Consider the following 576,716-nt stretch of genomic DNA (forward strand, 5'->3'; position numbering starts at 1 on the left):
GATTAGTTTAGGATATTTGATGGGAATGGACGACTTGGACTGAACGGTCTGTTTCCGTGCTGTACATCTCTATGACTTGCTGGCTGCATAACTCAGAAGCAAGAGAATCGAACTGTCTGGGGTCATCCACCATCAGATCTCACAGTCAAATAATCCCAGGATCAAGAGGTCATGACTATCAGGAATAGTTGCACAGGCTGGAGCCTTTCCAGGTAGAAAAGAGAAGACTGAGGGAGTCAATTGATCAAAGTCGTGACAATTTGAGTTCGATCAGGTAAATAGTAGTGAAGTTTTTCACCGAGAGTGTTGTGTCCAGTTTCCAGGTCACCACCCTTCGGGAAGGATGTGAGGATCGTTGAGTAGATACAGAGGACATTTGCCGGAGAAGTTCCAGGGATGAGGTGTTTTAGTTACAAGGTTACATTGGAGATGCTGAGGTTACTCTCCCAGCAGCAAAGAGGATTTACCTCGGAGTCAACCTATAGGGTAGCATATGATTTCCTGCTGCTTTCTCAGCCAACCAGAAAGTCAACTTGGCAACCAATCAGCACCATTTAGTCCTGCAGTATAAATTGTTGTGATTGTTTGAAATTTGGTGTTCTTGTGTTTTGTCCTGATGAAAAGCTTTGCCTGTCTTTGTCTGTCTCTCTCCTTTCAACAATATTCAAATTCTGCATTGTCCAGCGTGAAGAGAAGGGTTGTTAAAAGCTCGGGTTTTCCCTGTACCTGTGGTATGTGTGTGTATCAGATTCACAGACAAAGTACTGGGGCTGCAAGGTTTAAATGATCCGAACAATTTGTATAAACCTGGCTTTATTCCCCTGAGCTTCAGGAGCTTGAGGGTGTGGTCTGACTGAAAATATTAAAGGGATTTGATCGGGGAGATGGGGGAAAATCTGCTTGTGCTGAGCAGGGGAAGACAAACAAGGCAACACCAGTTTAAGTTCAAGCCAGTTCATTCAGAGTGAAACCAGGAAGCACTTTTTCACTCTAAAGGATACTGGAAATCTGGAACACTCATCCCAAAATACCTAGGCAGGAGTTTTCAATTGGACTGCGGTTGACAGATTTTTGTCAATAATGGTGTCGCAGGATATGGGGCAAAGAAGGGTGCATGGAGCTGAGGTACAGCATTGTCATGATCTAATTGAGCTGGAGAGCAGGTCTAAGGGGCTGAATGGCCTACACCTGCTTCTAGTTTCATTGTGACCATTCAGCCCTTCCAGCCTGCTCCACCATTCAATATGATCATAGCTGCTCCTTTACCTCAATGTAATATTCCTGCTTCTTCCCCATATTCCTTGATGCTTTTGAAACCTTGATATGTATTTGTTTCTTGTTTGAATATATTCAATGACTTGGCCTCCACAGCCCTCCATGTTAGAGAATTTCATAGGCACACTGCCTGTTGAATCAGAAATCTTTCCTCATAGAGTCATAGAGATGTGCAGCATGGAAACAGACCCTTCGGTTCAACCCATCCATGCCGACCAGATATCCCAAACCAATCTAGTCCCACCTGCCAGCACCCAGCCCATATCCCTCCAAACCCTTCCTATTCATATACCCATCCAAATGCCTCTTAAATGTTGCAATTTTATCAGCCTCCACCACTTCCTCTGGCAGCTCATTCTATACACGTACCACCCTCTGCGTGAAAAGTTGCCCCATAGGTCTCTTTTGCATCTTTCCCCTCTCGCCCTAAACCTATGCCCTCTAGTTCTAGACTCCCTAACCCCAGGAAAAAGACTTTGTCTATTTACCCTATCCATGCCCCTCATGACTTTGTAAACCTCTATAAGGTCACCCCATAACCTCCAACGCTCCAGGGGAAACAGCCTCTGTTCAGCCTCTCCCTGTAGCTCAAATCCTCCAACCCTGGCAACGTCCTTGTAAATCTTTTCTGAACCCTTTCAAGTTTCACAACCACTTTCCGATATCTCAGTGCAAAATATGCACCTCCTCAACCAGAGAAAACATTCTCCCAGCATCCCACCTGCCCAGTCTTGTTAGAATCTCATGTTCCAGTCAGACCCCCTCTTTCATCCTTCTGTAGTGATTACAGACCCAGTCGAACTAATCTATCCTCATTACAACACTCTTGCCATGCCTGGCATCAGCCTAGTGAACCTTTCGTAAGTGGACAGACCAAAACCACACACAGTACTCCAGGCATGATCCCACCAAGGGCCTGTGTAACTGCAGGAAGACATCCTTACTTCTGAACTCAAACCATCTTGCAACGAAAACCATATGACATTTGCCTTTCGAATTGCTGCATCTATTCTCATTGATTGGTGCACAAGGACACTTTTGGACATCCATGCTTCCCAATCCATCACTATTTAAATAATACCCTTTCTTTCTCTTTTGGACACTGAAGTGTGCAACATTACATTTCACCACGTTGTACTGCATCTGTTTGTCCATTCACTCAACTTTTCCAAATCTCCTTGAAGCCTCCTTGCATACTCCTCACAACTCCCGCCCAGTGTTTGGTTTCGTCATCAGGTCATTAATATACAGTATATTGTGAATAGCTGGGGTCCAAGCACTGAGCCCTACAGTACCCCACCAGTCACTGCTTGCTCCTAATCCCACAGAAAATGTCACTGCTCTGGACGTGGGAACAGCTTCACTTCACCATAAGCAGGTGACTTGCAGCAAGTTTCCATTGTGGATTGGTGTGGGCGGACGGGATCCCCTTTGCTTCCTCTGACAAAGTGAACGTGCAGCTGGAAAGACAGGAATTGCTGGTGACAAATTTCTTTGATACTGTTGGTTGAATTAACTTTTTTGGCAAAGTGGGAACTGACAAAGCAATTTTATCCAAAAAACTTTAAACAGGTTTTGACATGAAGATCAGTCTTGTCATATTCTGAAATCTCTTTCATTTTGAATCTGCCTTGACTTGGTTCTGTATCTTTCTTTCCCATCTGGAGTTGTATGTCTGATGTGATCAATGTCCTCTCACTATAGCCTTCAGTAAACTCTAACAAAAACAGGACCTGAGTCAGGCAAGGGGTTGCTGTGTGGTGTTAGACGCTGGGAGCTGTACATAGTGATCTTGGACTCTCATGTACACGGGTGTTGCACATTCCCATTCACCATCCGCCATCTTCAATAGTCTCTCCCTCCATCACCAACGCTCTGTAGCAGTTGTCTGCCCCCTCTACAAGATACACTGCAGCAACTCTCCGAGTTTCCTTCAAAGGGACCATCCAAACCCTCAGTCACTGCCATCCAAAAGGACAAGAGCAGCAGATCCATGGGAATACATCACCTGCACGTTCCCCTCCAAGCCACTCACCGTCCTGACTTGGAAATATATCAGTGTTCCTTCAGTGTCGCTAGGTCAAAATCCTGGAAGTCCCTCCTTAATAACATTGTGGATGTACCAATTAGACACCAGGCGTTCAAGAAGCCAGCTCACCTACGGTGGCACAGTGGTTAGCACTGCTGCCTCACAGCACCAGAGACCCGGGTTCAATTCCCGCCTCAGGCGACTGACTGTGTGGAGTTTGCACGTTCTCCCCGTGTCTGCATGGGTTTTCTCCGGGTGCTCCGGTTTCCTCCCACATTCCAAAGATGTGCGGGTCAGGTGAATTGGCCATGCTAAATTGCCCGTAGTGTTAGGTAGGGGGTAAATGTAGGGGTATGGGTGGGTTACGCTTCGGCGGGTCGGTGTGGACTTGTTGGGCCGAAGGGCCTGTTTCCACGCTGTAAGTAATCTAATCTTCTCAAGGACAATTAGAGATGCACAATAAATGCTGGACTTCCCACATCCTACGTATGAATAGGAAAGGTACACTCACGATCTGATCAGGTACAAATTAGAGTTGTAAAATTCCTACTTGTTGCGCTATCTTTTAGATATAAGGTTATTCTGAGGGTTAAAGATCCTCTGGCAATGTTTGGAGAAGAACTGAGAGTTCCTACTATGTCTCTGGCTAATACACATTCCTAAATTGACATAACCAGCAACACTCCTCCCACACACACATTGACTGTTTATTGTTCACATGGTCACTTAGGTGCGCTGTCTGTGAATCAATTGTTGAGACATGTTGTGTAACCCAGTCATAGATTCAGAGTTTTTAACAGCTTGGAAAGAGGTCCTTCAGGTGATAGCAGGAGTCGTCCAGAGAGAGAAATTGAGTAATGGGATATTTGGAGAAGGAGACCAAGTAATGAAGACCTTGGGAATACTGTACATCAATCAGAGTGACATATCTATAGTGAAGCTGTAAGGGGATATTTCGCTCACCTGGAAAACCTCTCACAGAATAATGAAACAATTAATGATTTCATCCCCAAGGTTCCACCTTGATGTGAAGAGATTGTTCGGAACCTCCCTTCAACCTCACTCAGAATACTGTGCAAAATCCCAGTCTCCATTTTATATGAAGGTATTGGGGAAGGAGAATAATGCAATCGCAAGAATAAGACCAGAGCTGTGAGGTTAGAACTTTCTGAAAGGATTGAACAGGCTGGAGGGGGGTGGAATTGGACACGTTTATGGTGGCAGCTGCCATTACAAATGGCGACTTTCGCATTTTAAAAGTGGAAAAGATTGGCAGAGTGTACAGACAGAAGCTACTCCTTAGTGATGTGTTGGCATTGCACATGGTGAGATCTTCCCTGCTGGCTTCAAAGTTACTATTACAACTCTTTCTGCTTGGCTCTGTGTCTCATTTCTTCAGCTTTTCCTGTTAACTCCTCTCTCCCTTCCCTTTCAGGTGGGAGATGTGGTGGGTGGGGGTCATGGGGAAGCAATGGCCCTACATGTCCTATCCCCTCATCTTCATCAAATCCTCATTTTTTCCCTTGAACATCATCCTACAATCTCCCCTTCTAACCATTTTCCCTCCAGATCACGATCACGAGTACCTCTTTACTTTTGATTTATTTTGATACTTTCATGGGCTCTAGTGTTTATTGCCCATCACAAATTACCCTTGAACTGAATGGTTTGCTCAGGCTATATCAAAGGGCAGTTAAAAATCAACCGCACTGTTTTGGGACTGAAGCTAGGTCAGGTAAGAATGGCAGATTTCAGTCCCTAAAAAGATATTAGTGAATCAGAGTTTAGAACAATTGATGATAAGATCCCAATCTTTTACTGAGACTAGTTTCCAATTCTAGATTTACTCATTTAACTTCTCGTCTGTGGGCTTTGCCTCCACAGGGTATCCAGATGTGCTACAATAATGTTTACATTAGGTCCTGTAACATAAGATCTAAACGTGGTAATATGGTGTTGAAAGATTCAACAGACGTTTGCTATAGCTCTTGATGTGTATAAATACTACATTCACAGATACTGTGGTATCTGAGCTAATATGAACACAGGAACAGGAGTAGGCCATTCAGCCTGCTGAGGCTGCTCTCCCATGCAGTGAAATCATGGCTGATCTGTGGACTCACTTCATAAACCTCTGGCCTGTATCCTTGTAGTGATCGCAACTAGATGGATCTCAGTGACTACAAGATCCTTGATTGGGGTTGTGAACTTGGGCCAGTCAGGGAGTCCTGGCTGACAGACATGAACAGGAGATTTTCACTGTGTCTCACACCTGCACACACAAAAAAAGAAAAAAATATATAAACAGGAGATTCAGAGCCTCCTGACTTCAGGGACTGACTCTGAGCTAACTGGCCACAGTGTACAGCGCACCTGTAAATGAAGGCTGACTTAGTGACTGGATACTGGATACATTTGCTTAACAAATATTTATCTCTCTTAGATTTAAAATTAACAACTGACCTGGAGATTTCCATTTGTGTGTAGAAGCTATTTGGTTACACACAGCAGCATACTTCCATTAGCTTTTCACTGCTTCATCTGGCCCCAGCTATAATGCAGCCTAAAACCTTTATGCCCTCACATCACATGCTCTGGTGCAGTGATGATATCCTGAGCATGTCCCTTAAAGGTTTGGAGAATAGTAGCTGTGAAACATAATGCCACATTGAGATTTGAACCCGTATCCTCCAAAGAATTAGTGTGGCCGACTGGGTCAGTGATATTGTCATCAAAACAGCATCTTCCCGTTTGATCAAAACATAACTCTTTTAAGCTGATCCTTCCCTTTCTCTGTTATCTTTCTGGATATCCTTCACCTTCCTCTTTCTTACCGGCTGTTCTGTTGACTTATGTTTCAAAATAAAATCAAAAGGAGGAGATTAATTATGCGCCAATCTTTCTCTTGATTTACTCAATTCCTTGTGTATCCCTCTCACACTCTCTCTCTCTCTGACTCAAGGGAATTAGAGATATATAATCTATGCTCTAACAAGAAAAGGGCTCTTTATAACTGTCAGTGTAAGCCCAGGTGAGGTAATTAGCTGACTTCCATTGCTTTGTAATGTTTTCGGGTAATGTTTTCGATATGTAAATACACGCTCGGATCATCTCTCCAATCACACTCTCTAGTTGCTGTCTCTTTGAAACATAATAAAGTGTCACTCATCCGCTATAATCTCTTTTATCTCTCCCTCACAGGCGCATATTTACATTTTAAGAATATAAATTCAAATGAGCCTCAGTCCTGCTCCACCATTAGAATCCCTACAGTGTGGAAGCAGGCCATTCGGCTCAAGTCCACACTGACCCTATGAAGACCATCCCACCCAGACCCAGACCCCTTCCCAATCCCTGCATTTCCCGTGACCTATCCACCTACCCTGCACATCTTTGGACTGGGGGAGGGAACTGGAGCACCTGGAGGAAACCCATGCAGACATGGGGAGAACATGCAAACTCAACACAGACAGTCGCCCAAGGGTGGAATTGAACCTGGGTTCCTGGCACAGTGAGGCAGCAGTGCTAACCACTGAGCATTCAATAAGACCATGGCTGACCTCATTACTCCACATTTCTACTCACTCCCAATAACCTTCCACCCGCTTGCATACCAAGAATCTTATTCCCTCTGCCTTAAGAATAATACAGACTCTGCTTCCACTGCCTTATGATGAAGAGAGTTCCAAGGATTCACACTCTTCTGAGAGAAAAGCTTTCTCCTTTTTTGTTATGGACTAGGCCAGGCCACTCAAAACATTCTAAAGCAGGCAGCCCAGACCATAACTCTGCAATTTGTTTTGGTAAGTGTACAGTGAAAACTACCTGGAGTAAGTTAGCTAGGTTGACTACTAGATTTTTAAACAGACAAAAATTTATTCACAAAATTACACAATGAAACACAAAGAACAGAATAAAGAGCTCCTACAGACTTCAGTCTATCTTAACTAGATTCTAAAGAAATTGAAGGTTTGGTTACGAAATAGAAAGAAGTACATGTAAGGTATAGACAGGATAGATCAAGTGAATCCTTAGAAGAGTATAAAGGAAGTAGGAGTGTACTTAAGAGGGAAATCAGGAGGGCCAAAAGGGGATATGAGATAGCTTTGGCAAATAGAATTAAGGAGAATCCAAAGGGTTTTTACAAATACATTCAGGACAAAAGGGTAACTAGGAAGAGAATAGGGTCTCTCAAAGATAGCAAGGCTGCCTTTGTGTGGAGCCACAGAAAATGGGGGAGATACTAAACAAGTATTTTGCATCAGGATTTACTGTGGAAAAGGATCTGGAAAGTATAGAATGTAGGAAAATAGATGGTGACACCTTGCAAAATGTCCATATTACAGAGAAGCAAGTGCTGGATGTCTTGAAACGCATAAAAGTAGATAAATCCCCAGGACCTGATCAGGTGTACCCTAGAACTCTGTGGGAAGCTAGGGAAGTGATTCCTGGGCCTCTTGCTGAGATATTTGTATCATCGATAGTCACAGGTGAGGTGCCAGAAGACTTGAGGTTGGCAAACGTGGTGCCACTGTTTAAGAAAGGCAGTAAGGACAAGCCAGGGAACTATAGACCAGTGACCTTGACCTCAGTGGTGGGCAAGTTGTTGGAGGGAATCCTGAGGGACAGGATGTACATATATTTGGAAAGACAAGGACTGATTCAGGATAGTTAACATGGCTTTGTGCATGGGAAATCACGTCTCACAAACTTGATTGAGTTTTGTGAAGAAGTAACAAAGAGGGCAGAGCGGTAGATGTGATCGATATGGATTTCAGTAAGGCTTTCGACTACATTCCCTGACAAGGAGACAAGGAGACTGGTTAGCAAGGTTAGATTCCACAGAATACAGGGAGAACCAGTCATTTTGATACAGAACTGGCTTAAAGGTAGAAAACAGAGGGTGGTGGTGGAAGATTGTTTTTCAGACTGGAGGCCTGTGACCAGTGGAGTGCCACAAGGATCAGTGCTGGGTGCTCTATTTTTTGTCATTTACATAAATGATTTGGATGCAAGCATAAGAGGTACAGTTAGTAAGTTTGCAGATGACACCAAAATTGGAGGTGTAGTGGACAGCGAAGAGGGTTACCTCAGATTACAACAGGATCTGGACCAGATGGGCCAATGGGCTGAGAAGTGACAGATGGAGTTTAATTCAGATAAATGCGAGGTGCTGCATTTTGGGAAAGCAAATCTTAGCAGGACCTATACATTTAATGGTGAGGTCTGAGGGAGTGTTGCTGAACAAAGAGACCTTGGAGTTCAGGTTCTTAGCTACTTGAGAGTGGAGTCACAGGTAGATAGGATAGTGAAGGCAGCGTTCGGTATGCTTTCTTTTATTGGTCAGAGTATTGAGTACAGGAGTTGGGAGGTCATGGTGCGGCTGTATAGGGCATTGGTTAGGCCACTAGTCTCCTTCCTATCAGAAAGATATTGTGAAACTTGTAAGTGTTCAGAAAAGATTTACAAGGATGGTGCCAGGGTTGGAGGATTTGAGCTACAGGGAGAGGCTGAACAGGCTGGGGCTGTTTTCCCTGGAGCATCGGAGGCTGAGGGGTGACCTTATAGAGGTTTACAAAATTATGAAGAGCATGGATAGGATAAATAGACAAAGTCTTTTCCCTGGGGTGGGGGAGTCCAGAACTAAAGGGCATAGGTCTCGGGTGAGAGGGGAAAGATATAAAAGAGACCTCAGGGGCATTTATTTCACACAGAGGGTGGTACGTGTATGGAATGAGCTGCCAGAGGAAGTGGTTGAGGCTGGTACAATTGCAACATTTAAGAGGCATTTGGATGGGTACATGATTAAGAAGGGTTTGGAGGGATATGGGCTGGGTGCTGGCAGGTGGGACTAGATTGAGTTGGGATATCTGGTCAGCATGGACAGGTTGGACGAAGGGTCTGTTTCCATGCTATGCATCTCTATGACTCTATGACTTAGGTATGTTGTTACAAATATACACAACAGTCCCAATAAACTCCTTTTAAAACCCAGTATAAATGGAACACATGTTTATAGGTTGAAGTTGTAGGGCAGAAAGAGAGAGAGAGAGAGTTTTAACACAGCTCCCTGTTGAACTCCTCACCAGTTCAGGAATGAACTAAACTGCTCAGCTAGAGAGCTGACCACTCCCCTTTCATTATACAGGTCACTTCTAAAACATGATCACTTTGGCCTGAAGTCTCATCTGTTTACATATGAACAAAAGGCCTCTCAAAGTCCTTTTCATCTTTGTATAAAACCAGACTGATCAGAGCCCGGCCCGGTTTATTGTCCGTCTGAAAGAAATCAAGGACAGAGTCTCCTTGAGCCAAGGAACAGCTTTTAGAAACAAAAAGGGACCAGCTTTGTGGTCTCTAAGAAAAAAGAACTATCAATACCAAAAGATGGCTTCATTTCTAACTCTTCCAAAACCCAGTTAGTAATCTAAACTCATGTACTCATGTACACTATACTAACCATATAGATGTAAACATGCACAACCACATGCAAATTCAGGCCGCCGTACACCCACCACCGAACACCTCTGTATCTCACTCGAGTCTCGATAACACATCGGCAGTCATATTCCCGCGACCTGCCACATGCACAATTGTCAAATTGAATGGCTGCAATAACAAGCTCCATCTCAACACTCTGGCATTATTGTCCTTAAAGTTTTCCACAGATGTCAATGGGTTATGATCAGCGTACATGATTGTCTCAGATGCATTGCTGGTAATATAAACACTGAAATGTTGTAATGCCAACACCAAGTTTAAAGTCTCATTCTCCACCGTTGAATATTTCTATTGATGAGCGTTTAACTTCCTGGAAATATACCCAATGGGTCTTTCTAACCCCTCGTAATCCTCCTGCAGGAGCACCGCACCAACACCCAAATCACTGGCGTCGGTAGCCACTTTGAAGGGCTTTGTGTAATCCGGTGTGGCTAATACTAGGGCAATGGTTAACACCGTTTTTAGGCTTCAAATGCCTTTTGACAGTCTGCTGTCCACTGGAACATCTTGCTTTTTTTAACAATGCGGTGAGTGGAGCAGCCACACTGCTAAGGTTCAACGCAAACTTTTGGTAAAATCCATCCAATCCCAGGAACTGTAGTACTGCTTCTTCCATCAAGGGTGAGGGAAATTCCCCAATTACTTTCGTTTTCACATCCCGTGGGGCTATTTGCCCATGTCCAGTAACATGACCCAGGAAGGTGACTTGGGATTTGGCAAATTCACGTTTAGCTCGGTTTACTACCAAGCCTGCCTTCCGAAGTCAATCGAACAAGTCCGATAAATGCTGTAAATGTTCCTTCCATGAGTTACTAAAAATCACCAGGTCATCAATATACACCGCACTGTTGGGTAATCAAGCAATGGCCTTATGAGTCAGCCTCTGAAATGTGGCTGAAGCATTTTTCATACCAATTGGCATGAATTTGAACTGATATAGACCATTTGGTGTTGTGAAAGCTGAAATTGCCTTTGCTGTCTCTAACAGAGGTACTTGCCAGGAGCCTCTGCCAAGTCTAACTTAGAAATGTAAATCACTTGTCCCACTTTTTCGATACAGTCCTCCAACCATGGAATTGGATATGCATCAGTCTTTGTAACGGCATTGACTTTGCGATAGCCCACACATAACCATTGGGTACTATCTAGCTTTGGCACCATGACTATGCGTGAGCTCCAGTCACTGTAACTCACTCTGATTATGTCATCTTGGAGTATGTGCTCTATCTCCATCTGAACCTGTGCCAACTTCAGAGGGTTATGCCTAAAGGATGTTGCTTAATCAGAACAGCGTCTCCTATCTCTACAACATGCACAATTAAGTTAGTACTTCCCAGTTTATTTCTGCATGTCTCCCTATGTGATAGTAATAAAGCTTTCAGGTCATTTTAATTTTCTTGTGGAAGGTAACTCAATAATTTATCCCAGTCTTTGACAACTTCATTATTGTCCAATTTGATTTGAGGAACATCCCATTCTGAACATGGTTCTTCCTTCTGTGCTGTAATCATTAACACCTTCCCCTCTTGCTTTCCTTCCCTTTTGAACATATTCACATGACACACTGTGAGATTCATAGACAATAGGTGCAGGAGTAGGCCATTCTGCCCTTCGAGCCTGCACCACCATTCAATATGATCATGGCTGATCATTCATTTTTTCTTGTCTGGAGTCCTTATGAAGTAGTTCACCTCACTCAACTCCTTCTCAATTTGATATGGTCCACTAAACCTTGCTTTTAAAGACTCACCTGTTACTGGAAGTAACACCAATAACCTTATCCCCAATTGCAAATTTGTAATTTCTTATCCACTTCTTGTTCCATTGTACGCTGAGATACTTTTAAATACTGTCTCGCCAACTCTCCAGCTCTAATTAATCGTTCTCTAAAATTTGACACATACTCCAAATGGGCAATCTCTGAATTCTGACTTATTAATTTCTCCTTAATCCATTTTAATGGTCCTCTTACTTCATGCCCAAAAATTAATGCACATGGATTGCATTCGGTTGATTCATTCAGTGCATTTCTTATCGCAACAAGTACAAACGGAACTCCCTTATCCCAATCATCTGGATAATCCTGACCATAAGCCCTCAACATGGTCTTTTGTGATTGATGTCATCTCTCTAGCACTCCCTGCATTTCTGGATGGTACGAGTAGATTTGAATTGCTTTATTCCCAAGTTATCCATAACCTCCTTGAATAGTTTGGATGTGAAGTTTGTTCCTTGATCTCTGTTGGTAGTCCGTATCTAGTTAAAAAAAATTCTTCTACAGTCCTTTCAGCTGTGATGTTGTGTAAGGGGATGGACTCTGGAAATCTAGTGGACACATCCATTATTGTTAATAAATACTTATTCACACTTTTTGTTTGAGGTAGGGGACCTACGCAACCAATCAAGACTCTTGTGAAAGGATACTCAAATGTTGAAATAAGTATTCAAGGTGCAGGTTTTATTACTGCCTGTGGTTTTCCAATTAACTGACATGTATGACACATCTGGCAAAATTCAACTACATCTTTGTGTAGTCCAGACCAATAAAAATGTCATAGTATTTTAGCCTGTGTTTTTCTCATCCCTAAATGACCTCCAAGTGGTAGCTCAAGCGTCAGCAGCAGCACCTCCTTTCTATACCCTACTGGCAAGACAATTTGATGAATCGCTGCCCACTTCTCATCTGCTTGAATGTGTGATGGTCTCCATTTCCTCATTAAGACATCATTTGTTAAGTAGCAACACACAGGAATGCAATCACTTTCCTTCTCTGTAAATGCCTTTTGATATAACTGTTTTAACTCCTCATCTTTCTGCTGTAATTCAATAAGCATAGCAGAGCTCAACAGATGTTTATCTATTTGTTCCTTTTCTTTTCTACTTATCTGTTCGAAGAAAGCTTCTGATAGAGCTCTGTCAGCTTCCTTATCTGTGCCTTTTGACCCCTCCTGCCTCAGCTTGTGCCTCTGCGATCACACAATCAGAGAAGGTTCCTGGATAACCATTCTCCAAGTCTTCAGTTTCCTGCATTTCCACTGGCTTTTCAACAAGAATAGGCAGCACACCTACCGGTGAATCAGTGATATCATTTGCAAGGACAAATTATATTCCTGGAGCTTGTCCAGTACTTCTATCACAAATTCTCCACTCTTCTCTGGACTCTCTAGCCTCACTTTATATAATTGAGCACTTTTAGTTTCACCATGAATTCCTGTTACAAGTACCTTTTCTGGCAATAGTCCCTCAGGAGCACATATCTCCTCATCCTTCAGCATCACAGACTGAGAGGATCCGGTGTCCCTTAATATTGTAACCTCTTTACCTGCTACTCCTGGCCTATGTGAATAACCTTTACCTTTGCATGTATGTTTTTTTAAGCAGATCTGGCACTTCCTCCTTAACCAACCTCTGATCATCTTGTACACTCTGAGGCAGTTGTCTAACTTTCCTTATGCTTTTGTTACTAGTCCAACCAAACTTTCAGCCTTGTCTGGTTTTCCTACATCTGGCTTTCTCCTAGCCCACCAACACTCTGATATCTTGCGGCCAACTTTATTACAATGAAAACACCGGAACTTTTTAACTTCTTTGTCCCCCTCAAGGGTTTCTTTTTTAACCCTGTGGTAAATTATCCTTATGGGCTTCATTGAGATCTACCTTTCTCTTTCCACATGAGGATTTCTCTTTGCCCGAGTTTCTAACCCTCATGGACTGAAATTGATTCTGAAGCCAAAACCCTGTTTAATGGACCAGCTCATCATCATGAGTCACTTCAGCTGCCAACCTTGCCATTTTAACCCTCTGCTCTTCCACAGAAGTTTGCACTGCTTCCTCACTAAGGTTACTTCAGTCTTTATCTCCAGCCTTTTAAGCTGACTTTCCTTTTTAAGTGTCCTCTTTTTGAAGTTCAAAAGCTCTCTCTTTTTCTCTCTATTCTGCTGCACTCTCTTTTTTTTCCCCTCATCTGCTTTTAATCGTACCTCAAACTGTTTCATTTCTGCTGCCCTTTCCTTATCTCTTGCCTCTAACTCAAGCTGCTTCATTTGTAATTGAATTCTTGCCATCTCTATAGATTCTGATGGTTTCTCCAGCAAGTTTAGATGTTGAGCTACTGCTGTAATTATCTCTCCTTTCCTCACAGAAGCAGGCAGCTCCAATCCCAGCTTTTCTGCTGTTCCTGCAGCTTGGCATCATTCACTTTTTGCAAAACTTCCAAAGTCCCCGCATCCACTTTCAGAAAACTGCTGGCAACTGAAAGAGCCATTCCTATCCCATGCTTCGTCAACCCAACCAAGCCAACACTCGAAATAAAGACACTGGCACCTACTACTCGCTGCTTAAAATCCCACAATCTGTTATGGACTAGGCCAGACTACTCAAAACATTCTTAAGCAGGCAGCCAGACCATAACTTTGCAATTTTTGATTCAGTAAGTGGACAATGAATATTACCTGGAGTAAGTTACCTTGGCTGACTACTAGATTTTAAAACAGATAAAGATTTATTCACAAAATTACACAATGGAACACAGACAACAGAATAAAGAATCCATCCAGCACTCACCCTATCCAGCTGGACTTAATTATGCTGTTCCGAGTATACACAGCAGTCCCAATAAGTAAACCCCCTTTAAAACCCAGTATAAATGGAACACATGCTTACAGGTTGAAGTTGAAGGCAGAAAGAGAGAGAGAGAGAACTTCCACACAAATCCCTATTGAACTCCTCACCAGCTCAGGACTGAACTAAACTGCTCAGCTAGAGAGCTGACCACTCCCCTTTCATTATACAGGTCACTTCTAAAACATGACCACTTTGGCCTGAAGTCTGATCTGTTTACATATGAACAAAAGGCCTCTCAAAGTCCATTTCATCTCTGTACCAAACTAGACTGATCAGAGGCCGGCCCGGTTTATTACCCCTCTGAAGAAAATCAAGGACAGAGTCTCCTTGAGCTAAGGAACAGCTTTTAGAAACAAAAAGGGACTCGCTTTGTGACATCATAGAACAGAGAACATAGAGCATAGAAAAATACAGTGCAGTACAGGCCCTTTGGCCCTCAATGTTGCGCCGATCCAAGCCCACCTAACCTACACTATCCCACTATCCTCCATATGCCTATCCAATGCCCGTTTAAATGCCCATAAAGTGGGAGAGTCCACCACTGCTACTGGCAGGGCATTCCATTAACTCACGACTCGCTGAGTAAAGAATCTACCCCTAACATCTGTCCTATACCTACCACCCCTTAATTTAAAGCTATGCCCCCTCGTTATAGCTGACTCCATACGTGGAAAAAGGTTCTCATGGTCAACCCGGCCTATAGTTACTAGGGTTATCCCTACTCCCCTTCTTGAACAAGGGAACCACATTTGCTATCCTCCAGTCTTCTGGCACTATTCCTGTAGACAACGAGGACATAAAAATCAAGGCCAATGGCTCTGCAATCTCCTCCCTTGCTTCCCAGAGAATCCTAGGATAAATGCCATCAGGCCCAGGGGAGTTATCTATTTCCACCCTTTCCAGAGTACAGAATTATCTCTGTACTCAATGTCCTCCATCCTCAAGCATTGCCCCCCTTTTAGATTCTCACACCAGAGGAAACATCCCTTCCACATGCCCCTTGTCAAGACACCCTCAGGGTCTTATCTGCTTCAATAAAGTTATCTCTTAATGTTCTAAACTCCAGCAGACCCAAGGCCAGCCTGGTCAAAAACAGAGATTGCTAGAAAAGCTCAGCAGGTCAGGGAGCACTATGGAGAAAAATCAGAGTTAACGTTTCAGGTCAAGTGACCCTTCCTCAGAACTCTCGACCTGAAATGTTAACTCTGACTTCTCTCCACAGATGCTGCCAGACCTGCTGAGCTTTTCCAGCAACTTATGTTTTCTAGCTTTTGGAGTTCATTTGGTTTTATGCAGTCCAGTCCACCTTTCCTGTCAGCCAACCCCTCCCCCATTGCAGGTACACCTATAAACATAGCAATGTAAGCACACACACACACACACGTGCATGTTGATGTATAAACATACATTGAGATACGTGAAAGCACAGAAACACGCCATTCAACCCATCAAGTCTCTGATAGGGTGATGTTCCACATGGACCTCCTATTCCTTCTTAACCAATCAGAATACCCGTCCATGAAGGACTGGGGAGTCCCCCAGACTCAGATTCATTTTTTGACTCATAGAATCTCTACAGTGTGGAAGCAGGCCATTCAGCCCATCAAGTCCACACCAACCCTCTGAAGTGCAGCTCACCCAGACCCACCCCTCCCCTCTTCCTGCATTTCCCACGGATAACCACCTAGCCCGCACATCCCTGATCACCATAGGCAATTTAGCATGGTCAATCCAACTAACCTGCACATCTTTAAACAGTGGGAGGAAACTGGAGCACTCAGAGGAAACCCATGCAGACACGGGGAGAACGTGCAAACTCCACATAGACAGTCACCCAAGACTGGAATTGAACCCAGGTCCATGGCGCTGTGTGGCACCAGTGCTAACCATTAGCCACCATGCCAGCACTTACATCCCAGAGTTCTAAAGGAAATGTGAGAACCTTGCTGATGGCCCTATTGCTGGTTTTCCAAAATTCCCTTGCTTCAGGAATCATTCCTTTGATTTAGTTTATTTTAATTTAATCATGGAATGTGGGCGTCGCTGACTGGATCAGCATTTATTGCCTGTCCCTAGTTGCCCCTTCAGAAGGTGGGGGTGAGCTGCCTTCTTGAACCGTTGCAGTCCATGTGCTGTAGGTAAACCGAGAGTGCCTTAGGGAGGGACTTACCGGGTTGTGACCCAGCAACATTGAAGGAACAGCGATATATTTCCAAGTCAAGAAAAATTACAAATTTAATTTAATTGAGAAAATGTGTTTCACTCTATTCTTGAAGAAACATAAACAGGGAAAGCATAAGGCACCTCGAAGCAGGTGTAATGCAATTTCATTTTCTCTCAGCTCTAGTCTCTTCCATTGGATACTTCTACATAAAGAGATGCGTCCTATCATGGTCCTCACTATATTTTGACTCTGACAGGAAGGATTCTCTGGTAATCAAACCCCACTTTTCCATCAATCAACCGTTCGCATAATTACTAATTCAATCGCCCAAATGGCCAATTGTTTCTCTTTTGTATAACCATGGAGATTAAATGAGACTTTCACCAGACTTGTTTGATGAACTCAAAATAACCATGTATTATAATGTAAATCTTATTCTTAAAACAAATGTAAAACATTCGTTCGCGTCTAATCTAAAATCCAGAATGTAAACTATATCCCTTTAATGTAAAACACGGAAACACTCACTATATCCAAAAAGACAACAATCTCTGCAGAGATAACTTTTTTAAAAAAAGGGCGAAGGGTAAAAAATAACCTATGAACCAAGAATCCAAAAACAAAGCATAGAATGGTGATGATTTCTCATGATCCGTTAGATTTCCTGTTGACAAAGTTGAAATGCTGACATCCATTCGACTGATGAAGAGTCTTCCAAACAAGGCTTTGGTATGGAGGCAAACAAAGCTGATGCCAAAAGTGGCTGGAGTTCAGCTTTACCAGGAGCCAGAAATATTGATATTTGGAAATTTTATCAGATTCTCTGGAACTAAGAGGTTATTCCCCATCTGACTACTTAGATCTATGGAACAGAAAACTGTTTAGAAAGAACTGCCCGGAAATCATTAGCATAGATGCACCCATAGTCTTCAGAACCAGGTTTTCCAGTGATGAAGGACCATAAAACCCATTTCGAATCTCCTTAAAAATTTTATCCAGAATCATTTGACCTTTCTGCAAATGGCAGGTAGTTTAGAGCCCACAGTAAACTGTTGACCTCAACCCTTGACCAAACCCGGTTTAACAGCAAACGTGTAAAAAATGAGGTCTGCAGATGCTGGAGATCACAGCTGCAAATGTGTTGCTGGTCAAAGCACAGCAGGTTAGGCAGCATCTCAGGAATAGAGAAGCAAACGTGTCCAAGCAATTCAATATTCAATAATTCAGCTTTCCACACCGTCCTCAAATATGCATTGCAACCCTAATTTGCATTTGATCCACTAACATCTATTTTCACAAAGTTAATATCCATTTAATTGCCCTTCCCTAGTCACCTGACCAAATCTGAGATGCTTGGGTAGGATTTCCTGTGTCAGGGACTTCCATAGAAACCGTCTGCTCCCTGCCTGTCTGGAATAAGCAATGTTAAAATATAAAGTGCAACAATAAAGAGCAACTGAAAGACCGGAGTAATCGTATCCCTCCTTCAAATATCCAGGGATTACTCATAAAATATATTTCCACTTAACACTGTTTCTCTTGATGATCAATAATCTCAAGCAGTCTCAAGTATTCCCAGAGAGCTGCTTTTCCTGTAGTTATAAAGTAGCATAAATATCCCTGCGAATACAGCCTATTATAGCACCACATCAACCTCAAACCATTTCCAAATGTATAAAATTCTGCACACAGTTCTTATAATGCAGTGGTAGTGTCTTTGTCTCTAAACCAGGAGGTCTACATACAAGTCTTACCTGCATCAGAGTCCGTCACGGTGTCTCTGAATAGGCTGTTTTAAATTATTGCTCTGCTATAGGAAGGGTTTTTAAAATATTTATTCACACGATGGGGATGTAGCATTTGTTGCCCATCCCTAGTTGCCCAGAGGGCAGTTCAGTCAGCTTTGGGTCTGGAGTCACATATAGGCCAGACCAGGTAAGGATGGCAGTTTCCTTCTCTAAAAAAAATTAGTGTTTTTCTGACAATCGCCAATGGATTCATAATCATCATTAGACTCTTAATTCCATATATTTATTGAATTCAACAAATCTGCTGAATGACTGAATGTGTTGTGGTGGAATTCAGACTTGGGTCTCCACGATTTTTCCTGGGTCTCTGGATTAACAGTCCAGCGATAATACCACTAGGCCATCATCTCCCATATTTATTATTAAATTGGAAAGGGCTCAGAAAAGGTTTACCAGGATGTTGCCAGGAATGGAGAGTTTGATTTATAGGGCGAGGCTCGATAGGCTGGGGCTTTTTTCACTGAAGTGTAGGAGGTTGAGGGGTGACCTTACAGAGGTTTATAAAATCTTGAGGGACATGGATAAGGCAAATAGCAAGGCTCTTTTCCATAGGGCGGGAGATTTCAAACCTATGGGGCATATTCTTAAGATGACAGTAGAGAGTTTTAATAAGGACATGAGGGGCAACATTTGTATTCAGAGACACCGTGACGGACTCTGGTGCAGGTGCGACTAGTACATAGGCCTCCATGTTTAGATACAAAGACACTACCACTGCATTACAAGAACTGTGTGCAAAATTTTATACGTTTGGAAATGGTTTGAGTTTGATGTGGTGCTAAGATAGGCTGTTTCGTGTATGAAATGAACCTCCAGAGGAAGTGATGGACGTGGGCGTAGTTGCAACCTTTAAAAGACATTTGAATAAGTACATGAGGAGGAAAGGTTTGGAGGGATATGCAGACAAATGAGACTGGTTTGGTTTGGCGACATGGTTGGCATGGACCAGTTGGACCGAAGGGTCTGTGTTTCTGTGCTGTATGACTCTGTGACTCTGTTCACAGGGAGGAGGAGGATGTGTGGGTTTGACATAAAGGGGCTCCCATTCAATATGGCGGTGAAGAGGATATTTTCTCTCAGTGTGCATGGGTTTTCGGAACTCTCCTCCCCAGAGGGTGGCAGAGGCAGGGTTGTTGAATATTTGTACGTCCCACAGTTTGATGAGTTACATGATGGGCTTTGTCAGCAATCTGGGAAGCAGACCCCAGGCCCAGTTATCCACCCGACAGACTGGAAGTTGAAATAGGAAACAAGAAGGCCAGCCAGAGGGATAATGACTATTCCGATCAGATCTTTGCTCATTGCATAATCACACAAACACATGAACAGGCCTGAGCTCGTCACTTTCAGGCCCTGTCTACTTCTTCCAGGTCTACCCCTGGAAGATTAAGATAGTCAATTATGTTAACTGCTGGGAAAGTCAGCTGTTCCATGTGTTACTGTGTAATAGTGACACAAGTGCTGTTTGCTACCAGTAGAGCATCGATGTTAAGCCAAAAAGATGCACTGCCTATTACGTATATGAGTAATGTGGTATATGAATTTCAGTGCTAGTGTGATGCCAGGTATAGATTGTGTTTCCCCATGATGGTATCAAACAGAATATTCCTTTGGCTCTTCACAACAGGCCAAGGTATTGACTGCACCAAACAGGCCATGCTTGCAAACGTCTAAACACAGTGTCCAATGTTAGATGTGACTGCAGTTGGAAAACAATTGTTAAATAATCCTGATTGTGCAAAGAATTGCCCTGATATCCAATTACAGATCGTGTCAGATTGGTGCTCTGTGTTGTGTGTACTGCAAATGAAATACATTAATACAGAAGGCCCTGTTCTTTAAAGACAGAAGGACTGTGCACACACGTTGTGCTTTTTAGAGTCAACACCAACAGATGGTAGCCACTTGTTGGTTCATTTTGCTGGGTTGCAGCTGTCGTGTGTGGGAGTGCATGGCAGACGTGGTGAGCATATCTGTAGCAAGGACTGCAGGCTCGAAGATTGACTGCTCAGAGTCGATGAGCTGTGGACTCTGAGACAGATCAGGGAGGAGTAGGGTAACTGGACACAGTATTAAACCCTGTAGATTAGTTACATCAAACTTGCTCCATGGTCAGGGGCAGGAAGTCATAGGAATATAATTGTGGTTGTTGGAGGTCACTCATCTCAGCTCCAGGACATCTCTGCAGTAGTTGCTCAGGGTAGTGTCCTAGACCCCAACCATCTTCAAATGCTTCATCAATGACCTTCCTTCCATCATAAAGTCAGAAGTGGAGATGTTCACCGATGATTGCACAATGTTCAGCATCATTTACCACTCTTCAAACACTGAAGCAGTCTGTGCTCAAATGAATCAAGATCTAGACAATATGCAGGCTTGGGCTGATTAGTGACAAGTAACGTTCATGCCACACAAACGTCAGGCAATGACTATCTTCAGCACTAGACAATCTCACCATTTCCCTTTTCAAACTCACAGCCTCTACCATCCAGAAGGACAAGAACAGCAGGTGCATGGGAACCCCACCCCCTACAAAGTCCCCTACAAGCCACTCCCCATCCTGACATGGAAATATATCACCATTCCTTCACTGATCACTGGGTCAAAATCTTAGAATTTCCTTTCTGGTGGCATTGTGGGTCTACCTGCAGTGGTTCATGAAGGCAGCTCACCACCACCTTCTCAAGGGGCAATTATGGATGGGCAGTAAATGCTGGCCCAGTCAGCGATACCCATGTCTCAAGAGTGAATGAAAAGAAGGGCCCAATGAGCTGAGTAGTCAATACAGAAACTCATGGAGAGATTTGACAGAGCTGATCAAAATTACAAAGGCGGTTTTGCCAGATAAACAGGAAGGATGCAGATTGATGGGCATTAGCAGGCCAAAGGGAAGGTGAGCAGAATGTTTTTTTAATTTGTTCATAGGATGAGGGCATCCCTAATTGCCCTGAGGGTAGATGAGATTCAGCCACAATGCTGTGGGTCTGGAGTCACATGTAGGCCCAAGCAGGTATGGATGACAGTTTCCTTCCCGATAGAATATTAATGAGGATGGATTTTGAATGACAATCATCATTGGATTCGTGGATATCAGCAGCCTTCAGATTTGCATTCAATTCAAATTCCATCACCTACTATATTCGGATTCAAACCCAGAACATTACCTGGTCTCTGGATTAATTGAATTGAATTTATTGTCACGTGTACCGAGGCACAGTGAAAAGCTTTGTCTTGCAGCAATACAGGCAGATCACAGAGTTAAGTAAATAATAGGTAAACAGCGGCAAAAACAAAAACACAGGTACAGGCGGATGTTAGGAGTTTGTGAGTCCATTCAATATTCTAACAACAGTAGGGTAGAAACTGTTACGAAACCGGCTGGTGCATGTGTTCAGGCTTCTGTACCTTCTTCCCGATGGTAGAGGTTGTAGAAAAACATTACCAGGGTGGGATGGATTGTTGAGAATGCTGGTGGCCTTTCCTTGACAGCGGGCCTGGTAGATGGATACTATAGATGGGAGGTTGGCCTTTGTATTTTTTCAGGCCGAGTTCACCACTCCCTGTAACCGTCTCCAATTTTGAATGGTACAGTTACCGTACCAGGTAGTGATCCAGACCAGTGATGATTCCACTAGGCCATTGCCTCCCTCAATGCCATCACGACAGAAATTATTTGATGATTGTCACATTGCTGTTTGGGTGAACTTGCTGTATGTAAATTAGCTGCTGTATTCTCTACATTACAAAGGTAGTGATAAAGTGATTTGGAATGACCTGTGGCCAAGGTGGGCGCTACGCAAATGCAAGTCATTTTTGTGGATTCTGAAGAGTAACTGAGCTTTCAGATTGCCTGTTCCCTTAATACCTAAAGACTTTCAAAATCCAGAGTTGACACAAATTCAAATTGCAGAGGTATGGAGATAAGTGCTTGGATTTAAATGTTGCATATTTATGAACGCAAGGTGAAATGTTTATGGCTCGATAAGGAAGGATTTGCTGAATCAAACCTGAATTTCAGAAGAGGCATGAGGGATTTTATTTTTTCAAAAGGGAGTTTGTTGAAGCTGTTGAAATTACATTTCTCAGAGTCTGCCCTTTTCCATGGAGTGGGGGTGATACCACAGAGACTACAGAGGATAGAAGACTGTGCAATTCTGAAATCGATCCATTAACTGAGCTGTTTTCCTCCTGGAGTTTTCCCACATCCAGCATTGAAGGAGTACCAAGTGATTCATTTAACTGAATTTGAATTTAATCATCGTTGAACATGGGTGTTGCTGGCTAGACCAGCTTTTTTTACACATCCTAATTGCTCTTGAGACGGTGTTAGTGGGCTGTCTTCATCAAACACTGCACATTGCTGTACTTAAACAATGGCATGCAGGTATTCTGCACTGAGGGTACGCTGAGGTAGCCCAGCAATGTAAACCATCTGCAGACAGCAAGAATCCCCGTCTTCACTCACTACATGTGGCTCTTAGAAATTCTCTCCAGGTTGAACCTTATATCCATGGAGTGATGCCCCTCACTTTTTGCAAAGGCTATGTTGATGGCCAATACCAGCGTTAGATGGTGCAAGTATGGAAGGAGAGAGGGTCCAACGTGATTGGAAGCCACACCTGAAATTCAACTCAAGCAGGAGAGAGGTACCCAGACTGCAAAAATGTTTAACCTGAAATATTAAAATAGTTGCAAGATCTGGGAGAAACGCAGCAACAATCCTAATCATTCGTGGACGATTGCTGTCAAATAGCTGTTGAACCCAAGGGTCTGTTTCCGTGCTATACATCTCTCTGACTCTACATTGGAATTGTAACTGGATCTCACCAGAAAGAAGCTAACCATGGTTTTTGGTGAGTTTCAGGGAATGTTTATCTCCACAAGGCCTGTTCAGTTTTTTCACTCTGTTTCCCAAACTCACCTCATTCCCTATGCACCCGTGGCAGCTTGGTCATCGTATTCTCCCACTCGTCTCAAGCGACATTCCCAACACTGCCAGGAAATCCCGGGATCCCTGGCAATGGCACCACCTTTGAATTCCCCTTGTACACCCGGTCAAGCAGGTTGGATGCAGAGTTGCCCTTCACCATGTGCATATCGGGACAGAAACCACAAACCAACGCATCTCAGGGCACAGAAATGGCACAGCTGGCACCTCTTTGCACATACAAATATACAGTTTTACAACAGTCGCTGTTTAGATTAGATTAGATTAGACTTACAGTGTGGAAACAGGCCCTTCGGCCCAACAAGTCCACACCGACCGGCCGAAGCACAACCCACCCATACCCCTACATTTACCCCTTACCTAACACTACAGGAAATTTAGCATGGCCAATTCACCTGACCCGCACATCTTTGGACTGTGGGAGGAAACTGGGGCACCCGAAGGAAACCCACGCAGACACGGGGAGAATGTGCAAACTCCACACAGTCAGTCGCCTGAGTCGGGAATTGAACCCAGGTCTCAGGCGCTGTGAGACAGCAGTGCTAACCACTGTGCCACCATGCCGCCCATGTGTGCCACCGTGCCGCCCATAACCATACAGTGTACCTGTCCTGTTATGGACCAGACCAAACCCCCTCCAAATATATTAAAGGTAGCCTAGACTCAAACTATTTTTTTATTTTGTTGCATTCCAGATGCCATCCAACTGGTCGAACTACTTGATGTAAAGCAATTCACAATTTATTCATAGTTAGAACATAACAAAAGAAAAATTTAAAGAATTGGCTTAGTGGGAAGGCACTCAAATGCATAACAAGATAATGGACTCAGTAACTATTACTATTTAATTGTTCCAATATAGTAACATCTCATAAACACACTCTTGTCAAAGGCAAATTCAGAAAACAGATTGTTCATATGTAACTCCATAAATGACCCCAGCTTTTGCTGTAACCGAGGGAGAGAAAAATATAACTTCCACCTCCTGGAGACTCCAGCAGCAACTGCTACTGGAAAATTAAAAAAAACTAAAAATCCTAGTTCTGTGGGAGCTTGCCCCCACCCATTCAGGCTGCTTCTATTGTTCCAACTTTAAAATAAATCCCAAGGCCTCACAAGCTGTTTACTTTATTGGTTTTCCAAATTGACAGCTGGGCACCTGTGTCTTAAAACCTCTCTTTTAAAAAAATCCTATTAAAGAAATTGTATCATCACATGACTTAGCCTCATCCCAACTTACATCCCTCTGTAAGTCAGTGCCACTCTTTCCTCGTCGCCCTGTGCAAGCCAGCATTTTAGCACTGCTCAATGTGGAACTATCCCAGACAGGAAAGCCTTCAAATCAGTCACTTTTATTCAACGGCAGCAAAAGCAAAACCAAAAACACAAACAGGGGCTGAATTAGCCTTTGGGAAGAGGCAGGGACTGCGTGTCGTTTGAGCAGCAAGGAATTTACAATCAATGAATGATCACTGCACTGAGCACTCACCCACCGGATATTTGACACAGTGACCTTATGAATATAGGACCAGTTAGGTCGCAATGAGACAGTGCAGAATCGAATGAGCACTGAGACCTTTCTCCTCCCCACCCCACATCATGCAAAAAAGACATTGCAATAACAGCTTGTTGATCAATACCAAACAATTCAAGATGAGAAGGAATCATTGTGTACCCCTGTGCAGCCTATGAGATCATCTGCCTCATAGTCCATGACACAGCGTTAGATTGCTTGTGACCATCATTGCATGAATTTCATAAGATGAACTGCCTTTGGATATAGCCCAGAGAAGGTTCGCCCATGTGATCCCAGGTTTAAACGGACTATCTTATTAGTAGCAGGTTGAGCAGGTTCAGCTTGTACTCATTGGAGTATAGAAAAATAAGAGATGATATTCGTGAAAAATACAAGCTCAGTAGGAGATTTGACGGGATAGATGCAGAAAGTTTGTTTCTCCATGTTGGAAAATCTAGGACCAGAGGACATCATCTCAGACTAAGGAGCTGCACATTTAAGACAGAGAAAAGGAGGAATATTTGCTTGTAGAGGGTGGTGAATCTATGGAATTCTTTATCACAGAGAGTCATTGAGGCTGGGTCATTCAGTATAGTCAAGGCTGAGATTTTTAATTAATAAACAACTATAGGTATATGGAAAAAAGGCAGGAAATAAGAGTTGAGGATTATTAGATCAGCCATGATCTCATTGAATAGTGGAACAGACTTGATGGATTGAATGGTCTATATCTTGTGGTCCCATGTTCAATGATATGATTACAGATAAAGTGCCTAATTAATGCAATTGCCCTTTGAAGGGTCCATTCACACAAGAGAAGCACAATTTCTACAACAGGAAAAAGGGCCCTTTCATTGCTGCTCCAGAGATGATTTTTATTCACAACATTAACAGTGATACTCCTTCCACTGCCAGAGCTGGTGAGGTTCTCCAATGTTCTCTGTGCCTGTCAGAAACTTCCATCATCCGCAGTCAGTGGCATTTAATTGAGTCTCGGATTTAATCTCCCATCTGAGAAATGGTACTTGCGACGTACTCAGTGCAGTGTGCCCTCAGCACAGCGTATCCTTGGTGCAGCATACCCTCAGTGCAGCATACCCTTGGTGCAGCATACCATCAGTACATTGTACACCCAATGCAGCATCCCCCCAGTGCAGTGTACCCAAAGTCCAGCGTACACTTGGTGCAGCATACTCTCAGTGTGGCGTACCGTCAGTGCAGTGTACCCTCAGTGTAGAGTACCCTTGGTGCAGCATACTCTCAGTGTGGCGTACCGTCAGTGCAGTGTACCCTCAGTACAGCATACTCTCAGTGAAGGGTACCCTCAGTGCAGTGTACCCTCAGTGTAGCGTACCCTTGGTGCAGCATACTCTCAGTGTGGCGTACCGTCAGTGCAGTGTACCCTCAGTACAGCATACTCTCAGTGCAGCGTACCCTCAGTGCAGTGGATCTTTGGTGCAGCATACCCTCAGTGCAGTGTACCCTCAGTGCAGCGTACACTTGGTGCAGCGTACCCTCAGTGCTGTGTACCCTCAGTGCAGCGTGCTTTTAGTGCAGTGTACCCTCAGTGCCGCGTACACTCAGTGCAGCATACCCTCAGTGTGGCATACCGTCAGTGCAGTGTACCCTCAGTACAGCAAACCCTCAGTGCAGCGTACTCTCAGTGCAGCGTACCCTCTGTGCAGTGGATCTTTGGTGCAGCATACCCTCATTGCAGTGTGCCCTCAGTGCAGTGTACCCTCAGTGCAGCGTACTCTCAGTGCAGCGTACTCTCAGTGCAGCGTACCCTCAGTGCAGCGTACTCTCAGTGCAGCGTACTCTCAGTGCAGCTTACTCTCAGTACAGCGTACTCTCAGTGCAGCGTACCCTCAGTGCAGCATAACCTCAGTGCTGTGTACCCTCAGTGCAGCGTACCCTCAGTGCAGCGTGCTCTCAGTGCAGCGTATCTTCAGTGCAGTGTGCCCTCAGTGCAGTGTACCCTAAGTGCAGTGTACCATTGGTGCAGCATACTCTCAGTGAAGCATACCCTCAGTCCAGCGTACCCACAGTGCAGTGTACCCTCTGTGCAGCATGCCCTCGGTGCACCGTACCACAGTGCAATGTACCCTCAGTGCAGTGTGCCCTCAGTGCAGTGTCCCCACAGTGCAGCGTACACTCAGTGCAGTGTACCCTCAGTGCAGCGTACTCTCTGTGCAATGTGCCCTCAATGCAGTGTACTCTCAGTGCAGCGTACCCTCAGTGCGGCATAACCTCAGTGCTGTGTCCCCTCAGTGCAGCGTACACTCAGTGCAGTGTACCCTCAGAGCAGCTTACCCTCTGTGCAGTGTACCCTTGGTACAGCACACTCTCAGTGCAGCATACCCTCTGTACAGTGTGCCCTCACTGCAGTGTGCCCTCACTGCAGTGTACCCTCAGTGCAGCATAACCTCAGTGCCGCGTACACTCAGTGCAGTGTACCCTCCGAGCAGTGTACCCTCTGTGCAGTGTGCCTTCAGTGCAACGTGCCCTCACTGCAGCATTATCTCAGTGCAGCATTATCTCAGCGCAGCGTACCCTCAGGGCAGCGTACCCCCAGTGCAGGTTACCCCCAGTGCAGGTTACCCTCAGTGCAGAGTACCCTCAGTGCAGTGTACCCTCAATGCAGTGCACCCTCAGTGCAGCGTACCCTCAGGGCAGCGTACCCCCAGTGCAGGTTACCCCCAGTGCAGGTTACCCTCAGTGCAGAGTACCCTCAGTGCAGTGTACCCTCAATGCAGTGCACCCTCAGTGCAGCGTACCCTCAGGGCAGCGTACCCCCAGTGCAGGTTACCCCCAGTGCAGGTTACCCTCAGTGCAGAGTACCCTCAGTGCAGTGTACCCTCAATGCAGTGCACCCTCAGTGCAGCGTACCCTCAGGGCAGCGTACCCCCAGTGCAGGTTACCCCCAGAGCAGGTTACCCTCAGTGCAGAGTACCCTCAGCGCAGCGTACCCCCAGTGCAGGTTACCCTCAGTGCAGTGTACCCTCAGTGCAGCGTACCCTCAGTGCCGCATACCCTCAGCGCAGCGTACCCTCAGGGCTGTGGTGCTCTCAGCGCAGTGTATCTTCAATAAAGCATACCCTCCCTCTTTTAGTGTCAGGAGCTAACTGTGGGACTTGAATTTATCAGGATTTCAGGATGAAGAGTGCTACCAACAGAGGCATGGCCATAGACACCAGTTGAATGAGTATTCCTGCAGAAAGTTCAGGAGAGTTTGTAAATTGACAATATCATTATTATTTACAGATTACTGTCACGTGGTTTAATTTACAGACTGCACGTTGAAATAAGGAGCTAATTAATTATTTACCAACTGGATTGGGAGCTTTTATCAAACATTTAGAAACTGGATTGGATGAATTCATTAAATCTTCAGTGAACAGGTTTTAAGAATCCATTCATCTTTTCAAGAGCAGGCTGGGAAATTTCATTAATCATTTCGTGATTGCATTTGGAAAATATATTAATTATTCAGAGGCCAGATTGGTTGACTCCATTAATTATTCACTGCCTGGATTGGGAGAATTCATCAATTATTTACTAACTGGATTGGGAGAACACATTAAGTGTTCTAGAGGTTGGATTGAAAGATTTCACTCACCTTTAAGAGGGGATGTGGGAGAACTTGGGGCAAAATGGTGGCTCAATGGTTAGCACTGCTGCCTCACAGCGCCAGGGACCCAGGTGTGATTCCAGCCTCAGGCAACTGTCTGTGTGGAGTTTGCATGTTCTCCCCGTGTCTGCGTGGGTTTCCTCCGGGTGCTCCGGTTTCCTCCCACACTCCAAAGATGTGCAGGTCAGGTGGACTGGCCACGCTACACTACCCATAATGTTAGGTGCATTAGTCAGGGGTAAATGGGTCTGGGTGGGTTACTCTTTGGAGGGTCAGTGCGGACTTGTTGGGCTGAAGGGCCAGTTTCCACACTGTAGGGAATCCAATCTAATTTGTGCAATCATGAGGTCAAGATCTTGTGGAGGGGGTAGGCGTTTCATCAGCTGGTGGGAGAGCTGGATTGGGAATCTTAAAGCAAGGCACCCTGACACCAATGGGGACATTGTGTCATTGGATTGTAATCCAGAGGCCAGGCTCTGAAGTACAGGTTCAAATTCTGGTGAAAGTTCAATTGGTAAATCTGGGTGACTAGTGGTCTTTTTATTTTTGTGTTTTTTAAAAGATTTGGATTTTTGAACTTTATTAAATCCAGGGATTTTCAAGGATGACTGCATGCTTTGGAAGTGAACAATTTGATACACATTGTGAACTCTGTGTATCTGTGCAGACAAACTGGAGCTGATTGTTTCCAGGTGAAGCTGATTGGTTTGTCGACTATGGACCAAATACCAATGACAATGATGCTCTGCTTGACAACAGCAAGATGATTGGTTGTTAGGGAGCTGAACAGCTTGGAGTGTCAGTGAGACAGAGAGAAGCTAGTTCAGCTCAGGAAAGAAACCAGCAGGTCTGCAGCAGCCAGAACTTCTCTCTCAGTTCTCTGCAGTAAGCCACTTTAAATCAGAGGAGCACCAATTTATCTTTCCTTCAGCAGTTAGTGCAAACTGTGACCTTGAATTGGAAAAGTTATCGATCCTTCATAAGTGAACCAGCCACCCTGTGCCTCTTGCAAACCAGTGGATCCAGAATAAGATATGGACAAGGAGAAATCTTTGGATCAGCAAGATCCGATGCCAAAAGTTTTGTTCTGTCCATGTTTTATTTTAGAGTATGTGTGTGTGTGTGTGTGTGTGTGTGTGTGTGTGTCTGACTACTCAGACCCCTTGGCATCATGGTAGCCCACAAATCCACCAACACACTAAAACAGCAGCTAATGAACTTGAAAGACCCTATACAAACAACAAGCAAAACTAATGTCATTTACAAAATACTGTGCGAGAACTGTAACAAACACTACATTGGACAAACAGGCAGAAAACTAGTCACCAGGATTCATGAACATCAACTCGCCACAAAACAACATGACCCACTCTCACTAGTATCCTTACATACAGATGAGGTAGGACACCACTTCGACTGGGACAACACATCCATCCTAGGACAAGCCAAACAAAGACATGTACAAGAATTCCTAGAAGCATGGCATTCCAACTGGAACTCTATTAACAAACACATTGAGTTAGACCCCATCTACTACCCTCTGAGAAAAGGAAAGGAAGTGACTTCACCACAGGAAATAACATCACCATAGAAGATGACATCACCAACCCAAAGAAGCCCAAACATATAAATAGAAGCAGAAATTTTCAACATTGCTTCGCCTGAGGCCCACTGAAGATGTTACCTAGTAGGGTAACGAAACGTCTGGAAATGAACCTTGTAGCTCAGCAAGGAAACCTACATCCAAAACCTCAACCTGAGCTACAAATCTTCTCAAAACTTGCTATTGCTCATAGTGTTCAGGAATGTGTAGGTTAAGTGCATTTGACAGGGGAAATGTAGAGCAATACAATAGAGGAGTGGGTCTGGGTGGGTTTCTCTTCAGAGGATCAGTGTGGACTTGTGGGTGAAATGGCCTGTTTCCACAATGTATGATGATCCGCTCAGCCAAGTTCCCTCACGATCTTGTATGTTTCAATTAAGTCATCTCTGACTCTTCTAAGCTCGAAAGGATACAGGACTGTTCTATCTAACCAACCTACTCTCAGGCAACCTGCTGCTCCAACAGGTTAACCAGTTGTGAAGGCCAAAAGGTGATAGGCCCACCCACTGCTGGGTTAATCTCACCGACAAAGGATTGGGGCCCCTAAACCCTTAACTGGCCACTTAGCGACTTCAGTTAGTGGTCAAACACAGGCTTCCAGGCAGAACATAACGCCTGAGGCAAAAATATACAGGGACTTGGGAAAAATCTAACTAAGTGACCTTTCCTCCAGATCCCTTTGGGAACACAAGATTCTGTCCAAACTGACTGAATTCAGTTCATTCATTAATTAATTTCAAGTCAGATTGGAATAATTCATTAATCATTCACTAATTCGAAAGAGAATTCATTAATCATTAAGGATTGGACTAGGAGGATTCATTAATAATTTATTGATATTATTGGGAGAATTACTTAATCGATTACTAACTGAAATTAACAAATTCATAAATAAATAACTGAATAGATTGAGAGATTTAATTAACTATTTACGGATTGCATTGATGAAATTGATTGATTATTCATTAAATGAGGGAATTCTTTAATTTCATAATCAGTTTGGGAGATTTCAGTAAACATTCAAGGATGGACATAGGAATTCATTTAGCATTGACAAATTGGAAGAATTCATTAATCGTTCAGGGATTGGATCGCAGAAATTATTTTACTGTTTACTGATTTTGTTTTGGGAGAGCTCATTAATCATTCACATATTGAATTGGGATTACAATTGAAAACGTGAATGATCAATGAATTCCTGCAATTTAATCTGTGAAGAACTAATGACTTCTCCCAATCTAATCAATAAATCATTCAAGAATTTCCCAATCCAGTCCACTTTTTTTTGCAGGGAATTCATTCATTATTTATTAATTAAATTGGGAGATTTATTTAACCGTTTAGTGATTGTCTTGAGAGAATTCTTGAATCATTTTGTGATTGGATTGGGAGAATTCATTAATCACTTCCAGATTGGATCGGGAAAATTTATAAATCACCTTGGGGCCAAATTTGTAGCATGCATTAATCACTTAGAGCCAATGTTGAGAGAACACATTAATTCTGAGACTGAAGTGTGAAAATGTGTTAATTAGTTGGATTATTTATTTTAAAATATTTAAGTTAGATAGAGATAGTTTTTGTTACATCAAACACAATTCATTAACTTTTTATGTTTACATCAATACATTGAAACAATCATTGTAAGTTAATAAGACCATAAGACATAGGAGTGGAATTAAGGCCATTCGACCCATCGAATCCACTCCGCCATTCAATCATGGCTGATGGGCATTTCAACTCCACTTACCCGCATTCTCCCTGTAGCCCTTAATTCCTCGAGACAACAAGAATAGATCAATCTTTGCCATGAAGACATTTAGCGTCCCGGCCTCCACTGCACTCTGCGGCAATAAATTCCATAGGCCCACCACTCTCTGGCTGAAGAAGTGTCTCCGCATTTCTGTTCTGAATTGACCCCCTCTAATTCTAAGGCTGTGTCCACGGGTCCTAGTCTCCTCACCTAACGGAAACAATTTCTTTGTGTCCACCTTTTCCAAGCCATGTATTACCTTGTACATCTCTATTAAGTCTCCCCTTAATCTTCTAAACTCCAATGAATACAATCCCAGGATCCCCAGCCATTCCTCATATGTTAGACCAACCATTCCAGGGATCATCCATGTGAATCTCCGCTGGACACGTTCCAGAGCCATTCTGTCCTTCCTGAGGTGTGGGGACCAAAACTGGACACAGTTCTCCAAATGGGGCCTAACCAGAGCTTTATAAAGTCTCAGTAGCACTACGGTGCTTTTATATTCCAACCCTCTTGAGATAAGTGACAACATTGCATTCGCTTTCTTAATCACGGACTCAACCTGCATGTTTACCTTTAGAGAATCCTTGACTAGCACTCCCAGATCCCTTTGTACTTTGGCTTTACGAATTTTCTCACCGTTTAGAAAGTAGTCTATGCTTTTATTCTTTTTGCCAAAGTGCAAGACCTCGCATTTGCTCACGTTGAATTCCATCAGTCATTTCCTGGGCCACTCTCCCAAACTGTCTAGATCCTTCTGTAGCCTCCCCACTTCCTCAGTACTACCTGCCTGTCCACCTAACTTCGTATCATTGGCAAACTTCGCTAGAATGCCCCCAGTCCCTTCATCCAGATCATTAATATATAATGTGAACAGCTGTAGCCCCAACACTGAACCCTGCGGGACACCGCTCGTCACCGGCTACCATTCCGAAAAAGAACCTTTTATCCCAACTCTCTGCCTTCTGTCAGACAGCCAATCCTCAATCCATCCTAGTAGTTCACCTCGAACACCATGGGCCCTCACCTTGCTCAGCAGCCTCCCGTGTGGCACCTTATCAAAGGCCTTTTGGAAGTCTAGATAGACCACATCCACTGGGTTTCCCTGGTCTAACCTACTTGTCACCTCTTCAAAGAATTCCAACAGGTTTGACCTCCCCTTACTAAATCCATGTTGACCTGTTCTAATCAGACTCTGCTCTTCTAAGAATTTAGAAATCTCATCCTTAATGATGGATTCTAGAATTTTACCAACAACCGAGGTTAGACTAATTGGCCTATAATTTTCCATCTTTTGTCTTGATCCTTTCTTGAACAAGGGAGTTACAACAGCGATCTTCCAATCATCCGGGACTTTCCCTGACTCCAGTGATTCTTGAAAGATCTCACCCAATGACTCCGCTATTTCCTCAGCCACCTCTCTCAGAAATCTAGGATGTATCCCATCGGGACCAGGAGATTTATCAATTTTAAGACTTTTTAGCTTTTCTAGCATTATCTCTTTTGTAATGGCAACCATACTCAACTCAGCCCCCTGACTCCCTTTAATTGTTGGGATATTACTCATGTCTTCCACTGTGAAGACTGACGCAAAGTACTTGTTAAGTTCTCCTGCTATTTCCTTATCTCCCATCACTAGGCTTCCTGCATCAGTTTGAAGTGGCCCAATGTCTACTTTTGCCTGTCGTTTGTTTCTTATGTATTATGTAAACATATATCACAGTTGATACTGTGTCTGCAGTACGTGAAAGAAATTGCATTTACATAGCACCTTTGATATTGTCCCAAAACACTTTACAGACAATGAAGAACTTAACTGCAGTCACTATTGCAATGTAGGAATTAATGTAGAATGAATCTATGAGTTACTTCTTACCCAGTTCCTCCAGTTGTGCCCCATTCCTTATCTATTTATGTACACATTGAAATGGGCACTGGGAATGGGCTCTTGAAATATATTTGCAAAGTCACAAAAAACAGAAATTGCTGAGGAGACTCAGCAGATCTAGCAACATCTATTGAAAGAAAAACAGAGTAATTGTTTCGAATCCAGTGACCCTTCTTCAGAGCTGTTCTGAAGATTTGGATGAGAATGAAGGAGGCATGGGGAGGAATTTTGCAGATTAAACTAAACTTGATGTGAAATATGTTATCTATAATTACAAAGGGACCTTGATCAATTGGGCCAATTGGCTGAGGAGTGGCAGATGGAATCTAGTTTGGATAAGTGCAAGGCATTACATTTTTGTAAAACAAACTAGGACAAGACTTAAACAGTTAAAGGTAGTGCCCTGGATAGTGTTGTTGAACAGAGAGACTGAGAGGTTCAGGTACATAGTTCTTTCAAAGTTGTGTCACGGGTAGGCAGGATGGTTAAGAAGGTGTTTAGTGCTCTTGGATTCTGGATTAGTGGTGTTGGAAAAGCACAGCAGTTCAGGCAGCATCCAAGGCGCAGTCCTTCATCAGGAATATCTGATGTTGCCTGAACTGCTGTGCTTTTCCAGCACCACTAATCCAGAATCTGGTTTCAGCATCTGCAGTTATTGTTTTTACTTAGTTTAGTGCTCTTGTCTTCATTGCTCAGACCATTGAGTATAGGAGTTGGGCAGTCATGTTGAGGGTGGACAGGCTGCTGGTGAGGTCACTTTTGGAGTACTGTGTACAGTTCTGATTGCCCTGTTATAGGAAGGATATTATTAAACTGGAGAGGGCTCAGAAAAGATTGATCAGGATGTTGCCAGGAATGGAGGGTTTGAGTTATAATGAGAGGCTGGATAGACTGGAACTTTTTTCACTGGTGTAGAGGAGGTTGAAAGGTGACCTTGTAAAATTATGAGGGACATAGATAAGGTGAATAGCAAAGGCCTTTTCCCCAGGGTAGGGGAGTGCAAAACTAAGGAATATATTTTTAAGGTGAGAGGAAAAGAATTTAAAAGGGACCTAAGGGGAAACTTTTTCACATAGAGGATAGTTCATACAACATTGAAAAGACATTTGATCGGTACATGAATAGGAAATGTTTGGAAGGATATGGTCAAACGCAGGCAAGTGAGACTAGATTAGATTAGTTACAGTGTGGAAACAGGTCCTTCAGCCCAACAAGTCCACACCGACCCGCCGAAGCGCAACCCACCCATTCCCCTACATTTACCCCTTTATCTAACACTACGGGCAATTTAGCATGGCCAATTCACCTGACCTGCACATCTTTGGACTGTGGGAGGAAACCGGAGCACCCAGAGGAAACCCACGCAGACACGGGGAGACTGTGCAAACTCCACACAGTCAGTCGCCTGAGTCGGGAATTGAACCCGGGTCTAGTTTAATTTGGGGAACTTGGTCAGCATAGACCAGTTGGACCGAAGGGTCTGGTTCCATGCTGTATGACTCTACGACTCTCCAATAATTTCAGTTTTGGTTTCAGACTTCCAACATCCACAGTTCTTTTGTTTTATATTTACACAGTGGTGTGTGCAATATATTTAAAATGTTTCATTAGCACGTGAATCCCTTGGAACTTATTCATTATTTAATAGCTGCCTTCTGATATCACGGTTCTGTCTATATTTATTTATATATTGAACCGGTCATTGGAAGGAGGAGTGCTCAAAGGAAATATTTCATGCATTGCTGTCACATTTCATTTCCTATTGCTCCGGCAGCACAAAAATCTAATAAAGTGTATTCAATTATTTAATGCTTGAGTTCGGGGTATTGTGCTCGCTTTTTTAGTACTGCCTTGAATTGGCAACAGCAGCGCCAATTAGTTTAGAAATAAAGAGGGAATATGCTGGAGGAGCTCAATCAAGTTTACATCTCTATCTCTCCTTTATCACTATCAGCACACCTTTTGTCTTCTGCTCTGAGCTCCCTTGCCATCTGTTCCACCTGCCCCATCAACAGCAGTTAAAAAAACCCACCAATTCCAAAGAAGTGACATCTCAGACTTGAAATGGTAATGCTGCTGTTCCTTTCTGCAGAGATGCTGTCAGACCTGCTGAGTTTAAGAAGTTTAAAGGAATTTATAGTATCTACGGAGATGGTGGTGATGCAGTTGGCAGTAATCTTCCAAGTGTCCTCAGATTCTGGATAACTGCCAGCCGATTGGAAAACTGTCAAAGTTATACCTTTATTTAAAATGGGAAGAGACAGAATAAAAAAGGATAACTGTACATTAGTTCGCTAAATAGGTGTCATCTTGAAAACCTTACAGTCTATTAGAAAGCATGGCAGGAAACAGTGGGTTTAGAGTGGATTTGAAGAATTTTTCTTTCACCCGGGGGTGGTGGAAGTCTGGAGTGTACTGGCTAGGAGTGTAATTGAGGTAGCAAGTGTCACAGCCTTTAAAAAGTCCTTGGATGAGCACTTGAAATGTTATAACATTCAAGGGTACAGGACTCGTGTTGGAAAGTGTTGATTTAGTGTAGGTTTTTATTGGTACACACTAGAAGGGTGGAAGGGCCTCTTCTGCACTTTGTGATTCTATGATTCTTGATTTAATAGCAAAGTAATTAGAAATATATCATATGGTCAGAGTCAACACTGGGGACATCATGACAAATTTAGAACATAGAACATAAAACATAGAACATAGAACAATACAGCACAGAACAGGCCCTTGATGTTGCGCCAACCTGTGAACTATTCTAAGCTCATCCACCTACACTATCCCAACATCATCCATGTGCTTATCCAAAGATTGTGTAAATCTCCCTAATGTGGCTGAGTTAACTACATTGGCAGGCAGGGCATTCCAGGCCCTTACCACTCTCTGTGTAAAGAACCTGCCTCTGATATCTGTCTTAAATCTATCACCCCTCAATTTTGGCCCCTCGTACAAGCTGATATCATCATCCTAGGAAAAAGACTATCCTCTGACCATCTTGTATGTCTCTATCAAATCTCCTATCAGCCTTCTTCTTTCCAATGAGAACAGACCCAAGTCTCTCAGCCTTTCCTCATAAGACCTTCCCTCCAGACCAGGCAGCATCCTGGTAAATCTCCTCTGCTTCTTTTCCAATGCTTCCACATCCTTCCTGTAATGGGGCGACCAGAACCGCACACAATATTCCAAATGTGGCCACACCAGCGTTTTGTATAATTGCAGCATGATATTGCGGTTCCAGAACTCAATCCCTCTACGAATGAAACCTAACACACCGTATGCCTTCTTAATAGCACTATCCACCTGGGTGGCAACTTTCAGGGATCTATGTACATGGACTCCAAGATCCCTCTCCACATCCACACTACCAAGAATCTTTCCATCCACCCAGTACTCTACCTTCCTGTTATTCTTCCCAATGTGCATCAGCTACCTTCCCCCCAACCCCACCCCTCTTCCATTTATCTCTCAGCCCCCGACCCACCAGCCTCATTCCGGATGAAAGGCTTATGCCTAAAACATCGATTCTCCTGCTCCTCGGATGCTGCCTGACCTGCTGTGCTTTTCCAGCGCCACTCTCTTGACTCTGATCTCCAGCATCTGCAGTCCTCACTTGCTCCTGCTGATAGAAGTTGCTGCCCGTTTCTTCTGGTGGCACATTGTGAACTGGGACCATTCACAAAGAGCCCTACCCCATATCCCAGAAGATTGCCATATCATTCCAGATGGATTTGCCAATGGCTGGGCTGCTGGGTATATCCAAGAAAGAAATTAATACATTTTTAAATATCAAGACATCAAGGAATATAGAGAAAGAAAGAAAGAAAGAATATGGTATTCATGTTGAGGATCAGCCATGAACATATTGAATATTGGAGCAGGGTCAAAGAGCCAAATGGCTTACTCTTGCTCCTGGTTTCTATGGACGGACAAAGAAATACGTCAGACCAATAGAGAAAGGCAGCACTATCATAGCAAGAGTTTTGGATAGACTGTGGTATTGTGAGATGAGGCTCTGGTCTCTTTCGGACAAATGCAGACACCGAGGATGCTGGAGATCTGAAAGAAAAACAAAACAGAGTGCCGGGAGAACCAGAAGGCATAGTATTAGAAGTAGGCCATTCAGCCCATCAAATCTGCTTCGCCATTCAATGAGTTCACAGCTGGTCTGATAATCCTCACCTCCACTTTTCTGCCTTTTCCCCATAACTTTTGATTATCCTTACTGATTAAAAATCTATTTCAGTGTTGAATTTACCTAATGATCCAACATCAACAACCCTCTACCATAATGAATTCCAGATTCACAATCCTCTGAAAGAAGGGAAATCTCTTCATCCCCCAGTTTAAATGTGCGACCTCTTATTCTGAGATGATGCTTCTGATCCTAGACTCTCTCACAAGGGGAATCAACCTTTCTGCATCTTGTCTGTCAACTCCCTGAAGAAACTGATATGTTTCAATAAGGTCACCTCTCATTCTTCTAAACTCCAATGAATGCAGGCTCAATCCCACTTCTCCTCTTAAGTAAATCCCTCTACATTCAATATCGGCCTTGTGAACTTTCTCTGGATTGCCTCCAACACCCCTATATCTTCCCTTAAATAAGGGGACCAAAACTGTTCACATAATTCCAGCTGTGGTCTGACTTGTACTTTGTAGGAGGTCTTCCTTATTTTTCTATAATAGTGTTTTATATATTGAAATAATTGTGGCCTCTGTATTGATCCCTTGGCACACCTCTAGCTACAGGTTACCATTCTGAAAATGTCCCCCACCTTTGTCTTCTCTTTGTTAGCCAACCCTCTATCCATGATCAGACCCTATGTTCAATACCATTGGCTCTTATTAAGTAACTGTATGTGCAGTCGATTATCAAATGCCTTTGGAATTCCAAATATATTGCATCTTCTTGTTCCCCTTTATCCACTACAATTATTTACAGTGTATATTAATGACATGGGTGAGGTAAGTGAGTGTGCTGTTTCCAAGTTTGCAGATGACACGAAAATAGATGAAAGTCAAGTGGTGAAGGTGATGCAAAGAGTCAGCACAGGGATACAGGCAGTTGTAGCAATTGGACACAAACAGGAAGAATAGAAGAGGTGGATATTATTGAAATGGAGAAAGACTGCAGAAAGCTAGAGAGCAGAAGGATTTGGGAATCCTTGTCCATGAATACAAAATGCTAGCATCTGAGTTCAGCAGGTTCAGCAGGTTAAAGGAAAAGCAAATGAAACAAATGAATGGTAGGTCTAACATATGAGGAAGGGCTGAGGATCCTGGGATTGTATTCATTGGAGTTTAGAAGATTAAGGGGAGATTTAATAGAAACTTACAAGGTAATACATGGCTTGGAAAGGGTGGACGCTAGGAAATTGCTTCCATTAGGCGAGGAGACTAGGACCCATGGACACAGCCTTAGAATTAGAGGGGGTAAATTCAGAACAGAAATGCGGAGACATTTCTTCAGCCAGAGAGTGGTGGGCCTGTGGAATTCATTGCCACAGAGTGCAGTGGAGGCCGGGACGCTAAATGTCTTCAAGGCAGAGATTGATAAATTCTTGATGTCACAAGGAATTAAGGGCTACAGGGAGAATGCGGGTAAGTGGAGTTGAAATGCCCATCAGCCATGATTGAATGGCGGAGTGGACTCGATGGGCCCAATGGCCTTACTTCCACTCCTATGTCTTATGGTCTTATGGTCTTAAGTGTTGGCTTCTATTTCAATGGGAACGCAATACAAACATAGGAAACTAGTGAAAACACAGCCGGAATACTGTGACCTGTTTTAGGCCTCTTACCTAAAGAAAGATGTACTGACATTGTAGTAATCCAGTGAAGGTTCACTAGACTGATACCAGGTATGGAGAGATTGTCTTATGAGGAGAGGTTAAGTCAGTTGGGCATGTGTAGTTGTTGGAATATCAAAGGAATTATTGAAATTTACAAGATTCTAAGGGGATTTGAGTGGGAAGGTTGTTTCCTCTTGTGGGGGAGTCTAGGAACAGAGAACAAAATCTCAGAATAAGAATTGTACATTTAAGACAGAGTGAGGAGGAATTTATCCTCTCAAAGGTTAGGAAATCTGTAGAATTCTTTAGCACAGAGGGCTAGCAAGGGTGAGTCATTAATGTTTGTTCGAGGCTGAAATAGACAGATTTTTAATCAGGAAGGGGTATCATGGGTTAAGGGGAAAAGGCAAGAAAGTGGAGCTGAGCATTATCAGTTCAGCCGAGATCTCATTAATGGCAAATAGACTCATTGGGCTGAATGGTCTAACTCTGCTCCTGTGTCTTGTGATGGCTGTAACCTGCTTGTTAACTGCTCAGAATACTGTAGCAAACAGATACTGCGTGTCCTTGATAGGTGTGTGCCCTGTCAGGCAGGGAGGAAGTTGTAAGGTAAGGGAACTGTGGTTTACTACAGAAATTGTATCTCTTGTTAAATGTAAAAAGAAGGTTTATGTGTTGATGAGACAAGATGGTTCAGATGAGGCGATGGAAAGATGCAGATTAGCTAAGAAGATTTAAAACGAGTTTTAAATTTAAAACGGATTTAAAATTTGTCTTGTGAGCAATACAGGCAGATCACAGAGTTAAGTAGCATAGATAAGTAAATAATATGTAAACAGCGGCAAAAACAAAAACATAGGTACAGGCGAATGTTAAGAGTTTGTGAGACCCTTCAGTATTCTAACAACAGGAGGGTAGAAACTGTTACGAAACCGGCTGGTGGGTGTGTTCAGGCTTCTGTACCTTCTCCCCGATGGTAGAGGTTGTAGAAAAACATTGCCAGGGTGGGATGGATCTTTGAGAATGCTGGTGGTCTTTCCTTGATAACGGGCCTGGTATATGGATTCTGTAGATGGGAGGTTGGCCTTTGTGATTGTCCGGGCCGGGTTCACCACTCTCTGTAACCATCTCCGATCTTGAATGGTACAGTTGCCATACCAGGTAGTGATACATCCAGACAGAATGCTCCTGATGATGCACCTATAAAAGTTGGCATGGGTATTTGTCGTCATGCCAAATTTTCTCAGCTGCCTGAGGCAGAGGAGATGTTGTTGGGGCTTTTTAACCAGTGCATCCACATGAAGAGTACAAGAAAACTTGTTGTTGATGACCACTCCCAGGAGCTTGACACCCTCCACTCATTCCACCTCTGTGCTGTTAATGTGTGTGTGTGTGTGGGGGGGGGGGCATGAGTAACATAGAACATTACAGCGCAGTACGGGTCCTTCGGCCCTCGATGTTGCGCCGACCAGTCATGCCAATCTGAAGCCCATCTAACCTACACTATTCCATGTACGTCCATATGTTTGTCCAATGACGACTTAAATGCACTTAAAGTTGGTGAATCTACGACTGTTGCCAGCAAAGCATTCCATACCCTGACTACTCTCTGAGTAAAGAAACTACCTCTGACATCTGTCCTATATCTATCACCCCTCAATTTAAAGCTATGCCCCCTCATGCTCACCGTCCCCATACTTGGAAAAAGGCTCTCCCTGTCCACCCTATCTAACCCTCTGATTACCTTATGTCTCTCTATTAAGTCACCTCTCAACCTTCTTCTCTTTAACGAAAACAGTCTCAAGTCCCTCAGCCTTTCCTTATTAGACCTTCCCTCCATACCAGGCAACACACTAGTAAATCTCCTCTGCACCCTTTCCAAAGCTTCCACATCCTTCTTATAATGTGGTGACCAGAATTGTACACAATACTCCAAGTGCGGCTGCACCAGAGTTTTGTACAGCTGTAGCATAACCTCATAGTTCTGGAAATCGATCCCTTATTAATAAAAGCTAAAACATTGTATGCCTTCTTAACAACCCTGTCAACCTGGGTGGCAACTTTCAAGGATCTGGGTACCTGGATATCTAGATCTCTCTGCTCATCTACACTACCAAGAATCTTACCATTAGCCCAGTACTTTGCATTCCGGTTACTCCGACCAAAGTGAATCACCTCACATTTGTCTGCATTAAACTCCATTTACCACCTCTCATCCCAGCTCTGTAGCCTATCTATGTCTTTCTGTAATCGACAACATCCTTCCTCACTACCCACAACTCCACCGACCTTAGTGTCATCTGCAAATTTACTAACCCACCCTTCTACGCCCTCATCCAGGTCGTTTATAAAAATGAGGAACAGCAGTGGACCCAACACCGACTCTTGCGGTACATCAGTAGCAACTGGACTCCAGGATGAACATTTCCCATCAACCACCACCCTCTGTCTTCTTTCAGCTAGCCCATTACTGATCTAAACAGCTTTATCTCCCACAATCCATTCCTGCCCATTTTGTACAATAGCCTACTGTGAGGAACCTTATTGAACGCTTTGCTGAAATCCATATACACCACATCAACCGGTTTACTCTCATCTACCTGTTTGGTCACCTTCTCAAAGAACTCAATAAGGTTTGTGAGGCATGACCTACCCTTCACAAAACCATGCTGACTATCCCTAATCAAATTATTCTTTTTTCTAGATGATATAAATCCTATCTCTTATAACCTTTTCCAACACTTTACCAACAACTGAAGTAAGGCTCACTGGTCTATAATTACCAGGGTTGTCTCTACTCCCCTTCTTGAACAGGGGAACCATATTTGCTATCCTTCAGTCTTCTGGCACTATTCCTGTAGACAATGACGATTTAAAGATCAATGTCAAAGGCTCAGCAATCTCCTCCTTGGCTTCCCAGAGGATCCTAGGATAAACCTCCTCCGGACCAGGGGACAATTCTATTTTCACAGTCTGCAGGATTTCTAATACTTCTTCCATGTGAACGTCAATCCCAACTAATCTTGTAGCCTGTATCTCAGTATTCTCCTCAACAACATTGTCGTTTTCTAGAGTGAATACTGTTGAAAAATATTCATTTAGCACTTCCCCTGTCTCCTCTGACCCCACACACAACTTCCCACTACTATCCTTGGTTGGCCCTAATCTTACTCTCGTCATTCTTTTATTCCTTAAATACCTATAGAAAGCCTTAGGGTTTACCCTGATCCTATCCGCCAACAACTTTTCATGTCTCCTCCTGGTTCTTCTGAGCTCTCTCTTTAGGTCTTTCCTGGCTACCTTGTAACCCTCAAGCACCCTAACTGAGCCTTCACATCTCATCCTAACATAAGCCTTCTTCTTCCTCTTGACCAGAGATTCCACTTCCTCGGTAAACCACAGCTCCTGCACTCTACAGCTTCCTCTCTGCTTGACAGATACATACTTACTTAGGACACACAGGAGCTTTTCCTTGAATAAGCTCCACATTTCTAATGTGCCCATCCCCAGCAGTTTCCTTCCCCATCCAATGCTTCCTAAATCTTGCCTAATCGCATTGTAATTGCCTTTCTGTAACTCTTCCCCAGTGGTATACACCTATCCCTTTCTATCATTAAAGAAAACATAACAGAATTGTGATCGCTATCACCAAAGTGCTCACCTACTTCCAAGTCTAACACCTGGCTGGGCTCATTACCCAGTACCAAATCCAATGTGGCTTCGCCCCTTGTTGGCCTGTCTGCATACTGTGTCAGGAAGCCCTCCGGCACACACTGGACAAAAACTGACCCACCTATAGTACTCATACTATAGTGTTCCCAGTCAATATTTGGAAAGTTGAAGACCCCCATGACAACTACCCTGTTTCTCTCACTCATATCAAGAATCATCTTTGCTATCCTTTCCTCTACATCTCTGGAACTATTCGGAGGCCTTTAGCAAACTCCCGACAGGGTGACCTCTCCTTTCCTGAGTCTAACTTGAGCCCATACTACCTCAGTTGACGAGTCCCCAAACATCCTTTCTGCAACTGTAATACTGTCCTTGACCAACAATGCCACACCTCCCCCTCTTTTACCACCTTCTCTGTTCTTACTGAAACATCTAAATCCTGGAACCTGCAACAACCAATCCTGTCCCTGCTCTATCCATGTCTCCGAAATGGCCACAACATCAAAGTCCCAGGTACCAACCTATGCTGCAGGTTCACCCACCTTATTCTGGATGCTCCTGGCGTTGAAGTAGACTTCAAACCAACTTCTTGCTTGCCGGTGCCATCTTGCGTCCCTGAAACTTGATTTCGGACCTCCCTACCCTCAACCTTTTTTATACTCAAACTACAGATTTGTTACCCATCCCCCTGCTGGATTAGTTTAAACCCACCCCAATAGCCTTAGCGAATTTCCCCCCCCCACCTACCACAGAAAGAGCCCCAATTATCCAAGAATCCAAAACCCTCCCTCCTGCACCATCCCTGTAGCCACGTGTTCAACTCCTCTCTCTCCCTATTCCTCATCTCACTAGCACGTGGCACGGGCAACAAACCAGAGACAACAACTCTGTTCGTCCTAGCTCTAAGCTTCCATCCTAGCTCCCTGAATTTCTGCCTTAAATCCACATCTCTCTTCCTACCTATGTCATTGGTGCCTATGTGGACCCCTCCCCCTTAAGGATCCCAAAACCACGATCAAAGATATCACGAACCCTGGCACCTGGGAGGCAACACACCAACCGTGAGTCTCTCTTGTCCCCACAGAACCTCCTATATGTCCCCCTAACTATGGAGTCCCCAATGACTATTGCTCTGCTCCTCTTCCCCCTTCCCTTCTGAGCAGCAGGGACAGGCTCTGTGCCAGAGCCCTGTGCCCCACTGCTTTCCCCTGGTAAGTCCCCCCTCCCAACAGTATCCAAAAAGGTATATTATTGTTGAGGGGAATGGCCACAGGGGATCCCTGCACTGCCTGCCGGTTCCCTTTCTGTCCCCTGACTGTAACATATCTGACGTTTTCCTGTACCTGAGGAGTGACTACCTCCCTGTAACTCCTCTCAATAACCCCTCTGCCACCTGAATGATCCGAAATTGATCCAGCTCTAACTCCAGTTCCCTAATGCGGTTTTCGAGGAGTTGGAGTTGGGTGCACTTCCCGCAGTTACCTCCCACATTCTGCAGGAGGAACATTCAACTGCCCTAACCTCCACTCCCACTATTCTAAATTCCCAAAGAGACTGTTGAAAAACTAAGGAATAAAAAATAAACTCGTTACCTTACCAATATGGTGCACAGAACATTTTTTTTGGTTACAGGAGGAGGATGGGTGGGAGACACTACCCGAGTAGTGTTTCAGGTAATGCAACTACACAAATATATGAACTCCCAGAAGTCCTTCGCCCCTCCCTCGCACCTCTCAGCAAATGGAGGCCCGACCCGTGAGGTAAGTTACTTTTAATGCGGGAAATCTCACCCTCTCCGACAGACCTTGCTTCACCATTCCTTCTCTCCTTGCTGCTCTGGCAAAAGTCAATAATGAATTCCATGGTTTTGCCAGCATTGAGAGCTGGGTTGTTCTCAATGCACCGTTTTTCCAGGACTTACACCTCCCATCTGTAATCTGTTTCGTCACCATCTGAGATTCAACTGACTATGGTGGTGTCATCAACGAACTTGCAAATGGCATTAGTCTGGTATTTGGTGACGCCGTCATGGGTATACAGTGAGTACAGTAGGGGGCTGAGTACACACCCCTGGGGGGCTCCAGTGATGAGTGTTAGTGACAATGAAAGATTGTCCCCAATCTTCACTGATTGTGGCCTGTGGGTCAGGAAACTGAGGATCCAGTTGTAGAGAGTGGGGCTTAGTCCGAGATCACAAAGTTTAGTAATCAGTTCTGGTTATAGGAAGGATATTACTAAACTGGAGAGGGTTCAGAAGAGATTTATCAGGAGGTTGCCGGGTATGGGATGTTTATAAAGAAAGGCTGGATAGGATGGAACTTCTTCACTGGAGCATAGGAGATTGAGAGGTGACCTTATAGCGGTTTACAAAATCATGACAGGTATAGATAGGGTTAATGGTAGGTTGGTTTTATCCTGAATGGGGGAGTTTCAAGACTAGGAGACAGATGTTTAAAGTGAGAGGAGATAGAGATTTAAAAAAGACATGGAGGCTTTTTTTTAGAAAATGATGATTCGTATGTGGAATGAACTTCCTGAGGAAGTGATGGATGAAGGTACAGTTACAACGTTTAAAAGACATTTGGATAAATACATGAATAGGAAAGGTTTGGAGAGATATGGGCCAAAAGCAGGAACATGGGACTAGTTAATTTTGGGATTATGGTCAGCATGGATTGGTTGGACCGAAGGGTCTGTTTCCGTGCTGTATGACCCTCTGATTCTATGTCTGTACAACTAAGAGAGCATGACTTCAGAGAGAGACCCAAGCTGAGTGTGTGGGAGAAACTGTGGCAGATACAGTTCAATGTGAGAGCGAATCCATTTTGGATCTGCAAAGAACAAATTGGGGCATTTTCCTCACCATGGGAGATTGCCACCTGTGGAGGATGAAGAGGGTTTAAGGCTCACAACCTTAGGAAAACAACCGGTAATAGTGACAGTCAGCCCTTAAGTGGCTTTTAACAGGCCCAAGGTAGAAATGCCAGAGAAGGCAAATTGGCATGGTGACCCCTTGCCATCCAATCTTATGTATGTACCTTACCCTCTACCTGCCAGGCCACATCCAGGGTGGGGGTGCAGTGTGGGTTGAGGAACGACCATGAAATATAGGAGCAGAATTAGGCCATTTGGTCCATCGAATCTCCACCATTCGATCATGGCTGATATGTTTCTCAGTCCCACTCTCCTGCCTTCTTTCCATAACCCTTGGCTCCCTTACTAATCAAGAAACTTTCGATCTCCGCCCTCAACACACTCAATGCCTTGGCCCCACAGCCCAATGCGGCAATGAGTTCCATAGATTCCCCACCCTCTGGCTGAAGAAATTCCCCCTCATCTCAGTTTGAAAGGTCTGCCCCTTCACTCTGAGGCTGTGCCCTGAATCCTAGACCCTCCTACTAGCGGAAACATCTCCTTGTCCACTCTATCCAGGGCTCTCAGTACTGTGTACATTTCAATCTGTGAGTTTCAAAGGAGTCGCCTAATTTGGGAGCTAAGAGGACTAAAAGACTTGATAGAGTGGATACAAAGGAATATTTCCACTACTGGAGTAATCTGGAACACTATAATGAGAGCTAGGCCACTTAGGATTAAAAGTAGAAAAACTATTTTTGCAGAAGGTGGTTGAAGTTTGGAAACACATCACATAAAAGACTGGGGATTCTGGGATTCAATTGACAGTTTCAAATTTGAGATCCATAGATTATTACACTCAAATAAAGGCAAAGTACAGCTGATGCTGGAAATAAAAACATTAGAATTACGAGCAGGAGAATTCAGCGCCTCCAGCCTGCCACACTATTCAATGGCTGATCACACTTCAGCCTCAACTCCACTTTCCTACCTGCCCTTCAGAATCTTTCAGCAGTTTACTAATTGATCATCTCTCCACATCCTCCTCAAATCGACTCAGTGTCCCAGCATCCCCTGCACTCTGGGGTAGGGAGTTCCACAGAGCCTTTGACAGAAGTTGTTTCTCCTCACTTCTACCACCCCTTCATCTATAACGATGACCTCTCGTTCCAGATTCTCCAACAGAGGAGTTCTCAATATTGAATTCATTCACTTCAGAAACTGCATTATGTCTGCATTGCATTTTTGTTAATTCCCCACTCTCCAACACCCACCCACACCAGACCCTGCAATAATCTTGTTACCTTTCTGTCTTGTTTCCTTACTCTTAGTAAAGAGGACTCAACCTCCCCTTTTCACAGCTTAATTCTCGCCCAGTTTACCTCTCTTTTTCTCTTTCTCCACCACTGACAACTCTTTCATCATTGGCACTGGGCCTCTGCCTCTGTCAAGAGTATATTTTAAAAAAACATTTTCCAATCCCTTTCAGTTCTTAAAAGGAGCCATACCAGGCTCAAAACATTACCTCTGTTTCCAGTTCCACGGATGCTGCCAGACCTTCTGAGTTTCTCCAGCATTCTCCATGAGAGTTTGAGCTACAGGGAAAGGCTAAATAGACTGGGAACCTTTTCCCTGGAGCGTCAGAGGCTGAGGGTTAACCTGATAGAGGTTCATAAAATCATGAGGGGCATGGATAGGGTGAATAGCCAAAGTCTTTCTCCCCAGGTGAGGAAGTCCAAAACTTGAGGGCAGAGGGGTAAGGTGAGAGGGGAAAGATTTAAAAGTGACCTAAGGAGCAACTTTTTCATGCAGTGAGTGGTGAATGTATGGAATGATGATATGGTGTAGGCTGGTACAGTTACAACATTTAAAAGGCATCTGGGTGGATATAGGAATAGAAAGGATTTAGAGGGATATGAGCTAAATGCTGGCAAATAGGACTAGATTAATGTAGGATATCTGATCAGCACAGACGAGTTGGACCAAAGGGCCTGTTTCCGTGCTGTACATCTCTATGACTCTGACTCTAAAAGGATTTTGTTGGGTTAAGGGCTGTAAAGCAAAGGCAGGCAAGTGGAATTGAGATCTATCTTGGCCATGATCCAGCTAAAGGGCTGAATAGTCTCCTATGGTCCTAAGTGCTAAAAATACATGTCATCCTCAAAACTTGAGATAAAATAAGTACTGGCTTTTCAGCTGATGACTAAACAAGTTGTATGAACCTATTACAACACAGATACAGACAGATGAGTTAAACAGTTTCAAGGAAATTAAATCTCAATGAGAGCCATTATCATTAAAATCGCTGCCTGCAATCCTTACGATAGACAATTTAATCCACTACCCACCTTAATTGTCCCTGCAAGCTACTGATGTCAGATACTTACTCAAAATAAAGTGCTACAGATCTTTACTGCACTGAATTTATCAAAGAAAGGCAGGGTTAAATGGAGATTACAGAGCTGCTAAATCCCATTATGACGTCTTCTGCTTAAAATCAATTTCACTCAAATCTTGTCCCGTAAAGGAGAAGCGGGAAGCCAGAGATGGTGTGTACTCGATGCAGAGTTCTTGTTTATATTAGAACTCAGGCTATACTCAAAGTCGATCTGATCTTTTCACATCAGGTAGAGGCACATTTAATACTTCTCTCAAACAGGTGGCCAGTGACCAAATTTCAGGAAAATAATCCTAGAATCCCTATAGAGTGGAAACAGGCCGTTTGGCCCAACACGTCCACATTGACTCTCCGAAGTGTATCCCACCCAGACCTATTCCCCTCCCCTATTACTCTATATTTCTCATGACTAATGCATCTAACCTGCATCCAAACAATGTACGTATTAGGTGAATTGGCTATGCTAAATTGCCCATAGGTTAGGTGCATTAGCTGAGAGTGTGTTGCTGGAAAAGCACAGCAGGTCAGGCAGCAGCCAAAAAGCAGGAGCGTTCCTGATGAAAGACTCTGGCCCGAAACATCAATTTTCCTGCTCCTTGGATGTTGCCTGACCTGCTGTGCTTTTCCAGCAATGCACTCTCAACTCTGATCTCCAGCATCTGCAGACCTCACTGTCTCCAGGTTAGGTGCATTAATCAGGGGAATGTAGAGTAATAGGGTAGAGCAATGGGTCTGGCTGGGGTACTCTTCAGAGAGTCAGTGTGGATTGGTTGGGCCAAATGGCCTACTTCCACACTGTAAGAATTCTAATTCTAATTCAAATCCCTGAATACTATGGACAATTCACCTAACATGCACATCCTTTGGATTGTGGGAGTAAACTGGAGCACACCCACGCAGACACTGGGAGAATGCGCAAACTCCACACAGTCACCTGAGGCAGGAATTGAACCCGGATCCCTGGCCCTGTGAAGCATCAGTGCTAACCACTGAGCCACCATGCCACCCATAACATATAGAACATAGAACATTACAGCGCAGTACAGGTCCTTCAGCCCTCGATGTGGCACCGACCTGTCATACCATAAGGCACAACAGTAAACATTAAAATTACTTTTAAAAATTTCTGAAGCAATACATTGATCTTTAAAATAAATGGGTAGTTAATTAAAAAAACACCATTAAGTAGCACCAAGCAACAGAATCAATCAATAAAATCTTGATTTGCTGTTTTGGTTGAGAAGCTGAGATAGCAAAAGAGACAGATAGATCAGGCACCCAAGACCTAATGAGGTAAGGAGGGTACTGTGTCTAATTCAGGCGGAGCGCAAAGCCAGTTGGGAAGGTAAGTGATTTGCTATAAAAAGAACCCCAGGTCCTACAAAGTAGGGCCTCCCTCCCTCCCTCCTCCTCTAACCTAAATTAAGAGTCCACAGACTTGCTACAAAAGGAGGGTCTAAGGAAGTTTTTAATCGAAGAGTGAGGCTTCAGCTCAGGAGTTTTTGAAAAGGAGGTTGAGTGAAGTGATTACGTCACAGTTGAAGAGGGTGAAGACATGACTGCCCCGCTGGTTCAGTGCGCTACGTGCTTGATGTGGGAGGTCAACGACTCTGGTGTGTCTGGCTCGTATAAGTGTGGAAAGTGTGTGCACGTTCAGCTACCGACAGAGCATATTGCAGCACTGATGAAAGAACTCGAGGACCTTAGGCTCATCCGAGAGAACGAGATCTTTCTGGACAAGACCTTCAGTGAGGTTATTACACCGACCATACCAGAAGAGAGCAGACAATGAAGAAGGCAGAGAGGAGACAGGTGCAAGAGACCCCGGGGGAAATACCTGTCAGGAACAGGTTGAAGCTTTTGGAAACAGTAGAGACAGATGACACTGCCAGTCCGCGAGGCGACCAGGTCTGTCAATCAAAAGTTGGTGTGGAGACAGAGCGGAAGAATCGGACATCGCACAGAGCCGTGGGAATAGGGGACTCCATCGTGAGAGGAACTGACCGGGGTTTTTGTGGCAGCAGACGGGATTTAAGGATAGTGTGTTGCCTCCCTGATGCCAGGGTTAAAGGCATCACAGACAGAGTGCAGGAAATCCTCAAGGACGAGGGTGAAGAGCCAGAGGTGGTTGTACATGTCCGCAGAAATGATGTCGGGAAGAAAAGGAGGAACATACTACAGCGGGACTTCGGAGAACTAGGAAGAAGGCTGAAAAGCAGGACGTCCAAGGTGGTTATCTCCGGTTTGCTTCCAGTTCCTCGGGCTGGTGAGGCCAGGAACAGGGAGATAATGGACTTGAACGTGTGGCTGGGGAACTAGTGCAGGAAGCAAGGATTTAAATTCTTGGATCACTGGGGTACATTTTGTGGTAAACATAAATTCTACAAGAGAGACGGTTTGCACCTTAATAGGTTAGGGACCAGCATTTTGGCAGGCAGGTTTGTTCCTGCAACACAGCTGCATTTAAACTAAGTGGGGGGGGGAGAATGGATGTTTAAGAAGGAAATTGAAGGGAAAGTTAGAACGAGAGAAGTCAAGAAACGCAACCGTATCAATGAGGCAGAAAATTTGGAAAGGGATCATGCCATAAGGTTGAGTGAAATACGGGTTAAAAATACTATACATGAATGCACGAAGCATTAGAAATAAGATGGATGAGCTTGAGACTCTTTTGGAAATTGGCAGCTACGATATTGTGGGGATAACTGAGACGTGGCTTCAAGTGGACAGGGCCTGGGAAATCAATATTCAAGGCTACACGTGCTATCGTAAGGACAGACTGACGGGCAGAGGGGGTGAAGTGGCCTTATTGGTAAGGAAGGATATTCAGTCCCTTGAACGGGGGGACATAGAGTCAGGGGATGTAGAGTCAGTGTGGATAGAGCTGCGAAATACTAAGGATAAAAAGACCCTCTTGGGAATCATCTACAGGCCCCCAAACAGTAGTCTGGATGTCGGATGTAAGTTGAATCAGGAGCTGAAATTGGCCTGTGGTAAAGATGTTACTACAGTTGTTATGGGGGATTTTAACATGCAGGTAGACTGGGAGAATCAGGATGGTATTGGACCTCAAGAAAGAGACTTTGTGGAGTGCTTCAGAGATGGATTCTTAGAGCAGCTGGTGCTGGAGCTGACCAGGGAGAAGGCAATTCTGGATCCAGTATTGTGTAATGAACCAGAATTGGTCAGAGTTCACCTCGAAGTGAAGGAGCCATTGGGAAGTAGTGACCATAATACATTAAGTTTGAATCTGCAAATTGGGAGGGAGAGTGTACAGTCGGAAGTGACAGTCCTTCTGTTGAATAAAGGGAACTATGGAGCTATGAGGGAGGAGCTGGCCAAAGTTCAATGGTGCAATACCTTAGCAGGGATGACAGTGGAGGAACACTGGCGGATATTTCTGTGTATAATGCAGAAGTTGCAGGATCAGTTCATTCCTAAAAGGAAGAAAGATCCCAGGAGGAGGCATGGGTGGCCGTGGCTGACGAGGGAAGTTAAGAAACATATAAAGTTAAAAAGAGAAAAAGTATAACATAGCAAAGATAATTGGGAAAACAGAGGACTGGGAAGCTTTTAAAGTACAACAGAGGATTACTAAGAATACGCAGAGGAAAAATGAGGTACGAAGGTAAACTGGCCAATAATATAAAGGAGGATAGTAAAAGCTTTTTCAAGTATGTGCAAGGCAAAAAAATGGTTAGGACTAAAATTGGGTCCTTGAAGACAGAAACAGGGGAATATATTACAGGGAACAAAGAAATGGCAGAAGAATTGAATTGGTACTTCAGATCTGTGTTCACTGGGGAAGACATAAGCAATCTCCTTGAGGTAACAGTGACTGAAGGACCTGAACTTAAGGGAATCTGTATTTGCCAGGATTTGGTGTTGAAGAGACTGTTAGGTCTGAAGGTTGATAAGTCCCCGGGGCCTGATGGTCTACATTCCAGGGTACTGAAGGAGGTGGTTCGGGAAATCGTGGATGCGTTGGTGATTATTTTCCAGAATTCGATAGATTCGGGATCGGTACCTGAGGGTTGGAGAGTGGCTAATGTTATACCACTTTTTAAGAAAGGTGGGAGAGAGAAAGCAGGAAATTATAGACCAGTTAGTCTGACCTCAGTGGTGGGAAAGATGCTGGAGTCTATTATAAAGGATGAGATTACGGCACATCTGGATAGTAGTAACAGGATAGGATAGAGTCAGCATGGATTTATGAAAGGGAAATCATGCTTGACTAATCTTCGGGAATTTTTTGAGGATGTAACTCTGAAGATGGATGAGGGAGATCCAGTAGATGTAGTGTACCTGGACTTTCAGAAAGCTTTTGATAAAGTTCCACATAGGAGGTTAGTGAGTAAACTTAGGGCGCATGGTATTGGGGGCAAAGTACTTGATTGGATTGAAAATTGGTTGGCTGATAGGAAACAAAGGGTAGTGATAAACGGCTCAATTTCAGAATGGCAGGCAGTGACCAGTGGGGTACCGCAGGGATCCGTGCTGGGACCGCAGCTTTTTACAATATATGTTAATGATATAGAAGATAGTATCAGCAATAACATTACCAAATTTGCTGATGATACAAATCTGGGTGGCAGGGTGAAATGTGATGAGGATGTTAGGAGATTACAGGGTGACCTGGACAAGTTAGGTGAGTGGGCAGGTGCATGGCAAATGCAGTTTAATGTGGATAAATGTATGGTTATCCACTTTGGTGGCAAGAACAGGAAGGCAGATTACTACCTCAATGGAATTAATTTAGGTAAAGGGGCAGTACAGAGAGATCTGGGTGTTCTTGTACACCAGTCAATGAAGGTAAGCATGCAGGTACAGCAGGTAGTGAAGAAGGCTAATAGCATGCTGGCTTTCATTACAAGAGGGATTGAGTATAGATGCAAAGAGGTGCTTCTGCAGCTATACAGGGCCCTGGTGAGAACACACCTGGAGTACTGTGTGCAGTTCTGGTCTCCAAATTTGAGGAAAGACATTCTGGCTATTGAGGGAGTGCAGTGTAGGTTCACGAGGTCAGTTCCTGGAATGGAGGGATTACCTTACACTGAAAGACTGAAGTGACTGAGCTTGTATACCCTTGGGTTGAGAAGACTGAGAGGGGATCTGATTGAGATGTATAAGATTATGAAAGGATTGGACACTCTGGCAGCAGGAAACATGTTTCCGCTGATGGGTGAGTGCCAAACCAGAGGACGCAGCTTAAAAATACGGGGTAGACCATTTAGGACAGAGATGAGGAGAAACTTCTTCACCCAGAGAGTGGTGGCTGTGTGGAATGGTCTGCCCCAGAGGGCAGTGGAGGCCCAGTCTCTGGATTCATTTAAGAAAGAGTTGGATAGAGCTCTCAAGGATAGTGGAATCAAGGGTTATGGAGATAAGGCAGGAAGCGGATACTGATTAGGAATGATCAGCGATGATCATATTGAATGGCAGTGCAGGCTTGAAGGGCTGAATGGCCTACTCCTCCACCTATTGTCTATTGTCTAATTGAAAAACTGGGGTTATCTAAATAAAAACTGAAAAAAAAACTGCAGATGTTGGAAACCAGAAACAAAAACAGAAGTTGCTGGAAAAGCTCAGTAGCTCTGGCAGAATTAGTGAAGAGAAATCAGAGTTAACATTTCAGGCCCAGTGACCCTTCCTCAGAACTGACGGCAGCTAGGAAAATAAAAACCTAAAGAGCTGCGGACACTATAAATCAGAAAAAAGCACATAAATTGCTGGAAAAGCTCAGCAGGTCTGGCAGCATCTGTGAAGAGAAATCTGTCACTGGATCTAAAATATTAATTCCAATTTTTCTTCACAGATGTTGCCAGGCCAGCTGAGCTTTTCCAGCAATTTCTTTGTTTGTAGTTGGGAATTTGGTGTTTTTATGGGGAAGATAGGGTGAGGGAGGGATAAAGAGTAAACTATAGGTGCGGATATAGCCCAAAGAGAGAGAGGAACAGTTGGACAGACAAAGGAGTGAATAACGGTCTGGCTAGGAGGGTGAATAGCTGTTAATGGGAACTGTTAGTCACTAACAATGGGGTATGTGTAATAGCAGACTACATGATAACAAGGCCTGGTGAGTGGGAGTCAGTGTAAGGGCATGAGAGAACTCAAGTCTTAAAAGTTGTCAAACTCAACATTAAGTCCAGAACACAGTAGGATTGGATTCTGCAATGTCAGCAATGCTATAACACCTACCCTCCTAGCCTTGCATATTCCCAAAGTACTTTTGCTATTTTTCTGAGTTTTCAGCTCCATATAAAAATATCATAGTTACAAATCACACAACACCAGGTTATTATCCAACAGGTTTATTTGCAAGTACAAACTTTCAAAACCCTGCTCCTTTGTCAGGTTTCGGGCTCCAAACATTTTTAACTTTGTCCATCCCAGTTCAACACCGGCACCTCCAAATCAGGAAAATATCTTGACTGAAATCTAGTATGAGCTCAAATTCATTTTGAAATGATACAGTCAAATGAGCTCTCCTTTCCCAGTGTCCCAGTTGAAAAAATGGCCGGGGGTCCTCTACTGATGCCTATCACAAGCGTATCTGCACAGGTCATTACCATCACTGGATCTTCTAAAATCAACATCATGGGCGTTATCATTGATTAGAGACTGAACTGGACTGGATATAAAACTCCTGTGGCTACAAGAGCAGATCAGAGGTTAGAAATATACCCTCTGACTCCTCAAAGCCTGTCCACCATCCACAAGTCATAGGTCAGGAGTGTGATGGAATACTCCCCACTCGCCTGGATGGATGTGGCTCCATTAACACTCAAGAAGCTTGACACCATCCACGACAACACACTCTTCTTGGGGGTTGACACCACATCCATAAGCATCCACTCCCTCCACCACTGACACTCAGTAGGAGCAGTGTGTACTATCTACAAGGTGAACTGCAACGCTCAGCAAGGCTTCTTAGACAGCACCTTCTAACATAGAGGGACAAGGACAGCAGATACATGGGGACAGCACTCCCTGCAAATTCCCCTCCAAGCCACTCACCATCCTGACTTGGAAAAATATCACCATTTCTTCAGTGTCACTGGGTCAGAATCCTCCTTAGTCATCCACCTATAAAAATGATTGCTGCAGTTCACAAAGGCAGCACCTCACCACCTTCTCAGCGGTAGTGTCCAAACCTCCAGACTAGAAGGACACGATTCAAGTCCTACCTGCCCTGGAGATGTATTATAACATATTTGAGTAGGGAACATGGAGAGGAATTTCACAGATTCTAACTTCCCCCACTGCCCTCTTTCTCACAGACCCTGGATGTTTGACTGTTCTGGTGAGAAGGTTACATTGCAGCACCAGTGGTTTAGGTCTTATCGAGTCAGCGGGCTGCAACCACTGTGGGATGTGGTCCCTTTCATAATTGGTGAGGCCAGCATTTGTTGCCCGTCCCTAATTGCCCTGGAGAAACTGGTGCTGACCTATCTTCTAGAATCACAACAGTCCATGTGGTCCAGAAACGCTCAGAGTGGTATTACAGGGCATTCAGACCCAGGAACAGTGAAAAGCCATTGTTGTTCCAAAACTGTACCTCCAGCAGGGGGAAAGCAACAAACAATAAGCAGCAATACTTGGAAACAAATCTGCTGGCCCACCATTTTGAAGTATACAATTCAGACCAGCATGTCCCGTTCACCAGTTTTATTGGTTTCTCCTTCTGGGAAAGTAAAGACATATCTGGCTGCTGTCTTGGTAGAATGCAGCTGCAAAAAAGCAGGCTGCCCATTTAATGGTGGGGATTGCTGTGAAATTGTGCTCATTTCATTTGAAATATGATACGGAGGTGAGTAACTTCTTCCCATCGTCACCAACACTCAAAGGACAAGGCTTGTGTTGCTAGTTGCACGCACACAGATGAATATTGAGAAACAAGTATTTTTGCTCACAAGCTGGGCAAAGAGGGAGGAGGAATTATGAAAAGCAGTGATCAATAGTGCTTTTTGTCTCCCATGGTGATGTGGGTGTCTGACACGCACAGCACATACAAGGGAGGCTAAGTAATGGATGAGCTAATGAAAGAAACTACAATCTGTTACAGAAGTTAATTCCAGGTCACTAACTGCTATGTATGTTGCTTAAATTATTCAATTTAATGCATTATTCAATTTCTACATCCATGCTTTCATTGCAACCAGGAATCCTCTTGAAATGTCCTGTGTTCCTCCTTCCTACGAGGAAAGGCTGAGGGACTTGAGGCTGTTTTCATTAGAGAGAAGAAGGTTGAGAGGTGACTTAATAGAGAGACATAAGGTAATCAGCAGGGTTAGATAGATGGACAGTGAGAGCCTTTTTCCAAGTATGGGGACGGCGAGCACGATGGGGCATAGCTTTAAATTGAGAGGTGATAGATATAGGACAGATGTCAGAGGGAGTTTCTTTACTCAGAGAGTAGTAAGGGTATGGAATGCTTTGCCTGCAACGGTAGTAGATTCGCCAACTTTAAGTACATTTAAGTCATCATTGGACAAGCATATGGACGTACATGGAATAGTGTAGGTTAGGTGGGTTTCAGATTGGTATGACTGGTCGGTGCAACATCGAGGGCTGAATGGCCTGTACTGTGCTGTAATGTTCTATGTTCTATGTTTCTTTGCCACTGAGTTTTTGTACAGCTCTGCTGTGAGTATCAATTTGTCCCATTGACCCAGCAACTCCATGCTTGGAACCTATAATAGCTACTGGTCCACCAACACCACAAAGTTTAAAATTCCCACCCGGTGTTCAAATCCATTCAGGCACTCATCCCTTCTTAGCGATCAATCTTTCACAGTACTACAGCCTTCCTGAAATTCTGTACTCCACCAATTCTTCTTCCCTTTTCCACATCCTCCACTTCCCTTTGCTCTTTTTTTATTGATACATGGGATGTGGCTGTTGCTGACTAGACCAGCATTTATTGTCCAGCGTTAATACACCTCGATGAACTAGGTGGCTATTCACAGAACACTTAGGTTCTGCCCACAAAAGAGAGCCTGAGCTTCCAACTGCCTGCCACTTTAACACCCCACCCTGTTCCCTGGCCAACATCTCTGTCTCAGGCATTACTGCAGTGCTCCAGTGAAGCTCAGCACAAGTTGGAAGAACAGCACCTCATTTTCCCCTTGGGAACTGTACAACCTTCTGGACTCAATATTGAGTCCAACAATTTTATGACTTGAGGCACCTCCACATGTGCTTACCTCAACCCTTACACACCAGGCCTTGTTATCACATGGTCTGCTATTCTTTTAAAATCTTTTCTTTAAAGGAAACACCTGAGTGGCCAGTGACAAGCAGTGCCTTTCACATCAAAGGGCAATGTTGTGTGATCAAACAGTGAAGGGGAGGGCAGGGATCAAATCAAAATAGAGTGGAGGGGGAAATAATGCACTCCACTCCCTGCGGTGCCCACCTCTCCGTGAACAACTCCAGGGTGTTGGTGGACACCACGTGCTCCTTCTCCAGAGACACCTGGGCTCTAACTAACCGCGAAAGAAGGGCAGGCAGTCGGCCCTAACGACCCCCTCCAGGACCTGTTTATGGCCAGTTTGGCCAGGCCCAGGAGCAGACCCATGAGGAGGTCTTCAGACCTGCCCTCCCTCCTTTGTACCGGGTGCCCGAAGATCAGGAGCGTGAGACTGAAGTGCAACCAAAAGCAGAGAAAGAGGCTTTTGAGAAAATTAAAAAAGGAGTGCAAACGCCCACACCCAATATACACATGGTCCACGGACTCCACAGCACCACAGAACAAGCAGTTGGGCTGGGAGTCCGTGAACCACCGCAATCTGCGGTTGCAGGGGACCGCTGCGTGCAACACCCTCCACCCCAGATCCCTGAGAGAAAGGGGGAGGACTCCCGGGTAGAGAGCCCTCCACTGGGGATCCCCACTGCCCGGTGGCAAATGGGCAATATGGTTTGCTATTACACACCACCTATCATTCGCCACCAATTGATCACTAATAGCTATTTATCCTCCCAGGTCAATTGCTATCCACTCCTTTATCTGTCCTACTGTTCTTCTCTCCCTTTGGGCTCTATCCCCACCTATTGTTTACTACTTACCCCCTCCCCCACCCTATCTTCTGTATAAAAACCAACCTTTTCCGAGCTACTAAAAGTGTTGAGGCAGGGTTTTTGTACCTGAAACAGTAACTTTGATTTCTCTCCGCAGATGCTACCCCAGACCTGCTGAGTTTTTCCAGCCATTTCTGTTTTTGTTTGTGAGACTCCTTCAGAACTCAATAAATCCAAGCTGGTTTCAGGTAAGATGATACCTCATACAAGAAAGAATCCAACTAGCATTACCATCGCTGAGTACCCACTATTAGCAGATTGGAGGTTACCATTGACCAGAAGCTCGACCATACAGCACGGTGGCTCAGTGGTTAGCACTGCTGCCTCACAGTGCCAGGGACCCAGGTTCAATTCCTGCCTCAGGTAATTGCCAGTGTGGAGTTTGCACATTCTCTCCGTGTCTGCGTGGGTTTCCTCCGGGTGCTCTGGTTTCGTCCCACAGTCCAAAGATGTGTAGGTCAGGTGAATTGGTCATGCTAAATTGCCCATAGTGTTAGGTGCATTAGTCAGGGTTAAATACAGGGTAGGGGAATGGATCTGGGTGGGTTACTTTTCAGAGGGTCGATGTGGACTTGTTGGGCCGAAGTGTCTGTTTCCACACTGTAGGGAATCTAATCATATAAATACCATGTCTACAACAGCTGATCAGAGGCTAAGAATTCTAAAATGAGTAACTCACCTCCTGTTCCCTCAAACCTGTCTATTATCTACAAGGCACAAGTTAGAAGTGTGATAGAATATTCCCCACTTGCCTGGAGGGGTGCAGCTCCAACAGCACCACCCAGGACAAAGCAGTCTACTTGATGGCACCATGTACATAAACATCCACTCCCTCCAACACCCAAGCACATTAGCAGCAGTGTGTACTATCTACAAGATACCCTGGGGCCACTCACCAAGGCTAATTGGGCAGTGCCTTCCAGGCGCACTCATTTTGAAGGACAAATGCAGCAGATACATGGAAACACCACCACCAGCAAATTCCCCTCCAAACCACTCACCATCCTGACTTGAAAATACATCACCATTCCTTCAGCCTTGCTGGGTCAAAACACTGGAATACCTGCCCCCAAGGGCACTGCAGGTCTACCTACAGCACATGGACTGCAGCAATTCAAGAAGGCAGCTCACCACCACCTTCTCAAGGGATGGGCAATAAATTCGAGCCTCATCCATATCACATGAAGAGGTTTACAGTTCAGTACAGCATCTGAACATCTTGCGGACCATGCTCCAGCTGGTTGTGTGAGCCTCCTGTCTTCACCAGGTCAAAACCAGAATGACTGCCACAGCTAGTCCTGCCACAATGCACAACCTCTTTAAGACCTGCAGCCTGGTAGCTGTGGTACTAACCTCTGATGGTTTTGTACCTCCTGCTCAGCCATGCAGCCACTTAATGCTGGCAACAATTTTTTATATCAATACACAGCATGAAGTCTGCTTTAGAGTGGTGTGGAAAAGCACAGCAGGTCAGGCAGCATCCAAGGAGCAGGAAAATCGGCGTTTCATAAAAAAGCCCTTCATCAGGATGAAGGACCTTTGCCCGAAATGTCAATTTCCTTGCTCCTCGGATGCTGCCTGATCTGCTGTGCTTTTCCAGCACCATTCTAATCTTGACTCTCATCTCCAGCATCTACAGTACCCACTTCTGCCTAGCATGAAGTCTGCTGACTGCCAGCATTGCAATCCTCGATCTGGAATTTGGGCACTGTCCAATTTCATGGACCATGGACTTTCGATGGTTTGTGGTAACCCAAACAGAACAGACTGACTTCAGGAGGATTCACTTAACTGAGGTTTAACAAGGCCACACAGCTGATTACCTGCCTGGCCAGGCTAGGGAATGACTTTATTCCTTCTTCTCCTGGGAAAAGATGACAGGAGATGACATCCATTGACACCATGATATGACTGAGGTGGGGGCAAGGTGTGGAATGTGGAAGTGATGTACTCACAATCTACCAGTATCATGCTGTTATTTTAATGTTAGCTTCTGTAACATAAAAATGATAAACAGAAAGGGTCATGTAACACTGCCAAATACAGCACCTGGTCTCCACACGGATACATTACAATTTCAGGGATGCAATAGCCTCGTGGTATTATCAGGAGAATCAACGTTTTGGGCATAAGCCCTTCTTAAGGAATGAAGAAGGGCTTATGCCTGAAACGTTGATTCTCCTGCTCCTTGGATGCTGCCTGACCTGCTGCGTTTTTCCAGCAACACATTTTTAAGCTCTGATCTCCAGCATCTGCAGTCCTCACTTTCTCCTGGTGGTATTATCACTAGATTATTAATTCAGAGCCACAGCAGATGGTGGAATTTAAATTCAATTAGAGAAAAATCTGAAACTAAGAAGCTACTGATGACCATGAAACCCACTGCTGACTGTTGGGAAAGCCCATCCGGTTCACTAATGTCCCTCAGGGAAGGAAATCTGCCATCCTCATCTGGTCAGGCCGACATGTGACCCAAACCCATAGCGATGTGGTTGACTCACAAATGCCCTCGGAGATGGCACAGCAAACCACCCAGTTCAAGGACAAGCAGGGGCAGGCAATCAATGCTGCCTCAGCCAGAGATAGCCACTTCCAATGAATGATTGAAATAAATGCAACATGGAAATGCAATCCAGAAAATATCGTTCTAAGAATGCTAAGATGACTCAACCCAACTTTTCAGGTTTTCTCTAAATTGGAAATCAACAGCTCTCATTTACAACATCTGATGAAGGACTAGATTTGGTTTCTTAACTGAACATAGGATAGCCAGCTGGGTATGGACTTTTATTTGTAGATTCCCCACAGTGGAAACAGGTCCTTCGGCCCAACAAGTCCATACCAACCCGCCGAACAGAAACGCAACCAGACCCATCTTCCGCTGAATAATACACCTAACACTATGGGCAACTCACCTGCCCTGCACATCTTTGGACTGTGGGAGGAAACTGGAGCACCAGAGGAGACCCACACAGACACAGGGAGAATGTGCAAATTCCACACAGACAAGTCACCCAAGGCTGGAATCGAAAGGGCTCCCTTGTGCTGTAAGGCAGCAGTGTTAAAAGTGAGTACTGCAGATGCTGGAAACTAGAGTCTAGATTACGGTGGTGCTGGAAAAGCACAGCACGTTAGGCAGCATCCGAGGAGCAGGAAAATCGACGCTTCGGGCCTCCATTCCTGATGAAGGGCTTTAGCCCGAAACATTGATTTTCCTGCTCCTCAGATGCTGTCTGACCTGCTGTGCTTTTCCAACACCATTCTAATCTAGAGCAGTATTAACCACTGAGCCACCGTGCTGTCCCTCGGGGAAAGAAAAGGTTATGTAGCTCTTTGAGCCTGTTCTTCCTATTGCTTTGGTCACGACTGACCTGGATCTTAACTCCATTTACTCATTTTCATTTTATATCCCACCATCGCTCAACCAAATAAAAATCTACAAATCCTCAATTCTTATATTTGAAATTGACACTCAGCCTTGACAACTTTCCAGAGAAGAGAGCTTCAGATTCCCACGCAGTACCTTTGCCCCTGGTGGTCACACATTGAGCTAATCGTTGTCCATCCTTGCCCAGTTGTCATGTCACTGAAGCCTTTCAGAAAACCTATTCTCTGTTTGTCTAACCCAGACAGTACCTCAGCAAGTGAGTCATCAGCACTATCTCAGCACCACGCTCACCAACTAGTCACCCTGCACGCCCTCCCATTAGCTTCAGTTTCTGACTGAAGAGCTCTATCCCAACACAGAGTTACATTGTATTTACAACACAAAACCAGACCATTCAGCCCATCTGATCCCTGTCAGAGTTTATAAGCCAGATGAGCCTCCTCCCTTACTACGTTACGAATTAACAACACAGCTGGCTCAGTAATGTCCTTTTTTGCAGGAGCAGTGACAGTGAAGACCAGGGGGCTGCTGGGAAGGTAAATTAATCCTGAAATAGCTTACCACATGAATAGGCAGAGCGTCCTCTGAGCAGGAGTGGACACGGGAATGCTGAGTAAATGAGGTAATATATTTGGGCGGTTGCATTACCCTAAACACTACCTAGGCAGTGTCTCCCACCCTTCCTCCTCCTTTAACCAAAGAACGATTCTGTGCGCCGATTTGATAAGGTTACTAGTTTTTTCAATAGTCCCTTTGGGGATTCAGAACAGTGGGAATGGATGTTTGGAGAGTTGCATGCTGCTCCTGTAGGATGTAGGTCACCACTAGTGTCCCCACTGACTTTATCTGTGGAAGTGCACCCAACTCCAGCCCCTCAGAAATGTGTTAGGGAACTGGAGCAGGAGCTGAATGAACTTCAGATCATTTGGGAGATGGAGGGGGTAATAGAGTTACAGGGAGGTAGTCTCACCTCAGATACAGAAGAAAGGTGGATGTGTTGTCAGGGAATGGAAAGGGACAGCGCAGGGATCCCCTATGGTCATTCCCCTCAATATTAAGTACACCGTTTTAGATAGTGTTGGAGGGGATGACCTACCAGAGGACAGCCATAGTGGCCAGATCTCCAGCACAGAGCTTGGTTCTGTGGCTCAGAAGGGAAGGGGGAGGTAGAATAGAGGAGCGCTATTGGTAGGAGACTCAATAATTAGAGGTACAGACAGGAGATTCTGTGGTCGTAAACAGGACTCCCAGAAAGTATGTTGCCTCCCAGGTGCCAGGGTCCAGGATGTCTCTGACCAAGTCAACAAGATTCTGAAGGGGGAGAGTGAGCAGGCAGAAGTCGTGGTGCACATTGGCACCAATGATGTAGATAGGAAAAGGGTGACGATCTAAAAGGTGATTTCAGGGAGTTAGTTTGCAAGCTAAAAAGGAGGGCGAGCAGAGTAGTATTCTCAGGATTACTACCGGTACAATGTGCTAGTGAGGCGAGGAACAGGGAGCGAGTGGAACTCAACACGTGGCTACAGGTCTGGTGCAGGAGGGAGGGCTTCAGATATGTAGATCATTGGGGTACCTTCTGGGGAAGGTGGGACTTGTACATGAAGGTCGGATTGCACTTAAACTGGAGGGGCACCAATGGCCTGGGCTGGAGATTTGCTAGAGCACTTTGGGCGGGTTTAAACTATTATGGCAGGGGGATGGGAACCAAAGCTATAGATCAGAGGAGAGGGGAGTTGTTGAACAACAGAAATAGAATGCAGAGTGTCTGTCAGGAAGGATACACAGTTGAAAGGGCAAAGGAGTGGGCTAAAGTGTGTCTGTTTCAATGCAAGGTGTGTCAGGAATAAGAGTGATGAACTCAGGGCATCGATCCGTACTTGGAACTAGGATGTTGTGGCCATAACGGAGACATGGATTTCACAGGAGCAGGAATGGTTGTGGGATGTTCCAGGGTTTAGATCTTTTGAAAAGAACAGGGGGGGGGGGGGGGGAAGTTAAAGGTGAAAAGGGAATAGCAGCAGGTCAGGCAGCATCCAAGGAGCAGGAGAATTGACGTTTCAGGCATGAGCCCTTCTTCAGGAATGAGGAAAGTGTGCCAAGCAGGCTAAGATAAAAGGTAGGGAGGAGGGACTTGGGGGAGAGGCGTTGGAAATGCGATAGGTGGAAGGAGGTTAAGGTGAGGGTGTTAAGGTGAGGGTGATAGGCCGGAGTGGGAGTGGGGGCGGAGAGGTCAGGAAGAAGATTGCAGGTTAGGAAGATGGTGCTAAGTTCGAGGGTTGGGACTGAGACAAGGTGGGGAGAGGGGAAAAGAGGAAACTGGAGAAATCTGAGTTCATCCCTTGTGGTTGGAGGGTTCCTAGGCAGAAGATGAGGCGCTCTTCCTCCAGCCGTCGTGTTGCTATGGTCTGGCGATGGAGGAGTCCAAGGACCTGCATGTCCTTGGTGGAGTGGGAGGGGGAGTTGAAGTGTTGAGCCACGGGGTGGTTGGGTTGGTTGGTCCGGGTATCCCAGAGGTGTTCTCTGAAACGTTCCGCAAGTAGGCGGCCTGTCTCCCCAATATACAGGAGGCCACATCAGGTGCAGCGGATGTAGTAAATGATGTGTGTGGATGTGCAGGTGAATTTGTCGCGGATATGGAAGGATCCCTTTGGGCCTTGGAGGGAAGTAAGGGGGGAATTGTGGGCGCAAGTTTTGCATTTCTTGCGGTTGCAGGGGAAGGTGCCGAGAGTGGAGGTTGGGTTGGTGGGGGGTGTGGACCTGATGAGGGAGTCACGGAGGGAGTGGTCTTTTTGGAATGCTGATAAGGGAGGGGAGGGAAATATATCCCTGGTGGTGGGGTCCGTTTGGAGGTGACGGAAATGAGGAACGTGTTGCTATGGTCTGGCGATGGAGGAGTCAAGGACCTGTGAAAAATCACTCAGATTTCTCCAGTTTCCTCATTTCCCCCCTCCCCACCTTGTCTCAGTCCCAACCCTTGAACTCAGCACCAACTTCCTAACCTGCAATCTTCTTCCTGACCTCTCTGACCCCCACTCCCACTCCGACCTATCACCCTCACCTTAACCTCCTTCCACCTATCGCATTTTCAACACCCCTCCCCCAAGTCCCTCCTCCCTACCTTTTATCTTAGCCTGCTTGGCACACTTGTCTCATTCCTGAAGAAGGGCTCATGCCCGAAATGTCGATTCTCCTGCTCCTTGGATGCTGCCTGACCTGCTGCGCTTTTCCAGCAACACATTTTCAGCTCTGATCTCCAGCATTTGCAGTCCTCACTTTCTCCTAGATGCTTCCTATAGAGCCCTCAATAGCAGCAGAGAAGAGTGTATTGACAGCTTATCTTGGAAAGGTGCCGATGGAACAATTGTTGTTATGGGTGACTTCAACTTCCCCAATATTGATTAGAACCTCCTTAATGCAGATGGTCTGGATGGAGCTGATTTTGTCTGGTGTGTCCAGGAAGGATTCCTCATTCAATATGTTGATAGGCTGACTGGGGGGAGGCCATAGTGGATTTGGTGCTAGGCAATGAGCCAGGCCAAGTGTCAGATCTCTTGGTGCGAGAACATTTTGGTGACAGTGACCACGACTGCCTCACCTTTACCATAGCCATGAAGAAGGACAGGAACAGAGAGTATGGGAAGGTATTTAATTGGGGGAGGGGAAATTATACTGCTCTTAGACAGGAGCTGTGGAGTATAAATTGGGAACAACTTTCTACAGGAAATGCACAACAGAAATGTGGAAGCTGTTTAAGGAGCACTTGTTGCGAGTGTTGGACAACATTGTCCCACTGCGACAGGCGAGGAATGGTAAGGTGAAGGAGCCTTGGATGACGAGCTGCTCATCAGGAGGAAAAAGGAAGCTTACTTAAGGTTGGGGAAGCAAGGGTCTGGCACAGTTTTAGAGGATTATAGGGTAGCTAGAAAAGAACTCACAAATGGACTGAGGACAGCTAAGAGGGGGCATGAAAAAGCCTTGGCAGGAAGGATTAGGGAAAACACAAAAGCATTCTACACACATGTGAGGAATAAGAGAATGATCAGAGAGAGGGTAGGGTCGATCAGGGATAGTGGAGGGAACTTGTACCTGGAGTCTGAGGAGGTAGGGGAGGCCCTAAATGGGATTTTTGCCTCAGTACTCACTACAGATCAGGACCTTGTTGGGAGTGAGAACACCATTGACCAGGCTTGAACAGAATGATATTAAGAAAGTGGATGTGCTAGAAATTCTGGGAAGCATCAAGATAGATAAGTGCCCAGGACCAGACCAGATATATCCAAGGTTAGTACAGGAAGCACAGAATGAGATTGCTGTGCCTCTGGCGATGATCGTTGGATCCTCTCCATGGGAGTAGTACTGGAGAATTGGAGGGAGGCGAATGTTGTTCCTCATTAGGGAATAGGGAAATCCATGGGAATTACAGACCAGTCAGTCTTACGGCTGTGATAAGCAAGATAAAGGAAAAGGTTCTGAGAGATAGGATTTATGACTATTTGGAAAAAGCATAGTTTGATTATAGATTTTATGAGGTCATGCCTCACAAGCCTTATTGAATTTTTTGAGGATGTGACGAGACAAGTTGAAGAAGTTCAAGCAGTGGATGTGGTGTTTATGGATTTCAGTAAGGCATTTGATAAGGTTCCCCATGATAGGCTCATTCAGAAAGTTAGGAGGTATGGGATACAGGGAAATTTGGCTGTCGGGATACAGAATTGGTTAGCCGAAAGAAGATAGTAGTGGTGGATGGAAAGTATTCCTGGAGATCAGTGACTAGTGGTGTCCTCCAGGGATCTGTTCTTGGGCCTCTGATCTTTGTAGTGTTTCTAAATGACTTGGATGAAGAAGTGGAAGGATGGGTTAGTAAGTTTGCCGATGACACAAAGGTCGGTGGTGTTGTAGAGAGTGTAGAGGGCTGTTGGAGACTGCAGCAAGATACTGACAGGATGCAGAGCTGGGCTGAGAAGTGGCAGATGGAGTTCAACCTGGAAAAATGCAAAGTGATGCATTTTGGAAGGTCAAATCCAAATGCTGAATTAAAGACAGGATTCTTGGCAGTGTGGAGGAACAGCAGGATTTTGGGGTCCACATACATAGATCCCTCAAACTTGCCACCCAAATTGATAGGCATATGGTGTTTTGGTTTTCATTAACAGGGGTATTGAGTTTAAGAGCCGCAAGGTTTAGCTCCATTTCTATAAAATCCTGGTTAGAGCACACTTGGAATATTGTGTCCAGTTCCAGTTGCCTCATTAGTAGAAGGATGTAGATGCTTTAGAGATGTTACGAAGGAGATTTGCCAAGACGCTACCTGCATTGGAGGGCTTGTCTTATGAAGAGAGGTTGAGTGAGTTAGGGCTTTTCACACTGGAGACAAGGAATAGAGATGACTTGATAGAGGTACACAAGGTAATGAGAGGCATTGATAGAGTAGATAGCCAGAGACTTTTCCCCAGGGCTTAAGTGGCTGTCACTAGGGGTCATAATTTTAAGGTAATTAGAGGAAGGTCTCAGGGAGATGTCTAAGGTAGATTCTTTACACTGAGAGTGCTGGGTGCGTGGAATGCACTCCCGGCAGTGATAGTAGAGTCAGAGACATTAGGGACATTAAGCGACTGCTGGACAAGCACATGGACGGTAGTAAATTAAAGGGTGTGTAGGTTAGGTTGACCTTAAACTAAGATAAATGCTTGGCACAACATCGTGGGCTGAAGGGCCTGTACTGTGCTGTATGCTCTATGAAACTGCCATTCTTATCTGGACTGGTCTATGTGAGACTCCCCACCCACAGCAACGGGGTTGACTTAACTGCCCCTGTTGACAATTAAATGTTGGCCCAAACAGTGACATCCATATCCCGTGAATGAAAGAAAATATGACACCCTACCCCGTCATGGACTGATCTATTTTCCTCTCAAGGGCAATAAAAAATGAGAACACAAAAAAATTAACAATAGTTGAACCAAACTAAAAGGAACTGAGAAAATGTAAGTTTGAAATCACAAAACTATTCCAATGCGGAAGAGGACCATCTTGCCTGCACCGTTTTATCATCTAGTGTCAACCTCCCGCCTTTTTCCACCTATTCCCACCCACCTTTTCTATCTGAATAACCATCCAATGTCCCTCTTGAAGGCCTCAGTTGAACCTGCCTCCACCATATTTCCTGGCAGTGTATTCCAGACTCTTAACTACTCGCTGAGGGAAGAAGTTATTTTTCACATCACATTTGCTTTATTATCACATCACTTTAAACCTATGCTCTCTCATTCTTGTTCCTTTTGCGAGCGGGAACAGCTTGTTCAGATCTACTCTGTCCAGCTCCACTCGTGATTTTGAAAACCTCTATCAGATCTCCCCTTAGCTTTCTTCTCCCTAAGGAGCACAGTCTCAACTTCTTCAATCTATCTGCATCACTGAAGTTATAAAATGTCCACCCATCTATTTTGACACACACTGATGGATTTCATGTGCATTTTCAGAGTTTTATGCTGTAAGGAAGTGTTTCTGTTTATTAATTTATAACTTATTAAAGTGAGTAAGTGAGAGTTGATGTTCCTACTCTGCCATCTTTCAGTTCTGAGTGAAAGCCAGAGATAATAGGCAGAAGCATTAAATATTTAACATCGTTTCAACACCAGGTTTTGTAAATGTTGCATACTTAATATAACGTCCTATAATTTTCCATCAAAATAAAGATGAGGCTAACAGAGCTCACTGTTATTTATATGCAGTTTACGTCTCCTCCACTCCAATCTAAATGCCATGTTACATGATAATTGTTAATTACGGCTAATCAACCTCTACAGAATAAAAATTAAAATATTAAAGAGTGGAGAGTTTAAAAGTGAGAAATTAAAAATCCATAAACTTTTTAAAATCCTTTGGGTTGAATCTTATAGAGGCGTGAACATCCAATGTGGGCCAAATCACAGACATTGGGTGAGGCCTATCTACAGAAATATAAAAACAGAAAATAGGAGCTGAAGTAGGCTTATATATGATCAGGGCTAATCTTCCAACTCTGTCCTAAGTACCCTCTTTTTCCCCAAACTCTTTGATCTCTTTAGCCCCAAGAGCTATATCTAACTCCTACTTGAAGACATTTAGTGTTCTGGCCTCAAATACTTTCTGTGGTAGTAAATTCCACAGGCTCACCACTCTTTAGGTGAAGAAATTTCTCCTCATCTCAGTCCTAAATGGGGTGCCCTGTATCCTTAAGATTGTGACCCCGAGCTCGGGCTCCACAGTCTTCAGGAACATCCTTCACTGTCAAGTCCTGTTAACACTTTATGGTTTCTATGAGATTCCACCTCATTCTTTTAAACTCCAGCGAATACATTAGGTGAATGACAATGTCTTTTCCCTTCGATTGGAGAGTTCAAAGCCGGGGGCATATTTTTAAGGTGACAAGAGAAAGATTTAAAAAGGACATGAGGGGTAATCTTTTTAAACCAGAGAGTGGTTCAGAGATAGTGGTCGTTGTAGGTACAGTCACGACATTTGAAAGACATTTGGTTAAGTTCATGAATAGGAAGGGTTTGGAAAGATATGGGCAAAGCGCAGGCAGGTGGGACTAGTTTGGAAAGATAGTTGGCATGGACTAATTGGATAAAGGGATCTGTTTCTATGTTGTGTACCTGAGAATTGGTTCTCAGGTAACTGAACAGCTTGGGACTGGGAACAAGGTGTGGAGAGACGTGATCAGATCTCCAAAAGCTCAGGAATTGTCTCCGTTCTCTATCATCAAAACCCAATTTAAACCTGAAGAAAACCAATTGCTCTTTTCTTCAGCAGCTACTGTGACTTTTAGTTGATAGGTCAGAGACCTTTTCTAAGTGAACCACCCACCCTGTGCCTTTAGCAAATCAGGGAACATTCATAAAAAGCCAAGAACAAAAATCTTCTGATCAGCAAGAATCAATTCAGTAGATCTTGTGAAAAGAAACTATAGAATGTTTTCTCCAGTTTTTCCTCTACCAATTTCTTTCCCTATCCATATCTGTGTACATGCAAGGGAAAGTCGATAAGGGGTTTGGAGTTTTAACTGGTGGAGTTGTACACTAATGGTTTATTACTGTTTACCTGTAGAGAGAGACAAATTACTAGGGATAGTGAATCCTGTTAAGGCAAGAAACCTTGCCTGTGTGTTCTATCAACATTAGGGAAATTAAGGCGTCTTTAATATAATTATTTTAAAATATTTAGTTTTTAGATTGCTCTACAAATTCTGGCTTCATTTCCAATGTGCTGCCCCATTTGACTCATGACACCACTCTGTGTCCCCCACTTTACAGGCTCCCACCCACCTCCTCCTTCCTTGTCATTGTTCTCATTCAGAAATTCATAGCAGCTTTCAAGGTTCAAAATGGAAAAAGGTTTGGGAACCACTGGGCAACGACTTCAGCTCGACTGCTTCTGTATTGAAACATTATTGAGGGAAGATTACGTCTAAATTATCTTCATGAAATATTGTGGTATATCAAATAGAGTCGATGAGTCTAGTACTGTTGATAGAGTTGACTTGACGTAAAGCTTTTGATAAGGTTCCAATACAGAAGAGGTCAGAAAAGTAACAACCCATGGGATCCAAAAGGCAATTTGCATCCAAAGATTGCTTCAGCAGCAGAAAGGAAAAGATAATGGTCGACAAATATTTTTGTAACTGAGGAACTCCATGCAGCTCAGTGCTGGATCCTATGGCTGGATTCTGTGGGTGATCCTGGAGAATTACAAATATTATAGCCTTGATCCAGAAAAGGTTGTTAAAGTAGGCCAGTAATTACAGACCAGTCCCTTAAATTCATTAATGGAGAACGTTTGAAAAACAATCAGTTGGGATATCGTTGATAGCTGCACAGTAAAATGTTGGTTGTTTCAGATATGATGTGGAAAAGCACAGCCAGTCAGGCAGCATCCAAGCAGCAGGAGAGTCAACGTTTCGTAAATAAGCCCTTCATCAGGAATGAGGGGGTGGCCCAAGGGGGCTGAGAGATAAACTGGAGAGAGTGAGGCTAGGGGGAAAGTAGCTGGGAATGCGATCAGTAGATGAAGGTGGGGGTGATGATGATAGGTCGGAGAGGAGGGTGGAGCAGAAAGGAGTGAAGGAAGATGGACAGGTAGGACAGTTCAAAGAGGGTAGTACTGAGTTGGAAGGTTGGATCTGAGATAAGGGGGAGGGGAAACTGGTGTAATTCACGTTGATCTTGTGTAGTTGGAGGGTCCCAAGGCAGAGAGCTCGAAACATCTACTCTCTTGCTCCTTGGATGCTGCCTGACCTGCTGTGCTTTTCCAGCACCATGCTTTTCAACTCTGATCTCCAGCATCTGCAGTCCTCACTTTCTCCCAGTTTCAGATGTGGCAGCATGGACTCGATCAGGTACACCCACTAACTAATGTGGAGGTTTTTGTTTTGCACAGGCAGACGTGCAAAACAGGAACAGGAATGGGAGAGGTCACACTGCTGGGAGTTTTTTTTATAGGCCTCCGCAGAGTTCCTGGGATGTGGAGGAGAGGATCGGCAAAGCAATTCTGGGTAGGAGTGAAAGGAACAGGGTACACTCTATGTATCTTAAGTCTTCCCCTCAGAGAGTGGTAAGGGCGTGGAATGCCCTACCTGCCAACATAGTTAACTCAGCCACATTAGGGATATTTAAACAATCCTTGGATAAGCACATGGATGGTGATGGGATAGTGTAGGGGGATGGGCTTAAATTAGTTCACAGGTCGGCACATCAATTAGGGCCGAAGGGCCTGTTCTGTGCTGTATTGTTCTATGTGACAATAATATGACTTTAAGAGGAATATTTTGTCCTGGCGTTTTTTTTCCCTGAGGAGAGGTTTTAAGAAAGAGGCAACAAGCTGTGCATTTGAATCCAAAAAACATCTTGTGATGCCTTGGGTTTTATTTTTAAAAGTTGGAACAATAGAAGCAGCCTGAACGGGTGGGCTCAAGCTCCCCAGGAACCAGGATTTATAGCTTTAGTTTCTTATTAGTAGTTGCTGGGGTTTTGAAGCTGGAATTACATGCTGCAGTATGTCTCTTCCTACTACTCCCTCTCTGATGTTTTCCTCCTGGACTGGACAACTGTCCGTGAGACAATCTATTTCACTAAATTTGCCTTTGCCAAGGATGTGTTTATGGGATATTATTATATTGGAACAGTTGGCCAGGGGCTGCTCACACATAAAAACAGCAAGCTTGTTAACTGAAGTTACCTGAACCCCAGCGAGTAGCTTGGGCAGGCTTGAACCAGATCAGTTCTGAGGATGCCATAGGTGCAAGACCTTATTTGGAGGAAGAATAATGAGGTAATCCTAAAAGATGTCATTGGAGTGAGCCTACAGTGGAAAGACACTGCTCTCGGATGAGCTGAGGAACAGACAAGCACAAGACACTACCGTTCAGAAAGATAAGAAAAAGGATAAAAATGAAGGATTTCAGTGCACCATCAGTTAAACATTCCGCAGAACAATGTTTGCAAAGTGCAATCCATACTTGGGTGTGGAGGAGACCTGAAAGAGACTCCCAGGCCAGCTTAAAGTTCAATTACCTTGGAGTGCAGGTATATAGCTCCTTGAAAATGGAGTCACAGGTAGGTAGGATAATGAAAAAGGCATTTGGTATGCTTTCCTTTATTGGTCAGAGTATTGAGTACAGGAGTTGCAAGGCCGTGATGCAGCTGTACGGGACATTGGTAAGGCCACTGTTGGAATATTGCATGCAACTCTGGCCTCCTTCCTATTGGAAAGATGTTGTGAAACTTGAAAGGATTCAGAAAAGATTTACAAGGATGTTGCCAGGGTTGGAGGATTTAAGATATAGGGAGAGGCTGAACAGGGTGGTGCTGTTTCCTCTGGAGCATGGGAGGCTGAGGAGTGACTCAGAGGTTTTTAAAATCTTGAGGGGCATAGATAGGATAAATAGACAAGGTATTTTCCCTGGGGTGGAAGAGTCCAGAACTAGAGGGCATGGCTTGGGCCAAGAGGGGAAAGATATGAGACCTAAGGGGCATTTATTTCACACAGAGGGTGGTACGTGTATGGAATGAGCTGCCAAAGGAAGCAGTGGAGGCTAGTACAATTATAACATTTAAAAGGCATCTGGATGGGTATATGAATGGGAAGGGTTTGGAGGGATATGGGCCGGGTGCTGGCAGGTGGAACTAGAATGAGTTGGGATATCTGGTCGGCATGGACAAGTTGGATCGAAGGGTATCAGTGCTGTACACCTCTATGACTCATTTAGCTTTTGTTTTGCTGACTGTTCTGGGAACATCAAGCTTAGTGATAAATTGCATGCTTGTTCTTAAACCTTTTCTAAACAAATTGATTGGACATTGGTGAGCCCACTATTGGAACACTGTGTGCAATTCTGGTCTCCCTGATGTGAGAAGGATGTTGCAAAACTTGAAAGGGCTCAGAAAAGATCGACAAGAATGTTGCCAGGTTAGAAGGTTCGAGCTATAGGGAGAGGCATTTGGATGGGTATATGAACGGGAAGGGTTTGAGAGAGATTTGGGCCAAATGCTGACAAATTGGACTCGATTAATTTAGGATATATGATCAGCATGGATGAGTTGGACTGAGGGATGTATTTTCATGCTGTACACCTCTATGACTCTAAATGGTGTGAATTGTAAGTCTGCTTTAATCAAAGTAATAAAGGTAGTGGTTAGTTGTTATAGACTTGACTCTTGTCCTCTTTGTGCCCAGTCAATAACTACTGTCAAGGGAAGCAAATGGGCAACAGAACAGTTACTGTTTAGAAGCTAGATAACCAACTATTCTCTTAAGGTTTCCAAAAAAAGTTGTTATTCCAATTTCTTCTTTCTCTTATTGTATATTAACTACAGCATATTTTGCTTCAAATCTGGTAGTTTGACCAATTAAATTGCATCACCTGGTATTTGCCTTTAAAATATGAAAAGATTAGGGACAAGATTATCTTCTTAATATATTTTGAGGGTTTGTTTATAATTCATAATACAATAGTGAGAGCTGATGAGGGCAAGGCTGTTGATGTGATACACATGAACTTCCAAATTACCTCAAAGCACCACAAAGCAGACATGTAAGGAAAGTGATAGGCTAAGGATTATGCTGACAGAGTGCAAACTACATGAAGCAATGAATGCACATGAGCAGAAACTCAGTTTTGCAGCACAATGTTTCCTAGTTAATTGTATACAGTTTTGTTTAAACTAAAAACTTCTTGCAGCATAGTGCACAGGAACACAAGCCCTATATATTACGCGCAGGGAATGTGTAGAGGAAAATCACAAGACCAAGTTATCAAAATCTGCTCACATTCATCAAAAGTGGTTACTAGGCAAAACATTGCTTCTTGCAATGCTATGCTCTTGCTTTCTAGCCTACCTACAGTGCATGGACTGCAGCAGTTCAAGAAGGCAGCTCATTGTCACCTTCTCAAGGGCAACTAGGGATGAAAATATACAGTAAATCCAAATATCTCACATCTACCACTCCCCTTTTTTACTGCTCCTCGGATGCTGCCTGAACTGCTGTGCTTTTCTAGCACCACTAATCCAGAATCTGGTTTCCAGCATCTGCAGTCATTGGTTTTTACCTATCCTGTTTGTTACCTCTTCAAAAATGGAATAAATGTGCCAGACATAGAACATAGAAAAATACAGCGCAGTACAGGCCCTTCGGCCCTCGATGTTGCGCCGACCAAATCCTACCTAACCTACACTAGCCCAATAACTTCCATATGCCTATCCAATGCCTGCTTAAATGACCATAAAGAGGGAGAGTTCACCACTGCTACTGGCAGGGCATTCCATGAACTCACAACCCGCTGAGTAAAGAATCTACCCCTAACATCTGTCCTATACCTACCACCTCTTAATTTAAAGCTGTGTCCCCTAGTAACAGCTGACTCCATTAGCGGTAAAAGGTTCTCAGTGTCTACCCTATCTAAACCCCTAATCATCTTATACACCTCTATCAAATCTCCCCTAAACCTTATTTTCTCCAATGAGAACAGGCCCAAGTGCCTCAGCCTTTCCTCATACGATCTTCCTACCATGCCAGCCAACATCCTGGTAAACCTCCTCTGTACTCGTTCCAATGCCTCCACATCCTTCCTATAGTATGGCGACCAAAACTGCACACAATACTCCAGATGAGGCCGCACCAGAGTCTTATACAACTGCAACATGACCTCAGGACTCCGGAACTCAATTCCTCTACCAATAAAGCCCAGTACACCATATGCCTTCCTCACAGCACTATTTACCTGGGTGGCAACTCTCAGAGATCTGTGTACATGGACACCAAGATCCCTCTGCTCATCCACACTACCAAGTAGCCTACTATTAGCCCAGTAATCCATCTTCTTGTTACTCCTACCAAAGTGAATGACTTCACACTTAGCTACATTGAATTCCATCTGCCACCTTTCTGCCCAGATCTGCAACCTGTCTATATCCCGCTGTAACCTGCCACATCCTTCTTCACTGTCCACAACTCCACTGACCTTTGTGTCATCCGCAAACTTGCTCACCCAGCTTTCAAGCCCCTCCTCTAGATCATTTATAAAGATGACAAACAGCAACGGTCCCAAAACAGATCCCTGTGGTACACCGCTAGTAACTGCACTCCAAGATGAACCTAGTCCATCAACTACTACCCTCTGTCTCCTTCCAGCCAGCCAATTCCTAATCCAAACCTCTAATGCACCCTCAATGCCATACCTCCGTAGTTTTTGCATTAGCCTACCATGGGGTACCTTATCGAACGCCTTGCTAAAATCCATATACACCACATCTACTGCTTTACCCTCATCCACCTCCTTAGTCACCTTCTCAAAGAACTCAATAAGGTTTGAGGCATGACCTGCCCTTCACAAAACCATGCTGACTATCCTTGATCACATTATTCCTATCCAGATGTTCATAAATCTTATCCCTTACAATTCTCTCTAAGACTTTGCCCACAACAGAAGTGAGACTCACTGGCCTATAGTTACTCGGGCTGTCCCTACTCCCCTTCTTGAACAAGGGGACCACATTCGCTATCCTCCAGTCTTCTGGTACTATTCCCGTTGACAATGACGACATAAAAATCAAGGCCAATGGCTCTGCTATCTCCTCCCTAGCTTCCCAGAGGATCCTAGGGTAAATGCCATCAGGCCCAGGAGACTTATCTATTTTCATCCTTTCCAGTATTCCCAAAACCTCCTCCCTACATACTTCAAGGCCATCCATTCTAATCGCTTGTGACTCAATATTCACACCAGCAACAGAGTCCCATTCCTGAGTGAATACTGACGAAAAGTATTGATTTAGTGTCTCACCAATCTCCTCCGCCTCCACGCACAACTTCCCACTACTATCCTTGACTGGACCGATACCTACCCTAGTCATCCTTTTATTCCTGACATACCTATAGAAAGCCTTTGGGTTTTCCCTAATCCTACCAGCTAAGGACTTTTCATGTCCCCTTCTCGCTGCTCTTAGCTCTCTCTTCAGATCCATCCTGGCTACCTTATAACTCTCAATCGCCCCAACTGAACCTTCACGCCTCATCCTTACATAGGCCGCCCTCTTCCCTTTCACAAGGGATTCCAATTCCCTATTAAACCACGGCTCCCTCACAAGACCCTTTACTCCCTGCCTGACTGGTACATACTTTTCAAGGACACTCAATAGGTGTTCCTTGAACAATCTCCACATATCACTAGTGTTCTTCTCCTGAAGCCTGTTTTTCCAATCCACGCATCCTAAGTCATGCCTCACCGCATCATAATTTCCCTGTCCCCAGCTATAGCTCTTGCCCTGCAGTGCACACTTATCCCTCTCCATCACTAAAGTAAAAGTCACCGAGTTGTGGTCACTGCCCCCGAAGTGCTCACCTACCTCCAAGTCTAACACCTGGCCTGGTTCATTACCTAGAACCAAATCCAGTATAGCCTCACCTCTTGTTGGCCTGTCTACATATTGTGTCAGGAAACCCTCCTGCACACATTGGACAAACACCAACCCATCTAACGAACTCGAGCTATAGATTTCCCAGTCAATATCTGAGAAGTTAAAGTCCCCCATAACAACCACCCTGCTACTTTCACTCTTCTCCTGAATCATCCTCGCAATACTATCCTCTACTTCTCTCGGACTATTGGGAGGCCTGTAGAAAACACCTAACAGGGTGACCTCACCTTTCCTATTTCTAACCTCAGCCCAAACTACCTCATATGGCAAGTCTTCCTCCATCGTCCTTTCCACCGCTGTAATGCTATCCTTGACAAGCAATGCCACACCTCCCCCTCTTTTACCCCCATGTCTGACCCTACTAAAACATTTAAACCCTGGAGCCTGCAACAGCCATTCCTGCCCCTGTTCTACCCACGTCTCTGTAATGGCCACAACATCGAAGTCCCAGGTACAAACCCACGCTGCAAGTTCACCTACCTTATTTCTTACATTCTGGCATTGAAGTATACACACTTCAAGCCACCTTTCTGTTTACAGGCACCCTCCTTCGAAATCGATGCCTTGTTCCTAACCTCCCTACACTCAAGGTCCTGTACCCTGAAGCTACAGTCCAGGTTCCCATGCCCCTGCAGAGTTAGTTTAAACCCTCCCAAAGAGCACTAGCAAACCTCCCCCCAAGGATACTGGTGCCCCTCAGGTTCAGGTGTAGACCATCCTGTTTATAGAGGTCCCACCTTCCCCAGAAAGAACCCCAGTTGTCCAGAAACCGGAATCCCTCCCTCCTGCACCATGCCTGTAGCCACGCATTTACTGCTCTGTCTCCCTATTCCTCGACTCTCTATCATGTGGCACGGGTAACAAACCAGAGACAACAACTGTTTGTTCTAGCTCTGAGCTTCCAACCTAGCTCCCTGAAAGCCTGCTGGACATCCTCATCCCTCTTCCTACCTATGTCGTTGGTGCCAACGTGGACCACGATCTGGGGCTGCTTCCCCTCCCCCTTAAGGACCCGGAAAACACGATCAGAGACATCACGTACCCTTGCACCTGGGAGGCAACATACCAATCATGAGTCTCTGTCGCCCCCACAAAAACGCCTATCTGTACCCCTCACTATTGAGTCCCCAAGAACTATCGCTCTAACTTTCTCCACCCTTCCCTTCTGAGCAACGGGGCCAGGCTCCGTGCCAGAGGCCTGAACCCCGTTGCTTACCCCTGATAAGCCATCCCCCCCACAAGTATCCAAAACGGTATACTTGTTCTTGAGGGGAATGACCGCAGGGGGTCCCTGCACTGGCTGGTTCCTCCCACACCCCCTCACTGTCACCCATCTGTCTATAACTTTCGGTGTAACTACTTCCCTAAAGCTCTGATCTATGACCACCTCTGCCTCCCGAATGATCCGCAGTTCATCCAACTCCAGCTCCGGTTCCCTAACATGGTCTTGGAGGAGCTGGAGATGGATGCACTTCTTGCAAGTGTAATCAGCAGGGATGCTAATGGCTTCCCTCACCTCATACATGCTGCAAGAGGAACATTGCACTGCCTGCACTGCCATCCCTCTAAAAAGTAAGCTTTAAAACTAAATCTAAAGAAGCAAACAAGCAAAATGCAGCACTTACCTGCTTGCCACAACGGGTCTTATTATTAGGTTAGAGGAGGAGGGTGGGTGGGAGGCTCTACCCCTGTAGTGCCTCGGGTTCCTCGCCTGCGCGCTTATATAAGAAAAAAACCCTACCCAGGTAACCTAGCGCGGCACCAGCTTCCGGGTCCGCTAGGCGCTTAAAAAAAACTTTAAAACTTTTAGCTGTTTGAAAAAAAACACGAACTGGACTTACCCCGCGACTTCAAAAACACCACCAGACAGCCGTTACTTGGTCCGCCGAGAGAGTAAGTTGGCCTTCATGAAGCCACACAGGTTCTGGTTGCTTATATCATGCATTTCTAAATGGTCTGCTATTACATTCTTCAGAATAAACTCTAACATTTTCCCAATGATAGATGTTAAGCCTATAGCTACCTTGTTGTGGTTCTGCTCGCCGAGCTGGAAGTTTTTGCTGCAAACGTTTCGTTCCCTGGCTAGGGAACATCATCAGTGCTGTTGGAGCCTCCTGTGAAGCGCTGCTTTGATGTTTCTTCCAGTATTTATATTGGTTTGTTCTTGCCGCTTCCGGGTGTCAGTTTCAGCTGCAGTGATTTGTATGTGGGGTCCAGGTCGATGTGTCTGTTGATGGATGTTCTTGCCGTTTCCGGGTGTCAGTTTCAGCTGTAGTGGTTTGTATATGGTGTCCAGGTCAATGTGTCTGTTGATGGAGTTTGGGGATGAATGCCATGCTTCTAGGAATTCTCTGGCTGTTCTCTGTCTGGCTTGTCCTATGATAGTGGTGTTTTCCCAGTCAAATTCATGTTGCTGGTTGTCTGAGTGTATGGCTACTAGAGATAGCTGGTCGTGTCGTTTTGTGGCTAGCTGATGTTCATGGATGCGGATTGTTAGCTGTCTTCCTGTTTGTCCTATATAGTGTTTTGTGCAGTCCTTGCATGGTATTTTGTAAACTACGTTAGTTTGGCTCATGCTGGATATTGGGTCCTTTGTTCTAGTGAGTTGTTGTCTGAGCGTGGATGTTGGCTTGTGTGCTGTTATGAGTCCTAAGGGTCGCAGTAGTCTGGCTGTCAGTTCTGAGACGTTCCTGACGTATGGTAGAGTGGCTAGTCCTTTTGGTTGTGGCATGTCCTCGTTCCTCGGTCTATCTCTTAGGCATCTGGTGATAAAGTTGCGTGGGTATCCGTTTTTGGCGAATACCTTGTATAGATGTTCCTCTTCCTCTTTTCGCAGTTCTGGTGTACTGCAGTGTGTTGTGGCCCTTTTGAATAGTGTCCTGATGCAGCTTCGTTTGTGTGTGTTGGGGTGGTTACTTTCATAGTTTAAGACTTGGTCTGTGTGTGTTGGTTTCCTGTGTACCCTTGTGGTGAATTCTCCGTTGGGTGTTCTCTCTACTAACACGTCTAGGAATGGGAGTTGGCTATCCTTTTCCTCTTCTCGTGTGAATCGGATTCCTGTGAGTGTGGCGTTGATGATTCGGTGTGTTTATAGAAAAAACACACCGAATCATCAACGCCACACTCACAGGAATCCGATTCACACGAGAAGAGGAAAAGGATAGCCAACTCCCATTCCTAGACGTGTTAGTAGAGAGAACACCCAACGGAGAATTCACCACAAGGGTACACAGGAAACCAACACACACAGACCAAGTCTTAAACTATGAAAGTAACCACCCCAACACACACAAACGAAGCTGCATCAGGACACTATTCAAAAGGGCCACAACACACTGCAGTACACCAGAACTGCGAAAAGAGGAAGAGGAACATCTATACAAGGTATTCGCCAAAAACGGATACCCACGCAACTTTATCACCAGATGCCTAAGAGATAGACCGAGGAACGAGGACATGCCACAACCAAAAGGACTAGCCACTCTACCATACGTCAGGAACGTCTCAGAACTGACAGCCAGACTACTGCGACCCTTAGGACTCATAACAGCACACAAGCCAACATCCACGCTCAGACAACAACTCACTAGAACAAAGGACCCAATATCCAGCATGAGCCAAACTAACGTAGTTTACAAAATACCATGCAAGGACTGCACAAAACACTATATAGGACAAACAGGAAGACAGCTAACAATCCGCATCCATGAACATCAGCTAGCCACAAAACGACACGACCAGCTATCTCTAGTAGCCATACACTCAGACAACCAGCAACATGAATTTGACTGGGAAAACACCACTATCATAGGACAAGCCAGACAGAGAACAGCCAGAGAATTCCTAGAAGCATGGCATTCATCCCCAAACTCCATCAACAGACACATTGACCTGGACACCATATACAAACCACTACAGCTGAAACTGACACCCGGAAACGGCAAGAACATCCATCAACAGACACATCGACCTGGACCCCACATACAAATCACTGCAGCTGAAACTGACACCCGGAAGCGGCAAGAACAAACCAATATAAATACCGGAAGAAACATCAAAGCAGCGCTTCACAGGAGGCTCCAACAGCACTGATGATGTTCCCTAGCCAGGGAACGAAACGTTTGCAGCAAAAACTTCCAGCTCGGCGAGCAGAACCACAACAACGGATACCCGAGCTACAAATCTTCAATCAGATTCTATAGCTACCTTGCTTGTATCTCCCTCTTTGGACAAGGTGATAAATTGGCTGTTTTCAAATCTTGCAGGTTTTCAAACCTTTCAAATCTGGACTTTTCCAGAATCTAAAGGCTTGCAGAAGATTACTACCAATGCATTCATTATGTTCTACGATTGTAAGGATTATTTTTAGAAGGTAAGAGGGAGGCAAGAGAAGACACTGCACTGCTGAAAATGGGCTGGAGAAGCAGTAACGGGGAACAATGAAATGGCAGAGGAACCGAAAAGGCATTTCGCATCAGTTTTCACACTACCAACATACCAGAACTTCAAGAGAGTCAAGGGGGCAGAGGAGAGTGCTGTGGCCATGATTAAGGAGAAGGTGCTGGGGAAGCTAAAACGTCTGTAGGTGGATAGATCAACCTAGACTAGATGGACTACACCCCAGAGTTCTGAAAGAGAATGTACAGGCATTGGTGGTGATTTTTTCAGGAATCACTAAAGTCAGGGAGGATCCCAGATGTCTAGCAATGGCTAATGGAATATCCCAATTTAAGAAAGGAGGGAGGCAGAAGATAGAAAACTAAATGTTAGTTAGCCTGACCTCGGTCATTGGTAAGATTTTAGAGTTCATTATTAAGGATAAGATTACAGTATATTTGGAAGTACATTGTAAAACAGGACAGAGTCAGCATGACTTCAAGGAGACATCATGTCTGACAAATAGGTTGGAATTCTTTGAGGAGATAATGAGCAAGTTAGACAATGGAGAGCCAGTGGACATGATCGAATTGGGTTTCTCGAAGGCCTTTGACAAGGTACTACGCAGAGGTTGTTAAGTAAGGGCCAATGATATTAGGGGCAAGGTACTGGCATGGAGAGAGGATTGACTGACTGGCAGAAGGCAGAGAGTTGGGATAAAGGGGTCTTTTTCAGGATGACAGCTGGCAATTAGTGGAGTTCCACAGGGGTCCCTATTGGGACAACTACTCATGCTAAACATTAACAGTCTGGATGAAGGAACAAAGGGAATTGTTACTAATTTTCCAGATAATAAAAAAGGTAGTGTTGAGGGAGAGGGGTGGTTGCAGAGGGTCGAGGACAGGCAAGGAGGAGAGTAGGCAAAAACATTGCCGATGGAATACAGGGAAAGTGTGAGGTTATGCACTTTGGTAGGAAGAACAGGGGCATAGACTATTTTCTAAATGGGTAAAGGCTTCTAAAATCAGCAGCACAAAGAGACTTGGGAGGCCTAATTCAGGATTCTCCTACAGTTAATAATCAGGTTCATTTGGCAGAAAGGCAAATGCAATGTTAGCATTCATTTTAAGAGGGCTAGAATACAAGAGCAGAGATGCACTGCTGAGGCTGTACAAGGCTCTAGTCAGACTGCATTTGGAATATTGAGAGTAGTTTTGGGCCCTGTATCTAAGGAAGGATGTCTAGTGTGTTGGAGGGATCCACAGGAGATTTATAAGAATGATTCCAGGGATGGAGGGCTTGTCATATGAGGAGTGGATCTCGTCAAAACTTACAGAATACTGAGAGGCCTGGATACAGCGGATATGGAGATGATGTTTTCAGTATTAGAAGGGCACAGCCTCAAAATGAAGGGTCGAATCTAGACCTGAGGCGATGAGGAATTTCTTCAGATGAGGGTGACAAATCTGTGGAGGCCAAATCACTGAATGCATTTGTAACAGAGATGGATAGGTTCTTGATGAGTGAGGGGATCAAGGGTTACAGAGAAAGAATGCAGGAAAATGGGATTGAGAAAAATCTTCATGATTGAATGGAGGAGGCTACTCAATTGGCAGAATGGTCAAATTCTGCTCCTGTATCCTTTTTTAAAAAAATCACTGCAGCTGTCTCCATTAATATCCCCAGATACATCCTATCAGATCCAGGGGACATATTGACCTTTCATCCCATTAGTTTCCCTCGCACTTTTTCTTGAGTGATAGTTACTTTATTTATTTCCTCCACACTACTGCCCCTTGATTATTTAGTGCCTTCTACCATGAAGGTGGATGCATGGTATTTTTTCGATTCCTCTGCCATCAATAATGCCTTGAATGAAAAAGCTAGCTACCATTCCAGGGAGACAACACACATCAGCCTGCGAAGTGCAATCTTTTTAAAATTTAAAACTGAACTGTGGTTATAACTAGTCTGACAAAGAGCTTTGACAGCTCGCTGAGGTGATTAATCTTGGACATTATATGCCATCAACAGTCAATGGCATTATCTGGGTCCTGGGAAAAGTGACTACCTGCACTCCTGTTCAATAAAGGTGCAATGTGCACAATGCAAATCAATTGCATTCTGAACCTTCACATTTAAAACAAAATTTTATATAAAAGAAACATTAATGCAATGCCAAAGAGCTTGTAGAAAAAAAAGCTTCGACTGAGCTGTCTCCATTCACACTTTAATGCAATCCCCTTTATGCAATCTGCCAAAGGGGGTGGGATTTGAAAGCAGTCACGATCAATGCAGTTCAATCCCTGTTCATATCCTCGAGGGAAAATCCAATAAGGACGCATTTACTAGCCCTGCTGGGCCCCAGTGCAATCTGATCTTCCAGGCGAGGCAGAACAAGACTTGATGGATATATCATCGAAAGGCGCGACTCCTAGCTTAATGCAGTGCAATCAAATCTCTTCAACCCACCACCAGGGAAATACATGAAATACTGAGAGATGAGAGGTCAGTAATCATCATAAAGAGGAAGAGGCACGTTACTGTTTAAGCTGGATACCCTCAGTCAGAATGGGTGATGGTCCTGCAGTGTCAGGTCGTGGCATTCCCTGTTGTTATTTCAGCACTTATACGTTTCGTTTTATTAAAATAATTAAAATAATACATATTTAATTAATGTGGGATTGTTGCATGCAATTCTGCTAACATGGGATTAGCAACTGGTATTATGTAAGAAATTATCTTCAAAATGAATGATCCATAAATTAAAAGACAGATTTACATTTCTGTAGCACCTGGACCTAGCCTCTCAGTGCTTTACAACTAATGCAGTGCTGCTGATGCAAAGTCTCCGTTGAAATGTAGGAATTGCAGCACAGCAAGCTCCCACAGAGATCAATGAGTTAAGGGAGAAATAATCTGTGGTCAGTATTGATTAAGGAATAAATACTGGCCAGACACAGGGGACAACTCCCGTGCAGTGCATCAAAAAGTGCTCTGATGCTTTTAAATCTACCTGAGAGAGCAGACAGGTCTTGGCCTAATGTCTAAATCAAAAGAAAGGATGTCTGACAAATACGAGACGTGCCCCTCAATACTGGAGGGGAGAGCACTAATGAGGAGCCACAGGGTGACCATACAATTCAATGACGAGAGGAGGTAGCAATCAAGGAATGGCTGGTACCCCAGGAATGGATTTAAGGTGGAACGGGGGAAACTTAAAAACTCCAAAAATCATTTAGGAGAAGCCAGCTGGAGGGGATGGGGAAGGAGACGTTATCTATTCATTCTGAACAGAACAGGAATACCATGGTGTTAATAACCATCAGCATATAGGTGTGCTTGCGGTTGTCCAAATGCACTGATGTGGCCTAGGTGGATTCCCACCATTGCGACAGTCACACCTGCTGCAGTTTCATTGACCAGTTCCAGCTCGGGCTCCTCCCGCAACAAAAGGGTATAGATTTCAGAATCTCTCCGTAGTCCGGACACCAGCTTGCGCAAGGTTCCTCCCTCTCCGACATTCAGGTAAAAGTGGGGGCCAGAGACGGCTTCCTTGGTCGACCTCTCAAAGTAAACTTTGTTCAGCACCATCTGAGCGATGGCAAACGGGACAGAGGATCCTCCTGTACTCACCATGGCCACGAGATCATCCCCGTCCCCAGTGGTCAGCACTGCCGGACAGGCCCAAAGATGGATTTCAGAGTCCATTCTCCTGGTGAAATCACTGAGGAAAATGCCTGTGGAAGGAGACAGGAACCCCGCCCCGAAGGCACTATTCAGGGAGCCCACCATCGCCAACAAGTTACCAGAGTGATCAATAACCACAACCTGACTGCCGGCCGGAGATGTCTTGTTGGAGGGTTTGTCCTCTCTCTGTTTCTGGCGGCTCCAGGGAGCGGATGACGGGAAGCTGGATTGGCTCCGGTAAACCCGGCGGGCTGCATCCAGAATATCCCGGTAAGCGGCGGACGCGTTTTCAGAGCCGGAAAGGCTCGAGAGCGAGAGGTTGAGTCGCCCAGCCTGCTTCACGATCCGTGCCAAGATACCCCCCGAGGCAGGAGGGGGGGCTGCGTAGAGTGAGAAACGATCAAGCCCGCTCACCAGGGGGTTGACCAGGGCAGCCTGCTGCCCCACGGCAGCCCGCACAAATTCCTGCCGACCCTTCCTCGGTAAGTCTCGGGCCAGCCGCCGAGCGAGGGACTCTGGGAAGTTGGCCTCTCCCATGTCTGTGCTGACCCTCTCAAGGACATCAGCCAGCTTCCCGTTGGTGGTGTTGACCCCCGCTCCTTTCAGCTGCTGTCCCCCGTCACAGAGGATGGGGCACAGGTCAATCCCCCGTATCGCCGCCTCTTTTGCAGCTCCCGCCAGGACGCGATCGACAGGGAAGCCCTTCCTCGCCAGCTCCACCGGCCGCTGGAACAGCTCGGCCCAGGCCAGGCTGCCGTACTCTCGGTGCAACAGTCGGAGACCCTGGAGGGTTGATGGGATACCGAAGCTCAGGTTCAAGGAGTCCACGGGATAAGCGTTGAGAACCTTCGTCACCCCCAACATTTTGCTGTGGAATATTGCAGAGACAGCACCACCTGCAGCAAAAAACATAACAAGTCATGAAACTGGACACGTGACCAAGTCACCCACACTGCAGACGGCAAAACTCCTGCCTCAGAGTCAGAGAGGAAGATAGATTCATGCTCCATTTCACCAACTTGAGTGTGAAAGCTTACTGCCCTCCTGGAAATGTTATCTTGCAAGTGAAAACCGAGGCACAGTCTGTCTTCTCACTTGGACTGAAAGATTCCAAAAATTTTATTTTGTATGATAGCAGGAGAATTATCCTCAACTGGAACAGAGAAAACAGCAGGAGGAGGCCATTTGGCCCTTCGAGCCTGTTCAACCATTTAAGATGAGTGTGGCAGATCATTCAATTCAGTCCCCTGTTCCCACTTTCTCCCCACACCCTTGGATCCCTTTGGAATCGTAATACATCGAATCCCTAAAGTGTGAAAAGAGACTATTTGGTACATCAAGTCTGCATTGACACTTCAAAGGTAAGAGTGTGGTGCTGGGAAAGCATAACAGGTCAGGCAGCATCCGAGGAGCAGGAAAATCGCATTTCAGGCATAAGCCCTTCATCAGGAATGAGGTTAGCGAGTCGGGACCGACAGATAAATGGGAAAGGTTGGTGTTTGGGGAAAGCTAGCTGAGAAAGTGATAGGTGGATGAAGGTGAGGGAGAAGGTGATAGGTCGGGTGGGGGGAGGTGTGGGGGGGGTGATAGACAGATCAGGAGAGCGGTGCCGTGTTGGAGGGTTGGGACTGGGATAATGTAAGGGGAGGGGAAATGAGGAAGCTGTTGAAATCCAGATTTATCACATGTGGTTGCAGGATCCCAAGGTGGAATATAAGGCGTTCCTCCTCCAGGTGTCGGGTGGTAACGGTTTGGCAGTGGAGGAGGTCCAGGACCTGCATGTCTTTGACAGAGTGGGATGGGGTGTTGAAGTGTTTAGCCTCAGGGCGGTGAGGTTGGTGGGTGCAGGTGTCCCAGAGATGTTCTCTGAAATGATCCGAAAGAAGGCATCCTCACTTCTAAGACCACTCTTTTCCTGTAACCCTGCATTTTTACCATGGTTAATCCTAACGTGCACATCTTTGAACTGTGGGAGGAAACCAGAGCACCCGAAGGAAAGCCATGCATACATGCATGGGGGAATGCACAATACAGACAGTCACCCAAGGGTGGAATCAAATCAAAGTTTCTGGCACTGTTTAACCCTAATAACTACATCTAATCCCTGAAAACATTTAATGATTTGGCCTCAACTGCTTTCTATGCCAGAGAATTCCACAGGCTCACCGCTCTCTTGGTGAAGACATTTCTCCTCATGCAACCCCAGGCTCTGATCTCCCCAGTCATCAGGAACATCTATCTGGTCGAGCCCTGCTGGGATATTTATGGATATCTATGAGATCCCTCTCATTCTTCTGGATACTGTCTTAACCGATCCAGTTCCTCTGCGTATGTCAGTGCTGCCACCCCAGGAATCCATCTGGAGACCTTTGTTGCACTCCCTCCCTGGCCAGAACATCCTCTTTCAGATACGGAGACCAAAACTGCACACCAGACTGCAGGCGTGGTCTCATCCACGCCCTGTATGGTTAGAGCAAGACATCCCTGCTTCTGTACCTGAATCCTTACACTATGAAGGCCAGCATACCCCCAGTTGTCTCCTGCACCACGTCCCTTATTCCTCAATTAGGAATATGATCTGGGCATTTATCTCACTCTTCATGGGATCTTGCTGTGTACAAATTGGCTGCCAACTTTCCTGGCAACGCAACAGTGGCTGCACATCAATAAGTATTTCAAAGGACACTGGAAGTTGTGAAAGGTACTATCTAAACAAAAGTTCCTTCCCTTTAAACCATGTTAGTCAAGGCACTGAATAATGAGTATCTTGAACAGATAAAAGGATAAGATCTCAGAGACCCTCAGTGGAAACACGGAAACAAGAAGAGAACACTTAGCCCCTCAAGCTTCTTCTACAATTTGTTTGAAACTTTGCTGACCTGTCCCGATTTTCATTGTCTCGTTATACATTCATTGTTAACATGAGAAATATTTGTTGTGCACAGCCTCGAAAATAAGGAGGGTGCAAGTTCCAGATTTCTACAATCATCTGTGTGAAACAGTGCCCATTCACACATGGAGTTAAATTGAAAAACATATTCTTGGCTCTTTTTTAAATTCATGGGACATGGCAAAACTGATGTTTAATGCCCATCCCTGAGTTTCCCTTGATTTGTGGGGTTTGCTTGGCTTCAGTGCTTTGTTGAGACTTTGTCGCGATTCATACGACTGAGTGGGAGGGCAGGTTTCAGTTGGCAGCTGAGAGTCAACCAAATTGCAGTGGGTCTGGAATTGTACATGGGCCAGACCAGGTAAGGATGGCAGATTTCCTTCCCTTAAGGTTACTAGTACAACATAGAACATGACAGCACAGGCCCTTTGGCCCTCAATGGTTTCACAGGGCATACAACAACCTGAAGCCCATTAAACTTACACACTTCCACTCTCTTCCATATGCCTTTCCAATGACCATTTAAATGCCCGTGAAGTTGGCGAGTCTACAACTGTTGCAGGCAGTTTGTTCTATGCCCCTACTACTCTCTGAGTAAAGAAACTACCTCTGACATCTGTCCTATATCTATCACTCCTCAATTTAAAGCTATGCCCCTTTGTGTTGGCCATCACCATCTGAGGAAAAAGGATCTCACTGTCCACCCAACCTACCCCTCTGATTACCTTATATGTCTCAATTAAGTCATCTCTCAAAATCTTCTTCTCTCTAATGAAAACAGCCTCAAGTCCCTCAACCATTCCTTGTAAGGCCTTGTCTCTATACCAGGCAACATCCTAGTAAATCTCTTCTGAACCCTTTCCAAAGCTTCCACATCCTTCTTATAATGCTGTGACCAGAACTGTATGCAATACTCCAAATGTGGCCACAAGTGAACCAGATCGGTTTTCATAGCAATCAGTGAACATTTAATGGTCATTATTATTGAGGTTGGCTTTCAATTTTAGGATTATTAATCTAATTCCATGAGTTGTCATAGTGGGATTTGAACACATGACCCCCCAAGGCCTCTGGACTCCTGTTCTCCTCTTTGAATACTTATAAAAGAAGGCCCAAGATTTGAACAGAGTCTGGTTATAACTAAGAAATTTCCCATCTTCTCAGTCCTAAAAGGATAAGGGGGTATACCTTCTAGGATTGAGATGAGTAATTTCTTCCCCAAGAGAATGGTGAACCTGTTCATCCTGAATTGATGGTACAAAGATGAAGGAATACAGATTTAATGTTGTGGCAAAAGATGCTGGGCAAATGGGAGGAAGTTTGCTTCTTCTGCAGGCAGTGTTAACAAACAAGGTCTTGCAGGTGGTCGAAGTCAGAATAATCACAGGGAACTGAATGGACACTTAAAACTTAAAGGGCTCGCGGTGAGAGAATGGGATTCTATTGTTAATCAGGGAGCCAGCATTGACTTGATGGGCCAAACGGTTTCCTGCTGTGTTGCGAATGACTTTCCGACTCTTACAGGTCATCCCTCAGTCATCCCTTTTCGAAGTTAAAAGGTGGATTTATAGTGTTTCATACAGTGACTGTGAAAGTCATCGCTTCACAATTGCTACGACATCAATAAATACTCAATTGCTGGAAGTGTGTGTCTTCCAGTTTCTGAGTGAGAGATTTAATATTGACATTAACGGAGCTCCAATGAAGCTGAACGGTCAAATTCCACAGCTGATTATTAACCATCTTTCTCTCTTCAGCCTTTGCTCACTGATTCTCTCCCTCCCCCAGCTTCCTCCCTGAAGTAGACTATTCGTGCATCACCTGCAAACATCTAGGAATCTCCACTCTCCCTACATTTAATCATTGATCTATTCTATTAGCAGTGAGGGACCCAATACTGAACCCTGAAGAATTCTGCTAGAAACAATTACAAAAATATCCAATGACTTTTGCTTCCTGCCACATTGCCTCAGAGGTTCTAAGCAAATAATCTTGGGGCTGTGGGTGGGCTATTTAACCTTGCAGTCGAGAGTGTAGTGCTAGAAAAGCACAGCAGGTCAGGCAACATCTGAGGAGCAGGAGAATCAACGTTTCGGGCGTAAGCCCTTCACCAGGAGTCTTATGCCTGAAACGTCGATTATCCTGCTCCTTGGATGTTGCCTGACCTGCTATGCTTTTCCAGTAATACACTCTGGACTCTGAGCGAGGTAACAACAATGACTGCAGATGCTGGAAACCAGATTCTGGATCAGTGGTGCTGGAAGAGCACAGCAGTTCAGGCAGCATCCAAGGAGCAGCGAAATTGCTGTTTCGGACAAAAGCCCTTCATCAGGAATAAAGGCAGAGAGCCTGAAGCGTGGAGAGATAAGTTAGAGGAGGGTGGGAGTGGGGAGAAAGTTACATAGTACAATAGGTGAGTGGGGGAGGGGATGAAGGTGATAGGTCAGGGAGGAAAGGGTGGAGTGGATAGGTGGAAAAGGAGATAGGCAGGTAGGACAAGTCTAGACAAGTCATGGGGACAGCTCAGCACTGTATTAAGCCCAAGTGTACACATACGCTCTCAGGCTCTACATACTAATTGAGGCATGACCTGTTAGCCTTCCATCAGTTGCAGGAAAACTATAATACAAATCTATAATAGAAAGATCTGTAATAAATAGAGACCTGGTTGACAGTGATTAGATTTGTGTTTGCGGAATGTGACAATGCTGTGGCTTTAAGAGGTGTGTTTTGTGTCCTGGTTTCATTTAGAGAGAAATTGGGGAACAGGTGCTGAGCAGTCTATGAGTAATGATAAACAACTTGTGAAACATTGGGTTTTCTCCTTTGAAAGTTGGAACAATAGAAGCAGCCTGAATGGGTGTGATCGAGCTCTCACGGAACCAGGGACTTTAGGTTTAGTTTTCAGCAGTAGCTGTTGGGGTCTTGATGAAGTAGAAGCTATTTCTCTCTCTCTCGATCACAGCCAAAAGCTGCAAGATCTCTTCCTGGGCTGTTGGATTGCATGAGAGACAAAATCATTTTTTCTGAATTTACCTTTTGCCAAGGATGTGTTTATGAGATGTTACGATACTGGAACAAGGTTAAAAAATCACGCAATGCCAGGTTATAGTCCAACAGGTTAATTTAGAAGTACTAGCTTTCAGAATGCTGCTCCTTCATCAGGTAACTAGTTGAGTAGGATCATATTAGAACAGTTATTTAGTTAGTTAGTAAGTTTCCCAATAGAGTTAAGTTAATCCAAGTTCTTCTTTCTTTTGTTGTATTGTTACTACAGTGTTTGAATAAATTGTGTTTTGCTTAACATTGAATAGTTTGAGCAATTGAATTTCACCTGGAACACAGCACTTCCCTCTTTAATATAAGAAGTCTGGGCTTTCTTCTCAATATATTTTGAGGGGGTCTGGTCTGGCCCATAACAGGAAATTGAACTTTTTTGAAGATGTTACTAATGAAACTGATTAAGGAATGGCAACTAACTAGCCTCATGCACAGAAGGCTAGTTAGAAAGATTACAGCACACTGGATAGGAGGTAAAGTACTGGCATGGAAAAATGATTGACTAACATAGAAAATGGAGTGTAAGAATAAATGGCTATGATTAGTGGGATACCCCAAGGATCAGTACTTGGCTTCTAACTGTTCACTGTACATTTAACATATTTATATATATATATAAATGATTTAAAGTTGGGGATGTAATATTTCCAAAATTGCAGATGATACGAAGTGACATGGGAATGTGTGTTATATCAAGATATAAAGCAGCTTCAGGAGGACTTGAATAGGTTTAATGAATGGACAAGAACATGGTAGATGAAACATAATGTGGAAATATGTCAAGTTATTCACTTCAGTAGGAGAAACAGATGTGCACCGTATTTCTTAAACTGTAAGAGGTTAGAATGTGTAGACCTAGGTGTCCTTGTCAATAAGTCACTGAAGGCTAACATGCAGATTCAGGAAGCTGTTAGCAAGGCGAATGGAATGCTAGATTTTAGCGCAAAAGGAATTGAATACAGCAGGAGTGTGGTGTTGCTTCATAGAAGCAGAGAAGACAGGAGTAAGAGTAGACCATTCAACCCTTCAAGGTTGCTCCACCATTCATAAGACCATGGCTGATCATCCACAATACTCTAATTCCACCCTCTCCCCATATTCTTGATCTCTTTAGCCACAAGAGTTATATCTACCTCCTTCTTGAAAACACGCAATGGTTTTGACTCAATCACTTTCTGTGGCAGTGAATTCCACACGCTCACCACCCTCTGGAGGGAATAAAGTTCTCATCTCAGCCCTAAAATGTTTACACCTTATTTTTAAACGATGGCGCCTGGTTCTGGACTCCCCCATCATTGAGAACATCCTTTCTGCATTTATCTGGTCTTGTCCCATTAGAACTTTATAGGTTTCTATGAGATCACCCTCGTCCTTCTAAACTTCAGTGAACACAATACTAACCAACTGAATTGCTCCTCATACAACAGCCCTGGAATCAGTCTGGTAACCCTTTGCCGCACCCCCTCTGAAGCAAGAACATTCTTCCTCAGATAAAGAGACCAAAACTGGACATTATATATTCCAAGTGTGGCTTGTTCCAAGGCCCTGTACAAGTGCTGCAAGACATCCTTGTTCCTGTACTCGAATCCTCTTGCCAAGAAAGCCAGCATACAGTTTGTCTTCTTTACCATCTGCTGCCCCTCCATACTAACTTTCAGTGACTGGTGTACAAGGTCACCTAGGATTTACTGACCAGTCCTACTCTCAATTTACAGCCATTCAAATAATAACCTGCATTCTTATTTTTGCAACCAACACACCCTCTGCCTATAGGAGCTTAAATAAACGGCACCTACAGTACAGTGTGTAGTTTGGTCTCTTTATCTCAGGAAGGACATTATTTCCAGAGAGGGAGCAGAGTGAACGTTCACCAGACTTGTTCCTGGGGTGGGGGATTGTCCTATGGAGAGCGATTGGGCAAGCTGGGCAAGTATTCTCAGAAGTTGTGAAGAATGAGAGATGATCTCATCAAAACTTACAAAATACTTAAAGGGATTGACAGGGTAGATGCAGGTTAGATATTTCCCCTGACTGGGAATCTAAAGCCAGGGACCACAATTGAAAAAATAAGGAGGATGCCATTTAGATTCAAGATGAGGAGAAAATAGGCCATTCTGCCTGTGGAGAATTCAAATGTGAATTTACTCAGTAGGTTGTGAATCTTTGAGATTTGCTACCACACACTGCTATGAAAGCTGAGTCTTTGAGACTTTTAAGGTAAAGATGATAGATTTCTGATTATTGATGGTGTACAGGATTACAGGGATGAGGGTGGGGAAAATATATCAAGCAACCATGATCCACACTGAATGGCAGGTCAGGCTCCACAGGCAGAATGGTCTATGCTTTCCAATGGCTAAACCTACGTTATTCATTCAGAAGTTAACTTAAATAATCTTCACTGTCACCCTGGATAGAATCAACTAGCGGCTCCAACCATGCCTATTTCTGGTCAGGCTTGGATGTGACCATAGGAGGCATAGTTAGTAAGTTTCCAGATGACACCAAAATTGGAGAGTGTAGTGGACAGTGAAGAACTGAAAATGTGTTGCTGGAAAAGCGCAGCAGGTCAGGCAGCATCCAAGGAACAGGAGAATCGACGTTTCGGGCATAAGTCCTTCTTCAGGAAGGGCTTATGCCCAAAATGTCGATTCTCCTGTTCCTTGGATGCTGCCTGACCTGCTGCGCTTTTCCAGCAACACATTTTCAGCTCTGATCTCCAGCATCTGCAGTCCTCACTTTCTCCTGGACAGTGAAGAAGGCTACCTCAGATTACAATAGGATCTTGATCAGATGGGCCAATGGGTAGAGGGGAGTCTAATTTAGATAAATGTGAAGTGCTGCATTTTGGAAAGACAAATCAGAGCAGGACTTATACACTTAATGGTAAGTTCCTAGGGAGTATTGCTGAACAAAGAGACCTTAGAGTGCAGGTTCATAGTTCCTTGAAAGTGGATTCACACTAGATAGGATAGTGAAGAAGGCATTTGGTATGCTTTCCTTTATTGGTCAGAGTATTGATTACAGGAGTTGGGAGGTCATGTTGCAGCTGTACAGGACATTGGTAAGGCCATTTTTGGAATGTTGTGTGCAGTTCTGGTCTCCCTCCTATAGGAAAGATGTTGTGAAACTTGAAAGGGTTCAGAAAGGTTTTACAAGGATGTTGCCATGGTCAGAGGGTTTGAGCTATAGGGAGAGGTTGGATAGGCTAGGGCTGTTTTCCCTGGAGCTTCAGAGGCTGAGAGGCGACCTTATAAATTCATGAGGGGCATGGTTAGGGTAACTAGATAAATCTAGATGAAGTCGAAGAGTTCAGAACCAGAAGGCATGGGTTTAGGGTGAGAGGGAAACGATTTAAAAGGGACTTAAGGGGCAACACTTGGTGCAGAGGGTGGGGTGTGTGTGTGTGTGTGTGTGTGTGTGTATATAAGAGAGTGAGAGAGAATGAACTGCCAGAGGAAGTGGAGGAGGCTGATACAATTACATTTAAAAGGCATCTCAATGGGTAGATGAAGAGAAATAGTTTTGAGGGAAATGGGCCAAATGCTGGCAAATGGAACTACATTAGTGGGCGGCACGGTGGCAACAGTGGTTAGCACTGCTGCCTCACAGCGCTAGAGACCTGGGTTCAATTCCCGCCTCAGGCGACTGACTGTGTGGAGTTTGCACGTTCTCCCCGTGTCGGCATGGGTTTCCTCCGGGTGCTCCGGTTTCCTCCCACAATCCAAAGATGTGCGGGGCAGGTAAATTGGCCATGCTAAATTGCCCGTAGTGTCAGTTGAAGGGGTAAATGTAGGGGAATGGGTTTGGGTGGGTTGCGCTTCGGTGGGTCTGTGTGGACTTGTTGGACCGAAGGGCCTGTTTCCACATTGTAAGTAATCTAATCTAATTAATTTAGGATATGTGGTCGGCATGGGCCTGTTTCCATGCTGTATATCTCTACAACTCTTAAGGGATAGATATATTGAGGTTTAATATCAGAGAAGCATCAAGGAATTCACTGGCTCAGACGGTAAGCATCTCTCAATCCACGCACCGACAGGACACCCACCACACCCTCCCTGAAACAGAAACTCCACATTGCCTATTATCAGTTCCCTCGAGCTTCACGGACCTATTCCGGTACTGTGTGGATGCACCACTCCCAAACACAGCATTGCCACAACTCCAGCATCGACTGCATTCCCACCTTCCATCAGGATCTCCTTCGCAAAGCTGGAGCAGATTTCTTCATGGTGTAGGAAAGAAACAGATGGCATTCAATTAGTACAGTGCTCACCACTGAGCATTCCAGAAATAACCATTATTGCAAGTTAGAATTTATGACCTGAAGGAGACAGTAAACAGAAGAGGTTGGCAGGGAGTGATTGCAATAATAACTATACACCTACAAGCTAATCAATAGATCACATTATTGGAATCTCCGGCAATGAAAGATGTTTAATCTCCAGCTCACTGCCACAGAACAGCACAGCATGAGAAATGGTCTATTTTTCATTTCCATTATATATAATATTGTTCAAGAAGGACTGAAAGATGCTACTTAACTGGGTTGAACAGTTGGAGGATGTTATGTGATGAACCTTCAGCAATACATCCAGGTTTGGGAGCTCCCTGGGTGGTATTATCACTAGGTAATCAATCCAGATTTGTTCTGAGGACCCAGGTTCGAGTGCTGTCTTGGCAGATGGCGGATTGGGAGGTGGATAAAAATCTGGAACTAAAAGTCAATTGTCAGAAAAACCTATTTGGTTCACTAATGAGATTTAGAGAAGGAAATTTGCTGTTGTTCTCTGGTCTGTCTCACACGCAAGTCCAGACCCACGGCAATATGCTGCCCTCTGGGCAATAAATGCTGATCAAGCCAGTGAATGAATGAATAAAATTTGGCTGATGAGTTTGAGGGACTGGGATCTGGAAAGGCTCACAGAGTTGCATAAAGTCATTGTAGTCTTTTTGAGTCCAGGTTTCGGTCAGATGCACTGTGTGGGTCTGTTAACCTATAGACCTGAGGAGGCGACTTGAGATGATTTTGTGGGATCATGTCACTAACTGCAAACACCTCTTTTGCTTCACAAGACATCAAGAGGTGGGGTAGTACAAAAAAAATGCTTTTGTATTTCCCATACTGGATTGTTCACTGCACAACATTTAACACACGTCCTAATGGACAGCCGTGTGACATTAGTAATAATCAAGAATGCTGGTGGACCTTACGCAGACTGGCAGACACATTCCAACTCATTAGCTACCTGGTGATTCATTTGTCATCATTTCAGGAAATTTTCACAGTTCAGCCTTCACTGATGAGTAACAGGCATATTGAAAAGCCAAGCTTCACAGCACAGAATTGCTGCTTCTTGTCTTATTTATTATCTTCTCACAATTATCTTTTCTCCAGCCTGTTTTATTGGCTTTGACCCTGGCTTCACTAAAGCACAATCTCTTAAAATGCTCCTTGATAAGCTTACTCCTGAAGAGCTGCACTAATATTTTTTAGGACATTCTTCTGAGAACTTTCCATAGAAATCAGACCTGATACTTTTGTTCACTTCATCTGTAACCCTCACCCATTTTCAGCTGACACTACCAATGCAGCACTGAGAGAACTTGCGAGATTACTTGGCCAGCTGCCTGCTCCCTCAGTCAGACCGCAGAGATCCCAGGGTGCTATTCCATGGCAGCATTGGAGTTGGTGTGCAGAGATATGGAGAAGAGGCAGGACATTGGCATTAGGTAACACAACTGGCGCAAGCATGATAGGCCAAATGGCCTCTTACTTCTCTGTAACAATTGTGGCTCTATTTCAAAGGCAAGTAGTCAGTATGGGGTGCTGGACAAGATTTATCCTTTAACCAGGAACACTGAAGGCAGATTATCTGCTCATTACCTCACTGCTATTTATGGGAACTTGCTGTGCATAGTTAGCCTACCATATGTTTAATACTGCAATAGTGGCTACACTTCACTGGGATTTTATGGGGTAGAAAATGCTTTAGGACTTCCTGGGAATGCAAAAGGTGCTATATCAATTCAAGGATTCTCTACTGGGCTTCACTGTCCTCCCCAAGCAGATGTTTTTTCTAAGTTAATTCATGGGATGTGGGCATTGCTGTCTCAGCCAACATCTATTGCCCATCCTTAATTTCTCCAAAGGGAAGTTAAAAATCAGCCACACTACTGTGGGTGTAGGGTCACATAGAGACCAGACAAAGGTAAGGTTGGCAGATTCCCTTCCCTTCCCCATGAGTGAACTAGATTTCATTTTGATAATCGACAGTGATTATGTAGTCGCCACTGGCCTAACATTTTAATTAAGTACTTCTACTGAATTTATCACTTAATTCCAATTAAGTAAGTAATGCCAATTCCAAAAAATATATGACAAATGAGATCACCAAGACTTGCCTGACTGATTGCTACTCAGGACAAAATCATCGTGTTTCATCAATAACAGAAAATAACTATTTATTGTAACAGTTAACTGTAACATAAGAAAAAGAAAGGATTTCTAATCTATTTCTGTGAATTTATCACTAAACCCCTTCAAATGTATTAACGTATATATTAATGTAAACAAAGTTTGAAATATCACATGTCCAGACAACAAATAAAAAGTTGGTTTTCCACAGTCTTTTTGGTTTGAGCAATGATAATACACTATTGTCTGTGTTTGATAGACTTTCATTGATTTCATACTTGATCAGTTTGACTTAGGTTTTTTCTTTTGTTTTGAATTCTCTCTCTAAAGCTTCCTTGGTTTTTATGCTGTTTTCCCAGATAGCGTCCAAGAGGGAGGGAGGGATGTTTTCTATTTGTAGGCTCTGAAGGTTTGTTTAGTGATATTGTCCAACGCCCATTTCAGTTTGTAGTCCCCACAATAAAATATATTGTCTCTTATAAATTCAGATTTCACCATATGCCACAGTGGGACCCATGCCCCTGCTTCCAGAACATTAGTCTGGGGTCTGGACGATGAGACCAGTGACATTAACACTACATCACTGCTGCCCACTGCAAAATGGAATCTTCAGCACTACCGCTCAAATTTAAGTCCTGATAGACCTCACTGTCATTTCAGTCTTGCAAGGTGGGAAGCATGGTGGCTCAGCAGTTAGCACTGCTGTCACACAGTGCCAGAGACCCTGGTTCGACTCCTGCCTCAGGCAACTGTCTGTGTGGAGTTTGCACATTCTCCCCATGTCTGCGTGGGTTTCCTTTGGGTGCTCCAGTTTCCTCCCACAGTCCAAAGATGTGCAGGTCAGGTGAATTGGCCATGGTAAATTGCCCGTAGTGTTAGGTGCATTAGTTAGGGGAATGGGTCTGGGTGGGTTGCTCTTTGGCGGGTCGGTGTGGACGTTTTGGGCCGAAGGGCCTGTTTCCACACTGTAGGGAATCTAATCTAATCTAAAACCTCTCTGGCCATAAGAAATAGGAGCAGGAGTAGGCCAATCAGCCCATCAAGCCTGCTTTAACATTCAATAAAATCATGATTGATCTCACTACAGCCTTAACTCTTCTTTCCTGTTCCCTATAACCCTGCGCTCTTTTTTGATAAAATATACAGATTGTTTTTGGCATTCAGTTAAAGCCCTGCCACTTATTTGCTAGTTCCACGCATCCTATTCTTCAAACGATCGTGATATATGAAGCCCAGTCTTAACAAAGACCCTGCCTGCTCAGTATTTTCAAAACTGGAAACAGAAGACTTGGGGGCAGAAAAGTGGGATCAAGGTTCAATCGTTTAGACAGACACAAGTCTCTGAAAGCCTCTTCCCCAGAGGGCAGTGAAGACAGTGAATATTTTTTTTAAGGCAGAGATAGATTGACTCCTTTGTCAATTAAGAATCTAAGGGGAAAAATAAGAGTAGGAAAGGGAATTAAAGGCGACAGTCAGATCAGATTTACGAGGGGCAATGACCTAGTGGTATTATTGCCAAACTATTAACCCAGAAAATCAGCTGATGTTCTGAGAAACTGGGCTTGAACCCAAACACAGCAGGTGGTAGAATTTAAATTAAATTATAAATATCTGGAATAAATCATGTATATATTGATGATCATGAAACTACTATTAATCGTCAGAAAAACTGGCTCAGTAATGTTCTTCAGGGAAGGAAATCTACCTTCCTCACCTGGTCTGGCCTACATGTGACTCCAGATGCTCAGCAATATAGCTGACCCTCAATTGCCCCCTGAAATCTGAAAAAAACCCTCTCATTCAGTTGTATCAATTGCTACGATGTCTCAACAAAGTGGTAAGAAAAGACAGACCACCTGGCATCAACCGAGGCATCAGAAAAGACAATGGTGGGAACAGCCATATCAGCCTGCAAAATCCTCTTCACTAACATTGGAACAGCTGTTTCAGAGTGGTCAAGGAACAGCTTGACCAAGTCATGTCTCACAGAATCATTACAGACAATGTCCCAGACACCACCATTCCTGGATATGCCCTGTCAGGTCAGACTCAGCAGAAGTGGTGGCACAGTGGTGTACAGTCAGGAGAGAGTGGCCCTGGGAGTCCTCAACATGACGTCTCATGGCTTCAGGTTAAACATGGGCAAGGAACCCTCCTGCTGATTAACATATACCATCCTCCCTTGGCTGATGAGTCCGTAATCCTCCATTTTGAACAACAGTTGGAGGAAGCACTGAGTTTGGCAAGGGCACAACGTGTACTCTGGGTGGGGGATTTCAATGTGCACCACCAGGAGTAGCTTGGCAGCAGTACTGCTGATTGAGCTGGTTGGGTCCTAAAAGAGGTGGCAAGGGAACCAACAAGAGGAAAGAACATGTTGACCTCACTCTTACCAATCTGCCAGCTGCAGAAGCATCTGTCTGTGACAGTATCGGTAAGAATGACCACCACATAGTCTTTGTGGAGACAAGTCCCACCTTCGCATTGAGAATGACCACAACCAAACTGATCAGATCTAAGCTCTGCCACATCCAGTTATGAATGGCAGTGAACAATTGAACAACTCAGTGGAAGAAGAGGTTCCATAAATATCCCCATCCTCAGTAACGGAAGAATCTAACACAAGTGCAAAATGTAGGCTGAAGCTTTCACAGCAATCTTCAGCCAGAAGTGCCAAGTGGATGATCAATCTTGGCCTCCTCCCAGCCTTCAGCTAATTTGATTCATTCCACGTGATATCAAGTGTGGCCAGACAGGCTGCTCAAAATGAAGGACTTATGAAAAAAAATGAACAATAAATGAGACATGCTGTGAAATTGAGGCAAGCCTTGGCCATAAGTGACAGTGCTCAAAGACGCTACAATAAACAAGCTGCAGAATCCAGACAGGCTGCAGCTACAGACAGACAGTACATAATGGACTCAGCAGCTGCAGACAATACAATTTACACTAGAATTTGAATTGAATAGAAATCACCTGAATGCCATCCCCAGGACAATCGGAAACATTGAGTTGTTTACCAGACGAAGAGACACCTCACATCCTTACATGGAAAGGGCTACCTGACCTACTGGCCCCAACACGTCCAGAAATGGATACCATCGACATATCAATGCCTGGTTGAGTCCAATCGATCAGTGTGATCGATCTATTGATGGACATCAAAGACCCTCCCAAAACAGCACAAAGACTTCCAGGTATAAGAATCACCACTATACCACCTTCGGGGGAGGGGGATGGTGGTGGTGGTGGTGGTAATGCAAGACCAACCACCAAGAACAGAAGATACTCTTGGGACCACCAGGAGAAGACGACCAGATGATCATTGCCTAGATGGATCAAGGCCTAGATTTAGTGTGGTGGGATATGATCATCCAGAGTTACATTAGAATACAAGATAGAGCATTAGATTTATCGTGTAAATTGTTAGCTTATAAAGTATTTTGTTTTTATAATATTAGCTGTGTTAAATGAATAAATACTATTGTTTATTACTATTACAGGTTGACTTGCTGTTTGTTTGCTAAATATAGAATTAAAACACCCCATGTGGGAGGTGCAACACAGGAAACTGTTAAGGCACTGATCATGCAAAGGTTAATGGGCCTGACAACATTCCAGGAACAGTACTGAGGGCTTGTGCTCCAGAACCTGCCACTCTCCTAGACAAGCTGTGCCAGTATAATTACAACACTGACATCTACCTGACAATTTGGAAAACTGTGTATAGATGTAACCTATACTCAAAAAACAGGACAAATCCAACCCAGCTAATTACTGCCCCATTCGTCTACTCTTGATCATCAGCGAAGTGATGGAATATGTATCAACAGTGCTATCAAGCAGCACCTGCTCAGCGATGCCCAGTTTGGGTTCTGCCAGGGTCACTCAGCTCCTGGCCTCTTTACAGCCTTGGTTCAAACATGGACACAAAGAGCTGGATTCCAGAAGTGAGGTAAGAGTGACAGCCCCTGACTTCAAAGACGCATTCAACCAAGTGTGGCATCAAGGAGCCCGAGCAAAATTGGAATCGATGGGTATGGGGGGGGATGTCAAATTACCCCCTGGCTGGAGTCATACCTGGCACATAGGAAGATGGTCATGGTTGGTGGATGACATTGTGTCAGCTCCAGAACCCCTGTGCAGGAGTTCTTCAGGATTGTGTCCTCGGCCCAACCATCTTCAGTCACCTCATTAAAGGCCTTCCATCCATCGTAAGGTCAGATTGGTGAAATTCGCTAATGATTGCACAATATTTAGCACCATCCATGGCTCCTCAGGTACTGAAGCAGTCCATGTTCAAATGTGACAAGAGCTGGACAATATCCAAGCATGGGCTAACAAGTGGCAAGTAACATTCAGGCCACACAAATGTCAGGCAATGATAATCTCCAATAAGAGACAATCTCACCACAACTTCTTTACACTTAATGGTGTAATCATCACTGAATCCTCCACTTTCTTTGGGTTAACATTTACGAAAACTCAACTAGTCAAAGGCTAGAAATAATGCAGCAATTCTAAACCCATTTTCCATGACTTGACAACACATATGTTATGGTGTTTCAAGTGCTCATCTAAGTATTTCTTCAATATCTTCATTGAATGCCTGGATTGTTCATGAACGTATGATGATGAGAAAGACCTTCTGAGTCACATACTTGTAGAACTAGAGAACAGGTGTAGTCCAGAGTCTCCATTATTTATTGGCTGTCCAAACCATCTCCCCTCCCCCTACCACTGCTCCATATTGGCAATTGGCCTTCAGCCAACTATCTAGTCTTGAAAGCTCTAAGTGACCATGACGATCCAAAGTCTTTTCACAAACACTGTTTCAGATAGTCATTACCTTTTGTGTGAAAAAGTGCACGCTGGCATTACACTGAATGGTCAAACCCCAATTTTAGGATTATGTTGCCTGACTCATGATTCTAATAGCAGAAAAAATGGTTTATCTTTATTTACCTTTCCAATTCCCTTCATCCTTTTAAATAGCTCAATTAGAGCTTCCATTAATCTCCTATTTTCAGGAGAAATACAACTATGTCTACACGACTGGTGCTTAGAGTTAAACCCTTTTTACCTTCTTCATATAATGTACATTATGTAACAGAAGATGGTGTTTTATAGATATATAGATTATAGATCTATATATTAAATATTGGCAGAGTGCAAAAAATGTGTGTGTACATCCTGTCACGCTTTAGAGTTGAGGTGTCATAATAATGTGCTCATTCAGCAAAACTAAAACTGAAACAAACACACTTAAGTGAACCAACTGTCAGGGTGCTCAAAACTGTAAGTAATTCAATTTCATGGTTCTGCAGATTAATTACTCGAGGTTTTGCTGGCTTAATGGCTTTAATCAAGGACTTTTGACAGAGTTACAGACTTTGCAACTCCTCACCAGTGACCTATTAACCCAGAGATGATCTGTATGGGGAAGATGTGGACGATGACAGCAGGAACACATCAAGAACTTTTTTTTAAAAATGCCTCAAAGCAAACTCACTCATTTACTAATTTCAGCCAGCAGAACTATATAAACATACAAAGGTAGGAGCAGGGCTAAGCTAGTTTACCCCTTGTTTTTAAATAAAATAATGACTTATTGTTTTTTGACAAGATTTGTAGCTCAGGTTGATGGTAGTATGTCAGTTAGCTCACTGAGCTGGATGGTTTGTTTTCAGATGTTTTGTCACCATGACTCATTATTGAGAGACTCTGGTGAAGCCCTGGTGGTATGTCCTGCCTCTCTATTTACAGATCTTGCTTTCTTAAGGTGGGTGATGCCATTTCCAGTTTTTTTTCAAGGGAAGGTATCTGGGACCTAAATCAATGTGTTTATTGTTGGAGTTCTGGTTAGAATGCCATGCCTATAAGAATTCTCATGCGTGTGTCCTTGTTTCGCCTGCCCTAGGATGTGTGCGTTGTCCTAGTCAAAGTGGTGTCTTTCTTTGCCTGTATGTACAGAAACTAGTGATAGTGGGTTGTGTCTTTTGGTGGTTAGTTGTTCATGCATCCTGGTGGCAAGTTTCCTGCTTGTTTATCCAATGTAGTGTTTTTGTTTTTACAGTTCTCATGTGGTATCTTGTAAAAGACATTAATTTGCTGGTAGTAGCTAATGGATCCTTTAGGTTGTTGTGGTTCTGTTCGCCGAGCTGGGAATTTGTGTTGCAGACGTTTCGTCCCCTGTCTAGGTGACATCCTCAGTATTTGGGAGCCTCCTGTGAAGCGCTTCTGTGATCTTTTCTCCGGCATTTATAGTGGTTTGAACAGCCAGGGAATTCCTAGAGGCATGACACTCACCCACCGATTCAATCAACAAGCACATCGACCTGGACCCAATATACCGGCCACTGCAACGGACAGCTGGAACGGACAACCAGAAGCGACAGATTCAAACCACTGTAAATTCCGGAGGAAAGATCACAGAAGCGCTTCACAAGAGGCTCCCAAGCACTGAGGATGTCACCTAGACAGGGACGAAACGTCTGCAACACAAATTCCCAGCTCGGCAAACAGAACCACAACAACGAGCACCCGAGCTACAAATCTTCGCACAAACTTTGGATCCTTTAAGTTCATTAGTCATTGTTTATGTGTGTTGGTAGGATTGTGGGCTGATGCCAAGGGGTCTGAGTAGTCTGATATGTCTTCAATGTAAGTTAATGTGGTTATGTTTTTGGTTGCATGTGTCTGCTGGTTTGGGTTTGTTTCTGAGGAATCGGCTGATTGCGTTTATTGGGTACACGTTTTTCTTGACCGTGTCTTCGATTCCACATTCTCACCTACCCTGATCATGTTCGACTTCCTTGTTAGGTCAAGAATCTACCTACCTCTGCCTTAAAACGACAATGATGCCATCTCCACCACTCTCTGGGCAAGTGACTTCCAAAGACCCAGAACCCGTTAGAAAAAAAACTTCTCCCCTCAATCTTAAATTGGAGACCCTTTATTTTCAAACTGTATCCCTGAAATCTAGTCTCTCCCACAAGGGGAGACACCCTTTCTGCACTTATTCTGTCAATTTTGCTCAGGGTCTTACGTGCTTCAACCTCATCCTTCTAAAATCCAATGGACAAGGTAAGCCTACATCCAATCTTTCCTCATAAGTAACCGTCACCCCCTGCAAAGCCAGAGCCTTTTTTGTCCATTGACCTTCACTGTGGGATCATAGCCTGAGAGATGCTCAGGTCACGGGAGCCAGTGTGAACGAGAAAGAAGTGAGCAGGATCGGTTTGAAATTGAAGGGTGTGGAAACTCTCCACTGACCTGAATCAGAAATCACAGCGACATGGTGATAAACCCCATGTTCATGGTGGTGATCAGGAGCTACTTTGTTGCCTTGGTGATGATGAGCCTTTGCATCATTGGCACAGCTGCCTTTCCCGGGAGACTCCAGGCTGCCGTAGCTTAAAACGTGGAATCCAAAATAAAAGCCAATGCCGAGCAACACCAACGACACACTGATACGGACGCAAGACTCCCGCCTCTGACGAGAAATTAAGGAGCGTGCTGATGCCCTAAAAATAGAGAAAACCGTTGTTGCATTCTAGCCCATATTTATTTGGGATAGGGGAGGGAAGTGTAGGTAAGGGCAAATAGATTCAGATAGCACAGAAGACGACCATTCAGCCCATCATTCCACTTTCTGGAAGTGGAGACTCACTGTCTTCGTCCACATTCTTTTCCCATGACCTAGCAAATATTCCCCTTCTGAATCACACAGGGAATTGAAATTACTTTGGAATTATTGAATGTGCTTCCATCACCTTTTCAGGCAACGTACTTGAGGTCACAACAACTCGCTGTATGTGAGATTTTTTTCGTTCTTAAATAAAGAAAATATGTGGAGTGAGATAGAGCTTTGAAGTGATCATACTTTGTTCCTTGCTTCCAGCTCCAGGCAGCTATTTGCACCATGAAAGCCTTATCTTTGCTGTTGGGATTCAGGCCAGTTTCAGTACTCAAACATCCTGGCAACACTGTGCTCTTTATTTATTCCATTCAGGCTCAGCCTTATAGGTTCCTGACATCAAGAATAGGCAAGATACTATTATCTAATCCTTTTCACCATTTATATAAAGATGTCAATGTAGGAAATGACAGATTACACTAAAACAGGCGGTGTAGTGGACAGCGAAGATGACAATGGGGCTTTGATCAAATGGGGCAACAGTCTGAGGAGTGGCAGATGGAGTTTAATTTGGATAAATGTGAGGTGTTGCATGTTGGTAAGGTAAATCAGGGCAGGACTGATACACTTAATGGTCAAGCCCTGGACAGTGTGGCCGAACAAAGAGATCGAGAGGTGCAGGTGCGTAGTTCATTGAAAGTAGAGTTGCAAGTAGATAGATTGGTGAAGGAGGCATTTGGCAGGCTAGTGAGTATAGGAATTGGGACCATCATATTGTGGCTGTACAGGACATTGGTGAGGCCATTTTTAGAATACTGCGTACAATTGTGGTCACCTTTCTATGGGAAGAAAGTTGTTAAACTTGAGAGAGTGCAGAAAAGATTTTTCCAGGACTGCAGAGTTTGAGCGATAAGGGGAGGCTGAATAGATCTTATCTGTGGAGCATCGGAGGCTTAGGGGATGATGTTATAGAGGTTTATAATATCATGAGGGGCGTGGATAAGGTGATTATCCAAGATCTTTTTCCTGGGTTAGGAGTACAAAACTAGAGGGAAAAGGTGTAAGGTTGGAGGGGAAAGATTGAAAAAGGACCTAAACAATAACTGGAATAAAGAATCCAATAATGACCTTGAATCCATTGCTGATTGTTAGAAAACCCACTTAGCTCACTAATATCCTCTTGGGAGGGAAGCCTGGTCTGGCTTACATGTGAGTCCAGACCCACAGCAATGTAGTTGACTCTTAACTGCCCAATGGGGAATCAGGGATGGGCAATAAATGTTGGCCTGGCCAGCAACACCCTTATCCTATGAATGAATTTTTAAAAAGGTCCAAAAGGGGAAAATGGAGTTTAATTTGGGAAAAATGCAAGATGCTATATTTTGGTAAAGTGAACCAGGGCAGGACTTGCACAGTTTGTGGTAGGTCCCTGGGGAGCATTGTCAAACAGAGATCTATGGGTTCAGGTACATATGCATCACAGTAGACAGGGTGGTAATGAAAGTGTTAGGCATGCTTGCCTTCGTTACTCATGGCTTTGAGATTAGGAGTTGCGACATCATGTTACTGTTGTTCAAGATGTTTGGTGAGGCCATTTTTGGAGTACTGTGTACAGTTCTGGTTGCCCTACCATAGGAAGAAAATTATTAAATTGGAAACGGTGCAGAAAAGATTTACAAGGATCTTACTGGGACTGGAAGGCTTGAGTTATAAGAAGAGACTGAATAGCCTGGAACTTTCTTCCCTGGAGTGTAAGAGACTCAGGAGTGACCTTACAGAGGTTTATAAAATCATCAGGGGCTTGAATAAGGAGAATAGCAAAGGTCTTTTCCCTAGGGTAGGCGAGTTCAAAACTAGAGGGCATAATTTTAAGGTGACAGGAGAAAGACTTAAAAGAAACTTGAGGGGCAACTTTTATCACATAGATGGTGGTTCGTATGTGGAATGAACTGCCAAAGAAAGTGGTAGAGGCAGGTACAGTTACAACATTTAAAAGACATTTGGCAGGTACATGAATAGGAAAAGTTTAGATGGATATGGGCCAAGCACAGACAAATGGGACGAGTTTAGTTTGGCAAACCTGGATGGCATGGATGAGTTGGACCAAAGGATCTGTTTCTGTGCTGTATGACTTTATAAACGTTGAGAATAAACTTGCAAGCAATATCAAGACAGACAGCAAGAGCTTCTTTGAATATATAAAAAGGAAGTGAGGGGTCAAAGGAAACATAGACCCTTTACAGAATGAGACTTGAAAAATAATAAGGGAGAAATTAGGAAATAACAGGGGTGTTGAATAAATACTTTGCATCAGGCTTCACAGTAGAATAATACTGGTAGCATTTCAAAAATACTAAATAAAGTGGAGAGGAAATACATACAATAACTACCATGGGAGAAAAAATGCTCAAGAAACTAATGGAGACTAAAGATCGACAAATCCCCTGGACCTCATGGAATACAAGCTAGGATGTGAAAAAAAAATAACTACAGAGATAGCAGTAGTAACCTTCCAAGAATCATTAGATTCTAAGGATTGTCAGATCAACCCCATAATCTCATTGACTGACAGAGCAGATGTGATGGGCTGAATGGCCCACTTCTGCTCTTATATTTTACAGTCTAATTGTTAATGTAGAGAAGGTCATCATTTAGCCCGTCATATCGGCACCATTTCTCCAAAGGACCAATTCACTCTGTGCCATTCTCCTACTTTCTCCCTGTATTCCGGCACATTCTTCATTTCAGCTAACAGTCTAATTCCCTTTTGGATGCTTCCTGTTCTAAACAGTCCTATCGTCTACAATCTCTCTTCACAATTGAAGATTTCTATCCCTTAAAACATCTGCTTGATTTTTTTCGCTTTCTATGCAAAGTGTTCACATCCTTCTGCAACTGTGGAGCCCAGAACAGGACACAGTACTCCAGCTAAGTGGCATTATCTTGGCTGAGTTCCCCACAATCAAATATTCATCAGAAACTGACCTGGACCTGTCATACAATTACTTTGGCTCAAGAACAGGTCAGAACCTAGGAATTCTATGGCAAGTAGATCAGATTCCCCACTATCTACAAGGCACAAGTCAGGAGTGTGATGGAATACTCCCCACTTGCCTGAACAAATGCAGCTCCAACCACACTCAAGAAGCTTGACAGCATCCAGAATACTTGACTGGAAACATATCCACAAACAGCACACACTGCTGGAAGGAGGAGTGAATATTTACAAGGAACACTGCAGAAATTCACCAAGGCTCCTTGGACAGCACCTTCCAAACCCACAACCTCGACTAATTGGAAGTTCAAGGACAGCAGATACAAAGGAAACCACCAAATGCAAGATCCATCCAGCTCACTCACTATTTGCCATTACTATAGTGTCGCTGGATCAATATCCTGGAATTCCTTTCCTAAATGCACTGAGGGTGTAACTACATCAACTACAACGTAGCAGTTTCTGAAAGCAACTCATCACTAGCTTCTTAAGGACAATTACAGATGGGAAAAAAATGTTGGACCAGTCAGTGACGATCTGTGGGGGGAGAAAAGTACATTTTTTAAAAAGGACATCTGATGGCAATCATTCCTTAGGTCCTTCACTGGAACCACTTTTGTATGCGAGGTGTCTACATTACGTACAATATCCCATCAAACTGAGTCCTGGGTAACAATCCCTCTTGTTATTTTCTCTGCTTCACAGACCTCAGGAGGCAGTGACTTCCAAAACCAAAAGTCAATACTTGGAATGGTTTTGGCACACCAATGAGTGTATGCCGAACCTCTGAATGGCTGCCAAGCAGTTCAGAGGCAATGTCATACCGGCGACCAAGGGAAACAATCCCAAAGCAAGAAAGAGCTTGAGAGGGGAGGAAAGAAAAATCAAACTTTTTCTTAAATTGATTTACAGGATGCAGCGCCGCTGCCCAGACCAGTATTTGTTCGTCATCCCCAAATGCCAATCACATTGCTGTAGGTCTAGAGTCACATGTAGGCCGAATCAGGTAGGGACAGCAGATTTCCTTCCCAAAAGGGCATTAGTGAACCAGATGAGTTTTCACAACAATTGACTGTGTTTATGTGGGCTGGCTTTTTATTACAGATTTTGTTCCTATCAAATTCAAATTTCACAATCTGCCATGGTGGGATTCAAATCCACGCCCACAGAACATGAACGTAGGATTCTGCACTGTTAGTTCAGTGACACTTCGACTATGCTCCCACCTCTTTTTAATTGATATTGCGTCTCTCCGATCACTCCCTGGCCAATGAAATAAGTTTGAAATGTAATCTCTTTTGCAAATCTGTGCCACGAACAAAAATGAGATCCAGTAGCATATATTGAGAAAGAAGGCACACTTAGCGATCTTTGGGTGAAGGATACGTCAGATCATAAATTTAACTGAGAAACACCGTGGTTTTCATGGAGTCAATACCACAGGATCTTTTACATCCACTCAAAGGGAGCAGAAGGTAACTCAGTTTAATACATTAACTGGAAGACAGCACCTCTGACATTGCAGTGCTCTCCCAGCACTGGCCTGTGAAAAGCAGCTGAGATTGAGACCTTGAGTCTATGTATCTAGTGCTGGAAGGTGGGACTAATGTAGATTTAGTATAGCTTTGGTGGTGCTGACTTGATGGGCTGAAGGGCCTCTTCTGCATTGTGTGATTATATCATTCCAGGGTTCTTAAACAGGGAGTGAACTCATGGAGTTTCTAACTCAGGGGCAAATGATCAAATAAAGGCTGCGAACTCAGTTCTTAGAGGCTGAAACCTAAGTGAATAATTTATGCAGTTTATACATATAGTCAATATGCAGAAGCACGTATGTGCTAAAATCTAATAAAGGTGTATAAAGTGAAGAAGCATTCAGAACATGGCAGAAATCTAATCAAAATAGTGCCATAAATCTGGAGAGCTAGGTTTGAATTGCTTATGGCCATTATGAAAACTAAATCTTAATTGAAGCTTTGAAATCATTCCGCTGCATTGGACCTCAATAGGTGCATTGTTTGACCTGGGGTCTCATAGCTAGCATATACATTTCCCTGAGCTCAGCAAGAACACTCACAAGGAACTTTGCTGTCGGTGCAAATCAAGTCTCGAGTAATCAGATGGTGTCAGGGAACCCAGATTATCAACTGAAATGTAACGACTACATATTTGTCAAAGGAACATCTGCCACCAATTTCTTCAAAATACTTGCACCGATGACAAAAATATTGGTGAACTGCAAGACTATAGTCCTCTTGAAATATATCTGATGAGGCAATTAAATAACAGTAGAGGCCAAGCCATTTATATAAATTAATGTGCACCCACAGCATGTTCACTGACAGTTTGACGATCTGTCACAGATAATAAATTTTTGATATATCATGGGCTGTCATTTATTCCTCTCGATTGTGAATTAGGTGGAAGGTCAGGCTCCATCATACATTTTGCACCAAGTTTGAACAGTATTAATCAGAAGACTAAGCAAATTCAGAGCTTTGAGCAAAAGATCCAGACTTACAGTTCCAACGCAGTACTGAAGGAATCCTCATTTATTAATGAGGAAGCCCTAGTGCAATACTGAGGAAATCATGTAGACAATAAACAATAGACAATAGGTGCAGGAGTAGGCCATTCAGCCCTTCGAGCCTGCACCGCCATTCAATGTGACAATGGCTGATCATTCCTAATCAGTATCCTGTTCCTGCCTTATCTCCATAACCCTTGATTCCACAATCTTTGATGGCTCTATCCAACTCTTTCTTAAATGAATCCAGAGACTGGGCCTCCTCTGCCCTCTGGGGCAGAGCATTCCATACAGCCACCACTCTCTGGGTGAAGAAGTTTCTCCTCATCTCTGTCCTAAATGGTCTACCCCGTATTTTTAAGCTGTGTCCTCTGGTTTGGGACTCACCCATCAGCGGAAATATGTTTCCTGCCTCCAGAGTGTCCAATCCTTTCATAATCTTATATGTCTCAATCAGATCCCCTCTCAGTCTTCTAAACTCAAGGGTATACAAGCCCAGTCGCTTCAGTCTTTCAGTGTAAGGTAATCCCTCCACTGTACTGTTGGGGGTGACATTACTTCAAGTTTCTAACCTGTCTCTTGGGTGGCCGGGAATGATCCCATGACACTATTTCAAAGAGGAGCAATGGAGATCTTCCTCGGCTTAGTATCAATATTTGTCCTTCAAAAATCAGCAACATTAATACACGAATCAAAAGCAAAATAACTTTTGTTTCAAAAAATATGACGACAGTATCACTGACAAGGTCAGCGTTTATGGCCCATCCCTAACTGCACTTCAGGAGGTGCATTCAATGACAACAGAGTGCCTTGCTAGGAAAGTTCAAAAGATGGTTGCGATTAAGAAAACTAGAAAGAGTGAATTAAGCGGGATGCTTCGTCCTGGATAGTTCCAGTGTTGTTAGAGCTATACCTCTCCAGGCAAGCGAGTAATATACCATCATACTCCTGACTTATACCTTTTGGATGAAAGACAGACTGTGCAGAGTCAGGAGGTGCTGCAGGAATCTAGCCTCTGACCTCTTTGAAGAGAGTGGAAGAACAGAAAGGCCTGGGATTGGAGATTCACAAACCTTTGATGGGCAGGAGGGCAAGATGTGAATACAAATTCTGATCGCAAAAGCTTTTTTCTCGGTATGTGAAGAGGGATCAATTAGTGAAGACAAATATAGGTCCTTTACAATCAGAAACAGGGGTAGGTATAATGGGGAACAAAGAGATGTCAGAACAATTAAATACACACTTTGGTTTTGTCTGCACAAAGAAGGACATGAATATAGTCCCAAAAATGTTGGGGAACACAGTCTAGTGAGAGAGAGGAACTGCTCGAAAACATTATTAGTAGGGAAATGGCATTGGGGAAATTGATGGGATTAAAAGCTGATAAATTCCCAGGCCGTAATAATCTACATCCCAGAGTACTTAAGAAAGTGGCTCTAGAAATAGTGGATGCACTGGTGATCATTCTTCAATATTCCATTGACCCTGGAACAGTTCATATGGGTTGGAGGGTAGCTAATGTGACCCCCCTATTTAAAAATTGAAGGTACAGAGAAAACAGAAAATTACAGCCTGCCATCAGTAAGAGGGAAAATGCTGCAGTCCATTATAAAAACAGAGCACTTGGAAAACAGTGACAGAGACAGCATGGATTTATGAAAGATAAATCATGCTTGATGCATCTACTGGAGTTTTGAGAGTTTGCAGAGTTTTTGAGAGTTGATAAAGGGAAGCCAGCAGATTTTCAGAAGGCTGCAATAAGTCCTACATAAGAGATGAACATGTAAAATTAAATTTTATGGGATTTGGGATAGTGTACTGACTGGATAGACATTGGTAGTCAGGAAACAAAGACCAGCAGTAAATAGGCCTTTTTCCCAAAGTGGCAGCCTGTGACTGGTGGGGTACCACAGGGATCAGTGCTTGGCCTCCCACTATTTGCAGTAGACATTAATGATTTAGATGAGAAGCTAAATGCAATGTCTCCAAGTTTGGAGACAGTACAAATTTGGGTGGGATGGTGAACTATGAGCAGGATACAGATTCTTCAGTGTGATATGGACAAGTTGAATGAGTGGGCAAATCTATGGCAGATGCAGTGTAATAGAACATAGAACATAGAAAAATACAGCGCAGTACAGGCCCTTCGGCCCTCGATGTTGCGCCGATCCAAGCCCACCTAACCTACACTAGCCCACTTTCTTCCATATGCCTATCCAATGCCCGTTTAAATGCCCATAAAGAGAAAGAGTCCACCACTGTTACTGGCAGGGCATGCCATGAACTCACGACTCGCTGAGTAAAGAATCTACCCCTAACATCAGTCTTATACCTACCACCCCTTAATTTAAAGCTATGCCCCCTCGTAATATCTGACTCCATACGTGGAAATGTGAGGATAAATGTGAGGTTATCCACCTTGGTATCAAAGAAGGCAGATTAGTCGCTGAATGAGGATAGATTGGGAAAGAGGGAGGTGTAACAAGACTTGGGAGTCCTTGCAAACCAAACGCTGAAAGTAGGTAAGTAGATCAACAGACAGTGAAGAAGGCAAATGACACGTTGGCCTTCACAGTGAGAAGATTTTGGTGAGTCCACACCTGGAGTATTCTGTGCAGTGTTGGTCTCCTTATCTGAGGATAGATGTTCTGGTGAAGGAGGGAGTGTAACAAAGGTGCCAAGACTGATGTATAAAGAGAGACTAGATTGGTGAGGATGATATTCATTGAATTTTAGAAGAATGATTGGAAATCTTGTTGCAAGCTGTAAAATTCTAACAGGACTACAATAGTTCCTAAATGTAGGATGTTCCAATACAAGGGAGTTCAGAACCAGAGGTAACAGGCTAAGGGTATGGGGTAGGCCTTTTAGATCTGAGATGAAGAGAGTGATGAGCCTGTGTAATTCTCTGCCACAGAAAGCAGTTGAGGCCAAAACATTGAAGGTTTTCAAGGAGCAGATAGATATAGTTCTGAGGCCTAAAGGGATCAAATGGTAAGGGGAGAAAGTGGGAAAAGGGTACTGAGTTGGATGATCAGATATGATCATATTGAATGGGGGAGCAGGTTCAAAAGGGCCAAATGTCCTACTCCAAATACTAGTTTGTATGTTGCTATGTTTGTTTCTGACGGTTCAAAGAATCAGTACAAGCGCCATGTTTGAGCGTATTAAAAGCAAAATCTAGGTAAACTAGGCAGCATCAAGCTTGAGATTTAAAAAGCTACAGATACATAGCAAGAGAGGTAAGGATTAGCAGAGTTCTGAAAAGGCGTTCCAAGTAGGAGACAGTAGGATTAAACTGTGTGTTGACAAAACTGTGCTTTCAGAACACGTACGTGGGTACAAGGAAATAAGGTGCAGCTTGAACGAAAGTGAAATTCAAACTCGAGAGAGAGTCCATGTCAGAGTTCCTTCTTATTATCTGGTGGCTAGACATGAAAGTGTGGCCAGCAGGACATCAAACAGAATTCAAAGACTAACCATATTAATTTCCTCCTTCCCTTAAAGGCTGTTGTGATGAGTAGCCTAGCCTGTGTTACATTCAGTGCCATGTGGAGGCTGCTTGTTCAATGATATATTCATCTACAGACCCACACCTATTATTTACCAATGAATTTAACTTATCCTTCCACGTCATATGAGTCAACAGTGAAAATACAAACATTTAATTGAACAAACCATATTCATCGCACATTGAAAATTTTAGCCTTCACCAAATAAATCCTAATCAATTTAATCTGTGCTAATGAGGTTTTAATAGCAGCTGGTTCAATTGGTGTTTAACTTTGACTGCCTTATCTAAATCACCTTCAATCTTGGAAATACAATCACTCAAGTCAAGCTTGGTCATAACAGCCAAATTCATTTCCCACTGGCAAAGTTTGTAAACGCTATAAACAACACAAGAAGGAAATCTGGATAAGCACTTAAAATGCCAGGCTGCAGTAGGATACGGACTAAGTGCACGTAAATGGGATGAGTACAGTAGGTGTTTGTTAGTCAGCACAGACATGATGAGCCGAAGGGCCTCTTGCTGTGCTGTATGACAATGAACTCAATGAAGAAATGCTAGACATTAACAGATGACAAGGAGAAAGGAAGACCTATATTTATAAAGCCAATGAAGTAATTAATAGTCACTTAAAATTGTAGGAATGTAGGAAACGCAGCCACTTTGAACACAGAAAGCTCCCACAACCACCAACAACATAATAACAACCAGTATCTGCTTTTGTGGTGAAGATTGAGACATAAACATTGACCAAACACATCACTCCCTTGATGGTCTGAAATAGTGCGATTTTACATTTGCAAGGGTTGGTAGCTGGAGCTCAGTTCAACAGGTCACCTTAAAGTTAGGGGAAAGTGAGGACTGCAGACGCTGGAGATCAGAGTCAAAAAGTGTGGTGCTGGAAAAGCACAGCAAGTCACGCAGCATACAAGGTGCAGGAGAATCGACATTTCGGCCAAAAACCTGATGAAGAGCTTATGCCTGAAACGTCAATTCTCCTGCTCCTCAGATGCTGCCTGACCTGCTGTGCTTTTCCAACACCACACACTCAACATCTTAAAGATAGCCCTGACAGGACAGTGTTCATTCAATACTGCACTGCACTGTTAGTCTTGACTTTTCTGCTGAAGTCCTAGAGGCAGAGCTTGTGACTTAGAGGCAAGAGTGCTACCTACCAAGCCACAGCAGACACAAGCAAATGCGAATGGCTAAGGCAGGTTCACATTCTGGATGGAAGCAGTTCTTCATACTGGAATTCACTGTTGACATTGTTCTCTTCACAGATGCTGTGTTTTCTGCCTTTATCTATCGCTATGGACACCAGTTGGTCCCACAGGTGTCACTCTGCAGTCAACAGACCGATTGCAGTGCTCCTGGGGAGCACTCTCAGAGTTACAAAAGGGGTTAACACAACTGTTCCTGTATACCATGCAGAAACCAGAGACACAAAGTCAAGAGTCAATCATTTTCGGTTTGAAAAGGAAAGGAAATCTGGTAGAAATCACTTCACTGTCTCCTACGCTAACTAAAGGACTGATAGGAACAGATGTAGGTATTTTTAAATCACAATCTGTTCAGTAATGTTATTCCACACCCCCGGAGCAAGCGGGACCTGAACCCAGGCCTCCTAGCTCATGGATTGAGACACTACCACTGTGCTACAAGAGGCCTAAGGAACAGGAGGTGGTCATTCCATCCTGGGTTGAAACTCCACTGCTCCCTACCTCACGGCATTGTGGGTATTCCTGCACCTCACCAGCACCTGCTCCTGGACATTTACAAAATCAACTTTATTGAATATGAAATATACAAAATTCTTAGGGACTTGACAGGATAGACATGGAATGGTGCTCTCTCCTTTTGAGAGAGTCTAGAGCCAGAGGGTAGACTCACAGAATAAGGGGTCGCACAGTTAAGGCAGAGATGAGGAGGAATTTCTTCTCTGAGAGGATGGTCAATCTATGGGCTTCTTTACTGCAGAGGGCTGTTGAGGCTGGGTCATTAAGTAAATGTAAATTCAAGTCTGGGATCGACAGGTTTTTAATCAGAAAGGGAATCATAGATTATAGGGAAAGGCAGGAACTGAGGATTATTAGATCCAGCATGATCTCATTGAATGATGTGATGGGCTGAATGGCCTACTTACTCTCCTACAGATGCATCAGACCATAAAATGTAACATGTCCAGCTCTGACCAAGTGTGATTGAACTGAAACATTAAACAGGTTTCTCAGTCCAGCATCTTCTGTTTCTGACTCAGATTTCTAGTAGATTTTAGGGACTGAATGGCTCCCAATTCTCACGCTCACATTTCCATATCTCCTCAATCTGCAATTATTCCAAATTGTCATATACCCTAGTTCACTGTGACACTTGAGAATGGCACCCAAGCACATATTAACCAATCTGCCTGGAATCACACACATCCTGCCCCATCACATCACAAGGGAATGTTCAGGGGTATTTGTAATTTCCTCTCTCCTGAGCTTTAACCAATCACTAGAGCAGAGTGATAGCACCACGATGCAGGTAATGTCTACTGCAAACTCTCAGCTTCCAGCAGTTGCTGAAGGTAATGCTGGGACAGTAGATGCTGTGATAGATTGAGGAATACGTTACATGTGGGAATCTCCACGTTAACACTCTCTCAAGCCTGCTTTTGTTTTGTAACACAAGCACCTCCCATACGCTCCTACAAGTTGACAAATGCCCATTTTCCTTCAGCTGCCACTAAAATACGCACAATTATTGAAGCACAAGTGATACTCATCAACAACAACCTGCATTTCTATAGCACCTGTAATGAGCAAAACAACCCAGATCATTTACAATAATAAACTATCATTGTTGTATGGTGATGCTATCACAGTTGGAAAAACAGCCCCACTCTCCGTGCTTGTGGAGCCCAGTATGTGGGTACAAATGTCAAAGACCTCTCTAAATAGTCCCAGATCTCACTTCCAATCTTTTATTCCTTTTCAAATGTTACAACTGGATCTACTTTCATCCTTTCTGACAGTACATCCTAGATCATAACAACTCCCAGCGTCAATTGATTCTAACCTCTCCTCTATGTTTTTGTCATCGGCCTTAAATATGCATTGTTAATTCTTTTATCATAAACAAGTAGTTATCCCCTCTGTTTCCCCCAAAGCCTTTCAGGGTCTTGAATATCTCCATCCAATCACTCCTTTACCTTCACTGATCCAAGAAGAACAGCCTCAACTTCCAGTCACAGAATCATGGAGGTCGACAGCATAGGAAAAGGCCCTTCAGCCCATCAAGTCCAAGCAGGTCAAAGCAACCACCTAACTATTCTGATCCCATTTTCCAACACGGCCCATAGTCTTGTATGTGTAGTGCTGGAAAAGCACAGCAGGTCCGAAAGCATCTGAGGACCAGGACAGTCAACAATTCAGGCAAAAGCTTTTGCCCCATAACGTCGATTCTCCTGCTCCTTGGATGCTGCATGACCTGCTGTGCTTTTCCAGCACCACACTCTTGACTCTAATCTGCAGTCCATTGTCTTGTATGCCTTGGCATCTAAGTGGCAAATGTGTTGCTGGTCAAAGCACAGCAGGTTAGGCAGCATCTCAGGAATAGAGAATTCGACGTTTCGAGCATAAGCCCTTCATCAGGAATAAGAGAGAGAGCCAAGCAGGCTAAAATAAAAGGTAGGGAGGAGGGACTAGGGGGAGGGGCGATGGAGGTGGGATAGGTGGAAGGAGGTCAAGGTGAGGGTGATAGGCCGGAGTGGGGTGGGGGCGGAGAGGTTAGGAAGAGGATTGCAGGTTAGGAGGGCGGTGCTGAGTTGAGGGAACCGACTGAGACAAGGTGGGGGGAGGGGAAATGAGGAAACTGGAGAAATCTGAGTTCATCCCTTGTGGTTGGAGGGTTCCCAGGTGGAAGATGAGGCGCTCCTCCTCCAGCCGTCGTGTTGTTGTGTTCTGCCGGTGGAGGAGTCCAAGGACCTGCATGTCCTCGGTGGAGTGGGAGGGAGAGTTAAAGTGTTGAGCCACGGGGTGATTGGGTTGGTTGGTTCGGGCGGCCCGGAGGTGTTCTCTGAAGCGTTCCGCAAGTAAGCGGCCTGTCTCACCAATATAGAGGAGGCCACATCGGGTGCAGCGGATGCAATAGATGATGTGTGTGGAGGTACAGGTGAACTTGTGGCGGATATGGAAGGATCCCTTGGGGCCTTGGAGGGAAGTGAGTGTGGAGGTGTGGGTGCAAGTTTTACATTTCCTGCGGTTGCAGGGGAAGGTGCCGGGGGTGGAGGTTGGGTTGGTGGGGGGTGTGGATCTGACGAGGGAGTCACGAAGGGAGTGGTCCTTGCGGAACGCTGATAGGGGAGGGGAGGGAAATATATCCTTGGTGGTGGGGTCCGTTTGGAGGTGGCGGAAATGGCGGCGGATGATACGTTGTATGCGGAGGTTGGTGGGGTGGTAGGTGAGAACCAGTGGGGTTCTGTCTTGGTGGCGGTTGGAGGAGCGGGGCTCAAGGGCAGAGGAGCGGGAAGTGGAGGAGATGCGGTGGAGGGCATCGTCGATCACGTCTGGGGGGAATCTGCGGTCCTTGAAGAAGGAGGCCATCTGGGCTGTGCGGTGTTGGAATTGGTCCTCCTGGGAGCAGATGCGGCGGAGACGAAGGAATTGGGAATATGGGATGGCGTTTTTACAGGGGGCAGGGTGGGAGGAGGTGTAGTCCAGGTAGCTGTGGGAGTCAGTCGGTTTATAATAGATGTCTGTGTTGAGTCGGTCGCCCGAGATAGAAATGGAAAGGTCTAGGAAGGGGAGGGAGGAGTCTGAGACAGTCCAGGTGAATTTCAGGTCGGGATGGAAGGTGTTAGTAAAGTTGATGAACTGTTCAACCTCCTCGTGGGAGCACGAGGCAGCGCCGATACAGTCATCGATGTAGCGGAGGAAAAGGTGGGGGGTGGTGCCAGTGTAGTTGCGGAAGATGGACTGTTCCACATATCCTACAAAGAGGCAGGCATAGCTGGGGCCCATGCGGGTGCCCATGGCAACTCCTTTAGTTTGGAGGAAGTGGGAGGATTGAAAAGAGAAGTTATTCAGGGTGAGGACCAGTTCAGTCAGTCGAAGGAGGGTGTCAGTGGAAGGGTACTGGTTGGTGCGGCTGGAAAGGAAGAAGCGGAGGGCTTTGAGTCCTTCGTGATGGGGGATGGAGGTGTACAGGGACTGGATGTCCATAGTGAAAATAAGGCGTTGGGGACCGGGGAAGCGAAAATCCTGGAGGAGGTGGAGGGCGTGGGTGGTGTCCCGAACGTAGGTGGGGAGTTCTTGGACTAAAGGGGACAGGACCGTATCGAGGTATTGGGAGATGAGATCGGTGGGGCAGGAGCAGGCTGAGACAATGGGTCGGCCGGAGCAGGCAGGTTTGTGGATTTTGGGCAGGAGGTAGAAACGGGCGGTGCGGGGTTGTGGGACTATGGCATCTAAGTGTCCATCTAAATACTTTTAAAATATTGTAAGGGTTTCTGCCTCTACTACCCTTACAGGAACTACTCCACATAATGGAGATCACTCATCCTCGGTTCTAGTGCAGCACCCTCATGGCAGCAATACATTCATCCTTAAATGTGATGATCAGAATCATCATAATATTCTAGTTGTACTTCATTGAGGGGGTCGATCAGGCCAGTTGATGGGACAGCTGGTTTGCAACATAGATTGACACCCAGTGCATGAGTTCAAGTCCCACACTAGCTGAGATTACCATGAAGAACTCTCATGGAACATACAACAGTACAGCACAGGAACAAGCCTTTCGGCCCACAACATCCAATTCCATCTGCCTGCACATGGTCCATATCCCTTTATTCTCTGCTTGTTCATGTGTTTTAAACATTACTATCATATCTGCTTCTACCACCTTGCCAACAGCACATTCCTACAATCCTCTGCGTAAAAGAAACATGCCTCACACGTCTCCTTTAAAACTTATCTCCCTCTTACTTTAAACCTGTGCCCTAGTATTTGATATGTCCACTCTAGGAAAGAGACTGACTACCTGCCATTTCCACACCTCTCATAACTTGATATATTTCCACCAGGTCATCCATCAGCCTCTGATACTCCAGGAAAAACAATCCAAGTTTGTCCAGCCTCTCCTTATAGCTAACACATTCCAATCTGGACCACAGCCTGGTAAACCTCTTCTGCACCCTCTCCAAAGGCTCCACATCCTACTTATAGCATGATGACCAGACTGTGCACAGTACTCCAAATATGGCCGAACTAAAGTCTTATAGAACTTTTATTCATTCATAGAATGAGGACGTCGCTGGCTTGGTCATCCAGAGGGATGTTAAGAGTCAACCACCATTGCTGTTGGAGTGAAGTTATGTTCAGACCAGGTAAGGATGGCAATTTCTTTCCCTGAAGGATACATCTGAACCAGATGGGTTTTTCCTACAATTGATAATAGTTTTATCGATCTGCCAGTCCTGCCCTTTTCAACCAAATTTCAGTCATGGCTGCAATGCCCTAATTTCATGCATTAATTCAGGTTCTAAGCTCATCTGCCTTTTCTGTTATGCTCCTTGCATTAAAACAAATACACTTCACACCACAAATCCCACCATGTTCGTTAACCCGGCCCTGCCTGTTACTCCCACTTGACGTCCTTGATTGAGCCCCTCTCTTCTCTTCAAACATTCCACACGCTGATCGACTGCTCCGGTTTCCACAACTGCGCACCCTCCTCCCTCACCAACCACACTACTTTAAACCCTCCTGAGTCGCACTAGCAAACCTCTGTGCCAGGATATTGGTGTCCCTCCAGTTTAGATGTAACCTGTCCTTGTTGAACAGGTATCACCTGCCCCGGAAGAAATCCCTTGTTCCAGATATTTGAATCCCTCCCTCCTACACCAGCTCTTCAACCATGCATTATCTTCTTACTAGCATGCCTTGCTAGCACGTGGCACAGGGAGTAAACTCAAGATTGTCACTCGAGAGGTCCCCCTTTACAACTTTTTACCCAGCTCCCTAAATTTGCAGGACCTCATCTCTCTTCCTGCCTATGTTAATAGTACTATTATGAAGGTGTTGAAGTGTACTGTACCTTTAAGAGACTGAAGGACTTAGCAAGTGCACAGGGTGCTAGAGAATTTACAGTGGAACATTTGGTCCAGCAGCTAGCACTGGCTGAGCTGCTATGAGACAAAAAAAAACTAATTCAAATTCAACACAATTTATACCCCAAAATATCAACCTCCAATCAAGTTTGAATTTAGCATATTGACAATATTAAAAACCTATGACACAATCCAATCCTTTGGAGTATAAAACCGGGAAAAATTGAACAGATGAGGGACAACTGCCAAGCCATCAGCATGTAGAGACTGTCCAGAGAACAGCTCTCTTAAGGGTAACTTTTTTGATCATTGAGCTGTGAAACAGAAATCCCTAAGGCGAAAGGAAGACAGAGGGAGATACCAAGAGAAGATTCAACAGCTGGCTGGTTTTGAAATTTGAACTTTTTGATAAATCTTGACTGGGGGTTTTATCAGACCAGTATTATAGAAGGGAAAGTAAAAGATAGGTTAGTTAGTATTTTATGTTAGACTTAAAGAATAAAGTTCTTAATTGTTTTTGTACTTTAAATAGTGACTTTTGGGGTAGTTCTTCGCCTCTTGAATTTTAACAGTTTCCAGCACGGGTTAAATAATTTCTGTGTTGCAGGTTTAAATTTGTGGGGGGGGGGAGATAGTGTTCACCCCATGTCGTAACAGTACCACTGTGGACCACAACCTCTGGCTGCTCACCCTCCCGCTTCCTTCAGAATATCCCGTGCCTGCTCAGAGACATCCTTGATCCTGGTACAAAGGACACAAAACCATCCTGGATTCTCGCTCGTGGCCACAGAAAGCCCTCTCTGCACCCCGGAGTATGGAGATCCCCATCATTACTGCTCGTCTCCACTTTAATCCTCCCTGCTTTACATCAGAGCCAGTCATAGTGCCACTGATCTGGTTGCTGCTTTTCCTTAGAGGACATTCCCCCAATTGTACCAAAAATGATTTACCCTGTTTGAGGGGGAATGGCCACAGGGTGGTCACCCACATTTCTTTGGTCATTGTAGCCCTTACAGGTAGTGACCAGCTCACTAAACGTGCTATCCATACTATTCTCTGCCTCAGGGATGCTCTATAGTGAGTCCATCCGCAGCTCCAGGTGCTCCGTGCAGCAAATCAGGAACCTGCAGCCCAAAACACTTCCTGCAAAAGTCAACACCGTGGAGACTGCTTTCCCGCATATTGAGGAGGAATATTCCACGGTGTCAAATTCTCCTGCCATTTGAACCTTCTCAACAGTAAACAATAATCTAGGAATACATTACACAACCTTATCCACTACTGAATAAAATCAGGTTTCTTATCTTCACTATCTATTCCTCCTCAACTCTCCCCTCACCCGAGACATGGTGACCCTCAGATTAATCCCAGCACCAGCCATCTCTCTCTTTCTTTCTTTCTCTCTCTCTCTCTCTCTCTCGCAAATGCCCTCATAATCATTTGAAATGTTTTTGTGCTCCATGTCTGAGTTTACAGAACAAGGATTCTTTATACACATTTCTTCTTTAAGAAAGAAGAACTGACCTTGTCCTATCCAATCAGCTACATTGACCCCATGTGCTGTGAGCTGTGGGAGCTACAGTTTCAAGTACAATGTGAACCCCAGGCAGAGCTAATATGATATCAATGTGCTCATTATCTGATGCAGTTATACCCTAATCCTTTTAGCTCAAGGAAAATTATGCAGACTACACTTCAGCCCAAATCAACTTCAGCTGAAAATGTTGCCAGTCCTGGAAGGCAGACAGACTTGCAATTACATTGGGCCTTTTGTGATCTTAGGGCATTGCAAAAGGCCTATTAACTACTTCGGAAGCATGGTAGCACTCATGTCAATTAGCTCAATTGGTTGGATGGCTGGTTTGTGATGCCAACAGTGTGGGTTCAATTCCTGCACTGGCTGACACTAGCATTAAGAAGTATCCTTTTCAACCTCTCCCCTTGCCCTGAGGTGCAGTGACCCTTAGGGTAAACCACCACCTTGAGTCACCTCTCTCTTATGAAAGAGTAGCCTAAGGGACTACAGTGACTTTGCTTTTTTACTTTAGTTGCTGTCATGTAGGAATTGCAGCAACTCGACAAGGTCTCTCAAACAGCAAGGCGATAACAATAGATTATCGATTTGTTAAGGATGTTGGTTAGGGATAAATACTGAAAATGTGTTGCTGGAAAAGCGCAGCAGGTCAGGCAGCATCCAAGGAGCAGGAGAATCGATGTTTCTTCAGGAATTCTTCAGGGCTAAACGCCAGCTCGCGGACACCTCCACCTACTGCCCCCTTGACCATGACCCCACCTCCCACCACCAAACCATCATCTCCCAGACCATCCACAACCTCATCACCTCAGAGGATCTCCCAGCCACTGCCTCCAACCTCATAGTCCCACAACCCCGCACCGCCTGTTTCTACCTCCTGCCCAAAATCCACAAACCTGACTGCCCCGGCCGACCCATTGTCTCAGCCTGCTCCTGCCCCACAGAACCAAAAAAAATTTTTAAAAAAATTAGCTTCCTGAAGAAAGGCTTATGCCCGAAACGTCAACTCTCCTGCTCCTTGGATGCTGCCTGACCTGCTGCCCTTTTCCAGCAACACATTTTCAGCTCTGATCTCCAGCACCTGCAGTCCTCACTTTCTCCTAGGGATAAATACTGCCCACCACACCATTAGAATGCTCTTGTTCTTTAAGAATAGTGATCTGAGAGGTACATCAGATCTTGGTTTTAAGATCTGATCTGAAAGCAAAGTCTGCTTTCGACTCTGTTTCTCCTCAAATGGTCAGGCTGTGTGTGCCAGTATAAATGCCACTACTGAACTAACATAAACATCTACATTCTTCATGACGGTAAACTCACCTCCTGAGCACTCAAGGCAAGTCTGAAGCGTGAGGTACCAAGGTGACAATCCGTGTCAGCCTTCTCAAGATTCCAGTATCAGATGCCAGCCTTTGACCAGTCTGTTTCACTCCATGTGATGTTACAGGCTTATAGGTCCTTTGGTTTATAAATGCTTTGGGATTATAAAATCTTATAGGATCCTTGGGTTTATAAATACTGGCATCAAGTATAAAAAACAAGGAAATGATGCTACACTTCTACAAATCATTGGTCAGACCACATTCCTCATGTTGTGTTCAGTTCTGGACATCTGATTTCAGAAAAGATGTGAAGGACCTCGAGAGATTGCAAAGGAGATTTAATAGAACAGGAATGAGAGATTTTAAATACAAGGAATGATTGGAGAATGTGGGCTTATTCTTCTTTGCTCCAAGAAGAATAAGAGGTGACTTTATGTAGCGCTAGGCTCAAAAATGGAACCAGATCATTAAGTATCAATTGTTCAGGATTAGTTGGACATGGCAATAAGCAATTGAAGGAAATACATGAAAAACAGGCTTAGTGTAAAAGCAGCCTATGTTAACTGCAAAAACCTTGAACAAAAACAAAAATTGCTGGAAAAACTTAGCAGGTCTGGCAGCATCTGTGGAGGGAAATCAGGGTTAACACTTCAGGCCCAGTGACCCTTCTTCAGATGGTAGCTAGGGAAAGGTCAAAGTTAAAAATCACACAACAACAGGTTATAGACCAATAAGTTTAACTGGAAGCACTAGAGTTTGGAACGCTGCTCCTTCATCAGGTGGTTGTGGTCCAAAATACACCGGCGTCCAACACTGCCTCCAAATTAGGAAAAGGTCAGTTTTTTTTGAGATTCCTTACAGTGTGGAAACAGGCCCTTCGGCCCAACCAGTCCACACCAACCCTCCAAAGAGTAACCCATTTCCCTCTAACTAATGCACCTAACGCTATGGGCAATTTAGCATGGCCAATTCACCTGACTTGCACATCTTTGGAATGTGGGAGGAAACCGGAGCACCCAGAGGAAACCCGCGCAGACACAGGGAGAATGTTCAAACTCCACACAGCCAGTCGCCTGAGGCCGGAATCGAACCTGGGACCCTGGTGCTATAAAGCAGCAGTGCTAACGACTGAGCCACCGAGGATGGGGAGAGGGGAAGGGGGAAGGGTAAATGATAGGTGGAGTTAGAGCCCAAGGAGACAGAAAACTAATTGGGCAAACAAAAGAGTGGGTAAAGGTCAGTCTGGGGTCCACATTAGTAGCTGACAATGGATTGTATGTGGTAGCAGCCCATGTGATGACAAAGTTTGATGTGTGGAGTTGGGGGGAGCGGTAAGGACATGGGAGAAGGTGCCTCAAGTCCTTGAGTGATGAATTTAGAGGGTCACAGAGGTAGAACTGGAGAATACGACTGGCTGAATAGCTCTTCTGGGAGCCAGTACAGACATGATGGGTTGGATGGCCTTCTGCACTGTAAATTCTGTGATTTGATGTTGAGAGCTCAGTGAAATGGATATAGCAAAGGCTATGGAAAACATCCAGTCTGTACTGCTAACTGTTTATACTCCAGAACGAACCAATAGCTTCAGTCAACCTGTTCCAGTAAATCTAGAGAATTGAAATCTAATGGACAAATGTGGATCATTTCCCAAGTATGACCCCGTCACAAAACCAAGACATATCCAACCTGGTCAATTACTCCCCCATCCGTCTACTCTCAATCATTATGATTCTAGCTGATGATAATACCAGACCAGATCAAAGCCAAATCACAGAATGGATTACCATTTGAGTCACCTCTTAATCTTCAAGAAACTCTTAAGTTTTGATGGCACAAGCTTTTTCATTTGTAACAAATTAAACAAGACAGTATGTTCCTGTTCGGGTGAAAGGCAAGGTTGGGAGGTGTAGGGAATGCTTAATGAGTATAGTAAATGAGGTTTTGGTCAAGAAAAAGAAGGAAGAATATGTCAGGTATAGAGAGCATAGATCGAGTGAATCCTCAGAGGAGTATAGGGACATTAAGAGTATACTTAAGAGGGAAACCAGGAAGGCAAAAAGGGAACATGAGGTAGTTTTGGCAGATAGGATTAAAGAGAATGTAAAGGGATTTTATAAATACATTAAGGACAAAAGGGTAACTAAGGAAAGAATAGGACCCCTCAAAGATCAGAAAGGCAGCCAATGTGTGGAATTGCTGGAGATGGGGGAAGATCTGTGTACTGTATTTTGCATCAGTGTTTACTGTGGAGAAGGACAGAAGATACAGAATGTGGGGAAATAGATGGAGACATCTTGAAAAATGTTGCTATTACAGAGGTGGTGGTGCTGGATGTCTTAAAATGCATAAAGGTGGATAAATCACCAGGGCCTGATCAGGTGATCAGGTGACCTCTGTGGGAAGCTAGGGAAGTGATTGCTGGGGCCCTTGTGAAGATATTTGGATCATCAATAGTCACAGGTGAGGTGCTGGAAAACTGGAGGTTAGCTAATGCAGTGCCAGTATTTAACAAAGGTGGTAAGGAAAAGCCAGGGAACTATAGAAGGGTAAGCCTGACACCAGTGGTGGGCAAGTGTTTGGAGGGAATCCTGAGGAATGAGATGGCATTCCAACCAGAGGTCTATCAACAAACACACAGACTTAGACCCCATTTACCACCCTTTGAGAAAAATAACAGGAAATGACATCAGCCCAGGAAATGACATCACCAACTCAAGGAAACCTAAACACATAAATAGAAAGCAGATCACTAAGACCAGTGCATCACCAGAGGCTGATTGATGATGTTACTTAGCATGGTGACAAAACGTCTGAAAATGAACTTTCCAGCTCAGTGCGCAAACTTACATCCAGAACCCCAACCTGAGCTATAAATCTTCTCAAAACTCACTAGGATTTACATATATTTGGAAAGGCAAGGACTGATGAGAGGTAGTCAACATGGCTGTATTTGTGGGAAATCATGTCTGACAAATTTGATCGAGTTTTTTGATGGAACAAAGAGGATTGTTGAGGACAGAACAATGGATGCGATCTAAATGGACTTCAGTAAGGCATTTGACAAACATTCCTCATGGTAAACTGGTTAGCAACATTAGATCACATGGAATAAAGGGTAAACTAGTCATTTGGATACAAAACTGACTGGAAGGTAGTGGTGGAGTGTTGCATTTCAGACTGGAGACCTGTGACCAGTGGTGTGCCATAAGGATCGGTGCTGGGTCCACTACTTTTTGTCACTTATATAAATGACTTGGATGAGACCATAGGAGGTATGCTAAGTAAGTTTGCAGATGACACCAAAATTGGAAAGCAAAGAAGGTTACCTCAAACTACAACCGGATCTTGATTAGATAGGCCAATGGGCTAAAGTGTGGTAGATGGAGTTTAATTTAGATAAATGTGGGTTGCTGCATTTTGGAAATGCAAATCACAGCAGGACTTATACGCTTAATGGTAAGGTCCTGGGGAATATTGCTAAATAAAGAGACCTTGGAGTGCAGGTTCATAGTTGCTTGAAAGTGGAGTATCAGAAAGGATAGTGAAGAAGGCGTTTAGTATGTTTTCCTTCATTGGTCAGAGTATTGACTATAGGAGTTGGGAAGTTATGTTGTGCCTGTACAGGACATTGATTAGGTCACTTTTGAAATATTGTGTGCAATTCTGGTCTCCCTGCTATAGGAAGGATGTTGTGAAACTTGAAAGGGTTCAGAAAAGACTTACAAAGATGTTACCAGGGTTGGAGGGTTTGAGCTACAGGGAGAGGTTGAATAGGCTGGGGCAGTTTTCCCTGGAGTGTTGGAGGCTGAAGGGTGACCTTATAGAGGTTTATAAAATCACAAATGGCATGAATAAGGTAAATAGAAAGGTCTTTTCCGTGAGTTGGGGGAGTCCAAAACTAGAGGATATGTTTAGGGTGAGAGGAGAAAGATATAAAAGGGACCTAAGGGGCAACATTTTCATGCAAAGGGTGGGGCGTGTATGGAATGAGCTGCCAGAGGAAGTGATGGAGGCTGGTACTATTACAACATTTAAAAGGCATCTGGGTGGGTATATGAATAAGAAGGGTTTAGAGGGATGGGCCAAGTGCTGGCAAATGGGACTAGATTAGGTTGGGATATCTGGTCAGCAAGGGCGTGTTAGACCAGAGGGCCTGTTTCCGTGCTGTACATCTCTATGATTCGACTTCTATCAAAACACCCCCAGCTTAGAAGCTCCACAGACTAGAAATCACTTCTGCTTAGAATGATATGTTCCCCTGAATGGATTTGATTTTCCTCCTGGCAGAAGATATTCTATCTTCTGAATGGAACTCTGGTTTCTTCTGAACAAAAGTTCTTCTGAATTTTCTGTTCTGAATGCAAAGCTAAACTTAATGTGTTTGCTGGGCCTATTGTATACCCAACAGTATAAACATTTTTTCCATTAATGATGCAGCGAGGTTTCCCAGGCCCTATTGCAGTTCCATACTTTGTTGTATCTGATGTATTTAGTCACTGTTCAAAAATGATTTTCTGACCATTTAAAAAACCTTCACAGAACGTACCTATATCCACATCCCTCTACTTTGAAATCCATATCCAGAAACATATATTATCGATCTTTCATCATGTTGGTGGAAGATGTTATTGATTATGCTATGACAATAATGTGGCCAAGTCAGATTCAAGAGAAAAACCTGGCTTGTTAGTTTGTAAGTTTTTTTTTAAATTGCTTAATGTGATGTTTAGTCACTAATCATGTTCACAGGAAGCTGCCAAAGCACTTTAACAAAAGAATGTAAAGTTTGTACACAAAAGGAAAAACAAACTACATTACACCAAAAAACAACTACGTGAAACACAGTCTTATTTCAAACCTCATAAATAAAGATTAAACCACCCACCCTTGACAATAGCCTCACAGAGATTCAAATCTCCATGATGGGTCAGCTTGTTTCTATTTTAAAGTTTCTGCTCAACAGACATGGCTGTACTGGGTTTCTTTCTGGCAAACATTTGCATTCATTCAGTGTTATTCACAAGCTCCTTAAACTCCTCACACTGCTCGTTTATTCCTCAGCAAGTGTTAAACTACACTCATGTTACAAGCCTTTTCTCTGTATGAGACCAACACACTCGCTGACCATCAGGAGGGTCTGTATTTTCTAAAAACTTTTATCTGTCTCCGTTTCCCCTTGTCGTTTGCCAATCTTGTTGCTAGGCAACAGCCCAACCATTTTCCTCCTCTAAATCACTGAACTATAAAAAACCCAAGTTTTATTTTAAAAGCCTCAATTAAACACAATCAATTTACCTGGCAATGCACTTTCAGTCACCAAACGCAAAAGTGAAATTAAAACGGTTTTCCTTTTTAACACACAATATAGAAATACTAATCACATTTAAACCAAGACTTGGTCTGTCCACTTTCAGAACCCTACTCTCCAAATAATAATACTTTTATCGTGCAGTCATGGAGATCTACAGCACAGATAAAGGCCCTTTGACCCATTGCATCTGGGTCGGTCAAAAACAAGCCCGCTAGCTAATCTAACTTCATTGTCCAGCTTCTCGCTATCAAGCAGCGCTTAGCAGCAAACTGCTCAATGATGCTCAGTTTACATTCAGTCAGGACTACCTGGCTCCAGACCTCTTGACAACTTCGGTCCAAACACGAACACAAAAGACTGAGTTCCAGGGATAAGATGGGTGCGACTGCCCTGGACATGGATGTAGCAGTTGACCAAGCATGGGATCAAGGAGTCATGGTCAAACCGAAGCCAATCTGGATTAAGGACAGGGTTTTCCACTGGTTGGAGGCAAATTATAGTTACCAGAGCAAATCATCGCTCTACCAGGATATCTGTGCATGAGTTCCTCAGGGTAGTTATTTTCTAATTAACCTGTTCAAAAAAAGTTATTACGCAACTTTGGAGTAGGTGGCACCTGAACCCAGAGGTGGGACCGGGCTCAGAGATTGGGACACTAGCAATGCACCACAAGGGACCCAGCTCCTTAAGGTAGTGTCCTTTACCAAACCACCTTGAGCTGTTTCATCAATGGCCTTCTGTCCATCAAAAGGTCAAATGTGGGTCTGTTTGCTGATGATTGCAATGTGCAGAACCATTCACAACTTCTCAGAGAACTAAGTAGCTCTTATATGCGTACAGAAAGAACTGAATAACATTCACATGTGGGCTTAAGTAGCAACTGACAAGCAGGTTACAAAAGCATCAAGTTATGATCATTTTCAAAAACAGTGAGAAACTCTGATGTTTCATGACTTGATCACCAAATCCCGTCACTGCCATTGCCCAGAGACGTCCCTTGGTTGTTCATACAAATACTATAGATACAAGAACAGTAAGAGGTTAGGAATTCCGTGATGAAATTCCCCTCCTGACTCCCCAAAACCTTCCCACCATCATCAATGTACAAGTTAGGAGTGTAATGGAATACACTTGTCTGGGTGAAGGAAATTCTAATAACACTCAAGAAGCTTGACACTACCCAGGTTAAAACTTGATTGGTACTCCATCCACTACCTCCAAACAGTGTGCACCATTTGCAAGATGCTCTATAACAACTCAATCTCCTTCCATAGCACCTTACAAACCTGCGAACTTGACCATCTCGAAGGACAAGAGGAGCAGATGCACGGGAATGCTGCCTAATCCCACTTCAAGTCACACACCATCCTGATTTGGACACATATCATTTGGTCCCTTCATCATCACTGGGTGAAAATGCTGGAACTCCTTCCCCAACAGCACTCGGAGCATACCCTCTCCACAAGGATTGCAGCAGCTCAAGAAAGCAGCTCATCACCATCTTCAAGGAGGGGAATAAAAAGAAAGTCATGCCATAAATCCCAAATAGATTTTTTTTGTTAAAAATTGCAACACAGACCACAGGAGAGGCGCAAGGAAAGAATTTATTATACGTATAGCAGATATTTATAGGCCAACAATTTTGAACTGTCAGTGCGCAGTAAGAAGTCATAGGCAATCTGCTGGTTTGCCTCCGCCTGATGAATTAGTGAGAGAAATCAAATTAAATTGAAATGGCTACAGTCACATGAAATTTATTGCTATCATTACTCGAAGGCAGCAGTTTAAAATCCTTATCTCTCTGCAACAGATTACTTCCAAGGGCCATATTGTAAATACTTAGTCCATTTGTATCACCCACGTGATGACATAACAATCCAGGGCTAATGATAACAGGTTAGGATCATCAAATCTTGATCCTTTGTGTTTTGTACTCCTATTTTTGTCAAGTTTATAGAACAAGAAATCTCCGCATCCCTATAGTGTGACTACCATTCCAAATTTGATGAATAACAAGTAATCTTCATGATGGTGCTGAAAGTAACCATCAGGATAAAACTCTTAGAGGTGGTTAAAAACTTTGCATTTGTTTTAAATTTACTCGCAGGATGTGGGCACTTTTGGTTTGGCCAGCATTTGTTTACCTGTCCCCAGCTGCCCTCAAGAATGTGGTGGTGAGCTGTCTTCTTGAATGGTGGCAGTCCGTATGTTGTAGACAGCCCAGTGTTGTTAGAAAGGGAAATCTAGGTTTTTGATGCAGCGACTGATGTGATGTATTACAAGAATGGATCTGTTAAGTGACCAATAGTGGGAATACATGGATAAGACCATAAGATATCAGAGCAGAAGTCGGTCACGTAATCTGCTCCACTATCCAATGTGATCATGACTGATCTGAAAATCTTCAACTCCACTGTTCTGTGTTTCCCCCATAACTCTTGATTTCCTTACTGATTAAAATTCTGTCACTCTCAGCCTTGAATGACTCAGACTCTACAAACTCTATGGTAAGAGAAGAAACTCTCTGTCTTATTCTGAGATGGCGTAGCTGGAGTAAGATCATGTGATGAAAATTCTAAGATGACGACTAAGTAGAGGGTGGAGGAATCCACCTTTGATTGAAGATCACAGAATCTTACAATGCAGGAGCAAGGTGGCTCAGTGGTTAGCACTGCTGCCTCACAGTGCCAGGGACCCAGGTTCAGACCTAGCCTCAGACAACTACCTGTGTGGAGTTTGCACATTCTCCCTATGTCTGCGTGGGTTTCCTCCGGGTGCTCCGGTTTCCTCCCACAGTCCAAAGATGTGCAGGTTAGGACAATTGGCTATGTTACATTGCCCAGTGTTCAGGTTGGTGCATTAGTCAGAGGTAAATGTAGAGTGTAGGGTAGGGGAATGGGTCTGGAGGGTCAGTTCAGTGCTGACTTATTGGGCCAAATGGCCTGTTTCCTATTCTATTCTAAGGAGGCCATTCAGCCATTGCTAGCTCTTTGAAAGAGCCATCAAAAATGGGCACACTAAAGATACCAATGATTCTCACAGTGAAAACAGCTACTCTAGAATAAATCCTCTATAATTTGACTACCTCAAAACATAACCTTAAACATGCATTACCAAAGGCAACCCCCAACCCAAGCTTCTCCTATCTTAGTCACTTATTTTCTGCTATCATTCCAGTAATTCTCTTGGAAAAGCCAGTTTGTTTACCATACCTTTCCATGGTGTCATTCAAACACACAGACACATCTTAGGCCAGTCATAACCTTGTGGAAGATAGAGCAAGATAGCTACCATCAAGGAGACAATGACTTAGTCAGGAGACTTCAGGGTTTGTGTTTTTAACCCAAGGCCGTATATCTTAAGGTCATGCACACTTCATTTATTTCATCAGCTGCTTCTATTCAGATGATAGGTTCCCAATACAGAATATAAAATTGTTCTAGGTATTGAGTGTATGCTGCAAATGTGTTGCTGGTCAAAGCACAGCAGGTTAGGCAGCATCTCAGGAATAGAGAATTCGACGTTTCGAGCATAAGCCCTTCATCATAACAATCTTAAAATCAGAGCTAGGCCATGCAAAGTGAAGATGTACTTTCTCAGACAATGGATTATGGGACAGTGTCCTTCCATCAGACCCTACAAAATGTGTGGAAACTGTGAAGCAATGGGAGTTTTGAAGGCTGAGATTGTCATATTTACGTTGGGTAAGTGATGTCAGAGACCCAGAGTGAAGGCAGGCATACAGAGTTGAGAGGCTGATCAGCCGTGATCAAATAATAGAGGATGGGATGAATCCTGTTTAATATTTCAATGTCAGAGATTTGGTCCGTCCACTTAGAGGAAATAGCAAAAAAGGATCGGACATGAAATAATCCATAGGTAGTCTCATTCCAGTGTGAAACAGACACAAGGCCGCAGTGAGTTTGTGCATATAGATCAAGCTAACAATTAAACAGGAAATTTCAATTCCAATCCATCAAACTCCAAGGACAGATTTGGGCTTAGAATTAAAGTACTGTAGAAGTATGTAATGGGCTTGTGCAAAACAAGTATTACTCTGTGTCAAACCCTGTCCTGGGAGTGTTTGATGGGAACAGTGCAGAGGGAGCCTTCTTTCAGATGAAAAGAGTTGAGTGAGCTTTACTCTCTATCTATTCCTGTGCTGACCCTGTTCTGGGAGTATGCAGGACAGTGTCAAAGGGGCTTTGCTTTCAATTTTAAAAAAAGAGAGTAGAGGGAATTTTAATTTCATTGTAAAAGAATAGAGGGAGCTTTGCTCTGTATCTAAACCTGTGCTGTCCATGTCCTGGGAATGTTTGATAAGGAGATGTCTATAATAGCATAGGAAATAAGAGCGAGGATAGCACATTTGGCCCGTTGCATTGCTCCACCATTCACTGCTGATCTTCTACCTCAATGTCATTTTCCTGCATTCTCTCTGTATCCATTGACCAATGAAGAAATCCGGCCACCTCTATATTGAATACAGTTCAGAATTTCTGTCTGTTTCTAACCCATGTTGGGATGGGAGGCCCTCCATACCTGGTGTCAGCCTCTCATTCTTTATATTCTAACCAGTAGAGACCCATTTTACTCAAACTCACCTGCAAACCTGGAATCAGCCGAGTGAACCTTCTCTGGATTGCCTTCAACATGGGTATATCTTTCCTTAGATAGGGAGACCAAAACCGTTTTTTTATTTATTCATTTCGTGGGACATGAGTGTTGCTGGCTGGGTCAGCATTTATTCCACATCCCTAGATGCCCCTTGAGAAGCTGGTGGTGAGCTGCTCTCTTGAACTGCTGCAGTCAACCAACTGTGGGTTGACCCACCATGCCATGAGGGAGGGAATTCCAGGATTCTGACCCAGCGACAGTTGTAGGAAAGGCAATATATTTCCAATTCAGGATGATGAGTGGCTTGTAAGGGAACTTGAAGGTGGTAGTATTTCTATATATCTGCTGTCCATGTCCTTCTAGATTGAAGTGGTCATTGGTCTGGAAGATGCTGAGGATCTTTGATGAATTTCTGCAGTACACACTGCTGCTACCGAGCATTGGAGGGAGTGAATGCTTGTGGATGTGGTGCCAATCAAGTTGGTTGTTTTGTCCTGGATGGTGTCGAACTTCTTGAATGTTGTTGGGACTGCAATCATCCAGGCAAGTAGGGAATATTCCATCACATTGCTGCCTTGTAGATAGTGGACAGTCTTTCAGGAGTTAGGAGATGAGGTACTTGCCACAATGTTAGCTAGCCTCTGACCTGCTCTTGTAGCCACTGCATTCATGATAACACCCAGGATGTTGATTGTGTAGGATTCAGTGATGGTAATACAGTGATGGTATGTCAAGGAGCAGTGGTTACAGTGTCTCTTATTGGTAATGGTCATAGCCTAGTATTTGTGTGGCACGGATATTACTTGCTACTTGAACCTGGCTACTGTTCAAATCTTGACGTAGTTGGACACGGACTGCTTCAGTATCTCAGGAGTCACGAATAGTGCTGAACATTGTGCAATCATCGATAAATATCTCCAATCTTGACCTTATGATGGAGGGAAGGTCATTGATAAAGCAGCTGAAGATGGCTGGGCCTAGGACACTACCCTGAGGAACTCCTGCAGAGATGTCCTAGAGCAGAGATGACTGATCTCCAACAACCACAACCATCTTCTGATGTATTTGGTATGACTCCAACTACCAGAGAGTTTGCCCTGCTACCCATTGATTCCAATTTTGCGAGAGCTCAGTGATGCCACACTAGGTCGATAAAAGCCTTTGACATCAAGGCTGTATCTCTCACCAGAACTCAGGAATTCAGGTCCTTTGTCCATGTTTGAATCAAGGCTGCAGTGAGGTCAGGAGCTGAGTGACTGAACCCAAACTGGGTGCTACTGAGCTTGATAGCAATACTGATGACACTTTCTATTACTTTATAGATGATTGAGAGTAGACTGATAGTGAGGTAATCGGCCGTTTTGGATTTGTCCTGCTTTTTGTGTACAGGACATACCCAGGCAAATGTCCACGTTGTCGGGTAGATGCCAGAGTTGTGACTGTACTGGAACAGCTTGACGAGGGGAGCGTCAGGTTCTGCAGCAAAAGATTTCAGTACTATTGCCAGAATATTGTCAGGGCCCATATCCTTTGCAGTATCCAGTGTCTCCCACCATTTCTTGATCTTACATGGAGTCAATCGAATTGGCCGAAGACTAGTATCTGTAAAGCTGGGGACCACTGGAGGAGGCTGAGAGGGATCATCTACTCAGCACTTCTGGCTTAAGATTGCTGCGAAAGCTCAGCCTTACCATTTGCACTGATGTGTTGGGCTCTTCCATTGTTGAGGATGGGAATATTTGTGCAGCCACCTCCTCCAGTGAGTTGTTTCAATTATCCACCACCATTCACGACTGGATGTGGCAGGACTGCAGGCTCTGTCTGTCACATGCTGCTTAAATTGTTTGGCTGAAAATAGTCCTGTTTGGTGGCTTCACCAGGTCGACACCTCATCTTCAGATGTGCCGTGTTGCTCCTGGCATGCCCTCCTGCACTCTCCATTGAACCAGGGTTGATCCCCTGGCTTGATAGGAATGGTTGAGTGGGGGATATGCCAGACCATGAGGTTGCAGATTGTGCTGGCGTACAATTCTGCTGCTGTTGATAGTCCACAGCACCTCATGGATGCCCAGTCTGGAGTTGCTAGACCTGTTCAAAGTCTGTCCCATTTAGCACAGTGACAGCACCACACAACATGATGGAGATTATTCTCAATGTGAAGGTAGGACTTTGTCTCCACAAGGACTGTGCGGTGGTAGCTCTTACCGATATTGTCCTGAACAGATGCATCTGCAGCTGGCAGATTGGTGAAGATAAGGTCAAGTCCCTCTTCGTGTTTCCCTCACCACCTGCTGCAGACCCAGTCGAGCAGCTCTGTCCTTTAGGACCTGATCAACTCGATCACATGTACTACTGCCACGCCACTCTTGGTGGTGGACATTGAAATCCCCCACAGAGAGTACATTTGCTGTGGTCTAACCAGCAATTTGTACAGATTTAGCAAACCTCCCCACTTTTATACTCCATTCCCTTTGAAACGAAGGTCAACATTCCATTTGATTTTCCTGTTACCCAAATACTAGCTCATTTAGAAATCTTCAGAGCTGGATAACTATTTTGCCAGCCAAAGATAAAGAACGATATGGAACCAAGGCAGGTGGCGGGGGAGAAGATGAATCATGGAATAGACTCTAACAGTTGACTGGCTCACTGTACCCCTCATTATCAATCAATTATAGGCTAGATCAGAAAAATCTGGAACAATGCCGGTTTGAAATTTTTTGATCTCCTCTTAGCCACCATATCTCAACCAGATCAATGGCAATAACAAAAGTTAAGCAGTCCAAAAGCAACCCCATCTGCAGCATAATGTTGTCCTGAATGTTTTACCTGAAAGGGTTTTAGAAGCAGATTCAATACCAATGTCCAGAAGGGAAATAGATAACTCCTTCAAAAAGAAACAGTTGGCAGGGCTTTGGGGAATGGGATAGACTGGATGGCTCTTTCAGCATCTGAATAGGAACAAAGGATTGAGAGACCTCTTTCTGTGCTCAGCGAATGGTGCTCCAATTTGAAGAGGGATCAGTATGGAAACCAGCAAAAACAGATTCATTTGTCTAATACAGTTGAGCATATTTGCTTATGTAAGGATCCTTGCATTTTACAATAGGCTTTAAAGGGGTATGAATGTGTTGTATAAATACAAATTCAAAATCTTTTATTCAGAGAATTTTTTTTGGAGAAAGGTCAACAGATATTCGAAAGGACAGTGTTCAATTCATCATGTGGGTAAAGATCCAAACTGGAGGAAATACAAATTGGGAGATGAAAATAGATTTGTTCACACATAGCTCAGTTCACCACTTCACACCCCAAAGCACTTTACAGCCAATTAAGTATTTTTTGAAGTTTAGTTACTGTTGTACATAGGAAATGTGGCAATTAATTTACAGCCAGCAAACATCCGTAACCAGGATGGTAATAATGACAAGCTCACCCTGTTCACTGATGATGGATGTAGGATAAATACCCAGAACATTGTGAGAGGCCTTCCTTGCCCTTCTCCAAAATAGCTCCAGCACAGGAAATGTATAGGGTAAATGGCTAAAGTTTTGTTAGAAATATGAATATTTCACATTTACCTGGATGGGTGCTGCTCCAGTAACACTCAAAAAGCTTGAACCATTCAGCGTAACGAGCAGCGAAATTGACGCTGCTCGTTGGATGCTGCCTGAACTGCTGTGCTCTTCCAGCACCATTGACCCAGAATCTGGTTTCCAGCATCTGCAGTCATTGTTTTTACACCATTCAGGGTAAAGCAAGCCACTTAATTAGCACCACAGCCACAAAAATTCACTCTCTCCACCACCAGTGCTCAGTAGCAGTGTGTACCAACTACAAGATACCTGCAGAAATTCTGCAAAGTTCCTTAGAGAGAACCTTCCAAAACCCTAACCACTTCCACCTACAAGGACAAGGGCAGTAGGTACAGGCAAACACCACCACCTGCAAGTTCCCCACCAAGCTACTCATCATCCTGACTTGGAAATCTCTCACTGTTCCTTCAGCGTTGCCCAAAATCCTAGAGTTTTCTCCTAACAGCATTGTTGGTCAACCTACAGCACATGAATAGCAGCAGTTCAAGGAGGAACCACCACCTTCGCAAGGGGAACTAGGGACAGGCAATAAATGCATTCCCAGCCAGCAACATCCATGACTGAACAAATAAATATTGAAAATGTGTCGATTGCAGACTAGAAACTTGTCATTTGGCCCAACCAGTCTATGTTAATAATTATTTTCCTCTCAAATGTTGCTTCATGGCCCTCTCCCATCTAATTTTAGCTGTTGACATACTTTCTGCCTTCACTTCTAGTTCCAGTCTGTCAGTTTTGTGACAAAAAAATGTTTCTCTTCTCCTCTATTCCGAATCGCTTTCATTTAATCTGGTCTCAAAGGTTAAATGGTGCCAAGATTTTGAAACTGTAACCTTCATCCATTAACTGCACTTCCATGTGCTTTAAAAATTGAGACAATCTTTAGCAAGCACTTAAAGTCCTGGAGAAGTATCAGCAGAGAGCAAGATCCTCCAAACCCAGTGACTAAAAAGAGTGCCCAGTGACAGTGTCCTCTCCCATGATACTTTGCCCAGTGGTGAGGTACAAATTACTCAAAAATCAGTTCTCCTGGGCAGGACTTGCAGTTCAGACGTACTGGACTCCTCAAGGAGCTGCTGCACTCCAAATTCAGTCAAGGCAGGAGACTCCTGGGAAGACAGCAGAAACACATTAGGGATATCCTCACGCCACTGCTGAGGAGGTGAAGTGATCCCCAGTGACTCTGGAAAGTGTAAAGGCAAGGCATCGGAGGATTGCACAAGCCTCCAAACACCATATCAATCCAAACCTTCAAAAACCAGGTGCCCCGCTTATAGAGTCACGGTCGTATAGAATCAGATCCTTCATTCCAACCTGTCCATACTGACCAGATATCCTAAATTAAATAGTCCATTTGGCAGCTTGTGACCCAAATCCCTCTAAATCCTCCGTATTCATATACCTGTGACAGAATCTGCAGATCGCTCACTGGACTTATCAGAATCCACTGAATCAGAGTGGAGGTAAGTTGTTCTCAGTTGCTCAAGAAGATGCCGAATGGTCAACAGCCTCAAAGCTTCTGTCTCTTGGAGGTTTGCCAGAACAATGGCACAGATTTGGAGGTATGACCTGGCCATATCCCAAGAATGACCTTCCTGCAAGTGATGCAGCTTTCAAAACAGCAGGTCACCTCACTCACTGGTACAGGAAGCAAAGGAAGACTTGATTGGATTTGACAGCTTTTCCCTGATTAGGTTTGTGCCAAAATTAGTGACCTGTTAGATGACACAGAAAAAAGGAGCATGAATTATAAATTGCCTGGTCTAATTCTGGGTTCGATCTAGGAGGAGGAGGGCACTACACTCCCAGGATCCAATGTAACCTTTAGAAAATGACATCAGTAGACTTCCTGTATTAATTCCAAATGCCCAACATCACATTTTAATAGATGCGTTAAATGAGCAAAAACAGAGACAGCTGCAGAATACAGCTGGATGATAATTTAAAGGAGCAGCTACTTATTTCACACATCCCTGCCAATTGAAACAAATTTAACCCTCTCTACATAAATCCCTCATTATATCAACGCACAAACCAACCAAACCCCAGTTAAAATTCTCAGCAGTATTTCACCAGAGAGTGCTCAATAAGCCTCTGTCAAAGCTAACTCACAAGATCAGAGGTATGAACTTGACTGACATTCCCCTGTCTATCCCACGATGAGTAATGAGAAAAGGTGGGTTTGTGATGGGGACAGCACGTGTAAACCTTTGCTCTAAATTCTGGGATGCCACTAGATTTTTGATATGCAACAGGGTATGTAAATATTTGCAAACAGGCAAGTCAGAATACAGCATCAATCAAAATGTCATTACACAGAGGACAATAGATATCTCAGTGAATTACAAGACAGTAATCCAATTGAGTGGTTTAGATAATCCCATAAACCGTCCAAGCAAAGATATTTCAGTTTAGATTTGCTGTCTCCACCAGTGAAACCAGAGTTTTAAATCTGACAGTCATTTGCCAGCAGGGCTTGGAGTGCACCATGTTGTTAATTTTATTTACAGTTCTTTGGTTTTTTTTAGAAATCAGTTATTATTCTTTAAAGCAGTGAAGATTAAGCAGATATTTAAGAGGTGGTCAAAATGAAGGAGAGTTTTAGTGCAGTAAGTAAGGAGAGACTATTTACAGAAACAAGAGTATTGACAGGACACAGATTAAAGGTGAATGGCAAAACAACCAGAGGCGAATTTAGAGAAAAGATGTTGTGTGCACTGAAATGCTTCCTATCACTCAGAAATGATTGACTACAACATTCGAGACTATTCCTCATAAAGCCTTTAAGGTAGTATGGCACATTAGATTGGTAATTGGAAGATTTTTGGGTTCAACCCATCAACTGGCATTGAATGAGGCTGTTGGTCATCACATTTGGGGAGTAAGTTATAAAATCCTATAGCAGAGGAGGGTACAGTTTGGAGATGGACCAGACTGGGAGCAGGAGAAGAGAAAGAGAAGAAACATGGTCTTTATCTACCTGACAATTGCCCAACTGCATCCTGTACACAAAAATAAGGATAAATCCAACCCAGCCAATTACCATCTCATCAATCTACTCTCGATCATCTAGGAAAGTGAGGGAAGGTGTCAGCAACAGCGCTACCAAGCAGCACCTGCTCAGTGACACCCAGTTTGGGTTCTACCAGAGCCACGCAGCTCCTGACCTCATTACAGCCTTGGTTCAAACATGGACAACAGAGCTGAATTCCAGAGAGAAGGAAAGAGTGACAGCCCTTGACATTAAGGCTGCATTTGACTGAGTGTGGCATCAGGGCGTCGTCATGGCAATCAGGGTTAAAACACTGTGTTAGTGGGAGTTATATCTGGCAAATAAGGAAATGGTTGTTTGTGTTGTTAGTGGACAGTCTGCTCCTGAACTTCTCTGTAAGAGTTGCTCAGGGTAATGTCCTAGGTCCAACTACCTTTGGCTCCTTCATTAATTACCTTCTCGCCATCATAAGGTCAGAAGTGGGGATGTTCATCAATGACTGTGTAATGCTCAGCACCATTCATGACTCTGCAGATATTGAATCAGTCCATGTCCAAATGCAGCAAAAACTGGGCAATATCCAGGACTGGGCTGACAAGTGATGTTCATGCCACACAAATGCCAAGCAATAATCACCTCCAATTAGGGAGGAGCTAACTATCACCCTCTGACATTAAATGGTATCACCAACACTGTATCTCCCACTATCAATATCCTGGGAATTATCACTGACCAGAAATTGAACTAGACTAACCATATAAATACAGTGGGTTAAAAAAAAAAGCAGGTCAGAGGCTAGGAATCTTACAGCAGCAGCAATCTTGCACCTCCTGAACTCCAAAGACTGTTCACCATCTACAAGGCACAAATCAGGAATACTCTCCACTTGCCTAGATAGGTGCAGCTCTAACAATACTCAAGAAGCTTGACACCATCCAGGACAAAGCATCCCACTTGATTGCACTACATCCACAAACATCCATTCCGTCCACCACCGTCACACAGTGGCAGCAGTGTGGAACCCCGCCCACAAGACGCACAGTAGAAATTTAATATTACTCCTTAGCACCTTGCAAACATGGAACCGCCGCCATCTAGAACAAGAAGGGCAGCCGATGCAAAGGAATCACCAGCAAGTCCCCAGTTAAGCCACTAATCATCTTGACTTGGAAATATATCACCGTTCCTTCAGGGTCACTAGGTCAACATGGTGAAATTCCCTCCCTACCAGTATTGTGGATCCACGTACACCACTTGGTCTGTAGCAGTTCAAGATGGCAGCTCACCAACTTCTCATGGTACAGGTAGGGATGGACAGTAAATGCTAGCTCAGCCAGCAATGCTCACGTACTGTGAGTGAATGAATTAAAAAAAACAAGAAACACCTTCTCACCTTTCCAACCTCAGTGCAGACTGGTGGTGGGTGGGGTGGGGAGCAGGTTTTACGATACACCCCTTCCCTACAGTTCCAAAGGCTTCCACCAAAGCTCTTGGTCACAAATGGAAAGGAATTATACCTATTGAACAAAATCTCTCCTACTTTTATCATACATGGTATAAACTCTACCTCGTTCTTTGCTGAGCATTGCATCCAACTTGGATCACCACATGCTAAAAGGTTTACAGGAAAGGTTACAGAGCTGAGGGACTTGGTTGTATCGATATTGCTGAAGCTGGGTCTGTTCTCCTTTAAGGAAGGATGATAAATTATGAGAGATATGGGAAGAGAGAAACTTGGCAGAATGAACCAAAAGACACTGATTTCAAGCAACTGGCAAAAGGAGCAACATTAACATGAGGAAATTATTTTTTTATTGATGATTAGGATCTGGTATGCGCTGCCTGACACAATGATGAAGGCCAATTCAGTTGATGCTTTTAAAAGTGGTTGGATAATTATCTGAAGGAAAAAAGGTTCTTTACATTTATTGACAAAAAGACACAGAGTACATTCAGTTGAGTTGCTCTAGCAGAGAACCACGATGGACACTATGGGCCAGGTGGCTTCCTTCTGTTCTCATTCTAAGCTTCTTACAGTCATTTACCCCTGAGCATGTTAACATCATTCCATATAATGGTGTAATGCATAACTGCTGTTTCAGCACAGAATGCAAAATCCCTCAGATGTGACGGCTGAATTGTTTTGCATTACTGAGGTGGAGTCAGAGGCTCGACTGGAATTCTCTCTCAGCAGGGTAGCTTTCTCAACTAGTGAAAGAAAATAAAACTGATAATTTTTTTTAAAACTCTACAAGGAAGTCACAAAAGTAGATGACAAATTCTAGAATACCAACTTGGAAGACGGACCTTGGAATAACAGCAATGCCACCTAATGTGGCGAGGTCAGATTGATGAGTATAATGATATCCTAAATCTTAAAATCACATTAGAAGGGATGCAAAGGCTGTGACACCCAGTCAGAACAGAAATTGCATGACACAACATGACAGACAAAAGAACTTGATACATGAGGAGGTCCAAGTGTTTTACAAATGGAATTGCAAGTACCTTCAACACCATCTTCAAATAGACTTATAGAGATTAGACATTTTATGAATCTGGACATTTTCAGAGGCTATTAATAATCCAGGCTAGATAAACTTAGAGTCTCCTGGCACTTCTAGAAATGGTAATGAATGCTCTTAAACCAACATGATTAATAAAATGCTCTTTAATCCATTTCATCAGTCAGCTTATGAATTTATCAAAATAAATTGGGTGATTTAAATGGCACTTATTATGCATCAAAATGTGACTAATGCAGGAGCCATGAGGCTTTATATATAAATATAGAATAAATGTTGCAACTATATATTCACAGGAAAGGTGTAAATATTGGGACATAGTAACACAGTAGATTAATGTACAAGGCAGCTGTATGAAGTGTTAGGGTCTGACTCTCTGATCGTGACAGTGCTGTTGAAAACAAACTTACACTCTGGATGTCCTGGAGCTGTGAATGGGCTTGCAAAGAATTTCACAACCAATGAAGTACTCCAGAAGCACAGATGTTGCCAGAACATGTTAACATAAGATATGTTACCACATTCAACAATGAAATAAACGATGATTGATGTTGGTTGAGGGATAAGTGCTCACAAGGGCACCATGACCTTGTTTTTCTTCTGAATTATGCATTCACTGAAGGAGGAGATGGGACCTCATTTTATCGGTCAACAAAAGAATGTAGGAATGAGGTATCAAAGACCCAGCCAGCAACACCCACCATCCCATGGATGACTAAACAAAAACACTACTACTATATTCCAGACTTCTTTTTCCCTTAAATACGCTGGGTGTCCAACAAGGTTTTGGAGTTCTGGTGCACAACTCTTCAAACTATCACAAACAGCTACAGAAAATAGTCAAGGCAGCTAATGAAATGCTGGCCTTCCTTTCTGAAGGTTTGCAGAAATGGTGGCAGGTGTTATGCTGAAGTTGTGAAAAATCCTAGCTAGACTCTACTTATACTGTGAGCAGGTCTGGGCACCACAGCTTAGGTAGGATATTTCAGCCCTGGATGGAGTTCAATGCAGGTTTACAAGGATGATACCTGTACCTCAGGGGTTACATTATGAGGAGAGGTGAGACAAATGAAGCCTTCATCCTCTAGAATTTAGAAGGTTATGGGGTGATTTAATCAAGGTCTTCAGGCGATTAAGTGGGAAAGACTGGGCAGATAAAGATAAATTATTTCCATTGGTTGAAGATTCCAAAGCCGGGAGCAAAGTCTAAGAATTAGGGCCAGACCATTCAGGAGAGATATTAAGAAGCATTTCTACACAGAAAGAGCAGTGGAGGTTTGAACTCTCTTCCTCAAATGGAAGTAATGTTAATTCAACTGTTAAATTTAAATACGAAACAGACAAATTTTTATTAAGCAAAGGGATATGGGTCCAAGGCACGCCCACCACTGTGGTAGAACAGATATCAAACAATGAGTCTGAATACAGAAAGGAAATGGAGGGCTTGGTGACGTGGTGCAATGGTAACAACCTCTCTCTCAATGTCTGCTAAACTAAAGAACTGATCATTGACTTCAGAAAGGAAGGAGAACATATCCCCATCTACATCAACGGAGTGGAGGTTGAGAGGGTGGAGTGAGTCAGACTCCTCAAAGTGACAATAACCAAAAACCTGTCCTGGACTTCCTACACAGATATGACAGTCAAGCAGGCATAACAACACCTCTTTTTCATCAGGCACCTCAGGAAATTTAGCATGTCCATAAGGACTCTTACCAACTTTTACAGCTGCATCATTGAAAGCATACTGTCCAGGTGCATAATGGCCTGGTATGGCAACTGGTCGGCCCAGGGCCATAAGAAACTAAACAAGATTGTGTGCATAGCCCAGACCGTCACAGAAGCGAACCTTCCATCCATAGACTCCATTTATGCATCGTGTTGCCACAGAAGGTCTGCCAACATCATCAAAGACCCGTCCCACACCAGTAGTGCTCTCCTACAATCTCTTCCATCAGGCAGAAAATATACAAGCTTGAACACACTCACCAGCAGGTTCAAGAACAGCTTCCTCCCTGCCGTTATGAGACGGATGAATGGAGTGTCCAACTCCACATAATGCTGATCCTGCCTAGTGCATCCTGTGAGGTGTAACCTGTATACCTTACTCTGTGCAAGTTTTTTTTCACCCTATGATCTGCCTGAACTGCTTGCAAACAAAGCTTTTCACTGTACTTAGGTACATATAACAGGAACATCTAACAATCTCCAACTATTTTTTGACATGTGCAGTGAATCGACTTGGCTGAAGACTGGTGTGTGTCAAGCTGGGGTCCACTGGAGGAGGCCGAGATGGATCATCCACTTGGCACTTGTGGCTGAAGATTAATGCGAAAGCTTCAGCCTTATCTTCTGCACTGACATGCTGGGCTCTTCCAACATTGAGGATAGGGACATATTGTTTAAATATCCACTACCATTCACGACTGGATGTGGCAGGACTGCAGAGCTTAGATCTGATCTGTTAGTTGTGGAATCACTTAGTTTTGTCTATCACTTGCTGCTTATACTGTTTGACGTGCAAGTAATCCTATTTGGTGACTTCACCATGTTGACACCTTATCTTCAGATATGCCACATTGCTCCTGGCATGTGCCTCCTGCATTCTCCATTGAATCAGGGTTGATCCCCTGGCCTAATGGTGATGCTTATGTGGGGGATATGTCGGGCCATGAGGTTGCAGATTATGCTGGAGTACAATTCTGCTGCAGTTGATGATCCACAGCGCCTCATGGATGCCCAGTCTGGAGTTGCTAGATCTGTTCAAAGTTTGTCCCATTTAGCACAGAGGTAGTGCCATACAACACAATGGAGGTTATTGTCAATGTGAAAGCAGGTCTTCGACTCCACAAGGACTGTGTGGTGGTCACTCTTACTGATACTATCATGGACAGATGTATCTGCAGCTGGCAGATTGGTAAGGATGAGGTCAGATATGTTCTTCCCTCTTGTTTCCCTCACCACCTGCCACAGCCCCAGTCTAGCAGCTATGTCCTTTAGGGCTCGACCACTGTACTGCTGCCACGCCACCCTTGGTGGGAGACATTGAAATCCCCATCCAGAATATATTTTGTGCCCTTGCCCCATCCTCAGTGCTTCACCAAGTGTTTTTCAACACAGAGAAGTACTGATTCAGTCAAGCTCTTTCATAGACATTATCGATTATAGAGATGTACAGCATAGAAATACATCCTTTGGTCCAACTTGTCCATGCTGACCAGATATTCTAAATTAATCTAGTCCCATTTTGCTGTCATTTGGCAAAATCCCTCTAAATGCCGACTATTGATATACCCATCCAGATGCTTTCAAAATGTTGTAATTGTACCATCCTCCACTACTTCCTCTGGCAGTTTGTCCCATACACAGACTACCTGCCAAATGAATATGTTGTCCTTCAGGTCCCTTTTATATCTTTCCCTTCTCACATTAAACATATGGTCTCTGGTTTTGGGTTCCCTGGCCCTGGGAAAAGACCTTGCCTATTCACTCTGTCCATGCCCTATGATTTTATAAACCTCTATGAGGTCACCCCTCTGCCTCCAGTGCTCCAGGGAAAAAGGCCCCAACTTAATCAGTATCTCCCTACAGCTCAAATCCTCTAATCCTGGCAACATACTTGTAAATCTTTTCTGAACCCTTTCAAGTTTAACAACATCTTTCCAATAGCAGGGAGTCCAGAATTGAAGGCAGCATTCCAAAAGTGGCCTAACCGATGTCCTATACAGTCACAGCATGACATCCCAACTTCTATTCTCAATGCACTGACCAATGAAGGCAAGCATGCCAAATGCCTTCTCCACCAGCCTGTCTACCTGTGACTCCACTTTCAAGGAACTGTACATCTGCACTCCCAGGGCTCTTTGTTTGAAAACATTCCCCATGGGCCTACCCTTAAGTGTACAAGTCCTGCCCTGGATTGCCTTACCAAAATGCAACACTTCACGTTTATCTAAATTAAATTCCATCTCCCACTCGACAGCCCAATGGACCTTCTGATCATAGTCCCGTGGTACTCTGAGGTAAACATCTTAGTTGTCCAGTATATTATCAATTTTAGTGTCATCTGTAAGCCTGCTAACCATACCTCCTATATTCATATCCAAATCATTTATATAAATAACGAAAAGCAGTGAACCAGGACCGATACTGAGACAGAGAGACAGAGAGACCTGAAAGTCCGTGGCAGAATGTCCCGGAATGCTGAAGTGTTCCACGACTGGTTGTTGTCAAAGTATCGACATGTGTAACATCATTATATGTGGGGACACCTCCCACCATACGCAGCAAGTACTCACGTGACTTGGCCAATGTGGTCCATCTCATATGCTGCAGACAAGGATGCCCTGAAGCATGGTACTTCGGCTACAACAACGGATGATTGGACACTGCACAACAATCACCAGGCAGGAGTGTTCCCTCCCAGTCAGGGAACACTGCAGCCGTCCTGGACATTCAGCCTTAGACCTTCAGGTGACCATCCTTCAAGGCGGACTTTGGGACAAGCAACAACGCAGGGTGGCTGAAGGAGCAGGGTGCCAAAAGCTAGTGCTTCCAAATAAACCTGTTGGACTATAATCTAGTGTTGTGTGATTTTTAACATTGATCAGAAGCTAATAGCAGTTTGCTACCCATGGGAACGGCCTCACCCAGGACTTTGGGTTCATGTCACAGTACAGGTGACCCCACTGCATGATGCACTCACACACAGACATACACCTACCCACCCACCCACACAGACCCTCCCTCATACACAAATATACACCCCCTGCACTCACACATACTTAACTAAGCTTACACAAACATACATACATACATACACACACACACACTCTCACACTATCACATGCACTCACACCCACACACTCAATCTGTCACTCCTACATGCCCACACATATAAGCTTGGGGGGGGGGGTGAATTTGTTTTTGCAGAATTAAATTTTATTTTGCTCAAAACTGCATGAATCCATGTAAAACTCTAAAACTATGCAGAGGGTTTGTCAGTCTGATAGCATTGGGACACAGGCAGACTTCACACCTCGCATTTAAAAAGTTGAGCTATCTTGAAAATGTAATTTAAAAGGAAGTTCTGGGATTTATATATCAAAGAACAGAAGCCAGAATATCCCATTATAAAAGATGAAAGTTTTAATCTAAGATTGTTTACTGTGTCACATCTCCATGACACTGGATTCGTTTGGCTATAAATTCTGTGAGCATGATTTTAACCTCCACAACACCTAATGAAAGATCTGCGCTCCAAAAGCTAGTGCTTCCAAATAAACCTGTTGGACTATAACCCGGTGTTGTGCGATTTTTTTAAACTTTGTCCACCCAGTCCAACACCAGCATCTCCAAGTCATAACTCATTCATGACTTTGAAAAACTCTGTCAAATTTCCTCTCAGCCTTCTTCTCTCAAAAAGGATCTGAACTGACACAATTTAATAATTTAAATTTATTGCAAGATTAAATAGGTCAGAAGTTTCTGTTTGAAACTTGGACAACTAATTATGACTGGAATGAACCTCTGGCATTTTCTCAGGTTAAATATCAGATAAACATTATTCACTGAGCCTCAAACATGCACATTGTAATGAGCCTCTGTCTATGCACACAAGCTCCTCTTCCAAGGTTCCCCCTTTCCTGTCACTTGGCCAGCTGCCACAGATTCTGTCACCTCCTCCACCCATCTACCACCTCTCAGTCCGAAAGTCGTCTCTGTGATATTGGACTTTGGCCACAATAAAATCTAAAATATATTCAGGAAATATTCTGCTTTATTATTTGTTGATACAGACATAGTTTTGGTTTAACATTTAAAGTAAGCAGTGCACCCCTAACATTCTCCCTGTAGTTTTCTTTTGAGCAGTCTGTTCTTTGAGTGACTTATACTCACGAGTGTAGGTAGATGGTGACTTTCTCCTCCTCTTCCTCTTCTTCACTCCAGTCCTCGGCCTGGACCCTCTGGTAACGGGCCCCTGAAGCCGAAATCATCTCCACGGATAGTCCTTGGACGCTTCCACCCTCCTCAGACCCTTCCCTGGGTCTCAATCCCTTTGGTTCCCAATCTTGTTTTCTGTTTTCCCGGGCCTTGGCGAATTCAGGGAACTTCCAGGCGGCGACAGGTGAGCCAGGCCACACCTGTGACAGGCAGCGGGCGGCTGAGGGACAAGTCGCCCCGGCACCTGAATAACGCATAAGCCGTCCCCCCCGGAATCTGAATGCCGTACTCTCATCGCTTCCCCCGAACCCTGAATACTGGATAACATCCACCCCGCAACCTGAATGCTGTATGGCCCCTCCACAAACAGCAACAAGGTACAAACCAGGAAGCCACCAACTCAATGCAACTTTTTTTTAATGCATCTGTGGGATGGGGGGCATCACTGCCCGGGTGGGCATTTATTTCCCCATCCCTAATTGTCCATGAATTGAGTGACTTGCTTGGCCAGTTGTTAGGAGACCTAAAATATAGGAACAGGAGAAGGCCATTCAGCCCTTCAAGCCTGTGGGGCTTGATTGACCAGGACCTGTTGGAGGTGTGTGACAGCATGTTTAAATCCATGAGGAAAGGTATCATCACCCTCATCTACAAGCAGAAAGGGGAGAGGGGGGAAATTAGAAATTGGCGACCGATCCCATTGCCGAATGCAGACTACAAAGTTCTGTCTAAGGTATCGCCAACCAGGTCAGGTCACCTCTGGGATCGGTGATTCACCTCGATCAAACCTATGGTGGACCAGGCAGGATGATCGTTGCGAGTCTCGTGTTCCTCAGGGATATGATCGCTTATGTGCAGGATGGGACAGTGGACACCTGCCTCATCAGCCTCGACCAGGAGATGGTCTTTGACAGGATATTGCACACCGAAACGTGGGTCATGCTCTCCAAAGTAGGCTTTGGGGAGAGAATCTGCAATTGGATCTACACCAACATTGTTAGTGCACTCTCAGTCAGTGGGTGTGAATCAGAAAGCTTCCCGATCAAATTCAGAGTCAGGCAGGGCTCCCCACTTTCTCCTGCCTTGTTTGTGTGTTGTATAGAGCCCTTAGCTGAGTCCATCAGGAAGGATGCAAGCCAGAGAGGGCTGACTATTCCAGGCAGTGGACACCTGCAGGTCAAAGCCTCCCTGTACATGGATGATGTTGCCGTTTTCTGCCCAGATCCGCTGTCAGCGCATTGACCCATGAGCATCTGTCACCAGTTTGAATTAGCCTTAGGGGCCAAAGTAAATCGAGACAAGAGTGAGGCCATGTTGTTTGGGAAATGTAAGGAAATAGGTCTGGGTGGGTTACTGTTTGGAGGGTCGGTGTGGACTTGTTGGGCTGAAGGGCCTGTTTCCATATGTAGGGAATCTAATCTAATCTTATCAAAACTTGGGCCAACTAATCCTTCATTTCCTTCACTTTCATTACAGAATACATGAATGTGGGATACATGTCCTGGGAATGTGGTTCCGGAGGGCCGGGGAATGCACATAATTTTGGGAGGAGCTCATCAGCAAAGTGAAACAGAAACTGGTCATCTGGGAGCACTGCTTCCTCTCCAGCGCAGGTAAAAACCTGGTCATCTGGTGTGAGGCATGCTCTCTGTTACTGTATGTGCACAAGTCTGGCCCATTCCCCAAAACTGCGCTGTTTCAGTCACCCAAGCTGTCTTCCCCTTCATCTGGAGGTCTAAGATGAACCATGTCTGCAGGAAATTTAGAATAGTGCTGGAAAAGCACAGCAGGTCAGGCCGCATCCAAGGAGCAGGAAAATCAACGTTTTGGGCAAAAGCCTTTCATCAGGAATGAAGGCAGAGAGAAAACTCCCCACCCTGGAGGTTCCCTGTCTTCATTGAAGGGCTTTTGCCCAAAACATCAATTTTCCTGTTCCTCGGATGCTGCCTAACCTGCTGTGCTTTTCCAGCACCACTCTAATCTAGACTCTGATTTCCAGCATCTGCAGTTCTCACTTTAGCCATGTCTGCAGGAACTCCATGTACAAACTCCAGATAAGGGGAGAATGGACATACCCAACATCACCCTCATCCTGATGGCCACCTTTGTGTATGGCTGCATCAAGCTGTGCGGAGACCTTCAGTACACAAACACCAAGTGTCACTATATAATGAGGTTCTACCTGTCCCCGGTGTGGTGAAGGATGGGACTGGCCTCATTGCCACAGAACGCTCCAAGTAGTTGGACCGTTCCGTATCACCTGTCCTTCATCGAGAAATTTGCAAAGAAAAACACCTATGACCACAAATTCATCAGGAAGCGGTCAGCAAGTAGCGTCCTTGAAACCCTATGGGAAAAGGAGAGATGGATCCTGTCGCATGGTTCTCTGAGCAGACTGTCAAAGGCATTTGGCAGAATGCCTCATCACAAGAGCTTTCCAAGACCAGCAAGTCATCGCTTGGCTGGTGGTGAGAAGGGTGCTACCTTCATGTATACCCAGTCCATCTGCGATACTGCACACTGCCCTCAAAGTGGCAGCAGGGACGGTTGAGATTGTCATGCATTTCCTGCTGGAATATGTCTTTGCAAAGGGAATCTGGAGAGAGATACGGTGGCTTTTGTTGAGGTTTGCCCCAGACAGCTCAATGATGTGGGACTCAGTCCTCTATGGTCAGTTGCTCAGATGGACACCGAGACAGATGAAGGACCATCACTTCAGTGAAAGACCAAAACTTGTTGGTCTTCCAGGACAAGGAGTTGACCTTGGCTGAATGTGGCAGACTGGCACATCCTGAAGTCCAGGACTAAATGCTGAGGGATGCACTAAAACTTGAGGCAGCTGACACCAAGGCTCAATGGGGAAAGACCTCACTGTCTGAGGTCTTCTTGCTGAAGGTAAATTGGGGTCTGTTCAGTTATTGGACTTTCCTGGTGTCTCAAATGTATGTAAATATAGTCTTGTATGTGTAAGAGAGGTCTTAATTTTTTTAGATAGAGTCAAACTCCAATGTTTGTTCATTTCCTTGATATACAACAGTAGAGAACCGAAGTGGTTTTGTGACTATGAAGTTGAAGACATGTATTGTACCTATAATAGGGAGAAAGAATGCTGTTCTGAACTGAGAGCTTCCAGGCACCTGTGTATATGACTTGATGGCAGTCCCAGAGTGTACTGGAAAATTGAAGATATGTAACATTTGGCTATGAAATGGATATCTGAGTTTTGGTTGCTGTTTTGACAACAATTCGAATTTAACCAATCAGCTTAAATTATGCCCCAGGATACTAAAACCCAATCGACTTTGAATTTATTGTTTTACCAACATTAAACCAATGAAACTGTATGATTTTGGGTGGTATAAAAATGTGGACAATAACTGCCATAGAGAGAGAGAGAGAGAGAGACTCATGTAGGCATAATTGCCCATCTAACATAGAGTCATAGAGATGTACAGCATGGAAACAGACCCTTCGGTCCAACCCGTCCATGCCAACCAGATATCCCAACCCAATCCACTCCCACCTGCCAGCACCCGGCCCATATCCCTCCAAACCCTTCCTATTCATACATCCATCCAAAAGCCTTTTAAATGTTGCAATTGTACCAGCTTCCACCATTTCCTCAGGCAGCTCATTCCATACACATACTACCCTTTGCATGAAAAAGCTGCCCTTTTGGTCTCTTTTATACCTTTCCCCTCTCACCCTAAACCAATGCTCTCTAGTTCTGGGCTCCCACATCCCTGGGAAAAGACTTTGTCTATTTATTTTATCCATGCCCGTCATAATTTTGTAAACTTCTATAAAGTCACTCCTCAGCCTCCGACGCTCCAGGGAAAACAACCCCAGCCTGCTCAGCCTCTTCCAGTAGCTCAAATCCAGGAGTCCAGAACTAGAGAGCATTGGTTTAGGGTGAGAGGGGAAATTCTGACCACCAGATATAACTTCTCACCAATATCATCATTTAGGAAACCCTTGGATGACCCTGGAGGAGTTCAGCCAGTGACCTTTGGTTGGGGCAATCATGCTTGCTCCACATAATGCCATCTTCTGTGGTGATTTGGTCTCGCCGAATCCAAAAAGGTTCCAATTCCGACTGTGATGACCATTTGGTTCCCCCAATCGCCATCTGTTTCAGTTTTTGCCAGGACCAACCCTTCCTGCATCCAAAATCTGATATTATCAGCTGTGACTAGAAGTGTATCCAGAGAATTTAAAGCCATTACGGAATCTTCCAGTGCCAGTATTACTGGTGGTGTATCTGACAATGGGAGGCAGTTCAGTGAATCTATATTTGCTACTGGCCTCCCAGATGGTGTTCTAATTTGCAATTATACTCAATTATTATTAGAACCCACTACTGAATTCAGCCTGAAGATATGGGCAGCACTGCCTTGTATTCTTTCAGAAGACTTAGCAGGGATTTGTTGTCTAGTATTACTACAAATTTAGTGTTAATGTTAATGGAACATCCTGACTCCAAATATGACCACCAACCCTTTCTTTTCTATCTGGGCATACTTGCGCTCTGCATTAGTCCACATGCTGATGTATCGACTATTGGGCGTTCCTCTCCAATGGGCCACCCGTGAGCTAATACTATCCTGATGCTCTAGGAGCAGGCATCACATGTCAATACCAGGTCCCGCTTGGGATCATACTGAGCCTACACCTCAGGGAATGCTAGCTATTTCTTCACTTCCCTGAAAGCTAGAGCTTGGCCATTTTATCATTTCCAAGGCTGACCCTTTTTTAGGAGTTGACGCAAAGGTGCCAGGATGGAGGCCAGGTTATGTATGAACTTTTCATAATAATTCACCAGCCCAAGGAAAGACCTAAGCTCTGGTGCTGATATGGGATGTTCAAGGAGGCTATTGGAAATTTGTTTTGACTGAAAGGCTTTTACAAATGTGCAATGCAAACAGCAGCTATGTATTAGGTTTTCAGTTTTGAGAATTGGGATTGTCTTTTTTTTTCCTTTTGATTAAGGGAAGCATCCATAGTTTGGAAATAAAAGCTTTATAGTTCCAGTTTGGAATAATTTGTGGAAGTCTTGGTTGCTGAGGGTGAATTGTGAAACAGTTGTTCCTGAGAACAACCTTAGGACAGTTAAGAAAGCCATTACCTCAGGGTAAAGAGCTTAATTTGAAAGTTCCAGTCCAGAGGTTTCTGGTTAAAGCCCTCAGAAGTTAATGTGAAGCTGAGAAAGTCTAAGCTCGGTTATATGAAGGCTCCAAGAAGAGGCAATTAGATGCTCAAGATGGGAATTGTAGCCACAATTAAATTAAATCTTATAGATGTGAAACAGAATGAAATTCTCTCTGGTGCAAGTACTGTAAAGGAGTGCTGTTGGGATTAATGAGATTTATTTTAGCATATTTCAAAATCTTTAATTTTATGTTATATATAAAATGCTTGATTTATTTTATTTTATCTTCATCTCATTTGATTAATAAGCTTCTGTCTTATTGTTAAACCCAAATCTGTAACATTGCATACTTGTGTTTCAGTGAAGGATTACCTCATTAACGCTAAAGAAAATCTATCAAACCATGTTTCATTCTGATCTAACTTGTCCAGTAAGAACATCAGTCAGGAACATAACACTAGAGAAAGTGACTTGAGAATTAATAATGGAACATAAAGAGATGACAGAAAAATTGAACAGGTATTTTGTCTTCATTTTCACTGTGGAGGATGCAAGTTACATCTGTGAATCAGGAAACAGAAGAGGGGAAGGAACTCAAGAAAAATACAATCACCTGGGAATTGGCACTGAGCACATTGCCGGAGCTGCATTTTCTGTCAACACCAATTCAACAACATTACCCTCATTGACTCTTTCTGCTACCTATTCAGAAAAAAACATTAAGTTTGTTAAAACTTGTTCTCACAGTTTTCCAGTGAGAAATTTATGCTAGTTCACTTTAATCTCCCTTTCGCCAAGTAACTACTAAGTCTAACCTCAACAATTGCTTCTCAGATGCTTCCCCACCACTGATTTTAAATGGATTAGTTGAACTGTAATCATTGGACTTACCTCCTCAATAAGGGTGTACTTCTATGTACTAATCCAACACCAAATTCATATGTTTGTACATTTATATATTTCAATCCTCTTGCAGTAACAATGAACATATCTTCTATGTTCCTGATTATTTTCTGGAGCTGCATGTTAACTCATATACATGGACACCCACAACCATCTGCACCCCAGCGGTCTACAGATGCTCTCTATTTTAAGCAATATTCTGTTCATTATTCTTTCAAACAAAGTGGACAACCTTGTACTTTCCCATCTATCAAACTTTTCCCCCTCACTTAACCTATCTATATCCCTTACAGACTCTGTATCCTCCTCACATCTTGCTTTATTACCTATCTAAGTCAATCGCTTCATCCAAGTCATTAATGTAAATAGCTGAGGCCCTAGCACAGGTACCTGTGACATTTCACAAGTTGGAGTTTGCCCATCTGAAAATGATCCATTTGTCTCGACTTTGTTTTCATTCGCTAATTCTCTATTCAGCCAATATAGCAGCTAACCTCTCATGTGGTACCTTACTGAATGCCTTTTAGAAACCCAAATACATTACATCTACCGATATCCCTTTATCCATCCTGCTTGTTAATTTCTCAAAGAACTTGTACTTTGTCAAACTCAATTTCGTGTGTGATTCTATAGAGAGGACACTAAAATTCCTTGGTCTCCTACACATAGATCATGACTGACTGGTTGATGACAGAGTCTCTGACATTTGATCTCACTATTCCTTGTCGCTCACATGTCAATTACCATATTGCTACATGATCTCACCTTTTGGAAGTCACAGCTTAGAGGAATGTGCGTGCTCTTAATAGGTTTTGCCAGCTCATTGTATCAATTTCAATTTGGTCTAGATGGACTGTCAATGAAGGGTAAAGGAAATTTCAGCATAACAATGCCACTAAATGAATAAGGAATACATTGGGATCTAATATGTGAAGCCAGTATATGACATTACTGGAAACCTAGGAGGCTATTCAGCCCATCACATCCATACACACTCTCTACAAAAGCCGCTCAGCCAGTCCTGAGCCTCTGCCCATTTTCTGTAGTCCTGCAGTTTTTTTACTTCAGCTGCTTGTCTAACAGGATGAAGAAAAATAACAGAGAATGCTGCAGTGGTCCACATCCACGTTCGGCCAGGGGCCCCAGAAACAAATTGCAACCCCAGAATCGACCTCCACACTTGAAAGCAGCAGCAACATTCGGGATATTTCAGAGACCTGCCTGCGGAATGCCCAGTGGCAGAGCAATGTCATGAGCCACAAGGTAAAGCTCCAATGATGGGTGATGAACCTGGACCAACGAAATATAAACCAAAATGTACAACTTCCACAGGAATAGGAACGTGGATTTCTGTTCATAACTGCAAAAAATTAAAAGCATTAGCCTTATATATCATTTATGAGTAAAGGGAAATTTGGAATGACATCACACAACAACACATAGTGAATTCAAGGGTAAGTTTGACAAGCTGAAAGCAGTTTTGAAAGCTCCATAGTCTTTTTCTTTTGTGAATCAGCAGTAAAAGCAAAAAAGCGAAGGACCCTGAATTTCCAGTTGCCTCCCACTCCAACTCACCACCGTGTTCCTTGGCCAACATCTCTGTCTCAGGCTTAGTGTAGCAAAACTCAGCACAAGCTGGAAGGACAGCACCTCATTTTATACTTGGGGACCCCTGCAGCCTTTAGAGCTTGAGTTCTCCCATTACCTTACTCCAATCCCCACACACACCAGGTTCTGTCATTACATAGTCTGCCATTACACACCACCCATTGCCAGCCACTAACACTCCTCATTAATAGCAATTCACCCTCCTAGCCAGACTATTATCCACTCCTTTGTCTGTCCAACTGTTCTTCCCTCTCTCTGGGCTCTATCACCACCTATTATTTCCTCATGACTCCCTCCCCCAAGCTTCTCTTCTACATATAAACATTTTCTGAGCTACCACGAATTCTGAGGAAGGGTCACTCAACCCGAAACATTAATTCTGATTTCTCTCCACAGATGTTACCAGACCTGCTGAGCTTTTCCAGCAATTCCTGTTTTTGTTCGCAAACGGCCTGAATTGGAACATGAATTTGTATTTTCCATCTTCTGGCAAAATATTGGGACTGGTTACAGATGGCAAAATTATTAAAGAAGTAACGACTGTGGCCTCTAACTCTTTATTCAAAAACTTTAAGAACAAAAAATAAATAATAACAATCCAGAATACGTTTCTTGCTGCTTCCACAAGAGCAAGTCACATGGAATCTTTGTCTGAAGATGTATTTCAGATACTGCAGTAGGACTGAAAGGACCGTGAATGCTTCTCACTGCAGGTCAATGAATCCATACAGTCATCCTGAATTTGAAACATTAACTCTGTATCTCTCTCCACAGAGGCTGCCCGACCTGTTAAGTTTCTCCTGCATTTCTTGCTTCCATTTCAGATTTCAGGAATTAGGTGTGATGGAATAAATCACCGTATTTGTTTTAACTCCATTCCATCAGTGGGCTGGCCACCAAATCCCATGGGCTGTTTGATTTACAAAACAGTGGAGCTGATATGGAGAATAGATCGTTTGCAAAGTGATATTGAGCTGAAAATGAGATCAATGGACAGAGGCTTTTGGGGACTTGGAAACAAAGTAAAATACCTATTCTGTGTTTTTAAAGTGAGAGTTTACTTTGGTCACACACACATCAGTGAGTGTGCATTATCACAAATGAAGATAACCAAGTTTAGATAATGGACCCACCTCGCAGATATCCATCCGATGGACTGTAAATGACTCACTGTCTCAAACTACAATCCAGCCTTCAAAGCACTGTGCAATCTCAGGTATCACACTAATATTCAATGAGTGAGGAAAAAAAATGAATAATTATATAAACTTGGTTTTACATTTACATTACACTAAAATAAACTGTTAATTCTAAATTTTATTTTGGGTGAATCCTGGGTGACTCTTACATTCAAAAAGTGCTGCTTTAAAACCTTGGAGACCGCTGCTCTAATTCTTTTCTTTATTCATCCTTTCATGGGATGTGGGTATCACTGGCTGGGCCAGCATTTACTGCCCCTGTCCCCAGTTGCCCTTGAGAAGGTGATGAGCTGCCATTTTGAACCGTTGTAGACTCTGTGCAAGTAGGAAGACGCAATAACAGCTTCACATGTTTTTTTTGCACTGGTTCCAATCTTCAAACTGAGAGACAATTGTAGGTCACATTTACTGTCAAAAATAGAAAAGGAAGATTTGCATATGATGCTTTCTACAACCATCAGGTGACTCAAAGCACTTTACCAGTCAATTAAGCATTTTTTGAAGTGTGGTGTCACTGCTGTAAGTAGAAAATAAGGCAGATAATTTGCGCTCAAACTCCCCCAAGCAGCAGTGTGCTAATGACATAATGTGCTAATCTGCTTTTTGGTGATGCTGATTGAGGGATAAGTATTGGCCACAGCACTGAGGGGGGATCCTAAACTACACTGACCTTATCTCTTTTTTCAAACAATCTCTTCAGAGATGTTATTGCACACCTCTGGATCAGCTGGGATTTGCCTTTTATACTCAATGAAAATCAAAAGAACTGCAGATGCTGGAAATCAGAAACAAAAACTGAGGATGCTGGAAAAGCTCAGCAGCACGGTGACTCAGTGTGGGGTGGCACAGTGGCTCAGTTGTTAGCACTGCTGCCTCACAGCACCAGGATCCCAGGTTCAATTCCTGCCTCGGGTGACTGTCTATGTGGAGTTTGCACATTCTCACTGTGTCTGCGTGGGTTTCCTCCGGGTGCTCCAGTTTCCTCCCACAATCCAAAGATGTGCAGGTCAGGTAAATTGGCCATTTGGCTAAATTGCCCGTAGGTTAGGTGCATTAGTCAGAGGGAGATGGGTCTGGGTGGGTTACTCTTCGGAGGGTCGGTGTGGACTTGTTGGGCCGAAGGGCCTGTTTCCACACTGTAGGGAATCTAAAGTAAGCAGCATCTGTAGAGAGAAATCAGTTAATGTTTCAGGTTGAGTAACCCCCTTCCTCAGAACTGGATTCAGAACCATCCTCCATTCGACCCAAAACATTAATTCTGATTTCTCTCAACACATGCTGCCAGACCTGCAGAGCTTTTCTGGCAATTTCTGTTTTTGTGCCTTTCAAAAGCTAATCTAAATAGTTCTTAAATGTCTTTTGAGAATTCCCACCTCTGCCATGTTCTTTTCCTCAAATTCCCTCTAAGCCACCTGCTCCTTACCCATAAAACTGGTTATTGACCCCCACTTCTTACGGTAAACATTTTTTCCAAATCTGTTCTGTCTATGCCCCTTTGAACTTTGTCCATCTCAATCAGATCCCCTCTCAGCCTTCTCTGCTGTACGAAAAACAACCTCAGTTTATCTCAAGTAAACACAAAGAAGTGCAGATGCTGGAAATCTGAAACAACAAACAGAAATAGCTGGAGAAACACAATATCTGTTTGAAGGAAAAACAGAGTTGACAATTCAAGTCCAGTAACCCCTGATTGGAACAACTCTGGGGAGGTGACAGCCTAGAGGTATTATCACTAAACTATAAAGTCAGAGACTCAGGAAATGTTCTGGGGTGTTGAGAGTGTGTTGCTGGAAAAGCACAGCAGGTCAGGCAGCATCAGGGCTGATGAAGGGCTCCGGCCTGAAATGTCGATTTTCCTGCTCCTCAGATGCTGCCTGACCTGTTGTGCTTTTCCAGCAACACTCTCTCAACTCTGATCTCCAGCATCTGCAGTCCTCACTGTCTCCTAAATGTTCTGGGGACCTGACTTCAAATCCCGCCATGGCAGAAGGTGGAATTTGAATTCATAAAGAAATCCAGAATAAATAATTGACTGTTGACCCTGAATCTGTAATTGGGAAAATCCATCTAGTTCATTCATGTCATTTAGGGAAGGAAACTGCTGTCCTTACCTGGTCTGGCCTACACATGTCTCCATACCCACAGCAATGTGGTTGACTCTTAACTGCCCCCTGGGAAATGGACAATAAATAGTGGGCGGCATGGTGGCACAGTGGTTAGCACTACTGCCTCGCAGCACCAGAGACCTGGGTTCAATTCCCGCCTCAGGCGACTGACTGTGTGGAGTTTGCACATTCTCCCTGTGTCTGCGTGGGTTTCCTCCGGGTGCTCCGGTTTCCTCCTACAGTCCAAAAATGTGCAGATTAGGTGAATTGGCCATGCTAAATTGCCCGTAGATGTAGGGGGGAATGGGAATGGGTCTGGGTGGGTGCGCTTCGGCAGGTCAGTGTGGACTTGTTGGGCCGAAGGGCCTGTTTCCACATTGTAAGTAATCTAAAAAAATACAGACGAGCACCATTACCCTGTGCCAATCTTTGGCCATTTCCCCAGACCCTTGTACACTATTTCTATCCAAATAATCATCCAATGCTCTTCTGAACAGTTCAATTCAACCTGTCTCCACCAGGTGGGGCCAGACAGAGCATTCCATCTGCCAACCCACTCGCTGAGATTCTCTCACGTCGCCTACGCCCTCTCGTTCTTGTCCCTTTTCCAAGTAGGACAAGCCTCTTCCTGTCAACAATTTATCCAGCCCCACTCATAACTTTGAAAGACCCTTATCAAATCTCCTTCCAGCTTTCTTCTCTGCCAGGAGAACAGTCCCAATATCTTCAAACTATCCTCATCACTGAAGCTCCTCATCCCTGGAACCAATCACTTCCACATTCTCCCCAATGCATTCACATCCATTGTGAGGATATAGTGTCATTAAAGTGCGCAAGCAGGCCATTCTGCCCAGTGAGTCTATGCCAGCTCTCTGCAGAGTAATCTAATCTGTTCTCTGGTTTTTATCTCCTTGGCTCTAGAAGACTGAGTACACATGCAATTTCCTTTATAAATCATTCGTCAGCTCTGATGCATCATCATCTTCCTTGGCTGTCGCATCCAGGTCATTCATTAAGTAATGTAAGTGTTCAGTACATTGTCCCCCTATCTCTGTCTGTATCTCTTGTACCACCTTCCCCCCCCCATCAGCTCTTTTGCTCCATTGTTTCTTTTAAATTTTAGGAGACGTGTGTGGTGTCATTTTAAGGAGACTGCAGGACAATTCGGGATAGCCAATGAATGCTGTCCCGGCCTGCAACTCCCACATCCCGTGAATGACGGACAAAGGATTGAGTGGTTGTAGTTGAGGCAGAGAGTAGGCATTTCAGGGGAACGAAGTAAGCTAAGTAGAAAGAGGCATTTTTAAAAAATTCTCTTGTGGAATGTGGGCATAGCTGGCTGGTTCGGCATTCATTGACCATCCCCAGTTGCCCTTGAGAAGATGGTGGATGTGAGCTGCCTTCTTGAATTGTTGCAGTCCACATGTTGTATGTTGACTCACAATGCCCTTAGGGAGGGAATTCCAGGATTTTGACCCAGTGACAGCAAAGGAATGACAATATAATTCCAAGTCAGGATGGTGAGTGGCTTGGAGAGGAACTTGCAGGGGGAGGTGTTCCCATGTATCTGCTGCCCATCCCAAATGGAAGTGGTTGTAGGTTTGTAAGGAGCAGTCTAAGGATCGTCGGTGATTTTCTGTTGTGCATCTTGTACTAACTGTTGGTTGTGGAGGGAATGGGTGTTCATGGATGTGGTGCTAATCAAGCGGGCTGCTTTGTCCTGGATGGTGCCAAGGTTCTTGAGTGTTGTTGGAGCTACACTCATCTGGCAAATATGCAGAAGTATCTTTTGAAATACTGCATGCAATTCTGGTCTTCCAGCTATCAGAAAGATGTTGTGAAACCTAAAAGGGTTTAAAACAATTTATAAGCATGTTGCCAAGGTTGGACAGTTTGAACTATAAGGAGAGACTGAATAGGCTGGGGCTGTTTTCCCTGGAGTGTCGGAGGCTGAGGGGTGACCTCATAGAGGTTTATAAAATCATGAGGGGCATGGATAGGATAAATAGACAAGGTCTTTTTCCCCAGGGCAAGGGAAGTCCAAAGGTAAAGGGCATAGGTTTAAGGTGCGATTTAAAAGGCACCTAAGGGACAACTTTTCACACAGATGGTGGGGCGTGTATGAAATGAGCTGCCAGAGGAAGTGGTGGAGACTGGTACAATTACAACATTTAAAAGACATCTGGAAGGGTTTAGAGGATACATGAATAGAAAGGATTTGGAGGGATTTGGGCCAGGTGCTGGCAACTGGGACTAGATTAGGTTAGAATATCTAGTTGGCATGGATGAGCTGAACTGAAGGATCTGACTTGTGCTGTACATCTCTATGACTCTACATCCTCCTAGGGTTAGATGAAATGGGGTAGGATTAGACGAGTATAGAGCATGAGATATGTGGTACTTTTGGGCTGAATGGCCTGTAAATTATTATCCGACTCCCTGAAATTTTTTCCCATAGAAATTTGGAGAGACATTTGAAGAGCCATTTCATGTATTTATCTGAGTCAGCATTCACTGCACCAGCAAACCTAGCACTAGGTACAGCTGCCCAATTAGAACGAGTACAATTGATCACAGCCCTTTGCTTCCCATTGTTTAACCTATTCATTAGCCAATTTGCAAGATTCCTCTTTATCCCAGGAGCCACTTGTCTCTAGTGAGATGTTTTATAGAATGCTTCCTGAAAATCAAGACATATGAAACCAAATGCATTAACCTTTCCATTAAGTCCCTCAGATCCTTAAAGAATCCAATACGTTTTGATAAGAATGGACTATTTCTCCTCTGTTTATACTGCCTTCTAACTATCAGTTTTAATCCATTAAAAGAAACTGTAACTGCTTTCTTTATTCCCATTACAGCTCATGTGTTGCACCTGATTGAATCTTTGATAGGAAGTCAGCAATACTAAGGCCGCCATTTTTTTCCATCCCAAATTGAGCTTGAATTGAATGGCTTGCTGGACAATCAAAGAAAGCAATCAAGAGTCCATAGACCATTCAGCCCATCATGTCTGCTCTGCCATTCAGACTCTGCTCTGATCATCCTCAACTTCACTTTCCTGCCTTTTCTCTATAACCCTTGATCCCCATGCTGATTTAAAAATCTATCTCAGCTTTGAATGACACAGCCTTAACAGCTCCCTGTGGTAAAAAAATTCTGCGGATTTACTGCCTTCCGGTCTCAGACTTACTATGGGTTAAACAACAATGTTGTGGGTCTGGAGTCACGTGTAGGCCAGACCAGGTGTGGACAGCAGATTTCCTTCGCGAAAAGACATCAGTGAAACAGATGTGTCTTTATGACAATCAATAATAGTTTCAAGGCACCATTGCTGAGACAACCTTTCAATTCCAGGAGTGATTTTTTTTTCTTTACTCAGCCATGGGACGCCGGTGTCTCTGGATGGGCCAGCATTTATGGCCCAGCCCTAATTGCCCAGAGAGCAATTAAGAGTTAACAACATTGCTGTGGGTCAAAGGTCACTTGTAGGCCAGACTGGGTAAGGACGGCAGATTTCCTTCCTTAAAGGACATAAGTAAACCACCATTAGACTCCTAATTCTAGATTCTTTACTGATTTCAAATTTCACCACTTGGAATGATTCGATTTGAACCTGGGTCCCCAGATTTCAACAGTTTCCTCATTTCCCCTTCCCCCACCTCACCCTAGTTCCAAACTTCCAGCTCAGCACTGTCACCATGACTTGTCCGGACTTGTCCGACCTGCCTAGCTCCTTTTCCACCTATCCACTCCACCCTCTCCTCCCTGACCTATCACCTTCATCCCCTCCCCCACTCACCTATTGTACTCTATGTAACTTTCTCCCCACCCCCACCTCCTCTGGCTTATCTCTCCACGCTTCAGGCTCTCTGCCTTTATTCCTGATGAAGGGTTTTTGCCCGAAACGTCGATTTCGCTGCTCCTTGGATGCTGCCTGAACTGCTGAGCTCTTCCAGCTCCACTGATCGACAGTCCCCAGAACATTAGTTGGGTTTTCTGGATTAATTGTCTAGTGATAATGCCACTAAGCCATTACCTTCCTGATTTAAATGTAAATTGAACTTAATTTGAATTGAGTGGAATTAAGTTCAGCCAGGTGTAGTCTGATCCTGAGTCCAGTGCTTGAACTATTTCATCACCGCTGTCACCGTGTGCTGTCACTGGAGGTGAACTGCTTTCTGATTTCCTAACAACGTGTTGAGACCCCAGTTTAGAATCTTTTGTGCATAACCCAGGCCTGACACTTCAGTAATATAAATATAAAGCATTGGACAAACTCAACAGGTCTAGCAGCATCTGTGTGGAGAGAGAGAGAGAGAGTTAATGGTTCGAGTCTTCTTCAGAACAGGTATCTACTGTATTTTACCTCACACTTCGATGCTGCACAGTTCAGTTGGGCAGACCAAACCTTACACTGAGCTCTGGTCTGGTGGACATAAGAAAATCTCACGTCACTCTTCAAAGAGCAGGGAAGTTCTTCCCAGAGTCCTTTAAAAGGCATCTAGATGGGTATATGAATAGGAAGGGTTTGGAGGGATATGGGCCGGGTGCTGGCAGGTGGGACTCGACTGGGTTGGGATATCTGGTCAGCATGGACGGGTTGGACTGAAGGGTCTGTTTCCGAGCTGTACATCTCTATGACTCTATGACTATAAGTAAGTAGACCCTTCTTTTATTATTCACTCGTGTGGTGTGGACATTGCTGACTGGGCCAGCATTTTTTGCCAGTCCCTAATTGCCTGCATTTAAAATCTTATAGTATAAAACCCCCTGTACAATACAATACCCTCTTTTCTTTATTTGTTAACTTATTTGCCAAGGAATAGATGAGAGACAGCATTAAATTCCCAAACCTTCTGATTGCACTGACATTGGGCCATTGAATTGTCATGGAGTACACATTAATGGGCCGGTTAACAGGATTTGCCTTATCTGTACAACTGTATCAGCAGATGTGGAAGATCCATACCTTGGATTAGACATTTGACCAAAGCTCCATCCTTGCTCTTAGTTGGATGTTAAAGATCCCATAGCACTATTTTGAAGAGACGCGTTGGGGGTGGGGCGTGGGGTTGGATCTCCCCAGTGAACCAGCCAATATTTATCACTCCATCAATATCGCAAGAAAAAGTACCTCACTGTTATCGCGTTGCTACTTGTGGGAGGTGGCACTGTGCAAATTGACTGCTTCGGTTCTGTATTACAATGGAGATCACACTCCAAAAAGCTTCATTGACTGCAAAGCATTTTGGGACATCTTGAGGTCATGAAATGGACATCAGAAATGCCAATACTTCCTTCAAACCTCATTAATATCTCGGGGAAGGGAAGTGGGCAGTGTGTCAAAGAGGGTCTCAGCTGGCCCCTTGTTCTGCGAGAAGTCCCTTCAGGTGATTTGCTGTCACCAATCTTTCTTCCAATACTACTCTACAAACGTTAGTGATGTAAATGATGAAGGATTAACAATGAATAAGTCTTACACAGAAGAAGCACGAGCTTGAGTAACAAGCAGTAATTTATTACATAATAAGAGGCAATTGTCACCTCTGAAGGGATAGTAACTAGGTCTATGGTACATGATTCGAGTAAAAAGTGAGGTCTGCAGATGCTGGAGATCAGAGCTGAAAATGTGTTGCTGGTTAAAGCACAGCAGGTTAGGCAGCATCCAAAGAACAGGAAATTCGACGTTTCGGGCCAGACCCCTTCATCGGGAATGAGAACTCATTCCTGATGAAGGGCTCTGGCCCGAAATGTCAAATTTCCTGTTCCTTGGATGCTGCCAAACCTGCTGTGCTTTAACCAGCAACACATTTTCAGCTATGGTACATGATTGTAGAACTGACAAAAAACAAACAACAAATGGACTAGCTCCTCCCTGAATTATTTCCCAGTGGACAGACCAATTCCAAAGCTTTCATGTTAACACCTTCAAGCCAACTGGCTTCTATGTGTTTTACCATCCAGAAGATGCAATGCAGCAACTCACAAATATTCCTTCAACAGGAAGGCACTGCCTGAGAATGAGCTGGAGGCAGGTTCAGTTGAAGTATTCATGTGGTCCGTGGATAATTACCTTAAAGGGAAGATGGTGCAGATGCAGCAGATCCACCACTTGCAAGTTATTGCCCACAATGGGCTTTGCTTGTAAATACTCAACTGGCTACTCTGGTATTTTTGCCGATGTGGGTAGCTAGTTAAAAAAAAAGTCACAGTGATTCTGACAGTGGGAAGGCATCAGTTGTGTGCGATAACACTTCTGGGTACAGGAAAATAATTCAATCTGAAGGACTCTTGTGGCACAGTGGTAGTGTCCAACCATCTTGTCGGCGGTCCCGTTGTGTGTGCTATCTGCGCAGAGGAGTCGCGTTGTAACAATCCAGATGTACAACCCTCACGTCCCAGCAGCTGATGTCCTGACCTTCTTGAAGAGATACATCCAGGTCGAGGGAGAGAGTACCGATGTGATCCATCCTTTCGGGATCTGGACCAGTAAACCGACAGGTCAGGGTAACCCTGAGGGTCGACGCCAATGGGAGCATCCTCCACCCACCCTCCAGCTTTGCCATCGGAGGAAGCAGAGGTTACCTGACATACGGAGGGCAGCCGAAGGTGTGCCGAACCTACGGGAGGTCAGGCCACATGGCGGCGGATTGTAAGGTGACCGTCTGCTGAAACTGCAAACAGGAAGGCCACCCGACCAAGGAATGTAAGGAGGCCAAGAGCTGTAATCTGTGCGGAGAGGCGGGCCACATGTACAAGGCCTGCCCAAGTCGAGGAGCCGCCACCTACGCACAGATGCCCGGAGGTGGCAACACGAGCCGTGGACAGACAAAGACCAGCAAGGTACCACAACATAGCACGGAAACGGTGTCTGGAGACACCCAGAAGGAAGGGCTGGCTGCAGCGGAGCAGACGGCAGACAACAGGGAGATGCAGCAGCTGATCCAAGCTCCTTCAAAACAGACGGAGGAAATGGAAGAGGAGGGATCAAAGGAGGCAGAGGATTGGATTACGGTCAAAAACATGAAGAGGAAACCTCTCTGGGGCCCCAAAGCTACGCAGAGAAGGGGGAAACGACACCTACCAGTCGAGGATACAGGCAGCTCTTCCGATGGTGAGGACGGGCGCAAGGAGGGTCGTCACCAGAGGAAGAGACAGAGCGCCGTGGGGAGAAAGGAGGGCAGCACCACCCAAGAAGGGAAAGACGATCCCTCTGTGGGGATGGGTAAAGGACTCCCCCTACCCGGTGAGAACCAAGAGTTACCGACCGGCCCACAGCTCCAGGTAACTGGGAGCAGCAATCCTGTGACAGCCCCGCTGTCAGATGGAGAACTGGACGGTGTGGACCCTGGGCTCGACACGAAGACACCAGAGCGGGGAAATGGCTCCAGCGTGGAGCCGGACAGCTACCTCAGCCCTGGGAAGGTCCAGCAGTTTGCCGTCACCATGGGGATGCACACAGCTACCCCAGAGGGGCAAGACCAGCAGCAGATGGACACTGTTAACCTCGTAAACTGTTAAAATGGGGTTTAAAATTGCCAGCATCAATGTGTGTAGCATCAAATCGGCTACGCGATGTGTTTCAACGATGGCCTTCCTGGCCAGCGTTAAAGCCGACCTCCTGTTTCTGCAGGAGTGTGGGATACCGCACCTCAGCAGCTACAGGAGATGGTCGAGCTTGTGGGCCCATGGCCAGTCAGTTTGGTCAGGGGGCAATGATGGCCGCACCTCCGGCCTGGGGATCCTGTTGTGAGGAGGCAACTTCACCATCTCCGAGGTTAAGGAGGTGGTGGGCGGGCGCCTCCTCGTCGCAGACGTTTTGTACAAGAATGCTCCCCTGAGACTGATCAATGTGTACGCCCCAGTGGGTAAGAGTGAACGGTTGGCCGTCCTGCAGCAGCTTCCACTGTTGCTGGCTACGTCCAGGCCGGTCATTCTGACCGGAGACTTCAACTGTATCGTTGATGCAGATGGACGATCCGGTGGGGGGGGCAGTAAACTGGACGCCACGTCCAGAGCCCTGATGGACACGGTAAAAGATGCCAAGCTGCACGACGTCTTCAGCACCCCTGCAGACGGAGCGCAGCGTAGATACACCTGGTCACGGGCAGACGGGTCTATCCGCTCAAGGATAGATTACCTGTTTGTGTCCCAAACGCTCTCGGTCAGATCCACCGACGTCAAGCCGGTGTTCTTCTCTGACCACTGCCTCCTGCTGGCCGACTGTCACCTACAGGATGAGCAGCGGGCGGGTAAGGGAACGTGGAAGCTGAACACTAAGCTGTTGACCCCGGGAAACATTGAGGAGCTCAAGAGGGACTATGCAGGTTGGAGAACCGTGAAGCCCCTCTTTCAGTCCCCAGCAGACTGGTGGGAAACAGTAAAAGGGAACATCAAGAGGTTCTTCATCCTCAAAGGTGTTCAGGAGGTGAGAGAGAGGTGGGGAAAACTGTCCCAGCTCCAGGAAAGTATGCAGAACCTGCTTCTACTCCAGACGATGGGGGTCGATGTCACGGAGGACCTCAAGGAGGTGAAGGGCCAGCAAGCCTCGCTCTTTGCCTCGGAGGCTTCCAAGATAATCTTCCGGTCCAGGGTCCGCTCGGTGGAGCAGGACGAGACGTGCTCACATTTCTTCTTCCAGAAGGTGCACAAAGAGAGCTCTGTGCTCAGCAGCCTGAAGGAAGAAGATGGCTCGATAACGTCATCTCAGGCTGATGTCATGAGGATCAGTAAATCCTTCTATGCCAGTCTGTATGACGCGAAGCCGACCGACAGCGCGGCCTCCCAGTCGTTCCTGTCGTCTATCACGGAGGTCTTAGACGTCAGAACATGCGAGAGGCTGGACCAGCCGCTATCTCTGGACGAGCTGACCAAGGCCCTCGAGTCCTTCGAAAAGAATAAAACTCCCGGAAGCGACGGCTTACCGGTCAAGCTCTATTCCGCTCTGTGGGACTTGATTGGCCAGGACCTGCTGGAGGTGTATGTCAGTATGCTTCGGGCAGGTACCATGAGCGAATCCATGAGGAAAGGCATCATCACCCTCATCTACAAGCGGAAGGGGGAGAGGGAGGAACTCAAAAATTGGAGACTGATCACACTGTTGAATGCGGATTACAAAATCCTGTCAAAGGTAATCGCCAACCGGGTCAGGTCTGCTCTGAGGTCGGTGATTCACCCTGATCAAACCTGTGCTGTGCCAGGCAGGAAGATCGCTGAGAGTCACACTCCTCAGGGATACGATCGCCTACGTGCAGGACAGAGGGTTGGACGCCTGCCTGATCAGCCTGGACCTGGAGAAAGCCTTTGACAGGATATCACACAGGTATATGAGAGATGTTCTCTCCAAAATGGGTTTTGGGGAGGGAATCTGCAATTGGATCAGACTGCTCTACACCAACATCGTCAGTGCAGTCTCAATCAATGGGTGGGAATCAGATAGCTTCCCAGTCAGATCTGGAGTCAGGCAGGGCTGCCCTCTCTCTCCTGCCTTGTTTGTGTGCTGCATAGAGCCATTTGCCATGTCCATCAGGAAGGATGCGAGCCTGAGAGGGGTGACTATTCCTGGCAGCGGGGGCCTGCAGGTTAAGGCCTCCCTGTACATGGATGACATCGCCATTTTCTGCTCGGATCCGCTGTCCGTGCGCAGACTCATGTGCATTTGTGACCAGTTCGAACGGGCCTCGGGGGCCAAGGTAAACTGAGGCAAGAGCGAGGCCATGTTCTTCGGGAACTGGGCTGACCAATCCTCGATCCCCTTCACCGTCAGGACAGACCACCTGAAGGTGCTGGGTATTTGGTTCGGGGGGGCTGGGGCGTGCGCCAAGTCTTGGGAGGAGCGTGTCAGTAAAGTGAGGCAGAAACTGGGCAGATGGAAGCTACGGTTGCTCTCCATCGTGGGAAAAAACCTGGTCATCAGGTGTGAGGCACTGTCATTGCTGTTGTACGTGGCACAGGTCTGGCCTATTCCCAGAACCTGCACCGCTGCAGTCACCCGGGCCATCTTCCAGTTTATATGGAGGTCAAAGATGGACCAGGTCCGAAGGACTCACTATACAAAGATCTGCGCAATGGGGGAAAAGATACATCCAATGCCACCCTCACCCTGATGGCCACCTTTGTGTGTGGCTGCATCAAGCTGTGCGTGGATCCCCGGTACGCAAACACCAAGTGTCACTACGTACTGAGGTTCTACCTGTCCCCGGTGTTGCGAAGGATGGGCCTGGCATCGCTGCTGCGGAACGCTCCGAGTAGGTGGACCGTTCCATATCACCTGTCCTTCGTGGAGAGGTTTATAAAGAAAAACACCTTTGACCACAAGTCCATCAGGAAGTGGTCAGCACGTAGTGTCCTTGAGACCCTTCGGGAAAAGGACAAGGTGGATCCTATCGAGTGGTTCCCTGAGCAGACTGTCAAAGCCATTTGGCAGAATGCCTCATCGCCAGAACTTTCCAACAAGCACCAAGACATGGCTTGGCTGGTGGTGAGAAGGGCTCTACCTGTGAGATCCTTTATGCACGCCCGGACTCTCAGCCGCACCGCACGCTGCCCTCGAAGCGGCTGCGGGGGGGGACGAAACTGTCACACACCTCCTTCTGGAATGTGCCTATGCAGAGGAAGTCTGGAGAGGAACGCAGTGGTATTTGTCAAGGTTCGTCCCGAGCAGCGCCGTGACGCGGGACTCCGTGCTCTACGGCCTGTTCCTGGGGACGCACACCGAGACGAACATCAGCTGTGCCTGGAGGATCATCAACTCGGTGAAGGACATTCTCTGGGTGGTTCGAAACCTGTTGATCTTCAGCTGAAGGAGTTGACCCCGACTGAGTGTTGCAGACTGGCACATTCCAAGGTCCAGGACTACGTGTTGAGGGACGCGCTGAAGCTTGGGGCAGCTGCCGCCAAGGCGCAGTGGGGAAAGACCACCGTGTAACATCTGCCTGTCTAAGAAGAACAGGGGGCCCACCCAGTCATTTGGGTCTGCTGACGCCTCAGCTAAAAATGTAATTGTACAGACCTGTAAATAGGAATGATTACTCTGTTTTGGTATGAAAAGAAATGGAATGTTTACATATGTATTGCATGTTCAGTTGTATAGATCATCAAAGTATTTATGAATAAAGCATATTTTTGAAATTAAAAACGTGGTAGTGTCCAACCTTTCAGCTAGGAGGCCTGGAATCAAGAACCACCTGTTGCAGAGGTGTGTAACAACATCCCTGAGTACATTGATGCAAAAATAGGTTTACAAAATATTCACCTGCAAGTTTCTCTTGAAGCCACTCACGATCCTGGCTTGGAAATATATCACTGTTGCTGGGTCAAAATCCTGGACTTCCCTCCCTCATGGTATTGTGGGTATCTGCACACCTCAAGGGCTGCAGCAGTTCGGGAAGGCAGTGCACAGGCACCCTCTGGAGGGCAATTAGGGATGGACAGTAAATGCTGGCTCAGACAGTGACATTTAAATTTCATGATTACATTAAAGAAAAGATTTCTTCCCCCACCCTGTTAATCCCATTTAATATTTTCATGTTCCCCTTGTTTACAGCAATGTTTGTTTTCATTTTCTTTCTGTTGTGTAAAATACTAGTTGAGAACCATGATCATGTATCCACCTCCACACACAAGTTACGTTCTGGTTTTGAACTGAACTGACACTTTCTTTGGTTATTCTGCTGCTCAGTGTGTACTTTAAAAGCTTTGAACTTTCTTTGATTTTAGCTGCCAACAGCTCTTCAAATTCTCTCACTGCTTTCCCAATGTACTCGGCCACCAGTTTACCTTCAATTCACCGTGTCCAGTCCACATTTTCCAAATCACACCTCAGCTGAGTAACATTGGCAATTTCCCATTTTGAAACGTTTCATCCTGCTCTACCCTTATCGGTTTCCATAACAACTCCAAATCGAACTGACTGCTGATTACTCCCATTGGTGTTGGCAGCTGCCCAGATCCATTCCTTAAAACCACATTCTCATTGGCTCCTTTCTTGTTGGGCTTGCTACAATTGCCCAATGAAAGTTCTCCCAAATATGTTTAAGGGGGCTGCGTTCTCTGCATCGCTTAGACCGAATTCCTGAAAGTTGATATTAAGATCGTTGAAACTCCTTACTTTTGTTCTTGAACTTTTCAGCAACTTGACCCTCTAATTGCTCTTTTATTGTCCCCTGACTGGTCTATTGTGCAATTGCCAAGAGTGTGAACCCTCGCGAACAATCCTAGCGCACCTCCCTGACAGGATATTGGTCCTAAGCCAGTTGAGGTGCAACCCATCCAACCTGGACAGGTCCCACCTCCCCCAGAACTGCTCCTAGTTTCCTGGACCCTAAAGCTCTATCTCGTACAATTTCTGCAAGCATTCATCTGCTGTATCTTCCTGCTTCTGTACTCACTCATGCACGGTGCTGGAAGTAATCCAAAGATTGAGAGTCCAATGTTTAATTCCTTCAGATATCCTCCCTTCATACTGTGCGTCTATAATTATAGATCTCTGGACTTTAAATGCAAGAAATTCAATTCCCTGATCAGGCTATTTCTTTGGCATTGACAGACAGCATAGCCTCAGGGCCTCTGCCCAGATCCATTCTCTAAAACTAGGTCCCAAATAATTCATTTTCTTGTTGCGCTTATTTAAAAACATTCTCCTGGATGCATTTTAAGCAGGTATCCACCTGTTAACTGGTTATCAGGGTTGATATTGAAGTTGTTAACACTCCTTATAATTCTAACTTTTCCTCGTTCTTGCATTTTTTACTCATGGGACATGTGTGTCGCTGGGCGGGGCCAGCATTTATTGCCCATCTCTAGTTACCCTTGAGACGTTGGTGGTGAGCTGCCTTCTTGAACCAGTGCTGCAGGTAGACCCACAATGCCATTTTGGATGGAATTCCAGGATTCTCACCCAACAACACAGAAGGAACAGTGATACATCTCCAAATCAGGATGGTGAGTAGCCTGGAGGGGAACTCGCAGGTGCTGGTGTTTCCCCCTCAGACACTTTCCAGCTTTCTAGTGATATTTTTGAGTCTGGCATCAGGAAAGTAACAAGAAATCCCATCATCACATCTGTGGCTGCAGGAACGCATGTCTTATCTTTTAATCATTGAATCCTCCAGTATCATTGCTTTTCCATGATTTAGGCTGGGCTTTACAAAGTTAAAAATCACACAACGCCAGGTTATAGTCCAACAGGTTTATTTGGAAGCACTAGCTTTCGGAGCGACGCTCCTTCATCAGGTGGTTGTGTAGATTAAGGTTATAAGACACAGAATTTATACCAAAAGTTTACAGTGTGATGTAACTGAAATTATATATTGAGAATGACCTGGATTGTTTGTTAAGTCTCTCATCTTTTAGAATGACCGTGTTGTTTTCATTTCTTTCATATGTAAATCCCAGAACTTTCCGAAAGTTATATTCTCAAGTGAACTTTAACAATTGGTGTCCTGTCAGCCCAGATCATGTATTTAAGGTGTGAGATGCCCTGTGTGAGAGAATGTCTGTGCCACAATGGTCAGACTGATTCTAATCAAAAAACTGATTTACATGGATTCATGCAGTTTGTGATCAAAATATAACATAATTCTATAAGTACAAATTCACCCCACAACGTGTGTGTGTGTGTGTATGTGTGTGTGTGTGTGTGTGTTGGGGGGGGGTTGCAGTTTATAGATGTAGACCCGGGTTCATTTCCCGACTCAGGCGACTGACTGTGTGGAGTTTGCACGTTCTCCCCGTGTCTGCGTGGGTTTCCTCCGGGTGCTCCGGTTTCCTCCCACAGTCACAAAGATGTGCGGGTCAGGTGAATTGGCCATGCTAAATTGCCCATAGTGTTAGGTAAGGGGTAAATGTAGGGGTATGGGTGGGTTGCGCTTCGGCGGGTCGGTGTGGACTTGTTGGGCCGAAGGGCCTGTTTCCACACTGTAAGTCTAATCTAATCTAATCTAAAAAAATGTCTGTGAGAGAGTGTGTGTATGTGCGTAAGTGTGAGTGTAAAGGGATATAAGTCTGTGAGAGGGTGTGGGTGTGTATATGTGAGTGTATGAGAGAGGGCTTGTGTATGAGAGAGGGTCTGAATGAGTGTATGGGTCTGTAGGAGTGTCTGTGTGTAGGAGTGTCTGTGTGCGAGTCTGTGAGTGTCTGTGTGTGCGTGTGTGTGCGTGTGTGTGTGTAGTGTAGTGTAGTGGGGGTCACCTGTTGTGTGACATGAACCCAAGGTCTCGCCAATGTACCATGCCTTGGGGCATCCTGGCCTGCAGCGTATGAGATAGACAACGTTGGCTGAGTACATGGTGGGAGGTGTCCCCACGTGTAATGGTGGTATCCATGTTGACTCTGACACGCCTTGTAGGTCTACTGTGACAAGGTTGTATGGTATTCTCCTGAAAGCCGGGCAGTTTGCTACAAACAATGATCTGTTTGAGGATTGGCAGTTGTTTAAAGGTGAGCAGTGGAGGTGTGGGGAAGGTCTTGGCGAGGTGCTCATCCTCACTGATAATGTGTTGCAGGTCACGAAGAACATGGCATAGTTTTTCAGCTCCTGGAAAGTACTGAACAACGAAGGGTACCCTGTCAGTTGCAACACGTGTCCGTCTCCTGAGGAGGTCATTACGGTTCCTTGCTGTGGCACGTCGGAACTGGCAGTCGATGAGTTGAGCATCATACCCTGGTATTATGAGGGCATCCCTGAGTACTTCCAGGTGCCCGTCACGTTCCTCCTCATCTGAAGAGATCTCCAAATCATCTCACTCATACACTCACACATATACTCCCACACTCACAGACACACCCTCTCACAGACTTATACCCCTTTACACTCACACTTGCGCGCGCACACACACACACACACACACACACACACACACACACTCTCACAGACACTCATTCCCCTCCCCCATGTACACACACATATATAAGTTTGAGGGGTGAATTTGTACTTGCAGAATTACATTTTACTTTGCTCAAAAACAGCATGAATCCATGTAAAATTCTGTAAATCCCTTTTGTAGATTAGAATCAGCCTGAACACTGGGGCACAGACATCCTCATACCTTCAATGTGTTATCTGGGCCAACATGGCACCTATTGTTAAAGTTCACTTGAGAATGTAACTTTCAGGGAGTTCAGGAATTTACATTTGAAAAAACTAAAAAAAACAAGGTCATTATAAAAGATGAGAGACTTAACAAACAATCCAGGTTTTTTCAATAAATAACTTTCGTTCCATCACACAGTAAACCTTTGCTTTAAATTCTGTGTCTTACGATCTTATTCTCCACAACCACCTGATAAAGGAGCAGCGCTCCGAAAGCTAGTGCCTCCAAATAAACCTGTTGGAGTATAACTTGTTGTTGTGTGATTTTTAACATTGCTTTTCCAGTCATTCTCCGCCCCTTCTGCAGAGTTTAGCTGCCCATGACTCTGTGGATTTGTCTCTGACTGCACTTCCCAAAGGAACCAATGCTCTCATCAGTATTTAGAACTGAATACCAGTTGGACTGCTAAATGTATGCAGGGTGTCTATCTGTCCTCCCAGTCTGGTTCTGCTTGTCTGTCATAAGGTTGTGCATTCGCTCTGTCCCTGTATACTCTCGAGCAGCGTGTCCACATGCTGAGATGTGCTGTCCTTTGAGCAGTCACCCTTATGCACCACAGTGACTGACACCAGCGACAACTCAACCTCTGGAACTTGGTTCCTACAGCTGGCACTTCCTGCACATGTGGTTGTGGTTAGTGTTTGACTCTCAGCTGAGTCTGCAGCATCCTTTATGTTTAGTTCAGGCTTGGTGGGAGATTCATTTTGTGCTAGCACTCTTCTGCAATGTTGTACTGGGACTGTGTGTGGATTTGGGACTGGGGGTGGGGAAGGGAGACCAGTTTGTGGGTTTGTGCTGGGGACTGTGTCGTGGTTTGTACTGGGGACTGTGTGTGGGTTTGTGCTGGGCACTGTGTGGGAGTTTGTGCTGAGGTCTGTGTGTGGGTTTCTGCTGGGGACTGTGCGTGGGTTTGTGCTGGGCACTGTGTGGGAGTTTGTGCTGAGGTCTGTGTGTGGGTTTCTGCTGGGGACTGTGCGTTGGTTTGTGCTGGGCACTGTGTGGGAGTTTGTGCTGAGGTCTGTGTGTGGGTTTCTGCTGGGGACTGTGCGTGGGTTTGTGCTGGGCACTGTGTGGGAGTTTGTGCTGAGGTCTATGTGTGGGTTTGTGCTGGGGACTGTGCGTGGGTTTGTGCTGGGCACTGTGTGGGAGTTTGTGCTGAGGTCTGTGTGTGGGTTTCTGCTGGGGACTGTGCGTGGGTTTGTGCTGGGCACTGTGTGGGAGTTTGTGCTGAGGTCTGTGTGTGGGTTTCTGCTGGGGACTGTGCGTGGGTTTGTGCTGGGCACTGTGTGGGAGTTTGTGCTGAGGTCTGTGTGTGGGTTTGTGCTGGGAACTGTGTTGGGGTTCAGGGAATGTCCAGGTTGGCACCTAGTGATTTACATACGTGCACATTTCACCCAAACCAACCTTCATCTCAGCAACAAGGCAGCCCCTGTAATCTGTCCTAAAACGGGTCTGATTCCTGTGGGCTATATCGCTGTAAAGGAGGATACTTCAGTTTGGATCATTAAGGTTTAATATTCTTGTACTTACCCTCTTGGCTCTTAAAATAAACCTCTTCTCTGGTGGTAATGTTCATTTTAAATTGAATTAATTCCCAAATTTAATTAATTCAGGACAGTACGCTATCTGTCCAGGATGGAATGAACCAATTAAACAGTGTCCTAGATTCCCAGGAATGTAACAATTCCTGGCACAGCCCCCTCACTCTATTGGCTGTGAGATTGCCAGCTCGCAGCCCATCATGGGGTGAGGAGGGGGGACGGGGGAGTGAGACAGCGGAGAGTTGGAAAGACTGGGTTGTTGATGAGAAGTGAACCCAGAACCAGAGAGAGAGGGTGAAGCAGCCCCTTACAGCACTTGCCTCTGCTGGCTCTGTGCTGAGGTTTGTACTAGGGACAGTGTGAGGTTTTATTTGTACAGGGGCCTTTGTGCTTCACGGTGCCAGGAACTTCTTTTAATCATTCGTGGGATGTTGGTATCACATGCTATGCCCTGGAGAAGGTGGTGCTGACCTGCTTTCTTGAACCACTGCAGTCCATCTGGTGGAGAGACCTCCGCCGCACTGTTAGGGAGAGAGTTCCCAACTTTTAACCTGAAGTGAAGGATTGACAATGTGCTTCCAACTCCAAATGGTGGGTGGCTTGGAGGGGAACTTGCTGGTGATGGTGTTCCCGTGTATCTGCTGCCCTTGTCCTTCTAATTGGAAGTGGTCATGGGTTTGGAAGGTGAGGCCATGATCATTCTCAGTGGTGGGGTCAAATGCCTCAGGAGCCTTGGTGAATTTCAGCAGTGCATGTTGTAGATAGTACAGACCGCTGTTACAGAATGCCAGTGGTGGAGGGAGGAGTCGCTTGTGAATGTGGTGTTAATCAAGTGGGCTACTTTGTCATGGATAATGTCAAACTTCTTGAGTGTTGTTGGTGCAACACTCATCCAACCTGTGCCTGGCCGATAGTAGAAGAGCTTTGGGGAGTCAGGTGAGTTACTTGCTGCAGTATTCCGAGCCTCTGACCTGTTCTTGTAGCCACTGTATAAGAGAGGTTTGGAGCTGGAGACTGAGAGTATTTTATAGAGTCAGAGAGCGGTACAACAGAGAAACAGACCTTTTAGTTCAACTTGTCCACGTCGACCAGATATCCTCAGTTAATTTACCCGCACCTGGCCCATACCCCTCCAAACCCTTCCTATTCATGTACCTATCTAGATGCCTTTTAAATGTTGCAATTGTACCAACCTCCACCAATTCCTCTGGCAGCTCATTCCATACATGTACCACCCTCTGAGTAAAAAGCTTGCCCTTCGGTCCCTTTTAAATCTTTCCCCTCTCACCTTAAACCTATACCCTCTCGTTCTGGACTCCCCCACCCAGGGAAAAGACCTTGGCTTTTCACCCTATCCATGTCTCTCATGATTTTGTAAGTCTCTAAATTCACCCCTCAGCCTCCGACGCTCCAGGGAAAATAGCCCCAGACTGTACAGCCTCTCCCTATATCCCAAATCCTCCAGCAGATCTGATTTGGAGGTACTGGGGTGGACAAAGTTAAACATCACACAAGACCAAGGTTATAGTCCAAGGTTATACTGTTACACAGTACCCACAACCACCTGATGAAGGAGCAGCGCCCCCAAAGCTAGTGCTTCCAAATATAACCTGGTGTTGTGTGATGTTTAACTCAGCTGATCTGTGAAGAGAAATCGGAGTTAACGTTTCGGTTTCTGTGACCCTTCCTCACAAGTGTTTCTGATTTATAGCATCCGCAATCCCTTTTTAATCTCAGCAACAAACCAGCTCCTGTAATCTGTATTAAAAACGGTCTGATTCCTGTGGGAAACACAGAACTGTGAGCTGGATCACTGTAAAGGAGGATACTTCACAGTTTGGAACATTAAGGCTCTTGTGCTTAGTCTCTTGGCTCTTAAACTTGGTCTCTTGTGGCAACGTTCATTTTGAATTGAATTAATTCAGTACACTGTTCCCCCCAGGGGATCAGATGAACCAATTAAAAGAGTGTCCTAGTTTCCCAGGAATGGAACAATTCCCTCGCACTATTGGCTGTGTGAGTGCCCATCACAGAGTGGGTGGGAGACGGGGGCGGGGGGGGGACTGTCAGACAGAGGAGGGTGAGCGAGACTGGGGTTGTTGGCGAGAAGTGAACCCGGAACAAGAGACAGGGTGAAGCAGCCCCATGCAGCAGTTCCCTGCTCTCTGCTGGCTCTGTGCTGAGGTTGGTACTGGGGGAAGGGGGGGTGAGTCTGGAAGGGGGAGAAGGAAGGGGTATGCTCCGGGTTCTGGGGTGGATCTGAGCGGGATCTGCCGGAGAGTTTGGCTGAAGTCTTCTCAGTGTGTCCCGAGTGAATTGACTGAGATCTTGGCGGCTCCGCCTGTTGGATTCCCCCCCCCCCCCCCCCCCCCCGCCAGGCTTCCAGAGCTGTGTGAACAGATTGGTCAACATTGAGGGGATTGGGATCACCTCCCCCCTTCCCCCCCAGGCGGAATTCTCTCGCCATGGATCCCAGATTTCCTCCTGGTGTATGATTCACTGGCGGCACGGGTTTGAAGGTAGTTTGTCAATGTTGTAAATCCTGGTTAGTTTAGCCCCACGTCCCGCCAGTGAATCAAAGAAACTGAAGCAGTTTACATCCTGGGTGTTGGATTTGTCCCTCCCCACGCCATCGCTAAGACCATAACATTATCGGATTCTGTGGCAGCTCCTGCCATACCCTCAGTATACACTCAACTGGTCAGTGCACCGCCAACCCCCTCTGACTAGACACCCAGCAAACTCTAATACACTGCTGACTGTCTTCATTGCCACCAAACCTTGTTTACTCCCACACTCACCCCTGTACCTCGATCCTCATTAAGCCATTCTTCAATGTTAAGAGATCACCGCCACCATATCTACCGCTAACTTTTCTAGCCCTGCGACCCACTGACATAGGAGAAACGACTGAGGATCCTAGGATTGTATTCATTGGAGTTCAGAAGATTGAGGGGAGACTTAATAGAAACTTACAAGATAATACATGGCTTGGAAAGGGTGGACGCTAGGAAATTGTTTCCATTAGGCGAGGAGACTAGGACCCGTGGACACAGCCTTAGAATTAGAGGGGGTCAATTCAGAACAGAAATGCAGAGACATTTCTTCAGCCAGAGGGTGGTGGGCCTGTGGAATTCATTGCCGCAGAGTGCAGTGGAGGCCGGGACGCTAAATGTCTTCAAGGCAGAGATTGATAGATTCTTGTTGTCTCGAGGAATTAAGGGCTAAGGGGAGAACGCTGGTAAGTGGAGTTGAAATGCCCATCAGCCATGATTGAATGGCAGAGCGAACTCGATGGGCCGAATGGCCTTATTTCCACTCCTATGTCTTATGATCTATATCTATAACTAGTTTGCCCTCTCGTCTGTAGAGAGTCCCAGGGTTAATTAGAGTCAGACAGTAGAGAGATTGCGGCGCCATTGGTGGTAACTGGGCCGTATACTCTGGAACACTTTCCCTCCTGCTTTGACCAGGCTTGTGCTGGTTTGATCTCCAGCTCCTCTGCGGTGCAGCATCTTCATCTCCTCTGTAATGCTCCTGAGAGAGTCTCTGGAAAGTTTGGCTATGCTGAAGCTGCTATATGAATAGTACTAGCCCTTTACGATGAGAAGCTGTTTTTGAGGTTGCAACAAGTTGGTACACAGACTCCTGCCTGAACTTGTACTGGCTTTGTACCTGACACATTGGTCTTGGAGGAAATGCAATATGGATTTATCAGAATAACTCCTGAACAGGCAGCATGGTGGCTCAGTGGTTAGCAGTGCTGCCTTATAGCACCAGGGTCTCAGGTTCAATCCCAGCCTTAGGCTGTCTGTATAGAGTTTGCACATTCTCCCAGTGTCCTCCCACAATCCAAAGATGTGCAGGTCAGCTGATTTAGCCACGCTAAATTGTCCATAGTGTTAGGTGCATTAGTCAGAGGGGGGGGTGGGTTACTCTTTGGAGGGTTGGTGTGGACTTGTTGGGCCGAAGGGCCTGTTTCCACACTGTAGGGAATTTAATCTTTCAAAAAGGTCTGCACTTTGCCTTTGATCCCTTACTGGAGAAGGAATGTAGTTGCTTTGGAGGCAATTCATAGCCGGTTCACTAGACTGATTCCAGAGATGAGAGGTTTGTCTTACGAAGAAGAGAGATTGAGCAGTTTAGGCCGGTACTCTCAAGAATTTGGAAGAACAAGTGGAGATCTAATTGAGGAATATACCTTGCTAAAGGGGATTGACAAGGTAGACGTAGAGAGGGTGTTTCCCCTTGTGAGACAATCTAGAATGAGAGATCATAGTTTGAAGATAAGGAGTAGCACATTTGAAACAGAGAGAAGGAGAAATTACTTCCCTCAAAGGGTCATGAATCTGTGGAATTCACTCCTGCTGAGTATATTGGATGCTGGGACATTGTGTACATTGAAGGAGGAATGAGACAAGCTGAGGAGCTGAATTATCTGCTCCTGGTCCCAGGTTTCATGTCTCCTGGTGGTGTACCGTTTGGAATTGGTACTTTCACCTCTGCGGCTTGGGTTCAATTCCTGGTCAGGAAGCAAAGATTAATTCATGTTATGGGACTCTTTGAAGGGAATGTGAATTTCTGGCTGAAACATCTCACTGGGAGTTACAGTTTTCAGAGCAGCCACAATCCGATCGAATGGGATGGCAGACGTGATGGACTGAATGCCCTAATCCTGCTCCTATGTCTTATGTTAAATGATAAGGAGAGTCCACAAAAAATAAATAATGCAAAATTTAGGAGGTCAAAGGTCCATTTGATCAAGATTTTCAACACAGTCTGGGCCATCACTGGGTTACCACAGTGGCTCAGTGGTTAGCACTGTTGCCTCACAGCGCCAGGGACCCGGGTTCAATTCCAATTTTGGGTGACCGTCTGTGTGGAGGTTTGCACATTCTCCCCGTGTCTGCGTGGGTGTTGCGGTTTCGTTCAATAGTCTAAAGATGTGCAGATAAGGTGATCTGCCATGGAAAATGCAGGGTTACAGGGATAGGGTGGTTGGCTGGGTCTGGCTGGCATCCTCTTCACAGGGTCTGTGCAGATTTGATGGGTTGAATGGCCTCTTTCTGCACTGTGGGGATTCCATGACAAACCAAGTACTCTGTTCATTTCTAGGAGGAGGAAATCCAAAGGAGGTGAGGCTAAACCTGCATTTGTAGCATTGTGATTTGTTCCGACTCTATGTTATAGGGACAGTGGAAAAGATGCACAATGATTTGGAAGAATGGTAGCAGAACTGAGAGAAAGTACTCATCAATAAAGACTGCGTGTGGAAGGACTATTCTCTTTGCTAGGCTGAGGAGTGTCTGGATAGAGATCCTTTAGATGTCATTTTCATCACTTCGGGGGAAAGACAGGAAAGTGAAGTTGAGGATGATCAGATCAGTCATGTTCTCATTGAACGGGCTAAATAGTCTACTTCTGCACCGAAACCTAATGGTCTTAGAAGTTGTTCCACTTGTGGAAGAGCCAAAAACTACAGATCCGTAAACATGAAACAACAAATCCGACGGAGAACGCAAGAGAACCCTTTCTCCCCAGTGCATCGAATTGTATTGGTTTATTTAAGAGGATCTGGATAAGCACAAGAGAGCTCCGAATAGCAGCTCCTGCTGATGGGTTAGATAAACTGGGTTGGGATAGGCTCAGAGGCACATCAGGGCCGAATGACCTGTTTGTGTGTTGGAGACTCGATTTGTAATACTTCTCTTCAGTGTCCTTTGCTACTGTATAAGATCTTCATGGTTGAGGTGGCCCAGCATGGAAGGGAGACAGAACGAGTGTAGCCAGCTGGAATAGTTACATTTATTCTCTCCTTGCTGCTTTTTATAAAAAGAACAGCAGAGACAGGGCAGGCCAAATCTTTAATTGGTTTCAGGAGGACTCCTTGACTTGCATCAGGACAACTGATTCACGATGATTGCCTGAGTACCCTTTCCTTCACCCTTCGACAGTTACTGCTGCAGAGCCCTGTGCTTGCACGGGCCCTGTCAGTCAGTGAGACTGCTGGCTGAATGCTGCACATTCCACTTGATTCTAACCCAATGCACTGAGTATTTTCTCTCTCACTCACTCTCTCATTCCCCTTCCCTTAAGAGTCCTGGAATCCCATTGAGCCAGTAGAGGTCAGCAATGTCGGGACCGTTTCAGTAACTTGGTGAAAACAATGACAGCAGATGCTGGAAACCAGATTCTGGATCAGTGGTGCTGGAAGAGCACAGCAGTTCAGGCAGCATCCGAGGAGCAGTAAAATTGACGTTTCGGGCAAAAGCCCTTCATCAGGAATATGACCGAGGGGGAAAATGCAAGGAATCTCACCCTTTACAAAGTGGCAGTTTGCTGAGCTGTTTTATTTTCCTGTTTGTTTTCTTTTTCCCACCATTATAAACAACTGTAGTTCAGGATGTGAATCTCAGCCCCCTGGCAGTAGTTCAGGATGTGAATCTCAGCCCCCTGGCAGTAGTTCAGAATGTGAATCTCAGCCCCCTGGCAGTAGTTCAGGATGTGAATCTCAGCCCCCTGGCAGTAGTTCAGGATGTGAATCTCAGCCCCCTGGCAGTAGTTCAGGATGTGAATCTCAGCCCCCTGGCTGTAGTTCAGAATGTGAATCTCAGCCCCCTGGCAGTAGTTCAGGATGTGAATCTCAGCCCCCTGGCAGTAGTTCAGGATGTGAATCTCAGCCCCCTGGCAGTAGTTCAGGATGTGAATCTCAGCCCCCTGGCAGTAGTTCAGGATGTGAATCTCAGCCTCCTGGCAGTAGTTCAGGATGTGAATCTCAGCCCCCTGGCAGTAGTTCAGGATGTGAATCTCAGCCCCCTGGCAGTAGTTCAGGATGTGAATCTCAGCCCCCTGGCTGTAGTTCAGGATGTGAATCTCAGCCCCCTGGCAGTAGTTCAGGATGTGAATCTCAGCCCCCTGGCAGTAGTTCAGGATGTGAATCTCAGCCCCCTGGCAGTAGTTCAGGATGTGAATCTCAGCCCCCTGGCAGTAGTTCAGGATGTGAATCTCAGCCCCCTGGCAGTAGTTCAGTATGTGAATCTCAGCCCCCTGGCAGTAGTTCAGAATGTGAATCTCAGCCCCCTGGCAGTAGTTCAGGATGTGAATCTCAGCCCCCTGGCAGTAGTTCAGGATGTGAATCTCAGCCCCCTGGCAGTAGTTCAGGATGTGAATCTCAGCCCCCTGGCAGTAGTTCAGAATGTGAATCTCAGCCCCCTGGCAGTAGTTCAGGATGTGAATCTCAGCCCCCTGGCAGTAGTTCAGGATGTGAATCTCAGCCCCATGGCAGTAGTTCAGGATGTGAATCTCAGCCCCCTGGCAGTAGTTCAGGATGTGAATCTCAGCCCCCTGGCAGTAGTTCAGGATGTGAATCTCAGCCCCCTGGCAGTAGTTCAGGATGTGAATCTCAGCCCCCTGGCAGTAGTTCAGGATGTGAATCTCAGCCCCCTGGCAGTAGTTCAGGATGTGAATCTCAGCCCCCTGGCAGTAGTTCAGAATGTGAATCTCAGCCCCCTGGCAGTAGTTCAGGATGTGAATCTCAGCCCCCTGGCAGTAGTTCAGAATGTGAATCTCAGCCCCCTGGCAGTAGTTCAGGATGTGAATCTCAGCCCCCTGGCAGTAGTTCAGGATGTGAATCTCAGCCCCCTGGCAGTAGTTCAGGATGTGAATCTCAGCCCCCTGGCAGTAGTTCAGGATGTGAATCTCAGCGCCCTGGCAGTAGTTCAGGATGTGAATCTCAGCCTCCTGGCAGTAGTTCAGGATGTGAATCTCAGCCCCCTGGCAGTAGTTCAGGATGTGAATCTCAGCCCCCTGGCAGTAGTTCAGGATGTGAATCTCAGCCTCCTGGCAGTAGTTCAGGATGTGAATCTCAGCCCCCTGGCAGTAGTTCAGGATGTGAATCTCAGCCCCCTGGCAGTAGTTCAGGATGTGAATGTCAGCCCCCTGGCTGTAGTTCAGGATGTGAATCTCAGCCCCCTGGCAGTAGTTCAGGATGTGAATCTCAGCCCCCTGGCAGTAGTTCAGGATGTGAATCTCAGCCCCCTGGCAGTAGTTCAGGATGTGAATCTCAGCCCCCTGGCAGTAGTTCAGAATGTGAATCTCAGCCCCCTGGCAGTAGTTCAGAATGTGAATCTCAGCCACCTGGCAGTAGTTCAGGATGTGAATCTCAGCCTCCTGGCAGTAGTTCAGGATGTGAATCTCAGCCCCATGGCAGTAGTTCAGGATGTGAATCTCAGCCCCCTGGCAGTAGTTCAGGATGTGAATCTCAGCCCCCTGGCAGTAGTTCAGGATGTGAATCTCAGCCCCCTGGCAGTAGTTCAGGATGTGAATCTCAGTCCCCTGGCAGTAGTTCAGAATGTGAATCTCAGCCACCTGGCAGTAGTTCAGGATGTGAATCTCAGCCCCCTGGCAGTAGTTCAGGATGTGAATCTCAGCCCCCTGGCAGTAGTTCAGAATGTGAATCTCAGCCACCTGGCAGTAGTTCAGGATGTGAATCTCAGCCCCCTGGCAGTAGTTCAGGATGTGAATCTCAGCCCCCTGGCTGTAGTTCAGGATGTGAATCTCAGCCCCCTGGCAGTAGTTCAGGATGTGAATCTCAGCCCCCTGGCAGTAGTTCAGGATGTGAATCTCAGCCCCCTGGCAGTAGTTCAGGATGTGAATCTCAGCCCCCTGGCAGTAGTTCAGGATGTGAATCTCAGCCCCCTGGCAGGAGTTCAGGATCTGAATCTCAGCCCCCTGGCAGTAGTTCAGAATGTGAATCTCAGCCCCCTGGCAGTAGTTCAGGATGTGAATCTCAGCCCCCTGGCAGTAGTTCAGAATGTGAATCTCAGCCCCCTGGCAGTAGTTCAGAATGTGAATCTCAGCCTCCTGGCAGTAGTTCAGGATGTGAATCTCAGCCCCATGGCAGTAGTTCAGGATGTGAATCTCAGCCCCCTGGCAGTAGTTCAGGATGTGAATCTCAGCCCCATGGCAGTAGTTCAGGATGTGAATCTCAGCCCCCTGGCAGTAGTTCAGGATGTGAATCTCAGCCCCCTGGCAGTAGTTCAGGATGTGAATCTCAGCCCCCTGGCAGTAGTTCAGGATGTGAATCTCAGCCCCCTGGCAGTAGTTCAGGATGTGAATCTCAGCCCCATGGCAGTAGTTCAGGATGTGAATCTCAGCCCCCTGGCAGTAGTTCAGGATGTGAATCTCAGCCCCCTGGCAGTAGTTCAGGATGTGAATCTCAGCCCCCTGGCAGTAGTTCAGGATGTGAATCTCAGCCCCCTGGCAGTAGTTCAGGATGTGAATCTCAGCCCCATGGCAGTAGTTCAGGATGTGAATCTCAGCCCCCTGGCAGTAGTTCAGAATGTGAATCTCAGCCACCTGGCAGTAGTTCAGGATGTGAATCTCAGCCCCCTGGCAGTAGTTCAGGATGTGAATCTCAGCCCCCTGGCTGTAGTTCAGGATGTGAATCTCAGCCCCCTGGCAGTAGTTCAGGATGTGAATCTCAGCCCCCTGGCAGTAGTTCAGGATGTGAATCTCAGCCCCCTGGCAGTAGTTCAGGATGTGAATCTCAGCCCCCTGGCTGTAGTTCAGGATGTGAATCTCAGCCCCCTGGCAGTAGTTCAGGATGTGAATCTCAGCCCCCTGGCAGTAGTTCAGGATGTGAATCTCAGCCCCCTGGCAGTAGTTCAGGATGTGAATCTCAGCCCCCTGGCAGTAGTTCAGGATGTGAATCTCAGCCCCCTGGCAGTAGTTCAGGATGTGAATCTCAGCCCCCTGGCAGTAGTTCAGGATGTGAATCTCAGCCCCCTGGCTGTAGTTCAGGATGTGAATCTCAGCCCCCTGGCAGTAGTTCAGGATGTGAATCTCAGCCCCCTGGCAGTAGTTCAGGATGTGAATCTCAGCCCCCTGGCAGTAGTTCAGGATGTGAATCTCAGCCCCCTGGCAGTAGTTCAGGATGTGAATCTCAGCCCCCTGGCAGTAGTTCAGGATGTGAATCTCAGCCCCCTGGCAGTAGTTCAGAATGTGAATCTCAGCCCCCTGGCAGTAGTTCAGGATGTGAATCTCAGCCCCCTGGCAGTAGTTCAGGATGTGAATCTCAGCCCCCTGGCAGTAGTTCAGGATGTGAATCTCAGCCCCCTGGCTGTAGTTCAGGATGTGAATCTCAGCCCCCTGGCAGTAGTTCAGGATGTGAATCTCAGCCCCCTGGCAGTAGTTCAGGATGTGAATCTCAGCCCCCTGGCAGTAGTTCAGGATGTGAATCTCAGCCCCCTGGCAGTAGTTCAGGATGTGAATCTCAGCCCCATGGCAGTAGTTCAGGATGTGAATCTCAGCCCCCTGGCAGTAGTTCAGGATGTGAATCTCAGCCCCCTGGCTGTAGTTCAGGATGTGAATCTCAGCCCCCTGGCAGTAGTTCAGGATGTGAATCTCAGCCCCCTGGCAGTAGTTCAGGATGTGAATCTCAGCCCCCTGGCAGTAGTTCAGGATGTGAATCTCAGCCCCCTGGCAGTAGTTCAGGATGTGAATCTCAGCCCCCTGGCAGTAGTTCAGGATGTGAATCTCAGCCCCCTGGCAGTAGTTCAGGATGTGAATCTCAGCCCCCTGGCTGTAGTTCAGGATGTGAATCTCAGCCCCCTGGCAGTAGTTCAGGATGTGAATCTCAGCCCCCTGGCAGTAGTTCAGGATGTGAATCTCAGCCCCCTGGCAGTAGTTCAGGATGTGAATCTCAGCCCCCTGGCAGTAGTTCAGGATGTGAATCTCAGCCCCCTGGCAGTAGTTCAGGATGTGAATCTCAGCCCCCTGGCAGTAGTTCAGAATGTGAATCTCAGCCCCCTGGCAGTAGTTCAGGATGTGAATCTCAGCCCCCTGGCAGTAGTTCAGGATGTGAATCTCAGCCCCCTGGCAGTAGTTCAGGATGTGAATCTCAGCCCCCTGGCAGTAGTTCAGGATGTGAATCTCAGCCCCCTGGCAGTAGTTCAGGATGTGAATCTCAGCCCCATGGCAGTAGTTCAGGATGTGAATCTCAGCCCCCTGGCAGTAGTTCAGGATGTGAATCTCAGCCCCCTGGCAGTAGTTCAGGATGTGAATCTCAGCCCCATGGCAGTAGTTCAGAATGTGAATCTCAGCCCCCTGGCAGTAGTTCAGAATGTGAATCTCAGCCCCCTGGCAGTCCTGCACCGTCACTCTGTCCTACACTGGTGTGGTGGAGTTCAATGTAAGCTGAAGGAACAACACTACATCTTACATTTTTGGTAATTCAGAGCTCGTGGAACCCTCTACAATGTTCTACAATTCATACTATTTCCATTTTCTGGGGTATTGGTTGTATTATAGCCATTTATACCTTCCTTTGGACTTCTCTCTTGTTTTAACCTGAACTGTTACTAAGTCTTGCACCATCATCCCTTTATCCGAGCTTTATTTTTTATCATAAAAGACTGTTCAGTCCCTAACTTCTTCCACTTCAATTACTTGATTGTGTTTCTCCTCTCTCCACAGATGCTGGCCCCTGTGATTTCAGTGTTTCCAAATTTGACCTCCTGTAGGCTGTGACGTGTTTTGAAATGTCCTGCAGTTATGAGAGTGCAAGGAGGGCAGGGATGTTTAGACCTCTGCCTGTTTCCTTCCCAGCTGTAAGACTGAAGCCGTACAAACCAACCTGGACTTCATGGATCTTTAACCTGATCAGTCTTGAAGTGAATACTTCCTCTGAGCATGCAGGCATTTGTAACTCTTTGTGTTAAAGCAATGAAGTCAAAAATCTACTTTAAAGTTCTTGTGCTTGCGTCCCTCCTGGTGTCTGCTTTTCTGGTGCTAAGTTTACATGTGACCTATAGGCTGACTGAGGACACTGGTAGATCAGATCTCCGGGCTCTGCTCAAACAAGTGAAGAGCAAGGATGACGAAGACAAGATGGTGGACCAGAGGTCTGGGATCAACTTTGAGACTCTGCACAGTCGGCAACATGAACCACCTTCTTGCCGGAAGGGGCAGGTCCTCTTGATCCTGGTGACATCTGCCCAGCCCAACATTAACCGTAGGAACACTATTCGCAACACATGGGCGCTGGGCTGGGAGGACAGTGCCTTCCCTTGGCAAGTGGTCTTCTTGGTTGGCCAGGCCGCAGGAGAAGGGGCAGCCAACCTAATCCGATCGGAGCAGGAAGTGTTCCAGGACCTGTTGGTGGGAAACTACCTGGACACTTACAGAAACTTAACACTAAAAGTCATGCACGGGTTAAAATGGGCAGTGAGCACTTGCCAGCCTTTGTACATCCTCAAAACCGATGACGACTGCTTCGTAAACACGGACAGGCTGCCTCGCTTTCTAGTTCAGGACAACCCGATTCGGACTGGACTTTATGCCGGCTCCCTGTTTGCACCCGAGAAGCGGGAGGTCATCCGAGATCCTTGGAGCAAATGGTATGTGTCATGGCAGGACTATGGGAAAGAGCGGTACCCTCCCTACGTGAGTGGGGTGGGCTACGTGCTCTCCCTGGATGCAGCTGCTGCAATCCTGAGGGTAGCAGCCTGGGTCCACCCCATTCCTGTCGAGGATGCGTACGTCGGGATCCTGGCGGAAGCGGCTGGTATCCCTGCGCTGTCAAGCAGCCGCTTCACCAAGCACAACGTGAACTGGAGAGTGTGCAACTACAGGTACCTGATGGTCATTCATCACCTCAGCACACAGGACCAACGCCTAGCCCACAGCAACATGGTCCAGGCCCGCACAGCGTGTTCTGGTAATCCCACTATCACCAGATGGAGCTGACAGTTTTGCTCAGACATGATCAAACCCTTTAGTCACCCCGGATGAAACGACTTTGTACAGTGGACAGAGTCCAGAACAAAGGGACACAGTCTTTAGAAGCACAGATACATTGAAAATTGCAGCAGGAGGAGGTCATCTGGCACTTTGAGCCTGCCCTGCCATTCAGTATGACCATGGCTGATCAACCAATTCAGTCTATTGTTCCTCCTTCCTTCACATACCCTTTAGCCCCAAGAACTATAACTAACCCCTACTCAATATTCAATGATTTTCCCCCAACAACTTTCTGTGGCAGAGATCCACGTGCTCACCACTGTCTGGGTGAAGAAATTTCTCTTCATCTCAGTCCTAAATGGTTGGTTCCATGTCCGTGAGACCCCCCCCTCCCATTCCCGGCTCTGGATTCTCCAGTCATCAGGAACTGGGAAAGTTGGTGGGATAACAGCCATGTCAGTGGGTTGATGATCCAGAACCCCAGGTGAGTGTTCTGGGGCCATGCGTTCAAACTACATCACAGCAGATGGTGAAATCTGAATCCGATAACAATCTGCAATGAAGAGCTGGCCTACCAGCTAGAGCATAACCGCTGCCAATTGTCATAAAAACCCATCTCTTCACTGAAGCTCTTTAGGGAAGGAGATCTCTCATCTTTACCCGGTTTGGCCTACATGTGACTTCACATTCTCAGCAATACTGCTGACTCTTAATTACCCTCTGGGTAATTAGGTAAGGGCAGTCAGTAAGGGCCTAGTCAGTGGCACCCACAACCTGTGAACAAATAAAAAAAAATCCTTCCAAAGTTTGCTTGTATAGAATTTTATAGGTTTCTATGAAAGCCCCCTCATTCTTCCATACTCAGAAGACTGCGGGTTCAAATTCCATTCCCAAGCCTCAAGCACAAATTTTACACCATGCTCCACCGTGATATTAACTGATGTCTGGGTAACAGACCCCATAACATTATAATTCCAAATGGGATACCCTCAAATGCTCCTGGCTGAGGACTGGCTCCCCTTATTATTCAATCCATCCCTTTACTGGTCGCAACAGTTTAATTTGGAAAGGGATTCCTACCTCGTGGATACGTGAAATATGTTTTAAAAGAAGCCAATTTAACCAGGGTTTCCTGAGTTCAAGAAAGTAGGATTACTAGCTACTAAACCTTAGGGAAAGGTAACTAAACATGACTGCAAATGTGTTGCTGGTCAAAGCACAGCAGGTTAGGCAGCATCTCAGGAATAGAGAATTCGACGTTTCGAGCATTCCTGATGAAGGGCTTATGCTCGAAACGTCGAATTCTCTATTCCTGAGATGCTGCCTAACCTGCTGTGCTTTGACCAGCAACACATTTGCAGCTGTGATCTCCAGCATCTGCAGACCTCATTTTTTACTAACTAAACATGACACACACATATACATTTTTGAACTGAAAAAGGTCAATCTATTAATTAAAAATTTTAAATGAGATTGTCTTTGGATTGATCATGATGAATACATTGTGAAATGCTGACGCTGTTAAGATGGGTAGCTCTTGCTTTGGTAACTGGAAATTCTTGGTTCTGTCATTAGCTAAAGGGTTTTGGTTCAGTTTTCTTCAACAGTGGCTTTTCTGACTTGATTTGTTTTTAGCAATCATAGGGAGAGAGACCTTTTTTTGTACTAGCTGACACAAGTTGTCTAATGGAAGTTCTCAACTGTGCAAAAGTGAGGCCTGCAGATGCTGGAAACCAGAGTTTAGATCAGAGTGGTGCTGGAAAAGCACAGCAGGTCAGGCAGCATCCGAGGAGCAGGAAAATTGACGTTTCGGGCAAAAGCCCAACATCAGGAATAGAGCAAGAAGCCTCCAGGGTGGAGAGATAAATGGGGGTGGGGGGGAGCTGGGGCGAAGGTTGCAAAGAGTACAATAGGTGGATGGGGGTGGGGATGGAGGTGATAGGTCAGAGAGGAGGGTGGAGTGGATAGGTGGGAAGGTAGATTGGCAGGTAGGACAGGTCATGAGGACAGTGCTGAGATGGAACTGTGTCCGTATTCAGCACACTTTAGCAACTCGAGGCCCAAGCTAACACACTAGCAATCAGCACTTGAGCACACAGAATTCAAGGGTTGCAGTTAGTTTTTAGCCCCCTATTTTACATGATTCTGGGTGCAAAACACACAAGAATGTCTTTGTTTTAATTCATATCCTGTGCAGAGGCTAGGACACAACCTAAAGGAAATTCATTTTCTCCTGAGAGGAGGGATAATCAACCCTCACTTTCTTTGTAGCCAGGGGATCATGGTTCAGTTTTTTTGAATGGCAGCACATTGTTGAATCGCAGTTCAACGATGTGCTGTCAGGTGGGGTTAGCCATGGTAAAAAACCCCTGTGGGGTTACACAAAAGGGATTGCCTCAAAGAGATGTTGGAGTTTAAAGAGAGAGTTTAAGGGTTACTGCGGATTATATCTGCCATAAATGCTGTTGGATGCAAATCTTATCAGATCGAGTGGATCGTTTGGAGAGACAGATAGAAGTGATGTGGAATTTGCAACAGCAAATGGCAGTTATAGGAAGGGGGAAAGTCTCAGATACAGTCACATAGATGGGTTAACTCCAGGAAGGGTAAGAGAGGTTGGCACTAAGGGCAGGAGTCTTTTGTGGATATACCCATTTCAAACAAGTATGCTGTTTTGGAAAATGTAGGGGGTGATGGATTCTCAGGGGAACGTAGCACGAACAGCCAAGTTCCTGGTATTGAAACTGGCTCTAATGCAACGAGGGGTACGTCGGCTTCCAAGAGATCACTTGTGTTTGGGGATTCTGCAGTCCGAGGTACAGACAGACATTTCTGTGGCCAGCAGAGAAAAAGCAGAATGGTGTGTTGTTTCCCTGGTGCCAGGATCAAGGATGTCTCCGAGAGGGTGCACAATGTTCTCACGGGGTCAGGGGCCAGCAGGAGGTCATTGTCCACATTGGAACCAATGACATAGATGGGAAAAGGTTGAGACTCTGGAGGGAGATTACAGAGAGTTAGGCAGAAATTTAAAAAGGAGGTCCTCAAGGATAGTAATATCTGGATTACTCCCAGTGCTACGAGCTAGCGAGGGCAGGAATAGGAGGATAGAGCAGATGAATGCATGGCTGAGGAGCTGGTGCATGGGAGAAGGATTCACATTTTTGGATCATTGGAATCTCTTTTGGGGTAGAAGTGACCTGTACAAGAAGGACGGATTGCACCTAAAGTGGAAGGGGACTAATATACTGGAAATTTGCTAGAACTGCTTGGGAGGATTTAAACTAGTAAGGTTGGGTTGGGGGAGGTGTTAGAACCCAGGGAGATAGTGAGGAAAGAGATCGGTCTGAGATGGGTACAGCTGAGAACAGAAGCGAGTCAAACAGTCAGGGACAAGGTAGGATTAATAAATTAAACTGCATTTATTTCAATGCAAGGGGCCTAATCGGGAAGGCAGATGGTAACTCAGGGCATGGTTAGGAACATAGGACTGGGATATCATAGCAATTACGGAAACATGGCTCAGGGATGGGCAGGACTGGCAGCTTAATGTTCCAGGATACAAATGCTACAGGAAGGATAAAAAGGGAGGCAAGAGAGGAGGGGGAGTGGCATTTTTGATAAGGGATAGCATTACAGCTGTGCTGAGGGAAGATATTCCCAGAAATACATCCAGGGAAGTTATTTGGGTGGAACTGAGAAATAAAGAGATGATCACATTATTGGGATTGTATTATAGACCTCTCATTAGTCAGAGGGAAATTGAGAAACAAACTTGTAAGGAGATCTCAGCTATCTGTAAGAATAATAAGGTAGTTATGGTAGGGAATTTTAACTTTCCAAACTTCGACTGGGACTGCCATTATGTTAAAGGTTCAGATGGAGAGGAATTTCTTAAGTGTGTACAAGACAATTTTCTGATTCAGTATGTGGATGTACCTACTAGAGAAGGTGCAAAACTTGACCTACTCTTGGGAAATAAGGCAGAGCAGGTGACTGAGGTGTCAGTGGGGGAGCACTTTGGGGCCAGTGACCATAATTCTATTCGTTTTAAAATACTGATGGAAAAGGATAGATCAGATCTAAAATTGAAGTTCTAAATTGGAGAAAGGCCAATTTTGATGGAATTAGGCAAGAACTTTCAAAAGCTGATTGGAGGCAGATGTTCGCAGATAAAGGGACGGCTGGAAAATGGGAAGCCTTCAGAAATGAGATAACAAGAATCCAGAGAAAGTATATTCCTGTCAGGGTGAAAGGGAAGGCTGGTAGGTATAGGGAATACTGGATGACTAAAGAAATTGAGGGTTTGGTTAAGAAAAAGAAGGAAGCATATGTCAGGTATTGACAGGATAGATTGAGTGAATCCTTAGAAGAGTATACAGGAAGTAGGAGTATACTGAAGAGGAAAATCAGGAGGGCAAAAAGGGGACATGAGATAGCTTTGGCAAATAGAATTAAGGAGAATCCAAAGGGTTTTTACAAATATATTCAGGACAAAAGGGTAACTAGGGAGAGAATAGGCCCCCTCAAAGATCAGCAAGGCAGCCTTTGTGTGGAGCCACAGAAAATGGGGGAGTTACTAAATGAATATTTTGCATCAGTATTTACTGTGGAAAAGGATATGGAAGATATAGACTGTAGGGAAATAGATGGTGACATCTTGCAAAATGTCCAGATTACAGAGGAGGAAGTGCTGGATGTCTTGAAACGGTTAAAGGTGGATAAATCCCCAGGAACTGATCAGGTGTACCCAAGAACTCTGTGGGAAGCTAAAGAAGTGATTGCTGGGCCTCTTGCTGAGATGTTTGTATCATCAATAGTCACAGGTGAGGTGACAGAAGACTAGAGGTTAGCAAACGTGGTGCCACTGTTTAAGAAGGGTGGTAAGGACAAGCCAGGGAACTAGAGACCGGTGAGCCTGACCTCAGTGGTGGGCAAGTTGTTGGAGGGAATCCTGAGGGACAGGATGTACATGTATTTAGAAAGGCAAGGACTGATTCGGGATAGCCAACATGGCTTTGTGCATGGGAAATCATATCTCACAAACTTGATTGAGTTTTTTGAAGAAGCAACAAAGACGATTGATGAAGACAGAACAGTAGATGTGCTCTATATGGACTTCAGTAAGGCGTTCGACAAAGTTCCCCATGGGAGACTGATTAGCAAGGTTAGATCTCATGGAATACAGGGAGAACTAGCCATTTGGATACAGAACTGGCTCAAAGGTAGAAGACAGACGGTAGTATGGAGGGTTGTTTTTCAGACTGGAGGCCTGTGACCAGTGGAGTGCCACAAGGATCGGTGCTGGGTCCTCTTCTTTTTGTCATTTACATAAATGATTTGGATGCGAGCATAAGAGGTACAGTTAGTAAGCTTGCAGATGACACCAAAATTGGAGGTGTAGTGGACAGCTAAGAGGGTTACCTCAGATTACAACAGGATCTGGGCCAATGGGCTGAGAAGTGGCAGATGGAGTTTAATTCAGATAAATGCGAGGTACTGCATTTTGGGAAAGCAAATCTTAACAGGACTTATACACTTCATGGTCAGGTCCTAGACAGTGTTGCTGAACAAAGAGACCTTGGAGTGCAGGTTCATAGCTCCTTGAAAGTGGAGTCACAGATAGATAGAATAGTGAAGAAGGCGTTTGGTATGCTTTCCTTTATTGGTCAGAGTATTGAGTACAGGAGTTGGGAGGTCATGTTGTGGCTGTACAGGACATTGGTTAGGCCACTGTTGGAATATTGCGTGCAATTCTGGTCTCCTTCTTATCGGAAAGATGTTGTGAAACTTGAAAGGGTTCAGAAAAGACTTACAAGGATGTTGCCAGGGTTGGAGGATCTGAGCTACAGGGAGAAGCTGAACAGGCTGAGTCTGTTTTCCCTGGAGTGTCGGAGGCTGAGGGGTGACCTTATAGAGCTTTACAAAATTATGAGGGACATGAATAGGATAGATAGACAAAGACTTTTCCCTGGGGTTGGGGAGTCCAGAACCAGAGGGCATAGGTTTAGGGTGAGAGGGGAAAGATATAAAAGAGACCGAAGGGGCAACTTTTTCACACAGAAGATGATACGTGTATGGAATGAGCTGCCAGAGTAAGTGGTAGAGGCTGGTACAATTACAACATTTAAGAGGCATTTGGATGGGTATATGAACAGGAAGGGTTTGGAGGGATATGGGCCGGGTGCTGGCAGGTGGGTCTAGATTGGGTTGGGATATCTGGTCGGCATGGACAGGTTGGACCAAAGGGTCTGTTTCCATGCTGTACATCTCTATGACTCTAAATGGCAAAGATCCAATAGGGCTTGTCAAAGATCAGAAAGATGGCCTTTGTGTGGAGCTGCAGGAGATGTCGGAGATACAAAACGAGTATTTTGTATCAGTATTTACTGTGGAAAAGGACATGGAAGATATGGAATGTAGGGAAATAGATGGTGACATCTTGAAAAATATTCATATCACAAAGGAGGAAGTGGATCAGGTGTGCCATAGAACTCTGTGGGAACCTAGGGAAGTGATTGCTGGGCCTCTTGCTGAGATATTTGTATCATCGATAGTCGCGGGTGAGGTGCTGGAAGACCGGAGGTTGGCTAATGTGGTGCCACTGTTTTAAAAAAGGTGGTAAGGACAAGCCAGGGAACTATAGACCGGTGAGCCTGACTTTGGTGGTGGGCATGTTGTTGGAGGGAATCTTGAGGGACAGGATCTACATGTATTTGGAAAGGCAAGGACACTCTCCACTCGTTCCACTTCTGTGCTGTTAACATGTCGGTGGACATGAGTAACATCCCGCCAAACGTCAATATTGAGTTCCTTGGTTTTGTTGGCATTGAGAGCTCGGTTGTTCGCAGTGCACCATTTTTCCAGGTCTTCCCATCTGTTCTTCCTCCCATCTGTAGTCTGTTTCATCGCCATCTGAGATTCGATCAATTATGGTGGTATCATCAGCGAACCTGTAAATGGCATTAGTCTGGTATTTGGCGACACAGTCATGGGTAGACAGTGAGTACAGTAGGGGGCTCCATTGTTGAGTGTTAGTGAGGATGAAATATTGTCCAATCTTCACTGATTATGGCTGTGGGTCAGGAAACTGAGAATCCAGTTGCAGAGAGTGGGGCTTAGTCCGAGATCACTAAGTTTAGTAATCAGTCTTGAGGGGATAATAGTGTTGAAAGCTGAACTGTAGTCAATGAGTAGGATTCTTACCTAACTGTTTTTGGTGTCAAGGTGTTCTAGGGAGGAGTGAAGGGCAAGTGATATGGCATCTGATGTGGATCTGTTGCTCTGATAGGCAAATTGGAATGGGTCAAGAATAGTGGGGAGGCTGGAGTTGATTAATGCCATGACCAGCCTTTCAAAGGTAGATAGGATAGTGAAGAAAGCATTTGGTATGCTTTCCTTTAATGGTCAGAATACCGAGTGCAGGCATTGAGAGGTCATGTTATGGCTGTACAGAACATTGTTTAGGCCACTTTTGTGTGCAATTCTGGTCTCTTTCTATTGGAAAGAGATTGTGAAACTTGAAAAGGTTCAGAAAAGATTTACAAGGATGTTGCCGGTACTGGAGGATCTGAGCTACAGTGAGAGGCTGAACAGGCTGGGGCTGTTTTCCCTAGAACATCAGAGGTTGAGAGGTGACCTTATAAAATCATGAGGGATATGGATTGGATAAATAGACAGTCTCTTTTCCTGGGGTGGGGGAATCCAGAACTAAAGGGCATAGGTTTAGGGTGAGAGGGGAAAGATGTAAAAGAGACCTAAGGGGTAACTTTTTCATGCAGAGGATGGTGCATGTATGGAATGAGCTGCCAGAGGAAGTGGTGGAGGCTGGTATAATTGCAATATTTAAGAGGCATTTGGATGGGTATATGAATAGGAAGAGTTTGGAGGGAAATGGGCCGGGTACTGGCAGGTGGGACTAGATTGGGTTGGGATATCTGGTCGGCATGGACGGGTTGGACTGAGGGGTCTGTTTCTGTGCTGTACATATCTGTGACTCTATAACCGGTATTATGGTTCCATGGAGCAATCCTAAAACATAGCTTATATGGGAAATGTAGTTCAAGTGTTTTTCACATGTATCAGAAAGGTGTGGGATTTTGAGGAGACATTATGACAGGTTTAGATAAAGCAGACGAAGAAAGGCTGTTATTATTAGCTGCTGGTACAAAGATTAGGAGATGCCGATCTAATGTTTTTCACAAGACATATTGGGAGGATATTTACCCAGGAAGTGACAATGACTCTGGTGGAAACAGATAATCAATGATTTAAAAGGGGAAGATAATGGGTACTTGATGGAAATAACAGCTGAAAGGTGATGTAGAAGGAGTGGGGAAATGGGACCAGTTAGATTGCTCTGCACAACCACAGATTAGTTACAGTGCAGTAGGCCATTCATGCCTGCACTGGTTCTATTTTTTCCAATCTGCTTTCCCACATATCTGCACACTATTTCTATCCAAATAATCATCCAATGCCCTCTTCAATGCCTCTTAAATTAATTAAAAGGCAACACTCCCTCACACATGCATTAAAATCTCTGCAGGTTTACTTGATCTGTACAGAGAGCTGGCACAGACTTAACAGCCTCCTTCTTTACCTTTGTGTCTTGCTGATCCTGAGAGGAAGTGGGAGTAAAGGACTGAGCTGATCTTATTGAAGCTTATAAGATCCTGAGGGAACTGGACCAGTGAATACTGGGAGGATGTTTTGTTTTGTCAGAAGAATTTTGTTAAGAACGAGGTATTTTACGACAAATGAGAATTGTTTTTCCCTCTCAAGGATTCGTTATAGCATGACCATCCCTTTTCTGGAGACGGTGGAGGATGGGTTAGGACTGAGCCTGAGTTGCACTTTTGAATGATAAGGGAGTCATGGTTGCAAGGATAGGAGAGGTTTGGGGTGGGAGAGAACATGGACAGGAAAGCGGGGCGGAGCCTGCAACCAGACAAGCTAAGATCCTTAGAATGGTGAAGAAATCTTAATGAGGCAAACAGAGTTAGACTACAGATCAGCCATGATCTTAATGAATGATAGAACAGGCTTAAGGGGCTGAATGTAAAAAATGAGGTCTGCAGATGCTGGAGATCACAGCTGCAAATGTGTTGCTGGTCAAAGCACAGCAGGTTAGGCAGCATCTCAGGAATAGAGAATTCAACGTTTCGAGCATAAGCCCTTCATCAGGAATAAGAGAGAGAGAGCCAAGCCGGCTGAGATAAAAGGTAGGGAGGAGGGACTAGGGGGAGGGGCGATGGAGGTGGGATAGGTGGAAGGAGGTCAAGGTGAGGGTGATAGGCCGGAGTGGGGTGGGGGCGGAGAGGTCAGGAAGAGGATTGCAGGTTAGGAGGGCGGTGCTGAGTTGAGGGAACCGACTGAGACAAGGTGGGGGGAGGGGAAATGAGGAAGCTGGAGAAATCTGAATTCATACCTTGTGGTTGGAGGGTTCCCAGGCGGAAGATGAGGCGCTCCTCCTCCAGCCGTCGTGTAGTTGTGTTCTGCCGGTGGAGGAGTCCAAGGACCTGCATGTCCTCGGTGGAGTGGGAGGGGGAGTTAAAGTGTTGAGCCACGGGGTGATTGGGTTGGTTGGTTCGGGCGGCCCAGAGGTGTTCTCTGAAGCGTTCCGCAAGTAAGCGGCCTGTCTCACCAACATAGAGGAGGCCACATCGGGTGCAGCGGATGCAATAGATGATGTGTGTGGAGGTACAGGTGAACTTGTGGCGGATATGGAAGGATCCCTTGGGGCCTTGGAGGGAAGTGAGTGTGGAGGTGTGGGCGCAAGTTTTACATTTCCTGCGGTTGCAGGGGAAGGTGCCGGGGGTGGAGGTTGGGTTGGTGGGGGGTGTGGATCTGACAAGGGAGTCACGAAGGGAGTGGTCCTTGCGGAACGCTGATAGGGGAGGGGAGGGAAATATATCCTTGGTGGTGGGGTCCGTTTGGAGGTGGCGGAAATGGCGGCGGATAATACGTTGTATGCGCAGGTTGGTGGGGTGGTAGGTGAGAACCAGTGGGGTTCTGTCTTGGTGGCGGTTGGAGGAGCGGGGCTCAAGGGCGGAGGAGCGGGAAGTGGAGGAGATGCGGTGGAGGGCATCGTCGATCACGTCTGGGGGGAATCTGCGGTCCTTGAAGAAGGAGGCCATCTGGGTTGTGCGGTGTTGGAATTGGTCCTCCTGGGAGCAGATGCGGCGGAGACGAAGGAATTGGGAATATGGGATGGCGTTTTTACAGGGGGCAGGGTGGGAGGAGGGCTGAATGGCCTATTTCTGTTCCTACATTGAATTCGATTAAGTTCTGATCAATATTTATAACCAGCTTTCAAGAGTGATGCAATTGAGTCCCAGCCCACAAGTAAACCACAAAATCCGGTTAAGTGCTGTTCCTTTTTAAGTGTCCATTAAGAACTGTAGCTTTAATAAATCCAAGAGACTTCATATTCGGTGATGACGGCTTTGAGGAATAAATGACAAGAACACACAAAATCATTCTGAAATCTGCACAGACTGACTATATCAGCAAAGGCTGGAGAAACTAATGTGTCAAACATTCTATTGATATAAATTTTGAATCTGGAAATGCTGTAATTTGACCATACAGATTTACAGTATTGCGGAGTTGTTTTGTTGAACACAGGAATCAGAATTGGCCAATCTGCTCCTTGAATCTATTCCACTATTAAATGGGATCATATCTGATCTGTAGTCTAACTTGATATACCTGTCTTTGACCCACATCCCTTACTACCTTTTAATAACAAAAATGTATCTATCTCAGATTTAAAATTAACAACTGATCTTCCATCCACCACCATTTGAGGAAGAGAGTTCCAAACTTCTTCCACCCTTTATGTGGAAAAGTGTTTCCTAACGTTGCTCCTGAATGGTCTGGCTGTTTTTCTAGAACTACCCCCAGTTCTAGAATCCCCGATCTGTGGAAATACTTTATTTACCATGTCTTTTCCTGTTAATATCTTGACGATTTTGAACAGAGCATCCCATAACATTCTAAATTCTAGAGAAAATCAGTCTCATTTGTGTCTCTCCTCATAACTCCTGAAGTAGAGGTATAATTTCTGTAAATCTACATTGTACTCCCTCCAACAGTAACATAACCTTCCGAAAGTGTGGTACCCAGATCTGCTCAGTCCTCCAAGTGGGGTATAACCAAGGTTTTGTATAACTGCAGCGTAACATCTGCAATCTTACACCCTAGTCCTCTTGACATAAAGGCCACTGTTCAACTAGCTTTCCTGATTATTTTGTGCAACTGTTGTGACATTTTAAAGATCTAAGAACCTAGAGCCCCATGTTTCTCTGGACATCCACTATATTTTACTTCATGGTAGCTAGAAAGTATCCTAACCTATCGTTTTTAGTACAAAATGGATAACCTTACATTTGCTCACATTGAACTCCATCTTCTACAATTTTGCCTATTAACCTAATCTATTAATATATTAGTATGTTATTATTTACACTACAAAGCTGTTTAACTTTATGTAATCAGAAAATTTGGATAGGACTTTCTATGCCACTATTCAAGTAGTTAATAAATAATGTGAATAATTGAGTCCACAAAACAATGTAAAGGGGAGGGGGCACAACACTGTATAAGGTCAGAATAATGATTGGTTGTTGGAAACTGAACATTGGTAGTAATGCTGTCATGGAGGAGAAAGTGAGGACTGCAGATGCTGGAGATCAGAGCTGAAAATGTGTTGTTGGAAAAGTGCAGCAGGTCAGGCAGCATCCAAGGAACAGGAGATTCGACATTTCGGGCATAAGCTGAAGAAGGGCTTATGCCCGAAACGTCGAATTTCCTGTTCCCTGGATGCTGCCTGACCTGCTGCGCTTTTCCAGTAATGCTGTCATGGCAACCTACCAATCAGAATCCATTTTAAGTTGGTATTTCATGAGTGTGTCCTGTTGAGTGCAAGATGAAAAAAAATTGACAACCTGTGTTATTCTGCAAGTTCTGTTGTCTTCAGGAATAACGTGTAGTAAATTTTCGGGTTACCTTGACATTAATGGGATTTCAAACTAATTCCTGGTTTGAAGAATATGGTGCAGTGGGGAAGACTATTGGTAACAGAAACTGGAGGATGAGGAACATGAAATGTTGAGGATGACTACTCAATACATGACTACTCTTTCAAAGAGCAAGCACAGTCACAAGGGAGAAAATGACAACCTTTGATGCTTTTAAATTTCTGCATTTGGTATGGGGCTGGGAGAAGGCACGTTACAACCTTCTGGAAACAACAATGAGTTCAACAATTTCAGAGCTTGAAGTTTCCATTTTGATTTGGTCAGAGTATTGAGTACAGGAGTTGCCAGGTCATGTTGTGGCTGTACAGGACATGGGTTAGGCCACTGATGGAATATTGCGTGCAATTCTCGTCTCCTTCCAATTGGAAAGATATTGTGAAACTTGAAAGGATTCAGAAAAGATTTACAAGGATGTTGCCAGGGTTGGAGGATTTGAGCTACAGGGAGAGGCTGAACAGGCTGGGGCTGTTTTTCCTGGAGCGTCGGAGGCTGAGGGGTGACCTTATAGAGATTTACAAAATTATGAGGAGCATGGATAGAGTAAATAGATAAAGTCTTTTCCCTGGGGTCAGGGAGTCCAGAACTAGAGGGCATAGGTTTAGGGTGAGAGGAGAGATATATAAAAGAGACCTAAGGGGCAACTTTTTCACACAGAGGGAGGTACATGTATGGAATGAGCTGCCAGAGGAAGTGGTGGAGGCTGGTACAATTGCAACATTTAAGAGGCATTTGGATGGGTATATGAATAGGAAGGGTTTGGAGGGAAATGGGCCGGGTGCTGGCAGGCGGGATGAGATTGGGTTGGGATATCTGGTCGGCATGGATGGGTTGGACCAACGGGTCTGTTTCCATGCTGTACATCTCTGACTCTATTTGTTTCTTGTTTTAAACCAAGTGCTCATCTGAATATTGCTTTTCATGTTGTTTGCCTTCAAATACAGATGTCTTTTATTCCTTCACTTAACATTTACTCCGAGCTAATTCTTTGTTTTTTTTATGACAACTATTAGCAATTCCTTTTGTTCCATGACACATGTTTAATATTTCCCACTGCCTAACCTATCCTGTTCACTTTTTAAAAATTCACCATGGAATGAGGGGCCTACTTGTCCCTGAGAAAGTGGAGTGAGCTGCTGTCCATTGAACTGCTGCAGTCCATTTGTTGAAGATAGACCCACAATGGTGTCAGGGAGGGATTTCCAGGATATTAACCCAGTGACACTGAAGGAATAACAATATATTTCCAATCCAGGATGGTGGGTGGCTTGGAGGGGACCACACAGGTGGGGTGTTCCCATGAATCTGCCACCCTTGTCTTTCTAGTTGGAAGTGTTTGGGGTTTGGAATTTGCTATCTGAGGAGTCTGGGTGAATTTCTGCAGAGCATTCTGCTTTGTCCTGAATAGTGTCAAGCTGCTTGAGTGTTGTTGGAACTGCACTCATCCGAGTATTCTATCACACGTCTGACTTGCTTTGTTGACAGTGGACAGGGATACTCATTGCAGTATTCCTAACTTCTGATCTGCTCTTGTAGCTACAGCATTTATATGGCTATTACAGTTCAATTTTTGATCAATGGTTAATGCTGTTGATCATGGGAGATTCAGTGCTGGTAATACCATTGAATGTCAAGAAGTGACGGTTAGATTCTCTCAGTCAATAGAAATGGTCATTTCCTGGCAATTATGTGGTGTGAATGTCATTTGCCACTTGTGAGCCCAAGCCTGGATATTGTTCAGTTCTTGCTGCATTTGGACACAGACTGTTTCAGTATTTGAGGAGACGCAAATGATGCTGAACATTGAACAATGATCAGCAAACATCCCCACATCTGACCTTAAGATAGAGGGAAGGTCATTATGAAGGAGCTGAAAATGACAGGGCCTAGGACACTACTAGGGCCTGACAAACTTCTGCAGAGATGTCCTGGTGCTGATATTTTATTGTATCTCATCCTTTTCCTCCACCTCTTTTTAAATAGTATAAAACCTTCAGTAGAGGGAGTTATTGTACATAAATAGCATCCCTGAGTCTGAGGCAGAGGTCTGGATTCACAGATCACAATATGTTTGAACAACTGATAAAGAATAGCCAAACCCATCACAGAATCTTTCCATTTCACAAAGCCAATCACTCAATTGTTTCTCCATGACTTTCCAGCCTCTCTCTCTCTGTAACCTTCCTTTTCAAAGAACAGTCTAATTCCCTTTTGAAAGTGTCAAATGAACCTGTCTGCACTACACTTACAAGCAGTGCATTCTAGACCCCTGATGCACAAGAATTGGCTTCTTCTGCCAATTAACATTTCTACCACTCTTTGGTTCCGAATAGGAGTCATATTGGAGTCCAAGTTGGTGCCAGAATTAGAGTTTTTCAGCACTTTGCTGCAAGACTGAATCAAAAGCACTTACTTAAAAAAAAAATCGTAGAATGAAACAGTACAAGGCTACTCAGTCCATCGTGCCTGTTACCAGTTCTTTGTGCAAGTGATCAACTTAGTTCCATCCCCCTTTATTCTCCTTGTTGCCCTGTAAATTTCTCCCTTCAATTATTTATCCAATTTCTTTTTGGAATTTACTATTCAATGTGCTACTAACATCCTTTCAGGTGGTGCCCTCCAGACAACAACAAATTGCCGAGTTATCAAATAAAATTCTCTACATCTCCCCTCCGGTTCTTTTGGCAATGACCTTAACACTGTGTCGTCAGGCTATTGGCCCCCCATACCTGGAAACAGTTTAATGATAAAATAAAGAACTGTGGATCATGGAGAAATTCAGCATGTCTGGCAGCATCCATAGGAAGAAAGCAGAGTTAATGTTACAATCCAGGGACTTTCACTCCTAATTTCAAACACCATGTATCATTATCTGTCTTAAGAAAGATGATCACCCGTTCTCTAGTCTTTCCACTACCACCAAAGCTCTCTCTTCCCTAGTAATCTTCCTCACAAGCAGGTGCCTGTGCTAAAGGAGAGTTAAAAAGCGTGGCGCTGGAAAAGCACAGCAGGCCAGGCAGCATCCACGTAGCAGGAGAGCTGACGTTTTGGGGCATAAGCCCTTCATCAGGCCTATGCTAAAGCAATTAAGTTATAGTCTTACCAGACCACAACGGAGGGTTTAACCTGAGGGTCAGCATACCTCAAGCGAGGGGACAGGTTTAGAAGAAGAGTATTTATGCAGTGTTGGAATTGGACCAATGCTGTTAGCGTTACTCTGCATTGCAAACCGGCTGTTGAGAAAACTCAGCTAACAGAGCCCCTACTAAGGCAAGAATTCTAATTCACATCCTCAGTAATATGCACAATTATTCTCCCAAGTACCTAATGGGGATTTGAAAATTTAAAGAAGATTGCATTGAAAAGAAGTGCTCCAATGTATCACTTGCTACACCTTCATGTCACCTTTCCATCAAGTGAAACATCAAGCCTTGCCAATCTCTGCAACCTTCCCCGTCTCCACTCTCCTTAAGTGACTCTGCCATCTAGTGGCGGGAGACAAACAAAGGAATGTTTTTCCAACAGGGACCAGAACAGGAAATCTAGATTGCTGTCCAAGAGTTGGTGTTTCAAATCAGACATCAAACCAAGATCAGTACAACAGTGTCCATTGCTATTTTACGAATCAAAGTAATTTTACCCGTGTGTGGATCGAACACCTTCTCCTGGCAGGTCAGGAAAAGCTGCAGTAGCTTTCTGAAGAAAAGGAATATCTTATTGCTGACACATTTTGTTCATCTTGGTCACTCAGAATCACAGATTTGTGACTGCTGAAGGAGTCTGCAATCACTCCCTGAGCACTTACTGGCAAACGTAAAGGGGAACAACATTTTACACTGTATGAGAGGACAGTGCTGTTTGGCAAATAGAGAACTTACCACGTCTGACAGAAAATTGTACTTCAGAATGTTGTGCCAGTGACAGTTCAAGTGGGTGGGCATTAAATCTTATCGGGGTAAAAACAATGACTGCAGATGCTGGAAACCAGATTCTGGATCAGTGGTGCTGGAAGAGCACAGCAGTTCGGTCAGCATCCGAGCAGCGAAATCGACGTTTCGGGCAAAAGCCCTTCATCAGGAATAAAGGCAGTGAGCTGGAAGCATGGAGAGATAAGCTAGAGGAGGGTGGGGTGGGGAGAGAGTAGCATAGAGTACAATAGGTGAGTGGGGGAGGGGATTAAATCTTATCACCTACAGGATATCTTGCCTGTGTTGAGGCTACTTTTTTGTCCTCACGCTTCCAGACATGGATTGCTCCTGTTTAGAATCATACATTCCCTACACTGTGGTAGTGGGCCATTCAGCCCATACCTACTCTCTGAGGAGCATCCCAGCCTATCTGTACATTTCCTATGGCTAGTATACCTAGCCTGCACATGTTTGGACTGCTGGAGGAAATCGGAGCAGCTGGAGGAAATCCATGCAGATTCAAGGAGAGCATGCAAACTCTACAGATAGTTGCTGGAGGGTGGAAGTGAACCGGAGTCCCCAGCACTGTGAAGCAGCAGTGCTAACCACTGTTGCATCTTTTCACCATTAATCCCTCAGGTTGGGGCTTTTCTCTCCCTCTCTGCCTGTGCTCACTCACCTAAGAGAATCGTTCCCTCTAGACATCCTCAACCTGGCTGATGTGCCCATCCTCACTGCCCCAGACACTGCCCCCTTTGGATCTATAATGAAACATACTACTGCAGATGCTGAAGATTGGAAACAAAAGCAGAAATTTCTGGGGAAACTCAACAGGTCTGGCAACATCTGTGGGGAGAAAGCTGAGTGAACGTGCCAAGTCCAATGGCTCTTCATCAGAATTTAAGAGTGTCACCAGACTTGACATGCTAACTCAGCTTTCTCCCCACAGATGCTGAGTTTTCCCGGCAATTTCTGTCGCTGTTTCTTCTATCTGTCCTCATTCCCCCAGACAGCTGTTGCCCTGTCCTCACTTTCACAGGCAGGGACTGTTCTGTCTGCCCTCTGTGCTCAGAGAGAGGTTTTTCCCTCTATCTGTACTTCCGTAAACATGTGAAGCTTTCTTGACAAAATGATTACACAGAAATAGGATGCATTTCCTACTTCCAACTTTTAGTTGCTTATTTTAAATTGGTGCACACTGATGGAATTCAGTACATCAACATAGCACAGAGAGGAAAGAATCCTTTTGTTCTCAGTGGTATGAATTTTGAGTCACTACTGCCTGGGATTATTGGGAGATGCAGGAAAATGGTGCCTCATCCTTTGCCATCATATTATTGTGCTTCAGATCAAGCTGGAAACGGTAATCTACTCTATGCATGTGGACAATTATACTCAAGATTACAATCTGCAAATGTTTTCCCTTCGATTGCCCTTGGAATTTTAAATGATTTTTCAATCTCTCTCCCAGGACATCACATCACTATTGGTGGGCAACAAGATGCCTCATCATTATGCTCCAGGATTCATGATTCTCTGGGACAGATGGGTCTTCATTCATCCATCACTTTCTAAACACCCTACTGGGTTGCAGCTAGTTGGGAGGTGTGTGTTGGAGCTAATGACAACACGTGACCACGTTCTCTGCACTCCTGGATGTTGCAATCACCATTTTCCAAAAAAAATTGGCTGACGAACAAAACATTATTCAGGAACAGCTGGCAGATAAATGGCTGAATGATAGCAGAGTATCAGAGAAAGGTTTGAGCTTGAAGGTTTGTGCTGGATTCTGCTGTACCCAACTTGGAGTTCAGTCGCTGCTGCAATCAATCAGTCACACAACTGGCAGTTACTGCTCTGCTAAATAGGATTTATGATTTCATGGAGATACTGTGAATTCTGGCGCACAAGATTCATTGCTTGATTCATAAGCTAAGGCAAGTTATGCATTTTTGTTGACGATAAACCAGGATCAACATGTATCGATTCAGTTTCGGAGGGCTGGAGAGTGAACATGCCAAGCCAGATCATGTCTTTTTGCTCCAGTCACAGCCCACCCCAACCAGTTGACCTAATGTTCTTCTGAGATTTCTAGTAATAGCCCAAACATTTGATAGCAGATACAGGACCTTGGAACATGATTTCACAATACGTATTTGGACAACGACAATAATCTTCCAAATGCAGCATCACCCTCCACGTCAGCATTCCCCATCACCCAGAGTAAGACAATTAAGTGTAAGAAAGGAAATGTCAGAGATCAAAGCTTTATTAAAATCTGACCCTCAGTCAGATAGACAATATAGAGCAAATATTAACTTCAACAGTTACAAAAGATGTCCTCAAAACAGAACAATATTCGCCCAATTTACAACAAATTACCTGTGCACTTACAGGAGTCTCTAAGGGAGATAAATCTTTAGAGAGACTGGTGTCTCAGTCCCTCTTTCTTGGGAGATATTCAGATCAGTGACACATTATGCACTATCTGGCCAGCCTTGGTTGTGCAGATATTAATTGTTTCACTGCTCTACTCCCCTGTTCCCATACAATGAGTAACAAAGATACCAACATATACACATAGATAGATAAGTATAGTAGCACAGTGATTATGTTGCTAGTAACCCAGAGGCATGGATTGATAGTCCAATCCCACCATAGTAGCAGGGCAATTTTAATAGTTATTTAAATAAATCTTGGAATAAAATGCAAATATCAGTAATGATGAAGAAACTACCAGATTGTTGTAAAAATCCATCTGGTTTACTAATTTTCTTTGGGGATAGAAATCTGCTGTCTTTACCTGGTCTGGTCTACACATGACTCCATACCTACAGCATTGCGGTTGAATCATAACTGCCTCTGAAACAGCCGAGAAAATCATTGTTATATCAAAAACAATGAAAAGCTATAAACCCCACCGACTGCATCTCTTCAGCTTGCCACCTCCATCTCAATGGCAAATAAATAAGTAATAAATGCCAGCCTTGTCCACATCTCATAAGTGAAGGAAAAGACAGAGGACTTCTTTGCTTTCTGTTAATCCCATGGCAACTCAAGAATTGCCAGCAGGCATCTAACCACGTGTGAAATAGCTGATTCCCTAAGTCTGTACACAACATGGCCAGTCGCAAAAAACAGCCAAAATTCAAAACAAGATTTTAAACAGGTAAGAAATTCATCATAAAATTACATTCTTGAGCTATAGAAGTAATTATTTAAATTAATTCTCATTCCCATAGCTGGCAGGTTAATAGCCAACTGTGACATTACAGGTGGCACTCAGTGGAAAGGCTGGTATCTCCCTTTGAAGGGAGTTTGGAGAATAAACCCGTCTCCTGTGAGTAATTGATATTGCTTAAAGCACAGTGTGAGCAAGCAACCTTATTCTAAACAAAAACACAGTAAATAAAACTGAGTGCATGGATTTAAAAAAGGACGAAAGAACTCCCCTAGGGACTGCATATCCCTTTATAGAGCAGGTTTAGGCTCCACACAGGTGAGGGTGATGGGACTGCACCAGACTCTGGTAACATACAGATTAGAGCAACGTCTGCTGCTGAATATAAACAATACCAATTAACCAAGCTTCCCCCTTTATGTGGGTTAAACTATAATGAAGAGAAATGATTAATATAAGGCGCTTTCAAGGTCTAAGTAAAGTCTTTTTAACCAAAGCAGCCATGCACTTATATACAAGTGAGGCCTTTTGCTTACTGGACTAAGTGACAATAGAAGGAAGACAAGAAATGGGGGAAATGGTATGGGGTCCCACATGTCAAAGGTAGCAGAGAGAGGGGATGATGTGAAGAATAAATCTTGCTCTATGACACTGACCCATAGATTCTGAAAGGATGATATTTGGCGATGGTGCTTATTTGGATGGTGAAATTTGAGTGCAGGGTGCTATACAGGGTTATCTGTGATAGGGAAGTTGGTACTTGGTGGCATGGCATGTGTGGAGGGCAATATTTGGGATGGGAGGGAACGTGAATGTGTGTGGAGTGGACATTCAGGATGAACGTCAGAGATTGTTGACAGAGCCTGTGTACCTCTATCACCGAGGTGGTGGTATTTGGGTTTTGGAAAAAAGATATCAGAGTGGGTGATATTGGAGGTGCTGGTAGAATCATATTTTGGGATATGTGGAGGATGATCTTTGGCTTTGGGGGTTGGGTGTGGAGGTGACAATCACAATGAATCTTGCAGAGACAGTGAGCGCGCTTTGGGACCCCCTGTTCCCGATACAGAGAGTGTGACATGTTAAAGAGTTAGATTCAGGGAGGGTTGGTGAGTTCAGTGGAGCATGATATTTGGGGGAAGGCGATATGTGGGTTGGTGTTGAGTGGAGGGTGTTTTTTTTGTTTTGTGCAGATGGTATTTGGGTTTGGAGAACACTGATTTTGGGGGTGGGGGTGGGATTTGGTTTTGGGGGGGGGAAGGGTGATATGATGAGGGGGGGGTGAGTATTTGGTGAATTGGTTTTGGAGACATACTCCACAGATGCTGCCAGATCTGCTGAGATTTTCCAGCAACTGGTGTTTTTGGAGACTGGGTGTGTGTGTTGGGGGGGGGTAGTGATGGGATGTGGGTGTCTGAGTTCAAGGGTCACGGTAACACTCCGAGTGGATCTTACACAGAGACCCGAGGCCCAGGGCCCCCCTCCCCATTCCCCTAGGCCGGGTGACTCCTGCCCGCCGGCATCGCCGCACCCTCCTCCTCACCGATCAGGCGGTCGGACTCGCAGTTGAGATCCGGGTATCGGGCCGGCTGGCTGTTGGAGCGCAAACAGACCGGGGGGAAAGGGAAGGCGAAACCGCCCAGGCAGCAGCCGGGGCATGAGAGCCGCTCATCGGGCTCCTGCTCAGGCCGCAGCTCGGCGCTCCCCAACAAGGGGCCGGTCGCCGGCATCGGCGCAGGCGCATTCTGCGCCAGCGTCCGGACGACCGGCGCGGTCGCGTCCACCGGCCGGCACAGGGACGAGGGCGCAGGCGCCATCACGTCGGCCTCCCGGCACTTGGGCTCCGTCACGTACACGTCATCGACCGGGTGCGGCAGGTGGAGCGCAGGCGCGCTTCCCGGCAGATGCTGCGCACGCGCGCCCCCCACCGGCTCGGCGGAGCGGGGAATGTTCGAGTAGGACCGCCGGCGCTGTACGCCCAACGCCGCGTCGGTCTCCGGAGAGCGCTGGGGCCTGCCGCCGGCGCGGGCGGTCCTGGATGGCGGGGGCCCTTCGGTGCGTTCAGCGGGCGGCGATCTACGACGTGAGTCTACTCCGATCTCCTCCGCCTTTCTTCCGACGACGACGACGCCATGATCCTTCCCTTCCCTGCGGCCGGCGCCGACCCCTGCCCCCTGACCCTGCCGTGGTGAGAGGTCAGAGGCCGCTTGGCCACGCCCTCCTAGGGGGCGGAGCTCGGGCAGTGAGCGGCACCGGCGAGCGGGTGGCGCCCCGCCGGGGAGCCCGCTCCGCGCTGGGTTCAGCGGCTCCGGGGTGAGCGGCTGGGCGGCCAGCAGCGCCGAGGGGGACGGGGGCGGAGGCGGCGGCAGCAGCTCGAAGCTCAGCGAGATGACCGAGCGGCTCGGCGAGTCGTACAGTTTGGTCTTGCCGCCTTTCAGGTCATCCCGGCCGGAAAACGGGTTGACCCGAGCGGCCGGGCCGAGGCCGTCGACCCCAAGGGCCGTCCGGGAGAACATGTCCGAGTAGCTCCGGGACAAACGGGGCTCGCATTGAACCCGCAGGCTGTTGGAAAGATCTCGGTCCAGGCCTCCGTTTCCATTCAATTCACACTCGCTGTTGCCTGAGGGAAAGAAACAACATGTCACACAGACAGAGGTCAGAGACAAAGTAAAGCTACCTCTACTGTTTTAGACAGAAGCTCAGCCCCTCTCCCCATCAAACACTCCCAAGGCACTATATAAAAATAAACACATACTAAAGCTCTCTCTTTTGGTAGAAAATAAAATCCTCTCGACAATATCCCCATCCAACATTCACAGGATAATATAGTATTGGGTTAAGATACCGAGTAAAGCTCTACCCTGTCCCCATCAAACACTCCCAAGGCACTGCATAAGGATAAACATATTCCTGATCAGTGGTGCTGGAACACCACAGCAGTTCAGGCAGCATCCAACGAGCAGCGAAACCGACGTTTCGGGCAAAACAAAAACTTCCAGCTCGGCGAACAGAACCACTACAACAGGCACCCGAGCTACAAATCTTCGCACAAACTTTGAACAGTTTCGGGCAAAAGCCCACCATTCCTGATGAAGGGCTTTTGCCCGAAACATCGATTTCTCTGCACTTTGGATGCTGCCTGAACTGCTGTGCTCTTCCAGCACCACTGATCCAGAATCTGGTTTCCAGCATCTGCAGTCATTATTTTTAACACCTAATAAAACTCTTGACAATATCCCCATCCAACATTCACAGGCTAATATAGTACGGGGTTAAGATACCGAGTAAAGCACTCTACCCTGTCCCCGTCAAACACACTTGCAGGAAAGGCACAACACTGTCTAAACCAGAGTAATCTCCCCTGTAAACTGCCATTAAATATCAGCTTAATTTCCTGAAAGATTCAAAGCTTCACAGATTGTGATTGTGTGGTCTCACTGCAACATGTGTATTATCCATTTCCTCACTTTCCCCTGGAATCCTGGAAATATCTGCTGTTCAACTATTGAACCACAACTGTTCGAAAGTCAATTTAATCTGCTGTCACCTCAGGAGCAGAGGGAGGCCATTTTGTCCTGAGCTAGCTCAACTATTCAATAAGTTTAAATGGTTGATCAGGTCTTGGCTCCCTGCATGACCTTTGACTTCCTTGTCTATCAAAAATCTATCCAACCCAGCTTTGAATAAATTTGAGAACCAGCCTTCAGTTCTTTCTGATGAGAAGAATTCTACATATAAAACAATATTTTGAGAGAAAAAATGCTCAACTGCTCCTTAAAGAGAGACCTTTTCCCCCACAACTTGAACTGCATTTCACAGCTAAGTTCATGTGAAGAAGCTTTTTCTCATAACCTCAGTTTCTTTTGTCAATCAAGTTAAACCAATATCCCCGATTTATCATCTTTCTATCAAAAGGAACAATTTTCCTGTTTCAGATATCAAATTCTGTTCTCTCAAATGCGAACAGCCTCAGATTCTCCAATCTATTTATTTAACTTAATTCTTGCATCTTGGAATGATTCCACCGTATCATTTTTGCATCCCAACAACTCTCATCCTTTCCAAACGCTGATATCCAGAACTAGACAATACTTCAGCTAGGCCTGAACCAGTGTTTTATACAAGTTCTTCATATATTCCTTCACACTTTTGTACTCAATGTAGTAACATTGATCTATATGGTGCTTTGCTCACTTCTTCACACCTTACATCTTGCACGTCTTCAGTTGCTCATAGAAGTCTCCCTTTTCAATATCATGTGTTACCCTATGCCTGGATTTATCAAGTCCAGAATATAAATCCTTTCTCAACCCATGCTGCCACCTTAACGGTTTATTGATGCACCTCATGCCTATCACCAAAAGTCTTTCTGCATCCACTTTGGATTGTACACTTTGATTTATAATATCTTCTCTTTTTCTTCCTTCCAAAATAATTCATTTCCCATTGGTCTGTATCATATTTCATGTAGCGATCATCACGATCATCCTCATAATTCACTGCTTCATTTTCGTCACTAAAGATATTGAAATTGTGTCTTATCCCCACATATCTATGTTATTAATGTTTAAAAAGAGCAGGAGCCATGTTACAACCCATTAGGGAATCCCACTCAGTCATAGAGATGTACAGCATGGAAACAGACTCTTTGGTCCAACCCGTCCATGCCGACCAGATATCCCAACCCAATCTAGTCCCACCTGCCAGCACAGGGCCCATATCCCTCCAAACCCTTCCTATTCATATACCCATCCGGATGCCTCTTAAATGTTGCAATTGTACCAGCTTCCACCACATCCTCTGGCAGCTCATTCCATACACATACCACCCTCCGTGAAAAAGTTGCCCCTTAGGTCTCTTTTATATCTTTCCCCTCTCACCCTATAAACCCATGTCCTCTAGTTCTGGACTCCCCGACCCCAGGGAAAAGACTTTGCCTATTTATCCAATCCATGCCCCTCAATTTTGTAAACCTCTACAAGGTCATCCCTCAGCCTCCGATGGTCCAGGGAAAACAGCCCAGACTGTTCAGCCTCTCCCTATAGCTCAGATCCTCCAACCCTGGCAACATCCTTGTAAATCTTTTCTGAACCCTTTCAAGTTTCACAACATCTTTCCGATAGGAAGGAGACCAGAATTGCATGCAATAATCCAACAGTGGCCTAACCAATGTCCTGTACAGCCGTAACATGACCTCCCAACTCCTGTACTCAATACCCTGACCAATAAAGGAAAGTATACAAAACACCTTCTTCACTATCCTACCTACCTGCGACTCCACTTTCAAGGAGCTATGAACCTGCGCTCCAAGGTCTCTTTGTTCAGCAACACTCCCTAGAACCTTGCCATTAAGTGTATAAGTCCTGCTAAGATTTGCTTTCCCAAAATGCAGCACCTCACATTCATCTGAATTAACTCCATCTGCCACTTCTCAGCCTATTGGCCCATCTGGTCCAGATCCTGTTGTAATCAGAGGTAACCCTCTTTGCTGTCCACTACACCTTCAATTTTGGTGTCATCTGCAAATTTACTAACTGTACCTTTTATGCTCGCATCCAAATCATTTATGTAAATGACAAAAAGTAGAGGGTCCAGCACCGATCTTTGTGGCACTCCACTAGTCACAGGCCTCCAGTCTGAAAAACAGCCCTCCACCACCACCCTTTGTCTTCTACCTTTGAGTCAGTTCTGTATCTAAATGGCTAGTTCTCCCTGCATTCCATGAGATCTAACCTTGCTAAACCTTCCCCATGGGGAACCTTGTTGAACGCCTTGCTGAAGTCCATATTGATCACATTTACCACCCTGCCCTCAATCCTCTTTGTTACTTCAAAAAACTCAAATCAAGTTTGTGAGACATGATTTCCCACGCATAAAGCCATGTTGACTATCCCTAATCAGTCCTTGCCTTTCTAAATAAAAGTAAATCCTGTCCCTCAAGATTCTTTCCAACAAATTTCCACCACCGACGTCAGGCTCACTGGTCTATAGTTCCCTGGATTTTCCTGACAACCCTTCTTAATCAGTGGATCCATGTTTGCCAACCTCCAGTCTTCCAGCACCTCACCTGTGACTATCGATGATGCAAGTGCCCCAGCAATCACTTCTCTAACTTATCAAATGGCTTTTGGAATGTACGTGCAGCAGATCAATTGTAACACTCATTAAGCCTTTCTGTTCTTTCAATCCAAAAACACAGTAACATTGGTTAAACATGATGTAACCTTGACAATGCCATTTTTGCTTTGCTTAATTGATTCACTTCTCCAAGTGACTGTTAATTTTGTCCCAAACTATCACTTTTAAAAACTTCCCCATGTCTGACCTGAGAAACTGACTGGTCTTTACTTGCTTGGCTTAATCTGAAGTCATTTTGATCAAGTGTGTTACACCGAAATTCTCCCATCCTTTGGACCATCTTAATATCGGAGGACTGGGTGGTTGTTTTCTTACAAATGTGGCAACTTCAGGTACCCATTGGATATCTATCCAATCTTGCTGAATGAAGAACTTCTAAGTACAGCCAGCCCATTTAGTAATGACTCCAAAGATTAATTATATTGTACTCAAAATATCAAAACTCTGTAGTATTTTGCATTTAACCCTAATTTTGTTGGTGTTGAATGATACTGGTAATTTGACTTCATAGTTTTTTGCTTTATGTAAATTGAAGCTGGAGATCTGAAACAAAAGCAGAAATTGCTGGCAAAACTCAGATCTGGCATCATTAGTGTGGAGAAAGCAGTTTTAACGTTTCTAGTTCAGTTCTAATGAAGAGTAAACAGATGTAAAATGTCAACTGTGCTTTCTCCCCACAGTCTCTGCCACACCTACTGTGGTTTAACATCAATCGCTGTACTTGACTTTGATTTATGTTGGATTGTATGCAGTATCCATGCTGCCCGAGTCCTTTAGGACAAGAACAAGGCCCAACCGTTCTTGATGGGGATGGAGTGTATCATAAAGCTCAAGGGTGACAATCCACTGCCACATTGAGCCACTCAATCCTCATTCGGTACCCTTGCCATTAGCTGGAGTCACAATCTAAAGACATGTCCAGCTATCAAAGCACAAGTATGGACCTGTACAGATCTATGGGAAACGTGCTGACAGCATGTTTTCTTTGGCTGTTCAGTCTAGAACGCTGAGTCATAGACAATAGACATAGGGTCTGATTGAGATGAGAGAATATTTCTACATGTGAATTTTTGGAATACTGTACCTCTAAGGCATGTAGATGCAGTCTTTGAATATATTCAAGAATGAGATCAGTAGAAAATAAAGTTAAAAGTGTATCAGGATGGAAACTAGTCCAGTTGAATAGCCAGGATCTTGGACAAACTTAGCAGCATCTGTGGAGAGTCATATTGAACTTGAAATGTTAACTGTATATCTCTCCAGAGATGCCAGCCCAGCTGAGTTTCTCCAGCATCTTCTGTTTTTATTTCAGATTTCCAGCATCACGGCGTTTTGGATTTACACCAGCCATAATCATATTAAATGGCAGACTGGATAACTTTAATAAAATCTCTGAAGTGGTTATTATCAGTCCTCTGGAGCAGGAAGGACTTGAACCTGGGGCACCTAGTTCAAAGGTAGGGACACTACCCATGCGGCCAAGGTCCTTGATTGACTGGTGGAATAGACAAGTTGGGTTTGTGGCCTGCTCCTCATGTGTTTCACATGGCCAAAGGAGAGGTCATACAGATGTACAGCACAGAAACAGACCCTTTGGTCAAACGCATCCATGCTGACCAGGTACGTTTGCTCACAGAGCTGGAATGTCCATTTTCAGATGTTTTGTCACCATACTAGATAACGTCATCAGTGAGCCTCCGATGAAGTGCTGGTGTTGTGTTTAGGTTTGTTTAGGTTGGTGATGTTATTTCCAGTTTTTTTCCTCAGAGGGTGGTAGGTGGGGGTCCAAATCAATGTGTTCCAGTTGGAGAGGCAGTAATGCAGAGACTCTTAAACAGCTCTGCCAACCATCCAACCCAAACTTTGGGTCCACTACATGGATGATACCTTTGCCATCACTAAATGAAACAAATGGGAGGAAACCTTCAAGACCATCAATAATACCCTTACTGGCATAATTCACTAAACAAGAAGAAACCAACCAACAAACTATCATTCCAAGATATCATAACAGAGCAAACAAACAGTCAATGGGGAACTTCAAACCAACGTCTACAGAAAAAACAATACACATGGACCAAATACTGAACTACCGAAGCAACCATCCCAATACCTATTATCAAAGGTGCATTAGAACATTATTTCAATGAGCCACCACACACTGCAGCACAGAGGAACTCCACAGAGCAGAGGAAAATCATCTATACAACCTATTCAGAAAGAACAGGTACCCAATGAACACAGTCTGCCAATTTCTCAGCAACAACCCCAAACATGCAGACAAACATGCCCATTAGCCACTCTCCCCTACATCAAAGGCATCTCGGAAATGACTGCCAGATTACTCAGATCTCCAGGCATCATGGTAGGTCACAAACCCATCAACACACTAAAACAACAGCTAATGAACTTGAAAGACTCTATACAGACAACAAGCAAAATGAACATCATTTCCAAATACATTGCAAGAACTGTAACAAACACTACATTGGACCAATAGGCAGAAAACTAGCCACCAGGATACATGAACATCAACCAACCACAAAAAAAATGACCCACTTTCACTAATATTTTTACATACAGATGAGGAAGGACACCACTTTGACTGGGACAATACATCCAGCCTAGGACAAGCCCGACAGAGACATTGGTGAGAATTCCAACAGGAACTCTGATCAACAAACACATCGATTTGGATCCCATCTACTACCCTCAGAAAATGAACCAGAAATGACATCACGAACCCAAGGATACCTAAACATATAAATAGAAAGCAGGACATAACACCAGCGCTTCACCAGAGGCTCACTGAGATGTTACCTAGTATGGTGATGAATCATCTGAAAAAAATGAACCTTCCAGCCCAGTGAGCAAACTTACATCTAGAACCTCAAGCTGAGCTACAAATCTTGTCAAGACTCACTACTATCCTAAATTAATCAAGTCCCATTTGCCAGCACTTGGCTCATATCTCTCTAAACCCATCTTATTCATACACCAGATGCCTTTTAAATGTTGTAATTGTCCCAGCCTCCACCACATCTTCTGGCAGGTCATTCCATAAGTGACCAACCTCTGTGAAATGTTGCCCCTCAAATCTCTTAAATCTTTCTGCTCTCACCCAAAACCATGCCCTCTAGTTCTGGACTCCCCCACCCCAGCAAAAAGGCCTTGACTATTTACTCTATCTGTGCCCCTTGTGACTGAATAAAGGTCACCCCTCATGTTTCAGTGCTCCAGGGAAAATATTCCCAGCCTATTCAACCTCTCCCTATAGCTCAAACCCTCCAACTCTGGCAACATCCCTGTAATTTTTTTCTGAACCCTTTCACGTTTCACAACATCCTTCCTATAGCAGGGAGACCAGAATTGCACACAATATTTCAAAAAAGTGTCCTCACCAATATTCTATACAGCTGCAACATGACCTCCCAACTCCAATACTCAATGCTCTGACCAATAAAGGAAAGTATACCAAACGCTTCCTTCACTATCCTATGACTCAATTTTCAAGGAACAATGAACCTGCACTCAGAGGTCTGTTTGTTTAGCAACATTTCCCAGGACCCTACCATTAAGGTGTACAAGCCCTGCCCTGATTTGCCTTTACAAAACGCAGCACCTCACATTTATCTAAATTAATCTCTATCTGACACTCCTCGGCCCATTGGCCCATTGATCAGGATCCCATTGCACTCGGAGGCAACCTTCTTTGCTGTCCACGACATTTGCAATTTTGGTGTCATCTGCAAACTTACTAACTGTACCTTTTATGTTCACATCCAAATCATTTATATAATGAATGAAAAGCAGTGGACCCAGCACCGATCCTTTTAACACATCACTGGTCACAGGCATCCAGTCTGAAAAGGAACCCTCCACCAACCTCTGTCTTTTTTGTTTTTCTTTTTTTCCAGCTCCCTCAAGAGCCAGCTCTCAGAGTGAACACAGCCTCTGTTTTTTTTCTCTTCTTTTCTTCCCCCCCCCCACACTACCACCTAACTGCAGTAGTGCACCACCCTCTATCTTCTACCTTTAAGCCAGTTTTGTATCCAAACAGCTAGTTGTCCCTCTATTCCATGTAACTCTGCTAACCAGTCAACCATGAAGAACCTTGTCTGAACTGAAGTCCAGATAGATCCCACTCTGCCCTCATCAATCCTCTTTGTTAGTTCAATAAAGTTAGTGAGACATGATTTCTCATATATGAAATCATGTTGACTATCCCTAGTCAGTCCTTGCCTTTACAAATACATGTAAATCCTGTCCCCCAAGATTCCATCCAACAACTTGCACACCAAGTTGTCAAGTTCACTGGTCTTTAGTTCCTGGCTTTTCCTTACCACCTTCTTAAATAGTGGCACTACATGAGCCAACCTCCAGTTGTCTGGCACCTCACCTGTGACCATTGATGACACAAATATCTCAGCAATGGACCTGGCAATCACTTCCCTAGCTTCCCACAGAATTCTAGGGTACACTTGATAGTCCCTGGGGATTTATCCATCTTTATGCATTTTAAAATATCCAACACCACCTCTTCTGAAATCTGGACATTTTTCCATGGTGTTACCATCTATTTCCCCAAATCCTAGACCTTCCATGTCCTTGATATGGAAGTGGCAGTGAAATGACAGTGGGCTAGCATTCCATAGCCCTAGGCTAATAATCTGGGGACGCATGTTCCAATTTGAAATTGTAAACTAGCCTTATGACAATCATGTAACTATAGTTATTAAAAACATATCCAATCTGACCTAGATGTAACTTCAGACCCACAGCAAACCAGTTGACTCTTAATTGCCCTCAGGTTGATCACGCCTCTGAGTTCAAGAGCAACTACAATGAGCATTGAATACTGGCTTTATCAGTTAAGCCACATTCTAAATCACCATTATCATCTGACTCAACTGGAAATGTCACTTCATATCACTGAAGGATCCTCCCAGTGGCCAGCCTATTTACTGGCTGGCTGCGACCCCCAAATTCTGGATCAGTGGTGCTGGAAGAGCACAGCAGTTTAGGCAGCATCCCACGAGCAGCGAAAAATCGATGATTCGGGCAAAAGCTCTTCATCGGGAATAATCATCAGGAATGTGACCCCCAAATGACTAACAATGAACTTCATTGAATGGTAAAGGCCAAGAACTAACTCAAAATTATTCCTGAAGTATGGAACTAATCAGCCAGCATCCTGATAGTTGAGAACAATGAGGAACTAGTGAATTGATGCCATAACTCCATATGTGTAGATTTTAATACCTCTTTCCATTTGTCACAATCTCTTTTGTTTCCCTCTTTACATCTTTCCCTTCATCTTTGTACTTTTGCGACTCTGCCTGACTTTTCCTCCATCATTGCTGCCTTTTTTACATCTCTCCCTCCATTCTTGAATTCATCTGAACATCCTTAACTTCTCAAATTCAATTTACCATTGTGTATAGTTGAAACTTGCACAGTGAAGTGCTGTTCTGCATTCTCCAGCCGTGAATCTGTGTTTTTACAGAGCTCCAGCATGGCCTCCAGCTTCTGGACAATCTCTGCAAAGGATGGGCGCTGAGTGGAATCCATCTTTAGCACACAGAAAACAGGAATACAGAAAGTTTCAGAGAATCAGACAGCAGTTCTAGTGTCTAACTTTGCAGGCTAAGTTGCAGTTAATTTTTTTTTAAAAAACAGATCCATGACTTGTCCAAATCACCAGAACAGAACAGCAGTCTCACTATGTGTATATGGAACAACATTAGCACATACCCCAGAATAATGTTGCATCATATAGCTGGGAGAGACACTCATCAGAAATATTTGAAAAATAACCACGAGAGAATCGGGACATCACTGTGTGAATGTCCCTCCATTCATAATGCCTGCTGGCCGGAAGATCTACAAATCCAATAATTGTATTTTTTTTTCCCCAGCAACCTTACATTGAAGTTAGGGCTGTGCTTTGTAGAGACCCTTCACAAATTAAATCTCTTTCACAAGCTTATAACTTACTTGCTCCACAGCAACAAGCACTCCTGACAGGCTGGAGGGAAGTCATTATTCTGAACACCAGCAATGTCACTCTGCCAGTGATCTAACATGTAATGAGCAAAGGTCCTCTGTACTGTCCCATCAAGCTTCAAGATAACATAATGGAGTTAAACACAGGGTAAAGCTCCCTCTACACTGTCTCGTACATCACTCCCAGGGTAGGTACCCTGCAAGGTTATCCATACTATATCATTCCATTAAACCAACTTGAACTGAAACTTCGTTTAATGCATTTGGAAATGTCATGCCAGCTTTGCTCGGGAAGCTCCAAGCCATTTCAGAAAAGTGGTTAGAACTGAGTAGATTCCCTACAGAATTGCCATCTATCAACAATTTATGTTAGAATATCCCCTTCTAGCATCATTTGATATGATTAAGACGAAACTGCTTGGATGATAAAGACAGCAACCTGTGTTTGCAAACTGGACAATGTCACAATCCCAAACTCCTACAAACTTCAGTTGAGACTCACAACACAGCAGTGGATAGCCAGCTTCAAGAATGGAGGCGGACAGTCTCCCACCATCGTCTCAAAAGTATTCACGTCTAGGCCGAAATTCTAAAGGAAAATGGAGAGTGGAGATGTCAGTTCATTCAGTTACTTGCAGGCATGCACCTGAAATGCTGTCAACAGTTTTGGACCCCATCTAAGGGAAAGACATACTGGCATTGAAGGAGTCTAGAGAAAGTTCACCAGTTTGATTCCGGGAATGGAAGGCCAGTCTTTTGAGGCTTCTTTGAGTAGATTGGGCCTGAACTTATTGTCATTTAGAAGACTGAGAGGAGACTTTATTAAAACACACAAGCTTCTTAGGAGATTGACAGAACCAATGCTGAAAGGTTGTTTTTTTCCTTGGGGAAAGAGTCTAGGACTAGAAAGCATAACCTGAGTAAGGGGGTACTGATTTAAGACAGATGAGGAGGAATTTCTTCATGGAGGGTAGTGAATCTGTGGAATTCTTCACCACAGAGGGTTGTCGAGGCTCAGTCATTAAGTATACGCCAGGCTAAGGTACACAGATTTTTAAACGAAGAGAATTGAGGGTTAATGGGGAAGAGGCAGCGAAATAGAATTGTGGCTCGTCAGATTAGCTATGACCTCATTGAATGGCATAGTAGACTCAATGGTCTGCATGGCCTACTTTTGTGCTTACATCTTGAGGTGATTGGAAGTGTGGAACACTCCTGGTTTGAACAGTGGGTCCTCTAATAGCAAGTTAGAGTGAAAAGGAGTAAGAAGATAGAAAGTTAAAATAAGCCAGTGGCCACCAAGAACTTAACTGTGATTGGCCAAATTTGATTCATATTACTACTGTAACATCTAGTCTTTTATTATTTGCTTTGTTTGCCCCTGTCTATGAAAGGAAGATAAGATGGCTGCCAATTCTGATTTCACAAGCAACACTGTTGTGGATAGAAATACTTGGGGGTACCTGAGAGGTCAGGAATTGGATGGATTTTGTAAAACTGTTTCTGCATGATAGAGTAAAGCCAGTAGATGGTGCAGTACTCCTAATTCAAGGGAGTGTTGTGTAGAGTCTGAGAGCTACTCTGGAAGACAAACAAGCTTTGAACAACTTTACACAATGAATTGTAATAGATGACTGTCCTCCAAACTGTCAAAAGGCAAGATTAGGGAATTTGATCAGTTTGGAGAAAGTGAGGGCTGCAGATGCTGGAGATCAGATTGGGAAAGTGTGGTGCTGGAAAAGCACAAGTCAGGCAGCATCCGAAGAGCAGAAAAATCGAAGTTTCGGGCTTAAGACCTTCATCAGGAATCTTGATGAAATTCGATTCTCCTGCTCCTTGGATGCTGCCTGACCTGCTGTGCTTTTCCAGCACCACACACTCGATAATAATCAGTGGCTTGTTATAGGTATGGAAACGAAGTTTAAAACAAGCATTGAACCAGTTGAGATACAATGTGATACTGTGGTGATTAGGAAAATGCACATTTGTTCTGGAGAAATAAGCACAATAATTGTTTCTTATTCATATCTCCAATTTTCACAGCAAAATATACTCTGTTTTTGGTCCAATACACAGTCCTGTTTTGATCCTCACTCATATTTATCACCACCTTTGTTCCATCTGCAGATCTACAAGATGGTGGTGGTGGACCTCCTTGTTCCTGGGTAATGGAGTGGCTTATCTGAATAGGTCAGACTAGAGAGAAGAGTACATTACATTGGCTTGGGATTGGAGTCACTGATCGGTCAAATGTAGTAAGGACAGCTTTCCTTCCCTAATGGGGCATCTATGACCAACTGGGATTTTGTGACAATCCAATCAAGTTCACAGTTAGAATCCCTACAGTGTGGAAACAGGCCATTTGGCCTAACAAGTTCACATTGACCCTCTGAATATCCCACCCACATTCACCAGAGCACCTGGATGAAACCTCATGCAGACACTGGAGAATGTGCAAACTTCACACAGCCACTTGAGGCTAGAGTTGAACCTGGGTCCATGGCACTGTGTGACAGCAGTGCTAACCATTATGCCACCCACAAGTGGTTATTTGTATTAGTACAATCATTTTGCTTCAAATTGAATTTAAGTTCTTAAATTGCCATAAAGAAATATTAATTTGCATGTCTAGTTTAAAAAATATTATTGCCATAGAGGCAGTCCAGTGAAGGTTCATCAGATGTGTTTCCAAGATGGTGGGGCTGTTCAATGAAGAGAGATTGGACCTGTCATCTCATTGAAACCCACAAAATATTTGAATGGGATTGGTGAGGTAAGTGCAGGTAAGATGTTTCCACTATTTAGGGAATCTAAAACCAAGAGGCAAACTTAAAAGGAGATGATATTTAGGACCAAGATGAGTTTTGTTTTACTCAGAGGGTGGGACATTTAAAGGTCAACGTGGATAAATATTGGATGATCAATGGCATAAAGGATTATGGAGATGGGGTGGGTAAAATACATTGTAGTGTTTGATCAGCTGTGATCATATTGAGGGATGCAATGGCCTAGTGGTGTCATCACTAGACTATTGATCCAGAGATCCTGGTAATATTCTGGGGTTCCTGGGTTTGAATCCTGCCAGGGCAGATGGTGACATTTGAATTCAATAAAATAAATAAATGAAAAACTATTGTCAATTGTCAGGAAAAACCCATCTGGTTCACTAATGTCCTTTAGGGAAGGAAACTGCCACCCTTACCTGGTCTGGCCTGTATATGACTCCAAACTCACAGCAGTGTGGTTAATACCTAACAGCCTTCTGGGCAATAAATATTGTCCTGGCCAGTGAAACCCACATCCTACCACGGAATAAAAAATAAAATGGTAGCACAGGCTTGACAAGCCAAAATGGTCCACTTTCATTCCACGTTCCTATTGTTAGTCCAGCAAGATAAGCAAATGCATATTTAAACAGTGAGGACTTTTAAGACTGAAGTCAGGAAATTCATATCATCTGAGTCAATGGCATTTAGAGTAAACTTCCAGATGCAGTTATGGAGGCAAAAGCTCAGACTCATTTAAGAATTGATTGCCGCAGCAGACGAACACACGGTTTTCTCTGGATCAGTGAAAAAGGATGGGCTGACTGACCTCCATCATCTTAGAGGAGAAAGTGAGGACTGCAGATGCTGGAGATCAGAGCTGAAAATGTGTTGCTGGAAAAGCGCAGCAGGTCAGGCAGCATCCAAGGAGCAAGAGAATCAACGTTTCGGGCATGAGCCCTTCTTCAGGAATGAGGAAAGGGTGTCCAGCAGGCTAAGATAAAAGGTAGGGAGGATGGACTTGGGGGAGGGGCGTTGGAAATGCGATAGGTGGAAGGAGGTCAAGGTGAGGGTGATAGGCCGGAGTGGGGGCGGAAGCGGAGAGGTCAGGAAGAAGGTTGCAGGTTAGGAAGGTGGTGCTGAGTTTGAGGGATTTGACTGAGACAAGGTGGGGGGAGGAGAAATGAGGAATCTGGATAAATCTGAGTTCATCCCTTGTGGTTGGAGGGTTCCTAGGCGGAAGATGCCTCAATCAGAAAATGCTACAATATGATTTGCTTCATATTTGTCTAGATCTGGGACTTTTGGAGTTCTCATCAGTTCTTATGTAGGTACAACATCATTTACTTCTTGAAGGAGAGAATGAGAGTTATGTGGCATTATGAGCAAATTTCTTCCCTTAACAAGAAGAGAAATTAAAGTGCTTATAGATCTTTGTTGTTTGTTGGAGTCTTTCCTGGTCACAAAAACACTGTTGTACGTCTGAATAATTTTGTATGTGAAGTAGTAAACAGTCCCATAAAAATGCAAATCTTTCTTCTCCTCCCTTCCCCCACAACTCCAGTTGTAGCACCCAACATGTCTCAAACATTAAGATAGGCTTTCAACAAGATATTGGTATCTTGCTTTTTACTGTAAGTCCATCCATCTTGGCAGGGACTGTGTCCTGATGATGTGTCATAAATGATTTATTTGGCCTTCACACATCATAAAGCAATGCCTTATTACAGTATAGAGGCTGAGCTCTCATAATCATCTCAGAATACACACAAAAACAAAACAAAGATTCCACTGAATGCAGAGAAAGGACACATGCAGCCACATTCTGAATAATTCACATTGTATGGAGCCTAGCCACAGGCTTCTCATTCAAAATTAATGTACTGACAAAAGTGGCAAAGGGCTGATAAGGAAAAACAGATCTTCCATTTGACAACGGATTTTCATGCTGGGGAGATGGTACATAATTCCCAGTGTCAGCACTGACCTCTCCTCACTCAAAGTTAGAGTCAGTACAGAGTAAGGCTTCCTCTATGTGGCCCATTCAAGAGGCTTCCAGAATCTTAAACTCATAATCCAAGTTGAGATTCCACTGTAGTACTGAGGGAGCCCTCTGAAGTGGGCACAAAATGTCCCATGACATTTAAAGACTAGGGAAATATCTCAGAGACGTACCCAACATCACAGTGCTTATGATCAGCACATTTACAAATGAGGAACTAAGCAGGAATCACAACTCGTTTTTAATTCACGTGTGGGACATAGGGGCTATTCCAGGTTGCTCTTGAAAAGGTGTTCTTGAACTGCTGCAGTCTATCTGCTTTACATAAACCTACTATGCTAATAGAGAAGGAATTCCATCACTGACACGGTGACACTGCTGGTATATTTCCAATTCAGGATGATAAGTGACTTGGAGGAGAAATTGGTGTTGGTCCCATGTATCTGTTGCAATTCTGGATGGAAGTGGTCGTGGATTTGGAAGGTAGTGTCTAAGGAGCCCTGGCAAATTTCTGAAGTGCATTTAGTGGAGGGCACACTCTGCTGCTACTGAACATTGCTGGTGGAGGGAATGAATGTTTGTGGATCAAGCAGGCTGCTTTTTTTCTTGGATGGTGTCAAGCTTCTTAATTATTGTTGGAGCTGCATTTATCCAGGTGTCAGAATATTCTGAAGAGTCACTGAACTCGAAATGCTACCTGTTTTCTTGATACAAATACTACCAGACCTGCTTGGTTTTCCAGCATTCTTTGAATAATCATGCGGACAAGGTGGTTTCTTTACTGGAAGATTTTTAAAAAGGGATCAAGAAAGGAATGGTGCAGGTATCCATATCGGCTAATAAAAAAAAATAAACATTTCACCTTACCATCCTCACTGGCACCATTCCCAGCCTCGTTGCCAGAGTAGAAACATTTCTGCTTTAATCCAGAAGGAGGGTGTAGAACTGGAATGCATTGGCAAGCACTGCATTCCTTGTATAAAATACAAACAAGCAGGTACGTGAAAGACAACTGCACCTGCTTCAAATTCCATGCTTCACACCCTTAGCATTTCCACAGCTGCTCTTAAGTATCAGCTTGTTAGCACTGTTGTAGAAAATGGAGGGGTTGAGCCACACTCTAGGGTCAAGTACGTTTTCCAGAATGGTACTTCATTAAAATAAAAAGCAAAGGGTATATAAAAAAATCTGTAAGGAAAATGCAAGCTGTTTTATATTCCTGCCCTTTATTTAGTTATAAATAGGATAAATGTAGAGATATTAGATTAGATTCCCTACAGTGTGGAAACAGGCCCTTCGGCCCAACAAGTCCACACCGACCCTCTGAAGAGTAACCCACCACCCCCCTATATTTACCCCTGACTAATCCACCTAACACAATGGGCAATTTAGCATGGCCAATTCACCTAACCTGCACATCTTTGGACTGTGGGAGGAAACTGCAGACCCGGAGGAAATCCACGCAGACAATGTGCAAACTCCGCACAGACAGTTGCCCAAGGTGGGATTTGAACCTGGGTCCCTGGTGCGGTGAGGCAGCAGTCTAACCACTGAGCCACAGTGCCGCCCATTACAAAGCTAAAAGATGATTATTGAATAGAGGCAAAGGGTTCTTAATGAACATTTTTCATCTATTTTCACAAAAGAGGGATATTATAGACAGTGCACTTGAAGAGTATGAAATATTGAATAAAATACAGTCAGTTCTGCTAGAACGCATAGTTCCATTCTTACGTGGTCTTGTGTTTGAAGAAAATCGTGCAATAGTCGTGCCATTTAAGCGAATGGGACCAGGATCGCATCATAGCCAGTACAGGTAAGGGAGTTTGTATTCTGCAACTAACTGTCTAAATTCTTCAATTGCATTAAAGCCAATTCACATTGAAGAAATGCACATTACAGCTGAACCGACTGTTTTATGACATTACATAACTACAGGGCAATCAGCTTAATTTCAATGTTGAGAAACTTTTCAGAAGGAAGTCTGAGGGACAGCATAAATTGTCATCTGGAGAAGCATGAATCAATCAATCAACAGTACGCATGGTTCTGCTAATGAAATTGAATTTTTTGAATGGGGGGGGCGTTAGTGAGGGCTGAGTCTTTGATGTGGTTTATATGAATTTTAGCAAGACAGACATTTTGAGGTTGCAAATGGAAATGGGATCAGGATAAAGGAGTTAGGTTGAACAAAAATTGATCAGCGTAAAGAAACAAAAACAGAAGAGCAACAGTGTATTTTTTCAAAATTCATTGGAGGACTGCATCCTGTGGGAATCTGCAATACTAAATACCTAGCCTTTTGTGCTTTATACCAATGATTTAAACTTAGATTAAGGGGATATAATTAAGAAGTTCGCAGATATCATGGAATACTGGCTTTGTGGTGAAGAGAATGAGGTAGACTACAATGGGAAAGCAATGGAGTGGTTGGCGGTAGGAAAATAGCAAATAGAATTCAAGTTGGGAAAAATATGAAGTGATGCATTTGGAGACAAGGCAAAGGGATACATTCCAAACGGGAGAAGTGTTGAAGCACCTTTGAGTCCATGTCCACCTATTCCTAAAAGATAGTATAACAAATAGATAAGATACTTATATAGGATACTTGTTTAAAAATCAGCCAAGGCATAGACTATAATAGCAGACATTTCACTCGAACTGTATAAAACATTAGTTTGGCCAGACCGTTCTGTTCACCGTATGACAGGAAAGATGTGATTACACCAGAGACGGTATAGAAATATATACAAAAGATTTTGTCAGAAATGGAAAATTGATGCTGTAGGTTGACCCACAGCCTTCTCAGGGAAGAAATTCTAGGATTTTGACCTAGCGGCAATGAAGGAATGGTAGGTCAGGATGGTTACTTGCTTGGAGGGGATCTTGCAAGCAATGGTGTTCCCAGGTTTGTCCTTCCAGGTGCAGGTGGTCATGGTTTTGGTAAGTGGTGAATTTCTGCAGTGCATCTTGTACACACTGCTGCTACTGGGTTTTTGTGGTTGAGGGAGTGAATGCTTGTGGATGCACTGCTAATCAAGCCGGTTGCTTTGTCCTGGATGGTGTCAAGCTTCTTGAGTGTTGTTGGAGTTGCATCCATCCAGGCAAGTGGGGAGTATTCCATCACATTCCCGATTTGCACCTTGGTGGACAGACTTTTGAGTTGTCAGGAGGTGAGTTACTTACCACAGTATTTCTCACCTCTAACCTGCTCATATAGCCACTGCATTTATATGGCAAGTCAAAAATTAAGTTTCTGGTCAATGGTAACCCCAAAAGATGTTGATAGTGGGGGAATTCAGTGATGCTAACACCATCAAGCGTCAGTGTTTAGATTGTCATTGTCTGGCATTTGTGTTGTATATGAACATGGACTGCTTCAGTATCTGAGGAGTTGCAAATGGTGCTGAATATTGTGCAATCAGCAAGCATCCTTACTTCTGAATTTATAATGGAGGATCTAGGATACTACCCAGAGGAACTCCTGCAGCAATGTTGTAGAGCTAAGATGACTGACTTCCAACAACCACCACCATCTTCCCATGTAGGACTCCAACTAGCAGAGTTTGCCCCTTGACAGCCATTGATTTCAGTTTTGTGAGGGCTCCTTGAAGCCGCTCTCAGTTAGATGTGGCCATGATGTCAATGGCAATCACTCTCATGCCACCTCTGGAACTCAGCTCTTTCGTTCATGTTTGAACCAAGGCTGTTGGGAGCTGAGTGGCCCTGGTGGAACCCAAACTGGGCATCAGTAAGCAAATCTTGCTTGATAGCAGCGTTGTTGACACCTTCCATCACTCTCCTGATGATTGACTGCCCCATCAGTCTATTCTCAATGACCGGATTGGATTTGTGCTGCTTTTTGTGCAGAGGACATGCCCAGGCAATTTTCCACATTGTAGTATTGTACTACATAGTTAGTATTGTAACTGTACCAGAAATGCTTGGAGTAGTAAAGTGGCAAATTCTGGAGCACAAATTTTCAGTACTATCCCTAGAATGTTGTCAGGGCGAATAGCTTTTGCAGTATCCAGTGTTTCCAAACATTTCTTGATATCGTGGAGTGAATCGAATTGGCTGAAGACTGCTGGAGGAGGCCAAAATGAATTATCCACTCGTCACTCCTGCCTGTACATTGCCACGAATGCTTCACCTTTATCATTTGCACAGAGATGTTGGGTTCTTGCATCATTGAGGATGGGGACATAAACAACTCACTAATGGAGTTGAATTGTTCACCATCATTCACAACTGGACATGGCAGAACTGCAGAGCTTAGATTAAATCTGTGACTATCATTTGCTGTTTATGCTGTTTGACGTGCAAGTCGTCCTGTTGGGAGGCGAAAGTGAGTACAGTTGAAGGTCTTTTGCCTGAAACATCGATTTTCTTGCTCCTCGAATGCTGTGCTTTTCCACCACCACACTCTAGTCCTGTTGGGTAGCTTTGCTGGGTTGACATCTCATTTTTAGGTATCCCTGGCATGCTCTCCTCTACTCTCCATTGAATGAAGGTTGATCTCCTGGCTTGATGGTCATAGTGGAGTACCCACATGTAAACAGGAGATGCATAAAATTTTAAAGAGCCTTCATGGATTGGAAAGAAGTGTCCATTTCCCTTAGTAGAGAAATTAATGCCTGGATCATAGGTTTAAATGAATTGGTAGGATTACAATATTATCTTTTATAAATACTGGTTGGACATTTTAGAGAGGCACTGCCATGCTCAAATGGATATAAAAGGAACAGTCAGTAAAATTGTATTCAAACACTTTGAGAGGTCATTGAAAAAAACCACCAAGGGTGAATGGAGACATTGAGTTGTTTCACTAAACCTGGGTCAAGGCTCTACCATAGAAGATGGAAGCTGGTGGTAAACTGTACCTTCCAGATACAGATTCAGTGAAAGCAGATGATGGTATTGTGCACTCTACCACTGATAGTGGATATAGGCGTGAGCTATATCATCGAAGTTAGATACTTATACAGTGTGAAAGGCAGGTATAGCACGATGATCTGTGGACTCAAAAAGATGAATATGGTTGCAATGAGCTGTAACTCAAAGATGGATACAGGTAGCATGTATATAGAGAGTGAGCCCTACTATCAAGGAGAGAGGCCTTGTGAATGGTGCCATGATCTTGTGTCCTCCCTGTCACTGTAACCCCCCCTCATCAGGTCTCCAATGCTGGCCTCTTGCTGGTCGGCTTCATCACACCCGATAAAGCCACCAGAAAGAAGCTGTTTGGTGCTACGTTTGCCTTATTCCATGACAGCAATAACCACAAGATACTTTCCTCATCCCAGATATTGAAGGGTCATCAATCTGCAATATTATTTCTGTTCCTCTCCATGGATGCTGCCTGACCTGCTGAGTGTTACTAGCATGTTCTGGTTTTGATTTCTCATCACTGAATTATAGAAAAGTGAAATTCTGCAATGACCATGTTCTGCGGTCACATAACTCCACCTTATGGTCAGTGATAGCTAGAGATAAGGTTCATAATAGCACATTATTGGGGCCAATTTGGTAACATTCAGCCTTCCATAATGCACCCTGTGAGAAGTCATCCAAAATTTTCATGCCCATATTTGAACTCGTATCAAGCACTATTCACTAAGTGCCCTGTGTTGACTGACCATCACTGCCTCCTGGACTAGTAACATCTTGATTTTAAAATTTTCATGTTTAAACCTCTTTGGGGCCTACAGCGGTATCCTCCCCTTACCCTATGACTCTCCCAAGGTCTCCATTTCTCAAATTCTGGCCTTTTATGCATCCTGATTTCCTTTGTTCCATCAGCAGCAGTTTAGGCCCTAAACTCCAGAATTCCACCTCTAAACGTTTTTGTAGTGCTCCTTAAAATCCTCTTCACTGAACCAAGATTTTGGTCAACTGTCTCAACAGTTCCTGTCATGTCTTGGTTAATTATTGTCTGATTATCTTCTCATATTTTTTGACATTTTGCTATTTTAAAAGCACTAAAATAAATGAGAGTTGTTCTTACCTCAGTGCGGGGCAGATAATCTGGATCAGCTGGTATCCGAGCAATGATCTCGCACAAAATGATGCCATAAGCGAAGACATCCGTCTGCAACAGGAATATGTGCAGTCAGAATGACTAAAGGGAGATTTTAAAGCCTGATATTTGTAGCACATTAGCTTTGTTTCTGCCTTACTATTCCAACTTTTCTGTTCATAGAATGAGAATGTTGCTGGCTAGGCCAGCATTTATTGACCATCCCTAATTGCCTAGGAGTGCAGTTAAGTGTCAACTATGTTGCTGAGTAGATCTAGAATCACAGGTAGGCAGATGGATTTTTAGCTCAGTCGACAGTGGCTATATGGTCACCTTTAGGACAGCTTTTAATCCTAGATTTTAATTGAACTCAAATTTCCCTATCTGCTATGGTGGGATTCATGTCCCCAAAACATGGGATTCTGGATTATTAGCCTTATTACTATGTCTGCCTATCGCTGTTTTGTTTTTATTTCATGCATGGGATGTGGGCACCACTGGCTGGAGCAGCATTTACTACCTATCCCTAGTTGCTATTGAGAGCTGCCTTTTTGAACTGCTGCAGTCCTTTGAAAGTAGGCACAGCCATAACGCATTAGGGAGGGAATTCCAGGATTTTGATACACTAACAGTGGGTCAAAGACATATTTCCAGTAACAATGATATATTTCCAAGTCAGGATGGTGCATAGTTTGGAGGAGAATTTGTAGGTGGTGGTATTTCCATGTATGTGCTGTCTTTGCCCTATAGTGGTTATGAGTTTGTAAGGTGTAGGTTAAGGATCTTGTTGTGTTTTTGCAATGCATATTGTAGATGTACACAATGCTTCCACTGTACCATCAGTGGGGCATGGAGTGAATGCGCAAGATGGTGGATGCCAATCAATTGGGTTGCTTTGTCCTGAAAAGTATCAAGCTTCTTAAGTGTTGATGGAGCTGCACAAATCCAGGCAATGCAGAGTATTCCAATACACTCCTAATAGCTGCCTCGTTGGACAGGCTTTGAGGAGATAGCAGGTGAATTGCTCGCTGCAGGATTCCACTGACCTGGTCCAGTTCAGTTTCTGGTGAATGGTAACCAGAAGGATGTTGATTGTAGTAGTTAAGTCATGGTTAATACCAGTCAACATCAAGAAGTGATAGTTAAATTCTCTCTTGTTGGAGATGCTAATTGCTTGGCACACATGTGAATGTTACTTGCACATTATCAGGCCAAACCTGGATGTCATCCAGATCTTAGTACATGTGGGCATGAACTGCTTTGTTATCAGAGTCATTGTGAGTGGTGCTGAGCATTACATAATCAGCACCAGACATTGCTGTGCTGGCCTTATGGTGACACAGAGGTCACTGATGAGGCACCTCAACAAGTATCTTTGGGAGGACGGTGGAAATTATTTTTATTAGATCCCTATTAGTCCCTTCTCCACAGTTGGAGAAAGTGAGGACTACAGATGCTGGAGACCAGAGTCGAAGAGTGCAGTGCTGGAAAAGCACAGCCGGTCAGGCAGCATCTGAACAGCAAGAGAATCGATGTTTCGAGCAGAAGCTCTGATGAAGAGCTGATGCTTGAAACGTCGACTCTCCTACTTCTCGGATGCTGGCTGACCAGCTGTGCTTATCCAGCACCGCACTCTTTGACCCTTCTCCACACTTCTCTGATGTTAAGCATTAGTGCCAGGTTAATGCTGAATTTTAAATTAAAAACATCTGTCAAGTAACTTCCATTAATTTACAAGGATGGAAAAATTAAAAGTGGAGGCCTGGGTTCATGTCTCACTTGCTCTAGTGGTGTGTAATCTCTGAATGAGTCGATATAAAAAAAAGTAAAAACAATTCAGATTTTTAAAGAATATTCATATTTTGAAATTTTCACTCTGCAAACTTATTCAGACCTAGAGATCTTTGAGCAATCTGTTCCAGGACATAAACAGGGGCAGACAATCTACTTTATCTACTCCAGTGTCATAAACTCTGGTCAAAAGCCATTTAGGCATCAGTGGATGCTGGTGAGAGAGGATGTGGACATAGGAGGTTTGGAGCAGGTAAACAATGATATTAAGTGTGTTATAAACAGTATCACTATCTCTCACTCTCCACATCCATGAGAGAAACAACTTCACTCAAGGTCCATAAGGAGACCTGTTGTTATGTAAAGTATTTCTCTTGTTCGACTTATGACATTGAATTTCTTTGGGCGTTTGTCTGTGGACTGTGATTGGGCTCAGTTCCAGTTAAAGCTCTATCAATCTCTTTCTCAGTACCAGACTAGGAAAATGAGTTAGTGGGGAGTGGTTACTTGGTACTTTTGGTTAAATAAAAGTGAAATACAGTGGATGCTGGAAATCTGAAATAAAACCAAGATATGCCAGAGCAACTCAGCAAGTCTGCCAGTTAACAGAGAAATCATCTAATCTAAACTGTGTAAACGTTTTGCGTTGGATATATGACTATTCTTCTTTCAGCTGCCTGGTTTTACCTTCTCATCATATAGCTCTCCTCTCAGGACCTCAGGTGCCATCCAGTAGGGTGATCCAACCACAGCCAAGCGCTCCTTCTCCCCATCACCACTAGGACAGAACACACAACAGCAGCAAGTGAGGACTTCATCTGTTGGACACTGCTCAGCTTCAGGTCAATTTCGACCAACTTTAAAAGTGTTGAGAGCAAATGTAGACTAAGTTCACTACATATATACTAGTTACAACATATAGTTCAAGTCATTTTTACTAATAAGTAAATTAATATAATATGGCTAAATTTGCATACACCACAAAAATTGGTGCAAATATTTTAGATTTAGATTACTTACAGTGTGGAAACAGGCCCTTCGGCCCAACAAGTCCACACCGACCCACAACCCACCCAGACCCATACCCCTACACTTAACACTACGGGCAATTTAGCAGGGCCAATTCACCTAACCTGCACATTATTGGACCGTGGGGGGAAACCAGAGCACCCGGAGGAAACCCACACAGGGAGAGTGTGCTAACTCCACACAGTCGCCTGAGGCGGGAATTGAACCCGAGTCTCTGGCACTGTGAGGCAGCAGTGCTAACCACTGTGCCACCGTGCTGCACATTATACATTAAACATCTTCATTTCTGACCTTATGATGGTGCGAAGGTCATTAATACAGCAGCTGAAGATGGTTGGGCACTAAGCCACCATCCTGAGGAACTCCGCAGAGATGTCCTGGAGCTGAGATGACTCACCAACAACCACAACCATCTTCCTATGTGCCAGGTATGACTCCCATTCAGTGGGAAGATTACTCCCCAGTTCCCATTGATTCCAATTTGGCTCCTTTATATTATACTCTATCAAATGCTGCCTTGATGCCAAGATATTCTCACCTCACCTCTGGAATTCAGCTCCTTAGTGTTTTGACCAAGGCTGTAATGAGGTCAGGAACTGAAAGAGGCTGGCAGAATGCACCCAACTTCCTAGGGCAAGTTATTGTTAAAAAGGTGGCACTTGATAGTACTGTCAATACATCTTCCATCATTTTATAACTCCTTACAAGGCTTGGCATCGTATTTTCATTTCATTATGCTCCTGTGAAGGACCATAACTTTACTGATGCAAGTTTCTCTAGATGGATGTAATCCTGAGTTATTAGGTATCTCTGCACCCAGCCTTCGAGTGGAGATAAAAATTAGCATCGCTTTGAAAAGTACATCAATTTACTAAGTTAAAAGGTTTTAAAAGTAAACAAACTTGGGCTTCAGCATTCAGTCAGAACCAGTCCTACAAACTTTATGAGCAAATTCAATGTTACATTCTGACCTACTTTATTAGAGGCAGCCTGCTGAGCAATTGGAGTTTGACCTTTGAGATTTGCTCTTCTCTTGTGAGTGATCTTGACAAGTATATGGATGACCCAATCAAATGGGAGACATTTTATAGGTTGCCAGAGGGCCCACGCTGTCATCTAACTGCTGATTTAACAGCTCCACTCAACAAATATCTCATTTAACCAAAGGTCAGAGAAAAATCAAAATGTCGTACCAAAATGTTTACGAGCTTATTAAACATCAAGCCGTGAAACACCAGGTTCATCCAGCAGAAACCAGGCTCACCAGCCAGCATGAGATCATCCCAGACTGTGGGGACTCCAAACAGGTCACACAAAATCATCTAGACCCATGAGGATATTAACTCATCTTTCTTTTTAGCCAAACATAATTATAGTATACTTCTGATATAACATTTTAAATTAAGAGCCTACGTAAATATGTCAAACTAATTACACCCCCAGGTGACATTTACTCAGCAAGTGTTGTAAAGGAACACTCTGCTTCAACCACCAATACCACACTGCAATCAACAGTGTTGTCAGTTTTGATATTGGGCAATAAATAATAAATTTAAAATCAGAAGATTATCTCAAACTAATCCCGAACTTCAGTCTTTAAAATAAACATTGGACTATGCCTGTATAACGAGGAGAAAGTGAGGACTGCAGATGCTGGAGACCAGAGTTGAAAAATGTGGTGCTGGAAAAACACAGCAGGTCAGGCAGCATCCGAGGAGCAGGAGAACCGACATTTCGGACATATGCCCTTCTTCAGGAATGAGGCTGGTGTGCCAAGCGGGCTGACAGAAAGGTGGGGGTGGGGGCACTGGCAATACAATAGGGGGAAGGAGGGGAGGGGGGAGAGTGATAGGCTGGAGAAGGAGTGGGGTGGAGAGGTTGGGAAGAACATTGCAGGTCAAAATGATGGTGCAGAATCCGGGGGTTGGGACTGAGATAAGGTGGGGGGAGGGGAAATGAGGAAGCTGGAGAAATCTACATTCATCCCGTGTGGTTGGAGGGTTCCTAGGCAGAAGATGAGGCGCTCTTCCTCCAGGCGTCGTGTGGTCAGAGCCTGGCAATGAAGGAGGCCAAGGACCTGCATGTCCTTGGTGGAGTGGGAGGGGGAGTTAAAGTGTTCAACTACAGGGCGGTTGGGTTGGTTGGTGCAGGTGTCCCAGAGGTGTCCCCTGAAATGTTCCGCAAGTAGGCAGCCTGTCTCCCCAATGTAGAGGAGGCCACATCGGGTGCAGCGGATGCAGTGAATTATGTGTGTGGAGGTGCAGGTGAATTTGTGACGGATATGGAAGGATCCATTGAGGCCTTGGAGGGAAGTGAGGGGGGAGGTGTGGGCGCAAATTTTGCACTACTTGCAGTTGAAGGAGAAAGTGCCGGGAGTGGAGGTTGGGTTGGTGGGGGTTGTGGACCTGACGAGGGAGTGGTCTCTCTGGAACATTGATAGGGGTGGAGAGGGAAATATATCCCTGGTGGTGGGGTCTGTTTGGAGGTGGCGGAAATGACGGAGGATGATACGATGTATCTGGAGGTTGATGGGGTGGAAGGTGAGGACCAGTGGGGTTCTGTCCTGGTGGCAATTGGAGGGGCGGGGTTCAAAAGGCGGAGGTGCGGGAAGTGGAGGAGATGCAGTGGAGAGACCACTCCCTCATCAGGTCCACACCCCCCACCGACCCAACCTCCACTCCTGGCACCTTCCCCTGCAACCGCAAGAAGTGCAAAGATTGCCCCCACACCTCCCCCCTCACCTCCAAGGCCCCAATGGATCCTTCCATATCCGTCGCAAATTCACCTCCACCTCCACACACATCATTTACTGCATCCGCTGCACCCGATGTGATCTCCTCTACATTGGCGAGACAGGCCGCCTACTTGCGGAACGTTTCAGGGGACACCTCGGACACCCGCACCAACCAACCCAACTGCCCCGTGGCTCAACACTTTAACTCCCCTCCCATTCCACCAAGGACATGCAGGTTCTTGGCCTCCCCCATCGCCAGACCCTGACCACACGACACCTGGAGGAAGAGCGCCTCATCTTCCGCCTAAGAACCCTCCAACCACACGGGATGAATGCAGATTTCTCCAACTTCCTCATTTCCCCTCCCCCCACCCACCATTTTAACTCAGTCCCAACCCCCGGATTCAGCACCGCCATCTTGACCTGCAGTCTTCTTCCCGACCTCTCCGCCCCCACCCCCTCTCCGACCTATCACCCTCACCTCCTTACACCTATTGTATTCCCAGTGCCCCTCCCCCAAATTCCCTCCCCCCTACCTTGTAAGTCAGTCCGCTTGGCACACCAGCCTCATTCCTGAAGAAGGACATATGCCCGTCGATTCTCCTGCTCCTCGAATGCTGCCTGGCCTGCTGTGTTATGCCTGTATAACTTCAGTCAAAATATCCTGAACCCTCTAATCTTAAAGTCTTACATTTATATCACACTTTTCACAACTATTAGGTGTTGAGACAACCAGTGGAGTACTTTTTGAAGTGCAGTCACTATTTCAATGTGGGGAATATGGCAGCTAACCTGAGCACAAGCAGCAATAAATTAATGTTGTGGTAATGACCAGATAACCTGGGTTTTGCTCTGTTAATGGAGGGATAAATATTTGCCAGGCACTGGAGAGGACTTCCTTGCTCCTGCTTGAAATAGTGCAATGGGATTTTTTTTATCCCCCAAGCAGGCAGATGGGCCTCACAATAATGTCTTATCTGAAAGTTGGCATTTCTACAGTGTGGCACTCCCTCAGTACTGCACTGGAGTGTCAGTCTCATGTGCTCAAGAGCAGGAGTGGGACGTGAACCTGGAATCTTGCAACTCAGGAAAAGTGTGTGTGAAAGTATTATGTGAATGCAAAAATTCTTCAAAAGGAACATCTCTAATCTCTATGGGGAGAATGAGGTAATCTACTCTCCATTCTATGGCAGTCCTTCTCTCTGTCTTTACTGTGCAGCACCCAGCCTGTGCATGCCATCCTCCGTGCCTTCCTCCACCCTACTTCCCTTGGATTCATAATTGATTAAAAGGTTTCAGAACTCTTATCTTCCAGGCTTAAGATAGGTTATTGGTCTGCAGTGTTAACACTTATTTCCCACAGATGCTGTCTGGATTTATAGAATACTTGCAGTGCAGAAGAAGGCCATTTAGTGCTTAGTGTCCAGGCTGCTCTTTGCAGAAACAATTTAGCGGGTTTTGCTCTCCTGCACTTTACTTGCAACCTGCAAATTTCTTTCCTCTTCTGATGCTTATCCAATTCCCTTTTAAAACCTGATTGTACCTTCCTTCACATTCTCAAGGAGTGCATTTCAACATCTCATTCTATATCCAGGTAATATGTGAACCTGCTGTCATTTAACAGTATGTCAAGCTGTGTGAATTTACTGTGTGGTGACGGAAGCACCGAAACATTTGAAACCGGTTCTTCAGGACAAAAAGGACCCTTATGTACATAGATTAATTTGTACTTAAACTTGATCTGCATTCACCTTATCAACAGGGTAGTTAGTATTCCTTACTATGGAAAGTTGCTACTTTCATGCTACTTGCCTGCTTCATTTGGTGTTTAGATGATTTAGAGTGGTCATATTTTTAAGTTACTAGGTCTAAGGAAAAATGTAAAAGTTGAGATCTTCAAGAAAGATTTCAATGAAAGCATTACAACTTGGGAAAATCAGTTGATAAATTTAATTGATGTACTTCACCACAATAGGGAAGAGTCGAAAACTAGAGGGCCTTGATTTCAGGTGAGAGGGGAAAGGTTTAGAGGACCTAAGAGTCAACTTTTCATTTAGAGGGTGATTGTGTATGGAATGAGCTGCCAGAGGAGGCAGTGGAGGCTGGTACAATAACATTTAAAACGCTTTTGGATGGGTATACAGGATTTACAGGTATGTGGGCCAAATACTGGCAAATAATTTTAAAAATCTGGACTGGTTGGACCAAAGGATCTGTTTCCATGCTGTGCAACTCTGACTCTAATTCTACTGAAAAAAGGTCGTAAAACATTTTTCATAAATCATTGCAAACAATCTATAGGACCTTATGGATCAGTCTGAACAAACACAATGATGATTTTACATATTTAAAATAATTCTAACTTGAACTAGGTTATAGATAATGGAAAAAAAAGTTGATATAGGTAAGATCCTAGGGAGTGTTGCTGAACAAAGATCTTGGAATGCAGGTTCGTAGCTCCTTGAAAGTGGAGTCGCAGGTAGATAGGATAGTGAAGGCAGCGTTTGGTATGCTTTTCTTTATTGGTCAGAGTATTGAATACAGGAGTTGGGAGGTCATGTTGCGGCTGTACGGGACATTGGTTAGGCCATTTTTGGAATATTGCACGTAATTCTGGTCTCCTTCCTATCAGAATGATGTTGTGAAACCTGAACGGGTTCAGAAAAGATTTACAAGGATGTTGCCAGGGTTGGAGGATTTGAGCTATAGGGAGAGGTTGAATGGGTTGGGGCTGTTTTTCCTGGAGCGGCGGAGGCTGAGGGATGATCTTATAGAGGTTTATAAAATCATGAGGGGCATGGATAGGGTAAATAGACAAAGTCTTTTTTCTGGGGTTGGGGAGTCCAGAACTAGAGGGCATAGGTTTAGGGTGAGAGGGGAAAGATGTAAAAGAGACCTAAGGGGCAAGTTTTTCACGCAGGAGGTATGTGTATGGAATGTGCTGCCAAGGGAAGTGGTGGAGGCTGGTACAATTGCAACATTTAAAAGGCATCTGGATGGGTATACGAATAGGAAGGGTTTGGAAGGATATGGAACCAGGTGCTTGCAGGTGGGAATATATTAGATTGGGATATCTGGTCAGCATGGAGGAGTTGGACTGAAGGGTCTGTTTCCGTGCTGTACATCTGTGCGACTCTATCACTCCATAAATGAGTAAGAAAGTTATGCACAGAGTAAGCTTTTTGTATCAATTCTAGAGATGTGAATGTAACTGGAAAATACTTTTCCCTTCCAATTAATAACCTCACAACAACTGACTTTTTTCAAAAACACGTTTGACCCATTATCACTTGAGCACACTGACCTACTAAATAAATGCTCAGACACTTTTGATGGGAGGCAACTTTAGGAGAGTATATAATGATGATTCTAAGTATTTATTACAGGGACAGCAAGCATAAGAGATGTTGTGATAACACACCATTATGTACGGTGATTATACTCAAAGCAGCTGAGCATGAACACGTCCTATGCTACAGTGTATGACAAGCTGCAATGCATCAAGGGTCAGGGATGGTTTATATGTAGCATAATAGCAGGATAGGTCTGGAACATGTCATAAACTGTAGAATGCAGACAGGTTCCAACAACACCATGAAACCTGAGAATGAAGCTGCAGCACCACATTAATGCTAACTAACCACAGAAAAATCATGTCCCAATATTGATACACTGCAGAAAAATGAAATTACTTATATTGTGCCTGTCACAACCACATGATATCTCAAAGCATTTTGTAGCGAATGAGCTGCTTTCAGAGTGTGGGCCTTTCACATGACTGTTTCACAAACAGCAATGAGTAAATGACCTAATAACCTATTTTTAATCATGTCAGTTTAAAGAGAAGTATTGGCATAGACACCAAAATACTGCCCTGAAACGTTTCATGGGGGTAAAAACAAGGACTGCAGATGCTGGAAACCAGATTCTGGATCAGTGGTGCTGGAAGAGCACAGCAGTTCAGGCAGTATCCGAGGGGCAGTAAAATCAACGTTTCGGGCAAAAGCCCTTCATCAGGAATGGCTTTTGCCTGAAACGTCGATTTCACTGCACCTTGGATGCTGCCTGACCTGCTGTGCTCTTCCAGCACCACTGATCCAGAATCTGAAATGTTTCATGTCCACTTCAAAGAACCAACCAGACCTCTCTTTAACATCTTATCCAAATATCAATGCTTCCAATAATACAGCACTTCCTGGGCTAGGTGGGGGAGGGGAAATGAGGAAACTGGTGAAATCCACATTGATCCCATAGTTGGAGTGTCCCAAAGGTGGAAGATAAGGCATACTTCCACATAAGTCATCTACTGTGTCCGTTGCTCTCGAAGTGGTCTCCTCTATATTGGGGAGGCAGGACACCAACTTGCAGAACGTTTCAGAGAACATCTCTGGGGGACACGCACAAAACAACCCCACTGCCTTGTGGCTGAACATTTTCACTGTCCCTCCCACTCCACCAGGACACGCAAGTCCTGGGCCTCCTCTCCAGCCAAACTCTAGCCACCCGACCCCTGGAGGAAAAACGCCTCATCTTCCACCTTGAGACCCGACAACCATACGGGATCAACGTGGATTTCACCAGTTTCCTCATTTCCCCTCCTCTCATCTTATCCCAGATCCAACCTTCCAACTTGGCATCACCCTCTAGAATGGTCCTACCTGCCCATCTTCCTTTCCTCCTATCCGCTCCACCCTCCTCTCCAATCTATCACCTTCACCCCCACCTTCATCTACCTGTCGAATTCCCAGCTACCGTTCCCCCCGCCCATCCCCAAACCCTTCCCATTTATCTCTCAGCACCATTGGGCCACCCTCTCATTCCTGATGAGAGCTTATACTTGAAACGTCGACTCTCCTGCTCCTCAGATACCACCTGACCAGCTGTGCTTTTCCAGCACCACACTCTTGGACTCTGATCTCCAGCATGTGCAGTCCCTACTTTCTCTGAGCAGTCAATCTTGCGAAAGATAAATTTGCTAAGGTCCAAGTAATTGTTGGTAGACGTGCTGGGTCCAGGACCAGTACTGCTCAGGGCAACAAAGGTAGAAGCAGCAGTGAGTTCCCATTTCTGCAATATAGGAAATCATAAGGATCTCAGGAATGTGTGAACTTTTTCTGATCGTTTATCCCAGACTTAAGCATGGTAGCTGTGCTACTGACAGACCCACTACAGGGAAAAGCAAAGATAATATGGGGTGAAAAGTTTCAAACTGGCTCTCAAATGTAAGGTTACAGTAGACACAAAGACAGTCTATTATGACCTCTGTACTAACCAGTTAACTTTTGTGGAAAGCTTAAGATCAGCAGTTATTCTGTTAAGAGTTTACTACTTCAGCTATACCAGGGGAAAATAACCTGCATTATCAAGAAATAAAATATGATTGCAGACACCCTGCCTAAAGCCTCAAGAGACCTGGCTATAACTGAAAAGACAATATTAACCAAGGCGAAGAAATTAAGTGTAGGCGTATATGTGTATTTGTTGTTTTAAACTTAATTCTTTTTCCAACTCGGTAATAACTTGAGAAAGGATTTTATTTCATTCATCTGGCTGGTAAGTGTTACAACAGTCATGACCCTGCAACCCTGAAGTAATGTGGGCATGTTTAACTTGTAATTCAAAAAGCTGGTTTTTTTAAAGGTAGGGCAGTATCAGCCATAAATGGCTATCTCCCAAGACAGACCCATGAAATGTCACACATACGGATGCAAAGGAAACTTCAAGATGGGGGAAGCAGCAAGCCAAAAACAGATTAGAGTGAGATTTTATGACTACAGCATAATGACAGGCTCCTGCTGAACAGAAAACTATTCCCTGTAGTCACATTTTGGTTGTTCTTTTTGAAGAAGAGTAATAAAGGTAAAGAGTGATTGCCCTTAAGGGTGCACTTGACCAAGTTGCACCAAGGAGCTGTAGCAAAACCAGAATCAGTGGAAATCGGGAGACTACAGTTGTGGCTGTTAGAGGTCAATCACCTCAACTACAGTACATCTCTGCAGGACTTCCTCAGGGTAATGTCCTGGGCCCAACCATCTTCAGCTGTTTCATTAATGGTTTTCCCTCCATTGTAAGGTCAGAAGTGGAGATGTTCACTCATCATTGAACAATATTCAGTGCCATTCATGGCTCCTCACATACTGAAGCAATCCATGACGACATGAAACAAGACCTGGACAAATCCCAGTTTGGGCTGACAAGTGGCATGTTTATACCACACCATGACGAATTCCAACAAGAGAGACTCCAACCATCACTCCTGACATTCAATGGCATTACCATTGCCAAATCCCTCAAGATCAACATCCAGAAAGTCAACTCATTTATCCATATAAATGTGTGTCTATGTGTGTATAAATCAGCATTTTGGGGTGTACTTATACCAAATGGACTGCAGTAATTCAAGAAGACAGTCCTTAGCAGTTTCTCACAGGCAACTAGGGATAGCAATAAATGCTGGCCCAGCTAGTAATGCTCACATCCCATGGATTATTTTTTTTTGAAAAGCACAAAGATAGTGGATAAGAATCCAGTTTTGGCTCTGCTGGAACTGAATGTTCTGGTTGTGCCGACCTGTATTTGAATGTTAATATTGGGACATTCACAATCAAAAAAAAACTCGGTCACACCTGTATTGTAGGTAATTGCTGTCTACTATCTTGGCTGTTGCAAGCCAGACAAAAGGAAACAGGACAACAAAAAGGACTCTTTCAGCCGGAATACAGAAATTCAATTACATTTGAAGGGAATTAGTAGTACAGAATCTTAACCTTTCTGCATAACTAGGGATCATAAAAACGACTGCTCAACAACCAATGTAAACATTACTGGCAGCCTTCACTGCAACATTCTTCATAAACAATTCATAGATTGATCCATATACCTTTTTTTTAAAAAAGGTTTTTATCTTTCTGGACTCACCTATTATTGTGTGTGTGCACACACACGTTGCATTAGTATTTCAGGTTATCTGTAGCAATTAACAAAAGTCTGGTTAAATTGGTGGCTCTTAAAACTTATGTTTATTTGGTATGGAAGAAAGGCATCCAGAAGGGAATGGAATCTTTTTCAACTAATCTTGTTGCGACCAATTAAGTGGCGGGGGGGTGGGGGGAAAATAAGAAAGGGAAAGGGAATCGGTTCATGTCTCATCATTCAAGAGGAGTTTAACTGTTTCAACTATCCCATCTTGAACCATAACAATTTGGGAACCTCATCCAGGATATGTTTGCAACCAAAGCAATGAAACTGGAATCAATTAACTAACAATATGGCAGTTAAAATAGAACAATGAGAGGATTTTTTTAATGTTTCCAAAAACAACACAGGACAGTGAAAGTGCATCAGCCTGGCACTGAAATAAGATAAAGAATTGCAGACGTGAAGATTTGAAACAAAAACAAAACAAAAACAGAAATTACCGGAGAAACTCAGCAGGTCTGGCAGCATCTGTGGACAGAAACCAGAGTTGCCTTTATTGGTCAGTGCATTGAGTATAGGATTGGAAGGTCATGCTGCGGCTGTACAGGGCATTAGTTAGGCCACTTTTGGAATACTGTGCTTAATTCTTGTCTCCCTGCTATAGGAAGGATATTGTGAAACTTGAAAGGGTTTAGAAAAGATGTACAAGGATATTGCCAGGGTTGGAGGATTTGAGCTATAGGGAGAGGCTGAATAAGCTGGGGCTATTTTCCCTGAAGCTTCGGAGGCTGAGGGGTGACCTTATAGAGATTTACAAAATTACAAGGGGCATGCATAGGGTTAATAGCCAAGGTATTTTCCCCAGGGTGGGAGTCCAAAATTAGAGGGCATAGGTTTAGGGTGAGGGGTAAAATTAAAAGGGACCAAAGGACAACTTTTTCATGCAGAGAGTGGGGAGTGTACGGAATGAGCTGCCAGAGGAAGTGGTAGAGGTTGATACAATTACCACATTAAAAATCATGTGGTTATGTATATGTATAGCAAGGCTGAAAATGTGTTGCTGGAAAAGCGCAGCAGGTCAGGCAGCATCCAGGGAACAGGAAATTCGACGTTTCGGGCATAAGCCCTTCATCAGGAATGAAGAAAGTGTGTCCAGCAGGCTAAGATAAAAGGTAGGGAGGAGGGACTTGGGGGAGGGGCGATGGAGATGTGATAAGTGGAAGGAGGTCAAGGTGAGGGTGATAGGCCGGAGTGGGGTGGGGGCAGAGAGGTCAGGAAGAAGATTGCAGGTTAGGAAGGCGGTGCTGAGTTTGAGGGATTCGACTGGGACAAGGTGAGGGGAGGGGAAACGAGGACACTGGAGAAATCTGGAGTTCATCCCTTGTGGTTGGAGGGTTCCCAGGCGGAAGATGAGGTGCTCTTTCTCCAACCGTCGTGTTGTTATGGTCTGGCGGTGGAGTCCAAGGACCTGCATGTCCTTGGTGGAGTGGGAGGGGGAGTTGAAGTGTTGAGCCACGGGGTGGTTGGGTTGGTTGGTCCGGGTGTCCCAGAGGTGTTCTCTGAAACGTTCCGCAAGTAGGCGGCCTGTCTCCCCAATATAGAGGGGGCCACATCCACCGCCAGACCATAACACGCTCCTCCACCGCCAGACCATAACAACACGTCCTTGGACTCCTCCACCGCCAGACCATAACAACACGACGGTTGGAGGAAGAGCGCTTCATCTTCCGCCTGGGAACCCTCCAACCACAAGGGATGAACTCAGATTTCTCCAGTTTCCTCATTTCCCTCCCCCCACCTTGTCTCAGTCGAATCCCTCGAACTCAGCAACACCTTCCTAACCTGCAATCTTCTTCCTGACCTCTCCGCCCCCACCCCACTCCGGCCTATCACCCTCACCTTGACCTCCTTCCACCTATCACATCTCCATCGCCCCTCCCTCAAGTCCCTCCTCCCTACCTTTTATCTTAGCCTGCTGGACACACCTTCCTCATTCCTGAAGAAGGGCTTATGCCTGAAACGTCGAATTTCCTGTTCCCTAGATGCTGCCTGACCTGCTGCGCTTTAACAGCAACACATTTTCAGCTCTGATCGCCAGCATCTGCAGACCTCACTTTCTCCTATGAATAGCAAGGGTTTGGAGAGCTATGGATCAAATGCTGGGAAATGGGACTAGATTAATGTAAGATATCTGGATTGCATTGACGGGTCAGGCCAAAGGGTCTGTATCCATGTTGTACAGCTCTATGATTGTATGATTGCATATAGCAGTGATCACAGGACAGCAATCCTGGATGGTGTGAAAACCTTATGTCTCCCCAAATTGTACAGGTGGCAAAACAGAATAATGAGAAATAAATGCTGATGTTCAAAGTTGGATTGTAGGAGGACCTGTGAAACTTTCAGAGTGCCATTCAATATTTCAGAAATTGTCTTTCTATACACTTTGTAACACAACTTTCCAGTTGTGTTGATGTGAAGAAAGAAACTACAGTGGGTGGTTCAGCCCCAGGTCTAATTAGTTCCTGGCGAGAGAAAACAGACAATAAGAACCTCCCCTCCAGCTCTGCATTCCTTCAAATAAACAGCAGTGTCAAAATTAACAGTTCAATCAGCAAGTGCAAAGGCTGTGTGTTGTGGATGATATGAAGTGATTGCTTAGGTTAGGGGGAGGGGGAGGTAGACCTTCCCTATCACCTTTGTGCTGTTGACTTCATCCAGCTACCTGCAGGAGTACATAGGGCTGTCTGCCCTGAGGTCCCTTCTGCAATTTGTAGAAGGGACGGAGTAAGCAAAGCAAAGGTCAGTCTATTTTTACTGACTGTGTACACTCACACTCTGCTGAAGTCCAATCAACTCAAAGTGGTTGGGGGGGGGGGGGGGGGTGCGTGTGCCATTAGCATAACTTAAAGCTGCAGCCAAAGCTTGATGAAGGATTATACAGCCAGCTCCAGCACAATTCTTCTCTGTAGTTCAATTCACCTTTTCACAGGGATTTAAGTTTCTCAAATTCACTCCTGGTATATACTTGACCATTGTGAGGACAGTAATTTGCAAGATACCCTTAACTTTCACTCCATGCTCTAAACCAGTCCCACTGTACAGAAACTGCAACAAGGGAGGATATAGAGGTGTTGTCATAGCCACATGTGCTAACTTTAGTAGAAAAGTTTCACATAGCATAGGTACAGAAAACAGAGATTTGCATTAATGTGACTTGAGGATATCCCAAAGTGCTTTTTAAAAAATATTTTTTTGAAGTGCAGTTGGAGGGAATATTTCAAGCATTTTCAGTCTTTATGTCAGATTTACAACATTTGCAGTATTTTGCTTTTGGATTGCTGTATTTTAAATGTTTGTTGAGGGATAATTATTCATCTGAAATCTAGGGAAAACACTTGTTCTTCTTTAAAATACTGCCATGAATTGCTTTACATCAAAGGTGGAAATGAAGATAGGCTTTGCTTTGATGACTCGTCTGAAAGCCAGCACAGTCAACCATGTAGCACACCCTCCGTACTGCACTAAGCTATCAGCTGTGAGCTGAAATCTCTGAAGTAGAGTTTGAACTCAAAACCTTAAATTATTAAAATGTCCTTCATATGTATACAAATATTTATTGTTATTGAGTAACAAAAGGAATTGAAGCTGTCAAAATGATCAAAACTCACTTCAATTTTTATTAATTGAATTTTAACCTTTGTTGTTATTCTATCTGTAAATCATACGTTGTGTGCTATCCATTTAGCTAGTCCATAGAAGTCCAATGGTATTCTAAGTATTCTAAGCACAACGCTAGTCCTCCACTGTATTAGTATTTCCAGTTCTTGCCAATCCTGTTTGTGGAATCTTACTGTGACACTGCTGCCATGTTTCCCAGGTCTACTGTGACTAAATCTCAACAAAAGTACTTCAGTGTAAATGAAGTTTAAAAATTTGAGATATAAAGTTAGTCTCAGTAATGACCATGGTAGCCATCATTGATTATTGTAAAAATGCATCTGTTTTAGTAATGACCTTTGGGGAGGAAATCTGCCATCCTTCCCAGTCACCCACGTAGCAGACCCAAAGTTTGGGTTGGATGGTTGGCAGAGCTATGATGACACCTTTGTCATCGCTAAATGAAACAAATTAGAGAAAACCTTCAAGATCATCAATAATGTCCTTACTGGCAGAAAATTCACTAAAAAGGAGGCAAAACAACAACAAATGCCATTCCTGGATGTCACAGCAGAGTGAAGAGTCAATGGGGAACTTCAAACCAGCATCTACAGCAAAACAACACATACTGACCAAATATTGAACTACAGAAGCAATCATCCCGACATACACAAACGAAGCTGCGTTAGAACATTATTTCAATGAGCCACCACACAATGCAGCACAGACGAATTACAAAGATCAGAGCAAAATCATCTATACAGCATATTCAAAAAGAATGGGTACCCAATGAACACAGTCCGGTTTCTCAGCAACAAACCCAAACAAGCAAACAAATGGCATCCAGAAACCCTAGCCACCCTCCCCTACATCAAAGACATCTTGGAAATGACTGCCAGACTACTCAGACCCCTTGGCATCATGGTAGCCCACAAACCCACCAACATACTAAAACAGCAGCTAATGAGCTTGTAAAACCCTATACAGGCAACAAGCAAAACTAATGTCATTTACAAAATACCGTGCAAGAACTGTAACAAACACTACATTTGACAAACAGGCAGAAAACGAGACACCAGGATACATGAACATCAACTAGCCACAAAAAGACATGATCCACACTCACTAATATCCTTACACAGAGATAAGGAAGGACACCTCTTTGACTGGGACAACACATCCATCCTAGGACAAGCCAAACAAAGACTGCATGAGAATTTCTAGAAGCATGGCATTCCTACTGGAACTCTATCGACAAACACATTGATATGGATCCCATTTATCACCCTCTGAGAAAAAGAGCAGGAAATGACATCACCACAGGCAACGGCATCGCCAACCCAGGGAAGCCTAAACACAAACTGAAAGCAGGTCACTAACACCAGTGTTTCACCAGAGGCTCACTGATAAATGTCACCTCTAGTATGGTGACAAAACCTCTGAAAAGAAACCTTCCAGCTCAGCGAGCAAACTTACATTCAGAACCCCAACCTGAGCTACAAATCTTCTCAAATTTCACTAAGGTTAAGTTATTCTGTTCTCTTTTGTGTTTCATTCAGTAATCTTGTAAATAAATTCTGTTTTGTTTAAAACTAAGCGATTTGACCAGCTACATCTCTCCTGGTATGTCCACACTACAGCTGCTTAAAACAACTAGCAAAGGTCTGGGCTACTTTCTTGCAATGTTTTGAGGGGGTATGGCCTGGTCCATAACATGTGATTCCAGACTCCCTACAATATGGTTGGTTCTTAACTACCCCCTGAAATGGCCATGCCTCATGGAAATACAAGAAAACATAAATGCAAGCATTCCTTTCTTTCAGTTTGCTAAACAGAAACACACGAGAATTCCTAGAAGCATGGCATTCCAACCGGAACTCTACCAACAAACATATCAATACATGCGAGAGCATTGAGGGAGACAAAAGAATATAAAGGTTAAAGAATGGGAGCAAGTATTATCGTAAGTCAGCCAAGTCTACAATAATTAGTGTAGTGAGGTTGAACCCAATAAATTACAGACAAAAACAGATCTACCCTATTTCTAGTGCATCTACTTGTTACTGATTTTGTGTCAGCTAAACAACTTTATTGTCTTAAATCTAAACAAACAATTTCAAATAACTGTTAGCTAACTTGACAGGACAGCCTAAACCTTTTACGTGCACAATCACAGCAATGGAACAAAGAATTACAATACAAAAAAAATAGGTAATTGGGAAGTACAAGATGATTAGTGTGGTGTTGGTATGCATGTGTGCTAATGCAAGGAGTGTTACAAACAAGTGAAAATTTAAAAAGAATACAAGAGAAAACAAAGATTATGACATAAATATTAACAGGTAGCATTAAAGGGAACTCAAAGCCTTTGTGTCACTCTGGTCTTGAAACTAAGTCAGTTTTCTTTCCACACATCCTGCTGAAATTTTTCTTGTACTTTGTTTTTAATTTATGAAAAACAGGTAATCTTGTGGAAGCAGAGAATGTGACTCAAGTGTTGAATATTAAAGCACTTGTCTTCACAAAACAAAAAGATGAAGCTAATGCCACAAGAATCAATTTTAAGGACAAAAATAGATGGAAAGTAAAAAAGTACCAAATTGTTGTCATTGCTCAAATTTAGCAACAATCTTGATAATTATAGATCTGTCAGTGTAATGTCAGTGGTGGAGAAAACCATTAAAAGAACGTTATCAACAAAACATTTTCACTTGGAGTAATATGGATTAGTAAGGGATAGCCAACAGAGAATGGTTACAGGCACATTGTGTCTATCTGACATTGTTGAGCTCTCTGATGAATTAACAATGAGGGTTGATTCAGGTGGTGCAGTAAAATGTATGTATGGACTTTCTAAGAGCATTTGTAACATACTTGCCTATAAATCAAAAACACATTGTTATTGAAAGGAGAATAATGAGTGTGCAATTGGTTAAGGAACAGACAGAAAAAAGTGGTAAATGGGTGTTTTCTGACTGGAGAGGAGGATTCAGTGAGGTTTCCAAAGTTTGTATTTGGATCTTAGTATGTAATGCCTTGGAATTGGGGTTGGGAAGTGGCTGGCAGTGGGAGTACGGCAACAGAGGGAGCATGCTCAAGCTTTGAAAGTGGTAGGTTGTTAAACGAGTTAAGAAAGCATGTGGGCTAGTTGGCTTTGTAAATAGGAGCAGTGAACACCAAAACAAGGAAGTCATTGCTAGTTCATTACAAACTAAATAAGTCTCAGTGGGGTAGTGTTCAATTCTGGTCACCAAACTTTGGGAAGGACTTCGGAGAGAATAGAAAAGAGATTTGTCAGAAATATGCCAAAGGCAAGGGATTTTCTATTTGATGAAACAGATTTTAGTGACTCTTGCCTTTATTGTTCATAGGTTATTGTTTCATTGTGACAGTGATCTGCTGAGCACTCTGGATCTCCCCAGTTTTTTCCAGCCCAGTCTGCACAAATTCAGTTAGACCATAAGACATAGGAGCAGAAATTAGGCCATTCAGCCCTTCGCATCTGCTCCGCTATTCAATCATGGCTGGTAAGTTTCTCAACCTCATTCTCCCACTTTCTCCCTGTAACCCTTGATATTCAAGAATCTATCGAACTCAGTCTTAAATATACTCAATGACCTGGCCTCCACAGCCTTCTGTAGCAATGAATTCCATAAATTCACCACTGTCTGGATGAAGACGTTTCTCCTTATCTTCATTTTACTCTAAGGCTGTGCCCTCGCATCAAAGTCTCTCCAACCAATTGAAATATCTTCCCAACATCTGCTCTGGCCAGGCCATTCAGTATTCTGTACGTTTCAATTAGATCCCCCCTCAACCTTCTAAACTCCATTGAATATAGACCCAGAATCCTCAAAATGTCCTCATGTGTTAAGCTTTTCGTGAACCTCCTCTGTGCACAGTCCAGGGTCAGTTCATCCTTCCTGAGATATGGGGCTCAAAACTGCGCACATTGCTTCAAATGTGGTCTGACCAGAGCCTTATAGAGTCTCAGAAGTACATCCCTGTTTTTATAAACAAGTCCTCTCAAGATAAACGTCATAATTACATTTGCCTTCTTAACAAGATCATGGGCTGAAGGGCCTGTTCTGTGCTGTACTGTACTATGCTCTAACTACGGACTCAACCTTGGGAGTTCCAGTCCAGGATTCTCTCAAGTCTCTTCGCACTTCAGACTTCGGAATTTTCTCCCCAATTAGAAAAAAATAGTCCACGCCTCTATTCCTCCTACCAAAGTGCATGACCTCACACTTTGCCAAGTAGTACTGCATCTGCCACTCCTTTTGTCCACTCTCCTAACCTGTCCAAATCTTTCTGCAGCCTCCCGCTTCCTCAATGCTACCTGTCCCTCTACGTATCTTTGCGTCATGTGCAAATTTAGCCAGAATGCCTTCAGTTCCTTCATCTAGATCGTTCATGTGTAAAGTGAAAAGTTGTGGTCCCAACACCGAGCCTTGGGGAACACCACTTCTCATTGGCTGCCATCCAGAGAAATTTCAGCATTAAATGAACGTAAATTCTCCTGTCTGTGGAGTTCTACTTAAATCAATGTCTCACTTCAATCTCTCCATTTTAATTTGTATTGCTGCACAAACTTCACAGCCAAAAAAAGTGTTCTACTTTATAAGCTCTGAATGATGTCTGTTGGCTTAGAGTGAAATGCGATCTCAGAACAAAAGGTACAGTGTATATAATCCTGATAAAGCTGCAGAATCCTTTCACAGGGTGACACTTGATAGTTTGACTTTCAGACCAGCTCTTTTTCTCCTGCTAACTAATCAAACCTTACAAAATTATACTGCCATCCAGTAATGGAAGTAGTCATTGAAAGATACCACAAACTGCCACTGAGAACATTGCAATCTCACACAAGGATTGATGAAACAACTTTTAAGTTGATAAGATTATATAAAGAAAATATTCAACAAGAGCAATTACTACTGCATCAGACTGCCTGACAAGTCATGAGACTAATTCATCATATCTGTTGATTTGAATAGTGATTAACAGCAGTTTAAGATATACTCCCTTATAGATACATACACTTCATACCGCAACTATGGTGTCAATCACTGAGAACAACTTTATATTCTAGCTTTATTCCACCAGTTGTCATCATGTTGGAATCTGAACCCATACTCCCAGATCATTAGCCTTGACCCAATGCATTATTAGTCTAGGGACAGCATCACTATGCCATTTCTCAACCCAAATGGAACTTCTTCTCTTAGATGTAACCCTGAAATCCAGCAATAGCTAATAGCAATGCAAATAAACAACTTAGGAAAATCAGTGAGGTCACAAAGGGGCTCGATGCATCATATACTCATACTGATGGACAAAGAAAGGAATCAAAAAGGTTCAAGGCTTCTAGCTGGAGTCAGCTATTACGAGGGGGCACAGCTTTAAATTAAGGGGTGGTAGGTATAGGACTGATGTTAGGGATAGATTCTTTACTCAGCGAGTTGCGAGTTCATGGAATGCCCTGCCAGTAACAGTGGTGGACTCTCCCTCTTTATGGGCATTTAAACGGGCATTGGATAGGCATATGGAGGAAAGTGGGCTAGTGTAGGTTAGGTGGGCTTGGATTGGCGCAACATCGAGGGCCGAAGGGCCTATACTGCACTGTATTTTTTTATGTTCTATGTACCTTTTGAATTCCATAGGAGTTTGGGGAACCTATTGTTCCCCATTGCTTTCTCTATGACAATCAATGTCAACTTACCAAACAATCAGCACCTTTTCTACTGTAGTATAACTTGTTGTGATTGTTTGAAACTTGGTACTCTTACACTTGTCCTGATGATAAAAAGCTTCAGCACCACATCTATCTTTGTAACAATGTTCAAGTACTTTACTATCAGGTGATATGTACTAATTGTGAGAATCCTTATAAATCAAAACATTATGTTCAAAGCCTTAATGCTCAAAGGACTTAATTAGATTTGGGACAATTCCATTCTGACCCTCGAGCTGCCCCCCTAATCAATTAAGTCACAGCTGACCTACTCCTCAACTTCACATCCCTTGAAACCCTTATCCAACAAAAATTATGTTACGAGTACACATTAAACAACATTTAATCTCAGGCTGATATTAATTGGCATAAAAATGGTTGGTTACACAGATCAAGGTAAAACTGGGTGTTAAGCAACTAAATCACAACCGAGGAAAGCAACAACTTCCAAATAATGAGCTGGGCAGTGCACTGTGAATGATTTGTGATCATAAGTTGAAAAGAAATCTCAAATGTGCAACTCTCAGTACACCCTGACACACTTAATTATTGACTTTAAGATGTAGTTTTATGTGTAGAGCAGCCAGTTGCCCGCAGCAAGGTCTCATTATCAGTGACTGAGAAGCAATCTGTTGATCTCTTTTGACCCGAGGAAGTAATTTTGGCCAAAGCCAGAATATTTCTGTTCTTCTTCAAACATTACAGAGGGAACTTTAACATCCATCTGAATCATTAGACCAGGCTTTGTTTAGCATTTCATTTGAAATACGGCACTTCCAACAGTGTAACATTCTCCCAGTCCTGGACAGCAGCATCAGTTTGGATTACAAATTTATATTCTGGAGACGGGCTTAAATTCAAGAGGTGACAGTGATGCAAACTGAGCTGAACAGCTCCTCTCAAGTCAGATTTTTACAGCAAAGTCAATAAATGTTTTCCATGTTACCTTGTTGAAAATGAAATACTTCGAAGTGCTGTAAAACTTTGACTCCCTAAAGCCTGTCCACTACCTACAAGGCACAAGTCAGGAGTGTGATGGAATACTCCCTACTTACCTGGCCAGGTGCAACTCCAACAACGCTTAAGCAGCTTGATATCATCTAGGGTAAAGCAGCCTGCTAGATTGGCACCATGACAACAAACATCCACTACCAACATTCAGTGGTAGCAGTGTGTACTGCCTACAAGATGTACTGCAGAAATCCACGAAAGTTCTTCAGACAGCATCTTCCAAACCCAGGACCATTTCCATCTAGAAGGGCAAGGCCAGCAGATACATGGAAATACCAGCACTTGCAAGTTCCCCTCTAAACCACTTACTATCCTGACTTGGAAATATATCTCTGCTCCTTCAACGTCACTGGGTCAAAGTTCTGGAATTCCCTCCCTAACAATATTGTGGGTGTCCTTACACTGTAGGGGAGGTTGGTTAGCTCAGTTGGCTGTACAGCAAATCTACGATACAAGGGGAGGCTTGCATAGTGGGCCAAGTTTGCAAGTAAAGTACAATCAGTAGTTGTAATAGGTGTCTTTAATTACCAAAACATAGACTGGCACAATGGTAGTGTCAAGAGCAAAGAGAGGCAAGAATTCCTAGACTTTGTTCAGAAGAATTTTGTAGAGCAGTGCAGGTCCAGTTCAACAAGGAAGGAAGCACTACTTTAGTTGACAAGTGGCAAATAGCAATTGCACTAAACAAGTGCCAAGCAATAACTGTTTTCAACAAGAGAGAACCAAACTATTCCTTTTTGACATTCAATGGTGTTAACCTTGCTCACTTTCCCCATAATCAACACCCTGAAGCCTACCATTGATCAAAAATTGAACTGGATGAGCTACATAAATATGGTGGCAACAAGAGCAGGTCAGAGGCTAGGAGTACTGCAGTGAGTAACTCATCGCCTGATGCCCCAAAACCTGTTCACCATCTACAAGGCACAGGTCTGGACTGTGATGGAATACTCCCCATTTACCTGGATGGTGTCAAGCTTCTTGAGTGTTGTTGGAGCTGCACCCATCCAAGATGAAGTAGCCCAAAGATTGGCACCACATCTACAACCACTCCCTTCTCAAAGTGCACTGCAGAGGTTCACCAAGGCTTCTTTGGCAAAACCTCCTAAACTCATGACCATCACCATCTAGAAGGACCATGGTAGCAAATATATGAGAACACCATCACCTGCAAGTTCCCCTCCAAGGCACACACCACAGGGATTTGGAAACAGATCGCTGTTCCTTCAATACCGCTGGGTCAAATTCTTGAAACTTTGTCCCTAATAGCCACTAACAAGAAATGTAAGGAAGGGCAATAAACACTAGCCTAGCCAAGAATCCCACATCTCAGATTTTAAAAAAAGAGATCTTGTTGGGAATGAGGTGGGCCAAATAGATCCAGCATTGGGAGAACATTTAGGAACAGTGACAATTATATCAGGAGGTTTAGTCTGACTATGCAAAAGGGATAATAACAATCCAGAGTAATGATAATCAAGTGGGGGAAGTCAACCTTAATGGGATAGATCTGGGCCAAATATATTGGGACTAAAGATTAGCAGAGAAGCAATAGCTAAACAATGGGCTACCTATAAAGAGGAGATAGTTTGGACACAGTTACGGTACATTGCCTCACAAAAGAAACGTAGGGCAAACAAATCCAGAACTCCCTACCTAACAAAATAGATAGAAATTAACTAAAGGAAGAAAAAATGTGCTTAAGTTAGATGTCAGGTATACAGTACAATTGAAAATATAAGCCAAATATAGAAGGTTCAGATAAGTGGTGAAGAGGGAAATAAAAACATTATACAAAGAGTCTAACCGCTAACACAGCAGGGAATCTCAAAGTCTTCTGTCAGCATATACATAGTAAAAGGGTGATAAAATGACGTGTAGGGCAAACTAGAGACTAGAAAGATGATTTGTGTGGCAGCAGACATATCTGAAGTATTAAACTAATATTTTGCATCTATTATTACTTAGCCTAACCATGGAGATATGGAGGTAATTCAGACACTGGGAGGGTTTAAAGTTTTTATGGAGTTGGACAATCTATCTGCAATTAAAATTGAAAAAGCACCATAATCAGATAGGATGCTTGCAAGGGAAGTGACAGTAGAAATTGTAGAGATACTGGCCATAATATTTCAATCTTCTTTAGACTGGATTGAGGGGACTGGAGAAATACAGATAAGAGGACACAGATGTGAAGTACTTAGCAAAACAGGCAAAGGCGATAGGAGACAAACAACTCAGAGTCATACAGTACAGAAACAGACCCTTCAGTCTCACCAGTCTACGCTGAACACAATCCCAAACTAAATCAGTCCCACTTGCCTGCTCCTGGCCCATATCCCTCCAAACCTTTCCTGTTCACATACTTATCCAAACGTCTTTTAAATATTGTAATTGTACCCACATCCACCACTTCCTCAGGAAGTTTATTCCACACACAAAACACCCTGTGTAAAAAATCTGCCCCTCATATCTTTTTAAAGCTTTCTCCTCTCACCTTAAAAATGTGCCCCCAGTCTTGAAATCCCTCATCCTAGGGAAACGACAACTACCTTTAACTCTATCGATACCCCTCATTATTTTATAAACTCCTAGAAGGTCACCTCCCAACCTCCTGTGCTCCAGTGAAAAAACATTCCAGCTGATCCAGCCTTTCTTTATAAGAAACTTTCCATATCTGGCAGCATCTTCTTCGTGCATTAAGTGGTGAGGCTCTAGAATGCAATGCCTGGGAGTATACTGGAGGCAGATTCAACCTTACAAGACGGAATTAGCCTATTATCTGAATGCGTGGGAGAAATGGTACTTCGCATCATTTGGATAGCTGGTGCAGAAATGACAGGCCAGGTTCTGCACTGTAACAATTCAGTGACTCCCCCTGTGTAAGTCAGGCTGGGTTAAATGTCAGATTTTTTCCTGTCCACCAGCCGTCTTACAGGTCCTCCACGGATCTTCTGAGCAGTGAGGCAACGTGCTAACTGCAGGGATGTTCCTTGAGACATTGTTTCTTCACTGAACTAAAGATCAAATTTTTTTCAGCTTTGTAAACTGAAAGAGGGTATCTCAAGAGTTGGTCACATTGAATTAAACATTGGTAGAAGCTGCAACTTTGAATGTGAATCAAAAGTCACTCCAAGTAGGAAAGCAGTTGAACGTGACTAAAAAAGAGCAATGCACGTGTGTTCAATTTAACAGGAAACCTTAGATCATCCATACTACTTTAAAAAGGAAGTCGAAAAGAATTAGGAAGTGAAAGAATTATTTACAAAGATTATACCAAAACTAAGTTGTTGTAACTATTGGGAAGGGGTTAGAGGTTGGAACTCTTTTCTGTAGAGAAGACTGAAATCCAATAAAAGTCTTTAATATTGAATGAGTTTGACAGGGTTCGCATGGTCACGATGTTTCTGAACGCAGGAGTGTGCAAAATTTGGACAATAAATATAACAGCACTATTAATAAATTCTTAATAGGAGATTCCAGAGAAGCCGCTTTACCCAGAGAGTCAAGAGAAATTTCAACTTAGTTCCACAGGGTTTGGCTGAGCCAAAGAACATTGAGGGGAAAGCCGTACAAACACAATTGAGAAAGATACCAAAGATAATGCTAAAGGGATTAGATATATCAGATGGGAAAAGGTGTGTGTGGAATATATACACCAGCTGACACCTATTGAGCTGACTGATCTGGTTCTGTTCTGTAAGATTCAGTGCTGTAAAATTCATTGCTACTTGATGTCAATCCTGATAGAAAATACAAGCAAAGGTAACAGATATGGTCAATTCTGATGAAGCCATATTAAACTCAAGATATTAATTATTTTTATCTCCTCAGACCTGCTGAGTTTATTTCTGTTTTTATAACAGATTTGATCACTCATCTGTTAAGAGTCTGTCAGATTCTAATTAAGTTTCACAATTAATCAAAATTAAGAATGAGTTGACTAGTAAAAGTGTGATTGAATTCTTCTGGTCAACAATTACTCAAAGTGAAACGGACTGAACTCTAACAAAAGTCTTAATGTCCTTAGAACTGCAGAAAGCACAGGCTCAGGTATAAGCCTCAACATGTGAAGAGCTGAAGAAGCACACGGAATATGGAAATACAAAGAAAAATGTTGAAAAGCAATTAAATCCTAATTAGGATATGATGTATCTAAATACAGCTCAAATAGTACACCAAGTGAAATGGACATTTGCCATTCAACCATAATCCTGTTCTAAAATATAATAATCTTATTTCCTAGATTCAATGGTTGGTACATCTGCCTCTTGGCAAAGCCATTTCCTAGAAATAGCTAAAGACAAAAGGAACAGGGAGACGCCAAGGCATTAGCAGCATTGTAAAATCCATCTATCATCATCATCATCTGCTGTATGGAGAGAGCATCTGTCAGCAACATTAGTCTGTAAAGATCTCCCCATATTAGTGCCTTTGATACAGAGACAGAGACAGAGACAGAGACAATCTCTTACGTAGGAGAGCTGTATGGAAGGTTTTTCTCTCTGCACCTTTCAGAGAGAAACACTAATAACTGATAAAGAAAAATATATCTTTGAAAAATTCTCTGCAACTCCCTTAGCAATCGGAACAGCACCAGCGTTATCTATAAAGGCATCTCTTGTATGGGCAGTGCTTTGGAAACACTCATTCTTAACACCATCAACTGTTTGCAAAGGTCATCCCTCGGCAACATCTACCCAATGGTTCTCATTGGAAAGGCCTTGGCATTGATAATTACTCCCTCCAGACACAGTGAGTGAGAGATAGTTGAAATGTAGAAACAAAGAATGAGTCCCCAGGTCAATGCTGACATGTTTTGTAGGTCACATCATTTCCCAGAGATCAATAAACCTGGTAGTGAGCAGGAAGTAGGAGCTGCCATCTGAAGTAGCTTTTACAGCACTCCCTGCGAGTTAGATAGAACAAAAAGTACTCCCCACCTTGATCTCACAATGAAGTCTTCAATCATCCCTCTATAGGTGGCCTTTTTCATCAACTTACCCTTCTTCTCAAAGAACAATCTCTCACTTCCTTGTAGAATAACCGCTCTTACTCTCAGGAAGGTCCAATCTCTTGTTCCGTTCCACAAAAGCCTCTTCCCAAACCCCCCGCCCCAGTTCTCACTGTTTCACTCCCACAATGACCCCTCATCCTTGGACTGCCGAGCCTTGATCTCCGGTGCCCTCTTCTACCTTTTCCAGCTGTTGAACACTGTCCCTAGGGGATACCAAGGGGAGCCTATCAATTGGTCTGGTTGCCAGGCGGGAGACAGATTAAAACTGACATGGCCTCTTTGTCCCAGCTTCTTCATTCACTCCCAGGCTCCCATGGAGACTGACTGTTCACTAATATTAGGATCCACTTCTCTGCAACAATTAACCTCAGGTGGAGCTACATCTAGCGAAGCTCATTCAGGCTGTCTTTTCTTCCAGCTCCAGGTGAATTCATGACAGTTTAATTTGTCCTAATGACTTCTATTTTTCTGGAATAGAACTGGGATTTCTGAGCATTTTAGAAACCATGACAACGCTTGCTCATTTAATGGCAGCCCATAAACTTTCTAAAGTATTGGTCAGTTGTCATTGAGATTCAGTGTTGCAATCATTCAGCTGCTTCTTCACTTTCGACAGAGGAGTGGAGAGAGAAAAGAAGACCACTGATCCTTGACTTATATAGAAACATAGAAAATAGGAGCAGGAGTAGGCCATTCAGCCCTTAGGGCCTGCTCCACATTCTTTTTGATCATGGCTGATCACCCAGCTCAACAGCCTGCTCCTAACTCTTCACCCCCACCCCCCCCCCCCCCCCCCCCCATATCCTTCGATCCCTGTAGCCCTAACTGCTATATCCTATTCGCTCTTGAAATCACACAATGTTTTGGTTTCAACTGCTTTCTGTGGAAGTGAATTCCACAGGTTCATCACTCTTTGGGTGAAGAAAGTTTCCTCATCTCAGGCCTTAATGGTTTACCCCGTATCCTTAGACTGTGACTTCTGGTTTTGGATTCCCCATCATCAGGAACATCCTTCCTCGAGTTGGACCGAGGGGTCTGTTTTCATGTTGTATGACTATGCTCCTGTCTCGTCTGGTTAGAGTTTTATAAATCTCTAAGATTCCCATTCATTCTCCTGAACTCTAGCAAACACAATCCTAACCAACTCAACCTGCAGTTATTTGTCCCCATGACAACATTCAATCTTCTTGATCTGTAAAACTATCCTCCCCTAATCAGTTGACATCCAAACAATATTAATTGTTTCAGTCACTCCAAGTCTAAGGAATTTCTATTTTATTACACTCCACATTCTTAGAACTGCTTCATAAGCAATGAAGTGCAGTCACTATTCTAATCTTTTCTTTATGCATTCAGAGGTGGATATTATTGGCTTTATTGACCTTCCCTGGAGGAGATAGAAGTGAGCAGTCTTCTTGAACTACTGCAGTCCATGTGGTGTAAGTACAACCACAGTGCTGTTCAGGAGGGAGTTTCAGGATTTTTACCAAACAACACTCAATGTTGTTACAATTACAGTCGACTCAGAACCAGAGGATGCTCAGGTTGAAACATTTGGAGTACGTGTTTGGCTGAAGGGCCAATGTTGCAAAGGCTACCATATGTGGGATTATGACTGAATGCCACTCCCTAAACATAACAGAAAAAACATGGAAACCAATTTGCACAAAGCAAGATTCCACAAATAGCAGAGATCACAACCAGTGATAAGTCTAGATGGACCAATTAGCTTCCTTCATCACCATCCATCATGTGCAAAAAAATCGGTTTTAAATATCTCACTGCGTGCTCACAGTTTGTATTCAAGATTTGGCCTTTACTTTCATTATAATCAGCATTTTTAGACATTTGGATCATGTCTCCTTTTGGCCTTCCTTTCTCTAATGAAAAGCAGAACATGAGGTCAGGGTGTCCTGCAGCTGGAGAGAAGTCATCTGGTTTACACAGTAAGGAAAAACCTGCTTCTAACACCAAGCAGAATCCACATGGGGCTCATATCAGCTGATCCCTTTATTCCTCTCTCCCTTATGTGTTTGTTAACTTCCTCATAAATGTATCGACAGAATTACCCACAACTGTGGCCTGTGAGTACCACATTCTAACCCAATCTCTCCAGGGTATTACCCAGCACTATAAATTGGGTATAACTGGCTGCAAAATGCTTCAGTAGCTATCAGTCTCAGACTTATATTGCATCAACATTTCGTTACACATCTGTAAAAGCAGCTCTCTAAAAAAAGTCAAAACATCTACCATACTGAAAACGGGCCCTCAGTTATTATTTTCACATGGCTTAATTTGTCAGGATCTGTTCATTTTCGTGAGAAGGCTTTTGGTTTTAAGGAAATGATGTAGACTCTTTAAAAAGGCATGTTAAAATAAAGTAAGTGAAATAATTCCACAGAGGCCAGTATCCCACCACCAAGTTCCCCCTTTATTTACATGTGGAGAGTCATTGACACTGATCCAGCTCCCTCAGAGGCAGCTCTCAGAGAGGGTACAACCTCTGACACTCCTGTTCATACCTGTCAGTCAGGGCTCCTAGATTGGACCCTATCAACAGACTCAATCAAGGAACCTATATTCCAGGAGGTCCATGTGGTTGACCTTGTTACAACCACTACATAAGTAATTTTTGTTTTTTTCCCCTTAGGGTGGTGTCTGGGTGTGTATGCATGCATGCGTGAGAGAGAGTATGTAGTCATGAGAGACAGTCTTGAGGCACAGTGACATCTCCCTGTCTCTAGCGCTTCAGGCCCACCCCAGAGCTTTGTGGCTATGAAAGGTGCATTCATAAAGCATCAAGCAGGTTAATTATCACCCTGAAAACTGTTTCAACATGTTTACAACAGGGAATAAGAACAATGGAATCTTCTGGTCTGCCAGTCTTGGTGCAGAGTTGCACCCGTCAACTTACAGCCTCTGGCTTTGGACCAGTTACCCACCCTGAGTAAATCTAGTGATGGAAATAAATATAAGTTGTGTGCTCTGTCTGCACGTGTGTCTTTGAGTCGAAATAAGTAAATAGTTGACATGGCACTAAGAATCAAGGCTGGGTTTTATGTCTCCTCCCTAGTCTATAAGAATGGTGATATTTGCCTTCATAAGGAAACACTGAGTATTCTCTATGAAATCTCACAGTTGTATCTCAGAGTCATAGAGTCCTACAGCACATAGACAGGCCCTTTGGCCCAAACTGGTCCATGCCGACCAAATGTCCATTCATGGTAACCCCATTTCCCTGCACTTGGTCCATATCCTTCTAAACCTTTCCTATTCATGTATTTGTCCAAATGCTTTTTGAATGTTGTTAATGTATCCACCTCAACCAGTTCCATTGGCAGCTGATTGTACTTGCATACAACCCTGTGTAAAAATGTTGCCCCTCAGGTTCCCTCTTATTCTTTCCCTCTCACCTTAAACTGATGCCCTCTAATCCTTCATTCCTAACCCTATCCATGCCTCTCATGACCTTATACACTTCTAGAAGATCCCCCTCAGTCTTTTGCACTCCAAAGAAAAAAGTCAGACTGTCCAACCTTTCCCTCCAACTGAGGCCACCGAGTCTTGGCAATATCCTTGTAAATTTCTTCTGTACTCTTTCCAGTTCAATAACTTCTTTCCTATAGCAAGGTGACCAAAACAGAATGCAATACTCCAAGTGCGGCCTCACCAACATCCTGTACAACTGCAACATAACTTCCCAACTTCTATACTCAATGCCCTGACTGATGAAGGCCAATGTGCCAAAAGCATTCTTCACAGCTCTGTCTACTAGTGACTCCACTTTCAGAGAACCGTGCACCTAAAACTTCAAGGTCCCTCTGTTCCACTACCATTCACTATGAAACTTCTGCCTTGATTTGACTTTCCCAAATGCAAGATCTCACACATATCGATATTAAACTCCATTTGCCATTTCTCAGCCCACTTCCCCAGCTGATCATGGTCCTGCTGCAATTTCTGATTACCTTCCTCATTGTCCACGATACCTCCTATTTTAGTGCAAATCTGCAAACTTCCTAATCATGCCTTGATATTGATAACAAACAGCAATGGGCCCAGCACTGACCCCTGAGGCACTCCACTAGTCACAGGCCTCCATCCTTCCACTATTAACCTCTGCTTCCTACTAACAAGCCAATTGTGTATCCAATTTGCCAGCTCTCCCAGGATTCCATACAACCCAACCTTCCACAGCAGCCTACCATATGGAAACTTATCAAAGGTTTTCCTGAAACCCATATAGATTACATCTACTGCCCTGCCCTTGTCAATCTTTCTGGTCACTTCATCAAAGAACTCTAACAAAGTTGTGAGGTATGATTTCCCACACAAAGCCATGCTGACTATTCTTAATCAAACCTTGTCTTTCCAAATGCATGTATATCTGATCTCTCAGAATTTTCTCAATTAACTTACCTACCACAGCTGTTAAGCTTACTGATGTGTAGTTCCCAGGTTTTTTCTCTGCAGCACTTCTTGAATGAGGGCACAACATTCAAGTCTTCCGGGACCTCACTCAAGGTGATGCCGAAATAATCAGGCAGGGCCACCGCAATTTCTTTTCTAGCCTTTTGCAGCGTTCTTGGATATATCTGGTCAGGGCCAGGAGATTTATTCACCTTCGTACATTCAAATACATCCAAACAGCTCATCCACCGAGATATTCACGGTCCCCAAGATGTGACCACTAACTTCCCCAAGTTCCCAAGTCTTCATGTCTTTCTCCACAGTAAACCCAGAGGAGAAATTTCATCGAGAACCTTGCCTATCCCCTGCGGTTCTACACATACGTGTCTACTTTGGTCCTTGACGGCCCCTATTCTCTGTCTAGTTATTCTTTTTCCTTTAACATACTTAAAGAATCTCTTTGGATTCACCCTAATCTTCTCAGCCAAGGCTATCTCATGCCCTCTTTTTGTGTCCCCCCGCCCCGATGTCCTTTTTCAGTAAACTCCTGTATACCTCCAGGGATTCCCTTGACCCCAAACTGCCTGTTCCTGAGCCATATCACCTTTTGTCTGGTCAAAGCCTAATAATTTATTTAGGGTTAAATGCAACAGTTGCGTTTTTCAAATTGCACATCGCACAGGAAGAACCAGCATCATTTCTGAAACAATTTTCACATTCTAAACCCTCTGAAGTCATTTCTTCCTCTTTACAATCTTATGTGACGGTCTTACATTTTTTACCCTTCGCTTTGGACATGGCCACCAAGTGGAATGGTCAAGCCTCTTCATTGTTTTAAAGATTTCTATCATGTTACCATTAGAGGAAAGAACTCCCCACTTATTTCATCTTTGGGGATATTCATACTCTCTCATTTCTGGTATCATCCTCTTGAATGACTTTGCATCTTCTCCAGCGGACCTTATACATCATATTATGTGGAGATTAAAATCTTTGCTTTCATTCCCTGGTAGGTCAGCTAATCAGGATCAATTTTGTTACACTGGACAAGACCCTCACTTCGGAGACAGATTTCAAACTCCCCACCTAAAGCATCAAATCTAGACTGACACTTGCAGTTCAAGACTGAGGGAGTGCTGCAGTACCACGGGGAGTTGTTTTGATTAAATTAACTAGAGACCACATCTTCCTTCTTAGGCGAGTGTAAAAGATTTCACCGTCACTACTTAGATGACAAGCAGGGAGGTTCTCCAAGGCGTGGCCATGAATATTTATCTCTTAACTAATATCATAAAATCAGACTATTCAATTTCATCTGTGAGGTGGCTGCTTGCTAATTGGTTGCTGCAATTGTCACCTTATAATAGTGTCTTCACGTTAAAGCAGTTAATTGGAAACATTTTGGAATTAAAAGACGTGTGAAAGGGGCAATATAAAATGTAAGTTCTTTCTTGCTTTTATTTTAACTCACCTATAATTTGGGATTTTTTCTGAAAGGCCAAAGTCTCCCACCACAGCTGTGTATGATTTCCCTTCATGCTTCACCAGGCAATTCTGAAAAGGAAAACACAGCAATATTTCCAATGCTTCTGGATGAATCCCATTTGGGCCTTTTCCTCAATTGAAGAAGTGAGTGAACTCAGTTGTTTTATTGATTAACAAGATCTGGGCATCATTTGGCTAGGCCGGCATATATTGCCCATCCCTATTTACAGCTCACCACCACCTTCTTCAGGGTCGACATATTTTGAGTTTGAATGAAAGATGTAATTGCATATTGATCAGTCTGAGTGAACAGCAGCTGCCTGGCAGTATTGGGTTTGGAGGTGGTGTTCTGAGAACATGGCTGAAAATGTGTTGCTGGTTAAAGCACAGCAGGTTAGGCAGCATCTCAGGAATAGGGAATTCGACGTTTCGAGCATAAGCCCTTCATCAGGCCTGCTCCCTCCTCCCCACCTCCCAGTGTAAATTGAGCAAAGTACAAATAACTGTTGAATCTGCAGTCTAAACCACAGCCAGCCCAATGTCAACCACCTAGAAACAGGCACCAGGTTTATGGGACAAACCGTAATTGGCCCTGCAAATCTCAGGGTAAAAAATGAGGTCTGCAGATGCTGGAGATCACAGCTGAAAATGTGTTGCTGGTTAAAGCACAGCAGGTCAGGCAGCATCCAAGGAACAGGAAATTCGATGTTTCGGGCATAAGCCCTTCATCAGGAAGGGCTTTCCTGATGAAGGGCTTATGCCCAAAACGTCTAATTTCCTATTCCTTGGATGCTGCCTGACCTGCTGTGCTTTAACCAGCAACACATTTTCACCTGCAAATCTCAGGACACCATGACTTTTTTTTTTAAATTATTCATTCACCATCTAGTCCCCTCCCCTAATTGCTTGGAAGTATAGAGCCAGACTTCTTCATTCCGGGTTCAAACTCCCTGAACTCTCACCTCTCCACCCCGCTCCTCGAATCCCAACTCACCACTTATAGGTATACAGTCCTGCCATGTCCAATTATGAATGATGGTGGATAATTAAACAATTAACAGGAAGCGGCAGCTCCGCCACAAATATTCTCAATGATTGGGAAACTGAGCAGGCCAGTGTAAAAGACAAAAGATCCATCTCAACTCCCTCCGGAGATCCCAAGCATCAGATTCCAGTCTTCAGTCAATTTAATCCACTTCCCATTATTGGAGGTAGCACTGACAAGGCCACCACTTGTTACCCATTCCTAAGTGTCCCTTGACCGGAGTGGGTTACTAGGGTCAGACTAGAGGGCAGTTGACAGTCATCCACATTGATGTGGATCCGAAGTCACATATAGGCCATACCACTAAAGGATTAGAGACAAAAAAAAAACTGCAGATGCTGAAATCCAAATAGCTAGGCAGGAGGCTGGAAGTATACTCAGTAGAAAGAGGCGCAGGTGAACCGCTGTCTCACCACCACCACCCCTCACCTCCATCCAGGGCCCCAAAGAGTCCTCCCAGGTGAAATAGAGGTTCACTTGTCTCTCTTCCAACCTAGTTTACTGCGTCAGGTACTCTTCTCTACATTGGGGAGACCAGCGTAAACTGAGGGAACATTTTGCCAAACATCTCAGCCAGACCCTCAGGGCCTGGCCAGACCTCCCAGTCACTGTCCATTTCAATTCCCCTTCCTACTCCTTTTGGCATAACTATTTTTGGCCTCCTCCATTGCCACAACGAACCAAACCACAATTTGGAGGAACTACACCTCATCTTCTGCCTGAGCAGCCTGGAGGACTCAACATGGAGTTCTCCAATTTCAAATAACCTCCCTTCCCAGCTCTCCCTTCTACTCCTCCCAGCCATTTACTGGATTCATTCCTCCCATTGATCAACCAGGTCATACCCCCTACCTGTCTTCACCTATCCCCATTTCATCACCCTGCAGCTGCCAGTCCTTTTGTCTACAGCTCCCCCTACACCCACTCCAGTCCTGAAGAACGGTTACACCTGAAATGTCAACTTCTCCACCTCCTGATGCTGCCTGGCTTGCTGTGTTCTTCCAGCCTCCTGCCTGTCTACTATGTAAGGACAGCAGATTTCCTTCCCTAAAAAGGATATTAATGAACAAGACTGGTTTTATGACAATCAGTAATGGTTCCATGGTCACGATTACTGATATTAGTTTGAATTAATTTCCACAAGCTGCCATGGTGGAATTTCAACCAATATCCTCAGAGCATTAACCTGTATATCAATGGATGCAGGCATCACTCTCTGGACCATTTATTGTCGGTTTCCCTCGACATATTGATGGTGAGCTGCGTTCTTAAATCGCTTGAGTTCATGTGCTGCATGCAGACCACAATGCTATTAGAGAGGGAGTTCCATGGTTTTGATTCAGTGATACTAAAGGAATAGTGATATATTTCCAAGTCAGGATGGTGAGTGGCTTGGAGGGGAACTTGCTACTGGTCCCATGTATCTGCTGTCTTTGTCCCTCTAGATAGGACTGGTTATGGGTTTAGAAGGTGCTGCCTCAGGATCTTTAGTGAATTTCTGCAGTACTTCTTGGAGATACACACTGCTTTTCTTGAGCATTGCTAGTAGGTGTTTATGGATGCAATGCCAATCTAGTGGGCTGCTTTGTCAACCTTCTTCAGTGTTGTTGGAGCTGCACCCATCCAGGCAAGTGAGGAGTATTCTATCACATTCCTGACTTGTGCCTTAATATAGGTTGGATAGACTTTGCAGAGTCAGAAGTTTGAGTTAATCAGTACAGTGCTCCTAGCCTCTGACCTGCTCTTGCAGCCAGTGTACTTATGTGGTTAGTTCAGTTTCTGGTCAAATGATAACCCCCCAGAATGCTGACAATGGGGAATTCAGTGACAGTCATGCCACTGAATTTCAAGGAGTGGTTATTAGATTGCCTCTTGTTGGTGATGGTCATTGCCTGGCAATTGTGTGGTGTGAACGTTACTTGCCGATTGTCAACACAAGCTTAGATATTGTCCAGGTCTTGCTGCATTTGGACATGGACTGCTTCAGTATGAGTCGCAAATGTTGTGAATATCGTGTCACCAGCAAAATCCCCACTTCTGAACTTCATGATGGACGAAGGCGTTGATGAAACAGCTGGAGATGACACTACACTGAGGAACTCCTGCAGAGGTGTCTCGAAGCTGAGATAACTAACCTCCAGCAATCACAACCATCTTCCTTTCGGTCAGGTATTGTTCCAAACAGTGGAAAGTTTCCCCGATTCCGAAAGATTCCAGATTTGTTAGGGCTCCTTGATGCCACACAGTTGAGTTTGGCTTTGATGTCAGGAGCTGTCACTCTCACCTCCCCTTTGGAATTCAGGTCTTTTATTCATGTTTGAACCAAGGCTGTAATGAGTTCAGGAACTGTGTGGCTCTGGTGGAAACTCAACTGCATAACACCAAGCAGGTTGTTGCTGAGCAAATGCTGCTTGGTAGCACTGTTGATGGCATCTTCCATCACTACACTGATGGTCAAGAGTAGACTGATGGGGCAGTAATTGGCTGGGTTGAATTTGTCTTGTATCCAGGATATACCTGCGCAATTTTTCACATAGTCAGATAGATGCCAGTGTTGTATCTGTACTAGAACAGCTTGCCCAAGTACAGATATTTTTCATCAACCTCTTGAAACATTTCTGCCTCACCTGCAAGGTAGGACAACAACTTGGACTTCCTGGCCCACAGGCAATTGTCCAGGTATATCCTGCGCAGAAAAGCTGGACAAATGAGATTTGGCTAATTACCAATCCCTCAGTGTACTGAGAATTATCTAGCAATAACACAGTATTATCAAGTAGCACTCAAGGCAGTAACTTGCCTTCCCTCTGTTTGCATTCTGCCAGAGCTACTCTGCTCTAGACCTCATTACAGCCTGGTCCTAACTGGACAGTAGAGCTAAATCTCAGAAGCCAGGTCAAAATGATTGGCCCTGATGTCAAGACAACATTTGACTAGACGTGGCATAAGAGGTCCCCACAAAATTGATCTCAATAGGAAATGGGGGGGGGGGGGGGGGGCACGGAGAAGTCGCCAGTGGCTTGCATCATAGCTAGGACAAGAGAGTTAGCTATAGTTATTCAAGTCTAAAATATCTCAGTTCCAAGACATCTCTGCAGGAGTTCCACAGTGTAAATAGCTTCCTAACTGACTTGATGTTTACATAGCTCTAGAGTAGGTGGGACATGAAACCCAGGCCATGCTTGTTCAGAGTAGGGACACTACCACTGCACCACAACAACATTCAGTTCCTCAAATGTAGCTATTTCCTAATCAACCCTGTTGAGAGATAGAATATCTGAACAGATAGGGCCTGAACCCAAGTCTCCCAAGAGCCCTTAGATACACCGTGTTGTGTCCTAGGCCCAATCATTTTCAGCTGGTTCATCAACATCAATTCCCTTGATTATAAAAAAGGTTAAAAGTGAAGAATGCATTGGTCCCTCAGATAGTGAAACAGTTTATGTCCTTAACCAGCAAAATTGAACAATGATCATTTTTGGTGGAAAATTATGTTTGTGCCAAACAAGTTGCAGGTATTGACCTGCTCCAACAAAAGAGAATCTAACTGATCGCTTTTAAAGTTCAATGGCATGACCATGCCTGAGTAGTCTCACCATCAACATCCTGGAGGTTATAGTGACCAGAAACTGAAATGAAGTAGCTATATAAATATTGTGGTCACAAGTGCAGGTCAAAGACTGGGAATCTTGCAACAAATAACTCACCTACTGACTTCTCACAGCCTGTCCAATATCAATAAGGGTCAAGAGTGTGGTGCTGCAAAAGCACAGCAGGTCAGACAGCATCCGCGGAGCAGGAGAATCGACTGATGAAGGGCTATTCCTCTGCTCCTCTGATACTGCCTGGCCTGCTGTGCTTTTCCAGCACCGCACTCTCAACTGATCTCCAGCATCCACAGTCCTCACTTTCTCCCAATGGCTGGAAGGCACAAGTCAGGAACTTATAATTGCTGAAGCTTGAGTGGTATAAGGAGCCTCCATGTATAGGAAAATTCCCACTTGGAGCCAGAGAGGAGTCTTCTGAATGAATAAAATTACCTTGCTTCTTTTATGCTTTCCCTTCCCCTAGTTCAGAAATTAGTTCCTTAAGTCTAGACATTTATATCCAATTTCTGTCATATGAAGGCAATCTGGTGGATTCAGGTTAAGAAGGAACTTACACATTTATGAGGTTTACAGCTAGTAAAATGCTTTTCAAGTGTAGTCCGTTGTGATGTAGTGAACACAGTTGAGAGTTTGAGCACAGCGAGGTTCCACAAACAACAAAAAGACAAATAACCAGTTACTCACTTCAAGTCATATTTATGCAGTGACTAACATTGGCAAAGACCAGTGGGCAGAAGGCCCTTGCTCTTCCTCAACTCTTGTTTAATTCATTCAGGAATAGGAGTGTCACTGGCTGGGCCAGCATAGTTGCCCTTGAGACTGCTGCAGTCCACTTTCTGTAGGTTGACCCACAATGCCCTTAGGGAGAGAATTCCAGAATTTTGACCCAGTGACAGTGAAGGAATGGCGATAGATTTCCAAGTCAGGATGGCGAGTGGCTTTGAGGGGAACTTTTAGGTGGCGGCATTCCCACGTTTCTGCAGTCCTTGTCCTTCTAGATGGAAGTAGACCTTTAGTCAATTACTTGCGAGTTCTGGTGGAGAATTTCTCTAGAATGCATTGAGCAAGGTGGAGCAATGAGGAAGGGATACAATGTTCTGCATGGATTAAGCTAAGCTAAGCTGAACATCCTTCTAATCCTATGTTGTCTTGCTAACTACAGTTTGACATCTCTGTGGTTTAGTTACCTTCGATGTCAAATCACGATGAAAGATTCCCTTGGAGTGCAGGTAGCACAGGCCTTTTGCAATGTCCAAAGCCAGCTTAATCCTCACCAACCAAGACAAATACTCATTGCTGCCCAGCACTTGCTCGAGGCTCCCTCCATTAATGTACTGAAGGAAAGAGCAAAAGAAAAAGGCTAAGATTAATGGATATTATTCATAAAAATACCAGTGCGTTTGCAATCTTCTCACATTTATCGGAATCTTACAATGCAATTTAGGTGGACAACGTAGGACAGAGGTAACTCCTGCAAATTGTGGGCAACTGTGTCACAACCTCCCTTCTGCATTGCTTCGTCTTCGCTCTAATAGATACGACTGGGTAAAAGGGAATAAGTCACTTCCAGCCTGTGCTGTTTGCCCCCACATCTGCCTCAACATCATCTCTTTTACATATATAGTACACAGAGGGTCAAAGTGAACACTTCATTCAGGTCTAATATTTTACAAATTAGTGTCTCAGTCTTGGTTGCTATATTCATGCAATGTGCAGCAGTAAAATAGGACACATTCACTCCCATCTGAATGATTTGTGGATTTCTGGATCCACTTCTATAAGCCTACAATATACATTCGGTATTATAAAAAAAAGTCCAAGTTATAATCCTCTTGATGTGTGTGATGCTGCTAGCCGTAATCAGTTTATCTGGCTGCTTATGAAGAGGTGACATTGGCAGAAACGTATCTTTCACATTGATTTGACAGGACAGAAATAATCCTTTAAACCCAATTGGTCTATTTTGGTGGTAATGCTTCACACAAACTTCTACCCACCCAATCTCATCTCACACCTTATGTATATCTTTCTATTACTTTCTACTGCATGCATTTATCGTAATTTCCTTTAAGCATTACAGCACTATTAAGCTCAACCACTCCATGTCAAATTATAGAATGGTGACAGTCCAAAATGAGGTGACCCCATGTCAGTACCCTCTCTTTCTGAATAAATCCCACTCTCCTGGCTTTGCCCCAAATCCGCTCTCTTCAGGTGCTCATTCAGTTCCTTTTAAAGCCACAACTGAATCTGTCTCAAAAACAGAAATTGCTGGAAAAGCTTAGCAGGCCAGGCAGCATGTGTGGAGAGAAATCAGAGTTAACTCAAAACAGAGTTCCGAAGAAATTCTGAGGAAGGATCATTTTACCAGAAACTTTAATTCTGATTTCTTTCCACAGGTGCTGCCAGAGCTGCTGATCTTTTCCAGCAATTTCTGTTTTTGCCTCTGATTTACAGCATCCGCCTCTCTCCCTGTCAGTACATTCCAGATCCTAACCACTTGAGATATAAAAAAAGCTTATCTTCATGCCACTCATTGGCTGTTTTACTATAAAATTTACTCATCCTATAAAATTTCCCACTATCACCCACAGTGTTTTACAACTTCTGTAGTTTGTGCGATCTCACTGCTCACTGGGATAAGAAGGTTCTCTTCAACTTCCTATCAGATTTATTAGCTGGCTTAATATTTGTGATCTATAATTTTGGATTCACCCAGGAGAGAAAACATTTTCTCTATTGTTATGATCCCAGCTGACAGTAATACCCAACAATTCAGATCAGAGTGTGAAACCCGCCTTGATAGATAGTCAGTTTTATTTTTCTGTTGTTTACCATGGAGGTCCCTCACGGAACATAATCACAAGAAGCTGCCAACATAATTTTAAACAAAAGAACATAGTCTATCACACAAAAGAATAAAATGCAATGATGTTACACCAGACAATAATGATTAAATAATCTCAGTTCAAACATTACCAAGAAAAAAACTAATTCCTTTTATCCCAATGTCCATACAGCACTCAAACCTCATTGAAGAGTCACTTATCTCTACACTAAAGCTTCCTGCTCAGTTGACATGACTGCAGTCAGTTTTTTTTCCCGGAAAACTGCAATACCACGGAGCTCGGTCTTTCTATGGAGTCCATACGTAAAGAGCCACCTTAGCTTAGCACCGGACTGCCACTTACACCAGAGTGCTGGAGTTGAGCATCTCAAGGAATTCAGTGGAGGAAGGAGCGAGGTGTTTAGTTACTTGTGCCTAAACAAAGCAGCTAATTGGAAAATTAAATTGGTGAATATTTTTAGTCTTTAATGTAAAAAAGTGAGGTGCTTACTTCTGCTCTTACATCTCTTGATGTTATGATTTTAAAACTTCCTTTAAAATTACTCAAGGACTCTGCTTCAATCACCTTTTCAAGAAGAGAGTTCCAAAGATTCACAGACCTGTCGAGTGCATAGCGAGAGGTTTGGTAGAAGAATGACCCTCATCTTTGAGGAAAGTGGCAGGGGAGTTGTTTAGTGAAAAGGTGGGGGAATTAATTATCAAACCACAGCTGTGTCAAGGCAGGGAATTATTTCCCACTGAAGAGAAGCTGCTCAGTACAGCCTCTCTGACATTCCACAACAGGATGTTCAGGAGAAGCAAGCTTCCCATTTAACTGGAATCTTAACAAACATGCGAGTGATTTACTGGGCCTGCCTGGATGCTGGTTTCAGGAATGACTCACCAAGTAATGAGCCAACAGCAACAAGTCCTGGCAACTCCTAGAACAAGGGCCTGAAAAGGCAATCTCATGAGAGATAGCTAGAGCGAGAGAGAACGAGAGAGGGAGAGAGAGAGAGAGAGAATCTGCTCCCCAACATTCCCACTTGTCAGTGCAAAGCTATTTAATCGTCCAAATAATAGTAACAACTCAATTATAGTAAACCTTTCCGGCAGTGAAACATCCCAAAAGGCCTTCACAGGAGCAACAAACATTTGACACCAAGCCTTATAAGTAGATATTAGATGATCAGATATTTCTGCAGCACTCAACATTTCTTCAGGATGGTGTGTTGTCTCCCCGGTGCCAGAGTCAAGAATGTCACAGAGCAGCTTCAGAACATGTTCCTGGGGTGCAATGAACAGCTAGAATTCATGATCCACTTTGGTACCAATGGCTTAGGTAGGAAAGGGGCATGTAGTCCTTCAATGGGGGTTAAGGGGGTAAGTAGAATATTAGCAAGCAGAACAGCTAATGTGGTAATTACCAGATTACTTCCAGTGCCACATGTAAGCAGTACAGAAATTGGAGGATAAGGAACATGAATGATGAAAGCTGGTGCAGGATAGAAGACTTTCTATTCCTGGGATTGACTATGGAGGAGATGGCACTTGTACAAGCCAGACATGTTGCCTCAGAACAGAAATTCATTACAGGGTATTGTGCTAGTGTCGTTTGGGAAGATTTAAACAAGCTAATTTGGGGTGTGGGAACTAGGAGAGAATATTAGCAAGTAATACTAGGGTGCAGTAAGTGCTGTAGATAGAACAGGAATAGAAAATAGAAAGTTTTTTTTGGGGGGGGGGGAGGAAGTTGGAATAAGGGGGAAAGTAATGAAGTCTAAATTAGGGGTAGACTGCACGATGGGAATGTATGGAGTAAAGTTAATTAAACTGGGGAGTTACACACAGACTATCTTGTGGGATTATGCTGTCCTAGTGATCTTGGAGACCTGTCTTTCAGAAGGGCAGATCTGGGCATTTAAAGAAAGCTAGGGAAGGGGAAATTATGTGCTGTTCTTGATTAAGAGGAGCATTGTGGTACTGGGGAAAGAGGATGTTTCAAATGGACAGAGTCAATTTGGCTTGAACTAACAACTAAGGAGTACGATTACATTGCTGAACACTTGGGATACTTTGCGTCTGTTTTCACCTCCAAGGTAGATGCTGTCCAGGTCACAGTGACAGAAAAGGAATCTCAATCACTAAACAGGTTTAACATTAATAATGAGGCAGTATTGGAAAAGCTATTGGTATTTAAAGTTGATAAAAGCACTGAGACTGGATGAGAAGCTTCCAAGAATATTGAAAGAGGTGAGAGTGGAAATTCCACAGTCACTGGCAATAACCGTTCATTGAAGCATAGAAGACAAAAGCAGGAGTAGGCCATTCAGCCCTTCAAGCCTACTTCACCATTTAGTATGATCATGACTGATCATCGAACTCAGTACCCTGTTCCCACTTTCTCTGCACATCCTCTAATCCTTTTAGGCCTGAGAACTATATCTACATCTTTCTTGAGAGCCTTCAATGTTTTGGCCCTAACAGTTTCCTGTGGCTGAGAGTTCCACAGATCACTACTCTCTAAATGAGATTTCTCCTTATTTCAGTCATAAAAGGCTTACATCTTATGCACAGGCTGTGACCGCTGTGTCTGGACTTCCCAGTCATAGCGTCATTGAGTTTTACAGCATGGAAATAGATTCTTCAATCCAACTTGTCCACAACAATCAGATATCCTACATTAATCTAGTCACGTTTGCCATTATTTGGCCCATGTCCCTCTAAACCTTTCCTATTCATGTACCCATCCTGATGCCTTTCAAATGTTGTAACTGTACCAGCCTCCACCATTCCTTCTGGCAGCTCATTCCATACAAGCTTAACTTCTGTGTGGAAAAAGTTGCCCCTTAGTTCCCTTTTATATTTTTTCCTTCTCACCTTAAACCAATGCCCTCTGGTTCTGGATTCTCCCACACTGGGAAGTATCACCAAGTCTTCAAGAACACTCTTCCTGCCTCTACCCTGTCCAATCCGGTTTGAATTTTAGCGGTTCCAATGCTCTGATTTCTGGAATGGAGCCAGAGGACTGGAGAATTGCAAGCATTACATCTTTGTTCAAAGAAAGCTGTAAAGATCTGCATAGCATACAGTCCAGTCACTTTAACTTTGGTGGTGGGTAAATTTGTAGAAACAATTCTTCGGAATGAATAGTCACATGGAAAAATGTGGCTTGATTTGGACAAGACAGCATGGATTTATTAAAAGAAAGTCATGTCTAATCATTTTTTGGAGATTTTGAAGCAGGATCAGAAAGAGTTGATGATGGAAATGCCGTTGGTGTGATGTACATGGACTTCCAATCAGTACCACACAACAGAATTGTGAGGAAAGTTATAAATCATGGAATAAAAGGGACAGTCATAATGTGGATACAAAATTGGCTGAGGGATTGGAAGCAGAAAATAATGGTTAATGGGCTGGAAGAAAGTTTTTCTGGAGTATCCCAGGGTTCAGTATTGGGACCCTTATTTTTCCTGATAAACATTAATAATCTGGATCTTGGTGTGCAGGGGACAAATAATTTGTTTGTAGTTGACACAAAACTTGGAAGAATTATAAGGTCGACAATGTGGAACTCTAAAAGGAGTTTGACATGTTGGTGGAGAGGATGAAGTTCAATGGAGTGAAGTGTGAGGCGGTACATCTTTGTATAAGAACTTGGAGAGATATTATAAAGGGTACCACTCTAAAGGGTGCACAGGAGCAGAGAGAGGAAGAGAGAGCTGCAAATAAAATACATGCTATTTTAGGCTTCAATAATGTGTGTAGAACACAAGAGCAGGGCAATTACAGTGAACATCTCTCAGACCTGAACTGTGTACAGTTCTGGGCACCACATTATGGGAAGGATGTGAATGCACTGGGGATACTGCAGAAGGGTTTTAACAGAATGAGGATGAGACAATTCAGTTCAGAGGACATACTGGAGAAATTAGAACTGTTTTCATTGGAGAGGAGAAAGATGATGTTCAATAGACGTTTTCAAAATCATGATGGGGGTCTAGATGGACAGAACAGACAGGGAGAAACTAAATCGAGAGTGTGGTGCTGGAAAAGCACAGCAGGTCAGGCAGCATCCAAGGAGCAGCATATTCAACGTTTCAGTCAAAAGCCCTTCATCAGGAAAGAGCCTTCATTCCTGATGAAAAGTCTATCTTCCTGCTTCTCAGTTGCTGCCTGACCTGCTGTGCTTTTCCAGCACCATACTCTGAACTCTAATCTCCAACATTTGCAGTCCTCATTTTTTTCTAGGGAGAAACTGTTCCCACTTTTGTAAAAGAATCAAGAACCAGTGGGTACAGTTTTGAAGGGTCTTGCAGAAGAAGCAAATGGGATACAAGAAATCTTTTTCACTCAATGAGTAGTTAGGGTATGGAATGCACTATCTAGAAATGTGATGAAGGCAGGTTCAATCAAAACACTCAAGGGGATTGGATGATTATTTTTAAAGAAACAATATTCAGGATTAGGGGGAAAAGGCAGAAGATTGGTGATAGACCAATAAGCTCAGAGCTCATGTAGACACGATGGGCCAAATAGCATCCTTCTGCATGATAACAATCCTGTGTTTCCGGTCAAAGATGCAAGCTTAAAGAGCACCTCAAAACACAGGTAGGGAGTTGAGAGCCTGAGAGGTCGGAGGAACCCATTCACAGGGAACTAAAGACATGGTTTCTGATCGAGTAAAACTGAGGATATTTAAGTGGTCAAAATTGGAAGAGTGCAGACATCATCAATGGCTGTGGGGCTAGACGAGGGCAAATAGACTGGGTGGGGGGTAAGGGCATGGAGGGCTTTTAAAACAAGTCAAGCCGGAGGAGAACGAACAGACACAGACAAAAAACTTGGAAGTATTGTAAACGGTGAGGAGGACAGCATCAACTCCAGAAGGACATAGTCAAGTTGGTGGAGTGGGCAATGGCATGTGAGATGCAAAGCAGAGAATTTTATAGGAAAGACAATATAAAATGGGGTACAATTCTAAGTGCAGGATGGGAAGGGTGCAGGAGCAGAGGGATCAGAGTGTATATGTGCATAGATTATTTAAATTGACAGAATAGGTGCAGAGAGCTGTAACTAAAGCATCTATATGAATAAAGCAGCTTTGACTTTAATAGAGTACAAGAGCGAGAAGGTGATGTTGAAATTGTATAAGACACTTGTTAGACCTCAGCTGGAGTATTGTGTACAGTTGGGGTCACCACACTAAAAGAAAGGTTGTGAATGCATTGGAGAGAGTGCAGAAGCAATTTATAAGAATGGCTCCAGGGATCAGAAACTTCAGTGATGAGATTAGACTGAGGAAGTTGAGATTATTCTCCTTGGAGAGAAGAAGGCTGAGAGATCGGATAGGAGGTTTTCAAAAACACAAATGGACTGGATGGATGGAGAGAAGCGGATGCTCCTTTTGAAGGAACAGGAACAAAACAGCATTGATTTAAAATGATGTGCAAAAGAAGCAAGGTTTGTGGGAGGAAAACTTTTATCACACAGTCTGGAGAGTCTGAAATGCACTGCCTGGACAGGTGGTGGAAGCAGGTTCAACTGAGGCATTCAAGAGGGCACTGGACAGATAAAAATAATGCACAAAGAGTAACTAAGTATGTGGAAAAAGCAGGCATTGGCACAAGGTAACAACGTTCATTTAATAAGCTGGTGCAAGAATGATGGTCAAATGACCTCCTTCAGCACCATAACACTTCTGCGGTTCTGAGAAAGTCTTTTGAGACTGCACAAGCAGCATGCAACATGATGGGGAATTAATCTGAGCTGGAAGTAAAATATCCCACAGCTAGCTCAGGACGAAGAGGGGTTTTGGTTTGGGTCTCCTTGCCAACTTGAAAGGTCCAATATATCTCACACTCCCACCCAAACAGAAAGACAAAGCAAAATCAAGAGGCAATATATTTCTAGGAGATTCTTAGGACCCAATAACACATGCTTAATTATACTTGGTGTTATTAGCAGATTAGCAATTTTCATTTTAACTGCTTGATTAAATCCAAAGCTCTCCTTCCTGTCACTATTTTTATCAGCTGCCCAGGGAGTAGTACATAAAACAGCCAGCAACACAGAACAAGAGACACTGAGCAACAGAATAAGGTAGCACAAGGATAACTGGCTTTTAGAGAGACAGGGAAAACATCTCTCGTTGTAGATGGGAAGGGGTGAGTAAACACAGATGTACGGACACTGCTGGAAAATGTGTGGAGAGAAACAAGAATGAGAAAGAGTGCAGGGGAAAGCCAACAGGAATCATACACATGTTGCAGGCTTGTGCACATTGAAGCAGAGCTGTGGTGGTCTTTAACATGAACCCAGGAGGGCAAACAGGTCTTCCTTTAAACATTTCATCTGAAAGATGGCACCACTGACACTGCAGGACTACCTCAGGGGTGTCAGCATATATTTTGTGTTCCAGTCTCTGCCAAACCCATATGTTTCTGGCTTAGAGGTGAATGTGTCAACTGAGCCACTGTGGACACCCACAGTACAACCACTCAAATGTGGGGAAAAGAGCTTCATGGGTTAATTAGCACAGACAGTAAAGCTTGTGCCAGAGGAAGAGAAACAGAAAGAACTGCAACTTGTTCTACAAAAACAACTCTGTGCTGAACAACTAGCTGAACAGGACAGCGAGCTGGTGTACAAGGAATGGTATTCCCAGACGTAATAGATCCTTGAACCTACAACCTTCTGACTCAGAGAGCTACCCACAGAGACTATGATTAATATCTGAAAGGCGAAGGAGTAAATCATTGGCATAGTTACCAGTGGTGGGAGTAAGAGAGGGGAAAATAGAGAGAGTGAGTGATCAATGACACTAATTGTTGGGGAAGGGGTTGTAGCCAGTGAGGGTTAGATGGAGAATGTGTTGATGTGGGTTTTGACAGTTCACATACCATCACTGAACCCGCTGAGAGCACTGCACTGACAAATATAAAGCTGAACATGAAGCCAGGAGAGCACCACTCAATGACATGTTCTTCAGTACAATCTCCTCAGTCTCAGGTGCTGAGTAATTCTTACAATAAAGGGATGAGCCCGGGACTGTGTTGCTTAGCAACCAAGAGTCCAGCAGGAATTTGCTTTATTTGTCCCAGGCTGACAAATAGCTCCGACCCCAATCACAATGACATAATAGACCTACCACAAAGAGGGAATTTCACCTTCTTGACCTTTCAGGAACTAAAGAGTGTTCGGATTTAAAGGAAACACAGTCAGGTTTCAAACCCCTGGCTATTCACAGATTGCCCCATTCCATACTCCCACTTCACCAATTCTTCTGTGAATTTTGTACATGCCAATGTTTAGTATATCTATTCCAAATGGAACACATTCCACTTTAATCACTGTATTCAAACAACACAAGGTCTGATACAGCATGGGGTTAGATATAAGAGTAAAGTTCTCTCTACACTTTTCCCATCAAACACTCCCAGGTCAGGGACAGCATAGGATTAGACAGAGTGTAAAACTCCTCTACACTGTCTGCATCAAATGCTCCCATGATTAGATAGAGAGTAAAGCTTTCTCTACACTCCATCAAAACACTCCCAGGGCCTCTCACTGTTTCGCAGTTCTAGTCCTATCACGTGCTCTAAGAATGAAAGAGACATAAGGATTCAAAGTGCTTAAATTTAGTTCCTACTGTGTAAACATTTGTCATTTGCCCAGTGTCTTAAGGCTGCGTTTTCACTAAAACTATCTCAGGTTCTACGAAAATGTCTAGTTTAACAGTTCTCTCTGGCAGCATAGTGAAGTAGTGCCAAACTTACTTAAAGTATTAGTCAAGGTTAAACTGTCAATGGAATGTTAGTTAGAACAGGCTTGGAGTTAAAATGCCCAGGTCAAAAAGCCAGTATTATAACAACGACGTTGAGGCACGCAGTACAAAACAGGATCCCTTCATTCAAAGCATAAACTGATCAGTAAACACTGAACATTCTGGGGCCCATTTCTCTCAAAGTAACTGAGGTGATCTGACAGTCTTTAAGATTATGAAACCTTTGGATTAGGCTGGATAGGGAGAAGATGTTTTCATTTAGAAGACTAGAACCAGGTGTCATAAACAGAAGATCAGTTAGTAATAAATCCATCTACCCTTCTCCCTCACCTCTGATGGTCTGCCTTCAATAAATTATTCAGTGGGAGAATGCAGGGTGGGTTACTGGTGGTGATTAACATGAGAATAAAATATTGCAGGTGATTTGGTGATTGGGGAGAAAATGTTGAGTGTTAAGAGCACGTCTCGGTATAGAAATAAAAAAGAAAAATAAAAGCCCAACCCGGAGGGGTCTTAGGGTGCGGTGATACTGTCCCTACCTCGGACCAGAACGCCTGGGTTCAACTCCCACCTGCAATTAAGGTCTCTGAATCAGTTGATTAGAAAATATCTAGTTACCTACATAAGAAAAAATAAATCCAATCAGGGGCCCTTGTGGTGCTGTGGTAGTGTCCCTATCTTTGGATGAGACAGCCTGGGTTCAAGTCCAAGCTGCTCCAGAGCTATGTCATTACAGTACAATAAAACAAAAAAAAACTGCGAGTGTTAGAGATCTGAAACAAAACCAAATTGCTAGAGACATTTCACAGGTCTGGTAAGCATCTGCCGAGAGAAAGCAGAGTTAACATTTTCAGTCCAGTTCTGAAGAAGGGTCATTGGACTTGAAACAGTGACTCTGCTTTCTCCCCATTACAGTTGCTAAACTTGCTGAGTTTCTCCAGCATTCTCTGTTCCTGCGTCATAACAGGTTGTTCAAAAATGAAATCCAGTCTGGGAGGATGGTAGCCACAGGAGGCGACCAGACTCACAGATGTAGCGATTGGCAGGGGCCTGAGCTGGATGTTGCTCCAGGAACTCAGTCAGCAGGGAGTGCTGGAGGTCCAGCTGCAGGTTTGGCTCTCGATAGTAATTGGAACGAGGTCAGTCAGGTGGATGTCACAGAATACAAGTTCCCCGACTGGTGCTGTTAACGTGGTGCAATCAGAGAGCCCTGACTGACAGATATAAACAGGAGTGACAGAGATTCTGTTCACTCAGAGCTGGCTCTGAGGGACCTGAAGAAAGTCAAGGACTTTCCAAATGTAAATAAAGGGTGACTTGGTGATTGGATACCAGCCCCTCTGGAGTTATTTTATTCTCCACTGCCTGAAAACAGATCCAACATTAGGCACCAGTTGGAGGATTCTCAGGTGTACAGTGGGATCCCATCCAGGTGTACCTCTGCTCAGGTGAAATTTCACATCAGCTCAGGTTCCTGAACCTCCCTCTGGAGCCCATAACCCGAGCCACTTCCTAGAGCTGCCCCCTGCCTGGCGCAGAGGTGCTTCTTGGACAGGTTGTTTCTGTATACCATCTACTTCAACCCCTTCAGCCGCCATCTGGACCCCTTGGCATACACAGCAGGCAGAGAAGGTCCTCAGTAGAGAGCTCTCTATGCAGGTGTTCGTCCAATTTCCACATGGGACCTTGGATGGAGGGTGTAGCACACATCAGTCCTGTGTAAACATAAGCTGAGGTAGTTCACAGATTGCCAGCTGGGGTGGGTGGGAAAACAATCAGGAAAGAGAGGGGGAGGGGAAAACACAGGTCAGAGAGATGGAAGAGGATGAGGAAGTGAACAACAGTGAGAGAGAATGAGTGTGGAAGGAGAAAGATGGGAAGGATGCTGGGGAGGCAGCAGAGAGAAAGGATGAGGGAGGGAAAAGGAGACACAAAGAGAGAGGACAATGCAGGGTTATTTAGGTCAAAGCGTGTAAAGATCAGAACAACGAAGATTCTCCATAGTTTAGAGGAATGAAAGAAAGACCACTTAAGACTGTGGTGAGGAGGAATTTCTTCACTAGAGGACTGGGAATCCTTGTAATTTTCTACTGCAGAGGGCTATGGAAACTCAGTCATTGAGTATGTTCAAGACAGAGATTAATAGATTTATAGATGTTAAAGACATCAGGAGGTCAGGTATAGAGTTGATAGTGAACAAGCCATTATTCACGTGGTCACATGAGAGAACACAATCCACCTGTCAGAACACAGAGCCTGACCTGTGCTGTACTGTTCTTCAGCCCACAATGTTGTGCCAAGCATTTTATCTTAATCTAAGATCAAACTAACCTACACACCCCTCAATTTACTGTCATCCATATGCTTGTCTAGCAGTCGCTTAAAATGTCCCTAATGTCTCCGATTCTTCTACCACCACTGGCAGTGCATTCCACACACCCACCACCATCTGCATAAAGAAACTACTTCTGACATCTCCCCTATACCTTCCTCCAATCACCTTAAAATCGTGACCCCTTGTGACAGCCATTTAAGCCCTGGGAAAAGTCTCTGGCTATCTCTCCATCTATGCCTCATTATCTTGTACACCTCTATCAAGTCACCTCTCTTTCTTCTTCTCATCAGTATGAAAAGCCCTAACTCACTCAACCTCCCTTCATAAGAGAAGCCCTTGTAACAACAGGAATGGCACTTACCTCTGTCAGAGCATGTAATTGGCCTTCATGAACACAGACACCCATGAACCTGCCAAGAGAATCAGACACCAATTAGCTAGTGTCATAAACATCTCAGGATGAGACAGACAGTCAGTCAGTCATCACTCTCTAAATACTGCGTTTAGGAATTAGCTTCTCAGTCTGAAGCATTGGCAGATTATTTAAGAATTCATCTCCTGGCTCAAAAACAGGCCATGACTTCTTCTATAGTCAGTCAGATAATTCTGGACACAGAATTGGTTGGCCCATAGAAGAAGGCAGCACAGTGGCACAGTGGTTAGCACTGCTGCCTCACAGCGCCAGAGACCCGGGTTCAATTCCCACCTCAGGCACCAGGTTTCCTCCGGGTGCTCCGGTTTCCTCCCACAGTGCAGGTTAGGTGAATTGGCCACGCTAAATTGCCCATAATGTTAGGTGGAGGGGTAAACGTAGGGGAATGGGTCTGGGTGGGTTGCTCTTCGGAGGGTTGGTGTGGACTTGTTGAGCTGAATGGCCTGTTTCCACACTAAGTAATCTAAGACTGAGGGTGGTGGTAGATGGAAAGTATTCAGTGACCAGTGGTGTTCCGCAGAGATCTGTTCTGGGACTCTGTTCTTTGTGAGATTCTTATAAATGACTTTGCTGAGGAAGTGGAAGAGTAGGTTAGTAAATTTGCTGATGACATGAAGGCTGGTGGAGTTGTGGATAGTATGGAGGGCTTTTGTAGCCTGCAACAGGACATTGACAGGATGCAGAACTGGGCTGAGTAAGTGACAGATGGAGTTCAACCTGGAAAAGTGTGAAGTCATTCACTCTGGAAGGTTGAATTTGAACGCAGGATACATGGTTAAAGGCAGGATTAAAGGCAGTGTGGAGAAACAGAGGGATCTTGGGGTCCATGTCCATAGATCCCTTAAAGTTGCTACCCAGGTTGATTGTTGTTGAGAAAGCGTACTGTGTGTTGTCTTTCATTAGCAGGGGGATTGAGTTTAAGAGCAGTGAGGTTTTGCTGCAGCGCTATAGAGTCCTGGCTCAACCACACTTGGAATATTGTGTCCAGTTATAGTCATCACATTACAGGAAAAGATGTGGAAGCTTTAGAGAGAGATTTCAGAGGAGATTTACCAGGATGCTGCCTGGACTGGACGGTAAGTCTTAAGAAGAAAGATTGAGGGAGCTAGGGCTTTTCTCATTGGACCGAAGAAGGATGAGAGGTGACTTGACAGAGGTGTACAAGATGTTTAGAGGCAGAGACAGAGTGGATAGCCAGAGACATTTTCCCAGGGTGGAAAGGTCTATCATGAGGGGGCATAATTTTAAGGTAATTGGAGGAAGGTTTTTGGGGAGATGTCAGAGGTAGGTTCTTCACTCAGAGTGGTTGGTACATAGAATGCACTGCCAATAGTGGTAGTAGAGTCAGATACATTAGGGATATTTATGCAACTCCTGGACAGGCACATGGATGATAGGACAACGAAGGGTATGTAGTTTAGTCTGACCTTCGAGTAGGATAAAAGGCTGGCACAACTTTGGAGGGCCAAAGGGCCTGTAATGTGCTGTACTGTTCTATATTCTGTGTTCTATGTGGCCAGGACAAGAGATCCATAATTTCATGCAAGGACATCCTAAATTGTCAACTCCAAATGGGACCAATAAGTTGATCTGAAACAAAATGCTCCCTTTCCAATGAAGACCCTGAAGTCAGAAAAAAGTCGTTAAATCTTAAAAAAAATTAGAAATGAACAATGAGGTTCATTGAGACAGATTTAAAAAAAACCAAATACTTGATTTCATGTGTCCAGAACCTTAGTTGAGCAACACTTGGAGTTATGGGGAACAATATTGGTCTGCAGGTTATGAAAAGGATCTAGCACAATAGGTGGGTAACAGTGTCAGTTAGAAAATGGCAGTTAGAAAAATATCTCCAGCAGCACTGGGAAAAGTGAAGTGAAAACAACATGTACACAGATCCTGCGAGAGCTAAGCAGTTATAGCTATCAGAATCAACTTATCAGTCTGGGCTCTATTCTCCAGAGAACTGAAAGCTGAATTCTTCCATAGGACCTTGGAGTCGCTGTCAATGCCACCATTTGTTGGTCATCCCTAACTGCCTTGAACTGAGTGGCTTGCCAGGGCATTACAGAACGTAGTTAAGAGTCACTCACATTGCTGTGTGCCTGGAGTCATATAAAAGCTTTAGAAAATAGTAACAGAAGTCGGCCATTCAGCCCATTGAGTCTGCTCCCACATTCAACATGATCATGACTGATCATCTAAATTCAGTACACCATTCCCACTTTCTCTCCTATATCCTTTGATCCTTTTAGGCCGAAGAATTATATCTAACTCCTTCTTTGTAATTTTCGATGTTTTGGCCTGATTGCAGAGGGTGGTGTTCCCACGTCTCTGCTAGCATTGTCCTTTGAGGTAGAAGTGTTCATGGGTTTGGAAGGAGCTGTCAAAGGATTATTAGTAAATTCCTGAACAGTTGAAGTGAAATCATAGCTGGCCATTTGGTCCATTGCATCTATACCAACCCTCTGAAGAGCATCCCACCCAGATCCATCCTGTCCCTGGAATCCTGCATTTCCCATGCCATTCCACCTAACCTGCATATCTTTGGATAGGAAGCCCACACATACATGGGAAGAATGTGCAAACCCCACACAGAAGGTTGCCTGAGGGGGTAAATCGAACCTGGGTCCCTGGCGTTTTGAGGCAGCAGTGCTAACCACTGCCACCAAATGGTATCAACACGTCTAATGGGAAGGGAGACCAGCCACTGAGGAAGACAGGGGAATGCTGAAGATTTTGATGAGGAAAGATGGGAAAAGACTTGAGCAGAGCATAAACACACGTATTGTTTTAGGGATGACCTGATTAGAAATAGAAACAGCAGCCTCACTGCATTTGAGATGAAAAACAGAAGAAATTCTAATTGTGGCATCACTGGTAGGCCATGAGTTTAACAACGTAGAGAGGTTTCCTTATCTCCAACATTAGGGAGTTATATGAGGAAGTAGGGGACTGCAAAAAAATTAAGATAACAAGAGTTGAGTGAAACAGTTAGAAACTTCCCTAAACTTAAGTGACATTAGCAGAAAGGAAGTGAATAGCTATTTTTAAGTTTTATTTTTGTTTTATTCTTAGGATGAGAGCATCGTTTGCTGGGTCAGCACTTATTGCCTGCCCCTAGTTACCCTTACAGAGGTGGTGGTAAGCTGGCTTCTTGAACCACTGCAGTCCATGTGTTGTAGGTAGACCCAAGGTTACGGATTGTCTCTCTCCCTAATGAGAGAGCAAGCCTACGAGAGAGTTTAACCTAAAGTCATTGTGCCTCACATGAGGCAAGAGATTGAGAAGGAGGGACCTTCATGGTAACTAGACAAAATTGAGGACTGCAGATTCTGGAAATCAGAGTCTGGATTACAATAGTGCTGGTAAAGCACAGCGGGTCAGGCAGATAAATGGTATTTATCTCTCCACCCTGGAAGCTCCCTGCCTTCAATCCTGATGAAGGGCTTTTGCCCAAAACGTCGATTTTCCTACTTCTCAGATGCTGCCTGACCCGCTGTGCTTTTCCAGCACCACTCTGACCTAGATCTTTGTAGTAACCTCAGCTGGTGTCCATCTTGATGATTTGATGTGCATTTTGATCTTACTTACAAGTTTATTCACAAAGTTTATCTTCTCTCTTGTTAATATTTTTTTGATCATCTTTTGGTTTTTGAAACTTTTCCAACTCTCTGGTTTACCACTAGCCTTTGCCACATCACACTTTTTCTTTCAGTATGTTGTTATCCTTAACTTTCCTGTTTAATCATGGTTGGTTTACCTCAATCCTAGAATCCTTCTTCCTCACAGATATGTCTTTGCTGTAAGCCATGAACTTAAAAACCATTGTTCCTCAACCACTTTTGCTGCTAAAGTCCTTTCCCAGTTCACTCCAGCTAGTTCAGCCCTCATTCCTTTGTAATTGCCCTTATTTAAGTTTAGCTCAGTTGTTTCCAACACAAGTTCTTCCCTCACAAACTGAATGCTAAATTCTACCATGTTATGGTCACTGTTTCCTAAGTGATCTTTCAGTCTGACATAAATTTATAAAACATACATCACCAGATCCAAAAATAGCCCAATCCCTGGCTGGATCCACAGTATATTGTTCTCAGAAACTGTCTCAAATACACTTCATGAATTCTTCCTCACGGTTTCCTCTATCAACCTGACTGTCCAACCAAATGAAGTTTAATGTCACCCATGATGACAGTGCTGCATTTTTTACATGCTCATACAACCTTCTGATCTATTCTCTGTCCAAACATATAGATACTCTCCTTGGTGTCTTTTTGCCGTAGTTATTTCTTACTTCCACCCATATGGATTAGACATTTGCTGATCCAAGATAATTTCCTGTATTTGCATTTATTCCTTCCTGTGCGAACAAAGCTGCCTCCCCTTTCCACCTATCCTTTCAAAAAGTTGACAATAGCAGCAGCAAGTCCTATCTCGAAGATGCCTGCAGAAATTTACCAAGTCTCCTCAGACAGCACCTTCCAAATCCACAACGACTCCCATTTAGAATGCTAAAGACAGTAGATATATGGGAGCACCACTCCCTGCAAGTTCCCCTCCAATCCACTCACCATCCTGACTGGGAATTTTATCACCATTCCTTAGTGTTGCTAGGTCAATTCCTGCCCAAGAGCATTAACCTGGGCCTCTGGATTGTTAGTTCAATGACATCGAGCCACCATGCAGCATAATGGTTAGCACTGCTGCCTCAACACCAAGGACTCAGGTTTGATTCCACCCTTGTCTGTGTGGAGCTTACACACCCTCCCAGTGTCTGCGTGGGTTTCGTCCAAGTGTTCTGGTTTCCTCCCACAGGTGAAAGATGTGCAGGTTATGTGCATTGGCCATGCTAAATTGCTCATATTATCCAGGGATGTGCATGGGAAAAGCAAGGTTACAGGGATGTTGGTCTGAGTGGGATGCTGTTCAGAGGGTTGGCTGGACTCAATGGGCCAAATGGCCTGCTTCCACACTGTGGGGATTCCATAGTCACTAAATGCCACTGTGTCCCCTGTGCATTCTTTTCCTATTGAATAGATTATAATCTAAAAAGTGGAAGAACTGCAGATGCTGTAAATCAGAGATCTACCCAGCTCTCTGCAAGAGCAACTCTTCTGGCCCCATTCACCCTGCAAATCTCCTTACAGATAACTACCAAATCTTTCAGAACTGAAGATCGATTTAAATCCGCCTCCACCACATGCAGCAGATTCCAAATTCTAATGAGTTGGCTGATCAGCCATGATCACATCGAATGGTGGAGCATGCCAGAGGGGCCAAATGGCCTACTCCTTCCCCTATTTTCTATGCTTTACCTGAGAGGGTGGGTGGGTGAGAATTTATCTGAAAGGTGGAGTGTGTGACAGTGCTGCACCCCTTCATTACTGCTCCAGGAACATCAGCCCGGATTGTGGGCTTGGGTTTCCAGAACCATCCGTCACAATGCGAGAGAGCAGCTCACATAGCTTCAGCGCATGGTCGAGTTAGCACCTGTTCTACCCTTCACAACCATCTGCACTTAGATCGAGAAGGCTCTGACAGGGCTCAGCGTCTGGCAATTTAAATCACTTTGTATGTTTTATAAACTGCAGTGGGACATCGGAGCTCTACAACGAGGATTTAATTACACTCACAGCCTGCTTCTGGCTAGGGTGTAAAGGCTGACCACATCTCCACAATGTAATGTTGCTGTAGAGCCACACAGAGGAGCGGTACATGCTGGTAAATAATATACGTCCCTATAGCACAGCCCTGTGTCTGAAGAACACAATGGAGAAGAGTCACATCAGAAGCAAAACATTAACTTTGTTTCTCTTTCAACAGATGTTGCCAGACCTGCTGAGTTTCTCCAGCGCACTTTTTATTTCAGGATAGCTGTACTGTCCGTAAGTTTAAAACATGAGAGTGGACCAAATTACTCCAATTATCAACAAGTTGCCACCTCTCATCAAAACAGTAGAGGGAAAATATTGATTTCAGCTTTTAGAATTAATAACCCTTGCCTAGAGACTGGAGATTGTTTTACAAAATCTCATCGCACCTCCAGCCTCATTGAATATAACTTCTTTCTCCTGACAAGTCCAAACTGCTCCTTCACTGCAGTACTGAGGGAGCACTACACTGCCAGAGGCACAGCCTTTCAGATGGACAAGAGATCACTTTCCCTCAAACATCCCTGCCTCCCCCCAACCCCCACCCACCTGAGGTAGCCTCGAAGGAAGCCATGGTGCTTTTTTTGAAGCCAGACAGTGAAGATTACACCTTATCCAATATCAGTGAATAAAGATATTATCTGGTGGTTTATTCTGGCAGATTGTGGTATCTTGCTGTGTGGAAATTGGCTGCATTACATTTCAAAATGCCACAATCGCAATGACTGCTTGGAACAAACTCTGAGCTGAACGGCCTACTTCTGCTCCTGCCTCATGGTCTTATGGTAAATGCAGTTTGTTGCATATATGGCTCAGAGATGTCTGGAAGATATGTCGGCACTATTAGAATGCAGGTCCTTTCTTTGTCTTTTACATTAAACAGTCAGGATTTTCAAAGCACAGATTAAGAACCTTCGGCCTATTGTGTCCGTGCTGGTCAAACATCCATCTATTTCAATCCCATTTTCCAGCACATGGCCCCTAATCTTATATGCAAAGATTTTTAAAGTCTTCATTAAAAATCTTGAAGGTTCCCACCTCTACCAAACATTTAGCCAGCGAGTTCCAGATACCCACCACTCTACATAGGATGACTTTTTTTCAAATTCCCTCTGTACCTCCAACTCCTGTGCCCTCTAGTAACTGACCCCTCTATTAAAAAGGGGAAATGCTTCTCCATTTCTACCCTGTCTTTGCCCCTCAGAATTTTGTACACTTCAATCATATTCCCCCGCAGCCTTTCCTCCCCCAAAGAAAGCAACCTCAGACATGTCAGTTCTGAGGAAAGGTCACTGGACACAAAATGCTAACTGATTTCACCCCCATAGATGCTGCCAGACCCGCTGAGCTTTTCCAGTAATTTCTAGTTTTGTTTCTGATTTCCAGTGTCTGCAGTTCTGTGTGTTTTTTTTAAAAACCCAGATTAATCTCGTCTCTCATCTCCTTCATTACTTCCATGATTTTTCTTCAGCCTTGCAGATTGGCTCCACGTGCCCTTTCCACTCCCTGCCTCTGGAAACAACAGCTTGCTGTGGAATTATGGTTTGTCAGAATTCAGGACGATGTGTGTTCAAGTCCCCCTTCAGGATGTGAGGATGAATATCAAATTTTCCCTCCATTGAGGGAGTGCTGCACTGTCAGAAGTGGTGTGGTTTTAGGGATGGGTGGGCGGTGAATGAGACTCCAAATTCAGCCCAAACTGTCCCATCAGTTAGACGGTGGGGTGGCACAGAGGCTCAGTGGTTAGTACTGCTGCCTCACAGCTCCAGGGACAAAGGTTCAATTCCTGCCTCAGGAGACGGCTCGTGTGGAGCTTGCACATTCTCCCCACGTGAGTTTCCTCTGGGTGCACCAGTTTCCTCCCACAATCCAAAGATGTGCAGGTCAGGTGAATTGGTCATGATAAATTGCCTACAGTATTAGGTGCATTAGTCAGGGGTAAGTAGGGGAATGGATCTGGGTGGGTTACTCTTCGGAGGGTTGGTGTGGACATGTTGAGCCGAAGGGCCTGTTGCCACACTGTACACATTCTAACCTAAAAGAATAAGTAACAGTTCAGCATTGGAACAGGCTCTTCAGCCCACCAAGACTGCACTGACACACGACACCATTCTGAACTAAACCTTTTGCCTCTATGTCGTATGTATCCTTATTTATGCATTTGTCAAGATACCTCTTAAATGTTGTTATTGTATCCTCCTTCACCATCCCCTCTGGCAGTGCATTCCAAACATTTGCTACTCTCAATGTAAAAAAAAACCCCTGCCTGTCACATTGCCTTTAAAAACTTATCCTCTTCTCCGTTGAACCCATGTCCCCTGGTAATTGGTATTTGCACTCTTGGAAACAAAAAGACTCCAACTACCCTTTCTATCCAGGCCTCATAATTTTGTAAACTTCTATCAGGTCACCCCTCAGCCTCTGACGTTCAAGTGAAAACAAACCAAGTTTGTTCAATCTCTCCTCATAGCCAATACCAGGCTATGAGGAGAGATTGTTTCTATACCCTCTCCAAAGCTTCCACACCCTTGTGGCGAATAGAACTGTCTGACCTGCTTGCTCCTGGCCCACATCCGTCCAAACCTTTCCTTTTCATGCACTTATCGAAGTGTCTTTTCAATGCTGTAATTATACCCACATCCACCACTTCCTCAGAACCGTCATTCCACACACAAACCACCTTGTATTTACTCCTTATGCCTTTTTTAAAACCTCTCTCTACTCACCTTAAAAACGTGGTACCTAGTCTCGAAATCCCCCATCCTAGGGAAAAGATACCTTACATTAAACCTATCTATACCTCTCATGATTTTATAAACCTCAATAAGGTCACCTCTCAACCTCCTGCTCCAGTGAAAAAAGTTCCAGCCTTTATTGATAACTTAAATCTTTAGTGGGCAACATCCTGAACTCTCTCCATCTTAATAATACCCATCCTCTTACTGGGCAACCAGAACTGAACACAGTACTCCACAAGAGGCCTCATCAATATCCTGTACAAACTCAACATGCAGGCAGATTGTGGGAAATAGGAGCAGGAGTTTTCTTTATTTGTTAATGGGACATAGGTGTTGCCAGCTAGACCAGCATTTATTACCCATTGCTAAGCATCCAGGGGGCAGTTAAGACTCAGCCACACTGCTACAGAATTTGGAGTCACATGCAGACCAAACCAGGTAAGGACAAAAAAAAACTGCACGCGTTGGAATCCAAAGTTGACAGGCACGATGCTGGAAGCCAGGTAGCATCAGGAGGTGGAGGAGAAGCCAACCTTCTTCAGGACTGGGAGTGGGGTGAAGGGAGTTGCAGATAAAGTGTGAGGGAGGGGTGGGGGTGGTGGGGGGGGTGGGGGGGTGGGGGGAGGGGGGGGGGGGGGTGGGGGGGGGGGGGGGGGGGAGGGGAGAAGGGCAGAGAGGTGATGTAGTGATCGGTGAATACAGGTGAAGTGTACAACTTGGCAGGTCGCTGGGAGGAATGAATCCGGTTGGTAGCTGGAAGGAAGGGTCAGTAAGTGGAATGGAAAAGAAGGGGGATGGGAAGGGAGGTTATTTGAAATTGGAGAACTAAATGCTGCTCAGGCGGAGGATTCCCTTCCCCAAAAGGACATTAGTGAAACAGATTATTTTAATGACAATTAGCAATAGTTTAATGGTCACTGTTAGACTAGCTTTTTATTCCAGATTTTCATTGAATTCAATTGTCCTGATGGGATTTGAACCCATGTACCAGAGTATTAATCAAGTTCTGGTTACTAGTCCAGTTACATTGCCACTAAGCCACCACCTCCCTAGCAGTCCCTTGAGCCTACTTCCTATTCAATAAGATCATGGCTGATTGGGCATTAACATTAACTCCACTACTCTACCTGCTCCTCATAACCTTTGATTCCCCTACACTCCTGAAGCCTGTCTCTCCCAACATGTTCAAGGACTCACTGCCCCAAGGGAAGGAATTATATTCATTGTGAAAAAATATTGAGGCGGATTGAATGAGGTACACACTGAATATTATCAAAGGAAGCACTGGGGATAGGGAAACCGAGAAAAATGCAGGAAATCCCAAACCTGCAATTTGTATAATCTGGAAAGTCACAGACAGCAGTATTTGGCAAGGGGGAGCGGAGGAGGGGGTGGAAGGTCATTCCCTCAGTCTCCAAAAGGGCACAAACCATCCTGACGTTGACACACAGCAGTCACTCCTTCACTGGTCGCTGAATCAAGTCGCTTGAATATCCTTCATAGTCTGACCTACACCATGACAGCTTCACAAGGAAGCTCCCTCAGCACCAACTGCCCCAAGAAAACATGGACAGTAAATGCTGGCCTTACCAAGTGATACTTTGCAACCAATGCAGAACTAAAGTTGAGATTGTATGTTTTAGGGAGAGAGAGAGAGACACAAAGATGGAGAAATAAACAGCAAACAGCTCACCGCAGAATGTTGGGGTGCGAGAGCCGATTCATCAGCTGCACTTCGCGAAGCATGTTGGCACGGTTGCTTGGCAGCTTGTTCATCTTGAGAACCATCACCTGCCCAGATATCCGGTGTCGCACCTGTGGAGAGACACAGACTGTTACAGCAGTAATCCAGGAGGTCACCAAACCATAAACTAGTCCATTAGTAGATTAATCAAATACCATCCAAAACACCTCAACACTGTGTACAGCGAGGGGAAGCAAGAGCACTGGTATTTCAGAATTCTGGACTTTCATATGGATTCATAGAGACGTACAGCACGGAAACAGACCCGATATCCTAAACTAATCTGGAGACATAAGCTTACATTCCAACATTGAGTTGGGAAATTTAAATAATACCAAACTAGTCTCTGTATTGATGATCACAATACTAGTGATGCGATGGAAAAGCCCATCTGTTGCTCAACACCACTCAGGAAGCTTGACACCATCCAGAAAATAACTTGACTGGCACCATATTCACAAGCACCCACTCCCTCCACCACCAACGCTCAGTCACAGCAGTGTATACTACCTACAAGATGCAGAGATTCACCAAAGACTCTCAAACAGCACCTTCCAAACCCATGACTACTTCTTTCTAGAAGAAGGACAGCAGATACATGAGAACATCACCACCTACAAGATCCCCTTCAAGCCCCCGACATCCTGACTTGGAAATATATCACCATTCCTTCACTGGTGATGGGTCAAAATCCTGGAATTCTCTCCCCAAGGCCATTGTGGATAAACCTACAGTAAATAGCCACCAGCATTTCATGAAGGCAGCACACCTCCACTTTCCATGGGTATTACATGGCATCTTTGCCTGTGATATCAAAATCACATGAATGAAATAGCCAAAGACAAGTTGGTGAAGGTGAGGAATCAGGAGACTGACAAACACACCCAAATGGTGACCCAGCCTCAACCCATCAGAGGCTGATTACATCTTTTCAGGGCTTTCATTGCCCCTTAACAATAAGGTTTCAAAACTGACCAGGTCAGGGTGAGGTGGTGATCTCTAATCCTCTTGTGGTTAGTTGATCAGTGTCTTTGTTTCAGGCCACTCTATACACAGACAATATGGTGATAGCCAAAGAATGAGCCATTCAGATACAGAACTGGCTTGAAGATAGAAGACAGAGGTTGGTGGTAGAGAGTTGCTTTTCAGATTGGAGGCTGGTGACCAGTGGTGTGTCACAAGGATCAGTGTTGGATCCACTGCTTTTTTATTTATATAAGTGATTTGGATGTGAACATAGGTGGTATAGTTAGCAAGTTTGCTGATGACATCAAAATTGGAGATGGAGTGGACAGTGAAGGAGTTACCTCAGAGTCCAAAGGGATCTTGATCAGATGGGCCAATGGGCCAAGGAGTGACAGATAGAGTTTAATTTAGATAAATATGATGTGCTGCACTTTGGAAAGGCAAATCAGAAAAGGACTTACGCACTTAATGGTAAGATCCGGGAGAGCATTGCTGAATAGAGATCTCGGAGTGCAGGTTCATAATTCCTTGAAAGTGCAGTCACAGGTAGGTAGTATAGTGAAGGCGGTGTTTAGTATGCCTTCCTTTATTAGTCAGAGCACGGAGTACAGGAGCTGGGAAGTCATGTTGCGGCTGTACAGGACTTTGGGTAGGCCACTTTTAGAATATTGTGTGAAATTCTGGTCTTCTTCCTATTGGAAGGATTTTGTGAAACTTGAAAGGGTTCAGAAAAGATTTATAAGGATGTCGCCAGGGTTGGAGGATTTGAGCTATTGGGAGGGGCTGAATAGGCTGGGGCTGTTTTCCCTGGAGCGTTGGAGGCTGAGCGGTAACCTTATAGAGGATTACAAAATCATGAGGGGCATGGATAGGGTGAATGGCCAAGGTCTTTTCCCTGGGATCAGGGAGTCCAAAATTAGAGGGCTTACGATTCGGGTGAGGGGGGAAAAGATTTAAAAACAATCTCAGGGGCAACTTTTTCACGTAAAAGGTGGTGAGTGTATGGAATGAAATGCCAGAGGGAGTGGTGGAGGCTGGTACAATTGCAAAATTTAAAAGACATGAATAAGTGTTTAAAGGAATATGGGCCAGTGCTGGCAAATGGGACTAGAATAAATTTAGGATAGCTGGTCAGCGTGGACGAGTTGGACCAATGAGTCTGTTTTCGTGTTGTATGACTCCGTAACTCTAAAATCAAAAGGAAGTCTTCATCTTAAATAAAAATAAAGTACTGCAGATGCTGGTGATATGAAATTTGAAAGTGCTGGATAACCTTACCTTTCCTGATTAACATGAGTGTGGACAATATATAAAAAAAAAGTGCTCAAAAACCGAGCAGAACACAGCCTGGTACAGGCAAAACCACAAAGTGTCAACTTGGTAGAAGACCAGAACATAAACATTGACACTGATCAAGAAGTTGTTCTATTTATATTTACTTTCTATTAACTTTATCATTATTGCACAGACACTATCGCTGAGCCACATTAACACCCACTCTTAACCATATCCGCAGCATTGTGGCTATTTACACATCCCCCAGATCAAAGCGGAGATCAGTGAAATACTTGGATTTTCAGAAGGCATTTGATAAGGTATCGCACATTAAGCTACTTAAAAAGAAAAGAATCCAAGGTTTGGAGGTAGTATATTAGCATGGATAGAGGATTGGCTAATTAACAGAAAACAGTAAGATGTGATAAAAGGGGAGAATTTTCAGGATGGCAACCTGTGGGGTGCCACAGGGATCAGTGCTGGGTCCACAGTTACTTACAATCTATATTAATAACTCAGAACAGGAAAGTGAAAGTGAATGTACTGTAGCCAGCTTTGCAGATAACAAAAATATATGTGGAAAGACAAGTGGTAAGGGTAACACAAAGAGCCTGCAAGGTATATAAACAGGCAAAAATTTTGCAGATGGAATAGAGTGTGGGAAAATGTGAGGTTGTGCACTTTGGCAGGAAGAATAGAGAAGCTGAATATTACTTAAATGGAGAAAGACTACAGAAAATACAGACCAAAGTAATTTGGAAGCCATGGAGTCAGTCAGCATGGAAACAGACTCTTTGGTCCAACCACACATCCAACAGCTAATAGGGAAGGCAAATGGACTGTTGGCCTTTATTTCAAAGTGAATGGAGTATAAAGAAGGGAGATATTGCTAAAACTATACAAGGTACTTGTCAGACCACAGCTGGAATACAGTGAATAGCTTGGGTCCTTTATCTAAGGAAAGTTATACTGGCATCGGAGGCAGTCCAGAGAAGGTTCCCATGGATGATCCCAGGTAAGGAAGGACTGTTTTACAGTGACAGTGGAGTAGGTTGGACGTGGAATACAGGGAAATGAGAGCAGTCCTGATCGAAATATACAGGATTCTTAGGAGGCTTGACAGGGAAGATGTGAAGAGGTTGTTTCTCCTTGTCAGAGAGTGAGTTTAGAACCAGGAAGCATCACCTCTGGATAAAAGGTCTGCCATTTATGACAGAGTCGATGAAGAATTTGTTTTCTCAAGGGGTAGGGAATCTGTTGAATTCTTTACTGTAGAGTACTGTCAAAGCTGAAAATGTGTTGCTGGTTAAAGCACAACAGGTTAGGCAGCATCCAAGGAACAGGAAATTCGACGTTTCGGACCAGAGCCCTTCATCCTGATGAAGGGCTCTGGCCCGAAACGTCGAATTTCCTGTTCCTTGGATGCTGCCTAACCTGCTGTGCTTTAACCAGCAACACATTTTCAGCTCTGATCTCCAGCACCTGCAGACCTCACTTTTTACTGTCAAAGCTGGGTCATTAAATATATTCAGAGTGGAGATGGACAGAGTTTAATCAGTAAGGGAATTAAGTGTTATGGGAGAGAGGCAGGAAAATGGAGTTGAGGAATATCAGATTAGCCATGATCTCATTGAATGACACAGCTGTTCAATGGGCTGAATGGCCTACCGCTGTTCATACATTTTATGATGCATTTCTTCTGTTCTTTATCCTCATTAACACTTTTCAATAATCATCCTTGAATTTCTCAATTGAACCTGCCTCCACCACATTTCCAAACAATATATTCCATACCCAAACTATTCACTTTTTTACCCCACACATTGCAACTGCTTCTTTGCAAATGAGTCTGAGTGTGTGTACGCACACATGTAAGAAAGCCTGTGTGAATGCACCTGAGTTTATATGTTTCAGGGAGTGAATGAGCATGCCTGTGTGTGTTGGAGGAGTGTTTAATGTCTGCGTGAGTGAGCATGCATTTGAGCATGTGTGTCTGAATGTGTGTCTGCATGTGTGTGAATGTTTTCATTTTAGCTGGTGTGTGTGTGGTTATTTTTAAAACAAAACAATTAAGCTCTGTCTGTGAAGTGCCTACAGCTCTAGAGTTCCACAGGGAGCTTCCACCAACAGAGCTCTCTTCCCTTTTTTGTAGAAATGCTTAGAAATGTGCTTTGCCAGGCATCATTTCGCAATCATTCAGCTCCAACACCAACACCACCCACCCTCCCCAACCCCCACCCCCGCTCCCAAACACGTGCCGTCTGGATGTGCTACTTGTACTCTGCTCAATTTACTCTGGGTTGAGCCCTGAACCACAGGACTGCCTGATAGAACTCCCCTCCCCCACTTCCTCTGCACAACTGAATGAAAACATGACAAGGCCAAACCCAACCTAATTAAAAAATACATCACTCCCCTGTCCTTTTTCCTTTATGTCCCATGCTGAACATTTCAGAGAAGAGCAGAGGAATTTTCCCCAGCATCCTGGGCCACTTAAATAAAATCTGATCAATATCATATAACCATTTGTGGGATGTTACGAAGTGCAAATTTGCTGCCACATTCTCCATGTTGGCGACATCCGTAGTAGTACTTCACAGATTGGGGATTGTGTTGGAATCAAATCAGTATCACAGAATTGTTACAGCACAGGAGGCGGTGAGACCCATCATGTCTGTGCCAGCTCTCCAAATAAGCAATTCACTTATTGCCATTTCCCTACCTTCTCCCCAAAACCCAGTGCAATCCCTCACCCAACCCCTCACTGCATAAAAATGCTTTCCCTCCCATTGGCTCCCAGCGATTAGATTAGATTACTTAGTGTGGAAACAGGCCCTTCGGCCCAACAAGTCCGCACCGACCCACCGAAGCACAACCCACCCATACCCCTACATTTACCCCATACCTAACACTACGGGCAATTTAGCATGGCCAATTCACCTGACCCGCACATCTTTGTGACTGTGGTAGGAAACCGGAGCACCCGGAGGAAACCCACGCAGACACGGGGAGAACATGCAAACTCCACACAGTCAGTTGCCCGAGTTGGGAATTGAACCCGGGTTTCTGTGCCACCGTACCGCCCACAAAATTGGAGATGTAGTGGACAGTGAAGATCACTTAAATCTGCGCCCACTCTTTCTTGATTCCTTCACCAATGGGTTGAGTATTCTCCCCTTCTCTACTGTCCAGCCTCCTCATGATTTTGAACACGAGCTACCAATAAACAATTCATATTTATTCTATCTTTCTTTGCTAATTTGGAATCAAAAATTCCCATTCATTTCCCACCAAGAGGCTGTTCTATTATTTTAGAAATCAGGAGTCAAGTAGTCCCCCTCTTGACCCTGTCTCAAGATTGTACCAAGTCCCTCTCTACAGCCCATGACCGAGCTGAGGTTGCAATGCGATACTAAAGGTGTACTGCATTGTCCGAGTACCCTTCACAACAATATTCCAGGACTGTCTGCCTGCGGTATGTATTACTGGGTTGTGACTGGGTTCTGACTCTTAACATCTGACACAGGGGCGACCCAGTAATATTCTACTCCATTAGAAAATCAGAAGAGCTGAAGGAACGGTCTCCTAACTACTAGATTTTAACATACAGTTTCTCAATGCTTTCAGGGGAAGTTGCATAAATAACTGTCAATTTTCACCAAATGATTACTTCAAGTGTGGTTATTACAGCAACGGCCCCAAACAGTCATCTTCCCACCCCACCCATCCAGCCCTAGCCCGTCTACTCTGTTGGCACCTCCATCAGACTCATCCTGCTTCCCGTGTGCTTCCCCTCACTCCTCTTCCCTTTCCCAATCCCCATCCTCCTCCCTTCTGTCATCACACCCCAAACAAATCACCTCCCAATTACCCCGCCCAAAACCTTACACTGCTCCCTTACCCCCAATACTTTATGGCTTCCCTGTTAGGAGGAGAAAGGGAGGTCTACAGATGCTGGAGATCAGAACTGAAAGTGTGTTGCTGGAAAAGCGCAGCAGGTCAGGCAGCATCCAAGGAATAGGAGATTCGACATTTCGGGCATAAGCCCTTCTTCAGGAATCCTGAAGAAGGGCTTATGCCTGAAACGTCGAATCTCCTGTTCCTTGGATGCTGCCTGACCTGCTGCGCTTTTCCAGCAGCTTCCCTATTATCCCACTAAATCTCCCCTATTAACTCGCTATACCTTATACCTCTCCTAATCCCACCCTACATCTCTCCATTCCGACTCCTTACATCTCCCCCATTAACCCCAACATCATCTATCTCCCCATTACCTCCTCCACACTTTACACTTCCCCACCCCCATGATCCTCCTGTTCCAAACCAATGAGCACTATCACCTAGAAGAACAAGGACAGTCGGTACATGGGAACACCACCCCTTTAAAGCTCCCCTGAAAGCCACCTGCCATCCTTACTTCAAAATATTTCACTGTCCCCCCCAATGTCACTGGGCCAAATTTGTGCAGGGATGAGCACCTGAGTGACATTGTGGGTCTACCTACAAGGTAAAACAATGACTGCAGATGCTGGAAACCAGGTTCTGGATTAGAGTGGTGCTGGAAAAGCACAGCAGTTCAGGCAGCATCAGGGGAACAGGAAAATTGACGTTTCGGGCAAAATCCCTGCATCGGGAATAGAGGCAGAGTGCCCGAAGGGTGGAGAGAAAAATGAGAGGGTGGTGGGGGTGGGGAGAAAGAAGCATAGAGTAACAATAGGTGAGTGGGGGTGGGGATGAAGGTGATAGGTCAGGGAAGAGGGTGGAGTGGATAGGTGGAAAAGGAGATAGGCAGGTAGGACAAAGTCCAGACAAGTCATGGGGACAGTGCTGAGCTGGAAGTTTGGAACTGGGGTGAGGTGGGGGAAGGGGAAAATGAGGAAACTGGTGAAGTCCACATTGATGCCCTGGGGTTGAAGTATTCCGAGGCGGAAGATGAGGCGTTCTTCCTCCAGGCATCAGGTGGTGAGGGAGCGGCGGTGAAAAGGAGGCCCAGGACCTCCATGTCCTTGGCTGAGTGGGAGGGGGAGTTGAAATATTGGGCCACAGGGCGGTGTGGTTGATTCGTGCGGGTGTCCCTAAAGCGCTCTGTTAGGAGGCATCCAGTCTCCCCAATGTAGAGGAGACCGCATCGGGAGCAACGGATACAATAAATGATATTGGTGGATGTGCAGGTAAAACTTTGATGGCTGTGGAAGGCTCTTTTGAAGCCTTGGATGGAGGAGGTGTGGGCGCAGGTTTTGCAATTCCTGCCGTGGCAGGGGAAGGTGCCAGGAGGGGAGGGTGGGTTGTTGGGGGTGGGGGGGGGGCGTAGTCACAGAGGGAATGGTCTTTGCAGAAGGCGGAAAGGGGTGGCAAGGGAAATATATCCCTGGTGGTGGGGTCCATTTGGAGGTGGCGGAAATGTTGTCGGATGACTTTGCTTATATGAAGGTTGGTAGGGTGGAAGGCGAGCACCCAGATGCTTCTGTCCTTGTTATAGTTGAAGGGGTAGGGCCTGAGGGCAGAGGTGCGGGATGCGTTGGAGGGCATCTTTAACCACGTGGGAAGGGAAATTGCGGTCTCTAAACATCTGGTGTGTTCTGTGGTGGAACTGGTCCTCCTGGGAGCAGATATGGCGGAGGCGGAGGAATTGGGTCTACCTACAGCACATGGACTGCAGCGGTTCAAGAAGGCAGCTCACCGCCACTTTATCAAAGGGCAGCTGAGGACGGACAATGGATGCTGGCCCAAGCAGTGACATCCACATGAAATAAAATTTAAAAATGTATGAACATCTTTCGGCAGGAAGAAATAGGTATTTACACTTCTGTCTGGTGTGAAAAAGTGACTTGTTCTGCTCTCAAATGACATCTCAGCTTTAATGTTAAGCTTTTTTGTTCTCAATTTCTTTGATAGAGTGATTGCTTCTCCAATCGTGACTTATCAAATCCTTTTAACATTTTACACACCTGGAGTAGATTATCCCTCAATCTCCAGATCTGATCAGACAATTTTCTGATGTCCGCCCCTGTATTTAACCCTCAAAGTGCCATGTTGGCTGCTCACTTGCCTCCTGAGGTGGTCTTCGGGTAAAAAGTGAGGTCTGCAGATGCTGGAGATCACAGTTGAAAATGTGTTGCTGGTTAAAGCACAGCAGGTTAGGCAGCATCCAAGGAATAGGAAATTCGACGTTTTGGGCATAAGCCCTTCATCAGGAATGAGGAGAGGGTGCCAGGCAGGCTAAGATAAAAAGGTAGGGAGGAGGGACTTGGGGGAGGGGCGATGGAGATGTGATAGGTGGAAGGAGGTCAAGGTGAGGGTGATAGGCCGGAGTGGGGTGGGGGCGGAGTGTTAGGAAGAAGATTGCAGGTTAGGAGGGCGGTGCTGAGTTGAGGGAACCGACTGAGACAAGGTGGGGGGGGGGGGGGGGGGGGGGGGGGGGGGGGGGGGGGGGGGGGAAATGAGGAAACTGGAGAAATCTGAGTTCATCCCTTGTGGTTGGAGGGTTCCCAGGCGGAAGATGAGGCGTTCTTCCTCCAACCGTCGTGTTATGTTTTGCCAGTGGAGGAGTCCAAGGACCTGCATGTCCTCGGTGGAGTGGGAGGGAGAGTTAAAGTGTTGAGCCACGGGGTGGTTGGGTTGGTTGGTCCGGGCGTCCCTGAGTTGTTCTCTGGAGCGTTCTGCAAGTAAGCGGCCCGTCTCCCCAATGTAGAGGAGGCCACATTGGGTGCAGCGGATGCAATAGATGATGTGTGTGGAGGAACAGGTGAACTTGTGGCGGATATGGAAGGAACCCTTGGAGCCTTGGAGGGAAGTGAGGGAGGAGGTGTGTGCGCAAGTTTTACATTTCCTGCGGTTGCAGGGGAAGGTGCCAGGAGTGGAGGTTGGGTTGGTGGGGGGTGTGGACCTGACGAGGGAGTCACGAAGGGAGTGGTCTTTGCAGAACGCTGATAGGGGAGGGGAGGGAAATATATCCCTGGTGGTGGGGTCCGTTTGGAGGTGGTGGAAATGACGGCGGATGATACGCTGTATATGGAGGTTGGTGGGGTGGTAGGTGAGAACCAGTGGGGTTCTGTCTTGGTGGCGGTTGGAGGAGCGGGGCTCAAGGGCGGAGGAGCGGGAAGTGGAGGAGATGCGGTGGAGGGCATCGTCGATCACGTTTGGGGGGAGTCTGCGGTCCTTGAAGAAGGAGGCCATCTGGGCTGTGCGGTGTTGGAACTGGTCCTCCTGGGAGCAGATGCGGCGGAGACGAAGGAATTGGGAATATGGGATGGAGTTTTTAGCAGATGCGGCGGAGACGAAGAGGTGGTCTGTCAGCAGCTGCTGCTGTCTGGCTTAGGGTTGCTTCACTGCTGAGTCGTAGAGTTGAGATCACCTAAATGTCCATCACTAGGACAAAATGCAGGTGAAGGAGAACTCAGTCCTGGGTTAGGAATACTAAGAGTGGGCCACTTGGCACTTGTAAAAGGAACTTAGACAAAGAATGCAGGGCTGGAAGCGCAATGTGTCAGAAAATTTGATTAATATCTGCAGGTGTGAGTGTGTCTGTGTGTTTTTGCCTGAATAAACCATGCAGCATCGGTTATTTGGCCATTCATCTCTTGCCATCTGTGGGATTTTGCTGTGCATGCACTGACTGCTGCTCTTCCCACATTAGAAGGGTGTCCATAATTGTAAAGTGCCCCCACTGACTGAAAAGCACTCTGGGGAGATCTGGAGGTCTTGCTGAAACTATTCTTCAGCCTGTGCGCTACCCAGGCGATTCAGCCATCCCAGTTCCTTGTACCCACCTTGTCAATGGGGCCTCTGATTTAGCTCTCCAGCTTATTCATTCATCAATGCTGGGGCAGGGGCAAATAGGGTCTGAGGACAAATAGACTTCTGTTTGAATTCTACCCAACAGTTTACTTATGGACGGTAACTCCCAGCTGAGGCAGGTAGTCTGGTTTTGAATTTATAGGCAACCAGAAAGGCACTGTGCAACATTCCATCTGACAGAGTTTAAAAAATTTAGCACCCCTCCATAAATTAATCAACAGCCATCTGGCAAAGGGCTGGGGGTATGAGAATACTGAGTGTTTCCACATGACCAGTTCTCATTATTATAAATGGTGATTCGCAAAACGGAACAAACTATCCTCTCCCTACCTCTTCCCTCTATCCATTATCACCTCCCTGTACCCATTCTGATAGATCTCACTAGGAAAGGAGTTCTGGCTCTCCCTGGAGGGAGATGTGCGGTGCAATGGTTAACAGACAGGAAGCAAGGGGTAGGCATCAATGGGGCATTTAAGGAGGCAGGTCTTGAGTGGAGCTCCACAGGGATTTGCTATTCACAGCCAGACAAAGGGACAGAGAGTTATGTAGATAATTTGGCAGCAAGGTGGGAGTGTAAACTGTAAAGAGGACACCAAGAGTCATAGAAGCATAAAAGAAAAAAGGACCAGGATGAGGCCATTTAGCCCTTTGAGCCTTCTCTGCCATTTATCACAATCAGGGCTGATCATCCAACTGAATAGCCTAATCGGGTTTTACAGAACACACAACAGTACATGCCCTTCAGCCGCTGATGTTGTGTCGATTGGTGGAACCAATCTGAAGCCCATCTAACCTATACTATTCCATTATCATCCATATATTTACCCAATGACTATTTAAATGCCCTTCAAGTTGGTGAGTCTACAACTGTAGCAGGCAGGGTGTTCCACACCCCTACTCCTCGAGTAAAGAAACCACCTCTGACATCTGTCCTATATCTATCACCTCTCAATTTAAAGCTATGTCCACTTGTGCTAGCCATCAACATCCTTGGAAAAAGGCTCTCACTATCCACCCTATCTAATCCTCTGAGTATATGTCTCAATTAAGTCACCTCTCAACATTCCTCTCTCAAACGAACACAGCCTCAAGTCCCTCAGCCTTTCCTCAGATGTTCTTCCTTCCATACAAGGTAACATCCTAGTAACATCTCCTCTGAACCCTTTCTAAAGCCTCCACATCTTTCCTATAATGCGTAGACCAGAACTGTACGCAATATCCCAAGTGCATCTGTACCAGTATTTTATACAGCTGCAACATGATCTCATGGCTCTGAAACAGAATCCCTCTATCAATAAAAGCTAACACACTGTATGCCTTATTAACAACCACAGCAACCTGGGTGGCAACTTGCAGGGATCCATGTACATGGACAAAGAGATCTCTCTGCTCATCTACGCCACCAAGAATTTTACCATTAGCCCAGTATCTTTATTCCAGTTGCTCCTTCCAAAGTGAATCACTCTTCCACATTAAACTCCATTTGACACCTCTCAGCCCAGCTCTGCAGCCTGTGTCCCTCTAACTGTCCACAACTCTACTGACCTTAGTGTCATCTGCAAATTTACTCATCCATTCTTCTACGCCCTCATCCAGGTCATTTATAAAAATGACCAGCAGCAGTGGCCCCAAAATGGATCCTTGCGGCATGCCACTAGTAACTGAACTCCAGAAATGAACATTTCCAATCAACCACCACCCTCTATCTGCTTTCTCTCCATAACCTTTGATCCCACTCACCCTATATCTAGCTGCCTCTTGAATATTTTGAATGTTTTGGCATCAACTCCTTCCCGTGGTAATGAATTCCACAGGCTCAACGCTCTTTGGTGAAGAAAGGTTTCCTCATCACCATTCTAAATGGTCCACCCGAATTCTCAGACTGTGAGCCCTAATTCTGGACACACCCAACATCGGGAACATCCTCCTTGCATCTACTCTATTTAGTCCTGTTAGAATTTTGTAAGTCTCTATAAGATACTCCCTCATTCAACTAAACTCCACTGAAAACAATCTTCGAAGAGTGTGGTGCTAGTAAAGCACAGCAGGTCAGGCAGCATCCGAGGAGCAAGAGAGTCAACATTTCAGGCATAAGCACTTCACCAGAAAGGTGTGTAAGATTGGGGGGGGGGGGGGGGGGGGGGGGGGGGTGTAGATGGCCAAGGGGGCTGAGAGATAAATGGGAGGGGGATGGAGATGAAAGTACTTTGTAAGGTGATAAGTGGATGCAGGTGGGGGATGATGGTGATCAGAGGGGAGAGGAAGATGGATGATGAAAGAAGTTCAAGACGGCAGTGACTGGTTGGAGGGTCGGATCTGGGATAAGGTGGGGGAAAAAGAGGGGAGATGAGGAAACTTGTCAAATCTACGTTGATCCCATGTAGTTGGAGGGTCCCAAGGTGGAAGATAAGGAATTCTTCCTCCGTGCGTCAGTGGCCAGGATTTGGCAGTGAAGGAAGCCCAGGACTTGCATGTCCTTGGCAGAGTGGGGGGGTGGGGCGGGGGGAGGTAGGGAGTTGAAGTGGTTGGCCACAGGGCAGTGGGGTTGTTTGGTGCGTGTATCCCAGAGAGGTTCTCGAAAAACAATCCTAACCTAGTAAAATCTCTCCTCTACATCAGTCCTGCCATCCCCGGAATCAGCCTGGTAAACCATCGCTGCACTCCATTAAGAACAAGAGCATCCTTCCTCAAAAAAAAGGCCAAAAAACTGCACACAACATTCTATGTGTGGCCCCATCAAGGCCGTGTATAACTGCAACACCACATTCCTGCTCCTGCACTCCGCAATGAAGGCCAACATACCACTTGCAATCATTACAGCCTGTTGCACCTTCAACATGTTGCACAAGGACACCCTGGTCCTGCTGCACTCACCGCCACCCCGCCCCCCTAATTTACAACCATTCAGGTAGTAATCTGTGCTCCGGTTTTTACTTCCAGAGTGAATGACTCATTTATCCAAATTATACTGCACCTCCCATTGATTTCCTCACTCATCTGACCTGTCCAGATCATGTTGAAAGGACTTCTGCATCCATTACGGTTCACCCTCCCACCCAACTTGGTCTCAACTGTAAACTTTGAGATGTTACCTTTTGTTCCTTCATCCAAAATCATTAATATATATTGTGAATAGCTGTCAGCAATAGCTTTCTGCAAGTCACGAATGGACAATAAGATGACAGCTGAGTCTGAAAACAGAAAGAACTGTAGATATTGTAAATCAGAAACAAAAACAGAAATTGTTGGGAAAGCTCAGCAGATCTGAACCTTCAGAACTGAGAAAAGGTTCACTTGACCCAAAAAAGGTTAACTCTGATTTCTCTCCACAGATTCTGCCAAACTTGATGAGCTTTTCCAGTAATTTATGTTTTTGTGACAGTTGAAGTAGAGGTGGGAGGCTATTCACTTTGATTGATGTCCTCGTATAGGGGACACAGTCTGTGTATGTACAGCAAGGAATTAGGAAAGTGAATGCCACAGTTGCCTTCATTGTAAAGGCATCGAGTGCAGACATAAAGAGGTCTTGCTATTATTGGATGGGGATTTTGAAGGATGACACATGGGATTCTATTTTCATTTCTGGTCTCCAAATGTAAGGCTAGATACAACTTAGCTAGTCCAGCAAAGGTTCATTAGATTGGTCTCTGGGTTGTCCTGTGATGAGAAGCTGAGAAAGTTTGGTTTAAATTTTCTGGAATTTAGAAGAGAGAGAGGTGATCTCACTAAAAACAGACAAGACTCTTAAGACGACTTCCACAAGACCAGGTTATAGTCTAACAGGTTTAGTTGGAAGCACTAGCTTTTGAAGCGCTGCTTCTTCATCAGGTGGTTGTGGAGTACAAGATCGTAAGACACAGAATTTATAGTAAAAGTGTGATGCAACTGAGTATTAAATGCCCAGTTCACTATAACAGATATTGCCCATCAGGGAAGTGACCCCCAGCCTCCTGCACAGCATGCAGAGAAACTAACCTCTATGCTAACAAGGAGCTGCCCTCCAATTCCTCACATATGGCCAAATTTAAGATGCAAATTCAGACAGCAAGCATCCACAGGAAGAGCTGGCAACCAAGCCTGACTGTAATTACATCCAAACTGTACATACAAATCAGGCACATACATGCGCGATCCAAGTCACATATATACACACACTTTAATACGCCCACACACACACACAAATTTAGACATTCATGCCCATGCATATACACACACAAAATCAACTGTACCCACAACCACCCCAAAAAACCTCACATCCACATTCTTCCATATACATATCCACACACATTTACACCCATGCACATATACATGTGCAGTGTTAATCAAATAGAATCTAGATATTAAATAACTGTTTGCAGTGCTTTTAATTATGGTGTAACTCCCCTGTAACCACAATACAGCATTCAGTCTAATAATTAAAAAGATGCTTTACAGTTTTCATAACTGTTCAAGACTTTGTGGCATATCAGAAAGTACAATATTCATATTTTAAACTTTGAGAATGCAAGTTCAAATTAAACACATCCAAGAATGATAGCAAAAGCCAAATAAAATGTTGAGCCCAACAGAAGGAGGAATTTGATCAATGACGGTCTTTCGGCATATCCTAAGCTTCAATGAATAAAATGTTGCCATGGATTGTCCAAAGCATAAGTGATAACAAAACTTTCATTTACATTCCACCCTTAATGGAATAAAACCACAAAAAGGTACTTCACAGAAGCAATTATCAAACAAAATTTTAACACCACGTCGAATATGGGGATAATACCATTGGGGAACACAAACTTGGTCAAAGGAGCAACTTAAAAAGAGGAGCGGGAGTTGGAAAGGTGAAGATATTATGGAAGGAGTTTCAGAGTTTAAGGCTGAGACAGCATCTCACTCAATTGCTGAAGATGAAGCAATCAAGATCATGGATGAGCAAGAATCGAAAGAGCAACATTTCTACTGAAAGAATATCGGCTGTGAGGACCTTTGCTCAGCATCTACTTGGCAGGCTCTCTCTGACACAATTCTGGCTCCAGATACCAACAGGTTAGGCCACCACCCCTACAGATGTACCTCTGGAGCAGGCATTTAATAGAAGAATGTCTGTCATTTGTCAGTACTATTTTCCAAAAGGTTCCTCCCGTTCTAGGGACTACAGTAACTGAGCTGAAAATGTGTTGCTGGTTAAAGCACAGCAGGTTAGGCAGCATCCAAGGAACAGGAAATTCGACGTTTCGGGCATAAGCCCTTCATCAGGAATGAGGAGTGCGTGCCAAGCAGGCTAAGATAAAAGGTAGGGAGGAGGGACTTGGGGGAGGGGCGATGGAGATGTGATAGGTGGAAGGAGGTCAAGGTGAGGGTGATAGGCTGGAGTGGGGTGGGGACGGAGAGGTCAGGAAGAAGATTGCAGGTTAGGAGGGCGGTGCTGAGTTGAGGGAACCGACTGAGACAAGGTGGGGGGAGGGGAAATGAGGAAACTAGAGAAATCTGAGTTCATTCCTTGTGGTTGGAGGGTTCCCAGGCGGAAGATGAGGCGTTCCTCCTCCAACCGTCATGTTGTTATGTTCTGCCGGTGGAGGAGTCCAAGGACCTGCATGTCCTCGGCGGAGTGGGAGGGAGGTGTTCTCTGAAGCGTTCCGCAAGTAAGCGGCCCGTCTCCCCAATATAGAGGAGGCCACATCGGGTGCAGCGGATGCAATAGATGATGTGTGTGGAGGTACAGGTGAACTTGTGGCGGATATGGAAGGATCCCTTGGGGCCTTGGAGGGAAGTGAGGGAGGAGGTGTGTGCGCAAGTTTTATATTTCCTGCAGTTGCAGGGGAAGGTGCCGGGAGTGGAGGTTGGGTTGGTGGGGGCTGTGGACCTGACGAGGGAGTCACGAAGGGAGTGGTCTTTGCGGAACGCTGATAGGGGAGGGGAGGGAAATATATCCCTGGTGGTGGGGTCCGTTTGGAGGTGGCGGAAATGACGGCGGATGATACGTTGTATACGGAGGTTGGTGGGGTGGTGGGTGAGAACCAGTGGGGTTCTGTCTTGGTGGCGGTTGGAGGAGCGGGGCTCAAGGGCGGAGGAGCGGGAAGTGGAGGAGATGTGGTGGAGGGCATCGTCGATCACGTTTGGGGGGAATCTGCGGTCCTTGAAGGAGGCCATCTGGGCTGTGCGGTGTTGGAACTGGTCCTCCTGGGAGCAGATGCGGCGGAGACGAAGGAATTGGGAATATGGGATGGAGTTTTTACAGGGGGCAAGGTGGGAGGAGGTGTAGTCCAGGTAGCTGTGGGAGTCAGTCGGTGTATAGTAGATGTCTGTGTTGAGTCGGTCGCCCGAGATAGAAATGGAAAGGTCTAGGAAGGAGAGGGAAGAGTCTGAGACAGTCCAGGTGAATTTGAGGTCGGGATGGAAGGTGTTAGTAAAGTTGATGAACTGTTCAACCTCCTCGTGGGAGCACGAGGCAGCGCCGATACAGTCATCGATGTAGCGGAGGAAAAAGGTGGGGGTGGTGCCAGTGTAGTTGCGGAAGATGGACTGTTCCACATATCCTACGAAGAGACAGGCATAGCTGGGGTCCATGCGGGTGTCCATGGCAACTCCTTTAGTTTGGAGGAAGTGGGAGGATTGAAAAGAGAAGTTATTCAGGGTGAGGACCAGTTCAGTCAGTCGAAGGAGGGTGTCAGTGGAAGGGTACTGGTTGGTGCGGCGGGAAAGGAAGAAGCGGAGGGCTTTGAGTCCTTCGTGATGGGGGATGGAGGTGTACAGGGACTGGATGTCCATCGTGAAAATAAGGCGTTGGGGACCGGGGAAGCGAAAATCATGGAGGAGGTGAAGGGCGTGGGTGGTGTCCCGAACGTAGGTGGGGAGTTCTTGGACTAAAGGGGACAGAACCGTGTCGAGGTATGCGGAGATGAGTTTGGTGGGGCAGGAGCAGGTTGAGACAATGGGTCAGCCGGGGCAGTCAGGTTTGTGGATTTTGGGCAGGAGGTAGAAACGGGCGGTGCGGGGTTGTGGGACTATGAGGTTGGAGGCGGTGGATGGGAGATCCCCTGAGGTGTTTGGCGGTTGGAGGAGCGGGGCTCAAGGGCGACCCACTACAGTAACTGATGCAGGCTGTGACTCCAGTGCATTACAGGGACAGGGCAGCACTACCAGAAGTATTGCATTTTGGATGACATCTTTAATCGGAGGTCTTCCCTGTCAGGTCCTATATTGCACGACATACTTTAAAGAAAAACTGGGTGGATTCTCCGGGACATCCCAACCAATTTGCCTCACTCAACCAACATTTTAAAATAATAGGGGTTTAGCTTGGATGGCGGATTTGTGATACAAAGTGATGTCAACAGCATGGGTTCAATTCTTGCACCAGCTCAGGTTATCACAAAGGAGTCTCCATCTCATGCTCTCCCCTCACCCGAGGCATGGTGACCCTCAGGTTAAACCACCACCAGTCCTTTTTCGAACGAGACAGCAGCCTATGGTCTAGTAAGACTATGGTAACTTTTACATTTCCAACAAAACTAATATGGTCATAATTACTTGGTTTGTGGGAACTTGATCCGTGCAAACTAGCTAATCCATGTTTGCATTATAATTCAATACATTTCTAAAGCACTCCATTGACTGTGAAACACCTTAGATACATGTTAAAAGGTTATAAAAACTTCTATATAATCTCAAGTCAAACTCTCAGTATCTTTGTCCTTGTTACAGCCATATCCACCTTTGATCCTTGATAAACAAAGTTACCTGTAAGAATAATAGGGTGGTTATGGTAGAGGATTTTAACTTTCCATAGACTGGGACTACCATAGTCTTAAGGGTTAAGATGGAGGGGAATTTGTTAAGTGTGTACCAGAAAAAAAATTCTGTTTCAGGATGTGGATGTATCTACTAGAGAAGGTGTAAAACCTCTGACCTCCTTTTGGGAAATAAGGCAGTGGGGGAGCACTTTGGGGCCAGCGACCATAATTCTATCAGTTTTAAAATAGTGATGGAAAAGGATAGACCAGATCTAAAAGTTGAAGTTCTGAATTGTAGGAGGCTAATTTTGATGGTAATAGGCAAAAAAACTTTCAACAGCTGATTGGAGGCAGATATTTGCAGGTAAAAGGTACGGCTGGAAAATGGGAAGCCTTCAGAAATAAAATAACGAGAGTCCAGAGAAAGTATATTCCTGTCAGGGTGAAAAGGAAATGCTGGTAGGTAGAGGGAATCTGGATGACGAAATAAATTGAGGGTTTGGTTAAGAAAAAGAAGGAAGCATATGTTAGGTATAGACAGGATAGATCGAGTGAATCCTTAGAAGAGTATAAAGAAAGTAGGAGTACACTGAAAAGGGAAATCAGGAGGGCAAAACGGGGACATGAGATAGCTTTGGCAAATAGAATTAAGGAGAATCCAAAGGGTCTTTACAAATACATTAAGGACAAAAGGGTAACCAGGGAGAGAACAGGGCCACTCAAAGATGAGCAAGGTGGCCTTTGTGTGGAGCTGCAGGAGATGGGGGAGATACCAAATGAGTATTTTGCATCAATATTTACTGTGGAAAAGGACATGGAAGACATAGAATGTAGTGAAATAGATGGTGACACCTTGAAAAAATGTTACAGAGAAGGAAGTGCTGGATGTCTGGAAATACATAAAAGTGGATAGATCCCCATGACCTGATCAAGTGTACCCTAGAACTCTGGGGAGCTAGGGAAGTGATTGCTGAGCCTTTTGCTGAGATATTTATATCATCGATAGTCACAGGTGAAGTGCCGGAAGACTGGAGGTTGTCAAACGTGGTGCCACTGTTTAAGAAAGGCAGTAAGGACAAGCCAGGGAACTATAGACCAGTGAGCCTGACCTCAGTGATGGGCAAGTTGTTGGAGGGAATCCGGAGGGACAGGATGTACATGCATTTGGAAAGGCAAGGACTGATTAGGAATAGTCAACATAGCTTTGTGCGTGGGAAATCACATCTCACAAACTTTATTACTACTTCAAAAAAAAAACAAATCAAGAGGACTGATGAGGGCAGAGTGGTAGATGTGATCTATATGGACTTCAGTAAGACGTTTGACAAGGTTCCCCATGAGAGACTGGTGAGCAAGGTTAGATCTCATGGAATACAGGGAGAACTCACCATTTGGATACAGAACTGGCTCAAAGTTAGAAGACAGACGGTGGTGGTGGAGGGTTGTTTTTCAGACTGGAGGTCTATTACTAGTGGAGTGCCACAAGGATCGGTGCTGGGCCCTCTACTTTTTGTCATTTATATAAATGATTTGGATAGGAGCATAAGAGGCATAGTTAATAAGTTTGCAGATGACATCAAAATTGGAGGTGTAGTGGACAGCGAAGAGTGTTACCTCAGATTATAACAGGATCTTGATCAGATGGGCCAATGGGCTGAGAAGAGCCAGATAAATGCGAGGTGCAGCATTTTGGGAAAGCAAGTCTTAGCAGGACTTATACACTTAATGGTAAGCTCCTAGGGAGTGTTGCTGAATAAAGAGACCTTGGAGTGCAGGCTCGTAACTCCTTGAAAGTGGAGTCGTAGGTGGATAGGACAGTGAAGATGGCATTTGGTATGTTTCCTTTATTGGTCAGAGTAAGGAGTACAGGAGCTGGGAGGTCATGTTGCAGCTGTACAGGGCATTGATTAGGCCACTGTTGGAATATTGTGTGCAATTCTGGTCTCCTCCCTATCAGAAAGATGTTGTGAAACTTGAAAGGGTTCAGAAATAATAATTTACAAGGATGTTGCCAGGGTTGGAGGATGACCTTATAGGAGGTTTATAAAATCATGACGGGCATGGATAGGATAAATAGACAAAGTCTTTTCCTTGGGGTGGAGGAGTCCAGAACTAGAGTGTATAGGTTCAGGGCGAGAGGGGAAAGATATAAAAGAGATCTAAGGGGCAACTTTTTCACTCAGAGAGTGGTAGGTGTATGAAATGAGCTGCCAGAGGAAATGGTGGAGGCTGGTACAATTCCAACATTTAAAAAAGGTATCTGGATGGGTATGTGGATAGGAAGGGTTCAGAAGGATATGGGCCGGGTGCTGGCAAGAGGGACTAGATTGGGTTGGGATATCTGGTCAGCATGGATGAGTTGAACTGAAGGGCCTGTTTCTGTGCAGTATATCTCTAGACTATAAAAGAGTTCATAAAGTTATGCAGACTAAAGTGGTCACTGATAGATGGCAGATGGAGTTCAGTGTAGACAAAGTAAAGTAATAGAGTAATATACTTTGAATAGTAAGATTTTCAGTGGAGTAGAGAATCAGCATAGAACCAAACACCATACAACAAAATCATTTGGCCTACTGAGCCTGTTTTTGCTTTTTGAAAGAACATATTTTATAAGGTTTTCAAGGATAATTAACCTGAGCTACGCCTAGCTTATGATCTACAGGAACCTCTCACCACCCCTCATCATCTATCTTGTCAGTTTATTCTAATTATTTTCACTATTTCTCTTCAATCCTGCTCCTTCTCTATAATTTTGCAATAACTGCATGTTCCTTTTAAATATTATTAAATCTACTTCCACCACCCTTTTAGATCCGAACAATTTGCTGCATACAACAGAAATTCATCTCACTCCTGGTTCTTTGTAAAATGATCTTAATACCGTGTCCTCTAGTGACAGACCTTCTTGCCAGTGACAGCTTCTCCTTATTTACTCTATCAATACCACTCAAGACAGGAACTTGTTGTACTATGAAGTCATAAAAGTTTGTCACATAAGTAAGTTATAACAAAAGGCAAGCAGAACGTATGGTTTTGTATCTTGATTCGCAGTGTACAACAGTAAAGGGATAATGTACTTCAGGTGGGCCACAATTGGATTGGGTCTCTAGTTTTGACAATACCATTAAAAATATGCAGACTTGATTACTGAAGTATTTTCAGGGTCTTGTAGCGTGGCTTTTTTTTGGGGGAACTGCATCCAATAGCATGGGAAAACAGAAACAGGAGGTCATTAGGCCCTTTAAGCCTATATTATCATTCAACAGAATAACAGCTTATAAGCGGAGAAAATGAGGACTACAGATGTTGGAGATCAGAGTCAAAATGTGTTGTGCTGGAAAAGCACAGTCCCTATTACATTCCCAGCTACCTTCTCCCAGCCCCACCCCTCCCAATTATCTCTCCGTTTGCTTGAGTCTCTCCCCCCAGCTCCCACCCCTCATTCCTGATGAAGACCTTATGGTTGAAACGTCAAATCTCCTGCTCCTCAGATGCTGCCTGATTGGCAGTACTTTTCCAGTGCCACACTTTTGAAACAGATTACTGGCTGAAGGGTTGAGCGCCTATCTCTGGGAGGGTTGACTCTTATTTTTACAATCGGCTATTATTCAGAGTTCAATCCAACAGAAGTCAGTGTAAATCAGACAGTCCAGAATATTACAAATCAAAATGAATTGTAGATGCAGGTTGGCACAGTGGCTAGTGGTTAGCACTGCTATCTCACAGCGCTAGGGATGAAGGTTCAATTCCAGTCTTGGCAACTGGCTGTGTGGGGGTTGCATATTCTCAGTGTGGGCTTCCTCCAGCTGCTCTAGTTTCCTCCCACAGTCCAAGGATACGCAGGGTTACAGGGATGGGAGCTATGTCTGGGTGGGATGCTCTTTGTTGAGTCAGTGTGGACTCGATGGGCCAAATGGCCTGCTTCCACACTATGAATTCTATGCTGGAAGATCTCAGTAGGCCTGACAGCATTTGTGGAGACAAAGCAAAGTTAACATTTTGGGTTCAGTGACCCTTCTTCAGACTTTCAATTCTTCTCGGAAGTACAGGCCCAACCTACTCAACCTCTCCTCATAAGACAATCTCTCCATACCGAATCTTCGAGACTGACTCCAATGCCAGTAGCTCTTTTCTTAAATAAGGAGACCAAAACTGTTCACCGTTTTCTAGGTCTAACTTGCATAATTTTGTGTCTTGTATAGATTTAACAAGATCTCCCTATTTTTATACTCCATTTCCTGTGAAATAAAGGCCAACATTCCAAATGCTTTTCCTATTCTGGTCACCATACAAAAGGAAGGATGTGGTGATAGCACTCGAGGAGGGTGTAAAAGAGATTCACCAAGATGTTGCCTAGGGCCAGAGCACTTTCGCAACGAGGAGAAGGTGGATGAACTCGGATTGTTTTCTTTGGAGTAGAGAAGACGGAGGGGGGACCTGATTGAGGTGTATGAAATTAGAAGGGGCATGGATTGTATGGATAGAAAAGTACCTGTTCCCCTTAGTTGAAGGGTTATTAACAAGGGGCATAACTTTAAGGCAAAAGACAAGAGGCTTAGTGGGAATTGGAGGATTTGTTTTCACCAAAAAAAAAGTGTAGTGCCTCAGAGGTAATTGCGGTCAGAAATGTCACAAACTTTAAAAAGTACTTGGATGAGCACTTGAAATGTCATAACATTCAAGGTTATGGGCCAAGTGCTGGAAAGTGGGACTAGTGTAGATTTAGAATCTTTTTTAAAAGTAGTTATCAGTGCAGATTTGATGGACCAATGGGTCTCTTTTGTATTGTATGATTCTATTCCCTGCTGAACATAGATGCTAGCCTTTTCTAATTTATGCACAAAGACTCCCAAATCCTTCTGTACTACAGCTTTCTCAATTTAAATAATATTCAGCTTCTCTATTCTTCCTGTCAAAGTGCAGAATCTTACATGTTCCCATTGAGGGTGGTGCATTCCATCCACCAAATTTGTACCCACTCGTTTAAACTTGTCTATATTTGTCTGTAGACTCTGTAATCCTCACCACGTGCCTTCCCATCTATTTTTGCATTATCTACAAACTTGGCTACAGCACATTTTCCACATCAAAGTCATTAATATACCTTGTAAATAATTGTGCCCCCTCCCACCCCCAGCACAGTGGTACTTCACTAGTTGCAGGTTGCCGTCCTGAAAAAAGCCTCCTTCAGTTGACCACTCCACAATTCATGCTAAATATACCTCCGACACCAGGGGCCCTCATATTATTACATAGCCTAATATGTGTGTGACACCTTATCAAATGCCTTTTTAGAAATCCAAATATATTACATCTGCTGGTTTCCCTTTATCTGTCCTGCTCAAACCTAAATGTGTCAGGTATATTTAACTTGCATAAAGTCATGCCGACTCTGCTTGATCATATTAAGTATTTGTAAATACTCTGCTGTTACATCCTTCATAACAGTCAAAGACGCTTGCGGGGTACATTTTGATAGGGTAACGATAGAGAACGGAGAAGATTAATGCTTCTGGCATATCTAGATAGCACGGACAGGATTAATGCTCTCAGGGCATTTGGATAGGATGAAAAGGATTAATACTGTTAGGGTATATATCTGGACCAAGTGGATTAATATTACAATGCTATATAGACAAAACTAAGAAGATTAATACAGTTAAGGTATCTAGACAGGATCTCGAGGATTAATACTTTAATATTTCGATAGCATGGAGATGACTAATGCTCTTAGGGTATCTAGACAGGACCTAAATGATTAAAGTTCTTGAGGTTGTATGATGCCAATAGAACATCAGGACAGGATTCCGAGAGTTAATTAAGCAGCATTGAAATTTAAATTATGGTACATACAATATGTCCAGAAGTTTGTATTCTTCAAGTCTGAGACCCAGACTGACACAGAGTTTCACATGGCCCTAACACTCCATGACCTTGAGGTATCAATACAGCAGCTCCCCTGCACCACATACAACATATCAGGAAAGGACAAGTATTCACTCTGTGCATCACAGAACATCTCCTTCCTCCCAGTGAGAGCAGCAATAGGAGGAGGAAAGGAGGCAAGAATTACATTTCCACTGCATCTTTCACAACTTCCTACTGAGCCACTGACGTAGCATTCAAAGTACAGTCATTGCTGAAATGTTGGAAATACAGTTGTATTAATAAATCTAGAATCAAAAGCAAGCCTAATCTATTTTTCTAATCATCCTGTTTACAGAAGTTATTACATGCAAAATTAGGAGAGCTGTCTCACAGACGAATCAATCCTGATGAAGGGCTTATGCCCAAAACATTGATTATCCTGCTCCTTGGATGCTGCCTGACCTGCTGTGCTTTTCCAGCACGACACTCTTTGAATCAACCAACAACCTGACATTGTCCATAAGATATGACTCCGTGAGTATGACCATGTCCCAGACATTACAATCGCCATCCCAGGATATGTCCCAACAGGATAGACCCAGAGGCACAGTGGTTTTAGTTGGGAGGACCTTTTTTTGTTAACATCTGCTTGAGTGAGCAAGCTAGGCTGTACTGCTGACAATGCAGCACTCCCTTAGCACTCTGGGTGTCAGCCTACGTTGTGTGCTCGTCTTTCTGGAACAAACACCAACTAACAACCTGCAGACTCTGAAGGGTGAATGAAAGCCATGTCCCAGATGTTGCCTGGTTTCTAGCATTCTCCTCCTCTACCTCACACACATGCCAACAGTAACCTTTGAACCATCATCCCACCTTCTCCCAGTCTAGCACATGCCAGACAGAAATAAAACAAAAAAAATCAAATACAATGCAAAGGGTCTGGCAATCCAGAGAGCCCCAGGTCCAGATTCCTGCAGTGGCAGTCAGGAAGATTTAGAAGATCTACTGTAGATAGTACTGACACTGGGTAACTCTTTGCGTGCCATCTTGAATCCAAACAAAAAGTGGCAGCAAAACTAAAGAACTAATTATTGACTTCAGGAAGCAAGGAGGAAGACATGCTCCTATCTACATCAATGGAGCGGAGGTGGAGAGAGTCAAGAGCAGAAAGTTCCTAGGAGTGACAATAACCAATCTGTCCTGGTCCTTCCAAGTAGATGTGATGGTCAAGAACACCTTAAAACAACAACAACTCCTCTTCCTTGGGAGGCTTGACAAATTCAGCATGTTCATAAGGATCCTCACCAATCTTTAGAGATACATCATGAAAAGCATCCTGAGTGCACTAGGGCTTAGTACGGCAACTGCTCTGCCGAAGACTTAAGAAACTGAAAAGTTGTGAATATAGCCCAGACCATCACACAAGCCAAGCTCTCATCCGTGGATTCCGTCTATACGACTTGTTGCTGCAAAAAAAGGTAGGCAGCATCATTAAGGACCCACCCTGGTAATATTCTATTCCAATCTCTTCCATCAGGTAGAAGATACAGAAGCTTAAACACATGCACCAACAGGTTCACGAACACTTTCTTCCCGGTTATTATTGGAATACTGAATGGACCTCTCTAATTTCAAATCTAATGTTGATCTTGCTTTCGTGCAGCCATAACTCTGTCTAAGCACCTTATGAACTGTATGTCCTTGTTTGCTATGAATCCACCACAATCTCATCCTGCTTCAAGCCACTGGCTATTTTACCTGAACCCCACATATTATTAAAATCAACTACATAAGCTAGAACCCACTGCTTCAGATAACATGCTGCACAGGCACTGGAATTTTCCCAGCTGTGACGACGCTGCTCCTTTAACAAGTTTAGGTTGTCCTTGTGTTTTTTTCCAGAGGGAGACAGAGGTTCCATTTTATCTGGGTTTATCTACTGGAAAAAGCGTTTAAGTTTTTAAACAAACACTTGTACAATGCAAAGGGAGTGGCCAGTTCTCCCAGCTCAGATTTTCTCTGATGTGGTCTAGTCTGGTCTGGCTTGATTTGACTTGAGCAAACAGTCAGTTGTTTGAGGCTGCTAATCAAAGAAACAGCTCCATGGGCAGAGAATCTCTCTGTCCTCTCTCACTCTCCCTCCCCTGTAAGACTCAGGGTTTGATTTTATCTTTTTTACCAAGGGGTGTTTACGGGGATTGTTGCAGGAATTTGAAACAGCGTCATTAAGTTGAAAGAGTCTGTTGGGTTTTTGGATAGGATAAGTTATTCTGCATTCTGCTTTCTTTTGTTTGCATTTCATTTAGTATGCTAAATAAATTCTGTTTTGTTTAAAACTGAGGTGTTTTGACCAGCTGCATCATTCCTGTAATATTCATATCACACCTTCTCAAAAAGGACTACAAAAGTTCAAGATGATAGCCAGACTGCAAATGTTTTCAGAGGGTCTGGCCTGGTCCATAGCACAGCCCCTGAGCAACATAAGAAAACAGGGCAAGATCAGCAAAAACTAGATTCCCAACATCAAGCGGAAAAAGTCTGATCCTCCAACCAGGTTTTGGATGGCAAGACAAGAATCTCACTGGTCAGTGTCGAGAGAGTTATTTGCATGCACTGACATGCATTCTGTGTCATGCTCACCAATGTTCCTTCAAATGCTGCTTGTGGGGTTCTACACACACCAATCAATCGAATCATGGTATCACAGAATCTCTACATGAAGAAAGAGGCCATTTGAGACTGTCGCCAATCTTCTGAACGCATCCCACCCAAAACCAGCTTCTTATCCTATCCTATTAACTCCACATTTCCCATGATCAATCCACCTAACCCGCAAATCTTTGGATTGTGGAAGGAAAGGGGAGCAACCAGAGGAAACCCACACAGACACAGAAAGAATGTGCAAACTCCACACAATACAGACAGTTACCAGAGCTGAAAATGTGTTGCTGGAAAAGCGCAGCAGGTCAGGCAGCATCCAAGGAGCAGGAGAATCGATGCTTCGGGCATGCCCGAAACGTCGATTCTCCTGCTCCTTGGATGCTGCCTGACCTGCTGCGCTTTTCCAGCAACACATTTTCAGCTCTGACCTCCAGCATCTGCAGTCCTCACTTTCTTCTAGACAGTTGCCAGACGCTGGAATCAAACCTGGTTCTCTGGTGGTGTGAGGCAGCACTGCTAACTACTGAACCACCGTGCCACCCTAATGTGGCCACCCTAATTGGTGAATGTCAGTGCATTCACAGAATTAGAACAGTGTAGAAGGAAGCCATTTAGTCCAGCATGCCTGCACCAGCTCATTATCTCATACCATCACCTAAATCTTCCCCATACCCTTACAAATTACTTCTATCCAAATAATCTTCCAACACCCTTCTTGAATGTCTAAATTGAACCTGCTTCCACTACATTTTCAGGCACTGCATTCCAGACCCTCTTCCAGTTTCTCAGCTGCTGCCACAAAGGGACCTCAGTGGCTGGACAAATGAAACGGAATGCAGCTGACTACTTAATTTCGCATCATTGATAGGCAATTTCTCATTCTCCCATTATTGGATCGAAACTAGACACCAGCAGTTCCTGACATTGATGTCTAAGTGGGTACCTGATGACTCCATTTAGGTTTGCTTTCTCTTGGAAACCAGGTACCAGCACCACAGGACACATTCCACGTAATGCTTCTGCCAACACATTGTGCATAGGAACAGGAAAGCATGGATTGAACCAGAGTGCATACAAGGCCTCCTCAATTGCTCTCAGTGTGCACTCACTCTATGCTCTGAGTGGCGTTGAAATGCCCAGCCATGATTGAATGGCGGAGTGGACTTGATGGGCCGAATGGCCTTACTTTCACTCCTATAGCTTATGATCTTATGGACTTTTCAGCTTGAGTTTAAAGGCTCAAAGTAATTCTGTCTTGTTTTGCTGTTTAGTGCAGGCAGCTTGTCATGGTTGTCAGCAGTCAGTCAGGGAGTGGATATATTCCCACTATATCAATGTCAAATCTACAGACTGTGCCAGCAATGTACATGGAAAACACACTACATCAACTTAATGGTCATGTCTCAAAGTCTATGGGGCATAGTCCTCAGTCAGGCCAAGGAAGAAGTGTGTGCCTGGCTAATAACCTTAACTTGGCTACTAGTGCAATTCTTAGCATGCTCAGGGTCATCCAGTAAGTGCTGCCCAACTGCAGGATCGCATCTCATGTTGGACACGGTGTTATGTTTTGCAAGCATGAGCTCATTGGGTACAGTCAGTACTCTGCATGTTGCAAACGGCAAAGGGATGAGCTGTTTTTTTTAAAATGGTGAGCCAGTCATTGGATTGAACAGCTTATGTATCTGGCATCACTCCAGCACGTACACTCAAGTGTGAGCGATATATACATCCCCTATGGCAGTGCATCATCCAGAGTTGAAGCAGGGTCGCTACCCACTGCAGCACATGATCTCCACAAGCAGCAGTGGAGGTGTGGAATCCTCGCTCACAGAAAGCAATGGCTGCTCACTCAATTAGAAATTTCAAGCATGCTTACTTCCTGCTGAGTCACAAGGTTCTATGTTCAAGTCCCACTCCAAGGAGTGGAATACAAAATTCAAAGCTAACATTCCTGTGAAGAACTGAGGAAGTGCAGCACTGTCAGAGGCACTGCATTTTGGACGTTTGACTGAGACAGCCCCACCCCTGAATCTCTACCTTCAACTGGATGCAAAAGATCCCATGGCATGATTTTGAAAAGAGCTGGAGAAAGTGATTGCCAGAGCCCTGATTAACATTAATTCTTGATCAATACCACAAAAAGATTGCTTATTATCACTTTGCAGTTTGTGGGAGCTTGTTGTGCACAAATTGGCCACATTTTCTACATCATAAACTTATGATTACTTTTCAATATAGACATAATACTGCAGAGAGAGTCATAGAGATGTATAGCACAGAAACAGACCCTTCGGTCCAACTGGTCCATGTATACATCAGTCACATTTGAGAGTATACGTGCTGGAGTGATGCCAGTTACGCAAGCTGTTCAATCCAAAGACTGGCTTAGCGTAAAAAACAGCTCATCCCTTTGCTGTCTGCAACATGCAACTTGTCCATGCCGACCAGATATCCTAAATTAATCTAGTCCCATGTCAGCACTTGGCCAGAACCTCTCTAAACCTTGCCTATTCATATACCCATTCCAGATGCCTTTGAAATGTTGTATTTGCACTAGCCTTCACCAGCTCATCCCATACACACACCACCCTCTGTGTGAAAAAGTTGCCTCTTGGGTTCATCTTAAATCTTTCCCCTCTCACCCTAAACCTATGACCTCTGGTTCTGGACTCATCCAATCCAGGGAAAAGACCATGTCTATTTAACCTATCCATGCCCCTCATGATTTTATAAACCTCTAGAAGGTCACTCCTCAGCCTCAACGCTCCAGGAAAACAGTCTCTAAGGATTCTATGTTTCAAACTCTGGCAGCATCTTTGTAACCAACGCCCTGTCCAGCCACAACATGACTTCCCAACTTCAGCACTCAGTGCTCTGACCCATAAAGAAAAACGTGCCAAATGCCTTCTTCACTTTACTGTCTGCCTGAGGCTCCACTTTCAAGCAATTATGAACCTGCACTCCGAGGTCTCTTTGGAGAAAGTGAGGTCTGCAGATGCTGGAGATCAGAGTCAAAGAGTGTGGTGCTGGAAAAGCACAGCCCATCAGGCAGCAAGTGAGGAGCAGGAGAGACAACATTTCAGGCATAACCCCTTCATCAGGGACACTCCCCAGGATCTTACCATTAAGTGTATAAATCCTGCCCTGATTTGCCTTTCCAAAATGCAGCACCTCACATTTATCTAAATTAAACTCCATCTGAAACAAGTCCACAAGGTGTTGGAAAAACTCAGCCAGTCTAGCTACCACAGCTCCTCACAGATACTGCCAGACCCACAGTTTCTCAGCATTTGTTAGTGACTACGCTGTATTGGCTCAAGAGATTAAAATACTTAGTGTGGAAACAGGCCCTTTGGCTCAACAAGTCCATATCAACCCTCCGATATTCAGCTATTGTGGAAAGCACTATATAAATGCAATTTTGCTTGTTGGAAGTACAATGGATAGTGCCAAGTTTATTGGATGTAGTTGAGATATAGATAAACCCACAATTACTTTCAATGGCAGAGTAAGCTTGAAGGGTTGAATAGAATATCCTTTTCTTCTCTGCCTAAAACACATGTTTATACAGCACTACCCCGCCACCCTCAGCCAATGCAGGTCCCAAAGTACCTACATTAGGGATGGAATGTAACTGTTGTGTTACTCGGCATATAATCCTGAGAAAGACTGCAGGTCACATTTTGGAAACTATAATCCAGTTAAACCAGAGTTTGGACATTTTTAAAAAAAAACTGATTTTGGTAAAAGTGATGCTGAAGCTTGTAGATTTTTGCAGAAAGTCATTAATGTCCTTTAATATGACATCAGTTCAGACTCAGGTACAAGTCCAGACCATCCCTCCCAGGATGACATTTTATACATGGGAGAGGAATGGGGTATCCAAAGGACTGGATGAACACCTCATGAACCAGCTGAACCCTGAATCTGGCGCTTGGTGATTGAGTTTTATACCAAGTTCTATCCTGCTGTGTCTCTGTCTGTCTATGCCTCTATCCTGCCATCTGTCTCTCTCTGTCGCTCTCTACGTGACTGTCTGACAGCTCCACAGGCACTTTCCATCTCAGTCTCATTCCCTCCAACTATTATTCATTTTCTCCTTGCCCGAATACATTGAATTATTAACCACCAGCCGATGCTCTGTCATATTTCCACCTCCATCCTCAAAGGAGGCAGGAGAGCAGACAGAATAAGTTTCTAAAAGGGATGGGATCTGATTACTACCATATTCATGTCAAGCAGGTTAAACGGCACAGACAAAACGACTAACTTCACAAGAGGCACTGGATCTAGCAAGTGAACAAACTAGACTATTCCCAACTCACCCATCACTGAGCAACTCCCAGTATCTCCAAGGGTTTAGGAAGGGCTTAAAGAATATGGGTCAAATGCTGACAAATGGGACTAGATTAATTCAGGATACTTGGCTGGACGAATTGGACCAAAGGACTGTACAACTCTTTGATTCTATCACTTCTGGTATTGAAGGGATGGTATTTTCCAGGGAGCTTAGTCAAGGATTCAAAGCACATTGATAAGCTGCTTGTTTAAATCGTTACATTGCACACTCTACTTCGACATTAACTAGATAACATGAACTGAAGCTCAACTCTGCTCTGCTTACACCTCAGGGTATATTCCTGGGTCATCCCTCTCCCTGCAAAACCTACAACCAGTACTTTTGGATTGCCAATCACTCTCTTTCCCATTTGCAACAATGACAACTTGCATTTATATAGTATGGCGGACACACTAGGGCACATCCTAGTTGAAATAAAATTTGAGACTGAGACAGATGGGCAGCTCACCACCTTCCTCAGGACAATCACAGAACTATTGCAGTGCAGAAGAAGACCAGTCAGCCCATCATGTTTATAGCTGCTCTCCGATCATATTGACTGAATGCCAATCTCATGATTTTTCTCCAACAGCTCTGCACATTGCTTGGGCTCATTTCAATAATCTCTTGAAAGCCTCAATTAAACATACCACCACCACATTTCCAAGTCATGCATTTGAAACCCCAGCTGTTCGTGGAGTGAAATTTTTTTTTTTCCCCTCACATCACATTTGCTTTTGTAAATTACTTTGAAACCAAATGCCCAGATCTTGATCTGTTAAGTAGGAACAGTTTGTCCCTACCTACTCGATCCACACCCTCCATTCGGTCCCCACCCCTTGAGTTTGAAAACTTTTATCAATTGTCTCCTCGGCCTTTTCCTCTCTGATGAGGACAATCCCCACTTCTTTCATCTAACCTCAAAACCGAAGCATCTTATCCCTGGAACCAGTCTCTAATGAATTCAAGCATTGCCTATAATGTGGCACCCAGAATTTTATACATTCACACTCCAGCTGAGATCCAACCAGTGTCTTATACAGTGTCTTAGGAATAAGCAATAAAAGTCAGCCTAGCCAGTGACGTGCATATCCCATGAATGGATTAAGGAAAAGTAGGTATAGAGCCTGGCGACCAAAAGACCAATCACAAACCAAGATAGATTTGAAGCCTTACAAGAGGAAACAAGTTGGAGAGGCATGTAGGAAGGGAATTCTGGGGCTTTGTGGCACAGACAACTGGAGGCTCAAATGATAGAACAATTTGAATTGTGGATACTTGAGAGACCAAAATTAGAGTACAGGGGTTACAGGGCTAACAGGGGTAGAAGGAGCAAAGATTCAAAAAACATGGCTGAGATGTTGCCAGAACAGGAACCAATGCAGATCAACAGGTACACAGGTGATGGGTGAATGAATGGTTCTCTGTGAATCTTCGAATAAGTTTTGTCCCTAGCAGTTGTACTGCTATCATTCAGGGTAAGTGGTTGCGTGCAGTGGGATCATTGTCTGTCTGAGTTAACACTTGACACAAACTGTAACTTTGAAAAGAAACAGAATTGGCTAAGTACTTAAAAAGGAGATGATTTCAGCGCAATGGGGAAAGACCGAGTCTAAATGGTTACCTTTTTTAAAGAGATGGCACAGTTTTAATTGTGTGAATAGCCTCCTTTTACACAACGATGGTGCAGTGGAAGTATCCATGGTTAATGATGCTTCTCCTTTCTGTCTGTAGCTTGCTGCACCGTGTTATAATTTGCAGTTTAAACAAGGCACATTTAATCTTTTAGTAGCATACAGAATTCTTTCTTGCAATGAACTCAGATGACCCCTGCTTGTACATCTCAGACTGCTGGACAGATTGTAATACTGAGTTAAAAGGGATTACTTTGAGCTAAAGAAGAAGAAAATCACCTTATACAGCCTGCAGCCTGTTGCGTTTTGGTTAAGCGTGAGGTTTAATGACGGGTCTTAAAGCTGAAAATGGAATTTCACAGCACTGTGCCTCAGAAAAACTAGTCAGCCCCTGCCAGTGGTATTTATTTCCTTTAACTCCATGCTGCTGTGATGAGGGGTGAACATCACATTCCCAACACACTGGTGGGCCAGGGTAAGCACAAATTCAACATCAACAAACCTAACTGGCATTTGTATAGCCTTTCAGATAATAAAACATGGTAGAGGCTTGTCGCTGAGCAGAATTAAAGAGGAATAATTTCAAAGCTTGGCTCTGCCGGGTACCTTTCGAAACACAAATATTTAATAATAGAGGACATTAGAGAGTCTTAACGTGCCTCACTCCCCGATACCACTGTTGGGCAAATCCCTGCATGCCTTGTGCAGATTCCCCACTCCGTCCCTGATTGGAGTACACGTCACAGGACTACCCTGTGAGAGCTATTACAGACACCAAACACACAAACATTAAGATATGTTTTTGATCGAAGAGGCAGATTTTAGGATCCTTTGAAGAAAATTTGCTACGGGGTTTCTCATGTGACAGAGAGTGGATGGGCCTTGCTCCAGCATCTCATCGAGGTGGCAGTGCACCGATCCTTCAGTATGGCACCAGTATCAGTCGAGGTGATCCACACAGATGCAGGGAGTGGACAGTGGGAATAATATAACTCTTACAATGGACCAAATGGCCTCCTATTCTGCGATAAGATTTTGAGAGACCTGAATCTGCATGTGGCATGTAGAGATTTGCCCAGTGAAATCAGGGAGTGAGGCGTTGAGCTGCATGCCAAGTCATGGCTGACATGTTAGAAGGGTGCAAAGTTAACCATTTCCGGTCAATGTGAGATAACCCCTGCACGTCTTGGATTTTGGGAAATTGGTGACTGCTCAGTTCATCTCCTTGGCCTTTAGCAGTGAGTGATAGGAAGCTGGAGCACCAGTAGGCCATTTGGCCCTTTGAACCTGCTGTGCTATTCAACATGATCATGGCTGATCCTCTATCTCAATGCCATATTCCCGTTTACTCCCCGTACTTCCTGATGCCTTCAAAATCTTGAATGTATTTAGTGAGTTGGCCTCCACAGCCTTTTGTGATTGAGAATTCCACCGGTTCAATGCCCTTTAAGTGAAGCATTTTGTTCCTCATCTGAGTCCTAAATGGATTACCCTGTATCCAGAACTGTACCCCCTGGTTCTCAACTCCTCTTCTCATACAGCAGTCCTTCCATCGCTGGTATCAGCCCCGTGAACCTTTGCCGCACTCCCTGAAATGGTAGGTGTATCCTTTTTTTGATAGAGACACCAAAGCTGTACACAATACTCCAGATACAGTCTCACCAATGTCTTGTATAACTGCAGTAAGATTTCTGAACTCATATCTTCTTGCAATGAAAGCCAATTTGCCTTCCTCATTGTTTGCTACAGCTGCCCGACCACTTTCATTTGTTGGTGGATAAGGATACCCAGATCCTTTCCTACACTCACACTCCCAATATTATCACTGTTTAAATAATACTCTTCCTTTATGTTTTTCACACCTAGTCGTATAACTTCACATTGAGTGATAAATGCATCTGTAATAGGATTGCCCACTCATTTAACTTGTCTAAATCACCTCAAAGCCTCCTTGCATTCTCCTCACATCTCACAATCCCACCCAATTTTGTTTTAACAAAGAACAAAAAAAACAGAACATTTACGGCCCAGGAACAGGCCCTTCAGCCCTCCAAGCCTGAGCCGATCCAAATGTACTATCTAAACCTGTCGGTCAATTTCGAAGCATCTGTATCCCTCTGCTCATGCATTTGTCCAAATGCATCTTAAAATGAATCCACCATGCCGGCCTCTACCACCTCTGCTAGCAACATGTTCCAAACGCCCACCACCCTGTCTGTGAAGTACTTGCCGCGTGTATCCCCCTTAAACTTTACACCTCTCACCTTGAGAGTGTGACCTTTCATTACTGAATCCTTCACCCTGGGAAAAAAGCTGGTCTCTATCCACCCTGTCTATACCCTTCAGGATTTTGTAAATCTCAATCAGGTCCCCCCTCAATCTCCTTTCCTCTAATGAAAATAAACCTAACCTACCCAACCTCTCTTCATAGCTAGCACCTTCCATACCAGGCAACATCCTTGTAAACCTTCTCTGCACCCTCTCCAAAGTGTCCACATCCTTTGGTAATGTGGCAACCAGAACTGAACACAGTATTCTAAATGCAGTAGAACCAATGTCTTGTACAATTTTAACATGACTTGTCAGCTCTTATACTCAATACCCCGTCCAATGACGGCAAGCATAGTAGATGTCTTCTTGACCACTCTATCCACCCTGGCAGCAACCTTCAGGGTACAATGGACCTGCACTCCCAGATCTCTCTGCCCATCAACTTTTCCCAAGGCTCTTCCGTTCATTGTATAATTCGCTCTAGATTTAGACTTGCCTAAATGCATCACCTCACATCTGTCTGGATTGAAATCCATCTGCCACTTTTCCACTCAACTCTCCAGTCTATCTATATCGTCCTGTATTCTTTGACAGTTCCTAATGCTTTCTGCTATTCCACCAATCTTCGTGTCATCTGCAAACTTGCTGATCATACCAACAGTGCCCACTTCCAGATCATTTATGTATATCACAAACAACAGTGGCCCCAGCACTGACCCCTGTGGAACACCACTGGTCACCTTTCTCCATTTCGAGAAACTCCCTTCAACCACTACTGCCTCCTGCTGTTAAACCAATTTTTTATCCACGTAGCTAGAACGCCCTGCACACCATGTGATTTCACTTTCTCCATTAGTCTTCCATGGGGAACCTTATCAAACGCCTTACTAAAATCTACAGCCCTTCCTTCATCTATCAACTAGGTCACTTCCTCAAAGAACTCAATAGAGTTGGTAAGGCACGATCTCCCCCCCACAAAACCATGTTGCCTATCACTGATAAGCCCATTCTTTTCTAAATATAAATAGATCCTATCCCTCAGTACCTTCTCCAGCAACTTTCCCACCACTGACATCAGGCTCACTGGTATGTGGTTACCTAGAATATCCCTACTACTCTTCTTGTACAAGGGGACAACATGAGCAACCCTCCAGTCCTCCAGCATCTCACCTGTGTTTAAGGATGCCACAACTATTTCAGGGCAACCATATAAGGATGTCAGGGCCCCAGCTATTTCCGCTTTCACCTCCCTCAGCAACCTGGGATAGATCCCATCTGGTCCTGGGTATGTGTCCACCTTAATAGCGTACCCAACACATCTTCCCTGCTTATATCAAATGTCATAGTCAGTCATGTACAGCATGGAAACAGACCCTTTGGTCCAACCTGTCCATGCCGACCAGATGTCCCAACCCAATCTAGTCCCATCTGCCAGCACCCAGCCCATATCCCTCCAAACCCTTCCTATTCATATACCCATCCAAATGCCTCTTAAATATTGCAATTGGACCAGCCTTCACCACATCCTCTGGCAACTCATTCCATACACGTACCACCCTGTGTGTGAAAAAGTTGCCCCTTAGGTCTCTTTAAATCTTTCCCCCCTCACCCTAAATCTTTGCCCCCTAGTTCTGAACTGCCCGACTCAGGGAAAAGACTTTGTCTATTTATTCTATCCACGCCCCTCAAATTTTATAAACCTCTGTAAGGTCACCCCTCAGCCTCCATTGCTCCAGGGAAAACAGCCCCAACCTGTACAGCCTTTCCCTATAGCTCAAATCCTCCAAACCTGGCAACATCCTTGTAAATCTTTTCTGAACCCTTTCAAGTTTCACAACATCTTTCCGATAGGAAGGAGACCAGAATTGCACGCAGTATTCCAACAGTGGCCTAACCAGTGTCCTGTACAGCTGCAACATGACCTCCCAACTCCTGTACTCAATACTCTGACCAATAAAGGAAAGCATACCAAACGCCTTCTTCATTATCTCTAATCTCAATTTTCATCATGTCCCTCTCCTCAGTAAGCACTGATGCAAAGTAATCATTCAAAATCTCACCCATTCTCTCAGGTTCGATACACAACCTTCCTTCTTTATCCTTTAGTGGACCAATCTTTTCTCTAGTTACCCTTGTTTCTCTTGCTTCTTATATAAGAATAAAATGCTTTGGAATTCTCCTTAATTCTGCTTAAAGCTATTTCATGACCCCTTTTTGCCCGCTTGATTCCTCGTTTAAGACTTGTCACACTCTTCCGATATTCTTCCAGGGCCTGTTCTGTCCTTAGCTGCAGAGACCTTATGTACGCTTCCCTTTTCCTCTTGGCTAGCCTTACAATTTCTCCTGTCATCCATGGTTCACGAATCTTGCCCTTCCTATCCTTTGCCTTCAATGGGATATGCCTATCCTGCACTATCTTTGAAAGCCTCCCACTTCTCAAATGTGGACTACCCTTCAATCCGCATTTCCGAGCTCCTGCCTAATTTTGATATAATGAGCCTTGGCTCAGTTTAGTATTCTTCCCTTAGGACCACTCTCTTCTTTATCTGCGAGTATTCTAAAACTTACAGAATTGTGTCACTGTTCCAAAAGAAATCCCCCACTACAACTTCTACTACCTGTCCTGGCTCGTTCCCCAGTACCAGGTCCAACATGGCCCCTTCCCTCATCGGACCATTGACATACCGTTCTAGAAAACTCTCCTGGACGCTTCTTACAAATTCTACCCAACAAACTTGGAAATGTTGCGTTTGGTTTCCTCACCAAGATTATTAGGTAAAAACAATGACTGCAGATGCTGGAAACCAGATTCTGGATTAGAGTGGTGCTGGAAAAGCACAGCAGTTCAGGCAGCATCTGAGGAGCAGGAAAATTGACGTTTCGGGCAAAAGCCTTTCATCAAGAATACAGGCAGAGTGACTGAAGGGTGGAGAGATAAATGAGAGGAGGGTGGGAGTGGGGAGAAAGTAGCAAAGAGTACAATTGGTGGATGGGGGTGGGATGAAGGCGATAGGTCAGAAAGGAGGATGGAGTGGATAGGTGGAAAAGAAGATAGGCAGGTAGGACAAGTCATGGGTACAGTGCTGAGCTGGAAGTTTGGAACTGGGGTGAGGTGGGAGAAGGGGAAGTGAGGAAACTTGTGAAGTTCACATTGACGTCCTGGGGTTGAAGTGTTCCGAGGCGGAAGATGAGACGATCTTCCTCCAGGGGTCGGGTGGTGAGGGAGTGGCAGTGAAGGAGGCCCAGAATCTCCATGTCCTTGGCTGAGTGGGAGGGAAGAGTTGAAACGTTGGGCCACAGGGCGGTGTGGTGGATTGGTGCGGGTGTCCCAGAGATGTTCCCTAAAGCGCTCTGCTAGGAGGCGTCCAGTCTCCCCAATGAAGAGGAGACTGCATTGGGAGCAACTGATATAATAAATGATATTGGTGGATGTGCAGGTAAAACTTTGATGCATATGGAAGGCTCCGAAGTAAGCGTGAGCGCAGGTTTTGCAATTCCTGCGGTGGCAGGGGAAGTGCCAGGATGGGAGGGTGGGTTGTTGGGGTGGGGGGGGGAGCGTGGACCTGACCAGGTAGTCACAGAGGGAACAGTCTTTGTGGAAGGCAGAAAAAGGGGTGGGGAGGAAGGTATATCCCTGGTGGTGGGGTCCGTTTGGAGGTGGCGGAAATGTCGGCAGATGATTTGGTTTATGCGAAGGTTGGTAGGGTGGAAGGTGAGCGCCAGGGGGTTACGGTTGGAGGGGTGGGGTCTGAGGGCAGATGTGCGGGATGTGGACGAGATGCATTGGAGGGCATCTTTAACCACGTGGGACGGGAAATTGCAGTCTCTAAAGAAGAAAGAGGCCATCTGGGGTGTTCGGTGGTGTAACTGGTCCTCCTAGGAGCAGATACGGCAGAGGCGGAGGAATTGGGATTACGGGATTGCATTTTTGCAGGAGGTAGGGTGGGAAAAGATGTAATCCAGGTAGCTGTGGGAGTCGGTGGGTTTGTAAAAAAATGCCAGTGTCAAGTCGGTCATCCACCTCCCTCTTCACTGTCCAAAACTTCAAACACATCTTCCATGTGAGACAACGGTTGACTTGTACATCTTCAAATCTAGACTACTTTATCCACTGCTCACACCCCTCTATGTCCAATACACTATCTTGCTTTCACATTTCTGTCAACAGCCTGTTGCAGTACTTCAATGAAGCTTAATGCAAGCTGGAGAAAGTGGCTCACTTTCAACCTTCAGGGCACAACATTGAGCCTAACAACCTCAGACCATGAATATTGTCCACCATTTTGATATTCCCCAACCCCTACCAACTTGCTTTCATTGTTTTGCTATCTATTCTACCATTAACATGGAATCTATGTTGCTCCACTACAACTGTAACCAATTCCTTTGCCTTTTGTTCTGCAACCCTTGATTTCCAAAATGTCCCTCATCCTCTACCCTTCTCATGTTCCATTTGCTCAGCCTACCTATCTCTACTGTATAAACCCATTCTGAAGAATATCATATTGGACTCAAATTGCAAACTCGGTTTATCTCCTCTCCAGAGCTCATAAGACACAGAAGCAAGTAGGCCATTCAGCCCAACTGCCAATCAATGAGATGAGATTATGGTTGATCTGATAACTCAACTCCACAATACTGCTTTTTCCCCCACAATCCTCAATTCCCCTACTGATGAAAAATTAGTGTATCTCAGCCTTGAAGGTACAGTCTTGACAGCCCTCGGCACTAACGAGTTCTCTCTGAGGGTAGTGAAGCTGTGGAAAAGAGATTCTTCCTCATCTCCATATTCTGAGATTATGAGCTCCTGTCCTAAACTCTCCCACAAAGGAAAACAACAATCCATATCCACCCTGTCAAATCTCCTAAGGATCTTATAATGTTGCTGTAAGGTCTCCTCACATTCCTCTGTACCCCATTGAGTACAGATCCAATCTACTCAATCTCTCTTCAAAAGAAAATCCCTCTATACCATCAGAGAAGGTTCACTGCACTGGACTGCCGCTAATGCTTTCCTTTGATAAGGGCCCCAAAATAGTTCACAGTATTCCAGGTCTGACTAATGTCTTGTATAGATTAGAGTGGTGCTGGAAAAGCAGGTCAGGCAGCATCAGAGGAGTAGGAAAATCTACGGTTCGGGCAAAAGCCCTTTATCAGCCCTTCATAATGTCTTGTAGTTTTAGCAGACTGGCTGATTTTCTCCAGCATGTTCTATTTCTCTCTGCTAGAGGGGAAAACATCTGAATTGAAACATGGAGATGTTCCCACTTGCAGGCTGTCCAAAAGTGGGAGCATTGGACACAAAACAATTACTAATAAATCCAGAATTTGCTGGAAAAGCTCAGCAGGTCTTGCAGCAACTGTGAAGAAAAATCAACGTTAACATTCCAGGTCTGGTGACCTCTCCTCAGAGCCACCATGAGGAAGAGTCACCAGACTCAAAAAGTTAAACTTTGATTTCTCTTCGCAGATGCTGCCAGGCCTGCTGAGCTTTTCCAGCAAATCCTGTTTTGTTTCTGATTTACAGCAACCTCAGCTCTTTATTTTTCACTAATAAGTCCAATTGGGAATTCAGGAGAAACCTCATCACCAAAGAGTGGGAAGATTTTTAAACTCACCGTTAACTAGAACAGTTGAGGCAAATAATATTGATGCATTTCAGGAAAAGCCAAAGACATAAAAGAAGAAAGGAATAGAAAGATTTGTAATTGACAATGAGATGAATTGAAGGGGTGTGGAAGGAGGCTTGTGCAGGCCCTAAACATCAAGGGAAGCCCAGTGGTTCGTTTCTGTAAAATTTTATGTGTCTCTCAGTAAACAATATAGTTTTATGCGGGGAGTGTCATGAGGTAAGGGTAGGAAATACCTGATTTTTACAATTATTCTCAGTTCAGACAGTTTACTGTTGCCCTTGGCCTCACGGCAGACTCTTGCCCTGACAAACAAACCTGACGTGCTAGTTCCCAGCTCATGCTGAGAGTAGCTTCCACCCAGCCACTAATTCTCTGAGCTCTCAATTTGCTTCCATCAGTGAACATGGATCTGATTAGATTACCCTGGGATCAGGCTGCTCTCACAGCTGCTGCAGGTTTCTAGGGAAATGACTGGATTAGGCATTTTGGGTGAGAGGCGCCAACTCTGGGCCCCAGAATTTTCAACTGCCTGTCGTTAAGACCATACTGCTCTTTGACAATATAACCCTTCAAATGATCCAAACATTTACTCTAGATGTAATATGCATTGGATGAATTCCAGAATTTTGGTTCTGGGCAGCTAAAGATAGGGTCCACATGGTGGAATGATGAAAATCAAGATGCACAATTATCAGCATCAGAAAGGTCTGTAGAATTGCAGAACATTGCAGAGATAGGGAGTAGGGGGAGAATCAGAATTTTAATATGCTGGTGGTGACAGTGACCACTGGGGCTGATAGGTGAGTGGGACTTGGTGCAGGCAAGGACATGGGGTGATGAGATATGGCCAGGTGGAACTACAATCTGTTCGCAATAAGTCGTGCTTGTACTATAGATAGTTCTGAGATTGTACATTCATAAACCTAGGAGGTGGTAACAAAGTGGTAATCCAGAACCTAATCCCCTTCAGGGAAGGTAACTGCTGTCCTTATCTAGTCTGGCCTACAATGTGACTCCAGACCCATAGAAATCGTTGGAAAATCTCAGTAAGTCTGGCAGCATCTGTGGAGAGGTATCAGAGTTAACATTTCAGGTCAAGTGACCTTTCCTCAATTCTGACTTTTGCTTTAGGCCACTCAACCCAAAACATGAACTGATTTCACTCCCTAGATGCTTCCAGACCTGCTGAGCTTTTCCAGCAATTTCTGTTTTTGTTTGATTTTCAGAATCCACAGTTCTTTCGGTTTTAAACAATAAATGCTGGTCTGGCCAGCGATACCCACATCAAATAAAAAGAGGCTCTCAAACTAGGTCTGCTACCTCTCTCCTCAGGAGTTTAATTTCAATTGAGAAACAAAAAAACAACTTAGATTTGCACAACAAAGCCCATTAGTATGTCTTGAACTCACAAAAAAAAAGCTACATACAGACAACCATCAGGTTGAAAATGGAGCCTGTTCACAAGACAATTAGTATGCAAGTTGGAACACAATACAATATAAAATAGCCATTCATAATTCAGGAAACTTTCATATGTCAGATCTTTAAAATCACATCCCTGTATGAGATCACGTTCCTAAGTATGAGCATTTATAAATCAGGAAACTCCTGTAGGTGCAATTTTTGGTGAACAAAGAGAACCTAAAATCTAACTTGAGAAATAATTTCTTATCCATTTGTTTCCCATTCAATTCTAAAAAGAAAAAATGTTTTTGAACATAATATAAGATACCTTCTGACTGTACAGCTATATTTATGCACCTTTGTGCTCCTCACTATTTTTGTTGCCTTTTGTTTTTAGTTGAAGGGCTCAGCATCTTTTAAAAGCCTGGGCCTCAAGTGAGTATTTTCACACCTTGGAGTGGGTGAGGTCTCAGTCACATGTGAATCTTCTGAGCATGTGGATATACTTCCAGCAGGCAAACTGCATCATCATGGGAGGATGGCAGGCTTTTGCCTCAAAAGACTTTTAAATGTAATAGATTGTGAATTCAAATAAGAGCATTTGACCAAATAAGAGCATTAATGAAATTTTATCAGCAGGCACCGAGCTGGCCATGAAGACAATGATGATGACAAGAATTTGGTTTTAGAATACCTGCCACCTAATGGTTAAAGTTTGCAATTACACTGTGACACAAGTGAGGTAAAGGAACAGAATGGGAAATGTTGACATGGTAATTTGTAAAGTTAGAATTGACAGAAAGGTGTGACCAGAAATCATCACAACAGGAATGTGGTTTGTGAACAGCAAGTGTAGTAGAATATTTCTGAATACATAAATGATGTTTCTCTGTTCTGAACGGCTCACAGACAACACCTGTGTTCAGCAGTACCAACTATTTCTTTGTTGACTGTTACCAAAGAAAACAAAGATTGTTTATCAAAGAACACATTTAAAAAAAACATGTCTATATATCTGAGGCATTTTGTAAGGCTGCCTTTTCAAAAGAGGTGACTGAGGAATAGAAAGGCATTTCTTTAGTTTTTTTTTCCTGGGATGTATTTAGCAATTCTGAAGAGTCCATAATGGGCTCAAAAAGCTAACCTTACTTTTCTCGCCATAGGTACTGGAGTAATTCAGCAGCTCTGGTTGTAAGTTCTGTTTTTATTTCAGACCCCCCCAGCATCAGCAGTATTTTGTTTTTCCATTAGGCCTTTGTCAACATTGGTGCTGAGCATGACCCAGAGGTGAGCTTTTGACCTGACAGCCACAAAATCACCAAGAGTCTATTTTCATTACTGTAACTTAGATTACTTTTCCTGTCTCAGCCGATTTGCTGCTGAAACCTTCATTCACATCTTTTATGTACTGGACTCAACGATTTCAATGACTACTGCCCTACCAACTACCCATCATAAACTTGGAACCATCCAAATCTCTGCTAAACATATCTGAACTTGCATAATTTCTGTTCCCCTGTCACTCACTAATTTATTTTGGCTCCCACTGAAATAGCAACTTGACTTAAAATTTTCATCCTTGATTTCAAATCTCTCACCCCTTACTATCTCTATTATCCCCTCCTACTCTACAATCCTCAGAGATGTCTGCCTTACTGGAATTCTGGTCTCTTCAACATCCCTGGTTTTAATCATTTCACTGTTAACAATTGTTTCTTCAGCTCTAGAAATCTCTCTCTACACTTGTCTACCTCACTTCCTTTCTCTTTAATGCTTCTTAAAACCTATCCTTTGATCTAGCTTTTGGTCATCTAACCTCATCTGTCCTAAAGTGGCTTGATGCTATAATTTTCTTGACAAGCACAGTGGGTATCCTATTAAGTTAAAGTCAAAGTCAAAGTCATTCTTATTGATGTTATGATTACTAATCCATTCAAAAGGTAGAATTCAATCAATAAATTCTGTAACTATTCATTTGATAGTCTAGACAATGAACTATGTTTTCAACTACTGCATAGTCTCATCTGCAGATTTCAGCACATTTCCTGTATCCAAACCAGAGACACAGTAGCAGACAATAGCTCATGAAATAGAGACTAATCAGATATATGCAGAGTCCCACATAGGCAGGCAGTATGATCATCAGGTACACACAGACAGATCCTCAGGTACAGTCAGACTACCAAGCACAGACACACTGCTAAGGTCCAGTCACACCTCTCAGGTGTACAGTGTTCCCAAGAGCAGTTACTGCCTCATGTATTTGGCACTGCCTCTCTGTCAACCAATTATCAATCAAGTTCCCAAGTAATATGAGCAACATTCACAGCCACCTACCTTGAACACCTCAGAAAAGAATCCTGACCCAATTTTCTCACAGTGGAAGTCATCAATCCTGGTCAGAGTGGAGACTGCGCTACGCAGCGCTCTGTAGGAAGAGGGGCGGAGATGGCTGCACCCAGGTATCGTACCCAGCACCGGAGCAGAATATGGCCCAGGGTCAGGTATCAATACATCACTGGACAGGTCCAATCTGAGCGCTGATTCTCTCGACATCTCCCCTCCCCCCCACTCCTGAAATCCAATTCACATCTTTCCCAAATCAAAGAATCTCTTAATGATAGGATGAGGAGGACAGAGGGAAGATTTCCAGGATTTATAGGCAGGTCTTCAAACCACCAGAATCAGAGATGGGTCCACATGCAGGTGATTTCAAATTGATCAATCAGAAGTAATCAGCTCTAATTAATAATGCACCACTAGCTTGGATTAGCAATGGAGGAGAAATCAATGATATCTTGACAGTCAATTGATAATATGACAATAAGTAACTTCTGATTTATGAGTCAGTCAGTGATCTGGTTCCAGTGAAGTAATAATCCAGTAACAATCAGTTGGTAATCCAGTTTTGTTAATCCAGAAAGTCAAAATCATTGATGATCAATCAGGAAATAATCAAATCCTGATCTATTGGTAATCTGGCTCCAATGAATGGATAATCCAACAATGATAGGCCGAGAAAATGATAATTCATCAGTTAATAACCAGAGACCAACTTATTGATTATCAGCCAATTCATCAGCATACGACCCCATGTTAGGACCTTGGCAACCCTTTCACCAGACAAGTGTACTTCCCTAGGGAGAAATCCTAAGTAAAACACTAAACCAGTGTTTGAATTACCAAAGGCAATCCCAAACAAACTTTACCCTGATCCCAGTCCTCCTCAAACCCTGCTCCAAGTTTGGTCCTGGTTCCTCTTTCATCCAGTTCTAGGTAAACTGTCAGTTTCCTTTCTGATGCTGCTCCTGGTCTAATCCTGACCTAACTCTGTTTCTGGTCTAATCCTAATTCCCCCTCACACTTTGCTCTTGGTTTAATCTTACTGCTGGTCTCTGACCATGGTTTCCCCTCTGATGTTGCCCCTATTCTAAACCTTCTCCTGGTCTAATCGAATTGCTGGTCTGATCCTGACTTCCTACTCCAGATCCGTTCCCGGTTTCCCTTCCAATCGTGCTCCAGGTTTAAACCTACTCCTGATTTGATCCTGGTCTCCCTGTCATACCACTGCTGATCTAATCCTCGCTTGCTCCCTGATCCAGCTCCGATCCCGATTCCCGTTGGGAATGACGAAGTCGGCGCTACCGCTCCTTTTTCAGGTTTTTTTTGTTTTGTTTTTGCAGCCGCTCCGGGTGTCGGCACCGTTTATATTACAACAGCTGGCAAGCAGCGAGCTCGACCTGGGATCCTGCTCCGGATTGCTGCTGCTCCGGGAGTGATTGCTGGGTTTGCACACACCTCAGTGTGGGTGTTATTCCGGAACGCTGTCTCTCTCTCTCTCCCACACACACTGTGCGCTTGTGTTCTGCTGACACTCCGCGTTCCCATATGTGGAAGGCACGGAGCTTGGGTGGAAGGCGGCGCTGCTGAAATGCCCCCGCCCCACTAAAAGCCTTCCTCATTCTCCGCCCGGTCACAGGGAGGTAGGGACCAGGCGCCGCCTGCGGGCTGCATAAATTCAAGTATTCACTGCATCCAGAAAACACAGGTTACGGATGAGTCTAAATGGGAAAAAAAATACCAACAAACGCCCATCACCGTCAACCAACATAATTCAATCAGGTCATCGCTTTCGAAACGTTGACTCTGTTTGTCTCTCCACAGATGCTGCCTGGAACTGCTGAGGCCCCCAGTACTCTTGTTTTTGTTTTATCGGGTCACGGTCACATTGGGAGCTGACGGGATCTTGCTGTGCCAAAATTGACTGGTAAGTTTTTTTTCTCTGCAACACAACCGTTGACCGGGAACTATGCCCCAGGAGCTGATCTGGCTTCTGGAAGAATCAAAAACCCAGAAGGCACAGACTTAAAGTGATTTATGGGGAAAAAAAGCAAGAGTGGTGGGAGGGTGGGGGGAATCATGTTCAGGGAGTGAAAACACTGCCTGCAAGTGTGGAGGAAGTTCACTTAGAATATGGTTCAGATGAGGCATTCAAGAGGGAAACGGGTGAATGTTTTAATAGACATGATGAGGAGGTGCTGTTGTTGGACTGGGGTGGACAAAGTTTAAAAATCACACAACACCAGATTATAGTCCAACGAGTTTATGTGGAAGTACTAGCTTTCAGAGTGCTGCTCCTTTGTAAGGTAACTAGTGAAACAGGATCGTAAGACACGGAATTTATAGCACAAGATCATGGTGTCATGCAACTGACACAATATTATTGAACAAACCTTCACTGCTGTTAAGACTTTCATCTTTTAGAATGGGTCACGTGTTTCAATTCATCAGTATGTAAATCGTAGAACTTCTTTCAAGTCACATTCCCAAGATAACGCAAGGTTTCATTTAAAAAAGGTGACATCTCAGCTCAGTCAATGCAGTAAAGGTGTGAGGTTAGAGTTTGTATTCCAATCTTGAGTCAGACTGGTTCTATTTCCAAAATAGAAATTTATAAAATGTCGCATGGATTAACTGCTTGCAGATTGTTTGCTTTTAGAACAAAATAGAATGTATCTGCAAATAAAATTCTGCAAATGAAATTCACCCTATAGATTTATATGTGTGTGTGCATACATGTGAGGGAGAGAGAATGTATGTTTGTGGGAGAGAATGAATATGTGTGTATGTGTATGCATGTGTATGCATGTGAAAGTGTGTGCATGAGAGGGTGTGAGTGTGGGGGTGGGTGTATGTATGTGTCTGAGAGAGAGCCTGTGTATGGATGTGTGTGTGAGTGTATATAGGATTGGGGTCACCTGTAGTGTGACATGAATCCCAGATCCCAGTTGAGGCTCTCCTAATGGGCATCAAACTTGGCTGTCAGCCTTTGCTTGGGCACTCTGCATTGTTGCGTATCCTGAAGTCTACCTTGGAGGACGATGACCTCCAAGGCCGAAGGCCGAATGGCCCTGACTGCTGAAATGTTCCCCAACTGGGAGGGAATATCGCTGTCTGGCGATTGTTGCGTGGTGTACCTTCATCAGTTGTCTTAGCATTTGCATGGTCTCGCCAATATACCATGCTTCTGTGCATCCTTGCCTGCAGCATATGGGATAGACAATGAGGCGAACTTTCATTTGCAGTTACATTCTATTTTGTTAAAAAAAACACACAAATCTGTAGGCAGTCAATCCATGTGACATTTTATGAATTCATACTTTGGAAATAGAACCAGTCTGACTCAAGATTGGAATATTAAAAGACTATAACCTCGCAACTTTAATGCATTGTCTGAGCTGAGATGTCACCTTTTTTAATAAAACTTTAAGTTGTGTCTAGAATGTGATTCTGGAATTTACACAGAAATGAATTGAAGCCTGTAACTCTTTCTAAAAGATGAAAGACTTAACAGCAATCTAGGATTGTTCAATATATTCTGTAGGTTGCATGACACTATGATCTAATGCTATAAATTCTTTGTCTTATGATCCTGCTCTACTAGCTATCTTACGAAGGAGCAGTGCGCCGAAAGCTAGTTCTTACAAATAAACATGTTGGACTATAACCTGGTGTTGATGTGAGTTTTAACTCTATTTTAATAGATACATTGTGTAGGGGGATGAGGGAAAGGCAGGCAATTGGCACAAAGTCATGATGTTCATTTGGAGAGCCAGTGCAGACACAATAGGCCAAATAGCCGCCTTTTACGCTGGAAGGTTTTTATCATTCTGTGAATTCCTCCATGTCCTCTTCCCAATCCCACCTCACTGATCTGGCCCAGTTCCACTGTACTTCAGATCTCCACATTCTTCCAATTCTGACTGCTAAGCATGTCCTGATTTCAGTCACTCTACACTGGCGGCCATGCCTTCAGGCATCTGGGCTCCAAGCTCTGGAACTCCTTCCCCAAACCACTCTATCTATCTCTCCTTTCACGTGCTGCTTTAAACCTCCCTTCCCACCAAGCTTTTGATGATGTACCAACACCTCCTTTAGTAATTAAATGTCAATTTTTGTCCAATAACAGTCCTCTAAAATACCTTGGGAGATTTTGCAATGCAAGTGTTGCTCTATGAAGGTGCAAGCTGTATGAATGCACGCATCTAGACAAGACTTGACTAGTACTGAAAATGTGTTGCTGGAAAAGCGCAGCGGGTCAGGCAGCATCCAAGGAACAGGAAATTCGACGTTTCGGGCATAAACCCTTCATCAGGAATCTGGAAGACTTGACTAGTATTCTGCCACTTATGCCTTGTCGATGGTGGATAGACTTTGAAGAGTGAGAAGATGAATTACTCACTGTAGGAATCCTAGCCTTTAACCTGCTCTTGTCGCCACCTTATTTATATGGTTAAGTTTCTACTCAATAGCCCCAGGATCAAGAATTCTTCGATATTTGACATTCTTCCACAATAGTAAAAGAAATAACTTTATTTATATACGGGATCACCTTCAATGAGTACAGAACATTGTAAACCCCTCAATCTGATTATAATACTCCCATTTCTCTCTCACTATTCAACACCTCAGGACATCCTAGAGTGCTTTACAGCCACCAAAGTTTACACCTTCATTACTTTTGTAAGATTGGAAAATGGCTGGCAGTTTACTCACTATTGACAATACCACATAAATAAATTGCTTTGTTTCTCATAGCTTTCACAACCTCAGGAACCCCAAATCGCTTTACCAATAAATAACTTTGAAAGTGTAGTCTTTTTGTAGGGAGGTCTTGTGGCACAGTGGGTAGCTTCTCCATCTCATAGCCAAAACCTTTGGGTTCAAGTTCACATACCCCAAGTGGTGGCCACAGAACATGTAGTCGAACAGGTTAAGTATTGGCTTGGAAATTCCTCTGACACACCAATGTCACATTCTCTGGGTTACAAAATGCTCAGATTCATTGGGTGTCAGGAGGTTCAATGGCAATGTGTATCAGGTGGGGACCAACAGCAAGAGGTTCAATGCTTTTTCCACCCCCACCCCCATTCCAGCTGGAAATAATTCAGGACGTAGCTCCTTCTGGCATTGGTTGTGGCTCTGTTGTTTGGATGGCTCCTAAGCAGACAGCTGGAGAGAAACACATAGTGACTGTTGTAGAAAACACAGTAGCCAGATTGGACACAAATGTCCATATCATAGAATCCCTATAGCGTAGAAACACGCCTTTCGTAGAAACAGGCTCTTCGGCCCAGCAAGTCCACACTGACCGACCGAAGAGTATCCCACCCAGATCCACTCCCCTACATTTACCCCTGACTAATGCACCTAACCTACACATCTCTGAACACCATGGGCAACTTAGCATGGCCAATTCACCTGGCCTGCGCATCTTTGGACTGGGGGTAGAAACCAGAGCAAACCCACACAGACAGTCACCCAGGGCTGGAATCAAACACAGGTCCCTGCCACTGAGGCAGCAGTGCTAACCACTTAGCCACCATGCCAACCATGTAATTCAGAGAAATGGATTGAAGGATAAATGTTGGTCAGGTCATCAGTGAGAACTGTCCTACTCATTCTCAAAATAATGTTGTGGGACATGGGCCTCTCCATCTGGGTCTGCATTTATTGCCTGCCCCTAGTTACCCTTGGTAAGGTGGTGGTGAGCAGCCTAGTGCATGTGCTGTAGGTTGACCCACAATGCCCTTAGAGAGGGAATTCATGATTTTGACCTAGCGACAGTAAAGGAACGGTGATATATCGCCAAGTCAGGATGGTGAGTAACTTGCGGGGGAACTTGTAAGTGATGTTCCTTTGTATCTACTGCCCTGGTAGAAGTGGTTGAGGGTTTTAAAAGTGTTATCCAAGGATCTTTGGTGAATTTCATGGGGGCAGTCACTGATGGCTGGGATCTCTGGAAGGTGACTGTGTGTAAGGTCATTGGAAGTGGTGAGTGAAAACAAAAAGCTCAGCTGCTGAGAAGAGGGGACCAGAGAAAACCAAGACCAGAGCAACCAACACCTTTTCAATCGTGTCTTTCTCTGCAGCAACGGAAGCAGAGACTGCCTTGTCAGAGTGCAGCTTCTGGGCCACAACAGATGACTTTTAACAGATTTGACCACCACAGTGTAAGCAATGATCTTATGTGACAGAAGGCTACCAAAAGAGGAAATATGGGACAAATGTCAGTAGATGAAGCTGAAATTGCAAGTCAGTTTTAAGTGTTAGAACAGGCATCGCTTCCAATATTATTCCAACTGGTTTGAATGGAATAAAATGGTGAGCAATATGTGAATGGACAATAAATGCTGACTTGTGGGGGTGGGGGAGCTCTTGTAGCACGGTGGTAGCGTCTCTATCTCTGAGCCAAGAGGTCTGGGTTCAAATCTCAGCTGCTTCAGAGGTGTAAAATAACATCGCTGAACAGGTTGACAAGAAAATATCGTGAACATTGGCTTTGCCAAAAAAAAATTAAAAGAGCCAAACCTGTAATAAACAATCTCTTGTGCACAAAATTGAGATCCATGCCTGGAAAAATTCTCCTGCTGTTCTCTGCATTGTGTCTTAGGATCTGTTAAATCCATATGAATAAACAGACAGGGCCTTAGTTAATTGTCTGATCCAAACAACAGCATTCACTCCCATGATGCACGGAGTTGTCACCATTGAATGATTGCTGGAGTAAGGCTTAAAACCAAAATGAACCATTTGACACACTTAGATACTAATACCACCATCCAGTCCGAATGGTAAACAATGGGCTTGAAACTAATAAATCCCTTGACAGAGGCATGGGATGAGTATATTCAGTGCAAATAGCAGCCATGAAAGATGGTTAGGGAGCAGTGGTAATTTGCAAAACAAATTGACATTTTCAAAACAAGATGACTGAACAGATCCAGATGCGTTAGTCTGAAATAAAAACAGAAAAAGCTGAAAATAACCTGCAGAGCTAGCAATGTCTGTGGAGAGAGAAGCAAAGTTAAAGTTTTTTGCAGATCAAAAGTTTATTGTCAGAAATGTTCTGCAATTCTGGGTGGAATTGTCTCTGTCCCATGGAGGCAATGCAAATTTAGAATGAAATGTGGTGTGTCAACTTCCTGAAATAACTCCACAAAGGCTAGTATCCTCTCTCCAAGTCACCTTTTATTTACATGTGCATAGTACTTGATACTGGTCCAGCGAGCATAGAGCCAGCTTCGAGAGTGAATAGAACCCCTAACACTCCTGGATCAGGTTAACAGCCCCAATCAGGTAACTCATCTATTCTATGAGTTCCACCTGGCTAACCTCGTTCCAATCACTACATCCCTCCCGCTCTACGTCGTCCTCCACCCCCATCCCTCAAGACATAGGCCTGTTCTTTCCCTTTGTAGCATTTGCATAACAGGCCCAGTTGCTCCAACTCATCCTTGGATACATACAATGTGTATCAGATCATAGCCAACTTATTGTATCCAGAACATCTTTGCCTTTGTCAAGCGGCAACGGCATTGTGGCTGCAACATCTGTCATGTCCATCTTATCCTGAGAGGTTTCTTTGATACAAGGTAAGGGGAGAGAATTCATGGACTTTGACAGCCTTGCCAGATCTTTGGAGGGGCTGGGTATGCTTCGCTCCTGCCACATTTTCAAGGTTGCTGCTTTCATGTGCTTGTTCAGGACTGCTTTGCCTATTCGATCTTTGTATATCACAGGACTAACTTCTCATCGACCATGCCTCTTATCCATCCAGGACCCTTCGCATGGTTTTGACACCAAACTTTGTACCCTTTCTTACTTAAAAGAGTCTTGTGTCTGGCATTTTCATTTCTGTTGCTGTTTCACCCTCTACCCAACTCCACCAGGTCCAGGAAGATCAGGTTTAACCTAGTGCAGTCTTCTCCCATTTGCAACTCTGCTGGATGTATACCTGTCAATGCATGAGGGGTGATTCTGTAATCAAACAGGAATTTGGACAGATTGGTACTGAAAGAAGCCATAGGCTGTTTCTTTCAGTCTGCCTTCCAAGTTGGGATTGCTCTTTTTGCCAGACTACTGGACATTGGATGGTATAGAGCTGTCTTTACATGCAGAATGCCACTCGACTTTAGGAAATACTCAAACTCCCTGCTGATAAATGATAGCCTGTTGTCTGTGACCAACACTTCTGGGAGTCAGTGTATTGCAAAAGATAGTCAGAGCTTTTCTAACATCCTCCTTGTGTTTGACAGATGAACTTTCTGCACATCCATTCACTTTGAATGGATGTCGATAATGACTAAGGACATTGACCCCATGAAACATCCTGCATAGTCGATGTGTAACCAAGTCACAGCTGACAATGTGTTTAGTCTGAAATAAAAACAGAAAAAGCTGAAAGTAACCTGCAGACCTAGCAGTGTCTGTAGAGAGAAAAGCAAAGTTAATATTGCAGGTCAAAACTTTATTGTCAGAACTGTTCTACAATTCTGGCTGGAATTTTCTCTGTCCCATGGAGGCAATGCAAATTTAGAATGAAGTGTGGTGTGTCAACTTCCTGAAATAATTGGCCATTTCCACAAATGTGGGGGAGCTGCTGGTGGTATTTTTTGTCCTTGTTGGCACTATGGGCATAGCCCCACCAATGCAGCTATGTCAGCATCCATTTCTGGCCGTCAGACATAACGTCTTGCCAATATCTTCATTTAGGAAACTCCGAGAAGACCCTGGTGGAGCTCAGTTAGTATCTGGCAGTGACCTTTGCTTGGGACAATCACTCTTGCCCTCCACAATAATATGCGGTGTCTGGTCTTGCTGAGTCCAGAAAGGTTTCAATTCTGGTTGTGGTGGTCATTTGGTTTTCCCATCACTATCAGCTGTTTGACTTTTGCCAGGGTGGGATCTTTTTGTGTCCACAGTCTCGCATTGTCAACTGTGACGATACAGGAGGTGCAAGAGGCAGTGAGGCAGTAAGGCAGCTCCAAGGTGGCAAGGCGCCTGGTCCAGACGGATTCCTGAGTGAATTTTACAAGGAGTTTACACGCGTTAGCTAAGCCACTTCTGGAGATATATAGTCATTTGTATAGCCAGGACTGCCTTCCATCCTCTCTTAGAGAAGCCAACATCTCCCTTATTTTAAAGAAAGAGAAAGACCCTAAGGATTGCACGTCATATAGACCAATCACGTTGTTGAATGTGGGCTTCAAAATTTTATCAAAGATGTTGGCTCTGAGGTTGAAAAAGGTGTTGTCTATTATTATAAAAGAGGACCAGATGGGTTTTGTCAAGGGCTGCAGCTCCTCCAACAATATCAGGCGGTTACTGAACATAGTGCAAAAATGTCAGCAGAGATTGATTCCAGGCTTAGTGGTCTCCCTGGATGCAGAAAAGGTGGAATGGTTGTTTCTCTTTGCTGTTCTAGATCGTTTTGGTCTAGGAGGGGCCTTTGCCAGGTGGGTGGCAGTATTATGCAGAGACCCCCCAAGGTGGCGGTTATCACGAATGGGGTTAAATCGAGCAATTTTGGTGTGATGAGAGGCAGTGCACATGGATATTCCCTCTCGCCACTGCTGTTTACCATGGTATTTGAACTGTTGGTGTAGGCCATCGGAAAGGACCCTGAAATAGTTGTAACAAAGGTAGGAATTGGGGTAATCAAAATTACTATTTATGTGGATGATGTCCTTCTGTTTGGCTAACCTGGAAAAGTCCATACCCCGGCTAATACAAAAAAGTATTTGGCAGGATAAATTTTGCAAAGTCAGAAGTCGTGACCCTGGGTTGGGGTGGGGTGGGTGTGGAAGTACCAAAGCTGGAGGACTGAATGGAGTTTTCTTGTAGGTGGTCACAGAAAGGTTTTCTCTATCTGGGAATTTTTATTACACCTGTCTTTTGTCAGCTGTACAGAACTAACTTTGTACAGTTATTTCAGAGAATAAAGCAGGACTTGCAGTGGTGGGAGGGACTACCCATTTAATGGTTAGGTCACATAGCTTGATTTAAAATGAATGTTCTTCCTCGGTTATTATATCCCTTGACGATACTCCTGTTATTATTACCCAAACAAGTGCTGTGGTGGTTTGCCAGTTGGCTTGGATCATTTATTTGGTGCCGTAGGTGCTCCCTAATTAAATTTACCAAGTTGCAACTACCACAGGATATGGGTGGGGAACCTCCCAAATCTGAAGAGATCCCAAATAGGCACCCTGCTGTCACATGTGGGTAACTGGGTGTGTAAGGACTTGAGGTCGATATGGCTTGATGTTGACGCCTTGCAGGTGAGATGTCCCCTCATCAACTTATTGTTAATGCATGTGATGAGATCTGTGGTTGAGCACGGATTACTATAAATATAGTGAAAGCATGGAGGATAATGCGGCAGGGTGAGGGCAATTTGCTTAAGACTTTGCCGTTCACCCCATTAGTGGGAGTCCCAGGATTTAGACCAGAGTCACTGGACTCCGGCTTTGAGCCTGGAAGGGTAAGGAAATCGTCTGCTTGGGAGATTTATTCGAGGGAGAGGTCTTGATGTCTTTCAACCAATTAAATCAGAAATACAGGATCCCTAATAGGAACCTTTTCCAATACTTCCAGGTTAGGGATTTTATACAGAAGAAGACCACGGTCTTGGCCAAGCCTACAAGTCGAATATAGAAAGAAGAGTGCTCTGATGTGGGGGCGCTCTCTCGGTTAGTATCGTATATCATCTGCAGAGAAGGAACGCCTTTGGGGATATGGAGAGACTCCATGAGATCTGGAATCAGGAGTTAGGTAAAGAAATCTCATCAGAAATATGGGAGGATATATGGGGGAATGTAAAGAAAATTTCAATATGCAATATAGCACAAGCAATACAATTGAAGATCCTTCACAGGGCCCACAGGGCACCAAAGAGGTTAGCAAAGTTTAAGAAAGGATCTTCTACAAAATATCCTAAATGTAGAATTAGCATAGGCACCCTAACACATTGTTTTTGGTCCTGCTATACGATTCGCAGATGCTGGTGTGCCATAGTGAATGAGCTGGAGAAGATCCTGGGAATGGAAGTCAATGGTATCCCTTCTTTTGGGACTACCGAGTCTGCCCTCTGGGTAAACACGGGAACAGGTTATTTGACATTCTTACACATTGTGCGAGGAAGAAAATCCTAATGAATTGGATATCAGAAAAAGGTCTTTCAGGGTTGGACAGACTTATGATAGGGCACGTCCCTCAAGGTTACCTGACAAATATGGTGTGCCATGGAATAGAGCAGTTTTATAAGACATGGTGGCCCTTTCCAAATTACATCAACATGGACCTATCGGTGGTACTGATTAGGGCTTTTATTTTGCCACAAGGGCCATATATGGTATTCCGGGGACCCCAGGGATGGAGGTCTAGTAAATATGGGTATAATAACTGTTGCTCCCATGGACGGGAGTTTCGGTGGAGGTGCAGCAAGTGGAGTAATGTAATGTAGTGTAAAGTAATGTAGTTTAATTTTAGTGAATTGTAATTTAATTTAATACTACTTAATTTAAGTTTATTCTAATTCTGGTTAAATTCAGTAAATATGAGATGACCATCTTGAAGAGTCATAAGCAGCTTATTGTTAACTTTACTGTAATATATTCATGTGATATTATTCCTATTTTTCTGTACTTCTGTACTTTGATAACTTTTTGATTTTTTTTGTAAAAGAGTAATTTTTTTTTCTATATGTATATACATATTTTATATATGTGTATAAAACAGATGTTTATTTTGGTTCTGACTTGGATGTTGCTAAACAATTTAACTGTTCCAAACCAGCTGTAGGTGGACTTTCCAGTGTGTGCACTCTCCTGGATACCAGCCCAGATTCCTTTTGCCTTCTAGCATCTTCATAATAGCAGCAACTACAATGGCCTACTGGCCAGGTTTCTCAAGAAACTTTTAACTTTGGCCAAGGCTTGGCTTTGTTTTGGGGTTTTCCTGTGAGCTGATGTAGAGTCATAAGTTCATAATATGTTGGCCTAATTCTGGTCCTATCAGCCCAGAGAGTTTTCTCTGCCATTTGATCACAGCTGGTATGTTCCTTACTCCTATTTTCCTGCCTTCTGTCCATATCCCTTCAACCCATTTCCAATTAAAAATTCTTCAATTTACTCATTGTCCAAGCATCCACCACACTTTGGAGTTGCGAATTCCTCAGAAGTAATTTCTCCTCAACCCTGTTTTAAATTTGATACCCCTTCTCCTAAGACTATGACCTCAAGAGATGAAGCATCCACTCCATGCCTATTTTATCCACACTTTTTTATCATCTTTAATACCTCAATTTCATCTCCCCTCATTCTTCTAAATTCCAGAGAGTATAGCCCTAAACTGTTCAGGATATGTCATGAATGAGGCTATGCAATTGCCTTGTTCCCCAAGCTCAGTTGTCTGGGTGCCCACTTCTATTGGTATACCTTACTCCATTTGCCACATTTTCTAATGACAAAGCCAGTTGTAGTGTTTGAAATCCAGCTGAGTTTCAGCTAGAAGGTGCTTTTGCATGGTCACATCATTAATCCCATACTTGTCGCCACTGAAATAACTGCACAAAGACTAGTATCCCATCATCAAGTCACCCTTTATTTACACGTGCATAGTACATGACACTGAACCAGCTAGCGCAGAGCCAGCCTCCGAGACTGAATAGAACTCCTGACACTCCTGTTTACATCTGTCAGCCAGGACTCCCTAATTGCACCAAACACAGCATAGACAGACCTGCAAGTAACTGCTCCCAGTTGATATTTGCCAGATCTTATCTAATGATAATGAAATTGGCCTTCCCCCAATTTGGAAACTTAATTTCTACATTATTCTTACCTCTTTCCATAGTGACTTTGAAACGTTCAAAGTTATGGTGATATCACCAAATTCCTCACCCACTGAGACATCAATCACTTGACCAGCTTCTTTCCAGAGGATTAGATCTAGCACTACCTCCCCTCTAGTAGGGATATCAACATACTGGCATATAAAACTCTCCTGGAAGGACTTTGAAAATTCCACCCATTTAATCCTTTCACACTAGTGCAAGCTCAGTTGATGTTAGCAAAGTTGAAATCTTGTACTACTCCTCTCATACTTTTCTGTGATTTACCTATATGTCTGCTCCATTATCTCCCTCTGATTGAAAGGCCTATAGCATAATCTCAGCAAAGCGATCACTTTTTTTTAAAACTTCTAAGCTATAGCAAGATGGCTTCATTTATAATCATAGAATCATGATGATGTACAGCATGGAAACAGTGGTCCAACTCGTCCACGCCGACAAGATATCCCAACCCGATCTAGTCCCACCTACCAGTACCTGGCACATATTCCTCCAAACCCTTCCTGTTCATATAGCCATCTAGATGCCTTTTAAATGTTCCAATTGTACTCCATCACTTCTTTAGTAGCTCATTCCATACACGTACTACCCTCTGTGAAAATGTTGTCCCTTAGGCCTCTTTTAGATCTTCCGTTCTCACCCCAAAGGTATGCCCTCAAATTCTGGATTCTCCCACCCAGTGAAAAGGATTTGTCTATTTATTCTATCCATGCTCCTCACACTTTTATAAACCTCTATAAGGTCACTCCTCCATCTCCAACACTCCAGGGAAAACAGCCCGAGCCTATTCAACCTCTCCCTAAAGCTCAAATTCTCCAATCCTGGCAAAATCCTTGTAAAACTTTTCTGAACCCTTTCAAGTTTCACAATGTCTTTCCGATAGGAAGGAGACTACAATTGCATGCAAAATTCCAACAGTGACCTAACCAATGTCCTGTACAGCCGCAACATGACCTCCCCAAATCCTGTACTCAATACTTTGACCGACAAAGGAAAGCATATCACTTTCTTCACTATCCTATCTATCTGCGACTCCACTTTCAAGGAGCTATGAACCTGCACTCCAAGGTCTCTTTGTTCAGCAACTCTCCCTAGGATCTTACCATTAAGTGTATAAGTCCTGCTAAGATTTGCTTTCTCAAAATGCAGCACCTCACATTTATCTGAATTAAACTCCATCTCCCACTTCTCAACCTATTGGCCCATCTGGTCCAGATCCTGTTGTAATCTGAGGTAACCCTCTTCGCTGTCCACTACACTTCCAATTCAACTTACTAACTCTTTTATGCTTACATCCAAATCATTTATATAAATGATGAAAAGTAGTGGACCCAGCACCGATCCTTGTGACACTCCACTGGTCACAGGCCTCCAGTATGAAAAACAACTCTCCACCACCACCCTCTGTCTTCTACCTTTGAGCCAGTTCTATATCCAACTTGCTAGTTCTCCCTGTATTCCATGAGATCTAACCTTGCTAACCAGTCTCCTATGGGAAACCTTATTGAACGCCTTACTGAAGTGCATATAGTCACGTCTGCTGCTCTGGCCTTATCAATCCCCCCTCTTTGTTACTTCTTCAAAATACTCAATCAAGTTTGTGAGACGTGATTTCCCATGCACAAAGCCATGTTGACTATCCCTAATCAGTCCTTGCATTTCCAAATATATGTACATCCTATCCCTCAGGATTCCCTCCAACAACTTGCCCACCACTGATATCAGGCTCACTGGTCTATAGTTCCCTGGCTCATCCTTACCACCCCTCTTAAACAGTGGCACCACATCAGCCTACCTCCAGTCTTCCAGCATCTCTCCTGTGGCTATTATGATTACAAATATCTCAGTAAAAGGCCCAGCAATCACTTCCCTAGCTTCCCACAGAGTTCTAGGGTACACCTGATCAAGTCCACTTTTATGCATTTCAAGACATCCAGCACTTCCTCCTCTGTAATATGGGCATTTTTCAAGATGCCACCATCTATTTCCCTTCATTCTATATCTTCCATGTCCTTTTCCACAGTGAATACTGAGGCAAAATACTCATTTGGTATCTTCCCCATCCCCTGTGGCTCCACACAAAGGCTGCCTTGCTCATCTTTGAGGGGCCCTAGTCTCTCCCTGGTTACCCTTTTGTCCTTAACGTATTCAGATGTTCTAATCATTCAGCATTCCCTATATTTATCAGCCTTTCCTTTCACCCTAACAGGAATATACTTTCTCTGGACTCTCGTTATCTCATTTCCTAGAGCTTCCCATTTTCCAGCCATCCCTTTACTGACAAACATCTATCCCCAAACAGCTTTTGAAAATTCTTGCCCCATACCGTCAAAATTGGCCTTTCTCCAATTTAGAACTTCAGTTTTTAGATCTGGTCTATCCTTTTCCATCACTAATTTAAAACTAACAGAATTATGTTCGCTGGCCCCAAAGTACTCCCCCACTCAGAGACCCTTCGCGGAAAGTCTCCCTCACTACTGCGGTTAGTTTCCTTTAACAACAGTGCAAAGACTTACCTAGAGTATCAGGTAGAAGGCATTTGATATGCTTTCCTTTACTGGTCAGAGCATTGACAATAGGTGTTGCGAGGTCATGTTGCAGCTGTACAGGACATTGGTTAGGTCACTTTTGGCTATCTGGTCGGCATGGACAAGTTGGACTGAAGGGTCTGTTTCTGGGCTGTACATCTCTATGACTCTATGTTTGGTCTCGCTTGTTTCATGCCTCAGGGCATCCTTGCCTACAGCGTATGCGATAGACAACATTAGCCAAGTCACACGAGTACCTGATGTGTACATGGTGGATGGTGTCCCCACATATAGTGGTGGTATCCATATTGATACTCTGACGTGTCTTGCAGTAGTTGCCATGACAGGGTTGTACAGTGTTGTGGTTGATGTTGACTTGATGGCTGGGCAGTTTGCTGCAAACAATGTTCTGTTTAAGGTTTGTCAGTTGTTTAAAGGCAAGAAGTAGAGGCACGGGGAAGGTCTTGGCGAGATGCTCATCCTCATCAATAATGTGTTGCAGGCTGCGAAGAACATGATGTAGTTTCTCTGCTCCTGGGAATTACTGTACAACGAAGGGACGCTATCGGTTGCATCCCGCGTCTGTCATCTGAGGAGGTCACACATACACACATACTCTTATATATTTACACACTCACACAGACCTCTTTCATACACACGCTCTCTCTCTCAGACACACACATATACACCCCCAACACTCACGCCCACACACACACCATCTCACAGGCTTAGACTCCGACACACTCACGCACACCCTACCAAGTCTGCACACTCTCAAACACACACTCTCATGCGTGCACTCACGCACATACTCGCATGCACACACACTCCCTCTCTCTCTGTCTCATGCACGCCCAGACACACACACACATCTATGGGGTGAGTTTGCATTTGCAGATATAGAACATAGAACATTAGAAAAGTACAACACAGAACAGGCCATTCAGCCCACAATGTTGTGCAGAGTATTAATCCTAATCTTAAAAAAAAAACTGACCCACGCACCTCAATTCACTGCTGTCCATGTACATGTCCAGCAGTCATTTAAATGTCCCTAATGACTTTGCTTCCACCACCACCACTGGCAATGCATTCCATGCATTCAGAACTCTTTGTGCAAAGAACCTACCTCTGACATCTTCTCTATAACCTTCCTCCTAAAACCTTAAAAGCACACATTCTGCAAGCAGATAATTCATGTGACTGCTTGTAAATTTCTATTTGGAAATAGTACCAGTCTAACTCAAGATTGGTATACAGACAGACTGTAACTTCACACCTTTAGTGCATTGTCTGAGCTGAGATGTCACCCTTTTTTTAATAAAACCTTAAGTTATCTTGAGACTGTGACTTAAAAGAAGTTCTGTGATTTACAAATTAATGAACCAAAACATGCAACCCATTCTAAAAGATGAAAGATTTAACAGCAATCTAGGTTTGTTCAATATATTGTTTCAGTTCCATGACACTGTATTCTTTTGCTATAAATTCTGTGTCTTATGATCCTGCTCCATAGCGGTCTGATGAAGGAGCAGTGCTCCGAAAATTAGTATAGCCTGTACTTCCAAATAAACCTGTTGGACTATAACCTGATGTTGGTGTAATTTTTAACTTCCTGTGCTTATACTCAGTAGCACATGGCACTAAGTAATCAGGAGAGTGAACTTTTGTAGTCCTCCTCTTTAATCTATAATCTAACTCCCTAATTTCCTGTTGCACGTGCCTTTATTTTATCCTCGTCGTTCAAGAGTGTTGGCTGTTCACCCTCCCCCTTCAAATTGCCCTGCAGCCACTCTGAGATATTCCTGAACCTGGTAGCAGGGAGGAAACATGCCATTTGAGAGTCTCAATTGCAGCCACAGAATTGCCTGTCAGTTTCCCAAACAATCTAGTCCTCTATCAGTAAAGCTGTCCCAATCGTTATCATCCCCTGCTGTGCTGTAGAGAATCCATACCCCCAACTATATCCAATATTGTGTGAGAGTGGATGGCCACAGGGGCATCTTGCAAAACCTGTCCATGCCTACTAGTCTTCCTGGTGGTTACCCAATGTTATTCTGCCTGTATTTACCTTACTTGTGGTATAACCAATTCACTAAATGTACTATCCAGAGCATCCTTAGCATCAGGGCAGCTCCATAACAAATCCATCTGCAGCTCCAGCCACTTCAAGTGCCCATTGTGAACACATGAAGTATCTCTATTTCTCACATATTGGAAGAAGAGCATTCCATGGATTGAGTACTCCTACCATTATAATCCTTATCAACTGCAAACAATAAACTTGGAACAAATTACTCAACCTTACCCATTATTCAACAATCGGATTAATCACTCCTCTCTTGCTATTCCTAACCAACGACAAATTAAAAGGACTTGACACTGTTTCTCTCCTGATACTCCTCTTTCAGTCCCTAAAGCTAGCTCCTAAGTAGCCAATCGCCACACTGCTTCCCTATGACATCACTCTGATTGTTTCTCCCTATTCAGAATGAAGTTTATTTTATTTTTATCATTCACAAGTCAGTGCAAGCTGATTCCCAAATGAGTAGTCTCATCTACCCAGTAGTAAATTTATCACTCACTGCTCAACGCTGGCTCCTCTCCCACAGGATCCAGTGGGAGACCCCAGTTCCCAGTTGTTAATTTGATTTTATTTAAAATTCTTACTGGACTTTTGGTTTCAAATCTGTAATTGCTTCTCATATTTACCTTCAACCTGAAAGTGACCTATAATCAAAGCAGCATCCAATATCAATCAATAAACTTATGATTTATCCGTGATGTCCCTCAGCTTTACAATGTGCCCGATCTGGGCTTCAATCTATCTTGTTAAAAAGACCTTCCAAACTATGAACCAAAGATGAAAGCAAAATGCTTCTTCCTGCCTGCATCAAGCTCCAACACTGCTCCAAAATCTCTGCTATATTCACCCATACTGTGCCTCACTTCAGATGTGGTCTCTCCTTTCTGATCACACGAAGCTTACTTATTTATACTTTCTGATCCTAGTTTAAGCAACTGCATAAATTCAAAGAGAAAAAACATCTTAAAACTACCAATTATTTACAAAACTAATGCTTCTGTTCTTGCATTTTGCTGTCTCTTTCTCCCCCTATTGAGCAACGTGTTTCTTTAAAGACCAGAACAGCAACTTTTTCTTCCCTGCCTTAAATTATCTAATTTGCAAAAGGCTAGTTAAATAAGCACTTTGTCTGGGTAGAATCTATTCATTTAAACATCATGTTAATTTGTGTGTTTGTTTGCGAATGCATGATTCACAGCTTTAGGTTAAATGTGGGCAAGGAAACCTCATACTCATTATTGCATACCACCCTCCCTCAGTGAACAACACTTAGTGGAAGCATTGGAATAGCAAGGGGAATAAAATGTAGTCTGGGGGGATTTCAATGTTCACCACCAAGAGTGGCTTCACAATAGCACTACTGATCGAGCTGGTGGAGTCCTAAACAATATATCTGCTAGACTGGTGGTGAGCAAACCAACAAGAGGGAAAAAGACATGTGTGGCACTATGGGACAGACTTGTTAAATGGGACAGACTTCAAAGGCATTCATGAGGCACTGTGGACACCAACAGCAACAGAATTGTACTCCAACACAATCTGTTACACCATGGTCCAGCATATCCGTCTCTCAACCATTACCTTCATGCCAGGGGATCAAACCTGGTTCAATGGAGAATGCAGGAGAGCAAGTCAATTGCAGCACCAGGCATACCTGAAGGTGAGGTGTCAACATGGTGTGGTGACCATTCATGACTACTTGGGTGCCAAACAGCATAAGCAGCAAGTGACAGAGAGTTAAGTAATTCCACAACCAATGGATTAAATCTAAGCTCTACAGTCCTACCATATCCAATATTGAATGCAGTGGACAATTGAACAACTCACTGCTCAATGATGGAAGAGCACAACACATCAGTGCAAATGATAAGGCACTCACAGCAATATTCAGTCTGAAGCGCCAAATGGATGATATATCTCAGTATCCTCAAGTGATCCCCAGTATTCCAGATACCAGTTTTCAGCCAATTCAATTCACTCCAAGTGATACCAAGAAACGGTTAGAGGCACTGGAGACTGCAAAGGATATGGGCCCTGACAACATTCCGCCAATAGTACTTTAGATATGCTCCAGAACTTGCCATTCTGCCATTCTCTGATCCAAACTGCTCTTATATAGTTACAACACTGGCATCTACCTGACAATGCGGACAGCAGTGTTTTCCCTTTCACAGAAGGAGCCGGAGCAGTGGGGGAAGTGACGCGGACCAGAGGGGCAGCCGGGAAGGAAAGCAGTGACCATATATATCAGCAAGGTGGCGTTGGTCACTCCTAAGGCTCAGGACAAGGATAAATGGGTTACAGTTAGGGGGAGGAAAGGGGACAGTCAGACAGTGCAGAGATCCTCTGTGGACATTCCCCTCAGCAATAAGTATACCATTTTAGATACTGCTGGAGGGGATGACCTACCAGAGAAAAGCCATAGCAGTCAGTTCTCTGGCACTGAGCCTGGCACTGTGGCAAAGAAGAGAAGGGGGCAGAATAGAAAACTACTCGTGGTAGGGGACTCAATAGTTAGGGGAATCGACAGGAAATTTTGTGGTCAGGATCGGGATTCCCAGAAGGTATGTTGTCTCCCTGGTGCCAGGGTCCGGGACATCTCCGATCGGATGTATAAGGTTCTAAAAGGGGAGGGCGAACAGCCAGAAATCTTGTTACATATTGGCACTAATGATATAGCCAGGAAAAGGATCGAAGATATAAAAAGTGATTTCAGGGAGTTAGGATGGAAGCTGCAAAGCAGGACGAACAGAGTAGTATTCTCTAGTTTACTACCGGTGCCACGAGATAGCGAGGCGAGGAACAGGGAGCGGGCACAGCTTAATATGTGACTGCGCAGCTGGTGTAGGAGGGAGGGCTTCAGATATGTAGATAATTGGGTTGCCTTCTGGGGAAGGTGGGATGTGTACAAGAAGGACGGATTTCATCTGAACTGGAAGGGGACCAATGTCCTGGGTGGAAGGTTTGCTCGAGTGGTTCGAGAGGGTTTAAACTAGTATGGCAGGGGGGTGGGAACCTGAGCTGTATACCGGAGGTGAGAATTGATGCAGATGAGGCAATAGCAAGAGGTGGCGCAGGCAGTGGGAAGGAATTTCCTGGGAAAGAACCAAGGGATCGGTTAAAGTGTGTTTGCTTTAATGCAAGGTGTATCAGGAATAAAAGTGACGAACTTAGAGCATGGATCAGCACCTGGTTTTATGATGTTGTGGCCATAACAGAGACATGGGTTTCTCAGGGGCAGGAATGGTTGCTGGATGTTCCAGGATTTAGAACATTTAAAAAGAATAGGGAGGGGGGAAAAGAGGAGGGGGTGTAGCACTACTAATCAGAGAGGGTATCACAGCTACAGAAGTTACCATTGTCGAGGAAGATCTACCTACTGAGTCAGCATGGATGGAAATTAGGAACAGCAAGGGAGCATTCGCCTCATTAGGGGTTTACTACAGGCCCCCCCCAATAGCAGCAGGGAGACTGAAGAAAGCATAGGTCGGCAGATTTTGGAAAAGTGTGAATGTAGTAGGGTTGTTGTAATGGGTGACTTTAACTTTCCCAATATTGATTGGAACCTCCTTCGAGCAGAAGATTTGAATGGAGCTGTTTTTGTAAGGTGTGTTCAAGAGGGTTTCCTAATTCAGTACGTTGACAGCCCGATGAGGGGAGAGGCCATTCTAGACTTGGTGCTCGGAAACGAGCTGAGGCAGGTATCCCATCTTATGGTGGGAGAGCGTTTTGGTGGTAGTGACCACAACTGCCTCACATTCTACATAGCTATGGAGAAGGAGAGGATTAGGCAAAATGGGAGGATATTTAATTGGGGAAGAGGAAACTATGATGCGATTAGACATGAGTTAGGAAGCGTGGATTGGGAGCAGTTGTTCCATGGTAAAGGCACTATAGACATGTGGAGACTCTTTAAGGAACAGTTGTTGCAAATGATGAATAAATATGTCCCTCTGAGACAGGCAAGAAGTGGTAAGATAAAGGAACCTTGGATGACGAGAGCGGTGGAGCTTCTCATCAAAAGGAAAAAGGTAGCTTACATAAGGTGGAAGAAGCTAGGGTCAAGCTCAGCTCTACAGGATTACAGGCAGGCAAGGAAGGAGCTTAGAAATGGTCTGAGGAGAGCCAGGAGGGGGCACGAGAAAGACTTGGCAGAATGGATTAGGGGAGAATCCAAAGGCATTTTACACTTATGTGAGGATTAAGAGAATGGTCAAAGAAAGAGTAGGGCCGATCAGGGATAGCATAGGGAATTTGTGTGTGGAGTCTGAGGAGGTGGGGAAGCCCGAAATGACTTTTTTGCTTCTGTCTTTACGAAAGAAACAAACTTTGTAGTGAATGAAACCTTTGAAGAGCAGGTGTGCATGTTGAAATAGATAGAGATAGAGGAAGCTGATATGCTGAACATTTTGTCAAACATTAAGATTGCCAAGTCACCAGGGCCAGACCAGATTTGTCCTCAGCTGCTTTGGGAAGCGAGAAATGTGATTGCTTCACCACTTGCGAAGATCTTTTCATTCTCGCTCTCCACTGGAGTCGTACCTGAGGACTGGAGAGAGGCAAATGTAATTCCTCTCTTCAAGAAAGGAAATCCCCGGCAATTACAGACCAGTCAGTGTCACATCTGTCATCTGCAAGGTGTTAGAAAGGATTCTGAGGGATAGGATTTATGACCATCTGGAAGAGCATGGCTTGATTAAATACAGTCAACACGGCTTTGTGAGGGGCAGGTCATGCCTCACAAACCTTATCAAGTTCTTTGAGGATGTGACTAGAAAAGTTGATGAGAGTCGAGCTATGGATGTGGAGTATATGGACTTCAGCAAGGCACTTGATAAGGTTCCCCATGGTAGGCTCATTCAGAAGGTCAGGAGGAATGGAATTCAGGGGAACATAGCTGTCTGGATACAGAATTGGCTGGCCAACAGAAGACAGTGAGTGGTAGTAGAAGGAAAATATTCTGCCTGGAAGTCTGTGGTGAATGGTGTTCCACAGGGCTCTGTCCTTGGGCCTCTATTGTTTGTAATTTTTATTAATGACTTGGATGAGGGGATTGAGGGATGGGTCAGCAAGTTGCAGATCACACAAAGGTTGGTGTCGTTGACAGTATAGAGGGTTGTTGTAGGCTGCAGCGGGACATTGACAGGATGCAGAGATGGGCTGAGAGGTGGCAGATGGAGTTCAACCTGGATAAATGCGAGGTGATGCATTTTGGAAGGTCGAATTTGAAAGCTGAGTACAGGATTAAGGATAGAATTCTTGGCAGTGTGGAGGAACAGAGGGATCTTGGTGTGCAGGTACAGAGATCCCTTAAAATAGCCACCCAAGTGGACAGGGTTGTTAAGAAAGCATGTGGTGTTTTGGCTTTCATTAACAGGGGGATTGAGTTTAAGAGCCGTGAGATCTTGTTGCAGCTCTATAAAACTTTGGTAAGACCGCATTTGGAATACTGCGTCCAGTTCTGGTCACCCTATTATAAGAAAGATGTGGAAGCTTTGGAGAGGGTTCAGAGAAGGTTTACCAGGATGCTGCTGGACTGGAGGGCTTATCTTATGAGGAGAGGTTGACTGAGCTTGGACTTTTTTCATTGGAGAAAAGGAGGAGGAGAGGGGACCTAATTGAGGTATACAAGATAATGAGAGGCATAGATAGAGTCGAAAGCCAGAGACTATTTCCCAGGGCAGAAATGACTAACACGAGGGGTCATAGTTTTAAGCTAGTTGGAGGAAAGTATAGAAGGGATGTCAGAGGCTGGTTCTTTACACAATGAGTTGTGAGAGCATGGAATGCGTTGCCAGCAGCAGTTGTGGAGGCAGGGTCATTGGGGACATTTAAGAGACTCGTCGACATGCATATGGTCACAGAAATATGAGGGTGCATGCATGAGGATTAGTGGTTGGCACAACATCGTGGGCTGAAGGGCCTGTTCTGTGCTGTACTGTTCAATGTTCTTCTATGTTCTATGTTCTAATGTAGGAAATTGCCCTGGTATGTCGTGTATACAAAAAAGTAGGACAAATCCAACCCAGCCAGTTGCTGCCCCATCAGTCTGTACTTGATTATTAGTGCTGGAAAGTGTCATCAACATTGCTATCAAGCAGCACCTGCTCAGCTATAACTTGTTCAGTGATGCTCAGTTTGGGTTCTGTCAGGGCCACTCAGCTCCTGATCTTATTATCACTTTGATTCAAACCTGGACAAAGCTGAATTCCAAAGTAAGATGTGAGCGGCAGCCCTTAACCTCAGGGCCACATTCGACTGAGTGTGGCATCGAGGAACCCAAGCAAAAGTGGAATGAGTCAGTATCAGGAGCAAGACTTCCACTGGTTGAAGTCACATCTGGCACATAGAAAGGTGGTTGTAGCTATTGGAAATGAGTATTTCAGCTCCGGGACATCTTTACAGGAGTTCCTCAGGTAGTGTCCGAGGCCCAACCATCTTCAGCTGCTTCATCAATAACTTTCAATCCATCATTAGGTCTGAAGTGTGGATGTTTACCAATGATTGCACAATGTTCACTACTATTAGTGACTCCTCAGATGCTGAAGCCGTTCATATTCAAATACAACAGGATCTGGAAAATATTCAGAAGGGTGGCAAGTAACATTCACAGCACAGGTAAAGCCCATCTCCAGTGAGGGATTATCTAACTCAGGGCTGTTGTAGATTGCAACTGGGCTGATAAGTGACACATGGAGTTCAACCTGGAAAAGTGTGAATTGTTTCATTTTGGAAGGTTGAATTTGACTACAGAATACAGTTTAAAGGTGGGATTCTTGGCAGTGTGAAGGAACAGAGGGATTGGGGTCCATGTTCATAGATCCATCAAATTTGTCACCAAAGTTTGCAGAGTTGTGAAGAAGACACATGGTGTGTTGTCTTTCAATAGCAAGGGGATTGACTTTAAGAGCTACAAGGTTATGCTGCAGCTCTATAGAGTCTGGTTAGACCACACTTGGAATATTGTGTTTAGTTCTGGTTGCCTCATTATAAGAGGGACATGGAAGCTTTAGAGAGTGTGCAAAGGATATTTACCAGGATGCTGCCTGGACTGGAGGACATGTCTCATGAAGAAAAATTGAGGGAGTTAAGGCTTTTCGCGGTAGAGTGAAGAAGGGTGACAGGCAACTTGATAGAGACATACAAAATGATGAGAGGTATAGATCGAGTGAATAGTCAGCGACATTTTCTGACTATAGCAAAAATGGCTATCGCAAGGGGGCATAATTTTAAGGTAATTGCAGGAAGGTTTTAGGGAAATGTCAGGTCGGTTCTTTACAAAGAGAGTGGTGGTGCATGGAATTCACTGCCAGCAGTGGTATTAGGGACATTTAAATGATTCTTGGATAGGTACATGGATGATAGTAAAATGAAGGGTATGTAGGGTAGTTTGATCTTAGAGTAGGATAAAAGGTCGGCACAATATCAAGGGCCGAAGGACCTGTACTGTACGGTACTGTCCTATGTTTGTTCTATGTCTAACCCCCAATCCTTGACATTCAATGGTGTTATTATTGCTAGATCACCCACTATCAATAACCTTGGAGTTACCATTGACCAAAAACTCAACTAGACTCATCGCAAAAACACAGTGGCTATGACAGCAGTTCAGAGGCTAGGAATACTGCAATGAATTACTTATCTCCTGAATCCTCAAAGCCTGTCCACCATCTACAAGGTACGAGTCAGGAGTGTGATAGAATACTCCCCACTTGCCAGGATGAGTGTATTTTCAACAACACTCAAGAAGCTTGACACCATCCAGAACAAAGCAGACTGCTTGATTTGTACCACGTTCATAAACATCCACTCCCTCCATCACTGATACTCAGTTGCAGCTGTGCATACTATCTACAAGAGGCACTGCAGAAATTTAGCAACGATCCTTAGACAGCACTTTCCAAACTCATCACCACTTCACCTTAAAATACAAGGGCAAAAGATACATGGAAACATAACCACCTACAATGAACACAACCATCTACATCACTCAACATGCTGACTTGGAAACATATTGCTGTTCCTTCACTGTCGCTGGGTCAAAACCATCTGTTCTTTAGGTCATACATTTAATGTCTGCGTAAAGATTGTGTAAATATTCAAGAACAGATACCTCTGCAAATGCCTAGCAGACAAACAATGCGATGAGAACATACCATGACCCCACACAGTAACCACACTACATTATATAAAAAACTAACAGCCAGACTTCTCTGACCAGTCAGATTCATGACAGCCCATAAACTGACAGCCATGCTAAGACAACAACTCACCGGAACAAAAGACCCTATACCAATCATGTGCAAGACTGATGTAATTTACAAGATTCCATGCAGACTGCACCAAATACTACATAGGACCAACAGGAAGACAACTAGCAGTCCGCATCCACAAACATCATCTAGCCATTAAACACCACAACCAGCTGTCTTAAGGAGCCATACACACAGATGCCAAGTATCACAAATTCAACTGGGACAACACAAAGATCATAGGACAAGCTAAACAAAGGATAGCCAGAGAATTTCTAGAAGCATGGCACTCATCCATGAACTCCATCAAGAAGCACATTGACCTAGACATAATATACCTGGCACTACAATGAATACCGGAACCAGCAACTGGAAGCAAAAGGAATGGAACCAAACAATTGCCAGAAGACACAGTACAGCAGCAATTCACAGGAGGCTCCAAAGCACTGAAGATGTCACATAAACAGGGGACGAAATATCTACAAATCAACTTCTCAACTCAGCAAACATACCCACAACTATGGTTACAAGGTTAATGTTGGACTTTGACCTTCATTTATCTGTTGGTCTGCCTACTTTCCTTTGAGCTTTGTCATTTGTTCCCATTCGAGAACATCTCACACATGTGATTCAGTAACTCCTAGAGCCACAGGATAACATGGATCAATTTTCATATCTTGGGAGTCCCCTTTCAACATTGTCACCATTGAGCCTGCCAAGTTTTTGACCATCTAAAGAACAGAATGGTTGCTGAAAAAGACTTTAATTTAAATTTGGCAGCATGGATCTATATGGCAGTATTGTTACCAGGTTTACTGTATGCATTGGAGATATCGATGATATATAAAAGAGAAGAGGTTATAGTAAAGTGATATTGTCACTGAACTAGTATTTCAGAAACTCAGGTTTGAATCCCATCATGATGGATGATGGAATTTGAACTCAGTTAATATCTGGACTTAAAAGTTCAATTGTCATTAAAAAAAAAGTTCACTCCAACTTTTAGGTAAGGAAAACTACCATTACCTACACATAACTCCAGATGAAGAGCAATGTGGCTTATTTTAATTGAAATACTTCTGAAATGGTGCAGTAAGCCAATTCAGTTGAAAAAAGGGAACTATGGAGCTATGAGGGAGGAGCTGGCCAAAGTTCAATGGTGCAATACCTTAGCAGGGATGACAGTGGAGGAACAATGGCAGATATTTCTGTGTATAATGCAGAAGATGCAGGATCAGTTCATTCCAAAAAGGAAGAAAGATCCTAGGAGGAGGCATAGGTGGCTGTGGCTGGTGAGGGAAGTTAAGAAACATATAAAGTTAAAAGAGAAGAAGTATAACATAGCAAAGATAAGTGGGAAAATGGAGGACTGGGAAGCTTTTAAAGAACAACAGAGGGTCACTAAGAAGGAAATACGCAAAGAAAAAATGAGGTACGAAGGTAATCTGGCCAAAAATATAAAGGAGTATAGTAAAAGCTTTTTTAGGTATGTGAAAGGCAAAAAAATGGTTAAGACCAAAATTGGGCCCTTGAAGACAGAAGCAGGGGAATATATTACGGGGAACAAAGAAATGGCAGAAGAATTGAATTGGTACTTCAGATCTGTATTCACTGGGGAAGACACAAGCAATCTCCCTGAGGTAACAGTGGCTGAAGGGCCTGAACTGAAGGGAATTTATATTTGCTAGGAATTGGTGCTGGAGAGACTGTTAGGTCTGTAGGTTGCTAAGTCCCTGGGGCCTGATGGTCTACATCCCAGGGTACTGAAGGAGGTGGCTCGAGAAATCGTGGATGTGTTGGTGATTATTTTCCAGAGTTCGATAGATTCATTTTGGAAGAACAAATAAGAATGCGGAATACAGGGTTAACGGTAGGGTTCTTAGTCAGGTCGAGGAACAGAGGGATCTTGGGGTCTATGTACATAGATCTTTGAAAGTTGCCACTCAGGTGGATAGAGCTTGTAAGAAGACCTATGGTGTATTAGCGTTCATTAGCAGAGGGATTGAATTCAAGAGTTGTGAAGTGATGTTGCAGCTGTACAGGACTTTGGTTAGGCCACATTTGGAGTACTGTGTGCAGTTCTGGTCGCCTCACTTTAGGAAAGATGTGGAAGCTTTGGAGAGGGTGCACAGTAGATTTACCAGGATGTTGCCTGGAATGGAGAATAAGTCGTACGAGGATAGGTTGAGAGTTCTCGGCCTTTTCTCGTTGGAACGGCGAAGGATGAGGGGTGACTTGATAGAGGTTTATAAGATGATCAGAGGAATAGATAGAGTAGACAGTCAGTAACTTTTTCCCCGGGTACAACAGAGTGTTACAAGGGGACATAAATTTAAGGTGAAGGGTGGAAGGTATAGGGGAGATGTCAGGGGTGGGTTCTTTACCCAGAGAGTGCTGGGGACATGGAATGTGCTGCCCGTGGGAGTGGTAGAGTCAGAATCATTGGCGACCTTTAAGGGGCAATTGGATAGGTACATGGATGGGTGCTTAATCTAGGATAGATGTTCAGCACAACATCGTGGGCCAAAGGGCCTGTTCTGTGCTGTATTGTTCTATGTTCTATTCGGGATCAGTTCCTGCGGATTGGAGGGTGGCTAATATTGTACCACTTTTTAAGAAAGGTGGGAGAGAGAAAGCAGGAAATTATAGACCAGTTAGTCTGACCTCAGTGGTGGGGAAGATAATGGAGTCTATTATAAAGGATGAAATTACGACACATCTGGATAGTAGTAACAGGATAGGTCAGAGTCAGCATGGATTTATGAAAGGGAAATCATGCTTGACTAATCTTCTGGAATTTTTTGAGGATGTAACTCTGAAGATGGACGAAGGAGATCCAGTAGATGTAGTGTACCTGGACTTTCAGAAAGCCTTTGATAATGTCCCACATAGGAGGTGAGTGAGCAAAATTAGGGCGCATGGTATTGGGGGCAAAGTACTAACTTGGATTGAAAGTTGGTTGGCTGACAGGAAACAAAGAGTAGTGATAAATGGCTCCATTTTGGAATGGCAGGCAGTGACCAGTGGGGTACCGCAGGGATCAATGCTGGGACCGCAGCTTTTTACAATATATATTAATGATATAGAAGATGGTATTAGTAAAAACATTAGCAAATTTGCTGATGATACTAAGCTGGCTGGCAGGGTGAAATGCGACGAGGATGTTGGAAAATTACAGGGTGACCTGGACAGGTTAGGTGAGTGGTCAGATGCATGGCAGATGCAGTTTAATGTGGATAAATGTATGGTTATCAACTTTGGTAGCAAAGTTTACTACCTCAATGGACTCAATTTAGGTAAAGGGGCAGTACAGAGAGACCTGGGTATTCTTGTACACCAGTCAATGAAGGTAAGCATGCAGGTAAGCATGCAGGTACAACAGGTAGTGAAGAAGGCCAATAGCATGCTGGCCTTCATAACAAGAGGGATTGAGTATAGAAGCAAAGAGGTTCTTCTGCAGCTGTACAGGGCCCTGGTGAGACCACACCTGGAGTATTGTGTGCAGGACTGGTCTCCAAATTTGAGGAATGGCATTCTGGCTATTGAGGGAGTGCAGTGTGTGTTCACATGGTCAATTCCTGGAATGGCGGGACTACCTTACGCTGATAGACTGGAGCGACTAGGCTTGTATACCCTTGAGTTTAGAAGACTGAAAGGGGATCTGATTGAGACATATAAGATTATTAAAGGATTAGACACTCTAGAGGCAGGAAACATGTTTCTGCTGATGGGTAAGTGCTGATTCAGAGGACACAGCTTAAAAATACGGGGTAGACCATTTAGGACAGAGATGAGGAGAAACTTCTTCACCCAGAGAGTGGTGGCTGTGTGGAATGCTCTGCCTCAGAGGGCAGTGGAGGCCCAGTCTCTGGATTCATTTAAGAAAGAGTTAGGTAGAGCTCTCAAGGATAGTGGAATCAAGGGTTATGGCGATAAGGCAGGAACAGGATACTGATTAAGGATAATTGAATGGTGGTGCAGGTTCAAAGGGCAGAATGGCCTACTCTTGCACCTATTGTCTGTTGTTGCATCAACTGCTGAAAAATCTCAAGGTATGAAACTGGACATACCACTTGGATAAGAGAAAGACAAATACAGCCCTGTCTACTCTGCAAAATCTTGTTGATTAAAATATTCAGTCCAGTACTAAGTTGTGAGAGCTCTCTTACAGACGAGGTAAGCAACAGATTGACACCTTCATACTCATGGAATCGAACCTTACAGACAATATCACAGACACCACTCACCAATCCTGGATATGGCCTGTCCTACCAGCAGGACAGACGCAGAAAAAAGTGACAGCACGATGGTACACAGCCAGAAGTTGTCCCCAACATTGACTCCTGATCCAATGAAGCCTCATGGCTTCAGGTTAAACATGGGCAAGGAAACCTTCTGCTGAGAACCATGTACCCCCTCCCTCGGTGGATGATCTGAACTCATCTGTGTTGAACACAGCTGGAGGAAGCACTGAGAGGCAACGGCACAAAATGTAATCTGGATGGAGATTTCAATGTCTATCACCAAGAGAGGCTCATTAAGCAAGGCTACTGATTGAGCTGGTGGGGTCCTAAAGGACAGTGCTGCTAGACTAGTTCTGCTGCAGGTGGTGAGGGAATCAACAAGAGGAAATGACATGCTTGATTTCATCCTTCATCCAGTTCTGAAGGGTCGCTGGACCTGAAACATTAACTTCTGCTTTTTCAGATGTTGCCAGACCTGCTGAGTTTTTCCAGCAATTTCTGTTTTGTTTCTGATTTGCAGCACCTGCAGTTCTTTTGACTTCATCAGTTCCAACCTGCTGGCTTCAGATACATCTGTCCATGATAGTATAGGTAAGAATGACCACCACACAGTCCTAGAAGCCCTGCCTTCACATGGAGAAATGAAAACCCCATTGAGTTGTGTGGAACTATCACTGTGCTAAATGGGACAAACTTCCAACAGATCTAACAACTGAAGACTGGGTATTCATGAGGCGCAGTGGGCCATCAGCAGCAGCAGAATGGTACAAGACAACCTTCAACATCAAGCAGCGCCTTCAAGCACCAGCTCCCCCGCTGTGTATGTGGGATATGGCAGTTGACTGCGTCCTCAGATTACACCCCAATGTCATCGGCGTACTCGAGGCACTATGGCAGCTGAGGTTAGGAGCCACTGACTGTGTGTGAGAGAAAGCCGCTCTTGGGCGCGCGGAGCCACGGCGGCAAACCGTTAGCACCGCGCGAGCCGACTCCGTTTAAATCTCCCGCGCTCAACGGGGATTGGCCACTGCCCGTCACGTGAGCAGAATAACGGCGACCGGCGGGAAAATGCCGGGAACAACAACATCGGGAATGTGAGCGAAATACTGGAATTATGAAGGGGAAATCGGGAAGATGAGTGTGATCGCTGGAAATGCGAGTGAAAAGATCGGGAATGTGAGGAAGAATACAGGTAATGTGAGGGGAAAGATCGGAAAAGCGAGGGAAAATGCTGGGAATGTGAGGGGAAGGATCGGAAAAGCGATGGAAAATGCTAGGAATGTGAGGGGAAGGATCGGGAATGTGAGGAAGAATACAGGTAATGTGAGGGGAAAGATCGGAAAAGCGAGGGAAAATGCTGGGAAAGTGAGGGGAAAGATCGGGAATGTGAGGAAAAATACAGGTAATGTGAGGGGAAAGATCGGAAAAGCGAGGGAAAATACTGGGAATATGAGGGGAAAGACCGGGAATGTAAGAAAAATAATCTGGAGTGTGAGCGAAAATGCCAGGAATGAGAAGCAAACCACTGGGAATGTGAGGGTGAGTGGAAACATCCGAAACGGGGGTGAAAACACGGAGAATGTGAGGAGAACTAGCTGGAATGTGAGAGAAGTTTTCTAGAATATTGAGAGAAAACATCGAGGATGTGAGTGAAAGCACCTGGAATAACAATATCGGAAAAGTGAGGGGCAAACACCAGGAGTGAATGGAAAACATCAGGAATGTGAGAGAAAATACCAGGAATGTGAGGGGAAATAACGTAATTATGAGGGCAGAGACAGGGAATGCAGTAAGAGCATCAGCAACGTGAGGGAAAACACTGGGAATTTGAGTGAAAATACTAACGATGACACCTCGATCTCTCCGCACCAAAGCATTTTGAGCGTTCTCTCCATTTGGATCATAAGTAGTCTTTTTAATCTGCTGATCAAAGTGAATAGTTCACACTTATCTATGTTAAATTCCATTTGCCAATATTTGGTCTATTCACCTCAGCTATTCATATCAATCTTTTCATGGCAACATGTCCTGTGTCTTGTCTTTAGTCACAGGAGAGGTCCCAGAGGAGTGGAGAATAGCCAAAGTTGTTCCATTTTTTAAGGGGGGCAATAGAGAAAATCCAAGAAATTATAGGCCAGCGAATGGTGGGTATATTATTGGAGAAGATTTTTAGGGACAATATCCCAACATTTTAAAGGTTGGGATATCTGGTCAGCATAAACGAGTTGGACTGAAGGGTCTGTTTCCTCCCACAGTCCAAAGATGTGCGGGTCAGGTGAATTGGCCATGCTAAATTGCCCGTAGTGTTAGGTAAGGGGTATATGTAGGGGTATGGGTGGGTTGCGCTTCGGCGGGTCGGTGTGGACTTGTTGGGCCGAAGGGCCTGTTTCCACACTGTAAGTAATCTAATCTAATCTAATCTAAAATATTTGCACAATTAGGTGCTTATTAGTGATAGGCAGACCTATGTGCGGGTGAGACGGTGTCTCAGAAACTTGATTGAGGTTTTTGAAGATGTCGCTCTCTCTCTCTCACACACAATCCCTCCAATCCACCTCACCTGCACATAGGGTCATTGAGATGTACAGCACAGAACCAGACCCTTCAGTCCAACTCGTTTATGCTGACCAGATATCCCAACCTAATCTCGGCCCTTTTACCAGCACTTGGCCCATATCCCTCCAAACCCTTCCTATTCATATACCCATCCAGACGCCTTTTAAATGTTGCAGTTGTACCAGCCTCCACCACTTCCTCTGGCAGCTCATTCCATACACAAACCACCCTCTGCGTGAAAGAAAATTGCCCCTTAGGTCCCTTTTAAGTCTTGGAGACCAGAATTGCACGCAATATTCCAAAAGTGGCCTAACCAACATCCTGTACAGCTGCAACATGACCTCCTAAGTCTACTACTCAATGGTCTGACCAATAAAGGAAAGCTTACCAAATGCTTTCTTCACCATCCTATCTACCTGTGACTCTGCTTTCAAAGAGCTATGAACCTGCACTCCAAGGTCTCTTTGTGCAGCAACACACCTTAGGACTTTACCTTTCAATGTATAGGTCCTGCTCTGATTTGCTTTTCCAAAATGTAGCACCTCGCATTTATGTAAATTAAACTCCATCTGCCACACCTCAGCCCATTGGCTCAACTGATCAAGATCCCATTGTAATCTGAGGTAGTCTTCTTAGCTGTCCTCTACACCTCCTATGTTCACATCCAAATTATTTGTATAAATGACAAAAAGGAGTGGACCCAGCACTGATCCTTGTGCCACTCCACTTATCACAGGCCTCCAGATTGAATGGCAACCTTTCACCACCACCCTCTGTCTTCTACCTTCAAGCCAGTTCTGTATCTAAATGGCTAGTTCTCCACCTTGTATTCCATGATCTTTGGACTGTGGAAGAAAACTGGACCACCTGGATGAAATTCACGTAAACACAGGAAGAGTGTGCAAACTCCTGGTTTTGTCCCTGTATGAAATTATCCATATCACCAGAAGGGGCAGGAGTTTCACTGCAAGTGGAATTCATAATATCACAATGTGGAACGGGTCTTTATAACTAAACAGAAAATGGGAGATCTAATGAAAGAAAAACAAAGGTGAGAGTCATATAATCCAGGGACAATTAAGTAAGTTTTGTGGACAAGTATGAAACTCAGTTGCAAGACAGAGATTGCAGTGATGGAGCTGAACTTGGCAAGGAGTATGATCTATTAATAAAAATTGACAAATGGGAATAGGAAGGATTTGGGGGGATATGGGCCGGGTGCTGGCAGGTGGGACTAGATTGGGTTGGAATATCTGGTCGGCACGGACAGGTTGGACCGAAGGGTCTGTTTCTGTGCTGTACATCTCTATGACTATGACTCTATGACAATGACAGTGCCATGACCATTGTGTCACATTGATAGGGATCAATGCTGTTCTACAACAGTATCAGACATTAATACAGTATTGTGGTTTTTTACTGTGACAAGGGTTAATCCTGTTATATTTACAGTGACCAAGATTAATCCTGGAGTGTTTATAGCCACTGCCACATTATCCTTTCATGATGTAATATTGCAATGCTGCAATTCATACAGATATATTCTGCAGTACTTAAAAGTCATAGAGTCATGGAGATGTACAACATGGAAACAGACCCTTCCATCCAATTTGTCCATGCTGACCAGATATCCCAACCCAATCTAGTCCCACCGACCATCACCTGGCCCATATCCCTCCAAATCCGTCCTATTTATATACTCATCCAGATGCCTTTTAAATGTTGCAATTATGCTAGCCTCCACCACTTCCTCTGGCAGCTCATTCCATACATGTACCACCCTCTGTACAAAAAATGTTGCCCCTTAGGTCTCTTTTATATCTTTCCCCTCTCGCCCTAAACCTATGACCTCTAGTTCTGGACTCCTGCACCCCAGGGAAGAGACTTTGTGGATTTATCCTATCCATGCCCCTCATGACATTGATAAAATGAATTGTAAAGTGTTCGTGTAAGGATGTTAAGTATATTAGTATCATTTTCTAAAGAATTTGAGTTTCAAAATATTGGCTAATGGTTGTTTTTTGTGAATAGGTCTAAAAATGAATGAGAGACAAAACAGAAGTTGGTGCAAAAGCTCAGTAGATCTGGCAGCATATCTGAAGGGATATTAGAGTTAACATTTCGTGTCTGGTGACCCCTCCTCAGAACTAATAGTAGCTAGGAAAATGTTGGTTTATATGCAGAAGATAGGGTGGACTGAGGTGGTAAGGAGGAAACGATAGGTAGGGATAGAGCCCAGAGAGAAGAACAGTTGGACATTCAAAGGAGTGGATAACGATCTAACTAGAAGGGTGAATAGCTGTTAACAGAAACTTTTAGTGACTAGCAATAGGTAATGTGTAATGTGATAACAAGGCCTGGTGTGTGGAGTAGGGGAATAGAACACGGGCAAGATCAGTTCCTAAAATTATTGAACTCGATATTAGTCCAGAGGCTGCATGGTCTCCAAGTGGAAAATGAGGTGTTATTGTTGTTGAGCTTGCGCTGAGTTTCGCTAAAACTTTGCAGCAAGCCTGAGACAGCGATATTGGCCAGGGAACAGGGTAGTGTGTTTAAGTCAAAAGGTGTGGCGCGGAAAAGCACAACCAGTCAGGCAGTATCTGAGGAGCAGGAGAGTCGATATTTTGAGCATAAGCTGTTCATCAGGTGTGTTAAAGTAGCATGCAACTAGAAGCTCAAAGTCTTTTTTTTTGTGGGCAAAACGTAGATGTTCTGCGAAGCAATCACACAGTTTACGGTTCTTTTTCTCCAATGTAGAGGAGACCAGCATTCGCAGTTTTTAAAAATCAGTGAGGTCAGTCTTTCCAGCATCATCATGTGCCCCTAGCAGTTTGAATGGAATTTTGATTATGTTCTAGGTTTTATGACCAGAGAGAAAACACTAAGCCATTGGCTTTGTAGAATCTAGGATGAGCAAATTTCTAAAAAAAAGTTTAAAAACTATTAGGCAGTACACAGGAGACTTAACTGGGGCCGAAAGCAAGTACAGTCTCTTCTCGATAAAAGAGGGTTGTTCAGAGCAGTTAAGGAAATACTTTGGTATAAGATTTACAGTTTTTGAAAACATCCAGACGCAGAGTATTTGATTAGAACTCTGCAGATAGTTTAGGACTGAGAAAATGTAAGCTGTCAGTTCTAGGGATATTCAAGCAAAGGACCTCATAGCACATGGGGATTGGACTTGGGAAGAGGTTATTGAACCAAATCTATAGATTTAAAGGGAACATATTTCTTTGTTTTTTTTTCAGTAACATTGTGAAAGATGTGTCTTTAATTTGACATGTGTTTTGGAATCTTTTAAGCTGTGTTATATTCAAATAACTTGGTTTGGTTTATTGTTTCTTTAATGTGTAATAAACTTCTCATTTTTGTTAAAACCAAATCTGCAGTTTTGTGTGTTTACATTTCAGTGAATGACCACTAAGGGTGCAGCTCCAACAACGCTTAGGAAGCTTGACAGCATCCAGGAGAGAGCAGCCCCCTTAGTTGGCACCAAAGCCACAAACATTTATTCCTTTCCACCACAGACGTACAGTAGCAGCAGTGTGTACTATCCACAGGATTCACAGCAGAAATTCACCAAAGATTCATAGACAGCACCTTCCAAATCCATGGCCACCTTCATCTAAAAGGACAGAAGATGCTGGAGATCAGAGCTGACCTGCTGCGTTTTCCAGCAACATATTTTCAGCTCTGATCTCCAGCATCTGCAGTCCTCACTTTCTCCTAGAAGATTTAAACCTACTGCGAATCCTCTTGCAAGGATGCCTTCCTTGAAGAACTTCTCTTCCTCCCTCTTCCCTCCGCCCAACCTTTTATCTTAGCCCACTTGGCACACTTTCCTCATTCCTGAAGAAGGGCTCATGCCCAAAATGTCGATTCTCCTGCTCCTTGGATGCTGCCTGACCTGCTGCGCTTTTCCAGCAACACATTTTCAGTTCGTACCAGATGTATGGGAACACCACCACCTGCAAATTCCCCTCCACACATTACCATGATTTTGAAAAATATCACTGTTCCTTCAGTGTCGATGGATCCAAATTCTGGAATTTTCTCACCAATGGCATATTGGGCTACCTACAGTACATGGACTGCAGTGGTTCAAGAAGGCAGCTCACCAACACCTTCTCAAAAGCAATGAGAGATGTGCAATAAAAATGGGCCCAGTAAGCAATGCCCACATCCCATGAGTCAATAATGCACTGGAGAGCGGTATTTCCTCTGCTGGGATGAAATTTCAAAACTATATTTGGCATGGACTGGTTGCACTGAAGGGTCTGTTTTCGTTCTGCATGACTATAATACTATAGCTCGATTACTTAGGCCTGTATCAGGAAATACATTTTCGCACAAATGCTATTGGAAATCTACTCACAACGCTGCTGAGTGAAATTTCAACACTGAGTTTAATACGCTTTTATTAGACAAGTCGTAGCGTCCTACAGCACGGAGACACGTCCTTGGTCCAAACTGATCCATGCTGACCAAAATGTCCATCAATGCTAACCCAATTTCCCTGCACCTAGCCCATATCCTTCTAAACTTTTCCCATTCTTGAATTTGTCCAAATGTCTCTTAAATTTTGTTATTGTACCTGCTTCAACCAATTCCGTTGGCAGCTCATTCCACATGTGTGCCATCCTCTTTGTAAAAAGGTTGCCCCTCAGGATCCCTTTTATTCTTACCACCCTCTGACCTTAAACTGATACCCTCAAGTCCTTGATTCCCAAACCCTGGAAAAGTACTGAGTGCATTCACCCTGTCCATGTCTCTCATGATCTTAAACATTTCTATAAGATACCCCCCTCAGTCTCCTAGAAGAAAAAAAAGATCTCCCTTTAACTCAGTCCATTGAGTCCTGGCAGAATTCTTGTAAACTTCATTTGCATTCTTTCCAGTTTAAAAACGTCTGTCCGATAGCAAGGTGACCAAAACTGAACACAATGCTTGAAGTGTGGCCTCACCAACATCCCGAACAACTGCTACATAACTTCAAAACTTTTATACTCAGTACCCTGACTGATGAAGGCCAGTGTGCCAAAAGCCGACTTCACTGCCCTGTCTAGCTGTGCCTCCACTTTCAGAGAACCATGCACCTGAACTCTAAGCTCCCTCTGTCCCACTACATCTGTTAAGAGTCTCCCATTCACCATAAAACTCTGACCTTGATTTGACTTTCCAAAATGCAAGACCTCACAGTTATTTGTATTAAACTCCATTTACCATTTGTTGGCTCAATTCCTCAACTGATCAAGTTCGTGCTGCAATTTCTGACAACCTTATTCACTGTCCACAATACATCCTATTTTAGTGTCAACTGCAAACTTATTAATCACGCCGTGTACATTCTCGTCCAAATCATTGATGTAGAGTCATTGAGATGTACAGCATGGAAACAGATCCTTCGGTCCAACTCGTCCATGCTGACCAGAAATCCCAACTCAATCTCGTCCCACCTGCCAGCACCCGGCCCGTATCCCTCCAAATCCTTCCTATTCATTTACCCATCCAGGTGCCTCTTAAATGTTGCAAGTGTGCGAGCCTCCACCTCTTCGTCTGGCAGCCCAGTCCACACACATCACCGTCTGAGTGAAAAAGTTGCCCTTTAGGTCTGTTTTATATCTTGCCCCTTTCACCCTAAGCCTATGCCCTCCAGTTCTGGACTCCTCTGCCCCAGGGAAAATACCTTGTCTATTTACCCTGTCCATGCCCCTCATAATTTTATAAACCTCTATGAGGTCACCTCTCAGCCTCCGATGCTCCAGGGAAAACAGCCCTAACCCATTCAAACTCTCCCTATAGCACAAATCCTCCAACCCTGGCAACATCCTTGTCCATCCTTTCTGAACCCTTTCAAGTTTCACAACATCCTTCCGTTGGAAGGAGGCCAGATTGCACGCACTATTCCAAAAGTGGCCTAACTAATGTCCTGTACAGCTGCAACATGACCTCCCAACTACTGTACTCAATACTCTGACCAATAAAGGAAATCATACCAAACGTCTTCTTCACTATCTTATCTACCTGCAACTCTACTTTCAAGGAACTATGAACTTGCACTCCAAGGTGTCTTTGTTCAGCAACACTCCCTAGGACCTTACCATTAAGTGTATAAGTCCTGCTAAGATTTGCTTTCCCAAAATGCAGCACCTCGCTTTTATCTAAATTAAACTCCATCTACCACTCCTCAGCCCATTGTCTCATCTGATCAAGATCCCGTCGTAATCTGAGCTCAACTTCGCTGTCTACTATGCCGCCAATTTTGGTGTCATCATCTGCAAACTTACTAATTGTGCCTTTTAAGCTCACATCCAAATCAATAATGTAGATGATGAAAAGTAGTGGACCCAGTACCGATCCTTGTGGCATTCCACTGGTCACAGACCTCCAGTCTGAAAAACAACCCTCCAGCACCACCCTCTGTCTTCTACCTCTGAACCAGTTCTGTATCCAAATAGCTAGTTCTCCCTGTATTCCATGAGATCTAACCTTGCTAACCAATCTCCCATGGGGGAACCTTGTCAAACGCCTTACTGAAGTCCATGTAGATCACATCTACCGCTCTGTCCTCATCAATTCTCTTTGTTACTTCTTCAAAAAACTCAGACAAGTTTGTGAGACATGATTTCCCATGCACAAAGCCATGTTGACTATCCCTAATCAGTCCTTGCCTTTCCAAATACATGTACAACCTATTCCTCAGGATTCCCTCCAACCACTTGATCACCACTGATGTCAGGCTCACTGGTCTATAGTTCTCTGGCTTTTCCTTACCAGCTTTCTTAAACAGTGGCACCACATTAGCCAACCTCCAGTCTTCCGGCACCTCACCTGTGACAATCAATGGTACAAATATCTCAGCTAGAGGCCCAGGAATCACTTCCCTAGCTTCCCACAAAGTTCTAGTGCGTACCTGATCAGGTCCTGGGGATTTATCCACTTTTATGCGTTTCAAGACATCCAGCACTTCCTCTCTGTAACATGGACATTTTTCAAGATGTCACCATCTATTTCCCTACATTCTATATCTTGCATGTCCTTTTCCACAGTAAACACCGATACAAAATACAAACTGCAATGGACCCAGCACCGATCCCAGAGGTATTCCACTAGTCACAGGCCTCCAGCCTGACAAGCATCCTTCCACGATTATCTTCTGCTTCCTACCATTAAGTCAATTGTGTATCCAGTTTGTCAGGTCCCCCTGATTCCATGTGATCTAACCTTCCAGAGCAGCATACCATGTGGAATCTTATTAAAGGTCTCTCTGAAATCCATATAGCCTGCATCTACTGCCCTGCCCTCATCAATCTTCCTCGTCACTTCATCAAAAAAACAAATATGTGAGGTATGATCTCCTACCCACAAAGCCACACTGACTATTCCTAATCGAAGTCGAGAGTGTGGTGCTGGAAAAGCACAGTAAGTCAGACAACATCTGAGGAGCAGGAGAATTGACGCTTCGGGCAAAAGCCCTTCATTAGGAATGAGGCTGTCCTAATTCCTGATCAAGGGCTTTTGCCCAAAACGTCAATTCTTCTGCTCTTCAGATGCTGCCTGACCTGCTGTGCATTTCCAGCACCACTCTCGACTCTAACCTCCAGCATCTACAGTCCTCACTTTCACCTGTAGAGGAACCTTGATTATCTGATTGCCAATTATCCGAAGGAGATCTCGAGGTCCCGATAGAAACATTCCATCAAAGACGTGTTTCCAGCAGTGATCGTGTCTTTTGTTTACAGTGATTAAACAGGCACCGTCTCCAAATGACTGACTGCCCGCGCTCTCTCTCTCTCTTCACACTTGCCCTGGGATTCTGCACAGGAGTGTACACTAAACCCCCACCTTCCCCAGATAATTTCTCCAGCATTGTCCAGTACAGGACAAACGTGAAACCTGTCAAACGGTTGCAGTAAAAAGTTGTATGTGTGTGTATGCATGCGCACTATTTGGAGACTTAACTCACAAAGGCAACAGCAGCAGCAGTCGTATTGTTGGTGTTTAGTCCGGCTGCCCCGGGGCAGGGGGGCACATGGGTGAGTGTTGGGCGGGGCAGGGGGGGTGTTGGGGTTGGGGGGCAGGGTTGGGGGTGGGGTCTCACCGTGTGCTGCTGCTTGTCTCCTGAACAGGGACCAGACTTTAAAAACTCCAAGCCCCAGAGGAAAAGCATTTAATCGATTAACTGAATAATCGATTATCCGAATGAAATAGTGCCCGCCCATCTTGTTCAGATAATCGAGGTTCCCCTGTGTTCCTAACCAAATCCTGTTTTTCCAAATACATGTCTATCTTACCTCTCAGAGTCTTCTCAGGTAACTTATCTACCACAGATGTTAGGCTGAATGGTCTATAGTTCCCAGGTTTTTCTTTGAATAATGGCACAACATTCGCTACCCTCCAGTTTTCTAGGACATTACTGTGGCTAACAATGATGCAAAAATATCAGCCAGGGCCCACGTAATTTCTTCTCTAGGCTCTTGCAGTGTTCTTTGATATATCTGGTCTGTACCGGGAGATTTATCCACTTTCATACTTCTAATACATCCAATTCCTCCTAATATAATTTGGACTGTGCCCAATATATGACCACTAACTTTCCCAACTTCCCACGTCTTCATGTCTTTCTCCATGGTAAACACAGAGTAGAAATATTAATTGGGGACCTCACCCATCTCCTGCGATTTTACACATACATGTACACTTTGGTCATTGAGGGGCCCTATTCTCTCTCTCTAGTTATTCAGTTTCCTTTAATATACTTCAAACTTCTTTGGATTCACCCTAATTTTCTCAGCCAGGGCTATCTCATGCCCCTTTTCACCCTCCTGATTTCCTTCTTCAGAAAAACCCTTTATCCTTTATATACCTCCAGGAAGTCCCTTGACCCCAGGTCCCTGTACCTGAGCTATATCTCCTTTTTTCTGGTCAAAGGCTCAGTATCTTTTGCCATGCAGCGTTCCCTATTCCTGCCAACATTGCCTTTCACCCTCACAGGAACATATAGACCATGTACTCTAGCTATCTCACTTCTAAAGTCTATTAAGAATTTCAGAACCAAGGTGGTTAAATTGAGTTAGGATGAAGGTTAGCCACAGTCTTAACAAATGAAAGAAGTTTGAAATGTAGGCACTGCTTTCAAGCAGCATACACCACAGCAACTTTGCAAACAGGAGAATTCTATCACTTCATTAATGAATATCACCTGATCAGATGCTCTGTTGATGTTGTTTCTGGGATAAATATTGACCAGAACATCAAAGATAACTCCTTTATTTTTCTTTAAAATAATGCTGTGGTACTTATACATGTGTCTGAAAGGAGAGACAGACTTTGTTTAATGACTCTTTGGAAAGATGGTGGATCCAACACTCCATTGCAGGTAGATTTTACACATGAATCTCTGAATAGGGATTGAGCTCACAACCTTCTTGATCAGAGATACCGAGACATATCCTTGAGCAGCAGAGGACAGGATAAACATCAAAATAGATAGAAACATAGAAGATAGGAATAGGAGAAGGCCATTCAGCCCTTGAACCTGCTTCACCATTCATCACAAATATGGTTGATCATCCAACTCAATAGCCTAATCCTGTTTTCTCCCCATAAGCTTTGATCCCATTTGCCCTATGTGTGATACCTAGCTACCTCTTGAATACATTTTTTGTTTTGACTTTAACTACTTCCTCTGGTAATGAATTCCACAGGCTCACCACTCTTTGGGTGAAGAAATGTCTCCTTATCTCCATTCTAAATGGTCCACCCTGAATCCTCAGACTGGGCTCTGGATGCACCCAATATCGGGAACATCCTTCTGCATCTACCATATCTTGTCTTGTTAGAACCTTGTAAGTCTCTATGAGATGCCCCCTTCATTCATCTGAGCTTCAGCAAAAACAATCCTAACCGAGTCAATCTCTCCTCATAGTTCAAACCCACCATCCCCAAAATCAGCCTGGTAAACCTTTGCTGTGCTCCCTTGAGAGAAGGAATGCCAGTCACTTCATGAAATTTTCATTTATTCCAGTTCAGACTTTCCCCTGTGATCAAGAGGTCAGCTAGCAGAACTGATTGAAAGATAGCACTTCATTTCTGTCCAAATAATTATCCAATGCCCTTTTGCATGCCTCAATTGAACTTGCCTCCACTATATTGCCAGGCAGTTTGTTCCATATCCTAACTACTTGCTGTGTAAAAAGAGTTTTTCTCACATTACCCTTGCTTCATTTGAATATCACTTTAAATATATATCCCTTTTCATTCTTGTTTCTTCTGTGAGTGGGAATAGCTCAATCCAGCTTGCTCATGATCTAGTCTCCTCCCATCTTTCTTCTCTCCAAAGAGATTAGACATAATTTCTTCATAACTGGTTTCTTGTTTCTAGAAGCATTCTAACAAATCGTTTTTGCACTCTTTCCAGTGTGTTCACATCTTTCCTATAACGTGGTGCCCAAAGTGTACACAGTATTCCAGCTGAGGCATAACAAGTGTCTTGTATAAGTTCAACATTATATTCAATGTTTCTACAAATACAACCCAGCGCCCTATTTTTATTGTCTTCCCTGTACTAATTGTGCGTCTTAAGCGATCTATGCACTCTATCACGTTGATCCTTTCCTCCCTCTTGTATTATCAACTGATTCTATTTAGCCATCTGAGTAGTTTAAATCTCACTTGCCAACATTCCTGGGAACATTCAGAACATTCATTGACTCTTTGAGACAATACTGGTGAATGGTTAATGTGTGGCTAATGGCAACAGGTCCCTTTGAATAGCTGGAAGTGGAAGAAGCATGATATTTGGAAATGGTATCACACTGGAGGTGTAAAAAGTGAGGTCTGCAGATGCTGGAGATCAGAGCTGAAAATGTGTTGCTGGTTAAAGCGCAGCAGGTCAGGCAGCATCCAAGGAACAGGAAATTCGACATTTCGGGCTAAAGCCCTTCATCATTCCTGATGAAGGGCTTTAGCCCGAAACGTCGAATTTCCTGTTCCTTGGATGCTGCCTGACCTGCTGCGCTTTAACCAGCAACACATTTTCAGCTCACACTGGAGGTGACAGAGGCTGATCTATTAAAATGGATAAAAGGACTGAGGTGATATTGTACACAGATCATTCACAATTAAGGGAAAGGGAAAGTCTTAAAATAGTTATGAAGCAGGGAGAAGAGGTAATGGCAGAAGTCTCGGACATGTGATGAGCGAATTCAAAACCCCATCATCCACTCAGAAGGGTTTGTTTGGGATAAAATAATATAGATCAGAAGTGGAAGCTGACAACATCAGAGTAATGGAGACAGAGTAACTGGCTTTCATAAAAGAGGCAGTCACAGGTCTGTGAATCCAATCAAGTGATTTGTCAATCCTGTGATGTGTTATTGCTGCTGGGAAAGTCATTCCAAAGCTGAAGGAAATGATTCAAAGGATGAATGCCTGCGCACAAGTTACTCACCACAGATAAAATGATGATCGAACTGTTGACTAATAACAATTCATCTCAATACATTAGTATACAACAATCCCAGACTTAAAACAAGGAAATCCCTCAGGGGCGATCAGCTATGGAAATCATTGGATGAAAATCACTTGATTCTTTCAGTGCATTCCCTCTGTGTAAGAGCTTCTGCTTGGATGCAGTCAAAGATTTTAGTGAAAACTGTACTCAAAATTAAATTATGTCCAAAACATTTGCTTACTATTCTGCTTACACTCAGAGACATACCATTAAACACAAAATATTTCTTAAAGCAAGACAAGCAACAAGCATTATTGTTCTTAATGAAAGATTTTATATTTTAAAAAACTTGATAGATTTGAATGTTACCAAATTGAAGTGTTATGTATAATACTGAAAATACTATTAAAAGGAGTGTTTTATTTGATACCTGTTCTGCCACCTAATTGTCCAATTTTGAATAACTGAAAATGATTAGAAGAAACAACACAGAACCATTTGCTAGTTGCATTTGTACGTCAGCCAGTTTCTCAGTAAAATTTAAACTTAACACGTTGATCAATTCAATCTGTGGTGTTGGCAATGTTCTGGAAATGCCTGAAGACTCAGGTTGGGCTTGATGGAAGTTGTTGGAAATTCTGGTCTTTTTCCGCTGATTTGACTGATGATTGGTAAACTTTTCCAATAGTGAAAAATCTGAAAGCCGTGATGTCTGAAATAAACTGTATCACAAAATGGTATGACTGAAAATAAATTTATTGTATTTATATTGGTTAATATGACATTTCTTAAAACGCAGTCATAGTCAAAGAGTCTCAAAGGAATATTTGACTTTGGATTATATCATATACAGGGCCTTTCACACAGCATCTAGCAGCTCCATAGCTGCTTTCAAAGTGGTGATCTAGCACTTTATCCCAGCTGCAAAAAAAAAAGTAATTGTCCTTCTCTCAAATCCCTTTACCCCTTTCCCACATAACCCCATGTCATATCCATGCAAATTTATGTCACCTAATTCCCTCATCCACTTTCTTGGCTCCTCATATCTTCATTGTGAATGACGTAAAAGTAACTGAGTGGTGAGGCTGACACAATGCGTCCGTGGAGGAATATAAACAGTTAAGACAAATGGAATATAATATTAGAAAATGTAAGGATGTGCACTTTGGCAGGAAGAATAGAACAGTATGTTATTTAAATGGAGAAAGACTGCAGATAAGTGAGGAACAGAGAGATTCCCATTGGTTTGGCCTCTTTTACCACAGGCGTTTTTCCAGTGCCTTGCTTAAACCATCAGCATTGTTGCTTTATGTGTCCCACCTTATTGCAGTGAAAACACCTGAGATCTTTCACCTCTTTTCTACTCTCTTGAGTTTTTTTTTTCACGTGTGGTAAACTGTTCCCAGTTTGATCTACTTTTTGTTTTTCATTGAAGGATCTCTTTTGTTCCCAATTTCTATCCCTCACAGAACGGAATTGCTATCGGAAGCTAGATTTTGATTTATGCACTAATGCTTATTTATCCACCATCTGTGCAGCTCTTCTTGCTGTTTTAACATTCTGTTCCTCAACATGAGCACTTACCACTTCTGGAAATGACTTTTTAAACTTCCCCAGCAAAATAATATCTCTAAGAGCCTCATATCTCCTTTCTACCTTTAATGTTCTCATCCATCTATCAAAGTTGCTCTGTTAAATTCTTTCAAACTCGATGTAAGTCTGACCTGTTTCTTATGTTTCTGAACAGTTGTCTATATGCTTCTGATACCAATTCGTAGATATTCAAAATAGCCTTTTTAACTTGTTCGTATTCTCCTGACACCTCCTCTGACAACGCTACAAACACCTCACTAGCTCTACCTATCAACTTTGTTTGGATCAACAAAACCCGCTTCATTTGTTTAGGCACTTTCTCAAATGAGATGAAAAATACTTCTACATTATTTTCATCAAATTGAGGCAATGCTTGGATATATTTAAGCAGATCCCCACCAGTCCTTTGGCAATGATGGGTATGCTCATCATCATTATCCTCCTTACTAAGCCTACCTTCACCTCCATCCTTTTGAGCTAATGTTTCTGTTTAATTGCTGAACTTCTGAAGTTCAAACCCTCTCCCTTCTCTCTCTTTTTCCTTTTCTTCTGCTAGGGCTATCGTATTTTCTTTTTGTTCTGACAATGATTCTTTCCTTTTTTCCTTTCTTTGCTTTTACTGTAGTTCCAACAGTTTCAGTTCTCTTTTGTGTTCAAGCTGCTTCGACTGCAATTGAATTGTAGCCATTTCCAAAGAATATGATGGCATTTCTAGCAAATTTAAATGTTGAACTATTGCTGTAACCCCAACTCCAGCCTGTCTGCCAATTCCAACAGGTTTTCCTTGCTCATCTTTTGTAAAACTCCCAAAATTACTTTTTCCAACGGAAAAGTTTAGTGACTGAAAGAGCCATTACCTCACTTTTGCTGTATCCATCAATAAGCAATCAAAATTAACCAGGTTTTCCGCTTCTCACTTAAGTTTTACTTAAAGGTCCAGGGCACTAGGCCCAAGTCTGTTGAAATCTGCTGGGACCTTTCATACCCTAAATCTGTTCAAATCTGTCCAGATCCAGACGAGCCCCCAACCTGTTATACAGTGGATGTTGAACCCCATCCCCTCTATGAACTCAAACAAAACACACAAAGAGGAGCACCTCATCCCATAATCTATAAAAGGAGTGTGCAAAGTAGTTAAATAAAATAAACTCCTGATAACCCCTGTTACTTAAACAAGTAACAATTTATTTATCTAACTCTAACAATGAACAAACTAACTAAAGTATTAACAAAATAAATAAATCCTTTCCAACTACTAACTTTCTAAATACAGAACATTCTAGTATAATGCACATTTTGTCAACGTAAATTGGCTATAATGCGATTGACAAATTGTGGGCACTGTTTGGATAATATGAACTCTACTGAACGGGTATAGCTATTTTCCATAACAACCTTCTACAGTGTGATTTTCTATAGTGGGGGGTTAAGCGGAACACAACTGTTGTGTTATATCAGAATGCTCTGTAAAGCAAGATTCTAATGGTATGCTGTTCTAATAAATAAAAGTCCCATTCATATAAAAAGGATAGAATTTAGTTTATCGAAATCACAACCAGGCAAGGTGTCTCCCAGAATGATCTGTGCCTTCTCTGTGAATTCTTCTGTCAAGAATATTAACTAGTTGTTCTTTTGGTACTGTTGTTATTTAGATGATGCTGTCTCTAACACATAGAGGAAGCTGTGAGAGACAACGATTCTCTCCTGAGAGCTGAGGGCCGTTGGCTCTGGAGGATAGCAGCTAGCTCTGGGGTCTTTGTCTAACTGCCCCCTCCAATGACACTCTCAATGACACATCAAGATTTCTTACAATAGGATTGGTCCTATGTTGTCAAAACCATCAGACTTAAATTTAACATGTTTTGGTGTCTCAGTAACTTGTTCAATTGATTGGCTAAATTCAAAAGCCTGTTGTCTTGGTAGAAACTGCTGCTTGGCCTGCTAACTGTATGGCCTTTCAATACAAATGTTTCAATTTGGGTGCTGTCTGTATACTTGCAAACTTTCACAGACATCCGTTTTAAATTTCGAAGCACAGTAGAATCACATGACCGCTTAAAGAGACCACACAATGCTTCCCCCCCGGCACTTTACAAACACCAACTTCTAACTTCCTGACTCCCAATCTACAAGTACTCTGCGCAACAGAAGCATCCTATAAATGGATTGGAGAAGAGCAAAGTAGGTTCGTAGCGGCTAGGACGTATTGGCTACTAATGTCTATGGGCTTGGAGTGTGTGTATCTGAAGCCCAAGGAGTGTGCCCTGATTTCCAATATGTAGGCCCTTCAGTATTAGCAGCAAGCTTGTTGGTGGGGACATTGCATTTGTTTAGGGAGGTTTTCAGCATGCCCTTGTAGTATTTCCTCTGACCTAGTGATCGCTTACCAATGCAGAGTTCAGAGTAGAACACTTATTTAGGGAGTCTTGTGTTGGATGTGCGGACAGTGTGGCATATCCATCGCAGCTGGTAATGTGTGACCCATGCCTAGACACTGGAGATATTTGTCTCGGAGAGGACACTCATTTTGGCACATCTGGCTTTCCAGTGGATTTGCAGGATGTTGCAAAGGCAGCGCTGGTGATAATTCACCAGAGATTTGAAGTGTCTGCTGTGCATCGTCCATGTTTCTGGTGCATTCAGGAGGGTCGGGACCTTGACCACAGCGTAGACCATGAGCTTGGTGCTGGGTTTGAGGTCTTGGACAAGAAAACACTTTATTCCACAGATGGCTGCAGTGGTGCATTGGAATTGATGTTGGATTTCATTACTAATGTCTGTTTACACCATGAGAAAGCTCCTGAATTACTTTAATTGTTGGGAAAATGTTGGAATCTGATATCAGCAAAGTGTTCAAAAATGCACTTGGAAATACATAATATTTTGCTTAGAACAAATCAGTGTGGTTTTACAGAAAGGAAATCCCGTACGCCAAATGTATTAGTTGTTTTGGTTCCTCAGCAGAGTAGATAAGTGGGTGCCAGTCGATATATGTCATAGATATCACCTTCTCTCCTGCTCTTCTTTCCCTGCTCCTTTTCCTCTGCCCCCTCCCATGCAGCACTTTTCCTACTCACTGCCTTACTATTGCCTTCCTCCCCCAATTCACTATCCAACACCTATGCCCTGCCAGACACCTCCTCCTTCTATTTTCACACACACTTATACCCTTTCGAAATCTCCCTGATTTCCTGTCACTGGCACCAAGGTATTTATCCCTGTGACTGCTAATATATTTTGCTTTCCCCCTTACAGCCAACAATTTCACAAACAAATAATTTGCCTTCAAAAGTAATTTACAGAGCAGAAAAAAGTTATTTCTTTTTAACTGCCATCCATTTGTCCTCATATGAGTGACTCCATGGAATCACTGAGCCAATCAGAGAAGTCCATCGCACACATTGAACCGGATGAAGTGTGTCCCCATTGAACTATCAGGGCAGCTACAATTCACATTCCACTTTCAGATCTGCTTGAATCAGCATTTCAAAACTGTCAATATTGAGATCCACATGATACCGACAGGACCAAAGGGCACAGAATTTATAGGAAACAAAATTACAGTGTCATGCAACTGAATTGATATATTGAACAAACCTAGATTGCTATCAAGTCTTTCAAGTCACATTCCCGAGATAACTTCAAGTTTTATAAAAAATTGGTGACTTCTCAACTCAGACAATGAGGTGTGAGGTTAGAGACTGTATCCTAATCTTGAGACTGGTTCTATTTCCAAAATGGAACTTATTAAATATTACATAGATTGACTGCCTGCAGACTGTGCTTTTTGAGAAAAATAGAATGTTTTCACAAATATAATTCTGCAAATGCAAATTCACCTCATAGATTTATTTGTGTAAGCGTGCATGAGAGAGAGTGTGAGTGTGTGAACGTGAGTGTGCATGAGAGAGTGTGTGTTTACATGTACGCATGCTTGGCAAAGTGTGTGTGTAAGTGTGATGGAATAGAAGTCTGTGAGAGGGTGTGTGCTTGGTGAGGGCATGTGTGGGTATGAGTGTGGGGTTGTATGTGTCTGTATGAGAGAGGAGCTGCATGAGTGTGTAAGAGTGAGTGTGTGTGTGTGCGAGACAGTGTATAGTGTAATCAGGTCAAGTAATGTGAAATGAATCCAATATCCCGTTGAGGCCATCCTCATGGATACCGAACTTGGCTATGAGCTCTGCTCAGCTACTCTGTTTTTTTGCGTTGTTTCCGGGAGAAGGGAGCACGGAAGAGATTGGAGTTCTCAGCTGAGGGTTCAATTTCTGCCCCACCACCAAAATGGACCCCATTGGTTTTACAGCAGGAGGATTAATCAGACGAATGGGATTCCAGAAATTCTTCCAAGATGCCAGCAGTGATCACAATGAGCTGAAAATGTGTTGCTGGAAAAGCGCAGCAGGTCAGGCAGCATCCAAGGAACAGGAAATTCGACGTTTCGGGCATAAGCCCTTCATCAGGAATGAGGAAAGTGTGTCCAGCAGGCTAAGATAAAAGGTAGGGAGGAGGGACTTGGGGGAGGGGCGATGGAGATGTGATAGGTGGAAGGAGGTCAAGGTGAGGGTGATAGGCCGGAGTGGGGTGGGGGAGGAGAGGTCAGGAAGAAGATTGCAGGTTAGGAGAGCGGTGCTGAGTTCGAGGAAATTGACTGAGACAAGGTGGGGGGAGGGGAAATGAGGAAACTGGAGAAATCTGAGTTCATCCCTTGTGGTTGGAGGGTTCCCAGGCGGAAGATGAGGCGCTCTTCCTCCAACCGTCGTGTTGTTTTGTTCTGGCGATGGAAGAGTCCAAGGACCTGCATGTCCTTGGTGGAGTGGGAGGGAGAGTTAAAGTGTTGAGCCACGGGGTGGTTGGGTTGGTTGGTCCGGGTGTCCCAGAAGTGTTCTCTGAAGCGTTCTGCAAGTAGGCGGCCTGTCTCCCCAATATAGAGGAGGCCACATCGGGTGCAGCGGATGCAATAGATGATGTGTGTGGAGGTGCAGGTGAATTTGTGGCGGATATGGAAGGATCCCTTGGGGCCTTGGAGAGAGGTAAGGGAGGAGGTGTGGGCGCAAGTTTTGCATTTCTTGCGGTTGCAGGGGAAGGTGCCGGGAGTGGAGGTTGGGTTTGTGGGGGGTGTGGACCTAACGAGGGAGTCACGAAGGGAGTGGCCTTTTCGGAACGCAGATAGGGGAGGGGAGGGAAATATATCCCTGGTGGTGGGGTCCGTTTGGAGGTGCCAGAAATGACGGCGGATGATACACTGTATATGGAGGTTGGTGGGGTGGTAGGTGAGAACCAGTGGGGTTCTGTCCTGGTGGCGGTTGGAGGCTCAAGGGCGGAGGAGCGGGAAGTGGAGGAGATGCGGTGGAGGGCATCGTCAATCACGTCTGGGGGAATCTGCGGTCCTTGAAGAAGGAGGCCATCTGGGCTGTACGGTATTGGAACTGGTCCTCCTGGGAGCAGATGCGGCGGAGACGAAGGAATTGGGAATATGGGATGGCGTTTTTACAGGGGGCAGGGTGGGAGGAGGTGTAGTATAGGTAGCTGTGGGAGTCAGTCGGTTTATAGTAGATGTCTGTGTTGATTCAATCACCTGAGATAGAAATGGAAAGGCCTAGGAAGGGGAGGGAGGAGTCTGAGACGGTCCAGGTGAATTTGAGGTCGGGGTGGAAGGTGTTGGTAAAGTGGATGAACTGTTAACCTCCTTGTGGGAGCACGAGGCAGCGCCGATTCAGTCATCGATGTAGCGGAGGAAAAGGTGGGGGGTGGTGCCAGTGTAGTTGCGGAAGATGGACTGTTCCCCATATCCTACGAAGAGACAGGCATAGCTGGGGCCCATACGGGTGCCCATGGCAACTCCTTTAGTTTGGAGGAAGTGGGAGGATTGGAAAGAGAAGTTGTTCAGGGTGAGGACCAGTTTAGTCAGTCGAAGGAGGGTGTCAGTGGAAGGGTACTGGTTGGTATGGCGGGAAAGGAAGAAGCAGAGGGCTTTGAGTCCTTCGTGATGGGGCATGGAGGTGTACAGGGACTGGATGTCCATCGTGAAGATAAGGTGTTGGGGACCGGGGAAGCGAAAATCATGGAGGAGGTGGAGGGCGTGGGTGGTGTCCCGAACGTAGGTGGGGAGTTCTTGGACTAAGGGGGACAGAACCATGTCGAGGTATGCGGAGATGAGTTCGGTGGGGCAGGAGCAGGCTGAGACAATGGGTCGGCCGGGGCAGTCATGTTTGTGGATTTTGGGCAGGAGGTAGAAACGGGCGGTGCGGGGTTGTGGGACTATGAGGTTGGAGGCGGTGGATGGGAGATCCCCTGAGGTGATGAGGTTATGGATGGTCTGAGAGATGATGGTTTGGTGGTGGGAGGTGGGGTCATGGTCAAGGGGGCAGTAGGAGGAGGTGTCCGCGAACTGGCGTTTGGCCTCAGCGGTATAAAGGTCAGTGCGCCAAACTACTACTGCGCCTCCCTTGTCTGCCAGTTTGATGATGAGGTTGGGGTTGGAGTGGAGGGAGTGGAGGGCTGCACGTTCCGAGGGTCAGAGGTTGGAGTGGGTAAGAGGGGTGGACAGGTTGAGGCGGTTAATGTCACGACGGCAGTTGACTATAAAGAGATCGAGGGCGGGTAAGAGGCCAGCACGGGGTGTCCAGGTGGATGGGGTGTGTTGGAGGCGGGAGAAGGGGTTGTCAGAGGGTGGGCGAGAGTCTTGTTGAAGAAGTAGGCACGGAGGCGAAGGCGGCAGAAGAAATGTTCAATGTCTTGCCGCGTGTTGAACTCGTTAATCCGAGGGTGTAGGGGAATGAAGGTGAGGCCTCTGCTGAGGACTGATCTTTCATCCTCAGAGAGGGGGAGGTCTGGAGGGATGGTGAAAACACAGCGGGGCTGGGAGCGAGGACCTGCTGTGGGACTAGAGCTGGGAGTGGGGGAGGGGTTAGGCGCAGGGGCAGGGACAGAGATTGGCGTGGGGGCGGGGTTAGACGTGGTGACGGAGATTGGTGTGGGGGCGGGGTTATGCGTGGGGGCAGGGTTACGCGTGGTGACAGGTCGGCGTCGGGGCGTGGTGACGGAGTTTGGCATGGGGCGGAGACACATGAGGCGTTGTGGTCGTGCAGGTTAGTGATGTCACTTGGGGGCAGAAGTGGCTGCGGCGACGGCAACCAAAGGGGCGGAAATGGTTGTGGCGACGAAAGAACCGTTGTCATTCCCGATAGCCAAGGGGGGTCGCGAATCTGTCGGCGATCTTCCTGGCGATCGTGGAAGCGGTTGTCTGGGCGGAGATCGCGGAGGCTACAAGGATGGTGGGGGCGGAAGTGACGTCACGGTCGGCGGCGGCGGTTGGTTCCGCGGGCGCTGTAGCGGCCGCGTGGTTAATGGCGCCCGACTGATTACAGAGGCCGATGGAAGATTCTGGAACAGTTGAGGAACCCAGAGTGTGGGGGTAAGTACATGAAAGTTTTTGGTACTTACTGTCTTTAATTTCCGAAATGGCTAGGAAGAACTGTTTGTTTAGTGTATGGATTCTTCTGTCCTTTGCAAGTTTGTGAGAGTGTTGTCCTGAGCTGGGGTAGGGCTGATTGCCAGAACATAACAACACGACGGTTGGAGGAAAAGCGGCCAGAACAGAACATAACAACACGACGGTTGGAGGAAGAGCACCTCATCTTCCGCCTGGGAACCCTCCAACCACAAAGGATGAACTCAGATTTCTCCAGTTTCCTCATTTCCCCTCCCCCCACCTTGTCTCAGTCGATTCCCTCAAACTCAGCACCGCTCTCCTAACCTGCAATCTTCTTCCTGACCTCTCCTCCCCCACCCCACTCCGGCCTATCACCCCTCACCTTGACCTCCTTCCACCTATCACATCTCCATCGCCCCTCCCCCAAGTCCCTCCTCCCTGCCTTTTATCTTAGCCTGCTGAACACACTTTCCTCATTCCTGATGAAGGGCTTATGCCCGAAACATCGAATTTCCTGTTCCTTGGATGCTGCCTGACCTGCTGCGCTTTTCCAGCAACACATTTTCAGCTCTGATCTCCAGCATCTGCAGACCTTACTTTCTCCTCAGTGATCACAATGAGCCAACCAACAAACTAGAACAGTCCTCAGAGAGATCTGTTGTGGACTGACAAAAGGAGTTGTTGCGACATGGGATAAACCTTCCTGCTTAATTTAAAACCAGCAACACAGAAAAGATTTATCCCGTGCAGAAATCTGTAAAACTTTGAGTGGCCAAGAACTATTTAAAGTAAAAATTAACAACTTTATTTCTTAAAGTATAACAGAGAATAATAAACTAACATTTACCATTCCTTACTCTAATCTATCTGTTACCTTCCCTTCTATAATAGTCTGATAAAACTCCCAATTAAGATGTACAAAACAACACTTCTTATCTCGAAACCAGGCAGCTTTCGTTCTTTTATTTGGATCTTCCTGTGTCTTTTTCTTAGGAATTTCTGCGTCACAGGTTACTGTTCAAAAAGCTACTTTTAGAGAACTGTTTTCAGGTAGCCTGCTTACATGCTGGGCTTGTCAGTTCTCCCCACCTGTTCAATTTTCCCTGGTCTTATAATCCAGAGCATTGGATTGTGTCATTGGCTTTTAAGATTGCCAATATACTCAATTCAAGCTTGATTGGAGTTTGATATATTTTGGGTATAATTTAAACTGATTGGTCGGATTCAAATTTGTTTTTGTCTCCAAGCGACAAACTAATTGAGTTGTTCGGCTCAGTGTTACATTGTTACCTTTTTGAGAACACTTGGTGCTGTGTCGGTTAGTTCTGCTGCTTTTAAAGGAATACTCGCATCTTCATAACAAATTTGGACCCCTCTGGAGGGTCACTGCTCTGGGCTTCAACTGTATGCTGAAGCTATCAGGAAATGTGTAAATGCCAGATTCATCAGCTGCACCCACAAGGTAGAGTAAGACATCACCCGATCACAACACAACATCATCCATGCTCTCAAAACCAATCGCAACATTGTCATCAAACCAGCAAATAAAGGAACAGCCATCGTCATTCAGAATAGAACGGACTACTGCAAGGAAGTGTACCAATAACTGAACAATCAGGAACACTACCAGCTGATCTGACCAAAAAATACACCCATGAACAAAAACAATTGATCAGAACTTTTGATCCAGTCCTTCAGAGTTCCCTACGCACTCTCTTCCCACACCTTCTGAAGATACACAAAGCCAACACACCTGGAAGTCCCATCGTGTAAGGCAATGGGACCCTGTGTGAGAACCTCTCTGGCTATGTCAAGGGCATCTTGAAACCGACTGTACACGGGTCCCCCAGCTTCTGTTGCGACACTATAGATTTCTTACAGAAAGCACCCACGGAATAGTCGAACTGGCAACATTCCTCTTCACAATGGACATTTCAGCACCCATCCCCCATGATGATGGCATTGCTGCACTAGCCTCAGTACTCAACAACTGCCAATCTCCGAGCACAATCCTACAATTCATCCGTTTCATCCTCAACCACAATGTTTTCACCTTTGACAACCAATTCTTCATCCAGATGCACGGAACAGCAACGGGGACCAAATCTGCACCCCAATATGCCAACACTTTCATGCACAGATTCGAACAAGACTTCTTTGCTCCACAGGACCTCCAACGAGCACTTTACACTAGATATATTGACAACATTTTCTTCCTCTGGACCCATGGCGAGGAGTCACTGAAACAACTGCACAGTGATATCAACAAGTTTCATCCCACCATCAGACTTACCATGAGACTTATCTGTCTCATTCTTGGACACACACATCTCCATCAAGGACGGGCACCTCAGTAGCTCACTCTTCCGCAGACCCACAAATAACCTCACAATGTTTCACTTCTCTAGCGTCCTCGCTAAACATATCAAAACAGCCATCCCCTACAGACAAGCTCTCTGCATACACAGGATCTGTTCAGATGAGGAAGAACATGACGGACACCTGAAGGTGCTCCAGGTTGCTCCCACAAGAACAGAGTACGATGCTCAACTCATTGATTACCAGTTCCGACGTGCAACAGCGAGAAACTGTAATGACGTCCTGAAGAGACAGATACAGGATGCAACCAATAGGGTACCCTTCGTTATCCATACTTCCCGGGAGCGGAGAAACTACGTCATGCAACGCACTATCAATAAGGATGAGCACCTCGCCAAGGCTTTCCCTATGCCTCCACTTCTCACCTTTAAACAACTGCCAAACCTTAAACAGACCATTGTTCGCAGCAGACTACCCAGGCCTCACGACAACATCAGCCACAACACATTACAACGCTGTCATGGCAACCACTGCAAGATGTGTCAGAGTGTTGATGTGGATACCACCATTACACATGGGGACACCACCGACCATGTATGCTGCAGATACTCATGTAACTTGGCGAATGTCTGTGTCATATGCTGCACTTCGACTGACTGAACTGGCCACCCTCCTTCAACTGACTGAACTGGTCATCACCCTGAACAACTTCTCTTGCCAATCCTCCCACTTCCTCCAAACTAAAGGAGTTGCCATGGGCACCCGCATGGGACCCAGCTATGCGTGTCTCTTCATAGGATATGTGGAACAGTCCATCTTCCACAACTACACTGGCACCACCCCCCACCTTCTCCTCCGCTACATCGATGACTGTATCGGCGCTGCCTCGTGCTCCCACGAGGAGGTTGAACAGTTCATCAACTTTACCAACACCTTCCATCCCGACCTCAAATTCACCTGGACTGTCTCAGACTCCTCCCTCCCCTTCCTAGACCTTTCCATTTCTATCTCAGGCGACCGAATCAACACAGACATCTACTATAAACCGACTGACTCCCACAGCTACCTGGACTACACCTCCTCCCACCCTGCCCCCTGTAAAAACATCATCCCATATTCCCAATTCCTTCGTCTCCGCCGCATCTGCTCCCAGGAGGACCAGTTCCAATACCGTACAGCCCAGATGGCCTCCTTCTTCAAAGACCGCAGACTCCCTCCAGACGTGATCGACGATGCCCTCCACCGCATCTCCTCCACTTCCCGCTCCTCCGCCCTTGAGCCACGCCCCTCCAACCGCCACCAGGACAGAACCCCACTGGTTCTCACCTACCACCCCATCAATTTCCGTATACAGCGTATCATCCGCCGTCATTTCCGGCACCTCCAAACGGACCCCACCACCAGGGATATATTTCCCTCCCCTCCCCTATCAGCGTTCCGCAAAGACCACTCCCTTCGTGACTCCCTCGTCAGGTCCACACCCCCCACAAACCCAACCTCCACTCCCGGCACCTTCCCCTGCAACCGCAAGAAATGCAAAACTTGCGCCCACACCTCCTCCCTTACCTCTCTCCAAGGCCCCAAGGGATCCTTCCATATCCGCCACAAATTCACCTGCACCTCCACACACATCATCTATTGCATCCGCTGCACCCGATGTGGCCTCCTCTATATTGGGGAGACAGGCCGCCTACTTGCAGAACGCTTCAGAGAACACCTCTGGGACACCCAGACCAACCAACCCAACCACCCCGTGGCTCAACACTTTAACTCCCCCTCCCACTCCACCAAGGACATGCAGGTCCTTGGACTCCTCCATCGCCAGAACATAACAACATGACGGTTGGAGGAAGAGCGCCTCATCTTCCGCCTGGGAACCCTCCAACCACAAGGGATGAACTCAGATTTCTCCAGTTTCTTCATTTCCCCTCCCCCCACCTTGTCTCAGTCGATTCCCTCAAACTCAGCACCGCCCCTCCTAACCTGCAATCTTCTACCTGACCTCTCCGCCCCCACCCCATTCCGGCCTATCACCCTCATCTTGACCTCCTTCCACCTATCACATCTCCATCGCCCCTCCCCCAAGTCTCTCCTCCCTACCTTTTATCTTAGCCTGCTGGACACACTTTCCTCATTCCTGATGAAGGGCTTGTACCTGAAACGTCGAATTTCCTGTTCCTTGGATGCTGCCTGACCTGCTGTGCTTTAACCAGCAGCACATTTTCAGTCATACGCTGCAGGCCAGGATGCCCCAGGCATGGTACATTGGCAAGACCAAGCAGACGCTACAACAATAGATGAATGTGCACCATGCAACAATCGCCAGACGGGGGTGTTCCCTCCCAGTCGGGGAACACTTCAGCAGTCAGGAACATTCGGTCTCAGATCTTCGGGTGACCATCCTCCAAGGCGGACTTCGGGATATGCAACAATACAAAGTGGCTGAGCAGAGGCTGATAGCCAAGTTCAGTACCCATAAGGATGGCCTCAACCGGGACCTTGAGTTCACATTACACCACTAGTGACCCCACTACACTCTACTCTGTCTCTCTCACAGACACACACACAAGCGCATAATATATACATACACACATGCACACACACTCTGTCTCTCTCTCTCTCTCTCATGCATGCACACACATATATATCCTTGAGGTGAATTTGCATCTGCAGAATTATATTTGCAATATATCATTTCAGTTGGATAACACTGTAGTCTTTTGCTATAAATTCTGTTTCTTATGGTCCTGCTCCACAGCTACCTGATGAAGGACAGCGTTCCGAAAGCTAGTGCATCCAAATAAACCTGCTGGCCTGTAACCTAGTGTTGACTGATTTTTAACTTTGTCCACCCCAGTTCAACACCAGCACTTCCACATCATATTTAATTCATATCACGGAGCCGATGAGTATGTGATCAGTAACAAAAAACAGAAGTTGCTGGAAAAGCTCAGCAGGTCTGGCAGCATCTGTGAAGAGAAATCAAAGTTAATATTTCGGATATTGCCGGCCTGCTGAGCTTTTCCAGAAATTTCTAAATTTGTTTCTGATTTATAGCATCTGCAGTTCTTCCAGTTTTTATTGAGTATGTGGTCCGTGTCTGGGTGGGTGAAGCTGCAGGGTTTCCTCAGCCCTCATACCATCCGTGACTGTCATTGACCAACCCTTAGTGGAAACCTCTGTGAGGAGAGAGAAACTGAGATTATTAACACTGCATGGGGTCTGGTTTTGAAAACAGTCAACATGTTGATACACTGAATCTGTCATGAAGTGACAATAGATATCTCATAAGTCAGATTTGGGATGGGTTGACACTGACATCAGATGCCATGGAGTGAGTTTGAGGCTTTAATCTGGTTTGGTACTTTGTGTGGTTTCTAAATCAAGTGTTTGATAATAGGTAGAGAATTCCCAGCTGCATTTCAACCCAGGGTTTCACATACAAAGGGACAGGAGTAGGACACTCAGCCTCTCAAGTTTGTTCCGCCATTCAATCAGATGTTGGCTAATCTGTGTTAAAATCCATAACCCTTTGGTTAATAAACATTAATCTAGCTCAGATTTAAAATTAATAACTGATCCTGCATCCATTGCCATTTATGGAAGAGAGCTCCAAACACATACCACCCTTTGTGCGTAGAATGTGTGTGATAGTCAGATTTGAGAATTCCGTCCTGATGCAGTGCCACAAAGCTTGCTGTGAGACACTCAGGAAGTTAGAAAGTCACAAAGGGATCAGTTCCATGTTTTACTTTTCTTTCAAGGCACATTGGGGACTCAAGGCTTAAATATTCCACTGCCAAAAAGACTCACTGCAGTATCAATTGGAAGCCTGTCCTCTTACAATATAGACAGAACATCTCAGTGGGGGGAGGCTGACTGTATCCCAGAAGAGGAGTCCAGTGGAGACACACATGTTGATCCCTCTGCAGTGGGTATTTGTCCTTCCCAGACAAGACTGATAACCTTGGCCACAACCCTGTTGTAAACTGCGTGCTGTATACACAGGATCTGTTCAGATGAGGAGGAACATGACGGACACCTGAAAGTGCTCAAGGATGCTCTCACAAGATCAGGGCACGATGCTCAACTCATTGATTACCAGTTCCGATGTGCAACAGTGAGAAACTATAATGATCTCCTGAGGAGACAGACACAGGATACAACCAATAGGGTACCCTTCGTTATCCAGTACTTCTCGGGAGCGGAAAAACTACGTCATGCAACACACTATCAATGAGGATGAGCACCTCGCCAAGGCTTTCCCTATGCCTCCACTTGTCTTACTTCCCCTCCATCTTAGCATCGGTATGTGAATCCCCCATTTAGAGCAGGCAAAACCTTCCTGTCTTAATCGCTTCCTATCAACACATAATCATGAAGATTACAGTTCCTGTAATCCATTCACACGTTATCACAGGAGCATTTACATTCATTGGGCTTTGTAAATTCATAATTGCCTACTTTATGTAATGACAATCGACCATGTAACTGATAAATCTTTTGTTTAATCCCTATAGAAAATACTGTCTTTGTGTGTTGGGCAGACAGTCATGGAGAAGTGTCACCATAAGTAGGCACATGACTACTTTTGGGGACATTGAGAATCTCTCGCCGGCTGTCCAATAATAAAGTATCTATCATTGATTAGAAACTTGTGGCGTCCAGATTTGTGGAACAAAGCAGACATCAATAACACTCTGCTCTCTGATCATCTCAGGATTTAGTACCAGGTCAACTAATTTACACCAGGAGGTGATCTCACTGAGGTGCTTACAACAATTCATAAATTTCCTTTGATCACAGTATAAGGAACATGTGGTGTCCACAGCAGGATAGAGACTTTTAGAGGTTGGTGGACACTGCAGGGGCTGGGGTGCCCCATTGCCCTGGACTTGTCTTAACATGTTAAATTGCTGTTACATTTCTATAAATTTCCATGACGGTAGTTTCTGTTGCAGTAACCCATCTAACCTACAAGCACACAAGTAACAGGAGTTAGCCACTTGGCCTTTCAAGCCTGCTCTGCCATTCAACACAATCACAGCTGATCTGATTTTAACCACAACTCTGCATTCCTGCATAATCCCTGATAATCTTTCATCACCTTGGTCATTAATAATCTATCTACCTCTGCCTTAAAAAGATTTAAACATCCTTTATCCACTGCCTCTTGAGGAAGGAAATTCTAAAGACTGATAACCTTCTGAGAAAGAAAAGTTTCCTCATCTCTGTCTTAAATGGGAGTGCCCTTACTTTTCAACTAAAACTTCTAGTTCTCCATTCTGCCACAAGAGAGAACATGGTTTCAACATTGATCATTAAGTCCCCTCAGAATCTTAATTGTTTAATTAACTCACCTCTGACTCATCTTAATTGCAGAGGATGCAGGGCTAGATTGTCCAGCCTTTGTTCGTAATGCAATCCGCTCATTCCACTTGTTAGTCAAGCAAGTTTGCTCTGCACAACTTCCAGCACATTAGCATCCTCCCATGAGTACAATGATCAGTACTACACACAGAATTTCAGATGTGGCCCTCACCAATGCCATATATAACAGAAGCATTGTGACCCTACTCTTTAGTCAATTTCCTGGCAGTAAAACATTAGATTTTCATGATTAGTTTTCATGATTACTTGCTGTGTCAGCATACTAATCTTTAAGTTTCATGAACTGGGACACCCATGGCAGATGGTGTTTAATTTTTTTTTAAACGTCCTGAGTTAAGAATCTACTAAAACCATTGCTACATGTTGGAAAAAACCCATCTAGCTCACTAATGTCCTTCAGGGAAAGAAATGCGCCATCCTCACATGGATCTGGCCACCATGTAACTCCAGACCTACAGGAATGTGGTTGACTCTCAAATGGCCTCTGAAATGACCCAGCAAGTCACTCAGTTATATTAATCATGAGAAAGTCTCAACAAAGAAAGAAACCAGATCAACCATCTGGCATCGACCTAGACACCAGAAAAGACAATGGCAGAAACAACCCTATTGATCCTGCAAAGTCCTCCTCATTAACGTCTGGGGACTAGTGCCAAATAGTTGTCACATAGACTAGTCAAGCAACAAGCTGACATATTCATACTCATGGAGTCATAAGTGACAGACGACCTCCCAGGCACCATGATCACTGTCTCTGGATATGCCCTGCTGCACCACAGGACAGGTGCAGCAGGGGTAGCAGCACAGTGGTATATAGTCGGGAGGGAATTGCCCTGGCAGTCCTCAACATTGACTCCAGACCCCAAGAAGTCTCATGGCTTCAGGTTAAACAATGGCAAGGAAATCTATTATTCCTCACATATCATTCTCCCTCACCTAATGAATCAGTACTCCTCCATGTTGAACAACACTTGCAGGAAGTACTGAGAGTGGGAGGGCACAAAATGTACTCGGGGTTGAGGATTTCTATGTCCAGTACAAAGTGTGGCTCATAAGCAGCACTATTGATTGCGCTGGTGGAGTCTTAAAGGACATACCTGCTAGAGTAGATCTACAGCAGGTGGTGAGGGATCCAACAGAGTGGAAGAATATACTTGATGTCATCCTTATCAATCCCCAGCTGCAGGTGCATCTATCTATGATAGGATTGGTAAGAGTGACCACTGCATGGTCCTTCTGGAGACAATATCCAGTCTTCACATTGATAATACCTTCCACTGTGTTGTGGAATGTGGAATAATACTGTGCTGAATGAGACTGGCTTCAAACGTACCTAGCAACTTAGCACTGGGCTTCCATGAGGTGCTGTGCGCCATCAACAGCAGCAAAATTGAACTGCAGCACAATTTGCAACCTCATGACCAGGCATATCTCCCACACAACTATTACTACCAAGTCAGGGGAGCATGCAGGAAGACAAGTCAGGAACAGCACCAGGCATACATAAAAATGAGGTATCAACCTGATGAAGGTACCAAACAAGGCTACTTACATACCAAACAGCATAAGCAGCCAGTGAAAGAAAGGGCTAAGTGATCCCACAACCAATGGATCATCTAAGTCCTGCCACACCCAGTCATGAATAATGATGGGCAATTAAGCAACTCATTACAGAAGGGTGGCTCCACAAATATCCCTATACTCAATACTGAAAGAGCCCAACACATCAGTGCAAAAGATAAGGCTGAAGCAATCACATCAATCTTCAGCCAGATGGGCGATCCATCTCGGCATTCTCCAGTGGTCCCCAGCATTCGAGATTCAGCCAATTTGATTCACTCCACATAATATCAAGAAATGTTTGAAGGCACTGAATATTGAAAAGGCTAAGGGCCCTGTCAACATTCCAGCAATAGGACTGAAGACTTTTCCTCCAGAATTTGCCACTCCCTGTGCTAATTTCAGCATAGTTACAACATCAAGCGGACAATGTGGAAAGCAGGATAATTCCAACCTGGCCAACAACCACACCATCAGTCTACTCTCAATCATTAGAAAAGAGAAGGAAGGTGTCATCAACTGTGCAATTAAGCAGCATCTGCTCAGCAATAACCTGCACAATGATGCTCAGTTTTGAATCCGCCAGGGAAACTCATCTCCTGACCTTATTATAGCCTTGGTTCAAACATAGACAAAAGAGCTGAACTCCAGAGGTGTCATGAGAGTCCTTGACATCAAGGCCGCATTCAACTGAGTCTGGTGTTAAGGTGCCAATCAAAATCGGTATTGGGGGCAAACTCTCCACTGGTTGGAGTCATACTTGGCACATAGGAACATAGTTGTGGTTGTTGAAAATCAGTCATCTCAAAGCCAGAACATCTTTGCAGGAGTTTCTCAGAGTAGTGTCCCATGCACAAGCATCTTCAGCTGTTTCATCAATGACCTTCCCTCCATCATAAAGTACGGATATTTGCAGATGGTTGCACAATGTTCAGCATCATTTGCAACTTCTAGGATACTGAAACAGTCTGCGTTCAAATGCAACAAGATCTTGGTCTGACAAGTAGCATTTCCGCCACACAAATTACCATCTTCATTAAGAGACAATCCAATCACCCATTGACATTCAATGATGTTATAACTGAATCCCCACTATCAACATCCTCAGTGTTACCATTGACCAGAAACTCAATTGGGTTTGCAATATAAACACAATAGTTATAACACCAGGTCAGAGGCTACGAATACTGTGGCAAGTAACTAACTTCCTGACTCCACAGAGCCTCTCCAACATCTATAAGGTACAAATCAAAAGTATGATGAAATACTTCCTCTCCTTGTTTGGATGGGTACAGCTCCTACAATACTCAAAAAGCTTGACACCATCCATGTCAAGGCAGCCTGCTTGATTGGCACCACATCCACAATCATTCACTGGTACTGGGGACAAATTCTACATTGGTTGGAGTCATACCTGGCACATAGGAACATAGCTGTGGTTGTTGGAGATCAGTCCAACAGTCACTGAGCAGCAGTGTACACTATCTACAAGATGCATTGGAGAAATTCACTAAGGATCTTGAGCCACAACTTCTAAACCCACAATCACTTCCATCTGGAAGGGTACCATCACCTATAAGCTCCCCTCCAAGCTGCTCACCATTTCAACTTGGAAATATATCACCCATCCTTCACTATCACTGGGTTCACATTCTGGAATTCTCCCTCTAAGGGCATTGTGGGTCAACCTACAGCTTGTGGACTGCAGAGATTGAAGAAAGCAGCTCACTCCCAGTTTCTCAAAGGCAGCTAGGAAAGGTAATAAATGCTGGCCAGCCAGCAATGCCTACATCCCAAAAATGAATTTAAAAATATTCTCTGCATTCAAACCTCGACAACCCCTCACCATGATGAGCAAAATGAGCAATTTCTCATTTTCCCACATTATACTCCACTTGTCAGATCTTTACCCAATCACTTAACCTTGTATGCTCCTTATGTCCTCTTCACAACTCACCTTTCTTCCTATCTTTGTGTCATCTGCAAGCATTACTACCATACCTTCATTCAAATTACTTCCATAATTTGTAAATCTTTGGGGCCCCAGCACCGAGTTCACAACATGTGACATCCTGCCAACCTGAAAAAGACCCATTCTTTGCCTCATATTAGTAAGCCAATCTTCTTTCCATACTGATGTGTCACCCCCTATACTATAAGCTTTTATTTTCATGAATACGTGTTGATGTGTCACCTTACCAAATGGCTTTCTGGAAAACTAAATATATGCATGTCCCTCCTCTCTGCAAATGTGGGGCTCCATGTCTTCATATATATCACTTCCACTGCTGGTTTCCAGTGTGACAGTGCACCACATCGCAAGCTTAACTGCTGACTGGTAGAGTCGTGGGAGTGTTGCCAAACAAAGAGACTTAGGGGTCCCGGTACATAGTTCCTTGAAGCTTCATAGATAGAAAAGGTGATGAAGAAGGCCTTTGGCACACTTGACTTCATCGGTCAGAACATTGAGTAGACAAGTTGGGACATAATGTACAGCTGCACAAGATGTCTAAAAGACATTTTAAATATTATGTACACAGTTCTGATGGTCCTATTATAGGAAGGATGTTCTTAAGCTGGAAAAGGTATACAGAAGATTCACAAGGATGTTGCCAGGACTAGAGGGTTTGAGTTACAGGGAGATACTGGATATGCCTGGATGTTTATCCCTGGAGCATAGGAGGCTGAGGGGCGGGGGTGGCTTTATAAAAGGTTTGTAAAATCATGAGAGGAATACATAAGGTGAATACCCAAAGTCTTTTCCCCAGGGTAGGGGAGTCTAAAACTTGATGGCATAGGTTTAAGGTAGAGGGGAAAGATTTATAAGAGACCTGAGGAGCATCTTTTTCATGCAGAGTGTGGTGTGCGTATGGAGCAAACGGCCAGAAGACATGGCAGGCATGATTAGATTAGATTACTTACAGTGTGGAAACCAGGCCCTTTGGCCCAACAAGTGCACACCAACATGCCGAAGCACAACCCTGCAGACCCATTCCCCTACATTTACCTCTTTACTTAACATTACGGGTAATTTAGCATGGCCAATTCACCTAACCTGCACATTTTTGGACTGTGGGAGGAAACAAGCACCCAGAGGAAATCCATGCAGACACGGGGAGAATTGTGCAAACTCCACACAGACAGTTGCCTGAGGTGGGAATTGAACCCAGGTCTCTGGCGCTGTGAGGCAGCAGTGCTAACCACTGTGCCACCGTGCCGCCCATGATTTCAATTACAAGATTTAAAAAAAAATTTGGACATGTACATGTTTGATGATACTGTGACTTTAAGAGGTGTATTTTGTCATATTGTTTTATGATGAAGGGTTGACACAGCTGTGGGGCTTGTTTTTTTTAAATGTTGGAATAATAGAAGCAGCCTGTACAGGTGGGGTAAAGCTCACACAGTACCAGAATTTTTAGTTTTAACTTGCAGCAGTTGCTGGGGTCTTAAAGCTGGATGTGGAAGCTCTTATTTCTCTCTCTGTTATATCTGTTCCGACTGCTAGAATTACATGTGAGACAAATCTATTTTACTGAATTTGCCTTTGCCAAGGGTGTGTTTATGGGATGTTACCATATTGGAACAGTTAACTAGTAGCAGTTTATATATATTATTTTGTTAAGCATTTCGACAGAGTTACAGATAAACTAATTCTCTTCTTTTATTTTTATTTTGTCTGCATTTGACCGTAGTATAAAAATAAAGTGTGTTTTGCTTAACGTTGAGTAGTTTAATCAAACAAATTGTATCTGGAATGCATTGCCTTACACTTACAGTTAAAATAAGAAAATGTTAGGGTCTAGGCTATCTTCATGATATATTTTGAGAGGGTTTAGACTGGTGCATAAAAAATTGGAGGCTCTTGTCAGTGTTAAGTTCTCTAATTCTGGATTGGATTTAGGATTTTTGGACTCACAGGCAGTGAGTGTTGTGTGTTTTTTTATTTTGGGTATTGGATTTAAACAGGGTGTGCCTTGAGTAGCATGACTATTTCAGTTGCTAAAAGTTTCCTGGGGGAGGAAGAAGTCACTTTGGGTGTTTCACAGAAATTGAGCCAGGCAAAACTTTCAGAATTGGCAAACAAGTCGAAGTTGGAATTGCCTGTGTCTATGAGGAAAACGGAGAGAATTGGAGCAAAAAAAATCTACACTTACAATTGCCAGCAACGCAAACAGAATAATTGGAAATGGCTAAAATGCAACTGCAAATAAAGCAACTTGATTCAGAGGCAATGGGCAAGGAAAAAAGAAAAATGAAGAACAGCGTGGCAGAACAAAAAGCAAAGGAGAGGATGGCCCTAGCAGAAGGAACAATCTATCTTAAGTGAATATGAGTTAGAATCAGAACCCTACAGGCAACACTTTAGGAATCCAAGGAGGGAACCTGGGGTCAAACGTATGTAGAGTTTGAGAGGATCAAATTATTTTGATAGGTGGATAAGGGTATTGAAAATAGACCAAACATGTGACGCTCTTAAAGAGAGAAGTATTTTGGACAAATCAAAAATTCACTTCCTGAGGTAGTGAGAACCCATGTGGAAGAGCAGAGAGTTAAGACCACAAGTTTAACATCGGAAATGACAGATGATTATGAGTTGGTTCATAAATCAAAGTTTGGCTTCCAGCATCAATTTTAATCTGTGATGGATAGAAATTGGAGAAGAGAAATCATTATGTAGCAAGGGAAAAGAAGATCTCATTGAAGATAGTAAACTTAGTTTGCCACAGGTTAAAAAAGAAACTCATGAGGAGGATTGAAAAGTAAAAAAGCTCAGGTGTTTCCGATGCAATAAAGTAGGCCACGTGCAGTCGCAGTGTTGGTGGTTTAAAAATGGCACTGGGAAGATGGATGTGGGAAAACAGAGTTTTGTTGAAGTGTAAAGGAATTCACAGTGGAAGCTTAAAATCTGCAAAAGAATGTAGAACCTGGTCAGGGGTTGGTTGAGAAGAAAGTGTTAGATCTCTTGAAAGAATTTACTTGTATGGGTAAAGTTTATTCATGTAAGCTAGGAGGAGCAGGTAAAGGAATTAAGATTTTGAGAGATATAGGAGCAAATCAATCTTTGATGGTGAGAGAGGAGGAGTTATGTAATTCAAAAGGAATATTGCCAGGAAAAATGATATTTTATGGAATTCATGATGAGAAGTGTTCCATTATATAAAGTGAAGTTGGAGAGTCCGATGAAAAGTGAAGTCATGGTACAAGTAATAGAGAAATTCTTGGTTCCAGAAATACAGTTTATCCTAAGTAATGATCTAGCTGGATCACAGGTGGGAATGATGACTATTGTGGTTGAAAAGCCAATGGAAAAATCAAGCAACTGAGATGTTACAGGAAGTATATCCTGGTATTTTTCCTGACTGTGTGTTAATAAGGTCACAAAGCCACAGGTTGAACCAGAAAGAGAAATCAAAGAGCAAAGATCAGGAAGTTGAAGTTCAATGGTCAGAAACTATGTTTGATCAAATGGTTGAGAGAAACCAAGGAGGTGGAGGATAAAGTGAACATTTTTATTTCAGATAAATTAGCTGAATTACAATAGAAAGATGAAAAACTAATACAGTTGTATCAAAATACTTGCACAGAAGAGGAATCTATTTCAGAATGCTGCTGTCTTGAAAATGATGTCTTGATGAGGAAATGGAGACCATCAAGCTGATGAGAAATGGGCAGAAGTTCATCAAGTTGTATTACCAGTGGGTTATAGAAAGATGATATTGTGGGTAGCAGATGAATTACCAGTAGGAGGTTTTTTGGGATTAATGAAATCTCAAGCCAAATATAAAAAAAACATTATTATTGGCTTGGACTGCATAAGGATGTGTTTCAATTTTGCCAGACATGTCATACATGTCAGGTATTTGAAAAACCTCAGTTTTAGTGATAAAATCAACACTCCTAATACCCATTCCCCATTTGAGGAAGCCTTTACATGAGGTTTAAAAATGTAGGACCCTTCTCTAATACAAAAAGTGGGAATCAGTATTTGTCGACCATAATGTCTGACTTCAGTGGTGGGCAAAGTCTTAGAGAGAATGGTAAGGGATAAGATTTATGAACATCTGGGTAGGAATAACATGATCAGGGATAGCCAGCATGGTTTTGTGAAGGGCAGGTCGTGCCTCACAAACCTTATTGAGTTCCTTGAGAAGGTGACTAAGGAAGTGGATGAGGGTAAAGCAGTAGATGTTGTGTATATGGATTTTAGTAAGGCGTTCGATAAGGTTCCCCATGGTAGGCTAATGCTAAAACTTCGGAGGTATGGCATTGAGGATACATTAGAGGTTTGGATTAGGAATTGGCTGGCTGGAAGGAGACAGAGGGTAGTAGTTGATGGATTATGTTCATCTTGGAGCGCAGTTACTAGCGGTGTACCACAAGGATCTGTTTTGGGACCATTGCTTTTTGTTATCTTTATAAATGATCTAGAGGAAGGACTTGAAAGCTGGGTAAGCAAGTTTGCGGATGACACAAAAGTCGGTGGAGTTGTGGATAGTGAGGAAGGAAGTGGTAGGTTACAGCGGGATATAGATAAGTTGCAGAGCTGGGCGGAAATGTGGCAAATGGAATTCAATGTAGCTAAGTGCGAAGTCGTTCACTTTGGTAGGAATAACAAGATGATGGATTACTGGGCTAATGGTAGGCTACTTGGTAGTGTGGATGAGCAGAGGGATCTTGGTGTCTATGTACACAGATCTCTGAAAGTTGCCACCCAGGTAAATAGTGCTGTGAGGAAGGCATATGGTGTACTGGGCTTTATTGGCAGAGGAATTGAGTTCCGGAGTCCTGAGGTCATGTTGCAGTTGTATAAGACTCTGGTGAGGCCTCATCTGGAGTATTGTGTGCAGGTTTGGTCGCCATACTATAGGAAGGATGTGGAAGCTTTAGAACGAGTGCAGAGGAGGTTTACCAGGATGTTGCCTGGAATGGTAGGAAAATCTTATGAGGAAAGGCTGAGGCACTTGGGGCTGTTCTCATTGGAGAAGAGAAGGTTTAGGGGAGATCTGATAGAAGTGTATAAGATGATTAGGGGTTTAGATAGGGTAGATACTAAGAACCTTTTACCGCTAATGGAGTCAGGTGTTACTAGGGGACATAGCTTTAAATTAAGGGGTGGTAGGTATAGGACAGATGTTAGGGGTAGATTCTTCACACAGCGGGTTGTGAGTTCATGGAATGCCCTGCCCGTATCAGTGGTGAACTCTCCTTCTTTATGTTCATTTAAGCGGGCATTGGATAGGCATTTGGAAGTTATTGGGCTAGTATAGGTTAGGTAGGACTCGGTCGGCGCAACATCGAGGGCCGAAGGGCCTGTACTGCGCTGTATCCTTCTATGTTCTATAATGGTTATATCTATTAGATTTCCAGAGGCTATTCCATTTTGCAGTATCATAAATGAAAGGATTGTAGAAAAGTTACTCAAATGTTTTACTACGTATAGACAACCCTCAGAAATACAAGCGGATCAAGGGTCGAATTTTGCATCAAAATTATTCAAGGAAGCTATGGATAGCTTAGGAATAAAACAATTCAAATCCACTGTGGACATTCCAGAATCACAGTGGCATTAAACATTAAAGACCATGTTGAGGGTTTATAGTCAATGCTATCCAGAGTATTGGGAATTCCATTTGTACTTTTTTTGCAATTAAGGATGCACCGAATGAATCAACTAAATTCACTCCATTTTAATTAGTTTATGGCCATAAGGGAAGAGGATCTCTGAAGTTATTTAAGGAAAAATTGGTTCAGAGACCACATATTTAGATTATGCGTCAAGTTCTAGGGAAAGATTAAATAGAGATGGTCAAGTTGGCTAGACAGCGTTTGATGAAACAGGAAGCAAGAGAGAAGTCAATAATTCATAATTTTGCAAGTGAAGAAAAAGTGGTAGTATGAAGGTAGTTGAGAGTCAACCACGTTGATATGGATCTAGAGCCACAAGTCAGCCAGACCGGGCAAGGATAGCAGTTTCCCTCGCTAAAGGGCATTAGTGTACAGATAGGGATTTCCTGACAACTGACAATGGATTCATGATCATCATTAAATTTTTAATCCAAATAATTATTGAATTCAACTAAACCATCTGTTGTAGTGGGATTTGAACCCAGATCCCCAGTGCATTGTCTTAGTCTCTAGATTAACAGTCCAGCGATAATACCACTAGGTCATTGCCTCCCCTAAAGGCAAGGTTTAGTGGACCTTAACAAATCAAAACGAATTGAGTGAGGCGAATCATTTGATAAGAACTTCAGATGGAAAGAATTCTTACACGTGAACATGCTAAAAACGTAGTATGATATAGAAGGAAAGTAAAGGAGAATGTTACTGGTCACAACATAGAATGAAGAACCAAGTTCAGATGATTCTGAATTGGACATTCCTTAAGTTAAATTGAACAATGAAGTAATTTTCAAAAATTGGGATATATTATTATGAGAAAACCAAAATGACCCAAGTTGTTACAATCAGATGGCAAGATATGAATATTCACCTTAGGAATCAGCAATCTCCATTTGCAGCAGTGGGAGTGGTGAGAGCACAGACCAGGGGGCCCCCGGGAAGCTAAACTTTCCTGATAAAGATTTACCTCGTGAATAGGTGAAGCAAAGGCTCAACAGGAGTGGATGTGAACACAAGGATTTCTGGACACATGAACTGATATATTTGGGCTGTGGCTCAACCTGAGACACTACATGTGTCGTGTCTCCCACCCATCCTCCTCTAACCAAACAAAAAGACTGTGTGGAGGGTTGGTGAGGTAAGGATTTTTAAAATCTCTCTTGGCAATTTAAAGCGGGGGGATGAAGGCGAGGGCAGTTGCATGCTCCTACTTGCAGGATGTGGATGGTAAAGATCACCATAGGTGTCCCTCCTGACTTCGCCTGTGAGAAGAACACCCAATTCCATCTCCACACAGATCACATTAGGGAACTGGAGCTAGAGCTGGAGCTGGATGATTTTCAGATCATTCGGGAGGCGGGGGTGATAAAGAGGAGATATAGTGAGGTAATTTACACCAGAGTTACAGGATAAAGGTAGCTGGGTGACCATCAGGAGAGGGAAGCAGAGTAGGCAGCCAGTGCAGGGACTCCCTGTGGTCATTCCCCTCAATACTAAATATACTGTTTTGGATACTGTTGGGGAGGATGACCTTTCAGGGGAAGCCACAGCAGCCAGGTTTATGGCACTGAGTCTGGCTCTGTGGCTCAGAAGGGAAGAGGGGTGGAATAGGAGAGTGACGGTGATTGGAGATTCAATCGTGAGAGGAACAGACAGGAGATTCTGTGATCGTGAGCGAGACTGCTGGATGGTATGCTGCCTCCCAGGTGCCAGGGTCAGGGATGTCTCAGATCAAGTCTACAGAATTATTAAAGGGGAGGGAGAGCAGCCAGAAGTTGAGGTACACATTGATACCAATGACATAGGTTGGGAAAGGGAGGAGGACCTGAAACGAGAATACAGGAAGTTAGGTTAGAAGCTAAAAAGCAGGACAAGTAGAGTAGTAATTTCAGGATTGCTACCAGTGCCACATGATAGTGAGGCTAAGAATAGAGAGCGAGTGCAGCTGAACACGTGGCTGCAGGGCTGGTGTAGGAGGGAGGGCTTCCGATATGTGGATCATTGGGATATTTTCTGTGGAAGGTGGGACCCGTACAAGAAGGATGGGTTGTACCTGAACTGGAGGGGCACCAGTATCCTGGGTGGGAGGTTTCCTGGGTCTTTTCGGGAGGGTTAAAACTAGATTGGCCGAGCTACAGATTAGAGGATGGGGTAGCTGGTGAACAGCCAGATACAGTGTGCAGAGTGTCTGTGAGGAGGGGTAGGCACTTGATAGGGCAAAGATGCAGTCAGTGTGATGGGTTGATGTGTGTCTATTTTAATGCAAGAAGTATCAGGAATAAGAGTGATGAACTCAGAACATGGATCGATGCTTGGAACTACGATGTCGCAACCAGTGCAGCGACTTGGGTATTACAAGTGCAGGAATGGTTGTTGAATGTTCCAGAGTTTCGATATTTCAAAAGGAATTGGGGAGAGGTAAAGAGGTGGAGCGTGGCATTGCTAATCAGGAATAGAATCACAGAAAGGGAGGTCATTGAGGAGGGTTTGTCTGCAGTCAGTATGGTTGGAAGTAATAAACAGGAAGGGAGCAGTCACTTTGTTGGGAGTTTTCTACAGGTCCCCCAGTAGCAACAGAGACATGGAGGAGTAGATTGGGGGGGGGGCAGATTTTGGAAAGGTGCAGAAGTAACAGGGTTGTTGTCATGGGTGACTTTAACTTCCCTAATATTGCTTAGAACCTCCTTAGTCAAATAGTTTGTCAGCTGTGTCCAGGAGGGATCCTAATGCAATATGTAGATTGGCCAATTAAAGGGGAGGCCATATTGGATTTGATATTTGGCAACAAACTATGCCAGGTTTCAGATCTCTTGGTGGGAGAGAATTTCAGTGATAGTGATCACAAATCCCTGAAGTATTATATTCAAGGAGAGGGATAGGAGCAGACGGTATGGGAAAGTATTTAATTGGGGGAGGGGGAATTACAACACTATTAGGCAGGAACTGGGGTGCCTAAATTGGAAACAGGTGTTCTCAGGGAATTCCAGGATAGAAATATGTAGGTTTGTCCCACTGAGGCAAGGAAGGGATAGTAGGTTGAAAGAACCTTGGGTGACAAAGGATGTGGAACATCTAGTCAAGAGGAAGAAGGAACCTTAGTTAAGTTTGAGGAGGCATGGATCAGGCAGGGCCTTGGAGCATTACAAGGTAGCTAGGAAGGAATTGAGTAATAGACTTAGGAGAGCTAGAAGTGGGTATGAAAAAGCTTTAGTCAGTATGATTAAGGAACACCCTAAGGCATTTTATACTTAGGTGAGGAACAGTGGGGCGGCACGGTGGCTCAGTGTCTATCACTGCTGCCTCACAGCACCAGGGTCCCAGGTTCATTTCCAGCCTTGGGCGACTGTCTGTGTGGAGTTTGCACATTCTCCGCATGTCTGCGTGGGTTTCCTCCGGTTGTTCTGGTTTCTTCCCACAGTCCAAAGATGTGCAGGTCAGGTGAATTGGCCATGTTAAATTGCCCATAGTGTTAGGTGCATTAGTCAGAGGGAAATGGGTTTGGGTGGGTTACCCTTTGGAGGGTCGGTGTGGACTGGTTGGGCTGAAGGGCCTGTTTCCACACTGTAGGGAATCTAAAAAAAAAAGAGGATGGCCAGAGTGAGGGTAGGGCTGATCAGGGATAGTGGGGGGAGCTTGCACCTGGAGTCAGAGGAAGTAAGGGAGGTCCTTAATGAATACTTTACTTCAGTTTTCATTATTGAGAGAGACCTTGATGTTTCTGAGGACAGCATGAAATAGATTGATGTGCTAGAAGAGGTTGATGTTAGGAAGGAGGATGTGCAAAAAATGTTAAAAAACGTAAGGATAGATAAATTCCCTGGGCCAGATGGGATATACTCGAGGTTACTACAAGACTCGAGGAAAGAGATTGCAGTTCCTTTAGCGATGATCTTTGCATCCTCACTGTCCACTGGAGGAGTGCCAGATGATTGGAGAGTAGCAAATGTTATTCCCTTGTTCAAGAAAGGCAATAGAGATAATCCTGGGAATTGCAAACCAGTCAATCTTATGTCGGAGGTGGACAAAGTACTGAGAGACAGGATTTATGATTACTTGGAAAACCATAGTTTGATTACAGATAGTTAGCGTGGCTTTGTGAGGGGCAGGTGATGCCTCACAAACCTTATTGAATTCTTTGAGGATGTAACAAAACATGTTGATGAAGGTAGAGCAGTGGATGTGGTGTACATGGATTTTAGCAAGGGAGTTGATAAGGTTGTCCAGAGAACACTGAGGGAGGTGGTAGATGGAAAGTTCAGCCTGGAGCTCAGTGACCAGTGGTGTTCTGCAGGGCTTGTTCTGGGATCTCTGCTCTTTGTGATTTTTATAAATGACTTGGATGAGGAAGTGGAAGGGTGGGTTAGTAAGTTTGCCGATGACACAAAGGTTGATGGAGTTGTGGATAGTGTGGAGGGCTGTTGTAGGTTGCAATGGGACATTGACAGGAAGCAGAACTGGGCTGATAAGTGGCAGATGGAGTTCAACCTGGAAAAGTGTGAAGGCATTCACTTTGGAAGGTCAAATTTGAATGCATAATACAGGGTTCAATGCAGGATTCGTGGCAGTGTGGAAGAACAGAGGATCTTGGGGTCCATGTCCAAAGATCCCTCAAAGTTGCTACCCCAAAGTTGATAGGGTTGTGAGGAGGTGTATATCTTGTTGGCTTTTATTAGCAGGAGGATTGAAGTTAAGAGCTGTTGGGTTATGCTGCAGCTCTGTAGAGCCCTGATTAGGCTACACTTGGAATATTGTGTCCAGTTAGAATTCTCTCATTACAGGAAAAGATGTGGAAGCTTTAGCAGGAGTTCAGAGGAGATTTACCAGGATGTGCCGGAATTGGAGGGCATGTCTTTTGAAGAAACATTGAAAGAGCCAGGGTTTTTTCTCATTGGAGCAAAAAAGGATAAGAGGTGATTTGTCGATCTTGAGGAGCATAATTTTAGGGTAATTGGAGGAAGTTGTAACGTAGATATCAAAAGTAGGTTCTGTACACAGAGAGTAGTGAGTACATGGGATGTACTGCGAACAGTGGTGGTAAAATCAGATACATTAGGGACATTTAAGGAATGCTTGAATAGGCACATGGAAGATAGTTGAATGTAAGGTATGTAGGTTAGTCTGATAAGATCATAAGACATAGGAGTGGAAGTAAGGCCATTCAGCCCATCGAGTCCACTCAATCATGGCTAATGGGCATTTCAAACTCTACTTACCTGCACTCTCTCCGTAGTCCTTAATTCCTTGCAAATCAAGAATTTATCAATTTCTGATCTTAGAATAGGACGAAAAGCTGGCAAAACATCGAGAGCCAAAGTGCCTGTTCTGTGCTATACTGTTCTTTATTCTATGTTCTATGTCAGAGGGAGCTGGGAAGTACTAATATAGATATGCACAATATAGATATAGTTAATGCTGTTCCAATTAAGCAACATTCTTATAGATTTAACTCTCTAAGGTTGGTACAGATTCAAAACAAAATTGAAGACAGTTGCAACAAATGGAGCTCACCCATATTAATGATGCCAAAACCAGATGGTCCCCAATGATTATGTGTGGACTATCACAAAGTCAGTGTGGTTACAAAATTTGACACACATTCTATTCCAAATTTTGAAGACTGAATTGAGAAGATCAGACAAGCAACTCATATATCAAAGTTGAGACTTGGAGGATATTGGCAAGAATGTTTATCCAAAAGAGCAAAGGAAATTTCACCTGTTGTGAAGCTGAATCAACTGTACCAGTTTAAACTCATACTGTTTGATATGAAAAATGTGCCAGCCATATATCAAAGATTAGCCAATAAAGTCATTTTGGAATTACCCAATTAGAGCATAAGAACTAGGAGCAGGAGTAGGCCTTCTGGCCCTTCGAGCATGCTCCATCATTCAATAAAATCATGGCTGATCTTTTTATGGCCTTAGCTCAACTTACCTGCACTCTCACTGTGCCCCTTAATTCCTTTATTGTTCAAAAAAATAATAAATTGTGTGGTGATTTTTAGTCACACATAGAAGGAACATTTGAAGCACCTGTCGAATTGTTTGAATGACCTGAGGAGATGGACTTGGTGATAAATCTGACTAAGAGTGAATCTGCAAAAGTGCAAGTCATTGGCCCTGTGGGATGTGAAAAACAAGGTTATTGGGTAATTTCCCATTCCATTGACAAAGATTCCTGAGGGAAGCTTGTACCGAATTTTAGTGATGTGATTGTCCCACTGACTGAGTTGTTGAACAAGTACGGAAAATTTCAGTGTATGGGGGAATGTCAGACGGCATTTGGCAACCTGAAAGCTGTATTAACCACTGCCCCAGTGTTAGCCATGCCTAGTTATGCAAAACCATTCAAGATGGTAATCAGTGTGAGTAATGTGGGTGTTGGTGCTGTACTCTTGAAAGAAGATGATGAAATGATAGAAAAATCTACTTGGTATTTTTCCAGAAAATTGAATAATCATCAACAGAAATAAGACGTGATTTGTCGATCTTGAGGGGGCATAATTTTAGGGTGAATGGAGGAAGGTGACCCTGAGTTTAGTGTTGATGTTCTGACGTTTCAACATTTATATCGGCAGTAATGTGTCTGAGATAATTGTATATACTCTTCATAACCTCTTAAAGCTTTTGGAAAAAATTAAGGAAAGACTTTCAGACTGTCTATTTTACTGAATTTGCCTTTGCCAAGGGTGTGTTTATGGAATGTTACTATAATGGAACATTTTATTAATAGTGAATTTATATATTATTTTGTTAGGCATTTTGCTAGAGTTCCAATTAAACTAATTCTTTTCTTACATTTTTATTTTGTCTGTATTTTAATTGCAGTATAAAAATAAAGTATGTTTAGCCTAATGCTGAATAATTTGACCAATCAAATTGTTTCTAGAGTACAACATCTTATATTTTCCTTCAAAATAAGATAAATTTAAGGTCTGTGCTATCTTCTTATTATGTTTTGTGGTATTTGATCTGGCCGTGATTAGTCAAAGTTTAGAGGGGTGTGGGCCAAATGCAGGCAAATGGGGTTAGTTCAGTTTAGGAAAATTGGTCGGCATGGGTGAGCTGCACTGAAGGGTCTGTTTCCCAAATGGACGACTATATGGTTGCCAGCCTAATTCCTAGCACACTCAGGATTATTGAGCAAATACTATCCAATTGTGGAATCAACAGGCTGGTAGGATGCAGTCAGCACTTTGCCAGTTGTGAACAGCCAAAGGAATATGCTGTTTGATAGAAACCATCAGATTTGGGACAAAGAGCCAACATGACTAGCATCACATTGACACTGAAAACCACATACATTCATATGATAGATGAATCATCTTTTTAACTTTTGTCAGCATCCTGTTGGTGATAATCACCACTCACATTTCTACAGCTATTCCCCAGTCTGTGTTTAATCTCCCCAGTATAGAGGAGACCATATTGTGAATAGGGAATATGACAGACAAGATTGAATGGAGTGTGGGTAAATTGCTGCATCACCTGAAGTCTGGAGTCTTGGATAGTGAGAAGGGTGATTTGAACGAGCAAGTGCTGCATCTTCTGCATTTGCATGGGAAGGTGCCACGGAGGTATTGGACGGTGCTGGGAATGGAGGAGAAGTGGATCAAGGAGTCTCAGAAGAAGCAGTCCCTGCAAAATGCTGACAAGAGAGGAGAGAGGACACGTGTCTGGAAGTGGCATCCCATTGGACGTAGCGGAAATGGTAGCTTTGGATATAATGGGGTGCAAAGTGAGGAAAGTAGCTCCTGAAGTAAGTTGTAGCTTTTGTGTAATTCATTTTGTTATGACATGGCAGTGAACCCTTCTGTTAATTAAACCAGACACCCAGAAAAGCTTACCTCACCTCATAATCTGTTAAAATATGAGTGACAGAGAACTCCCAAGTTCCATGATTTAAAGAAAATAATGTCAATTTATTCTTTAATGTTAAAAGTGAACATTAAACAACAACTATTCACGACTCTAAGCCCCACTTTCTCTTAACTGCTTATTACCTGCCCTCAACACGATAACATGAGACTGTTCCAATAAAACACTTATTAAAATTACATCAACTTAATTTCAAAACCATACAGCAGCTGTCGTCTTTGGTGTCTGTCTTCTTCAAGCTGAACATCTCCCTGGGTCATCTTCTTTCTTTTTATTGCAAATATGTTTCATATGTAGAGGTATCATTGATAGAAGGTGTTCCTAATTTCTTGGGTCTGTCTCGATGGCAGTTACTCTGTCTGATTTTTTAAAACCTTTTTTTATATCCCCAGCATCAGATTGTCCTATTTGCTTGATATTGACAAAACAATAAATTCAAACTCGATTGGGTTTTAGTATCCTGGGGCATAATTTAAACTGATTGGTTAAATACAAATTGTCAAAACAGAAATTGACTCAGGTATCTATTTCACAGCCAAGTGTTAAGTATTTTCAATTTTCCAGTACACTCTGAGACTGCTCTTGTAATTGCGCAGTGCAGAACAGCATTCACTCTCTCTCTCTTAAAGGTACAGTACACACCTTCAACTTCATAACAATTTGGTTGATAGATTTGGATATAATAACACATGAAAAAAGAATGAAAGACAAGTAGAAGACCTATTTAAGCAATTGTAGTCAGCTGATTTAATAATAAATTTAGCCAAGCAAGAGTAATTTGAAAAAGCAAGAGTAATTTACCTGGGCCATATTGTCTAATGAAGATAAGCGTTGCCAAGGCCAGCAACAGCAAAAGCAAAGGCTCAAATAGAATTCCTTGCTCCTAAAATGAAATGAGAAATCATGAGAAATTTTTAGGAGTCTGCTGGTTTTACCAGAGGTTTGTACATACTTCCAGCCTGATAACTGTATCTTCAACAAATTAGTTAGAAAAACAAGCAAAAGAGGTGTGGTCATCAGAATGTCAAGTGCCTTCGAGAAGCTGTAGGTTTTCTTAATAAATGAACCTGTGTTGACCACTTGTGATTTTTACAAACCTTTCAAATGGCAATTGATACCAGTAACTTGGATATTGGTACAGTCTTGTTACAAGATGATGAGTTGAGAATCGAGAAGCTGCTGTCGAGATGATTGAAGCCTTCCACCTGCCAAGAACTATGTAATGTGTTCTCAAGTAGATGAACAGCTTGGAGCTGTGAACAATTTAGGCACAAGCCATTTGGTCTCTGTGAGGTCAGTAAATATTTCTCCTCTTTCCATTGAAAGCTATCTTCAGCCTTAAAAAAAGCCAGTTTATTTTTCATACAGCAATTGCTGCAAGTTATGGTTCTGAACCAATAAGCCAGAGACTTTATATATGGGAAGCAGTCATCCTGTACCTCCTGAAAACAATGATGTGGAGGTGCAGGTGTTGGACTGGGGTGGACCAGGTCAGAAGTCACACGACTCCAGGTTAAACTCCAACAAGTTTTCAGAGCCTGCTCCTTCATCAGGAGATGTCACCTGCTCAAGAAGCAGCACTCCAAAAGCTTGTGATTTCAAATAAACCTGTTGGACTGTAAAATGGTGTCATGTGACCTCTGATCCTGAAAGCAAATAAATGTAGCAGGAGAAGAAGGGTCACAGAGCGACATATCCCGACAAAGCAAGAGGGCGATCATAATGAACCCTGTGAACAGGAACCACTTAACTCTCATTGCAATCTTTTCCTCTGACACCCAGGTTTGTACTTTCTTTCTGTGTCTATCTGAATGCATATTGTTAGAATCAAGTTTAATAAAATTTAGACGAGACCACCAAAACTGGAAACAAGACAATTTATTCTACGATCTTGCAAGAAAGGGCATCAAATGCAGAAGCAATTGAGCAATGAAAATTCAAACTAGTACACAGTTATACTTTTGAGCTGCGTGAGGTCACCTCTCCCGACTCTTACATTACCCAATCTTTCTTAGTATTCTGCCACTGCCCATCTGTGCTCCACCCTTATTGCCCCCTTCTCCCCAAGTTGGCAATCTTTCCCTTTGTAAGTGCTGACATAAGGCTAAACTTGTATCTTGATGTTCTTTTACTTTGCTTGTAGCATCTTCTATTGTTCATAAGTACATTCCATTCTTGAACATACGTTTTAACAATGTATCTTTTCATACTTGGTTTATGCTTTTCAGCTGTCTCAGCTATTTTGCTGAGACTATTATTTAATTATTTACCCTAACAATTCTGCACTAAAGTTAGTATTTAATTATCATTAAAGATAAAGACACACTTCCCTAATGCTTGCTTAGCTGATATTTTTCTTGTACCCCTTTTCTGCACATACGCTCTCTTGCTTTTCTATTTGTCCAAAAACAAAACACTTCCCCATTTCTTACAATATGTAGGGAGGGTCTATAAGGACCTTTGAGTTTTAACCTGTAAAGTAACAATGTTACTGATATATAATTATACAATACAATACCTATCAATAATTTGGATGAGAATGTACAAGGCATGATTAGTAAGTTTGCTGATGACACTAAAATAGACGGTATCTTGGATAGTGAGGAAGGTTATCAGAAATTGCAGCAGGGCCTTGATCAGCTGGGGAAGTGGGTCCCAAAATGGCAAATGGAGTCTAATATAGATAAATGTGAGGTCTTGCATTTTGGAAAGTCAAATCAAGGTAAGAATTTCATGGTGAATAGTAGGACCTGAAGGTGTGTAGAGTAACAGAGGGACATTGGAATTCAAGTGCAAGGCTCTCTGAAAGTGGAGGCACAGGTTGACAGGGCAGTGAAGAAGGCTTTTGACACACTGGCCTTCATCAGATTTTGAAAAGTTTGGTGCAGCTAAAACTGGTTTGGTGATTAAAATGGCTTTCAAATGGTTGAATGCTTCCTTGCATGGTTCTGTCCACCTAAACTTTGTGTTCTTCTTCAGCAAATCGATTAACGGTGCCACTACACTGCTGAAGTTTGGAACAAACTTCCGATAGAATCTGCTAAGAACCAAAGCTCATCTTATTTCGAGGTCGGGCGTGGAAATTCCTTGATGACCTTCATCTTTGCATTCCAAGGGGTCAATCTTCTATGACCAATGTTATGTTCCAAGAACATCACCTCTGTTTCCCAAATTCTGTTTTATTTAAGGTTATCACCAGTTTTGCTTCTCATAGTCATTCAAAGAGCTCTGCCAACTGTACCATGTGATCTTTCCAGGACTTACTAAAGATCACTACATTATCCAAATAGATTGCACTGTTTGTTAATCTGGTCACAACTCTATTCTTGAGTCTTTGGAATGTGGCGGGTGTGTTCTTCATTCCAAAGGGCATCACTTTAAACTGACTTAGCCCATTTAGGCTTACTGACGCAGAAATTTCTTTCCCCGTCTGATAAAGGTACCTGCCAGTAACCACGCATTAAATCCAACTTGTTGACGTAACTGGCTTGTCTGACCTTCTTGATGCAGTCCTCCAGTCTAGGAATTGGATATGAGTCCAAGCTTGTAACAGCGTTGACCTTCCGATAATCCACGCAGAATTGTTGAGTCCCATCCGGTTTGGGAACTAGGACGAATGACAAACTCCACTCGCTCTGGCTTGGTTCGATGATGTTCGCATCGAGCAAGGTCTCCATTTCCAACTTGACCTGTCTGGCTTTAAAAGGATTAAACCGATAGGGGTGTTGTTTTATTGGAGCAGTGTTCCCTACATCTACTGCATGTACAATAGCATTCATCCTCCCTATCTGATGCTTACGTATGTTCTTACACTGCTGTAACATACCTTTCAACTGTGTTCTACATTCCTGAAACAGATAGCTTATCAACCTATCCCACTCTTTAAGGGCTTCTTCATTTATAATCCATTTTGAGCCACATCAAAGTCTATCTCACCTGGATTTGATTCCTCACCCTGTGAGGCAGTAACTAACACCTGTTTCTCCAGTTCTTTCTCTCTAGTATAATACGGTTTCAACATGCTCACAAGACATACCCAATACCTTTTTTTTCTATCTGGCATCATTACTAGATAGTTCACCTGACCCAACCTACCATTTGGCATGTACGACACATTCAGCAAAAGTTAACCAGATCCTTGTGCATTCCAGGCCATTAATATTGTTTTTGTACCTTAGCCTGAGTCTTTCATACCCCTAGGTGATCTCCTACATGTAGCTCATGTGCTACCTGTAACACCTTCTGTCTGTGTGCTACCAGAAACACATGCTGGTACAATTTGGCCCATTTCTCCTCTGCACTATCCTGCCTTGTTCTGGACCAGTGGTGCTGGAAGAGCACAGCAGTTCAGGCAGCATCCACGAGCAGCGAAATCGACATTTCGGGCAAAAGCCCTTCATCAGGAATAAAGGCAGTGAGCTGGAAGCATGGAGAGATAAGCTAGGGGAGGGTGGGGTGGGGAGAGAGTAGCATAGAGTACAATGGGTGAGTGGGGGAGGAGATGAAGGTGATAGGTCAGGGAGGAGAGGGTGGAGTGGATAGGTGGAAAAGGAGCTAGGCAGGTAGGACAAGTCCGGACAAGTCATGGGGACAGTGCTGAACTGGAAGTTTGAAACTAGGATGAGGTGAGGGAAGGGGAAATGAGGAAGCTGTTGAAGTCCACCGCATCGGGAGCAATGGATACAATAAATGATATTAGTGGATGTGCAGGTAAAACTTTGATGGATGTGGAAGGCTCCTTTAGGGCTCCCGATGTGGTCTCCTCTACATGGGGAGACTGGGTGCCTCCTAGCAGTGCGCTTTAGGGAACATCTCTGAGATACCCACACCAATCAACCACACCGCCCCGTGGCCCAACATTTCAACTCCCCCTCCCACTCTGCCGAGGACATGGAGGTCCTGGGCCTCCTTCACCGCCGCTCCCTCACCACCAGATGCCTGAAGGAAGAACGCCTTGGAACACTTCAACCCCAGGGCATCAATATGGACTTCAACAGCTTCCTCATTTCCCCTTCTCCACCTCATCCTAGTTTCAAACTTCCAGTTCAGCACTGTCCCCATGACTTGTCCGGACCTGTCCAACCTGCCACCCTCTCCTCCCTGACCTATCACCTTCATCTCCTCCCCCACTCACCATTGTACTCTATGCTACTCTCTCCCCACCCCACCCTCCCCTAGCTTATCTCTCCTTGCTTCCAGCTCTCTGCCTTTATTCCTGATGAAGGGCTTTTGCCTGAAACGTCAATTTTGCTGCTCGTTGGATGCTGCCTGAACTGCTGTGCTCTTCCAGCACCACTGATCCAGAATCTGGTTTCCAGCATCTGCAGTCATTGTTTTTACCTACTAACCCGCCTTGGTCTCAATTTCCATCTTAGGATTCTCTTTCAAATAATAACCCTCTGGAATATTCTCTGCCTCCTTTGCAGAGTACGCATCCACGTATAGCTTTTATCGTCTTGTCTTGCTGTTGTAAGTCCCTTAGCCTTTCAGGACTAAATACTTCTGTCTGACTCTGCCTGTTCTGGTTTTTCTTGCACCATTACATCAAACAGGGTATCTACTAACTGAATCTCAACTCCTTCATCTTTCTGTTTAGCGTTTCGCTTCATGCAGTGACTTATGATCGTGGGATCTGGTTACCACATAGTCGGGGAAAATACTAGGATATTTTGTTTTAACTCCTCAGTTTCTTGGCCTTCCTTGAGCTTCTCCACAACAAGGGGTGTCACTCCTACTTTGGATCCTGCCAAATCATTCCAAGAAAGAAATAACCTTGGTAATTATAGACCAGTGAGCCTTACTTCGGTTGTGGGAAAAGTATTGGCAAGTCTTATAAGAGATAGGATTTATAATCATCTAGAAAGGAATAAGTTGATTAGGGATAGGCAGTATGGTTTTGTGAAGGGTCGGTCATGCCTCACAAGCCTTATTGAGCTCTTTGAGAAGGTGACCAAAAGGTGAATGAGTGTAAAGCAGTTGATGTGGTGTATACAGATTTCAGTAAGGCTTTTGATAAGGTTCCCCACGGTAGGCTAATGCACAAACTACAGATGTGTGAGATTGAGGGAGATTTAGTGGTTTGGATCAGAAATTGGCTAGCTGAAAGAAAACAGAGGGTCGTGGTTGATGGGAAATATACTTCCTGAAGTTCAGTTCCTAGTGAGGTACTGCAAGGATCTGTTTTGGGTCCTCTGTTGATTTTCATTTTTATAAATGACCTGGATGAGGGCATAGAAGAATGGGTTAGTAAATTTGCGGATGGCACTAAGGTCTGTACAGTTGTGGATAGTGACAAAGGATTTTGCAGGTTACAGAGAGACATAGCTAAGTTCAGAGCTGGGCTAAGAGGTGGCAAATGGAGTTTAATATGGAAAAGTGTGAGGTGATTCACTTTGGAAGGAGTAACAGGAATGCAGAGTACTAGGCTAATGTTAAGATCCTTGGTAGTGTAGATGAGCAGAGAGATCTCAGTGTCCAGATACATAGACACAAGGTTTATACTCAGTCGTAAGATGGCAATGGAAGCTATTAAAACAATTTTTGGGTATCTCAGAAGTTTCCATGGTACAGTTGCAGGGTACAAATAAAGTCTAGGGATTATAGTAAAGTGAAAAGAGCTATTCTAAATGGATATGTGTTGGCCCCAAAAGCATACAGGCGGAGGTTTAGGAATGTATGGAAACTTTCTGGACAAACTTGTACCAAATCTGAAAGTGTTAAAAGAATAAATTTGATGGGTGGATATGCTCTCACAGAAACTAATACTTTTGAAGAATTTAAAACTTCCTTACCTTCTGTAATCAGAACTCATATAAAAAACCAAAGGGTAGTAACAACAAGACAAGCAGCTATAATGGCTGACGATTATGAACTGATCCATTAACCTTTTCTCCCCACAGAAATTTGAGGCAAAAGAGTGGGAAAGTCAAAGGAAGGCAGGTAGCCAAGATAGAGAATGGCCCAAGACTTCTTCCTCAGAGTAAGTAGGAAATTGCTGAGGGTGGATGGTCGATTTGGAAATTTCAGTGTTCCTATTCAACTTATTTGGGGCATGTCAGTTTGGAAGATTGGAGGTTGTAAGGCAAACCCATGAGACATACAGGAGTTAATAAAATGAGTCAGAAAATGGAACGTAAAAGGTAGTACCATGGAGCAGGTTGGAGCTCTCACAATAATGAAAAGGCTGGAGATGAATTCTGTCAGAAGTAAAGAAATATTGTTACGGCACAACAGTGAACCCTTCTGTTAATTAAACCAAACATACAGAAAAGCTCATACTTATTAAAATTCTATCAACTTAATTTCAAAACCACACAGCGGCTATCAACTTCGATGTCTGTCCTCTTCCGGCTGAAGGTCTCCCTGGGTCATCTTCTGTCTTTTACTGCGAATATGTTTAATATTAAAAGGTACAGTTGATAAAGAGTGTTCCCTAATTTTTTGGATCTGTGTTGATGGCAGTTGCTCTGTCTGCAATTTTCAAAAGCCTGCATTTTTAATAAGGGGTAAAAACAATGACTGCAGATGCTGGAAACCAGATTCTGGATTAGTGGTGCTGGAAGAGCACAGCAGTTCAGGCAGCATCCAAGAAGCAGCAAAATCGACGTTTTGGGCAAAAGCCCTTCATCAGGAATATCCCAGCATCGATCATCTCATTGGTTCAATGTTGACAAAACAATAAATTCAAACTCGATTAGGTTTTAGTATCTGGGGCATAATTTAAGCTGATTGGTTAAATTCAAATTGTTGTCAAACCAACAACAAAACTCAGATATCCATTTCACAGCCAAATGTTACATATTTTCAATTTTCCAATACATTCTGAGATTGCTATCTCATCATATCACAGGTGCTTGTAAGCTGTCAGTTCAGAACACCATTTACTCTCTGTTAAAGGTACCATATATGCTTTCAACTTCATTACAGTATGTAGGGTAGATGAGAGGGATGTAGAACTTTCATCACAAAGGAAGATAACTCCTTTCTCTCCAGGTGAGGTAGCTTATTCCATAATCATACTAAGCAATACAACGGCAACTCAAATCCTCTCACTGAAGAAATAATTGATTTTCCCTCCAGAGACTTTGATGGAAGCTAAGGTTTTAAATGTGATTGGGAGAGAATATATTTTGGTTTCATTATATAAATTAAAACTTGTATGTGCTTTATCAAGAGAAATAATTTTTGGATTAGATTAGATTACTTACAGTGTGGAAACAGGCCCAACAAGTCCACTCCGACCCTCCGAAGAGCAACCCACCCAGACCCATTCCCCTACATTTACCCCTTCATCTAGCACTACAGGCCTACTCCTGTTCTTATATCCTGTGTTACTGTGTGAAGGAAGGATGTACATACATTGGAGGTGGTTCAGAGGAGATGTACTCCACTAATTTGAATAGTTGGTGAGCTCAGCTGGTTGGAAAATTGGTTTGCGATGTTGTCTAATGCCAATAATGTGGGCTCAATTCCCAGACCAGTTAAGGTTATTCTGAAGGACTCTCCTTCTCAACCTCTCTCCTCACTCGAGGCATGGTGGCTCTCAAGTTAACCACCATCAGTTATCTCTCACTGATGAGAGAACAGAGGTATGTGTGCAGTAGTCTCTTATTAATTCACTTTGTGTAATGGTTTTCCAACTGAAATTCCTAAATCTTCTGTGCAGATTTTAGAGAGAGAGAATAGTCCTCAGCAATCAACGACTTAACACCTCCACCCTAACTTGATGATTATATTTTTCCAAATGCAGTAATTGGCCTCAGAACTCGCATACCTCCTTACTCTCTAAGGTCGCCACTGATTTCATTCTGTTCTCATTTCCAGAATCCCAAGGCAGCCTATTTAAACAGTAACACCCCTAGCCACAATGACCGCATACTGAGTCTCCATGGTAGCAATTTGTGCTGTGTTGGAAGCTCAGATTGATCATCAGATGCTCCAGCACTGTGCATGGTCTCCACACCCGTTGTTGAAGGCAAGTGCCCATTCCAATTGGAAATAATGGGGGCTCCAGATCTGTGCTGATCCAAGTTGGAGATTGGCTCCTCCAAGTTCCCTGGCATTTGGGCATAGTCTAAGTGCACTGAGCACTCACCCCCATCAGGTTTCTGTGATGGAGTCCATCGAAATCCTCTTTTGAAGGAATACAAGTCTGTGACATTGCCTATGTCAAGCTGGCTGCTGTGGAATGCTTTGTCTGACCCTTCTCCTAAGCTCCTTCTTTACTTCACCTCACCACCCCATGATAGAGGAAGTCCGTCCCCCTTGCCATCTGATAAGCCAACGCCTCCACTGCACCATCAGAGAACTGGGAATCACTCAGGCAGTCTTGTGCTGGATATCTCAGTTTCCCTGGAAGTCTCAAGCCACTTTCCTTTCAGAACTACTGGCTGCTGCTAAATAGCTTTTGTGCACTTCCAATTTCAGTGCCCACTCCTGAGTCCAACAGCCAGTCAATAACTTTGGTAACACTGGCTTCACACAGCAATCATTGAAGTGAGCAAACAGCTTTGATTATACCTGTGCCTGCAGCCTCGGGTTAGGTTAATGATTGTTTCCCAATGCCTATCCCCATTCTCTGCACCAATCAATTTCATTCCCACTCAGTTAGAAATTCTGACAACTGCATTGGAAGCAAATGCACTAACTTTCATTCTCACTCCATGTTGTGGTATGCCTGTTTTTCTAATCGCTATTCTGGTCTGTTTGTTAACAATATTTTAAGCCAATAGACAATAAGATGGAGGAGCAGGTCATTCAGCCCATTAAGTCTGCTCTACCAATCAATGAGCTCATGCTTAATCTGATAATCTTCAACTCCACTTTTCTGCCTTATCCCCATAACCCTTGATTCTCTTCCCTATTAAAAATCAGTCTATTTCAGCTGACCCTCTGAAGAGTAACCCACCTAGACCCAGTTCCCTCTGACTAATGCACCTAATACCAAAACATGGCCAATTCACCTGACCTGCACATCTTTGGACTGTGGGAGGCAACAGCACCCAGAGGAAACCCACACAGACACAGGGAGAATGTGCAAACTCCACAGTCACCCGAGGCTGGAATTAAACCTGGGACCCTGGTGTTGGGAGGTAGCAGTGCTAACCACTGAGCCACCGTGCTGTCCTCAATCTTTGGAGTTTCTGTTCACTTTGACCTCTCACTTCCTTTCTATATATTTAAAGGAACTCTCGTTTGTTTTTATGTTGCCTGCTAGTTAATCCTCGAAGTTTATTTCCCCCCTTTTTTGACATCATTCGTTGAATTTTAAATCTTTCCCAATCCTCTGGCTGATCACTTGTCTTTGCCACATTTGATACTCTTTTCTTGCAATTTGATATTCTCCTTAATGTCTCCAGCTTATTTTCTTCTAAGAATCTTCCCTCTTCACTGGGACATAACTTTGTTGTAAGCAATGAACTATTTTCTTCAACATCTGCAATTGCTCCATAGCCATCTTGCTGCTAAACTCTTTTCCTAGTCTACTCCTGCCAATTCAGCTCTCATTCCTTTGAAATTGCCTTTACTTAAGTTTGTTTGTTTAAGTTTTAACGGATGTTCCTGACCCAGGTCTCTTATTTCCATACTGAATGCTAAATTCTACCATATTATGATCACTATTTCCTGGGTATCTATTATTCTGAGATCACTTATTAAACTGGTAAGTGGAGTTGAAATGCCCATCAGCCATGATTGAATGGCGGAATGGACTCGATGGGCCGAATGGCCTTACTTCCACTCCTATGTCTTATGGTCTTATGGACCCAGGTTTGAATCCTGCCCTGGTGGAATTGAGAATCGAATGATGACCATTGCTGATTGTTGGAAAACCCACTGCTTCACTAAGCTCATTTAGAGAAGGAAATCTGCCATCCTAACCTGATCTGGCCAATATGTGACTCCAGATCCATAGTAATCTAATTAACTCTTAGTTGCCTTCATTGCAAAATATAGATGGGCAATAAATGCTGGCCTTTGAATCCAAATCCTATGCATGAATTTAACAAAATCAATTTTCCAAGACACTGGTTCCAGCATAGTTCAGGTGAAGCATGTTCCATTAGAACAGCTTCCAGTACATCAATAAGCTCCAAAGTGAACCTATTCCAATCTGTAAGCCATTCCTTGAACTCACTGACTTTAGTTACCTGTTGCCAGTTTAAATTTCGCCACCACCAACACTAGATGGCTAGAGGTACCAGGTTTCTAAGGATCCTGAGCTTGAATTAATTACCAGTGCAGCAGGAAACCCTTGCATCATCATCATCTCCTCTTGTATCTGTTTTTGCTCAACAAACACAGACTTCCTGTCAGCCACTGAACACAAAGTAGCCAGCACGTTTTGGGTAATTTGATGGGAAGTGAAGAAACATTTTGAACAACTGCTGTATTCTGATGTCAGGAGACAAGAAGCTGTGAATGCGAAAGAAGAAACGCTTAAGAAATGGCAATGATTTCTCTCTACATTTGGCTTTCTGCAGTCCTGCTGTCAGTCTCTGTGCACGGATCTAGTGAGTATTTTCCAATAACTTTTCAAATTCATATGCTCTTTTTTAATCACTTCACTCAAAAGATCAGGAGTGGTGAAAATTCAGTGCAGTCACAGTCAGAGTCACAGAAACAGGGACAGGGAGAAATCAGATGGACCATGAAACAGCAAGATCATGTAACAGCAGGAGATATTCAATCCATCGATCCTGTGCACAGATTCTGTGAGATCATGGCTGATTAGTATCCAAATTATATCCACCCAGGTTTGTTCCATATCTCTCAAAATCGTTCCCAAACAAAACGGACCAATTCTGATAGGTTCAGTTGTTTCCCAGGAATCCCAGGAGACAATTAAAGATTTTCAGAGTCTGTACGAAGTGGTGCTTCCTGACCTTATTCCTGTACAGTGCAGCTTTCAATTTAAAATTCACTCCTTTGTTCTGAACTATCTCATAGTCATTGAGTCATAGAGATGTACAGCATGGAAACAGACCCTTCGGTCCAATCCGTCCATACTGACCAGATATTCCAACCCAATCTAGTCCCACCTGCCAGCACCCGGCCCATATCCCTCCAAACCCTTCCTATTCATATACCCATCCAAATGCCTCTTAAATATTGCAATTGTACCAGCCTCCACCACATCCTCTAGCAGCTCATTCCATACGCGTACCACCCTCTGCGTGAAAAGGTTGCCCCTGAGGTCTCTTTTATATCTTTCCCCTCTCACCTTAAACCTATGCCCACTAGTTCTGGACTCCCCGACCCCAGGGAAAAGACTTTGCGTATTTATCCTATCCATGCCCCTCATAATTTTGTAAACGTCTATAAGGTCACCCCTCAGCCTCCGATGCTCCAGGGAAAACAGCCCCAGCCTGTTCAGCCTCTCCCTGTAGCTCAGATCCTCCAACTCTGGCAACATCCTTGTAAATCTAACCAATGTCCTGTACAGCCGCAACATGACCTCCCAACTCCTGTACTCAATATTCTGATCAATAAAGGAAAGCATACCAAACGCCTTCTTCACTATCCTATCTACCTGCGACTCCACTTTCAAGGAGCTATGAACCTGCACTCCAAAGTCTCTTTGTTCAGCAACACTCCCTAGGAACTTACCATTAAGTGTATCAGTCCTGCTAAGATTTGCTTTCCCAAAATGCAGCACTTCGCATTTATCTGAATTAAACTCCATCTGCCACTTCTCAGTCCATTGTCCCATCTGGTCAAGATCCTTTTGTAATCGGAGGTAACCCTCTTCGCTGTCCACTACAATTTTGGTGTCATCTGCAAACTTACTAACTGTACCTCTTATGCTCGCAACCAAATCATTTATGTAAATGATAAAAAGTAGAGGGCCCAGCACCGATCCTTGTGGCACTCCACTGGTCACAGGTCTCCAGTCTGAAAAACAGCCCTCCACCATCAGCCTCTGTCTTCTAGCTTTGAGCCAGTTCTGTATCTAAATGGCTAGTTCTCCCTGTATTGCATGAGATCTAACCTTGCTAATCAGTCTCCCATGGTGAACCTTGTTGAGCACCTTACTGAAGTCCATATAAAACACATCTCTGATTAAAGGAAATCTATTAAACACTATAAGCCCCTTGATGAGATTATGTACTGTTACTGTATAAATGAGTTGCACCGGTGTTAAATCCTGAAGTGACCAGACAGCCTATATCTGCACAACAAACTTGCAGTGACACTGCATTAGGAACGGATTGTCAAACCCAACTAAAACCCTGGGTTGAAATGCAGCCCGGAATACCCTGCCTGTTATCCAACACTTGACTTAGAAACCACCCAAAACCCTCAACTAGATTCCAGCCTCTAACTCACTCCATGGAGTCTGATGTCAGTGTCACCCCATCTCAATTCTGCCTGTATGAAATATCTGTTGTCACTTCATGACAAATTCTATGTATTGAGATATGTTGAATGTTTTCAAAACCAGTCCCATTCTGTATTAATAATCTCAATCTTTCTCCTCACAGAGATTTATGTTAATGGTTGGTCAATGACAATCGCGGATGGAGTGCGGGCTGAGGAAGGAGGCTCCGCTGTCTTACCCTGCAGCTTCACCCACCCTGACACCAACCTCACACTCACCGGCTCCATCTTATGGTACAAGATAAAACCACAGTCTTGTATCTTTAATTGTACATATCCTGGTCCAGACCATTCCCAGGGTGAGCTGTGTGAGAATGTGATACAGCGGGATGATGGGAATCGATTCAGATTCGTGGGGAATCTCACCAACAACGATGCCTCAATAATGATGGAGGGACTGAGCCTGAGGGATGCTGGTTTCTATCTGTGTTATGTGGAGCTCAAGATTGGCAGAATTAAACCAAAGATTCTAACAAATCTGGAAGTGAAAGGTGAGGAACAATGTTCAGATGGTGCTGCTACCCTGACAGCTCAATGAGGACAAGTTCCACCTGGTCCGGGAGCTCTTCGGTTGGCTCATTTTCTTGGGTTCTTTCAGGTCTGAGTCAGGAGGCAGTGACAGAGAGATGTCAGCTGCTATTTATAGAACATCCCATCACCGTCTCTGAAACTTCCCGCAGTCTCTCACACACTCACTCAATGCTGCAACCCAGTTAGGAGGTTTCAGCATGGTGATGATAACACTAAATCAGTATGCCAGACTCATGCCTTGGTAACAAGGATTCAATTCCCATGACAACAGCTACTGTCCATTAGGAAAGCTAACCTCAGCCACCACGATCATGAAACTATCGCTGAGTATCATTTTTAAAAAGTCCAATTGACTTCAGGGAAGAAAGTTTGCTGAGTGTGATTCCAGACCCCGCAGCAGGGTAGTTGACTCTTACCTATCCTCTGGAATGCCACTCAGCTCAAAGGCAAGACTATAAGAGATTGGAACAGGAGTAGGCATTCTGCCTACGGAACCTGTTTTGCTAGTCAACAGGATCATGGCTGATCTCCATGTCAACCTCCTCACCTTTTTCTGATAATCCCACATTCTCCTACTGATCAAGAATCCATCCATCTCAGCCCCATATAAACCCTGCCTCTACAGTTCTCTGTGGCAAGGTGTTCCAACGAATCACAACTCTCAGAAAGGCGAAATTCTTCCTCATCTCAGTCTGAAATTGGCATCTCTTCATTCTGAAATTATAACCTCTGATCCAGTACTCTGCCATGAGGGGAACCATCCTATCAGCATTTACCTTGAAACGCCCCATAAGAATCCTCTATGTTTCAATCTGATCACCTTTCATTTTTCCAGACTCCAGTGAGAAAAACTCCAACCTGGTCCTCAGCAGACAATACCTCCATACCTGGGATCATTTCAGTGAACTTTCCATGATCTGCCTCCAATGAATTGACATCTTTCCTTAAAACTGCTCGCAATACTCCAGATGTGGTCTCACCAGGTTTATGAGAATATTGCAGAAATACTTCCCAACTTTTATTCCTTGACTCCCTTGAAATAAGAACAATGTTCCATTAGCCTTCCTGATTACCACCTGAACCTGCTTGCTAGCTTTCTGTGTTTTGTGCACAAGTAGCCCCAAATCCCTTTGTGTTGCAGTTTTCTATGGTTTCTTTCTATTTAAATAATATTCTGTTTTTCTGTTCTCCCTTCCAAAATGAAGAGTTTCATCTTTTTCCGCATTATACTCCATTTGCCATATTTTTGCCCACTTATTTAACTTATCAATATCTCTCTGTAAACTGATTGTATCCCTCTCATAATCTGCCTTTCCACATATTTTTATATTGTCTACAAATTTGGCCACGTTATATTCACTTCCTTCCACCAAGTCATTAATACATACTGTGAACATTGGGTCCCAGCAAGGTTCCTGGTGAAACCCCACTGTTTACAGGTCACCAGTCTGGAAAAGAACCCTTTATCCCCATTTGCTGTTTTCTACCCATTAGCCAATTCTCTGCTCATGCCAATATACTACCTTCAATGCCATTGGCTCTTAGTTTATATTAGGCTTTGTGAAGTATTTTGTTGAACATCTCCTGGAAGTCCAAATATAATACATCTATTGCTTCTGCTGTATCTACTCTGGCTGAGACTAAGTTGAAAACCTCTCATAAATTAGTCAGACATGACTTTCCTTTCATAAAGCCATGCTGACTCTCTTTGATTAGGTTCTGATTTTTCAAATGTTCTGCTATTACTTCCGTATTGATTGATTTTGTTCAGATTTAACACTACCATTCCTCAGCACCTGATTGGAAAGATGAGTCAGCTAGGCTTGAATACCTCCATCTGTAACTGGATCCTGGACTTCCTGACTGGGAGACATCAGTCAGTCTAGATTGGGAAAAACATCTCCGACACCATCACACTGAGCAGTGTGGACCTCCAGGGCTGTGTGCTCAAATCACTACTGTTCACCCTGTTGACACACAACTGTGCAGCAATGCACAGCTCAAATCATATCATTAAGTTCACTGGTGACACAATGGTAGTGGATCTCATTAGCAGGAACAATGAGTCAGCATACAGAGAGGAAATGCAGCAGCTAAAAGACTGGTGCAGAGCCAACAACTTGTCTCTGAACGTGGACTAAATGAAATAGAAGATGGCTGACTTCAGGAGGGCACGGAGCGATCACTCTCTGCTGGACATCAATGGCTCCCCAGTGGAGATTGTGAAGATGACCAAATTTCTTGATGTCCACCGGGCGGAGAATCTCACCTGGTTCCCCAACATCAGATCCATAGTCAAGAAAGCCCAGCAGTGTCTCCCATCCCTCATCCTCACTACATTCTACAGAGGGTTGCTTGAGAGTACACTGAGCTGCTACATCACTGCCTGGTTCTGGAATGCACCATCTCGAATTGTAAGACCCTACAACAGTTAGTGAGGACAGCTGAGAATATCTCAGGGGTCTCTCTCCACTCCATGACAGACATTTACAGCACACACTGCATCTGCAAGGTGAACAGCATTGTGGATGACCCCCACATACCACCCACTCAAACTCTTCTCCCTCCTGCCATTTGGCAGAAGATACTGGAGCGTTCACTCTCTCATTGCCAGACTGAGCAATAGTTTCTTCCCCCAAAGCCATCAGGCTCCTTAACACAGTATGATCATACTCTATTCCATTTGCAACTTGTGGATGACATTTTGAATTGCTGCTAAAATAATGTTTTATTATTTATCATTCGTTCTGGTATTATAATTTGTCCACCACCGTGCCTCTCGTCTTGTCAGGAATTATTGTGCTGTATTGCATGTTTTGCACTTTTCTATGCATTTTATGCTGCGCTGTGTATGACTATATTCTCATGTAGTCTGTGTGTTCATATAGCACCTTGGTCCTGGAGGAATGCTGTCTCGTTTCTTTATTGTACAAGCTGTATATGATAGAAACAACAAATAAAGCTACTCGCTCTATCTCTATCTCTTTTTCTCTCTGATACTTTTCCAACAATGGGTATTAAGCTAATTGGCCTCCAGTAACCTGCCTTTTGCCTCTCTCCTATTTTAAGTTGGGATGCCATGTTAGCAGTTTTCCAATCCTCTGGTATTTCTCCAGCACTCAATAATTTTTGGAAAATTACAACTAATGCATCCAATATCGCTGTAGCTACCTTTTTTAGGATCCTCAGATGCATGGCCAGGGGACAATATCTGCCTTTAACCCTATTAGTTTATCTGATATTGTTACTTTAATGATGATGATAATACCTAACTCCTCTCCCATATTCTTTAGTATTGACGGGACATTCAAAGTGTCTGCCACCAGAAAGACTGGTGCAAAATATCGGTTTGATTCCTCTGCCATTTCCTTGTTCTCAAAACCATCCTCCCAGATTCATTTTCTAAGGGACCTACATTCACTTTGACCTCTCTCTCTTCCTTTGCATACATTTAAAGAAACTCTTTGGATTATTCGCTAGTTTGCCTTGAGTTAATTTTCTGTCTTTATTATCTTTTTAATCCTCCTTTACTGGATTCTGAATTTATCCCAGACTATGGGACTATCACTGATTTTGGCTTCCTTACATTCTGCTTCTTTCAACTTAATACTGTCCATAACATCCCTCTCTTAGAATCTTACCTGCTTGTTGGGATGTATTTTTGCTGATAGTCATGAATTAGCTCCTTAAATGACTGCCTCTGTTTGCTTATTGTCTTTCTTGCTAATTTATCTGCCCACTTCACTTTACCTAACTCAATCTTCATTTCATTGTAATTTCCTTTAAATTAAACACATTTGTTTCTGCCCTAATTTTCTCGCTTTCAAACTGAATATTAAATTCTGTCACGTTATGATCATTACTTCCTCAGGTATCTTTTCAACAGAGATTATTTATTAATTGTGCCTCATTACCTATACCCATGGGTTGGCATGGTGGTTCAGTAGTTACCACTGCAGCCTCAGCACCAAGGGCCCGGGTTTGACTCCAGCCATGAGTGATTGACCGTTCTCACTGTGTCTGTGGGGGTTTTGGCTGAGTGCTCTAGTTTCTTCCCACATTCCATAGGTGTGCAGGTTGGATGGATTGGCCATGATAAATTGCCCAGTAGTATCCAGGGATGTTTAGGCTAGATGGATTCGTTATGTAGGTTTACAAGGATAGCGTAGGGGCCAGGTCTGGGTGGGATGGTCTTCAGAGGGTTGGCATGGACTCAATAGGCCTAATGGCCTCTATCTGTGCTGTAGATATTCTACAATTATCAGATCAAAGATCGCCTGCTGCCTGGTTGGCTCTGTGATACATTGCTCTAGGAAACTGTCTCTAATGTACTCTATGAATTTGTTGTCATAGCTATGCTTTCCAATTTTGTTAACCCAATCAACATGAAGATTCAAGTCACCCATAATTATTGCTTTATTCTTTTACATGTAACTATTATTTGTTAATTTATTGTCCAAGCCTGTATTGACACATTTTGCCTTTCCATTGTAAAACTGTCTTCACTTACAGGATCCGTATCCATCCATTCCCTTCCTATTCATGTATTCTTCAGGTACTTCTTGAATGCTACTTTCTTGTCTACTTCCACCTTCTCCTCTGGCAGTGTGTCACCGTCCTTTGTACGAAAAACATACATCACATATTTTGAAATTTCTCTCACTCCCCCCCTCCCCCCCACCACCATGCACCTTGAACCTGTGAGCTGTAACACACTGCCAGAGGAGAAGGTGGAAGTAGACAAGATAGTAGCATTCAAGAAGCACCTGATGAATACATGAATAGGAAGGGAATGGATGGATGGATATGGATCCTGTAAGTGAAGACAGTTTTATTATGGAAAGGCAAAATGTGTTAACACAGGCTTGGACAATAAATTGAACCTGTGTTTCCTAGTAATTAATCTTCCATCCTGGGTAAAAATCTCATACTTTCCACTCTATCCACGCATTCACGATCTCTTAAACTTCTGTCAGTTGCCCCTTAATCTCCTGCATTCCAGTGAAAACAAACCCAGTCTAGCCAACCTTTCTTCACAGCTAACATGCCCCATTCCAGGCAATATCCTGGTAAAACTTTTCTGTACCCTCTCCAAATCATCTACATCCTTCTGGTAGTGTGGTGGACAGAACTATACACATTCTCTTGTAGCCACTGTGTTTGTGTGGTGAGTCCAGTTGAGTTTCTAGTCAATGGTGATTCCCCAGGATGTTGGTAGTGGAGGATTTAGTGATGATAAGGGGTGCTCGTTAGATTGAGAGTAATTGGTCATTGCCTGTCATTTGTGTGGCGTGAATGTTACTTGTCACTTGTCAGCCCAAGCCTGGATATTGTTAAGATTTTGTTGCATTTGTACATCGATTCCTTCGATATCTGCAGAGTCATGAATGGTACTGAACATTGTGTAACCATCGATGAACAGCCCCACTTCGGATTTTCTGAAGGAGAGAAGATAGTTGATAAGCAGCTAAAGATGGTTGGGCATAGCACACTACCCCGAGGAATTCCTACAGAGATGTCCTAGACTGACCTTGAACAAAAAACATCTTTCTATGTGCCAGACATGACTCCAACCAATAGACAGTTCGCTCTTGATGCCATTTGGTTCCAGTTTTGCTCAGGCTCCTTGATGGCAAAATCAGTCAACACCTTTACCAACTAGACCACAGGGAGAATTCTGAACTGGAATAATTTAAAATTTTCATGAAGACACTGATCCATTCTTGAGCAGAAGCCTTCAGTACAGTTGATGGAATGTTGTCAGTGATCATCACCTTTACACTATGCAATGCCTTCAACTGTTTCTTGATATGTGGAGTGAATTGAATTTCCTGAATACTGGTATTTGTGATGCTAGGGACCACTGAAGGACGATAGATCTTTCACTTGGCACTTTTGGCTGAAGCTTGCTGCGAATGGTTCAGCCTTATCTCTGCACTGATCAGCTGGACTCTTTGATCATGGAGGATGGGGATAATTTTGGAACCTCCTCATTCAGTGAATTGCTCAATTGTCCACCATGACTGGATGTGGCAGGATAGCAGAGCTTAGATCTAAACTGTTGGTTGTGGGATAATTTAGCTGTTTATGCAGTTTGGCCCCAAAATAATCCTGTTTGGTGGTTTCACCAGGCTGACACCTTATTTTTAGGTATCCCTGGTATTGCACCTGACATGCTCTCCTGTATTCTCTCCTTTGAACCAGTAATGTTTGACTGGGGGAGTTTGCCAGGCTATAAAGTTGCCAATTGTGCTAGAGTACAATTCTGTTGCTGTTGATGGCCCACAATGACTCATGGATGCCTCGTTCTTGAATTGTTGGGACAGTTTTCTGTCCCATTTACCACAGTGGTTATGCCACACAATATGATCGAGGTGTCAAGTTGGGATTTCGTCTCCACAAGCATTGTACGCTGGTCACTCTAACCAATACTGCCATGGAGAGATGCATCTGCAGCTAGCAGATTGATAAGGTTGAGGTCAAGTACATATTTCCATCTTGCTCGTCCTTTCACCACTTGCTGCAGACCCAGTCTAACAGTTATGTCTTGTATGACCTGACCAGCTCAATCAGTAGTACTGCTGTCGAGCCACTCTTGATGGTGAACATTGAAGTCCCCCACCCAGGGTACATTTTTGTGTCCTTGTTGCCCTCTGTTTCCTTGAAGTGTTGTTCAATATGAAGGATTACTGATTCATCAGCTGAGGAATGGTAATCAGCAGGAGGTTTCGCTACCCGTGTCTTGACATTTCAAGGGTCTGGAGGCAATGTTGAGGATTTTCAGGGCAACTCCTTCCCTGAATATGAATGTGCTGCTACCTCTGCTTGGTCTGTCCTGTAGGTGGGACTGCATATATCACTGATTTCTGTTTAATGTCATTCCCAACTTCATCACTAGAGTTTGGTGGTCTATATACCACCCTCACTATTATTTTTTGCACCTTGACATCTTTCAATTCTACCCACACATTGTCTGGGTAGAATATCTTTCCTCAATATTGTGTTTATATCATCTTCAACTAGTAATGCAACTCCATCACCTTTTTCTTTTTGTCTGTCCTTCCTAAGTACTGAATATTCAGTTCCCATCCCTGGTTACCCTGTGGCCATTTCTCCATAACCCCAGCTATATCATACCCACTTACATTTATTTGTGGGATTAATTCATCCACTTTATTTAGAATGATCCGTGCTTTCAGGCACAAAGCCTGTCTGTTTGGCATTTCTTGTCGCATTCCCAATATTTTGTACTGTTGCCTTGTTTGATTCTGTTCTTTGATTCCTTTGCCTATCACTTTTCTTTCCCTTTCTGTCTTTGGTCATTGTCCTTGATTCCTCTTCCTGCGACTGGCTGCATAGGTTCCCATCCCCCTCCATCTCCATTGCTCTGATGATGCCATATTCCACTTCCAATCTGTGGTCCTATATCCCTAAATGGAGGATTTCCTCCACAGTAGATGATAGCAAACTTGAACATCTCATTACCCTTACATTTTTTCTCAACTTTACTCCTCTTGTAGAACCATGGTTGGGCTTCCTATTTATCCTGTAATAATCTGTATACAGCATAATCTCAATCCTTTTGTTTTATTATTCAATCAACCACCCTCATTTTTCAGTTGAGAGTGTGTTGCAACACACTCTCTATTCTGATCTCTAGCATCTGTAGTCCTCACTTTCTCCTTACCCTCATTTTTTATTCAGTTACAGATTAGAGAATGTAAACAAGAAGTTTCTTTAATTTAAGCTGGCCCACAATATCAAACAGAGACACTTGGAGAATTTACTGGAGATTATACATGTATATGCAAGGGAGAATCACACTTCCAATCGAAAAAATGGATCTACTAGAGGCGTTACAAAGCATTGGTTATTATACTACCTTTAACATAGGCTTTACATGATTTGATGCTCCTATCATCTATAATACATGTGATTCCATTCATCTAATCATGGTCAAATCCCTTCTATGACGTTTGAATAGTAAATTAATGCCAGGGCACATGCACAGAAAGGAGGGGAGATAAACAGATGGCCACTTACTAAGTCTCTAATCTTGTTTTGATGGCACACCTAATCTTTATGGACTGAAACATCTGATCTATTTTTTGCCACAGTACAATGGCTTCTTGTGGCACATCTGCCTTTCTCTCACAGGGATGGAGCCATACATTCTAGACATAGCATTGTTCACCAGGAATCTTACCATTTCACTGTCCTATGTAATTCTTTGTAACTTTGAAAAATAGCAATTTAATTTAACCCTTTTTTCTCTATTTGTTTCTTGTCTGTTCTGCTAACATTTCTGAGTGCATGCAGCCTTATTATATTGGATTCTTACCTTGTTTTCATAAGTTACATTGCTCCAAATACTATCCCACTGATGATTATTTCAAACTTACTTTTAACTGACTTTTTTTCCCCTTTCAGTTTGTCAGTGGCTGAAACAGTACTTATTGCCCATTACTAGTTGCCCTTGATAAGGTGGTGGTGAGTTGCCTTCTAGTAGTCTATGTGCTGTAGTTAGACCCATAATGCTGTTGGGGAGGGAGTTTCTAGATTTTGACCCAGTGACTCTGAAGGAATGATGATACATTCCCAAGGCAGGATGGTGAGTGGCTTGGAGAGGAACTTGCAGATGGGTCCCATGCAATTGCAGAACTTGTGCTTCTGGATAGTAAGGGCTGTGTCTGCTTTTCAATGAACCTTGGTGGATTGTTGCAGTCGATATATAGCACTTACTGCTGCTAATATGTGTTAATATTTGAGTGAGCGATTTTTACATTCCAGAAGGGCTGCTTTGGGCAATCCTTGGGCTGCTTTGTCCCGGATGGTGTCAGCTTCTTGAACGTTACTGGAGCTGCAGCCATCCAGGCAAGAGGGGAGTATGCCAGCACATTCCTGACTCGTGCCTTGTAGCCTTGGAGTAACACATCAGGAGATGTGTTACTCACCTCAAATTTCCTTACCTGTTCTTGTAGCCACTGTATTAATATGCCTAGTCTGTTCATTTTCTGGACAATGGATCACCAGGATGTTGATAGTGGAGGATTCAGAGATGGATATGTCATCGAATTTCAAGGAATTGTAGCTAGATTATTAATTATTGAAGGTGGCTATTGCTTGGCACTTGTGGGATGTGAATGTTACCTGCCACTTTTCATGCCAAGCCAGAATATTATGTTTGTGTCAGACTTGTGAGGAACTCTGAAAGGTGTTGGACATTGTGCAATTGTCAGCAAACATCCCTACTTTTGACCTTATGAATGGAGGCCTAGGACACTATCCTGAGGAACTCTCTTAGAGATGGCCTGGATTGAGAGTAGATTGATGGGACGGTGATTGGCCAGGTTGAATTTGTCTCGCTTTTTGTGTACAGGATACACCTGGTTAATTTTCAACATTGTTGGGTAGATGCCAGTGTTGAAAATGTTGGAAGACCTTCGTTAGGGTGCGGTAAGTCCTAGAGCACAGGTCTTCAGTTCTATTGCCAGAATGTTATCAGGGCCCATAGCCTCTGCAGTATTCAGTATCAGCTATTTCTTGATGTCACAAAAAACTGAGTTCGCCAAAGACCAGCATCTGTGATGCTGGGGACCACTGGAGAGGACCTCATTGGATCATCCACTCAGGATTTCTGATGGAAGATGCTGGGAAGTCAAAGCAAGTAAGCTTTTGGAATGTGTTAATGCATGTTGAACCGCTTCTCATTTCTGCTAATCTGAGAAACTTCGATATCTCTCATATTCCCTATTTGTAGCCTTTTTCAAGGCTACCTGACCCCTGACCCTACATTCCTTGTGATCTTTAGTAGCTCTGCACTACACTGACTAATGTCTTTACCAACTAGACCACAAGGAGAGCTTTGAACTGTTATAAATTAAATTAAATAAATTTCACCAAGGCACTAATCCATTCTGATGTTTGTCCTTTCCTCAGCTGCTCGGGGAAATATCCCAGTGGTGAGTGGGACAGAGGGAGATTCAGTTACTTTACCCTGTATTTTCATGGCCAGAGACTCCCATACCCTGACCACTGTTACCTGGATGAGGAAGGAGCCCTACCAACACATCGTTACATTTACAGCCCAATCACAGGGAACTTGGACAACTGGACACGGTGGAAATCGGTACGAGCTCATCGGGAACTCAGAGGAGGGAAACGCCTCGACCAGGATAAACCAGCTGAGTGTGAGGGACAATCACACTTACCTGTGTCTGGTGGAATACAGGTCAAAACGCAATTTTCGATTTTATCAGTACCTGATCCAGAAAGAGGTACAGCTGCAGGTCGTACCTGGTAAGAACCCATTCTCACATTCTTTATTCTACAGAGAGTGACAGTGATGATGAGGTACCATGCAAAGAATTTATCAGCCATTGGTACTATTGATATGAGTCCAACTTCTAAGTTATGAGGACATGGGTTCAATTTCCACTCTAGATATCGTGTGACACTCCAGTGTAGCACTGAGGGAATAATGTATGGTTTGTCACCATCTTTCTGTAGAGTTATTAAACTGAGGTTCTGCCTCTCCCCTCAGATTTGTGTAGAGCATATTTAAGACAGTTTCTTCAGACAACTGTTATGGACAGGCCAGACCCCTTCAAAATACTTGAAGTTAGCCTAGATCCTAACTTTTTCTTAATTTTAAGACATTTGTGAAACAGATGTCCTAAATGCGATGCAATGGTCCAGGCCAATCCAGGCCAGTGAAAATGTTTGATATTTTGGCTCGAGTTTTTCTTATCCCCAAAAGACCCTTTACTGGTAATTCATGTGCTACCTGCAATATCTCCTTTCTATAACCCACTGATAATACAACTTGATGAACATCTGCTCATTTCTCACCTGAATATGTGATGTTTGCCATTTCCTCATCAAGACATCATTTTAAACATGGTAACATTTAGGAATACCCTCAGATTCTTCTGTGTATCCTTCTTGATAAAAAAAAACTCTGAACTAAAAATATCCACTTGGTCCTCCACCTGTTCTTGTTTTGTCTCAACCATTTGATCAAACATGGGTCTCTGACATGACTTGGAGGTGCCAGTGTTGGGGTGGGGTGGACGTAGGAGAAAGTGAGGTCTGTAGGAGAATGTGCTGCTGGAAAAGCACAGCAAGTCAGGCAGCATTCGAGGATCAGGAGAATCAACGTTTTGGGCCAGAGCCCTTCATCAGGAATGAGGCTGGGTGCCTTGGGGGGTGGAGAGATAAATGGGCGGGGTGGGGGGGGGCTGGGGAGAAGGTAGCCAAGTGTGCAATAGGTGAATGGAGGTGGGGGTAAAGGTGATAGGTCGGAGAGGAGGCTGGAGTGGATAGGTGGGAAGGAAGATTGACAGGTGGGACAGGTCATGAAGACAGTGCTGAGTTGGAAGGTTGGAAATGGGGTAAGGTGGGGGGAGAGTAAATGAGGAAACTAGTGAAGTCCACATTGATGTCCTGGGGTTGAAGGGTTCTGAGGCAGAAGATGAGGCAGGCGTTCTTCCTCCAGGTGTCAGGTGCCTAGGGAGTGGTGATGGAGGAGGCCCGGGACTTACATGTCCTTGGCAGAGTGGGAGGGGAGTTGAAATATTTGGCCACGGAGCGGTGGGGTTGATTGGTGCGGGTGTCCCGGAGATGTTCCCTAAAGCACACTGCGAGAAGGCATCCAGTCTCCCCAATGTAGAGGAGACTGCATCGGGAACAACGGATACAATAAACAACATGTGTGGAAGTGCAGGTGAAGCTTTGATGGATGTGGAAGGCTCCTTTAGGCCTTGGATGGAAGGGAGGGAGGAGGTGTGGGCATAGGTTTTACAATTCCTGCGGTGGCAGGGGAAGGTGCCAAGAGGGGAGGGTGGGTTGTAGGGGGTCGTGAACCTGACCAGGCAGTCACAGAGGGAATGGTCTTTGCAGAAGGCAGAAAGGCATGGGGAGGAAAATATATCCCTGGTGGTGGGGTCTGTTTAGAGGTGGCAGAAATGTCAATGGATGATGCGATTTATGTGGTGGACAAAGTTAAAAATCACACAACACTAGGTTCTAGTCCAACAGGTTCATTTGGAAGCACTCATGTTCAGAGCACTGCTCCTTCATCAGGTAGTTGATGATGAACTTGGTTTCTGACAGTTCTACTTCTGCTTCCTTATCTGTATTCTTTGATTTCACCTCCTGTTTCAACCAGTGGCTTTGTGACCTTATAATCAAACAGTCAGGAAAAAGTCTCAGAATATGCTTTGTATAATACCTCAGTTGCTTGATTTTCCACTGCTTTTTCGACCACAGTAGGCAGCCTTCCTATCTGTGATCCAACTATGTTGTTACCAAAGACAAATGGTATTACTGGAACCAAGAGTTCCTCCAGTGCTCTACCACCATTTTGCCATTTTGCACCAGACAATCCAACCTCTCTCTACATAATGGGGTACTTCTCATCTCACCATGACTTCCACGTACTAGCAATAGTCTGGCATTAGTCCTTCTGAATTCCATATCTCCTCATCTCTCAACATCAAAGTTTGACATGATCCCACATCTGTTAAGATGGTAACTCATTTATTGCTACTCTTGGACTATGTGAGTAAACCTTACCTTTGCAAGTATGTGGTTTAAGAAGATCTGACACTTCCTTCTCAACCAATCGGGACGGGTTGGAATGAAGGGTCTGCTTCCATGTTGTACATCTCTATGACTCTATGTTGTACATTCTGAGACAGCTTTTTCACCTCCACTGTGCATTCCTTTCCCACTTTTACAAAATTCATTGGATTATCCTGTTTTCCAATATCCGTCTTCCCAGTGCTGTTTTAAAATCATCAACACTGTGATTTCATGTGGCCTACTTTATTGCAGTGAGAACATCTGAGCTTTTTTAACTTCCTCTTTCCCTTCAGGGGTTTCCTTTTCACTCTGTGGTAAGCTATCTTTATTATCTTCACTAAGATGTACTTTTCCTTATCCATCTGAAAATTTCTCTTTACCTCAATTTCTATCTCTCACAAATTGGAATTGATGTCAAAAGCCAAACTTTGATTTATGAACTATCTAATAATCATCAGCCATTTCAGCTGCTAATCTTGCCATTTTAACTCTCTGTTCTTCCACGAGTTCTCACTACCTCCCAAAGTGAATTTTTGAACTTCTCCAAAAGAATCTTAAGACCATCATAAGTTTGATCTATTTTTAATGCCCTTATCTATCTCTCAAAATTACTTTGTTTGATCCTTTCAAACTCAATGATTCCTGATACATTGTCTGTAAGCTTCTAGCACTGGCTCATATACATTTTAGATGGCTTTCTCCATCTTCTCATACTCCTTGGATACCTCCTCTGGTAATGGTGCAGCTCTATCGACCAACTCTGTTTGGATCAACAACTTGTCTGCCATTTACAACAGCTTTGCTTTGATCACTTTTAATAAAACCCTGAAAGTCCCTTCTTCCACCCCAAATGCTCTTAGTGATTGAAAGAGTAATTAATATACAAAGCACTGTTTAAACCAACCAAATTCAACACCCGAAGCAAAAGACTAACACCTACCACTCACTACCTTTGGGTCCAACAACTCTGAACCCAAATTGGAATGATAGAATCATCCCGACAAGTGCCCCCAATCTGTTACTGACCACGCCAGACCCCCTTAAAATATTTTAAGAAGGTAGCCTAGACCCTAATTTTTTTTCTTATTTTAAAGGCAGATGTGAAGTGGGTGTCCCTCCAGGTGTCAAATCACTTGGCTTTAATCAAAACAAAATTTATTTAAACACAACAGTTGAAACACAAATGATAGAAAAGGGAATTTAGAATAAATTAAACTATTGTAAAACTTAAACAAACCAATATAGCAACTTAACGAATTAACTGTCCCAATATAGTAACATCCTATAAATACATTCCTTGGCAAAAAGGTAAATTCAAACACAGATTCTTACGGGCAGGAGGGAACAATATCCAGAGAGAGATTTCAGAGAAAGTCAGTCAGGAATTGTTTCCTGAAGCTTGCAACTCTTCTGGTACTCAAAGCACATTGTGACTGCGACAGCTAAAAACAAACTCAAAAGAATCTGAACTGGGAGAGCTGGCCACTCCCTTCCATTGTTAAACTGTTTAGACTTTAGACTTTAGACTTACAGTGTGGAAACAGGCCCTTCGGCCCAACAAGTCCACACCGACCCACCGAAGCGCAACCCACCCATACCCCTACATTAACCCCTTACCTAACACTACGGGCAATTTAGCATGGCCAATTCACCTGACCCGCACATCTTTGGACTGTGGGAGGAAACCGGAGCACCCGGAGGAAACCCACGCAGACACGGGGAGAACGTGCAAACTCCACACAGTCTGTCGCCTGAGTCGGGAATTGAACCCAGGTCTCAGGTGCTGTGAGGCAGCAGTGCTAAGCACTGTGCCACCGTGCTGCCCTACCACTGTGCCACCGTGCTGCCCTACCACTGTGCCACTGTTACTCCCTAGATTCTTCTGAATCTCTGCTTTTACAACCTACCATCAAAAACATCAAGGACAAAATAACCTTTTTAAAGTGACAGCACTGTCACATAACTCATTTTGAAACCAATCAGTGACCAGTCTATTTTGGACCTGACTCTGAGTGAAAATTAGGGTGGCTCAGTGGTTATCACTGGTGCCTCACAGTGCCAGGGATCTGGGTTTAATTCCAGCCTTGGGCAGCTGTCTGTATGGAGGTTGCACATTCTCCCCGTGTCTGTGTAGATTTCCTTCAGGTTCTCTGTTTCCTCCCACAATCCAAAGATGTGCAGGTAAAGTGAATTGGCTGTATTAAATTGCCAACCATGTTCAGCGATGTGTAGGTTAGTTACAGTAATCAGGGGAAATGTAATGTCAAAGGGTAAAAAAATGGGTCTGAGTGGAGGGCTGGTGTGGACCTGTTGAGCCAAATGGCCTGCTTTCTCTCGGTAGGGATTCTATGACATATAGGACAGCAGTAGAAGCTTTTCTACATATGTAAAAAAGAAACGAAGAGCTAAAGATGAGCATTGATCCATTACAGAATATGGGGAGATTAATAGTAGGAATGAAGACAATGTCAGGTTTAAATAAAGATTTTGTTTTCACAGAAGTAAAACCAAAAAACCCCAAGAATAGTAGAAACAAATCACATTCTCAGCTTTATATCATTGCAAATTTAGAAATATTATATTTTGTTAATAACTTATATTAAGTTATTGATATGCAGCTAGTTCTTCTTTCAGGTCATTCTTCTATAACGTGTGTTTGGTCAGTGAATTGGCTGTATCATGATTGATGAATTGTGAGATGTTGGTTGCAAAATATGAACTTTCTGCTGAACATGTGTAGCAGGTTTCTCATAGCACAAGCTTCTATTGCACAATTGCTATAGCAGTTTCTCATGGCGTGATTTTATGTAGCGTGATGTTGCCAAGGAACACACCAATTGCAGAACATTATCTCATAGCAGAACGACTTGTATGTTGGACCAAATGGTCTGTTTTTGTGCCGTACAACTCTATGACTCTATTTACCTTTAACACTGAGTAGTTACCCCTTAACATTGTGATAACAACAGTTTTGACTGGTCATGGTGATTATTATTGTATTTACCCTTTCCACCAAGAGTTACAGCATTTATCCATGCCACTGTATTATTTACCCTCAGCAAGGAAAAAGAGTTACTAGAGAGAGAATAAGGCCCATCAAGGACCAAAGTGGACATATATGTGTAGAATCACAGGAGGTGGGCAAGGCTCTCAATGAATATTTCTCCTCTGTGTTCAGCATGGAGAAAGACATAAAGATTTGGGAACTAGGAGAAGTTAGTGGTCATATCTTAGGGACAGTCCATATCATAGTAGAGGAGGAGTTGGATGTATTAGAATGTATGAAGGTGGATACATCCCCTGGTGCTGACCAGATGTATCCAAGAACACTGCAAGAGACTAGAATAGAAATTGCAGAAGCCCTGGCTGATATTTTTGCATCATTGTTACCCACTGGTGAGGTCCAAGAAGACTGGAGGGTAATGAATATTGTGCCCTTATTCAAGAAGGGCTGCAAAGAAAAACCTGAACTACAGACCAGTAAGCCTAATATCTGTGGTGGGTACATTACTCGAGAAGATTCAGAGAGATAAGATGTACATGCATTTGTAAAGACAGGGTTTGATTGGGAGTAGTCAGCATGGCTTTGTGCATGGGAGATCATGCCTCACAAATTTGTTAGAGTTCTTTCATGAAGTGACCAGGAAGGTTGACGAGAGCAGGGCAGTTGATGTAATCTGTATGGATTTCATTAAAGCCTTTGAGAAGGTTCCATGTGGTAGGCTACTATGGAAATTAGATCGCACAGAATCTAGGGGAAGCTGGCAAATTGGAAGCATTGTTGGCTTAATGGTAGGAAGTAGAGGGTAATAGTGGAAGGATGCTTGTCAGACTGGAGGCCTGTGACTAGTGGAGTGCCTCAGGGGATCGGAGCTGGGCCCATTGCTGTTTGCTATCCATATCAATGATTTGGATGAGAACCTATAAAGCATGATCCGTAAATTTGCTGATGACATTAAAAGAGGTGGTATCGTAGACAGTGAGGAAAGTTAGCAGAAACTGCAGCAGGATCTTGATCAGTTGGGGAAGTGAGCCGAGAAATTGCAAATGGAGTTTAATGTAGAGAAGTGTGAGGTCTTGTGTTTTGTAAAGTCAACTTGAGGTAGGAGTTTCATGGTGAATGGTAGGTCTGTAACGAGTGTAGTGGAACAGAGGGATCATGGAGTTCAGGTTCACTGTTCTCCGAAAGTGGAGTCACAGGTAGACAAGGCAGTGAAGAATGCTTTGGGAACACTGGCCTTCATCACTCAGAGCACTGAGTACAGAAGTTGGGAAGTTATGTTGCAGTTGTACAGGACGTTAGTGAGGCTGCACTTGGAGTACTGTGATCAGTTTTGATTACCTTGGTTTAACAAGGATGTTATTGAACTGGAAAGGTTGCAGAAGAAAATTACAAGGATGTTGCCAGGACTCAAAAGTCTTAGTTATAAAGAGAGGTTGGACAAACTAGGACATTTTTCTTTGGAGTGTAGGAGGCTGAGGTTGCTGGGGGTGGGGGGGGGGGAATCCCTACAGAAGTGTGTAAGATCATAATAGGGTGAATGCACTCAGTCTTTTTCCCAGGGTTTCCAGAGGACGGGAGGGCATCAGTTTAAGGTTGGAGGAGAAAGATTAAAAGGGAACCTGAGGGGCAACGTTTTTCACTGAGGGTGGTACGCATATGGAATGAACTGCCAGCAGAAGTTGTTGAGGCAGGTACATTAACAACATTTAAAAGGCATTTGGACAATCTATAGATGGCAAAGGATTAGAAGGATATGGACCAAGTGCAGGGAAATTGGGTTAGCGTAGTTGGACATTTTGGTCGGCATGGACCAGTTTGGGCCAAAGGGCCTGTCTCCATGCTGTAGGAATCTATGACTCTAATTGCTACTGCATTTACCTGTATCAGCTTGCCCACATTATTCACCTCTGAATATTGTGTAATTCACTGTACCACAGTAATCACCAACATCATCATCTTAAACTACAGTATTGGCTGTGATAGGCAAATACTACAGCATTAACCTTTATCAGTATAAATACTAGATTTAATCCTGTCATGACAAAATATGGCAAAATTCAATCCTTCGTTGTAAATATATTGGCATTAATTCCTGTCACTGTGAAATGCTGTTATTTGGCATTTTCCATTCTGTCTTGTGTCATTGCATTATCTTCACCTTCCGACTCTGCCCACAGAATTTGATTAACTGTCCCTGGATTGTTTGTCTGTAACTTGTGTTTTGATCCCTTATTTTCTGTTCATTCACAGGAACTTTCCCCATTGTGATATTATGTATTCCACTTGTGGTGAAACTCCCTCCTCTCCTGGTGATGTGGATCATTTTATACAAGCAAAAAACCAGGTATGGAATATCGCTGGCAGACTCTTATCTACAAATGCCTAAAGCTTGATTCATGGGTAAGCCTTGCTCATTCAGTGTTGGCTGATTCAAACACTTGAGCCATCCTGGTCAAACCAGTGATCCCACAGTAATACATCCAGTAGAGGTCACTGGATACCAGCAGGAGTAGCAACCTTGGGCAGTTTTCTATCCCTATCCTAGTAACAGAACACTTGGAGAGCCCTTATAGCTCCAGCTGAAATTCAGCTCAGCTGAGACCAGGAGATCAAAACTGGCTCCATCCTGATTTGCATGATTTAGCTCCTCATAGTATGAATGTGCTGAGATACTGAGGACCTAATCAAATCTCCCAAATCATTTCAATTCACTGGAGTGTACTTTAAACTTCAACCTCAGGGAGATGTTTGATTAAAACCTGATGGAGTTGAATTTTATTCCAGATACTGACAATCAGATTCCTGCTCACTTTCCAATCTCAATCTACCAAATTTCATGGAAAACACTAATCACACATCACAATAATTGGAAAAAGAATAGAACTCCATGGGTATTGGTTGCTGTTCAGATAATGACAATAATTTAGCCACTCTTCACTTTAATGACAGAGTTTTATTGAAAGGGTTTCATAATCTCTTTCGAAATCAGTTTTACCCAATAAAATTTTAATGCTCGCCAGATTTGGGGAAGCCAGGTCATTACATTCAAAACATAATACAAAATGTATGCAATATTGATAAATTAAGTGCATAGTCCAAATGGTTTTGCAATCCAGCAGCAAGTCTCAAACACTACACTATCTGCCAAGCTAGCTCAGTTAGGAGAGCATTAACACCAAGTCTAAAGGCTCCCTGGTTCAATCCTGAGTTTCTGCACTATAAGCTGGACAATTCCATTTTAGGGGCTCTTGTGGTGTTATACTCCAGGCCAGGAGGCCTGGGTTTAAGTCCTACTTTCTCCAGAGGTGCATTATAACAACTCTAAACAGGTTAATTTTTTTAAAATCAAAGGATGGTGTCTACATATTGACGGATTTGGAATATTGTGAACAATTCTGGGCCCTATATCAAAGGAAGGGTGTGTTGGCCTTGGAGAGGGTCCAGAGAAAGTTCACAAGAATGATTCCAGGGATGAAGAGCTTGTCATATGAATAGTGTTTGAGGACTCTGGATCTGTGTCCGATGGAGTTTAGAATGATGAAGTAGAGATCTCATTAAAATTTACTGAGAGGCCTGGATGGAGTAGATATGAAGAAGATGGCATCATTACTTTGTGTATAGGAGTTTGGAAGTCATGTTGGGTTATACAGAATATTGGTCAGGTCTCTGCTGGAATACTGTCTCAAGTTATAGGACGGATATTATTAAGGTGGAGAGGATTCAGAAAAGATTTGCCAGAGTGTTGCCAAGTAAGGAAGGTTTGAGTTATAAAGATAGGCTGGGACTTTTTTCACTGGACCATAGAAATAAACCTGATAGAAGTTTATAAAAAACTGACAGGTATAATTAGGGTTAATGGTAGTTATCTTTTCCCTAATATGGGAAATTTCAAGACTGGGGGCACATTTCTAAGGAGAGAGGAGAGAGATTTTAGAAAGACATAAGAGGCAAATCCTTTACACAGAGGGTGGTTCACGTGTGGAATGAACTTCCTGAGGAAGTGATGGGTGCAGGTACAATTACAATGTTTAAAAGTGTGGAGTTACCGGTGTTGGACTGGGGTGGACTGAGTTAAAAATACAACCCCAGGTTATAGTCCAAACTGTTGGACCATTACCTGGTGTTGTGTGATTTTTAATGTTGTCAATATTTAAAAGACATTTGGACACATAGATGAATAAGAAAGGTTTGGAAGGATAGGGTCCAGGAGTATGCAAGTGGGACTAGTTTAGTTTGGGATTATCTTCAGCAGGAACTGGTTGGACGGAAGGGTCTGTTTTATGCTATCTGACTCGATTGAGTCTTGTCTTGATCTTCACTTTGTGACTTGGTTTCAAACTGCCCAATTACATTTCAGTAATCCTGACATTAGGGTGAGTTAAAGATGATACCTAAATGCAAGTTTTACTTTTTCGCCTGAATACACAGTAGGTCGAACAGTGTCAGTATTGAACACAAATACTGGTGTGTGTTTGAGTGACAGACAGAGAGGGAGAGAGAGAATCCTATGGGAATGGCCACTCATTGTATCTGAAGGTCAGCTTTTATTTACTGTCTGCGTGGTTAACTTAAATTTCTCTTGTTTTGTATCCAGGAAGGCTGATCCATCACAGGCGGCTGAAATATCTGATGTGCAAACTGCAATGTAAACCTGTTCCAATCATTTTGCATCAAATCCCATTCACACCTTAAGCTGGACTTGCTCTACTGTTCACCCATTGTGTGATTTGATGGGGGCGTATAGAGTCATTGAGCATGGAAAAAGACCCTTTGATCCAACTCATCCATACTAACCAGATATCCCAACCTAATCTAGTCCCATTTTCCAGCACTTTGCACATATCCCTCTGAAACCTTCCTATTCATATACACATCCAGATGTCTTTTAAATGTTGTAATTGTACCAGCCTCCACCACTTCCTCTGGCAGCTCACTCCATACACGTACCACCTTCTGCATGAAAATGTTGCCCCTTAGGTCTCTTTTATATCTTTCCCCTCTCACCCTAAACCTATGCCCTCTAGTTCTGGACTCCCCCACCCCAGGGAAAAGACTTTGTCTATTTATCCTATCCATGATTTTATCTCTCACCTTCCTAAGGCCAGTTAAAGATAGTCGACAAAATGCTGGTCATACAACTGATTCTCACATCCCACGAAATTACAACAGCAAATTCCTGGGTCCTGAGTGCAAGATACCTCATCCTATTCAATTTCTAAAATTCATTTACAGCATGTAGGCATCACTGACTGGGGCTGGTATTTATTGGCTATTCTTAATTTGCTCAAAGGGCAGTTAAAACGTAATCACACTGCTGTGGGTCTGGCAGAACTGACTTGATGGGCAGATTGGACTATTCCACACAGACAAAGAAACCAACAGAAGGAGTAAACCATTTGGCCATTCAGCCTACTCCAGCATTCAATACGATCATGGCTGATCCTTTATCACACAACACCAGGTTATAGCCCAACAGGTTTATTTGGAAGCACTAGCTTTCAGAGCTCTGCGCCTTCATCGGGTGGCTGTGCCATATAAGATTGTAGGATACAGAATTTATAGCAAAAATTTACAATATAAATTCTGTGTCTTACAATCTTATACTCCACAACCACCTGATGAAGGAGCAGCCCTCCTAATGCTAGTGCTTCCAAATAAACTTGTTGGACTATAACCTGGTGTTGTGTGATGTTTAACTTTGTACACTCCAGTCCAACTCCGGCATCTCCAAATCACGACCTTTATCTGAATGTCACATTCTTGGTTTTTCCTTCCTTGAATCCAATAAAAAAAAGTTGAAATTAAGAGTATAATAATGACCTTTTTGGATGTTGAAACCCACGTGATTCACTAATGCCCTTTAGGGAAGGAAACTGCCATCCTTACCTGGTCTGGCTTACATGTGATTCCAGACCCACAGCAATGTAGAACATAGAACATTACAGCACAGTACATGCCCTTTGGCCCTTGATGTTGCACCGACCTGTGAAACCAATCTGAAGCCCATCTAATCTATACTATTCCATTCTCATTCAAATGTCTGTCCAATGACCATTTAAATGCCCTTAAAGTTGGCAAGTCTTCTAGTGCTGCGGGCAGACCACTCCACGCCCCTACTACTGATGGGCAGAATCAGACAGAGAGATACAGAGAGGGAGATAGAGAGGGTAAGAGAGAAAGAGAGAGAGAGGTAGAGACGGTGAGAGAGAGGCACAGAGAGGGAGAGAGAGAGAGGGTAAGAGAGACACAGAGAGACAGACAGACAGATAGATAGACAGAGAGAGCGACAGACAGAGAGAGAGAGTGGGAAAACAGAAAGGGGGAGAGGGAATGGGGAGATAAGAGAGACAGAGGACGAGAGAGAGTGCAGGGTAGTGAGAAAAGAGGGTGGAGGGAGGGAGAGCGAGAGAGAGGACAGAGATAGATGGGGAGGTATGTGAGACAGAGGGGAGGAGAGCGAGAGCAGGAAGGGACAGCAGATGGAGTGAGGAACTTTACCTCCCTCACTACGACCCCATCCCTCGATGACAGGCTGCAGATTCCCGGTGAAGAAGCCACGTCACCATGAGATGCCTTGGCACCGCAGCGTTAGCTTGTGACTGAGCGGCTGATGAAGACGGAGTGTGTAAACGTTTCCCCCAGACTTGAGGCAGCGTGTTTCCCATCCACTCTCCTCCCTCTACCAGGCTGCGAGGGCGTCCGTGGGGAGAGGAAGGCAGTATCCCAGCACACCCACCTGGGTTGGAAGAATCAATGGAGTCATTTACAAACTACTAGAGCCACCCTGATCTCCGAGATGATCTGACTCGCTCTCTGCAGAGCCTTGAGCATGTTGACTCTTAACTGCCCTCTGGGTAATTAGGGATGGACAATCAATGCTGGCCTAGCCAGTGACACCATCATCCCACAAATAAATGTTTTAATAAGTTATGCTTTTAACATCGAGAAATTTATTAATTTATTTTGAGGAGTCTCTGTGACTTGGCCTCGATAGCTTACGGTGGTACTCTTTGAGTGATGAAATGTTTCTTCAGCTCAGTCCTAAATGATTTAACCTATACCCTGAGACAGTTCTGAAGAAGGGTCACCAGACACAACGTGTTAACGTGGATTTCTCTTCACAGATGCTGCCAGACATGCTGAGCTTTTCCAGAAATTTCCGTCTTTGATCCAGAGACTGTCCCCTGGTCCTAGACTCACCAATCAAAGAAAACATCCTCTCTACAGACCTGCTCGAATTAGAATCATAGAATCCTTACAGTGTGGAAACAGGCCATTTGGCCCAAAAAATCCAGACTGACCCTCCGAAGACCCACCCAGACCCATTACCCTACCCTATTACTCTACATTTACCCCTGACTAATGCACCTAACCTACACCTCCCTGAACTCTATGGGCAACTTAGCATGGCCAATTCACCTAACTTGCATATCTTTGGATTGTGGGAGAAACCATAGCACCCGGAGGAAACCCACGCAGACACAGGGAGAATGTGCAAAATCCACATAGACAGTCACCTGAGGCTGGAATCAAACCCAGTTCCCTGTCACTGTGAGGCAGTAGTGCTAACCACTGAGCCACTATACTGCCCCAATTGTATATGTTGCAATCATATCCTCTCTAATCTTCTAAATTCCAGTGAACACAGGCCCAGTCAACCAATCTCTCCTCATCAGACAATCCTCCTTTCCCTCACTCAATGGTAAGTGTATTATTTTTCAGCTAGGTAGACCAAAACTGCACATAATATGCCAGGCATAATCTCACCAAGGCCCTGAACAAGTACAGTAAACCATGCTTGCTTCTGAACTCAAATCCTCATACAATGAAAACCAAATATACCATTTGCCTTGCTAACTGCTTGCTGCACATACCTGTTGACTTTCATTGACTGGTGTACAATACACTCACACTTCCCAATATGTCACCATTAAAATGATAGTTTGCCTTATTATCATGTTCCCATTTATATATCATAACACATTACCAAAATTATTTTCTCATAATCCCAGTATTCTCACCCACATAACCAATCTTTTTCTCTTTAATCCTTGTCATCTTCACTCACATTCCCAGATATTCTTCCAAATGCCCAGGTTTTATAACACATACCTGATGACACATTGCCAGTATTTTCACTCTATTCCCATTTATTTTCATCAAACTAATGACATTTTCAGGTGCCCAGAATATTCTTTCTTATTCCTGATGTTTTCCACTCATATTCCAGGTGGCTCATTCTCACGTTCACAATTTTTTAAACTTATATTCCTGGTGTATTCAGTCACATTTCCGGCTTTTCTTTGTCACCTGCTCAGTGGTTATCCATAACACCATAAATCATAGGAGCAGAAGTAGACCATTCAGCCCATAAATCAAATCCAGATGTCACTGGATAACAAAGGAGGTAGAAATTAACATTAGAAAGAGAAAGTGTATTTATGACAGGTGGAAGGCAGAAAATACAATTGAAAATCAACAGGAATACTGAATGCTCAGGGAGGGGTGAAAAAGCAAAGAAAGAAAGACAATTTATGATGAAACACAGGAGATATAAAGGGAAATCCCAAAGTTTTCTACAGATATATAAATAGTAAAAGAGTGATAAAAGGAGGAATAGGTATGAAGAGAGACTAAAGCAGGGATTTCTACATGGAGGTAGGTGACATGGCTGAGGTGTTAAATGAGTATTTTTCATTTGTCTTCACGCAAGAGGATGCCGCTGCTGCTCAGACCATGGTGACAAAGGGAGGAACACTGTCACTAAAAGAGTTCAAAACTAATAAGAAATCAGTCTTGGATTGACAATGATATTCCACGTTGACAAGTCACTGGGATCAGATGAGATGCATCCAAGGAATTTAAAGGATGTGAGGATAGAAATTGCAGGGTCAATAATCTTAATCTTTCAGTCTTTCCTACGTTTGGGGAAGGTGCCAGAGGACAGGAGAATTGCAAACATTACAGCTTTGTTCAAGAAAAATTGTCAGGATAACTCCTACAATTACAGACCAGTTAGTTTAAGTTGTGAGAATTAATTAATTGGAAATAATTATTTGGAATAGAATTAGTAGTCAAATGGAAAAAATGGATTAGGGATGTCAGCACAGACTTCTAAAGGGGAAATTGTGTTTAAGTAACTTCCTAGAAATCTAGAAGAGGTATCAGAAAGGGTAATGGAGTGGTTATGAAGATTTCTAAAAGATTTTTAGAAAGCGTTCAATATAATGCCACATAATAGGCTTCTAAAGAAAGACATAGGCTATGGTATAAAAGGGACATTTAGCAGCTGTGTGATAGGGAATGGAGACTAATGGTCAATGGATATTTATTAGGCTGGAGTAAGGTTTATAATGGAGTTCTCACCAAGGTTCAGTATTGGGACCCATACTTTTCCTAATATATATCAATGATCTAAATCTTGGTGTGTAGGGCACAATTTTGAAATATGCAAATGACACAAAATTTGGGAAGAATTGTAAACCATAAGGAAGACAATGTGGAACTCCAAAATGACATTGACGAGTTGGCAGAGTAGACGGATTCGTAGCACGGGATTCGAATAGAGAAAAGTGTGAGGTCATGCACTTTGGTCAGAAGAAAATTCAGTATAAAATAAGGGATACAATCTTAAAGGGGTTGCCTGAGCTGAGGGACCCGTGCAAATATATGAACAGATAATTAAAAGTCAAACAAACACAGATAATACTTCACAGAAAAAAAACCCCAAAGAACTTTGGGTGATGTAAACCAGAAACTAAATTAGAAATGGCTGGAAAAACTCAACAGATCTTGTAGCATCAGTGGAGAGAAAGCAGAGTTAATGTTTCGAGTCCAGTGGCCCTTCAGAATTTCTTCTAGAGAGAATGCTGGACTGTTTTCACAACTATTCTTGAGAAGAGTCATGCCGGACTCAAAATGTTTTGTTCCTCTCTTCACTAATGCTGCCAGAATGCTTTTCCAGCATCTGTGATATTTTGCTTTTATTCAATCACTGAAGGTGGCAGGATAGGTAGAGAGAGCAGTTTATAAAACATACAGTGGCTTTATTAATAGGGACATAAGAGTACAAGAGGATGGAGGGGATGTTGAACTTGCTCAAGACACTTGTTGGACCTCAGCTGGAGTATTGTGTATGGTTGTGGGTGTCACATTATGGGAAAGATGTGAATGTACATTATCGATTTACCACAATGATTTCAGGAATGAGAAATTTTAATTACAATGATAGATTGAAGAAGTAGGGACTTTTTCCTTGGAAAAGAAACAAGGCTGGTAGAGATTTAATAGAGGATTTCAAAATCATGAGGGGCTGGATAGAATAGATGGGGAGAAGCTGTTCCAGAACAAGATGGCATAGATTTAAAGTGACGTGCAAGCAAAGCAAGAGTGATGTGTGAAAAAAAAATTATTTTGGTTAGAGTATGGAATGCACTGTCAGAAAATGTGGTGGATGCAGGTTCAACTGAGGCATTCAAGAAGGCATTATTTAAATAGTTATTTTGATCGAAATGGTGTGCATGGATATGGGGACAAAGTGGGAGATTGGCAATAAATAACTATGCTTGTTCCACAAGCTGGTGTGGGCATGATGGGCCAGAAAACCTCCTTTTGCACCATAACATTCTGAGATTCCAAGTCTGTTCCAACATTGGATCAGATCGTGGCTGATCCTGATAATTCTCAACTCCACTTTTCTTCCTTTCCCACATAACCCTTGATTCCCTTCCTGATCAAAAATGTCTACCTCAGCCTTGAATATGCTTAATGACTCATTCTCAAAACTCTTGCTGTAAGCCATAAACTGTTTTTATTCATGGTTCCTCAACCATCTTCGCTACTAAATTTCTTTGCCAGTGCACTTTAGCCAGCTCTTCCCTCGTTCCTTTGTAATTATCCTTCTTCAAGTTGAGCACCATTAATTCCAAACCAGCTTTCGCTCCCTCAAACTGAATGCTAAATTCTACCATGTTATGGAAAATGTTTCCTGGGGGGGAGTTCTTTCACTCTGAAAACATTTTTTTAAACCTGTCTTCATTGCGCATCACCAGAACCAAAATAGCCTGATGCACGGTTACATCCACAACATTTGTTCAAGGAATATACTCTCAAATACAATCTTTGAGTCCTTCCTCATGGCTATCTCTTCCAATCTGACTTTCCCAATCTACAAGAAGATCAAAGTCACCAGTTTTAATGTATAGCCTTTTTTACATGTCCAGATTACTTCCTGAATTATTTCCTACTTGTAGGGGGCCGCCAGACTGTTCCTCCCAGTGCCTTCTTCCCTTGATATTTCTCACCTCCACCCATATGGATTACACATCATTTTCTGCTATTGTGCTTATTCCATCCTGGACTGACAAAGCATCACTAACAGATTTTCCTTCTGAAATGTTGATATCTCTATTTAGTTCCCAGATTTGATCTCCTTAAGACCATGCATGTAATGATTTTAAGGTCATACCTATTAAACTGTTCATTCATTTACCTTTATTTGCAGTATTTCTGTTTGCCCTAACTCAGCTAGAAATCTGAGAATATTACTTCGGAGATTCTGCATTTTAATTTAGGTTCTAACTCTGCAAAGTCTTTCAGCAAAACATCCGTTTTAGTCCTATCAAAGTCTCATATTCCCAGAGCTTCCTCTCATTTTCCTGTTTTTCATTGTTGTCTCTCAAATGTTGTCTCTCCAGCCTGACTTGGAACTAGATCATTGTTCTCTTTAGTGTCACTGGATCAGAATGACCCTCCCAACAGCACTGAGTGTATCTATACAAATGGACTGCAGAAGTTCAAGAAGAGAACTCACCAGTGCCTTCTCTAGGACAACTCAGAATGGGTCATTCCTAATGTTGTCTCTCAAATTCTCAATGTTTTTAATTCCCTAACCCAGTCCCAGTTTTATCAAACCCATCTCTGGGAGGTTTAATTTGAATTGCAGGTGGCTTCTTTTCCATCCCTGGTATTCTATCCCATTTCTGTCATTTTTTTGCATATCTCCAATATTTTCCATAAATTTCTGGTGTTTTTTTCTTGCATTCCAGTATTTTCCCACATTCAGATATATTTGCTCACATTCCCAATGTCTTCTCTCCCATTCTTCGTATTATCATTTCAGGTGTTTACATTCACTTTCACTCTATTTTCTATCCCATTCCAAGGAACTTTACTTGCACTCCTGATGTTTTATCTCTCATTCCCAATATTTTCTCCAACATTCCAGAAATGTATACAACATTCCAGAAATTCTTTTCTCCCATTCCTGGTATTACACTCAGTCTTGCTACTTTCAGTCACATCCTCAATATTTTCATACAAATTTCCAGTCATATAAACTAATTCCTAATACTTCTCTCAAATTCCCAATATTTTTACTCCAATTCCAAGCATTTTCTCTCCCATTCCCAGTAATTTCTGTTATGTTCCCAATGTTTCTCTTCCCCTTGACTGGTATTTTTTCCTTACAATCCAAGGGGTTTTCTCCCCCATTTCAGATGTCTTCTATCCCATTTCTAATATTTTCGCTGTCATTCCTGATTTTTCATTCTCATTCAGTGTTTCCTGTCCCATTTTTGTTTTTTCCACTCACATTCCTGGTGTTAAAAAAAAGACATTTTCACTTTGAGTACTTAGGGCATGGAGTTCACTGCCTGGAAGTGTGGTGGACACATTCAAGGAGGGGTATTCGATAACTAGTTAAATGGAAACAATGTGCAGTTTTATTGGAAAAAAGGCTGGTGTTTGGTACAATGCCAACATGCTCAGAGAACTAGTGCAGATATGAGGACAATAGACAATAGGTGCAGGAGTAGCCCACTCAGCCCTTCGAGCCTGCACCGCCATTCAATATGATCATGGCTGATCATTCCTAATCAGTATCCGCTTCCTGCCTTATCTCCATAACCCTTGATTCCACTATCCTTGAGAACTCTATCCAACTCTTTCTTAAATGTATCCAGAACTGGGCCTCCACTGCCCTCTGGGGCAGAGCATTCCACACAGCCACCACTCTCTGGGAGAAGAAGTTTCTCCTCATCTCTGTCCTAAATGGTCTACCCCGTATTTTTAAGCTGTGTCCTCTGGTTCGGCAATCACCCATCAGCGGAAACATGTTTCCTGCTATGGCCTCCTCTGTACTGTAATAATTCTCTGACTCTGTGTTTCATTCATAAGCTGTGACGGCACTGGCTATGCCAACATTTATTTCCCAGTTGGTGGTGCACATTCTTGAACCACTACAGGTCACATGATGTGCGGATGCTGTACTTACTCTATTCCCTGAGAAACAGGTGCTGCATTGATCAATCCACAGGCCACCGGCTTTATCTATGATGTAAATTATGGAGAGTTTAAGGGTCAGAGGGCGATTGTGAGAATGACAAGTTTGAAATGCCAACTATGGGGCGTTGCTCAAAGCTGTCTGCTATTTCCAACTCTTTCATTGTCACGGGAGAACCTACTGCCAAAAAGCTGTCAGTTGTGATTCAATACTTCTTACTGCCAATCTATCAAAGTTATATGATGCAGCTAATTGATTGCTGGCCTTTTCCTTTCCTTGGTGATAGACATTTGGGTCTAGAAGGTGTAGTCGAAAGTCCTTTAGTGACTAACAGCAGTGCATCTTGTGGATGGTACGCAGCACTGTCAGTCTGCATTGGTGGTGAAGGGAGATGTTGAAGATGGTTGATGGGTTGCCAATCAAGTGAGCAACTTTGTGCTGGATGATATCAAGATTTTTGAGTATTGCTTCAGCTGCACTTATCCAGGTAAATGGTGAGTAGTCCATCATTTGCCCGAGTTGTACCTTGTTGATAGAAGATAGACACTAGTAAGACAGGAAATGAGTTTCTCACAGACTTCCCATGTTCTGAGATGATGTTATCTATATTATACCCATAGAAACAGACATACAAAGAGACAAGTTAAGACACAAACATTACTAGGGAAGAAAAAAAGTAGTGAAACACAGTTCAGGCACTAGTCTGGAATACAGACATTGATGAGTTAGTTTCCTTCGTTTCAATTTTGATTATTTTGACCTTTTGAGCAGGAGTTGAGGCTGTGGTCACAATTCTGACCAATTGAGGATTTACCCTTCCAGTGTCTCTGAAAGTGTGTGTGTGGGGGGGTCAAATTTGCTGCTGCATTGTCCAAATATAAAGTTGCAACTGCTCATCTCAGAGCCAATCCTGGGGTGGCACGTTGGGTCAGCAGTTAGAACTGCTGCCTCAAAGCAGCAGAGACCTGGGTTTGAATCCAGCTTTGGGTGACACACACACGTGGGGTGAATTTGCATTTGCAGATACATTCTATTTTATTCCAAAAGCACGCAATCTATAGGCAGTCAGTCCATGTGACATCTTATTAGTTCCTACTTTGGAAATAGATCCAGACTGACTCAAGTTTGGAATACAGATAAACTCTAACCTTACACCTTTAATGCATTGTGAGCTGAGATGTCACTTTTTGAATATAAAACATTAAGTTATCTCAGGAATGTGACTTAAAAGAAGTTCTACTATTTACATAGTAATGAATTGAAACCTGCAACCCATTCTAAGTGATTGAGACTTCTAGGTTTGTTCAATACATCTGATCATTTGTATGACACTTTGATCTTTTAATATAAATTCTGTGTCCTATCATCTTGCCCCATTAGCTACCTGACAAAGAGGCAGCACTCTGAGAGCGTGTGCTTCCAAATAAATCTGTTGGACTATCTCCTGGTGTTGTGTGATTTTAAAAAAAGTAGAATAGCAATTTTTTGTCACGTGTATTTTTACAAAAAAGTGAAAAATGTTATAAATCGGCATACCACAGTGTCACATAAGTCATAGATAAGAAGAAAAAAGTAAAAATTAAGACCAAGTTCATCTCTCAATAATTCCCATTTGTTTAAAATGACAAACACTGGAATACCCAGAAACCACTGCCAATGAAGACCTCCATGCTGGGACAAGACTGCCAGACCTGAAGTTTCCTTTTTCCTCGCTGTGCCTGCCTTGCTCCCTCTCTCTGTCTCAGGGCTTGTTCCTGAGCAGAGACACACTTGTGTGTAAGGGATGTGCAGCATTGCTGAAGCCTTCCCGCACTCCCATCAGTTCAATGGGATTGCCACAGCGAGCACTTGCTAAGACTGCTCCCCGTTCAGGAGACAAGGCAGCAGCAAAACACACGTGAACCCTCACCCCAGTCTGCCCACTCCCTCCCCAACCCCATCCAACATCGTTCCCCGTCTTATCCGGCCTCCCCATGCGCCCCTCACCCCCTCTCTGGGGCAGCCAGACTGAACACGAGCAGTAAGATTGCTGCTGCATTTGGGTTGGGGGGGTGGGGTGAGTCTCAAAATAACATCCCCCCCCGCCCCCACACACACACCTTTTTGACAATTCCCACTCTGCCCTGTACAGGACGACATTGGAGAGATTATCGAGGGAAAGTAGGTTTATGGTACACCCCTGTAAAGAACTCCAGGGAGTCTCTGTGTGTGTGTGTGTGCGTGTGTGTGTGTGCGTGTGCGTGTGTGGTGGGGGGGAGCGGGGAGAGAGAGAGAGGAGATGGTGCCTAGGCTCCCATCGATGTCCAGGACTGTTCTCAACAGCATTTCAGTAAGCTGAAACCATTTTTAATCATTATAAACAACACACACAATCAGTGCTGAAACAATACTTTGATGTAATGTTTCTATCAGGACTTTGAGATCTTCTTCTGATAATCCGAAATTTAGATAATTGATATTCGGATAATCGAGGTTCCTCTGTAAATAAAAACATTTCTTTCAAAAGCAGATAAAGGACAACAGGAGATTTTTAAAATATATAGAAAGGAAAAGGAAGACACCAAAATGAACACAAATCCCTTAGAGAATGAGACTGGGGAAATAATATGGGGAAATGAGGAAATGGCAAATGAATTCAATAAACTTTGCCTCTACATCAATCTTCACAGTAGGAGACACTAATATCATCCAAAAGTTAAATAAACAAAAGGGCAAAATAAGAGGAATTGAGTACAATATTACCAGAAAAATGATTTGAGAGAAACTAACAGGACAAAAGACTGATAGGTTCCCTGACAAACTGGGATGCATCTAGGATTTTAAAGGAGATTGATGCACTGGCAGTAGTATTCCAGGCATCCTTAGGTTCAGAAATGCTGGAGGATTTGAAAACTACCAATGCAGCATTTTTATTTAAATAGGGAAAGAGACAAAAATCAGGTAACTATAGGTCAGTTAGATTAACGTCTGTCATTAGGAAAATGTTAAGTGACTACTAAGATGGATGTAATAACAGAGCACGTACAAATGCACAACGTGATCAAACAGAGTCAGGATTGCTTCATGAAGGAGGAATTCTGCCTGACAAATTTATTAGAATTCATTAAGCTGATAATAAGCAGCATAGATAAATGGGGAGCAGTATATGTAACATATACTAAGTTACTTAGTAAGATGAGTTAAATGAGGAGCAGGGCCAATTAGAGACCAAAAAGGGGATTTTTCAGATGGAGGCGGGGAAGGGCAGAAGTGTTAAATAAATACTTTTGTCACCATGGCCTGGACAGCAATGACAGATGCAAAGGAGGAAACACTGTCAGTACTTAGGAAGAAATCTTGTAAACATTGCTAACATTTATAGTTGACAAGGCACCAGGACCAGATAAAATATATCCAAAGATTTTTAAGGAAGAGATCCTCCCTGAACTTGGGAGAGGTGCCTGAAGATTGGATAATTCCAAACATTACAGCCTTATTCAAGAAAGGCTGCAAGGATAATCCCAGCAATTACAAGCCACTTAGTTCAACTTCATTGGTGGAGAATCTTTGAGAAACAAGTATTAGGGATAGAATTAGTAGTCACATGGGAAAAGGTGAGTTGATTAGGAAGAACTAGCAGAGATGTTTAAAAGAAGAAAATGTTTTAACCACCTAGTTGGCATTTACGAGGTAACAGAAAGGGCCAATGAGGGCAGTGCTGTTCATGTTGTATACCTGGATTTCCAAAAGGTATTCAATATAGTGCCTACATAACAGACTTGTGAGGAAAGGTATAGATCATGGTATAAAGTGGGCAGTACGGTGGCTAGCACTGCTGCCTCACAGCGCCAGAGACCCGGGTTCAATTCCTGCCTCAGGTGATTGTGTGGAGTTTGCACATTCTCCCAGTGTCTGCATGGGTTTCCTCCAGGTGCTCCAGTTTCCTCCCACAGTCCAAAGATGTGCAGGTCAGGTGAATTGGCCATGCTAAATTGCCCATAGTGTTAGGTGTAGGGGTCTGGGTGGGTTGCACTTCGGCAGGTCGGTGTGGACTTGTTGGGCCGAAGGGCCTGTTTCCACACTGTAAGCAATCTAATCTAAAAGGAACAGTAGCAACATGGATGCAAAATTATCTGATAGAAAACAATGTACTGGACAATGGATATTGTTCAGGCTGGAGGAATGTTTGTGGTGGAGTTCCCCAAGGACCAGTAATGGAACACTTGCTTGTCCTGATATATAAATGATCTAGATCTTGGTGTACAGGGAGCAATTTAAAAGTTTGCAGGTAACAGTAAAGTTTGAAGAATTGTAACTGTGAAGAAGAATTCTACTGTGGAACTCCAAAACAACATTGACAAGGTGGGAGAGTGGGCTGATAGGTGGCAGATGAGGTTCAATGTAGAGAGGTATGAGGTCACACAGCATGGATACAGACCCTTTAGACTACCTCGTCTATGCCAACCTGATATCCTAAACTGATCTGGCCCCATTTGCCTGCATTTGGCCCTTATCCCTCTAAACCCTATCTATTCATGTACCCAACCAGTGTTTTTGATCTTGCTTTTAAAACAATGGTCCAAAAACAATGCAAAAGTTATTATAAACAATAATTACTACCCCAAGCAAAGAAATCAGCGCCAACATCGGAAAAAAACCAAAAGCTAAGTACCTATGGTGATGCAATTTGATCAGAAAACCATTGAAAGATCATATGAAGGGCTACAATGCTTGGGCATATATGTGCACAGATCACTGAAGGTGGCAGGACACATGGAGGGAGCAGTTAATACATTATACAATCTCCTCTCACAAACAAACTGCTGGAAAAACTCGGCAGGTCTGTCAGCATCTGTGGAGGGAAAGCAGAGTTAACATGACCCTTCTTCAAAAGGGCCTTTATTGTTTAGATTTTAGAAGAATAAGGGGTCGTCCTTATTGAAAAATACAAGATTCTAAAGAAGCTGAACAAGATAGATGTTTTGATGAACTAGTGGGTATAGCTTTGGAATAAGGGAGTACTGATTTAAAATTGAGATGTGAAGGACTTTCTTCTCCCAGACGGTAGTGAATATCTGCAGGTCAGACAGCATCTGAGAAACAGGAGAATCGGTCTTTTGGACGTAAGTCCTTCATCAGGAATTCTGCATCTGCAGTCCTCACGTTCGCCCATTAGTGAATATCTGGAATTCATTGGTTAGGCTACCTTTGGAATATTGCATACAATTCTGGGCTCCTTCATATCTGGATACTGTGAAACTTGAAAGGGTTCAGAAAAGATTTACAAGGATGTTGCCAGTGTTGGAGGATTTGAGCTATAGAGAGAGGTTGAATAGTTGCACAATCACCTGATAAAGGAGCAGTGCTTCCAAATAAACCTGTTGGACTATTAACTGGTGTTGAGATTTTCTAGCTTTGTACACCCCAGTCCAACACCGACATCTCCAAATCATGAAAATTATGAGGGGCATGGATGGGATAAATAGAGAGTCTTTTCCCTGGGGTGGGGGGAGTCCAGAACTAGAGGACATAGGTTTAGGGTGAGGGGGGGAAAGATATAAAAGAGAACCAAGTAGCATCTTTTTCACACAGAGAGTAGTACGTGTATGGAATGAGCTGCCAGAGGAAGAATGGAGGCTAGTACAATTGTAACATTGAAAAGGCATCTGAATGGAAATATGAATAGGAAGGGTTTGGAGGGATATGGGCCGGGTGCTGGCAGGTGGGACTAGATTAGGTTGGGATGTCTGGTCAGCCTGGAAGGGTTGGACCGAAGGGTCAGTTTCTGTGCTGTACATCTCTTATGACTGTGAAGGTTGGATCACTGAAAATGTTTAAACAGGGGGTAGATAGATTTTTAAATATCAACTGAGGGCTATGATGAACTGGAATGAAAGAAGAGAAGAGTCAGAGCAGCCACAATCTAAGAGAATTTCCGGGCAGGTTTCTGGGGTGGAATGGCCTCTTTCTTATACTCTAAATATTGCGGGCTTAAAAAGTGGCCGTCACTATCTTAAAGTAGTTGAGGCGAACAACATTGATGCATTGACGAGAAACTTGATGTGTGGAGAAAAGAAATTGGAAGGTTGTGAAACATGATGGCAGGAGTTCCTGGTGAACTGGAAATCACTGCATGCACAAGTTAGGCCAAACATTTCTGCACCTGACATTTTACAGAATTAAGACTCATTGCAACACGCTTCTCATTCCCATGGCAGCCTTATTTAGAATGTGACAGGCAACTGGATTTTGAAAGTTGACCTGATGTAGTTCCCAAGATTGAGACCTGATACTGAACAGAGGCAAGCACCATCAAGTGCTAAGAGGATGGCGCTGGTTCTGAGATCGCTGTGAATGATTTCTTTAATTTTTCACTTCTTTCGGTCGTGTAGAAAAATTGGAGAAATTGGGACTGAGAATGTTGGCAGGGGATTGGTTAGATGGTGTTCAAAATCACAGCAGGCACCTGAACAGAGCAGAAACTATTCCTATTTGTGAATGGATTGAGAATAAGAAGGTTCAGATATAAAATACTTAGCAAAAACAATGTGACAAAAATGTGTGACAAATACGTGTGACAAACATTTTCATGCCACGAAGACTTAGAGTCTATTGACGTGGTTAGCTTTATAATCCAGGTTCATTCATTGAATTTAGCTACCACCAGTTGCTGTGATGAGACTTAAACCTGCCTTAAACCTTTGGATTACGAGTTCAGTTACATTACGATTATGTCATAATCTCCCTCTTTTACCAGAGGAGCTAGTTTCTAACTACATTGACAATTACCCCATAGGTGTGTCATAACAGATCTAAACTGGCTTACTGAAATAATTACATAGGTAGGTGGTTAATGTTGGCATTAAAAACAAAACACTAAGCCCCAGAAACAGCATAGAGAAGATTGACACATTCTCCAATGATAATCTTTTAATTTTTTTCTTGGTGCAGACAATGAAATGGTAATAATTTCATTTTATATTAAGGCATATTTTTGAACCAATAATCAAAATGTGATAAGATTCTCATCAGTACACTCATTGGGACCAGACCAATAATTTACACTGAAATTTCACAACATGACAGACAGCAGTGCTGTAGAAATTGTAACTAAATTATACAATTGCGTAATGTTGGACCAAATATATTAGACATAATTCTAACAGTCAGCAACTGCTAAGAGAACCGTTTTCCTCAGGTATCACTGGACAATGCAAAACAGAAATCAAAAATCCCAAGGCCACTTTCAAAAAAGTCAGAAGGATCCAGATTTAAAGTTTAAAACCTTTCGTACCGATTTCCCTTCGGCCTCTGACCCACCCCACCAAAGTCTGGATGAAGGGGCAGTCTAATCGCTGGCTGAGACATGCCACTTTATTCAGGAAATCGATAATGACTTTTGTTATCCCTGGACATCCCAAAGTGCTTTACAATTAATCTCTGCTTCTTGGAGAGCAGTCACTGAGATGAGAGGTAATGCAACAACCAACTTGCACACTAAAGATCCCACAACAACAACGCAATGATGACCAGATCATCTATTTTTGTGATATTGATTCAGAGATAAATATTGTCAAGACGACTGGGAAGAAAATCCCTGATTGTCTCTGAAATACTGCCGGGGCTCCTTTATTTTCAGCTGAACAGCAGCCTAGGCCTCGGTTCAACAGCTCATTGGAATGTCGGCACGTCCAACAGGGCAGTTTGAGAGACCTTCTTGTGCCCCTATTTCAAGTGAAAACACGTTTGAGAGAAACTAACTCTTTGTGATCACAAAGTGCACATGGGACATCCTGAGGACGTGAAAAACTCAATTTAAACACAAACTCTTTGAAACATTACATCTGGAGATAAGATTCTCCAAGTGTTTAATCTTCAGAATGCTGCTTGAGCAAACTTAGGAGAACACGTATTAGGCCGCTGGAAAAATTATTCACATTTTTGATTAGCACTCATGTTTACTAATTACATGTATATCAAGATTGAGGGGGAAAAAGCTGTTTGACAATCACAACTCACCCAATCAGGTACAGGAGAATCCATTTGGTTCCTGACTGGATCCTGTCTTGCTATAGGCAGTTCTGTGACTAATGGCAGGAGGGTAAAGGTGGGGAATGAGGACATTGTGCAATACCTCAGACGATGGACCAACTTCAGCCTCATATACTTTTAATGAGCCCAAAACAGAGCCATTTTTGATCCTGTCACCACCAACAAATACCAAATAAACCACTCAGCTATGCTTTACAATGCATCATTTCACAACTCAATATGGAGAGTGAAAACAATTTACCTCGGAAAAGACCATTCATGATCTTGAGCAGCATCCGATGGAGTTTATTCAGATAAAAGCAAGGTGCTGCATTTTGGGAAAGCAAATCTTAGCAGGACTTATACACTTAATGGTAAGATCCTAGGGAGTGTTGCTGAACAAAGAGACCATGGAGTGCAAGTTCATAGCTCCTTGAAAGTAGATAGGATAGTGAAGGCGGCGTTTGGTATGTTTTCCTTTATTGGTCAGAGTACTGAGTACAGGAGTTGGGAGGTCAGGTTGCAGCTATACAGGACATTGGTTAGGCCACTGTTGGAATATTGCGTGCAATTCTGGTCTCCTTCCTATCGGAAAGATGTTACGAAACTTGAAAGGGTTCAGAAAAGACTTACAAGGATGTTGCCAGGATTGGAGGATTTGAGCGACAGGGAGAGGCTGAACGGGCTGGGGCTGTTTCCCCTGGAGCGTCGGAGGCTGAGGGGTGACCTTATAGAGGTTTATAAAATCATGAGGGGCATGGATAGGATAAATAGACAAAGTCTTTTCCCCGGGTGTGAGGGGAGCCCAGAACTAGAGGGCATCAGTTTAGGGTGTGAGGGGAAAGATAAAAAAGAGACCTAAGGGGCAACTTTTTCACGCAGAGGGTGGTGCGTGTATGGAATGAGCTGCCAGAGGAAGTGGTGGAGGTTATTACAATTGCAACATTTAAAAGGCATCTGGATGGGTATATGAATAAGAGGAGTTTGGAGAGATATGGGTCAGGTACTGGCAAGTGGGACTAGATTAGGTTGGGCTATCTGGTTGGCATGGATGAGTTGGACCAAAGGGTCTGTTTCTGTGCTGCACATCTCTATGACACTATGACTTAGATCCCAGAGGGGAAGCTGCCATACAATAAACTGACATACAAGGGGTATAAAATAACTCACCAAATACATGGGACATTTTAATACAATGTTTAAAAAGTAGCTGATTTAAGTGAACCTACTGCTAAGAGGAAACTCAACCTGGAAACACACACACAACTTCCTCAGGGTACATTCCATCAGAAAGATGTCTCAAAGTTTGTCCATCAGGGATAGCAACACCCGAAAGAGTTGTCCACAGTGACCAACATCAAAACTAAAACACACAGGTACTGTCCCAGAGCTGCTGAGATATTAACAGGGTCAAAACATGTCCAACAAAACGTTTATCGTAATTTGGGAAACCCCAATTGATCCACAGTCTTCTGGGAGAAGCGAGTTCAGATAATTTCGCTGGCTGTGAATGAAAAAACAATTCTTGATTCACTCCCCCATCCCGAAAGCTCTAAGACTGTGTCCCCATGCTCTCGATTTTACCAGCAGAAGAAACGGTCTCTCTGCATCCACACTGATAAAACAGCTCAATCAGATTATTTTTTAAAACTGAGGGAACATGGGCCATATTTATAGTTTGAAGTGAATCAAAACACGTGGAATCGCTGGTGTTCTTGCAAAACCTCACTTGCAGACTAGCCTACTTTGAATTTTGTTTGGCTCATGGGACATGATATCAGTGACAAAACCAGCATTTATTGCCCATCACAAAGTTGGTGTACAGGTCACTTAACGAGTAATCCAGAGGCCCAGGTTAACTCACTGGAGACACGAGTTCAAATTTCATTGCAACAGCTGATGAGATTTTGTATTTAATTAAGCTCAGTCCATTAAAAACTTAGAATAGAGGCCCTCTTGTAGTGCAGAGATAGAGTCCTTCCCCCAGACCAGGAGATTGGGGTTTAAATCTCACTGACTCCACAGGCGTGCAACAACATCTGAACAGGTTGGTTAGAAAAACAGGCAAAAAGAAATAAAAACCTGGATTAGATCAACAGGAGACTGGTATTCATGGGCCCCAAAATCCCAGCTGGTTCACAAGAGGTCCTTTAAGAAAAGACAACTGGTCTGGCCTAAGTAACTCCTAACCCTCAGCAACATGGTTGTTCTCCACTGCTGTCACAAGAAAGAGGGATGGTGACAAACGCTGGTGCAGTATTAATAAGCAATAAAGAATTGCTTGAGAAGAATGCTGATCTTTTTCTAGGTGGTAAAAGTTTTGTGTTTGACAGTTGCTGTCAGAAAGGCATCACTCTCTTACTGCAGTGCCAGCTATTGATGGTACACACTGCTGCCACTCTTCACTGGCCAGAGAGACAGTGAATTGTTTAAGAGGAGGAGATGAGGTGCCAATTATGTGGCGGCTTTATCCTGGATGAAGCTCGAGTGCTGTTGAGGCTTCACTCATCCAGGCAAGAGGAAGAGTATTCATCACACTCGTATGGACAGGCTTTGGGAAATCAGTGAGTTACTCACTGCAAAGTTTCCAGCTTCTGACATGCTCTTACAGTCACAGATCCTAGGTTGTAGATAAGACGGGCATAAACAGTAATGCTGTTGAATGTCAGTGGGAGAGGTTTAGACACAAATATTGAAGATGGTCACTGCCTGGGCATTTGTGTGGTGTGAATGTTAATTACTATCCATCAGCCCATGTACAAATATGATCTAGGTCTTGCTGCATCGACCACTTCAGTATTTGAGGTATACCAAATGGTGCTGAATATGTTCAGTGAACACTCTCACTTCTGACTTTGGCCAATGAACATTAATGCAGATGTGGAATGGGAGTGCCAACTGGAAAAATCAAAAACGATGGTTCCCAGTCATAAGGATATAGCTTCGGAAATATATGAAGTCTTCACTGCAAGAGCCTAATAAAAACTCCTCCTGTTGATTTTGAATTAATCTATGCAAAGACTGTGGAAGCTGAGGCTGTTCTCCTCAGAGCAGAGAACCATATGGCGAGATTTAAAGAGTGCTCAATATTGTAAGGCGTTTTGAAGGTATAAAAGGAAATCTGTTTGCCCGCAGGAGGGTCAGGAACCAAAACATAAACAAGTGGCAAAAGAACCAGAGAAGAACAATTTATTTGTTATGATCTAGAAGATGCAAGTAACTTTCAAAAACAAAATCTGGATCAATATTTAGGGGAACTATTACAGGAGGAGTGAAGTTTATTGACTAAATGCTTCAAAAAGCTAGCACAAGCACAATGATCAAAAGACTTGCTGTTGTGTTTAGGATTCTTTGATTCCAGTGGCTTGGTATAGGTAGCACCAATGGCAATGAGACTGGACAGCAACTGTCTTTACCAGGACAATACACACTGACAATGTAACAGATAGATTCAGATTACTATAGACCCAAAATGACTAGATATGGCTACCATTCAGAAACTAGCATTGCTTTGCTAAGTTAGTAAGTGGTCTGTTAGATCACTGGCAGCAGTGTGACATTATGGAATAGTTTGCTGGGTCAGTTCTGAGGGCAGTTAAGAGTCAACTACGTCAATATCGGGTCACATATAGGCCAGACCTGATAATGAAGGTACAGCTCATTCCATAAAGGACATTAGTGAATCAGACAGATTTTAACAGCAATCTGGTTTGGTCATCATTACTACTGAGACACGTTTTACATTCCAGGTTTACTTTTTAACTGAAGTTAAATTCATCAGCTACAGCAATGAGATAGGATCTCAGAATCATTAGCTCTGGTTTCTGGATTACGAGTGCAGTAACATAACCATTGGACTACTGTTCTGTATCAGCAGCTTTGATAGTCATTTCTGTTCTCTCTGGAGCCAGCCCAGATACCACGCTGATTGCGGCATGGTGCATAAACAAATCATTATTGCAATCGTACAATAATCAACGATACACTGAACATGGTTTGATTGCAAAAGGTTGGCCAATTGCACAGCACAACGTGAAGTAAAATGCACCAAATGTTAGTGCTTGCAGCACAGAATCATAAAACATCATATTGACTAAGTTTCACAACATGGTTAGACTAAACAATATGCTTTGAGCATAAACACGCAGGATATGAAGTACTTTGTGGGGCACAAGCACGTGAACTTTGCTGTGCCTCACTGTACAGTGTACTTTGTACCTGCTCAAAGTACATACCTAAGTTTCAACAACTTGGTTAGACCAAACAAAATACTTGGAGCTGAAACAGACATTATAATCTATTTTGTGCACACACAAGGCAGAACACATGCACAATGGTATACACCGTGAAAGTGCCCACAGCACAGTGTCAGCTCTGCACTTCCACAGTATAACATGCAATGTGCACTGCAATATGACATCTATAAGTCAATATTAAAAAAATTAAACATTTCTACGACACATTCATACACAATGCACATACTGTTAGCTCAAAACAATGAACCCCATTACTTCAAACAATTCAATAAGGTTACTTTGAAAGACAGATTGTAAAATTAGTACAGAATAAAAAAAAATCTTCTTCACAGATATCATTCTAAAAGTTGCAGATAACTGACAATTTAAGTATATCATAAATTAAAATTAAATTAACTGTACCTTGCTAGAATCAGTTCTATCTAGAGTACAGCTGGTTCAAACACAGTCCAGCAATGTGTTCAGAGTTATTCATCACTGATGAGTAATGGCTAAGGGTCTGTCAGTTTTAAATGTCCCTCTGGTTTCAGAGTTGAGCTGGTAATGCTGGGCAAGCACAAAAGGGCCAAGGATTAAACAGCTAAAAGGTTACAGCGAGTCTGAGTGTGGCATTCAGTGCTTTAAAATAAAAGAGGTGGCGTGGACTGGCAATGGGGGCATGGGTTCAAATCCTGCCATGGTAGTTGGTGAAGTTGGAATTCCATACATTCCTAATTAAAAATAGTAAGTCTACTGGCAACCATGTAACCGTTGTCAGTTGTGTTTTAGGACAAACAGCTCCGTGATTGTTTTTACTAACATAAGCCTTTTATTGACTCATTTCCATTTTCAAGTTTTCAGATGGTCATGGTAGGATTTGAACTCCTTTTCCTTGGATTACAGATGGTAATAAAAGCAAACACAAGTGTGAGCATGTTTAAGGATGAAACAAGCTTGACAAATCTGCAATAATCTTTTAAAAAAGGTTCACATGGGAAGCAAATGTAATTTTTAACAAGGTGAAAGTTCAGAATGATCACAAGAGGGCAAAAGGTGAGATTTCAGTCTGGCATTTATAGTGTTTTGTTTATCTTTCATGGAATTTCACCCTGTGCTTAAATAGACGATGAAGACTGAACCGTACAAATGTGCAGGAGAGTCAGGAACTCACAACGTGTGTGATGACAGTTATAGCCCAGGATTCGACTCAGAGGCCAATATTATAATGGAGGCCCAATGTCGAGGGAAGACTAGTGTAGTGAGGGTGCCCACTGGATTCTAGTAAGCCATTCCCTGAACTTTAGTGTATCAGAATGTCAAAAGGACAGTACTGTCTCAATTTAAAAACAAGTAAATGAAGAAATAAAAGTGAGAGAGATTACATTAACCGTGAACATTCTGTGCATCCTCCATAGGTGTAATTGTGAGAGTCCATTAAACATTTTCTACATAACCTGGGATTCTGAGACCATTTACCTACAAGAAGGGTCTCTAATCACATAAGGTGCCTGAAAGCAGGTTAGTTTCTGAAAATGACTTTTGATGTTCTTGATGTTTTCTGTCTTGGTAGGCATAATTACCATGTGGGACCTATGTATCTGGCAGGATCGGCTGGGAGGGGAGGGGAGGGGAGGGGAGTGAAATATTAACTATTCTATTCATCTCAACACAGATGTTGCCTGCTGTGTACTTTCCCAATACTCTCTCTTTATTTTTGCTGTCATCATCTGGCTAGATGTGTGATAAACATCATAAAAAAAAGGAAAGCCATTCAGCCCCGCAAGTCTGCTCCACCAAATACTGGCCACAGGAAACCAGGCAGCTGTCTGTTCTTCTTCAAGATGGATCAAACAAGGTCTTTCAGATTCACCTGAGAGGGCCTTTGTTCTAAAGTGCCATATGAACAGTGGCACATTTGACAATGCAGCAGCCCCTCAGCAGAAATATCAGCCTGGATTCTGTGTTTGGATCCCTGGTGGTGTTGCCATTGGGCTAGTAACCCAGACATCCAAGCAATGATCTAGGCATCTGATCACATTGCAGATAATGGAGCTTGAATTTAAAAAAAACACTGAAATTAGGATTCTAACAATGACCACTGTCAATTTATGACAGTTGTCATAAAAACTCATCTGTTACACTTTAGGGAGGGAGATCTGCTATACTTACCCAGGTTGGCCTACATGGGACTCCAGACACATGGGTGAGTCTTAGCTGTCCTCTGGACAATGAAGGATGGGCAATAATTATTGGGCTAGTTAGTGATGCTCACATTTGAATGCATGAATAAAATAACTTGAGTCATGAGTGTAACCAAGGCTAGGTTGACATCTAATGAATAAAAAGCGTTTGGAATGAGTGGGAGCACTGGATTCGCTGCACTGGAGACTGAAATGAGTCAGCAGATATCCCACAGTCTCAAATCCACGAGTATCAGCAAATACAGGACAGTAAGTCAGGTGGGCAGTGATAATTGGGACAAGGAGGGACGGAGGGAGAGGTGGCAATCTTCACTCAGTGAGGCTGTAGATTAGATTAGATTCCCTACAGTATGGAAACAGGCCCTTCGGCCCAACAAGTCCACACCGACCCTCCGAAAAGAAACTCACCCAGACCCGTTCCCCTACATTTACCCTAGACTAATGTATCTAACACAATGGCAATTTTAGCACGGCCAATTCACCTGTACTTCATTGGATTGTGGGAGGAAACTGGTGCACCCGGAGGAAACCCAAACAGACACGGGGAGAATGTGCAAACTCCACACAGACAGTTGCCCGAGGCTGGAATCGACCTGGCGCTGTGAGGCAGCAGTGCTAACCACTGAGCCACCGTACCACCCTGCACTTGTGCATCTCATCTCAATGGATTACAGAGCAGCAATAACAAAAATCTCTGGGACAGGATGGGGCAGTGGTCTCTTGATTGGGTTAAAGGGATAACAAGAAGCAGCGAGATCAGACCTTCCAAGTTTTCAGAACCACAAGAGAGGAGTCTCTGCCAGCAGAAGCCGGACAGCATCTGCCAGTCACCGTACAAACCGGTCATTAGTACATCTTATCTCTGAAAAACCATGAAATACAATTTTTTTGTTTAAATTCAAAGAACTGCAAATATGGAAATCAGAAATTACTGGGAAAACACACAGCAGTTCTGGCAGCATCTGTGGAGGGAAAACAGAATTAATGGTTTTGGGGGTGTGTGGGGGTAAACGTTAACTCTACTTTCTCTCCAAAAACAAAAATTCACACAAGACGCAGCCTCAATACCTGAGGAATTTAAAATTCTGATCTGTCCCTGTCACTCCTCTGCTAACCCAGACCTCAAGTCTAAACCAGAATTCACTCGATTGCCAGCTTTAAAGTAACTCCTGAGAAATGGCTGACCTGGTGAAAAATAAGCAGATTCCAATCAGAAAACAACAATGAATCAACATACAGGCTGCAGTCAACATTTGCCTATCTGGGTAGAATCCAGTGGTTCCCATTGCACTGCCAGTTAACCTGACATTTATCTCGGTAAATAATAATTAGTTAGCTAAGGTCATTTTACCCCCTTTCTCTGGCCACCTGCTTCCCATTAATGAGTCACCTAGTCCATCTATGCTCCCAACTGTAGTAAAGGCTAACCACGACACGACGGGATTACCAACTATCCATGAGGTATTGGTTACATTAATATGCTGTGGGCTTTCCTTGGTTAAAAACTGGAACAACTATTTCACTTTCCCGGGGGATATCCCAGCACCATCCACTCATGGAGTACATAACCGCATGGGATCCAGCCTCACAAAGACGTCTCTTGCAGGATCTCTGCTGCCTGGTCTTCTTTCCTAATTTCCACTTCCATTGGTGGTTCAGATGCAAACTTCTGCTTCTCTTCCCCCCTCGTCACATCATTATTTATCACCCCGTTTGGCTCTTTGGTTGGCACGAGAGAATGCTGCAAGCTGGGTTCACTGCTCTGTGTTCAAGAGGAAGGCAGGAGAAGAGAGGACACTAATCAGGCAAAACACTGACACCTCAACTTCATATAAACACTAAAATAGTAAACATCTTAACATTTCTCCTGTTACGACACGGCGATGCACCCTTCTGTTAATTAAACCAAACACTCAGGAAAGTTCACCTCGTCTCTTAATCTGTTAAAATATGAGTGACAGAGAATTCCCAAACCCCACTATCTGAAGAAAATACCAAATTATTTTTTAACTCTAAAAGTGAACATTAAATAACAATTATTCATAACTCTATGCGCCCCCCCCTTCTCTTAACTGCTTACAATCTGCCTCCAACTCTACAACAATATGCTGTTTCAATAAAACACTTATTAAAATGACATCAACGTAATTTCATAACCACACAGCCGCTGTCATCTTCTGAGTTTTTCTTTTTCTGGCTAGGGATCGCCCTGGATCATCATCTTTCTTTTTACTGCAAGTATGTTTCATATGAAAAGTACCTGTGATACAGAGTGCTTCCAAATTTCTTGGAAAGCAGGATATAAGGTCTCCATGCATTTGCCTCCACAGCAATTGCTCTTTGACCAATTTTCAAAATGTCTGCATTTTACACCCCCCAACATCTGATTGTCTCATTGGTTTGATGTTGGCAAAACAATAAATTCAAACACCACTGGGTTTTAGTATCCTGGGGCATAATTTAAGCTGATTGGTTAAATTCAAATTGTTGTCAAAACAGCAACCAAAACTCAGGTATCCATTTCACAGCCAAATGTTACATATCTTCAATTTTCTAGTACACTCTGGGACTGCCATCTAGTCATATATACAGGTGCTTGCAATCTCTAAGTTCAGAACAGTATTCTCTCTCTATTAAAGGTTAAGTATACAACTTCAACTTCATAATACTCCTCAGACTGCCACTGAGTGATCAGAATAAATGTCTGAGTATGATTGGAGCCCATTAAAACATCCTGGGAAGTTTGTGTGCTTCCCAGATCAAGGAATGTAGAACATTCTGCAGGACAAAGTCTCAGTACATAGTTTGACACTGAAGATTACGATGAGGGGAAATTTCTTCAGAGGGTTGCCAATCTCTGTTGTAGAGGTTGGGTGCTTAGTCCTTAATTACATATGAAAAATCTTTGGACAGGAATAAATTGAAGGAATATGGGGATTGGAAGGGAAGAAGAGAGGTAATCTACCATAAGCTGAGTGGCAGTGCAGGATCCATTCCTGCTTGTGTTTCCTGGGTTCTTGTGTTCATCTCGCTGAGCCGTTAGATTGACATTACGCTCAAAAAAAAAAACATGATGTGCAGTGAAGAGCCACTGACTTTGCTGGGGAGGGGTGTGGGGAAGAGAGAGGGTGCTGCTTGTATGGAATGAGCTGCCAGAGGAAGTGATGGAGGTTGGTACAAGTACCAAGATTTGAAAGGATCTGGATGGGTACATGAATACAAGGGTTTAGAGGGATATACCCAAATGATGGCAAATGGGATTAGGACATATTGGGATGACTGGTCAGCATGGACAAATTGAACTGAAGGGTCTGTTTCTGTGTTGTCTGACTCTATATCTTAGCACGACACCACCAGTGAGCCTTTCAGACAGATCAGAACTGCACAGGCTGCAGACAGTGAGTCCCACTCTGGGGTGAACTGCCCACATTAGGGGTAGAGCTGCAGACAGTGAGGCCCCACCCTGGGGTGCAGCTTCAGTCAGTAAGGCCCCGCTCTGGGGGTGGAGCTGCAGCAAGGCCTGCCCTGTGTGTGGAGCTGTAGAGAGTGAGACCCTGCCCTGGGGGTAGAGCTGCAGACAATGTGGCCCTGTCCTGGGATGGATATGCAGACAGTGAGGTCCTGCCCTGGGGTGGATCATCAGACAGAGAGACATGGGCCTGGGGGCTGAGCTTTAGACTTCCACCATGGGAGGGAGCTGCAGCAAGATTCACTAGTTGCTGATTTAAACTCTCAGTACTTGGTTAACACTAGGAGGGCATTGTTAAATGATTGATGGGTCAGTACATACTGCAGGATGATAGCGGACTCCACAACTCAGCTTCTCCTTGCATCGCTCGGGCAGGAAAAAGAGCAGATAACGCAGAACTGGAAAAACCAATGATGGGTTCACATCTTCTCCTTTTACTGGGCCTGGAATGTGCACAGAAGCAAATTAATTTCTATGATATATATAACAACTGATTTACAACGACACACTCCAACACAGAGGTACAAACAAAATATTGCCAACATGCACATGGATAGATACCATTTATCAGAGGCATCCATATGGAGACATTTTTCTGATATATTTAAAAAGCGATTAAGCTGAACAATGAGATGGAACACAATCTGCAAGGATGAGATAGCAACAGTCACATGATCGGGCCTGAGCTGCCAAGCAAGGGGGGAGGAATTCAATTCAATTTTGGCTGATCTTGAGCTAAATTCTAGCTTCCTTTAGTTTCTGGACATCCCCAAACATCCTTTAGATCTATCCACAAACTGCAGGTGAGGCTGTCTTTCCTCAGCTTCAATATAATATTTTTAGCAACAACTTGTCAGAATAAGCCTTCATGCTCCAAACCTAAATATGGTTATGTCTCTGAAAAATACTTAGGGCAGGATTCAATTACAGGAGGCAGTGACCAAGGGCATTGCCATTGGGTTGGTAACCCAGAAGGTCAGTCTAATGTTCTGGGAAACAAAATCATAAATGGCTGGCGAAAACTCAGAAGTGGTAGCTTTCATGGGAAGAAAGCCAAATTAATGTTTCGCGTCCAGTAACTCTTCATCAGAACTATTGACACCAAGGGAAAAGTGGTCTTTATGCACAAAAACAAGGTCAGGCGGTTCTGAGTTGGAAACTCCTTGCGGGGAAGCAGGGTATAGTCCAGGTAACTGTGGGAGTCAGTGGGCATCGGTGGCTAGCCTGTTCCGAGAAAAGGAATCAGAGATGTTGTACAAAGTAGGGGAGGAATCAGTGATGGAGCAGACGAAGGTGAGGACAAGGTGGAAATTGGAAGCAAAGTTAATCAATTTTTCCAATTCCAGATGAGAGGGGGACAAATGTAGCAGAGAGAAAGTTGTGGATGGGGGCTAGAATAGGACTGGAACAAGGAATGTTCTACATAGCCTACGAAGAGACAGGCACAACTGGGGCTCATACAGGTACTGATGGGCACACCTTTGACCTGAAGAAAGTGGCAGGACTTAAAAGTAACATTGTCCAGGGTGAGGATGAGCGTAGTCAGGCAAGGAAGCTGGTGATGGATGGGAACGGTTCAGACTTTTCTTCTCGGCAGAAAAAAAGAGCCCTGAGACCATCCTGATGGAAGATTGACAATTAAAGTGATTGCACATCCATGCTAAAGAGGAGATGGCTGGAGGCTGGAACTGGAAATTCTGAAATTGATGCATCAGAGGAATCATGTAGGTAAGGACAAGAAAAGGTGAGAAAAAAAATTGAATTGAGGTACAAAGAGATAGATTCCCCAGGGTTAGGAGTGGGCAGAAAGAATGGGTTTGTCTGGGCAGTCCTGTTTTTGGAATTTGTGGCAAAGATAGAAAGGGGCTGTATCGGATGAGGGGCCTTTGGGAAGATGTTGTGGGGACATCCCAGATGAGATGAGGTTGGTGACAGTTGTACATGTTCAATGGTGGGGTCATGGTCCAGGGGGCAATGGGAGGTAGTACTCAGCCCCCACAATGTAGATTAGATTAGATTACTTTCAGTCCACACCAACCTGCCGAAGCAGTCAAAATCAACAGCGCCAGCCTTGTGGGCAGGCATGACGACAAAGTCAGGGTGGGATCGGAGAACACAGGGTACAGTCAGTTCAGAGAGTAACGTGTTCGAATGTTTAAGGATGGGGACAGAGAAATTAAGGTGACCAATGTCACACTGACAATTCTCAACAAACAGAAAATGTTCTGGATAGGTGGGTTCAAATCTCATAAGTGAAATTTGAATTCAATAAAAGAAAAAAATCTGGAGTTAGAAAGTTGACCCAATGATGACCAAAACCTATTTGGTTCATTAAAGCCCTTCAGAAAAGGAAATCTACCATCCCTACCTGGTGTGCTCTATATGTGACTCCAGAGCCACAGCAATGTGGTTGACTCTTAACACTTGGGGGATGAAAAGAAAATGCAGGCGTGTTCAGCAATGTCCACATCCCATGAACAAATAGAAAAACAAAATTCTCTCTGCAGTTTGACACTCAGCATTAACAGCTTTTTGGAGACAGTGTTCGAGATTTCCAGTAACCAGGTGAAATGCTTCCTGATCTCAGCCCGCAATAGCCCAGCTCCAATTTTAAAGTTTGATTCTTTTGCTTTACACCCCTCCCTACTTCTCGCCAAGGAGGGAAAAGAAATTGACAATATCACACAAAAGGGTGTGATGAAGCAAATTATTATTCAAGAGGTTTTCAGATATGCTGCACTCAGCACTGTGGCATACAAGCTAACAATGTTTCTTAAAGAAAATATCTCCAATTTCTCCATAAGGCCATTCCACTGCAGCTTCAGAGAACGTTGTAGATCTGGTTTTAATTACCGAAACATAGCCAGGTCACAAGTTCTCCATTGTATGGGACTAATTAAGGGGCTCAAAGCGGAGCAATAACTTGAGATATGGCCTTGGCTGTGGGCATTTAAACAGCCACATAACCAGGGTTACACTGTGCTGAGAACACTGCTTCAGATGAGTGACAGTACACAGGGTGAGACTGACAACAGAAAGGCAAATACTGTAGAAGCAGTGAAGGAGAAGCAATGAAGACTCAATCAGATTTTATTTAACAGTCACTCTCAGGATATTGGTTCCACAGGCGCGGCCAGCAAATTATGGTCCACCTTGGACTTTCCACAAGAACATAGAACAATACAGCACAGAACTGGCCCTTCGGCCCTTGCGCCAACCTGTGAACTATTCTCAGCTCTTCCCCCTACACTATCCCAAAATCATCCATGTGCTTATCTAAGGATTGTTTAAATCTCCCTAATGTGGCTGAGTTGACTACATTTCACGCCCTTACCACTCTCTGAGGAAAGAACCTGCCTCTGACATCTGTCTTAAATCCATCACCCCTCAATTTGTAGTTATGCCCTCTCATACAAGTTGACATCGTCATCCTAGGAAGAAGTATTTCACTGTCTACCCTATCCAATCCTCTGATCATCTTGTATGTCTCTATCAAATCCCCCCATAGCCTTCTTCTTTCCAAAGAGAACAGACCCAAGTCTCTCAGCCTTTCCTCATAAGAGCTTCCCTCCAGACCAGGCAACATCCTGGTAAATCTCCTCTGCAACTTTTCCAATGCTTCCACATCCTTCCTTAATGGGGCCACCAGAACTGTACACAATAACAGTTGTCTTCTTGAACAGCTGCAAACTATAGTGAGCAGTTTACTTGAGCAAGCCTAGAGTCTTGATCAGTCACTTCACAGCACTGGTAATTGTCACAGGACACAGTCATTGGCAACACACAGTTCTCCTCACTCGCCATTTCTCTTGCTGATCACCTTACGTATATGTCCTCTGGTTACCGTCCTGCCACCGAAAACAGTTTTGCTTCACGTCAAAGAGCTCAAGAGGCTTTGTTGAGCTGAATCCTTCACATGCAATTCTTTGTTGGGTTCTACCTATTTATTACTCATCTGCAGTAGCTCTTCAGAAGACACAGAGGTTACACTGTATCAAGGACCAGTTTAGAGTTGGATATGGGATGGAATCGTGGAGAGGCCAGATCAGGCAAGGATACAACATTTCCTTCATCAGAAAAACAGTTAGTGAGCAGGTTGTTTTTTCCTCGACTCTTTCATCGAATGTGGGCATTAGTGATAAGGTAACCATTCGTTGGTTACCTTGGACTGAATGACTGGTTTGGCCATTTCAGAGAATGGTAAAGAGTCAGTCACAGTGCTGTAGGCCTGTGTGCCAAATGTATGCCAGGCCAGGTAAGTGCAACAGATTTCCCTCCCTAAAGGATGTGAGATAAATAGATGTACATTTTGTTTTACAACAATCAATCATGGCTTCACGGTCACCATTACTGAGACTAGTTTGCGACTCCAGATTTATTCACTGAAGTTTTTAATTCCACCAGCTACCATGGTGAGGTTTGAACCCACGTCCCTCAAGGTGTTAGTCTGGGCCTCTGGGTTCCTAGTCCAGTGGCATTACCACTCCATCACTAAGGGTATCGGATAGCTCAGTTGGCTGGACGCTGGTTTGTGATGCGGAGTGATACCAACAGCGTGGGTTCACTAGCTGTACTGGTTGAAGTTACCACAAAGGGCTCTCCTTCTCAACCTCACCCCTCGCCTGAGGCATTGTGACGCTCAGATGAAACCATCACTCGGTTATCTCTCCCTTTATGGTCCTCTGGGACTATGGTGACTTTAACGTTACATCGCAATCTGTCCACCATGACAACCTTAATGGATGCTCTTGGTCACATCTGCTACATAAAACTGAATTTAGATTCATTAACAATCATTTGAATTCACAATCTGTGAATTATTCACAAAATTAACAAAACCATGACAGCACCAAACCCAAAACTGGAAGTGAAGTCTCTTGCCAGTGATAGGAAAAAAATGAAAATGTAAAGCACCAATTTGCACTGGAGCATCCGCTACCTTACCTGTTAAGAAACTGACCAGCAGTCCCACGATAACTACAGTTGCTGCATTGTGCCCACTGTACCACATGTAGGAAAGAGAGTAGAACTTCTTCAGTCCTGTGAGGCTACAGAACAAAGAAATTTAGATCAGCAAATGGGATCAGCTATACACGCAAAAGCAAAATTAGTCCAGGAGGAAGAAACAAACAAAAACCCTGCAATTATCCAGCACCTTTTACTTCAGAATATTGTGAAGCATGTCCCTAACCTCAAACAATTTTTTTGAAATCTAGTTACAACATAGGAAACAACAATGGTCAAACTTCACAGTAGTCTCTCATAAACAGCAATGCTTGAGCTGTTTAGACGGAGATCTACCAGCATCACCACCACCGGGTGAAATAGTGCCCAAGAAACTTTTTGATCCTCAACCAGGAAGACGTAACTTCTCATCCAAAGGTGGCACTTCCAACAATGTGTTACTCCCTCAGTAGCACAGTTCATTCATTCTAAGTTTCATGCTGGAGTCTCCAGGATGGAACTTGAAGATCACTACCTTCTGAGTTGCTGACATCTCAAAGGCATGTATTATTCTTTCAAAACATTGGCACAGGCCAGAGGGACTAGATGGCCTCCTTCAGCACCGAGGTTTCCTGACTCACCTGAATGACGTACGAGGCTATTATAGAGGGCATTTGAAAGTCATTCACATTGTGTGTGGGTCCAAAGTCACACAAAGGCCAGGTTTACTTTCTTAAGGGCATTCAGAAGCTGGAACACAGGGCCGACATTCAGAGCAGCAAGGAACGATTGCTGAATCATTGGAAGTGCCATCTTTCAGAATGAAAGAACAAATTAGAACTTCATCTGCCATCTTTCGTGTGCATAAATGACCCCATGGACATTACTAGAAAGGGGGACAGGGGAGATTTCACTGAAGCCCCAACCAACAGACTACCCAATCATTTCCTTATTGCTTGTGAGAGCTTGCTGTATGCAGATGGGGCACCTTGTTTCCTCACACTGCAACAATACAAAAACGGTTTTACTGAGTTGAAGTACTTAGGGACACTCGGATTATTAAGAGTGCTATAATATGCAAGCTCTAGCTTTCTTTGAAGGATCTTAGTTGTACCTTTACAACATTTGTATGGCCAATTTTGATTGCTAATTTGAGGAGGAAAATTAGGCAGGGGATTTCAAGACTGTGCACTGCAGCTGATTGCTGTTATACTGTGGGTCAGGCTAACAATAGCAACAGTTGAGTATCAACTGGAGTATTAAGTGTGTCTCTGGACACCATACTTTCAGAAGCATGTGAAGGCTCAAGAGGTCGAAAGATTCACCAGAATTATTTCATGGATGATAGACTTCTGTCAGGTAGATTAATTGTGTACAGTTTTGGGTGTCACATGATAGGAAAAACACGTTAGACTGAGTGCAGAAGTGATTCACAAGGATGATTCTAGGGATGTTAGGAGGATAGACTGAAGAAGTTGAGACTATTCTGCACAGAGGAAGGCTAAAAGGAGTTTAAGAGAGGTTTTCAAAATCATGAACAAGATAAATAGCTGCTAGGAAGAAATTGTTCATGTTCATAAAAGGAACAAGAAGTTGCAAAATGAACTAATATGTTGGGAAAAAAACCATTTTCACACAGCATGTAGTAAGGGCCTGGAATGCACCGCCTGGAAGTGGGGTGGAGGTAGGTTCAACTGAAACATTCAGGAGGGCAATGGGCAATTATTTGGAAAAAATATGCAACAGTATGGAGAAAAAGACTGGCACTTGGTATTGACACTCTCAAAGGTCAGCATAAACATGTCAGGCCGAATGGCCTCCTTTTACATCATAACACTTGTGATTTTGTAAAGTTGGGTCTTCACCTTAGAAAGGAGATATCTGGGAGGAGATGTGATAGTGGAGCTCAGAATTATGAGAGTCTGGAAAGAATCTAGAGAGAAAAACTGTTCTCATTTGTGGAAGGATTGAGAACCAGAGGAGACAGATTTAAGGTGACTGGCTAAAAAAGAGCAAAAGGTGACATGAGAAAAACATTTCTACTCAAAATGCACAACCCGAGAGCGGGATCGACGCAGATTCAACTGCAGCTTTCAAAATGGAATTGGATCATTATCTGAACAGGAATATTTGCAAGGCTGTGGATAAATGCAGGGGAATGGGACAGGCTGAGTTCTTCTTTTTAAGAATCTTTAACATCACCACAACCAAAGGGTTGAAACCACTCTATGGTTCTAGGAGATGCACAACTGTGGTAATCGGAATCCAAAATTCCCATCGTCACTCCCTGCTCACTGTAGGTTAACCTTTGGTGAGAACCACTGATGTAAAATGTGATTGTTGCCTGGATAACATCACACACCACTGGTGTGAACATACCCATTGCTTGGTGCTACTGTCGTCAGGTTGACTGTTGTCATGGTGGCAGTTGTCAAGCTAGTGCTAATATTTTGGATTGTGGTCGCATTGACGAATGAAAGAGGTGCACGCTTGGAGATGAAACCACCAATTCCAATCCAGAATGCCATGATTAATCCTGCTACCAATCCCGAGATTGCACCCTGTTAGAAATCAGACAAAACAATAGTCAACCACAAAAGGAATAAGAGTCTGTCATGGGATACAAGCATCATTGGCGAGACCAACATTTATCACCTATTCCTACTTGCCCAGAAGACAGTCAAGAGCCAACAATGCTGCTGGAGCCACATGCGGGCCAGACCAGGCTGGCAGATACCTTCCCTGAAGGGCATTAGTGAACTAGGTAGGTACATGGTCACCATTAGTCTAGTCTTTTTATTCTAGAATTCAAATGTCACCATCTGCCGTGGTGGGATTCAAACTCATATCCCCAGAACATTAGCCCGTGGTTCTGGATTATTGGTCCAGTAACATTACCCACTACACCATCGTACTCTTACTGTTACTCAAATGCTATCACTTTCAAATAAGTGGTATTATATTAACTCACCGTAGAGTTAGCCATGGGGAAAAACATTCCTAGGCAAAAGATTCCAAGCAGTGGACCACCAACTATACCAAAAATACTCAACGCTGCCTGAGTTTGAAAAGGAGACACGTCAAAACCAAGGCTTGTGGAGAGTGATAAAAATACATTTAAAGAGAGGTGTGTCATACAGCACCTGGAGCACCGGGCCCATCAGCGACGCGATGTATGCCATTCCGAGACACAGCAGCCCATAGCCCAGTGCTGCAAAAACATAGGAACTCTCATTTACTGCACACTACATGTAAGAGACAAAAATCCACAGGTAAAATATTCCTCATTTAGAGTGGCGAGAATGTGGAACACCTTACCACATGGAGTCACTGAGGAAAATATCACAGATGCATCTCATGAAGAAGGTGATGAAAGGTGAGGGGTATTTTTGTTAAGTTTGGATTTTAAACTAGTGGTGTATGGGTGGTGCTTAATTTTTAAACTCCTCCACAAAAATAAAGATTAATAACCAGAACCATGATTTTAACTTGTATGTGTAGGAGAGCAAGACCTCCTGTAGTATTAATGAAGGTTGTATATATTGTGAGTAGGTTTATGACAGAAAAGAATAAGCCATTAGTTGTAGCATAACCCTGGTCAGGTCTCCTTTGATATGATCCCAGCCAGATTTCACTCTGGGGTCTGACTTGTTCCAATCGTAACATCAGCTGGGATCACACAGAAGACAGTCAATACATGGACAAAGGATTCCTTGTACCCTTCCCAAAGCTCTTGTGGCACACCAGTAGTGCCCCTACCTCTGAGCTGGAAGACCTGGCTTCAGGTCCCAACCCTTTCAGAGGTGTGTCAATAACATTTTAGCACATGGGCAGCATCAGTTCGAGAAGACAGCTCACCATTTTAAGGGCAACCAGAGACAGGTAATAAATGCTGGCCCAGCCAGCAACGCCCACATCCCATGAGTGAACAAATAAAAAGACAGAGAATACTTCTGCTTGTTCTTCAAACTGGAGCTGGCTTTACAAGGGGTTTTCTGATCTAAACTTGGAACAGCACAATTTCAAATCACAGAACTGGAAAACATTGTGAACAAAAGGAAGTTAGCCATAGTGTACGAGAGAACAAAGACAGGCTGGAGAAATGAATAAACATGGCAGATTAAACTTAATGAAGTGGAGTGATATATTTTGGTCGGAAGAATGCGGGGAGACAATATAGAGGATATAGAGCTACAGTAGTGGGATTCCAAATCCCTAATGGCAGTGCATTTACTGAAGCATTCAGTAAATTTTATTTATTTTATTATTTTATTAAGCTTTATCAACAGGAATATCTTGTAAAATAAAAGTAAGTTATGACAAACATGTATAAAACACCAGTTAGTAGTGTTTTATTACTAAATATTCAGTATGTAGTCTTGTGTATAGTTCTGGACATCAGACTTTTCCTAAAGTGTAAAAGAATACAGAGTATGCAGCAAAGATTCACAAGAGCAGTTTCAAAGCACAAGGAATTTAAATTATGTAGATAAATTGGAGAAGCGTGGGCTGTCGTCCTTGGAGCAGAGAAAATTAAGATGATAGTCAATAGAAGTATTCAAAATCATGAACACTGTGGAGAGATTAGATTCGAAGAAACAATTCCCATTAGAATAGGATCGAACAACAAAGGATACCAATTTTGCAGGATTGGCAAAAGCAGCATTGGCAATATGAGGAGGTTTTTTTACACCAAGTGCTTAGGATCTGGAATGCGCTGCCTCAGAGTGGTGGAGGAAGATACAATCAAGCCTTCAAAGGAGAACTGATTATTTGCCAAAAAGCAAACTTTCACCATTATTGGGAAAAGATAGGGGAATGGAACAAGGGGAGGTGCTTTTGCCGACAGTCAGTACAGACACAACAATCTAAATGGCAGCTTTCTGTGCAGTGACCATTCCAAGGCATTTTAACAAAATAGAGATGAAAAGGGAGGGGCTGCAAATGTGTTGCTGGTCAAAGCACAGCAGGCCAGGCAGCCTGGCCTGCTGTGCTTTGACCAGCAACACATTTGCAGCTGTGATCTCCAGCATCTGCAGACCTCATTTTTTACTATGAAAAGGGAGGGGGCCAAGGTCTGTGTGGAGCATATACACCAGCATGACGTATTTGGACAGAATGGCCTGGTTTTGAGCTGTGAAGCCAACAAGCTATCACATTGCAACAAAAATAAGCCGTACCGATTCCACCCTCCAAGCACTTCAACAGAAGATTCTGCACAGCAATCCCTCGCCACTGAAAGACAGTCTAAATAATAACTCCCAGTGTCTCCTACCCTTTCTCATCTCTTGTTAACCCAACACTTACCCTTATGTGGTAAAATACTTTAGGCGCTGATTCTCTGCTTTGGGAGAGGTGACTATAGGGGTTGCCAGGTAGGTTTAGGTGAGAAACAGAATAGTATATGAGATAGGACTGGAAACCCTTGAGGGCAGAAACATGAAGAACTGAAAGCTTCCCGCCGATGGGCAATTGTGTGAATATTGTCTGGGACACAGGTGCTGGCTGTGAGCAGGCCTTAGTTTTCAGAAGAGACATTAAACTGAGAGAGACTCTATCTGCTCTATCAGTGAGGGCAAAGGATTTCTTGCCAGTATTTTGATGATGATAAAGGTACATTTTCCCTAGTATCCTGGTCAATATTTGTCCCATCAATAACATTACAACATTATATGTTGTCTGTTTGTGGGAGCCTGCTATGTGATTATATTGTGAAGTATATATATAGTATCATAGTTATTGCAACACAGAAACAGGCCATTTAGCCTGTTATGTTTATGCCAGCTCTCTGCATAAGCAACTCTTGGCCAAAACCACTGTGGAATATTGAGGTCATAGAAGGTGTTACAGAAATCCAAGTCTTTGTTCCTTTCTGCGCTGATTCCTTTAGCCTTGTTGCTAATCTGCAGGCATTGGCTTTCTTTGCCTGGAATGTTCATAATCAGCCACCGGGAGGATGATCACTGCTGCCAAACTATTAAGAAGTTGCATTCCAGGCTCGGATAATCACATCAAAAGAAATACATCAGAGGCAGAAGCCGATTAACAAATTAATTAAGTCAGGTTCACTTCTCAAAACTCTGGGAAGCCTGAAAATTGAAAGATTCGTGTTATGTAAATTGTCAGCCATAACAGAACAAACAATACTATAGTCACTTCAAACAGATCCTAGTACCCGGGGTCCCAGTTCCTCTGCTACATATTCTAACTCTCAGTAAGTCACCCAGCAGCCCTTGTGCTCAATGACCTACACAAGGAATCATTTTGAATCTAAAATTCTCATCCTTGTTTTTAAAACTCCTCCATTACCTCTAACTTCTTACTCTTCCATCCCTTTGGTCCTCCAAGATATCTATGCTGTTCCAATTCTGATTTCTCATGCATCACCGATTCTAACCACTTTTTCAACTTTGCAATTTGCTTCCTAAACCAATTCCCCAACTCTATTCGTCTCGCATCCTTTAAGATGTCTATCAAAACTTACTTTTTCAATCATTTGCTCCAAAGGTCACCTTGTATCTCATTCTCTGATGAAGCTACTATGAAATGCCTTGGAATGTTTTGCTACAATAAAAAGTGTTATGTAATTGCAAATTGTTGTTGGTATTTTCTACTGTCACTCACCGAGACACTTGGATATCAGTGTGGCTCTAGCCTCTGTCATGTGTGGATACTGAGGTTTAACCAGGTCTGTCATGGTCACGGCAGCCAGCGAATTGAATGCAGACGATATTGTGCTGAAGAGACACAAGCAATGTTTCAACACTAAAAAAAGCGAGCCTAATGTTATTCCCACATCCACCAAGAGTCGGCTGTGGATTAATTCTCATCCTTTTAACAATAGTTACATGAATGCTAGAGCTTGTAAGCAATAAATCTAGCAATTGACATCACCGATACACAGCCCTACAGCAGTACATGCAGAGCTACATCTGAGAAACACATGCCAAGAACTCCAGAGAAGTGATTTACTGCACGATGACTTTGCAATCCGTAGCAGTGAATGTTACTCAAGTTCTGAACCAAATGATCACTTTGAAACCCACACACATACCACTCCCAAAAAAAAATACTGTCTCTGTTTCTTGCTTTGCTGCAATTGTCATGCAGCAAATGAGCTGGATCCACAAACCTAAGGGATCCCATTACAGTCGACACCCTGCTCTCAGCATCAATTGTGTATGATCGACACCCTGCTCTCAGCATCAATTGTGTATGACTGGTGATCCAGTCCTTGCCTCCACCAACAGACAGACACAAGTGACTCATGAGGATGGGTGGTCAGTCACCTGGATACTTCACTTAACTGGAAATGATGATTCCATGTTACAGAAAAGTTTGATCAGGACTAGACCTGCTCACAGAGTAAGTTAAGAAATTGGCTGTTGAAGCACCCTAAGCTTAATAAATAGAATACAAAAATCAGAAAGTTATGTAAATCAACATGAGATTAGCTATGATGGTGTCAAATGGTAGACCAAGTTGAAGGGTTGAACTGCCTACTCCTGCTCAGTTATGTTCTTTACAAAATACTGGCTTGGTGTCAACTGGGTGCTCTGGTTTCCTCCCACAGTCCAAAGATATGCAGGTTAGGTGAATTGGCCATGCTAAAATTGCCCGTAGTGTTAGGTAAAAGGGGTAAATGTAGGGGAATGGGTGGGTTGCGCTTCGGCGGGTCGGTGTGGACTTGTTGGGCAGAAGGGCCTGTTTCCACACTGTAAGTAATCTAATCTCATCTCTCATCAATCCTCAAACTGAAGGACACGTGGGGAAGTTGGTGTCGGTGTAAGGGAAGGGATTTGATTAATTGGGAAGAGAACAAGGAAGTATAATCTTAAAATTAAAATAGAAGTATGCTTTTCAGGGATAACTTCAGGAACCAATTTTTCCACACAAAAGGAAGTGAAAATCTGGAATTCTCCTGAGAGTTGTTGTTGAGGCCGAGGGTCAATCAAAATTTGAAAACTAAGATTGATAGATTTTTGTCGGGTAAAATATACTAAAGGCTATGGCAGTAAGGCAGGTGGATAGAGCTAAAGTACTGATCAGCTTTTATCCTCAAGTGCAGGAAAATATTTCAATCAGAATCTTCCTTGGTATCAGGCAAGCAAGAGGATATTGGACAGGGTTTGGGGAGTTGGTGACAAAGTGGTAATGTCACTAGGATTAACAATTAAAATCTCAGGCTAATGGTCTGGAGCAAGGGTTCAAATCTCACCATGGCAGATCGGTAAACTTGAATTTAATAATAATATGAATGAAAAGCTCATTTTTGGTGATTGGAATTAACTGCTGTTAATTGTTATAAAAATCATCTGGCTCACCACTGTCTTTTAGGGAAGGAAATTTGTTGCCCTTATCCAACTGGTGTACATGTGACTCCAGACTCACAACAATGTGGCTGGCTCTGAAATAGCCAAGCAAGCCACTCAGTTCAAGGGCAATACAGATGGACAATAAGTGCTGACCTAGCCAGCAACACCCACATGCAATGAATGAAGAAAGTAGCTTCTTCAGTGAGATTGGCAGACACAATGTACAGACAGCAATTTTTAAGCAAATACAATGTTAACACTGGCAAGGTCATCTACTATCGCAGTACAAGTCTTGCCAGTCTGTGGGCTGCAGCTGCTCAGTTCATTAATTTGTGAAAGTTTAATTCTGTAACTGTGAACATACCTGAGCGCTCCGCTGAACAGGCAGGCTATGAAGAGTCCAGGTAGGCCAGGATAGTGCTGAAGTATGTCCATGACAAAGTAAAGAACCATCTGAAATTCAAACCAAATTTAACATTGTTCTATCTAATCAGATGCTCACAACTGTTTGGCAAGAATCACAGAACCCCAACTCCCCGAACACCAATCGACCCCCACCCACAGCACTATCCAAGTTCAGGATACTAGACCAAATTTCCTGGCCCCTCGCCACTTCCACTGGTTCATCAGGTCTTACGCTTCAGGGTACTGTGCCCCACCCTCCTGTTTCTGGCTCTCCCATCACTCTCAACAAACACTAAGCCTCTATCAAAAGGTTCCTCCTTTTAGCAGCACAGATTCTGCCAAGACAGCAAAACTTCATGCTAACTGAAAAGCTCAAGGAAACAAAAAAACAAAAATTTACAGCGACCTGCAGGGATCGAGTGAGTGAACTGGACTGACAATGAGCCAAATATCCTCCATCTTGTGACACATTGACTCTATTTTGTAAGCACCTTTCAACATCCTAAAGGACTCCACAATCAATTAAGTATTTTTTAAAATGCCATCACTGTTGTAATGCAAGAATGAACAGCCAATCTGCACACAACAAAGAGCAAGTTTGCAAAGAAAAGATAGTCTAAGACATATTTATCCTTCATGGAATGTGGCCATTACTGGTTGGGCCAGCAATTAGTGCCCATTCATAATTACCTTCGATAAGGTGCTAATGAGCTGCCATCTTGGATCGCTGCTGGCCATTAATATAGATACACCGATCGTGCTGCTAGGGAGGGAACTCCAGGATTTGATCCAGTGACATTTAAGGATTTAGTTCCAAGCCAGGAAGGTGAGATACTTGGAAGGGACCTTGAAGATGGGACTGCTCCACACGTCTCCTGCCCTTGTCCTTCCAGTTGGTAGAGAATGTGGGTTTGGCAAGTGCTGGATCCTAAAAGGTTATTAGCTAAGTCTAAAACTAGGAGGCCACATATATAAAGATAATCACTAATAATTCCATCAGGAGAAAGGTTTTTTGCCCAGCGCGTGGTTAGAATGAGGAACTCACTATCACAGGGAATGGCTGAGGTGAATGACACTAATGCGTTTAAGGGGAAGCACAATAAACACGAGTGATAAAGGAACAGAAGGAAGGATGCACTGACACGTGAACAGGAGGGTCACGTGCAGCATGAACTAGTTGGATTAAATGACCTGTAAATTCTGTAATTCAATATAATTTGTGATGTTGCAGAGCCATGAAAGACAATTACATATATGCAAGTTCTTCCTCTTGTTTTCACGTAATTTGGTTTATTAAAAAAAGGACTGCATACCTGATCAGAGGCGTTGACATAGCCCTGCTGCAGGGGGCCATTTTCTCCATAGCGAGCAAACATAACGAGACCCAAAATGCATCCCATAGCCAGAACTAACTGTTGACACGGAAACACCACATAGCATGACCTACAGGAAGACAGGCGGAAAAGAGATCATCCAACACATTCATGGCTCACGTTCAAACTGTTTTACCCTAGTTGGTAAAGTGCAGTTCAGTTGGATGCTCTGTAAATTCACTGGGGAGAGGTGTAATTGAATAATTCAAAGGATTCTGCTGCCAGAATTGATCAGCCGCTTTCTGTAGATATGGTGATGGTCTCTGCAACGAGGGTCTCAGTGACTCTTCTGCATACCTCTTAGGGATTGAGTGGCCTCACAGTGGGTATTTGTCTTCCATCAAGCATGAGCATAAATTACAAGGTCGTCGTTTGTTGCCCATCTTTAAGTACCCTCAAACTGAGTGGCTTGCTAGTGCCAATTCAGAGGGCAGTTTAAGAGTCAGCCACATTGCTGTGGGTCTGGAGGCACATGTAGGCCCGACCAGCAGACTCAACACTGGAGCCCCCCGGGTGTGTACCCAGCCCCCTACTGTACTCACTGTATACCCATACAGTGGCCAAATACCAAATAAATGCCACTTACAAGTTTGCCGATGACACCACCATAGTCAGTCGAATTTCAGATGGCGACGAAATAGACTACAGTTGGGAGATGGAAGACCTGGAAAAATGGTGCACTGAGAACAATCCAGCTCTCAATGCTGGAAATACCAAGGAACTCATTATTGACTTTGGGCAGCATGTTACTCATGCCCCCTACACATTAATAGCACAGAGGTGGAACGAGTGGAGAGTGTCAAGCTCCTGGGAGTGGTCAGCCACTATAAGCTTTCTTGGACTCTTCATGTGGACGCACTGGTTACAAAGGCCCAACAAGGTCTCTTCTTCCTCAGGCAGCTGAGGAAATTTGGCATGACGGTGAATACCCTTCCCAGCTTTTATAGGTGTGCCATCAAGTGCATTCTGTCTGGATGTATCACTACCTGGTATGGCAACTGTACCATTCAAGATCGGAGACGGTTACAGGGAGTGGTGAACTTGGCCTGGACAATCACAAGGGCCAACCTTCCATCGAGAGAATCCATATACCAGGCGCACGGTCAAGGAAAGGCCACCAGCATTCTCAAAGATCCATCCCACCCTGGCAATGTTTTTCTACAACCTCTACCATCGGGGAGAAGGTACAGAAGCCTGAACACATGCACCAGCCGGTTTCATAACAGTTTCTACCCTCCTGTTGTTAGAACATTGAAGGGACTCTCAAACTCTTAACATCCGCCTATACCTGTGTTTTTGTTTTTGCCACTGTTTACCTATTATTTACTTATCTATGTTACTTAACTCTGTGATCTGCCTGCACTGCTCACAAGACAAAGCTTTTCACTGTGCCTCAGTACACGTGACAATAAATTCAATTCCATTTCCTTACCTTTCCTAAAGAACAGGTCGGTTTTATGATAATTGATGATGGTTTTGTAGTCACCAACACAGTAGTCATAAATGCTTGAATATTTATTAATTAAATACAAATTTCAACAGTTGCTGTGGTGGGATTTGAATCCATGCCTGCAAATACTAGCCTTGTTCTCTGGATTACTAGTGCAGTGACATCACCACTATGCCACTGTCCCTCCGCATCTTTCACTCTGGAAGGGAGAACGCAAGAACAGAGTATTATTTAAATGGTATATTTTTGCAGAAGGCAACTAGGAAGGATAATGGATTGTTATCTCTTAGTTCAAATGTGTCGGAGTGCAAGAGTAGAGAGCTTTTACTGCATCTGTACAAGGTGCTGGTGAGACTCTGTCTGGAGTACTGAGAGCAGTTTTGGTCCCATTAGTTAAAGAAAGCTATTTTATTTTTGGCAGTTCAGAGAAGGTTCACTAGGATGATCCCTGATATGGAAGGACTGTTTTATATGCAAATGTTAAACAGATTAGCAATGTACTCACAGCAGTTTAGAAGAATGAGAGGTGATCACTTAGAAACGTAGAGGCTTCTTAAGGGTCTTGACAGGATAAATGCTGAGAGGATGCTTCCCCTTGTGGGAAAGTCTAGGATCAGAGGGCATAACTCACCGGGTACCACAGTGCCAATTTAAAACTGAATGCAGAGGAATTTTTTCTTTCACATGGGTTTGAGTGTCTTTGGAACTGCTTGCCAAGGAAGCTGTGGAGGACAAAGTCCCTATGTATATTTGAGGCTGAGATAGAAAGATTCGTGATTAGTAGGGGAAATCAAAGGCCATGAAGAAAGAACAGGAAAGTGGACATGCTGAACGTTGGATCACCCACGACAGATCTTGAAACACAACACCTCTGACATTGCAATGCTCCCCCTAGAATGGATGCCAACTTTGGAATATTGACTCAAGGCTCTGGTGTAGATGTTGAATATAAATACAGGTTGTTGAAAGTGCCAAACAGTGTGGAGTAAATCCAGGGGCAGAATGCAGCTTGATGGCCTACTCCAGTTTATAGCCAAGTCAGGACAACCCTCAAGACCATCACCCCAAATTCATCAGGACTAAATGGGCTCAACTAGGAGGACACGTTGCATAGACTGGGCATATATTTCCTGGAGTTTAGAAGGGTAAGGGGAGATTATAATTGAGATATTTATGATGACTAAAGAATATGATAGGGCAGACCAAGAGAAATCGATTCCTCCTGTGGGGGCAGCCCATAACCAGGGATACAATTGTAACATTAGACCAGGCTGCTTAAGGCTGATGTTGCGAAGCATTGCTGAATGCAAGAGGATACTGGAAGTCTCAAACTCTTTCCTCAAAAAGACTGTCACAATTTGGGGGAGGGATGCTGCAATGAAAATTTCAGAACTGAGATTAATTAGTTTCTGCTCGATAAGGACATTGAGAGTAAATTTTGTATTTTATATGGGATGTGGGCACTGCTAGCAAGACTAACATTTGCTGTCCATCCCGAATTGCTTACATGCAATAGGCCTGTAGTCACATCAAAATCAGACTGGGTAAGGATGGCAGATTTCCTTCCCTAAAGTCCTCAGTGAACCATACAGGTATTTGTGACAATTAGGGTCAGCTCCAAAGCACCATTAGAGATTAGTCAAAGACTTCAGATTAAGTGAATTTAAATTCTAATGGTTGCCGTGGTGGGGTATGAACTCAAGTCCTCAAGGCATTTGGTTGAACCTCTGGAACACTAGCCCAGTGACATCACCACAACGTCATCAATAAGGAGATTAAGAATAACTAGGGTGAACTTTCTAGAGAATTCCATACACCAGCAACTCTGAGAAAAAACATTCTCATCTACATCTGAAAACCTTATTTTTAAATAGAGTCCCCAGTTCTAATTACTCTGACAAGAGAAAACATCTTCTCAGAATCAACACTTTAAAGTCTGCTCAAGGTCTTATTTTCAACAAGACTGCCTCTCATTCCTTTAAACACCAACGCATAAATAGCCAATCTCTTCAATCTTTTTTCATAAGCTAAGCCCTTCATTCCAGGAACAAGGAGGATGAAGATTCTTATAAATCACCTTTAAATCAATTAAATCCTTTTTCAAAGGAGACCATAATGTAAAATACTCCAGACTTGTACAGCTGCAATGAATATCCTTATTGTTATATTCCATTTCCCCTTGCAATAAACAATAGCATTCTGTGATCATTCCCGATTTGAGTGAGTGAATGAGCCAGAGGAGGTTGCCTTCTGCTGTTATCCTTGCTAAGGTGAAGTGTAGCTACATTGACACTGCAGTTTGATGGCAACCTTAATTAATGACACCCTTGGGGCAGGGAGAATCCACTCTCAGGTTTAGCAATGTCACCTTAAACGATAACAAAATTGGCCAAAGTAGGGGCCCAGCTTGTCTTGGTTCAATAACTTACAATATTGCCTGCTTCTCCGTCTGAGAGCTGAGGTACCGTTGGACCTGCGCTTGGTTCACCCCATAAAGTGCCAGCATCATGAACACGCCGCCAAAGCTCAGAGTCCAGAAAGTGTGACGCTCAAAGGGGTCAGGGTTCAGGCTGCAGAGGAAAAGGACACTTCAGCAAAACAAACCAATCAGATTGTACACTGGACCAGCTCTCTCCTCGTTGTGAAAAAGCTATCCAATTCATCTTGCTCACCACCTCTTCCCTGCAGCCCCACAAACTCGTGTTTCTTTCTCAAATATTTATATGAGTCCTTTTTGAAAGTCTGTATCAAACTTGCTACCACTACTCTTTCAGGCAATGCTTCCAGATTACAAAATTTAACTTGTCAAAATTGGTCTTCGCATCTTTTAATTAAAACCTTTAAATTAGTTTCCTCTGGTTATCACCCTACCCAAACAGTAGTTCAATGAAGTCACTCCCATTTAGATTAATTTGTGAAGTTTTAAATTTGCTTCAAAAAGGTACACTTACTCAATTCCTGAAATCTTGCCATTGTTTTTTGCGATTCGCCACACTTCACCAATGCCTCCAGCCTCCTTTGCTCCTATGATGATGACAGCCAGCTGCCCAGAAAACATCACCAGTGTCTGAAACACATCTGTCCAGATTACAGCCTTCAGTCCACCCTGAGGATAACATTGAGGTGCGCAGTGAACAGCAATGAAACAGGGAATCGTACAATCCCGACTATGTGGAAACAAGCCATTTGGCCAAACAAGTCCACACCAACCCTCCAAACAGCAATCCACCCAGGCCGATTCCCCTACCCTATTAGTCTACGTTTACCGCTGACTAACGTACCTAACCTATACATCCCTGAACACATTGTGCAATTTAGCACGGCCATTTCGCCTAATCTGCACCTCTTTGGATTGTGGGAGGAAACCGGAGCACCCGGAGGAAACCCACATTGACATGGGGAGGATGTGCAAACTTCACACACACAGTTGCCCGAGGCTGGAATCAACCTGGGTCCGTGATACTGAGAGGCAGCAGTGCTAACCAGAGTCACCATACCACACCGTGCAGCCTCAATACCAACATGGGTGTGAGACGTGCCTTTCATTCACTTTCAGTCAGACAATTATCAATTCAAATCCCCACTTCAGAGATTTGAGCAGAAAATATTGACTGACACTTATTATGATGGGTATTTGCTGTAATCTAATTGAATACGAGAGACAGGATTAAGGGGCTGAATGACGTGTGCCTGCTCTTATGTGCTACTCATTATTTATCCCTCAATTGATAGAACTAAAATGGATTACTGCACTTTTATTGAACTGCTCTGTGTGGGATTGTGCTGTGTGTAACAGCATGCTCCAGAGAAATAACCACATACTGGAGGCTAACACAATACTTAGCAAATGCTGCACTGTCAGGTCTACAGTCTTTTAGTTGAGCTGTTGAACTGAGCCTCTGCCCACCCTCTGAAGCAGTTGATAAACATATTGAGGCAGCGCTGGGAAAGGAAGCAGGGACATTCTCCGTCATGGTTTTGTCAGGAACGTCAGCTTCCACAACATCAATGGGCTAGTGGGGGTAAACTGAAATTTCAAAACAGACAGCAATAGTTTCAATGAGGCTACAGATCCATAGAAGCAAATTAAGAAGATACAAGCCATCTATGATCAAAATGAATGGTAGAACCAATTGAAATCCTGAAGGGACTTTGTCCCATTCCTACATCAGGCCAATATTTACTCTTCAATCAACAGTATTTGAAAAAGATTCTGCTGCATTATCTTGCCGTGTTTCCTACAATATAGCGGTGACTACAATTCAAAGGTATGTCCCCTCTTTGGGACAGCATGAGGTTGCAAAAAGCATTGTATAAAGTCAAGACTTTCTTTAAGCCATCAACATTGAGTGGAACATTGGAGCTCTCTGACCCATTGAATACTCACCAGTGCTGTATACAGTGTGCAAACTAACCCCATGGTTAACACTGCGCCCCACAAATCGAAGCCAGTCACTGAAAACAAAATCACAAGTTTTAATGTCATAGAAGGGAATCCCTCCAATGTGGAAACAGGCCCATCAAGTCCACGTTGAACCTCTGAAGAGTAACCCACCCAGACCCAATCCCCTACCTATTACTTTACATTTACCCCTGACCAACGCACCTAACCTACACATCCTTCACTATGGGCAATTTAGCATGGCCAATTCACCTGACCTGCACCTCTTTGAATTGTGGGAGGAAACCAGAGCACCCGGAGGAAACCCACGCAGACACGGGGAGAATGTGCAAACTCCACACAGTCAGTCGCCCGAGGCTGGGATCAAACCCACGTCCTTGGCGCTGAGAGGCAACAGTGGTAACTACTGAGCCACCATGCAGCCTCAAATATTTCAACAGTAAACATCAGAAGGCCAGAGGAAAGCTAACAAGTGGGCCAAAAGGAGAACTCTCACAATGGCAAAAATCAAGGGACCTCGCTACCATTACCAATGTAAGAAAAAAAATGTTTTCTCCTCTACTGGTTTCCTCCTGCTCTCTGCCCACAACCCCCCTGTCTCCCTCCCACACCCCCACATGCTCTCCCATCCTCTTCCCAATCTGGCCCACTCAAACTAGCAGTCCTACTCTGCCACCACACTACCCCCACCCCACCACTTTCTCCTTCCATTTTATGTGTGATACATGTATGCTAATCATGAGAAGACCATTCAAAACTGCTAGAGGGGCTGGTAAAATGATTTACTGGTGGCAACTACCTCAATTTTAGTTAGGGATCATGTTCAACTCCAGCAAGTAGTAAACAAAATAGCATAGCCAACCACCACCACCACTTCCTTTGCTCCCACAAGCTTTGCAAAACATTACTTTAGCACTTCTCCAGTCACAGCTAATGCAGCACAAAGGGGAATACTGTGTTGGCGAGTCAATACTGTGTTTCAAGGACAGTTACTCCTTTCTGTTAATGAGCAGTTGATATCAGCCTAGCCTTTGGGCACATTTCTCTGCAACATTTAAGTATTTTTGTTCAAAAAGATATGTTACAATGATTTAATTTGTAGCATGGAATCAAAGATCATGGTGGTCTCAAATGCCGACTGCGTTTTAACTTTTCTGGCCTGATCTCACATTCTCATTTCTCTAGTATCCAGTCATATGATTTAGATCATTTCTTCCTGCTTTATTTCCATGGCACTGACTTGAACCATATAATTATTTTGGTCTTCCGTTGGGCATGTATAATTTTGATTAGTTACAGATCACGTGCTGTGGATTTAGTGCCTTTTTAAGTGGTTTAGCAGCTTTGACCAGGTACTTAAATAGCCCAGGATCTTACATTTAAGCTTCACAGAGCAGGAAATGCAGTTGAACCACAAATCCAGATTCACATGGAAACTCATCATAATTATTTCATTATTATACATTTGGAAATAACAAGAAACTGGAGGGCAGATAATTAGGTGGCTTTAATTTTCCAAAACTGCCTAGATTCAGGAAGTTCCCACTTGATGAGAAGGTAGCAAGTGCAACTCCTTTATTCAAAAGAGTGATAAAGACAGAAAGGAGGAAACTGAGCCAGTCAACATTACAAGTGTCATAGGGAAGATATCTGAAGCTATTAAAGTGGATGCTAGAAATCTGAAATAGAACCATAAAGTGCTGGAGAAACTCAGCTTGGCTGGCAGTATCTGTGGAGAAAGATCAGAGTTCATGTTTTGAGCCAGATAGTTATACTGGACTCAAAACATTTACTCATGTTTTTCTCTCCGCAGATGGTCTCAGAACTGCTGAGGTTCTCAAGCACTTTGTGTTTTCATTAAAGAAGTTATAGCTTATATAATTTAAAGATGATCAAGCACAGGCAACACGCGTGAAAGGGAAATAATGCTGAACCAATCCATTGGGAGTTTTTTGAGGAAGTAATATGTGCTATACATAAAAGGGAAAAAGTGCACGTACTGTATTTAGATTTACAGAAGATTACTGCTAAATCCAAGATTATTGTAGAAAATTAAACTACGTGCAGTGAAGGGTAGCATATTGGTTAGGTAACAGGGTGCAGAGAGCAGGTATACATGTTTTTATTTCAGGTTGGCAGGATTAAATGAGTGTGTGCCACAGGGGTCTCAACTGTTCATAATTTGCTGGATGACAAGAGAAATTGAGGGTTTGGTTAAGAAAAAGGAAGCATATGTCAGGTCTAGGCAGCACGGACTGAGTGCATCCTTAGAAGAGCATAAAGTCAGTAGGAGTATACTTAAGAGGGAAATCAGGTCATCAAAAAATGAAATAGCTTTGGCAAATAAGGAGAATCCAAAGGGATTTATTAAGGGCAAAAGGGTAACTATGGAGAGAATAGAGCTCCTTAAAGATCAGCAAGGCTGCCTATGTGTGGAACCACAGGGGATGGGAAAGATACTGAATGGGTGTATTTTGCATCAGTGTTTACTGTAGAGAAGGACATGGAAGATATAGAACGCAGGGAAATAAATAGTGACATTTTGAAAAATGTCAGTATTACAGAGGTGGTGCTGGATGACTTAAAACACAGAGGTGGATAAATCTGACCAGGTATACACTAGATCTCTGTGGGAAACTAGGGTAGAGATTGCGGAGATATTTTAACATTGATGGTCACAGGTGAGGTGCCGGAAGACCGGAGATTGGCTAACATGGTGCCACTGTTTAAGAAGGGTGAGCCTGACCTCGGTGGTGGGCAAGTTGTTGGAGGGAATCCTGAGGGACAGGATTGACATGTCATTGGAGAGGCAAGGACTAATTAGGGATTGGCAACATGGTACGTGGAAAATTGTCTCTCGCTAACTTGTTTGAGTCTTTTGAAGTAACAAAGAGAATTGATGAGGGCAGGGCAGTGAATGTGATCAGTATGGACTTCAGTAAGGTGTTTAGCAAGGTTTCTCATGGTAGACTGTTTAGCAAGGTTAGATCACATGGAATAGAAGGAGAACTAGCTAGTTGGATACAGAACTGGCTCGAAGTTAGCAGACAGAGGATGGTGCTGGAGGGTTGCTTTTCAGATTGAAGGCCTGTGACCAGCGGTGTGTCGCAAGGATCGGTGTTGGATGCACTGCTTTTCATCATTTAATAATTTAGATGTGAAATTATGAGTAAGTTAGCAGATGACACCAAAATTGGAGGTGTTGTGGATAGTGAAGAGATTCCCTCAGAGTACAATTAGATGGGACAATGGGCTGAGGAATGGCAGATGGAGTTTAAATAAATGTGAGGTGCTGCATTTTAGAAAGGCAAATCAGGGCAGCACTCACACACTTAATGCTAAAGTCCTGGGAGTGCTGCTGAACAAAGAGACTTTGGAGTGCAGGTTCATAGTTGCTTGAAAATGGAGTTGCTGGTAGAAAGGATAGTGAAGGCAGCATTTGGTATGCTTACCTTTATTGGTCAGTGCATTGAGTATAGGAGTTGAGTTGCGACTGTACAGGACATTGATTAAGCCACTTTTGGAGTATTGCATGCAGTCATGGTCGCCCTGCTATAGGGAGGATGTTGTGAAACTTGAAAGCGTTCAGAAAAGATTTACAAGGATGTTGCCAGCATTGCAGGGTTTGAGCTATAGGGAGAAGCTGAACAGGCTGAGATTGTTTTCTGTGGAACGCGGAAACTGAGGGATGATCATACAGAGATTTATAAAATCATGAGGGGCATGGATAGGGTGAATAGGCAAGATCCTTTCCTTGGGGTGGGGGAATCCAAAGCTCGAGGCTAAGGGTGAAAGGGCAAAGATATAAAAGTGACCAAAGGGATAACCTTTTCACACATGTATGGAGTAAGCTGCCACTGGAAGTGGTGGAGGCTGGTACAATTATAACATTTAAAAGGAATAGGAATAAGAATGGTTTAGAGGGAAATGGGCCTAAGCGCTGACAAATGGGGCTAGATTTATACAGGATATCTGGTCGGCATGTACATGTTGAATCAAAGGGCCTGTTTCTGTGCTGTACAGCTCTATGAACTGGACAAAGGAACAGAGGTATGGTCTCCAAATTTGGTGATGATGCATAGGCAAGAAAGTAAACTCTGGAGAGAACATAAGGAGGCTACGAAAAGATTTAAATAATATAAGTGAATTGGGAAAGATCTGCCAAATGGATTACAATGTAGGAAAATAAGAAATTTCACCATTTTGGTGGGAAGGATAATGCAATAGCATAATACTTAAATGGTGCGAGATAGCAGAGTTGAGATACATAGGGTTCTGGCTGCCCTTGTGCATGAATTGCAATAGGCTGGGTCTAGAGGTACAGCAAGTATTCAGGAAAGCTAACAGTGTTCTCACTTATTACAAAAGGGAACAAAAGCAGGCGGTTTAGCTTCAGCTCTACAGGACATTGGGGAGACCACATCTGGAGTACAGAATACAGGTCTCCTTCCTTAAAGAAGGATGTAAATGCTTTGGAAGCAGCTCAGAGAAGGTTTATTAGACTAATAACTGGTAAAGCAGATTGTTTTATGAGGAAACTTTGGACAGACTGCAGTTTAGAAAGGTAAGAGATAATTTGATTGCAACATACAAGATGTCAAGGAGTCTTGACAGGGTGGATGCAGAAAGGATGCTTCCATTTTAATTTTATTCACTTGTGGGACGTAGCTGTCACTGCTTGGGCCAGCATTTATTGCCTATCCCTACTTGCCCTTGAGAAGATGGCGGTGAACTGCCTTCTTAACTACTACAGTCCATCTACTGTAGGTAGACCTGCAAACCAGATATCTAGCCACAACTGAGCTGATCACTGAAGTCACCATGAAGTTTTTGCTTTTTCAACCTCTCCCCTCACCTGAGACGTAGTGATCCTCAGATTAATCTTACCATCTCTCTTGATTGAGGGAGCAATCCTATGGTCCTCTGGGATGATGACGACTTTACCTGGGTAGACCCACAACGCCTTAAGACCATTAGAAATAGGAGCAGGAGCAGGCGAATCGTCCCCTCAAGCCTGCTCCACCTTTCAGTCAGATCATGGCTGATCCAACATTCCTCACATCCACTTTTGTACCTATCCCTGTAACCTGTCAGCCCTGAATATGCACAAGAACTCTGCCTGTACAGCTCTCTGCAGCAAGAGTTCAAAGACACACAATCCTGTGGGAGAAGAAATTTCTCCTCATCTCAGTCTTAAATTGGCACCCCATTATTCTAAGACGATGCCTTTTGGTCCGAGACTCTTCAATAAAGGTAAACATCCTCTCAACATTTACCCTGAAAAGCACCTTAGGAATCCTTTAGTGGGTGGAGAAAATGAAGAGCGTGGAGTCCCAGGATTTTAAACTACCTGTGGGAGAATTTCAAACTGGGGCTACTGTTTAAAAAGATGGAGCCGCCATTAAAGACATGAGGAAAGAACTTTGCTCTTCTCAAAAGCTGCTGGAAGCACAGATTTTGAATATTTTTGAGGCAGAGGTTGATAGACTGTTGTTAAGAAAGGGGTTAAAAGGCAGGTGAGAATGCGGAATAAATCAGACCAGCCACAATTTCATCAGTGAAGGAGGCACAGAGGGCCATAGGGCTGAGTCACCTAACTTTGATCCTAACTTGTAAATGTGTACATTTGAAGTTCAAATTGAATCACAGAGTTCAATTCAAACAATCTGAAACATTCAGTGGGCTTTAACGATCAAGTAAATATGGAGAATCCACTTTCACTTGCAGACGGTCAGCAATTAATTTAGGAGAATTGGTACAAGAACTAGAGGGAAGCTCAGGAGAATTTCTTGTGACAAAGTGAACCACACAGCCTTTTTAGACAGAACACTTACTGCTCCCGCTTTACGTGGACTGGAACCCATTAGATTTGAGCATCTGAGACAACTGCAAACCAACAATGCTGTGAATGATCGGATCTGGGTTTAAAAATCTAGCTTTTTCAAGAAAACATCTGTGCAGGTTGCTGTCTTGTGGAAATAACTGATTAATTCTTTTATATAATTATGGTCGCAGCTGGAGAATCAGCTCAGGTCTGAGGGTATTCACAAAGATGAGCTTCAAATGCCTGGATTATTTCCATGTGCTGTGATCCCATCTTAACGTACCTGCATTCAGTGCCAGCGCGGGTGTATACAACACTAGACCCATGTAAATCACCTGCAATTAGAAGAGAAAGATTGCTATTAGCATGACGGAAAGCCTCACTCACACCCCGCAGCTGTCAGTTTGAAATCAATTTTACTGTCAGTACTATTACCTGTGAGTCAGTGAGTTGAAACCCCACTGGAATGGAGAACCTACATTTCCTGATAGTATTGAAGTGCTATGTAATAACAACAGGGTAGCTAAAGATAGACTATACGCACTGGTTGGAGATTCTAAAACTAGGGAACACTGTCTAAAAAGGACCAGCCCATTCAGGAGAAAAGCACTTCTACACGCAAAGGGTGTCAGCGGTTTGAAACTCTCATCCACCAATAGCAGTTGACGCTAGATCAGTTGGTAATTTTAATTTGGAGAAAGATAACATTTTCTTAAACAAAGGTAATAAGGGATTTGGGTGAGGTGAATGGAGTTAGGTCACAGATGAGCAATGTTTTCCTGAGATTGCCAGCCAGTAACAATGTGGAACCATAAGCACTGAGAGCGCCTGACCTTACTAGGCAGTCCTTCATGTGGAACTATATCAAAGCCACCTTCTGGAGGTTATATTTTGTAGGAATTCTCACTGCCATCTTGAGACGTCAACATCTCAGAAGGAAGTCAAAATGGTCATCCAAGTTGGATCTCACCCTTTCTAAAACAATAATGAATTCAACTTGTCCAAACTAAAGGAGTTGCCATGGGCACCCGCATGGGCCCCAGCTATGCCTGCCTCTTCGTAGGATATGTGGAACAGTCCATCTTCCGCAACTACACTGGCACCACCCCCCACCTTTTCCTCTGCTACATCGATGACTGTATCGGCGCTGCCTCGTGCTCCCACGAGGAGGTTGAACAGTTCATCAACTTTACTAACACCTTCCATCCCGACCTGAAATTCACCTGGACTGTCTCAGACTCCTCCCTCCCCTTCCTAGACCTTTCCATTTCTATCTCGGGCGACCGACTCAACACAGACATCTATTATAAACCGACTGACTCCCACAGCTACCTGGACTACACCTCCTCCCACCCTGCCCCCTGTAAAAACGCCATCCCTTATTCCCAATTCCTTCGTCTCCGCCGCATCTGCTCCCAGGAGGACCAGTTCCAACACCGCACAGCCCAGATGGCCTCCTTCTTCAAGGACTGCAGATTCCCCCCAGACGTGATCGACGATGCCCTCCACCGCATCTCCTCCACTTCCCGCTCCTCCGCCCTTGAGCCCCGCTCCTCCAACCACCACCAAGACAGAACCCCACTGGTTCTCACCTACCACCCCACCAACCTCCGCATACAACGTATCATCCGCCGCCATTTCCGCCACCTCCAAACGGACCCCACCACCAAGGATATATTTCCCTCCCCTCCCCTATCAGCGTTCCGCAAGGACCACTCCCTTCGTGACTCCCTCGTCAGATCCACACCCCCCACCAACCCAACCTCCACCCCCGGCACCTTCCCCTGCAACCGCAGGAAATGTAAAACTTGCGCCCACACCTCCACACTCACTTCCCTCCAAGGCCCCAAGGGATCCTTCCATATCCGTCACAAGTTCACCTGTACCTCCACACACATCATCTATTGCATCCGCTGCACCCGACGTGGCCTCCTCTATATTGGTGAGACAGGCCGCTTACTTGCGGAACGCTTCAGAGAACACCTCCGGGCCGCCCGAACCAACCAACCCAATCACCCCGTGGCTCAACACTTTAACTCTCCCTCCCACTCCACCGAGGACATGCAGGTCCTTGGACTCCTCCACCGGCAGAACACAACAACACGACGGCCGGAGGAGGAGCGCCTCATCTTCCGCCTGGGAACCCTCCAACCACAAGGTATGAATTCAGATTTCTCCAGTTTCCTCATTTCCCCTCCCCCACCTTGTCTCAGTCGGTTCCCTCAACTCAGCACCGCCCTCCTAACCTGCAATCCTCTTCCTGACCTCTCCGCCCCCACCCCACTCCGGCCTATCACCCTCACCTTGACCTCCTTCCACCTATCCCACCTCCATCTCCCACCCCCCCCCCCCCCCTTACCTTTTATCTTAGCCTGCTTGGCTCTCTCTCTTATTCCTGATGAAGGGCTTATGCTCGAAACGTCGAATTCTCTATTCCTGAGATGCTGCCTGGCCTGCTGTGCTTTGACCAGCAACACATTCGCAGCTTTTTACTCAACTTGTTGAAATGGTGAGCACCACTGGCAAGGCCAGCATTAATTGCTCATCTCAAATTGCCTTGGAGAAAATGTAAGTGAGCTGCCAGTGTCATTACAATAATGTCACCAAGTTAGTAATCCAGATCCCCAAGCTAATGGTCTGGTGACATGTTCAAATCCCAGCAAGGCAGATGGTGAAAATTAAATTCAATTTTTTTTTTAAAATCTAGAAATAAAAAACTGCTGGCCTCATGACAACCAAGTAACCACTGTCAAATGTTGTAAAATACCATCTGGTTCATCGATGTCCTTTAGGGAAGGAACCCACTCCCCCCCCAACCCCGGCCTGGTCTGGTCTATATGTGACTCCAGATCCACAACAATGAGGTTGACTTTTAAATGTGTTAATCAAGATGGGCAACAAATGTTGGCCTAGTTAGTGATGCCCACATCCTGTGAACAAATAAAAGTAAAATTAAAAAAGAACATAAAATAGGGACAACTCACAGAGAGAGAGTTCATGGATTTTAACCCAGTGACTATTCCCATGTCAAGTCCCATACTTGGAGGGGAATGTTGAGTTGGTGCTGTTTCCATGCAAGTACAAACCTTGTCCTTCTAAGTGGTACAGGTCATAGGTTTGGAAGGGGCTGTTGAAGGTGCCTTGGTAAGATACTGCAGAGCACCTTGTAATAATACATAATGCTGCCACTGTGAAGTGGTGAAGGTAGCGAATGTTGAAGGTAATGGACAGGTACCTAAACGATGTCAAGATCTGGAATGTTGTCATCCAGATAAGTGGAGATTATTCCACCACACTACTGACTTTGGCAGTGGTGATAGGTTTGGAGAGTCAAGAGTTAAATTTGTCACGCAAAATTCACAGCCTCAGACTTGTTCTTGTAGCCACAATATTTATATGGCTTGTCCAGTTCAATTTCTGGCCAGTGCTGACCACAGGATACTGATAGTGGGAGATTCAACATTGGTAATGTCATTAAATATCTAGGCACAATGGCTAGATTCTCTCTTTTTGGACATTGTCATTGTCTGGCACTTGTATGGTGTGAATGCTAGTTGCTGGACTGTTGTCCAGGTCTTGCTGCAAATGGACATGGGCTGCTCCAGTATCTGAAGGGTTGAGAATGATGCTGAACATTGCGCAGTCATCAGCAAGCACTCCCAGCTCTGATCTTATGATGGAGGGAAGGTCCTTGATGATGTAGTTGAAAATGGCTGGAATTTGACACTGGCTAAGATGTCATGCAGCTGAGATGACTGACTTGAGATGATGAACCTCCAACAATTACAGCCAGCTTAGCTTGTGCTATGACATCAAACAACAATTTTTTTTTTCTCTCTGATTCCCACTGACTCAATTTTGCTAGGGCTCCTTGATGCTACACTTGGTCCTGACTGCTATTTACTGGGTTACTTTCCCCGGTTTGTTTCCGTAAGCTAATTCTATTATTTTTGCCACAATAACAAGCCTTTCGTTAAATGGGTCTTTGTTGCTATTGTTTTCAATGCAGTGAAAGTTCTGCCATGTAGCCCATCTTGAGGTTTGACAACACAATGTAGCCTGACCTTTCTAATGCAGTGAGGGAGTGGTCTATTGTTGGAGATGCAGCAATGAGCAAATACTGCACTGTGTGTGGCCCAGCACTGACAGAGGTACGTGATAGTTTGTACCTTCTTAATTTGGCGACATTGACACCAGGTCTTTCCTGGATCATGGGAAATCGCACCACCAACCTCAGCAGAAGAGTTTAATCCATTTGTTTCACACCTGTGACTTGTTGTGCGTAAAACTGTCTTAACAGCAGTTAAATGACCAGACATTTTCCTCTGCACTGTAAAATGTGCCTTCTTGAATCCAGGTTTGTGGGAATACTGGGAGCACTCGGGTGCCAGACCTGAGTGTGTCGGATTAGGGAGATACAACCCACACCGAGGAATGCTGCTCTGTCAGAGGTACAGTATTGAGGGAATGCTGCTCTGTCAGAAAAGCTGATTTTTAAGTCCTACATTAAGTGAAGACTCTGTAATGCCCTCTCAGATGGGCAGAGAAGATGCCACAATGCTACCTGAATAGGCGCAAGGGTGCTCTTTTAACATCCTAATAAATATTGAATTCTTCATCCACAGCACCAAATGATGACATGGTTATTATCACGTTGCTATTTACGATAGCTCGCTGCATGCAAAGCAGTTGCTTGTTACAACTCTTCAAAATTACTTTACTGGTTGTAAGTCACATACTGGAAAAGGGTTATGTTTCAGTCCTCAAATCCAATCCAGCACCTACACCGAACAATATCCAATTGTACAACTATAGTCAGCTGACAGGACCATTAGTAACCATGGAGCACACTGTTAAGGCACTTGCCAAAGGAACCAGAGGGAAGTCATCACGGGGGGGGGGGGGGGGGAGGAGGGATTGGATAACTTTAAAAGAGTTGGCAGAGACATGAAGGACTGTACTGTCTGAAATTTTACATGCAGCACGTAGAACTGTTATTATTAACTATTCAGAATTTAGGGAATACTTAGCTTAACAATTAACCTCCACAGATTGAAGATAAACTGAACAGTGATTGCATGGTTGGTTAAAAACACAGATTTACTAAACAGGACAGCAAAATCCAACAGTAAGGAGAATGATGGAGTTTTTTTTGGCTAGAGTGCAAGTTTATGTTTTATTCCTGACTGTTAAAAAGAAAAATTCCATCTGAGATGCAATATTGCCTGCAAGATGCAGGTTGCATGACCACAGAGCCACTAGCAAGCTATTACACAGGTCCCTTTTAGGATACTGTGTGCAATTAAACTCAAGATCCTTTGGTCGAAATAAACAGGTCACACACAAGGAATTCGATTTAAAGGAATCATTGTTCTGGGGTTATTAACTATCTGCTGGAGACCAGACTCACCATCTGGAAAATGAAGGTCAGTGTCCCACACAATCGCGTTGCCTTGTTAAACCGCAGTTCAAGGTACTGGAAAAGAAACACAATCTCCACATTAGGATTCGAGTTACAGACAATCGGACCCAAAACAATCTAAGTGGTCGTAGAACCAGAATCTGGAGACAGTGGGTACAAATCCATCTCTTGAATTCTAGTCACCTTACTGAGTGTGGCCCGGGTCAGATGTCTCTGTATAAAAGTCACACTTCAGGGACCTGAGCACACCATCCAGACTGAGACATTCAGGGTAATACTGAGAAACTGCTGCACTGCATGAGGTCTCTGGATGAGATGGGGCTGCTCCCATTGCCCTTTATTTGACCGGATGTAGGCACTGTTGACAATGTCACAACTTATTGCTATTCGATGGAGTGTTTTGCTGAGCCATTTCAGAAGACAGTTTAGGGTCAACCAGTTTGCTTTGTACCTGGAGTCACATGTTGTTGAGTTTGGGTGAGGTGTACAGGAGCAGGGATTGATTGCTGCAATTATACAAGGTCTTGGTGACAGCATATCCAGAGTACTGGATGTGGTTTTAGCCCTTTTCTAAGGATGGATGTTCTGGCTATGGAGGGAGTGTAACAGAGATTTACCAGATCGAATGACAGGACTAATGTATGAAGGGAAATTGGATTTAAGACAATTTCTTTTATTCACTCATGGGACATGAGTGTCATTGGCTGAGCCAGTATTTATCACCCATCCCTAGATGCCCTTGAGAAGATGGTGGTGAGCTACCACCCTGAACCACTGCAGTCCACCTGCTGTGGATCAACACAATGCCCTTTTGGGAAGGGACGCCAGGATTTTGACCCAGTGACAGTGAAAGAACAGTAAACATGATATATTTCCAAGTCAGAGTGGTGAGTGACTTGAAGGTGATGGTGTTCCTATGTATCCGTTGCCCTTTGTACTTCTAGATTGAGTGGTCGTGGTTTGAGAAGGTGCTGTTGAAGATCTTTGGTGAATTTCTGCAGTGCATCTTGTAAATAGTACACACTGCTGTTACTGAGCATTATGGCAGAGGGTGTGGATGCTTCTGGATGTGATGCCAATCAAACGGGATGCTTTCTCATGAATGACGTCATGTTTCTTGAGTATTATTGGAGCTGCACCCTCCAGGCAAGTGGGGGATATTCCATCACAGTCCTGACTTAGTTAAAAATCACCATACCAGGTTATAGTCCAACAGGTTTATTTGGAGACATTTGCTTTCGCAGCACCTCCCCGTCATCTGTGAAGGAGCAGCACTCTGAAAGCCAGTGCTTCCAAATAACCTTGTTGGACAATAACCTGGTATTGTGCGATTTTTAACTTTGCTCACCCCAGTTCAACACCAGTTCCACCTCATTCTAACTCCTGACTTAAGCTTGTCGATGGTGGACAGGCTTTGGGAAGTCATGAGCTGAGTTATTTGCCGCAGTATTGCTAGCCTCTGACCCGATCTTGTAGCCACTAGGTTCATGTGGTGAGTCCAGGAGTTGCAAATGGTGCTGAACGTTATGCAATCATTGGCAAACCTCCCCACTTCTGGCCTTACGACGGAAGAAAGGTCACTGATGAAGATGGTTGGACCTTGGACACTACCCTGAGGCACTCCTGCAGAGATGTCCTGGAGCCGGGGTAACTGACCTCCAACAACCACAACCACCTTGCCCTGTGCAAGATATGACTGCAAACAGGAGAGTCTTCTCCAATACCTATCAATTCCAATGTTGCAAGGGCACCTTGATGCCACACTCTGTCAAATGCGGCCTTCATTTCAAACATCATCGCTCTCACCTCATCTCTGGAATTCAGTTCCTATAAACCAAGGTGTAATGAGGTCAAGGGCTGAGTAACCATGGCACTACCCAAACTGGGCACCACTAAGCAAGTTATTGTTGCTTGATGGTACGGTTGATGGCACCTTCCATCACTTCAGTGATGATCGAGAATCAACAAATGTGGTGGTAATTAGCCAGGTTGGATATTCACTGGAGTTTAGAAGATTTATTTGGGGGGGGGGGGGGGGGGCCGAAAGAGGGGAAGTCCTCAGAGAAACCCAAAACATTTTAACAGGACTTGACAGGTTAAATGCAGGAACTATGCTCCTGTTGACCTGGTGATCAGATAAGGCACTGTATTCTAAAGATACAGGATCGGCCATTTAAAACTGCGTTGAAGAGAAATTTCTTCAATCAAAGAGTGGCAAACGTGTGGAATTCTCTGCAACAGAAAGAAGATGAGACCAAAACACTGAATGTTTTCATGGCGTTAGATATAGTTCTTAGGGCTAAAGCGATAAAAAGTGTGTGTAGGAAAGCAGCTATAGGGTGCTGAGTTGGATGATCAGCCATTATCTTGTTGAATGGCCTACTCCTGCTCCTATTTTGTTTCTAATACAGTAATTTCTCATCTAAACAAGCTGAGTAAACCAGATGGTGATTTCTGACAATCCAACAGAGCTTAATTCTCTGCACCCGTTCATGGAATAAGGAATTTGGTGGCCTGGTCAGCATTTATTGCACATCCTTAAGTTCACTGGAGGTGGTTGGGGTGAGGCCCCTCTTGAATTGTTGCAGTCCTCAACATGTATGTACACCCACAGTACAGTTGAGAAGGGAGTTCCAGGATTCTAAGCCAGCAACACTGAAGCATTAGCTTTAATGCTTTGAATCCAGATGTTGCGTGGCTTAGAAGGATACAGGAGATCATGCCATCAGCTACCCTTGTCCTCCTAAGGTTTAGAGGTCACACATTTGGGAGATGCTGCTGGTGGAGCCTTGCAGTGTTTCTTGTCGATGGTGCACACTACTACCACTGCCCATTGATGGAGGAGATGATATTGATCAAATACTTTGTCCTGGATAGTGATGACTTGAGTGCTGTTGGAGTGCACCATCCAGACAAGTGGGGATTGCAGGGGAGTTTCTCACTGCAGAATATCTTGCCATCGAGTTGCTATTGTAACCTCCATATTTATATAGCTAATTTAGTTCAGTTTTTGGTCAATGGAGACTTCCAGGATACTGACAGGCAAGACATTCAGTTATGGCAATGCAATTGAACATTAAGGGATGATGGTCAGATTCTCTCTTGTGAGGATGGTTATTGCTTGGTATTTGCATTGTACAAATGTTACTTGGCACTTGTCAGCCCAAGCCTGGATACTGTCTAGGTCTTGTCACATTTGAATATGACTGCTTCAAAACTGGAGGAATCACAAACGGTTCTGAACGTTGTCCAATCCTGAGCAAACATTTTCACCATCTTAAGATCATAAGCGGGAAGAACATTGATAAAACATTTGGAAGATAGTTGGCTGTAGGGCACTACCCTGAAGATCTTCAGCAATAATGTATTTAGACCACAAACCACAATCATCTTCAGTTCTGATCACTTAGACCCAAAACAATGCCTGTGTTTTCTCTACACAGATATTGCCAGAACTGCAGAGTTTCTCCAGCAATTTCTGTTTTTGCTCCAGATTTCCAGGATCCACAACTCTCTGTTTTATTTAAATAAACCACAATCATCTTGCTTTGTGCTAAGTATACTCCAATATTGAGAGGTTTTCATTAGATTCCTATCTACTCCAGTCTTGCTCGGGATTCTTGATGCCACACTTTGTCAAAGGGAGGCATTTTCATCTCACCTGTTCATCTTGGGACCACGTGTGTGCAGTTCAGGAACTGAGAGGCCCTGGCAGAACTCAAACTGGGTTTCAGGTTATTCTGTCAACAAGACCTGTGGTCACTTGCCGAGATTGACGGCAAGCTGATATGGCAATAATTCATCGGGTTGGATTTGCTCTGTTTTTAATGGCCAGAACGTACCTGGGCAATTTTCACAGCCAAGCTTATGTCGGTTTTGGAACAGCTTAGCTCAGGGTAAATCTGGCGCTCTGGTTTTCAGCACTATTGCAGGATGTTGGCAGAGCCCATATATTTTGCAGAATGCATTGCCTTCAGCCGTTTGGTGATATTGGGGTGGAATGAACTGAATTGATTGAAGACAGGCATCTATAATGTTTAGGACCCAGATGGAAGCAGAGAAGGATCATCCTCTCGCCATTTCAGGCTGAAGATGGATGCAACTGCCACAGCCTTGCTGTTTGCATTAAGTGCTGGGCTCTTCCATCACCGAGGATGGTAATATCTGTGGTGCCACTACCTCCTCCAGCGAGTTAACTGTCTATCACCAGTCACGACCAGATGTGGCATTACCGTTAAGTTTAAATCTGATCCATTGTTTGTGGAATCACTTAGCCCATCAAATGCATGCTACCTCACCTGTCAGGAACATGCATAGTCTTCTATATTAGTCATGTTGATACCTTTATTTTAAAGCCCTTCTTGATGAAGAGCTTTTGCCCAAAATGTCGATTTTCCTGCTGCTCAGATGCTGCCTGACCTGCTGTGCTTTCCCAGCACCACTCTAATCTTGACTCTGAACTCCAGCATCTGCAGTATCCATTTTCACCTTTATTTTAAAGTGTACTTTGTACCACCCATGGCATTCTCTCCTGCACTCTTCATCACGTGGAGGTGCCAGTGTTGGCCTGGGGTGACAAAGTCAGAAGTTACACGACACCAGATTAGAGTCCAACAGGTTTATCAGCTCCTTCTTTCGGTGAAGTGGACAGAAGGACACAGGCATGGAATATACAGAGATATAACAGCTAGATACTCTTAATTACCTGAAATTGTCAACAGATAAATACAAACAGTGAGTGGAGTGTCACAAGTCAGTGCAGGTATTAAAAGTGTCAACAGTTGAACAAGTGAAGGCACGATCTATGTACTGATTAAGGCAGACAGATAATTATAAAAGTTCACTTGTTATTCAGCCTGTCTACAGTACACTCACTCTATTTGTACTTATCTGTTGATGCTGTTAATTACATGTTACCATTATCTCCCCGTCATTTCCCTCCACTTCACCTGACAAAGGAGCAACGCTCCGAAAGCTTGTGATTTCAAATAAACCTGTTACACTATAACCTGGTGTCATGCGACTTTGCACTCTGCATTGAACCACTTTGATCTCCTGGCAAGGTGGCAACTGTAGATTGGGTTATATGACAGGGCATGAGCGTACAGAACGTTGGTGAATACAATTCTGCTGTTACTGATGGCCAAATCAACTTCTCGATGCCTGGTTTAGAGTGGTAAGCTCAGTTCCAATTAGCACCTTGGTAGTACCACACAACACAATGATGGGTATTGTCAATTTGAAGACGTGACTTTGTTTCAACAAGGACTATGCGATGGTAATTCCTAGCTATGCTGTTATGAACAGATGCACCTGCAATAGGTAAACAAGAACAAGACCACGCACGTTTTTCCCTCTTGATGGTGTCTCACCCATCTCGGTCCTATGGTACTATCAAGCTGCTCATGGTAACAGACCTTGGAAACTGTGGGAAGGGTATGCCATGAGGTGGCAATCAGCAGGTGGCATCCTTACCCATGTTTGACTTAATGAGACTTCAGACGAATCTTAGGGCAAGTACCTCCTGACTTTACACTAGTATGCTGTCATCTCTGGTGGGTCTCTCCTACCAATGGGACTGGATCATGATGGTGATGTCTGAGATTGTGTGTGTGAGGGATGATCCCACCAGTCTGACTGTATCAGCCTATTCTTCAATTAGTCTGTGGGAAAGCCTTCCCAATTTTAGTACAAGGCCCAGAACGACTTTGCAGAATCCACAGGGCTGTGATTAGCATTGCCATTTCTGGTACCTTGGTCAATGGCTGAGTGAACTGTCCAATTTCATTCCTTTTATCGGACTTTGTAGCAAAATAATACAACTGAATGGTAGGTAAGAACGGGGGAGTTTTCATTTTTATGACAATCAACAATATATGGTCACCATTAGATCAGTTTCAATTCCAGCTTTTTAAAATTCAGTTCAAGTTTGGATTTGAATCCCTGTTACCATGGCACTAGCCTGGCGCTCTGGATTACTGGTCGAGTGACAACACTATCACTGCCTCCCTAATTTGCATGCAACTTCCTCCAAGGGTTTATCCAATTCTCCTTCGATTACTTAATCTGCTTCTAACATCTCTCAGTTAATTCTAGCTCACAACTAGCTTGAAAAAAATTCCTCATCCAACTCTTGTCATTTTGTGGATTTAGACGAGAGTTGTAGAAGTTAATTTTCTGAGAGAAAAGGGGAGAGCAGTGAGGGGGTAAGGGGGATACCCTGAATTAAAACTTAGTGATTAGCACACCAATCACCACAAATACTAACAGGCCAGGAATCAAGGGCAAAGTAAGGGATAGAACCTTGACTGCTTTTTATCATTTCTCACCAGCTGCCCCACCCAACTACTTCAATTTAACTGGGATCAGCAGGGACTAGGAACTTGACTAATTGGGAATTCAGGTGTGGTTGATGGCATTATGTGTTACAAAAAGTGGTAACAACTTCTTGAATCATTTGAGAAATAATTTGCTGAACCTTTGGTTGCCCTACACTCCTGACCTTTGGTTATCCAGAATGGAGAGGTGTGGGCAAGTCAGAGGACCTCATCACATGAGTGACCCTGGGCCTGCAATATTGACCAATAAAACATCTAGGCAGGGGGCCATGGAGAGGGTCATGCTTGCCTATTGACTGCCCCTCTTCCACAGCTATGTTTCTGCTCAGATGTTGCTAGACAGGGAGCAGGCTGTGTACACTGAGACTGAAAATGTGTTGCTGGAAAAGCGCAGCAGGTCAGGCAGCATCCAAGGAACAGGAGATTCGACGTTTCGGGCATAAGCCCTTCTTCAGGAAGAAGGCTTATGCCTGAAACATCGAATCTCCTGTTCCTTGGATGCTGCCTGACCTGCTGTGCTTTTCCAGCAACACATTTTCAGCTCTGATCTCCAGCATCTGCAGACCTCACTTTCTCCTGTGTACACTAATACCCTCGATACTTTTGGAGAAAGGTGGGAACCACACAGGCTATCTTCCCTCCAACTCTATTTGGATTTAATCCCCTCCTTCTCTTCTACCTTCGACATTATTGCCTTGCCATAAGAAATAGGAACAGAAGTATTCAATAGCATGATGGCTGATCCAAATTCCTCATGGCCACTTGTGTCCTTTTGCCAGAATCCTTGATTTCCCCTACTCAGCAAGAATCTCAGTCTTAAATAAATTAGCAGGCTTTACATACAAGTTAATCAACTGGAACGTGGGTGGTTTAGTGGTGATGGTTAACAGATGAAAAATACCTCGAATGACTGGATGGTGGAGGGAAAGACACTGTTCTGTCATTTGTGATTACACTTCCAGCTATATAAAAGAAACAAAAACATGTAACAAGGTCTCGTGATACTGTGGTATTGTCCCTACACCTGAGCTAGGAGGCTTGGATTCAGGAACTACCCACTCCAGTGGTGTGTCATAACATCCGGGGACAGGTCGATTAAAAATACTAAAAATCCGTAAGTGTCTTTGATCTGTAAGCTCACATTTGCCAGTAATGTGTTCGTAGGTTGACAGGTTTAGATAAGGCAGACAATAGAAGGCAGACAATGGAAAGCTGAGTATACGAGGACCAGGGATACCGATTTACAGTTGTCGGCAAAAGGTAAGGGGAATGATTATACAGAATCTTTTTTTAAATGCAGTAAACAGCAATGGCTTTGAACTATAAGGGTGGTGGAACCAGAGATGAGTAGTGATTTCAAGATGAAATTGCCTGGGCACTTGAAGGAAATTAACTTGCAGGGCTATGCAGATTGAGCGGGGGAGTGAATTGAATTGCTGCACTTAGACATGACCTTGACAGGCTAAATTATCTCCTCCTGTGCCATAACCACTAACCAAATGAACTTCACCCCACAAATGTAAAACACTGCAGATGTTAATCTGAAATAAAATACTGAGAATCTTCAGCCTGTGTGAAGACAGAAGCAGTTTACATTTCAAAGCCAAAACATGTTGTTTCTATTTTGTATTTCAACCTTGGCGTGCATTTGTTAAGAATGATCAGACTAAAAGCACGGAGTGCTGGTGCGATCAACAGGAAAGTGGTACTTCCTTGTGGTACTGACTAGAGGTGAACATTTATTGTCATGCACATTTAGGAAGCCTGTAACGTATAAAGTGATATCCAAAACAATCCATGCAAGCATCTAAAACAGAGTCTAATACAGCTCATAACGACTGCAACTGGTCAACAACTGAACCATCCTGTACTTAAAGGACAGTTGCAGTCCTTTCCAGAAGGGGCCCGTAAATCGACAATGTACAGCATATTGTGTCCAACTAGTCTATACCAGAGTTAATGCTCTAAGTGAGCCTCCTCCTAACATCCACTCACTGACCCTCAGGTTCTCCTCTCTCTCTCAGTATCCACTCACTGACCCGCAGGTTCCTCTCTCTCGGTGTCCACTCCTGACATCATTCACTTCAGCCACTCCCTGTGGTAGTGAGTTTAACATTCTAACCATTTTTTGGGTAAAGGCATTTCAGTGGCTACTCTAATGTCTGACCTCAATTTTCCAACTTCCCCACAAATGGGAACATCCTGTTCTGTGGGTACCCTTCCAGAGCACTGAAGAGAATGTTTCAGTCACCTTGCCAACTTCGCTCCAAGTGAAGCAAGCCACAGTTTCATCTTGCCCAATAGGTTGTAATCATTCCAGTTTATAGAATCTGAGAAGCACGGCCAGGGCGGAGTCGAGCTGGCTCACCCTACTTGTGACAGCTCTTAGAAACAAACCAGTTGACCTGGCTCCTCAGCTACTTCACTTACTCATCCCACAACTTCCTCTCTCTAATATTTCACCCATTTCCATTCACAAGTTCTGTCTGCATCTGCTCCCACTTTCCTTTCAAGCAGCACACTCCAGAACACAACCACTCTTTGTCAAACGAGCTGTTCCCTCTGATAAATCGGAGCCTTCTGCTCACCAATTCTCCTGCCACTGGAAACCGTTTCCCTGTTGAAAACTGATCGTCTTGAAGACCCCAATTAATTTTTTTTTATTTGATCCTGGGAAGTGGGCATTTATTGCCCACCTCTATTTGCCCAGAGGGCAGTTAAGAGTTAATCACTTTGCACGGTTCTGCAGTCACACGTAAACCCGACTAGGAAAGACAGATTTACTTTCCCTGAAGGATATTTGTGGGCCAGATGGGTTTATCCAACAATTCACAGTGGTTACATGATTACGATTAGGGCAATTTTTAAAATTCCACATTTTGTCTTGAATTCAAATTTCACGATCTGCATTGGTGGGATTCAAACCCATGTTCCCAGATATTACCCTGGGGTTGTGGATTGCTAATCCTTTGATATGACCATTATGTCCACTACCTCCCACCCCCACAGCCACCTGATAAAAACAATCCCAGGTTCTCTCCATAAGACAGGTGGAGGGATTCTGGTCTCCTTGTAATGTCTTGCTCCAATCCCTTGCTTTCTGTTTTTTCACTTACCTCATAGGTACTGGTGATCTTCAGCCGGTAGAACATGGGGACAAAGATGTGAGCAGGAATGAGAAGCCCAAGGAAGTAGGAGCAGCCCAAGAACCAGTACTCAGTGCCGAACGTGTAGATCTCAGCTGGCACACCCAGGATGGCAACAGCTGACTGGAAGGAGGCAAGGAGGGAGAGTGCGACTGGCAAGAAGGTCATGCTACGTCCCGCCAACAGGAACTCCTGCGTCGTCCGCTGCTGACCACCACTCAATGCATAGAAGAGGCCAATGACCGAGGAGACGATCAGGAGGAGAGCAAAGATGACATAGTCAGCCACAGTAAAGCGCATTACAGTTGAAGTGGCCATTCTCACGGGGGGCTGGGTGGGGAGGTTTGCAGCACAATGCCTTGTTCCTCGCACAAACCCTCCACGTTGTCACAGCCTCCCCAGGGAGAGAATCACCACTCAGTTCAGACAGACCGGGGAATGAGGGCAGTTTAGAGCGTCACAGCAAGGTCCGTGTCATTCTCATTATGAGTCCAAGAGGTCATTAGTGTGCACACACCTACACACCCACAGGCAACTGGTCTAATGCAGGGCTCAGTGAAAGTGGCACAGCCAGACTCCTCTCCCTCAACCGTGTGTCTCCTGATCAGTTTGATTGCCGCCTCTTTCTGGTCATTCCTTTCATTAACGACCCACCAGAATGTCTGTGCAAACACAACGTCTCATGGATAGGCGGAGCAGAGATCATCGGGTTTTAGCCAGGTGGAACAGCCAACAGTTGAAGAGAACACGCTGTCCAAGTCTGGTTAGAAGATAAACCAAATGAAGGGGAGGGGACATTCTATCCAGCCTATAGGAAGAGAAGGAACATTTAAACTCTCACAGACAAAGCATACATTTCTATAATCTTTGTCACATCAGTTGTTTCAGAACAGCACAGCAGTTTGTTGAATTACTGTGTACATAAGTCAGCAAGACAGTCCAAAGCTTCAGTGAGTTTAAGCAGAATTAAAGCAGTTTGTAATCCTGGCACGATGTTAACCTTCTTGAAGTGAAAGCTAATTTTAGCACATTTCTATTAATGTTTCTGCTTTTCAGTTTCTTAGCTTACCTTGACCAGGAACCAATCCTCAAGACAATGGGTGAAAGGGAGCCTGCACCCATCATTGTCAGCTCTGATTTTTTTACATCAGAATTACAAACTATAAAGGTGTCAGCAAGGCTCAGTGGGCAGTACTCAGAAGGGGAAGAGTTCAAGTCCCACCTCAGAGTTGAAATTCCCCCAAAATAAAGGGTTGAGACTGCAGTGGAGTAATAAGGGAATCCTGCATTGCCACACCATCTTTTGATGAGCGATTTAAGATCCCATTGCAGCATTTTGAAGGAGAGCAGGAGAGTTCTCTTCAGTGCGGTGGCCAATGTTCATCTTTCAACATGCATCACTGAAACAGATTATTCTCATGTTCTGGGATCTTCTTGCTGTGAGTAAATTGATGACCACGCCAAAGTCTTGCCAGAGACACCCACGTCACATGAGAGAATGAAGAGAATTATTGCTATCTGATGTTACTGGGATGGACGTTGAACCGGAGGGACATGGGCAGTTCCTAAGTTCCTACCATGAGTGTCGGCCACATTTAATTGAAACAGTACAGAAACAGGACATTCAGCCCAAATATATATGGGTGTCTATGCATTCCACCCTATTGACATTTCCTTGAGTGTTCCTTTCTCTATTAGATTAGATTAGATTACTTACAGTGTGGAAACAGGCCCTTCGGCCCAACAAGTCCACACCGACCCGCCGAAGCGCAACCCACCCATTCCCCTACATTTACCCCTTTTACCTAACACTACGAGCAATTTTAGCATGGCCAATTCACCTAACCTGCATATCTTTGGACTGTGGGAGGAAACCAGAGCACCCGGAGGAAACCCACGCAGACACGGGGAGAACGTGCAAACTCCACACAGTCAGTCGCCTGAGTCGGGAATTGAACCCGGGTCTCAGGCGCTGTGAGACAGCAGTGCTAAGCACTGTGCCACCGTGCTATTATGTTATTCAAACTTCCTCTTTAAAGCACTTTTGCTATTTCCCTCAACTACTTCCTGCAATAACTAGTTTCACCACTCCCAGAGCAACCTTCTCCTTGTTTGATTTACTAGTGACTCCCTTGGCTTTCTGGCAGTCATTCTGACCGTTATAGTTCAGAGCCTAGCAGCACTGTAGAGATTGAGAGTATGTGACTCTGATGATATGCTGCTAAGGTTATGGATTCCTGTCTCTCTTTTCACCTGACCATCTGCCTCCATTATATTCTTGTTAACTACTGTTTGACTGAGATATGTGCCCTGCATCAGACTTCAGTGTGATCTGTTTCTCACTGGTGGTTAGTCACATTTCAACTGTTCTTGATGGTCTGCTCGACAGAGCCATATTCATTTCTCCCTCCCCACGTATATATACCTGTCTCTCTCTAAACTCATGCCCCTTCCCCTTCACACCGGACTCTCTCGCCATCCCCTTGCTCCTCAGTCTCCATGTGTACTCAGTCTCTCCCTTACAATCTCTGTCCCTCTCTTTTCCCTCACCTATTCTGTCCCCTCTCCCTCCAGCTCCATTTGTCCCTCCCTCTATTCCCTCTCAACCATACTCTGCCCCTCCCCCTTCCACACTATCCTTCCTTTTTCCTCACTTCATCCACCAATCTCACCCTCCATCTTCCACTCCATCACTCTGTCGCATCCTTTCTGTCTCCTTTTCCATTTCCCTCCCCATTTCCAATCTCTTTCCAAAAATACAAAACAGAATTTAACCACCTGGCCCATCAAACCTACTCTGTCATTCAATATCAGGGCTGACCTGTTTAAGTTTTGCATTCCACATTCTTATTTACCCATCATTTCAAAGAGATGGATATAATCCTTCTGGGTAAAGGGACCAAAGGGTGTGGGGGGAAAGCAGGAAAATAGACTTAGTTGGATGATTAGCCAGGACCATATGGAATTACAAAGCAGCCTCAAAGGGATGAATGCTCCTATTTCGTACATTTCAATCCCTGAGAACTTTTGACTCCCCTGTTGAACAAGCATTTACCTACTCTGTCTCGAAAATATTCAATGATCACACCTCTACCACCACACAGTGTGTTCCTAAGGTGCACAACTCTCAGAAGACAAACTGCCCTTAAAGGGTAAGCCAAGCCTTGGACAAGGTCATTGTGCCCCTCACCCCCATTCCATGGCAAAACCTTCAAAAATGTCAGTGATACCCATATACCCCTCAGACCAGGATGGAGCCCCTGTTATACAGGGGCAATTGAACTCCCTCAGGCTCAGTATGACCACATTGGGAGCTTGCTTACCCCCTCCCTAGCAGAGTCAGGTCTGGGATACTGTTGGACTGTGTGAACCGTGCTCTCCAATGGCCTCACTGACTCTTGCTCACACACAGGATCCAGTCACCAACCCTCAAATCTCCTGAGAGTCAGTGCCCAGTCACTAAACCTCAGGCCACACAGACCACTCTCACTCTTTTGGGGTCCACTCAATGACTGTTGGGTCTCTCTCTCTCTGTCTGTCAGTCCACACACTGACCCTCGGGTCACTCTCTCTCTCCCTCCCTCCCTCCTTCGGTGTCCAGACACTGACCCTCGGGAATAACTCTCTCTGTCTGTCCACTCACTGATGCTCGGGTTTCTTTCTCTCCGTGTCCATTCACTGACCCTCGGGTCTCTCTCCCTCTCGGTGTCCATTCACTGACCCTCGGGTCTCTCTCCCTCTCGGTGTCCACTCACTGACCCTCGGGTCTCTCTCTCTCGGTGTCCACTCACTGACCCTCGGGTCTCTCTCTCTTGCGGTGTCCACTCACTGACCCTCGGGTCTCTCTCTCTCTCGGTGTCCACTCACTGACCCTCGGGTCTCTCCCTCTCGGTGTCCACTCACTGACCCTCGGGTCTCTCCCTCTCGGTGTCCACTCACTGACCCTCGGGTCTCTCTCCCTCTCGGTGTCCACTCACTGACCCTCGGGTCTCTCCCTCTCGGTGTCCACTCACTGACCCTCGGGTCTCTCCCTCTCGGTGTCCACTCACTGACCCTCGGGTCTCTCTCTCTCTCGGTGTCCACTCACTGACCCTCGGGTCTCTCTCTCTCTCGGTGTCCACTCACTGACCCTCGGGTCTCTCTCTCTCTCGGTGTCCACTCACTGACCCTCGGGTCTCTCTCTCTCTCGGTGTCCACTCACTGACCCTCGGGTCTCTCTCTCTCTCGGTGTCCACTCACTGACCCTCGGGTCTCTCTCTCTCTCGGTGTCCACTCACTGACCCTCGGGTCTCTCTCTCTCTCGGTGTCCACTCACTGACCCTCGGGTCTCTCTCTCTCTCGGTGTCCACTCACTGACCCTCGGGTCTCTCTCTCTCTCGGTGTCCACTCACTGACCCTCGGGTCTCTCTCTCTCTCGGTGTCCACTCACTGACCCTCGGGTCTCTCTCTCTCTCGGTGTCCACTCACTGACCCTCGGGTCTCTCTCTCTCTCGGTGTCCACTCACTGACCCTCGGGTCTCTCTCTCTCTCGGTGTCCACTCACTGACCCTCGGGTCTCTCTCTCTCTCGGTGTCCACTCACTGACCCTCGGGTCTCTCTCTCTCTCGGTGTCCACTCACTGACCCTCGGGTCTCTCTCTCTCTCGGTGTCCACTCACTGACCCTCGGGTCTCTCTCTCTCTCGGTGTCCACTCACTGACCCTCGGGTCTCTCTCTCTCTCGGTGTCCACTCACTGACCCTCGGGTCTCTCTCTCTCTCGGTGTCCACTCACTGACCCTCGGGTCTCTCTCTCTCGGTGTCTACTCACTGACCCTCGGGTCTCTCCCTCTCGGTGTCCACTCACTGACCCTCGGGTCTCTCTCTCTCTCGGTGTCCACTCACTGACCCTCGGGTCTCTCTCTCTCGGTGTCTACTCACTGACCCTCGGGTCTCTCCCTCTCGGTGTCCACTCACTGACCCTCGGGTCTCTCTCTCTCTCGGTGTCCACTCACTGACCCTCGGGTCTCTCTCTCTCGGTGTCTACTCACTGACCCTCGGGTCTCTCCCTCTCGGTGTCCACTCACTGACCCTCGGGTCTCTCTCTCTCCCTCTCGGTGTCCACTCACTGACCCTCGGGTCTCTCCCCCTCGGTGTCCACTCACTGACCCTCGGCTTCCTCTCCGTCTCCGTAACGATGCGGTGCCTCGCGCTCAATGACACGCACCTGCGGCCTCTGACCGCTGGCCAATCGGAGAGCACGATAGGATGGGGTGGCCGCCCCGCAAAAACATGGCGGCCACCACGTGGTGCGCAGACCGCCCCGCACAATCATGATGGTGCTGTAGCAGTGGGCGGAGGACGACCGTTAAATGACCTGGATTGAGCATGCGTCAAAAATCCAGCCTCTGGGCCTTGGGGTTCCCTGCAGCGTCTCTCTCGGTTGGTCCCTCTCAGTGTTGGCCTGTGTGTGAGGGGCCGGGACTATGGGATTCATGAATTGCTGAGGCTGAACGTCGGGTCATTTGCGTGAGTTGGAGATGCCGGTGTTGGACTGGGGTGGACAAAGTTAAAAATCACACAACACCAGGTTATAGTCCAACAGGTTTAATTGGAAGCACTAGCTTTCAGAGCACTGCTCCTTCAGGTGGTTGTGGAGGACACAATCCTAACAGAGAATTTACAGCAAACATTTACAGTGTGATGTAACTGAAATTATACATTGAAAAATTGATTGTTAAGCCTTTCATCGGCGTTTCGGGCAAAACCCTTCTCAGACTGGGGGCGGGGCCTATCGTTGTGAGGATCGGTGAGGGGCGGGGCCTATCGTTGTGAGGATCGGTGAGGGGCGGGGCCTATCGTTGTGAGGATCGGTGAGGGGCGGGGCCTATCGTTGTGAGGATCGGTGAGGGGCGGGGCCTATCGTGAGGATCGGTGAGGGGCGGGGCCTATCGTTGTGAGGATCGGTGAGGGGCGGGGCCTATCGTTGTGAGGATCGGTGAGGGGCGGGGCCTATCGTTGTGGGGATTGGTGAGGGGCGGGGCCTATCGTTGTGGGGATTGGTGAGGGGCGGGGCCTATCGTTGTGGGGATTGGTGAGGGGCGGGGCCTATCGTTGTGGGGATTGGTGAGGGGCGGGGCCTATTGTTGCGGTGCGCCTGCTGAGGGTGACGGGCGTGGCCTGTGCGTGAATGGTGTGTCTGGTTTGAGGGGCGGGGCTCTATTGAGGGGTGTGTCCTGAGGTTGAAGAGCGCGACGTTAGGGAGGGGTGTGTGTCTTAAGGATGATTGGCAGTGTCAACACGGGAGGGGCGGAGCCTACGGATCCGGGTGCGTGTTGTGCTGGTTGGGGCAGGGCCACTGTTTTCGGGCTGTGTCCTGTGAATTAGCAGCGCGGCCTGTTGGAGAGGGGTGTGTCCTGAGTGTCAGGGGCGCGGCCTATGTCATCAGGGTGAGTGGCAGGGTCAGTGGTTGTGGGGTGTTTGCTGGAAGTGAGGAGCGCGGTGTATGGGAGAGAACCGTATCCTGAGGATGAAGGGAGTGGCCTAGGGATGAGGGGTGTGTCCTGAGGGTGTGGGGCGTGGACTAAGAGTGAGTGATGGATCCTCAGGTTGAGGGTGTGTCCTCAGTGTAAGGAGCGCGTCTTATTGGCTGAGGGGTGTGGCCTGAGGCTGAGGGGTGTGGCCTGAGGCTGAGGGGTGTGGCCTGAGGCTGAGGGGTGTGGCCTGAGGCTGAGGGACAGTTGATGAGGGTAAAGCCTTTAGTGAGGGTCAGAGCCTGAGTGCTAAGTGTCCTTTGCATGATCACATTTTCCAATATATTATTTAAATAATAGTGACCCTTTATGTTTTTCACATGGACTATCTGAAGTTTCTGTGGAGTCACAAATGGTGCTGAACATTGTGCAATGATCAGTGAACACACCCACCCAGCCTTATGATGGAGGGTATTTCATTGATGAAGCAGCTGAAGATGGGGGTTGGGCTTAGGATTGTACACTGAGGACCTCCTACAAAGATGTCCAGGAGTTGAGATGTCTGACCTTTTAACAACCACAGTCATCTTCCACTGTGTCAGGTATGACTCTATAGGAGTGACCCCAGTCTCTGAGGCAAGGGCACTCTGAAGGTGTTGGGAAACTTAGAAAAATTATGAAAGGGATAGATAAGATAGAAGCAGGCAAGTTGATTTTGCTGGTGGGTAAGGCTTGGATTAGGGGTCATGGCCTCAAGATTAGGGGGAGTAGATTTAGGAAAGACGTGAGTATAAAGCAACTCAAAGACCAGTAAGGCAGTCTATGTGTGGAGCCACAGGAGATGCGGGAGATACTAAATGAGAATTTTGCATCAGTGTTTATTGCGGAAAAGGACTTGGAAGATATGGAAGTAGATTGGGGCAGCACAGTGCCTCACAGCGCCAGGGACCCGGGTTCAATTCAAGCCTCGGGCAACTGTCTGTATGGAGTTTGCACATTCTCCCCGTGTCTGCGTGAGTTTCCTCCAGTTACTCCAGTTTCCTCCCACAGTCCAAAGATGTGCAGGTTTGGTGAATTGGCTGTGCTAAATTGCCCATCATGTTCAGGGATGTATAGGTTAGGTACATTAGTCAGGGGAGATTGTGAAGTAATAGAACAATAAGTCTAGGTAGGTTACTCTTCAATTGGTCAGTGTGGACTTGCAGGGCCAAAGAGCTTGTTTCCACACTGTAGAAATTCTAATTCTAAAAGATGGTGACATCTTCAAAAATGTCCATCTTACAGAGGAGGAGGAGATGCATAAAAGTGGATGAATCCCCAGGACCTGATCAGGTGTACCCTAGAACACTGTGAGAAGCTAGAGAAGTCGTTGCTAGGCCCCTTGCTGAGACATTTCTATCATCGATGATCACAGATGAGGTGCTGGAAGACTGGAGGTTGGCTAATGTGGTGCCACTATTTAAGAATGGTGGTAAGGAAAACCAGGGAACTATAGACCAGTGAGCCTGACGTCAGTGGTCGAGTGTGGTGCTGGAAAAGCACAGCAGGTCAGGCAGCATCCAAGGAGTAGGAAAATTGTTGGTTTGGGCAAAAGCCCTTCATCAGCAATGAGGCTGGGAGCCTTGGGGGTGGAGAGATAAATGGGAGGGCTGTGCGGAAGATAGCTGAGAGTGTGGTGAGTGGATGGAGGTGGGGCTAATGCTGATAGGTCGGAGGGGAGGGGAAGGTGGTACGGATAGGTTGGAAGGAAGGTGGCCAGGTCATGAGGGTGATGCTGAGTTGTAAGGTTGGAACTGGGATAAGGTGGGGGGAGGGGAAATGAGGAAACTGGTGAAATCCACATTGATACCATGGAGTTGGAGGGTCCTGAGACGGAAGATGAGGTGTTCTTCCTCCCGGTGTCAGGTGGTTAGGGAGTGGCGATGGAGGAGGCCCAGACCTGCGTGTACTTGGCGGAGAGGGAGTTGAAGTGTTCGGCCACGGGTCAGTGGGGTTGGTTGGTGCAGGTGTGCCGGAGATGTTCCCTGAAGCACTCTGCGAGAAGGCGTCTGGTCTCTCCAGTGTAAAGCAGACCGCATCGGGAGCAACAGATACAAATAAATGACGTGTGGAAGTGCAAGTGAAACTTTGATGGATGTGGAAGGCTCCTCTGGGGCCTTGGATGGAGGTGAAGGGGGAGGTGTGGGCGCAGGTTTTGCAATTCTTGTGGTGGCAGGGCAAGGTGCTTGGAGGGGAGGGTGGGTTGTAAGGCATGGACCTGACCAGGCTGTCGTGGAGGGAACTGTCTTTGCAGAAAGTGGATAGGAGTGGGGAGAGAAATATATCCCTGGTGGTGGGATCCGTTTGTAGGTGACGGAAATGGCGGAGGTTGTTGGGGTGGAAGGTAAGGAACAAAGAGTTTCTGTCCTTGTTCCAGTTGGAGGGTAGGGTTCGAGGGCAGAGGTGCGGGAAGTGGATGTGATATGCTGGAGGGCATCATCAACCACATGGGAGGGGAAATTGCGGTCCTTAAAGAACCAACTGATCCCACATGGACTCCAGACCCTAAAACTCTTCAGCTGACATCAGTGGTGTCTGGTGCGGCTGCACTTGGAGTATTGTGTACAGTTCTGGTCACTGCATTATAGAAAGGATGTGGAAACTTTGGAAAGTTGTTGGAAGAAATGCTGAGGGACAGGATTTACATGTTTCTGGAAAGGCAAAGACTGTTTAGGGATAGTCAGCATGGCTTTGTGTGTGGAAAATCATGTCTCACGAACTGGATTGAGATTTTTGAAGAAATAACAAAGAGGATTTCATTGGAAAGGTGACCACCCAGGTGGATAAAGGTAAAGTGGTTAATGTGGTGTAGACGGATTTCAGTAAGGTGTTTGATAAGGTTCTCCATGGTCGGCTATTACACAAAATACGGAGGCTTGGGATTGAGGGTGATTTAGCAGTTTGGATCAGAAATTGGTTAGCTGAACGAAGACAGAGGGTGGTGGTTGATAGGAAATGTTCATCCCGGAGTTCAATTGATATTAGTGGTGCACTGCAAGGATCTGTTTTGGGGCCACTGCTGTTTGTCATTTTTATTAATAACCTGAATGCAGGTGCAGAAGAATGGGTTAGTAAATTTGCGATGACACGAAGGTTGGTAGAGTTGTGGATAGTGCCGAAGAATGTTATGGGTTACAGAGGGACATGGATAAGCTGCCGAGCTGGGCTGAGAGGTGGTAAATAGAGTTTAAGGTGGAAACGTGGAGCAACAGGAATAAAGAGTTCTGGGCTAATGGTAAGATTCTTGGCAATGTAGATGAACAGATGTCAGTGTCCATGCACACGGATCCTGGAAAGTTACTAGGGTGTTGCCTGGTATGGAGGGGAAGTCTTACGAGGAAAGGCTGAGGGACTTGAGGCTGTTTTCATTAGAGAGAAGTAGGTTGAGAGGTGATTTAATTGAGACATACAAGATAATCAGAGGGTTAGATAGGGTGGACAGTGAGAGCCTTTTTCCTCAGATGGTGATGGCTAGCACGAGGGGACATAGCTTTAAATTAAGGGGTAATAGATACAGGACAGATGTCAGAGGAGTTTCTTTACTCAGTAGTAGAGGCGTGGAACGCACTGCCTGCAACAGTAGTAGACTCGCCAACCTTTAAGGGCATTTAAATGGTAATTGGATAGGCATATGGACAAGAATGCAGTAGCATGGGTTAAATGGGCTTCAGATTGATTTCACAGGTCGGCGCAACATTGAGGACTGAAGGGCCTGCATTGCGCTGTAATGTTCTATGTTCTATGATTGATGAAGGCAGAGCGGTAGACATGATCTATATGGACTTCAGTAAGGCATTTGACAAGGTTCCCCATGGGAGACTGGTTAGCAAGGTTAGATCTCGTGAAATACAGGGAGAACTAGCCATCTGGATACAGAACTGGCTCGAAGGTAGAAGACAGAGGGTGGTGATGGAGGATTGCTTTTCAGACTGGAGGCCTGTGACCAATAGTATGCCACAAGGGCCGGTGCTGGGTCCAGTACTTTTCGTCATTATATAAATGATTTGGATGTGAACATAAGAGGTATAGTTAGTAAGTTTGCAGATGACACCAAAATGGGAAGTGTAGTGGTCAGCAAAGATAAATGTGAGGTGCTGCATTTTGGGAAAGCAAATCTTAGCAGGACTTGTACACTTAATGGTAAGGTCCTAGGGAGTGTTGCTGAACAAAGAGACCTTGGAGTGCAGGTTCATAGCTCCATGAAAGTGGAGTCGCAGGTAGATAGGATAGTGAAGAAGGCGTTTGGTATGCTTTCCTTTATTGGTCAGTGTATTGAGTACAGGAGTTGGGAGGTCATGTTGTGGCTGTACAGGACATTGTTTAGGCCACTTTTGGAATGTTGCGTACAATTCTTGTCTCCTTCCTATCATCAGGCTGTTGAAAGGATTCAGGAAAGATTTACAAGGACGTTGTTGCCAGGGTTGGAGGATTTGATCTAAAGGAAGGGACTGAATAGGCTGGGGCTGTTTTCCCTGGAATGTTGGAGGCTGAGAGGTTTATAAAATCATGAAGGTCATGGATAGGATAAATGAACAAGGTCTTTTCCCTAGGGTGGGGGATTCCAGCATTAGAGGGCATAGGTTTAGGGTGAGAGAGGAAAGATATAAAAGGGACCTAAAGGGCAACTTTTTCATGCAGAGGGTGGTATGTGTATGGAATAAGCTGCCAGAGGAAGTGGAGGAGGCTGGTACAATAACCACATTTAAAAGACATCTGGATGGGTATATGAATAGGAAGGGTTTAGATGGATATCGGTCAAGTGCTGGAAGGTGGGACTAGATTGGGTTGGGATATCTGGTCGGTATTGAACCAAAAAGTCTGTTTCCATGCTGTACATCTCTATGACTTCAGAGAGTAGCGTGTGGAATTTATGGAATTCTCTGCCTAAGGAAGCAGTTGAGGCAGCTTCATTAAATAATATTCAAGACACCATTGGATGATTTTTTTTTTGTATGTCAGGTGTGTTAAGGGTAATGGGGATCATGCAGGTAGGAGGAGCTGAGGCAATGGATAGATCAGCCATGATCTTAATGAGTGGTGGAGCAGGCTTGACAGGCCAAGTGACCTACACCTGCTCCTGTTACTGTGAAACTATGGAATTCAGCAGGAACAGCAGTTTATTAGAACAGTAATTGATTGCAACAAGGAGAGGAACTCAAAATGGTCTCACAGGATGATGGAGATCACTCTGTCAAACACATGTACCATGCTATTTTTGTCGATTGGGTTGAACAGGTCAGCCAGGAGAGCCTTGAGGAGGAGTTCATTGAATGTATCAACAATAGTTTTCTTGAACAGTATGTAATGGAACCGACAAGGAGCAAGTTATCCTAGATCTGGTTCTGTGTAATGAGACAGGAATGCTTAATAACGTTACAGTTCAGGATCCTCTTGGAAGGAGCGATCACAGTATGTTTGAATTTAGAATACAGATGGAGACTGTGAAGATAAAATCTAATATTAGCATCTTGTGCTTAAACAAGGGAGACTTTAGAAGGATGAGGGAGGAGTTGGCCAAAGTGGCAGCTGAAAGCAAAGACTTTATGGTGGGACATTTGATGAACAGTGGAAGATTTTCAAAGCAATTTTTCAGTGCTCAGTAAAAGTACATACCAGTGGGGAAAAAAAAGGGACTATAGGAAAAGTGATAACCTGCTATGGGTAGCTAAGGAAATAAGGGAGCCTATCAAGTTGAAAGAGAAGGCATACCAAGTGGCCAAGATCAGCGGGAAAGTAGAAGATTGGGAAAGCTTTAACAGTCAACAGAAAGCCACAAAAAAGAGCTATAAAGAAAAGTAAGATACATTATGAGAATAAACTAGCTGGCAATATAAACACAAATAGCAAACGTTTCTATAAGTATATAAAATGAAAAAGAATTGCTAAAGTAAACATTGTTCCTTTTACAGGATGTGAAGGGACGTTTAGTTATGGGATTGGAGGAAATGGCCGAGGCAGTGAACAGGTATTTTGCGTTGGTCTTCACAGCAGAGGACACGAATAACATGCCAGTAATTGACAAAGAGACCAAGGTAGGTGAGGACCTGGAAACAATCACGATCACGAAAGAAATCATGTTGAGCAAGCTAATGGAGCAAAGGATAGACAAGTCTCCCGGCTCTGATGGAATGTATCCCAGGGTACTAAAAGAGATGGCGGGAGAAATTGCAGATGCACTTGTGGTAATTTTCCAAAATTCACTGGACTCTGGGGCAGTTCCAGCAGATTGGAAAACAACAAATGTGACATCACTGTTTAAAAAGGGAAGTAGACATAAGATGGGGAATTATAGACAGGTTAGCTTAACCTCTGTAGTGGGGATAAAAATGCTTGAGTCTATTATTAAGGAAGAAATAGCAAGGCCTCTAATTGGAATTGCCCCATTGGGCAGACACAACATGGATTCATAAAGGGCAGGTAATACTTAACTGATCTACTAGAATTCTATGAAGACATTACAGCACGGTGGACAACAGGGACCCAGTAGATGTGGTGTACCTCGATTTCCAAAAGGCATTTGACAAGATGCTGCACAAAAGGCTGCTGCATAAGATAAAAGTACATGGCGTTACAGGCAATGTATTAGCATGGCTGGAGAATTGGTTAACTATCAGGAAGCAGAGTGGAGATAAATAAGTGCTATTTTGGTTGACAATCAGTGACTAGTGGTGTGCCTCAAGGATCAGTCTTGGGACTGCAATTATTCACAATTTACATGGATGATTTGGATTTGGGGAAAGTGTGTCAAAGTTTGTGAATAACACTAAGAAAAGTGGTAGAGCCAAGTGTGCAGAGGACTGTGAAACTTTGCAGAGTGACATAGATAGCTGAAGTGAGTAGGCAAAGATCTAGCAGATGGAGTACAATGTTGATAAATATGAAATCATCCATTTGGGTAGCCATAACAGTAATAATGACTACTATTTGAATGGTAAAAAGTTGCAGCGTGCTGCTGTGCAGAGGGACATGGATGCCCTTGTGCATGAATCACAGAAGGTTGGTCTGCAGGTACCACAGGTAATTAGGAAGGCAAATGGAATGTTGTCCTTCATTGCTAAAGGGATTGATTTTAAAAGCAGGGAGATTATGTTGCAGCTGTGTAGAGTGCTAGTGAGGTCATATCTGAATGCTGCATGTAGTTTTGGTCTCCTTACTTGAGGAAGGATATACTGGCACCTGACGGGGTGCAGACAAGGTTCACTAGGTTGATTTGGGGGCATTGACGTATGAGGAGAGACTGAGTAGACTGGAATTATATTCATTGGAATTAAGGAGAATGGAGGGGGGGGAATCTTATTGAAACATATAAAATGATGAAGGGAATTGATAAGACAGAAGTAGGGAGGATGTTTCCACTGGCAGGTGAGACTAGGACAAGAGGGCATAGCCTCAAAATTAGGGGAAGCAGATTTAGGACTGAATTGAGAAGGAACTTCTTCACCCAGGGGGTTTGAATCTGTGGAATTCCATACCCAATGAAGTAGTTGAGGCTTCCTCAGTAAATGCTTTTAAAGCTAAGATAGATTTTTTTTAAATGATAAAGGAATTAAGGGTTACAGTGAGAGGGTGGGTAAGTGGAGCTGAGTCCATGAAAAGATCAGCCATGATCTTATTGAAAGATGGAGCAGGCTTGAAGGGCCAGATGGCCTATTCCTGCTCCTAGTTCTTATGTTCTTATACTTCCTTCCATCAAAATTATGTAATTCCATAAATTAACTGTTATTGTGATCATATCAAGTCCACAAGTCAATCAACTGGGCAATGATTACATCAAATTGAATATCAAGCAAGCAAGCAAGTTTTCTCCATCAGCATGTACCTGTTAGATACATATTGAATAGGGCTCTGTCCCCTTTAAGAAAGTTACAATCAAAATAGTGTCTCCGTGAAATTGAATGAATGCATGAGTAAGCTGCCAATCAAGAACCAGCTGAGGTAATCAGTTTACCACCCCCTCTGCTTTTATTAAATACATATATAATTCCTGATTTAAATTTGTCTGATAAGCTTGATATTCTTTCTATTATTCTCTACCCTAAAAGGACCCACACCCCTCGTTCCTCTACTCCTACTATAACTGGCGGAGAATTTGCCCCCGATTACTATTGGTTCTAGTTTTGCTCGAGCTCTTTGATGCCACACTCAGTTGAATGTGGCCTTGATATCATGGACAGTTACTCTCCCCTCACCTCTGGAATTCAATTGTTTTGTCCATGTTTGAACCAAGGCTGTAATGAGATCAGGAGCTGAGTCACCCTGACAGAACCTAAACAGGGTGTCACTGAGCAGGTTATTGCTGAGCAGGTTCTGCTTGGTAGCACTGTTGATGACACCTTCCATCACTTTTTTAATTGAGTAGACTGATGGCGTGGTAATTGGCTGGGTTGGATTTGTCCAGTTTTTTGTGTAGAGGACATTGCGTGGCAATTTTCCACATTTTTTGGTAGATGCCAGTGTCATAACTGTACTGGAAGAGCTTGGCTAGAGGAGCAGCACATCTTCAACACTATTGGCAGAATGTTGTCAGGGCCCATGGCCTCTGCAATATTCAGTACCTCCAACTATTTGTTAGTATCACATGAACTGAATCAAATTGGCTAAAGACTGGATTCTGTGATGCTGAGGGCCACTGAAGGAGGCTGAAATGGATCATCCAATCTGTACTTTTGACTGAAGATTGTTGTGAATGTTTCAGTCTTAATGAATAATGTTTGTATGTATCTAGTATCCTACTCTGCCATCTTGGATCTGGATGTGTAACTTTTAACCTTTACTTTAGTATGTTTTATGCTATCCTATAATTACTGCAATGTTTAACTTTTAACTCTTTTTTTTCTTGTTATCTTGTTCTTAAGATTGTGTACCTAGGTACTTGTACGTAACATGGTAGTGTGCTGACATTTTACACCTTTCACTGTATTCCTGCACTTTTGTACTTGAATATGTGACAATAAAATCAAAATGAAAAATCTATCTTCATATTGCTACATAGATGTGAACTGTTCGTTTTGACAACAATGCCAAACATCCCAAGGATGGCATATTGTTTGAAATAAGAAAAACGTTCTATGCTCCTTTCCAAAAGTTGTCTGTTGTCCTCCTGCCTCTAAATCAACAATATTGGAGTCAGTATCCCAACAAATATTTATCAAGAAACCACAGAAAACCTCTCAACCCTTTCACCTCAGTTCCACACCCAGGAACACTGGGACTTGTTGCATTATATTACATGGTTATAATCCCCTCAAAATACTGACTGAATGTTGACTCAAATCATCAATGTCTGACCACAAGCTGAATGCCAGCAATTGTTTATAAGCTTCAAGTTTGTAGCCAGCAACGAGACTCAGAAAATGACTACGGAAATCATTCATTAAAAACAGGTTGATTTAACTAATCGGGTGTCAGAGTTGGTGGAGGATGTTCTGTTATTGAGCAGTGAGGTCTTCAAACGCATGAGTATAGTTTGGAACGGAACCTACAAAAGGTAACTTTGTAAGGTAACTTGTCAGCATTCAAGTGAAACCTGACTTTGTGCTTTGGAAATGGCCAAGAAGCAAAGTAATTAATTGAGGAACTAATTAAGGAAGATACAAAACAAAATCCAGAAACAATAGGGATATAATGTTCATCAAAAAAAGTAGCATTAGAGAAATTAATGGGAATGAAAGTTGTCAAATCCCGGGACCTATTGATCTGAGACAGTTGAAATAATTAGTTGTTATTATAGAACATACAAACATACTGTTATGCCTGGAAATGGAGCCCCTTATTCCTCGAGTCGTCACTAAAGTTAACACTTTATAAAGTGTGTAAAGGTGTCCTATTTCCTTGACTTTCAGGTCTGGGTTAATGGAAAACACAGACCAGATTTCTGTAGTGAATAAAAATGACTACTTATTTCTAGTAACTAGACCTGGTTACAGGTAAACAGTTGTAACAGTAAAAGTCAAAACTCTAAACCCATGTAAACTCTCGCGCTCTCTCAATCACATACAAACAAGCAGGGTCAAAATAAATTATGGACTGAAGGGAAAAATTGGAAAGACAGTTCAGTAATTTATATTATCAGGTTCTGTCATTGAAATAATCCTTAAAACACTTCTGCTGGTCAGCACTTTGCTTCAGACATCATTCTCCAGATGCTTCCACTGGTTGGTAAGAGGCACAAGGTGGCAGGTTCACTTATCAGTCAAAAGTTGCAGCATACAATAACTGTTCCAGGAAATGGAAACTGATTTTTTGGGGGATTCCAATGAGTTGTAACTGCAGAGAACTGAGAGACTGCTCCAGAGCTGGGAAGAATCTGTAACTTGTCCCCAGTTCCAAGCTGTTCGGTTACCTGAGATCCAGTCACAGTTATTGTTAGGTAAAAGGTCTCTGTCATTGATAACTGTCTCTAGTCCATAGACCAGTCAATTTCTTGTTGCCAGCAAAAAGCTGCAGCCATAATACCCCTTAGTTCCAAATTGTCTACGACTAAAGCTTCAATTACTACTTATTCAAGCTGTCATTTACATGATACCGGGTATTGGTTATCAGGTTGCTTACTTTGAAAACATACAGGCACCCTTTCAAACATTGGTGAAAACTACTCTTTCTCAATTCATTCCATAAATGTTTTATGTAAAAAATGCAGAATACAAAGACACAGTCCTCACCGTACAGTTTAGGAGTAGAAGTAAGCCATTCAGCCTCTCAAATCAGCTCTTCTGTTAAATAAAATCATGGCTTACCTTTCTGTGACCTCAATTCCGCATTCCCATTGACCCCAATAACTCTTATTTCCCTGCCTAACAAAAATATGTCTCCCACCTCAAAAATATTCAAAGACTCTCCTCCGCCACCTTCTCAGGCAAAAAGTTCTAAAGCTGCAAAACATTCTGATAGAAAAAATGCTCTTCAAATTTCTGTCCGAAAAGGGCAATCCTAAATTTTGAAACAGCGCTCCCTAGTTCTGAGTTACCCACAAGAGGAAACAAGTTTCCCACATCTACCTTCTCAAGGATCTTATACACTTTAATTAAGTCACCCATCACTTTTTAAAATTCTAAATGGAAGAAGCCAAGTGTATCCGATGTTTCCTCACACATAATTGCTCATTCCAGGTATCAATCTAGTAGACCTCCTCTAAACAACCTCCAACAAATTTATTTCCCTTTCTTTAATAAGGAAACCAGAACTGCACACAGCTTTGGCAATGTGGTCTCACCAAGCCCCGTAAAATGGAAGTGCAGAATCCTCAGTATTAGATTCAGTTCCACTCATAATAAAGGCCTTTGTTCCATTAGCCATCTGATTACATGCTATACCTGCATATTAGCTTTTTGCGAACACCTAGGTCTTTCTGCACCTCGGAATTCTTCAATAATTAATTAAGATAAATGCGTGGTGCTGCATTTTGGGAAAGCAAATCTTAGCAGGACTTATACACTTAATAGTAAGGTCCTAGGGAGTGTTGCTGAACAAAGAGACCTTGGAGTGCAGGTTCATTGCTCCTTGAAAGTGGAGTCGCAGGTAGATAGGATAGTGAAGAAGGCGTTTGGTATGCTTTCCTTTATTGATCAGAAATTGGGAGGTCATGTTGCGGCTGTACAGGACATTGATTAGGCATCTGTTGGAATATTGTATGCAATTCTAGTCTCCTTCCTATCAGAAAGATGTTGTGAAACTTGAAAGGGTTCAGAAAAGATTTACAAGGATATTGCCAGGGTTGGAGCATTTAAGCTATAGGGAGAGGCTGAACAGGCTGGGGCTGCTTTCCCAGGAGAATCAGAGGCTATGGGATGACCTTATAGAGATTTACAAAATTATGAGGGGCATGGATAGGATAAGTAGACAAAGTATTTTCTCTTGGGTTGGGGAGTCCAGAACTAGAGGGCATAGGTTTAGGGTGAGAGGGGAAAGATATAAAAGAGACCTAAGGGGCAACGTTTTCATACAGAGGGTGGTACGTGTATGGAATGAGCTGCCAGAGGAAGTGGTGGAGGCTGGTACAAATGCAACATTTAAGAGGCATTTGGATGGGTATATGAATGGAAGGGGTTTGGAAGGATATGGGCTGGGTGCTGGCAGGTGGTACTAGATTAGGTTGGGATATCTGGTCGGTATGGACGGGTTGGACCAAAGGGTCTGTTTCCATGCTGTACATCTCTATGACTCTAATAATTCTTCATCTCGGCCTCCTCATTGCCACAACAAACCGAACCACAAATTGGAGGAACAACACCTCATCTTCCGCCTGGGCAGCCTACAGCCCGGAGGACTCAACGTTGAGTTCTCCAATTTCAAATAACCTCCCTTCCCATGCCCTGACTCCCCAGCCCCTCCCCCTTCCTCTCCCTTCCATTCCACTCATCAACCCTTTCTCCCTGCCAGCAACCAGATTCATTCCTCCCATCGAATAACCCTCTACCTGTCTTTACCTGTCCCCACCTCACCATCCTGTCCCCACCAGCCCCTTTATCTGCAGCTCCCCTTACACCCATTCCTGAAGAAGGGTTACACCTGAAACGTTGACTTCTCCACCTCCTGATGCTGTCTGGCTTGCTGTGTTCTCCCAGCCTCCTTGTCTACCTCTCATTCTTTAAATTCTAACATGTACAGGCACAACCTACTCAGCCTCCCTCCATAAAACAGGCTCTCCATTTCTGATATCAGCCTGTGGAATTCACCACCACAAAAAATGGTTGAAGCCAAAATCTATATATTTTAACAAATGAGATAAATACAGTGTTTGTGGCTAAAGGGATCAAAGAAGTGATTAGAGCATTGATGAATTCAAGCATTTTTTCTCATGCAAATCTCCACTGTTTTCCTCATTAATGATGCATCATACCTTTGTAATGCTGCTGTTATGGTATCCTGGACTCACCATAGACAAGCAGGATTGTCTACCTTGGATTCCAGCATCTGCAGCTTTTTCGCCTCTAATCCTGAACTGGCCAGCAGTGTTCCCTGCAATCCGGCATCTTCTAGTTTCCCACCATCTGCATTGTTTTTCAATCCCAGCTGTATACCAGGTCAGCCACCATAAGTCAGGAATTAGCCTTTCTCATTGAAATGTAGACAATAGGAGCATCAGTAGACCATTCAGCCCTTCGAACCTGCTCCACCATTCAATATGATCATGGTTGATTATCCTACATAATACCATGTTCCCAGTTTCTCCTTTGAATTATATCCAACTCCTTCTTGAAAACATTCAATGTTTTGGCCTCAACACTTTCTGAGGTTGAGAATTCCACAGGCTCAACACTCTAAGAGTGAAGAAATTCCTCCTCATCGCATGAAGAGTGGGGAGACTTGACTGTAGTCACAGGAAAGCCAGAATCCTCCATTTTAGCCACTACATGTAAGAAGCCCTCCAGTATGGCAGTGGAGAGCAGCAGAACTAATATTAGGCAAAATTAAATCTTTAAAGTAAGCAAAGCATTTAGGAGACATGGCATCAGAAATAATATTGCCAGGAAGACATAATTTCAGGTATGGGCTAAACGGAACATAGAATTGGATATTGTAGAGAAACAATTTTTGAGCTACATTATAGCTTCCAAATTAGATAAACATTCCAAGAGATAAACATTACATACACGTTTATTGATAAGTGAAATTATAGCACATGGTGTCATAGGTAACCAAGGGGTAAAAGAAACAATAAATACCTTTGAAGAATTACTGAAAGCCTTTGACATTTACTTCAGTCCAAAAGCTGACAAAATGTCTTGAAAGAGCAAGATTTAGAGTCAAGCATCTAAGGAAATCTATTGATGATTTAATTAATGATTCCTATGGATTATGGAGAATGTGAACTATGGTAATTTCAAGAACTCATAACATAGAATTGTTGCACAAACGTTGTTAATGGCCCTTTGTCAGATTTACTAATGAGTGGAGTGCAGTGTAATCATATCCCACTACTCAGTGAGCTATACCAAAAGTGTCAATATTTTATTTAAAGTAGTCAGTTGTTTCTCCTTATTGCTGTAATCTGGAACAATATAAACCTTCACCACATCCTTCTAGCTTGTTTATGAAGGACAAATGTATTTTTTAAACAAAATACAAAATGGCTTACTAACTAGGCTACAACGCAGACCTAAATGATATCCTCTTAAACTAAAACACACATACAGGGACAAGAAAAGTTATCACAGCTCTGCAGAGGTTTCATGACTTTGTTAAAAGGCCTAATAAAGAAACAACCGCTCTGGAGGTTAAATGTTCAAATGGGTGAAACGGACTGACTCAGAGGCATGGAGTGACAGAGATGTACAGCACGAAACAGACCCTTCAGTCCAACTCATCCATGCCGGCCAGATATCCTAATCTAGTTCCATTTGCCAACACTTGTTCCATATCCCTCCAAACCCTTCCTATTCGTGTACCCATCCAGATACCCTTTAAATGTTGTAGTTGTAACAGCCTCCACCACTTCTTCTGGCAGCTCACACTACCCTCTGCATGAAAATGTTGCCCCTTAAGTCCCCTTTAAATCTTTTCCATCTCAATTTACACCTACAACCTCTCGTTCTGGACTACCCTACCCAGAGAAAAGACCGTGTCTGTTTACCCTATCAATGCCCCTCATGATTTTATAAACCTCTACGAAGTCAGCCTCCTCTCACAGTTCCTTTGATTTTCTGTTGACGAGATGTCATTGACGAGAGTCACAAAATGAGGGAAGATTGTCAAACCAGTTCTCAGAGTCTGATTACAATCTGGAGTCCTGATTATTGGAACTTTTTCAGGTGTTAGGGTTGTAGCTAATGGCATTACTGGACAGGCCAAACCCAAGAATAAGACCTGAGAAAATCTGAGGACTGCAGCTACTAGAGATCAGAGTCAATAAGTGTGGAGCTAGAATAGCACAGCAGGTCAGGCAGCATCCGAGAAGCAGTAGAATTAATGTTTCAGGAATAAGCCCTTAATCATAAGACCAACTTGATAGATCATATGTTTACTTACCTTTTTATAATGATTTAATGTGGTGGTCAATCACTGAGACTTATTCACATAGAACTGCAGATTTTCAATAATGACTGTACAGAGGTTTATTCCACAAAAGGTGAAGAAGAAAAATAATGCTATCTAGATATAGAAGACCATTTAAAATAATCATAAACCACACAGCAAAACAAAGTTTTCAACTTAATTCTCAACAACAAGTTAGAGAAATTCAAGTCCAGATAAATTACCCTCAAGTTTTAAATCTTTACTTTCTATGTAGCTGAATCTCCCCAGTTTCTTTTCTGTGAACTCTGGAGCCTTCTTACATGAATGCCCACAAAGCTGAGAGCTCAAACTTTCTCAGCATCTAATAACATGCATCTGACCCAAATCTTCTGGTTTGGAAGCTGCACAATCTTAATTTCAGCAGAGATAACCTAATCCTTGAAGAACTTTCTAGAAGAGAAACTAGATTTGCTTCTGACCCCAGACAGGTCTCTCTCAAAACTGCTCTAGAAACCTTCAATCTCTAATCACTTGCTGAACCAGCATGGTAACCTTTCTTTGTTCACTTTCCAAGTTACCCAGATCCCTCTGTACCACAGAGGTCTGCAATCTCTTTCCATTGAAATAATATGCTGCATTTCTATTCTTCTTGCCAAAGTAGACTCATTTGCATCAAGCAGCATTATACTCGACCTGCCAAATTCATGCTCACTCAATTAACCTATCTATAATCTGAAGGATACCTGTGACTACGCTGATTGGCACAAATCTTTTCCACTGCTGTCAACACTGAAGAGTGCCCTCATGGCACCAGTTTTGTGAGGAAGAACAAACGGTGAGATAACCAATGAACAGCAAACCTGACTTGAACCAATTGAAGAATCTATAACTGTTATAACACAGAGTGCAGAAGGAGAAAGTGAGGACTGCAGATGCTAGAGAGTCAGAGTCGAAAAGAGTGGCACTGGAAACGCACAGCACGTCAGGCAGTATCCGAGGAGCAAGGGAGTCGACATGTCGGGCATATAATGCTTGAAACGTCAACAATCCTGCTCCTTGGATGCTGCCTGACCTGCTGTGCTCTTCCAGTGCCACCCTTTTTGACTATGACACAAAGTGCAACACAACTTGGTGAATAAACAGCTCTGACAGATTCAAGTTTGATGTTTAGGTGACTTAGAGGGGGCAAGATCAAGCTGAATAGTTAACTTCCTTACCTTTACAGGAAGAATCCCTTAGTGACGATGACAGAGATCATGCTGAGCTAGAAGCAATCCTCCAGTTGTGGAACTGAGGAGGTGAACATGTTGGTCTCACCAAAAATACAATCAGTGAGGATGGATGAGAGACCTACAGCTGGATTGAAATAGAAACCTGCAGAGATGAATTGAAAATGTGGTGTAGACAACTTCATAGAAGCCAGTCATCGCCACCTAGAAGAGACCACAAATACCCATAATTCAAGATACCGTAGGGAGGCTTTGCAGATTAGGCTTACCAGAAAGAAGTAGCAGTCTGTTTCAGTGCGGAAGATTTTGTTTTGTGAAGGAGATCCAGGAGATTAAAGATCCTTCAATTAAAAGGGAATCTCCAGACTGCAGACGATTAGAAAGTAAGGATAAAGGTAAAATCGACATAGTCCCACTAGAACATAGGGCGGCTCTCTTATTCGAGAGATGTGGAGACATGAGGGTGACCACATCTCAGACAAGGGGAGAGGCTGGGATGGAGAGTCCTTCATGATAGCCTCAGCTGGTGCAGAATTGGGGAGTTATAAGCCAGGAAGACAAGTCAAAGACACCAGTCTTCCACCAACGAAAACCTGGTCTTCTGAAGAGCATCGTGAAATCTCCAGGTTGCCTGAATTTATAAAGTCAGGGGCATGGAGTTAATGGTAAATTCCATCTAATATGTATCATATCTATAATGAGAAATACACTTAGAGGGAGATTTGGTCTGGAAGTGCTACAAAGGGTTAATTAAAGAGGGGTGCCTTAAGCACTACCCACTATGCTGATGTCATGTGGATTTGTGGACAGAACAGTTTAGCATCTCACAGTAATGAGACGAAACCGCTGGCTCTCCTCGAAATTTCTGTAACAGCATCCATTGTATCCTGTACCCCATAACTGGTTGCTAACATGTAATAACTATACCTTGTTATTTACAAGAGTTTCTTATCATTAGACCAGGAAGTGGTTTTCCTTAACCATCAGGGACTAAGCAGGTCCTGTAGTTTCCTGAAGAGGATGGTGGCAGTAACCTTCACCATGACCATCGGATCATACAGCACAGTGATTTGATGTGCCTACACAACTGCTCCCAGTTCCCAAGACAATCCCAAGTGTTTGAGTAAATCCACTATATGTACTATAACTGGGTTAGCTGGTTTAAATTTTGCCTTTTCTGATTACTCCTCTGTGAAAGGCTTTGGAAGCTCTCTCTATGTTAGATTTAACATAGAAATCATTGCTGAAAAGCAGGCACATTTGTCAAATAAGCCAGGCATTGGTCAGCGCACATTCCTACAAATCCATGCTCTGTAAGATTGGCCTTATTGCAAACCTCATAATTAGGGCCCGTTTGTTCATTGTGCAAACCTGTGGCTAATCTCGGCTGCATCAAAGCAATCCTGCGGACAATGGCTAGCCAGAACCCAGACACGGCACCAACGGAATGCTGCCGTCAAGCCAAAATAGACATTCTATGTCTATCACACAGATGGGAAATGTGGTGTATGAGTTTCAATGCCAGTGTGATGCCAGATATGGAGGTCATATTTTGCAAAGCCAGGAAAATGGTATCAAACAGTATGTACCTTTAGATGCATGTTCACAACAAACAAGGCACTGACCATACCCATCCAATAGCACACAGTGTCAAATGTGGAATGTGATTCTGCAATTGGACAGCATTTGCTGAATAATCCCGATTGAGAGAGGAATTATACTGATTTAAGAATATCAGTCGGACGTACAATGTGGTGCACCTTCGCACTCTAGAAGCTACATGTATTAATGCAGAGAACTGTGTTCTTTGCTGTCAGAGAAAAAAAAAATGCCCACACATTGCACTTGCTTCGATTCAATAAAATAGGTCATGGCCATTTGCTGGTTCATTTCGCACAGCAATGCCCTGACAAATCAGAGCCAACCTGCCTGGTTTAAAACTTAACAAAGTCTGGCTGTTAACTGTCAATCTGCATCAATGAGTTCATCCTTCCTGGAATTCCCTCAGTCAGAGTTCACTTGCCAACCAATCAGCTCTCTCCTCATGCTGTGTATAGGTTGCTTTTCACTTAGAATTGGTATTCTTATGAGATGCTCTGGTGAATACAACATAAAAAGGTTTGGCAGAATGTCTTTCCTTAGCAAAACTTAAGTTTTGTACAACCAAATTATAATACTGTTTTGTTGGTTTACACCTGTACTGCGGGCTCAACTGTGGGGTGAAAGTGATTGATTTATTTATGGTCACTTGTACCGAAGTGCAGTGAAGAGTTTTGTTTACGAGCAGTACAGGCAGTTCATAATAAGCAACAATATACAGATCAAAAAGACCTGGCGAGGTAACATCATCAGTGGCGACCTCCAAGTGAAGCGAAGCTATTGTCTCCTGCTTTCTATTTATATCTTTCTCCTGGATGGGATTCCTGGGGCTTGTGGTGATGTCATTTCCTGTTCATTTTCTGAGGGGTTGATAGATGGCATCTAGATCTATGTGCTTGTTTATGGCGTTGTGGTTGGAGTGCCAGGCCTCTAGGAATTCTCTGGCATGTCTTTGCTTAGCCTGTCCCAGGATAGATGTGTTGTCCCAGTTGAAATGATGTTTTTTTTCATCTGTGTGTAGGGCTATGAGGGAGAGGGGGTCGTGTCGTTTTGTGGCTAGCTGGTGTTCATGTATCCTGGTGGCTAACTTTCTTCCTGTTTGTCCTACGTAGTGTTTGTGGCAGTCCTTGCATGGAATTTTGTAGATGACATTGGTTTTGTCCATGGGTTGTACTGGGTCTTTTTACGTTTGTTAGTTTTTGTTTGAGAGTGTTGATGGGTTTGTGTGCTACTAGGATTCCGAGGGGTCTCAGTAGTCTGGCTGTCATTTCTGAAACTTCTTTGTATGGTAAGGTGGTTAGGGTTTCTGGCTGTGTTTGGTCTGCTTGTCGTGATTTGTTCTTGAGGAATCTGCGCACTGTATTTTTTGAGTATCCGTTCTTCTTAAATACGTTGTATAGGTGGTTCTCCTCTGTTTTCTGAAGTTCATCTGTGCTGCAGTATGTGGTGGCTCGTTGGAATAGTGTTCTGATACAGCTTTGTTTGTGTGTGTTAGGATGGTTGCTGGTGTAGTTAAGTATTTGGTCAGTGTTTGTCGGTTTTCTGTATACGCAGGTTTGTAGTTCTCCCTTGTCCTTTCTTTCGACTGTGACGTCCAGGAATGCGAGTTTGATGAAAAAAAAACACCATTTCGACTGGGACAACACATCTATCCTGGGACAGACTAAGCAAAGACATGCCAGAGAATTCGTGGAGGCCTGGCACTCCAACCACAATGCCATAAACAAGCACATAGATGCCATCTATCAACCCCTCAGAAAATGAACAGGAAATGACATCACCACAAACCCCAGGAACCCCATCCAGGAGAAAGATATAAATAGAAAGCAGGAGACAATAGCTTCACTTCACTTGGAGGTCACCACTGATGATGTTACCTAGCCAGGTAATGAAACGTCTGGTTATCAAACCTACAGCTCAGTGAGCAAACCTACACCCTAAACCTCAACCTGAGCTACAAACCTTGCAAAAGATCAAAAAGACTTAGATAGGGGCATACAGGTTACATTGCACAGGGCATGCGCTGGGCAAAATCAGTGTTAGCAAGATCAGCATTATTTGAGGCTCGACACTCCATTCATCTGTCTAACAACAGCTGGGAAGAAGCTGTTCCTGAACCCATTGGTGAACATGTTCAGGCTTCTGTATCTTCTGCCTGATGGAAGAGGATGCAGGAGCTCATTACCAGGGTGTGATGGGTTCTTGATGATGTTGGCAACCTTTCCAGGGCAGTGAGCTGTGTAAATGGAGTCCGTAGATGGAAGGTTGGCTCCCGTGATGGTCTGGGCAGTGCACTCAACCTTCTGTAGTTTCTTAGGGTCCTGGGCAGAAAGGTTGGTGTGCCAGACCATTATGTACCCGGACAGTATGCTTTCAGTGGTGAATCTGTAGGAGTTAGTGAGGGTGCTTATGGACATGCCAAATTCCCTGAGCAACCTGAGGAAGAAGAGATGTTGTTGTGTCATCTTGACCACTGAAAGTGGTGGTAACCTGGAAAACTCTCACCCAAAAACCTGTGGAGGCTGGGGGTCAATTGACAAATTTACAAACTGAGATTGATAGATTTTTATTCAAGGTTTTAAGGGTCACAGAACAAAGAGAGATCGATTGAGTTATGATACAAATCAACCTTTATCAAATCGAATAGTGGAACAGCATTGGGACTGAATGGCCTCCTACACTTCCATAGTCTCCCATCATACTGTTCTGAATACAGTTGATAATAATATAATGTGTCATCAATCTTTTCTTCTGCCTGTGCTCAGTATTTCAAAGTTGAGGTTCGATGGAATCAAGAAAACATTCTCAGACGTAGAGTCTAGATTTCATTCTGTCTTCTGAAGCAACAAAATTAACAGGCTCCACCTCAAATTAGCATTCATAACGGAAAAAGGAATCTTCCTCTGGGGTTCACTCAATAGAAGTTGACACTGGTGAAGTGTTGAAAATATGTTGCTGGAAAAGCGCAGCAGGTCAGGCAGCATCCAAGGAACAGGAAATTCAACGTTTCGGGCATAAGCCCTTCATCAGGAAGGCTGATGCTCGAAACGTTGAATTTCCTGTTCCTTGGATGCTGCCTGACCTGCTGCGCTTTTCCAGCAACACATTTTCAGCTCTGATACTCCAGCATCTGCAGACCTCACTTTCTCCACTGGTGAAGTGTTGTTAGCTTCTGGGATGGCCTTGAAATCTCACTGAAGGTCATTAGTCTAGTCTAATTAGACTGGGATCAGAGCATGTCTCTGTGCGATACAGCAAAGTTGTTAATCACATGTAAGGGACTAACAGCTCCTTAAAACTCAAACTCCAATTGCGAACTTGTACTACCTTTGTAAAATGCTATAAAAGGATGTTAATCTGGTTGGGTATGTTTTTATTGTTGCTAATTAAAAGTAACAAACGCTAGGCTGAACAAATAGTCATGAAAAGTTGTTGGATTTTCATAAAAGCCCAATTGGTTCACAAAAGACCCTTGAGGAAGGGAACCTATCAGCCTCCCCTGGTCTGCCAACTGCAGGTGATGCCAGTCTCACGCTGCCTGAATGGGCATTAGCTGTGAACACACCACCTTCTCCCAACAAAATTGATCATTTCAATTTTCATGCAATAGGATCATGGCTGATGTGAATTTAATTTTAACTCTACATTCCTGCAACCTGCCATCTTACTTTGCCCACCATTGGCACTTCCATTGGCACTGCAAGGTCAGCATTGGTTGTAGATGCCAAGTCGTAGGCAACTCAATGCAGAGTCTTTGTCCAAAAGAACCATTGTAAAGCAGAAACAAAAGAGAAATTGCCGGAAAATCCCAGCAGATCCGGCAGAGTCTGAGGAGAGAAATCAGGGTTAACATTTCAGGTTGAGTAACCCTTCCTCAGAACTGATGGTAGCTAGGAAAATGTTGGTTGTTTCTACATTCTACATTCCCACATATCTCTGATAATCTTTCATCCCTTGGTAATCCAGAGTCAATCTAATCTATAGATGGGGCATCATTGTCTGGGCCAACATTTATTGCCCATTCCTAACTAGCTAAGAGGGCAATTAAGAGTTAATGACATTGCTGGAAGTCTGCAATCACATGTAGGCCAGACCAGATAATGATGGCTGATTTCCTTCCTGAAAGGACATTTGTGAATCAGATGAATTTTACAACAGTCAATACTGTTTTACACAGCCCGAAAATCAACACAAACATCCTTAGCACCTTCCAAATCCACGACCACTTCCACCGAGAAGGACAAGGGCAGCACTATCTTCAAGTTCCCCTCCAATCCACTCATCACCCTGACTTGGAAATATATCTCCATTCCTTCAATGTTGCTGGGTCAAAATCCTGGAATTTCCTCCCTAATAGCATTGTGGGTCTACTTACAACACATGGTTCAATAAGGTAGCTCACCACCACCTTCCCAGGGGGCAACTGGGGATGGGTAATAAATGCAGACCCAGCCAGCAAAGTCCGTGAGTGAATTTAAAGAAAAAAAACAGAGACTAGCTTTTTCTTCCCCCTGTTTAATACAAATTTCACAATCTGTTCTGGTGGAATTTGAACCACTGTCCCCAGAATATTAGTCTGCACCTCTGGATCACTAATCTAGTGATATTACCACTACATCACTATCTCCCATATTGTATTGCCACTTAAGCATGTGAAAGAGTGTAAGTGAGTGCCTGTCATCATGGCAGTTACGTTTATGTAGATCTGTGAGAGAGAGAGAGGAAAGGATAGTAAATAGGTTAGCAAATGTTTACTTTTAGTTAGAAATACCCTGATCTCAGTATCCTGTGGTACTGGGAGATATTCTAGTGGGAAATCTACCTGACACCTGAGGTGTTTATCTTTCATTGTTCAAAATGCTGCTTATGCTGCATATTCGATGTGTTGAGTGGATTCCCGCCTGTGTATTCTCCAGGAGCTTGTACCCAGCAGTGTGGAGCAATGCTGCAGTCATTCAAATAGCTACAGCAACAAGCTTAAGAAGACAAGAACTGAATAAAGTTTTGCCATCCTTCAAGAGTGGCAAATCTGTGAATATGGTGAACTGAGCATAGAAATGCATAGTATTCTAGTTATAAAAAGTGTCAACTTATGACCATAAGATGAGGAGCAGAAGTGGGCCATTCAGCCCATCTAATCTGCTTTGCCATTCAATGTGATGTGAACAATCCTCAAACTCCATTTTCTTTCCTTTCCCCATAATTATTGATTCCCTTATTGATTAAAAACCTATCTATCTCAGCCTTGAATATACTGAATGAACCAGCCTTGACAGCACTGTGCAGTGTAGACTTTCACAAATTCACAAATTTCTTATATAAGATTATGTAGATCTAAGCGTACAGCACTTCACTATCCAGCCCATCTAGCATTTATGCTAATGTTGGCACGGTTTACATTGCAAGTCTTCAAGGAGTTGACTGCCCCATCCTCCTGGCTGGTATTATCTAAGCTAGTGATACCAGGTGAGGGAAGGATGTCCACACAAAACCTTCTGCACAAGATGAGCTCAAGTTTGAGGTTTATTACATTGTACTTAATAGCTAGTTACATCTGAAAGGTACGATATCTCCCGTGAGATGTCATCCTCAAGTTAAGTTACTGCATTGGGTAACAAACTCAGACCTGGCTAGATTCATTGTCACCAATTCTTCCCACTGGATTAATCTAAGCTGCTGATATTAAGTGGGAAGGATGCTGACGCAAAGTGTTCAGTGAAAAATAAGCTCAATATTTCTGAACAGGACATAGTTTTATTGTAAAGTAATTAATAACTAGCTACATAACATCGGAGACTATCACTTGTGAGACAATCAGGTTCAACTTTTAGTATCAGTCATTTACAGCATGTGGGTGTCACTGCTTGGGCCAGCATTTACTTCCTGTCCCTAGCTGCCCCCTTGAGAAGGTGGTGGTGAGCTGCCTTCTTGAACTGATGCACTCCATGTGTTGTAGGTTGACCTACAATACCCTCAGGGAGGGAATTCCAGGATCTTGACCTGGTGACAGCAAAGGAACGGTGATATATTTCCAAGTCAGGATGGCGAGTGGCTTGGAGGGAACTTGCAGGGGGTGGTTTTCCCATGTATCTGTTCCCCTTTGAGATAGAAGAGGTCATGGGTTTGGAAGGTGCTGTCTCAAGAATTTCTGCATTGCACCTTGTTGATTGTACACACTGCTGTTACTGAGCATCGGTGATGGAAGGAGTGGATGTGTGTGGACATATTTCCAATAAAACGGGCTGCTTAATTCTGGTGTCCACCTTCTTCAGTGTTGTTGGGGCTGCATCCATCCAGGCAAGTGGGGAGTATTCCATTTCATTCCTGACTTGTGCCTTGTAGATGGTGGACAGGCGTTGAGGAGGCACTAGGTTAGTTACTTGCGTTACATCATTTGAGTCTTAAGTCCAGAATTTTAGTGAATTCAAATTCTACCATGGCAGGACTCGAACCCAGGTCAATAGAACATTACCTGGGTCTTTGGATTAATAGCTTAGTGTTAATACGCTGAGCCATCAACTTGTGTTAAGGTTGGAGGGCAGGGGGAGGTGAAGTGAAGTTTAGTTCTAATACACTGGTTGGTATTGTGTTGGGTCGGCTTGGTGTCAACCACAGCTCCCTTGTTGTGCATCATTTCCAAATGAATTTGCCAGTGTTTTCTCCATTGAAGCAATGCCAGCCTTGCCATCCTCTTAGAGCCTCGTTGGTGCGAGCTGGGCTTGAACATTCTCATGGCACACAGTGAGTTAATGCAGGGCCACTGTACTGGCTCCTTCTGGTTTTAACGCACGCACATTCCCTAGGAAGTTTAACAATCTGTGAAATACCCTCATATTTCTTTTAAAGCACAGGCTGTAAAAGGCTCCTTGTTTTATTGAAGAAAGGGCTCCGCAGGACACACTCCAGCATCTTGAACGTGGTACAAGGTCATTCGGCTGTGGACCAGGGGCCCTGAGTGATCCAGGGTAAAACTGCTCTGACATGGACCCAACTGACTGACAATGTTGAATTAAACTCCAAGTTCTCAATCTACGGACCAGGTTTCCCAGAGAGAGACTGTACAAGGAGGTCACAGATTAGTGACATTAGGTGTGTGCTCCTTGGAGGCTGAGAGGACATGTGATTGATGTAATCAAAATCAGGAGAGTGCTATACAGAGCCGGTAGAAAATATATTCCCAATCATGAAAGGTTTGAGAATGAGAGGACACAGATTTAAGGTAATTGCCAAAAGAAGAAACATGAGGAAACACAGTGAACAATTAGGGTCTGGAAATGTACTGTCTGAGAGTGTGAGGGACACAGGTTCACTCGAGTAGTTAGGGTCTGGAATGTACTATCTGAGAGTGTGGGGGGAGACAGGTTCACTCGAGTAGTTAGGGTCTGGAATGTACTGTCTGAGAGTGTGGGGGAGGCAGGTACAATAAAGGCTTTGAAAAAGGCGAGAGACTTTTATTTGAAAAGGAGGCAAGTGCAGGGATGGGGGAAGATAGTGGGAGAATGGCACTAACTCAGATGCCCATTAATGCTGGTGCACACGCAGTGTGCTGAGTCATACATTGTTTTCTCTAAGTGCGAGTTGCATGAGTTTTTTGAAAGATTTTTCAGGCAAGTCCTGTCCATATTCCTACTGTGTCTTTCCAACTACTTATTCCTGCTCTTTGTTTCCTGTCTGACAGCTGTTCTTTATCCATGTCAATACACTTCCCGCCCCCACACCCATCCCATTCCATCCCGTGTGTTTCACTCTTACATTCCTGTTTCTTATGTGGGACTTAGTTGGAAGCTTTCCGAAAGCTAAAGTAAATCATATTCATTGCCTCCCCCTTGTCAACTCCACCTGCTATTGCCTCAAAAAACTCCAGTAGATTTGTCAAGCATGATTTCCCTTTTGTAAATCCACACTGACTGGGTCTGATCCTGTCACCATTTTCCAAGTGGTCTGCTATTAAATCTTTCATAGTGGGCTCCAGTATTTTCCCAACTATCGATGGCCGGTTAACCAGTCTATAATTTTCTGTTTTCTATCTACCTTCTTTTTAATTTTTTTTCTTTTTCATTTGAGATGCGTCTGGACAGATGCACCGAGTAGGTGGGGAGCAGAGGGGTACAGAACCTTAGGAATTTGGTGATTAGTTGAGTTAATGGATTTGGATCGGCTCAGGCTTGGAGGGGCGAAGGGCCTGTTCCTGGGCTGTAAATTTTCTTTGTTCTTTGTACTTGCCGTCAGAAGGCGGTGGTGACATGTCTTCTTGAAACACTGCAGTCCATGTGCTGTAGGTAGACCCACAATGCAATGAAGGAGGCAGGTTCAGGAGTTCAACCCAGCAACATTGCAGTAACGGTGAAATATTTTCAAGTCAGGATGATGGGTGGCTTGGAGGGGAACTTACAAGTGGTGGCGTGTATCCAATGTGGCTGCTGTCCTTTTCCTTTTCGATGCAAGCGGTCTGGGTTACATTAGCTTCCTTCGATTCCAAAGGAACTGTTTCACATTCTGTAGAAGCTTGGAAGATGACCACCAATATGTCCATTATTTCTAGGGCCACTTCCTAAAGTATTCCGGGATGTACTGGGAATTTATTGGCTGTTAATCCCGTCAATATCCACAACACCATTTCCCTACTAATAATGATTTCCTGCAGCTCCGCCCTCTATCTAGACTCGATGTTCCCCAACATTTTTGGGATGACATTTTGTCCTCTTTAGTGCAGACAGAACCAATCAGTCTGCCATCTGTTTGTTCTCCATTATACCTACCCCTGTTTCTGATTGTAAGGGACCTATGTTTGTCTTTGTTAATCATTTTCTCTTCACATACTGAAATTTGCTGATGTCTAAACTGATCCTGATCCTCAGGTCTGCTGCTGTTTTTGGCCACATCGCGTGCCCATTCCTTGAATCTAATACTATCCCTAATTACTCTTTTTACCCATGATCAGAGCACCTTTCCCATTTTATTTTTGTGCCAGTTGAGGGTCACAAGGGGTCAACAAATGCCAGGATGCCAATGTCTGTGGATGACAGGTGTGTGTTTGTGGATGATGCCTGTGGATCATTCCCTGAGACGCTGGATGGAGCTGAGCAACATGAAGGCTCCTCACAGCCAGTGGTGAGCTGAAGTCTCCAGGTACCTGCTCCTACCTCCATGTCGAGGATTCACCATGTCTAACTTGCTCAGCATGTTTGGTAAGACAGGAAGCTGAATGTTAACAAGGAAGATTCTGGCAGTAATAAGCTGTTTAAAAAGTTATAATGCACCCTTAATTCACAATTTGCTACTGTCTAGTGAGAGACCTGTCTCACTTCAGCATTTCCATAAAAGATGCAGCAAGATGCTCCCAATATTGAGATAGACCTCTCTGAACATCTCTGACTCTGCCAAAATCTCACCATGGTCCACATTGCTCAGGCTCCTGTAAAATTCTTCATAAAGGTCCAAATAACATCCGAACAATCTGTTACACTGTGACTTTCCTTCCATCGCCCTTTCAGGCAGTGTATCCCAGATCACTGCGTCCAATAATCTCTAAGATTCTTCCACCAATCAGGCTACACTGTGTCCTCTGGTTACTGAGACCCCTCTCGGTGGTTCTAATACAGCTTGGGACATCCTGAGGTTGTAATAGGTGCGACAGAAATGAACATCCTTTCTTTCATGGCAGGTGATGAGCAATGTGGACATTGGTCTTTCTTCATTAAGCAACGTAAGTCCATGAGCTCACCTCCTGAATCTGAGGCATGAACAGAACCACCGTCAATAATATTAATGACAGACCAATGCAAAAGTGGTTGCCAGGGAGACTAGTGTTTTTTAGTTGGATTGCCAGGCCAACTGCTTATCCTTACTTGGAAATTATTCAGCCATGCGAGACTTATGGTTTATGAACTGACAGGGTCAGCGCAATGTGTGAAAGGTGAAGAGACTCATGGCCTCTGAGTTACCACAGTAGCAACACCTCACTACTGCCCCATGTTAAACACCAATTCGAAAAAACTCTGAGGATGTCTCTGGGTTGGGGAATTTCGACTGTGAAGAGCAGAGTTTTGGATGGCTTGAAGTTTATAACAGGTAGGGTGCGGGAGACCAGGAGGAAAACCAGATGAACACACATCAGACATTTTCTTCTTGGGAGAAGCTAGGACCAATGGGCATAGTCTCAGAATAAAGGGGAGCTAATTCAAGGCAGAAACAAGGAGGAGTTTTTTTTTCTCTTAGAGGGTTGTGAGTCTTTGTAAATCCTTGCCACAGAGAGCTATGGGGGCAGAGTCCTTGTGTATACCTAAAGCTGAGATGACTCTTGATCAGTCGAGAAATTAAAGGTAATGGGGGAAGGGAGGAAAGTGGATGTCAGGAATGTCAGATCAGCCAAGATCCTAGTGAATGTTGGAACAGGTTCAAGGGGCCAAATAGGCGAAAGTGAGGACTGCAGATGCTGGAGATCAGAGTCAAGATTGGAGTGGTGCTGGAATGATCTCCAATCATGAGTTTCAACTATTTACACAGCAATCCTTACTAATTGCATATCTTTCATTTTGTTAAAATTCATTCATGCGATGTGGGTGTCACTGGCTGGGCCAACATTTATTCCCCATCCCTAATTGCCCAGTTAAGAGGCAGCCACATTGCTGTGGGTCTGGAGTCACATGTAGGCCAGACCAATCAAGGATGGCAGATTTCCTTCCCTAAAGGGCATGCATGCATCAGATGGGTTTTTCTGATGAACGACAGCAGTTTCATGGTCTTCATTACCTGGTATCTGGATTAATAATCTCATGATAACACCAGTAGACCACCATCTTCCCCAGAAATAGAGACCAGCATGGAGGATAGGATGGATCCATATATGATAGTGAGCTGGCATGAGTTTTCACAAGTCCAACCAGCGTGCAGTCTGCAGGTACCATCTCAGGTTTGGGCAATGTTCCTGAAGGGGCAGTGTATATCTAGACTTACACGTACATGAGTGCCAGGGAGCCATCAAGCCATAGCGTCCTATAGCACGGAGACAGGCCCTTTGGCCCAAACTAATCCATGCTGAGCAAACTATACACATACACTAACCCTATTTCCCTGCACGTGGTCCATATCCTTTGAAACCTGTCCCATCCATATAATTGTCCAAATGCCTTTTAAATGTTGTTAATGTACCCATCTCAACCATTTCCACTGGAAGCTCTTTCCATATGCGTACCACCCTCTGCGTAAAATAGTTGTCCGTCAGGTTCCCTTTATTCTTTCCCCTCTAACCTTAGACTGATGCTCTCTAGTTCTCGATTCCCCAACCCTGGGAAAAAGACTAAGTACATTCACCCTATCCATGCCCTCTCATGATCTTACACACTTCTGTAAGTTCCCCTCTCAGTCTCTTGTGCTCTAAAGCTGCACTCCAAGGTCTCTTTGTTCAACAACACTCCCTAGGGCCTTAACAAGTGTATAAGTCCTGCTCTGATTTGGTTTTTGCTTTTCCAAATTGCAGCCCCTCACATTTATCTAAATTAAACTCCATCTGTCACTCCTCAGCCCACTGACCCATCTGATCAAGTTCCTGTCATACTCTGAGGTAACCTTCTTCACTGTCCACTACACCTCCAATTTTGGTATCATCTGCAAACTTACTAACTGTATCTCTTATGTTCACACCCAAATCAGTCATATAAATGACAAAAAGTAGAGGACCTAACACTCGATTCTTGGCACACTCCACAGGTCACAGGCCCCCCATCTACAAAGCAACCCTCCACCACCATCCTCTGTCTTCTACATTCGAGCCAGTTCTGTATCTATATTAATCTATCTATTAAACTCCATTTGCCATTTCTCAGCCCACTTCCCCAGCTGATCAAAGCCCTGCTGCAATTTCTGATAGCCTTCCTTGCTGTCCAAGATACCGTCTATTTTAATGTCATCTACAAACTTACTAATCATGACTTGTACATGCTCATCCAAATCATTGAGCCAATTCAGGCTGTAATCTAGATTCGAAATGTTAGCTTGCTGTGTGATCTCCAGTACTTGTTGTTTTTAGTTCAAGGCAGTGCATAAGACTGATAAGGTCCGCCTATCTTGCTTGACATTGCTCCACCTTCCCCTCCATAGCCCCCACCCCAATCTCTATGTAGCCCACATGTCTTAAACATCCATTCCCAACCTCCTTGCCACAAATCCACCCACCCCCGCCCCGACTTTGCTAACATGAAAAGACAGCCAGCAGCTGAGGGCTGGAAGACCTCTTCATGGTTCACCAGCCATGAGAGCCCATAGTAGCACCAACCCAGAGCCATGGGCTCAAAGACAGTGCCCGAGGAGCTCCAGTGATCGTGACATTCAAAACCAAGGAGGGCAGAGAGCTTAGGGGAGAGCATCCGGCAAAGAAAAAGTTTTGGGGATTATTTGTGCAAAGAGGCAGCACGGACATGATGGGTTGAATGTGCAGCACACATTCCGTGGTTCCACTGTGTGTGCCAATTGGTGGAATTATTTTATTAATGAATGTTTTCACAGAGGCTGTGGATGGGGGTAGGTGCCAGAGTTGAAGCCACAGTCTTATTGAATTGTGGGCCAGACTCAATTGGCCAAATGGTGAAGTACACTCAAGACCAAAAAGAAAAATCAGTATGGGAGCCTGGCTACAATTACAAGCTGCATTTTTATAGCACCTCCAACATAATAAATGCTATGAAGGTGTAAGGTTTACTGTACCTCTAAGAGAGTTGAAGGACTTAGAGAAGAATGTAGAGTACTGGAAAATTTACAATATAACATTTAGTTCAACAGCTAACAGTACCTGGGTTGCAATGAGACTAAAAACAAATGCAAATTCGGCCAATCAGTTTAAATTATATCCCAAGAAACAAAACTCCAATCAAATTTAAATTTGGTATTTTGACAATATTAACACCAATGAAATTATCTGATGCTTTGGGGTATAAAGCTGGGAAAAATTGAACAGTTGGAGGAGAGCTGCCAAGCCACCAACACATACAGGCTGCCCGCAGAATAGTTCTCTTAAAGGTACCTTTATCTATCAGTGACCTGTGAAACAGAGATCCCTAAGAAGAAGAAGAAGAGGAAGATACAAAGAGAAGATTCAACAGCTGGCTGGTTTTGAAATTTGAGTTTTTCTGTAAATCTTAATTGGGGGTTTTATCGGACTAGTATTGTGGGGGGGGGGGGGGGAGGTAAAAGATAAGGTTAGAAAAATGAGTTGTAAATAGTTGTTAGTTAATTGTTCTCTGTTGGACTTTAAAAAAAGTTAAAGTTGTTAGTTTTTACTTTTAATAGTGACTTTTGAAATAGTTCTCTGCCACTTGAATTTTAACATATTCCACCACAGGTTAAATCATTTCTGTGTTGCTGGTTTAAATTAGCAGGGGGGTTACCCTGTGTTGTAACATAAAACATCCATTGGTACCATTGTTATCAGACAGAAAACCTGACACCATAACAAACATGTGACAAATGCTTGGTCGAAGGACTTTGTTCGCAGTAGTGTCTTGGTGAGCGAGAGAGGTGCAGATTTTCGGGGAGGGAGTTCCAGAGCTTGGGGCTCAGGGAACTGAGGGGGAGCTAATGGTGGAGAGGTTAACATTTGGAGATGCTCAAGAGGCTGGAATTTAAGGAGATGCAGATGATTACAAAGAGGAGGGTAAGAGATGGGGGTCAAGGCCATGGAGGAATTTGGAAAACAATGATGAGAAATGTCATCGAATCACAGAATTGTTACGGTGCATAAAGAGGTTACTCAGCCTATCATGCCTGTTCTTGCTCATTAAATAAGTACCATTCCCTCATCCCAATCTCCTGCCTATTCCCCATATCCCTGCACAACAATTCTGTCCAAATAACCATACGATGTTCCTCTTGAATGCCTCAATTGAACCTGCCTCCACCATATTTGCAGGCAGAGCATTCCAGACTCTAACAACTCATAGATTCATAGCGTCATACAGCTTGGAAACATACCCTTCAGCACTAGTCCCACCTGCCTGCTCCTGGCCCATATCCCTCCAAATCTTTCCTATTCATGTACTTATCGAAATGTCTTTTAAATGTTGTAACTACTCGCTGGGTGAAAAAGCTATATCTCATGTTACCCTTCCTTCATTTGCACATCACTTTCAAATCCATGTCCTTTTTCTTTTACAAGTGGGAATGGCTTCTCCCTATCTGCTCCTTCCAGCTCGCTCTTATTTTGAAAACCTCAATCAAATCTCCTCTTGGCCTTGTTCTCTCCCAGGAGAACAGCCCCAACATCCTCTTCTATCCTCTTTGTTCCAGTTCCTCATCCCTGGAACCATTATTGTAAACCACTTGGCATTCTTTCCAAAGCCTTCACAACCTTGCTGTGATGTGTTGGGAGAAAGTGAGGACTGCAGATGCTGGAGATCCGAGCCAAGAGTGTGGCGCTGGAAAAGCACAGCATCTGAGGAGGAGGCGATGTGGTTCCCACAGTTGGACACATTAGTGAGCTGAGGTCTAACACAGGGCTTACACAAACTGTAAGGTGGAGGAGTTACTGTCCAGGAGCGAGTGTAGGAGGGTGAGCAAATGGGGTGAACAGAACTGATGTAAATTACAAAGTGGATAATAAGGTTTTGAATGGGTTCAATTTTACAGAAGGTGCAGGGTGGGAGGGTGGTCTGCAGAATGTTGGATTTGTCATGTTTAGAAGTAAGAAAAGCAAAAAAAAAATTGGAGAAATGAACCCCACCCCATGAGCAAATCAACCGTTTTCAAATATCGGGTTAAGATTGTCAACTCGCTCTCTGAGCCTGAAGCTGACGGTGTCGATGAGCTGGTTGCTATGGGAACCACAACTACCTCAGACAAATTCACTTCCACAGCGGCGAGAGTGTGGGAAGAATAAGGAGGTCACAGGCTCATAGATAAGGAGTTGCAGGGAATCAAAGGGATCTGGGAGCACAGATACATACATCACTGCAAGTAGATTAGATTGCTTACAGTGTGGAAACAGGCACTTTGGCCCAACAAGTCCACACCGACCCGCCGAAGCGCAACCCACCCATACCCCTACATTCACCCCTTACCTAAAACTACGGGCAATTTAGCATGGCCAATTCACCTGACCCGCACATCTTTGGACTGTGGGAGGAAATTGGAGCACCCGGAGGAAACCCACGCAGACATGGGGAGAACGTGCCATTTCCACACAGTCAGTCGCCTGAGTTGGGAATTGAACCTGGGTCTCAGGCGCTGTGAGGTAGCATTGCTAACCACTGTGCCACCGTGCCGCCCACTAGGACAAAAAATGAACAAGGTCACAATAAAAATAAAACCAGTCAAATGCAGTGATTTATTTCTAGTGGGATAGAATGCGCAAGGCAGGGATATTGTGTTAAATTTGTGAACAATTTGAGTTAGACCACAGTGTAATGTGTACTGCGCTGGATTTACAGTTAGAGGGCTAAGCTACAACAAAGGTCACTAAACTTTTAAAACAACTCACTGGAGTTTCAAAGAATGAGGCGATCTCATAGAAACCAATCTTGATTCCATGTCAGAATGGGAGCTTCAAGTCCGATGCTAGGAACTGAGTGTGGAAGTCAGGTTCTGACCATCCCATGTGGGATTGAGGGCATGCTGCATAGTCAGAGGTACAGGCTGTCCAATGAGAAGTCAGATCGGGGCCTGGAGCAAGACAAGATGGCGCTGTTCAGAGAAAGAGTGAGGAGGGAGTTATTGTTCAACTAACATCACCTAAAGAGATGATGACGCTAATGTCTCTGGGCTCTTGCTGTGCACATATTGGCTGCCATGTTTCCTCCGTTAGACAGTGATTACTTTTCCACGGATTGTCTGCAGCAGTAAAGCATGTTGAGATGCCCAGCAGGGGCCTGATAGGTTCTATATGAATGCAAGTCTTCATTTTAGAAAAGAGGTTGGGGTGTGACCTCATCCATGGATTCTGATTATGAAATCAGGAATGTGTACAGAAAATGGCTTCGCTTATGGAAAAGTACCAAATTTGAGGTCACTAAGATCAGAGAATCACTAATAAATCATGTGGGGAATCCCAGGGAAACCTCGTCATCCAGAGAGTGGTGAGATCATGGATCTCGCTCCTACAGGGGCCAGTTAAAACATGGCTGTACTTAATACGACACTAAATAAACATGGGGAGCAGCAGGATAGAATACTGAATGGCAGAGCAATGTGAAGGGCTGATTGTCCTGCTCTTGTTCCATGTTTGTATTTAGTTGATGGAGATAGAGAGGGTGGAAGGAGATTCCAGAGGTGGATAGCCTGCTTCTGGGCTGTGGAAACTGTGATGTAATTCCCTCACAACACAAGAAGTGAAACTGCTTTATAACTGTACCATGTTATTTCAGGAAATATCTGCTCTCTCCTATTTTTAACCAGCAAAATGGAAATTTAAGTAAAGATTTTACCTCATGAAGCCCTGCACCATAAACAATTTACAGTGTATTAAATTACAAATTATTATAGACATCACTTTCAAATCAATTTTGCTTAATTCGAAATTGATGGAATGGCAGCAGGCTGGAAGAACACGCCAAGCCAGATAGCATCAGGAGGTGGAGAAGTCAACATTTTGCGTATAATCCTATTTCAGGACTGGGTGTGAGTGTATGGAAGGGCTGCAGATAAAATGGGTAGGGGGTGTGGTGAGGTGGGAATAGCTGAACACAGGAAGAGGGTACGACCTGGTTGGTCGATGGGAGGAATGAATCTGGTAGATGGCTAGGAGGAAGGGTCGGTCAGAGGAATGGAAGGGAGGGAGAGGGGCTGAGAAGGGAGCCGGGGGATGGGAAGGGAGGTTATTTGAAATTGGAATATTCAATGTTGAGTCCTCCAGGCTGTAGGCTGCCCAGGCGGAAGATGAGGTGCTGTTCCTCCAATTTGCCTTTTAGTTTGTTGTGGCAATGAGGAGGCGGAGGATGGTCATGTCGGAAAGGGAGTGGGAAGGGGAGTGTGAGGTCAGGTCAGAATTGGGCAGGTTCTTTAATGGGGAGCAGGGAATGGATTAATTCAACTTGAACCCCAGGCAGTGAGGCCAGAGTCTACCCCTGACTTGTCCCACCCTCTCCTTAATGTATTGAATGGTGGAGCAGAATCAAAAGTCTGAATGGCATTCCCCTTCTCCTACTTGCTGTGGTTTCTATGTTACCTCTTCCAGGAAACAAACCGCAGGGTCAATTCATCTCACATTTGGGTCTGGCAATCAAAGGGTTAAGGTACCTGGCTGTAGGTGCTGTTGTAAAACTGAGTGAGAGCCAGGAGGAAGGAAAACAGTTCGAGATTAGTTTCAGTGCTGAGCAGGTTCGGTCAAGGGAAGAACGTGGCACTGAAGAATGAGTGAGGGATTGAAGAGGACCGTGCTGGCTGCCTTGCTGTGTATCATCACTCAGGTCAGCTACACTCAAGGTGGGCACCTTCCTATGTGTAGCTGTAGTTAATCTGTTTCCCTTTTCAAATGGACAGAAATTAGCCCGGTCACTGGAGAATGTAGTAAATGGTTAATAGGTTCATGTCAGATGTATGCAAATTCTCACAGCTTAGTTATATCAGAGTCCGCTCATTATGTTAAGTCCATTCTGAAAAGGTGACAGAGTTTCATTACAAGCATCTTGCTACCTGTCTGGACTCTACCAGACCCGAGGGGAAGTTCACGTTCAATGTTGAATGTCAGACGGTTCTTTGTCCTTCAGTTGTCTGAAGGGAGGGCTTTGGATTAATAAGAAAACCAAGTCATTATTGCTTAGTTCAATAAAGGACTGAAAAGGAAGTGAAGGACATTTCCAGTTAATGATTGTATCATCCCAGTGGGTTGCTGAGTTTCTGCAGTGACTCACTGAATTCTGCAGTCAGGGCTGATCACAAAACTAACTGACACAGGGGACACGGCAGGGAGTCAGACTGTGCAGGCCATTGGTCCATGCTTGTGTGTGTGAGCTCCACACAATATAGAAACAGGTGGAAGCCATTCAGCCCCTCGAGCCTGTTCTGCTATTCAATGAGAGCATGACTAATCTGTGTGCAAAAGCTCCACAAATCCGCCTTTGGCTCACATCCCTTGTTAACTTTATTTAACAATAACATTATGTATCTCAAATTGAAAATTAACAATCGATTCAGGGTCCACTGCCCTTTGTGGAAGAGAGTTCCAAACCTCTCCCACTCTTTGTGTGTAGAAGTCTTCCTGAGATCTCTCCTGAACAGTCTGGCTGGGGGAATATGCTCCCTAGTTTTGAATCTCCTAGTTTATCTAGGAGACAGTGTGGTCTGCAAATGCTGAAGATCACAGTTGAGAGTGTGATGCTGGAAAAGCACAGCAGATCAGGCAGCATCCGAAAATCAACCTTTCCGACAAGAGCCCTTCATCAAGAATGAGGGGGTGGAGAGACAAATGGGAGGGGGTGGGGCTGGGGAGAAGGTAGCTGAGAGTGCAATAGGTGAATGGAGGTAGGGGTAATGGTGATAGGTCGGAGAGGAGGTTGGAGCGGATAGGTGGGAAGGAAGATTGGCAGGTGGGACAGTCCCAAGGCAGAAGATGAGGCGTTTGTCCTCCAGGCGTCGGGTGGTGAGGGAGTGGCAGTGGAGGAGGCCCAGCACTGGCATGTTCTCGGCAGAGTGGGAGGGGGATTTGAAATGTTGGGCCACAGGGCGGTGTGGTTGATTGGTGTGGGTGTCCCGGAGATGTTCCCTAAAGCGCTCTGCTAGGGGACGTCCAGTCTCCCCAATGTAAAGGAGACTGCATTGGGAGCAATGGATACAATAAATGACATTGGTGGATGTGCAGGTAAAACTTTGATGGATGTGGAAGGCTCCTTTGGGGCCTTGGATAGAGGTGAGGGAGGAGGTGTGGGTGCAGCTTTTGCAATTCCTGCGGTGGCAGGGGAAGGTGCCAGGATGGGAGGGTGGGTTGTTGGGGGGCGTGGACTTGACCAGGTAGTCATGGACGGATCGGTCTTTGCGGAAGGTGGATAGGGGTGGGGAGGGAAATATATCCCTGGTGAAGGGGTCCGTTTGGAGGTGGCGGAAATGTCGGCGGATGATGCAATTTATGCGGAGGTTGGTGAGGTGGAAGGTGAGGACCGGGGGGTTCTGTCCTTGTTGCGGAGGGTGGGGTTCGAGGGCGGTGGTGCAGGAAGTGGATGAGATGCGTTGGAGGGCATCTTCAACCATGTGGGAGGGGAAATTTTAGTCTTTAATCAAGGAGGCTATCTGGAGTGTTCTGTGGTGGAACTGGTCCTCCTGGGAGCAGGTACGGCAGAGGCGGTGGAGTTGGGAATACAGGATAGAATTTTTGCAGGAGGTAGGGTGGTTGGGGGTGTAATCCAGGTAGCTGTGGGAGTCGGTGGGTTTGTAGAAAATGTCAGTGTTGAGTCGGTCACCGTTGATGGAGATGGAGAGGTCCAGGAAGGGGAGCAAGGTGTCAGAGATGGTCCAGGTGAATTTAAGGTCGGGGTGGAATGTGTTGGTGAAGTTGATGAAATGTTCGACCTCCTCGCGGTAGCACGAGGTGGCGCCGGTGCAGTCATCAATGTAGTGGAGGAAGAGGTGGGGAGTGGTGCCGGTGTGACTCAGGAAGATGGACTGTTCTATGCAGCCAACAAAGAGAAAGGCATAGCTGGGGCCTGAGGGGTGTCCACGGCTACTCCTTTCGACTAGAGGGAGGATTGGAAGATAAATTGTTTAGGGTGAAGACCAGTTCAGCCAAATGAATAAGAATGTCAGTACGTGGCCGTTGGGAGAGGAAGAAACGGAGGGCATAGAGGCCCTGGTCATGGCGTAGATGGATTTGATGTCCACAGTGAAGATGTCGAGGGACTGGATATCCATGGTGAAGCTGAGGTATTGGGGGCCAGGGAAATGGAAGTCTTAGAGGAGATGGAGGGTGTGGGTGGTGTTTCAAATGTATGTGGGAAGTTCCTGGACCGGGAGAATAGGACAGTATCAAGATAGGCAGCGATTAATTCGGTGGGGTGGGAGCAGACTGAGATGATGGGTTGGCTGGAGTAGTCAGGCTTGTGGATCTTGGGTAGGAAGTAGAATTGGGTGGTGCGGGGTTCCCAAACTGAGTTTGGAAGCTGTGGGTGGGAGATTAAATTTCCCAGACCGTACACAACCTCATCACCTCAGGGGATCTCCATCAGCCATAATCATGGCCTCCAAACCCTCTGTTTCTTCCTCTCCCAATGTCCCCAACAGTATCCTTTCACTGACACTCTTATTCATTTGGCTGAACTGGTCCTCACCCTCAACAATTTCTCCTTCCAATCCTCCCACTTCCTTTGACGAAAGGAATTGCCTTGGGCACCCCCATGGGCCCCAGCTATGCCTGTCTGGTGGCATGGTGGCACAGTGGTTAGCACTGCTGCCTCACAGTGCCAGAGAACCAGGTTCAATTCCTGCCTCAGGCGACTCTCTGTGTGGAGTTTGCACATTCTCCCCGTGTCTGCGTGGGTTTCCTCCGGGTGCTCCGGTTTTCTCCCACAGTCCAAAAATGTGCAGGTTAGGTGAATTGGCCATGCTAAATTACCCGTAGTGTTAGATGAAGAGGTATATGTAGGGGAATGGATCTGGGTGGGTTGTGCTTCAGCGTGTCGGTGTGGACATGTTGAGCTGAAGGCCCTGTTTCCACACTGTCTAATCTAATCTATAGTCTATCTGGGAATAGTCTATCTTCCATAGTTACACCAGCACCACTCCCCACCTCTTCTTCCGCTACATTGATGACTGCATTGGCACCACCTTGTGCTCCCACGAGGAGATCGACCAGTTCATCAACTTCACCAACACATTCTAACCCGACCTTAAATTCACCTGGACCATCTCTGACACCTCCTTCTCCTTCCTAAACCATCTCCATTCACGAGGACCGACTCAACACCGATATTTTTTTTAAACCCACTGACTTCCACAGCTACCTGGATTACATCTCCCACCCTACCTCCTGCAAAAATGCTATCCCGTATTCCCAATTCCTCCACCTCTGCCGTATCTGCTCCCAGGAGGACCAGTTCCGCCACAGAACACACCAGATAGCCTCTTTGATTATAGACTGAAATTTCCCCTCCCATGTGGTTGAAGATGGCCTCCAACGCATCTCATCCACTTCCTGCACCTCCACCCTCAAACCCCACCCCTCCGACTGTAACAAGGACAGAATCCCCCCGGTCCTCACCTTCCACCCTACCAACCTCTGCATAAACCGCATCATCCACTGACATTTCCACCATTTCCAAACAGACCCTCCCCACCCCTTTCCGCAAACACCGTTCCCTCTGTGACTACCTGGTCAAGTCCACGCCCCCTCAACAACCCACCCTCCCCTCCTGGCACTTTCTCTGCTCATAACATAACCCCTGATGTCCAGGCATCATTCTTGTAAAGCTACAACTCCCCCATGGCCAATGAATCCTTCCTACAATCATCACTCTTTCATCCTTTCAATATGACTTTTTATTCATTTCTACCTCCTGTGCTTATCTAATTTACCATTATCTCTGCTATTGTAGAATCAGAAAATTGTACAGTGCAGAAGAGGGCCTTCGGCCCATTGAGTCTGTACTGCCAATAAAATACTACCACCAATACGAGCCCCACTTTCCTGTACTAGGCCCAAAGCCTTGAATATTATGACATTCAAGTGCTCATCCAAGTACTTTTTAAGGGTTGTGATGTTTCCTGCCTCAACTACTCTCTGAGGGAGTGCATTTCCAGAGCCTACCACCCTCTGGGTGAAAAACTCTTTCCTCAACTCCCCTCTAGACCTCTTGCCTTCAAATTATGCCCCTTGTATTGATCGTTCAACTAAGGGTAACAGCTGCTTTCCATCCACTATCTTCATCATATTATATGTCTCAGCCAGGTTCTCCTTCAACCTCCATCCCAGGCAACATCCTGGTGAATCTCCTCTGCACTCCCTCTATATAATGTGGGGATCAGAACCACACACTCCAACAATAACCTAACCAAAGTTCTGTGCAACCTAACCAAAGTTTCTTCCTCTTATAATCTCTGTCACAACTGGAAAAGGCAGCCATCCTTGACACCATTTAACTACCTTATTAACCTGTCCTGCCACCTATTTATTCCAACTATTCCATTTTCCATGTGTCCTACTTATTGACATAAGTAGAGAAGATGTGGTCGGTAGGCTAGAGGTTGTTAAGGTGGACAAATCCCCAGGACCGGATGGGATCTATCCCAGGTTGCTGAGGGAGGTGAGAGAGGAAGTAGCTGGGACCCTGACAGATATCTTTGTGGCATCCTTAAATACAGGTGCGGTGCCGGAGGACTAGAGGTTGCTCATGTTGTCCCCCTGTACAAGAAGGGTAGTAGGAATATTCTGGGTAACTACAGACCAGTGAGCCTGTCGTCATTGGTGGGAAAGTTCTTGGAGAGGGTACTGAGGGATAGGATCTATTTATATTTAGAAAAGAATGGGCTTATTAGTGATAGGCAACATGGTTTTGTGCAGGGGAAATCATGCCTTACCAACTTAATAGAGTTCTTTGAGGAAGTGACCAAGTTGATAGATGAAGGAAGGGCTGTAGATGTCATACACATGGACTTGAGTAAGGAGTTTGATAAGGTTCCTCATGGTACACTAATGGAGAAAGTGAAGTCACATGGTGGCAGGATGTTCTAGCTCGGTGGATAAAGAACTGGTTGAGCAACAGGAGACAGAGTAGTGGTTGAAGGGAGTTTCTCGAAATGGAGAAAGGTGACCAGTGGTGTTCCACAGGGGCCAGTGTCGGGGCCACTGTTGTTTGTGATATACATAAATGATCTGGAAGAGGGCACTGTTGGTATGAACAGCAAGTTTGCAGATGACATGAAGATTGGCGGAGTAGCAGAAAGCATAAGGGACTGTCAAAGAATACAGGAGGATATAGATAGACTGGAGAGTTGGGAGGAAAAGTGGCAGATGGATTTCAATCCAGACAAATGTGAGGTGATGCACTTAGGCAAGACTAATTCTAGAGCGAATTATACAATGAATGGAAGAGCCTTGGGAAAAGTTGATGGGCAGAGAGATATGGGAGTGCAGGTCCATTGTACCCTGAAGGTTGCTGTACAGGTGGATAGAGTGGTCAAGAAGGCATATAGTATGCTTGCCTTCATTGGACGGGGTATTGAGTATAAGAGCTGGCAAGATGTATTAAAATTGTACAAGACATTGGTTTGGCCGCATTTAGAATACTGTGTTCAGTTCTGGTCGACACATTACCAAAAGGATGTGGACGCTATGGAGAGGGTGTAGAGAAGGTTTACAAGGATGTTGCCTGGTATGGAAGTGTGCTTGCTATGAAGAGAGGTTGAGTAGGTTACGTTTGTTTTCATGAGAAAAAAGGAGATTGAAGGGGACCTGATTGAGGTTTACAAAATCATGAAGGGTATAGACAGGGTGGATAGAGACAAGCTTTTTCCTAGGGTGAAGGATTCAATAACAGGAGGTCATGCTTTCAAGCTGAGAGGTGGAAAGTTTAAGGGGGATACATGTGGCAAGTACTTCACACAGAGGGTGGTGGGCGTCTGGAACGCGTTGCCAGCAGAGGTGGTAGAGGCAGGCACGGTAGATTCATTTAAGATGCGTCTGGACAGATGCATGAGTAGGTGGGAAGCAAAGGGACACAGATTAGATTAGATTACTTACAGTGTGGAAACAGGCCCTTCGGCCCAACAAGTCCACACCGACCCGCCGAAGCGCAACCCACCCATACCCCTACATTTACCCCTTACCTAACACTACGGGCAATTTAGCATGGCCAATTCACCTGAATCGCACATCTTTGGACTGTGGGAGGAAACCGGAGCACCCGGAGGAAACCCACGCAGACACGGGGAGAACGTGCAAACTCCACACAGTCAGTCGCCTGAGGCAGGAATTGAACCCAGGTCCCTGGCGCTGTGAGGCAGCAGTGCTAACCACTGTGCCACCGTGCCGCCCATTAAAGATGCTTAGGAATTGACAGACAGGTTTAGACAGTAGATTTGGATCGGCTCAGGCTTGGAGGGCTGAAGGGCCTGTTCCTGGGCTGTAAATTTTCTTTGTTCTTTGTTCACATTCTCACCACTGTCTGGGTACAAATGGCAGTCAAAATCAATTGCTGGGAACACCACTCAGGCATCACCTTCCAAACGCATGAATACGTCACCAAGAAGGACAAGGGCAGCAGATACATAAGAACGAGGAGCAGGGATAGGCCATCTGGCCCCTCGAGCCTGCTCCGCCACTCAATAAGATCATGACTGATCTATTCATGGCCTCAGCTCCACTTACCCACCCTCTCACTGTAACCCTTAATTCCTTTACTGTTCAAAAACAAACCTACCTTAGCTTTCAAGACATTTATTGAAGTAGCATCAACTACTTCAATGGGCAGGGAAGTCCATAGTTTCACAACCCTCAGAATAAAGACATTCCTTCTCAATTCAGTCCTAAATCTGTTCTCCCTAATTTTGAGGCTATGCCCTCTTCTCCTAGTTTTACCCTGCCATTGGAAATATCCTCTCTAGGTCTATCTATTCTCTTCATAACTGTATAGGCTTCTGTAAGATTCTCCCTCATTCTTCTAAATTCCAATGAATATAATCGTGGTCTACTCAGTCTCTCCTCATAAGCCAACCCCCCTCAACTTCAGAATCAACCCAGTGAATCTCCTCTGTACCCCCTCTAGTGCCAGTACATACCTTCTCAAGTAAGGAGACCAAAACTGCACACAGTACTCCAGGAGTGACCTCACCAGCTCCCTGTGCAGCTGCAATATATACCCTCCACCTGCTTTTAAACTCAACCCCTTTAGCAATGAGGGACAAAATTCCATTTGCCTTCCTAATTACCTGCTGTACCTGCAGACCAACCTTCTGTGATTCATGCACAAGGGCACCCAGGTCCCTCTGCACAGCAGCACGCTGCAACTTTTTACCAATCAAGTAATAGTCCTTTTTACTGTTACTCCTACCAAAATGGGTGACTTCACATTTATTAACATTGAACTCCATCTGCCAGAACTTTGCCACACAGTTAAAGTATCTATGTTCCTCTGCAATGTTTCACAGACCTCTGCACACCTTTTTGCAACTCATCTTAGTGTAATCTGCAAACTTTGACACACTACATGTGGTCCCCAACTCTAAATCATCTTTGTCAATTGTGAATAATTGTAGTCCCAACACTGATCCCTGAGGCACACCATTAGTTACTGATTGCCAACCAGAATAGCATTCATTTATCCCCACACTTTGCTTTCTGTTAGTTAACCAATCCTCTATCCATGATAATATTTTACCCATAATACCATACATCTTTATCTTATGCAGCAGCCTCTTATGCAGCATCTTGTAGAAGGCGTATTGGATATCTAGGTACACCACATCTACTGGATCCCCATTGTCCATGGTGCTCGCAATGTCTTCATAGAATTCCAAATAATTAGTTGACCATGACCTGCCCTTCATGAACCCATGCTGCACCTGCCCAACGGGACAATTTCTATCGATATGCCTTGCTATTTCTTCCTTGATAATAGGCATGAACACCATCCCCTGTAAGTTCCCCTTCAAACCACTTACCATCCTGACTTGGAAACATATTGTGATTCCTTCACCTTAGCTGGGTCAAAACCCTGGACTTCCCTCACTAAAGACATTGTGGGTCCATCTAAAACATATGAACTGCAGGGGTTCAAGGAGGCATCTCACCACCATCTTCTCCAGGGACAACCAGGACCGGGGAGTAAGTGTTGAGAATAAGTGAAGAAGGTGCCGTCTCTCATCTTCAGGAATAGAATGAATTGATTGCTACACATGGACCCTGCTGAGAGAAAACAGAAGTCTCCAACAGGACATAGCAGGGCAAGGGCAGAGCCTCTATTCTACTCACTGTCAGAGATCATGGTAAAGGGCCATCAGGACAGAGATCTGGAGAATTTGCAGCAGTAGACAAATCACTCTGTAAACTGGAGACCATGATCAGGGATGAAGGGAAGTAAAGATGGAGATGAGAGGGGAGGTCAATGGGCGAGGAGAGGGGGAAAAGAGAGGGAAGACGTAATGAAGGGTTCTGAAGGAGAGTCATACTGGGCATTGAATGTTTCTCTCCCTACAGATTCTGCCAGACCTGCTGAGTTTCTCCTTAGGTAAGGGGACCAAAATCCCCGCAGTGGTCCAAATAGTGCTTGTGCAGATGTCCCAAAATCTCCCTGTTTTTATACACCTTTCCTTTTGAATTAAAGGTTAAAAATGAGCCACTTCCAATTGGCAACCAACTCTCCTGAACTGGAAGGGGATCAGAGGCAGGTCTGGATGCTTTGGATGGGCATTAGTCACCAAATGAGTTTGCCAGTTGACACCAAGTCTATCTTGTGTTGCTATGAAGAGTAGTTCTGGATGTATGTATCACTGGAGGTTGCCATCACATGATCTCCACCAAAACCTTGCCCCAACTCCCCTGCCCAGCACGGATTGTCAGGCTAGCCCCAACCCCAGGAACGGCAGAAACCCAACTGGTTTGAAGCAATATATCAGGGTGTGGCTGTTTCTAGCAAGACCAACATCTGTTGCTCTTTCCTATTTGTCCATGAACCAGTGGCTTGCTAGGCCACTTCAGAGGGAAATTAAGAGTCAACCATATTGCTGTGGGTCTGGAGTCATATGTAGGTCAGACCAGGTAAGGATTTCCTTCCTTAAACAAATGGGTTTTTATAACAATTGATGATTGTTTCGCAGTCACCATTTCATGGAATTGATTAATTCACTTTAAATTTCATCAGTTGGCCAGCAGAGGGATTTGAATCCTTGTCCCCTCCACATTCAGCTGGGTCAATGGTTCAGTGACATTTCCCACCACATCACTGTCCCTCCCAGCTGAGGAGAGGTGATGCTGAAGACACAAAGGGACACAATCTCCCACTATGTAACCAGACATTGATCCTGCTCTGGGAAAATGGCACTAACACTGCACTGTCGAAAAATGTGGTGCTGGAAAAGCATAGCCAGTCAGGCAGCATCCAAGGAGCAGGAGCGCTAACGTTTTGGGCATAACCCCTTCATCAGGAATGATAGTACACTGTCCATGTCAGCAGGCGTCAGGGGAGAGCAGGAGATTTGCCAGAGTAATGGATCTGGACAACAGACACCCTACCAAATACAAACAACTAAATCATATAAAAGGAGTGAGACCAGGTCAATAGTGATTTAGAGTGTGGCTGAACAGGATCATACTGTCTGCAGAGTGTTTAAAAGAGCAGCTGAGGGTTTGTAGATTGAATTTGAGGAACGGGGGATGTATTTGAAATCAATGGCATCTCCACACATGTCTAGGAGGTCTTGTAGTTGTTTGGAGTGAATTGCAGCCTGTAAGGTGTCAGCAAGATCACAGGATAGGTTCAATACAGATGGAATGGCCTCATATTCTGCCTACTTTTACAGGCAAGGTCTGGATCAAACTGAAAAACTTGGGCACATTAATGCACTCAGGACTTCAATAGCCCTCTGTACAGCACAACATTCCCTCTTTTACACCCAATCCTCTTCACAATAAATGACAATATTCCATTTGCTTCACTATTACTTGCTGAAACTGTAGATTAAACTCCTGCGATTCCCCTATCGCGAGATCCAGATCCCTCTGTACCTCACAGTTTAGTGATCTCTCTCCATTTAAGTCACATTCATTTTAAACTTCTGCCTGCCAAACTGGGCAAGTTCTCATTTTCTCACAAAACACTCCATCTGTGCCTGTTTATTGAACCTAACAGGTTCCCCTTGCAGACTCCTTATATCCTCTTTGTAACTTATTTTCCTTTACTGTATTCCTTTGTGACATCAGTAAATCTAGCAAACCAGGAATGAGTTGCCAGAGGATGTGGTGGAGGCTGGTACAATTTCAACATTTAAAAGACATTTGGATGGGTATATGAATAGGAAGGGTTTGGAGGGATATGGGCCGGGTGCTGGCAGGTGGGACTAGATTGGGTTGGGATATCTGGTCGGCATGGACGGGTTGGACCGAAGGGTCTGTTTCCATGCTGTACATCTCTATGACTCTATGACTCTATTTGTTTACATAAACTGCAATTGATAAACCCCCCGCCCTGATTCCTGTAGCACATCACTCACCACACCTTGCCAATTAAAAATCATTCATTTCTGATGAAGGGTCACTGTGTTCGAAATGTTAGCCCTACTTTCTCTCCACACATGCTGCCAGATCTGCTGAGTTTTCCCAGAAATTTCTGTTTGTATTTCTGCCTCCTCTCTGTTTCCTGACTGCCAACCAAGACTCTCTCTCTATTGCTAACATGCTACCCTAAAATGGGAGAGTGTCAGGAGAGAACCAAAACAAACAGCACACAAGCCAACATCCACGCTCAGACAACAACTCACTAGAACAAAGGACCCAATACCCAGCATGAGCCAAACTAACGTAGTTTACAAAATACCATGCAAGGACTGCACAAAACACTATATAGGACAAACAGGAAGACAGCTAACAATCCGCATCCACGAACATCAGCTAGCCACAAAACGACACGACCAGCTATCTCTAGTAGCCATACACTCAGACAACCAGCAACATGAATTTGACTGGGAAAACACCACTATCATAAGACAAGCCAGACAGAGAACAGCCAGAGAATTCCTAGAAGCATGGCATTCATCCCCAAACTCCATCAACAGACACATTGACCTGGACACCATATACAAACCACTACAGCTGAAACTGACACCCGGAAACGGCAAGAACATCCATCAACAGACACATCGACCTGGACCCCAGATACAAATCACTGCAGCTGAAACTGACACCCGGAAGCGGCAAGAACAAACCAATATAAATACCAGAAGAAACATCAAAGCAGCGCTTCACACGAGGCTCCCACCGCACTGATGATGTTCCCTAGCCAGGGAACGAAACGTTTGCAGCAAAAACTTCCAGCTCGGCGAGCAGAACCACAACAACTTGTAATCCTCCCCTCTCTGTCCATAGTCAGTGTGTTTTGGGAGAAATAAGGTGTGAGTGTGTGCTCAATTTAATCACAGCAGCAAGGTTTCATGAGTTTAAACAAAGGGACTATTTATTCACAAGTTTACTGTGAAAGTCTAACTGCGATGTCAATCACATATTGCACATATATACTCAAGAAATTAAGCAATTAAAGAGATTTTTTTATAAATTGTAAAAAAAATTCAGGCCTATTAAAAATAATTCTCTTCAGGAATTATAGTTTAGATTGGAATTCCTTGAAGGAATAATGTGCTCTGTAGTTGAAAGGGAATCTGTTATAGAATCAAACAGTAAAGACCCTTTGGCCCATTGAGTTTGTACTTTACTGTTGATTTAGAAAGCACTTGATATAGTTTCACAGAAAAGATTATTGTGGAAAGTAGGAGTGCATTCAGGATAGGTATAGGCAAGTTTTGCTGCAGCTTTATAGAACTTTAGTTAGGCCACACTACTAGAAGGATGTGGATGCTTTAGAGAGGATACAGAAAAGGCTTACCAGGATATTGCCTGGTATGAGGGATTTAACTATGAAGAAAGGTTGGCTAGACTTGGTATGTTTTTCACTGAAACACTGGAGGTTGAGGAGTGACCTGATAGAAGTTTGTAACATTGTGAATGGCATAGATAGATTGGCAAGTATGAGGCTTTTTCCCAGGGTGGAGGGTCAGTTACATGGGGATACAGGTTCAAAGTATGACAGGGGAAAATTTAAAAGAGATGTGTGAGGCAAGATTTTCACACAAAGGGTGAAAGTGAGTATCTGGAACATGCTGCCACAGGAGGAGGTGGAAGCAGACACACTAGCAGCATTCAAGAAGTACCTGGAGGAATACATGAATAGGGAGGGAATAGAGGGATACGAAGGGAAGACAGTTTTAGAATGGAAGGACAAAATGTGTTGGTGCAGGCCTGGAGGGCTGTTCCTGTGCTGTGTTGTGCTTTGTTCTTTGTTGTTCTAGAAACCCATGGTGTAAGGGTAACATACCAACAAGGGTAGAAGATTGGCTGGCTGGAAGGAATCAGACAGCATGCATAGATGATTGTTTTTTTCAGATTGGCAGGTTGTGATGGACAGGGTCCCACAGGGATTTGTACTGGGCACTCAACCTTATACACCTGATATCAGTGACATAGATGAGGGGATCAAAGGTGTGCCAGCTAAATGGACAGAAGATGCAAAGATAGGGAGGAAGATGGAAAGCAGCCCCCTTTCTGCTTAGGAATGATAGGAAGGCGGAGGAAGAGTTGGGAGGCTGCAGGACATGTGGCTGACAGGAGAAAATAAAATAAGGTCATTTTATTCTGTTTTGTGGGCTTCCTCATTTTACATCCGGGCACTGCCAACATTAGACAGGCAGCTGCTTCCTGTTGCTAGAGACTGATATGAGTTGCCTTTCTCCTTTTTGTGCCACCTGGAACTAGCTTTGACATTAAACTCAAACCCCTGGAAATACAGCTACATCACATCAACAGGTTCCCATTTCTTCACATGGTCTATTCCTTCCTCAAAACACTTCAAGAAGTTAATCAAATCTGATTTAGAGTCATAGAATCACAGAGATGTACAGCATGGAAACAGACCCTTCAGTCCAACCCATCCATGCCAACCAGATATCCCAACCCAATCTAGTCCCACCTGCCAACACCCGGCCCATATCCCTCCAATGCTCTTGATTTCAATTTTCTCTCTCACTCAGGCTCTCCCTCAGTCTCCTTCTCCTCCTTCCTGTTCATTTTCCCTCTCTCATTTTCTCTCTCTTTCCCTGTCTCACAAACTGTCTCTCTCTTTCTATATGTCAGTCTTTCTTCCTCTTGTCCTATTTAATTATTTATCTTTATCCCTGTCTCATTATTTCCCTTTCTTTTAATCCTACATTTCTTTCTTTGTCTTTCTCTCTCCTTCTCTTTCCTGTCACATTGTTTTCTTTTTCTCACTTTCAATTCCCTTTCCTTCTTCTTTTCTTCTCTCCTTAATATGTCCTTTCCAATTCTCCCCCTGTTTCTCATTTTTCTCTGCCTTTTCCTTGCCTCTTTCTCTCTCCTTCCTTTGTTTCTTACTCACTCCTTTCCTCACCTTCTCCCTGTCCCTTTCCCTTTGGCCTCACTCTTTCATTAATCTCCTTCTCTCTCTCCTTTTCTCTTATTTTCCTGCATTCTCTCCTATGGCCATACATTCAAGATTAAGTTCTATACTTGAAGCTAAACAAGCTTGGATTATGCAACTACTCCCCTTCATCCTTTGGAGCTAAATATCATTCTAACAAATCTGCTTGGCATCCCACAATGGTATATCTTTCCTGAGATCTGGTGTCCTGCACTGAACAAAACTACATCTGACAGGGTCCAAATCAATACTGCAGTTAACACAGGGTGAGTAACTCTCATTTTCCCACTGTAGGCTAGAGGTGTGATGCTTTTACTTTTTGCTGTCATTATCATGATAACCAAGATTAGATCATTTTGGCTTATATTTTCTGGAAGTTACAAGAATGAGAGAGAAACAATAAAATTCTGACAGGACCAGACTACGGGCCATAACCTTAAACTGAGTGGGGTGGGGGGGGGGGGGGGGGGGGGGGGGGGGGGGGAGGGGAGTGCAAATTTAGGATTCAGTTGAGGAGGAACGTCTTCATCCGAAGGTTGTAATCTGTGGAATTCCCCACCCAGTGAAGCAGTTGTGGCTGGTTGAATGCTTTTAAGGCAATGATAGATTTTGAAGAGTAAAGGAATTAAGGGTAATGGTGAGAGGGCTGGAAAGAGGAGCTGAGTCCTTGAAAAGATCAGCCATGGTCTTGTTGAATGGCGGAGCACGCTCGAAGGGCCAAATGGCCTACTCCTGCTCCTAATGTGGACTTCACCAGTTTCCTCATTTCCTCTCCCCCCCAGCTTTCCCCAGTTCCAACCTTCCAGCTCAGCACTGTCCACATACCTGTCTCACCTGTCAATCTTCCTTCCCACCTATCCGCTCCACCCTCCTCTCTGACCTATCACCTCCATCACACCCCCATTCACCCATTGTACTCTTTTCTACCTTCCCCCACCCTCCCCTCCGACCTATCACCTTCATCCCCACCCCCCATTCACCTATTGTACTCTTTGCTACCTTCCCCCACCCTCCCCTCTGACCAATCACCTCCATCCCCACCCCCATTCACCCATTGTACTCTTTGCTACCTTCCCCTACCCTCCTCTCTGACCTGTCACCTCCATCCCACCTCCATTCACCCATTGTACTCTTTTCTACCATCTCCCACCCTCCCCTCTGACCTGTCACCTCCATCCCACCCCCATTCACCCATTGTACTCTTTTCTACCTTCCCCCACCCTCCCCTCTGACCTATCACCTTCATTCCACCCCCATTCACCCATTGTACTCTTTGCTACCTTCCCCCACCCTCCTCTCTGACCTATCATCTCCATCCCCACCCCATTCACCCATTGTACTCTTTGCTACCTTCCCCCAATCCCACCACCTCCCCCCCCCCCCCCCCCACCCCCCACCCCCGCCATTTATCCCTCCACCCCGGAGGCTCCCTGGCTCTATTCCTGATGAAGGGCTTTTGCCCGATATGTCGATTTTCCTGCTCCTCAGATGCTGCCTGACCTACTGTGCTTTTCCAGCACCACTCTATTCTAAACTCTGGTTTCCAGCGTCTGCAGTCCTCACTTTTGCCTACTCCTGCTCCTAGTTCTTATGGTCTGATGACCGGAGAGTCCAGAACCAGGGGTCATAGTCTAAAGATCGAGGGTAGGCCATTTAGGTCTGAGATGGGGAGACATTCCTTCGTTGGTGAGCCTGTGCAATTCTCTGGCACAGGAAGTGGTTGAGACTAAAGAGTTGAATGTTTTCAAAAAGGAATTAGATCTAGTTCTTAGGACTAAAGGATTCAAAGGGTCTGGGGAGAAAGAGAGAACATTGGTCTGAGTTGGATGATCAGCTAATGACTATATCATGGTGGAGCAGACTGAAAGTGCCTCCTATATTCTATGTTGCTATGCGACAGTGGTATGGTAGGAATGTCACTCATGCACTGGGAATACTGGTTCAAATGCCACACGGCATATGGTGGAATTTAATCTCGCTCAATGAATCTAGAATTGAAAGTTAGTCTCAATGAAAGTGCCCGTGAAATTATCATCAATTGTTGTAAGAAAACATCTAGTTCACTAATGTCCTTTAGGGAGGGAAATCTGCTGTCATTAACCTACTCTGGACTGCAAGTTACTCCAGGCCCATGGCAATGTGGTTTACTCTGAAAATAGCTGAGAAATTCAGTTCAAGGACAAGTAGGGACAGGTGACAAATGCTGGGTTTGCCCATATAAGGTGAAAGATTTTTTTTTTTAAATTCCTCATCGTGGCTTTCTCCAGTCATGCAGATGATATGAGTAAAATAAGTTTGAGGAAGGAGGAGGAGCCAATGGCTGGGGAGTTGCTCTTGCTCTCAATGTACTTTCTCACTCAGTATATGACTTGTTTTCCCTTTTTTGGTATTCTTGCAAAGTGTCCAACAGCCTGGGTTCCTCCCTATACCAACTGAGGTAGGTCTTACAGAATGTTTCTGTGCCATGCCCCAGGGGGAAGGCATGAGAATGAGGTTGAGAAACATATCAGCCATAATCAAAGGATAGAGCAGACTCAATGGGCTGAATGGCTAAATGAATTCTGCTCCTCTGTCTTATCTTATGGTCTATCATGATGTCAGAGCAGAAGACCCTCAGACAATGAGAAAGCAAGATGGAGAGAAAAAGACAGCAAAACTAGCAGAGGGCCCAACAATATGTCAGGAGAGCAAAGGGGAAGGAGAGATTTGTCCAGAACATAAAGTCATCACCAGTACAGCTCCCAGCCATTTGCCTGTGAAGGCAGTAGATATAACCCCTCAGTGTCCATGTTATATCTTCAATGCATACATTGGCTGTACACTGAATGGATCTGACATTCAGGAATTGTTTCCTCACCCCTCTGTTGTCTGGAACTCATCCTCATGCTGAAAGCCTCACAGTTAGTTGCCTTTCTGCTGCTCAAAGTGGTCTTACCCTTGGATCTGCACAGAGAGGCCATGAGATTAGAGATTGAGTAGACACCGATGATTCACAAACTGGTGGTTTGAGGTAGTTAGCCTTGTTGGATTGGGCAGCACTCTCCCCACCCCCTCTCCATGTCAGAAGGTTGTAGATCCTGGCTTTAAACCCCCCCCAAAGGCTAGAGCTATTAAAAACCAGGGAGGGAACCCACAGAACGCTGAGGGGAAATACATTTTCTGCTGTTAGAGGTTTTCTGCAAAACCAGTCATTTGGATGTGGCATCACCTACAAAACCATCCTTAAGCATCCTGGAGTAGGTGATAGGAGCTTCCTTCTTGAAATACTGCAGTCTGTGATGATTATGTCACTTTAAGAAGGTTATTTTGTCCTAGTTTTTTTTCAAGAAAGGTCATAATGGCAGAGGTGCTGAAACGGCTACTTTAACAATGGAAGGGGAATGGCCAGTTCTCCCAATTCAGGTTTATTTCTAGTTTGGTTTAGTTGTAGTGGTCAGTAGCTGCTACAGTGCAAAAAAGGTTCCATGCCTCAGCAGATGATTCTTGACTGGCTTCTCTGTATAAAATTTCTCTGCCTGTCAGAACCTGTGATGAATTAACTTTTTCCCAAGGGAATGTGTTTATGTGATGTTACAGGAAGTGGAACAGCTCCATAATTAACATCCTGCATCGAGTCAGTTAAGTTTTCCAATAGTTAAGTTATTCTAAATTCTGTTTTCTTTTGTTCGTGCTTCAACTGTAGTGTTTAAATATATTCTGTTTTACTTAAAGCTGAGTAGTTTGACCAGCTGCATCACCCCTGGAATATCGACTACACATCTGTTTTTTAAAGTAAGAGAAAGATAGGGTCTGGGCTATCTTCTTAAAATATTTTGAGGGGGTCTTGTCCCGGTCCATATCAAGTCCATGTGTTGCAGGTGGACCCATAATGCTGTTAGGGATGGAATTCCCAGGATATTGACCTAGTCACACTGAAGGAATGGTGATATATTTCCAAGTCAGGATGGTGAGGGGATGCAGAAGGGACCTTGCAGGGGTGGTCTTCCAAGTATCTGCTGCCCTTATTCTTTTAGATGGAAGTGGTTGTGGATTTGGACGGTGTTGTATTAGGAAC

At 44.0% G+C, this 576,716-nt stretch overlaps 5 protein-coding genes and 2 long non-coding RNA genes across 11 annotated transcripts; 4 read left to right on the top strand and 3 right to left on the bottom strand.

The window, feature by feature from the left end:
• Positions 1-83,469: 83,469 nt before the first annotated feature.
• si:ch73-337l15.2 (glutathione hydrolase 6) lies at positions 83,470-149,150 on the bottom strand. Its single transcript, XM_060842649.1, has 4 exons — positions 148,875-149,150; positions 104,590-104,840; positions 95,008-95,121; positions 83,470-85,839 (listed from the first exon to the last, which is right to left on the bottom strand). Exons 1-4 carry the CDS (start codon positions 148,970-148,972, stop codon positions 84,569-84,571), a joined length of 1,734 nt encoding a protein of 577 aa, XP_060698632.1. The 5' UTR covers positions 148,973-149,150; the 3' UTR covers positions 83,470-84,568.
• Positions 149,151-178,597: 29,447 nt separating this feature from the next.
• On the top strand, positions 178,598-190,467 carry LOC132826655 (beta-1,3-galactosyltransferase 5-like). The gene is made up of 2 exons (XM_060842665.1): positions 178,598-178,703; positions 187,995-190,467. Exon 2 carries the CDS (start codon positions 188,211-188,213, stop codon positions 189,264-189,266), a length of 1,056 nt encoding a protein of 351 aa, XP_060698648.1. The 5' UTR covers positions 178,598-178,703; positions 187,995-188,210; the 3' UTR covers positions 189,267-190,467.
• A 16,990-nt stretch (positions 190,468-207,457) lies between these two features.
• On the bottom strand, positions 207,458-338,756 carry LOC132821743 (dual specificity testis-specific protein kinase 1-like). Its single transcript, XM_060834468.1, has 10 exons — positions 337,192-338,756; positions 293,232-293,353; positions 283,078-283,126; positions 270,953-271,099; positions 265,099-265,181; positions 233,796-233,886; positions 231,306-231,389; positions 221,034-221,120; positions 219,958-220,096; positions 207,458-211,007 (listed from the first exon to the last, which is right to left on the bottom strand). Exons 1-10 carry the CDS (start codon positions 337,408-337,410, stop codon positions 209,881-209,883), a joined length of 2,148 nt encoding a protein of 715 aa, XP_060690451.1. The 5' UTR covers positions 337,411-338,756; the 3' UTR covers positions 207,458-209,880.
• Positions 338,757-339,019: 263 nt separating this feature from the next.
• Positions 339,020-426,339, top strand: LOC132821749 (uncharacterized). The gene is made up of 3 exons (XR_009645351.1): positions 339,020-339,121; positions 347,794-347,970; positions 426,271-426,339. It is a non-coding gene; the product is annotated as an uncharacterized LOC132821749 (long non-coding RNA).
• A 70-nt stretch (positions 426,340-426,409) lies between these two features.
• Positions 426,410-446,859, top strand: LOC132829874 (uncharacterized). Its single transcript, XM_060847274.1, has 4 exons — positions 426,410-426,479; positions 428,451-428,837; positions 438,817-439,176; positions 446,717-446,859. Exons 1-4 carry the CDS (start codon positions 426,413-426,415, stop codon positions 446,857-446,859), a joined length of 957 nt encoding a protein of 318 aa, XP_060703257.1. The 5' UTR covers positions 426,410-426,412.
• Positions 446,860-470,266: 23,407 nt separating this feature from the next.
• slc5a6a (solute carrier family 5 member 6a) lies at positions 470,267-522,468 on the bottom strand. 4 transcript variants are annotated; one of them, XM_060834489.1, is made up of 16 exons: positions 522,428-522,468; positions 517,253-518,090; positions 507,787-507,852; positions 502,660-502,711; positions 496,538-496,605; positions 495,102-495,256; positions 494,580-494,720; positions 490,641-490,770; positions 489,287-489,375; positions 487,232-487,344; positions 483,751-483,818; positions 483,579-483,665; positions 482,987-483,168; positions 480,608-480,711; positions 475,985-476,106; positions 470,267-473,956 (listed from the first exon to the last, which is right to left on the bottom strand). In XM_060834489.1, the coding sequence occupies exons 2-16, from the start codon at positions 517,598-517,600 to the stop codon at positions 473,780-473,782; spliced, it is 1,902 nt and encodes a 633-aa protein (XP_060690472.1). In that variant the 5' UTR covers positions 517,601-518,090; positions 522,428-522,468; the 3' UTR covers positions 470,267-473,779. The 4 variants fall into 4 exon arrangements, with proteins under 4 accessions (XP_060690472.1, XP_060690492.1, XP_060690482.1 ...); XM_060834509.1 differs by lacking the exon at positions 522,428-522,468 and adding an exon at positions 521,154-521,192; XM_060834499.1 differs by lacking the exon at positions 522,428-522,468 and adding an exon at positions 520,606-520,642.
• A 1,195-nt stretch (positions 522,469-523,663) lies between these two features.
• Positions 523,664-532,406, top strand: LOC132826656 (uncharacterized). 2 transcript variants are annotated; one of them, XR_009645898.1, is made up of 3 exons: positions 523,664-523,707; positions 529,680-529,802; positions 532,218-532,406. It is a non-coding gene; the product is annotated as an uncharacterized LOC132826656 (long non-coding RNA). The 2 variants fall into 2 exon arrangements; XR_009645899.1 differs by lacking the exon at positions 523,664-523,707 and adding an exon at positions 524,269-524,333.
• Positions 532,407-576,716: the final 44,310 nt, after the last annotated feature.

Source organism: Hemiscyllium ocellatum, chromosome 2, assembly GCF_020745735.1.
Source record: "Hemiscyllium ocellatum isolate sHemOce1 chromosome 2, sHemOce1.pat.X.cur, whole genome shotgun sequence".
NCBI lineage: Eukaryota > Metazoa > Chordata > Chondrichthyes > Orectolobiformes > Hemiscylliidae > Hemiscyllium > Hemiscyllium ocellatum.

Excerpts from the sequence above, each read along its gene's own strand:
- LOC132826655 (XM_060842665.1), top strand. The coding sequence starts at position 188,211 with ATGCAGGCATTTGTAACTCTTTGTGTTAAAGCAATGAAGTCAAAAATC.
- LOC132829874 (XM_060847274.1), top strand. The coding sequence starts at position 426,413 with ATGGCAATGATTTCTCTCTACATTTGGCTTTCTGCAGTCCTGCTGTCA. Across the intron at positions 428,838-438,816 it reads AACAAATCTGGAAGTGAAAG|CTGCTCGGGGAAATATCCCA; the intron begins GTGAGGAACAAT and ends TCCTTTCCTCAG. Across the intron at positions 439,177-446,716 it reads ACAGCTGCAGGTCGTACCTG|GAACTTTCCCCATTGTGATA; the intron begins GTAAGAACCCAT and ends GTTCATTCACAG.
- si:ch73-337l15.2 (XM_060842649.1), bottom strand. The coding sequence starts at position 148,972 with ATGATTTCGGCTTCAGGGGCCCGTTACCAGAGGGTCCAGGCCGAGGAC. Across the intron at positions 104,841-148,874 it reads GTCACCATCTACCTACACTC|GGCATCAGCACGCTCCTTAA; the intron begins GTGAGTATAAGT and ends CTCTATTTTTAG. Across the intron at positions 85,840-95,007 it reads TCCACACAGTACCGGAATAG|GTGGTGCTGTCTCTGCAATA; the intron begins GTCCGTGAAGCT and ends TTTTTGCTGCAG.
- LOC132821743 (XM_060834468.1), bottom strand. The coding sequence starts at position 337,410 with ATGTCGAGAGAATCAGCGCTCAGATTGGACCTGTCCAGTGATGTATTG. Across the intron at positions 283,127-293,231 it reads TCGCACCCCAACATTCTGCG|GTTCATGGGTGTCTGTGTTC; the intron begins GTGAGCTGTTTG and ends TTCTCTTGGCAG. Across the intron at positions 231,390-233,795 it reads GAGAGCTATATGATGAGAAG|ACGGATGTCTTCGCTTATGG; the intron begins GTAAAACCAGGC and ends TTCCTGTTGCAG.
- slc5a6a (XM_060834489.1), bottom strand. The coding sequence starts at position 517,600 with ATGGCCACTTCAACTGTAATGCGCTTTACTGTGGCTGACTATGTCATC. Across the intron at positions 483,666-483,750 it reads TGATGGGCCCGGTGCTCCAG|GCAGCGTTGAGTATTTTTGG; the intron begins GTGCTGTATGAC and ends TTTCAAACTCAG. Across the intron at positions 483,169-483,578 it reads TCCCCATGGCTAACTCTACG|GGTGCAATCTCGGGATTGGT; the intron begins GTGAGTTAATAT and ends GATTTCTAACAG.